The following is a 576,716-nucleotide window of genomic DNA, read 5'->3' on the forward strand; positions in this document are numbered from 1 at the left end:
AGGTGAAAGGCCAGTCTAGTCCATCATTGTGTTCACATAGTGACAACAAATATGCCTAAGTAGGAAGTCCACAATTAGGGCATGAATGCAACAGTGCTCTCCCAGCTTGTGATTTCTAGCAACTGGCATTCAGAAGCAGAGGGCCTTCTCGGTAGTAGCTCCTGCCCTGTGGAGTGCCCTCCCATCAGATGTCAGAGAAATAAACAACTATCTGACTTTTAGAAAACATCTGAAGGCATCCCTGTTTAGGGAAATTTTTAACGTCTGGTGTACTACAATATTTATATGTGCTGTAAGCTGCACAGAGTGGCTGGGGAAACCCAGCCAGACGGGCGGGGTATAAATAATAAAATTATTATTATTACTGCCTCAGACTGTGGAGGTGAAACATAGCTTTTGTGGCCAGTAGCATTTAATACCTTTGCAAATGAAAACACAGGAGCATCATAAGTTCTTTCACACACTTTCTGGAGTCAGGCCATGCCTATTGCAGTGGAAGAAAGTATTTGCATCAAGGCAGGGAATTCTTTTACATACAGAAATTTCTGTGAAAGTGGTGCAAGAATAAAGGTAACTAATTAGTCTAATTTACTTCCATCCTTTTAAGGCAGGCTTCCCCAACCTCGGCCCTCCAGATGTTTTTGGTCTACAACGCCCATGAACCCTAGCTAGCAGGACCAGTGGTCCGGGATGATGGGAATTGTAGTCTCAAAACATCTGGAGGGCCGAGATTGAGGAAGCCTGTTTTAAGGCATATGTATGGGTAAAATTTCAGTGACAACATCAAAGAGCCTACATATTTTATGAGCTAACATTTTTATCTTAAAGTTCAGAAATTTCATAAAGATGCTATTTTTGGCCTGTGCTAACTATTAAAATATTCAAATTTTGTGCACAGTTTGCAACCTTGTACAGCTGAAGCTGTATGGGAGTAAATGAAGGGTGCAGATGCGCTTCATAACAGAGAGATGGTATGAATAATCAGCAGTACACAAAACGCATAGTAGATTTACAGGGGTGGGACGGGGGGGGGGGAGTGGGAGAAAGACATTGAATAAAAATGACAACTCCTAATTTTGATGTTTAATGCAATAAAAAGGTACTTCATTTCTCCCCCAAAAGATGCTTTCTTAAGGGGGGAAAGTTTCTTTGTTGCTAATTATAAATTTAAAGGAACTTTTCCCTGTCAAAAATTGAACTATAATTCTCTGCAGGAGTTCCTAACTATTTAGCATAAATGTCACTCCAGGCTGTTTCTGAATTATTGGTATACTTATTCCCTTGAAAGATTTTTGAAATGACATCTTTTTAAATTCTTTAAATGGTGCCTATTTTTTTGTTTTTTAAGAACTTGCTATTTAAAAATATTTTAATGGGATAAATGTTCCGATAGTTTGAATCTGTTTTCAGTTGAAAACCACAAGTTTAAAAACCATAAATAAAATATTCTATCCTGGCTCCTACCTGGTGATGAATGCGAACTCAGGTGATGATTTTTCCGGAAAGCTTTAATGCTGAGATTAGTGCAATACATATGCAAAAACACTAATTAAAAGCACAGCAGGCAATACATATATGTGCTCAAAAGCACACTTATGCTAAGGCACAGCAAGTAATATGGCTACTCAAGCAATGGTGTTGATCTAAGATGTGCTCCTTGCATTTCTCTTATAAAGAAATTGGGTGGGCACAACTTAGCGCAGCAAGCAGTTTTGTTCCTTTGCAAGCCATCTAGCATTCTGCCTTGAAGGCTGGACCTTCTCTACCTCTTCATGTCTCTGCTGGTTTCCCCAGGACCTAGGTGAAGAGGAGGTATGGCCATCTGTCATGGATGCTTTAGTTGAGATTCCTGTATTGCAGGGAGCTGGACTAGATGACCCATGGTGTCCCTTTCAACCATGGGCATAGTCAAGAGGGGGCAGCTGCCGCCCCTAAATCAATAAAAATAAATTAAAATACATAGCTAACAGAGGTTCTCCCTCCCCCCAACAAAAATCCTGACTATGCCCATGCTTTCGACTCTATAATTTTATGAGTCTATGATTCTAAGCTGTTACTAAAGTAATAGCCCCTTCTCTATACTTGCTGTGGTTTATTTTTCACATCTACAGTATGTCTCACTCTTTCTGTTAGAGATTCAGGTGACATAAATAGGGACTCTCCAGGTTAGCCTGAGGAGGTGTGAGTAGCTCAGGTGAGGTTCTTGGCAAGTAGGGGTTCAGACCCAAATCTCCTCTCTACAAGTCACAGGCTGCAACCACTGTGCCAAGCTGGTGCTCTCTAGATGTTTGGGATGGCAAGTCCCCTCAGACCCGACTGATCCCAAACATTTGGAGGGCATCAGGTTGCTGTAGGAAGCTGTACACTATTCTATTCTCAGTTGCTTTGTAGTTCCGTGAGTCAGATTTAAGTTTGACTTTGCTGATACGGCAAAGGCCTTATTTCCGTGCCGTTCCCTTAAACATAGCATCAGGAGGAAGCCTTTCATGTAGGAGAAGCCAGTTTTACAAACCAAGCCAGGAACAGGTGTTTTGCAATAAAATAAAATAAAACTAAACCCTACTTCAACTTTTTCAATATGTTTGAGAATCATGATCCTGTGAAACATTTTTAATAGAAATACTGTAGGGGAGAGGAACGGCACAGCAGAAAGGCACAAGTTAATCAAAACTCTCAGATGAAAAGTTACTGATCCTAAAAAAAAGGAAGTCTAGTAACTTCTAGTTTTTCTCTGATCCGTATGTGACTTTTCTATTTAATTTGCTTAAGCTTGGCAAAGGTGGACAAGGAAGAAAGGTTTTATGAGAGAGATTATTTTACAGCGACACAACCAGATTGAGTCATTTGGAAAGCTTTAGCTTTACACTGTGGAAGTATTTCTGCATTAGATTCAACTGCAGAGAAGGCAGCTATGTAACTTTTTTTGTCGTCTTTTAATAGAAACGGAACCATTTAGCACAATCTAGAAGACAAGGCACAAGCTGCGCCATCAGCTGTTCCTTGTTCTATGCAGTCCAAAATTCTGTTCTCGCAGTGGCCAGCCAGATACCTATAGGGAAGCCTGCATGCAGGAGAATGAGCTCAGTAGCACTCTCCCGCTTGTGGTCTCCAGCAACTAGTATTCAGAGACACAATGACTCTGATATGGCAGGCAGTATATAGCCATTGTGGCTAGTAGCCACTAATATCCTCCATGAATTGGTCTAATCCCCTTTTAAAGCCGTCCAGGTTAGTAGCCATCACTACCACCTTGTGGCGGCAAATCCCATAGTTTAGTAATGCAGTATGTATTGGTCTGTTCTGATTTTTCCAACATTCAATGTCATTTGTAGGCCCAGGGTTCTAAGTGTTGCGTGTGAGTGAGCAAATTTTCTACCCACTTGTTTCACACCGTAATTGTATACACTTCTGTCATGCCCCTCCCAAACCCACACACCAATAAATCGATAAACATTTCCTAATAGGAGAATTGCTTTAGCCACTTGATCATTAGGGGAATAATTAATATATTATACTTCTGGGAGTGGAATAAGGAGGCAAATTGTAGAGATAACTAGCCAAGGGCCACTTTGTACAATTAAAACAGAAAAATAATTCCCAAGTGATGTTCCAGAGCATACTTGTAGTTCTTGTGAAAAAAACCTACTACTAAGTCACATGAGAAATAAATCAGTTAACACTGAGTGCTTCTCTGCCATCCCACAGAGAAACCAGCCTACTGCAACCAACCCTTCCTGAGGTTGTTTTTTTTTTGTAAATAATTTTTATTAACCGACCAATCAAGTCAAATCAAATCACATCACATAAATTCCAAATTACAAAGCCGAATTTTTAAATTTTTGTTGGGGGTACCCATATTTCAAGTTCCGAAGGGGATCCAATCATCTTCTTGCTGCTGCATTAATGTCCACACATCTGTCCAAATAATGTTCATAATTCTATCCAGTCCTATCTTGCTGTTTCCCACATCTCATCTTGTTATTTTCATATATTTTTCCTTTCTCTTTGTGACCTCTTCTGATAATCTCCTTAAGCAGGTAAAAACAAGTTGTACTCCTGTGTGAATTTTTCTTCTGGGTTATTTTTCAACTCAGCTTCTCTGTACGGATGCTCATCATTCTTCGGTGCAGCTCAAATCAGGTGTACAGTGGTACCTCGGGTTACAGATGCTTCAGGTTACAGACGCTTCAGGTTACAGACTCTGCTAACCCTGAAATAGTACTTTGGGTTAAAAACTTTGCTTCAGGATGAGAACAGAAATCGCGTGGTGGTGGCTTGGCGGCAGCGGGAGGCCCCATTAGCTAAAGTGGTACCTCAGATTAAGAACAGTTTCAGGTTAAAAATGGACCTCCGGAACGAATTAAGTTCTTAACCTGAGGTACCACTGTACTTGAATTGTTCAATCACTCATGCTGCAGAGGCATTACCTGCTTTCAAAGCAGAAGTGACATGTCTGGTGGGGAGGAGCCACTACATTACATTTCTGGCAGCCAGGTTGCTTACTGAAAGGGGGAGGGGATGTCTGTGGGAAGTAAGTGTGCTTTGGGGACCAATCTGGGGGGGTGTTTTCACCACTCTGACCTCCCTGCCACCTCATCCCTTCCCCTCTCACCCCCAGTAAGCAACAGCAACCTATCTGCTGGGAAGCTAGATTGAACTACTGTCTCATCCGGTGAACTACTTCTGCTTCAAAGGAATCACATCCGCCCTAGCAGTGTTGCTTGGTCATTTTGTTCTCTGGCATGAAGCCAGAATTGCACCCTCCCCTCCTGCTACAGCCAATATTTTTAAAAGTTTACTCCACCATTCAGATAGCTTATGTATCAGCATCAGCTGAATTAATTGGATCGAGTTGTAAAACATTTCTTGGACTGTAGTACGGCAGACTGTGTTGTATGTGTGCTGCACATTTAACTATTCTTCTCTTATTAAATACCGTATTTTTCGCCCTATAGGACGCACTTTTTCCCCTCCAAAAATGAAGGGGAAATCTGTGTGTGTCCTATGGGGTGAATACAGGCTTTCGCTGAAGCTTGGAGAGCGAGAGGCGTCGGTGCGCACCGACCCCTCTCGCTCTCCAGGCTTCAGGAAGCTCTCAGCAAGCCTGGTGAGCCCGCGGGAGTTCCCGCAGGGCTCCCTAGGCTGCGGATAGCAGCCTGGTGCACGGAGCGTGGGTGCCCTGAAGCAGAGTGCCCCGCATGCCGGGCCAATATCCGCAGCCTGGGGAACCCTGCGGGAGTTCCCGCAGGGCTCCCTAGGCTGCGGATAGCAGCCTGCTGCCCGGTGCGCGGGGCGTCCTGAAGCAGAGCGCCCTGCGTGCTGGGCAGATATCCGCAGCCTGGGGAGCCCTGCGGGAACTCCCCGCAGTCCTATGGATGCGTCCTATGGGCCGGTGCATCCTATGGGACAAAAAATACGGTATAATGCTTCTAGTACCTCTTCTTCTTCCTCCTCCTCCTTCTCCTCCGCCTTATTATTGTTATTTCTGTCCCTCCTTCCTCCTGAAGGAGCCCAGGGCAGCAATTTACAAAATAATGAAACAATTAAACATGAAAAAAACCAACAACAACAACTCCTGAATGTGGGTTTTTTTAACCAATGGAATGAATTAATTTTGTCCTCTTAAAGTTCAGATAACACTACTTTGTTACATCTGCAATTTTTCATATTTTATTCGTTGCCTGATAAAATTTAATTAGGTTTTATTACCTTGTGTAGTGATCAAATGCTTCTTTAGGCTTGCATGTTACAGTGTAAATGAGCCGTTAACTGACGCTAAAGAACTGCTGTGATGAATTTGACCAGAGCTGCACTTACTTTTATTTATTATTATTTATTGAATTTATATACCACCCTTTACCCGAAGGTCTCAGGGCGGTTCACAGGATAAAATCAAAATATAAAACTACAGAATTAATAATCAAAATAAAAACAACCCAATAACCCGCCCGCAAATAAAAAACAACCTCACATTTTAAAGGGCATAGGATGTCAATCAAATCAACTAAAGGCCTGGTTAAAAAGGAACACATTTGCCTGGCGCCTAAAGGTGTATAATGAAGGCGCCAGGAGAACTTCCAGCGAGTCTTCTCTTCTCATGAGGTGGCCAAAGTATTGGAGCCTCAGCTTCATGATCTGTCCTTCCAGTGAGCACCCAGAGCTGATTTCCTTCAGAATGGATAGGACTCTCAAGAGTCTCCTCCAGCACCATAATTCAAAAGCATCAATTCTTCGGTGATCAGCCTTCTTTATGGTCCAGCTCTCACTTCCATAGATCACTACTGGGATACCATAGCTTTTACTATACGGACCTTTGTTGGCAAGGTGATGTCTCTGCTTTTAAAGATGCTGTCTAGGTTTGTCATTGTTTTTCTCCCAAGAAGCAGGCGTCTTTTAATTTCATGACTGCTGTCACCATCTGCAGTGATCATGGAGCCCAAGAAAGTAAAATCTCTCACTGCCTCCATTTCTTCCCCTTCTATCTGCCAGGAGGTGATGGGCCCAGTGGTCATCACATCTCCATAGCAAGGCAGTGAACCATGAAGGGGGCCAATGGTGATAGCTGGTGCCCATTGGCATTGGTGGGGCAGAAGTCAGGGCGACCTACACTAGGTGGAACCAGAGGCAGTGACAAGCAGAGCAAACTAATGATAATGTAGTCCCCATCATCCTCCCTTCTGAGTTCTACCTGGGCAACCCTGGGTCTAAGAATAAGGAAGTTGCCACAGGCATTATGAAAACTGACTGGCTGTTAGTATGAAGGCAGACAGGGAGAAAAAGACTGAGGTTCCCACAGTGCCCATTGCTCTAATGAACCAACCTCCGCTTGTAGGCAGCTGGGTTGGCATGTCATGAAAGGACAGCAAATAGTTATTTGATAGATTATTGTTATTTTTACTTGGGGACAGAGGTGCTTGTGGGATTTTCTGCCTCAGGTGCCAAAATAACTTGTGTGCTGTGCCCTTTGACTGGCAAGAGAAGGATCTCAGTTTGCTGCTCTGCCTCAGGCAGTAAAATGGCTAGGGCTGGCCCTGGCAGAGTCAGCGGCCAGTTACTTTGGAAAGGATCAAACAGTTTTAAGCTGGCGGAGGCACACTTTAGAAATCTCTGTATTTTAATCAAAGCATCTGTATGTTTCGAAAGCCCGACCACAGCCATACTCTACTGTCCCCTTAGGTAACCGGCTAGCAGTTGAACAGCCATGTGCTGCTACAGTCGACTTACTTTCCCAGTGACCCATGATATCAGCCTGCTCCTGCCTGCAGCCCTTACTTCTGCTTTGTTAGACAGCCTGATGAGACTGCCTATTGAAATTCTTCCTTTTCAACATCAAAGAGATGAGCTGTGCTCTCCAGCTTTTTAATAGATTCCGTTATAGTGGAGATCACTGATTCATTTTCACCAGAGATAGCCAGTCATTGTAAAGAGCAATTACATATAATGGGAACCTTGTGGTTCTTAGACACTCTTTTAACAAACACACTGTGCTTACCCAGACAAGGGAATGAGCTAATATATTGGTAGTAGAGCATGGTGCCTTTCTAGATGGCTTTGCTAACTATTTATTAAATTTATAGGAAGTTAATCAGCATGTTAGAAAAGGGTGTATATGAGACTCTACTGTGTGATGTTTAGAGAATGGCTTTGAATATTTTTTGTCTGTAGGCCCCAAACCTCCTGATGCAGCGTGTGTGAAGTCTCATTCTGATTTTGCTACACGAGCTCACTGTCTTACCCTTGTTAAACCCCTTGTCCTTTCTGCCTTTGTTTCTTTGGAATTAAGATGATAATAATAGTAAAATCTATACTACACATGTTAAGGGATATTTCTGAAATTTCCTCTCTCCAAATTGCCCCCTGGAACCTGGGTTTCTATATTACATTTTCTGGTTGTCAAACAGCAGCAGTACATTTGTTTATCTGCCCTTCTTTTGGCACAGATTTTTGGATCTTGAAATCATTGCTGGCTGTGTAGATTTTGCAACTGCTGCAGCTTTCCATAACTTTCATTTTTTGCTTTGACCCCCCCTCTCCTGCACCTCCATAAAAATAATGCACACAAGCAATTGTGTGCATTGGAACACTGGGCAATTTTTTTCTAGCATGTGAACATGGGCACAATTGCATCAACAACCTTTTAGCTAATGGAAAGCACTGGCGCACATGAGCTATAGGAAAGTGCCCTCATTTAACCCTGAACGGATTGCTGGTGCTCATCTGTTTTCCCATTTTAAAAAGCTTTCTCGGACTTGCTAATGCTCATCTATCCTAGGGATCCCTATCCTTAGCCCTCTTTTGATACCTTTGCCTCCTCCGACCCTCCATAGTCATATTTCATAGCTTTTCAACCCATATAGCCAGAGGTGTAAATACTGAAAAAGTTGTCAAGGAGGAGCCAGCATTTCTATTATCCTAGGGGTTGCTTGTATGGCTGAAGGACTGTGAAAAACCTGGGGTTTATGAAGGCTTATTAATGCAACCATATAGCATCCACAGACCTTGAGGACTGCAATATAATGGACCGCATTCCCATATGGTTTTTAAAGAGTAATAGGTATGGAAGAATCCTGATTGGGAACGCAATAGGGACAGAGGGTTAAGACCCCCTTACAAGCCCCAGGCTTGTTTTGGTCTGGATCCAGGTCTCCCCCATGCTTGCTATGGTGTGACACGTTAGAGCCACAGTTTGTTTTTCTCCTTGAACATGATGCTTTTCCTGCGCTAGGCTCCCATATCCAGTGGCAAGTCATGTAGAGATAAATCGCCATGTTGAGGCACTGAATGATGTGTCTAAAAGCCCTTTCAGCCTCAAAATGGATTAGGGTACTTTCAGCATAAGGAGTAGGAAAAATGGAATCTGTCAGTGTAGTGTTCATCCCATCACTTTTCTGTACCAAGCACATAAGAGAAAGCTTAAACATTAGCTCACAGTCCAATCCAGAGAATGAGAATGAGATGCTGCTACACTCTGTGCTGGCAATTCTGCTCCGTTCCAAGCAAAACCCCTTGAGAGACTGAAGCTGCAATCCTAAGCGTCCTTGCTTGGATGCGCTGCTCTAGTTTGACTTAACTAGGGATGGATAAATCCTTCCATTTTGGTTTCTCTCAGTGACTCCATTTCCCAATCCTAAGTTTCATTTATCACATTTCTACATCACTTGGTGCGGTGGGTTTTTTTTTATTTTTAAGAATCCTCATGAAAATCCATGTTAGTGTGTACTTCTCCTAATATGCACAATTTTGTCTAATACACATTTTTTTCCCAAGCAGTTTCTCCTAATATAATTTTTAAATGTTATTTTCACTGATATGTGCATTTTTATGCCCTTTCCCCCAATACACATATTTTTGCACATTTTCAGGCTGGAGAAGAAAATTCAGAAAATGTGAATTTCAAAGAATAACTAAGTTTCAGAAAGTCTGAATTAGGTAAGTATGCATTTAAATGTAAAATGAACAAATTTTCTCCACCATCTCCACTTTACATTGTAAGGGGCATTTCTGAATAAGCATGTCAGGCTGTCATAAATCAGCTGTACGTAGTTTCCTCTGTGATGAGGGTTCCCTGAGCTGAAATAGCATTATAATACCCCATATCTGCACTGTCTGTTTGGCTCTTCTCATTCCTGTTTTACTTAAAGCTATTTGTCTACCACAGGATGAGGAATGAACAAGCACAGATGGTCATTGGATTAGGATTTGGGTTTGCATGTTTTAAATCTTATCTTGTTTGCCTTGACAACTAATTCCAGGGTCCTCACAGATCAGGGCATAAGGACTTTGCACTTCTTTATGAACAGTGAGTTTTCAGATTAGTTGTGCTAAAAGTGCATCCTTTTGCCTCTTAATATTGTTGGCTAGTATTTTCTTGCCTAGTAGGTGACAGATGTATGGATTGTTGGTTTCAGTGTTCGTGATCCACCATTGAGCAGCAGACATTTCCCATCATTATTCTTGTTTGTGCAGCTTCTGAGACATATTTGGATATTAAAGTCCTTGATTTATCTACAGGCTGGAAACCAGATACATATCAAGGACAGCAGGAGGTTTAGAATTTTTTCCCTCAAAGGCTACTTCATCCCTGTGAAACAAAGAATAACAGTGCCCACATCTAGCACTTTGGTTTCCATAGAAAAAACATCTACTGCTCTCTTCTGTTGTGCTTAATATTCACTCACTACTTACTATAATTACAAGTGATTACTTGCACCAATACATTTGGATGGTTATTTTTTAATCACTAGTTCCAATCCAGGAAACAATGATTATACCAGAAGACTGGAAATCTATTGCCATTTTATAGGAATGCCCACCCAACACTCTCCAGCTTAGCAGATTGATTAGTGTTGATCACTACTTAGATAAAAGCATGTTTAGGAAAGGGCAATGGGGCTGAATATGACACTTGCTTCGCTTTCCCCTTGGTTTAAGGAATGTCTAGTGATGATTATTTCTTAACTGTGCCAAAGATAGCAGATTCAACTTTCTCTTGTTTTGCCTCCCTTTGCTGCACAACAGCAGAAGAGAAAGTTCACACGTGGAAACTTGCTTTTGCTCATTTATCACTCGTAGATCAAGTCAGATATGGAGCTTCCTGGCCTTTGCCTTTGCACCACTCATTCACCAACAGCCTCCCTATCCCTAAATCCTGAGTGAGGCTTCACCCCTGTCCAACCAACCATCTCCTTCCCTTATTACAAGTCCGTTGATTCTAATCATTCTGTGACTCATCACTTTTCTTTCGTGGTTGCAATATTTGTGAATGCGCCATAATTCATAAGCCTCAGGGAAGTGCAGTCTTTCCTCAGCAAAACTGCTTGAGCCAAGAGCTTTTCCTAGTTATGTCCCTTACATCTCTTCCGAGCTAGGTAAGATTGTGCTACTTCATAATTAAAAGCCTGACCCCAGGCCTTCCTGCAAAGAAATTGAGCATCTGATATGGCCATCCATTTAGCCATATACTTTACAAATTAATCCACATGGTCTTTAAAATGCAAGCTCCAACCACCATCCTAAGTACTGTCTTTATATTACTTGGCTACATGAATCTAGCATCTATTTGCTCTTGTCCCAAAATGTTATTTCAGGGTTGGAATTCATCTGGAGATTTTTTAGGGCAAGAAGGATGGAGAAATAGCAGACTTAAAGCCATTTCAAATAGGTCATAACTTCTTGGCCTGGCCTACAAAAAGGATAACACCATCAAACACTTGAAGACCATGTATTAGATAAATAAGGAAACAAGAAAGAAACATTTTCCTAATTCTTTTCTCAAGCGCTTTTCTGATTACATTAGCATAAAGGTTTTAGTTAACAGCTGATGGTGAAGCCAAAGAGAAGGAACATGGTTTACTGATGCGCAAATGCTGTTGTTGATTCTTCATTTATCACCTGCCAGGGAGCATAAAAAACCTTGGGGAGAATTCTTAGGGGGCATCCGTGTCATCAGAAGTGACAGGGCCCTTTCAGTGGTGGCATTACATCTCTGGAATTATTCCCAGAGATGGGGAGGCCGCTCCTATTGTTCTCTTTGTTTTCTTTTCAGTGATGGCTAAAGACTTTTTTTTGACCAGCCTTTTAGATACCCCAATTTCATTGAAATTTTAACACTGGCTACATATGTATGAATGAATGAATAAGTTTATTACGGTCATAGACCAGAAGAAAAAAAAAAACCAACATAAAGACAACAGTAGTTTACGAGGGAATGATGGTGTCAATTAAAAGTTGTAAAATTATACATAAAAACAATGCACATATGCACACACACCCACACACACGCACATATATACTCATATATGCACTACCATATATGTGTAAACTTAAAAAGAAAAAAAAAAAAAAAGGGGGGGGGGCTTGTCCAAGAGTCAGATCTTTTACTTTTTTACAACTAATGCCCTCCGCTTGATCGCGGCCGCAGAAAACTTGGCCACTTTCAGTGTTACTTCTGGGTTTTTATCTCCTAGTAGGATTTTCAGCCGCTGGGATTCAGATCGACCTGGAAATTTCTGGACGATAGGAGAGATAAACAGTGACCTGATATCCCCGTAAAGGTCGCAGTGTAACAACACATGTGAAGCCGTTTCCACCTCCTTCAGACCACATGGGCAAACTCGTTCGGCATAGGGTGTGCCCTCGTATCTGCCCTTTAGTAAGGCAGATGGCAGTACATCAAATCTGGTAAGGGTAAACGCCCGCCTATATTTTGCGATTTGTAGATCCAGCAAATATGGGGTTAAATTAAACCCTTTTTCATAATCTTGGATAGCTGGATATTTATCTATCTTGCTCATATGGTCCTGAAGCTCTACATCTCCTATTCGCTGGCTCACCATCATTTTAGCCTTTTCAAAACCTGCGGCTATAAGTTCTTGTGGGGAAAGCCCCAGGCCCTTCAATTTTTCATAAAGCGACAATCTCCATTTAGACTGGAACGGGTCTAATAAAGTCAATGGAGCCACTCCCACTGGGAAGAATATGAGTTTTAGCCAGAAGTGAATCTTCAGGATCCATATCCTGGCATTAATAGGGAGTTGACCTACCTCCAGCCTAATGGCAGTGTTGGAGACACAGGTAGGTAACCCTAGTAGGGAGCGGTAAAATTTAGTTTGTACAGATTCCAGGGACTTGAGTTTTTGACAATTAAATATCTGGGTGCCATACATCAGTTGTGGAAGTATTTTTGCAACAAAGACCTGGGAGGCGGCAGGAACATATTGACCTCCTTTTCTGTAAAAGAATCTTATGATAGCTCTAAAAGATCTTTGCGCATTGACAATGGAATTCTTAATCTGATGGCACCAAGATCCCTTCTCATCAAAAATTATTCCAAGATATCTAAAAGATGTTACTTGCTCAATAGGTTGGTTATTAATTTTCCATTTATGTCGGAGTTTTCTCTTGGGGAACACCATAATTTTTGATTTAGTATAATTTATTATTAGGTGTTCAGCTTCGCAATACTCTGTAAGAGCTCGTAGAAGTTTTCTTAGACCCACACAAGAGAAGGAAATAAGTGCCGCATCATCTGCGTACAAAAGGACTGGTATTGGTATATTGTTTAGGTTTGGGGAATGAGTACTTGCTTCCTCCATCTTTCCGACTAAGGAGTTTATATAAAAGTTGAATAGAATGGGGGCAAGAACACAGCCTTGCTTGACACCATGGAAACTTTGGATTTCCTTTGATAGGTTCCCATAACGATCACATCTAACACGGATCCGAGTATTTTCATGTAGTCTACGGATAAGAAGCAAAAGACGTCTATCGATGTTTGTGGCATTTAATTTTTCCCAAAGTCTATGCCGGGGTATCGAATCGAAAGCTGATTTGAAATCTATGAAGGCTACATAGAGAGAGCCTCCTTTCTTTGAGGTGTATTTCTCCACTAGATGTTGCAATACCAGTCCTTGGTCTAGAGTTGATCTATGTGCCCTGAAACCAGCCTGGGCTTCCTTTAGGATGTGCTCCTGTTCCAGCCAGTCCGCAAACTTTTCACGTAAGTGAGTTGCATAAAGTTTGCTAATGATGCTTAAGAGACTGATTGGTCTGTAATTGGCTGGATCAAGTTTACAGCCTTTCTTGAATATGGGAACGATGATTGCCAATCCCCAGTCCTCTGGTATTATTGCTGTTTGATCTATGCTGGTGAAAAGGGTGGCAAGGACTGGGGCCCACCAGTCAATATTGGCTTTGAGAAGCTCAGGAGAAATATTATCTGCTCCCGGGGCTTTTCTATGTTTGAGTGCCTGAATAAGCCTCCTAATCTCCGCAACCGACACCGGAGGCCACTCATCACCTGCCGCACACTGTATTAGTGGCTGTGTCAAAGGCAGAGCTGAATATAAAGATTGGAAAAATGCCTCCCAAGTCCCTGCAGGTATAGTAAACTCCACTTCTGAGGAAGTAGATCGCACTCCATTTGCTACCAGTCTCCAGAAGGTGGCCGAATCTCTCTCTCTGGATGCATCTATTAGGCATTTCCATTCTCTTTTCTGTGCCAGGAGTTTTTTGGCTACATATGTATGTTTTGCCTTTCTTTGTTTAATTTTATTTTTTGGATGGGTGTGTAAAACGTAAATCCCTCAGAACTCCCCCCCTTTTTTCTTTTTGCTAAAGAGCGGTGATCATAATTAAATTACGTTATTAGTTAGTGAGCCTTACAGATCATTCAAGCCCAGTTTTAAATCATACATTTTTCAGTCTATAGGGCAAAAATATATGTTAACATTGACGCTGTTGTTGTGATTTGATCTTCCTTTTTAATAACACATTGAGAATGAACTTTTTTCTCTTTGTATGTTTATATTGTTCACTATTTGAAATATTCATATATCTTTGATATAATAAAATGCTTTAAAAATCACACATTACATTGCTTTGCATGCTCAAGAATTAAGTCATGGTACTACAAAATAGTGTGAAAATAAAGTCAGCTCCCTTGGATTTAAATGAACAAAGTACTTTATATGAGCTTTGCATCCTGTGACTTCAAGCCTTGCTGGAAATAGATATTGTGATTGACATGCTACCTTAACACTAATTTTTTAAAGTTAAAGTGTCTAATGAAATTAATCATTGTAGCCTGAAGGAGACAGTTCAGAACTTGCTAAGAATCACATTTGTCTGAGCAGATTTTAGAACTTGCTTGGACTAATTTGCAACTGGCAAATATATCACTGTCAGCCAGTTCTGTAAAGTTTGGATTTGTAATCTTTTGAACCATCAATACAACCCAAGCATCACAGTGAAAGACTTGGGGAATAATGGAAACATTGATGCAAAGCATCTAACACCTCAGCAGTGATTCCCTTAATAAGGATGTATTGCTGTGTCTCTCTTTTATCTAATTGTACTTATTTGGAGTCCACCTCAGGAAGTCGGGGAGAAGTAGAGAGTACTACATTAGACCAAAACAAGAATTCTCCAAGGTGAGAAATTGGCAAGAGCTCAAACACCATACATTATTTCTTTTAACAGTTTGAATGCATATTTTCCCCCACTTAACATCTTGAGGGGGTGTAACAAGCGCTTAGGGTCAACTGCTCAAGAAATCCCACCAACTTTAGGAGTCTTTGTCACAGCTTCCCTTTTTTGAAGCAAAGTAAATCTCTAGCCCTTGTTGTACGAGCTGCCCTTATTCAAGTCTCAAACCCAAAGGTTTCTGTGGGCTAGGAGTAAGGCTTCTGTAGCCTGGCTGCAAATAACACAATCAGAAGCTGCTTAAAGAACCATAAGCACTTGAATAAGCCCCCAGCAACCTGCCTGTTAAAATTTTTCCTTTAAGACTAGCATTTGTGTGAAAACATTGTTTTGCAATTCTGCATGTTGCTTTGTTACCAGCTTCTTTCTTTAGTGTATTAATTTTGCTTTTATTAGATGCTGCATTGTCAGCTGCCTTGAGCAAAGTTTCTAATTTTAAATTAAATTAAATCAAATTATGCATTTTAAAATGCAGCACTGTCAGAATGCCTAAATTAACACAGGAGAGTGGAGAAGGGTGTTATTAAGGAAGATAAAACCTGTTTGATGATATTTGTCACCCCCCCTTTTTCTGTATGTCAGTAAAGAGAGGTTTTTATTTACTCTCCCAACTTCTCAGACCACTATATGGAGGGGCAATGTTGTTTCCAAGTAATCCCTTTCACTGAAATGTAAGATATATACAATGTAAAATATACCTAGATTTTTCAGCTGTTGAAAGCCACGACTGGATGTTTGACTTGTTTGTATGTAATTGTGACATTTGGGAGATGTGTTGGGTTGCTGGATTTTCAGACAGCTCTCCACCATGTAGGAGAGGTGCACTACCTACACACTTGGAGGACAATACAATAATGTCCATGCATATAATATCACCCATGCAAATAACCCAACATTGTGAGCTGGAATAAAATTATTGGAAAGCAAGTGGTTTTCCCCCCCGAATGCTTGCTGAAACAGCTTGGAATAAACCCTGAACTAATCACTACACGGATAAATCTGTTCTGAGTATAATTGGACTGGAATTGAAGCTGGACTGGTAAGTAGGTCTTATATAAGTCCCCTTATATATGGCTCACATGCCATATTCAGAGCCTTGCAACTTTCCCAATACTATTTACATGGAGCTCCCTGCTCAATATTTACTAGATAAACCCTACTTTGAATCACAGTGTTTTTGTATCTGCAGTCCCATCCCAAGATCTTGATCCTCCATGGTAATAATAGAGGTATCTATTTTTCTAAAGCTGGCATGCAGTTAAAGAACATGACACATATTTCCTCATGAGCCATTAAGTGTCATGAGCAGTTTGACCCTCATAAGTTACAGCAGAATATGCTTTCCGATGACCCAGAAATCTAGGCAAAAGACTTCTTTTTCCTTACCCTTCTGCAGCTTCTCCTCAGTCCCACCTGCTTTTTGACTCCAGGGCTTGAAACTTCAGGACCATTGCAAATGTTCTTAGAATACCTGTATGGCTTTTAGAAGAATAGTACAGGCCTAAGATCAGTCTGTTGCTAGCAATGGTACTGTCTGCTTTGGAGCATTTGGTCAACATACTAAAAATGAACGTGCATTTGCAGGCACATGACATGTATTTAAATTACAACTGCCATAGGTACCTTGATTGATTTTTGCATAGAAACTTACATGCACTGCTGCCTGGGATTCCTTGTACCCATGTGGTGGTCTTTAGCTATATAAAAGCTAGTTGCATACTTCAGCTGCTGGTTATGTTCAGTTATGACCTAAATGTCACAGAGGCATATCTTCTGGGCTATCTGGATTTCTGGGCAGGAGATTTTCCTTGTTTGGGTACTTCAGCAATTCCTTTCTTCTTCTTCATCTGCCCAATCAGTCATTGTTGGGCTAATGAGAACTGGCATTTGGTCTAATTAATCTAAACGACTGTTGTTTAGTGGTCATTGGGGATAACAAGTGTCAGGGCCTACGTTCTCCCTCATTCTTACAGGAATTAAAACATTGCACCATAACATTATTTTTAGGGGGAGGGAATTAACTGCTAAATCAATGAAAGAGTAGAACAAGCAGTAGGGGCTAACTATTCTTTGATAGATGGCACAGGCAAAATTGCACAAATAAATAAACTAACACACTGTATATACTTCTGAGAGAGAAGGAAACCTCTAATTTGATGGCTTTCTGCTTTCTTGTTTTTTGCTACTGAGCTTTGCTTAGGAACAATCCTTTTGGGCTACTCTGTTCCTTGTTGTTGCTTCTCATTTTCCTAATCATTGTCATTTCTACAGGCAGGGTCAGCCACTCCTGAGCATTTGGGGTAGTCACTAGTAATCTTTGAGCTCCCAACAAACTGATCGTCGCTTCTCAGTTTGGGCTGCTGCAATTGAAAGAAAGAAAGAAAAAGATGCTGTGTTGGGAATAGGTGGCTCTAAGAGTGCAGTCACCCTTGTCTGGAAACAGCAGCTGTGGTTGCATAGCTGGCAAAGGGACTGGTGGATCACTATCTCCCTGGGTTTCCCCATGCATGCTTCGTCATCGGACTGGGAAAGGTGGTGAATAGATAAGGTGTTCTATGGGTCAGGGCTCAATAGGTTCAGTCTGTCGTTATACATGTGGAAGGCTTGACTGCCCCTCCCTGTGCCACTGTGTTTGCAATTGCAAGGCTGTGATAACCAGGCCAACTGATGAGCATGTGAGGCCCGTAGGTATGATCACATGCTTTTCTCATCCACTCTTCATCGAAGGGTGTTTCCCACATCATGAACTCCATACCTGATGAAGAAGAAGGCAGGCTGTCTTTGAAAAGATTAACTCATAGCTTTCATAGGAGGAGTAGAGAGGGACACTTCTGTTTCATCCAGCCATCCTCCAGCCCCTTCTTTCTGGGCTCATTCCTGACGCAGGGCAAGGAGGCAGAGGTGCTGCCATGCCCTTTCCCACACCTCCACCTTAAACACACACACCAAACCTGACAGTCCCTACTCACTATGAATTTTCCTAGATTGCCAACTCACTTTGGCATCCCAGATCAAAACTGGCAATACTCCTGACTGGAGAGAGGACAACTTTGGGCCTGATTCAGTCCATGAGGTGAAGATGATCAGAGTCAAACAGAGAAGAATGAGAACTTTCAGGAAGGATCCTTGCCCTCTCTCAGCATAAGTTATTTTGCCCCAAGGACTTAATGAGACCATGAAGACCCTGGAACTGGACCCCCTATCTCGGTGGCAGCCACATCACAAGGCTCCACCAACTGGGATGGGGGGAACCTCAAGGATCTTCCTATGTAACAGACCTCCTTATTTCATTGTGCCATACCCACAGTTTCTCACTGATATTCTCCACCTCTGGAAAGACCCAGGGAGACTAAGAGTCACTGTACGTGTTAGCTAATAAACTCATGGATTCTCTCAAAAAATCATTTTAGGTATTGTCATGAGGCCTCTTTCTTTTTTAATAGTCAGCACTCTAAACATTGTCATGATTCTTGCCTCTCTTCTGTGAACTCATGCCCCTTTACCAGAGGTGCATTCAGGATTTGAGAATCTCTCTGAGAGAAGCAGAAAACTGGACTGGGCAGTATAATTCATGGTAGAATGCTGCCAGGGTAATGGCATCTGTGGAGTTGGGGTTGGTCTACAGAAACCTATGGCTAAAGCATAGGGATCCAAGACTGAGCTGTCTGCTGCTCCTTTTCAATGGGTAAAGTTCCAAAATAGCACCTCAGAAGGATGCAAATAACAAGTGCGTATCGCAGTCATTTTGTTCCAAGGGTCCCACCCCCTGCAATTCCTCACCAGCCTGATTGACCATTATGAGGCCTCTTGTCCTCCAGCTAACACCTGTCATGCCTAAACTCATGCTGCCACAACTGGGGCTAGATTACCTCAGACAGATGAGTTCTGGACACTGTATATCATAGTTGCACCCTCAGCTTCAAGTCTGTGTCCCAAAACAGATACCTTCCATTCCTGGTATCTTTAGAATGGAGACACAAAAATCAGCCATGGAGACCAAGGGAGTTTTGTGGCCTTCGTTTTGTTCATGGAAGCTTATCTCCAAGTCTTGATTTACCTGTGCCACAGAAGCTTCCTGACGTCTGAGGAGAGATGGTTTCAATACTGATTTGGGCTCTTGTAGTTTCTATGAGTATTCATCAAAATCACAATACACATCTCTGAACCCAAGGAATTCATCTACCCCCCTTCCTTTGGATGGCCTTTTAGTGAGATCCCTGGTCAAAGGCAGAAGTGAATGTGAGCATCCCCCTACCTGCTTAGAGAACCATGGCTTTGTGATAGTTTACTGTACCTGACACAGAGTATACAGAGTTTAGGCATCATCCTGGATATGTTCAAAAATAGAATCTTCTGTTACAGGAAGAGGTGAGCAATCTCCTTTGGAAGTCAGCGAGCACTTTCAGTGAAATCTCCAACAGTCTTGAGTCTTGTCCAACTACAAGTTTACATTCTAGGAGCTATCAGCATGGTATCTTGAACATGGTTCCTTGACAGGCCTTTGCAGCGACTCCTTCAGCACCTGTAGCAGATTGTCATAGAATCATAGAATCATAGAGTTGGAAGAGACCACAAGGGCCATCGAGTCCAACCCCCTGCCAAGCAGGAAACACCATCAGAGCACTCCTGACATACGGTTGTCAAGCCTCTGCTTAAAGACCTCCAAAGAAGGAGACTCCACCACACTCCTTGGCAGCAAATTCCACTGTCGAACAGCTCTTACTGTCAGGAAGTTCTTCCTAATGTTTAGGTGGAATCTTCTTTCTTGTAGTTTGGAACCATTGCTCCGTGTCCGCTTCTCTGGAGCAGCAGAAAACAACCTTTCTCCCTCCTCTATGTGACATCCTTTTATATATTTGAACATGGCTATCATATCACCCCTTAACCTCCTCTTCTCCAGGCTAAACATGCCCAGCTCCCTTAGCCGTTCCTCATAAGGCATCGTTTCCAGGCCTTTGACCATTTTGGTTGCCCTCCTCTGGACACGTTCCAGTTTGTCAGTGTCCTTCTTGAACTGTGGTGCCCAGAACTGGACACAGTACTCCAGGTGAGGTCTGACCAGAGCAGAATACAGTGGCACTATTACTTCCCTTGATCTAGATGCTGTACTCCTATTGATGCAGCCCAGAATTGCATTGGCTTTTTTAGCTGCCGCGTCACACTGTTGGCTCATGTCAAGTTTGTGGTCAACCAAGACTCCTAGATCCTTTTCACATGTAGTTCTCTCAAGCCAGGTGTCACCCATCTTGTATTTGTGCCTCTCATTTTTTTTTGCCCAAGTGCAATACTTTACATTTCTCCCTGTTAAAATTCATCTTGTTTGTTTTGGCCCAGTTCTCTAATCTGTCAAGGTCGTTTTGAAGTGTGATCCTGTCCTCTGGGGTGTTAGCCACCCCTCCCAGTTTGGTGTCATCTGCAAATTTGATCAGGATGCCCTTGAGTCCATCATCCAAGTCATTGATAAAGATGTTGAATAAGACCGGGCCCAAGACAGAACCCTGTGGCACCCCACTAGTCACTCTTCTCCAGGATGAAGAGGAACCATTGATGAGCACCCTTTGGGTTCGGTCAGCCAGCCAGTTACAAATCCACTGAGTGGTAGCATAGTCAAGACCGCATTTTACCAGCTTCTTTACAAGAATATCATGGGGCATCTTGTCAAATGCCTTGCTGAAATCAAGGTAGGCTACATCCACTGCATTCCCTTCATCTACCAGGCTTGTAATTCTGTCAAAAAACGAGATCAGGTTAGTCTGACATGACTTATTTTTCAGAAATCCATGCTGACTATTGGTGATCACAGCATTCCTTTCTAGGTGCTCACAGACTGTTTGCTTAATGATCTGCTCCAGAATCTTCCCTGGTATTGATGTCAGACTGACTGGGCGGTAATTATTTGGGTCCTCTCTTTTCCCCTTTTTGAAAATAGGGACAACATTTGCCCTCCTCCAGTCTGCCGGGACTTCACCTGTTCTCCAAGAATTCTCAAAGATGACTGCCAGTGGTTCTGAAATCACATCTGCCAGTTCTTTTAATACTCTTGGATGCAGTTCATCTGGCCCTGGAGACTTGAATACATCTAGACTAGCCAAGTATTCTTGTACTATCTCCTTAGTTATTCTGGGCTGTGTTTCCTCTGCTGAATCATTTGCTCCAAATTCTTCAGGTCGGGCATTGTTTTCTTTATCGGAGAAGACTGAGGCAAAGAAGGCATTGAGGTGTTCAGCCCTTTCCGTGTCCCCTGTTTGCATTTCACCATCTTCTCCTCTGAGTGAACCCACTGTTTCTTTGTTCTTCCTTTTGCTACGAACATGCCCATAAAAGCCTTTTTTGTTGCTTTTAACCTCTCTAGCAAGCCTGAGTTCATTCTGTGCTTTAGCTTTTCTGACTTTGTGTCTACACGTGCTGGCTATTTGTTTGAATTCCTCTTTGGCGGTTTCCCCCCTTTTCCATTTTTTGTACACATCCTTTTTTTAATCTTAACTCAGTTAAAAGTTCTTTAGATAGCCACCCTGGCTTCTTTAGGCACCTTCCATGTTTCCGTCTCATTGGTATTGCCTGAAGTTGTGCTTTTACTATCTCCCTCTTAACAAACTCCCAGCCATCATGAACTCCCTTTCCTTTTAGTATTACTGTCCATGGGATCTCACCCAGCACTTCCCTAAGTTTTATGAAGTCAGCTTTCTTAAAATCAAGAAATTGAGTCCTAGTATGCTTGGCTGCTCCTTTCCGCTATATAGTAAACTTCAGAAGAGCACGATCACTCGCGCCTAATGATCCTTCCACTTCTACCCCACTAACCAGGTCATCAACATTGGTTAGGACCAGATCTAAAATGGCTGTTCCTCTTGTAGCTTCTCCCACTTTCTGGACAATGAAGTTGTCTGCAAGGCCAGTGAGGAATCTGTTTGACCTTATGCTCTTGGCTGAGTTTGACATCCAACAAATATCCGGGTAATTGAAGTCCCCCATTACTACTATCTCCCTTCCTTTTGCATGCTTGGCCATCTGTTCCAGGAAGGCATCATCTATGTCCTCCGTTTGGCTTGGGGATCTATAGTAAACTCCCACAATGAGGTCACTGTTATTCTTCTCTCCCTTAATTTTGACCCAAATGCTCTCACTTTGACTTTGAGGTTCCAAATCTTGGATCTCTTCACAGGTATACACATCCCTGACATATAACGCCACTCCTCCTCCTTTCTTGTCTGGTCTGTTTCTCTGAAATAGATTGTATCCCTCCATTATTACATTCCAATCGTGGGACTTATCCCACCAGGTTTCAGTGATGCCTATTATGTCATATTTAGTTTGCTGTACCAAGAGCTCAAGCTCATCTTGTTTATTTCCCATGCTTTGCGCATTAGTGTACAGACATTGAAGTCCATTAATCATTCCCCCGTGTCTCTTATTTAAGGATTTTTTCCTCTCACCACTAGGTCTGCGTGCTGTTTGCTCCATTCGGTCTATGACATTTGGATGATCATCTTCATCAATTGATAGACTCCTACCTTCAGGAGCACTGTCTCCCTCCCCCACATTAGTCAGTTTAAAGCCCTCCTGATGAGGTTTCTGAGATTTTTTGCAAAAACATTCCTCCCAACCGTTGTGAGGTGCAGCCCATCGCTTGCCAGAAGTCCATCTTCAAGAAACTGCATTCCGTGATCTAAGAATCCAAACCGTTCCTGTTTACACCATTTGCGAAGCCAGTTGTTCACTTCCACTTGTCTGCAGCACCCACATGCAGATCAACCTTTCTCATGTTACACCATTCTCTCTTCAGTGGTGGCTGAAGCCCTTGTATCTTGGCAGAGGGATGTCGCGACCCTGTGGACCTGCTGGTTAGCTACCTGGGCTGATGCTACTACCTTTGTACAGCACTATAATATAGATAAGTTCATCTCAGCTAGATGAGAAGGTTCTTAAGCAGCTATGATAAGTTTCTAGAGCTACACTTATTGGACATCCTTTACTGTTTGCTCCACTTGACTGTTATCTGAAAAAAGACAATAGGAGTGAAGTGCTCTTTTGGTCATCAGGGAGGAGAACAGACGGTCATGCCTGCTTGAAATTGTGATGTAGGTGCAGCATATCACATTTGTGTGTTAACCCTCCACACTTTAGGTAAGAACTCTTTTTGAACTCTACTTTCCTATTCCTCCATAGGCCTCTTCTCCTTTTATACTCTTGCACCCTTGAACACACATGCACACACACTCTTTATATATATAATAAATAATGTCCCACACTTAAATCAAGATCTGTGTCTGAGATAATCCATCCTCCCCTGGAAGGACATACTGGTAGTTTTGTTCTGAAAAATTGGGCCTGCTTTAACCATTTGCTTCCTGCTCCACTTCATAAATAAATCATAAATAAATCCATTTACATAATTTTACTTTATTTATTTTTTAAAGAAAAAATATTTAAGTGCAGAATTATAAATGCATCAAAGAAAAATGATAACTTCTGTACTGCAGAATATGAGGACCTTGTTTTCCATGTGAAATTGCTCCTCCTCTTCATTATGCAATCATCACTGGAGATAGGATTATTATTATAGGATTATTATTGTTGTTGTTGTTATTGTTGTTATTGTTACTATTATTATTGCAGCAAAGTGAGATTATACCTTAATGCCAGCATTGACAGCACAGAATACTTGCCAATATCAGTAATCATCCAGTAAGGTAAAGGTAAAGGGACCCCTGACCACTAGGTCCAGTTGTGGCCGACTCTGGGGTTGCGGCGCTCATCTCGCTTTATTGGCCGAGGGATCCGGCGTACAGCTTCCGGGTCATGTGGCCAGCATAACTAAGCCGCTTCTGGCAAACCAGAGCAGTGCATGGAAACGCCATTTACCTTTCTGCCAGAGCGCTACCTATTTATCTACTTGCACTTGATGTGCTTTCGAACTGCTAGGTGGGCAGGAGCTGAGACTGAGAAATGGGAGCTCACCCCATTGTGGGGATTCGAACCGCCGACCTTCTGATTTGCAAGTCATAGGCTCTGTGGTTTAACCCACAGCGCCACCCACGTCCCTAATCATCCAGTAAAGGTAAAGGTACCCCTGCCTGTACGGGCCAGTCGTGTCCGACTCTAGGGTTGCGTGCTCATCTCGCTCAAGAGGCCGGGAGCCGGCGCTGTCCGAAGACACTTCCGGGTCACGTGGCCAGCGCGACGAAGCTGCAGCTGGCGAGCCAGCACCAGCCCAGCACACGGAAACGCCGTTTACCTTTCTGCTATAAAGCGGTTCCTATTTATCTACTTGCACTTAAGAGTGCTTTCGAACTGCTAGGTGGGCAGGAGCTGGGACCGAACGACGGGAGCTCACCCCGCCGCGGGGATTCGAACCGCCGACCATACGATCGGCAAGTCCTAGGCACTGAGGTTTTACCCACAGCTCCACCCGCCTCCCTAATCATCCAGTAATCATCCCTAAATCTTTATCTATATATCATGAAGATTTTTGTCAGGAGCCATTGGGGCTAAAACCTGGAACCTGCAGATCTAACTGGTGGTGAACCCCAGGCTGTAGACTGGTGTTCCATCCAGCCAGAGGAGCACATTTCAAGGAAGTATATTATTGTCCCTGAGCTGGTAGGGCCATAAAAGCTTCCGGCTAAATCTTGGATTTTGCCTGCGCAACGATCTGCTTGGATATGACTGCCTGATATTCTTGGCTCTCCTTTGCATGCTTCCCTGTGCTGGATTGCTCTCAGGCCCATTCCCATATACTTGTGCCTCCTTCTCCCCAATATATGCCCATGTCCCAATATTATGACCATGTAGCTGGATAATGACTTGGAAACTGTATAATGGTGTAAAGGTCGCTAGTCGTGTTCCCAAACAAAAACAACTCCACACACACCTAGGGATGCATTCATTTCATGCTTTGTCATGTCCATCTGATCCCCTCCAGCTGTTTTTGAGTACAATTCCCTTAAGCCCCAACCAGCATGGGATGATGGGAGTTGTAGTCCAAAACATCTGCAGGAGATCAGATTGGCAAGGGATGGTACAAGGCAGCAAGCCCTCTCAGCAGGGATTGTGTCATCTCCTTTATGTGCTATCTCAAGTCATAGGCTAGCGGTTGATTTGGAGTATGTAGAGATACTAAACTGCAAATTGGCCAAGAGAGGTCTGCAAGGGGGATCTTGAATAGTTTAGTATGTAAATGCTGTATCTGTCCTGCTTACTATGCAAACCTGGTGCTCCTATAATTGACCCTTAACATTGGAATGTCTAAATCCTAGTTTAAGGAATGAGAAGGCACATTTATAGCCTTCTAGCATTAGGACTACAAGCAAGGGAGGCAGCAGGGCTGAATATGCTAGCTCCATCCCCCAGCACGATTTCTGACACCTTCCAGCTCCTAGGGGTCTATTTTTGCTCATATTAGAATGGTGGAAAATGAGCTCTAAACCATGTGGATAGCTTCCATGAGTGCAGGAGGTTCCCCGCTTCACTAGATCACCCCTCCTGAATGGGAAGGTGATGGGAACAGGAGACCCGAGACAGAGCTAACATGTTTATTCCTCTTGCCTTCCTGACGAAGCTTTATGTTAGTTAACTTCATTTCTTCCAACAGGAGTGCTGTTGGAGCCTGCCCAAGGGTGAATAACAGATCATATGTGCAAGATTTCTTATCAGGGTACTGCCTCCTCTGTTACTTCTGACACCCAACCTGAAACTTGTAATTTAACTGCACATTTTAAAAGCAGCTGGAAGTTCAGCCAAGGAAGATCCTGAGAAGGAGTGACATGGATGATACCTGGTATGTACACATAAATCACCACCTTTGATTACATCAGCAACATGTTTGTTTGACTGCTTTATATGGTATACAATAAAGCCTTACTATATAAACAAAGATTTACAAAATTTTAGTAGTTACACAAAAGAAGGGGATCTTTATATGCCACATCATAAGGGCCGCATCAGTAGTGGTGTATCACATGCAGTTTATCCAAAATAGTTCTTCAGTATGGAACGCACAGGGAAACACAGCAGTTTTCAGTTGGGAGCAGATCATCCATATATTTGCCAATACAACTTCATCACAAAATTCATGAATTGCTTTTTTAAAAAATGTATTGAATGAATAGACACTTCAGTAATGTCCAACCGATAACTAAAATTGAAATTTTATTTTTTTTCCTTTAATAATACTCAGACATTTCTCTGACAAGACTTTAATGAAAGATGAAGTGCAAATGGGAACCCTGTAGAATGTTTATAAAAATTGTACATGACATTTTTTTAAGCGCCACCAAGTACACATTGAATACTCTGTAAGTATATAGGCATAGCAACATGCAAGTGTCATGTACCTAATGTTACAATATGCATTTTGTTCACTTAAAATTATGAAAAAGGAGTAAACAAAAAACAAAAGAAAACTGTGCTTCCATTGTCAGTGCAACATGCTTAGTTCTCCTGGGACTGGAGTAAGTGTTGAAGCATCAGAAACATTGCCATGATTTCAGGTGTTGGTGTCAATCACACCATAGTTCTCAGCCCATTTTAGCCACCTTGCAGTTAAGCTACTCACCTGGGGCTAGGCACAATTGTGGCTTTTAGTGAGTTTTTTACCTAGTCCTTTTATTCAGGTAGCCCTGGAAGACACAGAGACACAAAACACATTGTGGGCTCATAATTTTTGCGTTTGTATCCTTAAGTCTGTGTTAGAATGGTCAAGTCTGCAATCCTAAAATGATAAAATTTGGATCAACCAAATAGGAAATCTGTGAGACTACTTCAATGGAACAGTTGGAAAATTGGAAGAATATAATATTTTCCTGAATGCATTCATATTTACGCAAGCAAATCCTTTCCTGTGTAAAAAATGAGTATGAAGAAGGAAGAAACAATTATAGGAGTCTTTGAACATCCTCGTTTTTGGTGAAATTATAAAGTGCATTTTGGATTTAAAAGGCTGGAAAGTAATATAGTGCATAGGTCGACTTCTTTGTTTAAAATGAATGTTGCTTTCTTACTGTCTTCCCTAGGGAATGTATAGCCACTAACAGAACGTGGGAACCCACTGAATTTGTACCTATACTGTTTCAAGATAAAGCAAACCTTTGGCATGACTATATATATATATATATATATATATATATATGCATGCATGAAAGTGTGCAATGTATAGAAAATATAATTGTAATATGTATTTACACATTATTGCCAAAAGCTCAGGTACTGGTGGAAAATATATTTTCATATAATACGGTTGGAATATCGTTTCTAAGCAGGATCAGTATTTGTGTTTCATATTAATTGGTGCATTATTTTTACAAACACTTTTAATTTAAACCACACTTAATTTTTTTTGGGAAAAGTCTGTGTTAATGCAAAGTACAGACGTAAATATTGTGCTGAGGTAAAAGGACAAGACCTTATGTAAGAGAGATTTCTCTTAGTCCTGAATCCATGTGAAGATGCCTCTTAGTTGGTGTCTACTTTTTTCTGCACATGGAATCTTCATCAGAAAAGTTTGCTTCTTTGCTTTATGGCAACTTTAAAGGATCTTGAAAAAAATATTCTTTATTTGCCTTGGAACCAGAACAATGTGTAGGGATTTTTATGCTTTCTGCATCTGCCATGTAAGAGAACTCTGAGTGAAAACTTGTTTCACTGTGTAGATTACTTTACACCAGCTCCATCTGGTATGTAGGCTGAGACCCTATCTGCCTGCGGACTGTCTCGCCACAGTGGTGCATGCTCTGGTTATCTCCCGCTTGGACTACTGCAATGCACTCTACGTGGGGCTACCTTTGAAGGTGACTCGGAAACTACAACTAATCCAGAATGCGGCAGCTAGACTGGTGACTGGGGCGGCCGCCGAGACCATATAACACCGGTCTTGAAAGACCTACATTGGCTCCCAGTACGTTTCCGAGCACAATTCAAAGTGTTGGTGCTGACCTTTAAAGCCCTAAACGGCCTCGGTCCAGTATACCTGAAGGAGCGTCTCCACCCCCATCATTCTGCCCGGACGCTGAGGTCCAGCGCCAAGGGCCTTCTGGCAGTTCCCTCATTGCGAGAAGCAAAGCTACAGGGAACCAGGCAGAGGGCCTTCTTGGTAGTGGCGCCCGCCCTGTGGAACGCCCTTCCAGCAGATGTCAAAGCGATAAACAACTACCTGACATTCAGAAGACATCTCAAGGCAGCCCTGTTCAGGGAAGTTTTTAATGTGTGATATTTTACTGTATTTTTGGTTTTTATGGAAGCCGCCCAGAGTGGCTGGGGAGGCCCAGCCAGATGGGCGGGGTATAAATAATAAATTATTATTATTATTATTATTATTATTATTATTATTATTATTATTATTACACTGCACTGGAATATCAGTGTTTATTGTTTACTGTACTTTATCCTTCCTTTCTGTGTTCTGTTCATTTTGGTTTGGGAACAGGACTGACATTTGGAAAGAATAAACAGGCGTTTTCTTGTCTGTCTCAAGATTTTAAACAAGCGCCATGCCTGTCAGAGAAAAATAATTAATTATAATCTCTGTACTAGTGCTTTATCATTTCAATTACTTATAAATGAACTTCACCAATTCTTGCTGTCTAAACAGCCTGCTTGGCAATCCTTGCTTCATGAGTAGACCTATGGTCTTGTAAAAATATTAAGATGAAAGAATATTAGTTGCATCGGCTAGAATCAAAATGTTTTCATCCACTCTGTTTGGCTCCTGCTGTAGCCTCTCACCTAGAAATCCACTGTAGTTTTTACCTCTGAATAAGAGCTTACCTATGTTAACTTAAGTGCTTAAAACATTATTAGATATTTGTTCATTTACATTTCTTCTATCTCCAGAAAAGCAAAGAAGGATTTTGAAAGGGGTTTAAGAGAAAGGAACTGAACTAAGCTACTAGCTCATGCTGTCAGATGGATATATAATGAAACTATTTTGGAGCTTTAGAACAATTATATTGGGGTAGGGGACTCAAACTAAAATCAAATGTATTGCTGACATGTAAGTGATAAATGAATTATCTGAAGTCCAGTTTAAGAATAATTTCAAGTGACTGGAAAGGAATATTTCTAAACTTCAAATAAATTTATATAATCAGGGAAGAGACATGAAAATGAAGCAAATACTGATCTTTTAAGTCAATAAATGAAACTTAAATAACTCTACTGTTAAAAAGTGTTTGAGCCTCTTTTAAGTTAGATGTAACTAGCAAAGCTGACGAGTTTAAGGGTATAAATAAATCCAGCATAGATAAAATTTCAGGAAGCTCCTCACATCATCTTGGTTTATCCTCCTTCTTTTTGACAAGAGCAAAGAGATCATTTGGACAAGACTTTTTAAATAAAAGCTAGTTCCTTAAAGACCCTGAGAAAATGTTTGTAATGTTTTTGCTTATTACAGCTATCAGTACTTGATTTTTTTCTGTTTTTGTTTTATATCTATATATATGGAAAGACTTCATTCTCAAGTAATTTGATAATTTATTTTTATACTATACTTGTCAGGGCTCACATGAAATACAGGCTATGTTCATTATAGTTATTCTAAAACATTCTGGTTAATGTAAGCAACCCAGGGTTTGCTTAGCAAGCAGAGTGTGAAAATGTCTCTGGAAGATGCAACTAGCAGCAAAGGAACATAGTTTTGACAAGAAGTGACTCCCATAAATGTTAGTGTTAATGGTTGTGGTGTAGATTCACGCTAGAGGTGTGCAGATTGCCCCCCATGTTTTTATATATCCATTGGGAAATCCATTGAGTGTCATGAATTTTTTAAAAAACTTTTCAAACAGATGCACATTATATCAGTGCGTGTGCATTTATTAGCTGTGGGTGAGAGTGTACATTTGAGCTCAAATAGAAATGTACATCCTATTGAGAGTAACTGATGTGATCTCCAATGAATATTTGCACAATCTGATGTACCGTCATCGTCTCTGTTTTGTTCTCTGCCTAGTTTGCCCAAGAGTTTGAGCATCAAACTGCTAATTATATTTTTGTCTGATGGAAAATTTAATTTTAAAAAGAAAAAAATTCACCAATATCTGTACTGAAAATTGAATCTGGTGGTTTAACACAACACTGTCAATCTGTGCTAAATATCGACATTAATAGGAAGCAAGTAATGTAATGAAGACCGTTGTGAAATCATTAGACTAGTCAAAAGCAATGCCTATGTGTACATGCAACAATGTGTAAGACTTTACCTTGCTCATGTGTAGATGTGGAGTCAAGGTTTAAAAGGGCAGAAAACTCTGGATGATTAGAGCAGCTCAAGGACATGATAGAAGGGGCAGTTTTTTTAACCCCCAAAACAAAACAGGTTCATTAGCTGGAGGGCAGAATCTAAACAACAAAAGGGGTCCATGTAAGTACATTTATTATGGGAACTAGTTAAAATTGCACAACTGAAAGTGGAATGAATAGCTTGGCCAATAATGATAGTGCTTTGCAGAGAAGGAAAGCTATAGTTGGAGAGGCTCAGGAGCTTTGCAGTGTTCAATTTAACAATATTTCTTGTGTCTGTGATTGTTCTGTGTTATCTCACTACTTTCAATGCATTGCTTTTGGAAGGGTATGATGGAAAAAATGACGAGATGAAAAGGATCAATGATATAAAATTTCATGTTTGGAAAAAAGTTAACTTTATCATTAAAGGCATCCTCCGTGGTTTGATGGAAGCATTTTGTACTCACAATGTAAGATTACCTGACGTTATTGGGAAATAAATAGCAGAAATTCCAGGTGAGGTGCTTCAGTGAAATAGGGGTCAGGAGAATGCAGTTCTCTCTGTGGCTCTCTTTCCATTGCTCAAGCTAAAAATACCAGGGCAAATGGCAATACTTTTCAACATCTTAGCATGCAAGGCTCCCTCAAGGAAGATAAAAAGAGCAACCTTGTACTGTTGGGCTAGAAATAGATTACTGAGCAATGTTCCCAGACAGAGTGCTGGCAGCAGAGCTATTAGCAGAATTGAAGTCTTTGCCCCAAAGGTGTTTGGAAGGAGCCCCATGGGACCCATAGAAGAAGACGAGAGACAAAATAGAGTGGTAGTTGGGTTTCAAGGAAAATACGGCTTACAATAAATTAAATATTATTTGAAAGTGGCTGGGAATATACACATATTTAAAGACAAATGGTCACTATGCGTTTTTATAGACCATTCTTGAATCTGCAAATCCATCTCCTTCCTTGTAAAATAATCAAAATGCATATTATAAATACATGGTTTTCCAATATCCATACAGAGAAAGTACAAGATACTTACATGTGAGTACACTGTAGTCACCTATATTTTTGCATAGTTTTTAGTGTGTACTTTGTGCCACTTAACCCAAAGTATTACTCGGGTTATTTCTGTTTAAAACAGCTTGTTTACAGAACATTTGAGTAGCTGGTTTGTTTGTTTTTTGTATTTGGTATGTTCATTTAAAAAAAAAACCAGTTCTAATGAATGAGAAGCTAAGATCCTTGGAGGAATCAAGGAAAGTTTTGGAGAACATTGTAGTGCGCCCATGACAATTCTTTTTAACTCCATATTTTTAAGTTTATCAGAATTACCTTAGCTCAACAGAGAGGTAAAGTTAAGAGTTATGATATCCTTTTGGTAACACTTTATAATAAGTGGCACTAAATTACACTATAACTGATGTTACATGGAAGCACATGTAACCACACGGTCAAGATCAAAATACCTAATGTACATTTGCGTACATGGTAACTCCAGTGCTTTTACAATCATAAATTAAATAACCTACTGTCCTTTCTTCTCACTGAGAGATGCTTATAGGTAGGTAGATAATCCTACATCATGAAGAACATATTCAAAAAGTCCACTTTGCTGGTTTATATAGGGAAAAAACCAACTGTTTTCCTCCTGTATCTTTTATAGGAGGAATCTCAGCACAAGATGATCTGCCTTCCATAAATGTGAACAAAATGGTAGGTGTTCCTGGTTCATTTCTGAGCCTCATATTATATATATTTCTTAAACCTCTTCTTGGATTTGCTAATAACATCTAAGAATGAAAGAAGATGCACCCATATTCTGTGAGATGCCACATTCTATTATTTAAAAATAATAATAATGATAATGATAACAAAATAAAATAAAATAACTAATATTAAAGAGAAAATTGGCAATAACTTGATAACCTTTGACTGATGATGAGAAATGTCATGTTCCACATTTTCCTTAGTTGTTCCCATGGGGCTTTCATCATTCATGCCTGTCAATTACTGTAAATTAAGCAATCATTTCTATTGACCTTTGGTGTCTTGCTCCCAGTGTATTCATCTAAACCAGGGGTTCTCAAACTAGGATCAAATGCATACGAACAGAAAAACCTTATCAGATAATATGACTAGAAATCGGGCCTATCTGTAAATCCAATGAATGTGTGTTGCTCTTGTGGCCTTATTCACCAATACTGGATGCCCGACTTATGGAAAAGATAATCTTCTACCCCTTTATATAGCTGACAACTTATGGTATATAGCAAGCTGGAGGTCAGCCAAGAAGAAAAAATGATACCATGAAACCAGTCACCTCCCAGCCATTTATACCAAACTAAGACCACCTTGAGAGCAATGATGTGATTCTCCCCCCAGCTCTTTGCTCTGATTGGCTTCTCCTTGCTTTCCTCCAATCTCTATTGGTCAAAAAGGCACTGAATAGGGAGCAGAATTAATTGGGATCTGCTCAGGTGCTAGTGCAAAATCCACACAGATCCATGGATACTGGTGCAAAGAATCTTTGTGGCAGCACTGCCAGAATTATAGCTCAGTGTATAAGAGATTTTATATTGGATTGTTGAACCCCGTTGAATTACAAACTGTGTAATAAAATTATATTAAGAAAATGTATCGGTATCTGTATTATTACACTCTGGTACAATATTGCTAGTACTTGTGCTAAAGTCAAAGACAGGGCTAGGACTTTATATTAAAACTATGTTTAGCTTATGGAATGTTTATTTTGTTAGAGAATAGATGGTCACTATTCTGTTTCAAAAGTCCCCCTTTTCTCTCAAAGAAAAAGTTTGAGAACCTCTGATTTAACTGGATGAATGCAGATGATTGAAAGTGATGACAGGCCCGAATTATCCTCTTAACACTGCATGATGTACTTCCATGTTCCTTTTTGGCCTGTTGTAAAATACATCTCAAGGTGCAAGGTAGAATATATATTCTAAAAATTGACTGCAACAGAGTGCACAAGAAAAAGTTAACAGTCCAATTCCTATCTACTATTGCAAAGTTCCACTGCTTTCCTTTTGCTACACTGACAAGACACTTTGGGATGGTTACATCTAAAGATGCCCCAATGCTTGAAAATTTTCACTTCACAGTGATGAAGAGGTGGGTCATGTAAGCAGCATTTCTATATCATTTAAGCAAAATGGAATTTATAAAGAATGTAAAAATGTGCAAATACAGCACTAATTGACATGTGACTTTAGTAAACATAATCCTAATGCAGCAAGGCATTTAAGCACAGTTAAGTTCTTTGCTGGCCTTGCCATTAGTTCCATAAATCAGTTTCTGAAGGTACAGCTAACTGCTGTGACAAACACCTTTTCTTCCCAGTAGTAGCAAGCTTAATTCCTTTTGCCAGTATTGTTTTAAAAAATGTACTCTTTGAACAACTTGACTATGTTGTAAACCTATACTAGTATCAATGTGTCTAGTAGCTCCTACCTGAATCTCTCAAACTACCATACTAGATTAGCATATTATTGCATTTTTTCCCCACAGATGATCTGGAGTGAACGGTAAAAACAAGCATGCAATCACATCAATGCAGACGTATTTCTTTAAAATGTCATACTGTATATGATTTATTATGTTAACACTCAACCACATCATATTATTTATGTTCTGTATACTTTGAAAAAGTGCTGCTTGATTGATGGTCTCTCTTTTTCTCTCTCATAGAAATTAACAAGGTAAATGTTTTTTCCAACAAAAACAATTTAAAAACTACTATTGTCCTTAAAAGGTGTATACTCTTCTGATAAATAATCTGACACAACACCTTTGATTTCCATTTACTGTGACACATGATGTCATATTCAAATGCTACCCTCCCTCCTCCCCTCTCCCCCCACGCAAAAAATAAATCCCAGGAGATAATCCTTTACAATAGGCCATTATGCTTTTAGACTTCACCAGTAATAGCATCCATATAGAAATCTTATTTATTTTATTTTAAGGTGCAGCACTTAGGAGATGAACAGCAATCACTACTGATTTGAATCTTCTGACATGGGACCAGTAAGCGCATCTGGTGATGTTTCACGTCTTTTCTGGAAGAGGAATCGAGCCAATCAGCTCATTTTATGGTAGATTTAGAATTTGTGACTATCTTTTAAAGATGTCATTTTGCCCCACATTTTGAGAACAATCTCAAAAAGAGGTCTTTACTGTGGAGCTAAAAGCATGGCAGATATTCTCTATCATTCACCGTGACATAAGTTTGTACCTCACAAAATGCATAGACAGGAATTTAATATAAAGAATTAGTCCATTTACCGTATACACAAAACATAGAGCTTTTTGTTGTAACACTTTGTTGTTTGTGTTTTGGCAAATCCAACATTGATAAGCAGCTCTGGAACTGCCAAATTATATATTGAAAATTTTAGCAACTTAATCATTAATCATTAATGTGGTTGGAATTTAAAACCTGAGGCTGTGCACTGGTTGTTAGCTTAAAACTACCTTTCCATATAACATTGTGCTTCCATTGTATAACAAAGGAAAAAAAAACCTGGAACTAGAAAAGTTTGCTGCTGAACAGTGCTAGGACATACAGACAAAAGTACTAATACATGTTATCTACTCAGAATATTAATTTAAGTCATATCTAAAGGGATATAATGGACATTAGAAAATGCTTACTTGTGACTGACTTACCTACAGCCCCAAAAGTTAAATATGTATCAAATAATGTTTAATTGGATTTATTATATGCACTATATACAGATACTAAAATGCCTTGCAATTGTGCCCCATGAACATGTCCAATTTGAGAAGGCAGGTGAGCCCACATGAATCAAATAAATTAAATTAAAACCAGAAATTACAGAAATAGATAACGGAAGTCTTTATGATCCTAAATGCAGTAAAAGAGCGGGACAAACATTTTCAAAATGGAGCTACATCATCCATCTCTGTGGATTCTGTATAGACAAACGGCATGATGTGGTTACCACCCAGACTTGCTTTAGTACCAATGTGCCATTAAAATAAAAGGTCTGTTCATACCCCTTTGCTATCATTTGCAAACACACAAGAAATTATACTAGAATGCTTTCAGTTGGTGTTTCCTAGGGCATAATGTTTCAAAACTAGGCTGCTTTTTGAATTATAGACATATATAAAACATTCTTTGTAAACCTCTAATCTTACTTGTAATGTTTTATGTAAGTACATTGAGGTCCTCACCTTCAGAACAATTGCTATGAAAATGGCCTGGTGCAATACCGGTAAGGACCATGATAAAATAAAACCAAAAAGAAATGCTATATAACATTTTGTTTTTAAAAAATGTAGAAAAACTGAACAGATGATGATTAAAGTTGTTAAGGCTGTATATTCAAGCACTGTATGTTAAGAGAGCAATGGATATGATGATTAGGCAATAAGAAATGTCCTGCATTATGAATGGTACCATAATTAAAGGAAAAGAAATGCTGTCCATGGCTGATTGTTGGTATAAACTGGCTACTGAAAGCATTTGTGTACATTAATAAAGGTAGCAAAAAATGATGGGGGGAAATTAATTCTGAAAGATGAGAGCCAATTTTCTCCAGCAGTCAGCCTGGTGAGTAATACTCAGAGAACCTAAGTCTGCATCTATATGAAATATTCCTTCTTCTCTTCTGCATTGACTTGGCTGCCTTCTGCATTGATAATGGCTGTATCCGCATCAGGTGCATCTTCAGCTCCTTTAGCTTCATTTGTTAAATATGTTCCTGCAGGAAACAATGTGATTAAAAGAAAAATGTTAGGGGCTTTGATACTTTTCCAATGTGGTTCTCTAATGGATCCTGGTGAGGATCAGGATGTATGTCATTGCACTACTGTAGAATGAACTTTTACTGCACACATGATATTCCATTTTGGGAAAGAAGCGATTGTGACCCATGGCCTTTCTTTGATGATAAGTACATACAAACAGTAAAAAGAGCATGTTGCACTAAGATCTGTCAAGGACACATTAACAATAAGCTTTGGGGGGGAAATGTCTCAAAATGATTATTTTGCTCCTTTGTTATATAGAAGTTATAATTCAGCCAAGTTGTATACGCTGTGATTTCAAAATTAGCACATCAAAATCTGATGTACTTTTAGATGGACAATGTTAATTGTGCATAACTTTTTGATTGAAATAAAGAGTTTAAAGACAATCAACACAAAATGCACTGTGCCCTTCAATAGCTATGCTAGGTTTGCCCACTTACTTCATTGCCCACTTACACTGGGAATAGTAAACCTGAGACGCTATTCCTAATTTTCTGTGCCAATATAAAATGTCTGCATTGCTGCTCCTACCTCCTGCTTTGTTCCTTTAACACTGACACAATAGAGGGTATGCTATTGTAAGGATTTATTTGCTAGTACAGCAAATCTTGGATCTGTGCAGCAACATTCAGTGATGTCTGAAAAGCCAATTTTTACTGAATGGAAAAGCTTGGTTATTTCAGAGCTGGGATATGCGTGTGGCCCTCCTACATTAGTTGAACACAGGTGTCATGTTTTCCAGTAGACTGATCAAATGACATACCTTATACATGGTATAAAAATTAAAAGGAAACATTCTTGATTAGCTTGTATGAATTAGCTAAGGAAATGGTCTTGGCCTAGATAGCAAGCAGCTTTATCTTACACAATATTCTGATTATCAGGTGAACAAGGGAACACACTTCAGTAGGTGCTTATTGCAAATTACATGAACAGTTCTAATAATGCAGGTTATGATTAAAAGACAGTGGGAAGATGTTGCAGAAAAATGAGAATATAGCAATGACCATATTGTATTTTTTTGCACTTTTTTTAAAAAAAAAACCCCATAATAAAAAAACCAATGTGTGCTAGGACTGGATATATGTGGATAAGATAGGGCAGCCATATGTATATATGCCCAGCCCATTCATATATTTCTGCGTTACTTTTAAATACTTATTTACTGAAAAGCATTTCTAAACCATTTAATATTTAAAAATCTCTAAGCAGTAAAGAAATATAGATATAAAACCAACAGCAGTATCATAAAGAAAAACCTGATACCCAACTTAAAATCAACAGTGAAATGGCATTATAAAAAAACAGAACAAAGGAAGGAATTAAGTAATAGCAGTGTTCCATTTTATGGGTTAGGGGAAGCCTGGACAAAAGGTATGTCTTTATAGCATGTCTGAAGGAACTGATGCATAACACTTCACATATGGCAGAGGGAAGGACATTCTACAATTCAGGGACAAGGGTGGAAAATGCCCTTTTTCATGTTACCACTCTGTGATATTGTGTAGTGTGCAATGGCAGCTTGAGTAGAATGTCCCTAGATTATCTAAGGGATTTTGCAGGTATATACGGGGGCAAGTGATCTTTAAGATGGCTTGGTCCCACATAGTTCAAAGCTTTATATATTAGTAACAAGACCCAGAATATGGCTTAGTAAGTGACTGACAAGCAGGGCAGTTTCCTCAGCACAGGTGTAATATCTGCTCACCCAGGGGCTCCACTAACAACCTGGCTGAATTTTTCTACACCAACTGTGGCTTCCATTCCAGTCTCAAGGGAAGTCCCATGTTGAGCTAATTTCAGTAGTCAATTAAGAGGTGGCTAACACATGAATCATGGTGGTCAGACTATCCAGTAAAAGGACATAGATGGCATACCAGCCTAAGTTGATAACTGGTGCTTGTTTCACACAGAGGCATACCTGATCCTTCAGAGGGAGTGCTACTCCCTTTAGAACTGAAAAAGTCCCCAACACCTGGGAACTGTTCACTCATAGAGTTTCTGTCTTACTGGGATTCAATTTCAGTTTGTTGGACCTATCCAAGCATTGATTCAAAACAGTTAGCCTTTCCCGATTCAGATGTTAACATGCCCCAACTCTCTTAATGGCGTGACATGAGGCAGAGGAAGACATGGGTGAAAGACGCGTAGCCTTTCTCCCTTGCCTTGCCATATCGTGCAGTGCTCAGTTCTTTGAAGCACTTTTGAAGAAAAAAAAGGCAACAGATTCCATTAAGGAAAGAGGATGGGGAAAGGGAGAGGGCTTATTCCAATTACCTGCTTGCTTTTCTTGTAATAAGTAGGCCCAACCTGCCCTGCTTTGATGCATAAATAGATGGTGGCTGCCTCGTCGTACCTATTTCCTCCCTAAAACATCCAGGGAGAAAAATCCCCAAAATGTACATGCCCATTTTGCACCACACTCCCCCCCCCAGGCTTAAAAATGACTGTTAGGACGTCAGAATTTAATGGTCAGTACCTTTCCTGTCTTGAGGGTTGAAAAAAAAAAAGCATTTTTGAGACCCAGCAGTTCACAACTGTCTATCTTATCTGCTTGTCTGCCTATTTATATAAAAATTTTATCTTACAAACTCGTTAAATTAAGGGACAGTGGGGGTCTATTGCATGACACAGAATCCCAACTGCCTGATTCCGAGTCAGACAGACACCCTGTGTGACCTTGGGCAGATTGCTAGATGTTATTTTGCCACAGTTAATCCAGCTGTAAAATTGGGTAAAAATCAGGACCTCACTAAAAAAACAACAAAAAAAACCAAAAACTTGATGCTGTAACATCAGAGCTGAGTTTTCCTGGGGTCTAGAAGAGTTTCTTAAATAAAAAAAAAGTGTTGCAGGGTAAAACTAATCACTAGGAAATATTGCTACAAAAGGTGACTGCACTGTGATTAAATCTAGCCTACCTTTATGTCTTGCCAGATATCGACCAAGCAGAATTATAGAACATAGTGTGACAAAAACAACTACAGCAACTATCCCTCCTATAACAGCGTGGTCCGTTGCGTCCTTTTCAGCCATAGCATTGGGGTCTAGGGGAAAAAAATGACAGTATAACATATTATTCTGATATGCTGAAAAATGAAAATATCCAGATGATAAGGTATAAAACAATTGTCTCCCCCCCCCCACAAAAAAGTCATTTTAGAAATATTTACAAGAGTTATTTCAGTCCATTCCCTACTAGCTTATCAGTGATACAGCACTGCTTGTATTCCCAGAGACTTAAAGCCCTGAGGACGTCACAGTATGAAAGGGAGAGGGAATCTTAAGCAGACAGTACTAGTAGGAAAGATTTCTGGTTTTGTCCTCATCACTTTTCAACTGAAAATCTGGCCATAGCTATTTATAGACGGAAAAACAAGGAATCAAGAATTGGGGAACAGATAGAATCAGCAGAATGGTGTCTGCATAATACATAATTTATAGAGCTGAATCTCAGTGGGAATCCCTTATATATTCTCCTTTTGTCATCCGTATCCTTTTGCAGTAGAAAAAGAGAGAGGGAGGGAGACAGTGTAGCTGAGCAAGTTCTGCAGGCGAAGCTGAGTCTGCATGAATTTGGTCAGATAAACGTAAATGCATCTTTGAGGAACTTCGTTCATTCTCAAGTGTTAGTTCGTGAATTCAAAGCAGCTATTTGATTAATGCTGAAGTGGGTAAATTCAAATCGTTTTTAACTTTATATATATATATTAGCCCCTATTGTGCTAAGGTTCCGTGTTCCAAACATTAGGAACACCAAAGGATTTAAACTTGTCATTTAGTACACTGCTCATTTATTTTTAGGGGCCTCATCAGAAAGGCAGCCAGGGAAAATAGCATCACCTAGGGGAGTAATTCCTCAGAAGTTCTGATCGATTAAGTGGTACAGTAACCTCCCGGGTATCGGTTAAAATAAGTGAAAGAAGGAGATCTAGAAAATGATTTGGTCTTAAAGATAAGGCTAGAATAATTTAATTTTACATTAAGAATGCCTCAACTACCAATGAACAGCAGCTCTGCCAAGATCACTATTAGTATGCTCACAATGTATTAACAGGTTCACATGCAGTGATATATGGACAGTTCCCTTTCAGGAGGTATCTTTTGCAATTCGTTTGAAAATGTACAGTGAGAAAAAAGGGGGAGGGAGCAGCTTTTGAAAAATAACTCTTGTGATTTTGGGGGGAGTGGGGGTGGAGGGTAGAAAGCCCAAACTAAAGGTGGGGAAAATACCATCTCTGAAATGGTGCTCTCCTAAAGTTGTGTGTCACAAACAGGCATGTCCATTGCAGATAAGGTGTCAGACCTTCAATCCTAATAGCAGTAGTTGCACAGCTGCTTACCAAGTAAGAAATTTATTAAGTAATAATTTGGCAATCTCTGTAATGCATACATTCATCTTTCCTATTTTATCTTTCCACTTGCATCATGTTGCCACTATGCCTTCAAACCATCTAGAACTATCCGTTTTACACAAAGGATCTATGAAATATTGACCCATTTAACTGCAATCCCAAGCATGCTTCAAAAAGGGCCCACTGTGTTCAGTGGGATATGCTCCCCCGTAAAGTATGCATAGATTTGTAATGAGAGTACAGTTGCAGATCTATCTATCTATCTATCTATCATCTATCTATCTATCTATCATGTATCTATCTATCTATATATGCACACTGCAAATGAACACTGAAATGCTTCATACGACAAGGCTGTGAAACATATTTAATTGTTAAGTATCCCATGAATTGATTTGAGCTTGTGAGCAGGCACGCTTATAATCACAGCCTTAATAAATTAAATCTTTTGAACTTTGCTTTCTTTGAAAATCTAGGGCACAGTATTAAAGTCTTTGGGAGGATTTCTCAGGGGCCACGGGATTTTGCAGGCAGAGAGGGAGGCCCAAGGCCTGAGAAGGAGGTTGGTCCATGCACCAACTGTTGTAGCCTCATGGTAGCTAATGTCAGACAGAGCTAAAAAGATTCCACGGTAGATCAGGAAAGGCACTGGATCCATTGGAACCAAAAGCCTCCCATATTCCTGGAACTGAGAAGCAATGGGAATAAGAAATGTTTTTAAAAGATGAATAAGGGTCTTTCTCTCCAGCTCTCTTAGGATTGTTCTATAAAGGATTGTTTTTACTGTTATTGTTAAGTTGTGGGTGAACATATCAGACGACACAGTGATTCTTCCAAAGCAGCTCTTTATTTGTAAGCTGGAACAGAACTGAACTGAGGAGCTCAGTCAGCCTGCTTATATAGAGCTCCACTAGAATGCAACAGTAACCATTTTTTGTAACTAGCCAATCACTGAACGTCAGATATCAGATCCTTATAAGAGATTCTTTATATAAGAAGTTAGATATAATAGTAAACTATATCCTAATATAACAACAACAACAACAACAACAACAACAACAACAACAACAAATTATTACTTATCCCCCACCCATCTGGCTGGGCAGAATATCCCAGCAGAATATTAAAAACATGATAAAACATCAAACATTAAAAACTTCCCTAAACAGGGCTGCCTTCAGAAGCAATTATGCCAGTTTCTTGATTTGGGTACCATGAGAAACAGGAAGTTAACAGCTTAAAAGCACAGAAATACAAAACTGTAGAGGTGGAAGGGACTCCAAGTGTCCTCTAGCATAACTCCCTGCAACACAGGAACCACGGCTAAAGAAACCCTGACAGATGGCTATCCAAGCTCTGTTTAAAAACCTCCAGTGGAGGAAAGTCCACCACCTCCTGAGGAAATCCATTCCACAGTCAGACAGCTCTTACCATCAGAAAGTTCTTAATCTAAGTCATTTATAAATATGATGAACAACACCAGGACAGAATCCTACAACATCCCACTTGTCGCTTCTTTCTAGGATAACGAGTAACCATTGGTGAGAACTCTTTGGCTTTGGTCAGTCAACCAGATCTACCTAACAGTAACATCATCTTGCCAGCTCCTCCACAAGAAAATCTTGGGGGACTTTGTTGAAAGTCTTACTGAAGTCAGTTCCATGAGGAAAGGAGGCAAAGGAAAGGAAAAAAGGGAGTGTGGCCACATAGCTTGTTCACAGTCTTGTTTATCAGACCATTTTAAAAATCTGAATCAGAGCAACAAATGTATCAGATTCAGTCCCCCTAATCCACTTGAGTTATAGGTAGAAATTTACCTGGAATCACTTTGAATATTAGTTAAAAAGTTGACACAATACTGCTCAAAAGATGACCATAGATGTAAAGAAGGGAAGGAAGAGGTGGACACCTGACCTTTGCAGTTCTTCTTTCTGTCAGATCTCACACTAGGGTATTGAGGGAGTGGAAGGAGCCTTCTCTATAGCACACAGACCCAATTCCCTCATTTCCATCACGTGTTGCTTTGAATTCCAGGTGTTAAAAACAATTACCGTATTTTTCGCTCTATAAGACGCACCAGACCATAAGCCGCACCTAGTTTTTGGAGGAGGAAAACAAGAAAAAAAATATTCTGAATCTCAGAAGCCAGAACAACAAGAGGGATAGCTGCGCAGCGAAAGCAGCGATCCCTCTTGCTGTTCTGGCTTCTGGGATAGCTGTGCAGCCTGCATTCGCTCCATAAGATGCACACACATTTCCCCTTACTTTTTAGGAAGGAAAAAGTGAGTCGTATAGAGCAAAAAATATGTATCTTTATTCCCTTCAAAATACCTATTAGTTGAGGCTTAAGCCACAGTAAAGTAAAAGAGGGAGATAATAATAATAATAATAATAATTTTTTTTTAATTATTTATACCCTGCCCTCCCCAGCCAGAACCAGACTCAGGGCAGCTAACACCAATAAAATTACAATAAAATGTAATAAAAAGAAAGAACAGTTAATTAAAATACGGGTTAAAATACAATTTAAAATGCAGCCTCATTTTAGTAGTAGCCCATAAATCAAAACCATAAGGGGAGGGAAACATAAGGGTCAGACTGAATTCAAACCAAAGGCCAGGTGGAACCGCTCCGTCTTGCAGGCCCTGCGGAAAGATGTCAAATCCCGCAGAGCCCTAGTCTCTTGTGACAGAGCGTTCCACCAAGTCGGTGCCAGTGCTGAAAAGGCCCTGGCCCTAGTTGAGACCAATCTAACCCCTTGAGGCTTGGGACCTACAAAGTGTTGTTATTTGTGGACCTCAAGGTCCTCTGTGGGGCATACCAGGGGAGGCAGTCCCGTAGGTACGAGGGTCCTAGGCTGCATAGGGCTTTTAAAGGTCAAAACCAGCACCTTAAACCTGACCCTGTCCTCCACCGGAAGCCAGTGCAGCTGGTAAAGCACTGGACGAATGTGGTCACGTGGCAAGGACCCTGTAAGGAGTCTCACCGCGGCATTCTGCATCTGCTGGAGTTTCTGGGTCAGCTTCAAGGGCAGCTCCATGTAGAGCGAGTTACAATAATCAAGCCTGGAGGTGACCATCACATGGATCACTGTGGCCAGATCAGGGAGAGTAAGTTAGCATTGACTGTTAACATACAACAGATAGCACTGACTTTCATGCACTCTGAAAAGTCTCCATTTGTTTGTTTTGGCTTGACTGGTGCCTTTCTTACTCTTCTGTTCTCCTTTACCCAGTCCCCAATCCACATCAACAGGTATTAGGCATTTTCATCAGCAAGAGTAGCAGAAGCGAGATTCTGTTTTCCCACACAAAGATACCTAAGTGAGATATCACCATATCTGAACCATGTGCCTGAGAACCAAGCACAGAGCTCCAGGAAACAATTGCAAGTGCTACCAACTGCTCCCCCATCCATCCTGACCAATAGGGAGCAGACAATGGAGAGTAATTTCCTGTTTACTTCTCAGCAGCAGCATGGTTCCTGCTTCTCCTTGCACACCAGGGAAAGAATTGGCAGATAGGCTTTCCTGTTGAAAAGTAACCCAGCAAAGCTCTCTCTCTCACTGTCTATCTCTCCAGACACAAACCTGCCCCTTAGGCAGTTTGTTCTCTTCACCCCTGACAAACATTAGATGTTCAAGGGTAGGAATACCAGAAATTCAACATGACCAAAATACACAAGTACATGCTTGTATTTTGGATACATGATAAAACAAAATGCAGAGATTCCAAAAAATTCGAGATTCCAACTGTACAGCTATTTAGGATGTTTTCATTAAGACAAATAACCTATCAGAAATGTGCACCAGTGATCAGGTTTATTAAGGTTTTGCCATCTCAAGGTGAAAACCATATTTACATAAAATACGACAAAACATCCCTAATGTGCAAATATTAACAGAAAAGAAAGACATATATATGTAGAGCTATGCACTATCTTGCAGCACTTACCAACACACACAAAATCCCTTGAGTGAACTACAGTGCTGAATTTACTTCCTCTATTATCTTACATAATTACCATTTCTGGCTAAATGCTTCAGGGAAAGTTGCTAAAAATGAAGAGTTTCTCCTCTCAAAACTACCGTAGATTACTACCTAGTGGGGGGAAATGGGTGCACATAGCAAGAAAGAATGTATATTGAGCTAAAAACAAAAATAAAGACTAGCATTTGGGGAGAACTCAAAAGGGAGTAGAAATGTTTGCCCACTTAAAGGAGGCATGGACAGAAAAAAGACTGCATCCCCATTGCCAAGGCACTGAGGACATGATCCCACTCCACCTCAGACTGGTCACAATCAGCACTGCATTCCAAGGGACTCTTTTTCGAACTGTTTGTTCTGTGCATTCATGTGCATGTGCACAACAGCAAATCGTTTTTAAAAATAATGTCCTTTCTAATGCAGCATTCATTTCTTTCACACTAAATTGTGGGGCTGAAATGGCAGTGTCTTCATTGCCTTGGCAACAGGAATATGTTCCCTATTTTCCCCCATTCCCATTCAAAGTGAGGGCAACAGGAGGCCTTCACTTATCCTTAGTGCTGTCAGCCCAGTTTGTTTGGACAAAGTCATGTTCTTATGAAAAAGAATCCCTCTACTGCTTATTTATTGGTTATGGATGGATGTCTGACACATTAGGTTCCCCCTATACCCAGATATTACTTATTGTTTATTTTTCCTAACCTTTTGTTATTGAGGCCACCACACGTCTCAGTACAATTTGTATTCTACCTTAGTTTATCCACCAGAAGCTCTGGAGAAGCACCGGACAAAACAGCATGGAAACTAAAATATTAAGTAATAATGGCCCATCTAGTTCAGCATCCTGTTCTCACAGCAGCCAACCAATTGCCTATGGGAAGTCCATAAGCAGAGCAAGTGCAAGAGCCCTCTCCTCTCCTGTGGTCTCCAGCAACTGTCATTCAGAAGCATTGCTGCCTCTAGCCATGAAAGTAGAGCATACTCAACATGTCTATGAGCCATTGATAATGAGAAAGGTAAAAGTAAAAAATAAGAGTAAATTATAATTTATTTAAAATAGTTACTAATCAGACAATGATGTTGGTATGTATAGTAACTTAATAAACTAGATGGTTAACTTCATTTTGTTATAATTGCTTTATATAAGAATTATCTCACTGTATCATTGAATTATTTAGCAAATACAGTGTAGGGTTTCTGTCACCTTAAGGAGAGAGTTATGCAAGCCTCAGTTCTGTTCATAATCAGACCTAAAGCTGATTCCCTATCCCACTCCTCCCTAGTTAACACTCATCAACTAGGCACTGAGGACTGTACAGTGGTACCTCAGATTAAGAACAGTACTGTTAACGAACAATTCAGTTTATGAACTCCGCAAAACCGGAATTAGTGTCCCGGTTTGCGAACTTTACCTCAGTCTAAGAACAAAATCCGAATGGTGGAAGGGCAGTGGGAGGCCACATTAGGGAAAATGTGCCTTGGTTTAAGAACGGTTTTGGTTTAAGAATGGACTTCCGGAACGGATTAAGTTCGTAAACCGAGGTACCACTGTCCTTGTCGTCTTCAACCAAGTCCACACTTAATGAAGTGTTTCTGCTACAGTCTTCACCCTGATCCAGCAACCTCTGTTCTTAGCGTTCCCACAGCCTCTTAAGACACAAACTCTTCTCTGCAAACCTTCCCAGTTGTATCCAGTGATTTTAGCTCTTTGATTTTCTCGGGCCTCTGAAGTTTCTCTAAAAGCCCCTTCCTGAGTCCTTTGATTTCCTTTATATGACACCAGCTCTTACACCAACAATCTCTTTCAGCAGTTTTCTTTTCTGTCCTCCTTGGCCAGAGCTCAACCTTCTGTTTTCTGTAGCAAGGGCTCCCTTAGCTAATCATTTCAATTTGGGTGCAGTTTTGCTCCCCCACTGGCCTATACCAACGATCCAGTAGGATAAGAAAGGAGTGCCTGACCAATTAGAACTCACCAGGTTTTGATCCATTTTGTATGTATATGCAGAAGAAACTACTTTCTCAGATTAATCCTTAGTTTGATACATAGTAAACTACAGCCAAACTGTCACTCAGGTCCCCTGCTGCCCCCTTCCTGAAACACTATCTCCACAGCTCCCAGTCACAATGGCTTGCAGACAGTTAATTCAGCTATATTTAAATCCCAGTATACATTTTTTTTAAAAAAAAACCAAAAACAAAAAACTGCAGGGCTGAGGGGGAAATATTCATTGCCTTGGCAACAGGGATATTTTCTCTCTCTCTCGCCTCCCTTTCAGAGTGAGGGCAATAAGTGGCCTCCATTTGCCCTTGTTGATGTTGCCCAGTAAATTCTGATTGGAAAAAAGGAATGGATGCGGCACCAGAATTTATATGATGCACTGCTGGGAGGGAGAACTCTCAGGGTGGGCAAAGAGATGTTCCTTCTAATACCATAAAACTGAATGCTAAATCATGGCCCATGGCTGTTATGTGAAATGCTTCAAACAGAAACAGGTAGTCCAAAGAAAGAGACATGGCTTGTGTTGGGGTGCGTGTGTATACACACACTTGTGTGCATGCACCTTATGACCTGGACATACTGTTAACAGGACTCAAAAAAGAATGGGGGGAAAGTGCAAAAAGTGAATCTGATTAGAATGATCTCAGATGTATTTAAAACATGTACTGGAAGCATCTGAATGCCACCCAAACAGTGAATTCCCCTTGATTTCAAGATATGTTATCTCTGTCTTAGTCCCCTTGAAATGTTAATGGTTTGGGTTCTAGCAAGTTAAAATGGAAGGCTGCGTAATGGAAAAATCCAGCTTCTCTCTTGAAAATGTTTTAAGGCTTTTCCTATGAAAGCAGTAATGTAAAAGACTTTGGGAAGGGCCCTGAAAGACTAGACTGTATTCTTAATTAAGCTCCTGACTATCCCTGATTTTTATATACTTTAAAGAATATACCAACAGGGATGGGTGAGTACAGCAACTTAGAGGCTAATCCTTCCTGTGTAATGGAAACAAGAACAGAATGCTAAAGGTCATTCTCAAGCACATTTAAATATATATTCTCTTCTGCCTGCCTTATCTATTGCTGAATAATTTCTCTTATTAAAAAGGTTGTTGATACACAGTGCCATTGTTCTTTGATTCATGCATAGAAGAAAACGGAAAATTCCCCATGATAATTTAAATATCAGAACACAGTCTTCATCACCTTTCAATCAAGCTGTGGATAAATGCTGTATATTGACTGCCAGTTTATGTTCTGAGCATTGTGGGGGGTTTGGGTGACCTCTGTTGCTTATAGTTCAACAGTCAACAGTTCAAGGCTTTGTGCTATAACTATTTTACAGGCTGATATCCATAGCTTTAAGAGAGAAAGCGAGAGACCTGGTGGAGGGAGTTATACAAATTACTATTCTCCCTCCTTTGCTCTACTTATTCCTTTCCCTCACTTTCAGTGTCACAGAAATACATTTTTAAAGAGTCTCTAAAACTTCAGCTATCTCATGATCCCCCCCCAATTACCTCCAAATCTGAGCACAGACTAGGGCATTTCTGTGTTATGATACAAGCTGCCATTATCAAGATACAATTTCAGACACTAACATATCCATTTTAATATTTTAATGTGGTCAAATAAGTGCCAGAGATTATTTAAATGAAAAAATGTTTCTATAAACTATAAAAAAGTATTTTATTCTATTAATTATGACACTAATTCTAAGTGCAATATTACATTCTGCGTTATTTTTCGTAATCCTCAGTGCACTTGTGCACTCACAAATCATAATGATGACCTTCTGATTCTTATTGTGAGCTGCAATACCAATTAATAATGAAAGTTATGATGCCCTTCTGATATGGGGAGGTACATAAACAAGGGTATCATGATACCTATAGCAGAGTGATGACATAAGCTGAAGCAAATAGAGAAAAAGCAAACTGATCCTAGAGGTGTGAACCATGCAGTAAAATTTTGTTTCCTCTGGTGACAGAGAGAACCTGAGAGGCGATAAAACACTGGACCTCACTGTGGGCAGAGAGAGAGGTCTATGTTTGGAGGCCTTTGTGTGTGACAGCATAAAGTGCCACTGTAGACCCACTGGTGGCTCTCTGTGGTGGGATCATTAATGAGCATTCAGGGGGTGTTGTTGTTGGAAGCCATTGGTCCACAGGATCTGAAGATGGCTCATTCCCAGTCATACTTACCAATGTGGTGAAAAATTATACCAGCCCTGGGGCTGGCATACTCCCCTCCCTTCAGATTGAAATCAATGGGAAGGAAAAAATAAAAATAAAACTGGTGTGGGTGGGGTGCAATTAACATGTGCTAATAGGGTTGTAGGGACGCGGGTGGAGCTGTGGGTCAAACCACAGAGCCTAGGACTTGCCGATCAGAAGGGGTGAGCTCCCGTTGCTCGGTCCCTGCTCCTGCCAACCTAGCAGTTCAAAGTGCAAGTAGATAAATAGGTACCGCTCCGGCGGGAAGGTAAACGGCGTTTCTGTGCGCTGCTCTGGTTTGCCAGAAGCGGCTTAGTCATGCTGGCCACATGACTCGGAAGCTGTATGCTGGCTCCCTCGGCCAGTAAAGCGAGATGAGCGCTGCAACGCCAGAGTCGGCCACAGCTGGACCTAATGGTCAGGGGTCCCTTTACCTTAATAGGGTTGTGGATGGCGTGGTGCTTCCAACTGCAGATTTCCCCTGCCCAGGAAGGTAAAATTAATCTGCTTCAATCCTTTACTCATTTGCCTGGGATTAAGCTCCTTTTAACTCCAAAAACAGTAAGGGGAAAAGAATGGAAATTACAGTTGCCATTCTTCACGCCTATCAGAATTTATAGGTATAGATATTTCAAGCTGGTACAGGGCACCTGTAACTTCCAGTGGGGCAAAAAAAATCCCAAATGGAGAGGAAAAGATAAATTATTTGACACAGCACTTACTTTATACAGTGGTACCTCGGGTTACAGATGCTTCAGGTTACAGACGCTTCAGGTTACAGACTCCGCTAACCCAGAAATAGCACCTCAGGTTAAGAACTTTGCTTCAGGATGAGAACAGAAATCGTGCTCTGGCGGCACGGCAGCAGCAGGAGGCCCTATTAGCTAAAGTGGTGCTTCAGGTTAAGAACAGTTTCAGGTTAAGAACGGACCTCCGGAACAAATTAAGTTCTTAACCTGAGGTACCACTGTATATCTAAAGTCAAAACAACCAGTAGTGTCATCATTTAATTAAAGCATATTTGAAAGTATTTTATGTTTTTAACGAAATTCCCTTCTGGGAACCATAAAGTCTTGTTTTCTTCTTTCTCATTCTTTCTAATTGCCTAAAAGTAAAATACTACTCAATATGCACTCTTAATCGTTTTTCTTGGGGTTATATGAGCCTGCCAAGTTTGAGGCTATTCTTTGGTTTTCTAAAAGCTGTTAATATGTCTAATAAAAAGCTGGACAGTTGTTGGTTCATGGCTTTTCGTATCCCTTACTGCTTTTCTTTCCAACAGGACTGATAATCCCTGTGTCAACAGACTACTGGGGAACGATACGCACATCATAATTCTGCCTTACCAGGTTGCATCTATACCACAATGACAGACTCATTCCCCCGTTTCTCTGGAGACAGCAATGAGGGCTCAAATCAAAAGGTCCACTGTAATTACTATGTATATTTCAGATTAAATAAATGTGATAAAAGCTTCCATCTGGCCGTTGATCAAACGTGCAAAGGGAAGCTGATTTCCAATGACATATTACAATATGTCGCTTGTAGCAGCTTCTAATGTCGTCCTGTAAATTACTTACATTTGGGATTACTTGACAAAGGCAGACAGACCTATTACTCACTTCTTAAATGCTGCCCACTGGGGGAAAGTGAGATGTGGTCTAATCTTAGAGCTGTTAAGCGAGCATTACCAAACAATGGCAGTATTTCATTTTACTAAATGACAATTGTTCTGAAATATGTTTACTCAGTTGTGTACCACGCTGTACTTTGAATGATAAAATGTGGCTGTTCATGTTAAAACTAAGAATGACCACTCCCCTAAATCTCATTATTTAGAAACACAGTTCTACAAGGTATGAAATGGATAGGTGATGTATGCAAAAATATTCCCAATGATATTAAAGTGTAATAAAATACTATTTAACAAGAAAGGTGCCTTGAATGCAGGTCTTAAATCACGAAACCAAGTGCTCACTGGAGAAGCATCTACTGGAAACATCTGAAGGGTGTTCTTAGTCGGCCAAGGGCCACCCAGAATTGCAAGACATATTTGGTTGATGGGTGGATTAGAAGTAGGAGGTCAGAGAGTGTTGTGTGGTCAGTATGTGCAATATTTGTTTTGTTGTTTGTCTTACTGAATGTTTCATTTACCTTGGAAGTCGAACAGCTTAGTTCTCAAACATTTTGGCTCCCGATCACCATAAACCTAGAAGTGACTGTTCTGGTTTGCTAACTGTTTTTGGAAGCTGAACGTCCGACGGGGCTTCTGTGGCTCCCAATTGGCTGCAGGAGCCTCCTGCAGCCAATCAGAAGCTGCGGTTTGGTTTCTGAACATTTTGGAAGTCAAACAGACTTCCGGAATGGATTCCGTTCGACTTCCAAGGTACGACTGTACTTGCAAGCTTGGTGAACTATCACTCCAGTGGAGGAGTCGATCAGAGATTCTGTTGAGGCATTTCCTGCCTCAAGCAACAGGAGGAACATATTATTACCTCAACATACTTTCAGCACATCCTAAATACATTTCTATTTCCCCAGGCATTTGCTGGTTATTAATACCAAGCCCTTTAGTAGAGTTGGCTGGTTTTACTGTGATTGTTGTATATGTTGCAATGTGTTGTTTTTATGAACTATGTGTTTATACTATAGTGCACTGCCCTGATACTACCAAGGAAGGGCAGCATAGAAATGTTCAAAATAAATCTGATTCAATGCAGCATTTAAAATCCTATTCTGTGTCTGTGGCAGATGCAGCAATGGCTTTCTTTTCCAGCATTGCCTCTGTGAAGTCTCAGTGGACCTTTTTTCAGTTCAACGGAAGGAAGTGCAGTATAGAAATGAAACGAAAAATCAATCAGTAACAACTCCAGCACTTCAGAAAAGCTTACAGATTACCAACTGTGGACAAAAATATTTGGAATATGGTTACTCTTGACTGACACACTAGTTCAAAAAGTGAGAAGGGTACAAATGCCTTGCATTCTCCAGTGGACTTTTATATTTAAACCTATGACTTGCCTTTGGTACCATAGGCCATGGTATTTTTAACTGGTTTAATACCTTTCATGGCTATGAGCTGCCCCGGTTGTCAGCTATCTAATGTGTGTTTGAGGCATTTTGTGATGCAGCATAACCTTCTCACATGCATCTTTCACGTGTCACACTGAAAAGATGCTACTCGTCCTATTCCTACTAAGGTCCATTGAGTTGTATGAGACATACTTCTGAGCAGACAGGCATACGATTTAACTGTTTCACTTGGTGAGATGAGACTAAGCTAATGCTGCTTCCTGCTCTGATCTGTAACAATGGATTCAAGTTACAAGAAAGGAGATTCTGACTAAACATCAGGAAGAACTTCCTGACAGTAAGGTGGTAGACTCTCCTTCACTGGAGATTTTTAAGCAGAGGTTGGATGGCCATCTGTCATGTATGATCTAGTTGAGTTTCCTGCATTGTGGGGGTTAGACTAGATGACCCCAGGGGTCCCTTCCAATTCTATGATTTTATGCCCCTGCATTGGAAGCTTGGTAGCATGCTGTGCACTTTTTTTGTAAATAACATGACCTTTACTTAGAAAATGGAAATGCAGTAACCAGGGAAGGACAGTTCAGCAGCAACATAAAAAACCTTAACTGCAAGTGGAATTCCTGTGCAAACTGAGAAACACAATTTCCTACCAGGAGCATGGGATTTGCAGTTTCCTCTATCTCCCAGACTGATTTTTGAAGCACAGAAAACGGTGCAACCTCTGCTTCCTGCTTGTCAGCTCAGTAGCATCTTTTCCAGGTAAGGAGAACCTGGCAGTGCCTCTCATGTTTCCAGTGAACATACTTCACCACTGCTTACGATCTCATTAAAAAGAAAAGAGAAGCTTTCTTTAAGAAATGCTAAAATATTTTTCATCAGAGAATGGATTCCAAGGCAAGCCAGGGCAAGAGGAAAGCTCACAAGTGACTATTTAGGACTATTACTAGAAATAATTTGGGATCTATGACTGGTGGACAATACGGCTGTTCAGCCTCCAAGGGATCCAATATGAGACGTAGCTCAGGCAGTTCAAAATACTGGTCCCAACTGCCAGTAGAGGATGAAATGGTGACTGGGAGTTAGGCTTGCTGACAGCCTGCTTTGGAGAGAATAGAAGATAGGCCAGTGCTCATTACTAAACTCCCTCAAAGTTTTTTTTATAGAACTAGGTGTTGACCAGTGCTCAGAATGGAAACCTGGTATAATGAACTGTATTTTATTTTTGTACTATAGCTACTTATTTTCAGCTGCTTTATAAACTATAAAAAACCATAAAGCTGTTTATATTGGCACCATTTTGGTTCTTTAATTATCATATGCATGCATCAAGAAGTCTTTGTATATTGAGCTCAGTTTGGAAATGAAAGTATTAAACAAAAAACTAAGCTACCTAATCAAAATTTAACACTGCAGTTGTTAGCAATCAGCAAAGATAATAGCATACAAAATGATCACTTAAAAATAAATATATCTTTATATAGTATTAACTATATAATTGAGCCTGTTTTGTTAAATGTCCTTTGTGACCTTCCTAATAACACTACATTAATATAAAACGTGGTGAACAAGATTTCCCCCCCATATCTGTACAGCCAACAGAGCACATCTTTCTTTACTGGGGGAGAAGTAACATCAGTGTGAAGTAACCAGCTGTGCATGCAAAATAGAATATCCTTCCAGACACCTCCAATAAAGTCTGAAGATGTAAAAGAGCTGATAATTATAATAGTGTGAAAAGTAATGAGCTCTGAGTGTGTGTTTGTGTGATGATGAGCAGAACTGTTGCTGTAAATCAAAAAATCAAACACCATTTTCAACAGAGAGCGCTATTTAGCGTAACATTTTTACAGCAGCATCTACACCTAAATAGTACAGAACCCCCTTCATCCTCATGACACCCTCCAAACAAGCTGCCTCATTTCAGTACTTTTACACCTATGAAAATACTTGAAATCAATTATAGTGAAGTTGATGCTGAGTTGATAGTGGTACTGTTAAATATAGCCAACCTTTCCCCTTGCTGATATTCATGATTTGAAAATGATTCTTGAGAATGTAAAGAAATAATTCAAAGTAATTGTGCCTACATTTATTGAAAGCATAAGTAAATACAGAGAGTTCCCCGCTTTTCATGTAACTGACTTTTGAGTATAAACAGAAAAATAATGTCCCTGTTCTGACGTTTACTGCATTAAAGGCCCAAATTGTTTAGAGTAAACTGTGTTAAGTATTTTGTTTTGTTTTGTTCTGTTTTGCTTTATTTTGAAAAAAATAAGTCACCGTCAGAGGAGGAGATTAAAGATATATAAAAGTACTTGCATACCTGGTGTCTGCCTTGAAGCACTTATAATTCAGGTAGGCCAAGAGGTTAGAAGTGACATGTGAAAGGAGATGAGTGAAAATTGTTTAAGAGTTGGGGGAGAGGAGAGAGAGAATTTTTCTCAATTGCACAGTGGGGTTTCTGATGGATAGCTTGTGAAGGCACAGGAGAGCCTTCAGGAAAAAAGGTGGGGAAGGAGATTTAGGGGGCTTGGCTATACTTCTTGGCTGCATTTCCTCTGTTATAACATCTAAGCCAAATGACCTCATTTCCTTATTTCTAAAGACTCTCCTCCCTGGAAGAGAGGGGAGTGGTTGTGGGCGGGAGCCCGAGCTCCGCCCCTAGCAGGGGGCGTGAGCCCCCTGCCGCCTCCCCTCCCCTGGCTGGCGCCCACGCCCCTCAGTGGCCACCCAACCAGGTGCCTGCGAGGGGGCGTGTTCTGCAGCCTTTTGCTGCGGCGCCAGCCTCTCCACGGCCTCATTCTTCGCCGTTGCCTCGTCGCGAGTCACCCACCCTCCACTCCCTTTAAGCTCAGGGTCTTAGTTCATTGGCCTTGCTATGGACCTTAGGTTGGTCGCCCTGGTTGTCCAGGGGGCCTGGTAGGAATTTTTCCATTTGGCATTAGGCTTTTTGGTTTTTTCGCCTACCTCGTAGCAATTGTCACAACTTTTGTGGTATTGGTGGGTAGGTTAGGCATTGGAATAATGTGGTGTGGTGTGTCGAAGGGCTAGGTGTGGCCATCGCCTATGCCTTCAATTTTTGGGTATTCCGTTAAAGGAATCTGGCGGTCGTGTATTCTGTCCGATGCCTGCTTGGCGGGAGGCCACGGCACGACCCTCGGTGACAGCAGGGGTGAGCCTATAGTTGGATTAGCATCAACAGGCTCCACCTACTGGTGAATAAACCCCCTTGTTTTAGACATCCAATGCATAAGCCAATACCTTTTCACTGCTGTAATCAATAAAGTTGTGGCCTTTTCTTGCCCATTAACCTTATATCATGTGTCCTTGCGTATTCATTTCACGATGCGGGGGTCGGGTCCTCGAACCACAACCTTACTTCACTTAACAAATTAGTCACTTTACAAGCATAAGAAAAGTTGCATGTAAATTCCTGCCCTTCTAAATGGTGTGTAATTTCTTATTAATGAGGATATATCTTCCTTCCTTCCTTCCTTCCTTCCTTCCTTCCTTCCTTCCAGTATTTGTACCTTGCTCTCCAACATAGAAAGGCTTCCAGAATGGTTAGTATACACTCGGTTAAAATGAGACAGTCCCTGCTTTCAGGCTTACCTAAAAACACAACACAGCAAGGAGAAAGAGAGAAGGGAAGAAGGGGGCGGAAAGCAAAATAAGACAAGAATTCTTAATGCTAAATAGTTGTTCTTACAATATTGCAGAATTAGTTCGTGTCGCTGGATACTTAGTTAAAAATATTGCCTTTTAAGTAATTAGGTAAAGAGATATATATAAAAGGAATGTGGACAATTACACATACTTTATATAAGAAGTATTTCTCTTTCTAAACTCTCATTGTCATCCTAATCTCCAGCCTGACATCGCTGCCGGTGGGGAACTAAAACCCCTAGGAAGGGGCTATATTGCTTGGAGAGGAACAAATGGTATGACAAGGAAGGAGAAATGAAACAGCAGTGTCATTGTGTAGGCAGATGAGTTTTCGTGGGTCATCTTGATTCATACTCATGAGGTTTCATGCCATAGGGCTAAAGCAAAGTCACAAGTGTATCTCTGCCAGTCAACTCTTATTTTAATAAGGTGATCTTGTCCTTGAAGGGATGAGCTTGAATCTTTCGAGAAATGCCAAAAGGGTACTTATTTTATTTGAGGCAGCATATGCTTACTGGATGGAAGCCGTTCACTTGCAAGGGATGATTGGTGGCAGATTAAAGGTGCCTATACAGTGGTACCACTAGTTGTGGACACGATCCGTTCTGGGGTGCCATTTGCACCCCAGAAAGTCCACAACTAGAGCAGTGCTTCTGCACATATGCAAAGCGCGCAGAACACTTCTGCGCACACGGCGAAACCCAGAAGTATACACTTCCGGGTTTGCCATGTTCGCAAGTCGAAAAGACGCAACATGAACCTAATGCAACATGAGGTATGACTGTATTAGATATGGCACAGAGCTCTGTGGGAGTCAGTTAGCTATCTATATGCAACCAATTCCCACTTGGCTGGCACACACTAGGGTCAATGCTGGCTGCAGAAAAAATGGGTCTCTTTCTTGGTTTACCAAGCTCCTTGCTGTCTTTGGGCACATGTAGACTTTCTGCAGAAATGAGCTACTCAGTGATATGTGTAGAGAGCCCCTTTCATACATTTAACTCAATATGATACCCAGGGAGCACACCAGAGTGGCACACAATGATATGGGCGGCATGACTGCCCAGTGTGGTCTCATTGCTCCCCCACACTTAACGCATAAGGAATGTTCTTTGAAAAGGGCTGCTACAGCCTGAAAACATGCACCTTAAGACAAATACATGTATAGATTTCTCTACTGCACCTTTTTTCTGGAAAGATTTGACATTTTGTGACACTGACAGTCTCAGAGTGTTTTTTCTCATCTTTTATTTCTATTCAGTTCATCAGAATGAACAGCTAGTCAGGCCTGTAATAAAAGCTGCTGGTGCTGATACTTCCAGGAATGTCCAGAAGCTGTGTGTTTGTAGCCATTTCTAGAACAAGACTCATTCATTGGGGGGAAGTAAACTTGCAGTGTAACACTCCAGCAGTTCCAAAGTCCAAGGGCTGTTTCAAATTGTCATTGTTCTTGAACCTTCCCTTCACACCTTGCAGGGCTTACACTGCACACACTGATGATTAAAGGGCATAAAACGTGAATCAACCCTTAATGCAAGGAAGTAATTGGGAACTGGTAGAACCTAGATCCAGTGGACCTAGATCACATGGGTCCCCCTCCTCATTCCTTGTGAGTAGTTTTGTGAAGTAGTTTTGCGAAGTCAGCCACTGGAGCTTGTTTCCCTGCTCCATGAAGGAGGGGCCCAATGCAACTTGCTCTCATTTAAGTGGACAGAGGTTTGCAGGCAGCATGCATTGTTCACCAAAATGAAACCATAGCAATTGCCCCAGTGTCATATAGTGAGCTTCATGGCAGAGTAAAGATTTGAATTTAGGTAAGGTAAAAGGTAAAGGACCCCTGGACGGTTAAGTCCAGTCAAAGGCGACTATGGGGTGCAGCACACACCTCGCTTTTCAGGCCTGCCATTTATTCCTCCCCCCCTCCTTATCAATAAATACGTACTCTGGCATAAATGGGTGATATTAAATGCTAGTTCCATTCAGAGTAAGCCCTTGAAGTTAATAGGCATGATTCACTTAGGTTTATTACTTTCAATGGGTTTTCTCTTAGAAGGCTTAGCCTAGGCAGGGCCAAACTTAGCCCTTCAGATGTTTTGGGGCTACAATTCCCATTATCCCCAACCACTGGTCCAGTTATCTAGGGATGATTGGAGTTGTAGTCCCAAAACATCTGAAGGGCCAAGTTTGGCCATGCGTGGTTTAGCTGAACAGTAAGTTAAAACACATAAACAAAAATATTTGGGGGGAGAATGCAAAGGAAGTGCTATAGGATAGCTTGTAATTTCAACAGAAGCCCTCAACAGTATTCCATCTTCCCCATCAGAAAAACAGGTTCCCAATACAAGCAAAGGCCCATCATTTGCACAGCAAGGCCCCAGGCCCTGTAGTTCCCTTATATAATAAACACACAGAGACATGGATAATTTAGGTTAATGGGCAAAAATAGGCCACAACTTTATTGGTTACAGATGTGAGCGGTTTGGCTTAGGTGAAACCAGACTATATCCTGACCCCTCCCATCACAAAGGCGTACCCAATGCCTCATCGCCAAGACCCTCACAACTGCAACCAATCTCAAATGCCCTCCATGATATCAAATGGCCAAATATCATTTCCCATATCAAAAAGGTGAACACCACCATTGCGAAACAAGGCCTCCCGATCAAAAGTAATGAGGCAAAAGGAAGCCACCCCCCAGCCGTGCTGCAGTTTAAACGTCCTGTGGCCAGCCCCCCCCCCAGCCAGCCAGATTGGTCAGCCGGGGGTGTGATGCAGCCGGAGTCTTGGTGACATGCACGGCATCCCTCAGCCCCAATCCGGGTCACTGGGGGTCCCGGATGCCAGTCTGCAACACCGCCCCTCAGGGAAGGGGAGTGGATTTCTCACAACCATTTTTGGCAAAGCAGGACAAGTAAACAGCTTGGGGCTATGCAAGAACAGCCCAGCTCAATTCCACACTCAGGGCTTTAGGGAGACAAAGTATTGTTTAAATCTCCCCCAGGCGTGGCTTCTGACAGAGAGAGAGAGAGAAGCCAGGAGAAGAGATAGGAATCATCCTGCCCTGACTCCCTCACTCTTTCTATGCTTGGGTGGGTTTTTTTTAACTGTTTCCTCTCCTTAGAGATAGAGAAGGGACCTACTGTTAGTGATTTTTATGACTTTGGAGGGGGGTTTTGGGGGGGGGAATGTTGGCAGGGCTACACCCCACTTGGCCCATGAGGAGCCTCCCCTGAAGGAAGTATAATGCATACTGGGATGCTATAAGCAATGGCACGGGACCAATCAAAATCAAAACCCAAGTATTGTGCTGTAATATATATTTTTTTGCCACAAAATCCAGTATTGATAAAAACAAACAAATAAACAATAAAATAGACATGGTCAGAAGATGCTGTTTTAGGGCTTCAGTTAATCAATATTCAAGCTCACCAATGAACTATCCAGCTCATTTCCACTCATTATGAATCATTACTTGAGAAACGGAGAAAAATATAAAAACTACTAATGATGAAGATTGCTATTATGCAGATTTGTATAGGCAACAGCTCCTTTTCAACATGCTGGAATAAAGCCAGCCTTCAAATCTCTGCCTGAAGCAAGCAGGAGCTGCTGTTGAAAGGGGATGGAGCATAATATTGCTACTGAAAATTAAATGTGCCTTGTGCTACTATTTCCCTTCTCCCACTTGCTGAAAATGTATTTACCACTCTCACCTTCATTACCTAACAGAAGGGTCTTCCAGCAACCTTACATTGAGTGTTGGCTGCCCATTCCGCAATAAACTCTATTTATTAAAAATTGATTTAAATAAAGCTAGTAAATAATAGGTTTTATCTCATGATTGTATGAATGGGAGGCAAATCTCTCTATTTCCCTCTGCTGCCCAGCACTCCCAAAAATGCTTCTCCAAAGGGTCTGTTTTGTACAGAATGAATTGTGTTGCAAGGTTCCCTACATGATTTCAGGTATTTCCCCCTCTCACCCTGCAGTCTTGTACAATATAACAAGGCTCCCATTCACCTGCCATGAGCCTCAAATAAACTCTGCATAGACCGGGGAGTTAAGATAACCATGACTAACTTAAATTCCAATAATTTCAGTGGGATTAACCACTCAATTCTAAATTTATCTACTCAGAAGTAAGTCCTTTTAAATTCAAGGAGGCTTAGTTCTAGGTAAGTGGGTTTAGGATTGCAGCCTAAATCTCGGTTCTCCCAATATATTTCTCAAATGTTATAAATTAAGAAAATTTTGTTAAGAGAAGAACTAACTGAGTATATTGACCTTGATTTTTCAAAGTGATAAACAAATTATTGTTTTGAACTATAGGAGAGAAGCAGATCTTTATTCCATAGAGATGGGTGAATGGGCATTTACAGGGCAGAGCAAATGTCTTCCCAGGCTGCTGCTTTTTCTCCCAGTTACTATCATAAGAAATTTTGTTTTAAATATGATCAAGCGTAATTAATACAGAAATTTCTGTCAGAAATACCATCCCCAAATACAGAAGAAATAGCTTTGAGAAATGTGACATTATATATTTGTGTGATGGAGACCCACGAAAGTTCACTGAAATGGTGAAATTAATTTGCATAGCTTATTTACAATGTAGCCAAGCTATTAAGAACAAGATGGGTGATGTAGGGAAAGCTCAGTGCAGAAAGCTTCAAGCAATATTTGCAACCAGCAAATTCTGAACTGCTCTGGCAAGGATCCCACATGCGATTTATAGAAGTCTTAAGAGCTTTAAGATGTCTGCAGCCTCTGGGGTCCATTAAAGCAGCTAGAGAACATTCAGGGTGTGGAAATTCCTTGGGCACATCACTTATCTGTCACTGTAAGAGCCTGTACTGGAATTATGACAGTTATGTGCCAGAAGGTAGAGAAATTCTGAGGTACCAACTGTAATAATTTAAATGGCCAGAAGTATTGACAAATAAACTAGATACAACTTCTCAGTGATGGCATCTGAAATATTTTTTTTTCCAATTTGCAAACAAATTTTACAGGTAGTTTAACTGTTATAGTATTGGGTGCATTTTCAATGGCTTGCTAATTCAAACACTTCTCCCTGTCAAGATAATCAATAGTGAGAAGACGTTTCCTAGACTGGATCACAAACAGTGCCCGTTCTAGACCATTTCTCTCCTCTAAGAGTGCTGGAGAGCTGGAACACACACTATCCAAAGAAAATTGGTTTTGTGTCTGTGTCTGTTTTTAATAAAAGTTATTATTGAAAAGGCAATGCATTGCTGTGGAGGAGTATCTCACATGAGAGGCCACTCGTAAACCACTTGGAGCTACTTCAAGAAAAGTTTCACTTCCTTGAGAGGAAGGAAGCTCTTTGAAGCTATTGGTCAGCTCCACAAACATTTAAGAGAATTGATAAAGTTTAGACACCCTGGAAAATGAAGGCTTTTGTGATCTTCATCTATGTAGGCATTATTTCCAGTGTCACAGAGCTTGTCTACTGCTAGTTATACACCATTTTGCTCTCAATTGTTGAAAGAATGGGAAAATACACACAAGTACTGGTCTGCATCAGCGAGTGCCTGACAGGTAATCCATCAGCAGATTGCTTTGCACCTATATCCATGTTTATTTTTAAAACAAAAGAATCTGCTGCTGTAGGTCAGCAATATTAAAAAACAAACAAACTAACTAACTAAAAATGACAAAATAGTTTCTATTTGCAACTATTTGACAAAATAGTTTCTGTTTGTATTACCTATTTGACTATTTGGTAATATAGTGGGATCAGCATTCCCCACTATCTTCTTTCAAAAGAGATGGATTATAACTGTTCCAGTTGATAAAAGAACATTGCATTTTGATCACATAGCGCACACAGCAGTAAACAGCATTTCTCTGCTTATTTCTGTTTCTCTCTTTCATGTTGACAATATGCTGAAAGCTAAAGTCCAATTTTCACAATAGTTTCAAAGAACTTAGCATCAGAAACCATTGGGCCATTCTGAAAGGTCAGTGCCCTAATGTGCCCGGAAGTAAAGAAGTACATGCCTCAGTCACACTCAAACAATTAGCAAATTGGTTCCCTAAGACTTTGCTGCCAGCAACCCCAACAATCACACTGTGCTTCAAGGGATGTATTATACAACCAAAAGTCCCAAAGGCATTGCGAGTCTATAACAACTCTTGGAAAGTATTTGGCATAGTGTCAGGCAATGGAGAATAGCCAAAGCCAATGGCTATGAAAGACTCATTTCTTTTCATCACTCCAAGCCCGGAAATATTGGGAACAGATGCTTTAAAGCAAAATCAGGAGCTACAGGATCCAAAAATTTCATAGACTTTGATAACTTGGAGGTCTGTGAAATGGATTGGCAATGCACGAGCATGCTGCTGCACTCTGAGAAACAAACTACTGGTTTTCAATTGCCCAGAAGGCAGTCACGCATAGAGAGTTCAGATACACTGTCCACTCTTTGGTTGCTTATTCTATAAAGCGCTGGAATATAGATCGAGAAACCAGATCAGGCTCGTAAGACCAATGCAGCCTTCCCAAAGATGTTAAAACTATTGCAAATTGTGATTACAAAATGTATGTCTGATGCAAGGAAAGGTAGTTGGCATGGTAAGATTAATAAAGGAACTGAATTAACCTAATTTTCTTTTATATTATTATTAACTTGCTTCTCATTTTGGTGCGCTAACTTATTGGTTTAAAAGGCATCACTCAAACTGTGCCTTGAATTAAAGTTGAACAATTCAATATGAATAACACATTTAAACTTGTTTCCCCAGAATAAAAAAGGAGAGAGCTAAATAATTGAAAACAATCAAATAACTTCTATGCTATTTGAAATAACCCAATAACTTCTTTTTTATTTGAAACACAGAATGCAATGAAACAAATTAATTAATGGGAGTTTTATCTAGCTTAAGTCTGGCAGGTGGTGGGAAGAGCAGACATGCAGGAAGCATTGGCAGAAACCATAAAAGAGTTTCAACACAAAAGAGTAGTAATGAAGTGGTACAGATGCAGATTATCCTCTTAAAACAAAAGGTCTCTATAACAAAATCCAGTTACAAAAAGAATAAATGAATGATATTGTAGATAACCCCCTTGCTGAGGTTGGTCAGGCTGAGAAACACTGACCTAAGGTCACCCACTAAACTTTAAACCCAGGTTGTTCTAGTCTTAATCCAACTCTCAAGCTTCTACACCACATTAACAGTTCTATCTTGTACAGGTTTACTCCCATGGGACTCACTTCCTACAAAGTCTTTTTCCGATTGTAGCCTGCAATTACAGAATTTAACAAGTCTGCAGTTTAGCCTACGAAAGACTACAAGTTAGGTTAGGAAGGCCCACATCAGTAAAACACAAAGAATAAGAACCAGACTGGAAAAGACTACGACAAGAATTAATTAAAATAAATTAATAGACCCAAAGAACAATGTTTCTAAGAAATTATAATTATATATGTGAAAGAGAGACACAAGGTGTTAATTATTTAGGGAAGATGAGTCAGAGAGGCTTTAAAAAATTGCAGAAACTTTGACAGAAGTATGAAAAAGACTTAAAACATGTCTAAGGAAGAGAGGGAAGAAAGAGAAGTTTTTACAGGGATGTAAATGAGGGGAGGTTCCTTGATTAAAGGAACAATTAATTCTACACACACCTCCAGATTGATGCTATCCAATTCACTTGTAATCAAATTTGCAAAAGTTTCATAAATTCCACAAGCTTTTTTTAAGGTGGTAGATTCCATTAATGGTGGCTTCGCCTATCACATAGGGGGATCTGCTTGTGTTACATGCAAACAGTAAAAAACACAACCTCATGAAAAACAGGGAGGAGTGGCTCTCAGTTGGAATACTCAGAATCAATTATTTGAATAGGAAAATAGCCCAATGACAAAACACATGCTTTATATTGGGGTCACCAACGTGCTTGGACTAGCTAGCACCAGTCACCAAATGTCTGCCATGGTGAGGGGAGGACATGGCATGGCACAGCTCAACGTGGCTGCTGAGTATATAGTCAGGCTTACCATGGGAAGTTAGTTAGGTCTAGATTGTGGAGAACATATAATCTCTCTCTCTCTCTCTCTCTCTCTCTCTCTCTCTCTCTCTCACACACACACACACACACACACACACACAGAGAGAGAGAGAGAGAGAGAGAGAGAGACAGACACAGACACACACAGAGAGAGACATACTGTTGCTGTGAAAGAGAAGGGAGCCTTCAACAGCACAGTACCAGGAAAAATACACAAAGTAACCACACCAAATGCACACACTATGACCAAAACAGAATCGGTAGTTATTCTTAACTATGGTTGGATAAATTGAGCCAGTTTCACATCACAAGCTGCGCTGATTACTACCCAGTGACTAGGCAACCCAGTTAGATGGATAGCATATAAATAATAAAATTATTAATTTCAATTAGTCTAAAATGGAAACAAAAACTTCACAACTCCTTCTGCCTGCATCAGAAGGTGAGGGAGAGGTTGAGTATGTGAACCCAAGGATTAATATGACTTGTGCTCATAGTGCAAACTTGTGGTTTGCTGTTATTTGTGAATGAAGCCAGATTTCCCCCCCCCCACTTTTGTTAACTTCAGGAAACTCATTTAAGGTGTGGACTAGATTTTTAAAAACTGACTTTTAGCTGTAATTTAGTTTTACAATCACATGAAGTGCGACAGTCTACCATTGTAGACACACTTACTGGCAAGTAAGTCTCACTGAACATAGTGGCTCATTTAGCCCAGGGCTGTTGTCTGTGAACTGGTGGCACTTACTTGGGAGTAAGGATGCATAGGATAGGTCTTCAAGTAAGGCATTTTTAGCCTGTGCGAATGTAATCTGTAGATGTGGCTATTACGATATACTGCATTAAAGTCGACCAACCACGTCCTGGTCTTCCTTTCAGTACTGTACTAATGTTGGTTAACTCTTTTTGTTTTAACTGATTTTCATATTGTATAAACTGGGACCTTATGAAGGGTGGATAAGAAATCTAAGTAAATTATAACATTTAAAAAGGGAACATACATGAAGGTAAAAATATTCTCCTTTTAAACTTTAAGTATTTGTTCTGGTTGCCAAATTTAGTGAGAGTACTGCTGCGTATCACTCTACATTTGGTCTGTTTTGGCAAGTCTGCTGCAAAACTTCCCCTTTTAAAAAGCTGAAATGAAAAAGCATATTTCTGAAGCAGTTTATTAGTAAGATGAGCATGAGGCTGTTTCATGTGAAGATTATTGTAGGAAGGATGGGCTACTAGAAATCAGCACCAAATACCGTGGAATTGAATAAAGCTGCTAAATCAACAAACACAGAAACATTGTTTGCTATAATTGACTTTTCTTGTAAACAAGATATTCAAGGTCATACTGTGTCAATGCTGCCACTATCTTTTTGTTCTAAGGGATATTGCAACCAAGATTGTATCAAGGTCATCTTTCACCCCAAAACATAGTGTAATTAGTATTAATGCAGTATTTCATCAAGCTCACCCTGGAAGTTATCAACAGTGTTTCAAGTGGAGTGTCAGCACAAAAAAGGGCAGACCCAGTAATCTTTTTAGCTTCAAAGGCATAACAGATAACTCAAGCTATATTTATGTCATATGTGTGTGTGTGTGTGTGTGTGTGTGTGAATAAAAATATCTAAAGTATAGACTTCCTCTTTTTAACTAACTTCTTTCCTCAAGAAATAACTGGAAACGTATAATGAAAATATAACAAAATTTGTCATATCTTATAACTGTGACAAAAACGAATTCCAATTTGGCTTCCCCCCCATGAGCACCCTATTTCACCTGCCAAAAATGTGAGCCCACAAATGTGAAAAACAAGGGCTGTGTAAACATCACCATTTACTGTGGCTCCAGTGCACTGCCACTACTGATTTCTGAATCTGTGTACACACAACATTATCCAGGATGGAGAGTTACATGTGAAATGGTGTATTATGATCCATTTTCCCCAAAGCCAGCTTTGATTAGACTTGAAAACTGTAGTAGGAAACCAACCAGGCAATTTGCAAGGGGCAAGATATCCCTACTTCTTCTGTGCCCACTAGAGTGGGCTGACATCATGCAATGTGGAAACACATCCAAGTGTACTGATGTTTACAGCAAGATGCAACTGCAACCTGAAGCACAGCTTACAAAACAACTTCACAGTGTTTTGATCCGTAAATGTGTGCATAGCCAAAACACAATAGAAATAAATGTTAAAATACTAGGGGCCTGCCCTAATAGTGTTCCATGCACCAGAGGGGAGGAGGAGAAAAGAGGAAGAAGAAGAAAAAAAAATACCTCCCCCCAATCCAGAACAGCAGAAAAGTGAGGAGGAAGTTCTTTTCTATCTAGCTGAAGGCTGAACTTCAAGGACCCATCTAACTCTTTTATTCTGTTCTATAGGTAGAATTAAAACCCAAGCTAGAGTGATAATATTCAAGGAATATTACTCATATGGAAGGTAAGCAATCTGAACTACCATAATCAATATTCTGAGCCTGAAATTAACGTTTTGTAACATTTCTTATTTTCTGGGAGTAAATCCTGCAGAACTCTATGGGACTTCCTTCTGAGTAATTGTGCACAGAACCTGGGAAACATGTGCTAGACCTAGAAGAATGAATTGATCCAGCCTTTATTTCTTTTATTTTGTGTGAAGTAAAGGTTCACCTAAACCAGAAAAGTTAAGGAAATGCTATTTATTGCCTACATTCCTTGCTCCTTTTCTTCCAGGCTCCACTGAAGCACCTCTCACACCTTCCATCAGCATGCAATGTGTGGAATGGGGACCAGCACTGCACCTATCTGTGCTCAGTGGAAAGTCTGACAGGGGCCTCTACTTTTGTAGGCTCTTCCATGCAATCAGGGTGAAGATTCTGACTAAACATCTGGAAGAACTTTCTGACAATAAGAGCTGTTGACAGTGGGATGGACTCCCTTGGGATGTGGTGGGAGGTTTTTAAGCAGATGGCCATCTGTCAAGGATGCTTTCGCTGAGATTCCTGCATTGCAAGGGGTTGGTTTAGGAAGATACCACATTCAGGGAGCCTGTACCAGCTGTCTGGGGACTTGATGATTAGAGAGTGGGATGTCAAAAATAATGGAGAATATCTGCTTGGAGAAGAATTGGGAACTAGTAAAATTCGTATCTGCTGATGCAAGCATTTCCGGCCTCTGAACAGGGGCGAACAAAGGCTAACCGACACCCGGGGCGGGGCAAACCGCCGGCTGCGCATGCGTTGCGCTGCTACGTACGACGCATGTGTAACGTCACTACGTACGACACATGCGTGGCATCGCTACATAGGGCGCATGTGCGCAACACCGTGCATGTATTGTACGTAGTAGTTTGTCGCCAGTGCTGCACGAGTGTCATACGGACGGTGGCGGGATCCTCTCCTCGCGGCTGCAGCGGCAGCAGAGGGATCCTCCGCTTGCAGCTGTAGTGGCAATGGAGGGATCCCATTACTGTCCGTACGGCGCTTGGGCGGCACCGGTGGCAAACCACTATGTACAGCGCATGTGCGGCGTTGCTACGTACAGTGGATGTGTGCGACACTGCGAATGCGTTGTACATAATGGTTTGCCACTGGCACCGCTCAAACACCATACGGATGGTGGCGGAATCCTCTGCTTGTGGCTGCAGCTCTGAATGGAGGATCCTCCACATGCAGCTGCGGTGGTGCGATGGCTGCTCGCCCTTCTGCCCCGGGGGCAGCGGGGCGAGCACCCCGCAGAGTGCCTTCTTGTCACCCCCCCAACATAGCACCCAGGGCACACCGCCCCTCTGCCCTCCTTGCGATGCCACTGCCTCTGAAGATTCTTTCCTTCACCCAGTCTGATGAACTACAATGGGTTTCTAATTTCCTTTTCTTTCCATTTTCTTTTTCTTGTGTGGGCAGGTTGAGGGGGGCACTCTATACCTAAATATTTTGATTTCACATTTTCTTGAAAGAAGCCAGGTTTGCAAGTGGAACCTCAAAAATCTACTGGGGTAGATGGGGTGGCCTTGGTAGTTGCTCCTTCCAGCTTCTGCTTAGTTCTTGGTTTGTTTGGACCCTGTTAAGACTCTGATAGAGATAGCAAATCCTTCTATCACTGATTCTCTGTTCTATTAGTGGGGAGACAAGGGGAAAACACTTTTAAAAAGATGGACCTAGATGAATAAGGAGAAAGTCAAAGAGCAAAGCTTTAAACAAGCTTAGAAAAATATTAATGCCGCAGGAAATGAGAAATGCAGTATCTCCCATGGAGGTCAAAGCAAGACGCCGTATCAGTTTAATTAATTAGCTAACAATGATACAGTTATGCAGTATGCTATAAAATAGCTAGCTGTTTAACATGCTGCTGAACACAACTGATTTAAAGGTTAGACACTGATCACTCTCTTTATTATCAGTTGTACATGTGAGGAACCCTATAACAGCTATCTTAAAGATAACTCCTTCCTTATCTCAGACACCATTCAACAGAACTGGCCTCTCTTCTTTGTGTATGACTTTATACTATTGCTTTGTGCTCTCTTTCTCTCAGTATCTCAGAAGTACTAAGGTACTTTAATGAGATCAGGAAGAATAAAAAATGGAGTCACAAGCAAGATCTGGTGTTGTGGAAAACATTTTAATATTAAAGGGGCCCAGGTAATTCTTTTGATTTAACTTCCTCTAATGAAAGGTACACCCTAGTTAGCTTTTACATATAGTTAAAAACAGATTAAAGGATCAGATTCAACTAAACAGTTGCGGGAGTCAGTACAAGTCCTCCTTGCTTCTCCCCCCTGCCCCCCAATGGCTCAGTGGGTGAGTGTGTATAATGAACCCCTGTAACAGTGTGCAAGGGGATGAGAAGGAGAACATATTGTCTTATGGAAATACTTGCACTTAACTATAATTCTCCCCTAAAGCTGTAATCTTATAGCCACCTACCTGAATATAAGCCCCCTTGAACTCAATGGGGTTTACTTCTGAGTAGACATGTATAAGATAGCAGTGCAAAAGGGAAAAATAGATTTATACAACTTCATATTATGGATTGTTGGGATTCTGTATGGCAAATAAAAATATTAACTTCATGTAAACTAAACTCTATTGGTAAGATGTTAAATACATCTGCTAATTTACTCTAAATAAAGTTTATATTGAGCTCTTCAAATTATGGTTTATAATTTAAAATATTTTTACAAAAGCCCGGTGCCTGCCCCCCCTCCAAGCAGTGGCCAGAGTGCATGGGGTCAGAGGCAGCCAAGGTGGTTTTTCCCTGGCAAAAGCCCACCTGCTCAGGGCCTGGTAACGCAGATTGGAACATCTACTGGGTAAGCTTTCCCAGAAGATGTTTAGCATATAGCTTACCTACTCTGTACTCAATGATAGAGTTGAAGGGGACTTTGTAGGCCATGTAGTTAAATCCCATCCTAAATGAGGGAAATCCAGAACTAAAGCATTTCCTATAGATGGGTATCTAGCTTCTGCCTGAAGGCCTCGATTACCCCTCTAGGTAACTGGTTCTGTTGTCAAAGTGTTCTTAACTGTCAAGAAGCTTCTACTAATGATCAAACAAAATCAACAAAATCAACTCTCCTGTAACTTAAGTCCATTATATCCATTATATCCTGCAGTATCCAGGTTTGTTAAGGGTTTCCCAGGTAAAGGTAAGAAAAGGCAAAGGACCCTGGATAGTTAAGTCCAGTCAAAGGTGACTATGCAGTTGCGACACTCATCTCGCTTTTCAGGCCAAGGGAGCTGGCGTTTGTCCACAGACAGCTTTCTGGTCATGTGGCCAGCATGACTAAACCACTTCTGGCGCAATGGAACACTGTGACAGAAACCAGAGCACACGGAAACGCTGTTTACCTTCCCGCCATAGTGGTACCTATTTACGGTATCTACTTGCACTGGTATGCTTTTGAACTGCTAGGTTGGCAGGAGCTGGGACTGAGCAATGGGACCTCACCCCGTCACGCGGATTCAAATTGCCAACCTTCCGATCAGCAAGCCCAGGAGGCGCAGTGGTTTAGACCACAGTGCCACCCACTCCCTGTAGTTTCCCAGGTTATGGTTGTCTACACTAAAAATGGAAGGAGCCTGTATGAACAGCCCATTGTAGCCTGCCACTTGTTATGTCAAATGTATGTAATTTAAAGAAATGGTATATGTTTAAGGCTGTCTTAGTTGAAGGCACTGGAAATTTGAAAAAGTGCCTCTGTAGTATTCCATTACAATAAAGGTCCATTACTGCGAGCCATTATCAACTCCCATATGGAAACTAGAAAGGAAATCCACAGCAAAAGCCTCTTGAGGCACTCATGTTTCCCTGTCTTTTGGTTCTTCAGTTTTCTTCTGTCTACGCATTTTGGTCCCCAAAATATGTTTGCTGATATGTTTGTTGATCCCTACCCCCACCCCAGGCATAGAAGACAAAATATTTTAAAAGTCTATTTGAAGTTAATGGGTAATATAGAAGCACAAAAGGATATCACTTACAAGGACTGAACATAAGAGCAAATGCACATCTGACCAAGTGAGTAAAAAGCTAGTCTAAGGAAGTATTTCATGAAATACCATTGTTAATGACCCAAGTAGATTTAGTAACTTTTCAAGGTTGCTTTCTGATCGTTATGCAAATGAAAGCATGCCTGGATTGCAAATCTTTAGAGTCAGCTGTAAATTTTACTTTCCTGTGGAATATAGCATGGGCCGTAAGGAACCACTTCAGTGTGAAATGAGTTAATAGTTAAAATGAGAGCTCTAAAGCACAGTAGCTGTCTATTGTGCAAAATATTCATATTGAAATAGTACCTTTTGTGACTATATATGGAATTCTAGAAAGACAAATTTCATGGCTCTTGAAATACAGGGATTGTGATTAATGATAAATTATGACTTAATGCAAATTTAGAGACCTTATATGAAAATGAAAAGAATTCATGAATTTGTATCTTGCTAGAAGTGGTCACACATCTTACACAGCTTTTGGGATGAGGAGAGTTAGCTGATGTATTTCCAACAGTGCTATTCAGTGCTATTAGTTCTACACTGTGACATTCTTTAAGAATTTTTTTGGGAAAGAAGCCAAACTGGAGATAAAAATTATAGTAGAAAATGCTATGTTTCAAAGGGGGGGAAACAGCTCTGTGTGTAGATACCATATTGGATCATAAGCATAAAGAGTAAAAACGGTAGTATAACCATAAAGTCCCAGGAAATGTAGGCATAATGTATCACATATTGGCCATATTTATCATTCCAAGCAATCAGATTTGAAATTATGCAACCCTGTACTGTGATACTTCCTTTAGTTGCGTGAGGTGTGATAAGCCATAAATTGATGATTAGGTACAGATTGCAACCCAACTGTTTTAACTAATGTTTGGAACATGTTTTAATAATGAGTTTCACACAAAAAAGGCATTGCATGCAGTCTGTTGAGACAGCTGAATTAACTTCCTTTCATTTTCTTTGGGAATTGTTATTTCTTACAGTAGCACGATCACCATCAGATGGTAAGGAATGCCTATGGAAAATTGGCCATAGATACAATGTCAATGTTGTCAAGTAAGAAACAATCATTCGCCCGAACTAAAATCAATTGCATCCACTGGTCTTTATATAGGATTTCTTCTAATAAAAGGCAACAAACACTTTCTAAGATGCTGATAGGCTTAATTCAGATGAATCTCATAGGCAATGGTGGCTGGATGGTACATAGTACAAGCCACAATATTGCCCTGCCAAGGGGAATGACAAGAAAAAAATGTAGATGTTCACAAAAACCAGAAAGTCACAGTCCTTCCAGTCTCATATACTCGTTAGCCTTCCATTTTACATCATCATCATTGCTCAGCCAAGTCCAATCAAATTCCTGTCCATCCCAACTGTCTCCAGTTAGAAGAACCAATTTTTTATTATTATTAAAAAAGCATTTTATTTGTGTTTGCACAAGCAGTTTCCCACCCACTCCTGTTGTCACGAGAGCAGGACACAGGAGCTAACATACAGCTACAGCACACAGATAGTCCTTGTATGACATTAGCAGGTCTGCCTCAGGATATGTGATCTCAGGATGCTTAGAGCTGTTTCCTGGAAGGCCACACCTCACCAGGAGAAGCAGCAAAGAGTGATTTCTACTTTGCAGTACTTGTTTTGCAGCACTGGTAGAGAAAGAGCACACACACAAGCAAGGAATGCTGAACACAGCAGGAGTCCTTTTCTATAATAAATGTTTTAATAGGTACCTATATTTATAATATAACAAATATTAAGGAAATATATTTTCCTGAATGAGGGGACAGGGAAAATAAATGGTGGTTGGCTTGTGCATGTTTTGCAACCAACTCTGTATTAAAAGCTACAGCAGCTGATAGGTGAGACAGGGCATGCTGATCTGAGCCATATGGAATTCCAGAGTAATTTTCAAAATACTTTCAAAAGAAGGGGTGGGTGTGCATGGTGGCTTGTCCTCAGCATACAATGAAAACTATATAATGAAGGTAATTAGATGCACCACTGAGAGGAGGGGAATTCCACAGCTCAGAAGCTGCCACAGTGAGTGTGCAGCCACTGAGGGCTGTACAAAGGGGCCCCATCCAAGATAGTCTGTAGGGAAGAAGGCAGTTTTTCAGGAATTTCATGTCTGGGTTGTTTAGGGTTTAAGCACTGTAGTAGATTGTCTTAGGAAAGACAGAAGAAACCCGGGAACTAAAGGAACTACAAAAATATTGTTATAGATAGGGGGCGGAGGTTAAACCCTAGAAATTAACAAATGGTAGGATTTTGATTATTTGGGGCGTGAAGGAAGAAATACAAGCTGCAGAGGAATTCCTGAGCTAGCCTATGCAAAATGGCCTGGCCAAGCTAGGACTATTAAGAAACAATACAGGGCCATTGAGAGCCATTGGCAATGCAAGAGAACTGTCCTCCCCCCTTGCCCTGAGGTGTGAAGAGAGATGGGTTTGGAAGCTTGCCATGGTAACTGGGTGTGAGGTGACAGGAAAAGAGAGTGTTCTGGGAAGAAGGAAGAGAAAAAGACTAGGATACATCTTGGGAAGGATGGCCAAAGGCTGGCAGGAAGAGATGCTTTGAACTCCATGGCTGCATTGCTGTGGGGGATAAGCCCCTTTTGAAATGACCATGCTGTAAGTTCTGGCTTCCCTCCATGCAGTCAGAAGGTGTAAATAGGTACCATATTTCTTAAAGTTATTACAGTTACCACGGTGTCTCAATTCTCCAAAGGAACACAAGACTCTGAGTGACGGCCTGGAACCCCCCTGGGATCTTGCAATTGCTCGACAGTGAGTGAGGGTGGCACCCAACTTTTGTAACAATATATAGAAAGGATTTCCAAAGATATTGAAATAAAAACAGTGTGCTTACGTTTGTGCATTAAAGCAGCACAATGTCTAATCCAACACTAGTTAAACACTGTATTTTGTCTCCACAGATTGGCTCAGCCATCTGGTATACAAGTGGGAGAATTATCCACTGGGTCTCCCTGGGTGATCTTGCATAATATTTTTTATGTTCCTCAAATACTTCGAGTAACTGCTCAGTGCTAAAATTATGAGTATATCTACTTGCTAGAAGCAAAGATGGTACTTTCCCATCCATCTGATGAAAACAAACTGTTCCGCCTAGTAACTGATAGTCTTTCCTTTTATAGTTCTAGGTACTTAGTTGTCTCAGCATAGGAATAGATAAACTAAGAAAAGAAGAGGCAGCACATGTAGGAAACAATCCTATGCCTGCGTAAAGTTGCCCTCCATTCAACAGCAGGCCTGCTTTTCTGCCTAAGCCTGGAAGACGGAAAACAAGCCTTTAAAAAAGTGAGCCAGGCTGCTAGGTCATGTGGCTGAGTTGAATAGGCTTGGGACACAGCCTCTATGGTCCAGCCCCCAGCACACCCTGGAATACACATTTTTGAGGATGCATACTAGCCTCAGTTAAGTCAGTTTCTGCTCAGCTACCTGAGCTGGGATAAGCAAATTATGCTGGTGCATCTTTGGCTGAGCTGGGGCTGGGATTTAACAACAGCTGAGCCTGGTTGAGCTAGAAAACAGCCAGCTGAGACAGAGATCCACTGCATCCTAAACTTCTAATCCCAGCAGATCTGGTCATAAAATTGCCCCCTTAAGTGTTAAATCTTTATTTCTCTGAATTTCCCTGAAGAAGGACCAGAAAGGCCCAAAATGTGTTGGAATAGTCAGTATCTCTTTTGTCCATCCCATTGCGCATACTTGGTTTAATAAAATAACCTTTAAGGTTATTGTTTAATAAAAATTCTAGGTTTGTGATTTATTTCCAGCTAGTATTCCTAATTCAATGCAGCTTGACACATATAATAAACAATTATCTATGTACTGTGTACCATTTTCAATAAATAAAACTATCATATCCTGCTGAGATAGCTCAGTCAGTAGAGCATGTGTCTCTTAATCTCAAGGTTGTGGGATTGAGCCCCACGATGGGCAAAAGATTCCTGCATTGCGAAAGCTTGGACCAGATGACCCTCACAGTCTATTCCAGCTCTCTAGTTGTATGATTCTATGAAATGGCAAGAGTATCAGACTGTGACTGGAGAGACCCAGATTCAAGTCTGCCATCAGCCATACAGCTTAGGGGTCAGCCAGAGTTTCACAGGCCAAATGACAATGTGGCTGTGAGGAAAAAAGTGACAGGGGAAGTGTATGCATGTATGTTGCCTTGAGTTCATTGGAAGAGGAATGGGAGATAAATATAAGTAATACAAGATATAAATATACACACACCTATACATGTGTGATTGTATGTATGTTTGTAATATATGTTCCATTCTTACCTATGCAAGTAAGTTTTCCCTGGTTGCTTATATTTTTATTAGATTTATATAACAACCTTCATCACAAGATCTCAGGGTGGTTCACAAGATAAAGGTATTAGGTAAAAGCACAAATAAATAGTTAAAACAAAAATTTAGTTGCAAATTAACGTATATTAGTGGTTATAGTGACCCATCAGTATGTACCATTACTTAGGAAATATGAAATGCAAATGGGAAACTTGCTTCAAGTTTATGCATTTAAAGTCAACCACTTTTCTTGTTTGTTTAACTGTGTAATGCTTTAATGTCAGCTCAAAAGTAAGGACCACTGAGTTCAAGGAGGCTTACTCCCATTCAGCAGCCTTGTCAAGTACAACATCCGCACAGCCAAAAAGGTAAGGGATTATTGTGTGGATGAGTTACTAATCTCCACTGGCATCCCTAGACAAGCCATATCATTTTGCACTTCCAATGGAAATGGATGTGCTGAGTGTGTGAGAAAGTGACTGCCATTTCACACCACCACCAGCAGTAGGAAACAGTAATTTCCTAATAAAAGAAACATTACTTTCAAAAGGTTATCTGGATTATCCATTGCAGGAACAGCTACAGATTTCTAGAGCAAGAAATCTATGGTCTGGGAAGGCCTTTTACACAGCTACAGAAGGGAACAGAATTATTGCAAAATTAAACTATAAACATGAATGAAATAGTTCTAAATAAATATAAGGTTAAATCCAAACCACTTACACGTTCACAGCATATTAGCAACAGAAAGCAAACTTATTGTTTTAAGAGACAATGTTAATTCAAAATTAAGTATGTTTCCTTCCAACAAAAGTTTAATATGATAATCTTAAATGAAGCAATTACTTATAACAGCAGTTAAAACACCCATCAACATTCATAAATATCATTAGACAAAGATGCACAATGTGCTGTTAAATCATTCACAACTATGTTAATTGCTGACAATTAAACTGGATGTCCCCATGTATATTAAACTGAACATAAATTTGCAATATTCACAATCTCCCTTTATCATCTTGATCATACTTAGTGCGCATATACCTGTGGTTGCCTATTTATATTGTGATTTGCAGGCCAAAACAAAGAAGCATACTGTACCTCGTGTGTTGATGGCTGTTGCCGATGGGACTGTGCTTGTTAAGGCTACAGTGGTTGTGACTGTTGCAGTGGTAAGGGAGGGGATGACAGTGGTGGGAAGCAAAATGTTGGAAACATCTGGTGAGTGGAAAAAAATATAAAATAAAATCATATCATGCAAACAGAGAAGCAGCATAACAATGATTCAATTTGTAAATACACATGTGTAGAAAATGTTCAAATTAAAACATGCTTAGCACAGACCAACAAAGGTACGGTAGTGCACTTTGAAATTCTTGACATTAGATCACACTCTCTCTTATTCTATTCAAACAGCAACAGACAGAATTTTAAACAACCAAAAAGGACTTGTTCAAATGATTCATGTTTCCACAAAGTGGGAGAGTGAATCTGTGACAAGAATCCTTCTCTTCACTAAGCCATTTTTAAATGCCTCATACAGTAACAAAGCAAATATAGATGCAACAACATGCTGTGTCAGCGTGGGAAGATGAAAACACAACACTGTCATGCTAAAATAAACACACATGTTAACAAGAGATGGCTGTATGTTAAAACACCTACTTTCAGACAGACTCAATGAAAGAAAACGGGGGTGAATGGCTACTAACTCTAAAAGCTGCTTTATTTGATTTGCTTCTCTTCTTCCACATTTTGTTATGGGAAACAGTCTGCCAAGATCCAGAGCAAAGAACACATCAAAATCTTTACCAACAGCCACTGTGAATAAGGGTTACTCAACATAAAGCAATATTTCAGTCAACTTAATTGTATCATTTGAGGACCAACTGTAGAAACTATTCATAGTAATTTTACCATATGTATGATCCATAAAGGAACCTCACCAATAGAAAAACTGAACAAGCATTATCAGTTCTTAGGTTATTTTCCAAATTGAGTAAGTGCACATCTACACACAAAGCTTAAAGGCCCTGTTGCTAAGTCACATCATAAATTCCCTGTAGCAAAACCTTTTGTGATTTTAATATATAGAGGACAATAAAGAGAGAAGTAGGAGGGAGAGAGAAAAAACACCTCTAAAATCTGCACTGCCTAGAGCACTGAAGATCAATGTTCCTTTGTCTAGGAAGACACTGAAAATAAGAAAGAAAAGGCACAGTGGAAAACAACTTCAAATACTGTGAAGCTCAGTTAAGCATCTAGGATGCTACATGACTGAAACCAAGCTTCAGAGGAATATGGTTGCACTCACACAGATACAAACACCATCACTACAGAAGCAGCTAATGGTGGTATCTGTGCAACAAGGGTTTACAAAAAATGGTAATGCAAATAAGAACCACAGCTTTATTTTCAAGTTTCAAGTTCAGGAACAACTTGTATTAGGCAATAGTATTAATAAAATAATACAGAACATATATCCATAGTACAAAAATCCATAATATAAAAAGGACTTTGTCAAGGTCCTGATCATTAAAACACAGTTTCCCTTGTGCATTTCTGACAGCTCCAATTTGAATATTATTTTGATTTTCTTAAAATCCAATTTGCCAACATCGATGATGTAAGAGAAAGTTATCTGAGACACTAACTCAAATCCAGCTGAATTTCAGATTAAACCTCTGAATCATTACAACAGCTTATAGCAATTTTATCTAACTCCTTTTTCCTGATTTTTTTCTTTTTTGCAGCCAGTGCATACAGGGCCACTATGTATGTTATCAAGCTGTTACTGCCACTCAAATGAAACTGAACTATTGTTTGCTTGTGCAAACGAAGGTTTCAGAAAGTGATCCCTTGGCTCTCTATATAAGGGGCAGGTTAACAGACAATGAGTGATGTATTCCATCTGAGGTTGACTACAAATAAAAATCTATCTGCATATTGAACCCTGTTGTAGCAGCCATCCAAAAGCGTAGAAGCATTTCTTAAGGAAACTGTTAAGACTTTGGTTAGATAACTAGCTCTAAAATGCTCTGTTCTCAAGAGTGGATACCATTGGGAGAGGGGCAGAATGGGGTTTCTAATTAGTTGCCGATTCTATCCAGAAGAACCAATCCCTTAGTTGACACTTATTCAAGGTCATTGCAAAGCTCCGTTCTGGAAAATAATAGTAGTCAAAAACATATTGACAAGCTGCTTTCCAGAGTTGGTTATCACCCAATTCCACATAGCGCAGAGCAAGAAAACACTCAATAGGCATGGTAGCAATGTTATAAAATATTATTTAACTCAGCACAGTTAAGGCTATTGCCTTAATTGTTGGCCACTCAGATTCTGTACAAAGAGTAGCTGATATCCCTGATAGTAGGGAGTATAGCTTCCCACCCCAAAAAAATTTCTGCAGCGTTTTCAAAACTTTAATGGGGTTCAAATCAGAGTCCCAGATTTCAACGCCACAGAGCACTTGAGTAAGCACTTTGCTACCAAATATCTTTAGGGCAGGTTCAATCAGCTGCCGTCCCTTATTGTAATAGAATTTCATAATACACAATAGAATTACATGTCTGGACAGACTTGCTGAAATTTATTTTTTTAAGCAGCCATCGATAACAGTACAGCGAGGGAGGACTACCTGATGTTATGTATACCTTTTAGTTTGCCAATCAACCAATCTTACAATGAGAAATGGACCATGTACATTTGTCTTAAGGACCTCATGTATGACCACATAAGGGGACATGTGCTGCTCTGCCCCTTCCCAACTACAACTTTACACCAGTGTAACTTCTCTCCAACCACAGTCATGCTAGAAGCAATGCTGAGTATGGTTTCTTGGCCTGCACTTGTTCAGTCACAGCCATATGTTACCTTGAAGTGGAGCTTAATATTACCAAGTTACACTACTTTAATAGGCCTATAAAAGAATGATGGATAATTTCCAGTGCTCTCCTCCATTTCAATGTTTATTGGGCATGAACTAGGTGATATAGTAGTCCTTAGTGGTCCTTAGCAAATCAACCCAATTTTAATATGCTCAGAGTGTTAACAAGGTATTGTCGCAGTTTCTGTCTGGGGCATGTAAAACATAACAATGTCGTGCTTATTGATGAAGTCCATTGATATTACGAGTAAAAACAACTACTCCTGTTTTATAGATCCCAGAGTTGCAGGGATATTTCTGGTCTTTTGACACATACTGGTTTCTTATGAGAAGAAGTAATGACTCTAGCCAGGATTTCTAAATTAATGCCTGTTTCGAAATGTAAAGTATGTTAGCTATATAACCTATAAACTAGGCACCTGAGCACCATTTGTTAAGCTTCTTTGCTTCAAGCCTTCACCTAGTTACACTTATTTACATCCTACTGCATTTAATCAGTAGGATTACTGCATGATCCTAAACATGTTTACTTGAAGCAAATCCCACCGAGTTTAGCAATACTTGCTTGGTGGCAGGTAGGCTAAATATTGCAGCCTTGTGCATACATAGCTAAGGCATAGTGTTTCAGCCTTTGTCCCAAAGAGTATGATACAACTAGCATGACATTTTGAAAAGGTTCTCATTCAAAATGTAGCTTTTGCTATAATCATGTGGAAAATGGGAAGAGTTCATGAATAGTTACCATGAATTTCTGCAGACAGAGCCATCAGCAACTCCCTACAAATACAGGTCACTTCCCTAGTTTCAGGTGGGATTCAGTCAAATTTCAGAAAATTCAGGTTGCACAATTAAAGTTGACTGGGAGGTCTTGAGCAACAAACGCACTTCCTCAAAACAACTGACTTTTTGGTATAAAGAAAGTGATGGCAAAATGTACTAGGAAGCGTGGAATAAAAATTGCTTGATGCAACATCATATAACCTGGCCACAATAAGATCAGAATGAGTGTTAAATAAGAGGCATAGCCTGTAAGAAAGAGTGTTGCTCACCCACTATGCATTTTGTATATGATGGGTGGGTCGGTGCCATATAATCTTATGAGAAACATATCTCATACTTTCCATGTATTGTCTCAGTGATAATAAACAGAACTCACAACATAAAATACATTTAACTGCTCATACACAATACCAAAAGGATAAGCAACCCAACCATTTAATCATAATCACTATTATGTTGATAGGTTGCTTTATGAAATATCAACCACAGAGAGGATGATTGTTTTAGTCTGATACATGATTTTCTTTAGAAGTATAATATTGCTACAAATATATTGATGTATGGTGATATTGATCATTAAGAGACTTGATCCTAAGATCAAGAGCAGAGCAGAGCTGTGGTCCCATTTCCTTCCCACTGCAGCCACCCCTTGCCTTCAGCTATTCTTGAAGGTTGGGGACCCTCTTCTTCAGAATATCATTCAGTACAGTGGAGGGGAGAAAGGGAGAATTGGCAGAACTCAAGAGTGTGCCCCTTGCATCAACTTAAGTCTCTTCCTCTTTAGCTAGAGCATTCTGCCGAGAACTCTATTTTATATATCTTGGTGGACTTCCAATACTAGGGTTCTTACTATCAAAAGATAAAATCCAATTATTCAAATTTATGGCTGTTCTTCTATTTGCTCACCTACCCTTCATTCAATTTCTCTGTATATAAAAATGTAAACAGAAGCTGCAGCTGCCTGCCAAAGCAATTCTGCACTTGTGGCATTTCTTTTTAAAAAATCTACCAGCAAAGGAGCGCATGAGTTGGACAATAGCAACTCTAAGCAATATGCAGGGCCTGACCTCACTCAGAATTGAAATGAATCAATTTCCAGATGCTCTTCCCACACATTTTCGATACTGTGTAGCTCATTGACCCATAACACCCAAATATCCTTTGGTGAAAGGAGGCAGTGGTTCATCCAGAGGGCAGTAGCCTACCTGGCCACCATATAAAATACTTGAGGAATATCCCTCCCCCGGATATTCGTTCCCCCCCCCCAACTTTACTGAACAAGTGAGGAAATGATTCCTGAACATTCAAAGCAAAAGAGGCACAGTGACAATATGTAGCTATATGCTTTCTAAAAATGTGAACTACATCAGTAAACTTAAAACAGTAATAGCTTTGTTTCAAATTACATAATCATTTGTCCCTGGATTTAATGTACACAATTAAATAAGGCATTCGTGGCTCCACTTTTAAAATGAATATAATACTAATCAGCTAAAGAGGTTATTGGAATTAAAACCAATTTTTCAAAAGGAGGATGGAACAGAGGGCATTCCTCTCCTTTTACCTCCCCTCCATCCAACTAGTTTCCTGGGTTGGTAGACCTGACTTTAGACAAAGCTCTGTTCAACCTTGGGAGATTTCAGGAAGAGTGAAGGGGCTGCAGGAGGCTTCTTGGACGTGACCCTGTCAGCTCTGTCATTACTTTTCTGTTAGAGCTCAGAAGAACGGGGTTCCACACCAGAGTTTAATGTGGATTTGAAACCTGAGACCCATTGTGGGCATGTGCACAAGTATTTGTTACCAGACCAGCAATAATTGAAGTACAAAGTGTGTGCGTGCAGGTTGATAGATAGATGATAGAGATAGTGTTTCTCTCTCACACCTCCACTTCTTTTGTCACTAAGCCATTACTGAGGAACATGTCAGGCTCAGGAGATGAATAGATTCACTCCTTGAGCAAAAGGAACTCCAACTTCCTCAAGGACTTCTTGATCAAATGGGAAGGGCAAGCTCAATCCCATCCGTTTTGATCCCTATAGTTGAGTTTGGACTAAACTACTGGAAAGCAAGCAGCAGGACATGTGCTTAATACCCTCAATTTGTGGAGCTTGAGAAAGGATGCCTGCCTGGTGCTCTCTGGTGCCAGATCAGCACCCAATGCATAAATTGTTCATCTGCAATGCATTAATTCCAATGGGATGCACATTTATATGAATGTGCATTCTGGTGTGATAAATTATTAGCCCACTTGTGCCAGCAATGGGGAACTTTCATTTCAGCCCCCTCACCACCTCAGACTACTAAACATGAATTTCTCAACAAGGGGAGGTAAAGAAGGAGGAGAGGAGGAGGAGGAATGGGATTTTTTAAAATGAACATTGTAGTCCTCACCCCACCTCCAAATACCAAATTCGCATTGAAAATCAGATCTCATATTAGTCATAACAGATTTCTGTGGGAGCTACTTTACAACCTGCTCTATATACACACGGCATACATAACTTGATATACGTAAGATTTAGTACTTATATGGAGCCAAAATAGATTATGCATTCTTAAAATAGATTATGAATTGTTTTTGGCAGAGTTCTGTTAAAGTATAAATGCATTTTTGTGGTAAAAACCCCCAAACCATTAAAGCAAGGAGCTGAACATCTGAATTTTCTGGTTTGCCCTTTGTGAGATTTTAACCTTTTTTTCACAAAGTTGTCAGCCAAAAAATGCAACAATGAATCAGTTTTCATGTGCAGTATAAAAATAAACTTGAACAACTTTTGCACATGTGGTTGCAAGAGAAATAAATTATATACTGTAATAAGTGAAAATATAAACCCAGTACTAATAAAATACAGGTTGTGAATGACTAAAACAGATGAGATTCTTAATACTTAGATGTTTTACCCTTTCCCCAAACTATTATCTCAAATATGTATATTGTCCAATATCAAGCAAATGAGCTAAGCCAGCTCCTACTCTCCTATTCAGTGCTATGAAGTGGACATCTCCGCACCCTCTACCTTCTCTAACTCTAAAAAAGACATGGATTCTGGCATTATTTATAGGATGAGAACTGATAATCTCTAGTAACATCTGGAAAGGTGAAATCTATCAATATTAGAAAACTGAGGCAACAGTGCATGTCAAAGATGGAAATATTACACATTCAATGCTCCAGTGGCCCATACGATAGAGCTTCTTAAAAATGCAATAATCTCAATATTAATTTATGTTTTAGTTAGTTGAAAACAATTTGTGTCTGAAATGCAATGAAAATTCCACCATTCTGATATAGCCAATTGTTAAGCAGATATTGGAGGCTTACTCAACAGGATGCAGGAATGTTGAAATTAAGGCCTCATTTTATTGCCTATCATTAAATTATTCTAATCCAGCAAAATTAGCTTTTTAAATTTGAGATTTAACTCAGTCACTAATTAAATCAATGGGAGAGCTAAAGAGCTGATTTCTCCACATACTGACAATATGTTTACAAGTATAATCAATTGGATACCATAGGCCTGCACTGAGTACTAGTGTGCTTCTAAGCCCAACTCAAGGTGTTTCCCTGTAATACAAAGCCCTAAACAACTCCAGCCTCATATATTTGCAGGGGTTTTCATCCTATATAGACTGGTCAGGTGTTGGATCTGCAGAGGAGGCTCTGCTGGGATTTCCGTCGCCATGTGAAATTTGTCAGGCAGTGCTGTGTAAGAGAGCGGTTTCTTTTTAACATCAGGCCAAGGTGCACAAAGGGGTGCATCTTCCACCAAAAAAGGTGGAAATTGTTTAATTGTACTGAGCTATATGCAACCTCTCCTGGGACTGCATGGTGGAAGGTGAGCTGTAAATGCCTGTGAATGAACAAATAGGGAATGCATGATTCCTTGTCTTACGGCCAGGCAATGCGTGGCTCCTCACAAAAACACCACTTTTGGTGGGATTGCTCTAGCACACATACTGCTTTAGTTCATACATAATGATGCTGGTTCAGCAAGTCATGGTTTAGAAGCCTGGGCAATGGTCCTATTCTAAGCATGTGTGGTGCACCTGCTTGGGAGTTGGTGCAGTAAATGGGCATTTTTCTTGTCTCGTCCCTTCTGCTCTGAGTGGCATGAGTGCTGTGGAGTGGCTGTGCCACTCCATCAAGACCTGCCACATACCAGGTCTTACATACACTTTAAAAAAGGGATAAAGGGAACCATCTGTTAACTAAAATTCACACAAGACCAAGTTTGTCTTCATATTAGCAGAATTTACTAATAAAGGAGCCCTAACTCCCCAATTCACTAGCTTGGTGGGGCATTAAGATTGAGGTGATGTATATGTTGGCAGAGAAGAGCTTCACTGATGGAGGCGCACATCTACTACAGAGGTGTCGGCTACTTCTGTGGTTGTTTCACTGGTTGTTGATAGAATTAGGCTCCGGGGGGGGGGGAGGCCCCAGCTGTGAGATATGGGTGGTCTGGGATGCAAAGTCCCTTCATTCATTGGGTAGGTTCCAGGACTGGACTCCCTTGCTTCACCAGCCAAGAACTGGTAGAACTAGGGCTGCCATGTTTCAAAAGGTGAAAATCCAGACAGAAAAGTTGTTGAGGTTTTTTCCCAGTACTATACCTACGTACCTGGGAGAAAACACTATTGAATTCAGTTAGGCTGAATAGAGCTGTATTGGCTGCATGCTAAAAGATTTAGCTTGCTATTCATCTGCTGATAGATGTATTGATTTGAGCTACTATAAGAGAATATAAGACAGAAATATTCCATAGTCAGATACTGTGGGAGAAAGTGATTTCCCTATAACTTTATTTTTAGACTGTCCCAATTAAAGCATCACAGTGTTCATGTTGTTTGTATAATTAATATGAATAAACACTATGCTTACTCTTAATCTCTAATTATGATAAACTACACATTTTCATTTAAGTCAAGCCTCTGCTTGCACTAAAGCTGTCTAAATCTCTCCTGAGTTTTGAAGATAACTTTGGAAATTGAGGGAATTAGCAGATAGGGTCCCACTGAGAGAACTGTTCACAGGAAAGGGAATAAAAGACGGATAGGTGACTCTAAAGTACTCGATAATGAAAGCTGGGAGGAAGAAAAACTGCTGTGGTTGAAAATAAGTAAGATCATTTTGTGGAAATTGTGTGCAAACATTAAAGCACAAATTAAGGAACAAAATGTAGGACAGATCCTGTTCAACAACAAAGGGCTCTTGTTCCATATTCTGAGATTCACACTGGGGAAAAGTTGCAGAAACTACATTAATTTCACACACGTTTATGACGAATAAATGCAATTTCCTCTTTAGTTCTAAAGGGTTTTACTTCTTCCACTCTACCTCAGAAAATACCAGCACATAAGACCAATGAAACTTATGACAATCAACTGATTGTGACAACCACATTTAGATAAGCAACAGAGCCAATACAGAGAGTGATAGGCTTTCCTTTGGATGTGCCAGCTGCTTGTCTTTGACAAAGGATATATAACTGTTCACATTTTAAGCTATTCAGATATTATAATTTGGGTCCTAATAATGCTCAATTATTATTAGTTCAAAATAAGTTCTAAATTGTTTAAAGTTTATTTTTGTTGAGGAAACTATACAATGCCATAGTATTTCTGTTTTATTACCTACAGCCAGTAGGCTTAACTGGAATACTCAAACTGAAGCACTCGAAGTTGAACAAATAATGTAGCCAGAGGGCTGGCACTTGCTAAAAATCTACAGCTGAAACTACCCTATATAGTTTCTGTGAAGAAGGGTCAGTAAGAAGAAGACTGTATAATGGACCTAAATTCAGTAAACATATTTATCGATAGATTTTCATGTTTAGAGAATCCCCCCACAGTATTCCCTCCTTTTACTCTTGGCACCATCTTTACTCAGAGAAATTAAGCAGAAACTTTGTAGCTCCACTTCCCAATTCTCAAGCAAAATTCTGAGCCAAGGAAATAGTGCTTATCAAACTCTGATCAATTTCCCTACTACTTTCACCACTTAGGTTAAACTCTCTCCCACCCATTCACACTTTATAAGATTAGTCAGGCACAACTGATAATCTGTGCAAACTCTGCTTCCCAAATGCAATGTCACGTGACCAACTGGAAAAAGATAAGATGTATAGCACCAATTCTGCTTAACCCCAATAGAGGTTCTTGGTAATTTCTTTCCAAAATAGTTTCATTCTGTTGTGCTTGGTCCTCTTAAATTGAACTCACAAAGGGGAAAAGACCATCATAAATTCCCTTACCCAACCATGGCAGTTATTAACTCTGCACTGGAAGAATATATTAAATGCTAGAGACAATTTTTGTGCAAAATGAAGATAAGGAAATATATGCCCTCTATTAAATGGCATAACCCTTTCTTCAATTTTCAAACTGCAAAGTAAGAAAAAAGGGGGGAAGAGTTCTGTCCCACTTGGTGCACCCAATAAAGCTATGCATCTAATCTCAATGCTGAAAAAATAAGAACAGGAAATTGTCTAAGATTATCATTATAATCAAACTATGCTGAAGAATCGTTTGATATCAAACACTACTAAACACTGAAACTTTTAAAACTTGGAACATTTGACATTATCTTATTTTAGAAGGCTTACAGTGCTAATAAACTCAAATATATACTTCTGCAATTACCCTCTGTAGTTCCAAATCTATATTTGCAGAAATTTAATTAGGAAGAAACTCCAGTATCCATTTTTACAATAATAAAAATGTCAGCAAGGCCAACTTTCAGCTAGATAATATGAAAGATGTGCAGGCACAGACTACTAAGTAATCAAACTTAACAACAGAATCCTGATGATTAATATGCCTGACTCACTTTGAGCTGGATAATCAGATGAACAGGGTGCAAGCAACTGAGCAGTGACCAAATATGGGGGAGCTCATGTGTATTCAGACATCTATATTTCTAAAGCAACTACTAAATGAAAAAGTACGTCTTGAAGTAGTTTCAGTTAGCAAAATGTGTGATTTCTGAAAATGCCAACAGCTTTATCATCAAATGCTTATTCACAAGTTGCCTCATTGCTTTTTATTGTTTTAATTAACAAGAATGGTTGGGAACTGCAGGCAGGTTAAGACTTGTATGCTTCAAAGAAACATGAGGTGTAATTCATACTGTATCTATGCTCTGTGTCCATAGACTGCATTCAAACATCATAGTAAACCTGGAATAGCCAACTTGATGTCCTCCACATGTTGCTGGACTATAGTTAAGATCATCCTTGACCATTAGCTATACTGATTGAGGTTAATGGGAGTTGAGTCCAACAACACCTGGAGGGAACCAGCTTCGCTATCCCCGAAGTAAACTATAGCTTATGCAAACAAGCCATCCCAAATGCCAGCTTTGTACACATCCCAGTCCCTTCCGCTACATTTTCAAATTGGCTTGTTTGTTTTGTTTTTAAAAAACCTAGTTTACTTCAACCATAGTTTGTTGGTTTGGACATGAAAAACTGTGGTCAAGCAAAAAAAAGTATCTTCTTGTGGCTGCATTGGAATAAGAGAGGAAAATGTGACTCCAAGCTTTACTGCAACTTGTCAGACTGAACTGGGGTCTAGCAAGTCATATGAACTGGGCTGTTGCATCATCACATGGAATCCCTGTCAATATGTGTTGGACATCCTGTGTGGCTGGTACAGGTCATGTCTTGGACTCAATAGAAAAGCATCCCCAAGAGCACTGGCTTGATTTCCTTCTGAAGATGTTTTATATATAGTCACTATCTCTCTGGGCTGTCAGGGGCTGCATATCAGTGGCGGATGGGGCCTGGAATAAACAATTCTTCTGCTTTTTCACAATTGTTATCTCAGTGTAAAATTCCCTACAGGATTTGAATGATTTTCTCTCAAATTAAGTATACAAAGGATTAATTAAAAACAAAAAGTCAGAAAAATAAGGAAGAAATGAACAGGAGGAAGAAATTCTAATGGGATGGAATAATAGAGAAGTTCAGTAGCAGCTGGAGGACCCATAAAATTAGATCAGAGCCACATGTAGATCCTGGGTTGCAGATTGCTCACCTATAACTTATAAAGAAGAAAGTTAAAGGGAGGTTTAATTTGCTCCTTGATACTGGTCACCCCAGTGTGGTGAAATGCAGGGAACTGGCAAATATATCTTGTATTTTTCTAACTCCTATGTTGATTGTTGCTGTTTTATGGGGTTTTTTAAACGCCATTTTAATTATTCAGTGTATTTCTGGGGGCTTAATGTTGTGCACCACTTTGTGCATCTTTCTTTTTAATTGGAAATAATTATAGAAAATTTACAGTTAAATTAAAAAATGTTCTAAAGGCACAGATTAACATCTCACCCACATAAAGCCAAAATATGATAGCAGACTGCTTGTTGGTAATGGGGGTGGGGTGGAGGTGAACTAATATTTGTGTTTTATTTATTGAAGTTTTTAAAATTTAAACCTGAGTAATAAGTTACTGAAATTTTAATGAGCCTGTCATTACCTATGGCACTAATCCTACGTAAACTAATGATAAATTTCAAAGCACTTATCTAGCAGCATGAGCAGCATTAATCCATGGGGTGATTTTGATAAAGTACAGTTCAACAACAGAGGAAAAAATGGCTAATTAAAAAGTTGTTTAGAGAAGTACTTATTGCAAATGTGAGCAAACTGCATAATAGTAACATGGATGCCTAGTGAACTCTGCTGCTAGAGGCCTTGAATCGCCAAATGAAAATCTCCAAATGAAATACAAGCATTATTAAATTAACTTAATATTTCAGAACTGTTTGGTTTTTACATGGAGCCACCTTCTTTTTAAATGCAACAATTATTTTTTTTTTCCGGTGGGGATGCATGATTCCAGATCAAGAAAATTAGGAAGTTGTTTCAATGGGTCTACTCTTAATATGCCTAACTGGAGGCATGGTAACTGAATTTCAGGAATTTACATTTCTGCATTTATGATTCCCAGTTGTGTGAAAGCATTGCCTCTTATCTCCTACACTGATGCTTTCTAAATGGATGGGGGGTCATGTGTTTCTGGATTCCACCTCATACCTGAAAGTTCATGAGATTTAGGATAAAGCCCCTATCTAATGAGAATTATAGATTTTCAGCTCTGAATCACCACAATAATTTTAAGAGGGCTGCTGTCTTGGCAAAGCTCACCCACCTGCCTTAGCAAGTATAGTCACAGTGATCCCTTCGATTAGAGGAAGTCTAAAGCACAATTTGCAGCCAGCACTGACCAATCTATAAAATACATTTTTGTCATATTTGGCATTTCCCATCTGAAATATTCCTTTCAATTTCTTTCATGGTAGGAGTTCAGTAACATGGAAAATACTTTCAACCTATTGTCAAAAAACAACTGCTACATTTTCAGAACTTACAAATTAGAAATATTCCCTGTCACTCATTCACTAGAAAGTAACTTCCATCAAGCGCATATTTCTGGATATTTGGCCTCTGCCAGCTGCCTGACACTTAATGAAATACTGGCTGAGTTAACATTTTTGTGATGAGCCAGGGTCGCTGGTATATTGTGGTTTACCATGAACAAGCAACATGTTTACACATGCATCCTGATGACTTCTGCTTTGTTCTTCCCTTCACACGGACAGGAGAAACGTATCAGGAAACCACAACGTATGACTTCTGAAACCAGGGTCCTAATTTGCTGCTCCAAAACGTCAGGATTTGTAAACCACAAAAACTCATAGTTTAGAGCTTGCTTAGGGGGAAACAAACCAGGCTTCTAGGGGTTTAGATATTCAAGCAAGCCATGCTTAATTGCAGCTTCATGATTTGTTTCTCCCACTTACTCCAGGGGAGAAGCAAAGCAGAAGCAACTTGAGCTGCCGTTCATTAAGGTAAGCCACAATTAGCCAGCCAACTTTGTTTTGAGGGAGAAAGGCAGGGTAAAATTAATGCTAAATCAAACCAAACAAATTAATCGAAGCACATGTCAATGCACGCCATCATTTAAATGACAGAGAAGGAAGTACTCACCATGTATAATCAGAACATACTCTGCGCTGTTTAGGCCAATAGAGTTTGCTGCTTCACATCGATATGTACCATTGTCCGTTCTATTTAGGGAATTAATGTTTAGCTCCCTACCATTAACAACCATCCTTTCTGGATCTGGTAAATCTCCACCATCCTTAGTCCACAATACTGGATCTGGCCTATTAAAAACAAATAGAGGAAACCATTATTTTCAAATTCATTTTAAAATAAATGTGCATCATATCAAACCAACCCAACATGGGTTTCTCATGCAGCAAACTTTAAGAACCATAAAAATAATTAAGTAATCAATACAGACAGAGCTGAACAACACCATTCACAATTAAATATTATCTTTAAATTAGATAAAATATTGGTTGGTGGTAAGGTCGATTATTTATCATTGGCTTTGCAAATGCCTTAGAACTGTAGAAATATTCATGATTAAATTTTCCTACAAAATATTGTCTCTTTTAAACTATACCTCGGGATATTTTCCTATTGATAAATTCTGCCCAATGACATTTACTTGATTTGTTCCTGTCCGTTATATGATTTACAGGCTATTCTTTCAGAATTAAGCCTACAGTATATACTCAGAGACCCACATCCAAGTACCTCCTCTGGCAAAAGCTTTTTTAGTGGGAGCTCCCTTCTCAGCAATGGCACCCCCATTGCCTCCTTCTCAGTACCAATATTTTGAATGTTCTTTAGCATTTTTATTGCTATTACTCTTGGTATCTTGTTAGTCAGATTAATTTTAATGGTGATTGTGTTTATGGCACTGTGGTTATTGCTTTTAATTGATTCAGCTGTTTGTGTTATGGATTTTTATTTTTTTATATTTAACTGATTGTTATAGAAGTGTAAATGTTGCTTTTATTGCCACCTTAAGGTTTTGGTGTAAGGCGATGAATAAGGAAGAAATAATAACAATGATCATATCTACCAACTTTGGGACTAATTGAAATCTTAATAGCAACTAGTCTCATATTAAGCATGCATACACAGCCACAATATCATGCATAAAATGTGGTATTGCACCAGTATGGAACAGTACCTAAACCCGTCATGCCAGCATGATGGGAACAAAGTTATATAGACGCACATAACAGTTGCACTACTTTAGGCTGAAAACAATAAGCCTTTACAAGGCAACACTTCAAGGCTCTAATTCATTAGTGGAGTGTGTAGGAAGATCATCACAGGCTGCTAAAAGGCACAGATAAAGCAAAACTACAGAAAAGGTTAGTACCATGTTCTTATAATAGTCATTAAGGAAAATAAAAAATATGTGGGTATAGCAATGGATGTGCAATAAAATCAGAGGAACTGGGACAGACAGGTAGAATTGTGGAAGAGAATTAATCTATAAAGGGTTGGTATTCTGTAATGGGAACTATGGAGAAGCAAAAAGTCTGTATAGAGGAATCTGAGAGGACTACGAGAAAATATTTTTCACACGTAGTTATAAATTATGTGGTAGCCTATAAATTATGAAAAATTATAGCGTTTCTATTTTACGTCACTCTGTCCAAAGCCTCAGGGTAAAAGAAAATATTAATATAATATATATATTTCCTAATAAATAACAGAGTCTAGCAATAATATACAATATTGTAATGCTACCATTAAATTTAACGCAGCAAGCAGAAACCCACAAATGTTAACCCACAAATCTGTATACATACATTCTGATTCTGGTTTTCCTATGCATGAAACTCTAGCAATAGCATATATGTTTTAGTGGGGCAGGTTACAATGCAAAAGAATGAAAGCTTACATTTTAGCAAGGAAAAAAACAGTGGCACCTCCAGCTATACATTAGCATGGGACCTTTATACACCTGCCCCCAACCACCCAGTTTTAGTCTAACCAGTTCTCACTGTAAACCTATGGATTGGCTTATTACCATATTTATTCGAGTTAAATGCACCATCAAATCTAATGCACACCTCAGTTTTCAGAACCTTGAAACAAAAAACAAAAACAGGATTTGGCTGGCAAGTGCAAATGTGCCATCGAATCTAATGTGCACCTTAATTTTTACAACGTAATTTGGTGGAAAAGGTGAGCATTTGATTCGAGTAAATATGGTAGATCCCTGAGGAAGAAAGAACTGGACACATAGTACTAAACACATTATAAAATACCAAGGGAAAGCCATCCACTTACTACCACCGGCTTTTGTGTGTTAATGAAGTGTCTTCAAGGACCAGCCCTTTGGTGTACATTTTCTAGCCTCTGACCATGCAAGTCTCTAACTGCCTTCACATGCCAGCATTCTCCAAAGTTTGACACTTTGACATAGGAATTCCCTTCTGGCATTTCTTATAGATATTTATAGCACAAACATAACATGCCTATTCAGAACTGATCACTGTTTGGTTCAGCGATACTTATTCATACATAAGGGTGTTTAGGATCACAGTCTTAAGAAAGAAATATGGACATAAAGGCAACAATTTTCTGTTAGCCCTTCCAAAAATTTAACACCTCTCTTTTTTGCATGTTCATAATTCCTTCCTGCTATTTTAATGGTAGAGTTTTAATGTTTTCGTGATTTTTTTTTATGTGCCCATCGTAGGTTTTGTGGGCTGTTTTGGGTTGAGAAATAGACCAGAATTTGTAAATAAATAATCCCTCACACTGAGCAGTACTTCCATATCATATGATATTATGCAATAATGTAACATGCTTAAAACTTGCAATTTACAGAGTCAGCACCTTTAGTTTATTGATAATATATCTGAATACTGACCCTAGTGACTGTTCCTAAAAATAGAAGCTATGTGGGAAAGGTATATTTAATATCACCTGACTAAGATAATCCGTGTTTAAATAATATATTTTTGATTCAAAAAAATATTATGCAATTACTTTCACTTGTATTATACACAACAACAGAGACAGAAGATGAAATACCGTATTTTTTGCACCATAACACTCACTTTTTTCCTCCTAGAAAGTAAGGGGAAATGTCTGTGCGTGTTATGGAGCGAATGCCTACGGATGGCGGGGAGATCTGCTGCAGTCGTGAGCAGAGTATCCATGGTTCCCCTTCCTTCCCTCCTCCGTGGCTCGCTTTGAAACAGCAAAGCGGGAGAAGACACGCTGAGTGGGGAGGAGAGAGGAACAAAGAGCCTGCTTGCTTTAAAGGAGCAAAGCGGGAGAGGAGAGGAGCCGCTTACACGGGTCACCCCAAATTCACCATCAGATCACATAGCATGTCCATGGCTACAGCTTGCACCAAAAAAATCACACACCCACTGTTGCCTGGGGCTGCAGTGGTGCAAAAACGTGGTTACAAAGCATGGATCCACATGGATCCTCAGGATTTTTGCATTGGGCTACCCCAAACTCACCGTCAGATCACATGTCTGTGGTCACAGCATGAACCACAAAAATCATACATCCACTGTTTCGTTTAGAATTTTTTCCCCTTGTTTTCCTCCTCTAAAAACTATGTGCGTGTTATGGTCAGGTGCGTGTTATAGAGCGAAAAATACGGTATTTGTTGAAAAATAAACATAGATTTGACATAGTAATAAATGCATTCCAAATACAGTACAACATAGTGTTTCTAGTTGCAAAAACAGTATTTCATCGGTAAAAATAAATGTTTAACTTTATTAACTATGTGCTGAGTCTGACTATTCAGTCCTCTGACTTACATCTGATACCAAAGCTAGAAGCTAAAGAGAATCTCTTATGCAGCAGACAGATGAGCTTGGAAGCCAGTTTTGCACATGTAATCTAGCAGAAAACATTTGTGTTCAAACAGTCCATGTTGTTTATGTTAAAATGCTGACAGAGCTTATTTCTCTTTAAGGGGTAGAATGAGGCAGCTTGCTGAAAAGAGGTGTTCTTTTAAAACTAAGGTATTCTTAGATTTATAATTTCTCTCCCTCTTGTTCCTCACAAATGCATAAGGCATGCATCACTCAGTTGATCTACTCATGTTTCTCACAAGCTTTTAAGAATCAAATACTTCTGGAAAAAGATAGGCTAAGTTATTGAATACTGTATGTATTATATGACATGTGTTGTAAGCAATGTTGGATATTGGAAAATCAGATTATCTTAAAGTATTGTTAAGCAATTTCTTGTAATATTTTAATCTCTCTGTTTCTATACCTGCAAAGGTGCAGGGAGTGTGGCACCAGTGCAAAGAAGCAGATTGTGGCAATTAAGGATAGTGCAGCTACACCAGAGCATCTCCTGCATGCAAGCCATGTACAAGGCAAATAATGGTGGAAAGGTAATGCTGAGAAGACAGGACAGATACCTAGTGACCTGTAAGCATGATCCCTCTTTGTTCGGGAGGCAGGAGAGTGAGCAGCAGAAAATGAGTGGGTGGTGTTAGAACAGAATTTGGGATGAAGTAAAGAATAGAGTGGGACAGGATCAAAGCATACTGTATTTTTCGCCCTATAGTGTGCACTGGCCCATAGGACGCACCTCATTTTTTGGGGGTGGGAAATGAATAAAAAAAAATTATATTCCCTCCCAGCCGTGGGGCCGGGGCGGGGGAAGCCCGAGCTTCCCCTGACCCCAGCCCCCAGAACAGGCTGCTACCTGCAAGCCTTGCGAGCCCGGCGGCAACTCCCCCCGGGCGCGCAAAGCTTGAGGACACCTGCGCAAAGCACGGGACGTCCTCTGGAGGGCGCCCCGTGCTCTGGGCTGCAGGCTGCCGCCTGCAAGCCTTGCACGCCCGGGGGAACTCCCCCCGGGCGCGCAAGGCTTGCGGACACCTGCGCGAAGCACGGGGAGTCCTCCGGAGGGCACCCTGTGCTCCGGGCTGCAGGCTGCTGCCTGCAAGCCTTGCGAGCCTGCGGGAACTCCCGCTGGGCGCGTAAGGCTTGTGGATAGCTCCCTGAAGCCTGGAGAGCGAGAGGGGTCGGTGCGCACCGACGCCTCTCGCTCTCCAGGCTTCAGCGAAAGCCTGCATTCGCCCCATAGGACGCACACACATTTCCCCTTCATTTTTGGAGGGGGAAAAGTGCACACTATAGGGCGAAAAATATGGTAAATTGGTTGTAAGCACTGCAACCACCTCTTCACCCCAAACCACCGATGTCAGACATGATTGGAATTGAACACGCTAATAATGGTCAGAATCCACGAATCATGCAGCTAGTTCTGTGTGCTCACTGTGCTTTCAATACATTCTCTGAATAGTAACTCTCCCCCATCTTCAACGAGTTGAATGGCAAACCCTTTTGAAACTAAGGTTGATCTCAACAGCCGTTTCTTTCATGATATTGAGGAGTCTTTTGTTGACAGAGCAGCTTGTTGGATAACGATAATAATAGTGATAATAAAATGAGACAGCATGAAAATAAAAAACAAGAATTAAATACATGCTTAAATAAAATAAGACCATGCCTTCAGGATTCCGGGAGGAAAGAACACGAAATTAAAAGAGAGAGAAAAAGATCTAAAGCTGTATTTTACCACTGCAGTTTAAAAGGGAAGGCAAGATATCATTATAAAACCATCATTATAAAACCTTCCAAGAGATTTTATTGTCTGCCTTTGGGAGAATAGAAGGAAGAGAGAAGCAGAGAGCTTTCTGTTTCCTCTCCTATCTCCACTTACTATCTTCGAAAGAAAGACAAGCGGATTTCTCTTCTGTGACTCATGGAATAAATGTAGTTATAGATGCTGCACACTATGTTGTCAAGCATAAAGCTGAACGTCATCTTCACAAATATAGGAATATGAAGAACTATTCAGATTTGCAGTAACAATCTGGGTTTCATTATTATTACTTATTTTAGAATGGTGTGTATATAATAAGGAGAATGTAAGTTGAGAAGTTAATGTGCTTAACAAGCAGCCATTGTGCACATTCACCAGGCCTCATGGAGGAGCATGTGCACACAATCCTTCCAGGAAGAGGAAATTGTGCACATTTCCCAGTCCATATATATAAACAGGCCTTGGATAAATCCACATTCCCTAAAACTCAATAGTGCATCTGTAACAACAAAACCGCTCCCATATTGGTTTTTACAGCCACAGCAGGCACTGTAACTCTCCAATGGTTTGACTTTACCCCAGATGCTGCACTTTTCCATTGTCTCTCAATACAAATTGATGTTAACTAATCAGGATCATCTGACGTTTGCACTTTTGTTGCTGCTTCTAGAACAGATGGGTAAGGCTGCAGACCTATCCACTCTTAAATGGAAGTAACCCTTGTTGAACATAGCTAGACTTACTTCTGAGTAAGCATGCATACAATAAATATGCAGCTGCTGTTCTAAACTGCCATCAGTTGCTGAATATAATATAATATAATATAAACTTTATGTCAGTACTTTAAAAATAGATGCTTTGATAAATTTGCATGCTAAGGTCAAATGGAACCTGGCATCAGGAACAAAACAATACTTTAAAAACTGAACTGTGCATACCTCTGTCACTAGAGTATATGTGGTTGCAAAATTTAAATGATGCTGATAGCTTATAAATAATGTAACCAGGATTGGGGTGCATAAAAAGGAAACTATAAAGGTGAAAAATTTCAAGAGACCCCTGAGGCAAAAAATGGGAGAACATCCAGCAATACAAATGTCATTGCAATAGCATGACATTGTAAATCACACACACACACACACACACACACACACACATTTTCCATTTGAGAAATAACGTAGTTGTAAATCCTTTAAACTAAGTTTTAAATCCCCTATAAAAGTTTAAATCCTATTTCACTCTAGGGAATGCATGCCATGCAAGAATGGGTTAAGTAGGGTTGCCATTATAAATTAGCTCAAGGAAAAAGCACTAAATATACAGTATAGGGGACAATTTTATCCAAGCGCAGAAGCTGAGGAAAGGTGGGTAAGATTGCTATAGGCCAGGGCATTCTTTCCTATTCTTCAAGGATTCTCTTTCACATGGCTTTGCTACTAAGCATAAATGCTAACTAAGTGCCTATTAAGGGAGCAGATTGCTTTAGCCATTTGGATGGCCATCTCACAGCCTGCTCCAAAGGATGTGGTGGCCATGAAACTGGTTTGCCTATTCCAAGGGTGGGCTGTGGGCCCACTGGCTCAAAAGAAGCAGCCTGCAGTTTGGCCAGGAGGGGGGGGGAGGCAATTTCATTTAAAAAGACTGAATGGATCAGACCATGGTCCATTTAGCCCAGCCTCTCATTCCCACAGTGGCCAAACCAGATGACTTGTAAAGTTCATAAGCAGAGCTCAAATGCAATAGACTTCCCCAACCTAGGGGAGGCCAAATACAATTTCAAATACAATCCCTAGCATTTCCCATTAAAATGGTGTCTGGCAAGAAGACTGGGACAGATCTCTGCTCAGGAATGTAAAGTGGGTAGTAGTGTTCTAAGCAGGACCGATTGACTCAGCATAAGACACCTTTAGATGTCTAATATATATTCAGTATGTGCTGCTGCTTTCAGAGGGCAGGGGCCAAAGCTCAGTGCTTTAGTTCAATTCCTGGAATCTCCAGTTAAGAGAGTTAAAATAAGGGGTGAAGGCAAATACATCTGCTTGAGACCTTGGAGAGCAGACAATACTCAAGAGGGTGGGCATTCATCTGACCTTGAATAAGGTAGATTCCTATGTACTTATGGGATGGATGTTCCTGTGAATCTGGTAGTGTGCTGTTTGCTTATTTCTGATCCCCTACCATATTTGCTCAACTGTCATACCTGCACAGCTCAGGCAGCGGGGGTGGGGGGGAGGCGGGAACTGCAGCAGCAGCTGAAAGTGGCAGAATCATCTAATTGGTGGTGAAGCGAGAATCCAAGGATTTAATGAAAGAATGTATTTAGAACAAAAGTGTGCAAACTGTACAACTCCTCTCTTACATCCCCAACTGCATTTCATTAGCATTAACATGGCTCTCAATTAATCTCAGTAATTTGTAACAGCTATTCTGATGCACCCACTTGAGTACTGTATTATCTTGATACTGCTGACATTTGCATGTGTTGGGGGTGGGGAGGGAGAGATATTTATCGTCCTTCAAATCTGCTGAGCCTTTCCCATTCTTTGTTTTCCCTGTTTTAAGAAGAAACAATTTATCACAGTTTTCTTACTACAGCTGTTTATGAATAAAGAAGGAAACAAAGGCCTTGATCCAGAAATGGGATTTATGAGCTTCTGTATTCACAACAGGACTGCTGTCTTTCATCTGACCTATGCCTACCCCCTACTTTTCTTGACTACATTGCAAATGACTTTTGAAATGTGAGAATAATTAAATGACACCCCTGTGCTATTTTGAATGAGGGGTGGCTACAGTTCAGATAAGGCAACAAGCCATGACACGGTGGCAAACAACCTCTTATCACCAGCTGCACCCCAAAACACTCTACATGCTTTAAATTGAATTATTTCCTCACTCTTACTTCTTCATGTTTAAAGCCCATATTTTTAAAGCCTGTATTTTCCTTACATAGGAATGATTCATTTATCAATATTCATTAACAAAAAGCTTCACTAATCCTCAAAGATAAATGCTAAAAACCTAAGAATAGCAGAAAAACAGCACACCAGTTGAGTCAGGAACGAGATCAAGCTGGGCTGAGTGTCAGATCAAAAGGATAAATCAGTAACATGCTGAGTTCAGGCAAGGTGGTCAACTGCTAGGAGATCTGGAAATTAGCCAGCAGTCAAGGAACCAGAGGAGCAGTACAGCCAGGAACAGTGTCCAAAGTTTAAAAAGCAAAATGAAAGCCAGAACAGAGCAAGATGAGAGAAAAACAAGTAGCCAGAAGCTTGCGAAGCAGCAACATTCAAGGAAGATACTTTGCTACTTTGCATCTCTGTTGTTGATTACTAGGTGTCTGCTTACTCAAGGCCAAAAAAGATTTGCATCCCCCAAAAGAGGAAAGAATACACTGATTTGCATACTTTATATGTACAGATGAACATTTAAATAAGGATAATTTAAATATGACTACAAAGCTAAAGACAAAGGCTCTCATAACCAAAGAATTGAGGTAGGCCCACACATAAACAATTGCCACAGACTGGGTTTACAATACTTCCCCTCCCCCAGCCACCAGTGTTTGTTCACTTGAGTTCATTTCTTTCTCCCTACCTCCCATATAAACACATACACAACATTCATTCATCCCCTCTGTTTGTTTGTCTGTCTCTCTCTTCCTCCCCCCCCCCCCCCGGCTCACATTCTTGTCGCCTGAATGGTGGACAAGATGCTGGAAGATGGAAGAGGGAGGACTTGCTCCTGCAAGAAGTATTAATCATTTTTCTGCCTCCAAATTATTTTCTTCCTTTCCTTGATGATCTGGGAAACTGTTGGAAGTTCCTTGCATTGCTTGTTACATTTGTAGTTTAGAAAGGAAAAGGTAAGATAGAGGAAGAAAACACTCTAGCATCCAGAATGGATTCTGGACAGAACCTTAAAATGATGGACCATCTGGAACAAAAGAGGACTCCTAGCCAACTTATGGAGTGGTGCTGCCCCTTTCTGTGAATGCAAAAACACACTAGCTAAAAGTGGATGGGGGGTAGCAGAAAAGCTAACACATGGGGAAAAGGCATGGGGGCTCAATCTTCTTCTGGGACCCGGATGCGACAGTCAAGAAATAACCAGCAATCTATAATCTGCAGTACTTCTAAGAGGTTTTGCTATGCATCGCCTAAAGAAAATTGTTTACCTCATACAAAACATAAAGGGAACAGATAAGCTTACAGGAAGTTTCTTTTTTTTGTGGGGCAGGGGGAGACAGAGACTTTACATATCAAGAGAACGCCAAAAATGTCTAGTCAAATAACTGTTTGAATCACCCTCACTTAGTTGATCTTGACTGCTAGTAGAAGATAGAAATCTGAATTATTCTGCCTCCCCACATTTCACCATTTTTTTAAAAAAACAACCTGAAAACTTTGATATTCCTACCATCTTATATATATTATGTTGCAATACAATCACTATATGTTGAAGCAATGTTACCTGTTAAACAGCTATCGGAGTCATGAAGCCTCTGCAATAAACAAATATTCTGTTTGTACCTCCAATAAATTATTTGATGCTGTAGACTGAGAACTAGAAGTGCAATAAAACCAGCTCAGAACCCTTCAGCCACAACTTTATTTTTGTAGATCTCTGTTCCAAAACCTTCCATTTTGCTTATTTCTTACTTTTTCTTCTTCTTTTTGCAGCTACCTCTACTCAGATATCATTCTGAGTATACATTTACATATTTCTTTAAGAGTCTTGCACCCTTTCCAGAACTGAAAGGCTGTAATTATTTTTCATCATTGGAATTAAATTGTGGGAGATTTCAGAAACAAAGAATAATGATAAAGTTATTAGGAGCTAAAAGCAATTGGTTTAATGGCTTTTAGCTCTTAATAAGCTTGTTACATTTAACACATTTTCATGCTAATAGTTGCTGTTCAGTTACCACAGCTGTTTCCTACGTGTTGTCATGATTTTTCTTGCCTACTCATGTCATGAGATTCTGTCTTCTTCTTTGCCCATTCCCAAAGAAAGCTTTGCTGAGAACCGAGTAGCTGCGAAGAGTAGCATCTGGCATTACTAACAGAAACAGGAGGTATTTCAATAAGCAGGGCTGCTAGTAAATGACAATTAACAGGCATCTCGACTCATATATAATTTCAGGATTTTATTTTGCTCTGTTTAACAAAAAAAAACCCAATATTCCACAATGTAAAGCCACTAGAGGCAACAGATCCCAAGCCATGTAAAGAGGCAACAGAAAAGAATTTAATCCCACTTGAGAAGGGGGGGCGGGGAACCAATTAACGTTTTAACAGTGCAATCCTAACTATATCTATTCAGATGTCAGTTCTAATGAATTCAGTGAGTGAGTTGGGACTGAAGTCTCACTCTGTTGTTCCATGGAACTCGATGAGACTACAACACTGGAAACAGAAACTGAATAGTTGTATATGTTATAAAGCTCCCCAGAATGGAATTGGTTTTATAAAGAACTGCAGTTAACTTTAATTGTTTATTATGTTTTCAACTTTAGACTACAATCACTAATGTGTTCCTTATCCCAATACTCTTACATGGTAAAGATTAAACTTGAATGTGTGAACTCTCTTATGCATAGTTTTTGAGGATAAAATTTTTATTTGAAGGCCTGATTTAAAAAGGGCAAAATATTATCTTCTCCTAGGAAGATATAGTATAGAAAATGGAGGGCCTCATTCAATTGCTTTACTGTTGTTATTAAGTATTACTGTCGCTCAAATTACTAAACACACACAAAGTAATAATACATTCATTCAAATAAAAAACTAGAAAAAACAAAAATAATTCCTGAAACTCATTCCAGCTGTACAACAGCAGTACTGTACTTAATAAAGAAAAGTATAGATCTTTAACCTGACTCCAAGTTATATGTTACTGCAGACAAATTTCACTTGTGCATTCTACACATGCCCCACTAAATTCAGTAGGGCTTGCTGCTAGATAAGGGTGTAGAGTGGTACCTCGGGTTAAGAACTTAATTTGTTCTGGAGGTTCGTTCTTAACCTGAAACTGTTCTTAACCTGAGGTACCACTTTAGCTAATGGGGCCTCCTGCTCCTGCCACGCCACCACCATGCGATTTCTGTTCTCATCCTGAAGCAAAGTTCTTAACCTGAGATAATATTTCTGGGTTAGCGGAGTCTGTAACTTGAAGCGTCTGTAACCTGAAGCATCTGTAACCAGAGGTACCACTGTATATGATTGTAGCCTTGAGAATGGAACCTGGTCAGTAATGTAGAAAGAAGTATTTGGAGGGGACCAACTTTAACAGCAAAAGTGTCATGTGGATCCCTTACTCTCTTTTCCTGTGTTTTTTACGCAGCCACAATCACTTCCAGTTATTCGAGTATAAAGACTTCGGCTCTGAATCTTCAGCTTCTGAGTATAGCTGCCTTGACCCATGGAACTGCCATGTGTTTGGACAGTATTTTAATCGATCCTTGGCTCAGACTGTCTGGCATAACTTTTGGCTTTCTTTTTAACTGTTGCTAATTTGGTTCATGGGTCAAAGGTTCTGTATGGCTGTCCTAGAAAATGATCTAATTTAGCATGTTTATTGTATTTGTAATTAGTAAACACAGCTAAAAAGCTAAATGTTGCCTAATATTGTATTTAGAATTGACATAATCAGTTCATTGTAACTAATAAACTTCTGAATCATAAACTTTTCAACAGAAAAATAAAATGCTGAAAATTTTTTGGGGGCCCACATCATTGTCTACAACAGCTAGGATTTATTTTTAAAAAAATGTAATCTGGGGATTGTGACTCATTGGGGGAAGCAACTGTTCCTCTTGCTTCTCCCCTATGAACACCTATCACTGTCACCTTGGGCCAACTGCTGTCAGTCAAAAGTACTGCAACTTCATGTATACCACCCTGAGTTCCTTGGAGCAGTGGTTCTCAACCTGTGGGTCCCCAGATGTTGTTGGACTACAACTCCCATCATCCCTGGCCTTGCTAGCTAGGGGTGATGGGAGTGATGGGAGTTGTAGTTCAACAACATCTGGGGACCCACAGGTTGAGAAAGGCTGCCTTGGAGAAAGGGCATGACATAGAAACAAAAGATACATAAAAGTGGCACAATCTCTAACAATCAGCTGAGTAATACCTCCTTACTGCATGAATAGCTGTGGCTTGTTCGATGCCAATGATAGCATTTTGAAGGGAGGATATGATAATACCAAATGCAAGCCATGGGAAAAGGATATTACAAATGTGCTCATTTTGTTTCCCTCTTCTGAAAGGTTGAATGCTTAAAAGATCTTTGATTATATTTTAATGGTTTCTAAGTTCTAGGGTTAAGTGGTGCACAGATGACATTGCCTTATAGTCTTTGTTAGTTCTAAGATACAGACTTTTAAAACCATATTTTTGTCTTCCATAATTCCAAGGGAAAGAAAAAAAAATGCATTTCAATGATGTATCACATGTTAGTACTTAAGAGGCTGCATTTAGATTTTTCTTCCTTCACACTGTATTTTTTTCTGCACCATTTTTGGAGCAAACATTGCAGGAAAAGCAGTTGAGTCTTAAGAAAGCTCTTTACTGAACAGAGCCCATTAAGCCATCTGATCACTTTACAGACAACTCGAAGAGAAGTTCTTAGGTACTATAGTGAGAGTTTTACTGTGAAGTGTAATTTATAAATGGGCTCTAATGCTTCTCCCTGTTTCTTTCCATGACACTTTTTATGACACCAATTTTGCTGCTTTGTAGGGAAAAAGGGGATTCCCAAACGGAAAGTGAAAATCTAGTTGCATGACAGCAAATCTATTAACTGCAACTTGAAGTTGAATATATTATTATAGTATGTATTTACACCTTAGCAGAAATGATGCATTTTTATAAGTATAACTCTCTGTATAATGCTACATTACCAATTCCAAGCCTTAAATGTATTGTAATATTTGTGAATAGGGATACTAAACTAACATTTATACTGTCCTTCAAAATAATTGGCTTTTTGTTACAAGGCACCTGTCTGAGAAGGTTTTCCAGGAATATTCCCTCAATGGAGTCATATTCATTCTCAGGTGTGACTTCTGTAGGACTTCAGAATGTGTAATTGAACATACATCATATTGCTGATGCACAATTAGTAAAGTCAGCATTGACTACAATAGGACAAGTAGTCTCTTCAAAGCTATCTAGATTCAAAGGAAATTTCACACAGTAGGCAGCTGGAGAGATTTAAAAAATTATGGTAGCAGTCAACAAAAAATCAAACGTTAAAACTATCTAAAATGAAAATGGAGTGCAATAATATATAGAAAACTTGTCATATTTTATTTTGTCAAATCTCTGGGCATATATCCCAGTCTACTTCAGTTATTTGCATACTGCAGTACTTAAATTGATCCATGTCAGCTTTGATAGAAATCTTAGCTCAAATAGCAATTATAGTCTTTGTTTTGCATGTAATTAGGACAGCTATGGAAAATGAGTAAAAAAAAAAAGCAGCTCTTTACATTATTCCTATTTACTCAGCTATGTTTCAGAAAGACATATAGAAAAATAAACTGAAAGTTCCATTTGTTAACACTTTGTTGATAGTCCAAGTAATTGAGCTAGAGTCTTTTAACACAAATGATTCTTTGTAGCTTTTTAGTCTGTTTGTTCCAACCGATGTACAGTTTGTATGCATTATATGAATCTGATGTCATCAATACAAACAAATTTTAGCCACAAGTTTTACCTCAAACCTTTGCCTGATGGTCTTGGGTATAGATGCTTAGCAAGTAATTTTCTTTTAATGTTTACTGGAATCTGTCAATCATCTGTCAATTATATCAAGAAATATGCTTCTTCTGTTTATATGATGTCTACTAATATTTCCTATAGTTAGATGAATATGGTAAATGTTTACCCTGATAAATAGTGTAATGGGAGCATGTGACCTACATATTAGCCTTTGATTCACATATTCATTCAAACCTCATGGAGAAACTAAAGTTTCACTCTGTTCCCAACTTTTGGAACCTCTGCCTCTGAGCACAATCCTGTGTTGTGTTTACTCCAAATCAAGTTGTATTGTGTCCAGTAGGCATACTTCCAGGTAAGTGTGCTTAGGGCTGTAGCCTTAAGAGTCCTGCATTCTTCTCTGAAATATAATCCAAATTCTTGAAGAGAGGGAGCTTACATATTCTTTAAACCCCAATTCTGACTCTATGTTTTGAAAATGAGTATCAAAAGGCTTTATCTGAATTACTTTTCCAGATATTACTACCCATCCTTTCCAAGCAGAAGTTAGCAGTGACTTCCTGGAGTCAGGATAGTCATTAAGCTCTTTAGATATCTGATTTTAAGTTTATGTGCCTCATTCATATTTCACACTGCTAGAGCAAGGAAACCAAGTGCATTGCCTTGGCAAAGAGTACTAAGGCTCACAGCATCCAATTAATTTCTTTCTCCACAAAGAAACTGGAGTAGCTTACCTGTAACTGGTCTGGGAGATGGTCCACAGTGTCACACATATGGATGACTAGGAAGTGCTTCCTGCAAGGAGGGAGGGCAGGAGCACATGCTAAGTTGCCAGCCATGCAACCCAGGAAATACTTATCAGTCATCATAGGTTCTCACCTGACTCAACCTAATGTATCATAGAAACCATCCTAGTTAATCTCTAAAATCCTAACATTATACTAGGGGGAACACTTTCTGAATGTCTGTGTAATCATGACACAGTTACACTGAGACAAATTTATGCCTTGCTTGCAACTGTATTTGTTCTACAAGTTTTCATTTTATGTTACAGAGTTGGTCACAGAACTACCTTGAGAAGGCACGTCAGTGACTAGAACACACAAAACAGGGAGCAGCTGATAGCCAAAGACAATAGGCCTTTTTGCTAGTAGTCATGTATTATGAAGAAAAGAGAAGGTCAAATGTTAACTACTCTCTCTTTATGCAGGCTGATTTAGTTATTTGATCCTTAAAAATCAGCTCAGTAAAGGGAACTTCTTAAGAGTTGTATCCAATGTTAGTCATATGCATCATAGACCCACTGAAGTTAATGGACATGATTAACACAGGGCCATAAATTTGACTAGGTCTACTCTGTGTAGAACTTTACTGGATTCAAACATACACATTGCGGTTAGTTGTTAAGGGAACATAATTTTATTCTACTTCTATATTTTGGTTTAATTTTAAAAGTGTATAAACCACTCCATGTCAAAAATGAATTTCTGGGTAGTATCCAGATAAATTTAAAATTACAAAACAAACCAACAATATGTTTAACCAGCAAAAAATACAGTAATCTAAAATACCCTGACAAAACAAAAGGTTTTAACTTAGTGCTAAAAATAAGCAGTGCCAGGCATGCCTCCCTCAAGTGCTTATTCTACAATAGGTGAACCAGCAAAGTGAAGGCTGTCTCCTCTGTACATACATAGTTTGCTTTTCCTAAAGATGGACCATAGAGAAATTGACTCTTCCGATTACCATAGCAGAATTTATACAGGAGAAATATAGGCAAATAGTATAAAAATCAGAGGAGGCCTCCCTTGCTTTGAAATGAAGAAATTAGGATTTACACAATGGCAAGGCCTTCACACATAAAGTATATATTTGTACTTAAGCACAAAATTTAGCATGAAAAATGGTCCAAGTTCTTCAGATGCTTTGGTTTTAATGATGCTCTATAAACATAGAAGGAATGTGTTGTGAAAAGGGTTATTGACTTTTTGAAGTCAATTGCCTGAAGTGTCTATTCAAATAGATAGACATGTGTGAACATTGTTCTCTAGTTCCAGTTTCTTCAAAATATGGGATTTTGCAAGATTACATTATTCATACACCCAAGCCATATGGACATTCCATTTGAAGACAGTAGCTGATAAGCTACTTTTTTCATGCTGAAATCCTTCAAGTCCACAACTCTACTTGTCTCAAGATATTTAAAAGTAAGCTAAGATATTGTGAATGTGTCCATCTCAAAATAGATAAATTTCACCTTATATTTTGTTTGCATATTCCATAGAAGTTAACAAGAGCAAATATTATCTTTCCTTAAAGTAGCATATCTTCTATATTAACAGAATCAGTGACAGAAAGATTTCCATACCTTGTATGCTGAGCGCATTTTTTATATAAACGATATGTTGTGTGAAAATAGCACATCCCTCTGAGATAGTCTTAAACACAACATGAGGTGGGAGCCTTGCTAAAAAAGCAGAATTTCCACACTTGGAGGATTATTCAGCTTCCAGTATTTTTTTAGTATGCTGAATACTTTAGAATGCACTATTCAGTGTGGATTGCAAAGTGTGGTACTGATCCAAAAAGTCCAGAAAGTTTTTGTAATGCATCCTTTTGTTTGCATTGACATGTCTTTTGGATGAGGCACCATAAGGAAAAGCAACCACTACAGTGTCATGGCTGTTGTGCTCAAATAATGCTACACGTGATATTTTTGTTTTACCTGTCATATTTTTTTCCAATTACTTTTATTGATACAACAACATCATTCACTATGTATTTTAGAGAGTGGTTTATCAGTCTGTTTGTCCATTTTTTTCCTATAAGTTCAGATGCCTCTTGAGATATCGTTGCCAAACTCAGCCACCATTTTGAATCAAAGTGTAGGACTGAATTGTCACCTTTTTTTTTTTTGGCATAGGTTTGGCTGCCTCTCAAGATATTATTGCTAAGCTCAGTGCAAGCACTCCCAAGGTGGGGGTGGCGGATGCTGTTACACCAGGTAACCTTTTGAATCAAGATGGTAGACCAAAATGTCAATTTCACATGACTTCACCTATTTTTTGGCATGCATTTGATGGCAAACTTGGCATGAGGGTTTCTGAGGTGAGGATGGCAGTCTTCACTGATGTTTGGATGTGACTTTGGCATGACTTCACCTGATTTTTGGTGTGACGGGTCCAAACACAAATTGCACTATCCATTTAAAATCAAAATATATCTTTGGTTTCTAAAAATTCCTGGACAGGATTGGACACTCCCTGCTAGTATAATATATATAGCATAATTTGTTAAGAAATGTGTGCTGCCTCTGGGAAGGTTAATAAATATTGTGGTACATATATATTTGGCCCTGTAGCTACTATTCTTGTAAGATCTCATATTCTGTTCATCAAGCTGATTATATTTCTACATATGTGCTGAATCTGTTTCTGAGCATTAGCTAGGAAAGATAGAGGGTTCTTTAAAAGTCACAAAGGGATTAGATTGAAACACATATTCCAAATCATTTAAATCAAGCAGAATCCAAGAAGACAAGACTTTCTGAGTTACTTTGTATTACTTGACACAAATAATAAAACTTGAGCTTTAAAAAGACAAAGAAGAGAAAAGCCACCTATCTGATGTCAAGTAACCATTAGTCAGCCCAAGTACTGCTTCTGAATAAGACACATAGACAAAGGAAAATCTTAACTCTTGTCTGACACCTGTCAAATATAAGGTCTGTCTGGCTACGAGTTCTGTGCACAGTGGCAGGAAAATTATTTTTTAAAAGTGTGGCATCTGCTACAGAGGAAGAGGACTGAAAGAAGGAAGCAACAGACTTTTCCTCTTCCTGGCAGGGTATTTTTACAGGCTCCTTTACCACTTCTACACCATGTGCATCATTATTTTCCATTGAAATGTTACAGGTGTTAATTGATAAGGACTATGCATAGCGCATTTCGAGATCAAAATGTATTGCTTCAAACAGCCTGCTCTTGCATACTTTCAGTTACAGAACTACCATTTGCTTATCTGCCAAGCATCATTGCTTAGAAGCAGTGAAAAGAGGAAAAATATTTCACACTTAAAAGGGTGCAGAAATTCTAATATGCACAATATCATGACAAGCATCATAACCATAAAAACATCATATCCACGTTTAATCAGCACATCAATTTATCCTAAGTCAGACATGCCCTGACCACAAACTTTGTAGGTCCTGACAGGGAAATTGGCATAAAAATGGAGCCAGTGTGGGTTGCGCTTTCAAAATGACCCAAGGTGTGATGAGCATAATTTTATTCCAGGTAGCATTCTCTCAGCCTCCTAATTTTGTGCTAAATTCCCGAAGAATGAAAAAAGTCTATATATTCAAAAAGGGGATTGTAAAGCCCACTGATTGTTCCAGCCTGCATATGTTTTTGCATTGCAGGATGTTGGCTCTCAGGGTCCCTTCCCGCTCTACACGTCTCTGATTCTATGATGCTGCCTTCACATTCCACCAGTTCACAGAAGCATCCAGGAGTATATGTTTCCACCAAGCTTATGTGGTGCTACTATTTGTGTGAAAAGATGCCTTGCATGGGAACTGTATGCAGTGCCACATTTTCAATGTAAGTTGTGAAAATGTAGCTACAATTTTTTTGACTACACATAGATTGCACACAGGCTCTGCACAATAAGGCTTCCCTCCCCATCCTCTCCATTGCAACACTTGAAAAATATTTCGGGGGAGTTGGGATCCTTGGCAAAGGCCTGGAATATGCCACAGAGGGGATGAAGTGGGAGGAAACACTGTGTGGGGATGCGGAGACAGGAAGCATGAGAGACAGACAGAGAGACAAAGAGGTGGAAAGAGAGAGCTGTGTCTGCTGAATTTCAGATTCAATATCATTAATTTCACATTAGTTTCACATTGTGGTCCAGTTCACATTGTCAATTTTGCCATCATGCCGTGGTCCTGTATTTGTGTGAAGCAGATTCATGGTGACAGATTTGGGAGCAACTTACACAAGAATAGTTCCCAGAATGTGCAGCTGCTCAAATTAACATGATAGGACACACCACACACTAACTGGTTGGAGATTGGGTATGCATTAACACTGGCGCTAGAAGTGGGATTCTGCTTCCTAAAAGGAGGACTGTGTGTCAAGGAGTGCCTGAGGTAAAATAGAAGGAAGAATGGAAAGATTCCTGGAGCAGATGAAGTTGATGTTCTAGCAGCAAACCTAAAAGCTGCTACCAGCAGCAACACCAGTGGCTCTCTTAAGAACTGTGAAATTCACTGTGATGGCCTCCCACATGCAGCTGAAAAAGAGTTTGGAGTCTCTAAGGCCCCATCTGCACTATACATTTAAAGAAATATCATGCCACTTTAAGTAAGCATGGCTTCACTCAAAGAATCCTGGGCACTAGAGTTTGTTAAGGGTACTGAAAGTTGTTAGGAAACCGCTAGTCCCCTCACAGAGCTACAATTCCCAGACTGCCTTGGGAAGAGGGGCTGATTGTTAAACCACTCTGGGAATTGTAGCTCTTTAAGGGGAATATGAGTCTCCTAACAACTGCCAGCACCCTTAACAAATTACAGTTCCAAAAATTCTATGACTGCTTAAAGTGGATTGATACTGCTTTAAATGTACAGTGGTACCTCGGGTTAAAATCTTCAGGTTACAGACGCTTCAGGTTACAGACTCCGCTAACCCAGAAATAGTACCTTGGGTTAAGAACTTTGCTTCAGGATGAGAACAGAAATCATGTGGTGGCATGGTGGCAGAGCGGGGCCCCATTAGCTAAAGTGGTGCTTTAGGTTAAGAACAGTTTCAGGTTAAGAACGGACCTCCAAAACAAATTAAGTTCTTAACCCGAGGTACCACTGTACAGTGCAAATGAGGCTAGTGCAAGTGAGTAGATGAGAGCCTTATCTCAACAGCCACTACCCAGTAGCCCAGCTACAAAGCACCCAGACCAGAGTGGCCAAGAAGATACAGGGAGAAGATGGACAGCTGAAGTTCTTGGACCATGAAGAACTGTAGTGAGTAACAGAAAATTAAGACACTTTGTCCAGAAGCCAGCCTGAGTGGAGAGGAGACCAGAAACCCAGGAAAGAAGCCTCAAGCTAGGAAAAACAATGGGTTGGAAGGAGGAAGGAAGGCAGTGTCAGATAAGAGAGAGCTATAGGCTTGAAGAAATGAGATACTGCTGATTTGCACACTGCTTATGCACTAGCTATGGGGGAAAAAGAGCAGCAGGAGTAGAAGAAGCTGGACACACATGTGTCAGGAACAGCCAGCTAGCACTTGAAGAATTGGTGTCCCTTCTAACAGACAAATGACAGGCTAAACTCCAGTAGACTAGAGACAAAGCAACAGCAGAGACAGAGATTACATAGAAAAACAGCTAAATTCCCCTAATATCATTTGTGTTCTAGAAGGGCTTCCTCTCCTAAAAAGAGTGAAGGTTTTTTTGTTGGCATCTGCCTGTCTCGAGAGTCAATGGAGTGCAACCCTGGGGATGAAGTCAAACTGCTGGAGAATCACAGTGCCTGCTATGGCTCCAGAGACCAAGAGCTCATAACCATGTTGTTTTTGCTGCATTAGCAGCCCGGAAGAGACTTCTCTGGGGTGCTAGCTTGATCAGTGTGTATGGAGGTCCTAGGCTGCCCAGACAACAAGACCCCACACTCGGCCTCGCTGAAGTGGTCCAAAGAAAAGCAGAGCAGTATGTTTGGTACCAGCCTGACTGCAGGAATTGCCAGAAGGAGGCATACAAGACTCCATCCAACCATCGTAGAGACTCCACTCTGGATTTGTGAGGAGTTTACTCCGTAGCCTTTTCTTTTCTCGAAGATATCCTGAAAGGCAGCGGTTATGGTTTATTCCTTTGGGTTTACTCCTGAAGACTTTCTTATGAATATGAGTCTCCCAAGTCCCTTTCACAAATGGGAAAAAAGTTTTTCCATTTGTGAAATGGATTTAGCCTGTAATTTGTATTTTATTGTGATCTGCCCTGGGGACCATTCAGCTGCAGGGCAGTGTATAAATACACTAAATAAAAATAAATATGGAGGTTATGCCTGGGAAGCATGTAATGCAATAGTGGGGTTATTTTTATTTTCTCCTCAAGTGGCAGATGCTGTCTAGTAGTAGTAGTAATAAGAATAATAAGAGTTTGGGAGTGGGTTTAAGGTTTGTGAAGAAAAAAGTAATTTCAGCTGAAACTCAAACATATACAGCTTCACTCTCTTAATGCTATTTTTAAAAGTGAGATAGTTGAAAAGACAATTTGCATATATCATTAAATTTCCAATTACCATGTAAATGACAACCAAAGCAGGCAAAGAGTTCAACACTTTGCTTGGATAAAAAAATGTGTTGATTTTAGAAGTTTTTTCATCAGATGTGAGGCTTTGAGAGTATGTACCTATCATCAGTCTGACGATGTGAACAGCAAATAAGCCTGCAATCCTTTCAGGTTGAAATAGCTTACTTTAAAAAAATGCACAGCAGGAATCCTTTCCCAAAACTAAAATAAATGACAAAGTAAAAGACCAGTCTTCCATAGGCACTTAATGAAGACATGCTTCAAGGGGTTTTCAGTACCAGAGATCACTTTACACCCCAGGACAAGAGAAAAACAGTAGAGTTTTGCAGTCAGAGGCTGCAATCAAAGGAGAATAAAGAATATAACAAAAATATATTGCTTGTTAAATCACTTACAGTGGTTTTCCTTTGGATTCACAAATCAAAGTTATAGATTGTCCTTCTTCTGGCCATAACGTGGAAGGGATTATTTTAACTGACGGAAGATCTGGAAAAAGATAATATTTGATGAATTACATTAAAACTGGACACCCATTGTATTATGCAAAGCATTTAAACAGTGTGAGATTTTACTTATATATCCATGGACTTTAAGATTCTAAATTGTCCTTTGCCAACTGTGAGACCAGGTGGTAGTATGAGATTGTGCTGTGGCTTGCTGGTGAACTATAGCTTCTGCCACTGAGCACCACCGAATATGAATGGGGGCCTAATGCCCTTACAAGAGGGTGCTGCACTGTAACAAAAAAGCTGCTGGGACAGTTTCTGGAACAAGCAGCCATGTTTGGTAGAGGTGATGCCATCAGTGGCTAGTGTCAGGAGTTGCTATTCACACTGTAGCCATGTACCTTTACTCAGCTGAATTAGCAGCCTTGCTACCTTCACTGTCACACAGAAACACTCTCCAGAAAGGGTGCTGGACCTCTTCCCTGCCCCAATTCTGTAGCCCTGAGTGCTGCATGCCGTAGTCTACCAATGAATCACTGAACAAGCAACAGCTGAGTTCTAGAGGAAAATAAAGACACCCCTACATCATTGCGGGCATTCCTTGGAGAGCATGGTTATAAACAGATTTGCAATTGAAATAGAAAATAGAAAAATGAATTTACTGAAAATGAATAACAAGCACTTCACACAATCTTTGCTTTGTAGATGGATGTGAATATTATTACAAAAAAAGGACTGCATTAAAAGTATATTCAAATGAACATATTTACTGGCATAGTAATCTGAATTCATAATAGAAAGTCTTCCATGAGCTCTTATAAATTTCTTTTTTAAAAAACCTTGCATTGCTGAGGATATACTTTCAGGAATGCAACAGTATTTCCCTCCTTTGTGAATATCCCTTGTAGTCTGATTTTTTTAAAAAAACCTCAAACCATTTTTATGGGGACATCAGATAAGATTACCACACTGTTGTCCATGCTAAACTTTAAAATATTATTTCTGTTTTATGCAATCAGCTTTCAACAGAAATGTCAGTCCTTGTCACTAGAGTGTGCAAAAAGAAAAGAATCACAGATGAAACTTGCAGATGAAATAACATTTGAATAAGGTCTGGCTAGGCCCACACTGGATCCAGCTGAAATATATCAAACAATGTAAATTGGCAATAATCCAAAACACAGTTGCCAAGGAACCTGGTTCATGCTTAAAATACTGGTATATCCCCCACTTTATCTGTTGTCTCCAGTGCTTTTTTTCTCCCATATAATCTGGCATTCACTTCTATCAGGAAAAGTAAAAGAGACAGCATGGTGTAATGGTTACCATGCAGGACTAAGGCTGCATTCAGACATGGGTTTTATTGTATTAGATTTATCGATTATAATGCTAGTGCTGGGATACGGCCCCCAACTTTGTCACATGAAATTACGGTGCAAAACTCCTACAATTTTCCAAGATATCAGGGTTACAAATGGTTGTTTTTTGTTTTTTTCTGGGAAAAATTAACATGAAATTGAGTGCTAAACTTCCACTAGTGGTTTTTATGCTGTGTGGAACATCACATCAACCACATAAATTAACAAAGAAGAAAATGTTGGAAAGATGGGGGAAGGTGTCATTTGAATGCAGCCTAAGAGTGGGGAAACCCAAGTTCAAATCCCTATTCAGCCACAGAGCCCACTGGATGACCTTGAAATAGTAGCTCTCTCAAAGCCTGACCTACCTTACAAGGTTATTTTGAAGATAAACTATGTGGTGAGAATTATGTATGCCACTTTGAGTTCATTGGAGGAAAGATGGAATATAAATGTAGTAAATAAAACAAAAACAAAACATTCCTTGAGGACAACTGCTGGCTCCTATTCTACTAGCACCGTCCACTCACTATGAGAAATATATATTGTTATAAGTTTTTTTGGGAGGGGAGACCTCCCTAAAACCCAAGAAATTAATGAATGACAGGATCTAGCTAATATTTGGAGTATTGAAGGGAAGATCCCAGACCAGTGGAAAAATACAAGCTAAGCTTCATTTCCAAGCTAGGGTCTCACCTGCTATAGAGGTGTTAAAGTAACAAAAGGTACTGATGGCCCATGTCAAGGAGGAATCCTTAGGCCTGGGCAGACAGCGGTTGCCAAGTCCGCTCCCCTTCCTGGGGTGGAGGTGTTGCAGGAGGGTATCTGGGACCTCCCAGTGACCCGGCCGTGGGCGGAGGGATGCCGCCCGCATCATATGGACTCCTGCCCACATCATGCCCCCTGGCTGGCCAATGAGGTTGGTGGGAGGGCTGGCTGCCTTGTGCCCGGACTCCACTTTAATCTGGTTCCAGCTTTTGGAGAGGAATTGTTGGCGTGATTGTCCCCACCCTGTGGCAATCAACATAGCCAACAAAATTGCTAATTGTGCGGTGGCATGGAAGGTGCAACTATTGAATGGTTGGGTGACACGGTTCCCCACCACTACTTTTGACCAGGAGGCCTTGTTTCGCAATGATGGTGTTCACCTTTCTGATATGGGAAATATTTGGCTGGTTAATATCGCTAAGGGCATTAGAGATTGGTTGCAGGTGTGAGGGTGTTGGCGGTGAGCCTTTGGGGCTCGAGCGGCGGTCAGGCATTGGGTAAGCCTTGTTTATGGGAGGGGAGGTTGTTGCCTCCGCTTGCCCCTCCACATTAAGGATATCCCGTTAAAGGGATCCGGGGGTATGGATCCTGTCTGAAACCTGGGCGTGGGCTAGGGCCATGCCACGACCCCATTGGGGAAGCTTGGGATGCTATTAATTGATGTATATCATAGGGTTCCCCCTATAGGTGGTTTACCCTTAGGAGACTCCCTGCAGACAGGCAGGAGTCAGGATATAGTTTCACCCAATGCCAAACCAAGCCGCTCACATCTGTAACGAATAAAGTTGTGGCCTATTTTATCCCATTAATCTAAACATTCGTGTCCGTGTGTTTATTAAGAATCCAGCGAGTTATAAAAACAGTTAGAACAGCTTTCAGTCAGCTCCAGGATTCTTTTGAAAGTACTGATTGGAGCGTGTTTGAACATCAAGATCTGTACACAGACGCTGTACTTTCTTATATTAAAGTGTGCACCGATAATGTAATAACGGAGAGGTGTATTAGAGTCTATGGGAACAGCAAACCCTGGATGACTGCTGAGGTAAGGTCACTCCTGAAAGCTTGGGATACTGCCTTCAAGGTAGGGAACATAGATATATACAGAGGGGCTAGAACAAAGCTCAGGAAAGGCATTAAGGTGGCAAAACAACAATATAAGCTTAAGGTGGAGAATTGGCTAGCCGATAACAACACGAAACAAGTGTGGTAGGGACTGCAGCATCTAACCAATCACAGGCCTCCTGATACGTTTCTGTCGTGCCAAAAGGTTTTCTTGACCTCTCAAGGCCTTCAAAATGTGTCCCTCAATAAATAATAATAGAAAAAAATGGTTATGCTCATGTTCCACTCACCAGTCACTCCCAGTTAGGCCCTGGAGGATTGATCAGGGGTCAATGTGGCTCTCAGCCTGAAGAAGGCTAGCCATCTCTGTTTTATTCTTATTCTTAGGTTGAAAGACTCTTAATTACTACACAGAACATGCACTTTCAAAATACCAAACAGTAAAGTGACCGCATTACTTATATGGATTTCAACTATCTAGCCTGGGTAGCATTTGCTTGCACATCTTTATTTTTTTTGCAAACAAATCTGGTGCCTGCAGTTCTTCTTCTCTTGGTATTTTGCATTTGATATTCATTTTTAATTAGAAGTACTTCTATTCTTTCACGGCTTGTTAACACTTTCATTTGGGAAGCTCAGCTTTCATTAGCCATGTGAATAATCACTATTCATTGCAGTAAAGTCCATTTCTTGCAATAACCTTGCTCTGACCTGATTACCCGTTAAACTACAAAAAACAGTGTCTAATTAGCCCATCAGTTCATGTTCAAATTCACATGACCTAGCTTCATTAGAAAAGGTCTGTAACATAAATGTCTACGGTCTCCCCTGACTACGTCTAAGGAAAACATTTCTTAGCCCTGATATGCCTGCTGGATCATACTAGGAAAAATTGTAGCACTGCAGCCATCCCTTCACTTCCCCATCAGATTCCACCTGGAAAAGTGTTTCCAATGCTTTGTTTAGTTATAACTGCCACCACTGTGGATAAATATTAGAAACATATATAATGATGGGTTCTGAAGAAAAGAAATGGTTTCCTTCCTTCTTTTCTTTTTGGTTTCCTGGAGTGAACAAGTTGTTTCTTTCATTCTTTTCTTGTGGGCTTCCTGGAGGCAACTGGCTTTCCTTTGATTAAAAACTACCTGATTTACATTGAGGATGTGTAACCGAGTGCTCACTTAAGAGACTCTCTAGCAGGTAATCCAAACCCTGAACACAATCACTTGGGGGTAGTTACCAGAAGTGTTGGGAGCTTGCCATATGACTGAGCCCCAACAGGAAAAAAGGCAGGGGTATAAGTAAATAAATATATAAGAAGGTGTGAAGATGATGATTATCTTGATTTAAAGAGGATAAAAGGTCAGCAAGTGATACAGGGTACACACATATTACAGAAATAGAAACCATATTGAAAGATATGGGGGGGACACAGAAAATAAATTCTACATTTCAGAAACGTGCTTGTTTTCCTTCATTCCACTCTTTTCTACAAAAAAATATCTCTTATTATTACACGGCATGAATACTTTTTAGAAAAGCTTTATTTAGTTCTTAGAAATAATATGAATTGCTGGATTCAATTAGGTACTTTCAAGAAAGCTAATATCCTTAATCCCTTTGTGTTCAGCTCTTTAAATGGTTGATTGAAAGTTCTGAGAATGCTTAAATATACACCTGCTGTCTCTCCTTCTGAGACCTTGAGTGTCAAAGCTTGATTCTACAGACTGTTTTTTCATACTTCGCTTTAATACTTGAAACAGTTGGAGATGATAGGTCTTTTTCTCTTTCTCCAAACTTCCCAAACTTGGGGAATATGTCTGCATTGAGTAAGCAAATCCAAGTTAAGCATTGCTAAGGAAACAGAGTAATGGGGTGGGGAGCAGTAGTCGTGTGTCACACTTCAGGGAGGCTTTTCAATGAGGCCTTTTCTTAGCTCTTTGACAAATAATAAAGCCAATCGACTCTGAGAATGTTCCTAGAAGGGACCATGTTGTACAACTCACAAGCTAAGGCTGTGTATATTTAAAGCAAATTTTAAGCATGCACTCACAGATCCTGGGAACTATAGTTTTAATAGGGTGCTGGGAATTGTAGCTCTCAGAGTGGTAGTTCCCAAGATTCTTGGGGGAAGAAAAGGTGCTTTAAATGTATGGTGTGCACACAGTCAGAATCCGTTTAAAGCACCTTTTCTTCCCTCCAAAATCCTGGGAACTTATACTCCTGGGTAAAAGCAAAACTAAACCAATTAAACCAATGACCTAACAATAGGTTGTCTTATCGCTAGTATGTGTGGAAGTGTGTAATGTTGCATTGCTCTTTTATATTTGACCTTTTGCTGTTCAGTTCTGTCTCCATTTTGGGAGTCAAGATGTTCAGGTGTCCACATGACCTGTAAACATGAGGCTTGGTGTAGACATATCATTTAACCCTGGTTTACATTTAAATATTCTGAATGTATTGGCAAACCATTGTGCAGTCTGATAAGAGAAGCATCCTACTTTGACTTGTCTTCCTTCTTTATAATGTTACGAGTTAGTGGGGGAACAGGGATCCCTCAGTTCCCTCGGTGCCAGATTTCCACTTCTAGATTCTTGGGTGCTAGGGTTTAATCAGAGCCATAGCTGTCAACTTTCAGATTTGAAAATAACGGATCAGCAGCCTCAAAAATAAGGGATCAGCAGCCTCACCTGTCCCAGGGACAATCTACAGGATATCTAACAATCCAGGATAGCAGCGGGAAACGGCGCTGGAATAAGGGAATTTCCCGCAAAAAAAGGTAAGGTGGACAGCTATGATCAGAGCTGACAGGCTGCAGCTTGTTTTAGTGCCAGACAGAGGGCAGAGGGAGATGATGGCCCTGACATTAAGCCATCTACAATACAAAAAACCGTACAGGTAACTGAGGAGGAAGTTGTCAGGGTAACGTGGGTGTGGTGTAACAAAGGAAAATCACCACATTTTAAAACTAAGGTTAGAATAGCAGGAGGAAAGGGAGGAGTTGCTTGGCAAGGGGTTTTCTGGGAAGGAGAAGCAGGAAAGAGGTAGAACTTGTGGGGGCTGAAGTTAAGAACCACCTGAAAGTGGGTCAGAGGTATGGAAATGTATTGGATTCTGATGCTGCACTGCTGTGGGGAACAAGAGGTACTGCTGTGAACTCTTTTCCTCCATCAAGACCCAGGTGTATAAAAGAAACCATATCTCTTAAAACACTGCAGTCTCTGCCATGCCTGAATTCTCAATGGGAAAAAATGGCCCTGAGTGAATGCCTAGAACCCCCTGTAATCTTGCTATGGCTTGGCAGAGATTGGGGGTGGCACACAAACTCTGTAATGATATGAAGAGAAGAAGACCTGCTAGATAAGAGCATGGAACCATTTAGTAGAGAGTCCCATTTCTAACAGCAGTCAGCCAGATGCTTCTGGGAAGGCAGCAAGCATGGCATGAAGACTCCCCCCCCCCACAAAAAAATACTCTGAGAGGATATCCCAATTTGTTTCTCAACAGCTGGTATTTCATTTCTTGTGGCAAAGAACTCCACATGCTAATCATACAGTGTATCAAGTAGTATGACCTTTCTGTTATCCCTAAGCTTATTGCCAGTTAATTTCCACTAGTCCCCATTTATTTTCAGAGACTGGGATTTTTTCTGGAATATCGCTGGAATATCACTCTCACACAATGAAGTAGAAAGGGAAATTTGTTTCTACGTTATCTCGGGTAGCACTATATCAGTGTCCCAACCTTTCAAAGAGGTTGAGCACTGCTGAGCTGGAATGGGCAACTTTACAACAACTCCTTAATAAGTTTACTCCATTCTGCTCAATGGTACTTATACCTGAGGAAGTGGACTGAGAATTGTACCCTTTAATCCACATTGCTGCCTCAAGTAGCTCCACATCTCTCTCTGTAACATTGCTAAAACTGCTCTTTAAGCAATTCCTTTATCACTTTTCTCCCACTGGACACCCCCCCACACCTTGAATGATTCAGGTTCTCCCTAACTATACCAATTCCTCTGTCTTTTTATTTATTTGTGCCCTTTAGCCACTGTATATCAATCACTTGAAATAATTAGAGGTTAAGTACTGGGACGCGGGTGGTGCTGTGGGTTAAACCACAGAGCCTAGAAGGTCGGCGGTTCAAATCCCCATGACGGGGTGAGCTCCCGTTGCTCGGTCCCTGCTCCTGCCCACCAGCAGTTTGAAAGCACATCAAAGTGCAAGTAGATAAATAGGTACCGCTCTGGCGGGAAGGTAAACAGCGTTTCCGTGCACTGCTCTGGTTCGCCAGAAGCGGCTTAGTCATGCTGGCCACATGACCCGGAAGCTGTACGCCGGCTCCCTCGGCCAATAAAGCGAGATGAGCGCCGCAACCCCAAAGTCGGTCACAACTGGACCTAATGGTCAGACAGTGGCTCAACCACACACCTTCACACTGGATGAAAAGATAAGTGAACAAACCCTATTCTGGAACAGAGCCATAGACTGTTTGGAGATGTGCTGAGAACTTCAATAGAGCTCTGAGAAAGATAACTGATACGTGCACAAATATGTGATGGTGAATTCTTCCCACTTGAGTTTTGAGGAGCTTCATCTGATGGAGGGGAGATAAAAGCTGTGGCCATGTTAGAGTGTTTGGGAGAAGTTATTTAGGGAAACATCAGGGACAGCTACTTTTACCTGTCTATTCACAATGTCTATATCAATGGAGGAGGAACCTCTTCCAGAGGCAATGAGATGGATGTAAATATGATTATTGGTGCATAGGTACTCACTAACCAGAGTTAGTGTAAATTACAGTTAGCAAGTCTACTTCAATCCATGGGTGGTATCCAACAAAGTCATTCCATTAATTGAAGGATTCTACTTCCGCAACAGAACTTCCTCTCCCTCTCTCTCTCCCTGCACTCCTGTGCCCTTCCTAAATCTGTTCCAGAGGGTTGGGGGAACCACCAGAACAGATTGAGGTGCTACAGGGGGCAAACCCAGAGAGGAGAGGGAGACAAGTGCCTTTTTTACAGCCAGAAGTCCCTGCACTCATGGAACTACTTCACTGGATACCTTCCCCACATTTTTAATTTTGATTTGTGGCTGATCACACACTCTATTCTGGCTAATCAGATGTAACAACTATCACTGAAGTTCCTTAATAATATGAGAGTTCAGCTTTTATTTACACTGAATGATAAAAAGAAACAGTGAAAGGAAAAGTTGTGGACTTTCCAGCAACTGGAAATCATTTGGGTGTGGGTCTTTAAAAATATAACCATGCCACACTTAACAACATCTGCAGCCAGCCTTAGAGAACAAGTGCTCCAGACTCAAGCATACTAATGCAGTGATTGCGTGTGGGTGAAGTTTTAAAGATCTTTTTAATAGCATTTCATATCCTAGAGTGCACCTGCTCTCTAATCTTGCCTTGTTGAACTCATTTTACACTATATTTATATTCCTATTTAATTTTTGTGCAGTCTATCAGCAGTTCCTTCTCTGTGTGTCACAGAGCAAATTAGTATGATTTAATCCACCATGTATCCAGTTTGGCTTCCACCACTTTATTTGAAATAGTGAACTAAAACTAATGTTATATCTCGATGACTTTATGACTTAATGACTCCAGAATATTTAAAGCTTTAATATATTTATCTAATGTTTTTATTATTGTTATGTCGCTGAACCACAACAATTCAAGAAGTATTCTGAAAGATTAAAGAATAAAGGAATAAAGACCACCTGGTACTAGCTAAACCCCTACTCAGTCAGAGCTTTTATACCATTTCCTGCATAACTAATTCATTTATTATCTTTTGATTTAGAAAACGTAAAATGATATTTTAGTATTTTAGTATATTCATATTCTACGTGTTTATAGTACCTGTCTTCCAGTTTTCTATTGATTTCTTTCCTAGCTTGGTGCCTCTACAAATCACAGCCACATTTCCAAAACATCTAAATATATAGCTGTGGAAAAGAGGTGATATAGTATTCCAGGAAGACACACTGCACTCATAATTACATGGGCAAATCCAACTTGCTGGTTTTGCTCCTTAAAAAAGGACACATTTGTATAAATGTACCCAGCAATTTCAAACACGTTACTTAAAAGCACTAATCACTGCAGCCTTTTTACTTGTACATAAATATTCTCAAATCGTTACGCCTGCAAATATAAATATAAGGCAATCACATAGGAAATTGGTGGTTTTTTTTATAACTCTGACATTTCTTTAATTATTCCAGGAAACATTTTTTTTTCATTTCTTTTAATTGCAAGCTGAATGAAGCATTTGGTATTTTATGCCTAATAAATTATAACAAATTTAAATTTTAGGCCTATATATGTTTTTAGGGAAACAACAACAAATGGATCTACTACACCATACTACACCATTTCTGTAGATCATAAGGGAAAACAGATTATGGGCATGATTAAGCCAAAGTATACTAAAATCCCATTGATATCAAATATCAATAGAATTAGCTTCATTCTCCCAAATAATTTGTATATGCAAAGATTTGAATGACAAATTAAGAATAAAACTTAAGAACAAGTTACTGTATTGAAATGAATAAAAAAAGAACTAGTGAGTTCACATTCTGCAATACAGTGCTCATGAGATAACAACAGTCAATAAAAAGTGCTTTCCCTAATTCCTGACTAATAAGTTACTATTGAACATATAACAATGTGATTTATGTTAAAAACAACAACATGACTGCAATTAGGCCTAAGCATAGATAGATGAGGACCATCAGCATACAGCCTTATTTTCCTTCCACTTTAGCTTGCTACTAACAATGGATGAATAGGGAATTCTGTCAGCTTGAATGAGATATTAGTCAGCCATTGTGAGCAGCATAAAAGAACACTACGAAAAGGTAAATTTACCCACCTATCATCAGGCTGTAATTATTGTGCATCTACAACACATTTCCAGGAGTGAATGTCCATTCTTGCAGTACCACTTTGGGAATTTTGTGCGTGTGTGGGAGAAGGCAATGCTTTGCCTAGGCAAAGATTTTTATTTTTATTTTTAAATAAAGCAGGTCACTAAATTTGCATTTTTATGAAATATAATTATTGTCCCATGAGTATTAGTTGGAAATCACCTGTACGTTTTTTAAAAGATCTGATTGATTTGTCTGAATCTAGTTAAAATTAGGGCCTGGGGTTAATCTGGACTCTGCCAGACCTGCAGAACTATCAACTATAGCAAATTTCAAGCTAACAGTAGAGAAGCCATGAAGGATCAAAATGAATGAAACATAGAACTCTCTGTCATTTCGGCTTGGAACTTTCTGCTGAATTTAACTGAGTGCTATGTGAGACCTTGGCATCCTGGATAATAAGATTAGAAGGAAGCATCATGCTGTCAGCATAATGAGAAGCTACCAACATGTAGACAACTGTCATGGTACCAAAATAAATGTGAGACTACAACATGTTTTGGAAAGGCAGTGCTGGAGTGCACCCAAGTGCTCTGTGCAAAGAACTGCTGATAAACAAGAGTCCAGATCGATTATGGTAATTCATAGTCTATGTTTTATGTGACCTAACCCACTTAAGTAATGCAAGCAAAAGGTGGAAGTCCTTTCTCCAGTCTAGTTTCTGATCAATGTAAAAACTGCAAGGAGCTCCCACCTCCACCAATGCCTGATGTTTATCCAACTCTTGTTTCAACTAGCTGAAAACAACAAGATCTGGCCTACTATGAACTTTATTCCAAAATGCTTAGGTGTTAGAGAACTTAGAACTTCTGTATTTCAACCAGCTGAGTTTCAGGAAGTTAGAAGGAGACTCCGTCAACCTGCGTCGCTTCCTCTGATTTATCACTTTGTCAATACCATGATTAGTTTATGACATTATTAAAACAAACATATATTCTATTACGTTTCTAAAAGCATAGAAATTAATATGCTTTTAAAGTGGCTTTATTCTCTAACAATTTCTGATATCTGCATGAATTTCTGATCTTGCATGAATGAAGCATTGTGTCTTAAATGAAGCACTGTGCAGGGGAGTTCTGCTGCCAGCCCTGCCAGTGGGTGCCCCAGGGCACCCACCCAAAAAGCAGGTGGATGGAAACTACTGCTGACAGTATCCCTGAAGACACCTTTGATATGTGGCAATTGGGGTGTAGGGAATGAGCCTGCAATGGAACTGTTGACTCAGTCAGTGCTGATCCTGGGAGCAGGCATAGCTCTTACATCAATATATAAGATTTTCAACATTTATGGATATATCATTACGTATTTCATTATCAATATATATATATTATCATTATCAATATATATTATCATTATCAATATATATTTCATTATCAGCAAACTGTATTTGAGGATAGCCCTTCAGATAATCAATCGTATGATTTCACATTAACCCTTTGAACCCAAAAGCCTCTCAGAGGATAAAAGTTTAGTAGTAAATGAACCTGCATGGTTTTGAATTATTTTACATTTAAAATATGGAATTCTTATTTCCATCCATCATTAACCTAATTGAACTCATTTAAACATGCAGATTGTGGCACTGAACTTTCATGTTTGCAGACACTCTTTACTGCTTACTGTATCTTCTGAGTTTCTTTGTTTTGAGCATTCATTAGTTTGAAAAGTTGAAATAAGATAAATTTGATTATAGTGTTTACATTATAATTCAGACAGATAATTATAATTATTTCTGAATTTGAATATTTAAAGGGAAATAGGAGATTCATTGTTCTTGGATACTTCTCATTTACTTTTGAAAACACTGATTTCTTTGGTCTACCACATTAAAAAATTGTAACCAGAAAAGTAAACTTCACAGGAAGTCATAATACAAAGCTCAGTATTATTGATTTTGTTTCAGTTTTCCTACGGATGCCATCTTAAGCATTGGCCCCATAAGAGATATTTATACAATTTTGAATAATTGCATTGCTTAACTTTCCTATAGCACCATGAAATCAAAGTGCTACTAGAGCTTACATGGCTATAAATGTACACTGGTTGTGATTAGATTATTGACAGTTTTATAGCACAGATGCTCTTTAATCACAATTAAGAGTTCACTTTAAGGGACCAGGGAGCATGTAGAACTTGAATAATTCATTTTTATGTATGCTGATCTTTCAAGCTTTGCAATGACCATTCCTCCACTCAAGGCAAACTGCTTTTCGTAGATTAAGCTTGTGCTGTAGCCAGTCAATTGACATGGTTCCAGCTGTTGCTAACTGAGCTTATCCAGGCTTTCCTTGTAACCACCAAATGGTTTGTGAAATTATCACATCCTACTTTAAAATGTTCCTAGCTACTAAACTGTATGTTGTTTTTTCAATTTTGTGGGCTTTTCTACCTTTATTAGCTGAAACCAGAGCACTATATGAATAGGTACCAAACTGAGACAGCACATCTGCAAAATAGTTTTCAAAAAAGATCAGAACTATTGATTTATGCTGAACACACTCCCTTGCATTTTGGAAGTTGCAGCTGCTAAGCAGCTCTGTCTCACACCTAGGCTATGCTCTGCATATCACTGTGCCAACTGGCCAAGCAAGAGTTTGCAGAAGCACAATAAAGGAAGCAGATCAACACATACACTAGCTGTTTTTTGTAATAGGATTTAAATCTGCTCTCACTGTCTACTACAGGCCTATGGAGATAAGTATGGTAAATGCCTTTCTTTCCACAAGACCCCTTTCCACACAACCACCCTAAGTATTTGAAGTTAGTTACTCCTTAGGTCTGTTGAGAACAAAAGCACTAAGTTAATCAACAGCTATTTGCATACAGCACTCCTTTTGTGCTCCATACTTTTGCAATGGCAGTGGTGGTCAAGATCAACCTGAAAGCACCAACTTCCACTTTTCATTCTGCCCCAATGGCTGGGAAGCATGAGCTTCTCCATAAGAAGTGTTTGGTTTTCATATCCACAAGATCGGAGGACTGTTATATTAAACTGTGTAATATATAGGACCATAGGAGCCATGGGGGCTTCAGCCCCCACAATAAAATCTTTCAAGGGGCTGGGCATTCCCATTCAAATGGTGTGCACGTGCACTGCGTTATGTGTTTGATGCGGGTGGCGCTGTGGTCTAAACAGGTTGGCGGAAGGTTGGTGGTTCGAATCCACGTAATGGAGTAAGCTCCCGTTGCTCTGTCCCAGCTTCTGCCAACCAAGCAGTTCGAAATAGGTACTGCTGCGATGGGAAGGTAAATAGCATTTCCGTGCACTCTGGTTTCCGTGACGGTGTTCCGTTGCACCAGAAGCGGTTTAGTCATGCTGACCACATGACCCAGAAAGCTGCCTGTGGACAAACGCCTGATCCCTCAGCCTGAAGCGAGATAAGCACCGCACCCCATAGTCACCTTTGACTTGATTTTACCATCCAGGGGTCCTTTACCCTTTCTCCCTCTTTTATGTGTTTGATTATGTGGGGCAAGGCTTACCCACAATGTTTTATTCAAGTTGGCACTCCATTCCTGCATAGGATGGTCCAAGTAAAATGGTCCTCATTTGCCAAGTGGTAGCATGAATCAAGTGCATTTGTATGTTAATATGGTCTCCTGTATAGTGGCTTACCAAGTCATTTCACTTCTTTGGGATGGATATATATGTGGCATAAACAATAGGCATCAATTACAGCCATGGATATAAGCTGCATTTCGAAAAAGGCATTTGACACTGTGTGGATTTTTTAATTTTTATCTTAGGCACTTTTCAACGAATTCCCAAGACATTAGCATTAATGTAAAAACAAATTTAGAGCAGGCTTCCAAACTTGCGGTGACAAGGCTTTCTTTCTTCTGCTAAATATCCCTGAACTAGTGAACAGTCATTTGTGGAGCAAACAATGAGAATTCTGGCATTTGTTAACACAAAGGAACTGGTGATGTTATAGATCAATATTATTCTTTGAGACATTGTTTTAAATATATTGACCATGTCTGCTGTCCTTTACTTCTGCACCTACAATATCATGTCAAACTGCTTGGTGACTAAACTGAGGTGAAGAGAGCTCTACAAATGCTGGGAAAATGGGAAGTTGTCTTTTGTATTATACTAGTAGCTCCCAAAAGAACTATCTAATAGTGGTGCTATTTTGACAAAAGTAGCTCACTGAAGTTCTTCAGCGATTTTTATTTTAATGTGAAATAATACAATGACTACTAGTTCTGAGAAGAAATATCCCAATACTTTAAACTGTGCTGGCCGATGTGGTGCCCTCCATATATTGTTGGACCCCAATTCCTCTCAGCCTCAACCAGTAGGGTCAATGGTCAGGGATGATGGCAGTTGTAGCCTAATAATAGTAGTTTTAACAATAGGATTTACAAGAACATGAGCCAAACGTTTATACAAACTTTTGAGTGAACAGGGTGATTGCCTATATTTCCACAGTGCCTGACAATCGGTCATGCTGGTTGGGACTGATGTGAGTCTCAGTCTAACAACATGTAGAGGGTCACAGGTTAACCAGCCTTGATTTACAGCATTAGGCAAGTATTACAGCTTGTAGGATTAATGTAATGTAATGTAATGATGTGCATCTCTCTGTGTGTACACATACACATTTATACAAACACACACCACAAGGTGCTTGAAATATGAGAAGAATATACTAATAAAAATGACAAAGTTTTCTCTCTTAGGCATTGTTCTTTTCTGATCAATACTGTAGCAAGGTATTTTGGGCTATAGAATCTTGCAAACAAATCAGTATACCCCCAAAATATTATTTTTTAATTTCTAATAAATAATAACAAATAAGCTGCTTTTCTAAACTATAGGCATGATGTTGAAAACCAATCATAATAACTAGCCATCCTATTCAACTTGTTATGAAAGACCACCATTTCATAGCCCATACTAGGAAGTCTCCAGTAAACATTCTGAACAAGAACTATATTCAGTGTTCATATGGTAAAGATATACATGTTGAACCTGAATATGTATTGTAGACGTGGTCTCATGAAGAAACCCTATTTTGGCATAGATTATTGCCAAAATTCAAGTTAGGGATTAAGAATCCTGCTGGATACCAATCCAGGCCTACTAATCTGCAACAATGTTAGGTTTCTTAAAAATGGAAAGAATTTACTAATAAAAAATTCAAATAATTAATCAAACCTCAAATAATTAATCAAACAGAAGCAATATTCATTTTATGCATACACTACAAACATCAAAGGCATAAATATTTTACTTACAATGTATTTCTAGAACTTGCATTGCTATCTGGGGTGTAGAGTTCAAAGATTCGTGATCTACTCTGCAACTTACGACTGCGCCGTCATCACTGCGATCTGCTTTGAAATTCATTGTGCTGCTGACAGTAAACGTTTTCCGATTTGCATCCTCTTCTTTTAAATATTTAACATCTGCAAAATAAAGTTTGCTCTAGTTTAGCACCATGGTTTGGTATAATAAAGGGGGAAAGAAGACTACAATACGTGAAACCATTTTAAATAGCAAATGATAAATGCACCTTTCATCATGTTTGCTCACTCTTTGAAAGCAAACAAAGTTCTATTTCCAGACATTCCATTATTTGTCTTACAAAACTACCAATGCTGTCATTCCCAAATGTACACAGACACAGATGGGAAAAGCAATTTCAATATCAACCAAAAGGCAGAACTGTCAGAATAGGATTCTACTCCTCATTATCTCTGATATAACTAGATTACAATCCAAATAGTCTTCCCCTGAAGCCCATTAAAGAAACATAATATCTCTTCCCCCACCTTTAAATCACCTGATTAGGCTTTTTATTCATTCTTTTCTGAAAGCTTAGTCCAAAAAACAATACTTTAAAGAGAAATCAAAGGTAAGTGTCTAAAATATGTTTCTAAAATATAAGTTTGCTAAACAAAATGCTGACAATTATTTGCTTCATCTTTGTTACTAAAAGTTTTGCAAAACAGATGGTAAAGTGAGGAATAATTAATATTCATTTTTCTCTTCGGTTCAGTTTTGTTTAGTGTTGACATAACCAACCTCCATGCAAAAACCCCCCCAAACCCTTCCATAAGATGGTTTGCAGGCCATGATAGAAGGGAGTAGGGGTGAATTTTGACGGCAAGTGAATAAAACTCTGGCAAATAAATAGGGCAAACAATTGCCCAGCAGGCTGGGCAGCTCACCAATTGAAGCCTCAAAAATTGATAGGCCTCCACAGTATGAAAAAGAAGAGGTCTCCAGTATCTACAGGCATCCTATCTTCATGTTGATAAATCAAGAAAAAACAATACTTAACTTTTCTAAAGGGATCGATCACCTCACAGTTTGAAGTAGCCCACCTAAATCAGCAGTGTGAGCTTTTCAGACTATGAACTTGGAGTATGAAGTAAACCATGTCCTTCCTGCTTCTTCAAGAGTGCAGGTGGATTCTCATTTCGCCTCTTGCAATATGAAGCTGGAGGCCAGGGTGCCTTGAAACACAGTCGTTCCACAGCTGGTCAGCACAGAACACTTTAATAATCAGTATTTCCCCACTTTATCAGGGAGTCAATCCAAAAGGAAAGAGCAAATCACGAGAAAGGTTATCTCTGGTAGAAACACTGTAGATATTAAGGCAGTTTGACTGAAATTGTTTTTATAGTTGTCAAAGAAAGTCATCAAGGTGTTTTGCAGTCACTGAAATGCCAACACATATCTGTATTCTTAATTTTGGATATAAGTTTATATCACTCCCCCTCTGCCCAATTTGATCCTGGCACTCAATGACCTTTCAGCTATTTATAAAATTACTTGGTGCCTCTTGGATTTGGGTCATGCTCTTTATTCCAACAAAATGTCCAGCTGCAAAAAGCACAAAACATAGATGCAAAACAGACATACATCCTGAATGAGTGGCGTGTTGTAGCCACAGGAGCTTTGGAGCCTTGCTGCCCCCAAGGTATTCTCCTTCACTTCAGTGGATTCACCTCACCTCATATACTGAACAATATACCTGCTGGCTCAACTGAAATGAATGAGGCAGCGGCTGCGTACTAGCACATCACTGCATTTGCAATACAACACAAGGGTGATAATGTATTTTGCAAGATGCAAAGGGAATACTTTATTCTCTATACAACTGATTTTTTTTCCTCTTCTGCTTAAGCAATGTTGGTTTATTCCATCAAATAGCATTGTTTTGTCACAATGAAGGTCTCTAAAATGAGCTAAAGGAAATTCCTATTGAAATTGTATGTCCCCTCTGTGGTTTCATTTTTATAAATTTTGCTAGGTCCCATTAGAGGAAGATGGGTTCATTGAAAAGTCAGTGTTAACAATCTTGCAATGTACATGGCATACTGTACTCATGGTGGGGAATGGTCAACCTTGGAGGAGATGGCAGAAGAGAGAGCAGAGAGAGATGGTGGTTATAGACTAATCCTATGCGTGTGTACTTAGAACAGGGGTTAGCAAGGTTTATCTTGCCTGGGCCGGATCAGTCCTGTGGAGATCCCTCCAAGGGCCAGAACACGCCCACCCACGATTTTCGGCATCTGCGTCTGTGCAGATGTGATTTTGGGTGTCTGCGCATGCACAGATGCAATTTTCAGCACTGCAGAAGCGAGTCCCTGTGCCGCACTGCGCCAGTTTAGCACTGCGCGCGAGCGGGCACCTCGGTTCAGGGGCGGGTCGTGGGCTGGTCAAACGACTTCCGCAGAACACTTCTGGCCCATGGGCCTTAGGTTGCTGACCCCTGACTTAGAATAAGTTCCATATAAGGCCAAACCAGATGTGATGGTAAATTTATGAATTCAGTTAGCATGCATATTTTTAAAAATGTAAATGGCAGCAACAGGGGAGCCAGAGTAGCAATAGGATTGCAGGATATGGGTAGATAGAGTTTAACCCTTCCCCCTCTAATAAAACCTCTCCCATTCGCATCAATGGGCAGCCTATTCAGTATACGAATAGCAGCTGGCGGGGGGGGGGATTTTCACTGAGACAACAGCAGATGGCTGCTGCTTGATCTCCTTTGTTCTTTTTTTTTTTGTTTCCTAAGAAAAAGTGTGTTTTAAATTCATTCATGCAATTAATGTAGCATCATTCCCACAGGGCAATTCTCTGCGAATTTAGGAAGTAATATCACTATGCTTTTGGCTTCTTCTTTTTTTCTTAAAAAAAAAAAAAAAAGACAAGAAGAAGAAAACACCTGTCATCATGTAAACCTTCCAGTTATTTAATTTCAACTAACTCAGCTTCCTAAAAGCAACTGAAAATGCCTATACACATTTTGGGGGAGCAATAAAACATTAACTGTTATTCTGTACTATAGCTTCAGGCACACACTTAGGCACAAATGCTTAGTACTGGATATTAGAAACTTGTTTTAAGTGTGGGACTTGGAACTCTTCCTCATGTATTTCACTGAAATTGTCAGAAGTGCATGAGATGTACCCCCTAACTCATGGGTAGGCAAACTAAGGCCTGGGGGCCTGGATCCGGCCCAATCACCTTCTAAATCCGGCCCGTGGATGGTCCGGGAATCAGCCTGTTTTTACATTAGTAGAATGTGTTATTTTATTTAAAATGCATTTCTGGGTTATTTGTGGGGCATAGGAATTTGTTCATTCCCCCCCCCCAAAAAAAATATAGTCCGGCACCCCACAAGGTCTGAGGGACAGTGGACCGGCCCCCTGCTGAAAAAGTTTGCTGACCCCTGCCCTAACCTCTCACAATGTCTCTCTCTCTCTCTCTCCTTCTCTCTTCTCTCTCTCTCTCTCTCTCTCTCTCTCTCTCACACACACACACGTGACCTATTTATGTGATGCTGACACAACCCCTGCGCTTACACTAGAATGAAAGAACATCATCCCTCTCTCTCTTTCCTCTCTCTCCCCCCATTGTATTTTTCTCCCCTTATTTGTCTTTGTAACACAAGAAAATCTTTAATAGAAACTAATTTTAAAAGTACAGTGGTACCTCTGGTTAAGTACTTAATTCGTTCCGGAGGTCTGTTCTTAACCTGAAGCTCCACTTTGGTTAATGGGGCCTCCTGCTGCTGCCGCACCACCGGAGCACGATTTCTGTTCTCATCCTGAAGCAAAGTTATTAACCTGAAGCACTATTTCTGGGTTAGCGGAGTCTGTAACCTGAAGCATATTTAACCCGAGGTACCACTGTACATGAGATGTGAAGATGTAAAAACGTTTTACATTTGAAGATATGTTGGACAAGTTTTCATCAATTAATTTACAATCTACAATATGCCTATACTGACCAAACAGAAGATCAAAGTGAAAAATGCTTTTATTCATTATTATTTTTTACCTCTCACTTGCCCAAACATATATTTGGTTCTATGGGAAAAACAATACAGATGGCAGAATGCTAATCTTTCTCTGCAGAGGCAGATACAGCAATGTCATTGGCATTAGCACACCAAAAGCCTGTAACAATATATTATGTAGAACTCTTGAGTGACAAGCATATCATAAACCAAGAGGGAGCCCCACTGCAAAAGGCAGCTGCAATGTACTCCACTTATCAAACAATATGCTGGGAAATTGGCTGTGACCTATCTGTACTGTACATTGACAAGTGTTGTGAACCTATCTTCTGCAAGGTATCTGCATAGGTGGAAAATGTGTAGTATTCTGAGAGGAAAGTGATCCCTGGGAAGCAGAAGGAATGACTTATTGAGTTAATGTTCTGTAAGATGACAACACCCTGGGAACAGAGCTGTAGTCTACAATATCTTATAAGTGACTAAATTAAATGTGAGCATTACTACAACACAGGTGGGAATGGCAAAGGAAGAAAAAGCCATTTTCACATATTTAGCTCATTATAGCACATGTATCAGAGATGTAACTCCTGTGGCATAAGTCATATAACCTGTTAAAATGAATTAACAAGTACGGTCTGTGGTCAACAGCAGTGTGGGCTCAGTCTTTCCATTCTAAGCACCATTTACTAGCTTACTCCTTTCTTACAGCACATTATCTTTTTTTCTGCTTATAAGAAACGGTGCAAGGAAATGAAATGAAAAGGTGGAAATTTTAACATAAGGTCATGACAAAAAAGTAAATTATATTGTTATCATTTTATGATGTAAAGCAATCCCTACAGAATATCCATGAAAGAGGAAGTGACGGTGTTGTCTTCTAGAAGTTAAAGGGCAGAGCAGTTCACACTATAGGAAGCCACTGTAAATTATGCTGGGATAAACTATGTTGGTGTAATTTACCCTTATTCCAAATTCTGTTCAGGAGCAGGGCTTTGGTTGGCTGAGCTGGCCAGAGCCTGGCAGAGGAAAAACAAGCCTTTAAAATATAATTTAGCTTACACAACCCTTTTTGCCAGCATAACTTTTACTGGGTTGCTAGGTCAAGTGACTTAGCTGGAAGGGGTTTGGAATAAGGGCAAATTTTATTTATTAATCTCATCCTCCCTAGTCCCATCAGTTCTATGAGGATAGAGGTTCTAAGGAAGAAGAGTTGATGAACAAACAAAAAGTCCCCATGATGTGATCTATGTCTTTCCAACGTATAATCTGTAACATGTCCCATGGTATAAACTGTAAGATTGGCAAACTATTGATTCTGGATGGGGCTGTACACCTTCTGAAGGTGCAGGTGCTTGGAAGTACTCCTAGATACATCTTTGTCACTTGAGGCTAAAGTCTCCTCTGTGGTATCTTTTACCAGCTTTGTTTGGCTTATCAGCTACAGCTGTTGCTGGACAGGGATAGCCTCACCACCATACTCCATGCTTTGGTAACATTATAGCTGGATTACTGAAACATGCTCTGTGTGCCCTTGGGCCTGGTTTGTGCCAGGTGGTGCAGAATGCAGTGGACAGACTGCTGGTGTGGGTAGATGACAATAGCATGTGACAACACAGTTATAACATCAGCTTTGGCTGCCCATCTACTACTTAGCTAGATTCAAGCCCTAAAAAAATTAGGACTAATTCAGGGCTTGACTAAACACTTATATCCCAGCTCAATCACTGAGATAATCTGCATGCATGTCATCAGTTGTTATTTGAGTTGGCAAAGCTCACTTGATATCAACACAAAATAGAACCTTTGGTGTCATTGACCCAGTCCTATGAAATGGTCTGCTAATAGAGAATCAGAAAACTTTTCTGCACCACCAGGCTTATGCTGGCAAATAAGATTACAGTGGTACCTAGGGTTAAGTACTTAATTCATTCTGGAGGTCCGTTCTTAGCCTGAAACTGTTCTTAACCTGAAGCACCACTTTAGCTAATGGGGCGTCCCGCTGCTGCCGTGCCGCCGGAGCACAATTTCTGTTCTTATCCTGAAGCAAAGTTCTTAACCCGAGGTACTATTTCTGGGTTAGTGGAGTCTGTAACCTGAAGCATCTGTAACCTGAAGCGTATGTAACCCGAGGTACCACTGTAGATCTTTTCCCTAATGAATAGTTAGTGTTCATATATATTTGATTTTTTTTGTCTCTGTGTATAATAAACCACTTTGATTCTTTATGATATAGTGATAGATAAATGTATTTTAAATAAATAATGTCATTTGGCCCTTATTATATTACCATGCCATCCACCACTGGTCAATGAAAGTTTAATCTGAATTAATATCCAATATGTGATTCCCAAGTGGGCAATATTCAAAGTGAAAATGGAAGGGAAGCCATTGTGAAAGTCAGGTGGATAGAAAACAATGCATACCGAGAGATGGCATATCCATCCCTACACTGAAAGAGAAATTTGTGATGGTCTCTAATGTGTAGGGGCTGGACATATTAAGAATGAGATGGGCATTATTTAGCCATCTTTGCATGAAGAGACGCTGGTGGACTCAAGAAAATAGTGCCATAGTGATATATCTGGTTTCCTATGATTTGAGAATTGAGATTCTGCCCTCTTGTAGATCATTTTTACTACAAAAAGGCTCCAGTAGAAAGGTAAAATTTTGGTTGCGGAGCCAAATTCTCTCTGCCCTGATTGATTGGACTAGAGCATGTGTAGACATCATTTCGCTCAATATCAACATTGTGGCGCTTTCTGATGGCTGATACTTTGTGAGTGATAAACTATCCTGTCTGACCAGATTACAGGGATGTAATAGCAGAGAAGAAGGAAAGTTTTTACTTATCCAAATTATCTCATCAGTATCTAGAAATGTGAAACACAAGACTTAAGTAAACAAACATATCAGCCTGTTAATTATATATCCATTTATCTGGAAGTAAGCCCTATTGAACTAACTTGTATAGAACTGCACTGTCAGGGTTCCCAGCATGAAGTGACCAGCCATTTTAAAGAATTAGACAGTAGTAAAAATAGAATTGAGTGTCCTGTCTAAGTTATCTTAATGAGCTAGCAGCTAGATGTTTTCAAATAAGCCTACATTTGTATCAAGGCAGTGGGAGGTCCAAGAGAAAGAGTTCATTGAAGATTGCTATTCTTCCTTCTAAAGTGATTGTTTTCTTGTGTCTGCAAGACTCCCCTGAATTTTTTTGCAGCTAAGTAGACATTGATAGAGTAGAATTTTCTGAATTGTTCTCATGTTTGTTAGCGTGCTAATTCAGAGCCCAGCATGATTGTTGCTCATTTGAAAAAAGCTCAACTGAGTATTGTTTCTGCTATAAGAGGGAGCAAGTAGCTTTGAGCATTGCTTTCTTGCCTAAAAATGAGCTCCCTTACCACTGCGCTAGGCCAGGGTATTTCTTTACCATACTTTCTAATTCAAAATGCTGGCCAGGTTTCTGGACGTCATATTTAGTTGCTTGTTCAAAGTACTAACTGACTTACTACTCCCACGGTGCCAGGCTATTGCAAATCCTTCCACATCTTTGCAACAGGCTTAAGCATGCAATGCCTGAAAAAGTAAAGGAATAACTTGCTCCCCTTCCCTCTGATCTATTATTATATTCAGAACACTTATCTGCAGCTGGGAATATGTGATTTTTTTCACCCAACAGCTAGAATCAGGGAAATTACTTGCATCTCCACCCTTGTATGAACTATGGTGTGAAAGCTAATGTTCAATTCAACCTGCTTTATTAACTAAGAATGACAAGAATTGCTTGGAACGTCCCCCAGCTATGATGCAGGATAATGCGTATTTTCTGTATGCATATTTTGGCCATGGGAATTCAGATACATTTTAATTCTGACAAAATTAATATTTCTCTATCCATTACTATCTTCTGATTTTGATTTAGAAATATTGCATGGCACGAAATGTTACAGGGGTTGGGAGGATGAGGAAATTTTCTTTTTTTCTCTTTCTTTTCCTAAATATGCTAGTGTTTGTTGTATTATACATTACTCAGTGTTGGTGGATATTAAATAAAGATTAATGGTTTAGCCGATTACTTCTGCAACGTTGCTTGGAGAAGCTTCACGGCCAACTAATGCCATACAATTTTGACACTCACAGATTCTAATTGAATATTTTAAGGAAAGAGCTAGATTGAGACATTATTGCAAAAGAGGTGTTAAAAATTATAGCAGCAATGTAACATGATCACTTGTATTTCTGGCAGCAGACACAAAGAGCAAGAAATTGCAAAGCAGAGAGAAAATCAAGATTGCATTAAAAACACTTTATATGGTTGTTGTTTCTCAGAAGAAATGTTAACAGTGTAACCATTTTAAACTGTAGTTTGTAAAAATGTTGAGTATTCAACGTATTTTGTCTTGCAACATGTGCCTCAATCACTCATTCATATCCTTCAATAGGTTAATATATTGGGAATGTAATGTATATAATAAGATCTGTCCATGGCGCCTGTTAAAATATCAGCACTCTTCTAACAGGCAATGCATTATTATACATATATATTATTATATACCCAATTATCTAATCCTGATATGGTAGTTTTGAACTCTCATTCAGGAATGCTAACAATTTGATAAGCTCTTAAGGTAGATACCAACAACAGAGCCATGATAAATCTCATCCAACCTTTCTTCTGAAGCCTTTGTATACTCGTGGCATCTTCTTTCCATGTTAGTTTTCCAGGTGTTTGTTTTAACAAATAAGCACAAAAAGTACAGCAGTGAGTACTTTCTGAAAATGCTAACTGTGAAATGGCCTTTATGTGCGAGAAGATACACAATAAGCTTTGTGTGGGAAATGGGCCTTTCTGTGATGATATCCAGACTATGGAACTCCCTGATTTCAGAAGTTAATTTGATCTTGACCTTCATTTAATGAAGACATTTTTACTGTTAGGAGGTTTTCTTTGTTTTTGGTCTACCATACTGAGGTGTTTTAATGCTATCCTAATGAACTGATCAAGAAGTTTTTGTCTGCTACATTTGCCGCTGCATGAATGCTGTTTTGCTTTCCTATTTTATTGCTTTTATGACTTTCTTTTGTAGTTTTTTTTTAATGAAGAATCCTCACAGACACTGACTCACTTACTAAGTGCCCAGACAGCAGACAATGTGATCCAGTGTGCACTGGGAACAGAAAACAACCAGAGAATAGGCAAGAGGTAGCAGAAGGGATTGCTTTGTGATTTTTCAGTGTATATAAAGTAGCAGCAATTTTCCTTATCATCTCCCATGCCCATTTTTCTTTCTTTTGTTTATTCTGCCTCCTCTTTTTGTCTTTCTCTCTTTTTTCCCGCCTTCCCTTTCCTCCTTACTTCCAGTCTTTCCCCTTTCCTACCTTTATTTTTTTCTCTGCCCCCTAGGTAGCTAGAGTGAGGTTACAGAGTATGAAGGGATGTATATGTAAAAGAGGTGTGGATGGGATTTGAACTCTTAGCCTCACCACTTTTCTCTCTGTGAAAGGGTTTTTGTGAATTGCTTTGATACCATGCATGGATTCTGCTTCTTGGGTTAATGGACTCCGAGCGTCACCATTCTGCTTTTGGTGAAATTGACTTTTAAAGCTTGCTGTAGTGGCAGAGTTAATGACTAGTCATTTCTATGCCTGGTGCAGGTTCCAAAATTTTGTGGTTTGTCCGTACTTGAGAAAACTACTGAATATCTGCTCAGTAATTCTACTGCATTCTGTAAGTATGTTTTGTACCTTTACAAGGCAGGAAGATGGGGACAAAAAAAGGAGCTGGTCCCCCCTACCGTTTGGCAGTTGCCCTATCCTGAACTCTACCAACCCCAATGGGCACCATCTAATTCTAATGGGAAGTTATGTGATTTAATCTGCCAGGAAAAAGTGAAAAGGGATGTAGTGATTGCTCCACCCAGCCAGAGCAAAGAAGCAGCTACATAGGCCAAGGACATAAAACTGTGGTGGTGGAAAAACAGAGATATATATGGAGTGAAGCAGTGACCCGACACATTTCTATCCAACCTGTGTACTTGGTATTTGTGAATGTTGACTATCAGGTACATGCATTATTTTCATCACTGTGTGGAATTACTGTGGGGGAATTGTGCTGCAAACCCTAGGCTGGTGTGGGAAAGAAGACACTGATACATAGAGCCTTGGCTCTTTTCACCAACAAAGGAATCAGAAGGTGGTTAACTCATCTTCATCAGAGAGTTTTCAGCAAAGGCTAGATGGTCACCCATCAGAGGTAGTGCAGTAGCAGGTCTCTTCCTCTGCAGGAATGAACTAGATGCCTTCTGTCGCAATGATTTTATGAACTGGGTTACCCACTCATAGCAGCATGAGAAATACTTAGCATTTGCTTAGAAAATTCATTTGGTTACTCTTTGATTATCTACCAGGAATGGAACAGTAACAGTTTTGCAAATCAAATCCACTTCTTTGCTTGTTTAATTAACAATTGTTTCTTATAAATGAAATATGCAATTCTGAACAATACCTTTCACCTCTTTGTCATTCTTGAACCATCTGATATCTGCAGCTGGCTTGCTACCAGAAGTTTTGCATGTAAGCTCCATCCTGTCACCTTCCATAACCGGTGAAATAAATCCACTAATTTGAGGAACCTCTGGAACACCTAGCAAAAAGCATAAGCATGATTTATAATGTTGATACCATACGAGTTGTTTTAAATGCTTTTAACAGTGCAGAGAGGTAAAATGGCATTACTGATTAGTACAATTTCTACTGGTACAGACATTTATTTCAGCAATACCAAGTTTAGTGACACTAATCTATAATCTTTTTTAAAATCCAAGGCACTACATATCCAACATAAGAGTTGCATAAATTTCTCCCCAAATAAACAAGCATTCTGAATCTTTGAACAATTTTGCAGACTTCCTTTTTCAGTTTCAAAACAATGGATTCCTGATTCTAAGCATATCATGTTGAGAAGTAAAAGCCAAGAACCCCAGAGTTGTCCGCGACTAGACCTAACTGTCAGGGGCCCTTAGTATGAACTAAGCTAATATCTGAAAGCTTTACAGTATAATTTGAGCTAGCAATACAGAAAGAAAAGAGGCCATATAAAAGTTATACTTATTCCAGTCTAATTAGTTAATAAGAAGTTAAAATTCACTGATATCCTTTCTGTAGATCATAGTGTGGTTTTGATCAAACCATACGATCATAATTTATATCCTGTATAAATTATGATTTCATGGACTACACAGAAACAGTGAATTTCCATGCAGACCGTGAAATTGGACTCAGTGTGCAGCTGGAGCTCAGAGACTTTTGTGCACTGTGGAAAGACAGCCAAGCAATTGAAGCAAATCTGGATGCGCCAACAGGTTCAGAAGCCTGTGTATCTGTAAGGTGATGAGGTGTGGGCCTCAGGGCAGGCAAGAGCATGTCAAGCTGAGCCCAGCACTTTCCATTTTCATTGCTTTGTCAGCAACTAGAGCCTTTCTATTAACTATTTGCTAGTGTGGCTTGTCTCTGAATTCTATGTTATTGTCCTAACTCCACATTTCTTGCTTTTTCGCCTCTATCCTCACTCCACTAGAAATAATTTTAACAATAATTTTAATAGGGGTACTGAGATGGGGAAGAGGAGAAAACAGGAATAGAACATGAAGAAGCAGACACAGCAGTAGATGGTTTACCATTGATCAATAGTAACTATGTATTTTAGAAGGCTGGTTTGTTTATTCACTATGCATTTGGGTGCCTCTTAATATATCATCACCAAATTTTGCATGATGGTTCCTGAAATCAAGGAGCAGGGATTTTTCTATGGTTAGCTGTGGTTTAATGTCATTTTGAATCAAGATGGTGGACTGAACCTGTGGGAGCCATACTGATTTTAATGACTGATTTCAAAATTGAACTGATTAATTGTCTTTCTTAGAAGTCCCAAGCAATGCTGGGCAAGAGGCTGCTAGCGACTTATAATCAGGGATAGACCAATCTATTTCTGGTGTGTCTAACTCTTGTAGATGTTTCATCTCCCTTCTCCTTTAATATGCATTTTTAGAAAAATCCACACAAAAATAGACAGCTATATTCTGATTTGCAGTTTAGTCCTAGAGATGTGGATCAAGTCAGCTTCTACGAGAATTGTCAGAAACCGAATTCCTCCAGCATCCCTGTTCATAATGTGGTGCCATCAGTTGTGATAGAAATGAAAGATGGATGGGAACCCTGAGTGAAGCAAAAATGGAAAAATGGTCCCAGAGATTTTGAAATAAGGAGACAATGAAGTAATACAGATAACTAACAAAGAAAATAATAGAGTAGAAGGAAATGGCAAGGTGGAGAGATTTAGAGTACACAAGACAGTCCTGATCTATACTTTTCTTCCAGAGGTGCTAAAGAATTCTTAGTTATCTTCTCCAAATAAGTGGATATTTTTATACACTCCCCACAAAAGGTGGTTATTTCTACATTCCAGAACACTAGCATCTTAGGTGCAGATAAATTTTCATAGATATCCAATTGTTAGTATTGCTCATCTATCTTTACTGAAAGGAACAACCAGTTATTTTCCTGTTGGAGAATTCCTCATACATCCCCCAAACTGTCTCAGCTAGATATTCTGTTAGACCATTGATCATCAGTTATTTGTTCAAACCCCAGACATATCGTACTATTGTGAATTATGCTTTTCAGCTCCCCAGGTAAGCATTTTGAACCATACCATGCTATTGCATATCAGTTCCTTATTCCAAGTACAGAGTAGACTAGGTATTATGCAGTGTATGGAAATTAATGCTGGACTCTTAAATTCAATGGTTCTTTAACTAAAGGAGAGATTCTGCTAGTCGTTGTGCTGAGTTATTTCCTTCTAGTAGATCCTACCACAGTGTTGCAAGCCCATTGTTTGTTAAAAATAGCTAAGGCAGAAGATGAATGATGACAGATCAATGGCATCAGGGGACAGACAGGGATGTAAAGGAGTTTACGTGGTAAACATAGAAGAGTAGAAAAAGCATGTGACGTGATAAGGAAAAATAGGTTACAGCAAAAAGGAGAACAGCCTTGGTGAGAAATAGAAAAACAAAAACAAGATGCACTGATAATGACAGGGGAGACCACAGAGCAGCAGAGGGTAAGGTAAGGTAAGTTATAAGGCACAAGAAGTCACACAGTGCACGCTGGGCAGAGAGGCCAGACCTTGGTGCCAAATAACACCTTCACTATCACTTGGCCCTCTTCGTCTAAAATTAACCCAGACTGCAGATGCCTCTTTCAGAAGCAACATACAGTCCAGTGCAGCCTTACACCACAGGAAAAAATACAAGCATGAAACACATCCCACCAAATGTCCACGTAAATGGAAGGGGAAATTTAAAAACAAATGTAAAAATGATGAGGTTATAATTCTAAGAATGCTTACTAGGAAGTTGGCCTCACTGAACAGAATGGGAATTATTTCTGTGTAAATATATCAATAGTATTGCTTCACAAATTAGCTAAGAAGGGTTAGGATGAGGAATACATCCTTCCATTGCCTTTTTTTATCCATTCTTATCACACACAGTGATAAGGGCAACACTATTTTAAGAATGCTGTTTATGTAATTCATTGACTTTATCACTGGACAGAAGTCAGATATAATTTACAATGCACCTCACTTTGTCATTCAGCTTTTTTAAAACAACAACAACAACACTTCTATCTAAATTCATAGGTAGCTGATTATGCCTGAGCAGTAGTCAACACATGAAAGAAACAGCAGAGTTTTTTTCAATGCATTAATTCTCTCCAAGATGTGTGATATGTTATCCTTAATAATACCCCTAACATTAAAATCTAATAATTCAAAAGACTGAAAAGGGAACTGATATATACAAAAATTTCCTATCTTATTAAAAAGATGGCACGAACGAATTACAGGAAAAGAGATTTTTTAAACTGATTTGATAATTGCCCTTACATTACAAAAAAGAGAGAGAAAAACTACAGCTTGACAAATGCCTTTTAAACATTGCTTTCCCTAGAACCACAAAGATAGTGGGGGTATATTACACACTGAGTTTAAACGGCCGCCTGTTTATTATTATTATTATCTTAAGATATGCTTCTTTAGATTGAAAACTGACCTGCGTTTGTCTTTATCCTGGAATACTCTGTTCTGAGTTGGTTCCCCCTCCCCTTTAACGTCAAACAGGTAAAATAGTCTCAGTGGAACTAGCAGAGGCACATATTTCATATCCTAGGCACAAAAGCAATTCCCTGGCTGGATTAAGTTTAATATTACTGGCACACAGAACATTTTACATCAGCCTTATTAAATTCAACTCTCACCTTACTATATACAAAGAGTCAAAAGCAGAGAAAAAACTGAAAAAGGGACGAGTAAGAAAAGGTAAGAAGAACATGTCAAACTCAGGGGGCAACTCCTAGATCCAGAGACCCCCATGCACAGCAGCAGCCTATATATAAATTGCTATATGCAAAGTTCTCCCCCTGTCCCTGAGCAGATGGTCAGCACTGGCAACTCTGACAGTGCTAGTATATTGGAGGTGGGGAGGTACCTGCAATTATCATCCTCATTCTCCATAGATGCCATCAGTCCAATGGTATACATGCAGTGCAGGATTAACACACACACAGCTTGCTTTCAATCACATAGTGTTGCATCCAGAAGGTAGTTCATTGACAGACATCTTATATCATAGGCAGAATTGCCTTGCTGGATTAGCGTACCAATTTTTTATAGCGTATTAGTAGCATATACAGAGGTGTGTGTGTGCTTGTGGACACAAACATTCATAGATTCTTATGAATCTTGATGCCTCAACTATTTTCTGGGTCACTTCCCAAGTCTTTTGCTTTATAGCTTTTCTTTATGTGTTAAAAAAGGTGGAATATTTTGAAGTTAAAGAAGCTGGCCATCCTTGTGGAAATGTGCATTTCCGTTAAAGTAGAAAGGGAGTAAGGAACAAAATAGATGGTCTTAGTGCCTTTTCATTAGACACGTTTACTTCTTCCCCTGTCCACTATATAGCATTGTAGTGAGAAAAGGAGCACATATAACAAACAAATAAACAAACAAACTCCTTAGTCCTTGGACTGTACAGTGTACTGTGGTTTCTGTATCAACCCAGGTTACAAGATACTGCAACAAAACTGCAGTTCTACAGATTCTGAAAGGCAGTGAAAGATGAATGCATGAGTCACTTGCATTTCTTTTCATGCTTCTGAGCAATGTGCATTAACTTAGGACACACCCTTATACCACGTAAGACTATTTGTCCATTTAGCCTAACATGGTATACTCTTGACTTTCAGCAATTATTGAGAATCTTTCATTTCATCATCTAATCATGGTGTATCTTCATATCACCTGATCCTTTTAACTAAAGGCAGTAGGGACTGTACTTAGAATCTTTGCATAAAGAGCTTGTGTTCTGCTATTAGGCTATGGTCCCTACCTATCTTCCAAATGAAAAGATAAATGGGTTTTTAATGCTATTCCATTTGTTATCCAACAATGTCAGTCCAGATGTTTTGGAGTACAGCTTCCACCAGCCCCAGCAAGCATGGCCAATTATGAGGAATGATGGGGGTTTAAGTCTACAGCATCAGGAGGAGACCACATTGGCTACACCAGTTTAAGAGATTCACTAATTTGTCATTTATAATTGTCAAATATAATTTTCACTACAGATAATCTCAGTATAAAGCAATAATAGCCACTGTGTCTACTCAATATAAAAGGCTGGTTCAGATGTAACACTAAAATATAGTTTAGCATTATGAGAATGAGCCTAGCCTATCTCCAAGCTAGTGTACTTCATTTTTCCACCTAGTGCAGCTACAAAGAAGAGTCTAGGAGCTACATCACCTGAACTTGGACAAAGTAAGTATGATTAGTAGAAGTTAACTCAAGGCATAGTTTATCAAGTTGGCTTGTTCTCACTAAATTTAGTTAAAATAAACCATAGTTTTTGATTCAGATGACTTGCTGTGGTTAGCTTCCAAACTCCTCCTTACAACCATGTCTGAAGGGGAGACCTTGAGGGGAGACCAGGCTCATTTTTGTAGCAATATGCCATGGTTCAGCACAACATCTGAATGCAGCCATATTCTGCAGAATCCCCTAAAGTTCATAAGAAGCTATATAAGTTATCTTGTCAACGGTTTTCTCTTTGGTATTCTCAACCTGTTATGCTTACCCAAAACGGTGAGGAAAGCCTTGGAAGTCTTGACAGGCATAGTAAATAAAGAACAGGTGTATTGCCCTTCATCTGACAGTGACACATCAGTGACTCTGATGGTTAGTTCATGCCACGAAGCTCGAAGCAGCTCAATCCTATTGTCCCTCAAAGCTGTAAAGCAAAAAATAAAACATATGTTCAAAATATTTCATAAATGAACATTGTAATACCATCTTCAATGTAGCAGGTTTAATGTGAAGTTGTAGAAATATGTTAGGTATAGAGTTTTTTAAAAAGTAATTTCATACCATTTATATCACAGAGCTTTACAAATGCTCAGTTTGGCAAATATTGGACAAGACAAATAAAATATTGCTTTAAAATCAAAATACGAAACAAGAAGAAATCAAAAGCTACAATTTTGCAAAATAGTCTTCTTTGTAGGTAACCTGAATGGATTATTACCACAGAACAAATCACCACATTCTTTGCATTAAGTGATACACAACAGCAACGGCTGGTGTTCATCTCACTTGTATCGTCTAGAATTTTTATGTGTCTGGGAGAGTTTGTATTCCGAAATCAGTTCAGTTTAAAAACACACAACCCAAACCTATAGTTTAGCTAGTTTTGCACTCCGGGTTCACTATATTCAATTGTTTCCCCCTGAAAGCAGATCATGGGACTGTAGGCTTGGCTCAAGCATTGGTACAAGATAACATCATATATCTTGAAACAACAACAATATTGATTTTCCTTATTTATTAGTGTGTGTATATATATGTGTCACTTGCCAACTTACTTGTTAATAATCCAGAATGGTGAACTGAAAGAAACATATTGCTAGGGAATAGTTTTTTGAGCCCTTGAGACCACTCTTTAGTGTTTTTAGGTCTCAGGAATTGGGTGGTGGTGGTGACGGTAGGGATACACTTTTCCAGGATCCAGAGGTCATAAGGCGTCCCCGCCACATTTATAGGCTCTTTACCATAAGAAAAAAATCAGCCTAAATTATAAATCCATGCTTGAAGATTATTAAAATATATTTCCCCATGTCTATGAGTACTAGACATTATATGCCTTTAGGAACATAGTTATAGATTGGATTGCACATTTCTTTGAATTTTCTGAACCACATTCAAGGAGAAAATAAGTAGGAGCAGGAAGATAGGACAAGCAGAGATAGCTGAATGTGCACTGAGGTACATGGTTATTCCCATTGACATATTGAATAGATGGAGGATGGTTCTTCTTGAAAGTGTATACTGAGTTGCTTTTATTGTATATTGTGTTTTAAATTGTTGTGACCCAGCCTTGTGACTCAGGTGTGATGTGGGGCAGGATATAAATATTAAAGAAACACACACACACTTAAATAATAAATACTTGCATAGGTTTCTTTGAGTCAGACAATCTCACCAATGCATGGATATTGAGGTAGTACCAGGGAAAGTGCCTGATCACCTCATCTGTCTCCTGAGAAATCTCTATGTGGGACAAGAAGCTACAGTTAGAACTGGATATGGAACAACTGATTGGTTCAAAATTGGGAAAGGAGTACGACAAGGCTGTATATTGTCTCCCTGGTTATTTACCTTATATGCAGAATTCATCATGCGAAAGGCTGGGCTGGATGAATCCCAACCCAGAATTAAGATCGCTGGAAGAAATATCAACAACCTCCGATATGCAGATGACACAACCTTGATGGCAGAAAGTGAGGAGGAATTAAAGAACCTTTTAATGAGGGTGAAAGAGGAGAGCGCAAAATATGGTCTGAAGCTCAACATCAAAAAAATGAAGATCATGGCCACTGGTCCCACCACCTCCTGGCAAATAGAAGGGGAAGAAATGGAGGCAGTGAGAGATTTTACTTTCTTGGGCTCCATGATCACTGCAGATGGTGACAGCAGTCACGAAATTAAAAGACGCCTGCTCCTTGGGAGAAAGGCGATGGCAAACCTAGACAGGATCATTAAAAGCAGAGACATCACCTTACCAACAAAAGTCCGTGTAGTTAAAGCCATGGTTTTCCCAGTAGTGATGTATGGAAGTGAGAGCTGGACCATAAAGAAGGCTGATCACCGAAGAATTGATGCTTTTGAATTATGGTGCTGGAGGAGACTCTTGAGAGTCCCATTGGACTGCAAGAAGATCAAACGTATCCATTCTTAAGGAAATCAGCCCTGAGTGCTCACTGGAAGGACAGATCCTGAAGCTGAGGCTCCAATACTTTGGCTACCTCATGAGAAGAGAAGACTCACTGGAAAAGACCCTGATGCTGGGAAAGATGGAGGGCACAAGGAGAAGGGGACGACAGAGGACGAGATGGTTGGACAGTGTTCTCGAAGCTACAAACATGAGTCTGACCAAACTGCGGGAGGTAGTGAAAAATAGGAGTGCCTGGTGTGCTCTGGTCCATGGGGTCACGGAGAGTCGGACACGACTAAACGACTAAACAACAACAACCAGGGAAAGTCACATGTCCTTGGGAGTATGGGATAGGGAATAGTGTGCTTCCCCCTTTCACACAAGTAATATGTAATGGGGGGGTACAGTCAGGGAACAAAATGTGAGCTGACTGGTAGACTGTATGTGCAAATCTTCAGGGAATTTGCTTGCTGCCTGGTAGGAGTGTCTGCTGTTTACATCCACACATGATCTACTTGTATATTTGAAAATAAAGCAAATGTTACAACCATGTTTTCAGTCTTCAGGGCTCTCATTGAAATGAACTAAAGTTTAATGAGCTCTACCCTTGGATGTTTTCTTCACTTAGGGAAGTGGGGAGTGTACTACTGTATCTGTGTTGTGTATACATGAAGTGTACACCATCTTATGTGAATCAATAATATCAAGCAGCTCCTGGTCAACCTCCAGTGGTAGGAGTTTCACATTTTCATACTTGTAACACACCTGTATAAATGGTGATGCTGATGAGATTTCCCTACACCTGTCAACTGTAGTGCCAAAAAACCTGCCAGGACTGCAGTCCCACCCTCAGAATGCAGTTGTTGGCCATCTACCATTGTCAAAGAGGGACTGCTGCCACATGTGTTCTCCCAGGGTAGCAGGGCATTGCCCACCTCACAGTAAGTTCTGCCATGCTTATAAACCACTGGGAACCTGATGCACACATTACTCCTCCTACACACTAAATATTGTTTTAATAAAATGCACAAATCACTTCCTCAGGCAGAATTCCCCAGGCCAATACAGATTACTGGAAGAAGACAAGTCATCAGAAAAATGAGATGGGACAGGGAAGAGGTATTTTTTTATAGAGAATCTCTTTAAAATATCGATTTCAAAATGATACATTTCTGTTTTGGTAACGAAAGAAATTAAGAGAAAATAAGAGAAAATATCAAATGAATATTTGGAAGTACTAGAGTTGCAGAACTGCACAAAATGTTAATAAATTCTCCACTCTGGAGATGTTGTAAGTAGTATTTCCCCAGCTATATACAAAGCCTTGCAATCTTTCCTTCCATTCTATTGGGGAGGGGAGGCAACTGAATCAATCTCTCAGACAGTTCTACTAATAAAATTGCAGCCAAGATACATAGCATGAGAGAGCATATAGAAAATAAATTATTTTAGTGCTCTCAACACATTTTGGATTCACACAGTTCAATTTATTCATGTGATCAATCTTGATCATTTCCACTTCTGTGCTGAGATAGACAATTTCATGAATGAATCGGGTAATCAAAGACATAAGCACCCACCCCCCTAATATGAAACAGTGCTAAATAGAGCAATATAGAAAGGGAATTGTTGTTGATTAGCCCCGAAGGAATAAGTTTAGCAGCTGTAGAAGCCACATAAAAAAGTGACTGCAACAATGACCATGCAGCTGAAAAGCTTTTACTACCTCAGGCTGTTAGCATTTCTCTGTTATCAACAATGAAAAGAAGCAAGCTAATATGAATGGACATAATATATAATGAGATTCTTAAAAGTGAGGTCTGCTACAAAAACAACAACAATTTCTGACACACTAGTTCTAATTTATTATTTGCTGTTATTACAGTAGTTGTGCCTCCTAATTGGGTTGCCCAGATATCATAAAACAAAAATAAATGCTAATTTTGCAGGTACTTAAGTCTCTTTCCCTTCATTTTACTTAAGCTTGTTGCTAGCTGGTTGCAGGGTTACACCCATCATTTCTATCCAATGAAGAAAGCTGCATCATCTTGGTTTCCCTCCTCTGCAGACATTCCAGGTTGTCAACATCCTTCTTAAATTGTGGTGCCCAGAATTGGATACAGTATTCCAGGTGTGGTCTGACTGAGGAAGCATAGAGTGGTACTAGAAAAGGCTGTGGTGTGTGCTTGCATGTGTATGTGTAGTGCCCATGACAGTTTCTGCAGTTTGGCCCCAAAAATTAGCTGATCTTTGCTCAAAATGAATCTCCAGAAATTTCCATGCTAGTTACCTATGCTGAAAAAGACTGTAGCTACTGCTTCTAAAATGTTTTCCACAAAGACTGTAGCTATATTAATAAATGTATTTATGGCCACTAATAGAAAGAAAACAAATAGTTCCCGGTGAACATTTCCAGTTTATGGGGGGGAATTGATTCCTGGAGTATCAACAACATACAATCCATAATAGATGTGAGGACCCATTTTTTGGGGGGAAATTAAGGAAAACAATCTTTAAAGATAAACAGCAGCCTAAACCAGACCTGACAGACTTGACTGATGACATAATACCCTCTTCCTCTTGTGGTGGTGACACAAAAATGCCAAAGGACACAAAACTGTCAGTCTTCTTGTTTATTTTCTATCTTAGACTAATAAAAGGATGTGTGTGATTGACAGAAGACAGAGATGGGCATGGACCCAGGCATCCAGTGTGCACTTTTGTTTGAAAAATGTATTGATGTTTTGAGGGTTGTGATATTTATTATTGCCTTTTTCTACCCCAACTTTGCTTTCCCTTTAACAACAATTTTTCAGATGCTATCTTAGTGATTATTAAATCCTCATTGTTAATAATAGCTGGTGCTACTTTATTAACAATTTGGACAACTGTGTGGTGCTAGAACTATATGGCAAATAAAAATATTCATAGAATCATAGAGTTGGAAGAGACCACAAGGGCCATCGAGTCCAACCCCCTGCCAAGCAGGAAACACCAACTTATCCACCAACTTATTGAAATAAGGATCATTACTCTTTAAGCTTCCTCAAACTATAAATTACCTTTTGATCAAAAGGTAAGTAACTATCTTGGCAAACAAAGTTTTGCAATATCAGCACCTCACCAAAAGAAGGTAGGAAGAAAGAAAAAAGGGCAATGTTTATTTTTGTTCTAGAAAAAAAAAGTAGAATATAATTCAGTATTTAGGGGTTCTTAACAATGCAGTGAAAAATATAATTGTTCTACAAAATGCACAGGGGCTGCAATCCTATACACATTTACCTGGAAATAAGCTCTACTAAACCAAAATAGTCTTACTTCCAAGAAAAAATGCACAGGATTGCTCTGCAAAGCAACACTAAGTACCATGACAAATTACTGTGCAAGCTGTTTTGTAAAATAATAGTTTATACTGTAAAGCATTACACATTTTGACTGTGAAGCTGGAATGGCAAAGCACACATTAATTTATTTTAGTCTATGAATCTTCAGCATGATCTTGCGATTTAGAATACAATTGGGCTATTGAAGATTAGGATTGGCAGCCAGTCAGATTTGCTGTCTTTGCTGCTGGTGATTGGGCTACCATTGGGCATGCATTTGCACGAAGGTCACATGAAGATGTTAGTGAAGTGCTAACTGATAGCTACAAGGGTCATATGACTTCTGTTTCTTATTTCAGCAGGAATTGCAGATGTTCTTGAAAGTCAATATAAGGTTTGAGTAATATGCCACAAAAATGTGTCTTGTGTGTATCAGCATGGATAGCTCAGTGATTTAAATGATTTTTGTTCTTCCTTAAATCTTAGGTGGTTACTCTGGGTATGTTAATACTCCCCTGTTTCTGAGTGACTCCAGTTTTGGAAAATCACATTGGCACAGGGGCACTATTAGTGGGCGGGGGGGGGGGAGTACATTGTCAAATCCAATTTAACTTTGACTTGTGATGTCATCACATTTATTAATGCCCACCGTGAAGACCTGTGAATTCAGCCTGTAACTGCAATCATATCGAACATATAATTTAAAAGGCACAGATACCAAGATGTCCAAATTACCAAAATCATATGCCCATTTTGTATATGCAGACTCTCAACTACCTCCAGGCAAAGTCCATTTAATGGACAGTTGTGTAAGTGTAGGTCGGTGGAAACAAGCGAGAGACATAGATTACAAGTTCCATTTGAAATATGAATCCTGGGAAACTGCTTATCCTCACTAAGGCAAATTCCCAGTCTGTGTAATGAGAATATTTACTTTGTGCCTAGGGGTATCACAGGATTTAATTGACTAATGCTTGCTTGCAAAGGTCACAGTAAGTGCTGAATCTGTGAAAGAAGTAGAAATACAACTAAAAAATATGAAGCGCTTAGGGACACAAGGCTTCGGGAAGATGCAGAAGTAACCAAATGTACTGTAAGTGGTGTTCATTCTGAACACTGAATTGTACTGACTAGTACACCACATTCAGCTATGTTTGTTGTTACTTCTGTCATATGAAAGCTAATGCAATGATTTTCTGTTAAGAGGATGAACAATAGCATTTGATTGCCACATCCCTGACCTCCCCCTGCTCTTAATTCTGATCATGTTCACCCACATCGCAACTAGTTTGGCCCTGTGCTTCTGCTGCAGCCCAGGCTTGGCCAGAGAGGCACTGGGATTGCACAGTTCCTTTGCTCAGAATCTTGGAGTTTTGGATTTTGATTTATTTTTTTGTGCACTGTCTTCTAGTGTTCAGCACTATATGAAGTTTTGAATGGATCCTCTAAAGCACATGCAAAATGTAGGTGTGTTTTTATTTTTTCACATTGTAGTAGTTGTCTTGGGAGACAATAGAAGAGGGTGCTTTGAGGGGGTGAAGTCAAGCAGTTGCAGAGTCTGCTGCAGCTGTATAGACTGATATGGGAGAGATGTGTTCTGTTGCTGCTGGGGCAAATGAAGGTGTCCAGTTGTGCTGCCGCAGATACACCATGCTGTTTCTTCTTTCTGTGCTCATCCCAATGGTCATTCTTGGCCACTGCTGTGGGAGAGCACATCTTTGTATGAGACTCTGTCCTGCCACGTGATGCCCAAAATATTCCTGACACACTGCATGTGGAAGGCATTGCCCCTGGCTGTAATTTGCCCATGACTCACTTCCATGAAGCAGCATGCTCAACACACAAGCCTGGCAGACCTTAATCTTAGTACTGGTTTGTTAGTATCACATTCTCCCATACCCTTTTGGATCCACGAGCCATTGCCAAAGCTGTCTTGCCCATACGTTTGTCCAGTTCAGCACTGATGGACAAATTGCTGGTTATGGTGTAACCCAGGTAATAAAACAAATACGGAATACAATGTTAGCTTGACTCTAGTATAAAGGAAGTTATGAGGTGAGGACAAAGTTATTCACATCACTACCACCATCTTAGGCAGATGATACTAGTAAGGGGTAAATCATAAAAAAGGCATGCCCTCAACAACAGAGAAGCATAAACAAAGTAGGTTTATGCTGTAGATGAGAAAAGAAAAATAGGATGTGGGGAAAATGTAAGCTGGGGCCACGGGTTCAAATCCTACCTCCTTGAATTGTGCATATAGGGTGTGTGTGTGTGTTTGTGTGTGTGTGTACACATGAACACAAGAGTGGGGTGGTCAATTTTTCCCTGCACACTCCCCCCCCACTTGCATGCAGCAGTGGGCTGAAAAGGGTTCTACAACACTAAATTAATATGTTGATCATACAAACGGTGTGAATTGTTACACAGAGCTGAACCTGTATACTGTTAGATTGTATTTTAAGTAGTTGTCATTAGATTTTAAATGTATTTTTGTACGATGAAAACAGCAATGAATCAATCCATTTATAGTTTAAGAATGTAAATGTAAATATATTTATGCTCTTCTGCTTTTAGGGTGCTTTTCTACTTCTTGTACTCAGGGTCACCAGAGACCCTCTTTTGTTGCGTCTGAAGAGAAGAATCAGAGCAGTTATCCATCCCATGTGAGTTCTGGGTCACAGATACTACCTAAGCAGTTGGGGATAAACCCATAGAGAATTGACAAACATGAATAGTTGCATTTTTAATTTAAAAAAGAAAAGAAAAACAGCAGTTGCATAGCTTTAAGTGTCCTATAAGTAAGCCTCTATAGATGCAGGGGTTTGTACTGCAATTTTGTAGAAGTAAGACTACAAATAATACAGGAAATATAGAGTTGTTAGTAGCAGCTATCATTATTTTAAATTTTGCACCAGTTTTCTGTGTTAGTTGCCTTTTATTTGCCTCCTCATGAATTCTGATATGTCACGTTTATATAATAATTTTCTTGTAATGTACAGGCACAGCATCATCAACTTGACAAATTAGCAATTCCATTTTCTGACTATGTTTTAATAGCATTAAGATATTTAATAGTGAAGCACTGCATTGCTGTTAGTGCATCATTTCAGTGGCTGAAATTATTTGTTCCTTGGCAACGTGACACAGTAAACAAGTTGAACTAAGCTTCAGTAACGTACACCCTACCATGTCTTATTGCTTAAGTAATATACAAAAGCTGTCTAGCCAGTGAACACAACAGCAGGTTAAAAAAAAAAAACATTCAACTCACATATTTCAGATAATAACACAGTATTTTATTATAATTTCAGGTGCAAGAGCCTGCCAACATTTCAGCCATCTGGCCTTTCTGAGGGCACTATACAAGTAAAATATGTGAATGAAAGATGTGACCTGAATACATTTACTTTTTATTTGCTGTACTCAGCTTTCGCTAAGCTAAAGGCTCTTTTCTAGAGTGCCTTTTATTTAGTTAAGCTACAGCTTTCTAAATATGAGTGTATACCAATGTAGAATATATTTTAAGATTATTTTAAACATAGCCTCACACTGTAGGAATGGGATCTCTCTCTATCCATCCTTTTCTATCTCTAATCTCTAATCAAAATTAATTTAGATCAGTAGCTTTCAACCAGTGTACCGTGGCACCCTGGGGTGCTTTGAATGATGGTCAGGGGTGTGGCAGGCAACCCTGGCCTCTGTCCCTCTTTCCTTCCCTCCCTCCTCTGATGCCCTTTCCTATCTCTGCAACTGCCACCACAGCTGCCTCCAAAGGTAAGATGCTGGCCTCACTTTCACCTTTGGCCAGTCTAACAGACTAAGGCTGGGGGCATCATTGAAAGTTTCTATTTTTAGATCACTGAAAGTTTCCATGTTGTATCTATTCTTTATAAGCGCAACAGCTGCAAATGTCTTTCTAGAGAATCTTCCTGTTTGTTTATTCCCTCTCTGATATATATAAATTTAGCCAATTCTATTGGCTCTGAAATTTCCCTTAAGTTAACAAACCATTCCTTTAGGAAGGCACAGAGCACTATGCCCTTTTTGCCACCAATACGCAGGAAGCTATCTTAGACCAAGTGACTAGTCCTCGGATGTAATGTGAAGCAAAAATATGGCTGGGTTTTTTTGTCAGGGGAGAAGCAAAGTTCTTGTCATTTCAACACTGCATGTTCACATTTAAACCATAGTTTAATTTAAGTATGGTTTAAATAGAGAACTGAAGGCCAGAAAATCTTCTTCCACAAAAGGAATCTATACTCAGCTTTTCCATTGTTTTAAAGTCCTAACAAAATAACATTCAAATAAAGCATGAATGATATAGTATGGACTTTGCTTAGTGCCTAATGAAGTCACAGTGATCTTTAGCAAAACAGTTCCATAGTTTCAGAACCACCATCAAAAAGTTTAATCACTTTTACTCTTTGTTTCCCAGATGTACAATATAGGCTTATGAGACAAATATGAGCAATTGTTATCCAGTATATTAACATAGATGTGTTCCTATATTCCTCTACAACCATAAAGGGAAATTGTAATATACAGAAACACCACTGATTAACTTTGAACTGGGGAATTATGGAGTAAAACACCCAATATCTAGTTTATATTTGCACATTAAATTTAACTTTTGGGGAACTGGTTTCATATAAGAGCTGAACAAAACCCCATATTGATGTGAACTGCATGACCAAAAGGACCTAAACCCATTTCCCTTCTCCCACCCCCGACCCCCCCAAACATTTTTACATTCCGGCAACCAGCAGTGAAACCTGAACCACTCATGCACTTCACAATACAACAACTATCTATACCTTTCCTATATGCATCAGATACTATTTTAAAGTGGGGGGGGGAGAGAAGGATATACTATATAACAGCCAGGATCTGGTGGTGGGGTGCAGTGAGCTGGGCATGCATAGAAGACCTTGAACTTATGTACTTTTACAGGATTTTTATCTTCCTGTAGCTGCATACTATCACCCAGCTGGAACCGACCTTTGTCCATTCTTAGAATTATTTATGTCAAAATCAAACGTGGGACAATGACTTTCGTTTAATGCATTTCCATAACAAAGCAATGCTTAAAAATAACTGCTGGGGAATTTCAAATCCTGTTCTGTCCACAGAATAGTGGCTTGAATTTAAAGGCACGCTGATAGCTAGGAAAAGAATGAGCACTTTTGTATTTTGCTCTTGTAATGAATATGGAGTATCGTACATTTTAAAGCAATCTGTAACCCTGCAGATATTGTACTGTGCCATTAATAGCTTTGATTACAGCCACTCCATTAGTCCAGCTGAAGTAGAATGAGTGGATGAGAGCCAATAGGCCTCACAGCAAGGATTTACAGGGCCACTGATTGCCTAAATATTTGATCTTTGTCTTCATCATACATCAAATACAGTATTTACTTGATAGCTAAGTGGTCACCCCTCTGTTATAAAGAGTTCATTATCTCTGCAAGTCATTTTGGGAGTTGTAGTTCTTGGAACAAATTGTTTTCTTCTACATGAAATAAAAGCTGGTTATTGACTCGATTAGCGGTAATAGAAAATAGAAATGATTTTCATTAGTAATACAGATAATGTTTGCACTAATCTCACAGAAAACCAGACCACCATAAAATACTAATGGGTTGGCATTGAGAGTATATCTCACAGATAACTGATTTTTCTCCTACTAAAAGTAAATGAGTTTACATGAAATAACAGGCAGATCTTTCAATAATAGCAGAAGGACTTATTGTGTACTTTTGACCTCCTCAGAAATGCCAAATAATGGCATCAAAAATGATAACACTGATTATGGGGCGACTATAGGCATACACTTGGGACTGATCCATGACTCAGATTAAGCAGAATTCCCACAGGGGGACTGACAGCTCACTTTCTTAGGGGAGCAGCCACATCTTCCACATTTAAAAGAAGCTTCCCCATTCTGGACATTTGCAGGGCCTCCACATGGGCCTCCATGCACACATTTGCCAAACACTATAAGATAGATTCATGGGCCTCACTCAACACAGTCTTTGGGAGAAAAGTACTTCAGCAGGTAGTCAGTCCATGACCCTACTCCTCTTCTACTCATACATACTACAACTGTTTTACATCCCATACCAGGACTGCCCTCCAGAAAACTCTGGGGGGGAACGGAAATTCTTACCATGAATTTCTATTCCTGTGGTTCCTGGAGGGCAGGGGCCACTTCTCACCAGAGGCCAGGTCATGGAACATAACAGTAACAACAGGGCCATAAATCCTTAGCATAAGGCACCGGGGTAGGCTGTTTTTATCCTGCATCTGTTTCTCATGTCTGTCATGCTCCAGAGCACCACGGACAGAGACAATAAGTAGCAACAACACCAAGTAGGCACCTTGAAACAGCATCCAGGAACTCTATGGGGAGTCTGCAATGGGGTTGAGGGGTCTGTCTTGCTCTGACAGCCAGTCTGGAGAGGGCAGGATTGCCCCTCACCTAGGAGGATTCAAATTGGACCCTATGAACCTGCAAGAGAGGAGATATGTTTTTCAAATGTTAAGTCTTGTCTGTGATGTCCTGTGTCCTGTGGAGGTTTCATGGAAGGTGGTGATTAGGCTCCAATGAGAAGTAGAGGGAGCTTGGGAAATTAGATCTAGGGGACCAGGAGATGTTGGATCCTGGTGAGGGTTCCAGCTTGCCCTTCAGGGGTGGCAGCCAACAGAAAATATGATGCCAAGCCAGCACTCACCCAACATCCATCTCCTAGGACATAGAGATGTCAGCATGCACAAACCTAACCTAGCCACTGCCAGCTCACTAGGAGTGCCTGCTTGCCTGCCCTGTCTTAGAACTCTAGCCGCCAGCCACACTTAATGTTGTGGCCACCCCACCCTTTGAAAGGAAGGTGCAGGGGACCTGTTGCTTGTTGGTGCCTTTGATCTCTCTTATCACAGCTGATCCTTGCAACCTGTGACTTGCCTTGTTTACCATGCTAATCTGAAAACAAAAGCCTTCAGCAAAACCAAAGCTGCAAGTTCCAGTTCTTCATCAGACATGGAGACCTTTGGCAGTAGTGTTCCTTGTTGTTGGGCGAGGTGTTGCAGATTAGAGCTAGAAATGTAGTTCAGAATCATTTCTGAACTCAGTTATTGCAAGAATATATGTACACTGTAGTTGCTCATACATTGTTTAGATATGCAATATATGTAAATCTGTATTAATTCTATCTGGCTAGTAATCATATCGGTTTCATTCATTCATTCATTCATCCCATTCATTCATTCATTATTTATTTATTATCCCATGCTTCAGCCAGAAAGGCACCAGAGTGGGCAACCAGATCACTAAAAAGGAGGTGATGGACTCTCCTTCCTTGGAGGTGTTTAAGCAAGAGGTTGGATGGCCATCTGTCATGGATACTTTAGTTGAGATTCCTGCATTGCAGGGGGTTGGATAAGATGGCCTTTGGGGACCCTTCCAACTCTACAATTTTATGATTCTCTGAAAAGAAAAAGACAGCCTCAAAGCACATATAGCTGTTGTTTTCTGATAAACTGTTCTCATTTAACATTATTGTGACAACATTTGATGGTTGGAATAAGACCGCCAATTAAAATTTAGCAAAGAATTTTAGGGCTTATTTGAATGCTCTTTCAGATGCATCCAATGTTTAATTCGTTTGTGAAAACTCAATGCTAATTTAAAGGAACATGCTATAAAAATACCAGTTGCTAAAGAAAAATTAAATATGAACTTAGCAGTAGCTGTAATTTCTTACAACGTGTGGCATTTTAAACTGCTTTTAACTTGGACTGCATATAATTTGGAATGGTAATAAAAGTCATAGGTGGTGTCAAAAGCCGTATTTTCAAATTGCTCTTTTACAACAACAACAAAGAGAGAGAGGGATACTCTCCTTTTGGCTAAGCTTTTAATGAGCTCTTGAGTAGTAATTAAAGCCTGAAGTGGTGTGTTTTTTATTCATGCCTTGGGAATAAGTACATATTTTTGTCTATTTATAATTTTTAAAAGATCAGTTCAAATTAAGGGAAGAGGGGCTTTCCCAAACACTGAAATTTATTTTGGCTACAACTATTTTTTTAAAACCCCAAAGATTTTTAAAACAAAAATGTAAATCAGTCTTGTTTTCTTTTACAACAACGCAGCTGTGGAATTCACTTCCACTGGAGACTTGCCAAACTCTGAACCAGAGCATTTTCCAGAAGTATAGAAAGACCTTCTATTTGCTTTGCATATTTAATATCGAAGGTTAACTTGGAAGAGTAACTTTAATATGACTTGGTATTATATGTTTTGATATATATTGCTGCTATTTTAGTATTGTTTATTTGATGTTAAACTACCCCTTCAATGAATTGGACAGCTAGAAATTAAGATTTCATTAGTGTTCAGTTTTCATTTCTAGGTTCATATACCAAGAAATACTAAAAAATGAAATAACATTTTGTTTAGTGGAAAGTGAGAATTTGGACCAAACTAAACATGATTACAGTTATGCATGAAAGCATCTCCAACTTTTTAAAAAATTATCCAAATACTACCAGGTGCTCAGTAGAAGGTACCTGTGTGATTATGTTTCCCTTACTTGGATTTCCTACTATTTGAACTGTTAAGAAAATCATATTTGAACATGTTATGTTTTAGGTAATAGGGATAAACAGCATTTTTAGGAGGGCAATTTTCACCAGGAAAAATGAGGGAAATGGAACTAACTGCAGATGCTAAAAGAGCCGCTATATGCAAAATAAATTAGAAAGGCAGATTCAGTATTACATCTCTGTATTCTAGTTTGACTTTGAGACATTCAGACAGCTTCAACAGATAAGGGCAATAAAGTTTCAAAAATATTTATGCTTCCATATCCTGTAGAGGTGAGTTCCATAGAGCAATTGTGCGATTTTATTATTAAACTGTTACATTTGCATCCAACTCTTCACTGCAGGAATTCTGAGAAGCATTTAGCCTCACAATTGTATATCGGAGACTGGGAAATTAATTCCCCAGTAACCACCAATCAGGTATTTTGAAGCTGAACAGAGGTTTGAATGTCAGTTTCCCACACTCAAATTTGGCAGTCTAAAGTACCCCACACAAATACATCTCATTGCTGAACAGACAAGTCTTAGTGAATTGATCTTTAAAGAGACATATCATAGCTTTGCACTGTTTTATAAAAGATGGTATTATGCAAATACATATTGTATTGAAGAGTTAGAAATACTGCATTTTGATTTTCTTTTTCCTCTGCAATGACCATTCCGTTTTAGCATCAGTGAGAAAAAGGCCTGCATAGCGGTGGTGGTGGTTGTTCCTGTGCTACATTTCCCATGCGTTCATTCACACAGAAAAATAAAGTGTTTGTAAATTGGCCCTATAAATAGAGAAGAATTACAATGTGCAGTTTTAATGTGTAGTATTAGAGACTCTCCCATTGGTTGCTGTACTCATGTCCTGCTTCTGGGCTTCCCATAAGCATTCATTTGGCCTCTGTGAAAACAGGATGCTAGGATAGATGTACCTTTGATCTGATCCAATATCGATGTTCTTATGAACATACAGAGGGCCACAGGTTCCCCATTTCTGGGAGAGAATTTCTCTTCTCCTGATCTCTTTCCATCTGCCCCATATATTATGGTGCTCCTCTAAGATAACCACCAGTGCTTCTTTTCTCAAATTCTAGATGTTAGGGCTCTAGCCTTTCAGGGAAAATATTTCTACCAAACTGCAAGCCATTATATCTAAACTCAGCTTATGAGGTTATGTCTGACTAAAGCCTACCATGATCAAATGTGAAGGACCATAAAACACAGCGGCAATAATGACTAACTCCTGGGAAGATGGAAATGCTTTGCACATCTCCTTTCTGAAGAGAACAACACAGACCTCAAGAGTAAGCTTATTATAGCAGAAAATTCTATATTGGATACCACTGGGAGCATTTAAAGTTGTGAAGTCATGGAAGAGTTACAAACAAGCTATGAAACTGAAACTAAATAGCCTCCTGACAGGAGATACTGTATGTAGACCCCTGCCTCAAAAATCTTGGCTACAAATGGTAGGGGACCTCTGGTTATGAACACTTCTGGTTAAGCACGCTTTGGATTACGAGCTCTGCTAACCCGGAAATAGTTGCTCCCGGCTGCAAACTTTGCCCTGGGATGCAAGCGGGAGGTGCGCACGCAGTGGGAGGTGCCATTAGTGAAAGCATGCCTCAGGATAAGAACAGTTTCAACTTAAGAATGGATCTCCGGAATGAATTAAGTTCATAACCAGAGGTACCACTGTATTTAGGCAATGGAAACACCTTATAGGCTCTCCTGTTCTGCCCAAAGGACCAGCATTGTAACAACAGCAACAACACTAAGCCCCAATATCCTCCCTGATATACACACAAAAAAGGTAAGTGTTCAGATTGTACTGTGCTGGTCCTGAGGGTTAACTGTGCGGCGAGGTCCGAGTCCAGTCCGAGGTAGAGGGTGCGATATGGAGGCTGTCCGTCAAAGCTGAAGCGGGGTCGAAGGCAGGGAGTCGGGTGAGGTCAGGAACTTTGGCAGAAGAGCAGGACAGGGCGCAGGCAGGAACAGGCTGCCAACAATGTTGCTCCCGCAACCTGGGACTGGGCTGGCTGGCTATTATCTGCCCCGAGGCACAGGGCGGCCCTGGTCCACAGGTGACTCGCCTCTCCTGGCCTGGAGGCGAGCACTCCTCCTGCGAGAACTTAGTTCCCTCCGCCTCTCTGCCCTGAGGCTCTGCAGTTCAGGAGAGGCTGGAGGGTTACCGGACCCAGAGGCAACCTCACCTTCCCCTGATGGGGCTGAGAGTGGAGCACCTGCAGGCAATGGGTCCTCCATTACCTCAGGAGCCAGAGCAGACTCAGCTGGTGCCTGCACCTGAGGATCCAGCACAGGTGAGGACCTTTCAGGCTCAAGCCCTAGCCCCAGCTCAGCTGGTTCTGGAGGCGGGGACTCCTGTGCAGGCTGGGATTCCTCAGGTTCAGCCTCTGAGTCGGAATCCCAGGCCATCACATGTACATTTCTTATGGGCAGCACCGCCAGAGACATGGATATTTTAATTAAACTCCTGCCACATCATAACACATGAGCGGGTGTGCATATGACATCACATAAAGCTGCTGCCCAAATGTTTAACAGGATTAAGATAAGACATGTTTCATACAGAAGATGCTCTGTGGGAAACATGCTGATGGAAGAAAACGTTCATCCTTGCAACACAGAATAGGTTTATGGAATTCTCTTCCACAAGGTGAGGAAGCTGAAAAATTCACTGAGGACTGGTCTACCAACTGCTATTAGTCATGGCGAATGGAACCTGCAGCAAAACATTGTAGTGTAGGATGCTCCTGTTCACTGTTCAAGTTAGTCCATCATGCTTGCCTTCCGCCTGCCCCATTCAAACAGAAAACAGATAATTGGCATAGTATGCTCACTGAGCATGCTCAGGCCACATTTGGCTGTACCTGCTTCCTTTTTAGTTCTGTTCATCCTAAACATTTTTTGTTGCTCTGCAAACCTGGTAGTCTTACAAGACTGATGGTATCTCCCACTTATGAATAGGTGGTGCTGTTGTTGCTACATAAAGAATGGCACCAACTCCTGAGCATCAGAAATAGAGGGAACAAATGGGCCACTGCAACAAAATGTTACAGTGTGATGTGCTTTTGAGTGTACCAGTCACTCCATTCCTCCTTCCCCTAGTTTTGCTTCTTCTTCCAACAGCCAGCATTCCATGTTTACCAAGTATGTCCTGACCTCACTAACATGCTTTGGGGGAAGTACATGTCCAACCTGCATTAAAATCTTTTATTTTTGTCCCATTTACTAAGAATGCTCATCTGCCATTGGTGTATCTTAATCCACAAAACAAAGAGATGAAAACATTACCACTGTATTTAGTAGTCATACACAAGATGTAAAACACTAGCCATTTCTCTTTGAAACAGCACTTTAAAAAACCCTAATTCAAACATGAGAATTCTATTCAAATCTTGTGCAGGATTTGATTACCATGAATATGGGACAGAGAAAACATTTTAGAAGGCTGTAGAAAGACCTAAAAAAATTCATTCAATTCAAAGTTTTGAAGTTATAAGCCGAAACACAGAGAGAATGGGGCGGGGATGAGACTTATCACCCAATACTAAGTGTGTTTACTTTGGAGTAGCTCACACTGGGGTCAACACTATTTAATTCCTGGTAATTCTGGTTTTTTTTTAAAATGATATTTATTAAAAGTTTAACAATCACAGAAAAAGAGAAGAAAAGAAAAAAAAAGACAGTAAAAAGTTACAATACAATACTTCAAAAGAAAATCAAAACCAGAATAAAAAAAAACAGTACAGCATGACAATAAGAACAAAAAAGCAAAAACATTTAAAAACAAAAACATTTTAAAAACACATCCAGTATTCCATATCTTTACCTTTCATTTACTTGTTTCATCGACTTCCTCACACCTCCCTTTTTGTATTCTAGTTCAGTTAACTATTTCAGCAAATTCTTTCCATCTTTCTCAATTTTTATTCTATAATTTATCTTAGCGGTCTAACCTTTAATTTTTCCATTTTTGCCCATTATCAATCAACTTTTACTTAATTCTTTATTACATTTCTGCTAAAACCATATAGCTTTTATCTTAACGGTCTAACATATTAATTCACTCAGCAAATCCTTGCTATCTGGTAATTCTGTTTAGGATTGTGTCTTTAACCATAGATTTATTATTCAGTTAAACTATGTTGACAAGAAGGGTTGCCTTTGGAAATCGAGCAATTATTGCATATTTTATCAAGAACAGGTGGATTACATTCACAGGTGCTAAAGTTATTTGCCAATCTGAATGCCAGTGAGCATTTATTAGTAACCACATGAGGATCTCTACCAGCCTCCCTTTGTGAACAGTGTGTGTGTGTGTGTGTGTGTGTGTGTGTGAGAGAGAGAGAGAGAGAGAGAGAGAGAGAATCTTAAATAAACAAACCACCTAGTAAGTATGCTTAGAAACTTTAGAGATCAATTCTATGGCAGCTGGGATGGCATCCCAGAGCAACAGGATACGTAGGATTGTTCTCCAACAAAGTTCCAATGTTGGAGATCATCAGGTATCAATTTGTGTGGCCCAACCAATACCAGAGCTTCAAGAGCTGTGGGGGCAGAAAGGGAGAGTTTCAAGGGACAACCAGAAAATGGTTTGGATACAAAGCCCATCCTGGTACCCCAGCATACTCCCCAAACCAGAAAGAGATTTAAATTCACCCGTATTCTTTTTCCACATTTTTAAAAATTTAAATCTTCAAAACACAAAGGTTATTTTTCTCTTGAAGAAACTTTGGCATTCAAGAGGAGGTAAGGATTAAATATACTTTTTATCTCTGTAGAGTTGAAGTTGTTGTTATTCTTTCCTAGTTAGAAATAATAATACGCACTTTACAGGGGGATGATTGGGTTAGGATTAAAAGAATGCTAATAATAATAGTATCAGAAATGCAGGGGACAGAGAAGGCCTTAACATGGATGAGAAAGAGGGGAATCAGAGGGAAATTTACTTGGAGTGACAGGAGCAAACTGGAACTCAGATACTCTAGGCTAACCAGCATCTTCCAAAGAAGAGGAGAAAATTAGGGGGAGTGGTAGCAGTGGTCAAATATGGAAGGAGGGAATTGGAAGATGATGGGTCACGAAGTAGAAAAGTTAACAGTCTAGAAAATAAACAAATTGAGGAAGTTGAAAGCTTTTATCACTTGGGCATGAAAGCCTACTTTTCCCCATATAGGCAAAGCCATAAGTCTTCCATCTTCTGTCACTCTGAAATTGCTTCTGAATAGAGAACAAAAGCCTTCAGGCCTCCACGTTTTCTATTTTCTTTCCATAGAATATATTACCTGTTATTCAAAAGCCCCACATTCTTTTACTAGAGAAGAAACATTCTTCAGTGTAGCTGCATGAACTCATGCAAATCTGCTACAACTTCAGCCTTGGCAAGAAAAAAATACAAAATTTATAAATGATGGTGATGATAAAACTAAGCTTGTTGATGAATTCTTGGTTGCTGTCATTGGTATTGCAGCTTTGTCAACAACCATGCCTCAGCAGAGAAGACTCATTACTGCCCAACAAGATAAAGACCAAGATCTTCAGCTACCTCCCACCACTCAAATTTTACCAACACATTATTTCTCCCTTTTAATAGTTACTTATTTCATAGATCACGGGAGGTCTGTGGACATAGTATGTCTTGATTTCAGCAAGCATTCAACAAGTCTTTCCTTGGATTCGTGGCAAAATGTGAGGTAGACATAAGGCTTCAAGCCAACTCCTCCCCACATGCTGGGCTATGTGGTGTTTGGATTGCTTCTGTCAGCTCTCCTTGTGTATTACCAGCTGTCACCACAGCTGACACTTGCATCACTGGCACAGAGCTTCCCTTCTGTCTGTGAAACACACAGGTGAGTGTAAGGCCCACCAGGGAACAGTGGTGGAGCTGAGCTGGTCCAGGAACTATCCATCCAGCTCAGTTGGTTAGAGGATCTTCTGTATCCCAAACTATTCTAATAGCTGGCACTGGTTGGCATAGGGACTGATCTGGGCTTGATTGTTGCACCAGCCTTAAGTTGGTGCAGGGATGTGTCCCAGTCTGTGTCCCCCACTTCCCACTGCCAGGCTCTGGATATGGTGGTAGCTCTGTCACACTGCAGAACCCAAGTGGTGACAGCACCAGATTTGGATACTGGTACAATATGGTTAATTCAATCCAGGTGTGATTGAACCACCATACCCAATAAATACTCATTAATGGCTCTCATTAATGTGTTAGACTGGAGGAAGGTTTCAAGTGGATTGCCATGGGGCCAACATTTTTTATAAATAATTTGAATGAGGGTAAAGAGGGGGTGCTCCTCAAATTCAGGATTATCCAGATCCAGATAGCAAGACAATATAGCTTGGCTGTATTCTATCCTGATTAGGCAACATCTGAAGTACCGTGTCCAGTTCTGGGTGCCACATTGACAAACTGGAGCAGGTCCAAAAAAGGAAGACTAGAATGGTGAGGGGTTTGGAGGAAAGCTTGAAAGTGCTGGGCATGTGTAGTCTGGAGACATGGCAGCTGTCTGCAAATTCTTACAGTCTAGTGTGCAGAAGATCGAGCACTTGTTCTCTTGTTACTCCAGAGGGCAGGACTAAAACTAGTTGATAGAATTTCAGCTATCAGATATCAGCTAAATATTAAGAGAAACATCCTGATGGCAAGAGTTGTGGAACAGTGAAACTGACTTAGGCTCTCCTTTACTAAACATATTTAAGCGGAGACTGGATAGCCATCTGTAAGAAGCAAAGCAGTTGAATCCTGCATTGCAGATGACCCCCAATATCCTCTCAATTTCTATTATCCTGTCATAAAAATGTTTATTTTAAAAACCCACTCAATAGTATAGTCACAGCCTGTTTTGAAATACTGAGTACCCTTAATTTTACTTCACATCTGCAGACCTGTGCATTGCAGCATTTGGCCTTGGGCTGGAGAGAGATTACTAGCAAGTCTGACATACTTAAAGGCTGTCAAAGCTGAATTAAAGGACAATTAAATAAGAACAAAGAAAACAAATAATGTATACAGAGATTATGAAACTAAACATACTGCTTGTACTGCAGCAAGCCACACATTTAAAATACAGCCTGAAGCATAAACAAGAGATATATTACCATATGTTTTAAGGTAATCAAAGGTTAGTGCCAAAGCATTTAAGGATGTTGTAAACTGTGAAAAGGGAAATGATAATCTTCCAAATGTTTAGAACAAAAATGCCACTTTTTTGAGTCATTTTAAAAGGAAAAAACCCCCAAAGTTTAAGGTGAGGAAGGAGACTGCAGCCTGAAGAATACACATCTAATTTTTTTGAAAATAAAATATAACTCTTATACGTTCTAGTTACAAATATGAGGTGCAGACGAAGAATATGGTTGGAACCCTCAGTAACAGGCCATTGCTTATGTTTAATATACAGAAATGAACACATTCACCAGGCCCCTTTCTCAGAGATGAAATGAAAGGCGCTGCGGCTTTTTCCTGAAGAGAAGCCAGAATGTATTTAGCTTGTAGTTGTTAAATGAGGCAGAGAAACTTTCATGGGCATTGCAAATCAGTCTCACCTTGTGTCTTACTATGGAGGTGGCCTTGAAGTTGGATGTGCTATCAAAGCTGAGAATGTGTTTATATTATGCAATAAAATGGACAATTTGGCATTTACAAGACACAGTAAAAGGAATGACATAGATGCTGTGTACAGGTCTTGCCTAGGCTTTGTGAACTGAGGGACAATTGCCTATTCAGCTATGGAATCAGTGGACGGACTTGGGGTAGATATTATCTCTCTTGCTTTTCTATGTACACAGTCAAACCTAGAAGCCACTTAGTACCAATGCTACCTCACATCTAGCAAAAGCTCCAGTTCAAGGTGTGTCTCCAACTATGGACATAATATTTCAAGGCAAGTGCAGCCCATGCAAGACAGGCTGAACACCCAAACTTGAATCAGGCAGCCCAACCCCATCTGGTGCCTCCAAATGTTTTGGACTGTAACTCCTACCATCCCCAGCCAATGTAGCCAGTGGTCAGGGCTGATGGGACTTGTAGTCTAAAACATCTAGAGGGCACCAGGTTGGAGGAGGCTGCTATATGCATATACCTGTGGGTAAGTACCATAATATTCAATGGTACTTACTTCTGAGTAGACATGTATACCATTGCAGTATAAGTAGTACTTTTAGTATGGAATTTTGAACTAGATACAATATTGTTTATGTTCTGCTCGAGTCATTTATTTGTGTCTTTCAAGTGACTAACATTTTCATTTTACTATATTATTTGTATTATATACCACTCAACTACTAGCATTTATATACCACTGAAAGGTAAAGGGACCCCTGACAGTTAGGTCCAGTCGTGGATGACTCTGGGGTTGCGGAGCTCATCTCGCTTTACTGGCCAAGGGAGCCGACATACAGCTTCCAGGTCATGTGCCCAGCCTGACTAAGCTGCTTCTGGTGAACCAGAGCAGCGCACGGAAACACCATTTACCTTCCCGCTGGAGCTGTACCTATTTATCTACTTGCACTTTGACGTGCTTTCAAACTGCTAGGTTGGCAGGAGCTTGGCAGGAGCCAAGCAACCGGAGCTCACCCCATTGCGGGGATTTGAACCGCCGACCTTCTGATCAGCAAGCCCTAGGCTCTGTGGTTTAACCCACAGCTCCACCCACGTCCCACTTATATACCACTTATCTACTAGCATTATAATCGGCATTGCATTCCTTAATACATCATAACATTAAACCTATTTACATACTAAATGGCCAGTAGCCTAGAAGAATTATAATGCAAGGCATTCCAACCATCCTCAGTTCCTCACTTATGGAATGAAAATGCTAGTGCCAGCAATGATTCTGTCAGTTTTCACTACTATAACTCTGGTTGAATTTGAGCCTGAAGCACCTGGGCATCCCAAGCATAACAAACAATAGATGACTGTCACTACTTCATCGTTATTTGCATAGTGACATTCATATATAATGGTAGCGATGATTAAAGGAAAATGCTGAGGTTTTCAATACCTTTTTCTCTCTCTCTACAAAAAATGCCTTCTGATTCTGTCAGGGAACTGACAGTGTTGCATAGTGGTTTGAGTGCTGGACTAGGACTTGGGAGACAAGTGCCCACTTGTCCATGACATTCACCTTGGGCCAGTCACTCACTCTCAGCCTAATTTACCTCACAGGTTTGTTGTGAGGATAAAAATGGGGAAGCATAGAATCTTATATGCCACCTTGAGCTCCTTGAAGGAAAGGTGGGATATAAATCATAGAATTGTAATGTTCGAAAGGATCCAGAGGGTTGTCTAGTTCAACCACCTGCAATGCAGGAATCTCAACTAGATCATGCATGACAGATGACCACCCAGCCTCTGCTTAAAAACCTCCAAGGAAGGAGAATCCACCACCATCCATGGGAGTCTGTCCCACTGTTGAACAACTCTTACAGTCAGAAAGTTCTTCCTGAAGTTTAGTCAGAATCTCCTCTCTTGTAACTTAAATCCATTGGTCTGGGTCCTACCCTCCGGAGAAGGAGAAAGCAAGCTTGCTCCATCCACCATATAACAACCTTTTAGACATCTGAAGATGACTGTCATACCTCTTCTCAGTCTTCTCTTTACCAGGCTAAACATACCCAGTTCCTTCAACCATTTCTCATAAGGCTTGGTTTCAAGACCCTTGATCATATTGGTTGCACTTCGCTGCACATATTCTAGCTGTGTTCGGACGGAGGCAGAATAGAGTGGTACTATTACTTCCCTTGATCTGGACATTATATTTCTGTATGATTTACGTAGCCTGGAAAAGCATTAGTGTTTTGGTTTGTTTATTTTTGTTTTTGCTACTGCATCCCATTCATGTTAACTTATATTAAGCTTGTTTTCTACTAAGACCCCTAGATCTTTTTCATATGTACTACAGGCAAGCCAAACATCCCCATCTTTTATTGATGCAGCTGGTTCTTCCTGCCTAAGTATAGGACCTGGCATTTGTCCCTATTGAAATTCTTTTTTGTTTTTAGTTTGGGCCTAGTTCTCCAATCAGTTAAGGTCAACTTGAATTCTGATTCTGCCTTCTGAGGCATTGGTTACCCCTCTCAGTTTGGTACCATCTGCAGATTTGTTGAGCATCTCAATACCTTAATCCAAGTTGTTTATAAATATGCAATAAATAAATGTAACTAGATAACAACATCAAAGGAAGAAATCAGCCACTCTAACATCAGATACTTTGTTGCAGAGAAAGGAAGAAAAAAGACTCTGTCCTAACTGCAAAATTTTTTACCCAGGACTAAAAAACTGCAGATACATTGTTGTCCAAGTGCCTAGATTGGTAGTGTGATCACTTTAAAAATTGGAATATTTACTGAATGCCGAGGAAGATGGCAGCTAAAATATAAGTTGCCATCTTTTATTTTATAGAGCCATCTATATCCCAATTATATAGGGATTTGGTTGATCTGATTTACATCCTATGCCTTTTTAAAATGTGCTTTTTTTTGAGGGGGCAATTGGCTTGTTTTTATTTTAATTATGTATTTTGTGGTTTTATATCTTGATTTTATTCTGTGAACTTGCCTGAAGCCGCCAGGTATAGGGCAGTATATAAATTCAATAAATAGACAAAAATAAATTACATGTGTGCTGTCATTAGAGAAGGACTCAATTAGCTCTATTCATCACTGGCACCATATATATCATCATGGAAATATATAAGGAATAAGATGCTGGGAAATAAGATGAGGGGGACATGTTCCTTCAAAGAGACCAAATAAAATCAAGTAAGCAATGCACAAAACTAATTAAAGTTGATGCAACAAAAACTAAAGCATTTTTGATGCAATTTATTAAACAGAAAGGCTGTGAAATTAACAGCAATCAAAAACTAATTAAAGCTGATGCAATAGAAGCAGCCAAAGAATGCCTGATAACATTTATTGAGCCAAAGAAACATGGCTGTCAAGTTAAACGAAATCAACCACATTCTGTTTTTGAATAGTAACGCAAAGATAATTATGCACTGGGTGACACTCTCTGAATAAGATTCAAGTCATTACCTTAGAAGACAAAAGGATTGACATGCAGTACTAAAGTGCTTCCACAGAAAGAGGGCCTTAATGTTTAAACCTTTGAAGAGATTCCTACTCCTAGAGTATGACTCATCAATTAAATATAACATGTCATTGTTATGTTATGATAACCATTAATTAATAACTGACATTTGGGATACTTGTGTTGCCTAACAGGGCATTTCAAGCTAGGAACAGAGCTCCAACTACTTCCCAGTCTTTCCTATGTTATACCTAAGAAATCACATTAGCTGACATTTCAAGTCAAATGCCCAGGGGCAAAACAGACTCTTTATCCTCCTATAATGCTTGGCAACCTTTCATCTCTTACATGTGGTGCAATGACCAAATGAGACAACCACCCCAGACTCAAGGAAACCATTCCAAGAGTTTACTGGATTAGGGACTTTGGATAGCCTTGTTAAAAAATTGTTATATAACAGGATATATATTTCTTATATATCCTAAACTGCTTTGTATGTTCTTTAAGATTAAAAAGAACAAGCTGTCATTGTTGTCTTTAAAAGTTTTTATTATGCTTGAAAATAATAAAGTATAGTACCTATATTTTCAAAAGCACCTGTCTTTCCATTTTGAGCTAAATATTCCAGAGTCAATCGATGGCCAGACAATGGCCAATTTCGCATGATCAAATCTCATTTTAGCAGAATGAGATATGCATGATTTTCACCTGCCAGAATAAAACCCCATTGCTCATCCCTTCATGCATGCAAGCAAGTAAGTCAAGAAGTCTCAGTTAACCATTTCTTCCTGTTTGATTCAAATCAGATACTATTGGTTAATGGCTTGCATCTAAGCTTCCTGGGTATGGAAGCGAAATTGTTTTATTGTGTAATTTAATTATGTGCAGGCATATTTTATAAAGTGTGTTATCTTTCATAGAGAGCATGTGTTGCGGTGGGGTCTGATAGGCCACACCTCTGTTGCTGGGCGGCTTAGTATGGGTGACCATCTGCAGTGATTGGGCAGCTGGGGTACTGGGCAAATTTTGGTGTTGCCATTTAGGGGGACGGACTAAAGCTTATAAAATCAAGTCACACAGCACTGACTGGGCTCTTTTGCTGCATGCATTGGATCACCCGCCCACCCTCCCTAATCTAGGGCTATTGTGTTGACCTTGCTATGCCTGTCATGGGGTCGTCTGCTTTTGGGACAGGGGCCTGGTACGAATTTTGTCCATTTGGCTGATTGGCTGGTTTTTGCCTACTGCGTAGCAAATCGTCAAAACTTGTAAGGTTACGATTAGGCATTGGTTAAAAAATTGATTGGTGGAGGGGTAAGGATTGGTGGTGCCTGCCCCTCCAATGCTGCTGCTGCAAGGGAATTCCGTTAAAGGAATCCAGGGGCTTGCCATTCTTTCGTCCATTCTCCTGAATGGGGCTTAGGGCCGCGCAAGCCCCCAGGAGCATGCGGGGGGCGGGGGTGAGGGTCTGGTGCCCGGCTCCATGCTCTCCCCAATATTGTTTTCCCTTACTGGCTTTCTCTGGAATCCGGAAGTCAGTTCTGTCCCTGGGCGTGGGGACAGATAATCATAACCAATGCCTAAGCAACCACTCACATTTATGTATTTTAATAAAGTTGTGGCCAAAATTATGCCAAAAACCTTAAACAAAAATTATGTGTGAATTGTGAATTATTTAGGGGTGGCTTGGGGGACCTCGACACGCAACTAGCTTTTCTACTTATAAACTACTTAGAAGCTATTTGGCAAGTAAGGAGTATATTAATCAAATGATCAAACATTTTATTTGTATGCCACTTTTCCATAGTTAAAACCATGCTCAAGGTAGTTTACAACATGTAAAAAAAAAAAAAAGTACACTAACTGCAAACATAACAAAAGTAGTCATAAACAATAAAGACATACCCTTCCAATTGTCCCTGTTTTCCAGGGTCAGTCCCAGAATTACATCCTGGCTTCTGATTTGATCCCAGAACGTCGCTATTTCCTCTGCTAGTGCTGCCACCGCAGAGCTCAAGAAAAAAGATGAGTCAGTTGCCATAGCCCTGTCTGAGTCATGTTGGCAAGCAAGCAGGGGCTAGGTATTTCTGAGGAACACTAGCTTGAGAACAGAATCCACATATGAAGTCAAACAGTCTAGTGGTCAGGGAATCCAGGTGATCACAAAGTCAAGAGCCCAGATGGAGGGCAGAAAGCCGCAAGGTAGAGCTAGGAACTACAGACATTGTTTCCAGCATCTGACTACTGCTGAGAGCTCTGTTTAAGAGGTTTGGAGCCAGCTGGTTCTCATCAGTGCATTCTGCTCTTTGTCTCTGATGGATGATCAGCTACAGGTGGGCTCACTCCTCCTTCTCCCTCTTCAGACTGGTGTTCAACAGGTGAAGTTGACCCCTCAACCATTATACTAATGCTTGTTCCGACTGGCTGTGAGGTATAATCCTGTTGCCTCTCCTTGGCCGCTACTGCCATTCTCCTCCCTTGGGTACCTCATAGTGGCTGCTGGAGAGTTGGTGAGTAATAAGAGAGCCTGCTGCCACCAAGGCCCAGCCTCGCATGATGTGTCAGCTCTGAGGGGCAGGCAGAGGGCAGGGCTATCCTGGGCGGAAAGAAAGGGGGAGTGGAGCGGAGTGCAAGGTTTGTTTGTTTTTTAAATGCTTTGTGTGTCTGTGTTTAATCTTGCCCTTATCGAAAATTTATTTATTGATGTGTGCTTTTCTTTTGTAAATCTACCAAAGAAGACAGGAGTGCGTGGCGTGCTCTGGTCCATGGGGTCACAAAGAGTCGGACACGACTAAACAACAACCAAAGAAGAAAATAAAATCAGCATTAAGAGGTTTTCTCTGGATGGTGGAGGGTGTGTGTGCTGTGTCCCATTGGTGTAGTGGTGGTGGACATGGCCCAGGACTGACCGGCTGGCAGCCAGGAGGGCCCTGCCCTGCTTCTCTCCACCTGGCTTGGGGCGGGTCCTGACAGGCTCCATAAAAGAATGCTTCTGTCGCTGCTAGGCAGAGAGAGCTCCATGTTTGTTTGTTTTAAAGAAAGCTTTTATTTTTTATCTATGTGATTTTAAATTGTGATTGATATTAATGCTGTATTCTTAGTTTTAGATTTTATGATTTATGTGGAAATTGTTTCCATTTGGTTGTGTACTTTTTGATGTGTTTTATTTATTGTTTATGACATTTGTTATGTTGGTATTTATGTAAATCTTCTCATTCTGTAAGCTGCCTTGAGCATTGTTCTAACTATGGAAAGGCAGCTTACAAATAAGATGATGAAGAAGAAGAAGATGATGAAATTCTTGGTAGGGGGTGGGGGAGGGCTATAAAATGGGGGGCTGAGGAGGGTCAGTTATGAGGAGTGAGAAATGCCCCTATCTGCATCTGAGCAATGTTGGAGGGTATGTAAACAAAGCATCAAAAAGTGCACAAATAAATTGGAACACTTTCCACATAAAACAATAAATCTAAAATAAAGATAGAAAACATTAAATTCAGCAGCAACCCCCCATCCACCTAAACATTACCCCCACCCAACAACCAACAGCAACTTAAATTACAGCTGTGGTATTTGTCTGTTCTTAAATTAATCGGTGTATAGGATTCCTCTGCCTATATTTCTCATGGGGAAATCAGTATTCATGGCTGCTGAAAGTGTGTACATTTGCAAACCTCACTCCCCAGTCTCTGTCCCACTCCAAGATACAAAACATGCTTTACGTCCCTTACAGGAAAATGAAAGGGCTATTTTATTTACATTGTTTAAGTAGGCCAAGCAGAAATCATAACAGGTGACATATACAGAAACACAGAACACAGCTTCCACTATTTAAGCTAATAAGTTAACCACTGTTTCCTGTAGATCCTTAATGAATTTTAAATTATTATTTTTTGAAATTACTGGAAGCAGTTAAGAAAAGGGGGGGGGGTGAATGTAACAGTATTACATGCGTATTGTCTCTTATTATTAAATTTTTAACTACAATATTTATGTTTTTATTTTTGCCATCCTGCACCTGTTTTTATCTACTTTTGGCTTTTCCAGCACAGATACAACGTGTGGCATTAGAGCGTTTGTATACATGTGAAATATGTGGCTATATTATGTTAATAAAATCAATTTACTTCTGACTGAATATTCTCTCATTATTCAGTAAGACTGGAGGGATTCTGTGTGGTCCTCTCAACACCCTTCATTACAACCTGACAACATGGTGATCTGATTTTTAATCTCACAGGCAAGATTTTCCTTTTCTTAAGTTCTCAGAACTGAGAATGAAAGCAAAAACTGCTACTTTAGAAGGATTTTTTAAAAAACCTATCAAATAAATAAAAGGGGGGGAATGATGTGTGGTAGGAGCATATTAATCTGCAAATAAGACCCTAGATGTTCCCATGATTATAAATATAGGAAATATCCACAGCTAACCAAAGCCACATTCCTATATATTACCTAAAAATCATCAGTACAGGAAAATGCAGAGAAGTAAAATGAAGACATAAAATAGAATCCATTTGAAAGATGTTCATACCAAACGGGGGGGGGGGGAGGATATATCATTTGGGCTAGTTTAATAGTCTCTCTCATTAGGAGAAACGAACACACACTGAGAACATATCTCTGCCTTCTGATTAAGCAATGAGCCAATACAGCTGTAAATCTTCCAGAAATTCCCCACGGTTCAACTCAAAAGAGCAGTGTTTTACTCTTTTCACCTCCTATCCTTCATTTTCAGACCATCATTGTGTTAAGTACATAGGAAAACTCTTCATCATGCTGTTAAAAGAAACAGGGTTTTTTCCTGCTATCCTGAGCAGCTTTGATACTGTAAGTTCTTATTTTTAGAGTGATAAAAAGATTCATAGAAAGGTAATTAGTCTATTGACTTCATAGCAGAGGAATGATAAATATTTAGGCCACAATTATTCACCTTAAAAATTATATGCACAATAAAGCCCAATTTCTTTCTCCATCTACCCTGTAGGGCAGATCTCTTTGTCTGAACTAATTTGCACAGGAAGGGAGTCTGAGGAACAGAGGCATACAGTGATAACAAGAAACTTAATCTCTAGGCTTTGTTGATAAATTTAAAATTGACAAATCATTGGATACATATGGCAACCACCTGAAAGTATTATCAGGCTAACTCTGGCTAATAGTCACAATGGCTGTGCAGCACTTGAATACCAGTACCTGGGGAGAACAAGTGGAGCAGAATGAACTTGCGCTCCAGTCCTCCTTGTGGACTTCCCATAGGCATCTAGTTGGCTGTTATGAGAAAAGGATACTGGACTAGAATAATGTTAATTTAGTCCAAAATCCATATTGGAACAATATGTTTATTAGACCAAACAAGCAGCACAAAATAGTTCTGGAGAACATAAAAAACAGTGGTACCTCGGGTTACATATGCTTCAGGTTACAGACTCCACTAACCCAGAAATATTACCTCAGGTTAAGAACTTTGCTTCAGGATGAGAACAGAAATTGTGCAGTGGCGGCACAGCAGCAGCGGGAGGCCCCATTAGCTAAAGTGGTGCTTCAGGTTAAGAACAGTTTCAGGTTAAGAACGGACCTCCAGAACGAATTAAGTACATAACCAGAGGTACCACTGTATACTATTTAGTGACATTTTGGTTGGTAATAAAGATATTGTCTTAATGTAGATTTCTGTATTATTCTCATTGGCCAATGAGATTGGAATGCTTTATTGCAATCTAAATGCATATTTTAATTCATCATTGTATATAATTTTGTGTGTGTGCTTACTTAAATTAATATTCTTTCTTGAATTGCACTTTGGCAATATGTTTTTCTCACTGATCTAACATATAAAAGCTGATATATTTTTGAAGAGTACCATTATGATCAATGACCAGAATTGTGAATCGACATAATAAACTCTCTATATAGGACAACAGCTAATGAGTTGCAAAACTTTTTTTAAAAAAAGGACATTTAAAAACAGTATATAGTATATTAAATAAGATATACAAGTTAAAGAAGGTATATAAGTGCCCATGATTCTTGACATACATCACATGATTGGATGAAAAGTCAAATTTTCCATGAGATAAATCATATTAGAAAGTGCTGCAAAATTAAATCTGTTAATACAGAACAAATGCAAAGAATGAGGTGTTTGGGCAGAAGGAGATGAAAATATATTTGAACATGGCCCTTTCCTTTTCCAAATTCATTTGTTAACTACCACACCATCTTTCCTATCTAAAAATAACATTCAAATGCTACAAAATGCTGAGTTTTCATATTAGATTTTTGCTGGCTTTACTTTATTTTGCACTGTAACACATGGCATGTAGCTAACTGAGCAATTTGATTAGGGTATTTCAATTTCATGCCATGATACTGAAGGTCATGAATTTAATCTTCCTCTATTCATTGTCACCATTTCTGCTGCTGCCCATAAATTAAGTAAAGCAACACTTTTGCTGAATAACTGGCCATCTACTCTAGAAATACCCTCCAACAGCCCTTCAAACAAAACAAGCCAGTGTTCATATTCTAGGTCTCTGCCTAATGGGGGCAAATCCTATTTGTGCCTCCACACTGTCTGTGTGGGGAATGAGGACATTCGGAATGAGGGTGGTTTGTGACTTCGGGAGAAAGGGCTGCATCTAGCCTTAAACGCAGGCCATCAGCAGTGCCAGTGCTGACTTCATCCTAATGAAAACATCAATGATTGGGAGCGGAGAAGTTTTCTATTTCTCTCAATAAGGGCAACAGAAACGTATCTTCCCTGCTTGCAAACTTTACATTGTATCTTGATAGCATATTGAGTGGAGCTTATGCTACCTTTGTGCAATCCTCAGGATATTCATTGAGTGTAATCCTATTGCACGCTTACCTGGGAGTAAGTCCTATTGAACTCAGTGGGACTTCTGAATAGATCAACATAGGATTGAGCTGCTAAAATATTCCTTTCATCATCTTTCTATTGTTTCATCCAATACAGTAATCTGTTCCTGTTCCAGAGAAAAACCTCTGGGCGAGTGGCTGTGGAATTACCTTTCTTTTTTGATATTTTATGTTTTCTGGATTTCTAATGAATGTTACTGCCATTTGAAAGCACGGACACACACACCAAGTATAAGCATTATTGTGTCTCAGACTAAAAACTTGTAAGTATATTAATGCTTTAATATTAACTGCATTTTTCCACTGTCATTCTATCTGATATTTTCATTGAATAATAAGGTGTTTCCATATGGAATTTATTGACCAGGTTTAAGGCAGAGCCCTATAAAACTAACCTCCATGCTTTAAAACTGACCTCTCAGCATCTTGGAGGGATCTGCCATATTCCACACCTGCATGTCATGTCTCCTAGCCATTTGCCAACCCTGTGTATTTCTTTGGGGCTGTCACTTCACAGTAAAAGAATGTGGTGGGGTCCTTCCATAGTCTTGGCAAATAGCCACACTTAGGCACTTTCTTTCTTTCCCCTTCCAGCTGAAGGCTCAGAACTGTTGCTTCATTTTAGCATTCAAGTCAAAAAGAGCGCCAAACAATATATATGACCTGTGTTTAATTTTTTTTATGCTCCAGACTTAAAGTTATTATTCACAGCATTCACCATTAACAGTGGACTATTCAGATATAAAACTTCTGTGTAGAATTCACCAGTATTTTGCATATGTCTATAACATGTGAAGTAGCTGTTTTAGTACTCAAATGGAGAACTGAGTTGCCAAATTTAAGGTAAATGGAAAAGTAATTAAATAAGTATTGACCAGGAGGAAGACCCCACAGAAACATTTGCTTACAATCCCTACCCCGCAAGTAATGCCATCTAAGCATGGCATGGTATCAGAATGCCACAGATACAATAAAGCCAGACTACAGTCAGAAAACAGGAAACAACCTACATTTAAAGCACATAATACTAGAAAGGTAGTCCAGGCTACAGACCACAGGTCAAGTCACACAAACTTTATGCAGTCAAGGAATTAAGGAATCTAGAAACCATTTTTGTATGGGGAATAATGAGCTGCAAGTCTAACCCCAAGTGAACAGATGATAAAAAAACTAAAAACACACATAGAGCAGATAGGTAATAGAAGTGAGACCAAATATAAACTAATTAAATGTATAATAATATATAATAAAAGTATTCAATAGCTTCCCATACTTTATCTTATGGTAATCCTTATAACAATCAAAAAATGTAGATCAGCATCATTATTTTCATATTGTGGACTACAGCTCAAGTCACACATACATATTATTTGATCAAGGAAATAAGTACATAGGCAACACAAAAATATGTTCTCTTGCACTATGGGTGAGCACACACATACAACCAACAGCAATAGGATCAAGATCTGGACCATGGTCCTACCTGGTCATGGGCTATGGCTGAGTAGGTAGTGGGAAGCCAAATAAACAGCACAATCAGGTGGGTGCTGGGTGCCATACTTTTAGAAGGACAGTCACTATATTGAAGCAGTCAGCCAGTATGGCTCCTTCTCACTGCTTCTCTCTCTCGTTCTCCCCAATGCTGGCCATCACACTATAAGGGCAGCTGTATGCCGCTATCATGAGGCATAAACACACCATCACTGTTTTGAGTAAGCCTGGGTCCTCCATGCTACTGCTCAGTGATTGAGGAACAGCCTCCAGAACCAAGGGGTGGTGATAATTTCAAGTATCTGATGTACATGCCAGGAAAACTAGACTGTCATGGAAAACTGGGGACCCAGTTTCCCCAGCCCATACCCAAAAAAACCAACAGCAGAGCGAAAACAAGTCAGTTAGCAATCAGAACCAAGAGGCATTAACATAGTCCAAACATCAACATCTTTACATTTTTCTGATTTCACTCCCAGTGTTTGCCAGATTCACTGCATTCAGCCGAACATTTTTTGAGCAACCACCACTATCAGTTTTAACATTACTTATTTATCGTTCATTTGTCTGCATGCCTCAGTCTGGGCTATAGCTACTGAGGGGAGCTATCCAGGTATTTTGCTCCATTGAAGCCTCCAGAGAGGTGTCATTGAGGCTCTGGAGGGGGATTCCAAACTGGGTCTTTGACCTGGGTAAAATAAAGCCTGGTTTTGGCCCTGCCTCATTGGACAGACTCCTGGATTTGACCATGGTGCTCAAGCGAGCAATTCTTGGCAAATAAATAAAAAACTGTAGGACATTATTAAAGCAGTTTATACTTTTTTAAATCAATAAATTATTTATTACTTAAGTAAGTTAGAAATCAAAGCATATTCACCTTTCTTGTCATCGAAGTACAGAGTCTGTTGAGCTGGATTTGACCACTGGAGGGAGGTGTTATCATTTTGATCAACCCTACAGGTCAACGTTGCTGTTTCACCCTCGATAACTGTAACATTCTGTGTGAGCGGAAACTGCCCTTGGCTACCTGCAGGGAGGATATATAAGAAAAAGAATGCAGGTTAGATTACTGCAACACATTATATGTAGGGGTGTTTCTGAAAACGGTTTAGTGGTTTTTATGATGTAATGCTATGTTGTGAACTGCCCTGAGATCCATGGATTAAGGGCAGTATAAAATTTAATAAATAAAACAAAACATTACATTAAAACTTATAGGGGAATAGTAATAGCTTTAGTCTCCCAGAGGCTTGTGCATTGGGTAACTGTTGTTTTATTAGTTTATTTGCAGGAAAAATAAACCTAAGAAACATTAGTATTGTCCTATAATGCTTGTCCATCCTTGTCATAAAGATAAGCAATTCAGGGAAAACAACCTCAATATCTGAACTATTTACCATATCTGTGGATGATGAAGAATCACAATATTCATGTGATTGTGGTAAGCTCCACCCATTCCTCTTAAGCTGTCATCCTTATAGAGTAGTGCAGGAAGGGCCACTGGAGATAAATTAGAGAAGCAACCAGCAGCTACTGTGTCACAAGGAGAGGATTTTTGGTGGTGGAACTCAACACAGAGGAGGTGGAGCTAGGGCTCCATGCAAAAAGATAATGAATGACCTTTGCTGGAGCAAGTATAGATTCAGAAATCATGCATTTGCATCGTGCTGGCAGCAAAAACTCCATTGCTAAAGGGAAGAAAACTTATGGAAAGTATTATTTCACCGGGTCTACACTTTTTAAAGATTTATTTATTTATTTTGTTTTTATGCTACCCTTCATCCAAAGATCACAGGGAAATTGATAAAATACAATATGCTCCAAGTATGAATAACGTTGAATATCACCTTTAACATATTAAAAACAAAATGTATCATATACTGCATTATTTATTTAATCCAAAAGAAGCATAGGGCATAGGGCAACATGCAGTAAAACAACACCTATAAATAAAACACATTCAAATAACTGAGACATAATGAAATATTAAATATAATTAAATCCATGAGCCTGAATTAAAAATTTAAAACTGAAAACACATATAAAACACATTTTTCCTTCTCCACATTTCCCACTCATTCTTCCAGCATTTTAAAAAATGGTCCTTGCTTCCCAGTGTATGTTGATGCAATACGGTGTATGTAAAACCTAACTATGAAAGCAGTCATAACTTTGTGTTTGATATGAGTATGAAAGCAGTTTATGGATAGAGGCACTGAAGGAGTACAATAATGGTCATTTTTTTGTCTGGATCCACTAGTAACCAGGCAAACGAAAGTCAAATGGTTGATGGGGGATTATGCACAGAAAAAAATGAAACGCATTTAAAGCACATTCTAAATGCTTGCTTGGAATTCTCTGCTTTTTTAATAAATCAGGGAACGATTTATTAAATGCACTGTTATGGAGTTACAGGTTGTGTAGCAGTTAGAGTGTTGATCTAGGATTTAGGAGACCAGGGTTCAAGTCCCCATTTAGCCACGAAACTCACTGGGTAACCTTAGGCCACACACTGCCTCTTAGCCTCAACTACCTCACAGGGCTGTTGTGGGGATTAAACGAGAGGCGGGAGAACAATGCATGACCCCTTGATTTTATTGGAGAAACTGCTGAGATACAAATGCATTAAATACATAAAATACACCATATAAGAACTAGAAGAAGCTCGTTATAATTTGTATGTTGATGTGTAGAACTGCTTTTTCCTGGTCAGATCTCAATGTTAACAACAACAACAATAGTAAATAAATTATAACTTTTTTTCTTTCCTTTGATTCTCTACTGGTGAAAAAACTCGCTTATTCGTCTTGCTAAATATGGATCACACTATTTCAAAGGAGAATTATAATTTGATGTCCCTCACAAATCTACCCAGTTTCCCCTTCTGTCTTCCAGTCTCGCCTAGATACTTCTCATTAGCTGGAAATGTGATGATTTTGCTTTGCCATATGTGGCTCCAGCATGTGCAGAAACTTAACAGCTATCTTGTTACCAATTATTTGAAGGAGTAAAAAGAACATGTATTTATTCTACCACCTACATCCACATCCATGAAGAGAATTGAATTAGTAATCCACACCGAGGGACAAAAGCATAAATTTCTCTGAATCACAATGCACATGAACTGGAACCATATATACTGTGAAACATTTAGAGGTTAATTAAACAAAATAGTGGTCTTCTGGCAGCACTTTCCAAATTGTGGCTCTAGTTAACCATATAGAATGCGTAAAGAAATATATACGAAGAAAAGAAACCAAACAAAAATACCCTGCACTGAGAGCAACAATAAAGATTACAATAATAAAAACAAAAACATCCTGGTAGTAATTACTGAGTTTGGAATAAGCTTAGCAGGATGTTGAAAAGCAAGCACCAGCACCATAGTATATGAACATATCTACACAGGTGAAATATGATCCTAAACCAATAATGCTAAAATGTAGCTCAAAGTACATGGAGAACGTTAAGTTGGATTGCCACTTGAGGTCAAATCCACAACGTCTAGAGCTGACTTTATTTTCTTGTAACACGAAGAACAGTTAAAAGACTAAAAAGTCAAGAAAAAAGGTCCTGGGGGTTGTTGTGTTGATCAGCTGCAGCAGACTAACAAAACAACCAGGAGTTATTTATTTTCAAAGACTAACAACTTTATTATGGCACAAGCTTTCGTGGACTAGAGCCCACTGCAACAGATGTATGGCATGAATCTGTCTGCCTATCTACATACACATGGTGTGGAGTGGGGATGTAATAAGTGGGTCAAAAGGAAAGGAAATGCAGAAATCCAGAGACAGTGAAAATTAAATAGTTAACTGTGGCTTCATTCTTGCAGCAAAACAAAGTTTCATGCTGTACTTAATATGATGTATATGCTTGTTTTACACTGGCATCATCTCTGTGAGGGGGAAGGGGGGTGTCATCTCTGAAGCAGTGCTGAGAAGACAAACATGCATGTTTCATTTCTGGCAAAATATTAATGAGAAGAAATGGAACAAATGCCCATGTCTGTCAAGCTGTATCCTGAGTAATTCAGAATATCTCACAAAGAAAATAATTCTGCTGCTTGAAGGCAAGCAAAACACCCAGTGGCTAATAAGATATGTTTTCTGCTTTTGATCATTTATGCATTCTTCATTATTAACAATTTCACCCATCATGTCAATATTTACTTTCTTTGATGTTCTTGGCTTTAGCAATGCCGAGCTAGATTTACAGGAACGCTGCTTATTCTGCTTATGCATAGGCAGCCTGCAAGTGCAATCACCGATATAAATTATGATAGAACTTGTTATATTTTGGAGATTTACACATATAAAACAGTATGAATGAGTTACGCTCTGAACTAGGACCTGTAATTCACATTTATATGTACCTCTCAATCACACATTTGAGGTGTTTTATTATTTGAAAACTGCACTGCACTGAGAAGTAATATTTTGTGGCACCCTGGTACCTTTCAGTGGCGGAAAAATGGAAACTTCACTGACATTATCCAGTTTTTAAGGGCTATGAAAATGCAAATTTAAAAATGTGTCACATTTTTATACATTGCATAAAGTAGAAGCAAAGGGGAAATTAAACAGCATTCACTGCCTTTACTTCTGATGAGTAAATTAAAAACTATGAAAAATTGCCAAGGTTTCTGCTCACTTCACCACAGGGGATTCCAGCTGACTTTCTTTCCATTTCTATTAGCTGACTTCTTTCCATCTGTATGTCATGAAATTGCCTCTTAAAATGTTGTCCTTCTGTATTATATATGCTTAGAACTACCAATGCAATCTGTTTGGATTGTATATATGGTTCATCACAGATATTTAGTATCATTTAGATGCCATTCTATGTAGCAAAACACTTAAAACATGGCAATTTTGAATACTGAAATACATGATTTTGTTGGACTTGTTGGTGTGCCCCTTTGGCCCACAAAATAACTACCAATATGGCAATGCTGATCGGCTGAGAGTATCCCTGATGAATTAGTTCAGCAAGCTGCTCATGAAGCTAGCAGATGTTTATGGTGTCTAGGCCTGTAGAAACCTTATGGACCCTTTTCCTTCTCCTCCTCCCAGGAGCAAATGTCAGCACAACAGAGATCTGGAAGCATGCCATACAGCAGCACAGACAGAAAAAGCTGTCATGGAATACAGGCATGGTGCTGGGTACTAATTTTATTGGGTAGTTTAGTTTTACTAAGATCATTTCAAAATGCACTGCTTACAGTGCTAATTATCCATTTATGTTTTACGACGTTTCTTTCTCAGTGCTAATTCTGATGTTACACAGTTCCAAAGGACAGAGAAGCAGAAAGCAAAATTAGGTGGCAGACCTGTGAGCCAATCATAACCTTAAAAAAAAAAGTTTTAGGGAAAGTTCTGCATGAAACATATAAGCAAAAAGATTTAACAGGGAGAATTCTAAGGCAAAACAAGGGTGTAACTGAAATAAATCCCCTAGTTCCCTATTAATGCCCGGTAATTTCTGTTCATTGCAACAAATGAGCTATTTATTGGTAATCAACGTAAGTGGCCAGAAGAATTGCTTCTATAATTGTAAAGGGAGGAGGGTGTAGATGACTTTGATTCAAAATAAACTGTTTTGCTAATGTCAAATATTGAATGTTATTGAAGGACATAGGAATGAGTGGTGCTGAGCAGTCTTGTGACAAATGTTTTCTAAGCCATAATTATGACAACTATCAAAAGTAATTTTGTTGGAAATGAGACTGACCTTAATTAGACAGACATTATTATTATTTTTGCCTTTGCTACAATGAACATAAGAGCACAACAAGATCCCTGCTGGATCAGCCAAAAGGTCTTTCTTGTGTCCAGCTTCTTATTTTCCACAATGTCCAACCAAATGCTTCTGGGAAGCCCTTAGCAATGGTTTATTCCTCCTAAATGTGTAAATTTTATATAAGCAAAAAAAAGTTAAAATTTCCAGTTCTGTGCTAATTCACAAGTAGATTATTTGGAGCAGATTACATTGGGGTCACCTTCCGTGATGTAAGGTCACCCACTCAATTACTTGCAGGGTCACAACTTCACTGGAAAACCAGATGAGCTGCAGTTTAACCAAAATAAATAAATAAATAAATCTATTTATTGGATTGTAGATCTAGATTCCAAAAAGCACACAATTGACCCCAGGTGGGTAGTGTATAATGAGAAATGATGAGCACAAGTCCATACAGCTATAGATAACAAATATTTCACCCATCAGTACAGTACTACCATCTAAGCCAGGGGTTGTTAACCTGGTCCTACCGCCCACTAGTGGGCATTTCAGGATTCTAGGTGGGCAGTAGGGGGTTCTACAGCACATGTTGAATCTTCCTTCCATTGAGCACTGGTGGGCAGTAAGGAAATTTTACCATCAAGAAAGATGCATTAGTGGGTGGTAGGTATAAAAAGATTGACTACCCCTGATCTAAGCAATCACATCTGATCTAACCTTCTGAACAGCAAGTTCTTCCTGATATTTAGTCCTGATTCTCCTTTCTTGTAACTTGAATCCACTGGTTCAGGTCCTAGCCTTTAGAACAGGAGTTTACGTCATCCATTCATATATAACGTTATGATAGGTCTTCCTTCCTTCCTTCCTTCCTTCCTTCCTTCCTTCCTTCCTTCCACTATTCTCCTCTTGGCAGCCTGGTTGGGGCTGACATTGCTAGTTTCTAATGAGCTGGTCCTATCCAAGGCAGAGTCTATAACATTCTCTCTAGAGGATGAAACCCTGTATTCGAAGCATTAACTATGCCTAGGGGCCAAAACTCTCTCATATCTAATAAAGTCAGCCTCATTATTTATTTATTTCACTTATATTATACTTCATAATATATCCCACCTTTCTTCCATCATCAAAAAGCATCATGATCTCCTTTAAGCAAAGCATATATGTGGTTCCCAAGAGTTTTTTCATCCAGGTACTGACCAAGCCCTCACTTGCCTACCTGCAGCAAATAAATGCCTTCATGCACCTTTGGCTATAGCATAAGGGCCCAAAGCGGGGAGCCATAGATCTATTGCAGTAGGTATCCTTTGCTGAATCTTCCAAGAAGTATTGACAAAAGATGTCCTGTGATACTTCCCATGTGCCCCAACATTTTGTGTTTCTTTTACCTTGCCCCTGGTGCACACCACAATCCTCATATGGGAAAATGGCACTAGAACCATCCCAAAGCCACAAAAAAGACACAGTTTTTGCCTGGCTGTTTGCCAAGTACAACACTATAAACGAAAAGATTTTGGGGTATCACTTGCCATTTTGTGGAGCTGTAGCAATGAACAGTAGCTCTAGCATAAAGACCATTCATATGACAACAACAAATACTGGTGTACAGTCTCCAAAGAACTACTTTCCTACTTCACAGCCTATTTCCTGACTTCTCTAATAAAAACTTTTTAAAAAAATCCTCTCCAACTTTGAACAGATTTCTGCATTGCATGTATACTACTGGTATCTAGGCAAATCCACACTCAATTTTTTAAAGAGCTTCATAAAATAAATATAAACTTAGATTTTGTGATGAAGTTCATAGAGAAACAGCTGTTAGGTTTAAAGTTATTTTAAGATTAAGAAAGAGAGATTTATGTGTAGCACTGTCTTATCTATTAAAATTTGTTTAAGGTGAATTCAATTTGTATCTCAACTGTGGCAACTACAAGGCACACATTCTAGAGTACAGTCAGTACAGTAATTCAGTTACTGTAAATGATTTTGGGATAATGTCATATTTAATTTTAACTCAGTATAGTCTACAAAAATATTTAAGAATAGATATTTTGAAGTAATGTCCAACTCAATCATCACAATGTGACTCAGAGAATAATTGTATTCTGTCATTTACCACTGTCCACTCTTTTTGAATTAACAGAATGTATGTATGAAAGATAAGGTAGACACTCCACATCTTCCTTCCTTATTTTTCTGATTATTTGTGCAGTCACAAAATAAATATTCAGTACAGTGTGTCACAATCTTAAGTTCCAGAAGGGTTTATCTCATAAAATAACAGGAAATAAAAGTAAATCCCTCTCGCTCCAAACAAATTCTGTTATATTACCCAAGTTACCCAGTTTCCCCTCGCCCCATAATCTAGTGTGTGTAAACAGGGTAGGAAAAAATACACACTAATAATGCATGAGAATGCAGTAGATTACAGAAATAAGATACTCCCACCTGCATGACCAGCACCACAGAATAAAATTGGGGGACTTCATGTCTACCTCTTGACAGCTGAGTTGTGGGGTGCAGTGCTGCAAGTCACTGTTCTGTCCCCAGTTTATCTATCTGAAATCGTTGGCAGAAATCATTGGACTGTCTGCTAAGCCGTGTCATCAGTATGCTGATGACACTCAGCTCTACTTTACTTTTAAATCTGAATCAGGAGAGTGCAATAAGCTGTTGTTAGATGGCATAGCTGACCATACTGCCACATTCTGCACTAGCAGCAGCTACCAAACCAAACATTCAGACAGCTCCACAAAGAACACATTAAGTCATCCAACGGTGAGATTATCAATGCATGAGCCACTGTATCCAAGCTATCCTGTTCAAGAATTGATACAGCTGGCACACCAGCTGAAGCTAGTAAAAAGAGGCCGCTTGAGCATCCAGTGACAAGGATGAATAAAGGAGTACTCCCAAACAGGTCGGTGACCTGAACAATAGAGCCACTATGTTAGGAGCACCAAAGGGTCTCCATCTTTTAAGAATTCTGGCTCAAATTACTGGCCGCTGCCCCGCCCATCACTGTGTCCAGACACTGGCCCTGGGCTTGCACATGGCTCAGATGTCAAACAAAAAATTCCGTTTTTAATTTATTTGCTTCACATGTCCTCCCACCTCCCCAGCAGATTTGTGGAAGTTCAGTCACCAAATTTCTTGGCTTTGGGAGGCTTTCTGAAACAAAAATCTGGACTCCCCTAGGTTAAAGGCATAAGATGATAATTAGTATCTCTTGAGGAAATGATGTGATGGAATGATATAGAAAAGGTCGCTGTAAGGAGGACAAATGTAGGCAGAAACCTTACAACAAAAGCCAGAATTGAAAGCTTAACTTGCAGTAAAAGATACTGACAAATTGGGCTACTTTCTATTTTAATATCAAGTTTCTCTCTTTTAAATTCAGTCTCAGAAAACCCAAGGAGAAGAAAAAGGTAATGGCTGTGTGTCCTTTGATTTCTGCCCCCACCCTGTGAAAGCTAGCACTCATGACAGTATCTTTACTGTTCTGTTTTAAGATTTAATAGTAAAAATACTGTGACATATTTGAGAAAGAAATTATTTAAAACATTAAAACAGTCATTAAAATCAGCCCAGCTTAGGATCCTTGTTAAGGAATGGAAATTATGAATTCAATGAGCATTTCACTAAGGAAAATTTATTACTCAGTATCAGCCTTTACCAAAACCCATCAAAAGCAGAAATATTTAGGACAAGTAAAAACCAAGAAAGTCTACAGAAGCCTTACATTTTAAATAAGACTCTTGTAGAATATAACACTTTCCGGTGCTTTTTTCCTCTTAAAAAATGTTTAGGGGTTCTCTCATTTTCCTACTCATATTGAAATACTGCCCCTTAATGAGGCCAAACTTAGATTCACAAAATGTTTAGGGGTGTGCGTACCCCTGCATCCCCCCAGAAAAAAGCACTGGCACTTTCCCAGGTGAGTTAAGTTTTACATAACCAGTTAAGGTGTTGACTGTTAATAGCGCTACTTCAGAGTAAATTTAAGAACCATGGTTCAAGCATTTATGTCACTGAGATAAAAATGAAAAGAAAAGCAGAAAAGGGCAGTAACAGTCAATTAATAAACTACTAAATTAAAAGGTACAGAGGTGATTATATCCTATCTATTTCTTTCGAGATTCCAAAGTGTCACCCCAGAACCTCATTTGATTTGTGTGCTGAAGATTTTAATATACCACTGAGAAAGAGGCAGGCATATCACCACTAGACTCTGTCTGTTAACTATTTCCCCATTTTCCAGGCATTTCTCTAGTTAGATAATATTAGACTCTGAACTTGATAGTCTTAAGAAAGACCTCTTTTTGGAAATGTGTGTTTCTTCACCTACATCAAAATGGAATAAGTCAGTTCGGAAACTTCAGCTGGTGCAGAATTCGGCAGTCAGGTTGCTCACCAGAGTAAAATAGTTTGAGCATATTACACTGATCCTGGTCCGACGGCACTGGCTGCCGATTAGTTTCCAGGCCCAATTCTAAGTGCTGGTTGTGGCCTATGAAGCCTTAAACAGCTCAGGATTGCAATACCTCTGTCCATATGAACTTACCCAGATCCTGAAATCATTCTTTGAGGCCCTTCTTCATGTGCCTCCCCCACAAAATGTCCAGAGAGTGGCAACAGGAGGACGGGCCTTTTCTGCAATGGCTCCCCATTTGTGGAATGCTCTCCCCAGGGAGGTTCACCTGACACCTTCATTATACATCTTTAGGCACCAGGCAAAATGTTCTTCTTCAAACCGGCATTTGGCTGATTACATCTGCTACCCTTTTAAATGTTTTGGGGGAGGGGAGGGAGTTTATTGGTTTGTTTTGCTCTTGTTTTTATTACGTATTTTGTGACTTTTTTTACCTTGTATTTTTGTGTTATGTACTGCCCTGAGATCTACAGATGGAGGGCAGTATACAAATTTAATTTTAATAATAATAATAGCCTGCCTGTGGAATTTTGCATAACCCCACTATTATAAAGCACAGCTAGAAACATAACTCTTTTTCAAGCCTTGTAGGAAGAAAATACACATAGCACAGTAGGTGAGCAGCACTTTTCTTGACCCTTTGCTACCTGAGGTTTTATACTTATTGATAATGCCTACCTTTGAATTATTAGCCGCATCCACTAAGAACAGGTAGAGCTCTATAATTTACGCACAAGCATATAGGCAGGATCCCATTCCCCTCCTTTTAGAAGCTATTCTTAATATTGTCAGTGTGCTTACCGCTGAGAGCACAAACCATGCAGACTCCAAGCTAGATAGGTTGCTGAGCTTCATAATTGCACCCCTATACCCCAGGACAGGAAACTTAGTGACTTGTAATGCTCACATCCAAGACAAGACAACCACTATGCTACCAGCTCATGTGGGTTCTTCAATTACAAATCCAAGCAGGTGATACAATCTGATTTGTCTTATATTAAGTCAAGCAGCTTCCTGGGTTTTCTTTGGGAGGGGAAGGGGGAGATAGCTAGGTTTTTTTCTAAGCCAATGAGGAAAGGGCTACAGCTCAGTGGTAGAGAATCTGCCTTGCATACAGAAGGTAGAGCTGGAAGAGACTCTGAAACCTTGGACAGCAACTTCAAGTCAGTACAGACAATACTGAGACTGATAAACATGTGGGTCTGATTCAGTGTAAGGCAGCTTCCTATATTCCTATTACTATTTTTTTCCCTTTATTGGGGGGTATCTTTTTTTTAATCATATACCAAACTGTTTGTATGAACCAACTGTGCCCCCACCTCAAAGTTTTAGGAACAGCATAACCATACCAGCAAACCAATGTGAAAAAAGAACAACACACTTTGTTTTGGGCTCATAACTGTGCTGCACATTGCATAGAAATCTGTCATGTCTTAACCAAGGAAGCAGACTCTAAAACAGGGGTGGGAAACCTGTGGCCTGCCAGATGTTGTTAGAGAGGATGGGAATTGTAGTCTAAGTTTTGACCATGCTAGGCTAGCTGGATATGATGGAAGTTGGTGCCCAAGAACATTAGGACTTTCACCATTTGTCTAAAACAGTGGTCTGTTTCTATTGTAATACAGTTACTTAATGTTTTTAAAAGAAAAGAATTGGAATTCAGCCATGCATTAAATACCTTAAAAGTTTGAAAAGACTGCGCTTTTGGTTGATTTTCAAAAGAATTTTCCACCTTCTGAACCCACACTTTAAATACCAAAGGACATATTTTATGTCCTTTTGTTCCTGCACATTCAGCTAAAGTGAATCTTCCAACCAATGAAGCTAAGCCATGGTACTTGTTCCATAGAAATACCTTTTTCTTTAAACTCTGTCTTTCATGTTAAGACACACGTGTCACAATGCAGGGCGGGGGGATCCATTTTGCCAAGATGCTTAGAGTGACAGCTAGATCTATAGACTCAGTAGTTTATGGCTAATTATTGCTCCTTTCAAGCTTCTTTTTATATTCCAGCTCTTCCCATACACCCACACACTTGTAATCTAGCAACAATATGCCTTTCATTTATTCCTTTTCTGCTGAAGAGCCTGTATATTCCTGACATCTTGGCTGCATGTGCTTTTCCAGTTACAAACAACTTTCTTTCTTTAATCTCATCATTTGTAATTTTCTACACTTCTTAGTCCCTTGCCATTCAATTCTTTTTTCAATAGGGGATCAAATATGAAAAATAAGGTTCATTCAAACACAGAGGCATGGCTGTCTCAAAAGGCAGCAACAGTTTCAATGCGAACACAGGAGACAAATAATTTAAAAATGTTCAATTCTCTTTCCAATAACAAGGAGATTAAGAAGAAGTAGAGACACTATAAAATATTTTGATTATTTTAAGAAGAAAGAAGACACGTTCATCAATTTCTAGAGCCTAAATAAGTACAAAATGTAGACTAGATTACTGCAATGCTCTCAGTGTAGTGCTGCCTTTAAAGACAGGGTGGAAACTTCAGCTGCTGCAATGATCAGCCACCCAAATCCATCTGGGGCCCCACTTAACTGATTACCTACTCATTTCTTAGCTCAATTCAAATTGCTAGTCCTGATTGGTCAGATACACCAGGGGTCTCCAACGTGATGCCTGTGAGCGCAGTGGTGCCCTTGAGGTCTTCTGTAGACACTTGCCAAGCATCTGAGGCCCACCACCACAGTCCTACATGACTCTATGATTATTGTTTTGTCCCTTGGAAAGTTACAGAGCAGAAGGAGGAAGAGTAGCAGTGTAATTCCATAGTGGCCAATATAACATTTGTATGCTTTTAAACATATTTTGTGCTTTAGCTAAAAGCATTTAAATCCAATTAACATCAAGCTGTTTGTTTGTTAGCTGCTTGATCTTCTCTACAAAAAGAATGCAGAAGTATGCTGCAGGTAGTTTAAATGCTTTCTTTTTATTGTGTTTTAATATGTAACAGTTTTGCAACCTCAGGAATTTATCTGTAACTTAGATAACCTTTTCCCCTTAAAAATTGTTTCCATTTGTGGCAATGTACATCAAGAGCAAATGCTTCATGGGCAAGTGCCAAACTTACAGTAATGTTTAGTGGAAACTGTGGAGAAAATATTTTTTGGCAAATGACCGGTGACCAAGGTAACACATGGAAGCTCATTGACTTCTACAAATAAATGCCTCCAGAATGGACCTCTGTACTGGTGACACTTCACTGTGCATTCACAAGCTGAATCAAGGCAGGCAACACCTTAGTGCAGGCATAGGCAAACTCCAGCCCTCCAGATGTTTGGGACTACAATTCCCATCACCCTGACCACTGGTCCTGTTAGCTAGGGATGGTGGGAATTGTAGTCCCAAACATCTGGAGGGCCGGAGTTTGCCTATGCCTGCCTTAATGATTTGTTTCTTTTCAACCCAACATTTATCATTTGTAGGGAATGCAAATGTCACAGAACCCCCCCTTTTTAAAGGGTTTCATGCTAATTAGCATCATATTGCATCATCTAATGAATTTTATTTTCAGTTTCCCAGTCTCAAACTCAACAATAACAAAGTTGCTAGCTGACACCAGGATTTCGGTGGCTATTCTGTTTCTGTACTTTATTTCAGCATTATCTCATTTCCCATAGGCAATTTTTCTCTGTGTGTGGTATTTATCTTAAACTATGTTAAAATTCATGTACACTTTGTGTTCAAGACTGCCTTTGACATTTTTCATGATTGTTCTGCTCCCTGAGGCAAGGCAAGAGACCTACAACTCCTTGGGTAAATTTTTGCATCTCTAGATCAAGGGTGGGGGCCTCCGGCTTGTGGGCCAATCTTGGTCCACAATATTTCTCCATTTGGCCCATGAGACCATTTTGGGTAAGGGACAGCTACCCACCCTACAACTGATGTCACACAGATAAGGGTGTGGCCTGACCAAAAGGGTGGGTTTGCCCTAAACTGCTTTGTGCAGTTCCCAAAGTGCACGCCAACAGGGCTGGATTTAGATGGAGAGGCCCTAGGCTACTCCATATATGAGGCTCCTCCCCATCCCCCACCCTCACAACTAGAAGAAAATGAAAGTGTGTTATAAACAAAATTGAGTGGAGCCAAGGATGATGATGGGTATTTAAAATTCTGCAATTCACAATTTCTTCTCTAAAGGACATAATATATTATTGTTAAATACCATGGTGATTTTTTAAAATGCATACAATTAACACTGAAAAACGTTTGCAATAGCTGAACTTTGTAAACCTTTTGTGGAATAAGCATTATTTTTTTGGAAAATGAAGTTGCAATGTTATTCTTTAAAAAACTGCAGACAAAGGCCTGGCCAGGGCAAAGGCCTCTTATATAGCTGCTGGGATTGACAAGGCATCTGACGCTCACCTGAATCTCACAACTCTCCTGACAGGTGATTTGGTCTGCAGCCACAATGTGGAAATAAAGAATGAGATTGCCCACCAGATACCAGGCACTCTTCAAATTACGCCCCAGTGTTTTTGTTACGATCTCCTTCTCAATTAAGTAATAAATTTTAATCTAGAATTTAAATTCTCAAGACTTTCTTATTTGTTAATTCGAGAAAGTAAACTACTGCTCTCACTTCATTACAAACAGTATTTCTACTTGCAACACACTTGAGCAAACCTGCTCCTCTTCCTTTCACAGATATTTTGTTTCCATTCCAACTGTAGCTGCCTCTGGTTAGTTATCATTTAACTCTTTGGGGAAATAATTAGCATCACACGGCATGTGCATGGAAGTTGCCAAACCAATTAACCAACTAGAAGGATTACTGTTAATAGCACCAGTTTTCCTATAACTTGATATTGCTGGATAGTTTTGATGAACTGCAAAAGCATTTTTAGTTTGCTTTCTGTTGACTCCCTGGAACTTTTATTTATTATTGCCACATTGTTTTGTACGATTCCTTGCAAATGAAGGAAAACAACTTTTTTGCTTGTATATGTTGACAATATAATTTTGGTTACTGACAACAAACAAGATTGTACAAAAACAAGATTGGGTGCAGGCCTGGCCAGGACATAGGCGTCCTGACTGTGACAAAGGTGACCTGTGTGTGTGCTTGCTTTCTTGCTTGATTAACAGCTATTGGGAACTTCAAGGTCCCTGCTCTCCCTTCTTATGGTCTTTGTACTAGACCTGGAGACTCCAAAAGAGAGCATTCCATGTCAAGAAAGAGGGTAAGTGGGCACCCTATCTATATATCTATAATATTTTGCAGACTTTGGCTGTGAACTGGGGCCCTACCAAAAAATAATTATCAAGTTGCGCCCCACTGCTTCGAACTGGGCCCCACTGGCTAGCCCTGAGTCTCATAGTTGCTGGACCTGAGTTGCCCTGCCCTTGCATGAAGTCTTGGGTTTGCAATTTTGGGAGAGGGGAGACTGCGACACTGGGGAGAGAGCAGGTTGGCAAGGCCTCCTAGATTTAGAGTCCCAAATTGCCCTGCCCTTGCATGAAGTCTTGGGTTTGCAATTTTGGGAGAGGGGAGACTGCCCGCTGGGGAGTGGACGGGCTGGCATGGCCCCCTAGATTTAGAGGCCCTAAGCTTCAGCCTACTTAGCCTATTCATAAATCCGGCACTGCACGCCAACCATCTGGATGTCAGGAACCTTTGAAGCTGTTCACAAAGCAGTGACCCAGTGCTAAGCAGGATCACTCTCCCTTCACATCAGCTGATACAAAACATCAGATCCTGCTGAGTTCAGGCACTCCAGAATCTGAGTTTGGGTGTGCCTAAACACAGCACTAAGCAGGATTGCTCCTCCTAACCAATTAGGAGGGGGTGATCCTTCTTGGCATTGGGCTCAGGAAAGCAATCAGGTGCACCAGCGAGCTTGCTGCAGGGAGCTCTTGAATGCTACTCAAGTCATCTCTAAAAGTAAGAGGCGGGAAATCTCTTCCCTTCCATTTTAAGCCTGATCTTCCTGTGGTGATAGATGATGATATACAGATAGACAGATGACAGATAGATAAATAGATAGATGATACAAAAGTTTATTTTATTTTTCATACAATGCCTTATGAGGACTTGATCTAAAATGTGGAGTAGAATAACTAAATAACAGCAATTTATCAATTTCCTAATCTTTGAGTGTGCATGGAAAGTGACAACATGGGAGCACAGGTGGCAGGAGAAGAGAGACACTAATGGTATCACATATAAGACCTATATTTGTCCATTCTTAGCAGGCTCACTTATGTTTCTATTTACATTTATAGTCACGGAAGTGCAGCTTCGGGGAACTTTAATTAGAAGACAGTTGCGCACCAGTTTATTTATTTATTTCATAAAATTTATGCATAACTTGAACGGAGTTTACAAAATGTTAAAACAATAAAATCAAGGGGAGATTCAACCATACTTTAAAACATACAGAAGATAAAATACTAAAATAGATCAAAATTTCCTCAACTTTCTGAGCATATGGGTAGGCTTGTCTAAACAATAATATTTTTAGCAGGTGCCGAAAAGAGTCTAGTTAAGGTGCCTGCTTGATATCAATAGGCAGGGATATTATAAATTTATGTTGATACTATGTTACTATCAATTTATAACTGTCTGTATTGTGTAGTCTTGCTTACTTGGGGTTGTGGAGTGTGTGTTTGTGTGAAAGACCATCACCAAGGTCTTTCTATGACTTTGGCTGGATAGGAAAGTATTTTGGAAAAATCTTAGTGGGGAGGGGCTGTATGGACAAGATTACAAGAGCCGAGTGGCATGCATACTTGCTTTTAACTTTAGTCTTCTGCATCTCTCTGCACATTAAAGGTAAAGGTACCCCTGCCCATACGGGCCAGTCTTGCCAGACTCTAGGGTTGTGCGCCCATCTCACTCAAGAGGCCGGGGGCCAGCGCTGTCCGGAGACACTTCCGGGTCACGTGGCCAGTGTGACATCGCTGCTCTGGCGAGCCAGAGCCGCACACGGAAACGCCATTTACCTTCCCGCTTGTAAGCGGTCCCTATTTATCTACTTGCACCCGGGGGTGCTTTCGAACTGCTAGGTTGGCAGGCGCTGGGACCGAACGACGGGAGCGCACCCCGCCGCGGGGATTCGAACCACCGACCTTTCGATTGGCAAGCCCTAGGCGCTGAGGCTTTTACCCACAGCGCCACCCGCGTCCCCTCTGCACATTACTGAAATGCTATAACATGGTTTTTGCTCCCAGTACTTCAAGGGTAGCCAATGTGCTGCCCTCCAGATGTCAGCATGGCCAATGGTCAGGGAAGATGGAAGTTATAGCCTGACGACATCTGAAAGGCTACCTCTGCTATAGACATTCCAGCAATAATGCTGGTGGGATAGTCCAGAAAGCAACTGATTTGTCTCTTATATTGTTCCTATACCAGAATAATTTTTATAGCATATATGGCCTACCTCATCATGGAGACCCAATCGGAAGTAACTGAATCAGTTGCAAAGTTTGTATTAGTGTTGTGTCCAAAAAACCTGCTCATTTTTCTCAACCAACATGCATAAATTAAAGAGGAAAAATTAAAATTATCAAATGAAGAAAATATCAGTGAAATTCACATTTGTGGGGTGCAAAAAATTTGCACTTGCCTTAGTTTCAAGGTGGTTTCTTTTATTTCATTCTTATTTATTTCATGTATTTCCTTTATTTCATTCCATAAATAATCTATCAGGTGTTCTGTAGTCTGCTGCCTTCCTGGGTGCTCAAGTTTCCTGAAAGTCCCATGGCAATTTGAACTAGGTTTTCATGTAGGTATGGGAAAGCTGCCTAATAAGTGCCTGGCAGCTGCAATATCTTTATTTTATTAAAGGAATCAGTGCACAGGAGCTCTGTATTCAGTCTCTTTGCTTCCTGTGCTTCAACTAAAGCTCAGTAGAATACCTCCCGTGAAGCGTTTTCAGATCAGGAAGCTCAGGCAATCAGAGAGGTTGCAGAACATGGGAGAAACATTTAATGGGAAGGAAGAAAAACACACAGCACCCCATGGCCTGCTCACAGTGTTCAAGTAAGCTCAACATCATACCCACCAAAGTTCTAAAGAAATTCTAAAGTTCCCTGAGAATGAGACAAACAAATGCTTTTTCACAGAGGAGAACAACTTTAGAGAATTTGGATGACTGATTTCAGCACTGCACTAGTTTGTATTCCAAGCTGCAAAGCAACCATAAAGCTATAAGCAACTATGTATTGATTTTTTGTCTAATGGGCTTTCCTATATATTTTTTAGTTTCTTTCCCCCTCATATATGTGTATGGACTCAAATATTTGTTTTCAGAATGTGGAGGTCAGTGGACTATTAATAAATTTGAAGGTAATACTGTGTAAAGTCTAAAACTGCACACCTAATGCTTAATAAAAAGGTACCAAAAGACTTCAGGTAACCCTACAGAATGCAGAACTACAAAACAATGTGTGTGGGGGGGATTAAGATGGGGACCCCAAAATATCCCCATGCACACAACTTGACAACTTGTTGGGAGGGGAGAATAGAATGGACTGTCCTGAATAGGACAGATCCAAAGAATTGTCTGGATAGGTTCCTTTCCTGATTAACACTGCAGAAGAGAGCTGGCCAGAGAGATCAGTGAAGAAACCAAAAAGTTTAATGCACTGGACAACGAAGTTCTATGGGGCCAGAGGGAGAGACAGAGACAAGAAGGAAAAAGAAATGAGGGGGGAAAGCCCATTGGCTAGTGGTGATCACGCATGGACAGGGAATGAAGGCTGAACTGTTGCCAAAGGAGAACTGTGTATTTGTGCAGAAATGAAACTAAGCAGCCAGAATGATAACAGAAACCCTTTACATTTCAGATTCATTGCAAGGCTTTATTTGGCTCCACTATTTCTTAGGGGGGGGCGCGGGTGGCGCTGTGGGTAAAACCTCAGTGCCTAGGACTTGCTGATCGTAAGGTCGGCGGTTCGAATCCCCGCGGCAGGGTGAGCTCCCGTTGTTCGGTCCCAGCTCCTGCCCACCTAGCAGTTCGAAAGCACCCCTAAGTGCAAGTAGATAAATAGGTACCGCTTTCTAGAGGGAAGGTAAATGGCGTTTCCGTGTGCTGCGCTGGTGCTGGCTCGCCAGCTGCAGCTTGTCATGCTGGCCACGTGACCCGGAAGTGTCCTCGGACGGCGCCGGCTCCCGGCCTCTTAAGTGAGATGAGCACGCAACCCCCGAGTCGGACACAACTGGCCCGTACGGGCAGGGGTACCTGTACCTGTATTTCTTAGGGATTAGTAAGGGACTAGTAAAATTAAATTCAGGACGTTGGTTTTGCAAGGGATGTATGGAAAAACTTGTAGATGCAGTTATTGTAGATTTAGGAGCCATGCATATTTGTGACAAGGATTTTATCTAGAAATATTTGAATTACCTAGAAATATTTGAATACTTTGAATTTTTGGCCTTCTCTTTAGAGTATAATTTGGCTACTTGCTAGAATTTGCTGGAACTATTTTCTCTGCAGGCATCTTGTTCCTGTTGTCAACCAAAAAAATCATGAATGAAAATGTACGGTCTTAACTTCCACTCATACACTTAAACCTAATAGCATTTTCCTGAATATAATGCCTTCCGCTGTAGTTACAAAGTGTAATTTATCATCTCTTAGTTTTCTTTATCTAAGCCGAACAGGGCAAAATGTTTTGGTCTCTGCTTGTAAACCTTATTCTGAATTCCTAAAACAATTTTAGTTTTTATTGTGAAGAAGAGTATGTGAATCTGAACTTTTGACATGGTTTATCTCTGTGGATCATGGCATGAGTATAAGATTGACACAACTGTAATATGGTAGGAGACACTCCATGATATACCACATTTTTCCATCTTTAAGACGCCCCCATGTATAAGACGCCACCTATTTTGGGGGACTCAGATTTTAGAAAATGGGGAGGAGATGGAGTAAAAGTATAAGGCGCCCCCTAATTTCTGACATTATTTTTAAGGAAAAAAACCTAGTCTTATACATGGAAAAATATGGTACTTTGGTGAGCCTGGAATATCCAGCCTCCTGAAAAGTAGTCAGACATACATCTACATCTAATCTAAAGATTAACACATGCAAATTTAGTTGCCAAGTACAGGATACTCAACTCCAATGGGATTCACCCACACAATTGGCAAGGTGATTTGAAGGCAGATAGGAGACAGAGATGACCAGGTTCTGATAACAGCCCAGTTTTCAGTCCTTTTCTCTCTAGAATGGGCAAGATGAGAAATGGGCAGGAACTCTGGGGAAGAGACAAGAATTGCTTATCTCAAGGCCCCTCCCTTCCCTACTATAAGGCATCAGCTAAAACATTATTAAAACCCCAGGTTTTCCAGTAGCTTTCAGCTCCAACAGGACAGCACTTACCCCAGTGCTCCACAAGACTCAGTACACGTCTGCTTTGCTTTAAGGATAGGTATATTTTCCTCCTGTCCCCCTCCCCCTTCACCTATCCACTTCTAGTCTGGGTTTATGGCAAAACAGCCATGCCTATGTTTCTGTTGGCCTTTTAGAATAGTTTGAGAATATTTTTAATATTGCTTAGATTGTAACTTTGCTGTCTGAAGCAGCATTTATATATACCTTGTCTCTCCTAGGGTATATATAAATATAGCAAGCTTTCTTTATTCCTCAGTGCAGGAGCTTCTTGTGGGCATTAGGTTAAGGGTTAACACACATCCATAACAAGTGCACATCACAGCTCCAGCAAAAGATCCTAAACCTCTCAGCAGTGTGTATATGAACCTACAGGAGCGCTGGCTGTGCACATGTGAGTCCAAGTAACATTATAAACTAGTACAGCTTATGGCAACCAAAACTAGATACAATCTTCCGGAAGTGAGATTGTTAGTGCTTGAAACTAAAGGGTGGCTGTTTCAATATCCTATTACAAATTACTCAAGTAATACATTGAAATTATATTGCCATTGCCTCAGCTCAGAATGCTGCATGTCTTCTCAATCTTTCTTTGACTTTGCTATGGCTTTTAGCCTGGTGTCTTAGTGAGTTTCATTAACAAAATCATATTCCGGTCATGGACTGGCTGGATGCAGAGGAATGATGGGAGGAACCAGCGGGGGAACCACCAAGGGAAGAAGGCTCAGAGCCCAGGTATTGGTGGTGCGGCAACAATGAGTGGTCAGAGGGAGAAGACTGGGAAGAGGAGGTGTGGGAAGCTGAAGGGCTTAGTGAGCTGGGAGAGTCTGTGGCAAACAAGCTCCCTTCCCCCTGGTCTGCCCAGACCAGAAGAGACATGAAGCAGGAGAAGCAAAGACAGGCACACAGGCACAGTCTCCAGTTGCTTGGGGGAAAACCCTGGAGAGGAGGAGACATAGACAGCTGTGGGGAGTTGAGAGGTTTTAGTCTAGGCAACTGATCCATGGGGCAAGACCTATCAGGGATAGGTTCCTGTGCTCATTAGACCTGACACTCCACCAAGCCTGTGCAGATCCTGTTCTTGCTAATAAAAAGCAAACTAGCTAACAAAGAGCAAAGAGTGCACAGTGTGATTTACAGCTGGCTCGCTCCTGTCACTTCCCTTCTCTAAAACTCTGAATGAAATATGGAATAATATTGGTCTCTCAAGACTGATTCCTAAGGAACTCTACCAGATGGAAAGGTCGTTATCATGACCCATGCCCTGGGGACCTTGCAGTATGTGGTGGCAGTTTGATGAAGTTCTGACAACTCACTTAGGGTGCGAGGTAGTGGGAGGGAATAATAACTAGAGTCTTCTTAGGAGCACTTCCATGTGATGTGGAATGACTGAAAGGGACCATCAGGTTTAGCATTTTTATGAGAATATTTTGTTCAACTTTGTATTTCTTTTTTAAAAGATTTTAATAGTTTATTACCTTTATTCAGAAAAGCTAATATTGCACAATTATCAGGAAATGCTGAGCCAGCCTGCCAACCCTGAACCAAACAAAAGTAAGGCATAATATTGCTTACATTGGCAGTGTGGCGTGCCAATCTGACGAATTTTAATAATTAATTTTTAAGTTGGAGGGGGTGAGGCAACCAGATGAAAAGGGACCCAGTAGGCTAAGACTGCCAGTGTGATGTGCATAAAAAGCACAGCAGTTGAAAGAAGCTTTTCAAGTTTGAAAGAGGTCAGTGGGGTACCACTGGGAACAAAGATGAGGTGCCCATGGCTTTATTATTATTATTTATAAAAGCCAGCTGGATGGTGGCACTAAAAGCAAAGTTTCTATCTTTACAAAAATTGATAGGCACAGTTGAAAGGAAAGACATCTAAATTGAAAATGAGTAAAATCACTCAGTATACCGTCTGATATACAATCTGCTAAATGGTGAATGGATACACGTAGAAATAATCATGATTATTAGACTAGACACATGAAGGGCAAGGATATTTGCCAAATGAAAAGGTGTTAAACTTATAATATTCTCAGTGGCAATACAAGAAACACAATATAAGCCAATGGGAGGCTGTATAGATAAATAGATATAGCATATGGACAGCAATAAGAAATTATGGAGTGTATTTACCATCAATCAGAGTCACTGTGAGTAAATGGGATTGTGCCAGGAAGATTTTCTCACATAGAGACAGGGAAATATTAACACCAGCCTAAGAACTGTATCCAAGAATTAGCTTCCCACTGATCTTAGCTTAGTTACAAGAAGCTTCACATCATTCTAGTACTTCAGCTGAAAAATTGAATTTATAATACTTCTACCTCACCATTCCTCCAAGAAGCTTTGCATGGCATAGTGTTTCCTATCCCAACTTGCATTTTCATCTTCACAATAACCTTGTTAGGCAGGCTAGGCTGATAGATAGTTAAATGTCCAAAGCTACCTAGTGGGTTTGGCGCCTCAATACATATTTGAATGCAGCTTTCCCCAGGTCTAATCAAACATTCTAAAGACAGTATAACACACTGGCCCTGTTATTTAAGATTTCCATTCTTCTGTTGCATGAGCTAAACTGTTATCAGACCTGCTCTTCTGAAATATGGGTGCATGTTTTGGTGTGTCTATCACAAGCCCCTATTGTATTCTATTCATCTAAGTTACACCTTTCCTCCCTTTCCCCATGTCTACAGCACTTATCCCCAATAATTTCTCAAGATTTTTAATGCACTGTATGGAAGAATGAGTGCACAATCACACATTAATAGCGCATCAAGGGTGGTGGCACTAAGGAACAAGGTAGTCTCTTAGCTCCACATAAATGATTGCATTTGCTATAGCAACACTATAACAATAAATACATAACTAGAGTGTACATTTTACTCCATACTTTTATTAACTGGAACATTTAAGATGCGGAATGTTTCTCTTACTTATCATCATTGGAAACAGCTACTACAAAGTACTTGAAAAGAATGAAGAGCAGTGAGGAGTGTTACTTAGGATTCATACAAACATTATGACAAATCCTTTTTCTACCTCTGACACACAGGGAGCTGCTAAAGCAAAGCATTTCAAAAGTTTTCTGAAAACTGTAGAGTTCAAGAGATGTCTAAGATTTTCCTCAGATTTAATAGCATTTATTGATTCAGAGCTATGAACTTGGGTCTAAGCAAGATTTTTTTTTATGTGGTTGTTTTTTTACAGGTTATGTTATTGCAATTGTAACCACAGTCTTCTTGTATCCTGCTATGACCTTTTGTTTCATTCTACTACTGTATGCTTTTGGTAAACATGGAGTAGGTCTTCCACCTTGTTGTTCCCCCTGCCCCCCCCAAAAAAGACGGGCGGGTGGGAGAGTTTGGAGGTGAATTTGGGAGTTTATAAGCACACAACTTGCAGTGGTGTTAATACAATTCTTTAAGAGTTCTGTAACTTTACTGTAAAGTTCTGGAACTTACTAAATTTAAAGGCACTTTCTATCGCCTCAGGGACATAGCTGTGTGATCTCCAAATGTATCTCACACAGGGAAGAGCAAGGAAGCCTCCAACCAATGCCAGAGTTCTCTCCAAAAGTGCTGAACATTGGGAAGTTTAGAGGAAGGGTTACAGCTTAGTAGTAGAGCATATTATTTGCATAGGTTTAAGGTTCAATCTCCAAGTAGGTGTGGGAAAGAACTTTGTCTGGAATCCTAGAGAGCCTTTAGCTCCACCATATTGAGATAGATGGATAAGCTAAATGGTTAAGATGTAGGAAGGCATCTTTTTATGCTGTTTCTATGCTACTTCAGGTGTAAGCTTTCTTCAGTTCCCAATCACAACAGACCAGCTCAAAGCTTGATGAAGCTTACCTAGACAGTGAGTACCTTCAGGGCTGTTTTAAGCATATGTGGTGCCGGGTGCAAAGATCCACCTGGCACGCCCCTCTCCCCAGGTTGCCCAGTCCCAGGCGCACAGGAGGGCGGAGCTGGCTGGCCGCATCAGCATCTCGCTGGCTTGGTCGCCTCCAAATTCACGGCACAGAGCCGCCTGCAGCAGAAGAGCCCGCTGCGGCGCTCCGACCGACGGGCGGGCGGGCTCTTCCCCGGAACTCAACTCTCGGGCCCCGGACTCTCAGCCTGGCGCCCCTGAGAGCCCAACACCCGAGTGCCCCGCACCCCTAGCACCTATGGGTAAGAAGGCTCTGAGTACCTTACTCAGACAGCAAGCTGTTTGTGCATTTACCACTGGGTAAATGAAGCTTCCTATACCAGTCTCTTTGAGGATGGTCTCACAAATTATAAGTCCCTCATGAGCAAGGCAGAGAAATTTCCCTGAGACTTCATGTGTATGCTAGGCTCGACTCCCCAGGTTTTGAATGTACCATAATCTCCCAGGGCTATTCAGACTTCCCCCAAAAGGTGTTAATGAATAAGTGTGTGTCAATCTGAACTTTCTCTATGGTTTCTATTACTGTAGATTGTGGCATGAGTAAAGGTTTGCATAAATACTATGTCACAAGATCAAGGTGTATGTGTAGTTGCTGCCTTCTTAATTTATATACTGTATTCTGTCACTTTCATTTCATGTAATAAACCAATATTTCTTTATTTCTTTTGTATGAGAACTACTTGTGGCTATAAAGGGTAAACACATGTTCATAAGGAATGCATGCCATAACTCTAGCAAAAGATCCTAAACCTCTTGGAAGCATGTGTATGGAGACAATGAATACAAAGAGTACTGGACACACATGTGGGTTCAGACACATATATTTTAACATGCTCTCTAGATGGATTACAGCTCTCATCAAACCCAGCCAATATGGCCAGTGACAATGAAAGTTGTTGATTCATTAGGGATGGGCAAAAAGTATCCATCCCATCCAGCCCAGGAAGAATTTGTTCAGAATAAGTTTGGTTAGGATCATCATGTAAGCAGCTCCTGGAGACTGAAGACCCTGCTGCAATCTTTATGCAGTTAACAGGACCATACTAGCCTATCCAGTACCACAGTTTGCCCAAGCATTCTAAGGCATACTTTCACTGTTGACAATGGGGAGAAGGAAAACCATATGACTAAAGACAGAAAAAAATCCTAAGGTGCACATCTCCTGTCAGAAAACAGGTACACATTACACATGTAGAATTAAGCAAGTAATTTGTAAAGAAACAGCTAGTTTTTGCCCAACAGTGGCTTAAACCAGCCGTGATGCTATAAAAACAATGTGTTTGATGGGTATGGGTGCCTGGGATATTTCTTATTTGCAAACTCAGTGTTTTGTTTTTTTAAAAATGCAGATCAAGATAGAAACCGGATGCAAACTCAGTGTGTTTGGGTTTTGTTGTTGTTGTTGTTTTAAAAAAATGCAGATCGTTAGAAACTGGATGGAACACACTTATGAATAAACATGCAAAACTGACATGGTCTAGAAATAGAGAGATCCATCCAACTCTAAAAGCAAGTAACAATTAAATAGACTATTGTGTGCTATGTTGCCACAATAGAAATAAAAAACAACATGCAGTTCTGTATAGCTCTTCCACTAGGTTTCCTGTAACACAGTTTACTGCTCCCTATCACAATCATTCCCAAGCATACCATCTGATAATTTCTAGAAAGGGAAAATAACTATGCTGCTGAAATCATCAATACTGTAAAAAGCCCTGGTTTATTTCTCCATTCAGAATTATCTAATGAAGTATAAGCAGTCCAAGTGGGGAATGTTAGCAATAATGTACGTTGAGAAGTGCAGGTACTTATATTAAATCTTTTTACCTGCATTAGTCAAGTAGTGAGGTTCATAGTTTGTTGCTGGATCTTTTAGTAATGATTAGCAAGCCATCTAATACTCTATTGATTTCACTGAATTTACATTAACAGCACAATACTATACATGTCTACTTAGAAGTAAGTGGGTACAAGATTAAAGTCTTAATTTCTTGAATTAAAAACTCTGCAAAGTTAGGAAACATAATATTTTCCTCTAAGCTTGTTTGCCAATTTCCTGCAAAGCTGTGAGCTAAACTTCATAATTCCACCCCCAATCTGAGGCTTGTATGCAGGGAGGGCCTGTCCCCATGTGATGTCACTGAATATCTGGATGTAGTGCAAGAATACCATTTTAGCCACATAAATTGGCTGCTGTCATGTCTGATCGAGGGAGAATCCCCTTTATTACAAAAAACACACATCTCTCCCTCACTCCTTTATAGAGAGTTCCTCCCTTTTCTCCCTCCCCACCCCTATCAGGATGATAGAAGCTTTGTTTATGTAAAATTCTCACTACCACAAGTGAATTATATTATAAGATTATTTCATATTATTCCTGGAAATAATGGTGCTTGCCATAGTTTTTGTGTTAGGTTCACGCTTTTCAATCCTTTCTACAATTTTACTGGCTTTCATTTCCCCCCATTATTATCCACAGTGTCATTTTTATGCAGATGATATCCAGATTTATTTATTTGATTTTTTTTAAAAAAATAAGCCTTCGACAAACAGAGCAGTCCTGTCTGATTGATGTTAAAAACTGAACAGCTCAGAAACTGCATGATAATACAAATAAGATAGATACCATGAACTGGGGTTCTTTTTGCAATCTAATTATTCTAACTTGGCAGCAATCTCTTACAAACAGAAGAAGTTCTATATTTTGAGATAGGGTTTGTCGTTCAGAAATTCACGAGAACTTTGAATTGTTTTCAGATAAAGACACAGTGAATAATTATATAGCTCAATTTCAAAATGATGAAAAATACCCATCTTCAGTTTTGCAAGCAAAGCATGCAAATTCAATAAATATATGCAGATCTATCTAATCTGCATAATTAATTGCAATCACAGTGGGATGTGTACTGCAAAGCCATGCAGCGTAAATCAAGAATGAAAGTGAAAACTCACCTTTAGCTTTGCTCTTTGTAGCAGCCACTGGGACCAAGGAAAAGATTGCAAGAGGAGAAGAGAACAGATAGGTTAGTCAGAAGCTCTGACTGAGAAGACAAAGAAAGTTTCACTATTGAGTCGAGCGTAACAAAACCCAAATTCAAGTATCTGGTCTACTTATTTAGATCAGCTGGTATGATTTTTCCTGACCTATACCCTGCCAAGACAAACAAATTCAGTATTTTGAAATGCCCGTCAACGCCAGTTGTTCGCAAATAGATAATGGCAAAGGCATTTACTATTAGCCACAAATTATACGGTCAAAACAATTTGTAAAACAAAAAATAAAAATAAATCTAAGGATGCAAAGATCTGTAGTACATCAATAGAACTTTTATATTGATCAGAATCAAATGGTTCCTTTAACAAATGTTTTATTCCTTTCATTTAATTATTAAGAAAAAATAATAATAAAGTGTGCATATTATATACATGATAGAACTCCAGGCAATTTGTTAGGAACTGGCCCAATGGTCCAAGTTCCAGGTTATTTGAACTGGGCCCTAGATTTTCTTCTCCATATTTTTTAAAGGGTATTAAAAAAAAGAAGAAATCCTTTGCTCCTGGGTGCCTGGGCACATTACAAAATGCAGTGCTGGGAAAACTTTAGCCACCCACTATCTTAATTTTCCAAATTTCTGTAATAGGCCTGTCCCCCTAGTCCATTAAGTACCTAGAAATACCATTGTAGAACAGTATTTGGGTAGGATTTATGAGACCACCTGCTGACATCCATAAAATATACCTTTCATTCTTCAAATCACAGTTATTCAAGTCTTTTAGTTTACAAAGGGTTGAGAAAGAACATAGACACTTTCAGCTATATTGCTTCCCCCAAGTTGAATCTGATCAGCCATGTTTGTCATATGATCTGGTGCAAGGGCAATCACAATGCATGTCAGAGGACAAGAAACACTAAAACCCATCCATATTTAAATAAGATAAATTTTGGTGGTGATTTAAGTCATAGATTGTTTTGATTTAGGAGTTAGCTATGGTAGGTTTGACTAATGAGCTTTTTTCTGGAAAGGTGGGCCACACAAGTCATATACAAAGACATTATGGGAAAAGGGCAATAAAATAAAATACTCAGTACAGTGGTACCTCGGATTAAGAACTTAATTCATTTTGGAGGTCCATTCTTAACCTGAAACTGTTCTTAACCTGAGGTACTACTTTAGCTAACGGGGCCTCCTGTTGCTGCCGCACTGCCCCCACACGATTTCTGTTCTTATCCTGAAGCAAAGTTCTTAACCCAAGGTACTATTTCTGGGTTAGTGGAGTCTGTAACCTGAAGCGTCTGTAACCCGAGGTACCACTGTAGGTCTTTTAAATTCTCTAAAACAACTCTCTCACATGCACCCAGTGGACGAGCTTCATGCTCCGGCACTGGAGGGCGGAGAGCAGGCGTTGGTGGGACTGGCGTGCGTCCTGGGGGTGTGGCACGCCACCTGAGGGGGTGTGGCCTCCAGTTGGGGCGGGGCGGGGGCAGCTGTGATAGCACCCCACCGGGATCGTGCTGCCGGGGGCAATGCACTTCCAGCTTGTATGTGGACTGCACTGCACAAAATGAAATAAATAAATCTAGTTTAGGAGTTTCAACTAGGGCAGTGCTTATCAATGTTACGAAAAAGGAGCAATGCAGAAGCGAGCTCCAGGTGGCTGGAAAGCCAAACAGGATGTTGATGTTATGGGACTGTACCGTGGGAACAAGGGACAGTCTATTCTGTGCACTGAGCACCGGATGTTAGCTCAGAGTGTCACATGACCCTGTACTGGAAGTACATGGGAGGAGTTACTCTCTCTGCTGTTGGTGATGAGAGAGAGCAGTCATGATTTCTCTGTACTGCTGGAAAGACAGGAATAAAGGCATGTAAATACATTTCTGTCTGTCTCTCTCCCCTCCCTGGGGATGGTAGGGGAGGAGTGGTGTGTTCTTCTTCACGTTGAGAAGAATCGCCGGTTGAGACCTCGCCTGATCTTGCCGGGAGTCGCTGACAGGGAGGTCAACAAGGATTCAAGCCGGGCACCTGGAGGGTGGCCAATTCCTCTGACTTTTGGCTTGAAATCCAACAATCAAACCATCTTATGTGCTGGATAGCAATTCCCACCCCACAATGTGTCAGGGACTGGCATCATTTTTGGTCCCTGAAGCATCCCACCTAACCTGGAGTGTAGTAGAGTCACCACAGACCGGCAGCCAATGGTTTGTGGACTGGCACCAGTCCACGGACCACCAATTTGAGTAGCACTGAATGAGGGCACTTACGTGTTAATGGCAGATGTTGTGCTAAATCTGTCCTCAACTATCTCAAATGTTTTATTTCTCTGCAAAAGAGGCTTCCATTTTTCTGCTCTGTTATTAGGGCATGAAATGTCATTATAAATTAGGCAGATTTGGGGTTTTGAGCTAATCTTATTGTTGTGGAGAGGCCAAGTATGATGTATGTGTTTTCTTTCTAGTAAGCATTTCCGTAGCACTCTGCAGCTTTCCTGGATGCCTACTGTTCTTGATCTGAAAAAGTCCCTTGGGAGATTTTATCTCATTATGGGTTGTATTCAGCATAACACTAAGGTGATCACTCCATCAACTGCAAGTATTTCTCCTTACAATTGAAGATTCTGCCCTTCTCCTTTCTCCACACATCCTCTAAATCTGTTCTGGGGCTTCCCTCAACTCTCCAGAGCAGATTATGGGATGGTGTGGTGCACAGGTGCAGAAAAATCCCCCTGTGCTAGCACTAATGCCAGAGCTAGCCTAAGAATTCCATTGAACACCACCTTATTTATTCCCTGGAGCTTTGACTGAAATGCTCATACCTGGAAAGCGTGAAGACTGTGCACCACAGGTGAGACTATATAGAATGAAAGGACATTCACAAACATCACTCAGCCAACACAAAAGTAAGGCAATTACATAAAAACAAACAAACTTGTACCCCACTCATGAGATTTCTTGGGTGGAATTTTATTTTTATTTTTTTAATTCTCTTTGATAATTTTCAACTGCTATTTCTACTTTCATTAATTGATGGACAGTGTTTAAAAATGCAGGATTTTTTTTGTCACGGTATTAGTGGTTCTACAGGAAAATCAGGATTACAAGTCGCTTGCTTTCAAAGTGCAGCTATGCATTCCTGTAACACGGAGGAAACAAAAGTACTACTGTATATTTAAACTGTGTTTTAGTATTGAAATACTACTAAAGTATGAACACTGCAGCAACAGAAGACCCTTTCAGAGCTCTCTGATTTCAAACCTTTCATACCATAATCCTTTACTCAGAAGTTAGCTCCACTGAGTTCAATGACACTTACTTCCAGGTGAAGGAGCATGGGATTGCAGCTTCACTATACATCTTGCTTCTAGGCTAACCCTTCCACATAATTGCAAGTGCAAGGGTGGTGCTTTAGTACAATCCTCTGTTTGTGAAACCTGAATGCCCGTTCAGCATAGGATTCTGCCATTTTATGATAACGTCAACATAATGTCATGCTTGGTGAATTGTGTCATGACATGCAGAGTATATGTTTGTGTCCAAAAGAAGAGGATCAAATATAAAGCTTTGGAAACGCTTGACCTGAATGTCGGACATTATCAATGAATAAAGGAAACACAAAAGAAAGATTGCAAATATAACTGGAATTAGGCCAGGTAACAAGGCTTGTTAGCCCAATTACAATTCTCTGCATATTCAGTCTAAATGAACATTACTGTCATCTCTGCCATATAAATGTCATGTTCAATACTTGCAAATGTTTCAATTGATGGGCTGGTCAAACTGCAATTCAACTGTCAAAATTCACAGAGCAATCTAATTAGCTAGAAATGGTAATTAATTTTTTTTTGTTTTTTGCTGCAGAAATTGCTGATTTACATCAGGCCTCCACCCATACGATGTGTAAACAAGGAGACATTTTCACTGTAAACATTTAGAAACCTTTTTTCCACTGTTAAAAAAGAAAGAAAAAATATGTTTCCCATTAGCCTTCTTAGAATCCTGTTTGTGCAATGAACGTTTTCTGCTGTGTGCAGATGTTATGGTATCCATTACAGTTTTGTAAATATGAAATCATCTAATTGTCAGGTTGATGCCATAGGTGTACAGGTGTATTTGAATGGTTGACATATTTCGATGCAATTTCACTTTCATTTTATGAATCACTGTGTTACTGAAATTACTACGGATTACTAATATATTAATTAGATGGGAGGCAGAAGAAATTTCTTGCTGTATAAGACATTTGATGACTGGAGGATGCTAAATTTTGAATACTCTTCAAATATATCTCCACCCTTATGTCTTCCAATATATATATAAACTAGAATTACGCTATATTTGTGTAGAAAACTGCCATACCTGTGAGGATGACAAAAGAACAGGAGTCTCAAAATGGGAGTTTATTTTCCTTCTCTTCACTCTTGAAGCTCATATTCTCATCCATATTTATTTACCATGTTGTGCTCTTATAGCCATTGCAATGTGCAAGCTTTTACTGTGGTGAAGTGGTTAGAATGGCGGACTACGACCTGTGAGACGAGGGTTCAAATCCCCATTCAGCCATGAAGCTCGTTGGGTGATCTTGGGCGAGTCACTATCTCTCAACCTAATTACCTCACAGGGGAGGTAGCATGCGTGCCACCTTGAAATCCTTGGAGAAAAGTTGACATATACATGCTAGCATGAATTGGATGTCTTGGATGGCAATCTGTCATGGTTGCTTTAGTTGAGATTTCTGCATTGCAGGGAGTTGGAATAGGTGACCCTTGGAGTACCTTCCAACTCTAAGATTCTGTGACTTATTTAAAGGAGACTATCTGAATTTGTTGGACTACCCAAGAGAGAATGAGAACTTTAAGTGGCTAGATAGCAATGCAAATCAGAGGAAATATATACCTTTCATAAACACGTTCTCGGTATTCTTAAACTGTTTAGAATTAATTTGTTTATTTGAAACATTTAGATATCATTCTTCATTTGATTCAGATTTTGATTCAGATCTTACTCATCATAACAAATATAACGATAAAATGTTTGAAACACATTTAAATGTTATAAATGGGAAATGTCTGTAAATAAGAAATCTTTTTTTCTTTCAGTAATGGACCTGAGGTCCATCACTAAAAAAATATTGCAATCTCAGTGTCAGGCAATCCCTTTAAGGCTGCAAACATGCAACACATTATTCAGACTTGCATATAGTCTGATGCATATATAAGAATAAGCAGAATTACTTTGTTCTGTCCTGACAAATTGCATTCAACAGTGGAATTATTCTACTCATATCTCCGAGTATTACCTGGGAGCAAGCCTCACTGAACTCAGCTGAGCTTATTTTTGAGTAGAAATGTACATAATTATGCTATTTTCCTGATTTAGTTATCCAGTCAAACATTATCCAGTCAAACATGGCAGCAATTCCATCACCACCAATGTCACTAACTTTTAACTTTGAATTTTAACATTTTGCAATAGTGTACAGGGGCTGTTTAACAGTACTGTTTTAAGACATTGCTTTCATTAGTATATCACTCATATACTATGACACTCACATACTCACACAGGACCTTCACCACCCTCACTGGTTCTGATTTGAAGAAGAGGTTGAGCTGAGTATCGTCTGCAAACTGATGAACACCCAGTCCAAACCCCCTGATTATCTTTCCCAGCGGCTTCATGTTCAAAAGCATGGGGGAGAGGACAGTGCCCCAAGGCACCCCACAAGTGAGAGCCCAGGGGTCCGAACACTCATCCCCCAACACCACTTTCTGTACATGGCCCAGGAGGAAGGAGCGGAACCACTGCATAACAGTGCCCCCAGCTCCCAACTCCTGTAGACAGTCCAGAAGGATGTTATGGTTGATGGTATCAAAGGCCTCTGAGAGATGCAGCGGAACTAGGAAACAGCTTTCACCTTTGTCTCTAGTCCGCTGGAGATCATCGACCAGCGCAACCAAGGCAGTTTCAGTCCCATAATGAGGCCTGAATCCCGCTTGGGAGGGATCCAAATGGTCTGCATCCTCCAGGCATACTTGGAGTTGTTCAGGGACCACCCACACAATCACCTTGCCCAAGAATGGAAGATTTGAGACTGGGCAATCATTGGCCATATTGGCCGGGTCCAAAGATGGTTTTTTAAGAAGCAGTTTAATAACCACCTATTTCAGTGGGTTGGGAAGGCTCCCTTACAGAGAGAAGCATTCACCACCCCACGGAGCCCATCTCGCTTTTATGAGCCAGGAAGGGCAAGGATCAAGGAGACAGGCGGTTGGTTTAACTCATCCAAGCAGCCTTTCTACATCCTCGAAGCTGCTATCTGATTCCCATTTACCTGGAGTGCAAGCCTGTTAAATGCAATTGGATGTACTACTGAGTAGGCATGCATGGATGTTTGCAGACCATTTTACAGTGTATTTTATTTTATGCAACACAATGCTTTCACTTTACATTTCCTTCCAACCTTCATCTGAATTTTCATACATCCTTATTGCAATTTATCAGATCACGCCCCCCTGCAAACCAATTAGAATTGTATTCCACAATCTTTTTGTCAGTTTTTGATTTACTTTAAGTTGGTCTCACTGCCAAGTGCACTAGTTCTATTTGCAATGTTTTGCCATTTATCTTTAGAATACAAAAGCAGGCCTTGGTTCACTTTCTAATTCACTAGACTGTTGTTGTTTTTAACTCACTTGACTGCCTTCCTTTTCTTTTCCCCCAAAGAAAGTTGCACGTGATTTGAAATAATTGAGTTATACAGAGTTGACTGTGTAGTGAATATGGAAGTCCTTCAATGCACACAAAGTCTGTGTATGTCGGAGGTTGCATGACTGCAAAGGGAGTCATGTTTTGGGAAATATATATATTTAATTGAAATCCATCTTTTATAGTAGTAGTGATTTCATTTTAAAAAGCTAAATCATTTCTAGTTATAAAGCAAAATATTCAATGCGTAGTCAAAACCTTCATAATATCTTAAACTCCCTGTGTAAATGTTATTTTCTCTTTTCCTGTATGGCATTCACAATAAAGGACTGAATCAACTCTCCCACAGCACAACAGCAGCTATTCATTCATTTAAGGGTGGAGAGAAACGCTGAAGACTTGCTTAAAAATGCAGATGAATGAATTACTGTTGACAGCTCTAACTTGTTTCTTGGCAACTCTGACAGGATGTGGCATTTCCCCATTCTTCTAACCATGAAAATGATTTGAAGTAAACTAAACCACACAGAAACATCAAACTCCATTACAAAAGAACACACAATGGAAATATTAATAGGTGCTATTTAACTTAGCTCATTATTTTAGACAGAAGTATCATTCCAAAATGCCATCCTGTTGCTTGTATATCAGACACAGAATGTGATTTGAAAATAATAATAATATATAAAGGGCAAAATTCAAGGAGAAACGTGAATGTGGGAGTGAGGCCAAAACACAGCTATTTGCAGCAATCTGCAGCTGTGAACATATGCTCTGTGGTATTTAACCAGATGCAATTGTTGCTATCTTGGGGCAGTACATTAAATTATACCAACATGCTCGCCATACCCATGTTTTGCATTGGGAGTGTATATAAATATGCGGTTCTGTTCCTTTTTGTAGGAAGCAAGCCAAAAACTGGGGGAAAGGGAGGGACACTGAACAAGCAAGTCCCTTTTTATTAAATGCATGTATGTTTAACAGAAGCCCTTAGAGAAGAGACAACTCTTCATAGGCAGACTTAGCCTAAATAGTGTTAGGCAACACAAATATGAAAGTACAACGTAATTTTCATCCTCAAAACCTCCTCATCCACTTTTTCAAATGGATGCTTATGCAATGCTAACTAAATAATTCATGAGACTACAGATGCCAATCCAAGTAGCCTATTCCCTTTGAAAGCCTTAGTGTGCAGACTGAAAGCCCCCGTAAGTCATAAACGTAGCTCTTTTTTATGTCAATTTGCTTATTCCAATGAGTTACATAATTTTCCAGTCAGGCTCAACTGAAAAGATATCTTAAAATTCAGTCAAATTAAAGGCTGAAGTAAAAGACTGGTTCTCATACAGTATTCTGAAGTGAAGTACAAATAAAACAAAATAAAATCTGACAATAGACTTGGCATTGTATGTTACCAAGTAATCTAGTGAAGTACTTGAGAAGAAATGCACCGAGAAAGGCCTGGTATATTATTCAGCAGCAGCAGCAGCAACAACAACAACAGCAACACAATCCACAAATGTAATATAATATACTGTATCATTCCAAACCTTTTTTTTTTAATACACCAGCTATTTAAAGCTAGGCCAAATAAAGTAAGGATGTTGTAGTGAATAGTTTTTCATACTTGGAACAAGAAGACTTGGGTTCAAATTAACATTTTGGCAAAGAACTATACTTTGTGACCTTGGGCTAATCACTACCTTTCTGTCTAACCTACCTTAAATCACAGCTGTGATGATAAGTTGGGAGGAACCATGTGCCATCATGGCTTTTACCCTATCCCAATGCCATCTAAGCAAGCTGTAGTGATGCTAGTGCCAGAAGGGTAGCTCTGTCCCACAACACTGGCTGCTGCTGACTGCTGCCATGAAATAGTTAAAGGTAAAGGGACCCCACAACTCTGGGGTTGCGGCGCTCATCTCGCTTTATTGGCCGAGGGAGCCGGCATACAGCTTCTGGGTCATGTGGCCAGCATGACTAAGCCGCTTCTGGTGAACCACAGCAGCGCACGGAAATGCCGTTTACCTTCCTGCCGGAGCGGTACCTATTTATCTACTTGCACTTTGACATGCTTTCGAACTGCTAGGTTGGCAGGAGCTGGGACAGAGCAATGGAAGCTCACCCTGTCGCAGGGATTCAAACCACTGACCTTCTGATCGGCAAACCCTAGGCTCTGTGGTTTAACCCACAGCGCCACCCGCGTCCCTCAGACAATGAATAGGTAGCATTAAAAAAGTTCAAAGCAAAGCATAAGTTAAGGTGATAGTAAAGTATATAATGAATGACAGCACAGACATTTTAAAGATCCACTGGTATCCTTCACTGGACCAGAATGAAACCCAACAGGGTAATCCGCATTAGATTTTCCTGCCCAACCTATGATAAAGGGATTGGGGGAGAAAATGACTCTTGAATTGAAGACCTGAAATATCATCTGAATAAACTCTGTGTTGCACAGTGCCAAATACTTTGTGTGCTTGTTGTTAAGTTAGCAAAGATTCATTTAAAATTTCAGAGTATATTTAGCTTTGTTATGGACACATTCTTATGCAAATGATAATTGTAAACAAGTCATGAAGGTGAAAATTGTTACTGTGTGCTGGAGAAATTAAGACAAATTGAAAGCAAATGTGCAGACTGTATAAGAATCCAGCGGGGGATAACCCATGGAAGAGGAAGATAACACATGACTGAGAATTTGAATGTTAATGAAATAAGTCAAGGGAAAAAGGATGTGTAGCATCTATAGCAGAAGACACTGATTAGGGCAGATGTTGAAAAATGATTATCAACTTTAGACCCCAAGAGCAACATAAATGAAATCACATCCTTGTGTTCTGGGAAATAAAAGAGACAACTTGGATAGACATAAAGAGAGGCTTTAATTATCTAAAAGTACATTGGGAGCAACCCAGGATAATTCGGAAGTGGAGTTATTAAAGGAACACAATGTAGAAGTAATTCAGAAATATGTTTATTCAAAAACATCAACAGCTGGGTTTAATAATAGCCACAATGAATCAGAAATGAATGAAGCCCAGAGACAGAAGATTATTGAACAATTCTAATCATATTATTAGGTTTGCCACACAAAAATGACGAACAATATATAAAGCACAATTTATGCACTTTAAAGAAAACAATTTTCAGTGACAGAATCCCAAGCAAATCTAAGGTGCTGCTGATACAGTACAACCATTGGCCATAACTTATGGCCAGTGACAATGACTTGTGGTTGGCCAATGACGTATAAAAAGTCATTAATTTCTGCTGGAAAGGACTTTCTTCACAAGAGCTAAATATGACAGATGTTAACTAAAAGTAAAATCTAATTAAATAGCATTATGTATATGCTTCTCTCTTGTAAATGGAAAATGGTCAAACACTTCATGCAGGCCCTTCTCCATGCGACTGGGAAAACAATGTTCATGGATATTCAGTTTCTTCAGCTTCTTCTTACACAAAACAAGCACCCAAGCCCCAGCCCACTTATACTTTCACACAGCCATTTGTAACTATGTTAATGTTATGTACTCAGTACATAACAGTAAGTAAATAATAGGTATCAAAGTTCTTCCTCTGTTTAGAAATCTTGGCCCTGACAGTGAGTAGTGGTAACTTCATCTTTTTTTAAAAAAAAATCCCTTCAATTAATGGTGTGCACAGACAATAAGACCCCAATTTTTATGCTTCATAAAACCACCTAATTCAGCTTAGAAAAATCTGGAGGCTGCAGAATTTTGCACATGTATCCAAGTCTTTGTTTTATCCTACCTCTATTCTCTATTGGGAAATTAAAGTCAGACGTGAGTGGATTAAATTTACAGACAGACTAGTTCCTCCTAAGTGGGGAAAGCCTGGCAATTTGCAGAATAAGAGGTCCAGGGTTTTTTGCTGGTCACTTCTAAAAATTGGGGGCAGAATTGGAGGAATTTTACAGGTAAGATTGTCCCTTTTGATAAGAAAAATCCTACCAAATTTCAGAAAAATAGTTGCAATGATTTTCCTTCAAGGGCAGCTGTTACAGTTTTGGGTTGAGTGAAAATGGACACACTCAAGTATTTTGTGGACAAATAGTCTGAACTAAAATATATTTGCTTTCCAAATAAAAACAATTCCTTCTGATTCTAAACCCATCAGTTTCCCCACTCTCTTATCCATCCTGGTTTCATCTCTTAAGCTTCCCTGAATTGAAGACCCGAAATATTTTGTTCATGTTCATGCTCAGCTTTAGGTTTCCAACAAAGCGTGTTCTCCTTCATGGAGAGCACGTGTTGTGGTGGGGTCTGCTGAGCCACCCCTCTGTTACCAGGCAGGGTCTCTAAAGATGGCCTGGGGCAGTGATTGGTTCACTGGGTTGCTGGGGTAAAAGTTATGTTGCAATTTTGGTGGGAGGGGTAAAATGTTTAAATACTCTGCACGCAGCCTGGAGCTTTCTCTTTGCTGCGTGCAACGGATCACCCGCCCACCCGCCCTTGAGTAAGGGGTTGTTGCATTGACCTTGCTATGCCTGTCATGGGGTCGTCTGCCGTTGGGGCAGGGGCCTGGTAGGAATTTTGTCCATCTGGCTGATTGGCTGGGCCATTTGGTTTTTGCCTACTGCGTAGCAAATCGTCACAACTTGTAAGGTTGTGGTTAGGCATTGGTTATAAATTGGTGGAGGAGGGGTTAGGATAGGCTGGGCCTGCCCCTCCATGGTTCCTGCGGAAAGGGAATTCCGTTAAAGGAATCCTGGGGCTTGCCACCTTTTCGTCCAATCCCTGGAATGGGACTAGGGCCGGCAAGCCTTCGGGGAGCAGGCGGATGAGAATTGAGGGTCTGTGACTCAGCTCCATTTCTCCCCAACTTGCTTTCCCCCGCACTGTCTTTCGGTGGTGCCCGGAAGTCAGTTCTGTCCCCAGGCGGGGGGACAGATAGTCTTAACCAATGCCTAAATAACCACTCACGGTTTTGTATTTAAATAAAGTTGTGGCCAAAATTATGCCAAAAACCTTAAACAAAAATTAAGTGTGCGTTGTGAGTTATTTGGGGGGTGGCTTGGGGACCTCGACACGCAATCATCTGGTTGTTCACTGTGAGAACAGGAAGCTGGACAAGGTGTGCATTTGGCCTGAACTACCAGGACTTTATGTTTGCTCTTGCAAATACAGTACACATAGAGACATTACTTTTGTTTTCAGCAGATGTGTCTCCAGTATTATTTTGATATGTGGCTTGCTGAGGTGTCAGAAAACTCTTCCGGGGCCCCTGCTCCAACTTATGCTACCTTGCATAATTCCCACCACCTCTGACAAGTCCAAAATGCCTTGGAGCCATCCCATTTTGCCTCAAGATTCATCTAAATCCAATTCACACCCCTACTTTCTATAGGACTGCACTTTTAGTGTACTATTCAAAGCAAGTACTTGGTTCTTTAATTTGAATCTGAGACTATGTGACTTGTATGAAGCACAAAGTGCTGTTTTCGTCAACATGCAGTTAATTCCAGGCTCTGCACCAGGATTCTGTTACAGATTATGCTTTCTACAAAATTCTGCTAAGAATATTTCGGGCAAGAATGGAACAAATGTGGTATTGCAGAATTTGATGGTCCATCAAAAGAGCTGATGGTACATTTTATAATAATTCACTCTGATTTCATTTTATTATTTTCACCGGCATACATATGCACATTTACACATGCAATTAAGAGTCTAAAATGAAAATATATTCTCTAATTATCATTTCAACAAATTACAGCTTTGATTATTTTTTAAGGGAAAAAGGAACAGACTATGAAGACAGAGATTTGCGCATCAATGAGTGCTGACAACCAACTATTGTAAACTATCATTTCTAATTAGATTTCCTCACATTCCTGAAAGGAAGGAAATAGTCCTTCTGATAATTAAAAGACAGGGTAGGTTGAAGGAAAAGAGGAAATAAAGATGATGAAAGTATTGCTTAAGGGAAAACCCTGTCATCAAATAATGGGGATTTCAGTAGATGAAATTGCTTAAGTAAAGACCTGCAGGTTTACCTATCATCATTTCTTATAAGCCCTTTAATTAAACATCGAAAAGCACAGAAGATTATCTTTGAACAAGGCAAAACTGTTTTCTGTCTCACTGTGCCATACTAAAACACACATATGTACTACAAACTCAACTTCAGAGAGTTATATTCTTTCCTGCCATGGGCCAGTTTTTAAAATTTAATCAACAAGAGAGGAAAATGTGACTGAGTTTGTTAAGATGGAGAAAAATATTCTATTTCAACAAAATAAAAGAATGAGACACAACAGAGACGAGTGTCTATGAAATATGGCTTATTTTACACATAACTGAAACCTGTTTTGAATGGAATGCAAAACATCACACCACACACACATCCACATTTATTAATTTGATAAGATATGGGAACATCTACAGATGTAGGGTGGTGTGTTATATATATATATATATATATATATATATATATATATATATATATATATATATATATATTAATTATAATAGTAACTTGGCACCTGGAATTTTAGAGGATCCTTGCCCTTGCAAACTCACAACACTAAGAAAATTTAATATATATTCATTAAGTGGCTGAATAAATATCCATGCTGCCTGAGGCCTAGCAGAGTCCCAAGCTTCCAATATCACATTGCCCACTAAACTTACAGCCTTAAGATGCAGAAGTATTAGGATCTGAGGGCTACTTAGTTGGTCATTATTATAGACTACAAGGTGCTGGGTCTCTCTGACCCAAAGCCGTTTTTACAGCACTTGACTGTTAAAAGCAATGTACTGGGTGACTTAGTGTCCAATGCTATGTTATTCACCTTTTGCACAACAAAATGTGGGACCAAGCACTAAAGATAAAATAATTATTCAATAAATTAATCTTGTGTTCATGCACCCTAAAGCCCACCAATTTCCCCCCTTCTCACGCACGCATATGCGCGCACGCATATACACACAGAGTTCCTGATTTGAGAAAACCATAGTTTATTGTGGTGTCCAAACTCAGTGAAGTATACTTTGCCTCCAAACCATAACTTGAAACTTAGTTCTAAGCTCAGGATGCACTGAAGGCAAAAACCTGTCAGGCTAGTTTGTGATGGCATGTATCTCATTTCCATGAAGGTTTCTAAGCACAAACCCATATATATCCTTTAAAAACCACACAAGAAAATTCAAAAATTAAGAAAAATAAACAAACATTTACAAAGGGTTTTCTGTTTTGAGTGCTTATGAAGTGCCTGTTCATCCTTTTAGAAAGTAATTTCTGCCTCCTAAGACTGGTGCATAGATCCTGGCACTGCATACATTTAAAGCACATAGCGAATGCCACTGAGAATGATGGACCTTGATGATGTGCTATGATGCTCAGGGGGAGTTTATATACGTTTTCTGTGTTTTATAAATAGTTTAAAAAATTTACATTCATTTTTCCATTGGAGTTTTAAGATACAATCCTAACTCCACTTACCAGGAGTACCGTAAACTCCATTGGATTAAATAGGACTTACTTCTGAGTAGACATGGTTATGATTTAAATGTTAGGTCTCAGCTAGGCTGGTAAAGATTTTTATGCGTTGTATATGCGAAATAACATTGTGCCACTAGATGGCGATGTGGAGTCCCATTTTTCTCTACCTGTTTTCCCTCTTTACATTTACAACACTTTAAACTCAAACACTTCTTTGATGTGCCTAGATCCAGCCTGAGTCTTAGGTAAAGGTAAAGGGACCCCTGACCATTAGGTCCAGTCGTGACCGACTCTGGGGTTGCGGTGCTCATCTCGCTTTATTGGTCGAGGGAGCCGGCGTACAGCTTCCGGGTCATGTGGTCAGCATGACTAAGCCACTTCTGGTGAACCAGAGCAGCGCACGGAAATGCTGTTTACCTTCCCGGCAGAGCGGTACCTATTTATCTACTTGCACTTTGACATGCTTTCAAACTGCTAGGTTGGCAAGAGCAGGGACCGAGCAACGGGAGCTCACCCCGTCACAGGGATTCGAACCGCCGACCTTCTGATCGGCAAGTCCTAGGCTCTGTGGTTTAACCCACAGCGCCACCCACGTCCCTGCCTGAGTCTTACTATATCAATATGTATACTAGAACCAGTCACTGAATATTCTCATACGCATTTCTTCTGATATTCTGATAGCTTCTGCATTTTTAGGTTGTTGGGCAACTTATAGCCAAAACAAACAACACACCACATACTGCTAAACTTTCACAGTTTTCTCAGATTATGCTAACTCCTGAAATCAGAGCATCATCAGTATAAGTAGGCCAGTGATGGTCTACAAGCATGCTTAATTTACCCCAAAGTTCAATCTATAAATCAGAAAACTGAACTGAAACATTCTATTTTTAAAATAATCACCGCAGGATGCTAAGTATTTGAAAGAATGTAGGTTCAATAAATGATGATGTCTTTAGTGTTGCATTAATGCTGTTGACATAATCCCTGTCGCTTCTGTTCTCTGATAGAATAACTTAAGCATTTTCAAGGTCATAGCTGCAAAAAAAATCTGTATAGTGGTGATATTGGCACTTTGTGTACAGTCCAATGCAAACCTGTTTTGTATTCAAGACACATGGTGTTTTGTATTATATACAATACAGACAACTCAAGGTTTTATATTATTTTCTTATGGCTTTGGTGTCAGTCCATTTGCTATAAGTAGGCAACCTACTTTATTTCTTATGGCAAACTGTCACTTACCAATGTGTACAGTATCTAATATTTCATGAGTTGTTTTCACCTTTGCCTGGGATTATACTCTTTTGCTATGCTGATCATTCATGTTCAGGTTCCCTAATAAATAATATCACAGTTGCCGACCTTCAGGGTTCAAAACTATACATTGTTCTTCGTGTCATATCTTGGACACCAGATTTAGGGCTTATGTTTTTATTTTCCATGCACCAGCAAAAAATGGAGAAACAAAGCGAAGCAAAATGAAAGTTATAATCTTAGAGGAATTTATGAAAGCAGGCACAACAGAACCAATAGTTTAAATTTCAGGTTATTAAATTTCAACAAAAGATCCTGTTAATGAAAATATGCACACAGGTATTTTCTACATTTTTAACATGTTAAGAACACAATGCCTTGGATAAAGATGTCAGAAAAAAAGAGAGAAATATCCTGATCGTGGAGAAGTTTGCACTGATACTCCCCAGTATGAGTGATATCATTCTGAGCATGCAACAACTTAGTTGATTCTCATCCACTGAAATGAAATTAATATACCTAATTCAGTATGACCAAATTAGGTATATTAATTTCAGTAGGTCTATTCTGAGCAAAGCAGAGTTGAATGCAACCTTTGTTTCTCTTTCTTATGCCTGCCTTTACTGTATTTTACTGATCCAGTAGTTTTATTTTAGATTTTAGATTAAATTTATTAAAGTCCCAATGAGTGATGTTTAAGTATCAAACTGGCAGGCTATTTTTTTTTAAGTAATCAAATATCTATCCACACCACAAATTAAAATAAATGAGTATATTATGGGAAAAGATTCAAGCTAGCCTCCTCTCCAAAACTCCTTTTTTGTGTGCACGTATATATTTTTCTATGTGATATCAGGCAACATTAGAATGTTATAACACCAGTTCGCAGTCTAAAGTGATGCAATCATGTAAGCAATTGATTAAAAGGCTGGTTAGAAAGCATTCTCAATTAAGTAATGACTTAATATAGATAAAATTTTATAAATTAATATTCTGGAGCTATTGTGGTTCCTGTGCACTTTGGCATCTGTTCTGACCAGTGTTTAAGACCCACTTTGGGGGCTAAACTATATATGGCATTGAATGTGTCTTTGCATCCAATGTGCAGTTTGTAAATCTCAACAGCAGATAATTAATGGGATGAGATTAGGCACGTAACCTTTCCTCCTGTGCTGCAGTCTTGAGAAAGTACTCTTCTGAAGCTAGCATCTGATTTGGATAAAATTACTTCCATTGCTGCCCCATGACAAGGGAACGTGACAAGGTCTGAATTTCTCATTGACTGGTGGCTGTTTAGCAAATTAAAATCGTCATCATTATAATCATCAAACTGCTATAATAGCAATAGTGTATTGAACTGAACTGTGCACAATGTACTTACAACACACATACACATATGCACACAGGACTAAGTACTAATAAAGGCAGACACAGAAACAACAGAGCTATAAATAAACCTTACCTAAAAACTAGAGCCAAAATATGGGGAAACATTCTAAGATACATTTTTTTAAAGGATGGGACTGGGATTGACTAGGAGAGTGTTGGGTGGGGTGAGATCATTCTAGCCCTCCTTCATCTCCCCATCTACACCTGTCCTGCTGTCATAATTAATAATTGCAACAGTTTGTAGACTGACTGGCTTTCTGAGACCCTATTTTGAGCCACAAATTGGCACAAATAGCTACAAATCAATTCAGGACAACCCAATCTGCTTTGTAGTGATTTGTAGCTGGTCCAAGTAGATTCAGATAGGCCACAAATCAGTTTGATTCGATTTGGGATTAGACCAAATCCAGTGCACTGCCCTACTGTTAATATTGACATGGATCTAGAGAACAATACAACTCTTTCTTTGTGACCAAGGAAGGTTTGGAGCTGTGCTTCTCCAAGAGTGACATCTCCCCTTCTGGCTTCAGTCCTATATGGCAAACATCTGTTGAAATGGAGAGGCGTTTTATAAGCAGTTGTGATGAAGCAATAGCAGTGGGTGGGGAGAAACTCACCATTCAGTTGGAAAATGAAAACGATGTCACTGGGCATGCCAGGAACAAAAGGAATATACAGTACCTAAAGTATTGTCTGGTGACAGCAGCCACAAAATTGGTGACAGCAGCCACGAAATTAAAAGATGCCTGCTTCATGGGATAAAAGTAATGACAAACCAAGACAGCATCTTAAAAAGCAGAGACATTACCTTGCCAACAAAGGTCTGTATAGTTAAAGCTATGGTTTTCTCAGTAGTGATGTATGGAAGTGAGAGGTGGACCATAAAGAAGGCTGATCGCTGAAGAATAGATGCTTTTGAATTATGGTGCTGGAGGAGACTCTTGAGAGTCCCATGGACTGCAAGAAGATCAAACCTCTCCATTCTTAAGGAAATCAGCCCTGAGTGCTCACTGGAAGGACAGATAGTGAAGCTGAGACTCCAATATTTTGGCCACTTCATGAGAAGAGAAGACTCCCTGGAAAAGCCCCTGATGTTGGGAAAGATAGAGGGCATAAGGAGAAGGGGACGACAGAGGACGAGATGGTTGGATAGTGTTCTCGAAGCTACCAGCATGAGTTTAACCAAACTGCGGGAGGCAGTGGAAGACAGGAGTGCCTGGCGTGCTCTGGTCCATGGGGTCACGAAGAGTCAGACACGACTAAACGACTAAACAACAACAACAACAAAGTATTGTCCTGCATGTATTTGAGGTGGCTCTTTGAAGCTCTCATATTGTCATCAGCAATGCATTTAATGAATACCGTATGTATTGCTAACATGAGCAACTAAAGGTGGAGTAAACAAATGAACAAACTTTTAGCACCTGAGATGTAGGACCTCAGGTACAATATACACATCTCTCAGAAACACAAGTCCACTTCCACACCTGGTTCAGTTCAATTTGTCTTCTTGGTGAATGCATGCAATTATTTTTTAAATTGCAGTTTTAAATAATGGATTCATGCCTCTACATACTGGGGTGACATCTTAGCACACATCTTAAGGGCAAACTGCCACTGGCTGTTATGGGAACAAAACAAAAAAATGTGCACCTCAGGTAAATCAGATCATTACATTATATTAAGCTCCATCAGTAGTGACACACATTAGTCAAGTTCTGAAGTACATTTGTCCACTTCATTAACTTGCCTTTAATGAATTTTATGCACTTGTGTTTTTCATTTAATTAATCCAGACCACTCCATCATCTGTCTGAAGAACAGCAAGAAAGAGATAATCGCTAAAGGAGATAAACGAATCATAATTTAGCCATATCGCATAAAGTATGATACAGGTGAGACCAAATACAGCTTTAAATATGCCTATTTTAAAGAATTTACTAAAAAAAAAATTATGTGTTGAGAAATTAGAGGCTAGGATAGCTCAACTGGTAGAATATGAGACTCTTAAACACAGGGCTGTGGGTTCAAACCCCACGTTGGGTAAAAATTCCTGCTTGCAGGGGGTTGGACTAGATGGCCCTCATGGTTCCTTCCAATTCTACAATTCTGTGATTCTACAAATAATGGAATACCATACTTTATTTTTAGGAGATTATTTAATACACATATTTATGTGGATATGCCCTTTCAAACGGCTTAGAGGAAATAGGCTTGTGCCTGTTTTTATTTTTTAAAAAATGTCTAGAAGCACCTAACAACTTTAGCTTACTTAAGCTCTTCCCATTTCTTCAAGATTATACTCCAGTGAAATTTAGGTAAGGGGGGGTTCATCTGTTGCATCTTCGTCTGCATGTTGTTTGTTCACAACAACAGTGATACACGAAAACAGGTTGCTTCACATAGGACATAGGTTATTTGAATCATGTGACTGTTTCCCATCTCAGCATTAGACCACCATTACAGCTGGGAGGTGGTGATATACTTTTGGCACATGGTAGAAAACGTCTTTGTTGTTCCAGCCATGAGAGGCTTTTGAAAACAACAGAGTTTTGTGGCATCTTAAAGACATGCAATGTTGTACTCTGTACTCAAGTGGACAGAGCTGGCTCAGCCTTGTGGCATATCTGTGGGAGAAGAAAATGCAAAGGAGCAAACCCTACACAAATCCGAAGTGGAGTTCCTAAGGCGGTTGGGTGGCACCTTCTTTGGGCAGCTCCTGCAGTCAAGCCATTGCCAAATGTATTGCTCTGCTTTCCCTTGGACCACATCAGCCAGGCTGAGAGGGGGGCCTTGTTGTCTGGGCAGTCTGGGATCTCCAAACACTCTTGCTTGGCTTGCACCCTAGGGAGGTCGCTTTGGTGCTGCTAACACAGCAGTTTGACTTCATCCCCAGAAGCACATTCTATTGTCTTTCAAGACAGATGGATGCCAACAACAAATGGCAATCCAGTGGTCTCCCACCTTATATTTGTGCAGTTGCTGCTTTTTGACTAAGTGTAGAACCTTACATTTGTCCATATTGAAATTGAAATTTTTGTTAGTTTTCACCCAGTTCTCCAATCTGTTAAGATCATCCTAAATCCTGATTCTGTCTTCTGCGGCATTAGCTACCCCTCCCTGGCACTCCTGAGCAGGTCTTGTTTGTTCTAATAAAGAGTTAACTTCACTTATTTCATGTGATTTATTGCTGGTTGGCTCCCTGACAACCCACATAAAGGGGGGAAATTCAAACATTGCTATTGAATAATTTATTTTTCAAATATTGAAAAGCAGGCTGATGGTAACAGAGCTCTGCTTTTTCACAACTAATAATCCTGTTAAACACACATAAACAAACATGAACAAATCTGTGAGAAAAACAACTAAACAGAAGGATTACCTTGATGTTTATAACAATCACTTTTTACTAAAAAGCTGTAACATGTCAATTAATTTTTTTTAAGTACATAGTTGAAATGTAGTATCTAGTTACAGGGGTGGAGAACATCCACCTTGAGGGTCTAATTAGGCCTGCCAGGTCATTTTGGCCAGTTGCCTGCCACCTAATCTACAGTTGTTGAAAGAGACTGTAGTTGTCAAAAATTCATATTATCAGGACATATGGACAACAGGGTTTCCTGATCATGCTTAAATGCCTACATGGGAGATGAGGGGACTATTAACTATTAGCAGAGCTGAAATCAAACCCTCCCTCCAAAGTAATTACATTAACACCCTACATATGAGTAATCCGTCAACAGGACTACAGACTGCTGCCCAAGAATTCCTGCACTGCATCAAAAGAGATGTGTGGAGTGCTGTGAAAAGCATATTCAATGGCTCTGTAATTTACCTCAACTTATTTACCTCAATTTAACTAGACAATTATCTAGTTAATGCAGTGAAAATTGCATGATAATCTACTACTCAGATAATCCAAACTCACTTTATAAAATAAGGTAAACATGATTACTTACATGAGGATACACTTCCAATTGCCAATGAGTGATTGTGAGGCTCAATATATCAAATAATCAAATCAAGTATCATTAACTGTCATCAGCTACTGATATCAAATACTCAGGGAATAGTCAAGCATTGAAACTGCATCAAATAATATTTGATATTAGCATTCACAATGAAGAATTTTGAGCAGTTTAGGAACCAAGGTCATTTTCAACCATACTATTAATCATGTAAAACAATACAAAGAAGGGAATGATGTTCAAATTCAGAAACAAATAGTTCAAACTTGGAAAGAAATGGCCAGACTTCTCACAGTAATTTGAAAAGACTGTGCCCACTGCCATGCAAAAGTTCAGGCAGAGCAATGGATCCAAGACCATTGAAGAGCTAGAAATGGGAGTGACCAGAGCAACTAGAATAATATACAAGGATTTCAATCATTCTTATCTGAAATTTATCTGGGTTCAGTTTTCAACCAACGCCCCTGCATTTGTAACCCCAACCACAAACATATTCCAAGTCCGAAAGTAGGATCTTAAGTCTATAAGATATAGAGCTAGGCATTATCAGGATGTTGAATACACAATCTTTTAGAATCCAATAGCCCCTTCTTTGTTTTTTGTTTATTTTTTTTACTTTAACAAGCAGGTCACTATTTCTTTCTGGAGCTTATCTTCACAATCCTCAACAGACACATACACCCGTTAACTTTTTAGCAGCAGACTAAAACATGAACATAAATAATTATGTTTGCCACTTGGCAGAAAGTGTAATTTTGTATACACTTCATATAGCTGCCATAGAAACTCAGCTTAAAAAGCCATTGAGTAGATATGAACAGCTTCAACGGTATTAGTTTGAACTCAATTATTTAAGAAAGAAACTTTGTATGACATGAATACTAAAGGACAACAACAACATTCTAATATTACTAGTGGGAAGATGCATGGAGAAAAAAAGCAATTTAGCTTATTGAAAGTAATAATTTCATTTAATGAGTCTGATAGGAAGGAATTACTCACAAGCACATTTCACTGAGTCAATACTTTTAAAAAAGGAGTGTGTACAGTCTTTCACACATAAATGGAAGACTGTACAGGCTGATTCACTTATCTGTAAAACCTGGATTAATTCCTTCAAATATTACCAAATACACCTAATTATTATAGTCCAGGGTGTAATTAGAAAGATAATACAAATCAAAAGTATAAAAATAGTATACTTCCTGTGTTTATCCTCAAGCAGTTAAGATCTAAACATATTAGAAGGGAATGCAATTTGTCTTATTACTGTTGTGTTCCAGCCAATATTAGACACGCAGCTCTATTCTCAAAGAAGGAAAAACATTCAAGCAATGCTTTATTTATTCACCAGACTAAATCATAAGGACAGTGTCATAGTATTAAGCTGAAAATGCTGTTCTGCAAGCTGCAGGAACTGGACAGTGTTTTTGGCTCAGTTCTTAGGGACAAGTAAAATTCTAAGTAACAATCAGCTCAAGTGGTCAGATAAGTGGTGGTGGCAGGAGCAGTGGAGTTCCTTGAGAGTTTTTTTTTCAAGTGGTGATATAGCTGTAATTGGAAGCTGATGGGCCACTCCTTTGCAATACCTCCATTTGAATTTTGCTACATCAGAAAATATCATAATTTCAGGGGCACTTTAGGGAGGAGAGAGTTCAGGATGGAGTGAGCCTCTTTCTTCTGTCAGTTTTCAACAATGCAGTGTTTGTCTGTCTGTCTGTCTGTCTGTTTGTTTGTTTGTTTGTTTGTTTTAGAAAAATGACTGCCACTGCTTGGTGCAGCAAGTGTCCTTGGTACAAAAAGTTTTAGATTTTCTGCCACTGCAAGAAAATGTGTTGTTGTTTTTCTCTGTTTCTCCTTGTCACAATCATTTTTTGGTTGAAGAAGAGCTAAACATTTCAGCTCAGTTTTAATCAGATATTTCTAGCCTATTGTGTAACATACAAATTACTATTTCTGTCAAGGAAGTGACCCTAAAGACTTTAAAGAATAATATGGCTCTGCCTATTAATATCTACAAATATTTGACAATCTAAGATGGAAAAATTCCGTTGGTGAAAGCAAAATCATAAGCAACAGTACTGATAAATTTGATACATTTACAAATATTACTTGTGTTTCTAAATCCATAGAAAATAAAATATTTTTTTATTGCCAACTTCAGGAAGTAACCAGGACCCTGGAACATAGGAGGATAAGCAGACACCTAGTTCAGGGTGTGAGCTGCAGAGGGGTTAGACTAAGATTATATCTCAACACTAAACTCGGTTCTGTCAACTGGGAGTCCCTCTAGTCAGAAACCCTCAAACTGGGATCCACAGAGACAGTATCCCTTGAACTTGAGTAACCCCTTCCACCAGGGATGTAATAATTACAGTGACTGTTCACCAGCACAGGCAATGCATGAGGTGGGAACAGAGAAAAAAAGAGAATGATGTGCTAGATTCCAGGTCAAGGCCGTTTAAGGTTCTTCAGTCTTCAAGACGTAGGCAATGTCTCAGATGGATAGCTTAGCAGAGTGGTTCTGCAGACCCTCTGCTTTTCAAAAGCCAAGCCATGTACCCCCTACTTTTGAATTTTTTGGTATCTCTATGGTAGTTTTAGGTATATGAATTGTGCCATGGACCCTCTGGGTGGGTCATGCAGACCACCAGTTGAGAACCACTGGTCTAGCACAAGAGAGGTAGAAGGTCTTAGCTGAGCTATAGACTTTGTCCAAGTAAGTTGCCAACTTGGAGCTAACCTGACTAACTAGATCACTAACGGGTCTTTCTGTTTTGCTTCTTATAAACTGGAGAAAATAGGCAAAAGTATTGGCCAATCTTTTCTCTTATCAGGTGTCAATCATTATCCATTTGTGCCTTTATTTTCAAAAAACTTAGGTGATGGAAGAAAGTGATTGATCTTAAATGGTCTCAAATCATTTCTGCTTCCTACTTTGCCTGTTCGAAAGCCCCAGAGAGCAACCTGCCTCCTGCTGATGCACTCCATAGTATGAAAACACTAATCAAACAAGATAGTAGCATGATCAAAGCATTGCAGTCTGCTTCCTGTATTCACTGTATGATACTCTGTGAAGTGAATGAGAATAAGAAATTTCAAATAGGGAGTGAAAGTGCTGCTTTTAAGCACATCTTTCTAGCTTAATATTTGTCCATGAGCTTTAGAAGACTAAGAAGCTAAACACCTAATGAATCCTTTTGATCTGGACTAGGGATTTTCTTACTGCGCAGCACATGTTGTCTTTCAAGTCATAAAGCCACAAATTGCATCATAACCTTTACACAAAGAAAATACAACTTTTAAATACCAAGTCTATAATGCTTCAACATGCTAGTGAATATAAGGAGTAGAAGATGATGCACATATGATTTCAAATGTGTTCTTTTTTACTATAAAGTAACTATATCTAATTTTAGTATGAAATAATATCCCTGATTTACATTCACTGGGCAAGGACAGCATCACTCCTTGGTTCTTAAGACTTTGGGCCAGACAAACCCAAAGATATCCAAGATAGCTACTGTGCTGCCAATAGGAAACTTTCTACTATTGAAAGGTGAACAAAAATGGGCAAGATGGTTTATGGTCCATTGTCAGGCAGAGAGGGCATGATTGTCCCATAAGAGGGAATTACAGTGGTACCTCGGGTTACATACGCTTCAGGTTACATACGCTTCAGGTTACAGACTCCGCTAACCCAGAAATAGTGCTTCAGGTTAAGAACTTTGCTTCAGGATAAGAACAGAAAGCGTGCTCCGGCGGCGCAACGGCAGCAGGAGGCCCCATTAGCTAAAGTGGTGCTTCAGGTTAAGAAGCGTTTCAGGTTAAGAACGGACCTCCAGAACGAATTAAGTACTTAACCTGAGGTACCACTGTACAACTGAACAAGAAGTACTTTGAAGGATGTCTCTGGGATGAAGGATAAGCTTGCTCTGCCCTGGTGGCCTCAGGGTCTAGAACACATGGAAGAGTTGGAATCCACTCAACTGAGTCATAGTCAATGGTAGCCCTTGAGAACAAAGGCTGTCCTTAGCTCTATAGTTAAATCCTAGGTTTCATTTCTAAAGTATGGCAGAACCTTGGAAAATGGCTTTTATGTCATTTATTTATTTCATATATTTATTCTGCCTTCCTAACAAAGTAATCAATTTTTTTTTAGAAAGCAACAACCCAATAACATAAAATCCCATAAACCCCTGCTCAAACAATAAAATAATGCAATCTAAGAATGCAATCTAAAATCAGCAATACTTTTGATGGTTCTATATAAATAATAAATAGAAAACTAGATAAAACTACAACCTTATTCCCCAATAGCTCACATAAATAATATATAGATATAAAAGAAAATGAACATTGATCATGAAAGCAATCACCTACAAATCTAACAATCTCCAAAGCTAACAGTTACTTTAAGAGCTGAGCTCAGGATGCTGTGCTGCACTGATGAAGAGAACAGGTACTAGTGTTTTCAGGCTTGAGTTATATGATTTCTCCATTGTAGTCATACCCTGCATGCATTCTGATCAGAATCACAATTAGAGAGAGAAAGGGAGAGAAAAAGAGAGAGAGAGAGAGAGAGAGAGAGAGAGAGATGGATGTTCAGAAGACTCTGGAAACCTCTCTAAAGTATAAACAGCAAGACTTGACTCTATAACCTAACGGTATATCATAATATAACTTGGTGGTAATCACCCCAAAAGTATATAGTTATAATAAGACAAAATTTGAATATTTGTCTAGGTGTTCCTCTCTACACCATAATACCATCTTTTATAGGCTTTGTACAGTACCCAGCACCAGTGCTTTTTTTTAGGGGGTACTCAAGGGTATGCAATACCAGCACCTTCCCCCCGCCCCTGCCCCCCACAAATGACAAAAGTGTAGCAGTCACTGTAACAATTTCAAGGTGAGTACAGGCACTTTTTTTCTAAAGAAACAAAAGCACTGCCTAGCAAACTTCTGAATACCAAGCCAAGAACAGAATATCAAAGCCTTTCTCCTGATTCTAAAGTATTTAGCCCTGATCCCCTACTAGTTACATCTTCATTAAAAGTAAAGATTAACAAAAAAAAAAAAATGAAACAGAAATGCAACATACTATTCATTCCCATCACCTTCCTACATTGCGTACAAAGCTAGGGCTAAAGGTTTAATCAGCAGCTAAACCAAAAAAGTCTTGAACTAGGAACCAGAATAAAAAATGTATTCAGCTAAATGGCTGGGGGGATTAGATTGCAAATTTGAAGATTAACAGTGCTAAATAAATATTAATTAGTGATATTAATTAGTGATAATCCATGCTCTTCCTTCATCAATGATTGATTAATGTATTGTACCCTACAGTACCTTTGAAGCTTCTCAGGATCACACAGTCATAGCACAGCAGCAACCTCCAGCTCAACTGATGTGATGGAGTAAGGATTCGGTAGAGGGGTTCCTCCACCAGGTTTTGCTATCACAGAAGTCTCTGTTTCACCCTGAGAGTATGGGCAGTGGAGAAGCCACTGCCAGCAGTGCTCCTACCAAAGGTAGTTAACACAGGGGCCCCCAAAGGGATTTAACAAGGTGAGAGATGGAACAGAGCCACTCATGGACCTTCTGGATACAAAGCTACTCCATCTTTCTTAGAGGGTGTCTGACTTCCACTGCTGCAGCCTGGAGTTTGCAATTCAATTGCTGCACTGGCTGGCAGCAGCCAGCAGGGTTAAGATACGGTCCAATCCTTTGTTAGAACTGCTTGCGCATTAATAAAAGGGTTGCTAGACTACTAACTGGGAAAGTGCCCAAAAGGTCAGTAAAACTAGTAAAACATAGTTCAGAACTTCAGTTTCTAAAGGAATGCCTGTTCTCACATCAACTTATTGATGTACTGAGGTCACCAACATCATCTGATGTAAGACGGGAAACAACCAGGGACAGGGCATTTTCAGTGGTGGCACCTGCTTGTTGTACTCCCAGAGAACGCTCTCCTTGTGCTCACTTAGTTATCTTTGGTGCCAGGTGAATACCTTTGTGTACGCACAAGTTTTAACAACCTTAGCTTTTAAGATGTATTATTTTCTGCTCATAACTGCTTATCTTTATTGTGACTTTGCTTTACTTGATTTAGTACAATTGTTTTGCTGTTATCTGTGCCTTATTTTGAACTCACTTGAGAAATTTTGGCTGAAGGAGGGCATACAGTTGTATACATAATAGCCAAATACATAGCAACAACAGTGATCATAGCTGTATAATTTCTAAGTTTTAAAAAATGTTATACTGATAAGAATTTCACCTCAAAACCAAATATAAAGAGTTGCACAATGGACGTTTTAATCTCTGTGTCATGCTGAGGCTTCTCTAAGCAAACTACATGTGTACAGTTCAGTTTCAGGAAACGTATTCTCTATTACATACAGCACAAGTCATACATACAGAGTACATGATTAATATAGAGCCTTCATTCTGTACACACAAAGAATGTAGCACAAACAGTAACATTTAATGAAAGTGTGCAATAAAAGGCTGACATATAAATCTCTAGAGAGAGTACTAACCTGAGGCTGCCTTCTATTCCTGCTACGACTTGCTGAATGACCTTTTATTTGACCTACAAGCCTCAGTACCACAGAAGAATAGCAATGAGAAGAACTAGTAGACAACATTTCATTATATACCTTCCCTGGACAATATCTGGCAGGCAAAGCTGTCCTTCAAGAACAAAACTTTATTGAGCTTCCTGAAGAACTGAAGCCATTCTAGATAGAAACTGAAAAATCCCCCCCCCAACCTCATGCAGGAAGATTTAGAAATAAATAAATAACTGGGTGTGTTGACACTGGAATAAGAATAGCAGGCGATACGGATAGCCTTGGCTGTCTGATTACTGTGAAATTACTTCATGGAAAGGGGGGAACCATTTTAATTACCATGCAGTATCTTTTATGCATTTAGATCAGCTACTAGTCCTTGCAGGTTTGCTGATTCTAGGAGCAGCATATGCCCCTGCCAGGCAAAACCATAATAATAACTCTCTACTTAAACCACGTTGTGTTACAAAAATGAAAAAAAGAACACAAAGCTTTCAGAATAACAGCTTTTATTAATTCAGCTAAGGCCAAGTTAATATCCCATGACACAAATGATTAGTTTGCAGGAGTGTTAAATGCATCATTTCCCTAATAAACCCCATGAATTCATAAAAGTGTTTGACCGGCAGTCAGAGATTTGCAACTCATGGGTGTGGCAGGAATGATACACACTAGACCACAGTGTTGGGTGAAATTAAGTCCCAACTTGTTTATACATCTGGTAAGTGGGGATGGCCTGGCAATAGGGCAAAGATAGGTTCATCAAAGTGATGGAAATGAATACTTTTAAACGTATATAGTTATTTTGCATCTTATATATGTCATATATTCTTCAAAAGGGTGTGAAAGAATGAGACTAGGGCAAAGCACGCTGCAGTAACATGGCTATGGAACAGAAGTTGTAAGGTGAGAGACCAAGAGTCATGCAACTATAAATCATTATTACTGGTCTTCTTCTTTCCAGTCTATTTTCAGAGACTTCAACAGGCACTATTCTTGCTTTTGGGCTTTTATTTTCAGCTACAATGCCAGCAAACGTGTTTTAAAAAAATAAATACCCCACACCAAAAACACTAATAGCAGAATTCCAAATTCCACTGTTTGTTTGTTTGCTCTGCTGCTTTCATTTGTTCACTGATGTTTATTCTTAATGGTAATAAAATAGAACAGTAACAAATAGCAACAGTAATAATTATGTTGATGTACACAACAACATGAAAAGGTTAATCTCTTAGTGACCAAGATTGCTGTGTTTGAATGTCATGCAGAAAGCTGTCACTCTCAGAATGTCATCATGTTGTGAAAGGTGGTGTAGCTTACACAACATGGTGGAACAGCATATTGATCCCCACCAGGGTTTAAGAAAATGAAACAGAAACTTCAGTGTCAAGTTTCAGCTTTTCCAGCTAGATGAAAAGGTCTCTGCCTTAGGTGTTCATTTTATATCGGGGTTTGCTTTTTGTTTTTGTTTTTTTTTAATCTATCTTCAGTTGTTGTTTTGTGTTTTAGCTCTTTTTAGTATCTGGCTATAAATCACTTTGAAGTATATATGTAAACGGAGATTCATACATGCTTTAATAATTAATAAATAGTAAGTAATATCTGAAACCAATACTCTCAAAGCCAAAAGACATATTTACAAAGAAGAAGACAATTTCTCTCTCAACAGAATAAATAGTGCTATATGCCAACACTCTAGTTTTGTTATGTTAAGTGTATCATAAAATTATTCTTTTAAGCCAAAAAGCCGCACACAAAATTTAAAATGTAAAACAAAACATTCAAATTACAAGCACATTTTATCAAGAAGTGGTATTTACAAGCTGATAGTGGGGCAAGGCGAAGAAGCAGAAACACAAAATCAGATGGCAGGAGGAATATTTAGTTGCCATAAAATATCTGACAGTAAAGGATGGTCTTTGGCACCTCTGGGAAGGATGGAAGAGAAGAAGCCAAATGTGCTTCACAGGAGAGAAAGTTCCAATGCCTGTGCACTACCACAGAGAAAGCTCAGGCAATGGTGGGACATGAGCAGAGTCCCTCTGAAGATGTCATTAAGCAGGCAGTATCATATGGAAGCAATAGTTTTTTTTCAGATCCCCAACTTGGATCCAAGCCATTCACAGCTGTTGGGTGAAAGGCAGGACTTTGAACTGAGTTTCTAAGTGGACCATGACCCAATGAAGTTCAAAAGGTATAGGACTAATATGCTCCAAGTAACCACCCCAGTACAAACTGGCAGCAGCACTCTGAACCAGCTGCTGTTTCTGAATACTCTTCATAGGCAGTCTCACATAGTGCCTTGCATTATTCTAACCTGGATGTAACCCAAAGATGTATGACAACAGCCAAGGTGAATGCAGAGAAGCCATTTTTACTGTCCTGTCCTTCAAGTAAAGGCTAAGCATTTCAGTTATCAAAGTCCATAAGCAAATCTCTTATTTGACTGAATAAACTAGGGTATATGTGAAGTTCAGACATATCCCGTCCCCCATCATTTAAACGATATAAACTATAATTTTAGCAAATGAAGCAAAGAGCTAATCAAGTTTTGATTTGGTAATTACTTCTCAATTTGATTAGAGCTGGCAGCTAATCATCTCTAGAAATGTAAAGTCAATCTCTCACATTTGCAAATCAGAACCTTGGTGTAAAGAAATAGGAATGCACCATATATTCTCCAGCACGTTCCCTTTAAGTATTTCAATGGTTTAACAATACCGACCGTTTTCACATTTTCATGAGACTGAAAAATGACGCAATATAGTTCTATAAAACAGCCATCAGAAATAATTTCTGAAGCACAGTGTTAGCGTTAAAAGGGTGCACATGCTACATTAAGCAAATACAGTATAATTCAGAAATACAGATCAGTTCATATGGACAATAGTAATGGAAAGACAGGGCAGGGCATATGCGAACACTGAAAGGCTCATTAATAGTTCAATTGTTTGTTCAATTCCATGGCACACTTTAGAACATTTCAGATCTCATAGAAATCAACATGTAACACACATCAAGAACAAGAAAGAGATTGATTGATTTAATTAATTACACAAAAAATTGTTTAAAAGCCCAAGCTATTAAAATAATAAAATAACAAACAACAATAAGTAACACTAAACCAATAACAGTAAAGCCAACCAAAAGCCATCTCTTTATTTCCAGGAAGCAGGGATGAACCAAACATAATGATGCCTGAGGCAAATGATAATATGGTGCCCTCCCTCCGATTTCAATGAAGAAAAGCAAATGGGACTGGTAGTTGACAATGATGCTACCTCAACATTGCTACTTGCACATCAGGCTTCACCACTTAAAAGCAGGAGGCTTGCTTGGGGAGTACAGGGTAGGCTGTATGGCATACGCCACTCTGTCTTCCAACACGTTGCCACAATTCCTCAGCCTTCATCAACTGCCATGTAAGGCATTGGCCTAAAGATAGGCTTATTCCTATCAGGAGTACATAACTTTATGACCACTGCTCCATAGCAACTGTCATTACACAATTCCATTCTCCATATAGATGGGTTTATGAAGCAATACTGTATCCTTCTGCTGTGCTGAAGAATTCCATGAAACAGAGGGCATAGCTGGAATCACTGTTCACTACGTCTGTTTGCAGACCACTTCAGCAGCGTTGGACATCATAAAACAAAGTTTCACGGCTTGTTTTCACCTGATAAGAATCTGACCCATTGCTTCTTTCAGAGATTTGAACAGTCTACAAAGACTTTCAGAGACCTATAAGACTTATGTTTATTTGGTTCTATGTTTTCAATTTCATACTGTTCTATGTTCTGTATAGATTATATAAAGAGTTTATATTGACATCACATTGCTGTACTTGGTCATCGTGTTGCCTTGGATATTACTGAGAATTGTTTGCAACACAGGGGGTTAATTGTTTGGTTACTCATCCCTATTGAGGACACGGTTACACCAGTGGTGGTCATCATGGAGAACACCCGGTCTCTGGTACTTACTAATCTGATAGTTCTCACTGGCAGACTGTTATTTTAATATGTTGCTGAGCTGGTAGCTTTTCTCTTTGGGAAAACAAGCACAAATTGTTCTCTCCAGGGTTTACTTCAAAAGTTTGGAAATATACAAAGACTCATGTTAGCCACATCTGAATGTTTCAAGGATTGAAACATCCTCTTGGTTTCAAGGATTTGCCTTAAAATGAGTGAGGTTGTACACAAACCCCTTCATATACAATATGAGAAATACACACAGTTAATAGGCTTGTAGGTGTTCCTTGTATTGTTTGTACTGAAATGAAGATGACTATGTTCCGATCTTAAATCAGTAAGAACTAATAAAGAATACTAAAATTCAGTCATTAGTTTAAAAACTAGAAGTAAACCAGAAATGATAGGGACTTTTCGAGCTATTTTCTTTTAAATGCTAATTTGGTACTTAAATCAGCTACAACTCCCTCTCACCTCATGTGTACACACCTCATTTTACTGAAGAAGCAGTATTATACAGTTATAGGTGCTCTTGAAAGTGACAAGCATTTCTCAGTTAGGGATCCACTTCTCCATTCATTATGATTCAATATCATTTGAGGAGCGATGAAGGTAAAATGTTCCTCAGCAGGATACTGAAAGTTAATCATTCTACAGCTTTTATTACCACTGATTTATACAGCACGTCCCATAACTCAAGAAGATAGGGCATCACCCAGCACATATACGATTGAAATATTGAATCAAGGAAAGGATAGCTAAACAATGCAAGATACAACGGAATAGTTCTGGAATAGTTATGCAATTGGAGAAAGTGAGTTCTATGGGTATTATGTATTCTTTTTGCTGAATGTAGGTGTTAATATTGGGCTACTCAGAACTTTTTATACAGGTAATGACCAATTAATGGGTGTCTGAAAGACGTGTGATTGTGTAAATGTGCACTCTCCTCCACTCCAGTGTGCTACCCACTCCCACAGAAATCTGCTTTTCAGATCCATTGATCACATCTGACTCCACTGACTGATCTGTGAAAATTATGCTTTCCAGAGCTGCCATGGTCAAGGATCCTAGGCACAAATTCTTATGGATCTTCATTTTTTAATTTTATAAATGATAACCCCCAAACCATCATAAAACCGTAGGTCATCTCTGTGTCTCTATATATATTGTTCTGTGATTTGTTAGTGTTTCTGTTATTATCCAGCGTAAAAGATTATGAAGATCCGTGTCTTAGACAAGTATTTTTGTGGTGCTTGCAAGCGTCAGATTTGATTTTTTACTACTGTAAATTTTAATGGTGGCTTTGTGTGGCCGCTGTCTAAAATCAGGCAAATTCAAGAGGATCAGTTTTAATGATCTGATATTTACCCAGGCACTTTGTAAAACTAAAGTGTGTGAGCATGCAATTTCTATCTCTTTGGGGGTGGGGGATACAGAGTGACTTAGGCAAGAGAACAAGCAGAATGCGCTTTCAAATTTTCTAATGTGCCCACATGCCCCAAAGGGCTGGAAACTGTTGAAATGAGCCATACATTTTGGCAATAATCTGGAAAGGTTCTTCACTAGGCCCTGGTCCATTTTGGCAGTTTCAAAGTTTATACAATTATTAAACAATATTGGTATCTGCTAATAAGCTTCAATTTGATAACTATGAGTAAGGTCCACATATTTAGGTGAAACTATTTTGTTTCCTAGAATATTATAGCTAGCCTTAATAGCTACATTTTTTCAGTCTAAAATTGGGCATTTTCTTTGAACTGTCTGTGCCCGCAAGTTTTCAAAATGTAACCAACTATAGGAATATTTATTCTGTATCATATGCAGATGTGGCATCTGTTGGTTCATAAGTATGAAGCTTGTTCCTGAATTTCTATTTCTTGAGAAAGAGAAAGATAATTACCCTTCATGGGTGAGATATTTGATTTATTCTACAGAGATTCATTTCATTTCACTGTAAATTAAACTGTTTAATTCAAGATTTTCAATACCTTCTATCTGTAGAGAAACTGGGGAAGGCCATGTGACAACTGTCAAAAGAGAGAGTTAGAACTTTAAGTGAACTGCACACATTAAATACTGTTTGTAATTATTTTCAGAGGATAAATTGTCACTTTAGTATAATCTGATCTTTTTTTTCTTTTTCTTTTTTTGCATCTGACCTCTTATTTATAATAACAGGCACGCAATGTCCATGGAAAATTTTTGCAGGAAACTTTACACCAGATCTAAATATGTCATTTCACACCCAAAAGTTGGCTGCCATCCAGGAAGGGCTGTTTAACACCTTGTGGAGAAATACAGCTCAAGAAAAGTGAAAGTGAAATCTAAGAATGAAACTAAATCTAAAAGTGCTAAAACATGTTCAAACAGAGGCAAGAGATTAGTTTGTAGCAGTAGTCTTTGAGAATTCTTCATCAACTCTTTGTGAACCACTAATTTCTCTCTTACAAAGGGAAGACAGTGAGGCGGCCTCATGTTCACTACTGCCTGTTGCTGATTCTCCAAGCCATGGTATACAGAGTATCATTCAAATGCAACTTCTATCACTAAATCTCAGTGTTTGTTCTGAACTTCAAGTGCCAACATTATCAGAACAAATATAAAGTTCTGTAAAAAGCTGCTATAAATATTTCCTTTTGTATTTTGGGACAAAAGAAAATAAATATCACAGCTGACAATTTTCACTGTTATTTTTATAAGTCAATGCCAAAACCTAAATTGCATGTGATTGCTGGTGAAGGTGCATGACAGCTGAGTTACATAAAAACAAAATACAATGGAATTAAATGTCACTTCATATTAGTTCTGATGTAACTGATTATTAGATTTCTATCTATTGATAATTTGTTCACAAAGGAGCATGATATTGCATGGTAAAGGTATTTAAGTTTATATGCCCTAAATCTGTTTCTCAATGTTGTCTGCGCCATCTAAACTTACTGACACCATATCCATATACTGTAAGTGTGAATGCACTGGTAGGCTCACAGTTAAATATACACAACCTGTTCCTCTGAGCAAGGACCTGTGGATTAAGAACAAAAGGGCAGTCCTTCTGAATGTCAAAGGACTGAATGTCAAAATGTCAGTTCAGCATCTTGTTGTTACAGTGGCCAACCAGATGCCTATGGAAAGCAGAACCCACAGAGAAATTTCCCCAGCTTCACTGAAATATCAAGAAAGGAGACCATATGGAAGAAACCACAGGGAAGCTACTATTAGGACTGGGCAAAATAGAAGGAAATTTCTTCATTGTTTCCTATTCCTTTACTTCTCCAACTAGGAACTAGTAATTTTTCCTGTTAGTCTTGGCATTCATCCAATCCTCTACAGTCCCTTACGGCTCTGCCCAGTCCCCTTAGCCTCTTCACTTTTATTTCAACTATTCTTCTTTCTCTCCCTAACGCAGGGATAGGGAGCTTGTGGACCTCCAGACTACATCTTCCATCAGTTTGACCACTGGCCTGATAGGGCTGATGGGAGTTGGAGTCCAATATTATTTGGAGGTCTGGAAGATCCTCATCCCTGTCCTAGTGTCTCTTGCCCTAGTGATCCTCCCATAAGAAAAAGATGCATTGTATTCTCTTATAGCCACATAAGGGAATCTGTGAATGACAATTGAATTTATTTTCACGTTGGCATTGCTGCTACACACTTCGCTTGCATTGGACATTTTATGTATAACAACATGTAAACATAGTCTTATTAAATATGAAAATAGTACCAGAACCCATTTTAGTGTTTCCTCCTAGTTGTAGGGGACAGGACTAAGAAAATAAAGTATGTGGACCTTATGTTGTAAGCAAGTACACTGTGAGATTGTGCATCTTCACTATTCACATGGCGTAACATTAAAACAGGAGCCTTAGCTTAAAATTTTCATGTATTTTGGAGCATGAGAGTCATAACTAGGTTTTTAATATCCATGGAGAGAGGGGAAAGAACTCATCCCATAAGTTGCTTCAAAAAGATAAGCGATTGTAAAAATTAAAATGATTCCCATTAAAGGTCCCCCCCCCTAATTCTATTGTTCCTGCAATAATTTTTATACTACAGGTGCATGTGCTTGTAAATGATCTTACTCCTTGGGGGGGGGACAATATTTAAACAGAAAGTAGTTACTAAGTTGTCACTCCCTTAAATTATGGACAGTCATCCCCAGAATGACAAATTTTTAATGGACTACAGCAGCCGTCCTCACTGGTCATATAGTAGCTTTGAGCTTAACATCCCCCAAGGAATCTGATTTACACAGATAATGGATCTGGCAGCCAATCTTCCTGTTGGCAGCACATTGACATTTTATAATCAGACAAGCTAAACATACTTCTATAATAAGAATGAAATACCCCTCCAGGAATAAACTCAATTTTGTATTATGCTATTCAAGAAAAGTATTATCACAGACAAAGTTAATTACACAAAGAGTAATGTTCTAATGAGATTTTCAGTATGGAAATCTGTATGGCAGAGTGTCAGGATGCCCAATCATCCTTGGAGTTGTTATATTTGTAGTAGAGTTCAGGTCATTTGTGGCACCTTTTAAAGAGTGGACTTGCTAGAATGGAGCTTAACCTTTATACAATTTCTCAGAGGTATTCAGCCAGAAGGATAAACTACTTTATCTTTGTCATTAGCAGAAGCAACCTATCTACATTGGTTCACTAATCCACCATCAGCCTAAGACTTGTATTGTTTTCTTCCTTAGTCAGCTAGTCTTTTTACATAATAGTTTGTTGGTTAGCATACCCTTTAAGTTGTTTCTGCTGAATTCAGGCCAAACAACACAGAGCCAAACGCCCAGTACAGCATCTATCATTATGAAAAGCTCACATAACACATAGCAGAAAATTATGTGTGCGTGCAGGGGGTTGGACTAAATGACCCTTGCGGTCCCTTCCAGTTCTACAGTTCTATACTTCTATATTTCTGTGATTCTGTGATTCTATCCTAGCTATATTAAATATGGCTTTGCATATGGCTCTCAGCAGTGGCGGAGGAAATGGGGGCGGGCCGCCCTGGGTGCCACTCTGGGAGGGATGACAAGATGGCATCTGCCTCCCCCCAGCTGTAGAGCGGTCGAGGGCACCCACAGTCCCTATGGGCACCACTCACGCAGCGTCTGTATGGACTGCCGCTCTCTCGCTGTATGCCACACATGTGCAGTCCATACGGGCTGCGCCACCCTGGGTGCCAGAGAGGGTTTCTCCGCCACTGGGTCTCAATAAGATTTAAACAGGCTGTAACAGGAAGAGGTATGAATCTGTGCTCCATGGGGCCCAAATCCTTATTGTATTTCCTCAGATAGCCCTTTAAAATGGCAATAATATGGCAACTGGGAAGCTGGCCTTTTGCAGTGATATAGGAGTCAGAGCTTGCCTGTTGTCATCCACACAATTATTGTGTGTGTGAAGTATTTGGGAAAAAGCCTATGACTGTAGATGGGATGTGGGTGGGGCTGTGGGTTAAACCACAGAGCCTAGGACTTGCCGATCAGAAGATCGGCGGTTTGAATCCCCACAATGGGGTGAGCTCCCGTTGCTCAGTCCCTGCTCCTGCCAACCTAGCAGTTCGAAAGCACGTCAAAGTGCAAGTAGATAAATAGGTACCGCTCCAGCGGGAAGGTAAACAGCGTTTCCATGCACTGCTCTGGTCCGCCAGAAGTGGCTTAGTCATGCTGACCACATGACCCAGAAGCTGTATGGCGGCTCCCTCGGCCAATAAAGCAAGATGAGCGCCGCAACCCCAGAGTTGGCCACGACTGGACCTAATGGTCAGCGGTCCCTTTACCTATGACTAGAGGTGGGTAGAATACATTAGGCCAACTGACAGTTGTTACAAACCCTAGCCCTAGCTCCTCCGAAGGGTAGGGAAGGAAGTATGATCGGTGGTACAGAACTTTTTTCAGACCAACGGCTGCATTCCCTTAGACAACCTTCCATGGGCCACATTTCAGATCTACATCATTCATGGAGAATATATTGATGTATAGGAGTTTGGAGCCTCAAGTGTTCTGCTCACAGTGCTTCCTTAGCAGCAGATATCCAGTATGAAGAATGTGCCCTTCATATTCTAGCTTTGCAATATTGATCAGCATGTCAACATGAGGAAAGTGATGTAATACGGCAAGGAAACTCTTCATTCACAATGAAATTTGGGAGCTTCCAAGAGATCTACTGGAAATTGGATATATATCTGGGAATAAAAAGGGCATGATCTCAATAATAGTTGGATATTCTTGTATAATTTTAGAATATGCATGTTTGATTATATTTTATATATCAATTTCAGCTTGACTTCTTAAATCCAGGGTAACTTATCTAATATTTATGAGAAGACCACAGTGATCAATTGGGGTTTTTTTGTTTTGTTTTTTTTAAAAGATCTAATTACATACTCAAAAGTTGTAAGGCAAAATCTGCACTAATCTTATGAAATCCCAAGGCACTGTGTTTCAGTTTGTCCATAGAGCATGTATGCAATTTCATTTTGCATGGCCATTAAACCTAACCTTAGAGAAAAACCTTCATACACAAAACAACATCTGTCACAACTGTTGCTTTGCTGCAAAAATTTAAAAGCTTGTGACTATATGTCACATAGCAGTGTTAAATGTTTATTTTTAAATGGAATACTTGCTAAAAAGCTCATTGCAGCATACACATTAAACTTCAAAATTACCCTAATATTATTTACAAATGTAATATTGCACTGTTAAAGTGCTAATAGAACTATTTAGTTCATGAATGCTAAACTTACTAACATTTATGTTGTTGAACATAATTGGAGAACACAGCATTTTCCTACCCTCGACATACAACAAAAAACCTCAGCTGCTACGCACAAGAGTCTAGTGCTTTAGTAATTATGTTGAATCTACATTTATGCTCATGTAAATTGGGTACTTCCTATTAATAATTTTAGATTTAAAATTAGCACCAGTGTTAGTTGTGAAGTCTCTACTTGGAAGGGTTATCACAAGCCAAAGCCAAATCCATTCGAAAGTGTGGACCCAGCTTATAATGAACACACTTAGCACCGATCTTCCTCCTGCTTGTTGTTGTTGTTTAGTCGTTTAGTCGTGTCCGACTCTTCGTGACCCCATGGACCAGAGCACGCCTCCTCCTAGTCCTCCCTTTTTTTTTTACACACCTGGGAGAGAGGAATAGCAGTTGGGAGTGCTGGTAGCTATGACTATTCAAATACAGTAGTCATATTTGTATGACTATTTAAATTGCATATGTTGTAATTAGTGCATTATCTGAAAAGGTTGTGTTTTATTGTGTACATTTCCCTGATTCTGTGAGTTGCTTTGTATATGGTTTACCATGGAAACAGAGCATACAAATAAACTATGATCATCCTTTAAAGTAGGCAAGCATTATTATTCCTATACTACAAATGGGGGTAGGGAGGCTGAGTCTAGGGAAGGAAAGAGACTTGCCTAAGGCCACTAGTGAGTTCATAGTTGCCTTGAGATTTCAGCTGGGGATGTCCCAGCTCAGAGCTAATTTTCTGCTACATTACATTACACCAGCTCTACTATATATGTGTGTGTGTGTATTTTTAGAAGCAGTTTGAGTATGAAATCTATTCCCTAGACACATTCATATACTTGAAATTATCATTTTAAGGCTGATTAAATAAGGATTAGTGCCAATGTTTTACTTATTAGTCTGTGCTTTCAGCTGGAACTGATGATGTAGTATGCGTCAATAACTAGTTCACAGCCTTTACATTTTACAAACTAAAATCTCTGCAGCAGAGTCCGTCTGCTTCAATATTTTGAGGCAACTCCCATGTATAAGAAAACCATCCATTATATAATGATACAAGCTTAAAGTGGCATGTATCACAGCTGTTTGATTACTGCTGGGAAGATGACTTGCATTCCCCCTTATAGCCTTCTATCAGGATCCAGCAGTGATGGATTGGATTTCCCTTGCTTTAGCAAGATGATGGATTGCCTTAGCACGATGGATAAGAATGGTAGAGTGTGGGCTGAAATTAATTAACATCACCAGTAAAAGATGCAGGAGTTGATCTATAGCATGATTTAAGATTGATGACTGCCAGCAAAATACGTCCAAAACTGTAATGCAAATAAAGGGGGCTTTAATCTGGGTGAATAGCATAATTACATTATCCATACAATCCTCACAAGGAAAAAAGCCTCAATTAGAAATGGAGATTCAATGTCCATCCAGCCTCCCTGAATGCTCAAAATACAAAATTATCAAACTAAATGAAGGATTCCAAAATCAAATTTACTAGTCTCAGAATAATTTTGGCATTAAGATTCTGCATATATCTGAAAGTGCAGTTGTAAATGAATGTTAAGACAATTCAAAGATGGGCCAGTTATATATATAAAAAAGTAGCTCTCTACAACAGGGAATCTCAAGCTTTCCTCTGGGACTATGTACACAACATACTTTTAAGCACATGCCTGCCCCCAAATAAGCCTGGGAACTGCAGATTGTTAAGGGTCCTGGGAAATGTAGCTCTGCGAGAGATACACTACAGTTTCCAGGATTTACTTTAAAGGTCTATGGCCCCTGGAACTCTTCACAGATCATGCTCCTCACTGGTCCTCCTTGAGTTCTTTTGTGTTGCTGGAATGTGTCCTTGAACTGTGCTAATGCTGTGTGTGTGTGCGTGTGTGTGTGTGTGTGTGTGTGTGTGTAAAAATGTTTGACTGGACTATCATGGCCGGACTGCAGCCTACTCTACAAAGGTAAGGCACACATTGTTCCATCCTGTTTTGCCTTTTGTTCGAGCTACCACTGTCATACAACCCCTGGGAATTGCCCATGGGGGAATGCAGCCCTCAGGCTAAAAAATATATTCCCACCCCTGTTCTACGACACTGGCTGAATTTAGACGTAATGGTAAACAATAGCTATGAAGCTGAGCCTGAACCAATCCCAGTCTCCTGTGCTTTCTCTCTTCCCACACATCATGGCTGCAAATATAAGACTGGAAGTGTTTCCATCTGTTTTCAACTTTGTTCAGTTGCCTGCTACGCCTGATACTGTGGCCAGTATTAACTATGTTTTAGTGAAACAAGTCAGGTCAAGCACTATTTGAAGCTTGTTTCCCTAAAACACAGTTAACAGTAACCATTGTTTCTATTTGGACTTAATGAGTAACCACAGTTAGTAGAAAATAGAAGGTAAACTTTCTGAACTGCTCCTTATAGCTATGCCAGAGAAGGAGATGAAAGGGAGGATTGCGGAAGCCTGGCAAGCATTGTGCATGCAATGCTAAACTATATTTCAGCATTGTGTACAAATCAGGCAACTGCAGGTTCTGTGGAACTTTAAGGTTGTTTGGTCTAAGCCAGAATATGAAACAATCTGGAAAGCTTCCTTTCAAATGCTGGCTAGCATTAAGGAAGGTTAATCTTCTTAGATGCTTTCAGATATGTAATTTTATTTGTATTCTATTGTTCTAAGGTTGGTGTGTTTGCTGCCCTAGGCTTCTTTGGGAGAAAGGATGGGATATAAATTTAATTCGTTCATTCATTAATCAAAACTAACAAACCCTGACACTGACAGCCCACATATGGTTAGCAGGGCAGTCTGGGAGGAATATGTTAAGGAATGCAAAGGCTGGAGACAGAATGTACAATCTGAATGTACAAATTCAAATGGAAATTTCAGAAAAACCTGGATCACAATTAAGTGGCCATCAGTATTTATGCAAACCAATATTGACTGCACAAGCAAGCATACAATGTACTGGATTATAGATTCATTGCAACAAGAGACACTTATTTGACTGCAATGTTAAAGTGATGTCTAAAATGTATAAGATGTTTAATTAGAGTGGGAGACAAAGATGAACATGTGAAAGCTTCAAGGATACATTGGGCAATGGACACTTGACATAACATAGAAATGGAGGCATGGGGAAAATTGTGGAATATGGATATAAAATTTATAGCATGTATGAGAGCCAGTGTGGTGTAGTGGTTAAGAGCGGTAGTCTCGTAATCTGGGGAACCGGGTTCGCGTCTCCGCTCCTCCACATGCAGCTGCTGAGTGACCTTGGGCCAGTCACACTTCTTTGAAGTCTCTCAGCCCCACTCACCTCACAGAGTGTTTGTTGTGGGGGAGGAAGGGAAAGGAGAATGTTAGCCGCTTTGAGACTCCTTAAAGGGAGTGAAAGGCGGGATATCAAGTCCAAACTCTTCTTCTTTTTCTTCTTTAAGAGGAAATTATATGAAAATGTTATATAGATGGCATCTAACACCCAGTAGACTAGTTAAAATGTACAAATCAAAATCGAATATGTGTTGGAAATGTAAAGAGAAAGAAGGTACCTTTTTCCATATGTGGTGGACCTGCAGTAAAGCAAAAGCTTACTGGGAAATGATATAGAATGAACTGAAAAAGATGTTTAACTAATGAAATATGCAGAAATGGCAAAACTTACCAAAAGAATGAGAAATCAAGATAACAAAGTCTTTAAGGGGGAATGGGAATCATTTTTTGAATATTTACAAAGTCATCATAAAGAAAGTAAGACATTAGCAGGATTACATAAAAATGTGCAGTATTGACAACAATATGAATTTGATGGAAATAGATTTAAATTGGGATATGGAGGAAAATAGAGTAAATATAAGGAATTGCAGAAAGAGGGGGAGGGAAGTTGAAATATGATATGTAAAGAAGATTCTGTTTGAAATGTTTATTTGTCATAAATGAAAATTATAAATAAATTAAAAAAAAACAGAAACAAAAAAACCTTAATGAGTTGAGGGCTTGTGTGTCCCCTGCATGTGAAGACAGGCTCTGGTAGATTAAGCGGATGAGACCAATAGTGATTCCAATTATCAAGAAGGTGGTATCTGCATGTGCTGTCAGAAAAGCTAAAATTCCATTAATTGGCTGTTCAGAGGGAGAGGTTGATACATTATTAGAATGCTTAAGGAAGCCTGATTTGCGGGTACAAAACATCTCAATCGTATTGATTAAACACGTAAAGAAAATAAATAAAAGCAAACTTCTAAAGCAAAGAAAACGCAAGCTTGTTTTTAAATAAACTGCTTTCATATATGTTGGAAGCCGCCAAGAGTAGCTGAGTTAACCCAGCCAGATGCAGAGGGTATAAATAATAAAGTTATTGTTCAAAGACTGTTAAAAGCAAGTTTGGCAACCAAGTAAAGAAATGGCATTAAAACACTAAATATTATTAATGCCTAGCAGGGATCAGCAAAATTTTTCAGCAGGGGGCTGGTCCACTGTCCCTCAGACCTTGCGGGGGGGGCAGACTATATTGGGGGGGGGATGAATGAATTCCTATGCCCCACAAATAACCCAGAGATGCATTTTAAATAAAAGCACACATTCTACTCATGTAAAAACACACTGATTCCCGGACCATCCATGGACCGGATTTAGAAGGCGATTGGGCCGGATCCGGCCCCCAAGACTTAGTTTACCTACCCATGGCCTAGCATGCCACTGGATGTAATCTATGGACTCTCTTCCCGTAATGGAAAACAGCACATCCTTCTCAGCCTCCTGGTTATTCATCTCTAGGACATACAGGCTTCACTTAGAAAGGAAAAAGATGAGGAAGGAAACTAGCACTTGGAAATTCTTCAGTTTAAAAGAATAATATGGATATAAAAACTAAAGACGAATATTTCAACATCACACCCCAACAATAGGTCAGGAAATGATAATGTTGATAATTTCAACAAAAGGCCAATATAAAAAATGCCACAGGGCTAAGCTGTTGCCAGTAACGGTTGGCAAATCCAGGCTATTTCTATATTGAAGTATGAGTCATCTCCACCCGCTATGATTAGTTTGTCACCTGCTTCACAGACAAAATTGTTCATATACACATCAACTTGAGAACCAACAGTTTGAATACAGATTTAGATTTGAAGCCTGCATACCCCTGATAATTCATTCATTTCACCCTATTTTACTTTTCCCCTTTTTTGACATTTTTTTTTGACATGGTGTAATACAAAAGATTTACAAGCAATGTGAAAACCATTTGTTTCAGACAAAAGGTACTCCATGAGCCACCTTCTATAGGATTTTTGTTTAAGTAATTGTATCATTATTTCTACTTTTTTGGTACTCTTTTGTGATTATTCCCAGTTGTGTAATGGGCTAGCTTATTCCATACAGTTTAGTTATGTCACTCATGTAATTCCCCCAGTTCCAATTCTTTGTCTCTAGAAGGAACATTATCTCCCTGTTAATTGCTTTAATTTATAAATCACTCAAGCATTGTATACTGAGAATACATTCCCTCAGCTGGTATGGTATAGCGAGTAAATGAGAACACTAGGTGTCACTTGACCATTATAGCTAGAAGCAAAACTTTTACTTAGAAGAAACAAGGGCTTTAGAATCCAAATGTCAAAATCATTTAATTGAACTTAGCAAAGAAAGAAGCATACCAAAATCTGTTTCCTTCTTTTCTCCCCATATGCAGTGCACGTGATCAGACTTTCAAGTTGGTTAGGATACCAAAGTGATTTGATATGCCTAAACTCACTGCAGACCAAAAACCTCTCTGAATGTCATATATCAAAGAAGAGATATACCTGCCCATCGCCCCTGAAGTACAGAATTAGAGAACAACCAAAAGTAACATACAACAAACTTAACACTTGGTGTTAAACATTGCCACCTATTTCCTTCTGCATCTACCCATGTGTATAGGAGTGTTGTCCAATAAACACACACCCTGTAAGTGGATAGCTGTACAGTTGTGCTGTGAATTCCTGTTTCATCACATATGCATCTATTACTACTTAATGACACTCATATTAGGACTTGTCACAGCCAGACATAGGGAGAAATGAAAGAAAAGCTGAATGCTCAGTTTACTGTATTTTTTGTTTTCATCTGTTCAGATTCCGTAGCCATTAAATGTTTAGTATAAAAAGTAATGGTTTTATCAGAAAGTATGATGCATATCCAAAATTGGCACTTATTCTTTATTGTTTAAAGATAAGCAGATCCTCTTTTATTAATGATTGCACTATGCATAATAAAATATTCACTACTCCATTCATCACAGACTAAAATCCACCCTTGACTGATAACTGGAACATTACTCGATTTGCTTAGCTTTTTACTGTCAAAAAACAAACATTTGCTAAATGGCTTTCAATATTTTTGCACTGCAATTTGAAGAGTAATAAAACAAAATACCTGATACATAAAACTAGAATGAGTTTGAGACAAGGCAATTGAATTGCTCTCTTACTTATTACGGAGCCATTTATGTATATTAGGGATAGCTAAATGCTCATTGTATATTTTAGGTTATGTGTATTCTGTGGAATCAGAAAGTATGACATTTGTCACAGATCCTGGCATAGGATTATCTAGGCTTTCATTGAAAATTTGTTTATATCTTTAGTCTTTCAGGTCAAAGCTTTGAAAGCTGTGGGAAGTGTCTTTGGAAGCTGATAAAAAGAAATGGATCCAGGCAGGGCTGTTATTGATTATGTGGGAGTCCATGTTTGCATGTTAAGAGGTGAATGATTCTGGAAGTTTCTGTTTCTGTTTGTAGCTAACCAAAGTTTGCCAGAGTGGTCGTTAACCCTGGCCCTGTTCCTGTGTTCATAATAACTTGTCGTAAGAGCTCGCAGAGGGGGAATGGGTATGTGCACACCTGTCCACCCCATGTACTCCAGTTGTGCACACATTATCCTTCACCTTCCTGTGTTCAATAGAAACATCTGAAGGGGGCATGCCACCTCAATCTTTGAGTGGTGCAAAATTCCAGGAGTTTTAGGCGCTTACCCAGGCTTTGTATTTCTTTTGGAAATGAGGTCCAACAGAGACTGTGTTGGTTTTATAATATATGCTTGATTTACATATATACACAACCTGAGCCTATGCTGGAGGGACTCCAAGCATTACACTATGAGAGAGTCTTGCTTCTCCCATAGCTGTAGCCTTGGACCCAAACAGACCACAGCAATGGCTCTATCTGCGGCTTGCTGTGTTTAACTGACTGGCACTATTTTCCTACAGCCTACACCAATAATAATAATAATAATAATAATAATAATAATAATAATAATAATAATAATAATAATAATTTATTATTTATACCCCGCCCATCTGGCTGAGTTTCCCCAGCCACTCTGGGCGGCTCCCAATCAGTGTTAAAAACAGTACAGCGTTACATATTAAAAACTTCCCTGAACAGGGCTGCCTTAAGATGTCTTCTGAATGTCAGGTAATTATTTATCTCTTTGACATCTGATGGGAGGGCGTTCCACAGGGCGGGCGCCACTACCGAGAAGGCCCTCTGTCTGGTTCCCTGTAGCCTCACTTCTCGCAATGAGGGAACTGCCAGAAGGCCCTCGGCGCTGGATCTCAGTGTCCGGGCTGAACGATGGGGGTGGAGACGCTCCTTCAGGTATACAGGACCGAGGCCGTTTAGGGCTTTAAAGGTCAGCACCAACACTTTGAATCGTGCTCGGAAACGTACTGGGAGCCAATGCAGATCTCTCAGAACCGGTGTTATGTGGTCCCGGCGGCACCTACAGCATCCTCAGCTGGCATCCTAAACTCAACTTTGCTTTGTCTCTGCTAACTAGCTAAGAGCTCAGGGCAGGGCTCCACCCATTTTCTGGCTAGCACACAGTCTAGTTTCTGAGCACAATTCAAAGTGTTGGTGCTGACCTTTAAAGCCCTAAATGGCCTCAGCTCACTATATCTGAAGGAGAGCATCTACCCCCATCGTTCTGCCCAGACACTGAGGTCCAGCTCCGAGGGCCTTCTGGCAGTTCCCTTGCTGCGAGAAGCCAAGTTACAGGGAACCAGGCAGAGCACCTTCTCGGTAGTGGCACCTGCCCTATGGAACGCCCTCCCACGAGATGTCAAAGAGAAAAACAACTACCAGACTTTTAGAAGACATCTGAAGGCAGCGCTGTTTAGGGAAGCTTTTGATGTTTAATAGACTATTGTATTTTAATATTCTGTTGGAAGCTGCCCAGAGTGGCTGGAGAAACCCAGCCAGATGGGCGGGATATAAATAATATTTTTCTATTATTATTATTATTATTATTATTATTATTATTATTATTATTATTATTACTGATGTCCCATCTCCCTCTCTTTGTTCTCTTTTTAATGGCTCGTGTCTCAGGCAAGCTCCTGAACACGGGAAGCTAAATCCAGCAATTAAAAGACTGACTTCCAGTTTAACTCTCCAAGCATTGATTAAATTCTAGGAATTAATAAATCCAGGAATTTAGGGAAATCTGGCATCCACAAACCCTGGCACCCACAGTATGTTTGACTGAACAAGCTTACAAACCTGCTCACACTCGAGAACCCATACAAGGCAGATTTCCCAGTCATGGAGAACTTTGCAAATGCATTCAGCCAAAGGCATTTACAAGTCCTTTCAGACATTCCTGCATAATGCAGGAAGCTTTGGTATGGAGCAAGCATGACCAGTATGTATGTGCCCACTCTCCAGTTTAATCTTTCACACATTCATTTGAACACAAGAGTTTGGCTGCTAAGTATGGTTAGTTTCAACAAGCCAGTTTCATAACCCATGGAACTGAGGTGTTTTAGGTCCAGCTGGGTTCAATGGGAGAGAGGTGGGATGTGTTTATTTTTCCTGGATCGTGCCTTACTTTTTACAATGGCACAGTGGCATGAAAACAAAGTGTTCAAAAAATCCAAAACAAGAGTCCCAATCCTCCCTGCTCCACATCTAAAGGTAAAGGTAAAGAACCCCTGACATTTAAGTCCAGTCGCGAATGACTCTGCGGTTGCGGCGCTCATCTCGCTTTACTGGCTGAGGGAGGCGACGTTTGTCTGCAGACAGTTTTTCCGGGTCATGTGGCCAGAATGACTAAGCTGCTTCTGGCGCATGGAAACGTCGTTTACCTTCCTACCGGAGCGGTACCTATTTATCTACTTGCACTTTGATGTGTTTTTGAACTGCTAGGTTGGCAGGAGCTGGGACCGAGCAACAGGAGCTCACCCCGTTGTGGATATTCGAACCACCAACCTTCCGATCAGCAAGCCCTAGGCTCAGTGGTTTAGACCACAGCACCACCCACGACCCTCATATAGAAAACAAGAATAGTAGTTTGGATTAAGTAGTATTAAATGTTAAAATTGACTATTAAATGATAAAAGTAATCAAAACAATTTTCGATTATCTGCATGTGTACCATTCATCTGCTACACCGATCTGTATATGCTAAGCTGCAAGTAGTCACTTGGCATTAAAATAATAAAAGGCAATGATTTCAGCTGTATAGTTCATGGGTTTTGCTTGAAAATGCTGCCAATTTACTCATGAATAAAGAGCCACTCTTTATTGGACTAAATATATTGTCAAAACCTGGGTAATTTATTCACACTGACAGAGAAAATTATTTTCTAAGTTTCGTCATTTTAATGCCTGTCTTGATTTGTAAATCAGCAAATAATTCTCTCCAGCTTTTTGAGGCTAGATAAAATTCAAGGGCACAATGTAGTCTTTTACAAATATAACTACCAGCAAATTATTTCAAGCACTATTATTCTTGGTGGGAAAATGAAATAATTGCAATTTATTAAAACAAGTCCGACATTTCCCCTCCAGCTTTAGTTACAAGGAATGACCCAAGAACACACAAGGACACCACCTTACTGAACCTACGCAGGTCTGAGTTTGGTCCATACCAGGATGGGGAATTGCCTGCAAACCACATATATGACACCTTGGTTTTCCAGGGAGGAAGTAAGCTGGGGTCTAAATGAAGATAATAAATAAATAATGCAATAAGTGTATGGCATAGGAGGTTGAGCATATGAATAATATAAAGTTCCAAAGGGGAAAAAAACAAGTTAGGTTTCCTGCTTTTTGGTGGGGTGGAGTGTTACTTTTTAGTATGCTGGCTGCTCTGTGGTAATTTCTGATCTAGTTGTATTAACTTCATTGCATTAAATAGAGTAGATAAATCATCAGCTGTTCTGCCTTTTAACTTAAAAGGTTCATGAAGTGGCTAATATCAGAAGTCAGAAGAAAGTTAATAGAAGGTGAACAAAACAAGAAAGTTCAACCTTTTCCATCAAGGAGAGATTCTAGGATTCAAAGTACTAGCCTCCCTGGCTGCAACATGATACTGTACTATCTGAGTCAGTTTCGAGTGGACAGATTCACTCAATTAAGGGCCACATTCCCACGAGGGGCACTGGGATTTGGAACCATGGCCTCCCTCCTCAGTGGGAAACAGGGCTCCATCGAGGAGCCTGAGTTCACCCACTGCTGCCACCTCCAACTTTTCAGGTCTCATGTAAGTGTTGGCCAATGAGATGGAAGAAACTGCAGAGTAAGGCTCTGAGCCCTCCTGAGTATTTTGGATGTGCTCACTTGGAGGATCAGGCCCATGCGGCAAGCAGAGGAATGTTTGTGCATCCCTATTAGCAGTATGTTTGTTTTAAATAAATTATTTACGCATTAAAAATAATGCAATTCTAAACTGCACTACTCCAAATCATTTTTTTTAATGCAAATAAAATTAAAATGTTGGCATTTAAAACAGCACACACTGAATCCAATTTGGGCGTTGTGTTAAGATACAAGTTAACACTGGCCCTGGAATGACCTCACATTTGTTTCAGACAGGAAAGGAAAATCTTTGGCTAATTCCTTCACAAACGGGAGCTCTTAGGCTGTCTCCTCCCCACTGAGACTTCTCAATAATTAATTGTGCTACAGACATCTCCAGTGAATTTCTTCATACCTCTGGCTGGTTTGTCCTAAGGAAAAGCTACAGGCCAATCCAATTTCACTTTAACTAAATATTTCAAAGTGAAACAACATTTCTGAGGTCAAAATATTAGGTGTCTCAAAACTGCTAAAAAACTGTGAAATCACTGACAGCTTGGTAAATGCAGGGAAAAGGAGTTCCAACCTAGCTGTCAGTAAACATGGATTTACATTGCCTAGGATACAGCCAGACAGCACATTTATTTTAATAACACTACACAGGTGTTCTGAAGGACGCTGAATGCAACAAAAAACAATTTAACAAATTGTAACTGAGATGCAAATATGTTCGTTAAAAATAAAAACTTTGCTAAAACAAATTCCACCATGAATTTATTTGAACTGAGAAGACATGATAAAATAATTCTTTAAAGACGCAGTTAAATCTCTACCATCCTATACTGCATGGGTTTGCTACAGCGATCAATTTGCAGCTTCTGTCATAAACATGCTCTTATGATGACAGTGCATATATACCATTCTTATTTTCCATTCACAATTTTCCTGCAGCAGTGTTGTACTATTCACAGAATAACTGAAAGTCAGTGCATTATGTTGCTAGCAAAGTGTGACCACCACCAGCATGCACATTTGAGAGCGTTGAAGAGACAACACAAGGAAGGTCAGCTTATCTTTGCATATCAGTTTTGTGGAATGTCAAAGGTATCATTTTTCAGGATGCCAGATCTTTAAAAAGCTAATTACAGCATTTATTCAGGAACGGAACAAACCTCTATTATATATACCGTTTTTCTCTAAGTCAAAGATAAGCTGTTCTGTATGGAATAAATTTGCTGACTGTATACTAATGACACAAATGTACTTGTACCTGCCTTAGGTGTTCTATGTAGCTTGAGTGTGTGTGGATTTAATACAAAGAGGTAAAGAACCAGATTTAGGAAACAATAATAAAAATGATAGATTAATATATGACATTGTTATTTGTAGCCAAATCTTATTATGATATTGAAAAATCAATCATTGAAGGCTTCCCACTGATTGAATACTTGGTATAGCACTTTATTTTAAAATATTATGTATCACAAGTGAAGACATGTAATGATACTTCAATGGCTTAAAAAAAAAGTCAGGAAAAACAATCCAGTAGGAACAAATGGGAATAATCGGAATGCTTAAAGCAGCAATTTTTGGAGGGGAGGAGGGACATGTAAAAAGCCTATTTTGGTGGTCCATTTTGAATGTAAAAAATGAAAAGTTGGGTCCTTAATTAGTATGCTAAAATTCAGGGATAAAGAGCACAATTGAAATCTCCACCTGCTGCTAGAACACTTGCTCATTTGGAAACATATAAGAAAGTATATTCATTCAGCTACTTTCTGTGTGCATGCTGACTCATTCATATACAAAACTAGCATGCAGATTGTGACATTGAGGTTTTATTTTGTTTTTAAAAGAAGTCAACAGTAAATTTATCTTACTGTGCTTTGATGTATTTTGAGTATGTATTCAGTGCCTTATGGGATGAAAAAGGGCACACTAGCAAACAAAATGCTTAATCAAAGCAGTCATCTCCTGTTAACATCTCACAATACCAGTGGGTCAGCTGTACTTGATATCAGCCACCTAGGGAGCACCTTCTGTTCAAACCACATATAGCCTCCTTAGTTTGTTAATAGTCCAATTTTTAGACTTAATTTTGGGACATTTTTTCGCTCGATGCACAGAGTTTACATGTGAAGAGAAACACATACAGAGATATGCAACTGAGTTTTTAAGAGTTAATTTCTGTAATACATAGGTACATAATTGAATTAGCATATGACAAGAACGGACTGGTTTGGGGTGATTTGATTAGATTGTTTGAGTTGTATAGCATGAGTTAATGTGGAGTTTTTCCACTAGATGAGACAAAGGAAACACATGGATGTCACTTCTTAGAAATCTGGCCAAGATTGTGGCAGGCTAAACTTCTAACTCCAATTAGATGCATTACTGTGATGCCTTAGTGTATTTGTAAACATCTACAGTCTACAGAACAAAAAAACTGGGCAATGTTCAGAGTCATTCTCCTGAGGAAGTGACAGAGCAGATGAAGAGGAAGCATAGCTAGCGAGCAAGGAACCTAGATGCAGGAATCTCATTAACATAGAATCATAGAACAGTAGAATTGGAAGGGATCCTGAGGGTCATCTAGTCCAACCCTCTGCAATGCAAGAATCTCAACTAAAGTTCATGTGTTGGTTACTTCAAGACTGGATTACTGCAACATGCTTTTTGTAAGGCTTCCCTCACACCTTATCCAGAAGCTACAGCTAGTGCAGAATGCCACTACACGACCGCAGACAGGAACAAGGCCTTGTCAACATATAAAACCTCTGTTCAAAGACCCACAATGGTTGCCTATCTTCCACCAGGCCAAGTTCAATGTCCTACTATTAGCATATAAACCTGTCAACAACTTGGAACCAGTTTACCTACAAGATCACTTTACCCCACTTATGCTCATGGTTGTGCATCTCATGTAGAAAGCAGCTGTAGGGTCATACCAATGGATGCACCCTTGAGACTGGATAGACTTTTAATAGAAAAAAGGGTTGCCATATCCTCACCCCACATCCCAATATTCAACAGAAACCTCTCTTAAGCAACTGCGTGTTCCATGTACTGGAACAGTAAAAAACTGGAACAGGAGGATTCCAGCATTTCTTCCCCCATGCTCACATTTTCAAAAAGATTTCTCAAGCAGCTGCTTTCCAACTTCTACATGGCCACAGGCAGCAAAACAAATCAGAAAGAGCACCAAACGGGCGGATCCAAGTCCTGAAAATAAGGCAGAAGAAGGAAAAATGCAATAAAGGGATGGAGGAAGAAGCAGCTCTTTGGGAGTTGAGCGGCATGGTATCCAAACAGTTCACTTTTAAATCACGAGTCTCAATTCACTCATCGGCTAAAACACTCCCAATTTATACCTTTATCAGAAACTGACATGCCTAAAATATCCAAGTATCCCAGATGTTTGTTACTCCACCCCGCAAAAGGGAAAGAGCATTGTTAACATCAGTGCTGATTGGGAAGTCAGCAGACACATGAGAAAATGAAAACTTTCTTCATACAAAGGGGCTTCCCAGAAGCTGAAATTAGAAATCTCTTTTTGAATGCAAGAGAGTATTACAATGATATAGGAAAGGTTAGACAAACATACTCTGGGTAAGAAATGTGATCCTAAAGTAAAAGAGGGTCATGCAGTTACACCAAGCAGAATAATGGAGTTTGTTGCTTCCTTTGTTATATATAGGCAAGAATAGAAGATTCCCCGTGGAGAAAATGGTATAGCACAAAATAATTTGTCTATAAAAGCAATCAACTAAATATGTGCATTATATCAAAATTCATATCTGGAAAGGCATATGTATCCCCCCACTTCACTCCTATGGGGGGGGGAGAAGTATTTTAGATTTTTTAAATGACAAGCACTCTTATTTTGGCAGCAGCTGGAATTAGGGTGAAGAGGCTATGCTCTTAGAAACAGGGGAAAAAACCCTCTATGGTTATAACATAACCCTTTTCATTACAACATAAATGTTTAGTTATTGCGGTTTTCAATTTTGTTATTTCAATACTCCGTTCTGTACACTGTATATGATGAACCTTGTGCCATTTGTACCCTGTATTTTGTACTTTTTGGAAATAGCTAAAGCCTATAACTAATACAAATAATAATGTATCATATTGTTGTATGAAAAGCAATTCCAGATATGCATGTTTCCATTCAGCAGGACACTTTCTGATTTTTAGAGCATGTGGATAACCAGCAAAAACCAGTGCATAAATAAATTCAACAAACTAAGAGCAACCCCTTCACCCACCTTCTTGAATATTTAACCACCTTCCCTAGACACTGAATAATGTCCTGTTCTGGCCTGGCTGTAAGCCTGAGGAATGCTGACAAAAGCCTGGAGGAATCTGACCTTCAGTGGGAATCATCTAGCACCTGGGAGCAGTTCGCATATCTGCAGTATTTGGGAAAGCTACAGCAGGTGTGGAATTAATAAAATTAAGAGGCAGGCATGAATGCAAAGGATTGAAGAGATCATAACTATTTTGGTTTAACATGCATCCTTTAAGAGCAATGAGGAGGGGATAATTCTAATTTCTTCAGTCAAGATGCAGCACCCCACACCCATGGACAGTCATTCAAATTATCACTCCAAAGCACACCTCATCTTAACTAGGAACTGCATTATTTGCTGGTAAGAAAGTATAGTTTGAGTACTGGCTGCTAATTACCATCCAGGATAGACCCAAATGTTCAGTCTCTGTCCCTCAGCTCAGCCCCCCACTACTGAAGATGTTTTAAATAGCTTCTCAGTTGACCCCCTGGTCTGATAGTGCTGCTGCTTAATGTCAGATCAGTCTGGAACAAGACCATGCTGATCCTGTATTTGATTGTGAATGAAAGAGTTGACCTGGCATGTATGAGTGTATGAGTGGAACTGACCTAAATCACACATGCCTGTCCAAGTACTCAGTACAGCACCAGGCCAGACTGCAGTGTGGGTGGCCAAAAGGGTTGTTGCCTTTGTCCAAATCCCACCTCCTTTACCAGAAAAGCTCTTGATCTTGGGCTTAGAAGGTTGCATTTGATTTTAGGCCAAAGAGATGGTTTGGGGGTGCTGCTGGAGTATGGCCCACCCTGGTGGCCAGATTAAGTCTAGAGCAGAAGAGGCACAAGTCTACAGGACTACAGCCTAAGGACTTCAAGAAAATCTAGTTACCTAAATAATAGTTTAGACAACAGAAGATTGGAATAGAAAAAACAGCAATTTGCATCGTGAACAAAGAAAAGCAAATATTCCAAAAGTATTTGTATAACAATATAACAAACTGTTTATTGCTTGATAATTCAAAACTGTCTGAAAAGACCAACCTTTTTTCACTGATGTTGCAGAAAGAAATGTTTCTGTTCAAAATTGCTACAACCTAATGTCAATACAATACAATGAATGCAGGCATGTTTTTGTTCCTCTGTTAAAGAAGTAATAAAACAATGTTTTTCAATTTCTTATAATGAATCAAGGATGCCATACATAAGAGCTCTTGATGGTGAGAAAACAGCACAGGTCAATGAGAAGTGTGTGCTTTGGTGGAAGTTCATGAAGCACATTCATTTACATAATATATCAGATCAAAAGAGTGAGTAAAGTATAAAAAACCCTCATTTTATTACTCCATATTCTACATAAGGAATATTAATATGGAGACTGCCATACATAGGTTTACTGCTTTTCAATACACAAGTTTCATTTTAAGAATTATGGCTAAGATCTAGCCTCCTTGAGTGTCCCGAATAAACTTATAAAAATATATATGCTTCCGGACATCACAAACTCCTGTAACATGCTTTCCATAAGTTCATTACACTTTGAATAAGAAGTCATTTCTTTTGTTTTGGAAATCACTATTACCAGTGATTTCCCTTTAGGTGAACCAATCACCACTGAATTTCTTTGGATGGACCTGAAGCTAGTTTTTAGTGAGAGAAAACTTATTTTTTCCTCTACTAATTATCTCCACACCATGCTTGTAACCCTCTGTGTCTCAATACTATTTCCATCTATCATGTGACGGTGCTCTCAGCATGGCAGAAGCTTGTTTCTCTTATTTAGAAATACATATGTACTGTAATGTATTGTTATTTAAGAAAATAAGAAGAACATGCTGGATCAGGCCAGTAGCTGATCTAGTCCAGCATCCTGCTTTCACAGTGGCCAACTAGATGCCCATGAGAAGCCTACAATTAGGATCTAAGCACAACTCTCCTCTTCTGTGGTTTACAGCAGCTGGCATTCCAAAGTGTGCTCTCTCTGGAGTTAACAAAAACTCCAGAGGTGTAGCATGCATCCAGGTTCTGTTTCCTTGGAATGAGGTCAGTTTGGGCTTGTGGAATTTGTGGTATATGGTTTTATTAACAATTGTATACATGTGATTAAAGGTACAGACAAAATTTAACACCAAGGGATGTTCCAAAGTCCATTGCTTCTCCAAGGGAGTACAACCAGCCGCTTCCTCCCCACTCCAAAAAAATCTGTTAGCTTCCAGAGTCTCTAATGGAACCTGTCCTTCACTCTCTGTGAATCCAAAAACTGCTGATATATTGTTCTCTTTTTACATACACATTGACTATGTCACCTCCAGCTGGGGGTGGAGGAGAAACTTCCTGTCAACTGCCATAGTGTCTTGTCAACTTCCTGAAGAGTCTCCAGCTGTTTCTGTAACAACATATTGCCTTGGCCTACATAACAAAGTAGATACTTAATGGGCCTGGCCAGGGCTTAACAAAAGAAAGGTTTGACTGTTTAACAGTCCTTGTCTTTTCCAGGTCCCAATCTTACAACTACAGAATCACATGGTTTGGAGGGAGCTGTGAGAGTCAATCTACTCCAGCCACAGTCTTGTAACAATATTTTCTGTCTCTCCTGTTTTCCAGTATATTTATAAAATATTCAGAATATTTATGAAATTGAATAAGTAACAGGTATACATAATGTTTTACATGTAACATCTTATGTGGATTGATAATATATACACATTTCAACTGCACAGTAAAACACCCATGTTTTAGTACATTTTTTAACTATTCCAATTCTACACTGTCCAGTTTTGTTTCGTTTTTTAAATCCCCCAACTACCACCACTCTCTTTGACAGGAACCTCTCCTAAAGGATCTTTCATTTTTCCTATTAAACCTCTAATAATCTGAGAGTGACCAGTTTTTCTAGTAGTATTATATACATAGACAATACAGCTGTTCCTCAAATCCACAGACATATGACTGCAGTTTAAAGAAAAAGCCTTTTATTCAAAAATCATATTTGAATACATGAGAGAGACAGTTTTATAAAGTTTTATACATCTTTAGTATAGCCTTCTAAGGTGAGAAAATAATAATAATAATAATAATAATAATAATAATAATAATAATAATAATATCTTTATTGTCATTACCCCCTCTCGGGGACAACGAAATTACTTGACTGCTCCGTAAAAACACTAATTAAAACAATACAGTATAGTACAGCAAGGAAGATTAGATGACTTTCAAAGTCCAGGCTTCCCATTCAGGGCCGAGATCGCTCTGGAGAAGAAGCTGTTCTTAAGACGGCTCATTCTTCTCTTCATCGTCCTGTATCTCCGTCCCGACGGCAGGAGCTCGAAGAGACAGTGACCAGGATGCGATGGATCTTTTACTATGTCCAGTGCCTTCCTATGGCACCTTGTGGCATAAATCTGCTCTAAGGTGGAGAGTGGGCAGCCAACAATGCTCTCTGCTGCCTTAACAACTCTGCACAACCCCATCCTGTCCTGGGTAGTACAGCTTCCGTACCACACACATAAGCCATAAGTGAGCACGCTCTCAATGGCACAGTGATAGAAGGCAAGCAGCAGTTTCTGCGGACGATGGTTTTTCCTTAGAATTCTCAAAAAGTACAGTCTCTGCTGCGCCTTCTTCACAAGCTCCCTTGTGTTGACACTCCAGGACAGATCCTCTTGTAATTCAATGCCCAAAAATCTGAATGTTGTTACCCTCTCCACACAGACCCCATCAATCAAAAGTGGCTGGACATTGCTCTTCTGTCTCCTGAAGTCCACCACAAGCTCCTTTGTCTTCCTTGTATTTATGAGCAAGTTGTTAGCTCTGCACCACTCTGTCAGCCGCTCCACCTCATCTCTATAATCCGTTTCACCCTCCCTTTCAGAGATGAGCCCAATCACGGTTGTGTCATCTGCAAATTTGACCATCCTATTACTAGGGTGAGCAGCGACACAATCGTACGTGTAGAGAATATAAAGGAGCGGACTGAGTACGCATCCCTGTGGTGTTCCTGTGTTAGTCTTAAGCATATTAGAGGTATAAGGGCCCAACCAAACCCTCTGGGGGCGGTCTGACAGAAAGTCCAATATCCACCCACAAAGTGATAACGGAAGCCCCAGATCTTACAGTTTAGACATCAGACATTGTGGTAGAATGGTATTAAATGCCGAGCTGAAATCTAAAAAAAGCAGTCTGGCATAACCCCCCCCCGCTGCTCCAAATGTGCAAGGATGGCATGGAGGGCAATCGCCACAGCGTCCTCTGTCGATCTTTTCATTTTATAAGCAAATTGGAATGTGTCCAGTCCCTCTGGTAGGCAGGCAATGACATAATTTCGTACCAGCTTTTCAAAGCACTTCATGATTATAGGTGTAAGTGCTACTGGACGAAAGTCATTCAGATCTTCTGGGTTAGATTTTTTTTGCTATTGGAACGATAATAGAGGACTTTAGGCAGGATGGAACAATAGCCTGGGCTAGGGATCGATTTAAAATTCCAGTGAAAACTCCAGTGAAGTCCAAAACACCATGCTTAAAGGTCTAGAAGCCACTCCTTCCACATGCCATTACATAAAATTGAAGTCATAGGAATTTACCCCATAACTCCGTTTACAGAATGCTAACCAAAATGTTCACATAAATCTATACACTGATCAAAACCTGCCCTGTTCTGCCCTGTAGTTGGGAGGGAGCGGGGAAGGCTTGGAGGAAGGCATGTATTAAGCCCCTTCTGGCATAGGCCATTGGCCAGTCCACATACCATAAGACCTTGGAAGCAGAAAGAGGCAGCACCATTGAAAAGCCTATCAAGAAAACCGCACTGTCTGCAAAATTATCGAGTTTTGCCATTTTAAAATAGAAGTCAGTATTATCAAAAGACCAGACCTTAGGAATTGTTTCAGATATAACTCACATTTTTCACAATAGGCATCAAAAGAAGACAAATCAAATCTTATTGCTGATAAAGCTGAGGCAAGACCACTGATTTTAATTATTCTGATGTGCTATTTGTAAATTTAATCATAGATGAAGTTTGGTAAATGTTATATTATATAACTACAAGGAAGAAATCTATTTATAAACATCACTTTAATGTTATATCATAGTCAATACACATTGCAAATAAACCTATGAACCTAGCTAGACAGATATGTCATGTTTTATTAGGCATTTTTTGTTGTTTGTAAATTCCCAAAATTTGCAATCACCAAAGCCAATACTTTCTTCTTTTCTATACAACGTCATTACAAATTAGGTCATTACAAAAATATGGATTAATTCCATGCTGGTAACAAGCATATAAGGAAAGAATCCCTCAAATACTAATGCAACTATTGTTCTTTAAAGTTACAATTATTTTTAAGAGCATTGTGTCCTTGCTTTTGTTTTGCAGTCTAAAATGTAGACAGTGATATAAGAGGAGCTCCAAGCATGTAATGTTTGCTTTTGGGAAATTTAAGCTGCTGAAAGTCTCTAGCACTGTCTGCCTGGATGCATCCTCATGCTCAACATTTATATTTCGAAATAAGCAGCATTACAGAAATGCCATAAGCCTCTAGTGTTTTCAGCTCACATATAAACTAACCCGTAAAGGGTTGTCCATGAAATTTCCTACTGCTCTAGGAAATATGAAACAAAATTCATATCCTGCCTTTTCATAGAAAACTGCAAGATGGATAACAGAAAAAGTATAAAAGAGAATTGGTCTCAGCAGGTCTTAGCAGAGACTAGATTATTATTTGTCTCCCTCTATCAAATGGATGGTAGGCTGGTCATTGAAGGACACTGGGCTAGAAAAAGAATGGCCAGCAGACTAAGTTAATATGCCAAGTCTAAAAAGAGAAGAAGAAGGAGTTGCTAACAGTCTTTAAGTGTGTTTTCCAAATATGCCGAGGGCAGATAAAGATGAAAGTTGCTGAGAAGAAAAATGGCAGGAATGAAGGAATGAAAGTGAAGGTGATGGCAAATAGGGATCGTTTTAAGTCTGTTACCCAATTACAACAATAAAAATGCATAAGGTACAAAACATTAAAAAGACACTTAAAAGGCAAGAGCGACAGAGATCATAGATATAAAATGACCTTCACAAATAATATTTAGCAGGTAAGCCTTATAGAATAAAAAATGTCTGTAGCAGATGGTGAAAGACAACCAGAATAGTCATTTAGTCATCATGCAGCAAGGTATTTCACAGCATTGATGCAGTCCTTGGAAACGCCCAGCTCTATCAAATGACTCCCACCCTTGGAGGGCAATAGAGAAGTGCTCCTCAATGTGATCTTAGGAATTGGATGGGATAGCATGGGAAGAAGTGATTTAAGACTTTTGCAGTAATCACTAACACTTTGAATTCTGCCTAGAAAGAATCTTAAGAGCATCTAAGGTTTCCAAAAAAAAAGAAAGATAATCTACAATTAGACTAATATGTGACATCTTGATTAAAAATCGTCTAGGCGAACAGATCTACGACAGAGGAATAAATATTTACTACCTATTTTTGTACCTTTGATTTTCAGCATATTCATCACACACACCAATGTTTACATTTATTGAGTGAAACCTGTCATGTCTACTTCTACTCTTTGTTATGTTCATTGTTTTGTTATCATTAGTGTGGAGATTGAATGGCAGGTGACATTTTATAAATGTAACTAAAGTAAGACATTAATCAAATTAAAGTATCACAAGTCATTTGCATTTTAAGTATAACTGAATATGTAACTACGAAAAGAAACTTCAAATTAGAGGGCATCATAAGCTACATTACCAACTTACTCTAATGAATAAATTGCATAGATAGTTTTTGAATTCTAATATTCAAGATAAGTATGTTATTCAAAAATACTGTAAAATCTCCAAAATAATTATTCTATGTTAGCTGAAAATGAGACAAGGCAACAGAAACCTGTGTTGGGACTGTCTTTAAATTGTGACAAAGAGCAGCTGTATGGCATGGGGAGTCCATCCAGATCACAACTATATCATGCCTTCCTGCCCCAATGCCTTTCACATCCCAAGACAATCCCTGAAGAAGATGTTGTTCTACCACAGAGAAAGCTTGCATCTACAAAGACTGTACTCATAAGTCTTTCCTAGTAGGCAAATAGTATTGGAAGGAATTTTTCATTTAGAAAATAATAGGGAGCATTTTTTGTGTCCTATTGGGTTCCACTCTCTCCTGCTGTTGGTTTGGTCCATGAGCCACTCTTCATTGCTTGTGGCTAACTCCTGCCGGCTGATTTTGGTGCTCTAGATTATTTGTTTCGGTTTTTTAAGTGATATATTCCACAAGGCTGAAGCCTGATGTAGGCTGTAGTTCACAAAGCTTATGCCACAATGGTTTTAGTATTTCAGGTGCTATAAGATCCTTTGTTCAATGTGTCAAACTTGTTTTGATCTCAAATTGGTTATAAATAACAAATGAGCTTTTTTCTTCCAGCTATTGTGAACTTCTTAAAGAGCTATGCTAATTTATAGTAAGTGACACTGATTTCCCTATTGTGCCTTAATTTTTACATCATTTTTGGAAAAGATCTAGCATAAATATAATCTTATTGAATATTCTTGTGGTTAGTACACACACTAGGCAATTTAAATTTTGATTATTTCTTAAAAATGGAGTACTTCAGTCTTGCAAAGGTAACAATGTACCATAATTAAATATGTTCATTAACTAGCCAATTCAATTACAAACACATTTAAATTAAAAAAGAATTATTGATGTTTCATTCAGGACACCAGGGGCAATATGTATGCTGATGGGTTTGAGTGTGTCTAAAAGAGTAAAATCATATTAATTTTTAATAAATGTTGGATCCAGGCTTAGTCATGCTTGGAGTTATATTGTTATGACTTGTAGGTGCCAGGGTTTGGGGTTGCCAGATTCCCTATAATTCCTGATAGCTGTTAGAATTTAATCAAGTCCCCTGGATCCAGCAGCAAATCAATTGCTGGATTAATCTGGCCAGCCTAATAATGGTAGCTAAGAATGAGTCATTAACTTAACAAAGGCAAAATGATCAGCCATAAGAAAGTGGGAGCTCTATGCCAGACACAAATAATAATAATAATAATAATTTATTATTTATACCCCGCCCATCTGGCTGAGTTTCCCCAGCCACTCTGGGCGGCTCCCAATCAGTGTTAAAAACAGTACAGCGTTACATATTAAAAACTTCCCTGAACAGGGCTGCCTTAAGATGTCTTCTGAATGTCAGGTAATTATTTATCTCTTTGACATCTGATGGGAGGGCGTTCCACAGGGCGGGCGCCACTACTGAGAAGGCCCTCTGTCTGGTTCCCTGTAACCTCACTTCTCGCAATGAGGGAACCGCCAGAAGGCCCTCGGCGCTGGATCTCAGTGTCCGGGCTGAACGATGGGGGTGGAGACGCTCCTTCAGGTATACAGGACCGAGGCCGTTTAGGGCTTTAAAGGTCAACACCAACACTTTGAATCGTGCTCGGAAACGTACTGGGAGCCAATGCAGATCTCTCAGAACCGGTGTTATGTGGTCCCGGCGGCCACTCCCAGTCACCAGTCTAGCTGCCGCATTCTGGATTAATTGCAGTTTCCGGGTCACCTTCAAAGGTAGCCCCACGTAGAGCGCGTTGCAGTAGTCCAAGCGTGAGATAACCAGAGCATGCACCACTCTGGCGAGACAGTTTGCGGGCAGGTAGGGTCTTAGCCTGCGTACCAGGTGGAGCTGGTAGACAGCTGCCCTGGACACAGAGTTAACCTGCGCCTCCATGGACAGCTGTGAGTCCAAAATGACTCCCAGGCTGCGCACCTGGTCCTTCAGGGGCACAGTTACCCCATTCAAGACCAGGGAATCCCCCACACCAACCCGCTCCCTGTCCCCCAAAAACAGTACTTCTGTCTTGTCAGGATTCAACCTCAATCTGTTAGCCGCCATCCATCCTCCAACCGCCTCCAGGCACTCACACAGGACCTTCACTGCCTTCACTGGTTCTGATTTAAAGGAGAGGTAGAGCTGGGTGTCATCTGCATACTGATGAACACCCAGTCCAAACCCCCTGATGATCTCTCCCAGCGGCTTCATATAGATATTAAAAAGCATGGGGGAGAGGACAGAACCCTGAGGCACCCCACAAGTGAGAGCCCAGGGGTCTGAACACTCATCCCCCACCACCACTTTCTGGACACGGCCCAGGAGGAAGGAGCGGAACCACTGTATGACAGTGCCCCCAGCTCCCAGCCCCTCTAGACGGTCCAGAAGGATGTTATGGTCGATGGTGTCAAAGGCCGCTGAGAGATCCAGCAGAACTAGGAAACAGCTCTCACCTTTGTCCCTAGCCCGCCGGAGATCATCAACCAGCGCGACCAAGGCAGTTTCAGTCCCATGGTGAGGCCTGAATCCTGATTGGAAGGGATCCAAATGGTCCGTTTCCTCCAGGCGTGCTTGGAGTTGTTCAGCAACCACCCGCTCAATCACCTTGCCCAAGAATGGCAGATTTGAGACTGGGCGATAGTTGGCCAAATTGGCCGGGTCTAAAGATGTTTTTTTAAGAAGCGGTTTAATGACCGCCTCTTTCAGCGGGTCTGGGAAGGCTCCCTCACAGAGGGAAGCATTCACCACCCCGCAGAGCCCATCGCCCAGCCCTTCCCGGCTTGCTTTTATCAGCCAGGATGGGCAAGGATCAAGGAGACAGGTGGTCGGTTTCACTTGTCCAAGCAGCCTGTCCACATCCTCGGAGGTAACAGATTGGAATTGATCCCATGTAACAGGACCAGACAGAACTCTAGCACTCTCCCGCCCTGGCCCTGCTCCCACGGTGGAGTCTACCTCCTTCTGAATCTGAGCGATTTTATCTGCAAAAAACTTGGCAAAAGCATTGCAGGAGATCTTGGGGTCCAAACCAAAACCTGAATTCTGAGTTGGTGGGCAGAGACCAAAGAGTTTTGAGTTTTTGGGATTTCAATTAGCATGTTTTAGGGAAAAGGAGTTTTCAGTCTGTTAAATGCAGCAAGCTGGAGTAGACGAACAGAGGTCCATAGCTGATTTCTGCTGCCTTCCAAGACTGTGGCCATGGGAGAAGCAATTGGTGTGTAATGCTGAGAGATCATCCGTCATAGTCTTGGGTTGCATTTACGTGTAAATAAACCAATATTATAAAGACACTATAGTCCCCACTGTGCCTCACTTACAAAGGAAATACGAACACTAGGTAAGCACATGAACCCCTGGAATTTTGTACCACTCCAAGATTGGGGTGTTCTGTAACAATACTTATTAAAATGTATGAGATTAGCATGTAAGTTAGCATGCTCAATGACTATGGGATGTTCTCTCTCTCTCTCTCTCTCTCTCTCTCTCTCTCTCTCGTGTGTGTGTGTGTGTATGTGTGTGATGTCCTGGAAAAAGTAACGGATAGCTGTCTGGAGTCCTGGCAATGTGATATATATTTTCCAACCCGCAAAAGGTGAAGACTACCTTTGCAGGAGAAATGCTACACCCATCTTTCTGAAATCTGACAGACTTCAATCCCTCAGGAGAGACCATACCTGTACTTTGCATCGAGTTCTGGCAGAAAATAAATGAAGTTAGAAACTTTCTTCTTCTAAAAAAAAAAAATTAATTTGGTGGGAAAAGTTGGGGCCAGCTCCAGCTCTCCATGCCTTTGTATCTGGCCTCCCGGACTTTCCGCAGGCCCCCATTCTTAGCTGCATCCTTCACCAGCCATACTTTGTGCCCTCCTTGAAAGTTCTTGCTTGACTGAGATGTGTCTGATAATGTGTTTGTTTCACCAAAGGAGGATAGACAAGGGTATGTAGGACTAGTCTGATATACTAAGGCAAACTTTGAATTCCCCCTTTGTTCATTTTTGCGTCTGGCCACATAAACCATTGATATATGGTAAAGGCTGCCCAGATGGGAATGTAGCCCTCAGTATATTAAAGGTTCCCCACCCCTGATTAGTGACCACTGGTGGAGGAAGAGGAGTGAAGGGGGAGCGCACAGCCACTGGCAGCGTGATAACAGTGGGGTGCCATCACGGCTGCCCCCCTGCCCATGCTGGGTGCAATGCCCCTGCAGGCAGCGCACCACACCCCAGGACATGCACCACGCCCCTGCAGGTGGTGCACCACACCCACAGGACGCAAGCCTCACCCCTACGGGCAACGCGCCATGCCCCCAGGACGCGCACCAGCCCTGCTCCTGCCTGCTCTCCACCCCCGGTGCCAGAGCATGAAGCTTCACCACTGTTTGTGATTCCTTGCATACAAAATATCTGGATGGATCTGACCAAAATTTGTCAGGCTTAATCTGATTTTGAGGGGCTCATTTCCTTGCAAATATAATCCACTTACTATGAAAAGGAATAAAAGTTTTAACAATTCTAGATTTCCATTATAGCCAATGGTGGTGAAATAGCTTTGGATTTAGCAGACAGTAGTGGAATACATGGGACGTGGGTGGTGCTGTGGGTAAAAGCCTCAGCGCCTAGGGCTTGCTGATCGAAAGGTCGGTGGTTCGAATCCCCGCGGCGGGGTGCGCTCCCGTTGTTCGGTCCCAGCGCCTGCCAACCTAGCAGTTCAAAAGCACTCCCGGGTGCAAGTAGATAAATAGGGACCGCTTACTAGCGGGAAGGTAAACGGCATTTCCGTGTGCGGCTCTGGCTCGCCAGAGCAGCGATGTCACGCTGGCCACGTGACCGAGAAGTGTCTCCGGACAGCGCTGGCCCCCGGCCTCTTGAGTGAGATGAGCACACAACCCTAGAGTCTGTCAAGACTGGCCCGTACGGGCAGGGGTACCTTTACCTTTACCTTTTTAGTGGAATACATGGGGGGTGGGGAATGCCATTCACCTGATCTCCAATTAGTCACATCATCAATGCTTCAGTTGGGATTCCTGCATTGCAGGAGGTTGACTAGATGACTCTTGGGGTCCCTTCCAGCTTCAACTTTATCATTCTATGATTCCCAGTACATTTCCGAGCACAATTCAAAGTGTTGGTGCTGACCTTTAAAGCCCTAAACGGCCTCGGTCCAGTATACCTGAAGGAGCGTCTCCACCCCCATCGTTCTGCCCGGATGCTGAGGTCCAGCGCCGAGGGCCTTCTGGCGGTTCCCTCACTGTGAGAAGCAAAGCTACAGGGAACCAGGCAGAGGGCCTTCTCGGTAGTGGCGCCCACCCTGTGGAACGCCCTTCCAGCAGATGTCAAAGCGATAAACAACTACCTGACATTCAGAACACATCTTAAGGCAGCCCTGTTCAGGGAAGTTTTTAATGTGTGATATTTTACTGTATTTTTGGTTTCTATGGAAGCCGCCCAGAGTGGCTGGGGAGGCCCAGCCAGATGGGCGGGGTATAAATAATAAATTATTATTATTATTATTATTATTATTATTATTATTATTATTATTATTCTATAACTAGGAAATTGAGGGAGGTGAGGCAAGGCTGAGGCAAGTTGGATGGAGCTAATCTGGTTCTCCTGGTGGTGTGTTTATACCACCTGGTAAGCAGCAAGGATGCAACTGGCCAGAGGTCAAGTGAGCGGTGGCACCCCACCACACAGTCCACTACAGTTAACAGATCACATATGCACCTGAATAACAAATCAAATTAAAACGACACAGAACAGTTCTAAACAGCCTGGGCTGCTTTCAAATGCTACCGATACAAATTGAATAATGTGCCCATTGAACAGCCATAGCAAGTACGACAGAGAATGAAAAATCACACTCAAAAGGAAACTATTTTGATTCTGTAAACATTTAGAGACTGTACTGGATTCCAGGGGGGTGGGTCGTATTCACTTTCGAAACATCTGACTGATAAAAATATTTCAACTCTAAAGAATTAATGCTTTTATTTTCATCTGGATTATTTCATCTGGTAGAAATGATGGTGATGGGGGAAATCTGTAAGTGTTATAATATACAAATATGTGGCAAACAGAAAAAAAAAACTATTGTTCCTTATTTACAGAAGCTTTGACCTTCCAAATAGGAGTTTCATCAGAATTTATATTTAAAGTGTGTGGCGAGCATGAATATAAAAATATGCAGTTTGCTATCCATGGTGCTGAAATTCCCTTCTGAATTCTTAAATATGATAGCATGATATTCTATACTTGCAAATCAGAAAAAAAGCTTTTAAAAATGAAAACAAGTTGAACACATTCATCATTAACTAAATGAAAGAAAATTAGGTATTGTTCAATGACACTGGAAAAGAATACACTGTAATTACCAATTTGGAAAGATTGATTCTCTTTAGGTCAAAGGAGCTAAAAGAGAAAAAAAGAACTAAAGGTATACATTTCTCAACCAGAACATTCCTGATAGTTTCACCCACAATTTTTCACATGCAATGTCAATTCGGCATTAAATATCTACTTTAATTCTTTTCATAGCTCATAATTTTATTTTTGAAGTCTGGATTACCAGTTAGCCTCTCCAATGCTTGGGAAGAAAACAGCAATTTTCCAGAAAATTTTGCAGCTTTATGTATTCATTACAATACAAAGCTCCACAGCTATTCATCAAAAGTTAAATAGCTGGGTTCCTAACATCCATTCTTTCCATACAAGAGCAAGCTTTCCCACATCCCTCTACAGTCCTCTGTAATATTCATGAATTTATTTCTGAGCAGTGAGGGCTCTCTGCAGCAGCATGGCATGTGGTGCAGGGTAAGGCTGCAGTATCATCCAATGTTTTGCAAAAATGACATCTTTTGATGCAAGCCATTATGTAGTTCAACTTGAGCATTTTTCACTCTTAAGATGCATCAGTACATCAAATCAAGGTATAAAAAAGAAACCAGTGAATGCAAATGACAAAACAGCTGTCTATTATGGACAAAGATGCTTCTGAATTTAATTCCAAACCAGTCTACTTTGAGATTGTACAGGAATTTGACACCCAGAAGTCATAAAATAATTATGATAATCTGCATGGGTAGACTAGGCTACAGAAGAATCAAAGATTAACACAAAACAAGGATTTCACATAATTAAACTAAGCATGTGTCCCTTTCTGCATCTGGTTTAGCACTATAGATTCAGCTACAGAGTCATCTGTCATATGGATGCAACCAAAATGCTATCAAGCAACATAGAGAATGTCCAACGCTGAAATATTCTGAATATGGCAAAAGCAGTAATGTTTATTTATTTATTTAACCATAAAATTCATGCGTAAACAGAAATTTCTTGAAATGTATTGTGAAAGTCAATAATGAGGGAGTCAGATGTACCTGACCAGGGAAGGCATTCCACAGACTGGGAACTGTCACTGAAAAGGCCCTGCCGGAGGGGGAGGGTTCAACATTCATCCAATTTCACAGAAATTCACAATTTTAACACACAAGCACCCCTATTTTGCCACTACTTTGGCAGATTTATTTATTGCTGATTATATTGTTCAGCCTATCAGCTTAGGGTCAACTCAAACGTATATGTTTATAATTGAATGATAACAACAGCAAACAATAAATGGAATGTGTGAAGCATCCATCTCAAATCAAGTGCCACATAGAAAGCTTTCCACATCATTTTATCTACAGAATGTTTTAATGGAAGCAATTCACATGTTCTACACAATCAATCAGGTGTCGGGTAATCAAATGAGACTGTGACTGACATGTTTGCATGTGTGTATTAACCCTAAACTTCAGATTACACCACTTGAATAAGTAGAAATGCAGAAAGTACAGAATGTCATAATACTGCTATAACTCAGTTTTTCAGTCTTATTTTTATGCAGCCAACATAATCTCACAAACAGGTGGCAAAATATAATCATCAACATCAGAAACAACATCAAATTGATTTCTTAAAACAGGAAAAAGCATCAGTTTATAAATTGATTCAATAATTATTCCAACTGTCATTTTTATAAACATGACAAACACTGCTTTGATGACAAAATGCATAACCTGACCCCAGTTAACCAAATAAATGAGGATGACTTTTATCAGTCACTGCAATAAATGCTGAGAAAAACACAAATTCAAAATAAAAAGAAAACTAGAGAAAATCTGGTTTAGACAATGACGTAATTGGTTTTTTTAAAAAAATATTCTGCACAGACTAGAGTATTCAGAGTTACATTACTGAATGCAGCCAGTAACTTACAAAAATATTTATTCCCAATATTTAAAAGAAAATGTTTAAATTTGGCTAGACCGCCTCCACCATCAGGGACTGCTGAATGAAACAGAACAATATCACATTATTGTTTTCTTATTATATTATGTATTTCCACTACAATTCAGTTAAAACAATGCTTGTGTATAAGAAAATAAATTTCATAGTTTGACATTTCCAGAATGATTCACATTTGAAACTGGTTTACAGACACGTGATATTGTCACTCCATGATTCACTCTAAGAATCTTCCCATCAATAGATTCTTGGTTTCCCCCCCTAAAATACATTTCCAGTTTGTGTTTTCAGTATCTGGTATGCATTGGTAGAGGACATCCATCCAAATTCTGGTACCCATCTGCACTGCTGAGTCTTTGTACCATGTCCTCTGAACTTATTTCTGCATGGCACACTAATTTACTAATAATTCTACATTACTTTCTTTTGCTTGGTATTTTGCTAATTGTACTAACTGGCAACAGCTCATGACACATCTTTGCAAAGAAATTGATTACTACTAACTTCATGCCACTGGATTCAACAATATTTTGAACCATTTCCCTCATTGTTTTGGTAGTACTAATGCTCAACAACCTGTGTAATTCAGTTTTTCTATCTAGTATTTACATTGCTGTCATGCACAATAACATTAAATAGACAATATACAGTACCTGAAATCGGTTTACCTTGTTTGAGTCTAATTATATAGAAGAATCTTTTATTAGCTTACCTAAAAAGAAACAGAGAAAGGAGTTTTGTTAAATTCAGTAGGTTACATGGCACTTTTAAAAGAAAAAAAATGGTCTGGATGCAAGCAGTTTTTTTAAAAAACTAGAAATAATTAATCCAAGCACTAAAGGGTTTTGCTTATTCTCTGTTATTTGCTGCTGATACCTATTCCTCAACCCATGGTAGTCAGTGGGGAAGGCATCAGAACTCCAGTAGATATTCCTTGGTCCAAGAAAGATCTCAGAAGTATGTCATCTCTAAACATGAAACCTGTCATTTCTACTATTTGTAGCTACTGATAGAGCTATCCTCCATGTGGTGGTTTCCCTTTTTAAAAATGCCTGGAAATCATGGGGTTGAATTAAGCATTCTGTTCTTTGAAAGGAAAGAGCTTCTACTCATGGAAGAATTCATGAGCTACTCAGTTTACAAAACAGAATGTTTGAATTCAGCCACATTCCATTTTGCCAGTCATTTAATTGTATATGTCAGTTTTCCATTGTACACATTGTCCTTGTATACTCTTTTCTTACTCATATATGACTTTGTATTTTGTCACAATCATCAACCACTTGACAAAAATGTTAGTGAAGAATAAGCACACATGGCACGTAGAAATTAGTTTCAGGAACTGGGTGTAAAGGGATCCGACCCAGAACACACACTGGAGCTGGGAGAGGAATGCGGGCGAGAACACTGAGTGGGGTGATGATGCTGAGAGCATCCCAGCAGCAGATTAAAGGGCAGAAACAGAGAGCATTCTTTCTCAGTCCAAGCAGCAGGAGGAAGGAAACACCAGCAAAGGAACACAGAGGAGACAAGGGAAAAGTGAGAGTGAAGAAAGAGAGATGAGGGAAGATGAAGGAGAAGGTACGGGGCAATAGGGCAGACTATGAATGGAACCAGGGCTGCTCCAAAAATAGCATTGGGGTGGGGGTGGGAAGGGACCTTGGGAGGGTCATAATCCAAGCGGCAAATCAGTGCGAGATAAAGGGTAGGAAGGACAGATAGATGCAGACACTGTGTGGAAAGGAAAGTGAGAGATTGAAATGTCCAGAAACACTAAATTAAACAAACAAAAGGAGTGGTGTACACTGATGAAAGGGGGTAACAAGACTCTTGGAGTAAGGAGTTCTGAGGATTCCTGGGACATTAGAAGGTAGGAGCTGACACAGGGGGTTAACTGGGATGGATAGGAATGCTAGGATATTATTGTGAGATTTTCTCACTGTTGCAGCAACATCAAGTGAAATAAATACTGATATTGTTTATTTGTTGTCACATTTATAGCCCACTTTCTTCCAAGGAACTCCATGACGTGTATATGGTTCTCCTTCTACTCCTGTTATAATCACAACAACCCTTTGAGGTAGACTAGGCTGAGAGGCACTACCTTGCCCAAAAGTAACTCAGAGAGCTTCATGGATGAGTGAGGATTTGGACCCTGGCTCCCTCCTTATCTAGTTCAATGGATCATTAGTATAACCCTGTACAAGACTTCTTTAGTTTTCATGGACTATAATTTCATTTCAAAACCATAAAATTCACCCTTCACCACCACCAAGTATATAATAAAGTTATAGCTTGTGAGCTGCTATATGGTGGAAGATCCACAGCTCTTTCAAACTCCATGTTAGGCTCCATTTCCTAACATTTAACACATTTTGAGAATAGCCAGGTCAAAATATTGGTTTTTTTTAAGCTACAAGATAAATGAAAGTGTTGCCACTACGGTTTACCAGTTTTATAGAAAGCACCAACATACAACTGGATTAATTAGAGACCTTTCCAATATGTAATGTAGACAAAATTGCATGTATTAATTATTACTGAAGAACACACACACACACACTCCTTCAAATGAGAAACAAGGTCAACTAACAGTATGCTTAGATAAATTAAGAATGTGTCTTCATGTGTTTGGCTGATTTGTCTGCATCCTTTTCCCTCTGCCAGGATATTTTCTAAAGGAGTATCAAGTACAAAGAAAGCTACAAAGTACTACTTATGCATAATAGAAATTCAATGCATGCTCCTTATTTTATTTCAAAGCCGATTACTGAAGAGCTCACACTATGCTGAATTGTCTCTTCTGTAAATGGAAGCACTGCATCACATGCTTTTCCTGTATTAGTCATTCATGGTTGGTCAACTTAAAAAATCATACAAATCATTCAGTATCAATATTCAACATCACATTAATTAAAATAAATATCCTTAAATATCATTGCTAGGATCTCTCTCTCTCTCTCTCTCTCTCTCACACACACACACACACACACACACAGAGCGAGAGATGGGGGGAGGGAGAGAGAGATTGAGAAAGAGTGCCAGCAGATTTGGAGTATTACTGTTTTTTGAGTTGCAGTAATGATGATTACACCTATTCCAATATTCAGTTTTTCTATAAGCAAACTCTGTACCATTCTGTTTGAGAGAGGTCTGCAGGGGTTTGTTTTGTATTTCCATGTTATTCATTACTAGCATCCTGATATGTATAATGAAATCCTAGATGTGTTCTGTGGCGTACTTTACATCATTTAAAAGAAAAAGAAAAAGAAAGAAAGAAAAGTATAGGAAAAGTATAGGATAAATACAATAAGGCTGCAGTTTGCTTACTTCAAATAAATCTAAATGAGTACAGTTGGACTTACTTTGCAGTGGTAGCTTCTCAAAAAAGCACTTGAAAGACAAATAAGTCTGTGACAGCAGCAAAGACCTATTCTCCCAACACATTTAAGACTCAGTGCCAAGTTATCCAACCATCTTCTTGGTAGAAAGGATGGCTGCCAATTCAAGGCTACAACAGGAGGTCTCAGACTCACAATTAGTGCTTGGCCTTTGCTTCTCATCAGATTCAAGTGGCTCTCTGTAACTTCTTTGTAGCACAGACAGGATCAATATAATTTCTATTATGCATCAATCTTGCATGTTTTATTAAGATAAAAAATAATGCAATATCATAATAAATAGTAGATCTGTAGAGTTTGAAGGGATCCCAAGGGACCTCTAGTCCAACTGTCTGCAAATTCAGGGATCGCAGTTCATCCCTGGTCATCCAACCTCTGTTAAAAAACCTCCAACAAAAGAGAGTCCACTACCCTCCAAGGTAGTCCATTCCACTGCTGAACAACTCTTACCCTCAGAAAGTTCTTCCTTATATTTAGTCAGAATCTGCTTTCCTGTAATTTAAATTCATTAGTTTCAATCCCACCTTTTGGAGCAGCAGAAAACAAGCTTGCTCCATCTTCCATATGACAGCCCTTTAGATAGCTGAAGTTGGGTATCATATCACCTATCATCAATTAGTCTTCTCTTTTCCAGGCTAAACATACTCAACTCTTTCAACTGTTCTTCATAAGGCTTGGTTTCCAGACCCTTTATCATCATGGTCTCCCCCCTCTACACATGTTCTAGTTTGTCAATATTCTTCTTAAATTGGTAGTCTTCTTAAACTGGTTTCTAACTAAGCTTTCAGAATTCTGCATCTCAGCTATTATAAGTATAGTAAATGATCACCCGATTCCAGCACCTTCTTGCCTGATTGCTATGTCTGAGGCCCTGGAACAAATGGAAGGAACTAGTGTTTCATGCAGCAGAAATGTCAAATTTGGTCACATCACTTGAACTGGTCAGACCTGTTTGCATGACATGAATATTCTTTCTGTGAGCATGACTTAGAGTCGACTTTGAAGTTTATAAATGGAACAGCCACTAAATTAAGCAGAACAAAGAAGCAACTGATAGCTGAAGTACTGGACCCAAATGTACTCATTAGCTTGTTCAGATTTGCTCGCACTTTTCTTTTAGGGCTAGATACTTCTTTAGTTTTCTGAATTTAATAAGCATATGAAGGAACTTTTTCAAGAAAAGAATAGGAAAGGAAAATTATTTACACTTCCAGCACTCCAGCATGCAATGCCACCTATTACATTCAGCTGACAAACTTCTATACACATTTGATATCTCTTTATCATCATAGGTAACTGATCAGACTAAATGTCCAAGATGAAAGCATAAATACAATGCAATTTAAAGGAGATTTCTCCACAACTGAAGATTGATTATAATGTTTTCTTTAAACATGACCAACTGTTTAAGCTTGATGTTTTAACCATGTGATAAAACGGTCCACTGGACATCAATTGTGTGGGCAGTGCATTTTCATTGTTACTCTATTCCATTTGCACAGAAAGGCTAAACAGTGAAAGCCATCGATCAACCAATGTTCACCTGCTGTTCAGTGACCAGTCACTTGGAACAACCCCTACCAGCTTTTCGCCCAATTACCCAGCAAAGCTTGAACCCTGGAGAATCCAAAATATATTGTTGCTGCCTGGCCCAACTGGAAAACAAGCATTTCATTTCTCATTTAGCAAGGTTAAAAATAATGCTTTTCATTATATTGTTTTCCTTCCTAAAATCAACCTTCAGAAAAAAAATCATCCCTGTTGTCTTAGATTAAATTACTATTTCTGCAAATTTTCTGAGCAAAGTTTCTGGCATGCTATTAATATAAATGGTCCTCTTTTCGACCAGCTTTCAAAAGCTTTGCCTATGCCTTATGGTGGGTGCCAGGCATGTTAGAAGCCCAGTTATTGATACCTTATGACCTCTCTGGGCAAAATTCTATTCTCGATGACATTCACAAGCCTTCACTGTAATTTACCCATATAAATGTTTACAACTATCCTTTCTTGTAGTAGTTGCCATGAGGGCAAGGGAATAGTTACATTTCTATAATTTCTTCTAAAGAGTAATGACTGTTAACTGTACCATGTCTTTTTTGCATTATGTCACCAAGTAGGCTTCAACTGTTGAAAAAAATTGTGATGGAAAGAACATAAAAATCAAATTAAATGCTCACAAGCATTTTGCAGTACATGTACACAAGTGCTTTGCTTTTGACACAACAATTGGTTAGGTTCTAAATGCTATGTCTGTAGAAGTGTTGATCTATTACCCTGATTAGTAGTTAACTTTCATTTCTTTTCTAGCTTTGCCCCTGGATAAGCTCAAGTATTCCCAAGAAGAAGCCCTGATCAAGTACATTTGTCATGCGAACAACTATAATAAGGTAATTTATCATACTCTGTCAAGAGTTTTATTCCAGAAAGACTGCTGCATTTTTATCCTTACCAAAAATTTTGCTGTCACTCTTACTGAAAAATTTGGTAGACATTTTGGACATGTTTAATAGCCATTCCAAACTGATAGTGGCAGATAATTAAGTTATCTGCTATCAAAATATCTTTTGTTCTCTAAAATGCTTATGATGAAATGAACCCTCAGGCTGACTTAATATGGCCTGTTCAGAGTGTAATTGTTTGTACCTTTCACTTTTCTCCATCTAAGTCAATGACCAGTGTAGAAGCCTATTTTTATTTTCCTTGTTGGTCTCGAATCAATTGCATCAATGGAGACTTTTCATTTGTTAAAACAACTATCAATAACTTCAGGTGGGAGCAGACTCTAGGTTACTGGATCATGGCAATAATCACAGTGACATATACAAATCCTTAATTGACCCATATTTGAAAATTAGTGCATAGTAGCAATTTTTTCCATAGTTTTCATCTGAGACTCTTTCAACATTGTTTGGGAATCAGCAAGGATCGCCACCCCACATCTGTAGCGTGAATTTAGGGGGGGGGGGTTAACAAGTTAATTGACATTGTAATGCTCAATCTTCCTTGTACTGCAGTTTTAAAGTCATATGAATTCTGGTGTTCATAATGTAGCTACTCTAGAGCAGGCTCTAGATTGTCATTCCTTGCCTTTCTCAGTTTTTAATGTGATAACCCTTTTAACCATGTTATTTTAATGGCTAATTAGCTATAATAGATCAAAAGTCTGTCTTGCCCCTGCCCTATCATTAAATGAAATGAAAAAAGAATAGTATGCCTTTCAACCTTTCCTCTGAATGTGCTTCCTCTCTCTAGAACTCATGTTCTAATCCAACATAGCAAGTGCTCATATTATTCAGTATAGCAGTATAGGATTTATAGGATAATAGTATAGGATAGCAGTATAGGATTTGGAAGTGTATCCTGCTGAAGAAGCCCAACCTCTATAATAGAGCTGGTGCCTCTTAGTAAAAAAGGGATTCACCATTACGGTACCACTAGAACACTGAATGCATGCATTCACACACACCCCGAAAACCAAGAAAGAACTTTATCTATCCTATGTTTGTGTTTTTGTGTGTGTTGTGTTAATACGTGCAAAAACATTTACAAATGAAGTTAAAACTTTTATAAGGAAAGCGCCTTAAATTTAGTTAGACTACAACTCCCATCATCCCTAGCTAACAGGACCGATGGTCAGTGATGATGGGAATTGTAGTCCCAAAACAGCTGGAAGGCCAAGTTTGGCCATGCCTGGATTAGTTTAAATGGTTTTGTGGGCTGCTTGCAGCTCACTTGCTGACCGTTAGCCATTCCTATTTTAGGTTGAACTAGTCCTACCCATCTCTCAATTTATAAACAGATTTGAGTTTTATTAGTAGATCTTCCTTTCAAAGCAACAGAAGTAATCCAGTACACTTCAGCATATTCAGTCAGAGCCTTAGACATGACTAAAAGCACTATTTATAATAATTTGCATCTTATTGTCAAAGTAACTTACTGTACAGCCCTATGTATGTCTATTCAGAAGTAAGTCCCATTGAGTTAAATGGGAATTACTACCAAATAAACATGTACAGGATTTCAGCCTTAGAGACTATTGTACGAACGGAAGTTCAGTATGATGGATTCTAAAATGGTCACAATATTTTATCAGCAAAACCACTGTATGCAGGGAACTATAAGAGGCTTCCCAGTGAGAAGCTAAGCACTTGACCTCTTCACCAGAAACCAATAAATCAGGGTGCTAAACCAGCACAGCCCTGTCAAACTGCCTGTTCAGAATTTAAGTCAAAAGCACTTAGTTCTCAGTCTCCAGGTACAGTTTTCTGTACTAGGTTTGTAGAATTCTTACTGCTTTTTACACTATAATTCTCTTTAATTATGCCTGACATTTTGTCTATCACATAACTCAATAGAGAGAAATAACATGATCTCAGAGGAAAAGAGAAAAAAAGATCTAATATAATAGGATACCAAAAATAATTACACCACATGGTCTTATGAACTTTAAACTCCAATCAGTAGTGTACTATTAAAACTCCTACAATTACTAGTTGGAATACAAAAATAGTTTAATTAGCCTATAAAAACTAACTAATGCAATCATAAATGTGAAGCTTTGATTTCAATACCTTATACTCATCACAGAATTAATGTCTCTTGCAAATATAATCATTAGGCACTTAGATTTGTTATGAAAACGGAAACTGAGGGTTGCCTCTGATGCTTATCCATGATTAATCATTATATAACTTCTTTACGGGGAGTGAGGGAGGAAAAAAAAGTTTATCTAAAAGAAGCTTAGCAGCATGAAAATTGTATGTTAAATACTTCAAAAGTTACATAGCTTTTAGGAAGCACACACCAATCCCTTCAATGCAACTGCTTTAAAATGCTAATGAGTGTATCTGTTTCTCTGTTATTGGAGAAAACTGTCTAAGATCTATAAATGGGGGATGGGGGTGGGTGGAACTCTCCATTTTTTTGACAACTGCAAATTAGACCTGAGCTAAAATGGAACCCAACCTTTTTCTGATTTGGGTGCTGTGGAAGAGGACCTGCCTTTCTAAGATTGGATGAAGTCTTCAGCCATCCTCCTCGTGACTGAGTGCAGGTAGAAACCACTTGTCCCAGCTATATAAAGTTATTACAAAGCCAGTTCAGAATGTAGACTGGCATTCTCTTGGACGCCATGCAATGGGAACAAAGAAATTGGCTTTGAAACAAGGCAGTTCAAATATGAAGTAAAGGGAAAAGAAAGTAAGCATAGTCTTCATGAAAGCTGTCACACCCATGTCCTTCTGCCATGCTTCACGTCCATCTGAAAGTAGCCAGTATAGTCCTACTATTTATTAAGAATAATAACAGAACAAATGGTTATATTTATTTATAGCATTGATTATCATTTTCACACTTTTGAAGTGAAAAGTTGAATTTCAAGAAGTGGGGAAAAGATTAGTAATCAGTTTCCCATGTGTATGTGCTCATTTATGCACAAACACACACAACTACACACACACACATACACACGACACACACACACACACACACACACACACACCGTTTTTGCAGCTCTAATTGATTATATACAAGCTTTAGGGTTCTTTCTTTTTAACTGTGTGATTACGGCCAATCAAGGATTGAATATGATGCTATCATTTTACTATTTAACTGATTACTTTTGGCCATTTTTTCTTACTTGACAATATTTGTGAGTGCTAATAAAGACCTCAAAATGCACCTCTCATGCAGTTCTAGTACATACACAGCCTGGGATAAAGACTCACAAACACAGCTCATCACAACTAAGAGTTGGCTTATTTTTTTTACAAGGAAACCACCAGAATGAAGGAATGGTGACTTAGAGCAGGCTGCTGTGCCTTTATGCTAATAGTACATAAATATATTTATTAAAAGAAACTTCAGTGGCTGTTTTTGATGGATAATGGATAACTCCTGAAGCCCTGCACTTATCCATGTAAATTTCTGTAGGATTCTTACTCAATAATACCTCCTAATTTCGTACAAAAATATGTGGTTCAAAAAACTAGGTGGCAAGGAACTGAAAACTTTTTAAGTGTTCCAACTTTAAATATGCCTAGCACACACATATGCCTAGCACCAGTGCTTTTCTTCTGGGGGTACGCAGGGGTATGCATACCCCTAAACATTTTGTGAATCTAAGCTTGGCTTCATAGAGGGGTAGTATTTCAATATGAGTAGGAAAATGACAGTACCCCTAGACATTTTTTTAGAAAAAAACACACTGCCTAACACACACAGAGGGAGGTAGGGAGGAGGGAGAAATTTGTTTGAAATATGGCAGGCATATTTCAATGGCTGTGTCCATTTTCACAAATTCTATTATTTCGTTTAAAAAAATGTCTAAGTTTCCAATCTCTTCCAACATAGTTTGGACAATGGGCAATAGTCTTTAGAATTTTTGTTTAGAAAAAAATTGCTCTTACTGCTTATTTGCTACCTACAAACTTCTTCAGAGCTCTTGCAATATGTGTTTCAGTAGAATAGCACCAGAAAATTACTTTATTCCCCAGTGGGATCCAATTACCCTCTATATCATGAATTGGTTATTATACCACCACTCTGTTGCTGCTGAGCTTATTTTAATTAAAGGCTATAGGAGCAAACATTTGGTACAATTATTTTTAAGGAAGAATTAAAAGTAATTCAGTGTGTAAACTAGAGTTAACAATGTAGACAACTACTGAAGCTGCAATCCTATACCCTGCTTCTTTAAAGTACACATTGAACTCTATGGGGCTTGATTTTTAGTAGAGATGTGTAGAATTGCTCTTCTACTTTATCACATTGTTTAAACTGCCTGTACCATTTGCTATATTTAGTCATTTATTCATTATTTTAAAAGTTTTCCAATTTGAAGGGTAATAAAGTAAGAAGCTCCATTATATAACATACATGCATTATATAGCAGTGGATGAAGTCACTTTTGATGACTAGAAAACTTATGGTACATGTTCATAGAAGTCATGCACAGAGACTTGCTATATATACTTTAACATATTCATCATGTCAGTAAGCACACCTTATAAACATATTGTTATCAAGTAAATGTGCATGAAATTGTGGCTAAAATGTTTGGTTCTAAATTCTTACATCCTAATTGCTAAGGATATGAAGAAGAGTTGATCTGGAATCCATGACTACTTACACCTGAAACGGGTAGAATATTTAATCTACTATACCTGGAAGGCGGGATAGTTCTTGTTTTTTTCATTAAAAAAGTACCATGAGTGGAAATATGAAGCAGAATCAGGGACAACTAATATGAACCAGAATGAGATAATTGTGATTTCTATGACTTAATAATGTGATATATTTAGGTTGTTGGAAAAACAGAATAACTATCATTTAGGATCTCATCTTATTTGCTCTGCTTACCTATTACCAAGGTAAATAACCATCTTAAGATTTACCACCATTTTATTACCACCTTAAGATGCATCACTTTCTCTGACTGACCCTCCTTTCCCCATTCAACTCCACTTTTTAATAAATCCTATCTTTATCCCAATTATAAACCTGCAGACAAAGTATCTTAAAAAGTACAGTGTGCAGCTATTATTAGCACTTTATAAACAATAAACACTATAAATAAATATATTAATTAAAAAATTGTCCAGTAGCACCTTAGAGACCAACAAAGTTTGTTCTGGATATAAGCTTTCATGTGCATGCACACTTCTTCACTGGTATCTGAAGAAGCGTGCATGCGCACAAAAGCTTATACCCTGAGCAAACTTAGCTGGTCTCTAAGGTGCTACTGGACAATTTTTTTATTTTTTTATTTATTTCGACTGTGTCAGACCAACACGGCTACCTACCTCAATAAACACTATAATTATTGTTTAACCAATTGTGAAAACTTAAATAAAATGCCATTTAAATAAACTGATTTTATTACAGTTTAGCTACAATTAACTTTTGCTCGGTTCTGCCAAACGTGTTTAGGATTGGACTACAAAGATAATATAACCATTGCTAGTGCCCACCTGATGGTGTGCAACACAGGCACCTGTTGTCATAAAGGCATTCGCTTTATATGAATCAGTACTTATGTTCTTTGCAGGTGTTGCCTGCATTAGGTCTGCAATAAAATGCTTTGGGATTTTTGCAAACCAAAAGATGGTAAGATGAATATTGAGTTGCCCTTGCCTTTTCTCTATTCAGCTGCAGTGGCAGAAGCAATGGGGCGGGTGGAGTGCAGGCTCTTAGGCTTCTGCCACTTGAGCTGTGGACTTGAAGGAGGCCAGCTCCAAGGCCTACAATGCTGTGAGGTCTTCTTGAGTGAGTAGTGGAGAAGCTTAGCAGCAGGCCACCACCTGACCTGTGAGACAGCCACAGGAAGCTGAAAGAAGCTTGGCCGGAAGGGATTTAGAATCTGGAGGAGGTACTCAGGATAAAGGCAACCTGATCCCTGGTCCCTTACCCCTATGTAAGAAAAAGGGAAACACTCATCTCATTGTGCTTGGTAACAGGGCAAAGAAGAGCTGAAAGCAAGAATTCTCACCGGTGGCTCCCATACAAACATGCACAAGTCACTGTAGTAGGCAGAAGCATAGACCCCGACACCACATCTGCATGAAGCCCCATAAACCCTTTGGGTGGCCCTGCAGGGGAAGGTGTGCTGAAGGTGTGCTGAAGGCACCCCTTGCCCAGAGATCTGTTTATCCTAGGGCCATATGTACTTGGGAGTAAGTTTCATGGGATTGTGTTGTTATTTGCTGATACAGTAAGCCTTAGTATCTGACCACTATACCTCTTTGTTTAAGGTGGATTCATTAGTATTCTCACTTGTAAAGCTATTGCCACATTTTAATGCTTCTGAATAATTTCCCAATACTGTTGAATGTAATATTTATGTAAATAAAATCAGGATACATTTGAATTTATATGAGTAATCTGCAAAAACATTTCCATAACCTGCTATTTTTACATTTATTTGCCTCCTAACAACTCTTCAGGTTACAAAAAACTAATACTTTATTTGTGCAAATAACAGACACATGGCTATAAATAATAATTATGGCATCATTTCTTCTTTCTAATTCTTATGTGTCACGGTATATTGCTTTTGGCAAAAGTATTTTCAAAATAAAAACTTGCAGTGCTGTATATATATACACAATTCCTAAGATATATTGAGTTTTTAACACATATTTATGCTACATATTAGTTAGAAAATGACATCTTGTGAGCATCCATACTTCTAACTAACTTGATTATAAGCTCTCTGTAGTGATACAGTATAGTAAATTCAGCTCAAGAGTTTGACCATTTTATAGCGTTCAAAGAAGCACCATTATTTTTTAAACTTATTTTAAATTTAATTATACTTTGTCCTAGGAGATTTCACTTTCTGAAGTAAAATTAAAAGCAGATAGAAAGCTGTTCAGCTGTTATCATGATACACATAAATACAGACAGAAAGCACTTCTATGGCACTTAATTCTTCTTTCCAAAATATTTTTCCCCTAAATAAGGCATGGTAAGTTATTACAATGAAAAGCAAATGCAGGTGTTTAAGATTTCTTATATTCATTAGCAAATCTTTGTCTTTTATGGCGAAAATGGAATTATGCTCCTAATGGTGTAAAAGGTAAAGGTACCGCTGACTGTTAGGTCCAGTCGCGGATGACCCAGAGGTTGCGGTGCTCATCTCGCTTTACTGGCCAAGGGAGCTGGCGTTTGTCCGCAGACAGCTTCCGGGTCATGTGGCCAGCATGACTAAACCACTTCTGGCAAACCAGAGCAGCACACGGAAATGCCGTTTACCTTCCTGCCGGAGCGGTACCTATTTATCTACTTGCACTTTGATGTGCTAGGTTGGCAGGAGCAGGGACCGAGCAATGGGAGCTCACCCTGTCATAAGGATTCAAACTGTCGACCTTCTGATCGGCAAGCCCTAGGCTCTGTGGTTTAGAGCACAGCGCAACCTGCGTTCCATCCTAATGGTGTAGGGGTATTAATTTAAATGGAAATATTAATAGTACAATCCTATACATGTATATTCCCAAAGTTAGTCCCACTGGCTTACTTCCGGATAAGTGTGTATACATGTTCATCCTACCTCTTGTAAAATGAAATGCTAAACATGTATTTAATAAACACAAAGAACACTTCTACTTGATGTCTCCCTTCAACTCTGTCCTTTGGAAAGTACAAACTGGTCACCATCAACAGTTGTTTTACTTACTGGATTTTCCCTGGAAAGAGTACCGTAAATGTGAATTTAATGAGGAGAATATATGGGTTGGCATTTTGATGCCAAAGATGTCATGTGGACACTGCAAAAAAACACCACCATCATTGCATGAGAAGAATTGATCACACAATCAACACCCATACAGAAGCACTCTAGATCCCACACTCTGAAGCAGCCTTGCTATATAATACTAATGACATAGAGAGGAAAATGCATTAAATGATTTTTTTAAAAAAGCAACAACAACAACAGAGGAATCAAACTATATTTTCTTTCACTGGCTGCACTGAATAAAAAGAATCATGTACCTTTTAGATATTATGATAATGGTGAGAGAACTGTTCTTCTATGGGATCATCTCAAAATATCGCTATAGCATTTAAGGGCATGCTACCATACCAGTGAGGCCAAGCTCATAAATCCTTAGTATTTAATTGGATCTATCCTGCTTGTGGAAAAGCCATAGAAAAGCAGCTTCATAACAATCACCTAACTTAACACCTTGATTTGAGAGATGCTGAATGTGTGCAGAGTAGGTTATACTCAATGTAGCATTATGTAGATTTCTCCTTGCCCAACAGAACAATGTCCCCTACCCCACAGGGCTTTTGCATCACTTCTGCCAAGAGACCAACTGCTTTTGGCCTGCACTAAGCTGTCATCAAATGGCAGCCATTCCATTAGGATACCTAAACTGTTCCAACCCAGATGGCCATCATGAGAATGGTAATGGTAATTAAGAGTTTTGGAGCATGGTGCTATCAGTACACTGATGACACACAGCTCTTTTTCTCCATAACATCATGAGAGGGTATGTAAGCCCTGGACCAGTGCCTTCAGGCAATGGTGGTTTGGATGACGGACAATAAACTGAGCTTGGATCCTATGAATATAGAGGCTCTGTGGGTAGGTGGTTCCTATGTACAGAAGCTAGCCATTTGCCCAAGTGAAATCTGGTGCCTGTTACCACATGATGCATAAACAGACTTCTCTAGGCTTTGTTGATGTTTTTACTGAAAAACAATGTTGATTGGAAGGAGAGAAAGAGGTGTTGCTTCATCCTATTTTAATCCTCTTGCTGCCATTTTACAGCTCAAAATCAATTGCTTTCTCATCTCATCAGGAAGAATATACAGGTTCTTTCACTTTGTAGGCAGAAAAGCAGCTTGCAGAGGGCAATTTTGAACAGACACATGACACCATGGCAGGGGTGAGCAACCTTCTTGGAGCCAAATGCCAGTAGTGGGTGGAGCCCAAGGCAATTCGGGGGCAGAGCCAAAGGCAAAAGGTGGATAGAACAATGGGTGTCGCTCTTACCTGTGTACAGTAGGCAATATTCCATGCAATAGTCATAGGTCTCTACATACAAACAAACAAACAAACATACTTCTCCCCATCCATGCAAGAAAGAGATATTATCACAGTTGAGGAAGACATACCAGACAGGCAAAAGTGCTTGAAGAGAGGGTAAAGAAGGCCAGTGAGTGGGGTAACCTGAGGAGAGTCCCATTGACCAGAAAGAGTGTGTCAGGGGCCACATTCAGTTTCTGGGGCTAAGATTCCCCATCCCTCTACTAGCGAATATGGATAAGCAGTTTCTTCTCTTCACTGAATTGGCAGTCTCCAATGGTACTTCCCAGCTTCTGCTTCTTTTTTTAAAAAAAAAAAATTTCAGGAGAGCATTTCCCCATCTCCCATGAACCATCTAATTTGACCCTGAGATTAGCTTGCCTGGAGCTGACTTTAAGAACTATTTTTAATAAGTGAAGTAGATAAAGGTACTTCCAGACTTAAATAAGGAATACAATTAGACATAAGAATTTGGGCTGTGATCCAAGAGACCTTGTTCCCACAGGGCCCTATTTCACATCTCTTGAAAATTTAATGAGACACAGAGTAGCTAGGGAAGAGAAGGATTGGCAAATGCAAATATTCAGAAATCTGGGCAAGAGAAAAAGCAGGTCAGGCTATGCTAGGTGGCAAGTTCATTAGCATTTCAAAGACACAGAAACACAAAATTTATTAGTTTGAGGCAAATTTCAGTCAGTGATATAGTCAGGTGCAGAGGTGTCAGCTTGGGAGTATAATCTTCTTAAACTATATTTATTTTTGACTACTTTCACCTTAGTCATATTATACAATCTTTCCTCTGGCCAAAGGGGAAAGAAAGAGAGAGGTAGAAGTCAAAGCAGTGATATGATGTATGCTTCTTTCCCTTCCTTTTCTTGCCAGAGACAGCTTGCATTAAATGCCTGAAACAGCCTATTAGGTGGTGGTGGTTATTATTATTATTATTAAGTTGTAAAAGAGAAGGGCAACCAAAATGAACAAGGTGTGGAGCGACTCCTCCATGAAGAAAGATGCAGAGTTTGGGTCTTTTTAGTTTAGAGAAAAGGTGAGTAAGAGGTGACATGATAAAGTTTATAAAATAATTGTGTCACAGTGAAAATTGATAAAGAAAAGTTTTTCTCCCTCTCTCATAATACTAGAACTCATGGGCATCCAATGAAGCTGAATGTTGAAAGATTTAGGATAGATACTTCAGGTACAGTACTTCTCCATGCGGTGCATAGTCAAACTATGGAACTCCCTCCTGCAGGAGGTATTAAGAGCCACAAGGAAAGGATGGCTTTAAAAGACGATTAGACAAATCCACAGCTGGGGGCAGCTATGCTTCCAAATACCAGTTGCTGGAAACCACGGGAGGGGAAAGTGCTTTTGTGCTCATGTTCTGCTCCCTGGTTTCTCACAGACATCTGGTTGGCTACTGTGAGAACAGGATGCTGGACTAGATGGGCCATTGGCCTGATCCAGCAGTCTATTCTTATGTTCTTATTACATATATGGTAAATATTTTTTTAAATATTGCCTAACACTTAGAAACATAACCTGTTTTCCCCCTTAAATGCAAAACACAAAAGGTTGGATACAGCTCAGAATGCAAGTTCTAACCTGGTGTCAGATGGTTGCATGAACCAGTCATACTTCCCCCCTCCAGATAGGTATATAGGAAGATAGAATAAACACACAAACATACACATTTCACCACTAAAAAAACACACCAAACAAATCCTGATCTCCCTCTTTATTCTACCTCTAGTTAGGACCACAGATTAGCTGGCAATAACTGGAGGTGAGGTGGGAGGAAAATCTAAGATCTTACTCCACTTTCACACACAACCCACCTTCCAGTTGCTAGTAGTTACTAAAAGGTTGGATTCTTTGGAACTCCTGCCTTATAAGGGATTCCCTCCCAGAAGCATGCTTGAACACAAGAGTTGGAAACCTGTATCCCTCCAGGGTTTAGGATTCCAAAGGAAATAAAATAAACAGGGCTTTGGGGACTAGCTTTCTTAAAAGAAATCTAGCAATTTTTAGAGCTGTATTCAAGTGGGAATTTTATGCTTTATTATACACATTTCCAAGAATCTCAAGTTGTTCCATATTGTCTAGCATGCCTCCTATTTCTTTTTCTCTTTCTGCAAAGTGCAGCATTTGTACATTAAATGACTGGTGTAAAGTAAGTTTAAGGTCAGACACCATTTGGTTGTAAATCTTCCATATGTTTCCAGAATACATTAAACACATAAATTCCAAAACTCAGCTATTCTTAGCAGCTTCACAAACCTATTTCTAACACCTAACACATATCTTATAATCATTATGCAGAAGATTTTATTGCCTAGCGAAATACTATGAAGACTAGGGCTGGAAGCTAAAAGGACACAACAGCTAAAAGGACACAAAGGGCATAATTTGTAGGTAGATGTGTTAAGTAAGGATATTCTATATAATAAATGTTTCATTCATATAATGATAAATATTCACAGTATGAGGGTTGCAACATCTGTGTTCTACTCCCCCCGTTCCCAAATCAGATGGTGTAGAAACTGAAGATCTATGCCTGTCTCTTGATATGAAACCATACAACATGGGAAGCCTTGAACGTGTAAGTTAGCAGCAGAATATGGTAGATCAGACAGGAAAACCCTGCTAAACCCAAACCACCTTCCTCAGCCATATCAGCTGCTCCTCCAGACCCGGTTGCAGGTTAAGAGAAGTCCTGCCAAATCAGACAAAGGGGCTATCTAAAAAAGAATTGTTTTGGCAACAGTTTCCAGTTCCAAGGCCCTGGGAAGTTTACAAGCAAAGTGTGAAAACAGTATCCTTTCCTGTTTATCACTAGCATATCTGAAGTGCAATGCCTCTAGATCCGTAATGGCTAATGTATGGTGAAACTGCTATCAACTCTGAATTAGCTTCAATCTTTCTAAAGCCACTTTAGACAGATTTTTAAGAAATACCACCATTGCCCACCCAATTGCATCATCCCCCCCAAAGAGGAGCACCATTACCCTCCTTGGCACTGCATTTTAAAATATATCTGCTTCAGAAATTGACACAAACTTTTTCAAGCAACACTAGTCACCAGGGATAAAATGTGCAACAAATGTCTTGCAGGTCCTACTGAAGGTTCTCTCTCTGTTTCTTTCATTCATATATATATATATATATATATATATATATATATATATATATATATGGCTTGACCACTGTTTCAAATGCAGAGTTGCAATCACCACTCTAGTAGCATTTCTGTTTCTCACAAAATGGCCCAATGGGAACAACACTACAATTTTATGTAGTGTTGTGCCTAGTAGCAGCTGGTAGGAGGAGAAAATGAGAAAGAGGAAAAGGAAATAGTCTTGACTATTCAGCTGCATATCTGACCTTAGGCAGGAGTGAAATTTTCTGTATTGGCCAGCATTTTTTCAGTCTTTTCCACCCTGCACTCGAAGTAACTTCACTCCTAGTATCTAGGGTTTTCATATATTGAGGCTAATCACTGAAAAAAACCTGAAACCAAATATGGCCACCTCATATTCTTTCTTTTTGCTAGTTTTACCAAACCTTGGCATTATCAGCACCATGCTTTCCATGGTGGTTCCTTGTTTGTGGAATGCCCCCCTAGTCATGTCAGCCTTGAAATTAGTGACTGTGAGGGTATGTGGTTGATTTTAGATGCTTTGATTGCTTGTTTTAAACATGTTTTTATTTCATTTTTAAAAATCGCATGATCTTAATATAGACCCTGGGCTACCTTGAGAAGAATGGCAGGATATAAATGTAATGCATACCAATAGGTAAAAGGTAAAAAGGGACGCAGGTGGCGCTGTGGTCTAAACCACTGAGTCTCAGGTCGGCAGTTCGAATCTGTGCAATGGGGTGAGCTCCCATTGCTCTGTCCCAGCTCCTGCCAACCTAGCAGTTCGAAAGCACACTAGTGCAAGTAGATAAATAGGTATTGCTGTGGCAGGAAGGTAAACAGCAGTTCCATGCACTCTGGCTTCCATCACGGTGTTCCATTGTGCCAGTAGCAGTTTAGTTATGCTGGCCACATGACCCAGAAAGCTGTCTGTGGACAAACACCAGCTCCCTTGGCCTGAAGCAAGATGAGTGCCACACCCCATAGTCGCCTTTGAGTGGACTTAACCATCCATGGATCCTTTACCTTTTTTACCTTTACACACCAATACAAATAATATTGCTGCCTCCCCCTTTTCCTGTAAGCTTAGTATACCCTTGGAAAGGCAGCAGAAGAGCAGTGAAGGCAACAGGTGCTTGTGTTTTGTAAATGATATTTTAGACTGCATCCAAGACATCATTCCTTTGTGTTCTGCTTACTTGGAGCATGGAGAAAGGATTAGAGCCTTTTGGGGGCAAGGACAGAGATGTTCATGCATCCCTAATATTCACTACAAATATCTAACACTGCTGGTGGTGGGGAGGTCAGTGACAAATCAGCACTGGCAGGGAAGTTGCCTAAAACACAGCTTGTCCCTCAGCATCCATCTACTCTTGCTATGTGCAGCCATAAATAGATTTGGACATGCTCTGGTAAGTGCAGTGGGCCAATGAAAAAAAATTGTTTCATTTGAAACAGAAACTAAGTAAACAAACTAGAAGTTTTTTTTAAAAAAAAGGCTTGAGTGGCACTTAGAAAAGGTGAAAGAGATGTGAACACTGGAGCTTTCTTAGCAATATATTCAAATTATTTTTATTCTGGTCTTCATTTTGAAGGACAAAGTACTAGAAGTCTAGGCAAGAGGAAGCAGTTTGTAATAATGACAAGATGCACTTAGGCAATCAGATGATTACCTACTGCATCCTTTAACCAAAACCATCAGCAGGAAGTTAGATGTTGTGTGGTAGATGACTGCTGAGAAGCACCCCCATGAAAAGTCCCTTCCACTAGTACTGCATACTGAAGAATGTAAACATTATTTCTAGTGTGTATGTATCAACACAGTTTGCAGATTTGTACAAAAGCAGTTTAAAGGGAATTCCTTGCATGGTACTGGATTTCCAATAGTGGCTGTGTCCTTTGCTTTAAAATGCTCCCATGCCTAATCCCCAGTTTTTTTAATTTAGATAATTTTATGGAGCAGTCTGGAGACTTGGTGGGGATGAGTTCTGAACAGAAAAAAATGTGGGTGAATACCTTACGGGTTATATTTTGAATCATGTACAATATGTAGATTTCTTGTTTGCATTATCAGAGTTTCAGTGTTAGATTTTACACAATGCTAACACAACTCTGTATAAACCTATGCAAAAACAAACAAACCATCCGATGTGTAATGTCCATTTTACACTTAGGAGTAATCATTGCTCTGGAACACTGTGCCTATTAAAATATGGTGGGCACTAGGCACCTTCTTTGCACTATTTCAACACCTACTTTTCGTTTGTTTTGTCATGTAATTTTATCATGTATGCATGTTTTCAAATTCTACCCATCTCTATTTTTGATAACTCAGTTGTCTATTTAACTTTTTAAAATAAATACTACTTTATCTGATTTTTGTAAACCACTCTATCCATCATCTATCTATCTATCTATCTATCTATCTATCTATCTATCTATCTATCTATCATCTATCTATCATCTATCTATCTATCTATCTATCATCTATCTATCTATCTATCTATCTATCTATCTATCTATCATCTATCTATCTACCATCTATCTATCTATCTATACTGTATATATGTTTATGAAGCAGTCTATACATTTTGTTAAATAAATAAATGGCTAAAATAATCAAATTACTATTACAATCCCCAATGGGTTCTCAGTTTTATTTGTGCTCTGCAATTATTATGCACATTGCATGAGAATGAATTCCAGGGACTTCAAATTCATCTGAGAATATTGCCATATCCTCCAACATTGGACAGCTGAAAAGAGAAGTGATTTACTGTAACAGTGGCAACCCTTTTCTCACACTAAGTACCCTATTCTCATACCTTCCATTTTGTCTTCTTCCTTGCTTCTTGTGCATTATATTCATCATATTATATTATGTAATAGTCTGTCCTCTATTGATATCTAAAATAGAATGTGTGAGTAAACTGAAAGCCATGTTACATTGTCTTATGAAATAAAAAGAATGCTCAAATATTATATTATTTTTAATAATAAATGACATCCTGCCCTTCCTCCCAAAGGAGCCCAGAGTGACAATCTATCAAGGCAGGAGTTGGGAGCAGGTCAGCAATAATTTACAGGGTGTCAAAGAAGTTAACTCTTTATTCAAAGAAACAAAACAGCTCATGCCTAGTTGAGCACAGTAACTCTTCAGAGTTTCCCAGAAGCTCTTGTCCCAATGAGGCAGTTCTGAGGACTGAAGATCCCCACCTTCCCACAGCTGTCTAAGTCTCTTCTTCCCCCAGGTCCCTCTCAAGCAACCTAAGATTTTTTCACCTTGTCCGTCTTTGTTCCACCGTCTTAATACCTCTTTGTGTTCTGGGAGACAAGCGGTGTGTGTGTGTGGGTGTGGGTGTGTGTGGGTGTGTGTGTGTGTGAGCTGGTCGCAGCAGGAGTGGGAGACTCCCTGGCTTCTTCAGCAGCCAGCCTCATCTATGCTTCCTGGCTCCCCTCCACTTCAGCCTCTGATTCTGATTCTCAAGTGCTCTCTGCCACATGCTCTGCCTGCTCGCTGAACCCTGTTCCTCTTTTGCTACTGACACCTGCTCCTCCCAGTTTGCTCCCTAGTATTCCTCTGACCACTCATTGTGGTTCCACCATCAGTCCCCTGGCCCTGAGCCTTCTTCCCTTGGGGCTTCCCCAGATAGTGCCTTCCACCACTCCTCTGTATCCAGCCATAACATGACACAAACACACACAGGAGAAAACGAAACATCTGAAAACTATCTAAAAGCAACCCAAGTAAAGCCCTAGATATTTTTATTATACAATAGATGTAAATCAAGTTCAGCAACATTTACTATTTCAACAGGATGCTAGTAGGGGGGACTCGAGGGGGGACTTTGGTAATATGGCACTCTCCCCGGCCCCCATTCTATGCAAGCTCTCCAGTGCACTATGTCATAGCTGCAGCAACTCAATCACCTGTGTGACTGGGACCCAACTTTGAGTAGGTACATGTATAAACATTGTTGTTGTTGTTTATGCTCCCTTGGCACTGCACCCAGTGTAGAGGAACTGCTTGCACTGCCCTAAATATGGCACCGGTGGCATAGATGGAAGGGAGGAAATGCCTCTGGAGGCAACATCTTCCATCTTAAATACGTTCCACATATTTTATATCACAAATTGCTTGATCCTGAACCTCTTAAAGCACAAGCATGCCCATATGGACAAAGGTGTGCCCAATATTAACAGAGGTAGAGCAAAGGAAAGTCTGCTAAGTAATGGTGCTCACTATCAATCTACTTTTGGAATCAGGCAGAGTAAATAAAACGGGAAAGAGTCTTATAGCTTGTGACTGACATTTAGTCTCAGCCAAGCACTGAATGAACACAGTAGGATAATATAACAATGCTATATTGCCTGAGTGGATGCAGTGACATGGTTCCTTTGTGATCGAGGCAGGGCAGCCTCTGCTGAGAAAAGGGAGTACACAGGGATGAAAATATTGTCTCACCACAGCATGCCACAAGCAAAATAGATTGGGGACTACACTCACAAAGAATGTAGAATGGACAGCATGTCCTGGTTGCTGACTTGTTAGTCATTCAAGATATACACAGTCCAAAAAGGACCCACCTGGTAGTTTCCTCTGGCTATTACTGTGATCTTGACCTGAACTAAGCAAGAAATCAGTGGCACTACTGTTGATGAAATGCCACAGAATAGATAGCCAATAAAGAGGGGGGAAACAATATCATGTCCTCCCATATTTCACTCTTTGCAATTTTTACTGTTCTGAAAATAATTAGCCCCACTACAAAAGGACCCAAAGAGTGGTTATTCCAAAGACCCTCCAACCCTCCAGCCAAGAATAGGCTAGTTTTGTCTGAAGGAGGGAGTACAAACATACCTACAATGCAAATACTTTGAGAAATTAAATGCAAATACATTATGCAATCTAAGAGATAGGCAGGAGAAAGGAAGGAGAAGGCAATCCCTAAGATATATTATGTTGAAATCTGATTGGGGAAGCAGTATGTAAATCTAAGGATTGCTACATTATGGTTTGATGTTATATGTGAATCAACTCAAAGTTTGTAGCTAGAATTCTTTTCTCACAGTGCCTTTGTCAGCATTGAGCTTCATCAAAACAATTAAAATATCTTCCAACTTGGGCTATTCCCCCATTTACATGTGATTCACCTTCATTCAAAAAACCAGAATTCTACAGTAACATAAGCCAAGTATTAGGGCAGGGCAGAAGTCCAAATATCTGAGGACCCCAAATATAATATAACCATACAAGTGATACATGGCACACATTGAAAAAAATGGATACAAGCAACAACAAAAAGCTTCAAGACAAGCAGACATTGGGAGGCAATGAGGCAATTTCTTTTTAATGAATCATAGTACTCAGATCCCACTGGATTTGCCACTCAATCTCAAAGCCTGATCCATGCTGCTAGTGAGTTGGGATAAAGCAGAGGTGACCTCCTGTCTCTATGGAGGTCAGCCCCTGTGCCCAGTGTGGTGGGAAGGTACCACTACTGGTAGCCTGTGGGAAAACTCCAGAGACCCCCCTAAGGCAGGCATAGGCAAACTTGGCCCTCCAGCTGTTTTGGGACTGCAATTCCCATCATCTCTGACCACTGGTCCTGTTAGCTAGGGATCATGGGAGTTGCAGTCCCAAAACATCTGGAGGGCCAAGTGTGCCTATGCCTGCCCTAAGAGGTCTAGTGTAATATTCAGCTTCCTCTAGAGTTGCTGCAGCAGAACAAAAAATGTCCATCCACCTTCCACCCTGGCTGGTGCAAGAAACAGAGGACTTTGGGTCCACTGGGTTCCATACTGGAACCAGTATGGCCTTCTGCTGTCTAGAAAGGGCTTATGGTTGTTTCGTTATCTTTTAAAAATATGTACAGGTATGTACGTAAAAGCAAAACCAACCAACCAACCAACCAACAAAACTTTAAAATGGTAGTGGACTATATAAATGCCCATCACATTTCAATGTAAGAATTCCATTTGTTGGATTATTCTAGTAGATGAATAGTAGAAGCGTATCCATCATGAAACAGGTGGAATATCTTGATGTGTATATTCAGGTGGATAAACAGATTCCTCCTGTTTGACTGGGATGTAAATATATAGCAAGAAGATGTAAAGGAGAGATTAAACCCAAATGCAACAATTATGTGACTGTTTTATAATCTGTAAGGATTAAAAATTTGTACATGTATCCATTTCAAGTTACATTTCCCTTTAAACTTCTTGGTAAGGCTGCTTTATTCAACATTTGCTACATTTAGGTGACTTGCTGAAGGACTCTGGTAAATGAAGCACAATTAGGAGGAACCCATTCAAACCTTTTGCCCATGTTAGCTATGACCTGCACAAAGTGACATTAATAATCACTAAAAAGATTGTGATTCTTTCAAGATGCATTTTGAGGTCAATAATACATTAAAGCACTGATGTGAAATGGGTGGAGAAAGCATCATAGAGATAATAAGGTAGGAATAAAATTACTAAATCAATAAAGAATATCTAGAATGTCTAAGGAGATAAATTGCACTGCATCCCGTATGTGTACCAGTATATTGTCAGTCTCTATCTTTAGACCAGATACAGCTCTTGCAAAATATTAATGATCCTGAAAATATTCCTCCTAGCAAATCATTATATTATTCAGAACATTTTTCAAAATGGATGTATTTTACATGCCAAATTCTTTTCCTCACCCCAGACAAAAATATCAGTTTGGATTCATTTTGCTACTCTTTTGCTAAGGGGGAAAACAATCCCCCCCTTCACAAAGTTCATGTCCTGAGGGATTGAGATTGATTGCTTCACACAATACACAGTGACAAAAAGATTTACCGTTTTTGATCAGAGCTGCTGGTACAGGCACAGGCGTCCTGTGGTATTACTTCAAAGCCAGTGCACATTTTAAGATGAATTGGTCCTGAGGAAGACCTCTGGTGAGCTACCAAGCTCAAACTGTAAAGTCACAATTTGTTCTGACATTTTATTTCATTGCCTCAGCCTGTCTTTCCATTTCATACATTTAATAACAAGCTGATAGATATTTTTTTACATTAGACACGTCAGGATTTTATTGAGAAAAAGTATTATAGTGTAGCCCACAAATAAACAGACACTGAATAATACCTAGCATGATATGTAAATGAATGCATAAATTAAAAACCCAAAATAATAGCAGTTGCTTTCTTAGAGCTGTATATGAATGAATGATAAACCTGAAATAAGCTTCACAAGTTATGAAATATCTATGAAATATTTACAGGAGAAAAATCATTTTGTACAGGACACACGTGTTATTTCTTTAGAAATATATTTCATTGTTTTATTTGTGTCTATTAAATACATTGTGTTTTTGTTTTGTTTTTTTTGCATGTCCATTTGATTTAAAACATTTTATCTAACCAAAGTCTTTTGATATTTAAGATGCAACAATTCTACAAGAAACATGTACCATGGGACAAATAAGAGCAGCTCTCCTACCTATATGATCACATGCTGAAGAGCAGAATGAGGTCATGCTCCCCTCCCAAAAAAAATTGAACACAGTGCTTACTGATCAGAGGTGGTGGTGGTGCAGGGAAAGGATGTTGGAAAAAATCCTACTCTGCAGCTCTGCATTATATACTATCATTTGTTGTGCATATTACCGATGTATCATAGTTCTAATGGAACGTTAAATATTATTCCTCCTCCTAACAAAAACTGATTTCTACATTATTAAAACAATAAGGAGTCTTGTGCCACATTAAACACTAAACTGATTATAGTATAAACTATTGTGGACTATGATCCACTGAATCAGATGCATGAAGTATTATCTTGTTGTTTGTGTGTGTGAGAGAGAGAGAGAGAAAGAAAGAGGGGGGTTATATAAGGACATCTCTAGAAAGTTTATTAAAAACAAACAACCCTGATATACAAATGACTCAAATATACAAGAAAACCATCACGCCAAAACTACCAAAAATTAACATGAAATTCAACTAAAAATACTGCATCATAGGATACCAAGGAATAAGGTTCAGTTTTAATGATAAGAAAACACTTGAGCAAAAAGAGATATCTTCAAGATGTCTAACACAAATGGCAGGTGGTACTTGTAATATGATGCATGTATGAACAGAGCTGGGGTGTGGATGTGGGTGCAATCATAAATAGTGAAGCCAGAGAAAGAGAGAAAATAGAGAAGGTTAAGACAGTGATAATTACACTACTAGCAGCGGCCAATGGCGGAGTAAGAGGAGTGGGGGGGAGCGCACCGCCCGCAGCAGCGCGATCCTGGTTGGGTGCCATCGTAGCTGGCCCCCCCACCTGCGCTGGGCACCACGCTCCTGCAGGTGGCGCACCATGCCCTCAGGACGCCCACCACGCCCGCCTGCTCTCCACCCCCTGGTGCCAGATCATGAAGCTCCACCACTGGCAGTGGCTATTCACAAAAGAATTGAAGTTGATAACAGAGACATCCTTGCATTTGAAAGCTGATCAACACATTGGTGTGATTAAAAAAACCAAACTCACACAACTTTGCCATTTGAAACCCCATGTGATACAACTGAACCTTTTGATGAATTGTAATTCCTCAATTTCACATTTCACTTTCCTTTTGATGTCCCTTTGTTCAAAGATGCCCACCTGAAGGTCAGTTAGACTTTTCACCTACTGCTATTTGTGATGTGAGATGTACATCCAATTATTATTATTATTATTATTATTATTATTATTATTAATAATAATAATGCAAAGAGACTAGGCGGTTTGTCCTATGTGGGATGCAAAATGGCATTGCTGGCAGATGATATACCACATTAAAACATGGGCAAGCAAATGAAGCCCTGATATTGCAGATGACTGTAAAAGAGCTGCCAGAGTTGATATGGTGACAGAGTTGGCATCTGCACCTGCAAACAGGACCTGGTATCTGTTGTATGGCTTGTTGCTACTAATAAATAGCTGTTTCAGGTTGGCAGGCTGTCTGTAAACAAATAATAGAATAGTAGAGTTGCAAGGGAAGCCTGAGGATGATCTAGCCCAACCCCCTGCAATGGAGGAATCTCAACTAAAGCATCCATGACAGATGGCCACCCATCTGCTTAAAAACCTCCAATGAAAGAAAGTCCACCACCCTCTGAAGGAATCCATTCTGCTGTTGAACAGCTCTTACCATCAGAAAGTTCTTCCTGATGTATAGGTGGATGTATAGCAATTGGTTTGGGTCCTACCCTCCAGAGCAGGAGATAACAAGCTTGTTCCATCCTCCATGTCACAGCCCTTTAGATATTTGAATTTCACCCCTCTGATGCTGCAGATGAGATTGTTGTAAATCACATGCCTGTCTGCGACGAGTCTGGGAAAGGGAGAGAGTCTTATCTCTTCCGCTGCTGGTACTATTACACTGTACTTTCGTTTTTATTTCATTCTGTTTGTTCTCTCAGAGCTGGAGAGAACGGACACCATTATGCTTTTGTCTGTACATAGTGTGTAAATAAATAGTAGATTAGTTCTACGATGTCTCACTCTTCTTGCTGTGTTATGCCAGAAGATTAGTGTGCTGGTATATGTTGCTAGGAAGTGCACTGGAAGAGAAGGGAGATGCCTTTTCCACAGCTGCGTGTACCAGAGGACGCTCAGAGTTTCGGGGGCTTGCAGGCAGCCCCAGGGCATTTTCCCAACAATCTCCTCTCAGTCTCCTTTTTACCAGGCTAAACATACAACCTCAAACATTCCTCATAAGGCTTGGTTTCCAGACCCTTGATCATCTTGGTCACTCTTCTTTGCACATGTTCCAACTTGTCAATATCCTTCTTAAATTATGGTGCTCAGATCTGGACACAGTACTCCAGATGCAGTCTGACCAAGGCAGAAAAGAGCAGTACTTTTACTTTCCTTGATCTGGACACTATACTTCTGTTGATGCAGCCTAGAATAGCATTCGTTTTTTTCTTTTTCTTTTTGCTGCTTAAAAATACAAGTAAACAATGGCAGTGTTCTTGCCCATGATGGTTACTGATGATATGTGTGATTGGTTTCAGCTGGAAACTGTAAGTGACAACAAGTGGTCTTCTGCAATTTTTGTTTTCAAGATTTGTTCTGTAGAATATTACTCCTCACAATCAGCCCGGTCTAGTTGATTCGGTTTTTAACTTCATTGAGTGGGTATGCTAGTCTAAGCCATGCCTGATGTATTTTTTTTTTTTGGTCCAATATGTAAACAGATGCAACTGTATCATAGATCTTGGCTGTAGATAATGGATTTGAGTTCTAGTTGGAAGCTAGAAGCATGTAAGTATGTATATTGCCAGTCAGAAGCTTACATACCCATTGTTCAATGATGAAGCTGTTTTCAGAAGCTGAACCTTTTGCTTGGGCTGGTCTCAGAATGATGGTCTATTACACCAAATGATAAAAGAAGAGAGAGGCTTTGGGAGACAGGAGATGATAAAGGATTGTTCTAAGTCAGAGTATTCTAGAATACTGTGGCATACTGTGAAGCTATGTGAGTGCCCATGGCAGTGCCCTTGATCTGAAGAGATATTTGTTTATTTATTTAATGCATTTTTACCCTGTTCTTCAGCCAAAAAATGATTCACAGAGCAGCTCACTCCCTGAAAATGGAAAATAGGTTCAGACATGTGTTAGGAACAACTGTCTCCAAGAAAAGCATGCCAACACACTTTATACACTTTCAGGGAGTGCTTCTGTATGCATATTTTATTTATTTATACAGAAATTTCTATCATGCCCTTCTTATATCTATGGATTTCTCAGGGTTACAATTTCAATTCACAGTCTTATGTAAAACATAACAATACATTTTAACATTACAGGAATAACAACACCAAGTAAAGACCAGAGATAAAGCAATGTCTTTAAATAAAACAGCAGAAAAGGCGCACCAGAATAAAAATCTATTTACCAAATGGCAAAAAGCCAGAGAGAGGAAAACCCACACTTCACAAAACAAGATGTCCCAAAATATTGTTGTAGCTATTAGATGGCTCTATCTCTTGCTGCCATCAGCCATTCTCCACTCTAGGTAGGACACAGAGAGGAATATATCTTTCTTGCCTTAGGAAGAAAACACAAAAGCATGGATGGAGGTGAACTCTAAAGCATCCTACACCCAAACTGTTCAAGACTTTAAAGGTAATTTGCAATTACAGGCTTATGGGATGACTTACAGAGGACTCCATCTATGGCTGTACCTTGCCAACAGGACCTTCTTGGTGGCAGTTCCCTGTTTGTGGAATGCAATCCCTTGCAAGATGTGCCTGTTTTCCTCATTATTAATATTCAAGGCAAATCTAAAAACATTTCTGCTCACCAAGGCATCTGATGGCTGAAATAAACTGTCCCTTGAAATTATTGCCTGGGATGGGGAAAGGACCGTATTAAAGTAGTCCTAATTTGTTTTTGAATGATTTAACATTTTTGTTTTATTTTAAGTTTTATTGTTTTACTTCTTCACTATTTGCAGCCTTTGGCTCCTTTGGGAGGAGGAAGGGTGAGAGAGAAAGGTAACAAACAAACAGACAAGTTTCCAGATCTTGATCAGTTCTCCTTTCTTTCCATGCTTGAACACTTCTCTAAATTCCCCCCTGTAGATTAAAAAAACCCCTGCTTTGGAGCTTTTGTACATTTCCTTCTTATGTCCAAGATGTGAACAGGAAAACATAAACAAAATATGGAAGCAACAACTGAAAGAACACAAGCAGACATTTTGAGAATAGGAAAAGCAAAAACCAAACACAGAAGAATATGATGGATCAGTTCCATCATATATTATGCAAATATATTAAAGCTTCCATTAGCAAAACCAAATGAGAATAACCACTGAGGCTGGCAAAGGTAACATGAACAATAGACAGATATTTACCAAACACCAATGGATTGTGATCATGTATATTAATATTTTTCTATTAGTAACACAATGGGTTTAAAACAACAACAACATTCAAACACTTCCTACATTTCTAAGGTTTTGCAAGGAGAAGAAACTTTCTTCTACTGGGAAATGCTGTAGCCATATGTTTCAGGACTCTTTAATCTCACATCTTTCCTGATATCCTGTCATCTGTCCCGACTGTCATTTTACTGTGTAGATGTTACAGATGCATGCATTTTCATGTATACCAGATGTCTTAACAATTCTCAGTGCTACAAAGCAAATCTCTGTATTTGAGTGTATTTCTGTCTCACTTTTATTATATAAAAATCTACTTGAATTTTTATGCAATTATTGATATTGTCTATTATGCATCATGATTTGCCTTTTCCAGACAGGATTCTCATACAGTACCTCTAATTTGGTTTCTACATGGCTAGAAAATCTATAATTCATACCTTTATTAATTTATAACTGCATTTCCTATAATATTTTATTTTCTAAGTTATTTTCTATTTTTGCTGTACAGTATATTATAATGAATGCGTATCACTAGCTTATGAATTACATGAGCACCACTTTTAACTTAACTTTCAAAGGTATTACCAGTCTGATGCAAATATTTTCTTAAGACAGAATTGTGAAATAGAAGTTTATGAAAAAGATCTGAAGATATTCCTAGATTATTATTTTTTTGAAAAGTAGGTTTCTAGCAGTAATTTGCTTATTTATTCAGCTCAGCTGAGGACCCTACTAGAAGATGCCTGGTATAGACAGGGCATTTCATAGTGTGAGCTATCAGTGACAGTAGACAGTTCAGGAACCAGCTGGGCAAATCCCAGTTCAAGCTATATCTAATAAACCTCAGCTTTCAGATTTGACAGCCTGAAGAGCAGGGATACAAAACATAGCTTCATAAGCTAAGACACAAGTGCCCTTTAGTTGACAATCATCTTGTTTAAACAAATTTCTTTTCTTTTCTTTTTATACTGTCAGAGAGATTATGAGGCTAGTAAATTCTGATGAACAGAAAGCAGAGCTATACCAGGGTTGGGCTACATAAAAAGTGGTCTACAACAAAAATTATGCCCTGTTCATTTATTATCATCAGAAATAAAACAAACAGGGTGAGGGGATTCCCCTATGAAGAAATGTTGTAATTTGTGGGACTTCTTATCTCAGAAAAACATAAGTAAGGGAGGAAATGATACAGGGATATAAAAGCATGCATTGAGTGGAGATGGTGGGTTCAGAGAAGGTTTTCTTGTTCTCTTTTAATACCAGAACCCAGGGCCATCCAATCATACTGAATGGTAGGATTTTCCAGATGAGACAAAAGGAAGTACTTCTTCACATAGCACATAGTTAATCTTTAAATTTGCCTCCACAAGATGTGATATCCACCAAAATCATTGTGTGAATTAATGGAGGAAAAGGCTATCAATGGTTGCCAGTCATAGCGCCCATATATCTGCTCCAGCATCAGTGTGTTACCTAAAGGAACAGGGGCAGTAGGCTGCTGAACACAAGCTTCAGGGGCAAACAGCAGGAAAAGACTATTGCCCACATGTCCTGCTTGTGGGCTTCCCATAGGTATCTGATTGGCCACTGTGGGAAACAGAATGCTGGATTAGATGGGCCTTTCAACTCATATAGCAAGATTCTTACATTTTCATGACACTAAACAACGAGACAGTTTAACACCAATAAGCAACTATGTATATAGGACAAACATACATAGGATAAAATGTCTAGGCCTGCTCACTTTTGGAAACATTGGATGACTTTTTCACTGGCCTGTACAACTCAAGGTTAAGGTTTTTTTGGGGGGGATTAATAGGTTTTAGGAACTCTTCCTTTGTTTTGCTAAGTTTACCTCAACCCTACACAGCATGGAAAAATTATTTTATAAATTTTATCTGTCAGTTATGTGCATATTTCAGAAGTCGCCTTCAAATACCTAAACTTAAAAACAAATAAAAAACAACTCTTATTTAAATACCGCATGCAGTCTTGAGCTATGTTCTGTTTACAACAAATCCTAATAAGTACATTTTCAAGCCACTGAAAAAAAAATATAAGAACAAGCTAAACTGTGAAATTTAAAAGACAGAAAGAAGACATTGATCCCTGATTGATGAGGCCACTAAGCTGCTGATACGTTATCACTCACTGCCCATGGTTAAATTGCCATATCTCTGCAATGTGCACAACTGACAGTAAAGCAGCCACTGGCAGTAACTTGTCGAACCTAGGTTTACTTACATCCAGATTTCTAAATCTTGCTGACTGTTTCAGAAGCAGCTGGTGACGCAATTAAAATTCTTCCTGCTAATCTGCATGCATAGATTTCATTGGTAAGAAGTATTCTGTACAAAACCTATATAACACAAGTCTCTACTGAAGAACATCCTGAAGGAAATGCTCATATAAAGTCTACTGATAAAAATAAAATTCCTCTGTTGCCTTTCCCACAACACAACAATAGTTCACTTAATTTCATTTAACTAGATCAGTTTACCTGAGTATGTTTCTATGTGAAACCAATATAAATGTTCTGGTATTACCCATGAATTTAAATCAGAGCTCATCAACTTCTGTCGGCAAGGTGAAATATAAAAGTTACATAAAGGTCCTTTCCAGTCTCTGCCACTAATGATAAACAGCATTAACTGCTTTTGCAGACACTAATGCTGCTATCTAGGGAACACAGGCAGTCACCACAAGAACTTTACAGCTGCACTAATCATACTCTTGTTTGTCATAGAACATCAAACAAAATCTGAACAAGAAAAACAATAAATATTAACATTTATTACCAAAGGAAGGTCATACAAACATGTAGATCTGAAAATACAAGATGCTTTCTTCCTTAAACAAATACCTTGCTCATTAGTAGGAGCAACTTGGGATACCGTAGGTTTCACATACTGCTGCTGCTGCCGTTTTGTGTTTGCAGAACAAATTTATTTTCTAAAAAGCTGAAGCTTGACTAGACACTATCAACTTTAAAAGGATGCAAATATCCAAGATATCTGCCTAGCCAAACTATTACAGGCATTTTAGTACACTGAGACATAATTCAAGTTTTTAAGGACACAATCTTGTAAAAGTCAATGCAAAAACTATAGAGTTGATCAATTTCTTATGCCCATATTGGATAGTATTCTCATACTGTATTAAAAACTGAGGGTATGTGCACTCTGGTATAGCTACCAGAGATTTAGTTTCTGCCATGTGGGCTGCTCCGTATGAGTGTGGCTTCATATAAAGTTATGGTATATAACACAAGATGATAACAGTGATGCTTGAGATGCTGTTTCTTCTTCTTCTTCTTCTTCTTCTTCTTCTTCTTCTTCTTCTCCTCCTCCTCCTTCTCCTTCTCCTCCTCCTCCTCCTCCTCCTCCTCCTCCTCCTCCTCCTTTTAGTGAACACACATTATTCAGTTACATTTATGTAGGAACATTTAGAAACAAAACAATGAAATGCAACTCTGTATTTCCACAAGAACTGTCATCAACAAGAAACTTAACTCTTTTTCTTTTCTTAATATGAATAGCAGAAAATGGGTCCCTATAGCCATACCTATTAACCATACTTAAGATTTGTAAACTAGATTAAAATTAACAAATGGCTTGAAAACATTATATTTATTTTAATTCTTCCCAGTAAACAACGATTGTGGGACATCTGGCTTCAGTATACTAACCTAACTGCCAAGTGAAGTCAGTTTCATCATTTTATGCTTCAGGGTTAACTGGCTGAGAGAAATCTGCTGAGGTCAGTACATTTATTTGACATAACCTGTACACAATTAAGAGTAGTTTTGCCACATATGGTGTACCTACCCAGACACTATTTTGCAAGCTGGTAGCACAACCTGCTCTGCATCATATCATCTTGCACCGTTTAGAGCTCTACTTGTTTTTACACAGAATATTTTATTATATGAATTAAATGCAACACTTCCTGCCATTGGTTTGAATCAATGTTGTGTTCTGTTTCTAAGCCATTATCTTTATTGTTTGGATTTTTCAGTTCAACAACTTGTGCAGGCATAATAAGAAACAAATACCTCACCCCAAGTCCAATGAGACTTACTACTAAGTAATTGTGCATAGGATTGCAGTTTTATTGTATTTTATGAATCCAGGAGCCCATTGAACATAGTTAATGGTTTGTGCTAGCAGTAATTTATTTTAGAGAAATCCACCTAACTACTTCAGATTTCCAAGCTGAGACTCCTTCGTGACTCTTTTTCCATGTGTCCATTTACTTTACATATAGGCCTGGTTCACAAACTGGTTTTATGAGATTGTTCAATTGTGTGGTTTCTCCAAGACAGAACTACTTTGCTTCTCCCCAGTCCTTTTTACTGCCACACTGTACCAAGCTAAACCACCAAGAACAAGTTGTTGCCAATCTCATAGTGCAAAGAGAGCATAAACATGACTCCCACTTCAGACAACACACCAAGCCCAACCTTTGCATAGTTCAGTGTGACAGTACAATAAAAGAGAAAGGTAAGGGGCAAAGTAGTTGTGAGTTCTTCTCCAAGAGACAGCACATTCACACAGTCTTATTAAACCAAGGGAGGCTTTGCCTGTCATGGGAATCACATCATGTTCATGCCAAAACTATGCATATGTAATTGAATTGTCTTAGAAAGCAATATGTTAAGTATGCTCTTTTTTTCTTCTTCTTTTTAAAAAGGCAGCACTCTTTTAATAAACAGTACAGTGGACCCTCTGGATACGAATGTAATTCATTCCAGGAGTCTGTATGTACCCCGAAAAATCAGCAAGTAGAGGCACCACTTCTGCACATGCGCATGGCGTGATAGAGTGCTTCTGCGCATGCGGATGGCGAAACCCGGAAGAGTATACTTCCAGGTTTGCCGTGTTCACAACCCGAAAGTTACATTACCTTCAGGTCCACTGTATTCTTTATATAGCTATCCATGGTATATGGAAGGTTTCATTTTTTAAGTGGTATGCATGGCAACCTCCTGAATATCTGCTTTATAAGAAGTTGGCCTCATTGAATCTGTGTTCATGAAAGGACAGGGATGATCTTCCTAAATGCCAGGTTAAGGTGAGCTACTAATGAGGTCTGCAAGCACATATCCTTATCCAACATTGAGAAAGGCAAGGAGAAAAATAGGCGTGTTAACTAAGCCAGCATTCAGAAATCAAAACTAGTAGGAGTATTCTCAGCACCCCTAAAGCCACTTTATTGTCCATGTACTATGACAGATTTCATTTGCAAAACATTGCCTTTTCCCTCCATCTCAACTGGTAAATTAAAATCGCAAAATTAAAATTATTACTTCGTTATTTGTGAGGCACTGCTTAAAATTTTAAATCTCTTCCCCTAAACGTTATATGTAATAAATTATAACAAATTGCTACCCTAACAAACACTCTAAACTGTATTGTCATATTTATTACATAAAACATGCAGTTCACTGCATTTTTGGCATTTTGTACAAGTGATACTGACAGTGATTAACATGGTTTGAGCTTCCGATTCTGTACCCAAGAGAAATAAAACACCAAAATCTCAGCAGGTGTGTAATGGGCCAGAGATTCACAATCTGTTCTGCAAAGTCAGACTTCAAAGACTTCAGAAACAAAAATACTAAACTTGGCACTGCTGCTGCAAATACTCTTATTTCTCATTTATCATATTTCAAGGAATTTTAGTTTCAATATTTCCATCAACCATTTTATTCTCTAAAGTACAGATACAAGATACTAACAATTGTATTTGAAAAGTTGTTTTCTCAGACATACATTCCAAAAAAGAGAGAAGCAATCTTTGTATTTGCCTCATGACACATGTACTAAACTTTCCAGAGACCTTTTGCTTGAAACACATTGAAAAATTGACCTGGATCAAAAAAGAAGATAAAAGAGTTGCTGTAATCTCAAACCAGCACTTAACATCAGTCATAGTCAAGTGTTCATTATGAAATAGCAAAAAGCCCATCGTTATGATGAACTACAGAAAGTGTGTCTGAAAAGCAGGAACTATTGCAAGAGAATTACTATGTACTGTATTGCTTACCTCTCTGTGTACTCAATGCATGTGCATTTCACACACATATAATAAGGCCTGTGCAGAAACTAAGCCATCTGCTGTTTGGCTATAGTGCACATTTTGCTACCACTGGAAGCCATTTTGAGGAACCATTTACTTCTTTGAGAGACCATAAACTATAAATGCCAAATTATGAAAAATTTTCAGTGTAAATTATTTAGAAATAAAATTATGTGTCTGCAGGCAGGCAACAAGATGGTCAGTAGACATATGGGGAAAATAAATGGTCTGAATCCAAGCCCTGCCCTCTTTCTGCTGACCTCAAGGAAGAGGCAGAACGTGGGAGGGACGATCTGGCTCTGGGAGCACAAAAGCCTTCACTTTACTCTTAATACTTCATTAGATTGAGGCTCTCACCTGGAGCTGTCCTTGGTATTGACTACTGGCCTGCCTTTTCCCATCCTGCCTCAACAGCAGCTAGGAGAGTCAGCAGCAATCAAGAAGCAGCAGTAGAAGAAAGTAGACTTTAAAGTGAGGCAGTACAAAATCTCAGAGGGAAAGTAAATATAAACGTTTCCCTGCCCCCAGCTGAGACATCCCTGATGCTCACAGGCAGAGCATTGGGGCTCCTTTAACTGCTCACTGCGGGGAGCAGCAATTGTGCTCCCCTCAGCTGAGCAGTTTCACAGAGCCCCCACCCTGCAGCTGGCTTGCAGGAGCCAGCACCGGGCCAGCACCAGGCCAGGGGCTCCTTGAACTGTTCGACTGAGGCAAGGGCAGCTGAACACTCCTCAGCTGAGCAGTTTAAAGATGCAGAGGGAGGAACAGGGTGTATTGGTGCCTCACTGATACAACTTGTTTCTCCCTCTGCATTCATATGATGGCAGAGTGGGATGGTGGTTTTACTCAGTGATATATTGCTGGTGAAACCACCACTGCTCCTGAGTCCCTCTACTAGCAGCACCTGCTGGAGGAAGGAACTCTTGACTCCCTCCAGTGGATGCTGCTAGCAGAGGGACTCAGGAACAGTGGTGCTTTCACCAGCAATATACTACCGAGTGAAACTGACATCGCAGTCTGCTGCTCATACCAGTCCTGGGCAATATATTGATATATTGCCCAGGCCTACTTCAGGAGTAGCTTGTACACCTTTGGTCTCCAACTTGCACTCATCTCACTTGTGGCTCCTAGAAGCTGACAGTGGCCACAGCCAAGGGAAGTGGCTTCAACTGGCTAGCTAAACAAGGTAAGGGTAGCTGATGGGTCTCAAACTCTTGGTCAGTGAGGTGACTTAAGGACTTGTCTATACCCTGCATGTGTAGACAGGCTCTGGCAGAATATAGCCTAGCATTCTGATGTCAATAACATCATGATGACGCTGAAAAATCTGAATGCAAAATGCCTACTAATCCCACAGCAAACACTCATGGGGAAGCACTCATAGTATACATAATTTGTAATAAATAAAATCACTATGATCACTATGGAAACAGGATACCTCTGATAGTGCTGCACATTTTATTGTTTATATACTAGGTATTTAAAACAAGAAATTAAATCAATAAAGTGAAAATGTCATATTGTTTTCCCTCAAACTTCAGAAATATTACCAAAAATAATATTGCAAGCAAGTGACAAACACACAACCCGCCTCTCAATGTGCATATGAATGATTGTGTCAAATTTTTGCAACCTCTCTTGAAACACATTGTATGCTAATTGTAGAAATGTGTACATTCATTGTGCATTGTTTAATTTTGTGTAAACATCCCCCTTTTTTTAGATAAACAGATTAGAATTCAAGCTCCACATTCAGCCTTGTTTTCCCCAAGAGAATGATGTCAATAACAATGCCTTGATTCTGATTAAAACCTACAAGGACATCACTCATTTGTGAATCATTTTGATTTCTTTCACATAAGCTTCACATTTTATTTTACAATCTACTGAAAGGAATCTTGAATTTATAATCTGCCTATAAAAGCTATATTAGAAAAATTAAGAGATTACAGTTTTACAGTTTAAAGAAGATAAAAATGGAAAATATATCAAAGGCCATATCTTCCCAACCTGGAGCCTGGATTCCTGTGGTGTAGTGGGACAGTGAACCTGGCTGTTAATTGGAAGGTTGGTAGTTCCAGCTACGGGCAGAAAGTTGGTAGTTCCAGCTATGGGCAGGATTCCTGCACTGCAGAGGTTTGGACCAGATGACTCCTGGGGTCCTTTCCAATTCTATGACTCCGTTATTATCATCTGAGACATTTCTTTGTATACTTCGCCCATGAGAGATTTGGAAGCTGCAACACAAGAACGGGCCTTTTCTTCGGAGGCTCCGTTTGTAGAACGCTCTCCTCAGGGAGGCTCACCTGGCGCCTTCGTTACATATCTTTAGGCACCAGGCCAAAGCATATTTCTGCTCTCAGGCCTTGTATAGCCTTTTAAACTGTGAGGGGGTGTGTGGCGTTTGCCCATTCTTTGGGGATATGTTTGTATTGGGGGAGAGAAAGGGTTAACAGGTTGACCAATAAGAAAGCCCAGGGGTGGAGCCTACCTGATTTTGAGGCCCAGCCCAGAGGTTTTGACAGTTAGTTCAGTTGGTTCTTTTGTGGAGGAGATAGAGGAGTCAGAGTGAGTTAGAGACAGGACAAGACTGAGAGGGACAAGACTGAGAGGGAATAGAGTGACAGTGTTTCAAATATATTTTAAAACTTGTTTGTATTTGAAATAAACTTTAATCTTCATTGCTAACTCTACCTGACTGAGACTCAACACTTCACAGGGGAACCCTGGGTTTTCTCCACAAAATTGGTGGCAGCGGAAGAATAAGTAGTGGTGTACAGGTTAATAGTCCGTGAAACAACTGGGGGCTCTGTATGAACGCCACAGTGGGTGTAGGTTTTGTTTGTTCCATGTTATATATTTTTGTATTTTTATATTGTAAACCACTGTAAAACCCTCGGATGAAGGGTGGTATATTAAATAAATAAACTGAATAAATAAAATGCTAGTGTCCGTCCAATGATTACATTTGCCACAATGTCAGGGTGAAAAACCCTGGTACATTCAGCAGAATACTTTGTCATAGACCTAGGACTTTATTGTGTCAGGTTACAGTCAAAGGATTGCATCTTTGAAGGTTTCCCCTTGTAGATATTTGTAGAAAACCAGAACTTTGGGAATAGGACAGGATAGAATCCCTGCCCCAACCCCCAACCCATGAACCAATTTTCAAATTATAATGATTTCCTCTACTCCACTTGGGGATAGAATTGGGGGTTTGCATTGTCAGGCATCTGTCGAAGCCAATTCGCTAGTAGAGCAGACATCATCAATGCGCTGAATTCTGCTGTCGCTCCTCCTCATTAGTGGTACCAGTTCATTTTTTATAAGTGAGGAAATACAGAACAAAGAAGAACAATAACTCTCACACATCTTGTCATCTCTGGTGATGATTAAGCTCAGAGACTGTGGCAATTGGTGACGAAGTAGTGTATGCCTCTTAGGAAAGGACCACAGCAGCCAGAAGTGCTCCTCAAATCCTGGAATTGGTACTGCCCCAACCCTCAGTCTGAAGTGGTGCAATCAAAGAAATACGTTGTCATGTTATTTTGATAAATATGTAGCTTAGCTCTCATGCAAAGAGTTTTGCTAAGGATCAAAAGATATTCTAGTGATTCATATCAAAGATCTATCTAGCTCAGTATAATTTAACATGCATAGCATTGCAGAAGCCTTAAACTGAACTCTCCAGGTTCTTTTATTCAGATATTGCTCTCAAACCTCATAAGATCCCTTACAGGAGATAAATCTAAGGAAAATCATAATTTTATTAGTAAATTATAAATTTGTCTTGGAGCTAAATTTTTGGTCCAAGTCTCTTATAACTCCATACAGCTTGAACTAAATGTCTGCAAGGCTGCTTGTCTACCACAAAGAATAAGGAAATAAATCAGACCTATTTGCATTACAAAATGCAGTCTTTGGAGGACCTGAGGGGGGGGGAGTGTAAGGAGGAATGACTACCTCAGTCTCTTTCACCTGTTGTTTGGTTGTCTTAACTGTATCTTGTTTTGAAATTGTTTTGTGTGTATATATATATATATTTGAATTACAAAATAATTTGATGTTTGAAAACATACTAAACTGTGAGTTTGGCATATGTCTGTGTATAAGCTTAAAAAGAACGTTTTTATTATTTAAAATAATAATAGCTCACCTTTGCTTTAAAAGCTGAAGGTGACAAACAAAAAGTTTAAAAAAGACAACATTGTGATATTACTAAAAGCAACAGAAACCTAAAGAAACAAGAAATCCTTCAAGCAATGAGACACCCTCAAGCAATGAAAGCAATTCAGTGCAACATAAACAGGGCATTCCTTCTGCCTAAAAAAATCTCAACTTTGACCTGAACCCCCTAAAAGGTCAACAGCCTTGATCTGAACCTCCCCCCAAAACAGGGGTAGATCACTGCCAGTTTTTAATTTTGTGAGTAGACTACAGTCTCTTGGGAGTTGGTCACCCCTGATTATATAGTTTGGAAAAATGTCTGCACAATAACCATAAGCAGAATATGATACAAAAACAATATAATATGTATGTGGATGACAAGGTGGAGGGCACATTTGCTTTTGGAAGAAAACTTCCAGCCTTTTTATGCTAGGGATCTCTGAGGTGCATATGCCTGGGGAATGATGCTCACAACAATTATCCACAACCATGAGAACAAATCAGCCATTCCAAACCTGAAACTATTACAGAAATGACTGTCATGGGCTGCATCATCAGCATTACTGGTGTACCATGAAGGAGAGAAATGAAGCACAAATATTAGAAATGAAAGGAAAGTAACCAAGAAACATGTTAGCCTAGTGCAGCAGTTTTCCCGTTGCCACTTTCTATATGTAAGACAATTATGAAGTTATTCACATTTATTGATGTTAGCAATTAAAACTGCTATATAATGCCTTATGTATCAATAACAAATGAATAAATAAGACTTCCGGGTTGGCGCCATTGTTTAATGGCGGATTCCCTCCGAGCTCCGGAGGGAATCGGCTCCGTAGCGTCTGGGTCTGGCCGCTGCGGCGAAGCGGGGACCCTTAAAATCACAGGCGCGGATGCCTGTGAACACAGAGACTCGGCGGGCACCATTTGCGCCCCCCCAATCCGCGACGGAGCCTTTTTAAAGGCTTCGGAGCGGAGGCAGGGTGAGGCGTGGTGCTGAGAGTACTCCCTCGCCTACGGAGTGAAGCCGCAAGCCATGGACAGAGAGCGCCAACTTCTTCCAAGACCGACTGGACTCTAAAATATAAACCGTGAGTAATACGGAGATTGGAACGTTAAAAAACTTAATTCTGGATTTGGAACGAGCGGGAAGGGGCTAAAAAGGAAGTCACCCCCCCCCTCTTTGTAAACAATTTAAAGCAAAGGACTGGGCAACTAAGGTCGAGAGAACCTGTTTTTTAGTGAAAAGATCTTGATTTCACGGTTTTGACACTATAAGGATTTACTGGAGGATAAAAAGAATTTGGGGACTGAAATTTCACCCCCCCCCCAGACCCGGGAACGTCCTAAGAGAAAGTCTGTTGCATGGAAGATTTTGACAGCTGTCAAGAGAGCTGCGAGTCAGCTAGTTGCCAGCTGGAAAAAGAGAACATTGTTTCTGCTGTTTTTGTTGTTTTATTTGAAAATAACGAGGGCTGATACAAATTAACTGGACTTTTGGTTTTGAGCTGAAAGGAATATTAAGGAACTAAAATCCCCCTAGAGGGGTAATAGGGATACTACATTACAAAAATGGCCGGAGCACGTAAATTTCAAGCAGAACTGGATAGAACACTCGCTCTCTTGGGAAACTTGAAAGATGAATACAATGTTATGTCTACAAAGATATCACTACTACACTGGACAGTGAACAACAGTTTTGAGCCTGATAAGGACTTGAAACAGGAAGCCTACTTAACTGAACAAGTAAATGAAACTGAAAGTGCAGAAATGATGGAGCAAGGTGCTGTCTTTGAAGAAAATGAAGGAGAAGCAGGAGATGTGCAGGAGTTAAAGGAGAGTTACAATATGAGGCCTGACATGATGATAAAAAAGGACAATAAAAATTGGATGTGGAAAGCCTGGTCTGAATGGGAGATTATAAATCTGCGGAAGGTGAAAGCTGGAGCCTTGGGGACATCTGGATCTGTAAGAAATTTGAAACAAGAGTTGGAGCCCCCCATAGGCTTTGCGTTCAAGTATGGAAGACTGGCTGGAAGCAACAAGGATTCTGCTGGGCCGGAGCCCCTCCGAGACTTGGGGTTTAACATTAAGGACTATCAAAGAGACCGGCAGAAAGGAACTGAGAGAGATAAAAGGGCCTCGGACGTGAGGTCTCCAGGCTAAATAAATAACATAAAGACTGATGGACATTGGTTGGGGACTGGAACCGGGAAAAAGGGCGGGTGGAGGTTGGGAATCCAAAGGGTACATAAGGATAATTTGTTTTTCTTTTCATTTTTAATTAGTGGTAAGGAAATTGGGTAAATCGTGGAAGGGAAATTTTGGTCGACTTTAGGAAAAAGGTTTAAGAACAATTAATGAGGTATAAATATTGATGTGTGTTTTTAATAAGGTAAAATTGGTTTCTTCTTTTTTAAATTAATTGAAAATAAGATTGTAAAAAATAAACGGAGGAAATGGAAAAAAGAGGCAAAGTAAAATAATGGTATGTTAGAATAAATGTATAAATTAAGGTAAAGAAATAAGTTAAGGACTTGCTGAACTGATAATTTAAATTGGAATACAAGAAGGGGAGGTGTGAGGAGGTCTGAGAAATAAGGTTAAGAACAATAAGTATGAATAATTTTATGTGTTTCTTTTCTATTTTTTCTTTTTTGTTGTTTAATTTTGTTATGTATTTTTTTGTTTATTTTTTGTTCTTGTTTAATTCTTGAAAATGCTAATAAATATTTAATAAAACAAATGAATAAATAAAGTGTAGTGCTCCTTATAATGTCTACAATGCATGAAGGACAGTATGGCTAAACCAGCAGTGGCTGATGGTCGGGATCCATACTGCCCCTCTCACCACAGGCCTGATGGGCATGGTCACTCACCCATCAATCATATGATATCACAATGCTGTCCTGTGACCCATCCCCCCCATGATTGTTGGGGCATACAAAGCTCCACACATCGAGCTATTCAAGCTACAACAATCAGCTGATTGCTCCAACCACAGACTGAGAATCACTTGGTTGTCAATGCTTGCAAAGTGCTTTGCACAGGAGAAATTAAAAAAGAATGGGAAAGGAAAGGTGGTGTGGCAATGTCTAACTTCCATAAGCCTTTGCATGAATAATGGAAGATGACCTAATCTTCTTAAGTAAATACTACTTTGAAGTCTAAATGCATATAGAGATTCTTTGTTACATAACAGAGAAACACATGTAAGCAATAATACAATGTCAGTAAGGTGCTTTAATAGATTTTCTGGCTGCTAAAGCAGTGTTTAGACATGAATGATATGGATATTTGGCATTTGTAACTGTCCCAAAATTGTCTGCCTAGAATCAAAACTGAAATTGTTATAATAATGTTCAGCAGTTTTAGATAATAGCCAAACAAATGAGGCATGTAATCACCATTGTCTAAAGCACTTAGTATTGTTATTAAATAAATATTCAATAGTATTTGCAAGTAATGTAATGAAGTTTTGCTTGGTACACTGCCTCTTCAACAAGCTTAACATTCCCCTGGGAAAGGTAAAAAAGGTAAAGGTAAAGGACCCCTGAAAGTTAAGTCCAGTCGCGAACAACTCTGGAGTTGCAGCGCTCATCTTGCTTTACTGGCTGAGAGAGCCAATGTTTGACCCCAGACAGTTTTTCCAAGTCATGTGGCCAGCATGACTAGCCACTTCTGGTGAAACCAGAGCAGTGCACGGAAATGCCGTTTACCTTCCAGCCAGAGCGGTACCTATTTATCTACTTGCACTTTGATGTGCTTTCGAACTGCTAGGTTGGCAAAGCAATGGGAGCTCATGGGAGCAATGGGAGCTCACCCGTCACGGGGATTCAAACTGCCGACCTTCCGATTGGCAAGCCCTAGGCTCAGTGGTTTAGACCACAGCAGTCAATAAAAACAGCACAATGCAACCATACCTAGGTGATCTCTTTGCTATATTTTTATCAATACCAGCAGTATATTTATAGGACCAAATAATATAAACTACCACATCTGAGTCTATTACACCTAAATTTCAAGTATGCTACGTAGAGAACTTGCTAAGACATTTAAAGGCAAAGTTAGCTAAACAGGAGCACATTTCAGAAAACAAGCCAATCTTACAAAACAGAAATAAAGAAATGGTGCCACTAATCACTTTAAGTTTTCTTTAAATTTGGGAATGACCTCAACAGGTATTCCTACAAATAGCTAATTGTATAATAAAGTGCCCAACTGATGGGCCATGTGTCCATCAATTCCCCCAATTATAAATCTTGTGTGAACTGTTTATCATTACATAATTTGTAACATAGGTTGCTATCCCTTTACAAATGAGGATTTTTGAGAGTAAACATTTTTCGTCATTGCAACCTTGGCTTGTGCTTTCACAGCTGCAAAAGTTTTGCATATGAAGAAAGAGACTGTAACCTATGATTATAAGTTAGTTAATAAATGATTCTATATGAGTCATACAAGCTGCACAAATACAGTTACTTTCCCTGAACCTCTGCGACCAGAAAAGTTTATTAGAAGAAAAAAGTTGCAGCCAAAATGCTACTATCATCTGCTTTAAATAGATAATGCTGCTACTACCGGGGAGGGGGATTTTCAATATTTATGAAAATATAGGAAAAAAATATAGGAAAATATAGTATTTATGGTATTTTTACCTACTAAGAGTCTGTAACCTTTATTCATTATTTGTTTAAAGGGATAGCATCCTAAAAAACTCTAGTTTTTCTATATCATTTGATAAATGTTTTTAGTGAAGATTATTTATTAGCTTTGTTTCCTCTATTGACTGCACTTTATCACACCAATATTTGGATTTTTAATTAGTCCATACTTTAAACGTATTATTGTAGCAATCTGTTATGCAGGAATGGTATACTGAATAATGCTACTCTTACTAAAAAGAGAACTAATGTCCAGCATGCATCACTGATCATTATCTGAATCATCATCAGGCAGAGAAGTCCTGATAATGAATAGCTATTATTTAGCAGGGTACACACACAATCAATAGACCAGCTAGTGCCAATTGGAGAAAAGTAATAAGGGCAGAAGAAGCTAAGTGCAATAGTGCTTCAAGAAGTTCCCTATTAATTTCAGTTTCACATTATGTTTATAATAGTTTATTATAAGTGCAACTGAATTAATTGATCTCCAAGGAATTGTAACCTGCCTGGGATGCAATATAGGGAGAAAATGTGTGGGAGGTGGTGGAAATCCATAAAGAAAGTAATTCTGATTGTAGGTAAATGTGTGCATTACTATTTTAAAGATGATACTTTGGGGGTTTTTTTGCAGCTGGTGTAACAAATACTAAAGAATCAATGCAAATCCCTAAAGAGTTGCCCTGCTAGAAGCTGCCTGCAAAGGCTGCAAGTGAACACAGGACTCACCCTAAATGCTTTCAGACTTAAAGAAAAAAACCCTGGCACCTTGTGAAGCTAAAAAGGTGAATGAAACACTTCCCTACCCCACCAGGTCTTAATTTACACCACCTCCAGTCTTTTCAAAGCAATATCTGCTTTCTTCTAGCACTCCCTTGAATGGTTGGGGGGCGGAATGTTATGAAAAAATTCAGCAAAGTAGTAGAAATCTGACAAGGAAGAACTGGCAGATAAAGCTAAAGTATAAGTTAACGTATTACAGGAGACTGGGAACTGAGAACCTCCCCACCCATCCTCCATATTATTAGAATCATAGAATTGTAGGGTTTGAATGGATTCGGAGGATCATCTAGTTCAGACATGTACAATACGTCGGCCGTGATTGACCAGTAGATCCTGGCATGAATTCTGGTCGATCTCCACCCGCCTTCCACTGGAGATGTGCCTGAGCAGCCACTGCCTCTCCCTGAGCTCCTCTTGTGGAAGGGGCTGCATGCCCACCCTGCTCCCACAGCTGCCCTGTCAGGGGAAGCAGCCAGCGTCGGGGAAGCAGCCAGCGCCCATGCACCCATCCCTGGGTGGTAGATCACTGCCAGTTTTTATAATGGATTGTGGATCACAGTCAACTTCAAGTTGGACATGGCTGATCTAGTTCAACTCCCTGCAACACAGAGATATGCTACCATCCCATACAACACCTTGGTATTACCAGCACCTATTCTAACAAACTGAGCTACCCAGGTTATGCAGGATTGGCCTTTAATACTTTTCAAAAACTTTAATTCAGAATACAGAGGAACGACAGTTAAATTTTGCTGATATATTTAAATTGTGGTAAGAGAGAATGAAACCTTTGTTCCACCTCTCAGTGTTTATTCTTATGTATTTATTACCTTCCGTAAACCACATTTTCCTTCAAGGAGCTCAAGGTGGTACACATGGTTCTCCAACTCCCATGTTTCCAGGCACAATTTAAGGTGCTTGTTTTGATAAAACCCCAAAGAGATCTGGACTTGGAAATCTGAAGGAGCACCTGCTCCTAGAATTGCAGAAGGGACAGAACATCCTTAACCCTCAGAATACCTTCTTATTTACATCTACATTTCTGCTGCACATGTTACGAGAAACAAACATAAAAACAAAAGATTTGCAATTTAAAATTTTGCTATTCAAAATTGTGAGTGCTATGAAATCCTCTGCATGTAAGATGCCTTACTCACTTTAAATGCTTTTCAATTTTTGAACGTGTGCAACTGCAACATCCACTGAAATGAAAGAAGCAACATCTAATTCATAGAGTGCCATATGTCCACTGGACTCCCTGAGTTTGCAACAAGCCACTGTAAAATTTTATCCTGAGTGGATAAAAACAACCATAAGTGGGTCTGTGAAGGTGTGAAGTGGCTGATCATCTGCCACATTGAAAGCCCTGCTGACCCACACCAGACAGGGCATGGAATGGGCAAATACTGAGAAAGAACTGCCAGCAGTGGCTCTATTTCTATACAGTGGCACCTCGGGTTACATACGCTTCAGGTTACATATGCTTCAGGTTACAGACTTTGCTAACCCAGAAATAGTACCTCGGGTTAAGAACTTTGCTTCAGGATAAGAACAGAAATCGTCCTCCGGCCGCACGGCAGCAGCGGGAGGCCCCATTAGCTAAAGTGGTGCTTCAGGTTAAGAACAGTTTCAGGTTAAGAATGGACCTCTGGAACGAATTAAGTACTTAACCTGAGGTACCACTGTAGTTCCATATCCATGCATATAATTTGGAGCCTCCATGGATACTTCTCCATGGATGAAGCTGTTCTCTACCAACAGGGAGTCATTTCTGCTCATCCCTAACCACCTCCAGTCAGCAGATCTAGGGGCTACAATTGTTTTCTGCAACGCCAATTACACACACCTGTGAGCAATCCCCACTCAACACAGTAGGGCCTACTCCTGAGTAAACCTGTCTTGCATTGCCCAGCATGTGGTTTTTATATTGTTGTTGTTGTTTTAAGACATTGGACTAAACCAAAAAATATCCTGCTACAAAAGGTCGTGAATTCCATGCTCAGTGTTTTGAGAGGAGGAATGGGGATTTTTCTTATTTCTCAAGGATTCAAGAATTCAGCCAGCACAGACTTCCTCTTCTAAATGTATGGTTTTATATGAAACATAAGCAGTAACATAGCATAATTAGGAGAAAACTTCATCTGAAGCTGCCTTTCAATTATGCCATGATATATGTAGAAAACTACTGACTGTGTAATCCCTGTAGGAAGATATTTGTGAGGTTTGCATTTTAGTTTATTGCAAAGCCAAGTTCACAAAAAGCAGGATTTCATAGAGCTGACACACACAGGCACACACACACACACATTCTCTTGGCTAGTCCCATGTAAGTGCTAATTTAAACAGTCATCTAGTTGCCTATTTGTTTCCCTGGCCAAGAAGCATGTTCCTTACTTATACTGTAGAATAAAACATTGCATTCTGCTGTTATACAAGGTGACAAATTCAAGTCAACAGAGAAAGGGTGGAAAACACAGAAAGATATCTATCAATAAATTATAACAGCTCTTATTTCACTGAAACAGCATTTAGTTATAATGTGCTGTGATAAGAAATAAAAGCAATCTTTAAGAAACAAAATATGCTCTAATATGGGCTGACTCTCTTACTTTAAAAGTCCAGGAGTTAAACACAGACATACATATCCTATTCACTAGAGAATTCAGGCCTTGAGATAATTAAAATTGTATTCATCTGCTGCTCTTAATGTCCTCCAGATGAAGAGTGTTTTAGCTCTGAGCATGTCAAAATCCAAACTTTTCTGTTAAAAAGATACCCGATACCCACTTTGGGACCACTCTTCTGGTTTATTTGATTGTAATGTGCAGAAATGTCATCATTGTGATATAGAAGCAAAAATGTATTTGCTATATTTAAAATTACCAGGACACGGTGTAGGCAGCCAATGTATATTTTTAACTATAGTGTAAGCTAGTTCAACCAATTTCAGAGCAATCCATACTGGGGTCAGGGAAGATTGGGGAAAGAGAGCCCTTGCCACTTCCTAACCCCTGTTGGCATCTGCTGTTCAGGGTGCAAGGTAGAGAGGGGCATCTTTGCCTGCTTGTTTCCTTGCTAGCTTATTTTACCATTTTTGTTGTACCTTCTCCAGGGCCTGATGAAATTTCACCATTTATCCTGTATCTTTAGTGCAAATGTTTAGTGTCCATATTTTTTTTTTTAAAAAACAACAACAACAGTTGCTTGAATTATGATGTTTCCCAGCCCCACAACCTGACACCAAAATAACATTATTGGGGGGGTTATATAGTCTGGGTGGTGCCCATTTCCCTCTTACTTCCTATCTTACCAAAGTGGTTTCCAAGGGAAAAAAGGTTATTTTTCTCATTAAAGTATTGCAGCATTTAAAGGTATTTCATTCCTGATTTCCATAGCTTAGCTCAGCATCTATTCTTAGCTCTCTTTTCTACATCCCCATCTAATCATTTTACAGGGTTGGCTGAGCAGAAAGTTCATTCAGCTGCCTTTATTGCTCAGCTTACCCCTCTCCCTGCTCCTTCCATGTATTTTGTGACAGAGCAGAAAGTCAACTTCAGATACATTGCAGCCAGCAAAACCATTTCCCCAGTGTTCAGTGCACTCTTGGATTTCATTTCATTTCATTTTTAGGGTGGGGTGGTGAGTCAGAAATATTTTTTTAAAGAAGATGGTTCCTCCATGACTTAGGGGTCTTTCTGACTTTTGGGACCTACTTCTGGCCTCACACTCCTGCTGTTTTTTCCAACCTATCAATACAGAATTTATATTCTATCATTCTAAAATGATAGGATTTTATCATATTGTTTTTTATATAGCACATATAACCACATCCTTCACCCAGAAGCACAGAATTGTAAAGTTGGAAGGAACCATGAGGGTCATCTAGTCCAGCCCCCTGCAATGCAGGAATCTTTTGCCAAACGTGGGGCTCAAACCCATGAGTCTGATGTTTAATTTGTTCCCCCACTCTTGTTACTCCTCTAGCCCACTGAACGGCATCCAGTGACTGAAAAGCAAGAGACTCCAAGTTGAAAAGAAGACCCCATAACTTTAGTGTAAAGGAGAAAGCTTCCAAAAACAAATTCTAATCAGAAAATACTAAACTACAGTGGTACCTCAGGTTACATATGCTACAGCTAACCCAGAAATAGTACCTCGGGTTAAGAATTTTGCTTCAGGATGAGAACAGAAATCATGCTCTGGCGGCGCGGCGGCAGCAGGAGGCCCCATTAGCTAAAGTGGTGCTTCAGGTTAAGAACCGTTTCAGGTTAAGAACAGACCTCCAGAATGAATTAAGTACTTAACCCAAGGTACCACTGTACAAGGAAGAGGAGAAGCCTACAAAACAGGTAGTTCAAATTTATTAGTTGTTACTGCTGTCCTCATTATCACTGTTGGTGAAGTTCAAGAGTCCATAGTTAGAAGAGTAAGAACAGGGATAACTAGAAACAAGTCAGTTGGTGATAGATCTAAAAGGAGCAGGCTCTGAGATTCTCTTCGCCTGCCTACCTCTCTCTCCTAGAGCGCCCCCCTCTTTAAGGATCGCAGCTTTAGTGCTATACTACATGATATCATATAGTTCAACTCCTTGCTTGTATAGTTACATGACATTGGAATTGCTGTGTATTTGTGTCCTTGAAAATAATAATAAAAAAAGTTTATCTACATTATGTTTTATTTAACATTTCTCAGCCTGGTAGTTTTCTGCCCTAGGCTTCATTTCCCTTATTCCTGAAAGACACATCATTCTTTATTCATGTACTGCCTGATCAAAGGCTTATATTTAGCACAACTTATATTAGAAAACTGATTTTTGGATGGATTTCTTTCAACGAAGAGAGAATGCAGCCCATCTCATGGAATATGTATGAGGTCATGTTGTTTTCATAATCTGTACACTAATTTATTTAGTAAAACCTACAAGAAATGCAAATGAAACAAAAAGGGTTATGAAACACACAAAGGGGCTTATAAAAGATGGGTGATATTTGCCAATAAAAAATAAATTGTGACATTCATAAATAATAGCCTAATGCTAGATTTCAGATAACTTTATACCAATGTGTACCAAAGTTATTGGACATGGGAAGGAAATAACATGAACTTCCAACTGCAGGTATCTACTGTAGAAAAGATTATTGGATACATACAAAAGCATCACTATTACATGGGCAGCAGTCCATAGTTGATCAAAATCCTGTGCTTTTCTAACCAAGACTCCTCTGTGGATTACAAGATATCCATGTATACAAATGAGCAGAGCCACTTTAAATCATTCTCAAATTCACAGCACGTTCACACTTAACAGGTAACTTCAAACAACTTCACTGAAAAGGTGAAATTGACAAGGAATTTCCAAACTCCTTGTTAATTTTACCTCTAATGGGAAGGGATTCCCTCCCAGTGGTGAAAAATATTGCCAGATTCAGTATGCTCTTTTTAGCCTTTCCACAGACACTAGATAACTGTCATAACAACATCAGAATTGTTCGGGGCTGTACACATTTTATATGCAAGCTATAGCACAACCAGGCATGCCAAAGGGGAAATTGGAAAACAACTTTTTTGAAAGAAAGAATGCACACACATCATGGAGTCTGTTATATTATGAACTAGAACAACAGGGGGAAACTGTGGTCATAAAACTGCAAGTTTTTTCTTCCTTAAATGAGAAATCCTTATGTATACATATGTATTATAAATGGCCTATGGATTCTTTGCCCCCAGTTTCTCCACTATCCTCTCTTCTTATTTTTTTGGAATAAACATTGCCACACATTTTAGAATCATATGCAAATTTTATTAGCATGATGCTAATTTCCCTTTCCAAATCATTAATAAAGATGTTAAACAAAAGTGGCTGTAACAGCAATCCCTGTGCTATCCCTCTAGACACCCTCTGTTTATGTTCCTTTAGCCAGATTGTAATCCATGTAACAATGTTCCCATCCAAGTCAATTTGAGTTAATTTTTGATGACTAGGAAAGGAATAGCAAACGTTTTGTTACACACCAAATATATCTACCACTCCCCCCCCCCAATGCTTCATTTTAAGTCACCATGTTTTATTCTTATTTATATTTATATATGGCTGATATTTCTTGGTGCCAAAACAGAAATTGATACTTTTTAGCTAGTTTCATTGAGCTCTCAACTTGATGGACTATCAGTCTTCCTCAGTAAAAGGTAGCTTCTTATATTTCTTCCCAAATCATAAAATAAAAATCCATTTCAAAGTATCTCTCACCCCAACAGTTGCACCGGCACAGCTGGAGTGATAGCATTAATCTTCAGTTTCCCATGCACAAGAAGGAGACAGGCATAAAACATTTAGTAAACCCTCCCCCCCCAAAAAAAATCCATAAAAAAGAGAGGCTAAAACACAACTAGGCTCATCCTGGTCCATGTGGGGCGGGGGGGGGGGGACATCCACGAAAAGAAGGGCATAACTGTGGAAGCTCCTAGCTTAGAGTGCTAAGATAAGGAATAAGGAGGTGGAAGGGAATGAGGGTTTGTGGGAAGGAAAGAGATGCAAAGAGATGTGAAATAGAGAGGCAGGATGAGCTTAGTAGAGGAGAGGGAAAGGACAACAGGGCAGGATGAGCTTAGGAGAGGAGAGGGAAAGGACAACAGAGGCTAAAACAAGAAGAGACTGCAGGGGCAAAAAGGTAAACAATAAAACTAGCAAGTACAGGATGGGAAAGGAGAAGCCAAGTGATTAAAATTTCACAAAAACTGACAGAGCAGAGAGTAGGTAGGGAAATAAGAGGTGTGAAATGGGTAACACAACAAGATAAATCATCTACAAAATCAGATCACAAATTTTCCTTTTAAAGTGAAACAACAGTTCAAAAATTTACTCTGCAGTGATGGGTATTCCCTGTAAGTTGTTAAGAAAAATATAATTAATTATATTTATATAAAAATCATATGAACACTAGGTGGCAGATCAAAAATCTAGTGTAGCAGGAAACCTCCAGCATTTCACTAAGTGTCCCAAGAGTCAAGTAGCAATGCTTTGCTCGTTATGCTGCCAGGGGTGCTGGCTGGATGCAATACAGTGGTACCTCAGGTTACAAACACTTCGGGTTACAGACTCCACTAACCCGGAAGTAGTACCTCGGGTTAAGAACTTTACCTCAGGATGAGAACAGAAATCGTGCGGTGGCGGCGCAGTGGGCCCCATTCGCTAAAGTGGTACCTCAGGTTAAGAATGGTTTCAAGTTAAGAATGGACCTCCGAAACGAATTAAGTTTGTAACCAGAGGTACCACTGTATAAAACAGTGTATGGATGCAACATACCACATTTCACTGACCTGACTGCAATAGAAAAGAAGGCTGGAAAAGATTGATTCATATAGATTCTGGCCATTATGTCTTATATATACATTAACTCAGTGCTTTTTTTTCTAAAAAAAAATGTTTAGGGGTACTCTCATTTTCCTACTCATATTGAAATAGTGCCCCTGAATGTGGCCAAACTTAGATTCACAAAATGTTTAGGGGTATGCATATGCATCCCCCTGCATCCCCCCAGAAAAAAACACTGTATTAACTGTCTCACATTTACTATCCGGGTGTAACTGAAATATTATTGGGGGAAATTCCGTGCACATTTACTTCAGATAGAATATATCCCATTACACTAACTGGCATTTCTTTAGGTGCAACCATGCACAGAACCCAGATGAAAGGTTCTTAAAAAGTGAAATATTCCCTTACTGTGATGATTTTAAACAGCCACTGAACCACACTTGCTTTTTATTTCAGATGAATGCACCAGGTTAAAAAATGTTGCCAAGAGTTCGGGCAACATTTTTAGTTAAAGTATAAATTCTATACAAAATACATTTACTGGATCTTAACATTAACAAGCAGTTTCTGTATGTACATGTTTCTTAAAGTGCTCTTTGGGTGGGAGCAGCCATTTCAATTTTTTCAGTTCTGCTGATTACGGTGGCATAGGAAGGGGCAGTCCACCCCGGGTGCCACTCTGGGAAGGGTGACAAGATGGCCCCTGCCTCCCCCCAGCTGTAGCATGGCTGAGAGTCACCGCACATGCGCAGTCTGTACGGCATGTCGTTCACACGGCAGCCCATACGGACTGCACATGTGGACATTCCGTACGGAGTGCGCACGTGCGGGATGTCGCACATGTGCAGTCTGTATGGGATGCCACACATGCAAAGCCCATACAGGCTACACAGTCCATAAGGGCTGTGCCGCCCCGGGTGCCGGAGAGGGTTCCTCCACCACTGGCTGATTATATATTGTAAAAGTCATGATGCAGTTCTGTTAGACAGTAGCTGCTTTGCACAGTGCATTTGAAAAAGAGTTCATTTCACTTTTTACACACAAAAGCTTCATTATCAGTCTCCACACATACATTACAGCTACCGCAGCTCAAGGCAGTTTTTAGCATGTAAACCCAATGATATAACAAACAATACTCAATTAAAAACCAAAAATTATCATAAAATATAATTTATCTAGACAAACATTATCTTATATATGGTTCCCTATTCTATACTGCAAGGGCACCAAAGATGCATTTAAGGTCAGGAATAAAGTGACATGCTTATTTAGTTGCACAAAAGAATTATAGTAATGAATACTAACATCTAAAAATGCCTGGTTTAAATAAAATAATAAAATACTGTGAGGGCAGCAAAACAACAGCAACAAGAAAAAGAAGAGATACCACTAGTCGTGGTATCACTGGTGATGTATGGGGTTGTTGGGTGGTTTTTCTGTAATATTTGGGTTTGCTTGTTTTTTGTTAATTTAAGCAGAGACAACCAGCTTAAGCTGCAGACTGCAAATTGTTCCCTTGAGTCAAATTCCATGGAAGAGAAGGGCTTTTAAGTGATTTCAAGGCCTGGAGTGGAGGGGGAGCTGGATAAGTGTACATGTGGGGCTTTTCCTCCCTTTTCCTCCTGGCTGCCCATTGTTCTCTGCAAGGGTGTGAAGCGCTGGGTGGGGTGGGGAGGATATTACCCCCATAAACACCTGCCCAGAGTTTAGCTGATTTGGTTGCATTGGTTGAATCTGACTGGTTAATTGTTGTAGCAGATCAAGTTGTTATATTTAACAAATATAACCTATTTATCCACATTTGGTTGTCTTGACTCTTCCTGGTGTGCTGGCAAACCCTCTTTTCATAATCACTGATCTCTAAGGAGCATAAACCAGCCATTAAAATTAAATTGTCTGGCAAAGGCATGGCAATTCATGACAATCCTCTTGCCCCTGAAGAATGTTTGCTTCTGACACTGTGTTTATAAAACAAATGAGTGCATATGTCACAACCTGTGTTTATCTCATCATTTAGTGCCAACGGGAAAGAAGGGAACAGGTCTTTTCATAGTTTTTGCACACGGTCCCTGAATACACAGCTACCTTGGCTAGCATTACATAATAGCATCTGTTGTGAAAGGTGTGGGGCATATGACCTCAAGTGGCAATTGTGTTGCTCTCACCTTATATAAATTGTGGGGGGGCGGGGAGGAGTTGGGCTTCCAACCTCTTAAATATTTTGTTCGTTTATTTAACTTATATGCCAGCCTTCCTCCCAAAGGGGCCCAGGACAGCAAGGAAATGAGCTCTTTTCCACCCATGTCAAAATCTAAGGTTGGGTAAAGGAAGCATTTCTGAGGCAGGAGCACTGCTTTCTGGTAAGTTACAAGCCCACTCTGCAAATAAAGGGGGACCTATGGGCAGAATGGGGCAGGGCATTTTGGCACCTGCTTTTTGCCATGCAGGCATTTGGAATGAGGTGTCCATAAGACTATGAAATACATCCACTGAGTGGTATTTCTATCTACTATAGCAGCCATAGAGATCGTCGCTTAAACCACTTCACTTCCCAATCCATTCCCAATTTTTGGTACTATGCTGTGAGTTCCATTTAGTTTATAATAAAAACTTCAGAATGTAATTGGTTATTCTGTCCATATAATTTGTATGCACTTTGCTTTAGGAATTTGTTAAAGTGCAAATCTTTTAATCTAAAGTACCAAGAAGAACAAAACTGATGTAAATTGGTGTTTTATCAATCCATCCTTCTGTTGCAAACAAAACATGATATTTCCCCTTTGTGTCTTGGCAGTATCTTCCTATCTGCTTCAGTCCAACTTCACTGCTTCCCATTAAATACCACCTTATTTCAGCAGTCTTATACTTCATTTCCTTCCTTTTGCTGATCATCTTGCGTTTGGAAGGGGGAGCGATGAGTTTTGTTATGCAAGGGAGTCTGTAAACCTTTCCATGGAGATTTATGAGGTGTTATGAATTATTGCTGAGATTCTGATGCCATCACAGATATGCATTTCTGCCTTGGTAAATAGCCTTCGAATCCTTTTCATCAAACCTCATTTCATTACCACTGTTTCTCATTTGAGGAAAGTCCAGGGTCACACACTTGTTATTAGATATTTCAATTTTTAAAATATGTAAAAGTAACATGCAGCAAAATCAAATGAATGGAGTTGCTTTGAATGTGCTTTTTTTATCCAGTTGCAACTCTTTGCTTTACCAGTACCTAACACACTGGCAGGATATGCTAATCAACACTGAAGATATGCACACCTTTTTATATTCCTTTATGCTCTTATCATACCAATCAAATGGATGGCATATGGAGCAGACAGAGCTACTCCCACAGAGCCATTTTAAAAGCTAAGAAACTGATTGGGTGTTTGGTTGTCAAAACCTTCATATTCCTTCCCCCACCAATCACTTGGATTTTAATTTGCTTGCAGCCCCAACTGTTGAATTGAAGAGAACCATGCAGGCAGTTATAAGTCATCCCACAAAATACCTTAACTGTCAAACGCAAGAGTAAAGAAGTGCATTTTTATAGGAAACCCAGCCAAATGAGTGGGGTATACAGTAATTATGATGATGATGATGATGATGATGATGATGATGCTGGATGCAACTCTAAATCATGCAAATTCAAGATCTATTTTTATTACCCAGACCCATTAGAAAAGCTGCCTGTCTGTAGTGTGTAGTGTGTGTTTGCAGTATACACTTTCTCTGGGAGAAGACAATGACCTGGACGATGAAAGGAAGAAGTAACCAAACAGCACGGAGCCCATGAAACTCTCAAAATTTAAAATGTGCCTACAGTCCTCCTCAAAACCAGCAACTCCTGGTCTACAGTCATGCAGTACCATGAACCCATCTCTGTTCCAGCTAGTGCTGTGTCAACTCCTCCCCCTTATATTTTTGATCCCTACAAAAATTGCTTTCCTATCTCTTTTGCAGAGAGGATGAGAACTCTGTGAGTATTCTCAGGGTGAATTGGGTAGTTCAATTTGGTTCTTGCCTTATGCACTAAAGAGATTGGATACATACTCTCACAGTGGCACAGAGCTCTTTATCTGCACAGTCTCTCTTCACAGAACTTCCAACATTCCTACAACATAGCAATGTTACATAGATACAGTGGTACCTTGGGTTACAGATGCTTCAGGATACAGACACTTCAGGTTACAGACTCAGCTAACCCAGAAATAGTACCTCGGGTTAAGAACTTTGCTTCAAGATGAGAATATAATCGCACGGCAGCGGCGCGGTGACAGTGGGAGGCCCCATTAGGTAAAGTGGTGTCTCAGGTTAAGAACAGTTTCAGGTTAAGAACGGACCTCCAGAACGAATTAAGTTCTTAACCTGGGATACCACTGTAGTTTAAGATGTGCCACCAGACTTCAAACTTGTATGTGTAATACAGTTTTGCAAGGCTTTCTTTTTAGTTTTACAGTTAAAGAAAGCAAGTGAAATTTAACACAATGTTGCATTGGTCACATGGGAACTGTAGGGAATGCTGCGAGGAGAAAGACTGAATTTGTAAATATCTCTGTGCAGTTGAGAATACATGGAGCATTTTAAACATGTCGCTTTTAAAACATGTCTCAGACCACCCAAGACACTTGCTCATCTGGATGGATTTATCCAACACAAACTGAAGTTCATAAATATGTTTGCCTAACACAAAGACACTATGAGCAGGTTTATGTTATTTGAAGAAGCACCTACTTAGATTTTCAGTACTGCACAAATAATAATCAAGAATATGCTGGAGTTATTCTACTACAGCCCATCCAATCTCCATTTTAACTACATGAAAATCCTGCTAAGGAAAAATGAAATAGATAATAAAATAAATGCACATTTCTGGATAACCACAACACATTAAAATCAGACAAACCAGAAAATACAAATTGTAAGACTAAAATCAAACAGCAGAAGTTTTCTGAAATAAAGTATTCAGCCAACATCTGAACATCTGAACAAACATAATGAGACCATAAACTATGTACCATCACTGAAAAGAAAGAAGTACACTAATCATAGGCCTCAAATGTCCATGTAGACTGGTTTTTTCCTCAGCGAAAACAAGCTGAAAGGTTTCCATTACAGCACAACCAGATGGTGCCATAGTAGTTCACTTCTAGTGTGGAAGCTGGGATGGAGAGCCAAAGTTGGAATGAATCTGAGTGATTTTCTCTGCAAAATATTTCACAAATTGATCACAGTGGGCTACTTGTTCCACCAGCTTTTTCTGATGGACAGAATAAAATAGATCTCACTCTAACAGAAATCGCTCTGTTGGTCAACAATTTGTAAATACAGTGGTAGAGAAGAACGAAGATTTCTTCACCACTACAGAGCAGGCTTTAAGATAGACTCTGGACTATGTTTAGTCAGATTCATCTCAAGTCTTTGCCACCTGTGTTCTAGCTATTACCCCGAGCTCCTCAGAAAGCCAAAAAAACCTAGTTAGGCTTTGTGATTTAGGAAAGGGCTCTTAAAAATCATGTTTACAGCCCCTGCTATTTACCCATTCTAAAGGTCAAACAGAGCATCACAAGAGCACTGGATGTATCAGCATGAAAGTGTCAAGAAATATCTGGAAACTATTTTGATCCTTTTGAGTTCTGGGACAGATGATCCCTAACATTATTCTCATGTCATTTTCTTATTATCACAGCTATTCTTATTATGTTTTATTAATATTTTGCAGTTTTAACACTTTTAAACTAGAATGGCTGCTTAATTTGTGCTCTGGCCAAGGATGGAGGAAGAGAGGTGCGGTGGGAGTGGGCCGTCCCGGATGTCACCACTGAGGGGGGTGACAAAATGCTGGGTGGCACTCACCACGGGGCCTGCGGTGCGCCCGAGCCACGCGTCTCTCCTGGGAATGACGCGGTGGCTTGGGTGCCCGCAGGCTCTCCACTGCCCCTAAATGGTCCACCCGCTACCTCCCCCCCCCCAATCTGTAGGGCGGCTGAGTGGGAAGAGGCAGGCAGACTCCTCGGAGGCCCCGCGGAGCATTCTGCCCTGGCTCTCCCTGCCCCATGGGCAAGTGGCCTCGCCCCTGGGTGCAGGCCCCACCCCAGGCGCCTGATCAGCTTGCTCCGCAGCTGGCTCTGGCTTCCGCCACAGTGTTCCGTTGCACCAGAAGTGGTTTAGTCATATTGGTCACATGACCCTGAAAGCTTATGTCGGCAAATGCCAGCTCCCTCAGCTTGAAGCAAGACGAGTGTTGCACCCCATAGTTGCCTTTGACTGGACTTAACCGTCCAGGAGTCCTTTACCTTTTACTTCTTATCTGCACTGGAGGAGGAAGATTATATGCCGCTGGTAGTGCTCTTTCCATGACATCAGAGCAATTACAGATGCATACACATGTATCACCCTATATCTACCCTAGCTAAAACTCGAAGATGCCTTGCACAATATGTTAGATCAGATTTCAACTAGAATAGTTCCATTGTCATCATGGAGCACAAATCATTTGGATGCACCAGACAAGCTAGCCTGTTTGTGAATTGAAAATCCTCAGGACAGTATAGCATGAGACCACCACTGTCAACTCATGCAAGGAGTTAGGCTAAGCGCAGGTTAGCACTGTTTTCTGAAAACCTACTTAGAGTAATGTACACTGAGCTTCCAATACACAAATTCATTGGGGAGAATACTGCTGTAACACAAAGGTATAATTTATATAAGGAAAATTCACATTTGTTTGCAACCCAAAGATTGGTGTACATGCCGCAAACACATTTGCCACATGAGGCAGCCCCTAGATATAGAATCCGTATTTGTACTGGTACCATCATGATGACCTACATTAGTTCAATGAATATTTTAGTGATTACTTTGCGCACCAAGTGCTAACATTTTATTATTTGACCTCCTCTATTCAGTATAAATTCTGATCTAAGCCTCAAGCACAAAGGCAATCAATGCTGATAAATGACTAAAATATTATGTTTTTATTCCAGTTCTCACCAAATAGGAAGTTTCCATTATTTCATTCCATATCTTCACTCTATCAATTTGACAGGGGCATGTGGTTCTACACTTCACTGCCTTCACTACGGAACGATGTGGCTTATCTATCTGTTGATAATATGAATGACAAAATGATGGAGTCAGGAGCAAACTTCGTTTTAACACAAAAAATTCATCCTTCATTTTGTTAACTCATTTGCATTTGTTCTGTATTACCTTCAGCATATGTATCATTCCCACAATATTAGGCCCAAGAGAGCTCCTATAGCGTCTGTAGAAAAAGTATCCCATATAACCAAAGAAGAATAGCTTTGGTCAAGTGAAAGTAAGATCCCTTTCAGATCAAGTCTGAAAGGGATCAAGTCTGAATAGCAGAAAAACTGTGAACGGAGAACTGTGGACAAGACAGCTCAGCCTGCTGTCCAGGTGTGAAGTGTCAGTAGGCAACTTAAGGGCTCCCGCTTTCCTTTTTATGAATCTTTATCTTTAAACCAGACTTTGAACAGACAGTCCTTTAAATATAGTATTCCTTCACATCTGAGAGCCCTGTGATATAGGGAGAAGACAGTCTCTACCACATAGTTTTTCATATAGTTTCATGGTGCCTATGATAAACCATAATGATTATGAGTCAAATGTAAAGTTGAAATATGATTCAATGTTTTTAAGCAACACAAATGCTACATTACTTTCAGGAAATTATAGAAAATAAATATGCTTTTAATGAAAACATAGTGATTACAGTTCCTATCCTCTGAATCAATATTTTGAAGAATAGCTTTACAGCAATGAAGCAGGTCTGTTCCAAACTATTTTGTTTTTCTTTCAGATAGCAACATTTTGAAACAAGCCAAAACCTCAAACATATTTCATCCAACTGTTCAGAAACTTGATTTTTTTATGTTATAGGTTCTTAGTTTCCTTGAAAATATATGTTATTACTGCAACAATCACGGTGCACTGAGCTCTCTCCTCCTTCCTCTATCATGCCTTGCCCATCCTCAGAAAAGGAGTGAAGCTTGATCTTACCATATGAAAAAAAATCTATAATATTGACCTATGCTAGGAATTATATTTCCAAAGCAACAAAACAGTGGAAATAAGGTGAGATAACTTCTAAGAAGAGTCAAGTTTGAGAATTTTGAGAGTCTCTTTGATGAAATATGTTTTGCTGTTGTAGAAAGGAAGAAAGAGGGCTTTGTAAAAGTTTTAACAAAAGCTCGCTTTTGTGCAAGCATAATTCTGCCCTGCAAGTTACCATATCATAAGAACAGAAGTCATTAACACCAGGAGGAATCTTTCAACACTTTATACGTATATCTATTATACACATCATTCTTCCCAAAGTCTTTAAAAATCTGCCTGGGGATGGGGCGGCAGGGGGGGACGCACAAAAACTTTTTGTCATGCTTCTTCAGATCCTGATGATCAGGAAGTTTGCCTTGTCTCTACTGAAATGAGGAATTTATTCCTCCTCTTCTTTTCTTCAAGTTGTCAACTGCAGGAAGTCCTAGACAATCTGTTAGAAAAGTGAAGGGGGTGGGGGCGGAACAACACAGAAAGCAAATGTTGCTAACTGGACACTGCAGGGGAAACTAAAGCTTCTGGAGTGTAACAGCAGAGAGATGGAAGGCATCTAACTGGGAAGTTCAAACCGAAAATCTCAGCTATAAGGGAGACTAAATTAGCAAATAATTTCAGGAGGGACTATACTCGCCTTTGGAACTAGGTGTTGTGCATGCCTTAGAATTACTACTTGCATCATCCCCATCACCAGTATTTCTTCACCATCCTTTCTCCCAAAGAAGCTCAGGGCAGTTTACAGTATAATGCAACCAGTCACAATACTATTAAAACTTACGTAAAAAACATCACAATGCAGCAGGTGAATAATATGAACTATTGAACTCTGCATCACATTTATGTTCAAAATTAAGTTCTATGCAAATACACATAGCTGCCAAACCTCTATGAGTATAAACAAGACACAGTTATAACACATCATGTGCAATTGCATTTAACTTACACAATACAGCCAGCTATGCCATTTTAATAAAACTCTGCAGAAGCAAGGGGGGGGAGTGCTGCAATTAAATGTAATGTGTGACATTTAACATGAAGTTCCAAAGATTCGCAGAAGCACCAACAACTTTCACAAATTTTAAAGCTTCAAAAGTCAGAAGGAACTAAAAAGTACTAAAGTATGTTAAGACTGAAAAATCTGGAAAAATAAAATAAAAGTATATTCAGCTGATGCTAAAAAGATCACAACACCAGGTGACCCTCTCTGAATATATAAACAATATACAGCAACGCTAAAAAAAATGCACCCATCATATTCAAAATCAAGGAGATAGAATTTTATATAATATAAGCTCTTTTGAAAGTAATATTACCCCTGTTCCATGCCCTATTTGCCCAGTGACGCTGTGGCCCATAGATTGCAGCAAAATACTGGGCATGGGGCTCATGTCCCATGAACCTTGCTTCAAAGGGGAGGGGGAATCCTATATAAGGCTGCTTCCCCTGGAGCTTAGAGCCATTTTCCTTTCAGAGCTTGCCAACCATCCATCCTCGGATTAGAGCCTTCACTGAGCAATTTGGGGTCACTGGTCCATTAAGGCAAATTTGAAAGGAATGTTTCCCTACAATTTCAAAGCCACATTTTCCCCTGTCCCATTCATACTCATATCTTTCTATATGAATTAAGAGATATTTAATGAGACCTTGCTTGATGGTTCAACACTGACTGACACCCATGGAACCTGATGATGTCATCTTCACGATGTCATCTACACAAACCATTATGAAAGCTCAATACATTAGAGATCTCCCTGGGTGACTTAAACAACTTCAGTCTCCAGACATTTGAGGAATAAGCTCTTCATTAATACAGAACCTGTGCACAGATAGGCTGCTTAAATCCCACTGTCAGCATTGAGACTTAAGGAACCAATGTGTGAGATTGCAGCCTGAGTCAATATAATATAAAAACTGCCTATTCTATTTGTAGACTCTGAAGGATTAAGTGATAGCTCAACTAAATTGTTAAACGTCCTGAACTGCAAATCATGAATATCTTCTCCCTGCATTCAAAATAATGTTCTCTTATTTCTTTTATATATTTTGTAGCAATTTAGGCAGCAAGGATTAGGAAAAGCTGTATTCAATAAAACGAAACAGTACTAATAAATCACATTAATAATAGATAATGTCATTTTGTGGCAATATTGAATTTTATCTTGGCTTAGATGGGTTTACTACAAGTTGACAATCAAATTAGATCACCAAAGCAAATAATTAACAGACATTAATAGTAAATAGGATGATGATGATGATTAAACCCCACCCATCTGGCTGGGTTGTATATAAAAAGGTAAAGGGACCCCTGACCATTAGGTCCAGTCACGGACGACTCTGGGGTTGCGGCACTCATCTCGCTTTACTGGCTGAGGGAGCCGATGTACAGCTTTCAGGTCATGGGGCCATGGAGAACCAGAGCAGTGCACGGAAACGCCGTTTACCTTCCCACCAGAGTGGTACCTATTTATCTACTTATACTTTGACGTGCTTTCAAACTGCTAGGTTGGCAGGAGCAGGTTGTATATATATGAGGTCAAACATACCCCAACATTATTGAGATATTATTATTATTATTATTATTATTATTATTATTATTATTGTTATTATTTGCATCAGTCTTCTGCAACTCTACATACTAGGCCATCCACAACCATGAAAAGGTGTGAAAGCCATGTGTTGTTTCATAGTTTCTCAATGTAGTAAAAAAATTACTGGTTTTATAGCATTGGTGGTCAATTCAATGCTATCAAAATGACCAAGAAAACATGCACACAATAAAAGGCATGATCAAGATTCACTTTCCCCACCTTGCAAATGGTGTCATGACTGATAACTGCTACTAGGTATCTTATTTTTCTGGATTTCTTGGGGTACTGTTGACCCCAATGGAAAAGTGAAACGGTCAATTGTTCTATCGATGGAAGATTATGTTCCATAAGCTTATACCTGAATTGGGGATAGGGAAAGAGAATGAGGTTTTTATGTACTATGTATTGGATATACTGGGCCACTTCTAGAAACCTGAGTGTCATTTTAGTAATTTTCTGGAGATTATTCTCTTCTCTTCTTTTCAGTCATAATGAAGTAAGGACTCATCTGTGGTCATCTATGTCACCACGCTCTATTTAACCTTACCCATTTCTCTTGCTCAGTATTCAGCTTCCCACTGTCTCCTATAGATCCTACTTATATTGCCATTGGCAGGTCATGATTTCAATAAGAACTTGGTTAAAGTATAAATAATGTTACCATGGCTATCACAAGATTCTCTGATGGATTTATATAAGCTGTCATTTTCATTGCTTATTCAACTCAGCACTTAGTGTTACTATTCTTTTAAGCCTTTCTTTAACACAGAAATAATGTATCTAGTATAAATGAAAAATACATTTTCAAAGTGTCAAATAAAAGAAACCCTCAAGACACTTTTGTTTTGTGTTCACTAATAACTGATAGCATTAGAACCAATGTTAGTTATAATCACCCTGGACCCATTGATATCAATGGACTTAAGTAGCACCCAACAACTTATTAAAACTTTTAATAGTAGATCCAAAACATATATACTCAGAAGCAAGCCCCATTCATTTCAATTCAGCTTGTTCCCAGGTATGTAGGTATAGGACTACATCATTCCACTCCAAATGTTCAATAAAACATAGTTTGTAACTGACTAAAATACTGAGGAACACTTGGGCCTTGTATTCTCCAAATGATTAATTTTCACCTTGATGAGTATAGTTTAAAAAACTCAGCTAATAGGGTGAGCAATTAAGTACAGTTCTTTAACTTATTGCCTCTTGGAGCAGACTATGAATAAGAAATCATAGCTAGATGGCAACAACCCAGCTAGACTTATTTGCTTACAATTTTCTATTTATAACTTGCATAGTACATGAAAATATGAACCTAGCTAACAAATTGAGATGTATTGATAGTATGCTTTTGAAAGATTAATATGTGCACATAATATTTAAAGCCAGTTCTCCTTTCAGTGAGTCAGAGAGCCTCTTGTTCATCCTTAAAAATCAAAAGATATTATTTATTTAAAGAAGTAAAAACATGTCAGCATTTCCATTAGAAATTCACAATACAATCATCTTACATCTTCCAACTTCCTCTCTAAAATAAGACTTCTTTAATGCCTTATGTCAAACACATAAGCAATCCAATTAACGCCCCTGTCGTCTCCTGCCCCATTGGCAGTCTTGCTATTACTTTAAGGCATGTCTTTTAGCTTTGGTGAGAATATGTTGTTTCTTTAATCATACTTGATCAAGGCATCCATTGTACTCTTGTGTGCTACAAGAAACAAATTTCTACTCTGGGCATCAATTTTTATATGTCGAACACAACTTATACAACACAGGAGGCGTGCAGCCAAAGTTTGGGATGACTAAGTCATCAAGGGGTGAAACTTACTTTTTCAAAATTCTTTGGAGTACAGCAGTCTCCAAGCTTTCCTGCTGCCCCAAGTTTTTTTCTCATTGCATTTCATATCAAACTGCCTTCCTTCACATAAATAGCATGCACTTTCTGTTGCCGAAAGCTTCATTTTAAATTGAGTAATACTGACATTCAGCCACCCAAAACTGAGCAATAACAGGCCTGTGATGCCCTTGCAACAGCCTGTGGCTGTTCATGATCCGCAATTTATTTATATCATTGTTTATTATTACCACAGTTATCATTACCACCCACCCTTCACCAGAAAGTTCAGAATTAAAAATAGTTAAAAGGACTAGGGTAGGTCCTGAAAGCACACATATCAAAGGCCAGGGTAAAGAGACGTGCCTCTGAGTACCAGTAGCTGGGAACTGCTAGCTGTTGCACTAAGGTCCTGTTTGTAGGCTTCCCATAGGTATCTGTTTGGCTACTGTGAGAACAGAGTGCTGGACTAAATGAGCTCTGCTGGATTGAGCCAAGGACTTTCTAAAGTGGTGATTTATGTGTATGAGCCACCCCAGATCCAATTCTAAAAACTTTATTTCACTTCACATCAAACAATACGTTTTACTAAATAGCTGAAGTTGTTAAAAATAGTCCTAGTTAACAGATTAATAGACTCAGGGCCAAACCAGATGCATGTGTGTAATTCCTAAATATGTGTGACCTGGTTTCAGTATAAAGTGGAGGGTTGATAGTTATTTGTATAACTAAAGTGCAGGGGTGGAAGTAAAATCTGCCCCATCCTTTCTAATTTTCCTGGGCAGTGATCTGCTGCTTTAATACCACCCCTTAGGGGCTGGATCTGATATCAGAAATGAACAGGCAGTGGGAGAAATCTCTAAGCAGTGCAATGAAAATAGGAAGGGAGTGGAGTTTGATGCTGTCTCTTGCTTGACAGTCAAACAGGTGAAGTTGAGCTCCGAGACTGTACATCTGACCTTGCATTAAATTCCCAGGAAAATACACACAAATATTTAAAGACTATGGTGGAAAGTCAATTTCACCTTGGAGCTTTAAGAATATATCTTTTCCTATATCCAATCACTGTATAGACAATTTTGGAATTTGTAAGACAGCAAATATTAGTTGCTTTGGGTCACATTTTTTAGGAGTAGAGGTGAGGAGGAGGGGGGAGGAGGAGGAGGAGGAGGAGGAGGAGGAGGAGGAGGAGGAGGAGAAGAAGAAGAAGAAGAAGAAGAAGAAGAAGAAGAAGAAGAAGAAGAAGAAGAAGAAGAAGAAGAAGGAGGATTTGCATGGCAGACCTGAAAAAATGTATATCATGCCATGGAGTAATAAAAAGAGACTAATTATTAGGAATGCAATTTGCTGCAGATTTTAAAAACCACCTTATATAACTAGGAATTAAAATGCTAGTAACGAACTGCCAAAACTGGAGTGGAGAGATTCTTGCATGCAATACAGAAATACAACAAGAATTTTAAAAAACCTACAAACCCTAGGCACCGTAGATCAAGCATATAAGAACACAAGTAAAAGGGGGAACCCTCAATATACAATTAATACAGCACATGTGCGTTATGACAGCAACAGTGTCATAAAACAAATTTCTAGATTCCAGGAGTATATAAACAGTCGATTACAAACCTATAGTACAAGCAGAAAGGGGGGGCTTTTAAAGTGTATTTTAGATAGCTTACAAACTCCAGTTTTTCAGATGATCCCAAAACATCTCATAGAATTGTAGAGTTGAAAAGGACCCCGAAAGTCATCTACCTCAAAGCCATACAATGCAGGAATCTCATCTAAAGCATCCGGACAGAGGGCCATCCAACCTCTGCTTTAAAACCTCCAATGAAGGAGAATCCACTACCGTTTGGAAAGTCCCTTTTCACAGTTGAGCAGCTTTTACAGACAGAAAGTTTTTCCTGATGTTTAGTCAAAATCTCCTTTCTTGTACCTTGAATCTATTGGTTCAGGTCCTACCCTCCAGAGCTGGACATGGGGGGGGGAGCTATTTCTATATCTTCCATGTGACAACCCTTATCTCACCCCTCGAAGTGCAGCTAGAGCTACAGTGCGCCTATAACCAGCTTGTTGAACATTCTCAGCCCTCCACTGCACTCACAGTGGTAACAGAGACCCACCAAACTTTTTATTTTAGCAAATGTAGTCCATGCCATCATAGTGGCTGTTGTAAACAACAACGTTAAGGCACGAAGCTAGAGGTGCTGAGAGCTAAAGCTATACTGATTCCAGAAAATAAATACATGCTTATACAAAGAAGCTGTACATTATTATATTACTTTACAATGCAATCCTAAACATGTATAATCAGAAGCAGGCCCCAATGTTTCCAAAGGGACTTACTTCCAGGGAATAGTTGCATGCTAACTTTCATTGCATAAAAAGTTCCATGTATTTCTAGCGAATCTCAGATCCATTTAAGTACAAATCTTACCCTCCCAAGGGGTCTCCATGACCAAAACAAACAAACAAACAAACAAACAAACAAACAAACAAACAAATATCTAGTTATCAAGTCTAGTACCCTTTACTATTATTATTTTAAACTGAATTAAATAACAGGCTCGCCGATGGCTTTCTAATAGTAGAGAAATCTATCTTTTTGAACAAAAAAGTTTGTGTTGTTCAAGATACTCGTACTTCATCAAACTTATTAAAAACAGAAACAAGTCTTTCTAACAGAAAGAGTATTACTGTATTGCACAAAAGTTACAAAACTATAAATGTTAGTCTATGTAGCAATCACGATCAAGAGGCTGCAGATGGCACAGAACACAGTGGCTAAATTGTTTGTGGGGGCAAACTACTTGGAAATATAAGATCTTGCTTTCAAGGGCTGCAAGTCTGCTACTGGGTCAAGTTCAAGGTGTTGGTTGTGACACAGGGTCAATTATTTGAGAGACTGCATTATACCTCATATCTCTAGTAAATCACTGCTGTTTGAAAGATTCTCCTGCAAGTTCCAGAGATCTCAGAATCCAGCTCCATAATAGCTTAGAGCAGCACTTTCAATATTGTTGCCACTGTTCTGTGGAATAGTATTCCAACATCAGGATAGATAAGCATTTATTCCGCCCCCCCCCTCAAAAAAAGAATTCCAGATGGATAAATTGGTCTTTCCCATGAGTGCCTCTTTTGTATTGTTTTGAATGTATCTGCTTTTGTCTAAATTTTCAACCCCTTTTTCCTGTTTTACTGTAATTGCCATGAGAAGATTGTGTGGAAGGTATTATTATTATTAGAAAGGGTTTTTTCCTAATCAATTTACATTGTACTTGCAACAATAAACACAATACTAACAGTGGATAGAACTCGTTTTGACAGCAAAGCAGCAGACGCCTTTATGCAATCCATTTTGCTGGCAGAAAGCAAAGGTATGCATGGTCCTAGCAATCTATACCTAAGGATACACCTAAGGCAGGCTATGATACAAAAGCTGAGTTTTCCCTAGAGAAGGAATTCCTTCATCTCCTGAGGATACATCTCAAAGGGCATTCAACCTGCCTATCTGCTCAGCTTTTAGAAATAACAGGTAATTGCTTTTGGGAAGAAGAATTATAACTCCTTTTATGCATGCTTAGAAGCAAGTTCAATTAAACACACTGGGTCTGACTATAAGTAAACATACACAGCACCAGGATGTGTTAATTATTTGTTTTTAAATAGTCTATAGTACACCATATTTTTCTTCCACACAACACATAATTCAGTTATGGAAGTCACTGCTGCAAAATGTGATGATATCCATTGGCATGCATTACAGCAGATATTTAGGCATAACATACATCCAAGTTCTGAATATTTGGTACACACAAGAGGTGAGGGAGAACTAGTATTTTCAATATGTAGTTCTGAGCTTCTGTGGAAATTTGTATAGAATTTGTAGAAGACAGATTGCAAGAACGAAGATGGATCTTTCTTGACTCAGCAAGGCAAGTCTTATGTCACACCCAGACAAGCATAAGGACATTGAAATGTTAGAAACTGGAATTTTTAAAGAAGTTAAATATTACTGCTGAATTGTTGGCCATGTAGCTTGACAACATCAAATAATAGGGAAAACGTCAATTATAGTACAGTGGTACCTCAGGTTACATACGCTTCAGGTTACAGACTCCGCTAACCCAGAAATAGTACCTCGGGTTAAGAACTTTGCTTCAGGATGAGAACAGAAATCGTGCTCCGGTGGCGCGACGGCAGTGGGAGGCCCCCATTAGCTAAAGTGGTGTCTCATTTGACCTCCGGAACAAATTAAGTACTTAACCCGAGGTACCACTGTATCAACAATTTGGATCCAAATAATTTCATTTGCACATTTCTGGCAGGACTTTGTAAAACCTCTTTCTTTGAACAGTAGGCACACAACACTAGTAAATTAATACAATGGTTCAAATTGATATAATGGTTTACTCAAATAGTATATGAAAATTTAAAGCTATCATTAAAACAGGTCAAATGATTGAGCTCTTTTGAACATATAATAAATGGGCCACATATAAGTACGCACAATGCACACAACATTGCAGTTCATGGGGTCATGAGACAAAGGTTCTTGAGAGCAGAAGCAGTAAGGCCTACAAGGGATACACAATCATTCAAGATGGTAACTGCTAACTGTTAACAGCAAACTGCTAAGTCACTGTGACTTGTGACTCATCTTGAGTGATGACTCATTCTCACTATAAAAGTAGCCAGCCAGTGTGTGTCTCAGCCAGTGTGTGTGTTGTGTTGTTGCAGACAGAGTGGCTCCAGGACTCTAGTAAATCACTAAGACTGTGCCTCTGTGATGAGTCAGATAGCTGTTATGAGAACTCTGTGTATGTTCTTTAACTATGCTGTTGCTGAACAAGTTTATTTTCTTCAGTAAAGTTTTATGTTGTTTATGAAGAAGACTCTGCTGATTAATTTACCGCTGTGTGACACGTTGCATATGCCCCTGTATATCATGACTCTACTGTTGCTACTCTACTCAATTGGTCAATGGAACAAGAGGTGCATAATGGGAGCTAATTTCCCCCATTATGCTAACCATTTATCAACCTGTATTGACCATGGAGGTATAAGTTAGTTGTGTAACCACTTCACAAGGGATCCAGATCCTGTCAATCATCTGAATGTTAACTCAGAAGTAATTCCCATTACTCCCTGTTAAGTGCATACAGAATTGCAGCCTTAAAGTTACAGTGTAAATGTAAAGATAGCTACAGATAATAAATGGCTCATTTTAAAAACATGTTCAACTAGCTATATTTCAGAACAACAGTCTTTCTTTAGTATATTTTAAAACTGATGTAACCTGCCATAGGACATTATGATGAAGGGCAGGTAAGAAATCAAATAAATAGTTAAGTATCTGTTCTAAAATAAGTAGGGTTTTTTAAATAGAAAACATGCAGTAGTTTTTCTTTTTCTATTTACTTACCAACCACTGACTACAGGATACCATAAAGCATATCGACAAATCTGATTTTAATGTTCAGTTACTCACCTGAGGAAACCAAAAGAAAAAGATTATTATTAGTACTTTCCCCTAAGGTATCCAAACATTTTGGTTTATATGGCAAAGCATGGATCTATAGTTTTACTATGTATCAATTGCTGCCACAGAGCTAGCAGCTAGACATACAGAGTAAGAAACAAGTTTAATAACCTTCAAGTGGATAAAAGATCCAAGTTTTTATTACCAAGATTAATACAGCTCAAAGGGCACTGACCTATAACAAGAACAGCCACTTATGTGTCCTTATGTATCAACATACAATCAAAACTGTACAATACTTAATGTATTTTTATTCAGGTTTCAAGGTGCAACTGAAAAAGAGTTTATTGTGTCAACTCTGAAGAAAATCCTACCAAGTTCAGGGGGAATAAATCCCAAGTACCCCTGTATAGGATTGCAGCCTAAACGTTTAGTTATAAAAACCTAGACATCCTCTAAATTATGAAAAATGCTATCTTTGGGCATTGTAAGTCCCAGACTGTCATCTCTTACCAAGCAGAAAGAGCAATTAAGAGAACTTTATGGCTTTGGTATCTATGGAAACAAGATATTTTCATCAGGCATGTTTGCAAGAGGGCTACATTAATGGAAATATTGAATCATAATGTCTGAGATACAAAGTAAACATTTCAGAAGCTTACATGTAATAAAATGTAAAACATCATAACCTGTCCCTGATAACTGCAGTCATCCTTTGGTGACACAAATGACTAGAATCAGTTTAGCAAGAATCACAGCTCCCCTTCAAAACAAACAATTGCCTTTGAGTAGGAGTCACTGAGACACAAGCCTATTGCTGGGTGACTATACCAATGGATACAAGAATTTCTCTTCACCCTTGTTTCCCATTATGATCAGATACATAGCCTAAACATTCAATTTTACTACTGAATATGAGACTACAATTAGACAGAAATCTATTAAATATTTCTCAACAAAAAGACTGCCGAAAAGTATGATCAAACTTCTCTTCAAAATTTTCTAGAGCATAAGACAAACTCTGCAAATACAGGTAGATGAGCAGAAGAAAGAGTTTAGGCACAAGACTACTTGTCACACCTGGTAGCCCATGTGTCAATACTGAGTATTTTTCACTGAACACAGTAACTTACAAACCAATTATGAGTATTTTTATATTTTGATTTTCCAGAAAGGTTATTCTGGTGTGAAATTTCTTTTTTTCAAACACAATGAATTCACTAGAAGCAATCTATAACTACTCAGAAAACAAATAGCATAAATGTCAGCACTGCTCGAGGTCCCAGCTCACAGAAGACCAACGCTGCTTCGTTGTTTAGTATAAAAGTCTTTATTGAAGTTCAGTTTCACTTCCACAGGCGCAGCGTGCAACGCTACGTCTCTAACCTTAGACCGCCGAAGCTCCATCTGAATCTCCTCCCCCCTGACACCAGCTTAAGATTCTAGCCTTGCTCCACCTCCTCCTTTGTTCTTTTCTCCTCTGGGTCCGCCTGCCCGTCGGGGTCTCTCCCTTCCTAGACTCCTCTGACGCTGAGTCCCCTGACTCTTCCCCCTCCCTCCGTCGGGCTTTAGGACCTGGCTCCCAATCCGGGTTTCTTGCTGTCCCGCGCGCCTGTACATTTGAACTTGGCGCGCGCGCCGAGCCTCCCACTTTCCTTCTGACCGTTACACTGCTGTCACTACTCCCTCCTTCGGGGAGGCTAGCTGGAACTGACCTCCCCTCCGTTTCCCCACTTTCCGATTGGGGCGTGGTCAGCCCTGACTCATCTTCTCTCCCTGCTGGAGGAGAGGCTGGCCCTGACACATGTGACTCTTCCCCCCCACTGCGCTCTGGTGGGGGAGCTGGTCCTGATCCCCCGCTGCTGCCTTGGGAGTCCCCGCTGGCCCCCCGCTTCTGGTGCGTCCCCCCTGGCATCCCCCTTGCCCTCACCATCGGCGTCCCCTTCTGGGAATCTTCTGATTCGCTGGAGAAGCTCATGGAATCTCTCGGGTCACTGTCATACTCCCCTACGCTCCCCTCGGATCCCTCCCCTTCGCTCTCCATTTCCTCTCTCCCCTGTGCTTCTGCTCCTGAGCCCCTGACAATAAATTTAAGTACTGAATAAAGTATCAAGAACATAATGTACCACATTTCGGTATAGAGTGGCACCTTGGGTTAAGAACTTAATTCGTTCTGGAGGTCTGTTCTTAACCTGAAACTGTTCTTAACCTGAGACACCACTTTAGCTAATGGGGCCTCCCGCTGCCACCACGCCACCGGAGCACAATTTCTGTTCTCATCCTGAAGCAAAGTTCTTAACCTGAAGTATCATTTCTGGGTTAGCAGAGTCTGTAACCTGAAGCGTATGTAACCTGAGGTACCACTGTACAAACAAATCTCAATGTAAACTCAGTGGACGAACATGTGCATTGTTGTTCAAAGGTCCCAGATACAAAACTTGGGACTCTTCAGTTATAGCAGTGGCTCTTAACCTTGTTTGGATCATAGACCTCTTTGAGAATCTGCTGAAAGCTATGGACCCCCACCTGAAAAAATTGATATAAATCAGGCATAGGCAACCTCAGCCCTCCAGATGTTTTGGGACTACAACTCCCATCATCCCTAGCTAACAGGACCAGTGGTCAGGGATGATGGGAATTGCAGTCCCAAAACACCTGGAGGGCTGAGGTTGCCTATGCCTGATATAAATGGATACACACAAAATTATTTTATTGCATTGGGGGTGTGTGAATCCTTTTTTGCACCTATTTAGTGGATCCCTTCAAGACTCTCCATGAACTACCAGGGATATATATACCACCAGATAAGAATCCTCGAATTATAATATTTCAGTTGCTGGGAAAGCCCTCTGCCTGAAACCATGAAGATCTACCATCAAGGTAAACGATGCTGATATGGGTAGTCTTGCTTAGTATAAGGCAACTTGTAAGATTTTTATGCATGTAGGGGTGTGAAATATTAACAATGCTATACCTATTAGCGGAATCAATTAAACATAATATGAAGGATTGTAGTTCAGTGGGAAAGCAGCAGAATGGAATGAACAGAACAAATGAGAAAAACAACAAAGGACTACAGTGGTGAGTATCCTCACAATCCCAGCAGGAAGACCTTTATAAACATGCAGATGTTACATAAGTAGCATTATGGGTTCAGACTTCCCAACTCCCCACAAATGGAAAAAATATTATTCTTTTCTATATTCATAATTGATAATTTGACATATTGAACTCTCTCTGAGTGTGTGTGTGTGCGTGCACATGCGTGCATGCATGCACACACACACTGAAAATTGAGGAACTCATACATATATTATATACTCAACTATTTCCTTTCAGAAGTTCTAACATCTTTGAAGTGAACATTTGTGGACTCTGAATTAAATCAAGCAGCAGAAGGTGGCATTTGTTTCCAACTGGGATTAACAGCATTCCTTTTGTAGAATGACACAAACAGACGCAGATGTAGGATATTCTTAAATGCTGGGGATATTGATGTTACTGCTTTTTTTAGCACCTGGGAAAATCTGCAGCTGAGGAGACCGAACAATTTAAAAATAACCGATTTGCATCTTATTTGTATTATGATCACCTGTATTTAATATTAGCCATATTTAGACAAACTGTCTGTTTCACTTTCCAGTCACTCCTTCCCCTTGTCATTTCACAGGCTGACATATTTCACTTCTCAGGATGCAGATTTCTTCCAACCCTGGCTGACTTGGCATTAAATCTGTCACAAACTGTAATTATTTAAGTATACCCATTTATTAAACTGGCAAAATAGTTACCCCCCACTGGCAATATCTTTACTCTGTCAATGTCAGTACAACTGGGTTGTTGTTGCTTTTTATTCTCTGTTGATTTGCTACTCCTTTGTGTAAACCAAATCACTCTTTCTTTTCCACTCTATTATAACTAAGCAGGCCCGGACATGTGAAATGTCCCCCTTTGAATTACGGAGAAATGCCTTAGAAATCTATGTCCATTAAAACCAAGCCAAAAATTTAACGGCTTGCATCATTTAAGTCCCCATAACTCATTGCTGCAAATTAATGCTTTGAGCAATAAGCCCTCAATAAAGTCCATGAAATTGAGATATTCACATATTTTCCTGTTTTAATCACCTATTTATGAATAGTGGAAACCCACCATCCCTAGATGGTGCATGCACTTGCTAGAACAAACTTGGTAAATTTTGAGTTTATTATTTCCTACAGTTGCAGAGGTGTAAATAAATTTTAATATCTTGTTCCCCTTGACCAGCTGAGTTACCCAAAAGATTGTATATTATGGGGTTGCCATATTTTGAAGAGCAAAAAAGAGGACACATAATGCATCACAATGATGACTCTCATTTTAGATACCCATGAAAAAGAGAACGTGTCCTGGAAAAAGAGGACATATGGCAACACTATGCTTAGTTAGGTGAAACTGGGTTTGGAGGTACTTTAGATGCAGGGGTAGCCCTTCCTAACAGGAACCTGTCACCCTGCCCTGCCCCGCCTCCATAGCCTCACAGCAGCAGCTTCCAGTGAAATATTTTGGAGCTCTTGCAAGAGTTGCATGAGGTCTCACTGAACCTGCCACCATGCAACCCCAGAGACAGGGCACCTGCGGGGGTGCTGCTCTGTGGGATTTTGCTGTTGGACAAAGGCCAATCAAGGGTTATTTGGAGTATGTTTAACTTGACCAAATGATTTCAAAATTCCTCTTGTCATACTAAATAAATAAATAAATCTTGCCATTTTTAAGTAGAAACTTGCTTATTTTCAGTGGTATGTTTAACAACATAAATAAAATCTGTGACACCATGTTCATGCATTGGATTTCAGATTTTCCCAGTTTACCTGATCTTTTTTCTCACGTTAATTTAATATGATTAGATACAACCATTTCCTCATGTTCTTGAACATCCTAAATATCTGATGGGAGTGTCTTCCCAAGGAATTAGACAATCTTGACCAAGGGTAGGAGACCTAAGGCCTGGGGGCCGGATGCGGCCCATTCGCCTTCTCAATCCGGCCCGTGGATGGTCCGGGAATCAGGGTGTTTTTACATGAGTAGAATGTGTCCTTTTATTTAAAACACATCTCTGGGTTATTTGTGGGGCCTGCCTGGTGTTTTTACATGAGTAGAATGTGGACTTTTATTTAACATGCACCTCTGGGTTATTTGTGGGGCATAGGAATTCGTTTGTGGGTTTGTTTGTTGTTTTCAAAATATAGTCCGGCCCACCACATGGTCTGAGGGACAGTGGACCGCCCCACAGCTGAAAAAGGTTGCTGACCCCTGATCATGACTGTGAGTCCAGGAAGACCAGCTCACTGCCTTGCAGGCCATTTTCCCACCTAGCCTGGGAGGGTAGATGGGTCCCTGACTTGACTCCAACTACAAAAAAAATGAGCTTCTGAAGAGGCCAGAGACCATATTGGCTGTCTTTTAGTGCAGATCCAGGTTATTGAACCTGAGCTTCCACAGCCACCACTGTGGCAGCAACAGCAGCAGATATATTACATTACATTAGGGTCATCAAGGGTTTAGTAGACAGATAGCTAAGAAATCTTGTTCCTGAAGCTTTGGATGTTGCCTTCTCTCTTCCCCAAAGCCATGCATTTTCTCAGAAAACCTAGCCAATCGACTGGGTGATTAATGATAATTTAAGTACAGTTCAAAGAGAAACTATCATTATGAGATTAACTGCATAAATTCTACATAATCCACCAGAGCCTAAGAAATTAAGTTTCTCATTTTGTGTGTAGTTTTTCTTCCTTTTTCTCTCTCAAAAGCCCTTCCACATAGCCATTTCCTGGTGGTGCTAATACATTTTTATGTTAGTTGCTGTCCTTCCAGCAAAGGAACACACATAAAATGGAGCGATATGGAATCATTTAGAACTTCTGTTGATTAGATATTTGAGTAGTTAAGGGGAAAACAGAATATCAGGTGACTATTGAAATCAAATGAACACACTCCAACACATGATCTATAATTCGAGCACAGTTTGGTTTGTTCCCACATTGTCCCATTTTCTGAAGTGACATGCTCCTGTGAGTCTAAGGACCCACCTGATCTCCACACAAAAAAATGTGGCTTAATGGTCTTCTGCTTATATAGGAATTAGGTTAATCAGAAGTTTGAAAGGATTGTGTTGTGCACCTGTGTTTTTTCTCATATAAATTCTTTTATCTCGTCCCTCAATTTGATGTGGTTAGAGAAACACATGCTTGTCTTTGATAATGCTAGATGGATTTGCAGTGTTTTCTGTTAAGTTAAATAACATGTGGACATTTATTTCAGAGTTCCACACAAACAAAATGAAACAAAACATAAGCCTCTGTAATAATGCAAAAGTAGTATCAGAAAGATGTGCCTCAGTAGAAAATTCATAGCGAAGTACCCATGCAAGAATATTGCCAAGTTACAGGTTCCCAAAACACATACCAAAATAAGAAGACTAGAAGTTATAATAAGAATAGTGCTTCTTTTATGAATCACTTAATAAAAGATGACAAACAAAGTAAAAAAGGCCAAATTAAAACATAAAATTCAATTTAAAAATAACAAATGGCTGCTTATATGGGCCTTATAAATAATATGACTTTGTACAGCAGCTAAAATATGCACAGTAGCTTTTGGAGGAGACAGAGGGTTTGGAGCTCTGCTGACCCTGATCACGGTGGGTCAAATTAAACTGAATAGGACTACCCAGAGAATAGTAGTAATTGGCATGTTTGACAGTGATGCAAAGAATAGGGCAGTAAGGGCTGTCAGGAAAGCTTTATTTGGTCTGCATAAGGTGTCCTGGGACCAGATAGACTGGGAAGGAATGAGCCTAGTGCTCTGTCAAGGATGTGCATAAACTTTACTTGGTTTTTAATTTAAGAAGCACTGGATGTCTGCTACCCTTCACTATGCTGTAAGCAGATTATCTCTTGCCTAGGTATTACAACACATTGGTTTTCTTAAAGCATAATTTATTTACAATTTATTTTTCATATCAAATTGAAAATTTGAGCCTTGGTAGTAGTAAGCATTTTCTTTCAATAAGGCAGAAAAGGACTTGCCAGCTCTAGGCCCAAAGCCTAAGCATATGGCTTTAAATCCACATACATACATACATTTTGAAAAATGGCTTTCTAAATAAACTTTGCTTCAAAGCTGCAGCACTGTTGGTAAATTTGAGCCTTTATCTCTTTATCTACAACTTAATGATGAACATCTGAGTTAATATTGTGAAACTGGCTCAGAAAAAAAATACATATTCTATTATTTTTAATAAATCAAAGGTTAATCATAGACATTTTAGTAGTTTGTGAATATTAAGAACTTGCTACACAAGTCATCAGAGCATCTGATATTATTCTAAGATCTGCATAAAAATAAGTTCTGTGTTGTGTTAACAGGGAGGTGTGATGAAAAATAAGTTCTGTATTGTGTTAACAGGGAGGTTACCATGCATTTAATAATAAATTGTCTACTTCAATGGCATATAAGTATCAACTCCAAAGTTAATTGTTCTCTCAGGAAAAGCCAGTCAAACAAAGTTGTGCTGCTGCTTTGATACAGTTAGACATTTTGGAAACATACTTTTCCTGTACCTCTACACAATGTGCTGCTCATGAAATCTTACAACCAGGTTAGGAAATGGTTAAAGTTCAGGATGATTAGATTTTGTGGGGTATTTATTAATTTCATTTCAAAAATGTAGATGCTACCTTTCAGGACAAAGTTCTTCCAAGGCACCTTACATCGAAACCCTCATATTCAAGACAGTTTTTCTAACACTTTATTCTAACCTTTCTAATCATCATCATCAAGGCAGCTTACAAATTAAGCAATAAGACAATTAAATAACTTTAAAACAAAGCTTATTATGATGCTTAAAAACATCAGCAGTCACAACCTCATCAGAAATGATATTCTTTAAAAAAAATATTAAAAATTTTCTTGGTTTACAAAACTACATGTCTTTTCTCTTTTTTCAGGTTGTACAGTCTTTCTTACAAATCAGTTACTTTTGTTGTAGAAAGGTTGATTAGATGATTAGAAAGGTTAGACATTAGTTTTGAGTACAGTATAAGGTGGGGGGAGGGGTGGGGGGTTGAGGCTTATATTCTTTTATATAGTGAACGTGTAGGGATTTGTGTCAGCGTCAACTGGATAGATTCTCTTTTTTTATTATTACATTTCCTTGGTAGTGAGAGGTATTGGGGGGCAGGGTGTGGTTGGCTGTCTGTAGTTGGCTACTATGGGGTTTGTTTGCATTTGTGAGGGAGGGAGAGGGCTTGTTGCATCTGGTAAAGCAGATAGATTTGTATGCTCTTGGTGGATTCTTGTCTTGTTCGGCTGGGTATGTGATAAAGGGGAGCCATACTGGGTGAAGGCATCCTCTTCTATTTGTCCCTGTGTCAGTTTCAGTTTATTAGTTAGCTTTTCTAGTAAGGCCATTTCCCATACAATTTGATACCACTGGTCCATGTTTACTCCTGACGGATCCCTCCAATGTCTGGCTATGAGGCTTCTGGCTGCTGAGAGTAGGTGGGAGTTTGGTTGTTTTGCTGTGTTTTATCTGATTCGGTAGTTTCCTAATGGGCTCTGTTATGTTGCGACCAGGGACAAAGCCTGCCTGGTCCAGGGTGATTAGTTTGTGTAGGAAGATTTTTAGGCGGTTAGCCAGGATTGATGTGAATATCTTGTAGTCTTGGTTTATCAATAAGATTTGGTGGTATGTTTCTATTTTGAGACTATCTTTGAGTGGCTTTGGGATAGAGACTATTTTGGAAGAGGTCCAGGTTTTTGGGAGGGGCCCCATTTTATGATGTCATTAAATATGTGGGTCATGTAAGGCATCAGGGGTTCTTTGAATTTCTTGTAGAATTCTGCTGTAAAGTCACCCAGTCCTGGGGCCTTGTGTGGTTTCAGGTTTCTGAGTACCGTCTCTATTTCTTCTGCGGTGATAGAGTTGTCCCTGAATTCTTGTTCCTCCTCAGTTAAGATTGGCATGGTCAGCCCTGTTAGGAATCTTCTGATTTCCTGTTTAGGTGGATTGTGGGAGGTGTACAGTATAGATGGCCATAAAATCCAGCAAATTCTGAGGTTATTTCTTTGGTGGAGGATGTTAAGTTACCTTTTTTTTTTTTTAGTGCTAGTGTATTCTTGTTCTGAGTGATTTTTTACTGCATCTGCTTGCTAATAGTCTGGAGTTCTTCCCTCAATATTCGTAAAAGCATTGTTTAGAGTTGTCAGGGAACTGCCATCGGCTATGGGCAATAGGGGAAAGGCCGGATGGATTACAGAGAGCCCCCAAAGATTGTGGGAAGCAGCACTTCCTCAGCGGAGGAAGGAAGCCACGCCTCTAGTGGAGAGGAGATGGAGGGCTCGGAGGAGGCAAGGCGGTGCCAGGACACCTTGCCTGAGCAAAGCAGCAAGAAAGGAGGTCTTCCTTTACCCAAGCCGTCCATGTGCAGTAGGCTTCCGCGCAGAGAGGGGAGGCGCAGACTGGGGGTCAAGAAACTACTCTGCTGAGGAAGATTTAAGCACTGCCCACTCTCAGATTCTGCCACTGAATGAGCAAGACACGGAATAGAGGCACTCTGCATTCTAAAGGTTTTTACCACCAATAAGAAAGCTTTAGAACAGACTATTGAGGCATATTGCCCTGATTGCTCTTGAGCAACCAACCAATACATCTAACAAGAGTATAGGAATCAGAAATTATATTTTGAAAAAGCTAAATGAAATCTTCACCATTTGTCTAGAAGCAATTATAGTGCCAAGTCTTGTGGCCTACTATTCCAAATCCTGGGGTGGGGGGTGCAACAATTATATTGTTACTCTGTTTGTGGCTGGAAACAGCATAGGGGGATATACATTGCTCAATATTCAATACATGTTACATCGGAACTACCTTGCCATATGGATTTGCCTAGTCACAAGGAAAGTCTACACCAGAAACCACATGTTCCTAAAGGTCAGTGGCTTTGGAATAGAATCAAGCAAACCCAGTTTATCTGTAATAGAAACAAATTTCCTATTTCCCGGACCTTGCATAGAGCTGATTCCATGAAAAACAATATTGTTTGTCGGGATCACAATATCTCATTTGGCCCAAGCATCCTCTTGGACAGTAAAAAAGAAACATACCCAGATTGCACACAGCAATCCAAAAGACACCAATTTGAAGAATCATGAACAAACCTTCAGCTCACACGAAAATGTTTGTATATAGGCACATGCCACATAAATACTCTTAAAAAGGTATAATTCCTTTATATATGAAAATGTTAGCTACCAAATAAAGAACAGCTGCTGAACTGATGTACAAGCTTAAAAAAAATCTTTTGAAAATTCTCATATTTCTGGTTCTGTTAAAAAATTAAGTCAATTTAATACATCATAGAATCCACAGTATGTAGACAAAATGTATTTAAAAATGAAAATGTGTTTTACGGCAGCAATCATCTCCATTCATCTTTAATATCCAACAATTTAAATACGCTCATGAATGAATTAAGAGAGCATAAATTTGAAAATGTCCATTAAATACTGTCCAATTCAGACTTTTTACAAGAAAGGGTTTTTTAAGTAAATAAAAAAATCATGTGCCTGTCAACAAAGCAAGCTTTATTCCAACTAAAGAGTTAATGGAAGCTGCAGTTTAAGAAATGCAGATCAGCAGTGTAGAGAAAACCAGCTGTGCTTCATAACATCTGCTAATCATAGAAATAGGGCAATTATGTCTTCAACATTTCAAATACTCTCCTTATGAGACTACTTATTTTATATGGCAAATAAAAATTCACATTCACAAGTTTGGTTTTTCTTTTTTAAAAAAGAAAGATTGCTCATTAAGGCAAAAGGTTCATCATTTTCACCCCTGTTTTGGAAAGGGCACACCCATATGACCATTTGTATTTATAAAATCTAAGTCGATAGCAAAGTTACTAATTTTAAAAAACCCTACTTAAAATCATTTATGAACTCCTATTTCTGGAATACCAGAGATGACAAGCTTCATGAAGACCATTTACTAATGAGAGCATTATAATAAGCAGTTTTCCTGGACTATTACTAATCAGCAGTTGCTTGAATATCTAGGGAAGCACCTTTCTTGAACTGGAAGAATTTAAAGTAATACATTGAGGACAATAAGGGTTTGGAAGCTATGGAATACGAAGCTGCAAGACCAGCTGGATGTTACGTAGTTCATCAGTGTCACAAAGACTGGTAGGCCAACCATGCCACTCATTAGGGAGGATCTACTGGACCTCACAGTCATTCTATCTAAGCAAATGCCAGGGTAAAATAATGAAATGTAGCTTCTGCATTGCCTATAATGCTTCTTCTATGTTCTCCTGTCTCCTTCACTTGATTAGTCCTGAGAAAAATGAATTTCAGTTAGTTAGCTAAAATTCAAAGCACTAGTTTTGACCAATAAAGCCTTAAATGGCTGAGGACTGCTATACCTCAGGGACCGCCTGTCTCCATATGAACCTACCCAGACCTGAGATAATCTGCCATGGCCCTTATTTATGTGACATCTCCACAAGATGTCTGGAGGGTGGCAGTGGCTCCCCATTTGTGGAGTGCTCTCCCCAGTGAGGTTCGGCTGGCACCTTCATTACATATCTTTAGGCACCAGATGAAAATGTTCCTCTTCTCACAGGCCTTTAGGTGACTGACATCCAATGCCCTTTTAAATGTTTTGTGGGAGAGAGGATAATTGGTTTGTTTTTCATTTTTATTTTTATTATGTATTTTGTGATGTTTGTGTGTGTATAGTGAGCTGCCCTGAGATCTACAGATATAAATTTACTATAGAATCATAAAATCATTGTTAAGTCAGATGAGTTTTTGACCAATTTCCCATTCATCTGCAGAAAGCTAAGCAGTGTCACATTGCTCAATGAATAGGTGATAGTTTTGTAGTTTTGCCATACTGCAGCCATCACCTACTTGACATTGCCTGTGGAGACTTCAGTACCTTGGTGATCCATTCAGTTTGGGTGATGGGAGAGGTTTACAGAGTAGCTGACAGAAGTGCTTTTTACCATAGCCAGGCAGATAAAATAATAGGGAGTTTTGAAAGAGATGCTTATCCAGCTGTAATATGTTCTTAAAGTAGTGCCAGGATGATTGTTAAGAACATTCTTCAGAACAATGACTTTTCAAAAAATGCCACCAATCTTAACCAGCTTCTCACTTTTGGTCTCCACTCAAGTACCATTGCACCACATTAACTACATTAATCTGTTCCATATATTGTGACAATATAGCAAAATTTGGAGGAAACTTTTCATGACCTTTAGAAAGCAGTAAAAGTGCTGAAGGCATGAAGAAAAGTCCAAGCCTGTAAGTTGAACAGTGTAGTCATCCAATTATGCAGATGCCACATGGACAAACCTACAGCACCATTCTTAAAAATATTGGTACTTGTAAAAAAACCCAGTATTTTATGAAGCATGTTAAATATACTCATTTAATTTATACCAATGTACCCTGTATTGCCTGTTTCTTAGGAGCCAAAAAACATTAAATATGTTTTAAACTCCTTTTGATCACACTTTTCAAAGAGATGAATTCAAACCAGAAAAAAAGTATTTGAAGACTGCTGACACAGGAAAACCATCTTCACCAGTTTACATGCTTTGCAAGCTAACAACACAGAACTCACCTAAAGCAACTTCAAGGAGAACTGCAACCTATGCAAAATCCTAGATCAGCACAAAATACCAGATAATGTCAAAGGCAGGAGTACACACAAGGCCACAGATTTTTTTAAAGGGATAAAATGTGTGAAAAGGGAGATTTCATATAAGTGGTTTGTTTAATAACTCCAATGTCAATACAAAAAGTTGACCCAAAATTACAATCACTGCCATCTCTATTTGCTTAGGACCACTAATCTTACTTGGCTTTTTAAACCTTCTGCTACCGATTCAAATTGCCATTATCTTACCTATGGGCTAAAATATTTTGCTAAATTCCAAAATAATGCTTTAGCTCAAAAACATGAAGTCCCACAAATGGAGACCTATGGTAACATCAGTCTACTCGAGAGTGTTGGGAACCAATAACCAGAGGAGCTGCTGTCATCCGGGGAGAGAGGGAGCATTGTTCAAAACAGGTAAAAATCAAATACCAGGGATAGCACATCAAGGTCTGCGGGCACAAAACTATAGGTATAATCAGAAGAAAATTGTGCTTTGATTAGGATCTGACACAGAGGTTCACAGCCTCTGACTAGCCTTTGTAGTCAAGCAGTACAATACTACAATAATATTATATTGTATTATTTGCATTTTAAGAAGAGATATCCTATGCATATTTAAAGTAAGATTCACTCTGACTGAAGCTATTCATTTGTAATTCAGGCGATATAGATATAGATAAACGGTATAGATATAGATATAGATATAGCTACAGATATAATTAGAGTTTAATTTTATAGCTTTTGGCTGTTTGTTTTCAAACTTTGAGGCTGATATTTTTTCTTCCTTTTGCATATATTTATTAAACGCTCCATGATTATACATATTTATATTTGCTGGTAGACCCAAAAGGTGGGGGAAGTCTGGACTTGGGCCATTTAGATGCTTGTTTGGAAATGAAAGGCACAACTCACCAGCCAATTTCCATACTTCCCTTTTTGAGTTTACTGCAAAAGTGATTGGGCTTTTGAGAAGCAGGAATCCTGCAGCACCTTCAACTAATAACATTTGTAGCATGAGTCTTCATAAGCAAGACCTATTTCTCAAACACAGGGATTTGGGATTTATTTGTTATTTGGGATTCATGGTGGAACGAGAATTTTAGCCTCAATGACCCATCATTTATTGCTCTCAGAATTTATTTTTTAAAAGATTATATAAAAGAGAAGGGAGAAAATATACCAGCTGTTCCACAAACTAAGACTGCAATCTTATTCATGGAAATAACTTTCACTGGAACTTACTTCTGAGTAAGCATACATCAGATCACCTACCTGGTTGCCCTTGAGCTCATCACAGCCAAGACTATTTATTTTGCAGCAGGATTTTAAAGATACTGTTATGTAGAGTATATTTCAGATACTGTGTTAGGAATTTAATCATTGGCTTAAGGCGGGTTCAGAAATCGACCATAACACTTAAACATCCAAAGGGTGGACAAGGGCAGGGGCAAACATGCTAACCCCATCACCCACATCCTCACGTGTCTCATCCTCCCATTCCCCAATCATCCATGTGTTGAGTGACAATGGGTCTGCAGCAGGTGTCTACTAATGCTCATTGGACTAGGTCATAATTGGGTCAGGTGTCAGCTATGCTCTCAAAGTGCCTGCTTCTCTAATGGGACTCCCTCCTTGCTGGAAAAGGGGCACCAGAAAGCTCTTGCAAATATGTATTAAAGCAGCATTCTACCGCAGAAGGGGGAGCCCTGAAGACAGCCTAATAGTATTGAAGTTAGCACTGAATTAGTCATGGGTCTGCAGGCATGTGGTGTCTGTGTGTGTGTGTGTGAGAGAGAGAGAGAGAGAGAGAGAGAGAGAAGGGGAAAGGCTAATCCCATTTCACTTTCTACTGCAGGAGCCTGAAGCTTACCCCTACTCAGATTGAGTCTCACACCCACATTAACCACTGTATGTCTTCATGATCTCTGTCGACACAAGCAACTGGCCCAGCACAACCCCAAAACATTATTTGGTCCCTTTGATTTGCCTCATAGCCTGAAATTGTTGGTGCTAATATAACTGCCAGCATCATCAATCCTGGTCTTCAAATTCGTACTCCTGAAGTAGCCTGGTGTACATTTTGCAGCCTGAGATAAAAGGCCTCAACAACTCCACTAGCACCAGTTTTTCTGAATTCCAACCTGTCGTACCATGAGTTCTTCCTGGAGTTTGTTCCTAGTGTCTCTTTTCCCACTACTATAGCGTCTACCATTACTCCTAGCATTCCTGGCTCCCCAACTTGTTCTCTGACAGAACCCAAATGGAAGAACTGCTTCTTTCCTTTTCTTTAAAAAATGTTCATTCTTTTTTAAAGTCATGCTGCAAATTTACCATCCTCTGAAGCCATGAGCTGCAGCCATTCAGTGTGATATTCAGGACACTCCTCCTCCCTCGCTCCCTCTTTTTCTCAGAAGCCTCTGTTTAACCATTTAATTCCTACCTTGTTATATATTTTTTCTCAATAAAAAGTTTATTTCTGAAAAGCTCTGACTTGCGCCCCAAGTACGTTATGAGGGCACTTCTATACCCATAATAAATTATCTTAACAGGACACAGTGCACAAGCAAACACGGGTTCAGTATATTCAACAAAAGTCATGCCACACAAATCTCATTTCCCTTTTTGATAGATTTACAGGCTTGGTGGATCAGAAGAATGCAGTAGGCATAGTGTATCTGGATTTTAGTAAGGTCTTTGACAAAGTCACCCATGATATTCTTGTGGAAAATTTGGTAAAATGTGGGGTGGGTGAGGTAACTGTTAGGTGGATATGTAGCTGGTTGATTGACTGAACCCACAGACCGCTCACTAATGGTTCCTGGTCATCCTGGGGAAAAGTGGCAAGTGGGGTCCCATTGTTGTTTAACATCCTTATAAATGACTTGGATGAAGGAATTGAAGGGATTGAGAGGCGATATGATAGCCATCTTCAAATATCTAAAGGGCTAAATAATTTTCCATCTATGGACACACCGTTAAGACCATATTCTTGGAAGACAATCTTACTCAGCTACACGTGATTGCCAAAGAGGGAAGAGAAAGACATCTCAAGGGCTGTCACATGGAAGATGGAGCAAGCTTGTTTTCTCCTGCTCTGGAGGGTAGGACCCATATCAATGGATTCAAATTACAAGAAAGGAGATTCCAACTAAACAGCAGGAAGAAAATTTTCTGACAGTAAAAGCTGTTTGACAGTGGAACAGATTTCCAAGGGAGGTGGTGGGTTCTCCTTCCTTGGAGGTTTTGAAGCAGAAGTTGGGTGGCCCTCTGTCATGGATGCATTGCAGGGAATTGGACTAGATGACCCTTGGGGTCCCATTAAGCCCCATTAAGATTTACTTCTCATATACATGCATAAGATTCTACTTCACTGTTATCTTAAGGAAGAAACAACCTGTATTGAAGGGTTATATCCAACACAGTTAAGTGTGCTTAAGCTGATTTAAGTAAGTGGATTTGAGTGCATCTAATTCTATCTGGATTGTGTAGCATTATGCCTTCACTTGGACTTATTTTCCTCTTTACATTTTTTTCTGGGACATCTATCTGAAAGAAGAAAGCTGTGCATTTTAGTGTCCTATATACAGTGGTACCTCAGATTACAAATGCTTCGGGTTACATGTCTTCAGGTTGCGGACCACGGGAAACCCGGAAGTACCAGAAAGGGTTACTTCCAGGTTTCGTCGATTGTGCATGTGCAGAAGCACTAAATCATGCTTTGTGCATGCGCAGAAGTGCCAAATCGCGTCACGTGCATGCGCAGATGCGGTGCTGCAGGTTACGAACGCTGCAGGTTGCGGACATGCCTCCATCACGGATTACATCCACAACCTGAGGTTCTACTGTGCTGCACCATTCTCTCTATTTCTGTTGTTCAGGGGTGAGTGTGTTTGCTTATGTAGCCAAAGAAACATCGTCCATTCAAAAGACAAAGGTATCAGGAGGCTTGGTTAAAACTCAAGCTTTACAGAAGTGTCAAGAGAAACCATGTAAAAAGCTTAAGAGGAACCTCCAAACAGCTGAATGAGGACTGAGAATGTTCAGCGTCCATGGGAAGCTGAGTGGTTGTTGGGCAAAAATCAGAAAAGTAGACAGTGGGGAGAATGAAATGGAGTATCACGGAGAAGGGTATGGCTGGCTGGCTGGCAGTAGGTCCATTATGACTACTGGGCACTCCCCTACCAAGTGAAATTTCAAGCATTTTTATTTTTTAAAAAAATCTTTCCATAATATCTCAAATCCATACACTTTTACACCACCACCCCACAATCATATCCTGCTATTTGAACTTAAAATCTTCCTGGAGATATTTCTGTCCATCTCCCATTCTCCAGCAATCTGCTGTCTGCCTCACACAGCCAACCCCAATCTTAAAGAACTGTTATGGTCAGGAGGTCCCTGCCATCTCTCTGCAGGTGTTTTTAAAAATAATGTAAGAAATAGCATTTAACTAGGAGTTCTGCAGGCTCCTTTAAGACTAATGAATTCACGCCAAAATCCTGTACATACTTATAAGTGAGCAGTCACCATGGAATTAGGGCTTACTTCTGAGTAATTAACTCACACTAGAATTTGAGACAGCAATTCTGAACCAAGGTAAAACATTTAGGCACTTAGTGTTTATACAACGGCAGCATTTAAGTGTCCACTGTTTCTTTGCAAATGAGGGTAGGCAGAAAACTAGAAAAGAGGGTGCCCCACAACCTTTCTCGCAGCAGAGAAGCAAGTGTAACAGCAGTGACCACTTCTGAACCAGAAACACTTTTCTGTTTAGTTAGGTGCTAAGTGTTTGTACAAATGCAATGCTAACGTCTCCAGAGTAGATTTGCAAAGAAGGAAGATGGGGAGAAAGCCAGAACAATGAGGCCATGCCTCCATGACCTTCTATCAACCCTGCCAGGTCCACTGACCACCAGCTGCCACTGCTGGCTGGCACACTGAGCAGAAGCACTGCACATTACAATGTTTTGCTGCAGGCCCCACTTGTGAATAATTTATCTCAGTTAAGGTATTATTTCATTGTCCTTTTAGATTCTTTTGTAATAAACCAACAGACTTGCTACCTGGATTTAATCTTCACTGCTATCTTTGTGGGCACTGTTAGTGAAGGATAATTGTTAAAGAGCTTGAATGATGAGTTAGGAAGTGGACTGAGACTACTGGCTTATTTCATGTAGGCAATGGAACAGATGGTCACAACCTTCAATCATTACCAGTCTCCTGCAGACTCCGACTTGTGATCAAGAGGTAAAAAGCCTTGTATCTCATTAGCAATCCCCTGAGCCATCTGGCATTCCTAAATTCATGTACTGCAAGGACAACTCTAAGCACTTTCAATATTTTCTTAAAATTGGGAAAAACCAGAATTGACCACTTCTCTAATCGCTTACTAATCTATTTGTCCAATGACCTTTCTGTACTTTACCCACTAAGTTGGCATTTGTTACTGCAACAAACACTGAACATAAAATCCTGATTTATATGACATTAAGAAAAAATCACAATACAAAGGAACAATTCATTTACAGAAAAATTCTGATTAAATGTTGATGAAGCTTTCCTACACTACATAAATGTACAGTTTGGAGATACAATGACCCGAGTAGTACTTCAGAAAGTCAATTTCAAATTGTCAGAATTGCACTGTAATCTGAGGCAGATTTACTCAGAGGTATCACCATGTCAATGTGGCTTACTCTCAAGAAAGCATCCATAAAAATTCAGCCTTGCAGATAAATCCTGTGAATGTCTACTCAGAAGTCAAATCCCACTGAATTCAATAGGGTCTATTCTGAGAGAAATCTATTAAATTGTTCTGTAAATGAACCAGGTAGTAACATGGGGATAATATATGGGGGGGGAGCCTCTGAAGTATCCATATATGTACCCACATATAAGTACCCACATATAAGTACCCACATATGGAGAGCCAGTGTGGTGTAGTGGTAAGAGCGGTAGTCTCGTAATCTGGGGAACCGGGTTCGCGTCTCTGCTCCTCCACATGCAGCTGCTGGGTGACCTTGGGCCAGTCACACTTCTTTGAAGTCTCTCAGCCCCACTCACCTCACAGAGTGTTTGTTGTGGGGGAGGAAGGGAAAGGAGAATGTTAGCCGCTTTGAGACTCCTTAAAGGGAGTGAAAGGCGGGATATCAAATCCAAACTCTTCTTCTTCTTCATATGCCTAAGGATGGGCTAGAATTAAAATCAATTAACTGGACTGAGCTTCAGTTTATTGGATCTCATCCAATAAGCAGTCCAAACTATCCACTGCCACACTTGTAGATGTAAAGGTGAAGTAGAGCTCTGTGTCATCAGCATATTGCTTGCAAACTTACTCCAAAACTCCAGGTGACCTCACTCAGCAGTTTCATGTAGATGTTAAACAGCATAGGGGATAAAATCAAACCCTGAGGAACCCAACATTGAAGGCTCCACAGGGCCGGAGAGCTCTCCCTAAGTATCACCCTCTGGAAACATCCATCCAAGTAGAACAGGAAGCAACTCAAAGCAGTACCACCCACCCCTAACTCGAACAGTCACTCCAGAAGGATACCATGGTCAATGGTACCAAAAACCACTGAGAGATCAAGGAGAAATAATACAAATGTGTTTTTCATGTCTCTTTCCCAACAGGGGTCATCATACAGGGTGACTAAATCTGTTTCTGTGCAAAACTGGGCCTAAACCCTGATTGAAATGGATCTAGAAAATCAGTTGATTTGTGTCTGTCCATAGCCCTTAAACTCACAAATTACACAATCCACTTACAAATCACAATTATTTTTAGGTTCCTCCAAATTGTTATTAAAGTTCTAATGATGCTGACTGATTTGCAATGACAAGCATAATTGGTATAAAGAATGAAACAGCTACTGCTCATTTAATAGACAATTTAAAGAGGAAATTCCAGCATTTCTGGAACGCCTTTCTTTCCCTTTCATGAGAAACTGTACCTTCTCTACCTAACCACTAAAAGGTGCAGGTATCAGTTTTACTGTAATTTAAACTTTTGATAAGCAATCCTGGGAATCTTTTGAATTGTGTGATATGATTCCAATTTAAAAAATAAATAAAAGTGCTTTTAAAGAAAAGTCAATATGCAGACAGTTACTAAATTATTGCTGAAGTACCTGCTGGATTATGGCTTAAATAAGTGCTCTCATGTTCTCAAACATTCACTGTTTTGGGTTTGATTTATTCTTTGAACCAAACAGACTTATTTAAAAAAATGTGAGTAGGAAGAAAGCTATTACTAGTGCTTGGGTTGAAAAAAGACTGTTATTTAAAATATAACATTTCAAGAGATTATATGTTCCATCTTTTATCTCTTTCTTCATTAATTTTGATCAGCAATACAGTAGAGGAATTGCCATACAGTGGCATTCCTACAACTGAAGAATAAAATGTGAGATGACAGTGACCGGGGACAATAAAGTGTGGTGTTTAAGATAAAAATGGCTTTTCTTTCAAAAGTTTCAATGTTTAAATTTGTAAGATGAAAAAAGCAAAAATGTTTGGTTTAGAAAATAGTAACCACAAAAGTGTTATTTGAATTCTGCTTCATGCTGGTAACTGAATGCTAGTCAGTGAATGCTAACAATTGCTATAAATTATCTTGAGGCAGCACATACCCAGGTAAAAAGGTTGAATGCATGTGGAAGAAAAACAAATGAGCAGAAATATATATCTTGTTCCAGCATCTTATTTCTTTGAACAGCAAGAGGTTTAGAAAAAGGTGTAATTTTAACTAACAAGAGCTATTTAGAACCGAACGGACCTCAAGGAGCGATTCACTGGCCACTGCCATTATCATAATCTTATTCACTGCAAATATACGAGAGTTCTAGTATGATCATTATGTAATTAAGTAGCAAGAAGTCCACCCAATTCCAGGCTTGTTTATGGATACAACGGAGTGGGCAGCGAAGAATCAGATCAAGCTCACTTTCATATTTTCTCTTTGCCCCTGCTTACTTTAGTTTATTAGCCCTCCTGCATTTTCCACTGTGTTGTGGAATGAAAGTGAATAGCTGGTAGATTTGCATCCATTGAAAACTCACCTTTGCTATTGACTTCTTCCTGTTGATTTATCCAACAACAGCAGCAGCAGCAGCAACAACGTATCTGATTGCCAGCTATGATTCTATATGATTCTCTGCTAAATTAACATACCAATTATTTTTATGACAATTCTGATCTATTTATCCTTGGCAGTTTAGGCTGCAATCCTAACTTCTGGCTGGGAGCAGAAAGAGGTTTGGAAACACTGACACGTCTAAAGCCTTTCAACTCATCCTGGCCAGGACAGGTGGTGGTCAGCGAAAGTTCCTGCACCAGCCCCAGGTTCAGGCTAGTGTTGCAGAGAGGCCCAGATCAGCTCCATTATCAGTAGCTGGCCCAACTTAGGACACAGTGAATCCTTGGCTAGTCGAGCTCTGTTCCTGCCTCAGAAACACCCCACTTCAAAGTTCCAGCCACTACCAGTTCTAACTTCCACCAACCATGCTTGTGGTACACCCAGCGGAGATCTCCACAGTGGCAGAGACCACCCACTGACACAGCCCAGGAGAACTGAATGAAGCCAACTGGATGGAAACCTCCACTGCATCCTATTCCTTCTAGTACAGTTGATTTCTCAACAGTACTGCAGTTTCCCAACAGTCTTCAAAACAGCCCAGTATACACACAATGCACTGCAGCAATTCAGTAATTATGCCTTGGTGCTGCCTAACCCTAAACTTCATCCCTGCTAACTCTCCTAGAATGATACAAAGGAAAAAGATGGAATTCTCCCTCAGATCAGGAACTTATTAGAATGACTCAGGATAGAGCAGTCGATCAAGAACATACAGCTGGAGATAGTTTAGAGACTGATACTCTTTTCCTAGTAGACTTGTTTCTAGTCAGGTATTTGAGTACCAGAAGGCAGCCAAGAAAATACCACAGTGGCCTCCTCTGAAACCTTCTTGTTTCCTGATGCCAACTGCCTAGTTATGTGACTGTGGCTAAAAGGTATCCTGAGAAACTGTCTCCAAAGTCTCTTTCCTTGCTGGCTCTCACAGCTTCTGCAATCTCAGTTTGGTTTCTCAATCTTAGTCTCTTCTTTTGCTGATTTGAACCACCAAACCATGCTTCACTTTCCCCTTAAACAATGTTATAATACAGTTTAAGTCAGTACCCTCTGATTAATGACCTACAGTCACACCAACTTCTGTTACCATGTGATGATTTTTCAGGTCCCACATCCCTCAGAACTAAGAATGTTTCTCCTTGTTTCCCTCAGGAGAACCAACTACATATGAGAACATATAAAGAATTCACTGGATCAGGCCAAAGGATATCTAGCCCTGCATCTTGTTCTCACAGCAGACAACGAGATGCCTGTGTAAGCACACAAGTAAGAACTGGGTGCAACACCATTCTCCCCTCCTGCAGTTTCCGGCAACTGGTATTCAGAACACATACTGTGGGAGCAAATTCCATAAGACACACTTCCTTCTCTGTCTTCCTATCAGACAATTGGATCAATGACACCCAACAGAATGTTCATAAATGGCCTATCAAAACCTAGCCTTTTGAATCCTCCTGTCCAATAAATAAACTGACTGGCTAGACTGTAAACTTACAACAGCTTATAACAGCTCTCTTACAGCAAATAGCAGCTGTAGCCCATCTGCAGCAAATTTAGTATACAGAGTATCAGTTAGGCTTCAGGTAAAGCTGAACTTTTCACCTGTAACTGTTAGCATTGCATTATCTTTCAAAACACACTGTTACTTTTATATTAGCAATATATTTTAACCACATTTTACCTCGGACTGTAATTTTCCACAGAAGCATTTATGACTTCCTGGACTCATCCATCAGCCAATTCGTGCTTAATGTTATGAGGAAGAAAAAGCAAGGCTGAAGCAAGCAAGTAGTAGGCTGCACTCCTCCAAACACCCTGTTCATGTCCTCAAACTACAATAGCATACTTGACCAAACCATCATTTCTGGCTATCAAATCTGGAAGATAAAATTTTGATACGTGGATATGGTACGAGTTCAAAGCCCACATAAAGGAGTACAGATATTTCCAATCTGTGATGTATTCTATACGTTTTGTGGGATGCAAGTCTATTGCTGTCCACTGCCATATTTTTCCTGCTGCTCTTATTTCCTGCTCTGAAAGCTGGAGCAGGCAGGTGGGCACTCTGAGGTTCCTGCACTGGTCGTCAGAGGGCTCAGGAAAAGAGAGAGAGAGAGAGAGAGAGAGAGAGAGAGAGAGAGAGAGAGAGGCCAATTAGCAGAGCAGGACTTTTCTTGGTAGTTGGGCAGACTACAGTGTCTTGTCACTGATTTGAGAAAACTATCCTGTCATTGTAACTTTTCACCATCCTCACTGCCTACCCCTTTTGCCACTACCACAACAACCCAAAACAGACTCCTTCTCATTGGCGTTTGAGTTCAGACCAGGCCAAATACTTTGTACAGGCTGCAGGAATGGCAAGTCAAATTTCTTTCAGTTCCACATGCATACATTTTTTAATTACATTTATTTATTTAGCAGATTTCCACCACATGTTTCAATGATTCAATTTAAAAGTATCCCAATTCAGAAGTATCCAATTTCTAAACTTCTCTGGTAACTGGAATGTCTTGCAGTACATGTGGACCAAATATCAGCATAGATACATTAAATTTTGCTAAGCTTATTAGTGACTGTTCAAGTGATCACATATTGACTTAATAAGCCAAGATTCAGGTAGGTAGCCGTGTTGGTCGGACGCAGTAGAAATATATATATATAAAATAGTTGGTCTGTAAGGTACTATTGGACAATTATATATATATATATATATATATATATACACATACACACACACACACACACACACATATATATATATGCCAAGATATGGAAAACCTTTTGAGCCTACATGCAATATCTCTGGTTCAAGCCATTGACCTAGGCAGTTTCTCACTAATCACGGTTTCCCATTTCATCAGAACCCAGAAACTATGTTTAGCAACACGCCCGCCCCCAAAAGCCCGGATATTAAACCATTGTTTGAAGTTGGTTTAATAGCCTACCCAGTTCTGAAAAATGGTGACTTTAACTTTGGGCTACATCACACACAAAAAACACAAGATATTGCACATTCACAAGATCTCACACAATTCCAGCTGATACTGGTGCCATTTCTGCACCAGCAACAGAGATGATGGGGCACCCATGGGGCTCCTGCTGCCTGAGGCAGCTGCCTCAATGTGCCTAATGGCAGAGTCGGCTTTGTAATCATGTATATTTAGAAGTCAAATCAAAGCACAGTGGACTACCAGAGAAGAATGCCTAGGATGGTAGCCGCATAAAACAAAGCTATCACAAGTAGTTGCACAGTCAAAGAATCTAGCTAACAGATATTTCTATGGGTGATTATCAAACTTTTTCAAGGAAACATTTCAATCCTAACTAAGTTTCTAGATACATTTATAACCTGATTTACCCAATGAACCTAATTTTGCACTTCTACATAAATTGTTTTTGTTGTTGTTGTTGACTATTAGTTACAAAAAAACCATGCAAATTGGGGACATGTGTGTTTGTGTGGACATTTGAAGCTGTAAGGTTGTATGGCATTCCACTATTGGAGAAGGGGTATGTGTTTTTATTTTACAGTATAAATTTAACATTTATTTTTACCCTATAAATTGAACAGTAAAAACTTCAATGAAGGGACCAAACAAAATGATTCATTTTGTCATTTGCTAGTGGGTAGGAAGTACATACAATTTGCCATTCTTTTCAAGATAACGGAGGGTGGAAAATAATAGATTTTCAATACTTACTGCAGATTCATCTTTTTATTACATAATGCTTGAAATTATAAGCTATGACATAGGCAGTGAAGAAGCATACATCTTCTCAGGAAATCTGGTTGCATGTCAAATCACAGCTGGTAAAACATACAATCTACAAAGAGATCACTCTCTGGAAATATTCTCTCCAAACTGTATACTAAATTTCCTGTTACCCATAAAAGGTTGCATTGCATGAGCTTCTGCCACACACAGAGTTTAGCAGAATCCTGTTCATTGGTATAATTTGAAGACCTAGGTTGCTGGGATATTCCCTCATTTCTACATCTTCTTAGAACCATAGAATTTTAAGAGTTGGAAAGGACCCTGGGGATCATCTAGTCCAGTGATGGCCAAACTTGGACCTCCAGCTGTTTTGGGACTACAATTCCCATCATCCCTGACTGGTCCTGTTAGCTAGGGATAATGGGAGTTGTAGTCCCAAAACAGCTGCAGGGCCACATTTGGCCATCACTGATCTAGTCCAACAGCCTGCAATGCAGGAAAATGCAGCTGTCCCATACAGGGATCAAGGGTGCAAACTTGGCATTATCAGCACCATGTTTTAACTAATGGAGTGGTCCAGGTGTTGCCATTTTGCTGGCATTAGGATTGTCTTGCACTCTTCATAAACAAAACTCTGATTACAGGAAAAGCAAGCATTTATTATTTTATTTTATTGACTGTATTTACCTATATCTCACCTTACTCTCCAAGGAGCAAAGGGTGGTGTCCATGGTTCTCTCCTTCCACATTTAACTCCCACAACAATTATGTGAGCTAGGTTAGACTGAGAGGCAGTGACTGACCCTTAGTCAATGGATGAATGGGGGATTTGAACCGTGGTCTCCCAGTTCCTAGTCTAACCAAATCTTGACACAGCTGGTTGTCAGCATTGGGAATCATAGAATTGTAAAGTTGGAAGGGACCCAAGGGCTATCTAGTCCAACCCCTTGCAGTGCAGGAATCCTGCCCACAGCTGTCCTTGGGCAGGATTGAACCACAAACCTTCTGGTTAGCTGCCAGGTGCACTGACCCAATGCACCACAGGAGGCATAAATATCTGGGCTGAAATTTAGCTGGACTAAGAAAGAGTTTGAGATGAAATTGAGAAATGCCCAGAACCTATGCAAGAATCTTTCTTCTAATATTAAGGCAGTTATTTGATTGTTTTGATTAAATAGTATTTTTATGTTGAAGCATGCCTGGGGATTAAATAAAAAACAAAATATTCCCATTCAATAATTGCATGGTCAGCAATATGTTATTTTGGTTACTATTGGGCCTACTTGTGCTTCACCAGTCTTGGATTTTCATTTATTTTTAACAAAATACATTTGACTTTTGTTTTTGTTAAAAAGAAAATAAAGGTGCTCATGAAATCATTGAATATATGCTCAAGTTCATATTCTCCACTTATATGCATTCTTCCTTCAGTATGAAAACAGACCTTCACAATAGTTTGGCACTATCGCAAACCTCAATCTCATTTATTAATAAATAAAGCTTCAGTATAAGGCTCCTCTCAAAATTTACCACTTCAGCAAAGCCATGATTAATCATGGATTTGCTGTCAATAAATAAAGGACTCAATTTAATATTCAGCATTTTTTTGTTTCTTGATATTAAGTAGTCTGGGTTCACTGCTAAATTTGTTTGTCCTTTTCTTTCTTTTTCAGGCAGAGTTGAGAAAAACTGCTTATGCTATTCAGTACATCTGAAAACAAGCAGGAAAAATTTTCACCATTTATAATGCAGCACAAATTCATTTTTCATGTCTGGAAAAATGTAATTATATGGTTTTGTAATATAAAAGACATTACTGAATACACTTAACATACATTTTGCAAGTTCAACCTAATTAAAACATGTGTTAAGTAGTGAAATGGTGACATTACATAAATTAAATGTTCAAGAACAAGACAATTTTTATCTTTCCTTATTTTATCACTTTTGTTTGTAAACAGTTTCTACTCTGTCAGACACTCTTCAGATTATCAGAACAAAACCTAACAGACTCAAAAGAATGCACTATGAAATAATGTGTTACAATGAATTATCCCAATACAATTAAGCACACAGCATGTGATTAAGCAAATACTCAAGCATTATTTGCAAGTTGCATCCATTGGACTGTCAGGGAGAGAGAACAGGGCTAAAATTCCTGTTTGCACAATTGCATACCTGTTCCTCCTCTGTCCAAACTTTGCATCTCTAAAGGATAGGGTCTGCTGCACGAGTTTGGACGCCCCCGGAGACTGGGAACACTAATCATGCATCACTCCCAATTATACAGCAAGCTGTCCTTTACAAATCACTCGCAGACACACTGTATGGATGATAGGGGCAAGGGCAGTACTACCCTCTCCCACCTTCATGCCTGTGTAGGGAATGCTGCACAGAAACTAAGATTTCAAAATCTGATATTCAAAGCAATTTTACAGCAGCAGTTGCTTCAAATTTCCTTCCATACTTCTGTGTGATGAATGCATGCCAAAGCCTGAAGCTTATTTATCTGACTTATTTATCTGCTGCATTTGCATACATTGCTTTCAAAAGCTTCAGATGATCATTATACAATTACTAAGGGCAAACACTGCATTTGTGGGGATGAAACAGTTGACAGTGTTCCTATTATCATAACTTAAAAAGGGTTAATTGCATTACTGCACAGGAGTGAAAGTGGCAGCTCCCAGCCTAATTTTATGTTGGCTCTGTCTAATTTCCAAAGTCCTGCAAGTGTGCAGCTCAGATCTCTGACAATGGCAATCTGTCCACCTCCCAGAAGTCTGCAGAATGAGAAGGGAGAAGAAAAAGGAGGGAGAGAAGCAAGTCCATATGTAGCCCCAGAAATAAAAATAGGAGCAACAACAACAAAGCACAAACCAATACCTCTCTCCTGCCACCCCCCCCCCTACAAAACATTGATCACGGTATAGGGTGTTAATCAGCCAAGGGCCTGGTTGAAGAGGAACATTTCTGCCTGGTGCCTAAAGGTACCTAATGAAGGCACCAGCCTAATACTCCTGGGATATTCCACAAATGGGGAGCCATTACAAAAAAGGACCATTCTTGGGTTGTCACACTTCAGATTCCTTGTGGAGAAGGCACAAGAAGAAGGTTCTCAGATTGTGATTGCAGAGTCTGGGTTGGTTCATATGGACACAGTCAGTCAGTCTTTGAGGTATTGCAATCCTGAGCTGTTTAAGGCTTTATAGGTCAAACCCAGCACTTTGAAACGCTCCCGAAAACTAAAAAGCAGCCAGTGCAGTTGGGCCAGGATTGGTGTAATATGCTCAAATCATCTTGCCCCAGTGAGCAATCTGGCCACCAAATTCTGCACCATCTGAAGTTTCCAAACTGTCTTCAAAGGCAGAGTTATGTATAATATGTTTAGCCTAGAGGTTACCAGAGCATAGCAGTAGTTAGGCTATCCCTATCCAGACAGGGGTGCAGCTGAGTCACCAGCCAAAGCTGATGGAAGGGACTCCACGTTATTGAGGCCACCTGAATTATATGGTTAAAATTTACAAATAAATGTGATAGTTACTGGACAGTTTAAAGAAAAATGTATTTCCTCTTATGTTCCAGGTCAGACATAACAGTTTAGGACATTATGGTTTATTAGACTGAGACTGAGCTTTGGGTCTAAACACGTGCTCTTCTGCTTCTCTTCCCTTACACACTGTAATGCAAAATATTTTGGTGTTCGTTAAACCACAGTCTCCCCATTACTTCCAAGCTGTGAAACTGTGGTGGGGACTATCCAGGATATAAAGCCATGATTAGATTTAATAGGCAAAGCTGGTTATAACTGAATGTAGCAGTATCTGTTGCCAAGGTACCGTGGATGACTTGCCATACGACTCATCACAGTACCGTTTTATAATTTAAACACTTGGATCATCTGTTGCTCAGAAAGCACCACTAATTAACTCAAAGAAAGGGTGATCGCCAATTCATCAATAAAGATAGAAATGTTATGAAATATTATTTCATGTTCTCTTTCAGAGTCAAAGGAGGACCAAGATTGGCCATATCAGCAGCTGCTACTATAATTAATTGTAGCAGCCTTACTCCATGGTATAATTTTTGTATTTTTATCTTTTGTTAGAATAAATCATTGTCCTAATAATAACCATATAAACCTGAATACATTCTGCCACTGTGTAAAATATGCAATACTGATGCCTATTTCTGTCATCTGTCAAAAGATGGCAACTGCTCTCAAGAGAATAAAACCCACTCTAGGGATAAAAGCTATAGCGCTATCAATCCCCCCCCTTAAAACTCCTCAGAGACTGAATGCCAATTATGCATGAAATGCTACTGTACTTCTTCAGCAAGGACTGAATATATTTCCTTGTGAAGGAAAACAAACGTTGGCACACAGAATCTAAAGGAATCACATCTTAACAACATAGGACAAAATAATATCCCTACAGAGAAAAAAGAAAAACTTTCACCAACTTCTACAGCTAGGTTTAAGTACAGAAACCACTGTGACCAATGGACCTTTCAGTTGTAACAAACAGGAATTCAAGCTACTCCAATGGCCATAGTAATTCATTGTAAGGGCCTTGCTATGGGTATGTCCTATATGGAGAAATTTATACAAATCAGGAAAATCAAGAAGTAAAACCTATCCTGGTCTGTACCATTTCAAGATGGAGAAGAAGAGCTGTATACAATTTTCTATTGCACAAAAAATAATAATAATGTGAAATGGAAAATAGATGTCTAGGACAAAAAGTCTAAACACTTATAAGCAGCAGCAGCACCTACCACCACTACTGTCATAAGACTACCCTCAAATGGCAGCCTGAAGTCAGAGTTCAAGAAAAAGATTTACTATTCAATTCTGATGACTATGCTATAAAAATGATTCCTGTGCTCTTTGGCACTAATGTACACTACTGAACACAGCTGGATATTTTACATTCTACAGGTGACAGTTCTTGTATTACTTTTGCCATTTAAGTACAAAACTATGTACTGTATACAAATCCATGCAAAACCTTTTCCATCTGACTATTTTGGTCCTGATGTACATGACAGAAAGCTGGTCTTTACCTCAACTTCCCCATCAGATTATTTGGAGAGAGAGAGAGAAAAAATCTCAATAAATTATTTAGCTACACATTTTGTGTTGTTGTTATAATAAAAATATGATTCTGTGCACTAGAAAGTATCATGAAGGTCTGTTGGGGGAGAGGTAGAAATTCAAAAAGTATTATACACAGAGAGCGAGAGAGCAGAAAAAACAAGTTTTAAAAACAGTTTCTGAAATCAGTAATACAATTATTTCAAAATATAGACATTTATGATTAAGAAAATTCCTGGATTATTTTTTAAAGTTTATAAACACAAAACAGCCATACATTCATTACTGATCCCATATAAGCTACTCACATACTTCCCCCCATCACAGTAGTTTAGGTTTTGAACCATTATTCCTCCTGCCACTGTAACAGCCATCTTTTTAAAGAACTGCACACATATTACCAATAACAATCCTGCAAGCTAGGCCAGCATGATTCCTACATTATGATAGAGGGTTGAAGAGAGGGGTTTGTTGCCACACTGCAATAAATGTGACTTCCTAATAAACATACTGTAGGTAGCATAGTGCTGTATATTTCCTGTACTGCAGAATGTGTTTGCACCCTTCAGCATCAGAGGCGCCATAACTCTAAATGCAAGTTGCTGGGGCATCACAAAGAAAAGAGTGCTACTGCACTCGTGTCCTGGTTGTGGCTTTCCCACAGGCATTTGACCGCTGTAAGAACAGAATCCTGGACAATATGAGCATTTGGTCATAAGAAGCTGCCCCGCACCAAGTCTGACCATTGCACTGGCAGCAGTTCTCTGAGGCTTCAGGCAGCACTCCGGGGCCAGCTCTACCTGATGCCAGGGGATGAAGCTGGGACCTTTGGCATGCAAAGTGGATGCTATACCATGGAGCTACTGCCCTTCACCTGATCCAGCAGGACTCTACTTATGTTCTGGAACAGCTATTTTTTCCCCCTGGTCTATTATAGCCCACTTAGCTCACTTATCAAGTTCTACTAGTATTTAGTTTAATCTTCCACTTGCCTTTGTTAGATATAATGTCTGTTTTTGCAAGTACTAACATGAAGTCATGATGGTCATAGAAGCAAATGATTTTGTAAAAAAATAAATTAAATATCCCTATGCATGGGAAATTAAAAAAAAAAGATGAAAGGAACTGATTTATATACAGAACATCAAAGGCTGCTGGAAAATAAAACATTGTTTAGTGTTTTATCTATTGAATTACTGAAAATATATCAATGGGGAAATACCCAGAGACACACAAAAATCAATACAACCGAAAGAAGTGCTGAAATACGGCATTGCATTAAACTTGAAAAGCCAACAATGAAACTCATCTAAAGAGAAGAAGTAATCAACAATAACCTAACTTTTCCACAGTTTCAGACAGGATTCCTTCACAGCTCTAGCTGGAGGGATTGAAATAGCAACTTCTTCTTTGCAAAGGATGTGCTCTGCCACTGACCTGTGGCTCTTATAAGTCCAAGTGAATATGTGATTTACTTATTCAGTAGTCAGATCCAACCATTATGGTAAAAATCAAAACCACTTGTTGGGAATATGCAATGCCAAACCCTCCATGTCTCCTATTTTCCAGGGACAGGCCCAGAATTTTGAAAGCCATCCTGGCTTCTATGTCCCCTACCAGTGCCACCACCAAGCCTGGTTCTGAACAATTTTAGATATTCCTGATTTAAAACCAGATTCAAAATCTTAAACTTATTGCTTTCCCCCAAATAATGCAAAGGAAAACTTCAATAGAAATTAGGAAGGGTCAGATAAGTGAGAGCTACAACAAAATGTGTCAGTGTGGAATACTCAACTTTGGTACATGCAATTACCTCAGTGAACAAATTTATAAATGACCATAGTAAATTGCTATGAGTCTAAGCATATTCTGTAATGTAGTTCACATTTCATGATACTGGAAGATTATTTCTACAAACTGGCACCTGTTTCATCACTTTTTCTCAATAGATAAATATCAGAGGGTAGTATAGAGACAGTCATCACCCTAGCTAACCCCTGCAGCCACTTGTAACATTTGCAGGTTTGGAAATTCCACAACTTTTGCACTACATTCAAACAGCCAAATTTTCTGTTTCTTATGAAGTAAAGATCCTAGCATGCACCCTTGGACTATTACCAAAAGGATACCACAGTTTTAGTAGGCAGCTGAATGAAATCCATAGACTGAACTGCAAGTGTTTTAAAATATGAGTAAAAATTGCAGTTTTGGGTACAAATGTGACAGCACAACTTGAGTACTACTTTTAAAAAGCAATAACAACTAGACGGGGCTGTACATCTGCATTGCCTGGGCTTCTGCATGCAAACATAACTAGCAGACATCATGGTTGTGTCCCTTTCCTCCTTAAGATTTTTTATTAGTTAAGATACTTATAGAATTGTCACACAGATATTTCTAGAGCACAATCAATGAACGTGAAACTCACTTTTAAAGTAAGAAATACTGCTTGTTGCCACCACTAGTTTAGAATCATAAACTCATTGAATTGTAGAATTGGAAGAGACCCTGTCGCTCATCGCATCCAACGCCCTGCAGTGGAAAGTAAAAAAGGAAAAGGACCCCTGACAGTTAAGTCCAGTCGTGAACGACTCTGGGGTTGCGGCGCTCATCTCACTTTACTGGCCAAGGGAGCCCACATTTGTCCACAGACAGTTTTGCTGGGTCATGTGGCCAGCATGACTAAGCCGCTTCTGGTGAAACCAGAGCAGCACACAAAAATGCCGTTTACCTTCCCGCTGGAGCAGTACCTATTTATCTACTTGCACCTGACATGCTTTCGAACTGGTAGGTTGGCAGGAGCTGGCACCGAACAACAGGAGCTCACCCCATCACAGGGATTTGAACTGCCGACCTTCCGATCGGCAAGCCCAAGACTCAGTGGTTTACACCACAGCGCCACCCGCGTCCCCTATTGCAGTGCAAGAATTTCAAATAATCATACATGAAAGATGGCCATCCAACCTCTACTGAAAAATGCACAGTGAAGGTAAGTCCATACCAGGGCTTCTTTTCAGCCAGAACTCACCAGAACTCAGTTCCAGCACCTCTCAGGTGGGTTCCAGCACCTCTCCATTGCCATTTTAAGAGAAATAGGGAGGTGTTCATGGTGCATTCCAGCACCTCTTTTTCTAGAAAAATAGCACTAGTCCATTCCACTGTCAAACAGCTGTTACCATAAGAAAGTTATTCTGGTGTTTAGTCAGAATCCCCTTTATTCTAACCTAAAGCAACTGGTTCAGGTCTGACCCTCTGGAACAGGAGAAACAAGCTTGCTACATCTTCTGTGTGACAGCCTTTTACATATTTGAAGATGGTAAAGATATCTCCTCTTAGTCTCCTCTTTTCCGGACTAAACATCAATCATTTCTCAAGTCAAGGACTGGCAGGGCTCCGAAAAAAGTGTGGTGGAGGCAGGGGGCAGGAATATGGCCCAGGAGAGCAGGCCAGCAATTTATGGGGCTTGGTACCACCTGCCAAGAGTAACAGAAGCACCAGTTGGATTAAAAAGGAATCATGTTTCACTTCTTCCAATAGCAATAGGGACAAATGCATAGGAAAGGAGCTTTGACAGGACAGTAAGGAATGAGGTTGTTATGGCCATGAGAAGGGGCTTCAATCAAATAAATCTATGCCTCTTGCCACATTCCTACATGAGGAAAGTAGACTGTAAACTATTGATCCTTAGCCAATCAAGATGGTGCCACAGAACATGAACAGAAAGAATCAATTTACACCTGCAAATCCTTGTCTCTGCTATTTTCCATGATCCCAGTTGAAATCTTAAGCCAGGGTAACTCTGTTGTGTCTTGTTGTTAATATACTATGTTTACTTATTTTTTTAAATGTTAATCAATCTTGGATTAATGAATATGGAAATTTAATTGATTAACAGTGCAATCTCATGCATGTCTACTCAGAAGCCCTGCTGAGTTTAATGTGGCTTACTCCCAGGTAAATGTGTACATTTCAGTGAAGTGACATCCCTCATAATTATACAACTAGGCATAACTAATTTCAAGGTGTAAAATACACAGTGTTCTTTCCAACCTCAACTGCATTCCCCCTCACCATGCCAGCTGTTATTTACATGTAGTGTATGTAAAAGGCAGAAAGCTGAAAGAAAACTATTGTTAAAAGATAGCAATTACTTATGCCAAACAACAACAAAAAAGACAATGTAGCCAAATTCTTTGTTGGAAAAGAAAGTGATGTTCAGAAATAAGCCAGAAGAATTCAGCTAAGATACAAAGATGAAAGAACAGCACCACCTAGTTCCCTACCTAAAAGTTTCCAAATATATTACAGTGACAGGCTTTTACTTCTGCAAACTAGTTTCAAGAGCCTAGATATTATTGCTTGTTTTATGTCTAAATAATATACTGTAACATCCAATAGCAAGCTTGCCACTCTTTAGCAAATAGTGTATATAAAACAGATCCAGAAAATACTGTTAAAATGAAATGAGGCACAACCTTTAGCTACAAATTCATCTTTGTGTGTGCATAAGGCAAGGTTACTATATTTCCCTTTTTCTGTAAATTAGGCTTTCAATATGCATGTTTAAAAGGGGAAAATGCTTCTCAAAAAACCTATACTGTACCTTATAAAACCAATGCTTTCTCCAATGCAGACATTTTGAAAACAAGCAGATGCAAAACAGCTTTTCAGAGCCTCACAAATCTTCTAAGAATACTGAAAATATCCAAAGTATATAAAGAAGAACATGATTGTTTTATGCATTTTTGAAATGTACTTAGGTATGCCCTTTGACTTAGAGCCCAAATTTGCACTATCATAATGTTGTGCCCTTATAATTAAAACTTATTCCAGAGTGAAAGTCTTCAGCTTGTACAGATTTTTGTGGAGTCGTCCCCTTATGCTCACATAGGTCCCAAATAAAACAATGTGTGTGCACCTAAATATTTTCTTGTGAGAGGTGGACTGTGGCAAAGACATATGAATTCCTGAATCCTGTAGCATTTTGTACTCATACAGAGGATCTAGTACTGAAGTTGACAAACTTTTTAGGCCAATGGGAACATCTACTGACAGTCACAAAATATCTGTCACGGGGGTGTGACATTCTGGGGGTCAGTGTATGAGAGGCCTAGCCAGTACAAGCAGCTCTAATGAATTGTGGATCTTTGAGGGGATATTTATTGATGTGGATGTGGTGGGGGGGGGGGGTTAACAAAACAAAACAAAACAAAATGTTCCTGGCAGACTGGGAATATACCCTCACCCACCCAAGTTTAGGATGTAACTAAGTTTTAATAATAAAGAAAACTGTAACAAAATAACTTAATGAGAGAAACTAAATACAGTAACATGAGGCAAGTCTGACGCAAGAAGAGGCAGTTGGTCCCTCTTAACTGACATTCTTAACTAAACACACACACTGTAGGGAGAGGCAGATTCCGGAGCAAAACACAGAAGCCCTGCCCACCAGATACCAAGCACTCTACTATTCAAATTAGGCCCCAGTGTTTTTCTTACATTACTGAGACCTGTTTTATGTGCAATAGGAGGTAGTAGTGGACACAATGGTGCCTGGAGCTACTGCACTGGCAAACCCTGCAGTCTGTTCATTCATTCAAATATGAATAATTCAGTTTTCACCCTCCATTGAACTCTCAATAGAGCACACAATAAGATTCCCCATCAAATATAAATCATTAGAATCCAAAACAGTAGACTCAAAGTCATTCAAACAGCAATAATACCACCACAACAGAATAATTAGCTCTCTCTCTTCCACTGATCACTGAAAGCCATTTTAAAACAGCAGGATTTTTTACTTAAATATAGGTCGGGGGGGGGAAACCATTTTAGTTTTCAGAGAGCATATCAATGACAACTAAAGCAAACCTACATCTTACTGCCATTACTGGACAATCCAAATTGATAGTCCATGTATATGTTTATCCCTCAGCAGATTTAAGAATCCCTCTCCCGGGAGGGAATAATGGAGGCAACATATCAGACTATATCTTAAGCAGCCATTTCTAGCACTTTCTCACATTCGAACCAGAAAAGTATAGTTTCCATTAAATTGAGCAACTGTCCTGTTAATTCCACTACTGCTTTTATTTCACAATAATTGCTTAGAACACATAACATTTTTCTCACTCACAAGGCTAAAGTTTATTTCCCCTTCAATGTTGCCTTAACAACTTCATAATTCACAGAAGCTGTTCCATTTTCCAGCAATATTTTGGTCACTGTTTTGTTTTTGTTATTAGTTTGATAATTTCTCAGTTATACTACTAATATATAGTTATGTTTTCATAGTCATTAGTGCCATTACATACTGCTGTTAACTTTGCACATAAGAATATAAACTGTTGTTCCTTAAGCAGCAAATAAAGAATGCCATGCAATGCCTTTAGCCTTCTATTTTTATTTTTTTTAGTGACATTCAGCTGTAGTACCATTAAAAGTAATCTCACATTTATGTTGTTACTAGTAGGTATACGTTTTTCTTGAGTCTAGTAAATACAACCAAAGTATGTGGTATTAAAAATGGGAAGAACAACATGGCTTTTATGACGGCTTTGAGATTTGTTTCATCGTAAAGAGGAAAACACATTTGAACTATTATTATGCTACAGTAGTACAATAGCTAGCAATACAACACACCACAAATATAAATGCATGATATGGTCATTTTCACGTGAAACTATGCAAAGTTCAACAGGATTTCACTTAAGTAGTACATTACAAGCAACAACCGCAAATAGCTCTCAGGTGTTTCTTTTAAGCTTTACAGTGCATATAGCAGGTGCAGACAACTTGTGTTCCAAGAGCTGCGTCTAGTCCTAACTGCATGTGACCCTTTGACAAATTTCAAAACCTCTCTGCCTGTGATCAGTTTAGACCTCTGATAAGGGGCAGCTGAGCTGTCCCATTCTCAATGGGGGAAAGAGGGAAAGAGAGAAAAGCAGCACTCCTGCCTACTTCTTACTATGGACACTGCTGCCTTTAGTCCCACTCACAGCCTCCCTTTTCAAGCTCACATACAATGCAGTAGACTGAAAGCACAAGGACCATTCACCACTCCCCAAGGCCATCAGAGAATCCCAGGTATAAATCACTCATGGACCATGCTATTTTGAGCAAAGCAAGACCAGGCTAACATTAAATGAGTGAGGTTGGGATGCTGCAATGTGGGGAAGAACAACTGCCCAACTTCCCCATAAAAGGGCCAGCTGCACTGAGGGAAAAGAGAGTGGTGACGATTCATTGAAACTTACAGGGATTAAGGCCAGGCTGACAGGCTATAATCTCTTCTGCTCTTCACTGTTGTTGCCACAGAGAGTCCCGGAATGTAGGATGCCCAGCTGCAACCAATCAAGATTCCCTGGCAGTCCTCTGCATTCTGGATGATACTAATCCTTCCATTTAGTATAAGTGGAATCTGCAATAAAATTTTGCTGTGTATACTTCTGTCCTAGCATCCAAGCTCATGTTCAGGGTTCTAGCCAGACATTCCCTCTTCTCCCTGCTTCGTTTTCCATTTTTATTTTTCAACCAACACAACATTCCCTGGCTAGTGAACAGCTCCAGTTCTTACTGCTCTCGGTTCTTTCTTTGTCAGGGGTGGGGTGGCGAGGAGTATTTTTATTATTATTATTTATTTATTTCTGTAAACTGTAGGATTCCCTTGAGCATGCTGGTACCTTTCTCTTGTTTTTCAGTAGCCTTGTTTTGGTTACAATGACAATTTGTTATTAGAGGGAATGATTACCATTTGTAAAGTGCCCCCCCCCCGTTAGACTGACTTTACTCCCACAGCTTGTAATAACTGGATCACAATGGCTATTACAATAGAAGAAAACTTATTGGTTAGACTTTTAGCTGTCATAAAATAACAAAAACTTAATACAATGAACAAAAAGGTTTTTGGTGCAGCAGATGAATATTCAGATAAATTACATCTAATTCAGAAACTCATTTCTTATGTTCCCAACTAATTAGTCTGGTCTTTTCCTAGTTAGGAAATAATCATAGCAGTCTCTTGCCATATTGTGTGGCAAGAATAGAAACAGGTCCACTAACACACTGATAATCCAGCAGATGTAGGTCAGTTTGGTATTTTCCATTTGTTCAGATATTTATCCCTAAGCATCTACTGCAACTGACACTGTGAGGTAATTTGTCCTTAAAAATTCTCAGAGCTGTCAGACATTTTTAAGCTCTGGGACACAGAGCTTTGCTAAGTAGAAGTAGACTTCAGGCTCACAAAATATTGTTTCATAAAACAATATATTCTTGGGATAAATCATGGCCTGAAAGCACTTTGTCGATAGAAAGAACTATTTTAAAATGGGATGGGGTAATAAAAAAATAATTAAAACTATTAATGAGTGGGAACATCAAATATACCACCTTTATGTTTGAATTAGAAGTTACAGAAACTTTTCCATTGCCCAATATGCACAGTATATAAACTATGGCACTCTAATGTACTCAAGGATATTTTGGTTTTCCATTTGGGAAAATAGGGGGAAATATAAAAGTTTTAAATATAAAGGTTTAAAATACAAACTAGCCACATTAAGGAAATACTTATTATCTGCTCTTAGAATTTTTTGTACATCTTGGTGCTATCATATAGTAACAGAATATACTATTTTTGGCATACTAACTTAGAATTATTCATTCCTGTAACGTAATTAAATTATGGTAATAAGTTCAGATATATATATATATATATATATATATATATATATATATATATATATAACATTATTCAATGTCATTCATTCATTCTACCCAACAAATATTTTACAGTGCAATGCTATCCATGTCTACTAAAAATCATTCCGACTGAATTCAATACAATTTACTAGATAAATATGTATAAGATAGCAACCTTAGTAACTATAGACAAATGTATCATCTGTCTCAATTTTATTTATATCCTTGCTCTACTCCAGTAAATATAGCATTGAAAATAATACCATAATTCAAGGTAATTTTCTAAATCCATGCTGGCAAGAACTATAGCTTCATACTCATGAACTTTCACTTTGGGTTTCATGTACTTCAAAAAACTGAAGGTTTACATCAATTGAAAGAAGTTTCAACCCCTTTTACTTCCTTGTTTCTTGATTTCCTCTGCATGTATTTTCAAAGTCAGTTCCTTTCCCTTGATGCAGAAGACACAGAAATATGAGGCAAATAAGCAGCAAAGGGATTTAAATGTTATGATGCAAAAAGGTCTTCCTACCATGATACAGAACACACTTGGCAGATTCCCAGTTTTGATCAAATACCTCAAAATTTTCTGGCATATGTAATATTTTAAAATACTTTTTTACAATATTAAATCCTAACATTTATGGTTGATCAGTGGCGTAGCGTGGGGGGTGCAGGGGGCCCGGCCGCAACATCTGGGGGTTAGGGCAAATCCACGGGTTAGGGGGCGCAAATCCACGGGTTAGGGGGTGCAAATTACTTGCCTTGCCCCGGGTGCTGACAACCCATGCTACGCCACTGTGGTTGATTAGTAATCCAAAAACAGTAGCAATGCTATCATAACTAATACTGCTGTGTTAGACTCTTATAATATTCACAGCTATTATTTCAGAAGCAAGTCAAAACAACCTTCTTAGTTTAAGGTCATGTTGTTTTTTAACAAAAAAATCTCAATAAACTTATTTTGTTTTCTTTCATCTGTGCACACAAAAAATCTATTTCTCACCTATGTCCTAAAAATAGAAGTCTACAAAAGACTACTGAAGATTGGTTTTAAAGCACCATGGGGACAGTTTAATGCATTAAATCAGGCTAAAGTGAATTTAAGGAGACTCATTTATTTGATAGTTTGATTTCTAGGGTATTTTTTTTCTGCCCAAAGCCCCTTCCTCACCCTCAGAGCGGCTTAAAATCCAAAGGCATATGGACACAGATGGCTTCCCAATGTCCCCTAGGAATTTTCTGGCCGATATGATACGAGGTGTACTCAGCAGTTTCTGCTAACTGAAACATGTACAGTGGTACCTTGGGTTAAGAACTTAATTCATTCTGGAGGTCTGTTCGTAACCTGAAACTGTTCTTAACCTGAAGCACCACTTTAGCTAATGGGGCCTCCTGCTTCCGCTGCGCTGCCACTGCACAATTTCTGTTCTCAACCTAAAGCAAAGTTCTTAACCCAAGGTAATATTTATGGGTTAGCGGAGTCTGTAACCTGAAGGGTATGTAACCTGAAGCGTATGTAACCCGAGGTACCACTGTAGGTGGTTTGATATACTTTCTGTATGACTACATAGATGGCTGAGGGCAGGACTACCATAGCGTGGTTTCCAGTTATTCAAGGTGAAGTGCAAGCTCTCCTGTGAAACTTCCATGAAGTTCCCAGATAATCTAAGGGGTTGAAGAGCAACCTTGGTCTTACAGCTCAAAAGTGCCTCTGAACGTTGGCTAGGTTCTCTGAAGTTGGAAAAAGAAATCAGTTCAGGAAGCTTTTTGTATATATCTGCATAAACCTTTTCCATTCAGATACATACATATAAAAAGAAAGTAGCATGTACTGTAAAATATACTTATCCCCTTACTGTTGATTCACAGCTCCTATTAATTTAGGCCAGGGGTGGGGAATCTTTAGTCTCCAGGTGTTGCTGTACTACAACTCTCATCAGCCCCAGCAAACATGGCTAGGATGATGGGAGCTGTAGTTCAGCAACATCTGGAGGGCCAAAGTTTCCTGATCCCTGATTAAGACCAATGATGCTTTTTGTCCAGTATCTCCATTCTGTAGTGACCAGAGAATCCCATTTGGCTCAACAATGTTTTCCAAGGAAGATGAAGGCACCAAACACAAATAGTAACTTCATTTTACCCTATCTAAATGCACTGCTCTGTTCTGTCTCAAGTCCAAGTGCTGCTCATAGAGAGAGGGTACCAAAGAGGTGACACTTTGAATGTGGACGAATAAGCAGCACTCAGTGTGTGTCATTCATGAACAAGAATAATACAGTACAGAGACTATATATGTACAAGAAGGAGTTATTTTGGGGGTACTGCACTTGATAGTTTAATATAGGAACACCTCAGTGCTCTATATAATAGAGACATGGTCCTCTCCTACAGCTCACCCCATGGAAACCAACCAAAAATTGACACTTCTGCCCCAGCCAAAATGATAACCAGCAACTCAGCTCTTATCATGGCAAAGACAGCATCTGCATGTCCTCAAAGGGATGCAACATTATAAAAACCTAACAATAAACCTACAATTGTTGCCTTCACTGGCTACAATCTCATTTATTAAAAGTCTTTATGGATATTTCAGGGAGCTAATAATCAAAGAGGCAGAAGTTGAATCAACTTCCTTTCACACTTTACTTCCTTCAGGGAGGAAAGTAACAGATAGCCTATATTCTGACATTAGCCGAGACCAAATTTTCAACTTGCAAATGAAAATATAGAATAAGCATAGTGCCCAAGGTATGACCATAGTGTAGCCATAACCTTTAGAATTCAACATTGTAACCAGCAGCCCAGAAGTCCTTGGGGGATACATTTTCAAAGCCATGAACTATGTTGTTCTTAATGCTCCCTTTTCAAAAAGAAGTTATCACTGCAAATGAGGAAAACTCTAGGTATCTCAGCAGGATAACCGATCTCTTCCAGCATGTCAACTAATCCTAAGAATTCATCCCTCATATTATAGCAATGGGATATAAAAAGGAGGTGGTCATAAGAACAAAAGTTAACATACAAGCAAGACACATTTCTCACATTTTTCTGACAAACTACTTCGGGATTTAATAACAACACAAATGTATTTAGAGTTTAATTTTCACAGTGTTCAATGTTAATGATTCAGAACTTATTCTGTTGCATTTACCATCAAAAGGACAATATATTTAGGAACTTTTTATTCTGCAAAAACTTCAACAACATAAGTTATGCAGCAAAATTCCAAGTTATCATTATACTATTCAAATCAATGTGATAATAAATGCTTTTTCTTTTTTCTAAATCACTTGCTAAAATTTTCAAAAGGAGTGAGATTATTGCTGGGATGTCTTGCATTTGAGAGATGAAAAGTAACCCCAAACCCAGAGCTGGTAATGGTAATGTGTAGATGCAACAACGATAAGAGTCACATTTCAACAAGGAGATGCAGCTTTAGTGAACTGAATGGAACTTACTTTGGCTAATAAAATTTCACCTGAAAGGTCAGGGTTGAAAAAAGGGTAAGCAAAGCAGGAGTTCAAAAATATAAACTGCAAACACTATGAAAAGAAATAACAACTGAAGAAAAATACCCAAAAGAGACATATTTAATGGCTAGTTATATTAGTTCTAACAAATCTGTAAAAGAAAATAAGTGTTTTCGCTCATGACATGAGAGTGTACTCTTGCTAATTTACGTCACTGGTAGTGCTGTAATGATTGTTCTCTGTACATATATTTTATTCTAATAAATATTCTTCAAGTTAATAATTGTTCTCTTGTATGTCTGTACACTACCTTAAATATATCCTCTTACTTGGAAGTACCCCTTGAAATCTGAGCTAACTTTCAAGTAAACATGCAATACTGTATAAGATGTTCCTTCCATTTTTTCAAAAATTTTACAAATCCAGAGTTGCTGCTTTAAATTTCAAATACTTTTATTTTTCATTGATATTAAATGCATGCATTGGTTAACAGGAAAAACTGTACCTTTTCCATATATAGAATACAAAAAAGGATTTTGTTTGTTTGTTTATTTATGGAATATAAAAACCAACAAATGTAACATATACAATTAATGCTAAAGGACAGCTGATGTTATTTTACACCTTCTATTTATAAAGAAACAAAATGGAATTCATGCAGGGAAGGGGATATTTAGCTCTAACATCACATTAAAATATGCTGCCATGTATTTGGCAAATTTTGCTTCATACAAAAGTACTAGAAACAGATCAAATAAGTTTAAATATTGCCTACTTCAGGATTTTGTGAAGACCACAACACAGTTATTTTAAGGCACAATATTGTGTACAGAGTGCATTAAAGCCAATTCATTGTTCCTGCTTATTTTTAAGCAGAAGAAAAAATATGTTTCTGATTTTACAGACTCATCAGCAAGATGTTTTGAAAAGACATATCACGATCAACCTCAAACACGATTATTAGCTAGTCATCTACTGACAATCATTCAGTGAAAAATTCACTTCAATCACACATTTTCTCAAGGAACTGTAGGAATTGCTCTGAAATATTTACTCAGTGCCAGTGAAGTATTGAGTGTAACAGCTTCTGCATCTAATACAGTGCTATCCAGTTCTCACAAAAGCACAGCACATTAAAGCATTAGATGCCATTTGCATTATCACACAGCAGGGGGCTACAGCAGCTACAATTCTAGCACTTCTGTACACATGAAGTACAGTAAAATATATTTACTGCTGCAATTTCATAGTATATATTATGCAATACACAGCTTATGGAAATATGCTACTTACCTAACGACTGCTTTTAGTTTATGCAAGTAAACTTATGGTTGATTTTATACAGTTGGTAAAATATCTAGCAATTCCAATGATTTTGCTTTGCAAATTTATAAAACCAAAATAATATATGTTAAGCTTAAGTGTCACCATGGGGGAAATAAAACTTAGGCTGTAGAATGGTTAGCTTGAGATATGTGGGTGGGGCTACACTCACATAATCATGAATATTCACTGCAATTATGGGGAAGAAACTATCTACACACTCATATTAAAATCTAGGAAAGAAAGAATGCTTCCCCCAGCTTCACTAACAAAAACCATACTGTCATTTTTTTATATCCATACCAATATCATTAACTGATGTGATGAAGTTACTTAAGTACGTATTTTATACTTTCTACAAATGCTACCTGTCACTTAAAAGGCTTTGTCAGTCTTTCCAGAAGCTGAGCACCCATTATCTCCTCGTAGTGTTGACTGATTGTCATAGCTGGCCTCATGGTTAAGAGAGGTGGTTCTAATAAAGCCAGATTTCCACATTGACCACCTTGATTATGCAGCCCCAAATCAAAATCAAGATTACACCAGTACACTACACATTTCTAAAAGTATAATAATAATAATAATAATAATAATAATAATACAGATTTACATTTCAAAAGATTTGGATTTCAGGTGGGGGGTGAACTGTTTTAGTAGGCATCTACTAGCAAAATTAGATTTGGGGTGGATTTGAGTTGTTTCACTCTTTATATAGAAAACACATCCTCCAGAACAGCTACTATAGTGGGGTGACAAAACGCACGAAGGAAAGGCCAATGGAACTTTCAACTGATAAAATGGAAAGTTTAGAAAGCAAATTAATCTGGCAGAATTAGCTATATTTTCTATACAAGAATAATAGCGTCCACAGTACATTCGCCAAACCTGATATTAATGTCAAACTAGTTGTGGGGGAGACAGACTATGGAGTTTTCAGCATAATAGGAAGTGTCTAAAAATGTACCTACTGGATGTACTATACTGTCCTTATCAATGTGCATTTATTTCCTGTGCCATCATTGTTTGACTTCAATCCTACAAAGGAGGGCTCAAAACAGGGCACACTACTCAGTCCCTTACATATGCAGAAATATTCAGTTCCATAAAGAGGAAGGCCAGGCAAAGTGTTTTTAAAAGCAGCCTTCTCAGCTACAGTTTGTAAGACTGAATGTTTGAGCTGCTGTTCTTCTTGCCAGCTGTTGCTGAAAATAAAAAAGGGAAGGTTTACCCAAAAATGAGAACACCCCACATTTTTTAAATATAGGGAAAGTACCATGTAGGTGATGTAACAAGAAATATGACATTCTCTATCCTATATGAAAAGGCCCAGCTTGGTTACCTTCGTGCACACAACCAAAAATGCATGGCATTTTTCTGTTACCTGATGCTGCCTGCAGTGGTGCAATCTTTTTCCTGGCACAACCACTGAACTGCTCTGTTATTTTAAAAAATGGACAAATCTAGGCAGAAAAATAAGATTTTACACTGACTGTTTATTATTAAACACATGATGCACTGAATGCAGCGGACAGCATCCTAAAAATATCAAGTTTTCCTTCAACAGTAGCAACCATAATCATACTGATAAGAAAAATCAATAAAGGGAGCTTCCCCATTTTGCAGCAAAGAGAATCAACAATTCACATGGAAATTTAACAGTAAGAGAGGCAACCCTCTACATGTGCCACCTGCCAGATTCCCCAATAAATAATCCCACACAGTAGCACCACAGCAGCTCCTTGTACTATGCCAGTCCCAGCAGCTCACACAGATCGGTAAGGAAAGCAAATAGCCAACCGTATAAAATCATTGCAGCCACCAAATGAAATCATTCCACCTCCTTTCAGCACTGCTTTTTAAAAATCCTGCTCGCTCAGAAGATGAAGCAGGGGTTGCAGGCTTCAAAATACAACAGTCACAGACTCACTTAAAAGGTTACCTCTCCTTTCGGAGGTGGGGTGGGTAGGAAGAAAAAGCTTCCCCTGCCTGTTCTGAGACCTCATCTCATGCTACTGCAAGTGCACAGAGGCATGAAATACAATAAACTTTATAACACTGCTACTGAAGAAGACGGTGGGGGTAATGCCACAAGGTCATACTTGGCTCTTTCTGAATTCCCTATACACAGAACGATTGAGACAATTCTTTGCCCCCGGCCATCCTGATGGGGTGGGGAAGCCAACCATCCTGAGAAAAACATGGGGAAGTTGCTGGTGCTTGCTGACCTCATTTACAGCCTCCAAAAGCTGTCTAGATGATTCTTAAGACTCTGGAGTCCTTCGTCCTGACACATTTGGGCATCTAGCTACCCCATCCTCCCCTGCCCGTGGGAAAGGGAAGGGGGTAGCAATAGCATCTCTCCCCCCCCCCTCCAATACTCAAACACTGCAGCCATAAAGGCACACATACACACTCACTCACACACACACACACACAGGCACGCACATCCATTACCCTCATTGCACATTCCAGCACCATGACCACATTCTCTTAACAGCATCAGGAACAACGGAATCTCTAGGCTGGCTCCCTAACACACATTGCTGATTTAATTTGATTTTCAAGGTGGTGGGTGGTGAGGGAGATGGTGATGGGAGCTGGAAATAAACCACCACCTACTTTACATCCACATATTTCCACAACCATCCATTTGCATAACGACAGTCGCTTGTACATCTCCCCCCCCCCTCCGCGCGCCACTACAATTGTTACATTTCACTTGTGAGGCATAGGATTGGAGCCATTGGTGCAGGCATAAGGAACAAGGGGACAAATATAATCCAGCCTCAAAGGGGACTGTGAGGATGCATTCCATATTGGAGGTTATGCCGAGGTGGGGTGCGCGGGGGGGGGGGGGGAGATAGAGAATAAAGGTTTAGGAGACCTAGCTCTGCACATCTTTAAGTCTCCAGTAAGCCACGCATGTACAGCCTTCTTCGAGCCTCCTCTTTACCAGCGCTCAGCTTTCAAGCATTTTACTCTCTCTTCCTCCCCCCCCCCACGGGATGGTGTTGCAGTGCCCACGTTGTTCCTCTCGCTGCATCGCCCTTCTCACTTTTATAGACATAGGCGATGGGGTGAAAAAGAGTGACTGGAGGGAAAGGGTACGAGGAGTTGAAACCGAGGTGGGGGGGTGCTGCAAGACTCTCAGGGGACGGGAGGGAAGGACTTTCAGGAGCGGGCAGGGAAGGATTAATGTTTGTGCAGCACTTTAAGGATGGCAGGCTCTGTACAAGTGGCGGGGCTGGAGGCTAGGAGGTGCTGGTGGAAGAAGAGGAGGAGGAGGAGGAGGAGAGAGCGAGAGAGAGCGCCGAAGGGTGATGGATAGACGAAAGACGGCGGGGGAGGGGGGCGCACGGGAGAGGAGGGATGGGAAACCAGGAGGAAGCGAAGGGAAGAGATAAAGGGGGAAGGAAGCCCAGGATTAGAGAACCCAGACGGGAGGGAAAGGAGCTTGCGGGCGGGCAAGGGGGGGAGGGGAAGCCGAGAGACGCGAAGACAAATGAGGGGCAGGCTGGGGGCAAGTCTCCAGAGAGTGGGGGGGGAGGAGGCGACAGGAGGAGGGAATGAGGTCGAGCGAGGAGTCTTTCCAAGGCGGCGAGGAAAGAGCACAGGGTGCCCCTCCGCCCCACGACGACCCCACCTCAGCCTTGGCACGCACGTCGCAGCCAGAAGTTGGGCGCGAGCGGGGGGCCGAGAGGCGACGGCGGCGGCGGCGAAGTGGGCACGGGCGGGGGTGGTACCTTGTATGAGGATCCCGCAGAGGCTGTATAAGCGCAAGACGACGCTCGGTTTCAGCCGCATCCTGGGGGTTTCCCTCGGGCTGGTTGGGCGCGAGGCAGAGAATCCCGCAGCAGCTGCTGCTGCTGCGACCGCTGTTCCCTCTCTCTTCTTCCTCTTCTTCTTCTTCTCCTCTTCCTCCTCCTCCTCCTCCTCTCGCCGGGCTCGTCCTCCCCCCAGCAGGAGCCGCCTCCGCCGCCGCCTCCGCCGCCGCAGTGTCTCCCTCAGCCTATCCAGCGGGGTGAAGAGGAGGACCAGGGTCGCGCGGGGGTGCAATGGGGGCGAGCGGCGACGGCGGCAGAAGCGGCGGCAGGCTTCGCCCTCCTCCTCAGTTCGCCCCCCAAGCCCGTCCTTCCCTCGGTGGGGGGCACGCGGCTGCACACTTCCTCCCTCGCTCCTTCCTCGCCAGGAGTCGGTTGCCCCTTTCTGGAAACACCGGCCAAAGCTCCCTTCTTCGGCCGCCCCTTCTCCGGCCGGTCCGGGTGCTGAGGAGAGACGGGCGGGCAGCTGCGGCGCTCGCCTTCCTGCTGCTTCGCACGCTGCCTCTCACCTCAGCTCGCAGGGAGACTGCTCCGCTACACCAGCCGCTTTCCCAGCTCTAGACACAAGGGCAATCTCAGCGCGCGCACCTCCTCCTCCTCCCCCCCCCCCGCCACAATGACCCCTCCTTTCTCCTACAGGACTCCGCCCCCTTCCCCGGCACGTTTCTCTCTCTCTGAATAGCCACGCCTCTAACTTGCCGGGCCACGCCCCCTCGCTGGGCTTTGGACCTACCCCCCGGCACATTTTTTTATTTTTTGCACAGCCACGCTCTCTTTAGCGTCCTCCCCCTTTCGCAGCCAGAGCCTGACAGGCAGCTGCGGCTCTCCAATAGGAGAGGGTCTATCCTGCGCTGCTAACCTGTCAGCGGGCAGCACCAATGCAAGAGGAAAGCTGATGAGTGAGTTCTGGGGACGGAGGGGGGGAGGGGGGTGTCCGCGTGTGAAGGGGACTTATTGCTTTGCAGTGCCCGCCCTCTTTGTCTCAACTTTGGACTGGCATTTGCCTGAGCCTATGAGGATTGCAAGCGGGATGTTTCCTTGCCAGCCAATGAGCGGTTTGGGGGAAAGAATAAAAAGGTGTGGGGAGGTGGAAAGAGGGAAGTCGCTGTCCAAAGGTAGTTCTGAAAGTGGCCGCTTCTCTCGACTTGCGAGCACCCGGCGGGCTGAAGACGGCGCCCGCTTGAAAGCAGCGGCGGCGGCGAGAGCGTGCGTGCGAGAGAGCGCTTGGGAAAATGGGTCACAACTCAGGCAGCCAGCAGCGGCAGCGGCAGCCGATTCTTACAAGGATAATTCGCTATGTGCGTAGCTAAAGAGAGGGACGGGCAGAAGACTACGGGCACTGCTGATCGGCAGACGTGATCCAATCAGCTCTGGGGAGGTGCGGGGCGGGGCAGTGGATGACAGATTGCCAAACAATAAGAGGCACGTGTGGAAGAACCAGGGAGAGCAGCAGAAATGCCAGGAACGGACATAAACTGCGCAGGGACGGACTCCGGAAGAAAGCACAGCACCTGCGCTCCGCCGATCCTCTCCTTCTCACGCCGCGCTGCTGATCCTTTCCTCGCGTGCTAACTTCGCCTGTATCCCCCATACCGCTTCTCACGCCCCTGTAGGTATGAAGGCGTGGACTTGCTGCCAATTTAAAGTTACATTTCTGCGATGCTCTTGCTACTCCTCCGGAACTTGACTGTGGAGTCATAATTTGGATTTACACTGGCGTGAAGGATTTAAAGAGGTGCAGTCTGGTCCACTGGGACAAATGGAGGACGCCCCCCCCCCAACTTCAGGTTGGCCTCTGTCTGCTCCCACCTGCCTCCCTTCTGATTTACACGCAGCTCAGGAGGGGGCCCTGGATTTCAGCTCCTCCTTCGTCTCACGTTTGCTCTTGTATAACTCAGCAGGCCAGGGACAAAACTAGGCTCCACGTGTCATGCTTTGCTGTTGCCTATTATTGAACCTGGCTCCATCTACAGTGGGCTTCACTATCTCCTACCAGTATCACTGGGCACTGTTGATTTCATAGAAATCCTTTTGTATTCATTTTCTTTCTTCATTCTGCTTAATCAGAAGAATCTCTAAATACTGCATAAATTTATTAAATTTGTATCTTGGTGTTCAAGACAACTGACAGTAAACTAAAAATAGCAATCCAAATGTAAAAATAGGTGCCTAATTCACCAATAAAATAAACATTCACTGACAAATACAAAAAAAGCAACAACCATGGAGTGTGTTGTCCGTCCCAAGTGGATATATGAAGCCAATTGCACATATTATACTGACATTTAGGGAATGTTCCCACACACAAAATAATTGTTTTGGAGCTTAAACCTTCTTCTCAACATTATTCTTCCTCATGGTCATAGTTGCTGTGAGATTTCTTGGGACACTGAAAATGGTATTGATACTGTAGTGTGGGGATCTTATTGTCTGCTACTGCACTTTCCTGCCATTTTAATGCTCAGAGATGAACATCAATGATATTGGAATCCCAGTATATCAGATAGCTATGGCTGTCCATAATGGAATGGCAGAGTGCAAATTAACATGATGTATCTGAAGTGGATACAGAATAGTTTGACAGTAGAAACACAAGCAACACAATCTGCACAAGAGATATGCACCTATAAGCACATTTTCATTGTCACTGCGGGTGCATGTCTGGATGCACAGTGTCAGGAAGATTTTGAGCATCACATGGGAGAACAGAGTCTCAAACAAAGATGTTCTCACCCAAGCCAACATCTCTCTCCTGTCTCCTGTCTCCAGTCTCAGTGATGTCTATGCTGGCTTTGTCATGCCCACAGAATGGAAAATGGCAAAATTCTCAAGGACATGCTCTGCCAGAAACATTGCCTAGAGACAATCAGGTGCATCCAAAGCTGTGACAAGTGTAGCAATGACCACCGGGAGGAGCACAGAGTGAAGGAATGCCATAGTGCACCAGCAGCACAACTGGATGCCTTCATCTGCCCCAGCTGCCACAAAACATGTCTTCCTGTATCAGTTTCTACAGACCCAGCCGGCACTGTAACCTCCAACAGCTTGACCTCACCCAAAGGTGCACTCCTTCATTGTCTTGAGATAAATGGATGCCAATGATATTTGAGTACAATCTAACATGAGAATCAGCACAAAGTTGTAACATATTTCAAGACATATGAACACAATACATTATAGCAGGGGTTTTCGAGCTTTTTGAGTCCATGGCACCCTTAACACCTCTCATTCCAATGCTCTCCCTGCAAGCCCAATGTAAGGGGGATCTCTCTGTAAATAATACTCTGCCTATGCTGCTGACAAGAGAATTCCATTCTATAACATTAGAATCCTCTATATATTTATTTGTTCTTATTTTAGTAATGGCACCTAGTATATCCTGTTCTACTTTTTCTATGTAGCAATATGGATAGAGGTCAAAGATGTTTAATAACATGGTGACTTTTCCACACCTACTGTTCAGCTTGAATAGCATCCTTTCCAGGTGCTTTGCCATTTGCAAAGCAGTCTTTGGTGCATCACTGTTCAGGATGCTCCATACTGAACACATTTATTGCATGCAAATCTAGCAGTTCATTGACTGCTTTCTGAGAGTCTCAAAAATATACAACTCACTTTATCATTCTGTTCACAACATGAACCACTTTATTTTTTTGTTTTATCCTATTGGATTCTCTGTGTAAGATGCAGTTTGGCTTGCTCATTATCTAGTTGCCTTCTGAATGGCATGCTTTGTTGATTTAAGTTCTACAACCATTTCTGGAGTTGAATTAATGTAGCTTTTTAAATAGACTTCATTCTTTGTCTCACTAGCATAATTTCATTTTAGTAAGCCTCAGGCCAGTAATTCTTGAAAGTCATCTTCTTGCTAAAGGTAGTTGTGGATCCTCACAGATGATTCTTTTCAAAATGCCCATACATTCCCTGGCAGGCTTATTTTTAATATTCTCTGCTCAATAATCTCAGCATATTGTAGCTATATTGTAGCTTGATTTTTTTTATGGTCTAAGTCCTGATATGTGGCAGCCTTCTTTTCTACCTTACTGAAATAGTGCAGCAATTAGCACTAAGTAGTAGGTGTGAGGTACATTGGATAGGTCACATCTTCTGTTAATTATTGATGCCAGTGTATGTATCTTGGACATTGACAAGTGTTTGCCTTCAAATAATCACCTGATAATACAAGACTCCTCCTGTGTGTACAATACAGGTAAACCATTGTTATTGGCCTTGGCCTTGTCTGAACCATTCTACATTGGCCATGACTTTTGATTTTATTTAGTTCATGCATTAAGGGCACCAAAGACTTTTGTTTAGATGAAAACTTACTCTCCCCCTGCTTTCTCACATGCATGCACACAAACAATTAAAGTCATGCATTAAAGTGCATCTTATAAAGTGCTTAATCAATAGGCTGTGAACCTGTCATACAGTAAAATCCATGTAAAATCCATGGGCTTCACAAAATGAAGTAACACCACTATCGTGTGGTAAAGAGATGTCTAATGATTAAATTGTGTTACTATTTGGCTTCTGCAGAATCCCCCTTGCCCTCCAAAAATCTAGATTTCTTTAAAAAACAGATTACTAGGAAGATAAGGAATGGGATAAAAGATCACAAATTGATAAGGATAGAGAATAAGAACAAGAAATAGGAAGGAGGGGACGAATGCAATTATTATTATTATTATTATTATTATTATTATTATTATTATTATCAACTTCATTTTTACTTCAGTCTTCCAAACCTTCTCAGGATCTTCTTAATCTTTGCCATCTTGCGCTAAGGGCCAAACTACACTTGATGCTAAGTAAGTGAATGTTTTTCTAACTGTTAATAGTCACTGTGTGTGTGCCAAGGTGGTGGTGGTTCTCCAAAACCATGGCATGTGGGGAAGAGAAACCAGCTGCTTCCTCCCACTTGAACCCTCATGTTTCTGATAAATATTGCATCCTCAAGCTTGCTGTTCATCCTGGAAATGAAGCATCTATTGGTAACAATGGAAGATTCACCCTGAATAAGAATAACAGCCTCAGAAGCATTTATGTGTCAGATCCAGGGTAGGGGAGAACAGTGTTAGCCACGTAGTCCATGGTCCAAGGGAAATGGAGCAGAGTGCCATGGCTATTTATAGTTGTAGAAGGTGCACATCACTTGGTGTGATGCATTTGGCATCATTATATTGAGAATAGGAGAATCTCTTTCGTTTATGTATCTGGGACCAAGAATACAGCAAGTTTCTCTCTCTCTCTCTCTCTGGTCATTCCTTGCTTCCCATGTGAGTGACATCCATGTCATGTCCCCTTGACTTTTCTTTTGCTGCTTGGTAAACATGCACTCATCCCAGTGTTCCATTAAAAATAAATTTTAACTTGACTACAGGAAGAAAACTGTCATTTATCCTTGGCCCAGTGACCAATGCGTTCACCTGCCACAGCTCTGGAATGTAAATAGAATCAGGAAAAGTAGTTTTGTATGAAAAGTTTGGCATAAGAGCTGAGAAGGAGTAAGGTGCACTTCCTCAAGTTCAAGGTTAATGGAGACCAACAACTCTCTGGTAGGTAGACAGAATCAGTTATTACGGCAGCAATCCTAGGCATCTTTACCTATAAGTGAGCCCAGAGTGAAATCAGTGGAACCTCTGTAGGTAAACATGCATAGGATTAGGGTACAGGGCTGTTAAATGGTAAAATGGTGTAAATAGCCATGGTATTTCACACATGCAGCAAAGCACACAGGTTATATTGTTGGGAAAACAACTCAGGGCACCACAAATGCATCAGTGCAACTACACTGGTTTAGCCTCACCAAACATTGCTAATATGTTTCAATAGCAGTAAATGCAATATTCTGCACTTAGACAGGAATCACCGCCTGCACAAATAGAAGATGGGAGGCACATGGCTTTGCAGTAGTACATGTGAAAAGGATCTAGTGGTCTTAATAGACCAGAATATTAACATGAGTCAATGGTGATGCTGCAGCAAAAGAAAGCTAATTTGATTCTATTCTGCCTTGGTCAGACCACACTGGAAATACTTTGCCCAGTTCTGGGCACCACAATTTAAGAAGGACAAGAAATTGACACACTGAAACATGTGCAGAGGAGGGTGACTAAGATGATGAATGGTGTGGAAACCAAACTGCATGAGGAACAGTTGAGGGAGTTGGGTATGTGTTGGCTGGATAAGAAGAAACTGAAAGGAGGTATGATAGCCATCTTCAAATATCTAAAGAAAAGTCACATGGAAGATGAAGCAACTTGTTTTTTCCTGCTCCAGAGGCTAGGACCAAAACCAATGGCTTCAAGTATCAAGAAAGGAGATTCTGACTAAACATCAGGAATAAATTTCTTTTTTTTTTTTAATAATTTTTATTAACAGACCAATCAAATCAAATCACATAAATTCCAAATTACAGAGCCGAATTTTAAATTTTTTGTTGGGGTACCCATATTTCAAGTTCTGAAAGGGATCCAATCATCTTGTTGCTGCTGCTTTAATGTCCTCAAATCTGTCCAAATAATGTTCACAATTCTATCCAATCCTTTCTTGTTGTTTTCCACATCTCATCTTGTTATTTTCATGTATTTTTCCTTTCTCTTTGTGACCTCTGATAGTCTCCACAAGCGGGTTGAAACAAATTGTAATCCTGTGTGGGTTTTTCCGTTCGTCCAAGAGTCATATTCAGACGGCTACCACATTTCATCACTTCCATAACGAAAAACACTCTTACCGTCTACTCGTTAATCTTCACAGGTCTGTCACTCCCTTTCTCAGTCCTCTGAGGAGGTTTTGCCAGGGATCCAATATGAAAACAAATCCATAGCTTCCTCCATAGCTTCTTCCTCCTGATCATCAATATTTCGACAGAACCTGCCAACATGGCGACTCTCTTTTTATTGCTGTGTCATTCCAAAAGCCCTTGTTCTTTTCTCGATCTCCATAAACCAAACTTTTGGTTAGTAATTCATTTCCACACAGTTTTTAATCATCCTGCTTAGGTCAGTTATGCAACGGTTCTTTCTTGGGGAGGGGTTATTGGTTAATCACATAGAAGAAAAGAAAAAAAGTGCCCCCCCATCCAATCCTGCTCTGACATACCAAACCTTTGATGTATCTTCTTCATGATATATATTCCTGTTAAATCCAACCCGTCACACTACTTTCACAGAGGTCACTTGAATTAGCAGTCTTCACTCCCGTTCTTCACTTGAAATATGTGCATTTGCTTCTTTCTAATTGTTTATTTCGAGCTGCTGCAACCAGTGTGCGATCAGAGACAGCGTCCGGGAGAGCCGGACCCACACAAGGGCTTTGTGCCTAGTGCCCTCACCCCCTTCTTTTGAATCCGGGGGTGATTTATGGCCACAGCAGGCAAGGCAGTGATCCCCATTTCCTTGGGGCAACAAGGGAGGCTGCATACTCCCATATCAGCCTCTTAATTACCTCGTGTGAGCCGGGGAGATGGTATTGTCGGCCATCTTCCAATGCACCCCTGGCGCCCCCCATCAGGAATAACTTTCTAATGGTAAGAGCTGTTCAAAACTAGAACAGACTCCCTCAGAAGGTGGTGGACTTTTCTTCCTTAGAGATTTTTAAGCAGAGGTCGAATCTGTCATGGGTGCTTTAGTTGAGATTCCTGCATTTCAGGGGGTTAGACTAGATATACCCTCAGGGTCTCTTCCAATTCTACAATTCTATGATTCAAATGTAAAATTGCATGTGTATCACAGAGTCAGGGCAATGCAGATCATACAGTCCATACCTACAGAATGTCTGTAGGAGTAGAGCAGCCCTTCTCATATTAATAATAGGACTGTGAACCCTTCCATTGGGCACAGCTTTGCACCTGCAAAATGTGAACATAAATAGGCTACATGCAAACACAGACCATTAATATGGATATACATACAAACAAACACAAATACACAAATAGAAACACTGTGACATGCTGACTAGCAGTAGGACGCCAACCAGTCTACATCCACCCAGCAGTGTTCACACAAGGTTGGTTGCCAGCTATGAGAGTTTTGGCTCTTATTTTGGTGTGTGTAGTGTTTAAAGAAAGGTCCTCTGACAATCAGTGTACAGGACCAGCTAATTACCTGTTTGTGTGGGGAGAATCACATCTCATGGAAGCTATCTTTCCAGTGATGGCTCAATAGAGGTCATCCGTCAGGGTGACCAAGACAGCTTCAGTTCCAAACCTGGGTCCAAAATCAGATTAAAATGGGTCTAGATACTCAGTTTCCTCCAGAAATCATGCAGCTGTATCTCCACAACTCTGTCTAGTACCTTGCCCCAAAAGGCAGTCGCAGAGTTAGTGGCGTGGGCGCCCAGAGCAGCGGCCATGCCATGCACCCTGGGGGGGGGGGAGGCCATGAAGCGATCTGCCGCGCACAGGGTTGGTGGAGCAAGCCCCCCGCGGTGTGCCTTTTTGTCACCTCCCTCATGGATGACACCCGGGGTGGACCACCTCCACCGCCCCCCTTCCTACGCCCCTGCCAAAAGGGGATGTTTCCAACCATCATGTCTAATGCTCCCCGCCCCCGAGTGGCTGTACAATTGCCTTTGGAAAGAAAATAATAAATAGGAGCAGGGCCTTGGGCATGATCCTGGCCTGAGCCCTCTGCACATTCATTCTCCCACAGTGGTGGTTTATATCTTTTTCACATTTATTTGTCATATGTATATTGCTTATTACATTAGCATATTATTAATCATCATGGCAATAACTTCTGTGGGTATAATTTCTGTTCTTCCTCCTATGCCAAGAAGCGGAAGAAACACTTTCTCTTGCTTTTAATAAAACCATACTTTATATTTATTTAGAAGGTGACAGAAATCCTTCCTGCTACATCTGTAACAAAGAAAGCTGCTTTTAAGCAGCAGCATTAAAATAACAACTTCCATCCTTGTGAAATAAACAAGCAACAAGTTTGTGCTTATCCTATGCCTAAGATACTTGATGCTGATGGAAACAAACACACTAAATTTTCATTAAATTCATTTCACCAATTAATAGTGCTATTTTGAATGAACTGTAAATTAAGTAATCGGGAAACCAGCATAGGTCAGCCTAGATGGTGTTCTCCTCCCCTTCCCAAATATTCCTCTACCCAAACACTAGTTGCAAGGCACAATCCTAATAATAATTACTTGTTTGCAATGTAAAATGCAAGAATGTATGGAATCTTAATCTACAGTAATTTTGTTCAGTGCTTGCTGGTTTGCAATACATAACCTCTAATCCAGAAAAGCAAGTGTTAGGGTTTGCATTCGGATCTCACAAAGCTTTAATGCAGAAGGCTTCCAGCCAGCCATGAGAAAGCTGACAGTGACTCTTTTGATCATTAGCCAGCCTTTTCTTTCTGAAATCCTTTTATTTATGGTACAATTCAGATTGTGTTCAGAGACTGTGTTTCTGGCCTGTCCCTTCCCCCCCCCCCCAGTTGTGATAAAGACAAAAAAACAAACAATGATAGCAAGCCTACATGCCCTTTTGTAGTTATATGTAAGAAACATAAGTCAGTGTATCGTATACATAGCTGCTTGCCGCCATAAGTAGTGCTTTCTCAATCTTGTTTCCTGTCCTGGCCAAGTCTGATCTGCCTCATGAAGTAATAGTTCTCGCATTTCAAAGAGAGTGAAGTAGGTTAATTAAATAATGATAAATCTTCACAATAGCTGTTTATTAAGAGAAAGGTAATTTGAGTAGAACAAAGACATTGGAATATCTTCTTTTACTCAGCCTCACACAAGTTCAGCTGGTACGTAATGTGGATAACTTGTCAATAATACATGCTTTGCAATGGAATTCTGAGCTCTGTACTTCTATGTGTCTCAGACGGCATTGAAATACACAAAACAGTGTCCAGTAGCATTGTGATGCTAAAGAATGCCAGACCTATTTTCCTTTAAGATTTCTACATTATAATCAGCCATGCTATTCTATCATCACTTGTATTTATTTATTTTTAGTTGTGCCATTTGAACAAGAAAAGGACTCTCATAAATTAACAATCCCAGCACATAGTAAAAGAAGAAGGAGAAAGTACCACACCAAAAGAAAAGGGGAAAAAAGCAAGAGCTCATTATTAGGTAACATAAATCAATAAAAGTGAAGCATTCCTTCAAAGATCCTTTGAAAAAGCACAACCTCTGTATACTACCCAAGCATCAACAGAGAGGGATGGAAATAACTTCTCCAGGGATAGAGTCTCCCAGTTTGGGCAGAAACTGTGATCCATTTAAGAAAGCACTGCTACTGCTGTGCTATTGTGTTCACCAGCTGTTAGGCGGGGAGGCTGAGCAGCCTAAACAAAGTCTGCTGTGTCTCTTCAGGGCTTCCTCCGCCCTCACTGATGTCCTCTTTGGGCTCCAGGGAGGGTCTCCTTGCAAGCCACGAGGACTCTCCAGCTCTCTCCCACCATTTCCTGATTTGAATCAGTTTATTTATTTATTTCCTGGTGTCATGCATATACCTGACCACATGTGGGTCAATTGCGCATGTGGGGGGATGCCTGTACATGTGTCTATAGAGCCCTCTGACTTTTGTTTGGCTGAAATGTAACCTGCACAATAGTGATGTATGGATGTGAGAGCTGGACCATAAAGAAGGCTGATTGAATTGATGCTTTTGAATTATGGTGCTGGAGGAGACTCTTGAGAGTCCCATGGACTGCAAGAAGATCAAACCTATCCATTCTTAAGGAAATCAACCCTGAGTGCTCACTGGAAGGACAGATCCTGAAGCTGAGGCTCCAATACTTTGGCCACCTCATGAGAAGAGAAGACGCCCTGGAAAAGACCCTGATGTTGGGAAAGGTGGAGGGCACAAGGAGAAGGGGACGACAGAGGACGAGATGGTTGGACAGTGTTCTCGAAGCTACCAACATGAGTTTGACCAAACTGCAGGAGGCAATGGAAGACAGGAGTGCCTGGTGTGCTCTGGTCCATGGGGTCACGAAGAGTCGGGCACAACTAAATGACTAAACAACAACAAACCTGCAAAAAGCTGAGTTACACCAGTTGCTCTACCCATGTTTCCCTCTGGCCATAGCCACCACTGGAATGCAGCCCCCAGATGGGTTGTGTACAAAGTAATGAGGCCCTCTGGCCTCTTGCTGTAGGGTAGATGTGGGAAACCTTTGGTGCTCCAGATTACCCGCAGGAAGCATTGTCAATAGCCAGGGATGATGGATACTGTAGTTCATCATCATTTGAAGGACCAAATGTTCCCCACACCTGTTGTAAGATATTATCATTTTAGTCCATGTTGATAACTTTGCTGGAAAGTGAACTGCTTATAATTGTCATTAGATTACTTCTGGTGGTAGGTGGGGTTAGACCCTAGGAACCTAGTAGTCAATATGCTATTAATAAATAGATAAGTTACTTGCAATTATTTCCAAGTGTCAGTCCCGCTGTTAGCCTTGAAAAAAGGGACAATGGAACTGCTCAACTATTTTATTGGATCAACAGTAATAAATAATTAGATAATTAAAGTAGTTTAAGAGTAGTTTTAAAAGTTTTGTACATCTTAAACTACATCTTAGTTTGCCCCAATATATAATCTCACTGATAATACATCTTTATAGCAATTACTGGGAAACTAACACAGTGAGAGCTAATGTCAAATAATTTCGAAGAGTGGGATGTAAGAATGCAGGAAGTGTAAATTAGATGTAAAATGCTTAGATGAATAAATTAGATGGCATTGTTTGAAATCAATATTCTTCTGCAAGTATCACTTCATTCTTATATAAAAGTATTTAAAACAAAGATTGGAGTTATTGTTCTGTATAACTTTGATGAAAGTTTATGATATTTTTGGTACCATGGCAGCTATAGTTTCAAATCTCAAATTCTGTAGTTTCATTATACTTTCACTGGCCTTGCATCTTCTCTTCATACTCCCCAAATCAGCTAAATTCTACCCCTGAATTGATTTTTATACTTCACTAGCAGTTATGGGTGCCCTTGTACCTCAAATCCCTGTTAGTTACCCCAGATCTGTAACAGTATTTAGATGTAGCTAGATAGCTAGATAGCTAGATAAAGGTAAAGGTAAAGGGACCCCTGACCATTAGGTCCAGTCGTGGCTGACTCTGGGGTTGTGGTGCTCATCTTGCTTTATTGACCAAGGGAGCCAGCGTACAGCTTCTGGGTCATGTGGTCAGCATGACTAAGCTGCTTCTGGCGAACCAGAGCAGCGCACGGAAACACTGTTTACCTTTCCACCAGAGTGGTACCTATTTATCTATTTGTACTTTAATATGCTTTCAAACTGCTAGGTTGGCAGGAAGATAGCTAGATAGACAGTCATAAATTAAATTAAAAGCCTACAATATCCAATGAAACAATAGAATCACTGAAGAAGAAGAAGAAGAAGAAGAAGAAGAAGAAGAAGAAGAAGAAGAAGAGGAAGAAGAAGAAGAAGAAGAAGAAGAAGAAGAAGAAGAAGAAGAAGAAGAAGAAGAAAAACATAGTGGCATACTTCAGAGTCAGGTATATGACTCAGTAGCCTGGGATACTGCTCATTTATATTCCACCTTTCCACCAAGCAACTTGAAGAGGCATACATTTTAGTGTCCTAAAAACCTAGTAAGGTATGTTATGCTAAGATAGTGACTTGCATTATAGCCAGCAATTTGTCCTGGGTATTCCAAAGTCAACTTCAACACTGTTGGCCAAGGATGGGAAACGTGACCCTCCAGATGTTGCTGGACTCCAATGCCCATAATTCTTGATAGTTTGCCATGCTGACTGGGACTGATGGGAGTTTGCATTCAGCAACATCTACGGAGACAGATTCCCCACCTTTGCACTACATTAATGTGGTTCTGGTAATAGTCAAAGTTCTGATGAATTTTTAAAAAAATCTTTTTGCTATGAGCGAATAGTTTCCCACTAATTCAAGGAGAGAATGTAACAATTAAATAAACCTAAGATGATGGAAAGGATAAAAGTGTAGTTTACTACTTGGTGGAAAGGGAGCAAGCAAAATACTGTATTAATGGCAATTTGCGTGGAACCACAGCAATGTTGTTTCTTCAGGGCAAGCTGGACTTCTTGCTTCAAAGGATTACTTTCACTCTAATGAAAAACTTTTTAAGAACAAAAGCATCTGCATTCAGTACGCAACTTTGTCAATGAGCCCAGCTTCCCTCCACTGCTGTTAGCTATTTTGAGTGCAAAAAATGCCTTGTTTTTAAACTCCTGCCACCCTACTCTGCTGAATGCTAATAAGGAAACAAAAACACATGCTTTTATATGGTGTACTTAACTCAAAATTGTCAATGGAATCAGCAATGTTGGGAGTGAGAGTTCTCTGTAAAGACCATGGTTTTGTTGTATTTGTTGCATCTATTGGATCTTCATGTGGTTAGGAATGTGGTGATATGCTTAGCATACAAAGTCAACTACAACTCAACATCAACTCTGATGATAGTTAATGTTGCTTAATGCTTCCTATTCACAGCCTGCTGATTGTAATGCTGCCTTCTTTAACCACAAAAGTTGAATTGTCTACTGCCTTAGCTAGGTTTTGTCAGGCTGAAGTTTTTATCATTAAAATATCCACCTATTAATGTAAACTGGGCTTGAGGACAATGTGATGTCCATAATCAGTGTCTGAAACTCCCATTGTTCTAGGCATATTTTGTGACAGGGAATTTCATTATAGGAAGCAGTTTCTGAGCTCTGGCGCAGTACTGCGCCTAAGCTTTCAGATTAAAACTGCAGAGTGGTAGGAAAGGAAGACCTTTTTCTGCCTCCCCGCTTCTAGCTCCTCTCTGGAGAAGAGACCATCTTAAGAATATTAGGCGGGTGGGCAGGGGAAAGATTAGACCATGTGAAAAATGAACATGATATTTTAGCTGCAGTTGATTCATTTTCACCTTTGTATTCTTGTTATAAGGGACGCGGATGGCGCTGTGGGTTAAACCACAGAGCCTAGGACTTGCTGATCAGAAGGTCGGCGGTTCGGATCGCCGCAACGGGATGAGCTCCCGTTGCTTGGTCCCTGCTCCTGCCAACCTAGCAGTTCGAAAGCACCTCAAAGTGCAAGTAGATAAATAGGTACCGCTCCGGCGGGAAGGTAAACGGCGTTTCGTCCGCTGCTCTGGTTCGCCAGAAGTGGCTTAGTCATGCTTGCCATATGACCCAGAAGCTGTATGCCGGCTCCCTCGGCCAATAAAGCGAGATGAGCGCCGCAACCTGAGTCGTTCGTGACTGGACTTAACTGTCAGGGGTCCCTTTACCTTTACTTTATTCTTGTTATTAAAAAAACGTGCCTAGACTTTCCGTTGTTGTGCCCATAACCTAGTTTTAAGGTGGCATTTAGCTCCTAGCTTTCATATCTCAGTTTCAAACACTGCCCACAATATAAACCAAATGCAGCCCTACTGCTTAGTGCAAACGAATTATTGTTATTCATAAGAAGGCTCATTCACATTAATTTCAGAGGCTTCTGATTTACAACTATGGTTGGATTGTTAGAAACTGGAGCTTAGCATCAATGTTTTCAAAAGATGTCAGGATACTAGACACACATAAACGGGAAGAATGAATGAAATTTATGTTCCCTATGCCTTTTCTTTGATAATAAGGAATTTTAAGATTAAAAGAGATCCAAAGATAAACAACGCTGATATCCCTCCCATGAATATGGAAAATAATTTTTCCAGTTCATATACCTGTGAAAATAACTGCACGTTATTTTTAAAGTAATATTTCTTTCTAATCCTAGGCCCCAGTTAATGCTACTTTCCTCTTCTATAGGCCCCAACTTACTAAATCTGAATTTCCACAAAAGAAAAGTACAATATTGACAATATTGCATTAGTGTTGTTTCACTGGGATACAGGCACTAGTAACCTGTGTTCTGTGGGAGGAAAGACATTGTGTGATAAAATCCATATTTCCAATAAATATGAAGCTCTCTGGAGGAACAGAAAAGGTTAAAGAAAGTTTGTTTTAATGAGTTGCAATTTTTAGATATTTGGTGGGAGTTTATATGCTGTGTAAATCATCTAGAGTTAATTTTACAAGTAGGAAGGTTGATTGTTCACTGCCTCACTCCTACTAAGATCCTTTATACTTCTCTAATGTGGTTGCAAAATCCTACTGTTCTGATTAGATAACACTTTTCATCCAGTTTGCACACACTTAGCGATGGAGTAATTGAGGAAAATAGGGGCAAGGCACTGGTGAGTTGAGTCCAAAGCATTTTAGGATTAGTGAATTGATTTATTTAAAGTGAATATGTTTATTTCGTACCTGTAAGTTTTCTCTATGCTTTTTACATTGGTATGGATAGACACAAACACCCAGAAATAGCCTAATTAACATATGAATGAAGTACGAATCAAATTTGACAGATCAGCCCTATAGAGGAGAAATAGTGCTTCAGAGCATCAAGGAGCTTTGTATGAATAAATTAGCTATTTGATAAAGCTAATTATGATATCTCACACTGCCTGATGATCCAAGTAAGTTTTGGAACTGTATAAATGTATCAGATATAGAGTGATGATTGCAGTGAGTGTCTCAGAAAATGTTTTGTGTGTGAAATACACACCAAATCATTCAGGAATCCACCCCCACCTCCTGTACTAATGACAATCTGAATCACAATCCATCTCTTCCATTTAATTCTAGAAACCATAAAAAAACCATGTAATTATGTTATGGGAGAAATGTTAATATTGTTTTACTGCCTCTTGGCTAACAAGTGTCATGCTGTTACTCTCTCACATGATAACAATGGTGTTTCCAATTGTGGTTTTGTGCTAGCAGGGAGTCCTTCTGTTCACACAAAGCATGTCATTCACTTTACACTAATCTACACCTTCGATACTTCATGTCACATCTCATGCTGTTCAGTTTTGTCTCCCAGTCCTCAGAACAGCTTTGGGGAGGCACAAAGGGGGCACACTGGACAAGGTTATCAGGAAAAATTGGGGCACCCTGCCTTTTCCCTAGTGCAAGTCACCATTGACCATTGGATACTAAATTATTATTATTATTATTATTCCATCAGTATGCATTGTGCTTTACAGTATACAAGAGAACAGGCCTTAGGCCTCCTTTAGGAGAAAGGGTGAGATATAAATTGAATAAATAATATTTTGTTTTATTAATAGAATCATTGAGTTGGAAGGAACCATGAGGGTCATGTAGTCCAATCCCCTACAATGCAGGAATCTTTTGCCCAACATGGGGCTCAAGCTCATGACCTTGAGATTAAGAGTCTCAGGCTTTACCAACTTGAGCTATCCAAGCCTTGGTTACAGTCTTGCTTACAATAGGGCATAGGAACCAGGGTGTTGAGCCAAAGGCTTCCTGGATGAGGTAGGTTTTGAAGAAGGAACTGAAAAAGTAAGCGAGGTATTCCAGAAGGCAAGTTCCAAAGTACATGTGGCAACTTACCAGAGTAGTGTGGGAAAGAACTATGAGAACTTATGGAAGTCAGAAATCCCATGTTATATAACATTTCTGTGAGGAATGGACTATTCTTAGTATGGCCAAAAATAGGATTGGGAGACTGAAGTGGATGAAGATAACCTGGAAATTTCATTGTGCAAGTACCGGTAGATCCCCACAGCACAAGTGGGTGGACATTGTTGCACATTACTCGCTTTCAATTAGGTAATACGTGAGCATTATATGGGGTTAAGTAGTTGAATGTATCCCCTTCCACATAAAAGTTATTCCCTGTGTAAAAGTCCTAGTAAATTTTGGTGTGGGGTGTAATTTTCATGCGGAGTGGCTTTTGAAGAAGAAGACCCCCAAACACACATGGAAATTGAGATGTTATAGCTGTGTGAGTGATAATCATATCAGCAAAATGACTGAATGTTTCAATCAGCTCATAGAGTTCCTGAGGCAACTTATAGGACATGTGCATACATCACAAGAATATGCTGAAACAGTTTCTGCTATATAAATTGACCAATAGCTATGTGGAGAGTTCATAGATTACCAGAACTCCAGAATTATTCACCACAATCTATTACCCTTCAACCATGCAGTTCCTGAAGGAAATGAATGCATTAAAACTGGTGTTTTATCCAGGTTCCATTCCTTTCATTTGTGGAAAATCATTGACTCTCCCTATTATGGTGATTAATTCTTGAATCCTAATTCACATTTTTCTCAGTGTAACAAGCTGCTCAGTATAGTTTACTAAACCTGCACACAATGTTACAAACGTACCCTCTCCATTTCAGTTCAGAACTGCAGTGGAGTTTTCTACTGCTTTGTATGTGATACATTCACTGATGCACTCCAAAACTTGGTGTACATTCCCATTTCTCAAGACTTGTATTCTGAAAGGTTTTAAAAATGTATACACTGTTGCCCGGGAACCTTCTTTTGATTAGTGCTTTGGAACACATTACTGTTGAGGGTACAATATATTCCCCTTTCATATTTCCATTATTTATTTAGTTATTGTCACTGAGCTTATTACCTTACATTCTCAGCACCAAATTGCATAAACTGGTTACCTGCCCTTGCTCATACACTTTCCAAGGCTTTCTAAATTGTATTGTATCCTCTTTTTATGTTGACTGACCCTTCCCATACCCCATTTTGTATATTGTGCCATCAGCAAATTTCATCAGCGTCCCTCTCGATACTATATCAATTGGACAAAATTGGCTGTAGTACCCTCGTGGCATGCCTGTAGTCACCTCTCTTCAATCCAAACAGCTCCCTCAATATATATTCATTCAAATTCTGCACACCTCCAACAATACAATCTCCTGAAGCAAAACAAAGTCTGAGATATATTCTGCATTCAGGAGTGGGGGTGGGGTGGGGGAGGAATTGCTTGAACTGTATCAGAAAAAAAGCACTCTGTCATTTCCTTCCAAATTGCTTCTACTAGTAAGCAGTGTAGGCTGAAGTTGTGATCCACAGATCACTTAAGCTGGCATGTTTGTATTTAACCTAGCACAGTCCTGCTACCTCCATTGCACAAAGCTAGCGCAGGAAGAACCAGTGAGGAGTTTTGAGTTAAATTTTTATTTTTCAGTTCATATGTAATGAAATAATTGTTTCTCAAAGTTACTCAGGCCCTGTTGTCCTAATAGCACTGGCAGTTACTATGTTCCTGTGGGAGATCCTCCTAAGAGATACTTGGAGAATTTGTACCCTCCAGATGTTATAACCTCCCAAAGTGTCTGGGGAAACCCAGCCAGATGGGCGGGATATAAATAAAATAAATTATTATTATTATTGCCCCTGAAGATTAGCCATGCTGGCTGGTGCCAATGGATTCTGATACTTATAAAGGCCAGATTAAGTGCAGCTTCAGAAAGTTTAGGCATCTCAAGCTTGGACATGCATTTTTAGCAAGTTTTGTTTTGCCATTATGGAATTCCAAAATTTTGATGATGCTAATGCTGCCTGTTGCTGCTTTCATCGTAGGAGAAATGTTCTTTTCTAAGCTAAACATTTCCTCCTCATACCATTCACAAATTATTCATTTTACACTGAGGGCATAAAATACCTAAGGAAATATTGTAGAAATGTAAACAAATTTAATAAAGATTGGGCAAGGATATGAAAAGTAAGCCAGCTGTACTCATGCAGGCCTTCCACGTGATTGAGAGCCCTGTGAGATTAGGCTACCAACTACATGAAGAAGTCTGCATGAATTAGGGCTGCCATATGTCTGGAATTTTCAAGACATAGCCAGGATTTTTCTGTCAAAAATGGCATCCAGGCAGAATTTTCGGAAATCATCTGAAATGTCCAGATTTCACTTTTTGAAATATGGAAACCCTAGCATGGATACAACTGGTTCCTTCTCTGGACCATTGTAGACTGTATGAAACTCAAGGGGACAGAGCCAGGCAGGTGTGATGTTAGGAGTGGGGCCAGTGGCAAGACCCGCTGTGCCTTGCTAATGATTTTCATAGCCAACATGAAACAGGACTAGACCCGAGTCCCTTTTAAAAAACCATCATACAGTGGTACCTCGTGCTGTGTAACCTCCAAGTTACGGAATCTTCGGGTTACGGCCATGGCAAACCTGGAAGTGTATACTTCCGGGTTTTGCTGCTCGCGCATGCAAATCCATAACTAAATCCATAACTAGAGGTACCACTGTACTTGCAAAATCCCCTCTAGGTAGTAACCATGATAGTAGTCAAAGTCACAAAACAGATTATTAAGTATGATCACAAATGTGGCACACTGCTATTACTTTTTTTACTGCAATAACTTTTTCATCTCATATTTTCAAAATAAAAACAAAATTACTGCCAGGAAACAGCAAGCTGTCCTAATACCTATGTACAATTTCCCTTTTAACAGATAGTATGGCAATAGGTAAAGATTTTTTTCCTTTTTCTTTTTTAAAAGAAATGATCTGCTTAATTCCATTCTCTCTGTGGAACAAATGGGCAGAAAATCAGTGGGCACAATAAGATACCACCATTAAGCAAATTAGGTCAATTGCGTAATTATAACATCATATTCATCATTTGTAAAGAACCTAGAGTTTTCTAGGCACTATTACAGAGGTTAAAAATAAACACAATTTGCTAGGCTTATGGTCTAATAGCAAAAGGACTGGAGGACAGAATAGCAAAAGAAGCACACCCAAGCACCTGTACTTCATGGTTACATGAATATTTAGTGATCAGATGGAATGGCCACTGAGGGAGAAAGTTCTGGGAGATGAAGAAGCAAATGGCAGTAGGTCCCAGCTGAGTTGAAAAGTGGTCTATGCTGTCTCCTCTTTCCCTCTGCTGTGGCCAAGTTGCCAGCTAATTTTAAGTTTAGTAATATGTGATGTGGAATGCTGTGGAGTGACGGAAGGCAAATTGAAAGATCTAACATCCTGGAGTAGCAGAGACATGCTACTGCATGGATATGCGTACATCTGTTAAAAAACAACAACAGCCCACCACTCCAGTGTGGTTTCTCAGTTTAGCATGAACGATTATGATGCCACAAACACACACTGAAGTGATCCAGTCTGATTACACCTGGGGCTTCTGGTCGTTTTCTTCACCGGCAGCTCCCAGCTGGCTTACTTATATTTTGTCTGCTTTTCATCCTGTGAATATGAGACAGCTGAGAGCTGCTACCAGGACACGTGTGTGTGTGTGTTGCATGAAAGTGCTGCAGAAAACCTAGAGTGTACGTGCAGTTCTTTTCCACATGTTCCCAAGGATGATTTGCCTTTAGGTTCAAGATATTACTTTATTTGATGGTGTAATATTAATGAAATAAATATATAGGGAAACAGTCTCTTGCGGAAAGAAGCGTCTAGACAAATGCCATAAGAATATTAAGCAATATTTGCTGTGGTAGCATTTAGTGTACATCCACATTAGATTGATCCTTTCCACCATTATCAGCGGTCTTCTTGAAGTCTCAGGAAGTATGGCAGTACTACAGGTATGTGATGAGTGGTGAGTACTTTAAATATTAATGTGTTAGGCTCTTTACAGCAAATATTCCAGCATTAATGGGAACATATCACAGACCCATTTTAGTTTCAATGGAGGCTCCAGCTAGCCTATACACTATTTGCTGCCAATGTACAGGATGCTTGTACATAGAATCCTGCATAAATATTTTACTTGCTCATCACTCAGCAAACACCTAGCATTTAGGGAACAAGCTGCATCAATGGTAAAAGAAAAAGGGTGCTGGAGGTGAGGACTTTAACTTTTCCTGAAAGTTACTGGATAGCAGTAGGTGAAGAAAATATATAATAAACAAAATGGAAAGCAAAACAGATTGATTCACAATAGTGTTTGGGAAGACCAATGGATTAAAACTGAGTGAGGGAAGATTCACTTGTCACACTGGTGGTGGGAGATGTATTGATCTGATATACCAGATGTATCCCTTCCCCCAGACCTGTCACAGTTTCTGCTAGACTTCAGACAAGGATGAGGTCTCTATTGTCCTCCAAGGCAACAAGTTTCCCACCATTCTAGGAAGACATTGCTGATATCTCACACAGATAGTAAAGTTGGGAAGATGCCTGATTCTATAGAAAGAAGTATCTTTGAGAGGGGACTGAGATGAAAACAGTAGCAATGAGATTTAAAAACTCAAAACTTTAGAAACAGAGCTAGCTGTCTCAGTGCTGTTCATTCATCCTGCAAAAGAATAAGAATTTCAATGCAACAGGACTTTCTGAATTTTGATCAGCTTCTTGATAGAATGTGAGCAAGTGAAGGAAATCAGTTTCCATCTCCTTGAATAATCAGTTTGCAAGACCTGCCTTGAGCATGTATTTTCCAAAATGAACCAGACAAACTGATATGGGAAACCACTGCATTATCAACTTCCTAGAGTTCAAACTATGAGGGATGGATCAGTTAATTTTAGATTCAAGCCAAGTTTAGCCATAAATTATTTCCATCCCATTTTCTGATTTTTTCAAAAGCTGCGCAAAGGTTCACATTTAAATTATATAGATTTCCTCCAAAATATGCATTTTTGTACACAGTTCCCTCTAAAATGCACTTTTTGTACACATAGCCCCCTAAAATGTGGATTTTTGAGCTGAGAATTGCATTGCAATTTTTAAAAAACCACCTGTGCAATCTGAAGAGAAACTGTTTTCAAATCTTGAATTGCAAATTGCTTACAAATGTGGACTGAACGAAATTCTCAGGCCAGCCCTCAATGTAAAATGGGAGCTCTATGCTATTACTCAAATCCAGATATCTTTTTTAAAAAACTTTATTATATTGTTATGAAGTTGCGCCCCCTCTCCACTCCAACCACTGCTAAGCTGTGCATGAGAACCCCGGTGGTTCCAGGCACTCACCCAGGGTTGTGTTTCCATTGAGAATCAAGACATGGCAAGGGCTGTAGTGTCTTTAAGAAATATGGTTTAATTACACATATTTACACCTGAGTTTAGATGAAGGGGGTGCAGATATTATACCACTGTCATCTCAAGAGCAGCTTGTTCTTCATAGTAGCCCAGCATTGCAGTCATCCTAAACACCATCCATTTGTTCCTGCTCCCCAGCCAGCTCTAATGACTGCTGCATGGTGTTCTCTCTCTCTTTCTTCACCTTCTCTTTCCCAGAACACCTAGCCAAAGACAACACCTCTCCTTCGGTCTGCTCAGCCCCACTTTTCTAAGCCTTGAGTAAAAAGGGCAAATTTTCCTGTATGGCATCCCCTCCCCGTCAGCTTGGCAACCCTTGTTTCGCACAGACCCAAACACCTTCTTTGATGTGTAGATAGATACCTGGCCAATGTTTCATGATGGCTTACATTCAACCAGCCCAGCCAGGCTTGTTTGCATAGGCCAGGAGTTTCCCAGTTCAGTTCCAGAAACCCAGGAATTTCCGTGTTTGGCACAGTTCAGGGGAACTGCTGCAGCCTGTCTCTTCCCTTCAATATCCCAAATATTATCTAATTCCTACCACTTATTAATTAATAAGATTGACTAACAGACTCTTGTACCCAGACTATACCAAGATGAATATAGGTGCAGGGGAGGTAGGTTAGATTGTGGCAGCAAGATTGGCTGTTAGCCTTTTTCTCCACCCTGTATGATATCAACTGATATTCTTTCCCCACACTGCGGTTTCTTTTGCTGGGGAAAAAAGAAGCAGAAGACAGTTACTTGCATTTGCTTCACTGCAGGGCTAATAGAAACTTTTAGAGGGGTGTGCAGGTCCATTAGAAGAATGGTGTCAGGTAAAGTTATGAATATTATTATTTATTTATGAAACAATTTGTGTGCAACTTTCAGCCCTACATGAGGCCCAAGGTGACTCACAACTACAAATTAAAAGCACAGTGTAATCTAACAACAGCAAAAGCCCTCCCTATTACTGCTGCCCTGATCTAATCTCTTTTTCCTACTGTTCCTCTTATGTAAAGAATGAGACACATAGTGCATACATGCCTCCTCAAAACTAAACCCCAATGAATTAATTGTGGATAGGATTTGGCAATGGAAAGACTGGATCAAAGAGCTCCTGTATTACCTACGGGCTACAGTTCCACACACCCTTGAGAGTTAGTCCCACAGAACTCCATGAACTTTACTTCTGGCAAGAGATGCTTGCAACTGTAGGGTACATAATTGAAGATGCAAAGAACGCTACCTTTTAAGCAGTTCTGAAATTATGTGTGGACAACACCAGCATCAAAATGCTAATTTAAAATTAAGATTTAAGAAATTAATTTTATTTATTTCAGCAACTTGAATACTGCTTAACACTCTAGTGGCTTTTTTATCTAAAAAAAATCAAGGATTTAAAGAATCTCCTACTAAACACAACGATGCAACAAGTCTATAATTGCTCATGAGCAAAAGAACAAAACAAAACAGACCCTACTCAGGGGGCTTGATGGCAACCAGCTCCTTTCAGAGTTGCCAACTTATTAAGAAAACAAAAGAAACCGGTGTGGCCGCTTAATTGCCCTTCATCAAAAGATTTTAGAGTGGTGGACAAAAGTGTGAATAAAAACTAATTCACACAAAGGATAGAAATTATAAATTCAATTTAGAAACCAACAATATAACAAAGGACAAACGGATGAAAGAAAACCCACCCCCTTCAAAAAACAAAAAAAACAAAAACTTAAAAAGCAGAATAGAGCAAACAATATTTTTTTTATAAGCTAAAAGGCTTGTGGAAAGACCCGTCTACAAGCTTAAAGGCTTGTGGAAGAGCATAGGCTTCACCTGGCACTGAAAATCACATGCTGGCACCAGGCACATCTGCTTGGGAAGTACATTCCAAAATTGGGGTCTCACTGCAGAAAAGGCCACCACCTTAGTAGTAACATAGTGTACCTCTACTAAAGTTTATACTTGAAGCAGCAGCTCTGCTAAGCATTTTAGGCAAGATCCAATGCCATGATCCAATAGAAATGGGCTGACTTTGGATCCAGGGGATCCATTGCTGGTGCTGCTTTGCCCCTGCCCTGCCCTCCCCCCAATTTTGTTTCCGGGCCTTACAACTATTCCCAGTGAGTGTGTCTTATGGAGGGCTACTAATGCAGAATAATAACACTCTGCAGAAGCATGGATCAGGTGGTTAGTATGGGCCAATAATTTCCTATCCATTCTGCCAAATGAAAGGTTCTCTGAAATTTTAAAGTTTGCATAAACGTCTATAATCCCATAATGTTCCAAACAAAAATCCCAACAAATTACAGGGAAGTTACAAATGAAGAGGAATCACTTATCAGGCTAAAATCTTAGAAAAGAGTAATGATAACTCAGGGAAAGCAAGCATCAGATGCTCACCATTTTACAGCTGTAGATTTCCTCACAGCTGTTAATTGAAAGGCCATTCCTGTATACAATGGGAATTTTAGGAAATGCTAATAGTAACAATGGAAGTTTTATAAAATATTGAAAAGTCAGGACATTCTGCTCCAAAATAGGGGATGTTTTCAAGCATAACCTGCAGATGTGAAGGGAGAAAGGCAAGTTGGCTTTCTTTTTTTCTGGGAGATTTTTCTCTTCCAATTTTTTCCTTCATTAAAATTTAGTAAGTAGATTTTAGCTTCCACCTGAGATTTTCACTGCTAGTGTAGCTGAAATAAAGAGTCATGCTGCTTGACAGGCTGACCCATACAGCAGTGTCACAACATGAACCAGAGCAGAGAGCAATAAAGGTTCTAAATAGCTAACACATATTCTGGTGCATAAATATACCTGTGGTGACATTTATAAGTAGACTACATTCAGTGTGAACAACTTCCAACTAAGTTAATAATAAGGCTAGCAAAACTTTTTCAAAGTTTAAAGCATACATATAAATATTATATACATTAATTTCCTAAGACCTAAGTCATTCAGTGTTTTTTCCACTTCATCCTGTAGCCTATTATTAGAAATACTGTAATTACTGTTACACACAAATGGTTTCCTTTTTTGCTGTGTATATGTCACCACAGCATATTTGTTACTAGCTAACAAAAGCCCAATACTAACATTCATCAACAGATCATTTATTTTCTCATTCATTACATTGAATAACTAAGATTTATGTCACAATGAGGGATAATACAATAATTTATATCTCTTTAATTGTGTACAGTATCATCCTCTAATTTAAGGGCAACATTCAGTTTCAGTACTCATGGCTATCAAACTGGTATAGGGGCCATATAAAATGTACAGACTAGATCCACCATTTAGATATCAACAATAATACCATCTTAGTCCCAGTCAATGGCTAGTTGTTGTCAGTATGACTCACACAACTGTGAAAGTATGTGCTTAAGGTTCCTCTATGGCAATGAAACAATGGTCAACCAAACGCCAATAGGGCTAATAGTCTTCCTGCATCTTGTGTAGGACAAAAATGAAGACAAAAATCTACATAACCTAGTCTATCTTTTGGTGGTTTCTGTTTTTTACCCCGAAATAATGGGTTGCGTGTCAATAGTTTCCCAAGTGTCATGCAAATGACAAAAAAATGGTATTCCTGAGGTTCAAGAGCAGGTGATTCAGAGCTTCCAAGAAATGTCATATGATGATGATTTCAGACAAAATAAATGGGGGAAAGTATCCTTATTGACAAAACCCTCACAAAATAAAACCTGCATAAAGCCTGACATTCAGAACTAGCATCTAGCACAAACTGAGTATGCTCTCAGCTTCTAATGGGAAACAAATGATATGGGACAAGAAAGTAAGGTAAAGGTAAAGGTAAAGGACCCCTGGACGGTTAAGTCCAGTCAAAGGCTACTATGGGGTGCGGCGCTCATCTCACTTTCAGGCTGAGGGAGCCAACGTTTGTTCACAGACAGCTTTCCAGGTCATGTGGCAAGCATGACTAAACGGCTTCTGGCACAATGGAACACTATTACGGAAACCAGAGCGCATGGAAACGTCGTTTACATTCCCACTGCAGCGGTACCTATTTGTCTACTTGCACTGGTGTGCCTTCGAACTGCTAGATTGGTTGGAGCTGGGACAGAGCAACGGGGAGCTCACCCCGTCGCACGGATTCGAACCGCCGACCTTCCAATCAGTAAGCCCAAGAGGCTCAGTGGTTTAGACCCCAGTGCCACTGCATCCCTACAAGAAAGCAACTGCAGTCTCACACGTGTTCAAAGAGAAAGAAATGGTGAAGAGAAATATGCACATATTCTTGAGAGGGGGACTAGGTTTCCCAGCATAAGTGAGTGTGGGTGTGTAAGATAAATTTTGTTTTGTATCTATCTGTGCTTGTGTTAATGGGCATGTGATAGGCAGTATGAGTGAATATTTGTGAGACACAACTGTGAAATATGTGTATAAATTTCCATACATTAGTGGAAAAGCAGAAGTTCAAAAAGCCCTTAAGGTATTCTTATTTCAAATAACTTTTTAATTAATTAATGTGTATTTTTAAGACCTATAGTGCGAAATTTGATTTTATTTTGTATGGTTTTTTATGTCCACTGCATAGCCATTCTGTATATCCACTTGAGAGGGCAATTGCCCTGAAAGGTAGCTTGTTAGTTTCAAAACAAATAAAAATCCCATAATAAACTAATAAATAGCTTCGCTGCATATTGAGTGATACTTGTGTTCCTAAATCATTTAGGCCCTCTTGACTGAAGGGTCTTATATTGCTTATATGTGCTACTGATGGCACAGTTCCAAGAAGCCTGTTTCTGTTTGTGGCTTGTTTTTTTTAAGAAAGCAAAGTAATTAATAGTTAGTGTTTGTGCAGCATTATGAACACATGACTCATTAGCTGCATTCTAAGGGTGAAATCCCATTCCCATTAAAATCAATGAAAGCTGGTCATTTACTTCCCTAGAGCCAAGACTGTATCCAAAGTATTTTTTATTAAGATGATAATGATGCAATGGGCATGTGCCATGCCTGGGAACTACTTGGCTGTATTTTTTCTTCCAATAATCTTTGGATCTTTTCTGAGGCAAAGAATGCTGAATTGTTGAGCCGTTTTCTTTGTTTTCTTTTGTTCTATCTTGATACAAATTACTTTATTTCAAAATGCCCAATTTGATCTAGCCCTAATTGATTTCCCTTCCCCCCTCTGAATTAATCTTCGCGTGGTACTTACAGCATCTTTCCTAATCATATTTTTGTCATGCTGTTTTTTTATAGCACTATAAATTGGAATATCTTCAGTTATGACACCCACTCTGTGCAAGCCTTCTAGCTCCTCATGTGCTTTCCTTGGAAAAACTCTTGTGCAAATGAGATCCCAAAAGGCATTTGCAAGAACCACCATCTGCCAAATGACATGCTGAAAACTGGCAAGTTGTTCCCTTCCACATCCAGTTTCATTTGCCAGTGCCTCAACTGGGCATCCACACAGCACGAATGAATACAGAAGCAGATACTCCTATGTACAGTATATAATCCACTGTGCTGACTGCATTTTTTTTCTACTTGCCAACTTGTTAAGTCTTAGAGCTATACAAATTAAGGATACAATCTTTTTTCAAAATAATTCTGATTGTAAGTCACTTTGAGTCAGTTCTTAGGAAAGCAACTAATAAATACTGATAATAATAGTAATAGTAATAATGGCAGTAATAACAATGCTTAAATCAATAGGACACAAATGTTTATCAATTTTGACTGGATCATGTCCCTTTTTAAAAAAACCACCACCAACAACCATAGTTTTATTGCTCGCAGCTCAGCTCGTGCTACTCACTGATGCTTAAACTTTGTAAATAGATCTTGGATGGTAATATCATTCAATGATCATTTTTAAGAAATGCTCTACGGCACATCCATTTTGACTTAATTAAAACCCATTCTTTGTGGGCTACAAAGACAGTCAATATAATAATTAAAATGGTCATCACAATAAAAGTTTTTGTTGCTATAACCCTATTTTGCTTGTTATACTGTGCAACAATCTGGGGTAGCTCTAGCAGAGATGAACAGGGTATAATATAAAATAAGTTTTGATTTGCACTACTTGGAGTCCTACATATTATATCTTGTGCAGTACTTAACTGAAGAAGGTCTTTCCTGCAGAATAGTGAAAGCTGTGTGCAGTTTTGTAACTGCTTGATGTCCAGTTTTCAGTTTCCCTTGTAATGTCATATCAAGGCATTTCATACTGTAAGATCCATGATGTGATTTTAAATATAAGCTCTGAATATATGAAAAATACTTAATCTTTGGTTTTGGATAGGACTGATTATCTAGGGTAATTACTCCCACCCTGTTAACATGAATTTACATAACTAAAATTTCAAAGTATGTCCAATGAATATTTTTCTGGGAAATTCTTTAGCAGGTCATCTTTGCATATGCTGACCTTCCAGATTTTCTAAAGGATGAATCAGATTGTTTCAAAATTAGATAGCTGCTGGCTGATGTACGTAAGTGAGTTGATTATCTAACCTAAGAGTAGCTTTATTGTCATGAAGTGACAGGACAATGGGGAGGAGGAAGAGGATCTCAGTGAGGGGTCTATCTGGGATTGGGATACAGTGGGACAGGTTGGGGATGGGGAAGGAGAGGTTGGTGTAGGAAGTACTCACTGGGTGACAGAGGATGATGAGGGGTTGGGGGTGAGTGCACAGGAACCAGAGCAGCAGGGCCCATCGCCAGAGCCAGAGGGACCCCTGTCTGCATGAACATGGTGGGCTCTGAGGCATAGGGAGCAGCTGGTGGGGTGCTCCAGGAGACTGAGGCAGGCAAGGGCTGACAGCCCAGCTCACTAGCTGGCCAGGTGGGCTTGCTAGTTCTGGAAAGAAGCGTGTGATTCCTCAGCTGCAGTAGGCTAGGAACTAGTAAGGGTCACATGCCCCATCAAGCCTAGATGCTGCAAACAGCATGCAAAGTATAAAAGGGCAGCAGAGCTAAGATGTTGTATCTGCTCAACTGCCCATGTTGATGAAATTCAGCTTGAATGCTCCAGGATCTCTATGGGACTGTCCTTCAGTTTGGATTTTGGACATGTGGAATGGCCCTAGACTGGGGACTTGACTTGCTGCCAGCTAGGCCAGGGATTTAGGACACCTATACAGTGGTACCTCGGTTTACATGCGCTTCAGGTTACAGACTCTGCTAACCCCGAAATAGTGCTTCAGGTTAAGAACTTTGCTTCAGGATGAGAACAGAAATCATGCTCCGGCGGCGCAGCAGCAGCAGGAGGGCCCATTAGCTAAAGTGGTGCTTCAGGTTAAGAACAGTTTCAGGTTAAGAACGGACCACTGGAACGAATTAAGTACTTAGCCCAAGATACCACTGTATATGCTAGCAGTAAGAAAGTTACAGGATATGTTTGTGGACCTCATACACGCTGACTCTCAATGGGATTTTTAAATTTTAAATTATTTGGTGAACTTGCAATTTCAAGTTTTGACAACATGCATTTCTTTTTTAAAAATGCATGCTTGACTAACTTATGGCAGCTGTGTCTTTGAGGTCTGATCATGATTCTTGCTTGCCTAGATGAAAGACAGGTGTGTGTGAGCCTACAGGACAAAGGCAAGATTTACATTCATTGCTTAGACCATTTTTGCCTCTGCCCTTCCCCACAAATGGTCTAAGCAAAGGGCAAATGGGCAAAAATGATCTAAGCAATGAATGTAAATCTTGCCTTTGTCTTGTAGGCTCTCACACACCTGTCTTTCATCCAGGCAAGCAAGAATCCCCCACCCCCCATGGTTCATCACTGGGTTGTGCCCCTGGATGGCTGTCCAAGAGGGAAGGCAACCTTTGAGCTGTAGAAGGTCTCTGCCCACCCACCCTCCCACCAGTTAATGCTATATAGGATAACAGCTATTGTGAAAGCAGCAGTAGTGGATATTATGGTGGGATGCCACTCATTTGAGCTCCTTCCTGCCAAGTCACCACTGCATACTGGGATGGAGAGAGGGAAGGTTGAGACAACAGGAGCAGCAGATTGGCTTTGCCTGTGTTGCACCAACGTCACCTCCTCCATCTTGGTAAGCAGAGGTGGGGACTCTTACAAAAGAAACTATATAGTTTAATGTGTCCATATTGAGGATTTACTTCAAATAGTATTTGGAATATTGTTGTTTTCCTTTGGTGCACAGTTGCACTCCCTTCCCAAAATGTGTCCCCCTCTCAGCAGTGCTCTGCCTTAATCCTTCTTTTCCTTTCATCCTGGCCCCGTTTTCTCTTTGGCTGAACTGGGGCTGAACTGAGTGTATTGCCAGCTGCTGCCAAGTATTCGCTTTTGTTTCTTGAACATTTTGTCTGCGTAAATTGTTTTGTGTTAAAAATATGAGCTTTTCTGGCACTTTCCGAAGTTAACTGTCTAATGAATTCTGCAGTGTCCTGGTGTCTATAATTATAGAGTCGTGGGAGTGGCTTTCCCATTAAGGCATGAAACATTCTCTGTTATAAAACCATGGCAATTCCACCCTTTATGGGAAATAAAGTTATGATGAGTCCCTTCACTATAAAATGTTGTAGGGTAGCTCTCATTAGGGAATGTGCACAAGCTGTCCATATATTTGAAAAATCATATGAAGAATGAGTGAGATGTAGGGTGGTAGGTAGGGTTTATTTGTTTAGGGACAAGGGTCCCCCACATCCCTTTTTCACCCCTTTGTTGAAAGGAAGCATGCAGTTTAAGTCAATGCTGAGCCATCAGCCATTTTCAATAATTCTGAAGGAGGGAACAACAACTCTATGAAAGTGTTTGTGATAGAGGTGGGCTTACCAATTACTGCAGGGCATCAGTTTGTTTTCTTAAAATCCTTTCTTTTTTAAAGTTTAAGAACACATGCAAAGTGCTTTTCCTTGAAGCTGCCATCCCTCCCCCATAAATGCCCCAGAGGCAAAGGTAATCTGTGTGTGTGTGTGTGTGTAGAGCACAGTTTTTCTGGCATTACTTATTTCTCCCAGAATTGCCCTGAATGACAGAGGATCCAGAAAGAACTCTTCATCAACATTCTTAAAAGAAAAATAACTAAAAGTACATCCTGCAACTGTCCTGCTGCTGCACCAGAGGCAATAGTAAGCCGATCTGTACAAACACTTTAATAACCCCCCCCTCCAAAAATATAGTAATGCTCTGTGTTTCAGACTCCAGTACTGCTTTCCTCTCCCAAATCTGAGTCGAAAGTTCTTTCTCAGCTAACCACTAATAGAAACAGTGCTTTCCCCCCCTAGAAAAATAGGTGCTGGTATTCATCATGAAGTTGTTACAGTAAGGGGGTCACTTTTTAACAACAAAAGAAAAGAGGTGCTGGTACTGTGTACCCTTGAGTACCTCCTTTAAAAAACCCCCACTGCTCTACAGTGTTGATGTTTTCAAAACGTACCCCATTTAGTTTAGGTTGTTTAAATCCAATGTACTGGTATTTAACACACTTAGTCTGCAATCCTATACCTATTTATCTGTACAACCCACTGAACTCAGTGGGTCATACTTCTGTGGAAAAATTGACAGCAAGGCCAGATTAGGTTTGATGAGGCCCTAAGCTACTGAAGATAATGGGGCCCTTTATATGTGATATTTTAGGGAGCAGGCTAGCAGGCGGGGCCGATTACTTACATCATAGGAGCCTACACACAAAACACTGTTGCTGTATGTAGGTTTTATTTTATTTGCTTTTTATCTTTTATTTTGGAAATGTACATTTTTTCCTTTAATTTTTTTGGGCTCCCCCAAGAGAGTGGGGCCCTAAGCTATAGCTTGTTTAGCTTATACGTAAATCCGGCACTGATTGACAGGATGCTCTTATATCCCCCAGTTTCTGTGTTATCCAGTGCTAGGAGATGGCAATGATCTTATCTCACGTACATTCATTGGCACTTTCCACAAGGTTATAAAGTGGGTGTAAGTCAATCAAATTTGACTGACAGATGAGAAGGGATAAGCTAAGTAGGGGCAGCTCATAGCACTTCACAATACATAAAAAAGCACTGCGCAACTGAACACCCAGACGGAAAACTATAAAAAGCCAGCATAATAATGAGATAAATTAAAGTCCACTTCAGGCATGATTCTCTCCCATATAGCTCTGCATGGAAGCGAAGAGCACAGGGAAGTGATGAGTAGCCCCAACCTGGAATCGTGAGCTCCCTCTGCACAGTGTGGGCGTCTGTAAGGAGGTGGCCTTCACACATATAGTTGTACACATGAAAGCCTCCATTAAATCTCAAACCCTGCATAAGCAGGATTTCAGAATAAGCAGGATTCTGAAGCTTTTGCCTTTACAATGATACATGCAAGGGTTCACTTCCTACAGAGATCCTTGCTGCATATTCGGACCCTGAGGAAAGGCTGCAGAGAAGGCTGCATCAGGGTCAAGGCTGCATCAGGATCAAGGCTGCTTGGCATGGGCTCAATCACTGCTCCCGTCACCATCAGATCACATTTCTGCCACCTATATTCTTTTCCTTTCCACCCTCTTCTTCTTGTCCTTGTATATTTTATTTTCTAATACCTTTAAGCATTTTTAGAAGCTGAAGGCTGCTTCCTACAAGACTGGATGAACTGTATGGAGAATATAATATGTATGTATAGCCCTTTTCCACTTTAACATATAGTAACCACGTCCATCCTCAGTTACATATAGATATATCTATGGTTTCATGCACACTAACCCATTTCTACCACAACAGTGTAGTTTTTCTCAGTCCAGAATCACTTGGCCTCAGCCTCAACATGCTTCTTTCAGTCTAGATTTGATTCTGGATCCTGCTGTCCACAAGAGTGGGCATAGTTAGTTGATGCACATTTGAAAATCCCCTCCTTGATTAGGTAACCCATACATTTTCCTCTCTGAACATGCCCCAGGTGAATGAAGAAGTAATGGTGGTGATCTTGGTATACACCCACCCACAAAGTCATTGGGCAGGTGTGGATGTTCCCTGGGACTACCATTTCAAATGGGCACACTGTGGGGTAACACAGAATCAATCTGCAATGAGCTTTTATTTTTGGAATGAAACCTGTTTCTCAAGAAGCACTTTTCAAGGGCCAATAATATATGCAACTAGATCTAGATTGTGTGATGACTATGTTGGGGGGGGGAGTATTAATTCTCCATTGATTCTAGAATCAAATGTACCTACTGAGCCCAGTTCTCTCTCTTTGTGTGTGTAGCTACTTATCATCACATCCCTGCACACCTCGACACCCACACACCACTCCATTTATTTTGTAAGTCATCTTCCATTACCTTTTAAAAAAAAATCTAGGATAAACCTGATTCACTCTGTGCTTTGTTCAGATTTCCATTGGGAATAATGCTGGGTACTACAGTAATCTCATTAACAGTGCTGTCCAACGCATTTTATTCATATGCAAATGTGTTCTATAGTTTACTTTCTCAGATAAATGTACAGAGGATTGCAGCTCAAACAGCCCATCCCCTTTTCAGTTTCATTGGGGTTTTGTTTTGTTGTTTTTTTCAGACGCTGAGAAGAATGATGCCTTCTCCTGTGCTGGAGGTTTTTGGAATAGTGGATGTTCATCCAGATCTCTAGATTTCCCTCATTCTGCCAGGGCTGGGTGATTTACGTATATTGTTGTTTCTTCTTCTCATGCTCCTGCTGTCATCTTCTCCCTTAATAGTATGGTTATGAGGATGGATGCTATTATTAGTCTCACATGCTTAGATAGCAGGGAGCCATTATAATCTCAGTGGAAGAAAGGGAGCCGAATGGTTCAATTACAATGGTTTTTTTAGAGGAAGAAGCTTATGAGTCACGAACTTCTAAATTTCTTTTCTGTTTCTGTTTTTAATTTTTACCCTTTGTTTTAAGCTGTGTTTTTTAAAAAAAATTAATCTTCACTTTAAATGCTGCTTCCTAATAAAAGCTCTATTGCGCCTGCCTTCCCTATTGAATACTGTGATGCAAAGTGGCTGCTTGAATTCTATATTCCAAAGAATTGTTTTTATTTTAACTCGCCACCAAAAGCTTCCAAATTAGCAGAAATTCCTTTCCCCCACTCTCAATTAATTAATAAAAGTGTGCCCTTTTTGTCTGGTACACTGTTCAACAAGGACCCAGTCCAAGTTTGTTAACTCAATCTTACTTTTTTAGATTCCAGGTACTTCAGGTAAAGTCAGACATGAACAGGATTAGGGAACCCTGCTTACTTTCAGGCCTACACTGCCTTCCTCTTCCCACACACCTCTGAAGGAAGATTGCTCTTCAAGAACTGCCCCTTGACTCAGGAACTCACATTGCTGCATCCCTTCGGTGAAACTCAAAGTGAATGGCAAAATACACCTCCAGTTATCAGGATTTCCAGTATAAATTTCTCTTTTGTTTTTTTATGTTTGTAGTTCAATTTATTTCTCCCTTTGTTTCATTCTTTTGCAGCAGCCATCTCCCTTGTTTTTACACCTCAATATTGCTTTCTCTTGCTTTTTGTCTTTCAAAGTGTGGGTTTTATGGCCTGACAGAGGGAGAGGCCACATGACAACACTCAACATGATACGCTATGCAAGTCGCACTATACCGTACAAAAAAAGGATTTCATAAACTGGGTTACAAACATGTACTCACCAAAGAGAAATAAGGTATGGGAGGATAAAGGTAAGCCAAGAGGGCCTTTCCACTCCCTTTATCACCCTTTCCGTTCCTTAGTAGGCTAGCTGTGTGCCCTGCTTTACAGTCAACTGTCCTCTATTTGAAGGGCTGTCTCATTCCAGGCTGGTTTGAAAACTAAGAAAGATTTGAAGGTTGAATATGGGGCCTTGAAGTTTCCCATCAACAGTTAGCACCTAGATAGAAGGCTGAGCAGATCTCCTGGTCACTTTTGTTGTTGGGAAGCTGAAGTGGGAGAGACCTTTTGTCTTATGTGTGGGGTTTCTATAGCATCTGGTTAGCCACCCTGGAAAATGGGATATGGACTGAACAGGACTTTGGGCTAATCAAAGAGGGCTCTTCTAATGTATGCTAAATAGGATATGGCTCTTGGGGCCCACCTTGTGGACTGTGCAGTTTTGAAATACCAAAAGCTCCATAATGTGATTTTATTGTGATTTAGTAGTGATATTTTATGATTCACCTTTTACAAGTGCATCAAAGAGATTTAGAAACTTATGAACAGTTAACATTGGTTTTTAAAACTATAAAAGCCAACTGAAAATATGTTCAAAAACAATAGAACATGAACAAGGCAGAGACATTTTCACCCAGCTGGAAAAGCTTGTTGAATCAAGTGTCTTCAGTTGCAGATAATGGGTTTTATTTCAGCAAGGATGCAGCTCCACAAAACAGGGGCAGCCACACTGAAAGCCCTGTTCTGACATACTGTGGAGCAGGTTGCTGATATTTGGGGGACTTTAAGGAGAAACTCCTGTCACAGCAATTTACTGGTATATAAGGGATAAGGTGGTCTCTCTAACCTGGTCCTGAGCTGTATAGGTCCTTATATGTTAATACCAAAACATTCAATTTGGTCTGTTGGCAGAAGAGCAAGCAAAATGGGCAAGAAATGTATATTCTGCTCTGCTGGAGATGGAGATTCTCTATGCTTTGCTTTATTTCCTCACTGATAGATTATTGCTAGCCAGGCATCCAAAATAAAGGTTTGCCTTAATTCAATGTCTTGTTGCCATGATTTCCCATCTTGTCGCTGTTTCCAGTTAGCCCATGGGCTTGGTTCTTCCTGTGAATGTGCAGTTGTGGTTTTAAGTGTTCCATGGGCTATTGTCTCATCAGTGGGATCATCTTTAGAATGGTCCTGGTTGCAGGCTGGCCCCCAACCCGGTTCCTCCCCCTCCCCTGGCATGGGCGGAGTAATGCCTTCATGCCAGGGTGGCACCATGATCACCCCAGGCCTTTTGGCCAATCATTTTGAGCAGGGGTGTGTGTCGTGGGGGGTTTAAAAGCGGCAGTGCAACATTTGCTGAGCACCTGCTTCGTGCTGCCAAACACCCACCCTGTATTTTTATGTGTTTTCTGGCCTTGCTTTGGACTTTGGTTGGTCGCCTGTCTTGGGACGGGGGACGGGTAGGAATTTTTCCATTTGGCAAATTGGCACCGGCCACTTGGTTTTCACCTACCTCTTAGAAATCATCACAACTTTGTAAGGTTTGGCGGTTAGGCATTGGCTCTTTGATTTGTGGGGAAGGGGAGGTCAGCCATTGCCTGCCCCTCCATTGACCAAGGGTATTCTGTTAAAGGAATCCAGGGCCTGGATCCTGTCCAAAGTCTGCTTGAGGGGCTAGGGCTATGCCAGGCCTCTGGGGACACCGAGGAGAGCTGCAGGCGGGTTCCCCGGTGTGGCTTCCTCTTTGGGTGGTGTACCCTTATTGACTTCCTGCAAAGGGGGCAGGAGTCAGATTTAGCCTATGCCAATGCCTAAGCCAATACTGCTCATATTTCTGTATTTCAATAAAGTTGTGGCCTAAAATTTTTCCCAATAACCTTAAACTAAAAATTCTGTGTCCGTGTGAATTTATTTTAACAGGGGGCTGGTCTGGGGGCCTTGCCACACAACCAGTTCTCTAGGTCACAACTACAGGTGACAGCTCAGTGTCTCCATGCACATTTCGCCCCATATGAGCTGTGGAGCTAGCTCGGTAGTGATTTGCATAACTTTCTGTGTTTAAAGGATTTTCAGTTGTGTCTGTTTGTCCTTTAAGAGTATTTGAGTACTTATGTGCAGTAGCTGGGTCTCTCCTGTCTGCCTTACATTGGTTCATGGCATGGAGCCTTTGGAAGATTTTCTAAGTATAGTTGGGTAGGGGGTCATTGCTAAGGAATTTCATTGTTGCTTGGCACAGACTGGTTTCTTTCATACCTGAGGGCATAACGGGCATGCTTCACCATCACGGGAGTGTGTTGGTAGCACTGTCATGGGTGCTGTGGAGGTGTGTATCTATTTTTCTGTATTCTGCATCATTTCAAAGCAATACATTTTCAGCCATTCCAGCTGCAAGAAAGTTCTGCAAGTTGCACCCATTACACTCTAATGTATTGTTTAAAGTAGTTTCAGACTGTTTCTATTTTTGAATTGGAGCCAATCATATACTTGCAAAATCAGTCTGAGAAATTAGATGTGATTGGGAGGTTCATGAGCAATAAACCTGCTTCCCACCCTTAAAAAAAAAATCAGATTTCTTTAAAGTAAAGAAAGTGAAGGGAAAATGTACTGGGAAGTGTGGAATAACACTTGCTTTGATGCAACATCATCTAACGTTGTCACAAACTAATCAGAATAAATGTTCATTGAACAGCCAACATTGTCTAATCTCCCTTCAAACAAATCGGGATGAATGTTCAAAAAACAGGTGGTCTGGAAACTCCTTTGGTTTTAAACCAATTAGTGTTTCCTTTTCCCTCTCACCATTCCCCCTCCCCCGTCTCCTCCACATCCCTTTCTTCTTTTTTCTTTTTACAAGGTGTTATGCATTTTATATATTTGTATAAAAGCAAACAAGACTGGACATGGTGCAAATTTGACTTTATTATTTAAAATGGGTTTTACTAACTATGTCATTTGTGTAACAACTGACATGGAAAACAACTTTCATTATTCTCAGTAGTCCCGTAATATTATAATTGTGCTACAGTGTTATATTGTAGCTGAAAACGTTATTTCCCCCCGTCTTCTTAAATTATAGTCCTGTCTGCCTCTAGGAGGAAAAACTGGAGTTTGCTCTTGCGGATGAAAGTAGATGTCTATATGCACATGCATTTATAAACTAAGTACGGTATAAACATGCATTTATGAACTAAGTACGGTAGATGATTTGCTGATTTTTAATAGGCACAAAATGTTCCGAGGACACCTGTGCTGTAAGCATTTGTCAGATGCCCAGCAAAGAGTTCAGTGTTGAGTGGGTGCGTCAAATGGAAAGATTATTATTTTTTGCACTTGACCCAGGATTCCAGCTGAGCAGAAAAACATTTTGCACAGGGACAGCCCATTGAAAATGAAAGGAATTACTCATGGCAACAACTTCATCTCTGGACCATGCTAAATTGTCCATCTTGCATGGCCAAGATCTTTTGGAGCCGACTACTAAATTCTCAGCTGTTCCTGAGAGACAAGCTGATTTCCCTTTTAGAGAACAATCTGTCATAGTTTTTACAAACAAAGCCTAGGGTAAATAATCACTCATTGCTTTAATTGACCTCTTCAGTATATTTTGTTACTTATTTCTTGTTACTTGTTTCTTATCCTACCAGAGGTTTTGCCTTTAAAGCAGGATCCTATGTATTTTGTGGTCTTAGATGTTGCTTGTTGACCATGGTAGTTTTCTAACTACCATGACACACATTCTTAAAAGCTCACACCGTAGTGTGGCTTATGACCTGAGCTACTGCACACACACTTGCATACAAGGATGCCTTGTTGGGCTGCCCCATACACTCAGTTACTCTCAGTGGAAGTACCCCATCTGAACTTGCAGTCTTCTGTATAGATCTGGTGCTTTCACTGAAAGGAACAGGAAATACCTTAGGAGGAAGGAAATGCATACTCCATACGTGGCCACTATGTGTGGTATGTGTGGTATGATTATGTTGCTTGGAATTGTTGGAGGGAAGTAGATTTCCATCCCACAGAGTGAGAGCCTACACTCGTTTGGGCCATCCCAGGTGAGAGGTAAACTATTTCATATTTCAGTGGATGTGGGGGATGAGGCCATTAGTGTTGTAGAGATGTTTGCTTCTGAGCAATCCCTTGCAAGAAGAGATAGTTATGTATTTACATTATGCAACTGAGTTGTCCTCATAAATACTCCAGAATTTATAGATAATAAGCAATATAGAAATGGACTGCATTAAATAAATTAATAAAAGAAGGGCAGCATGACAATGTAATGCAACATTATAATCATATTACAATGGAAGGGGCATAAGCATAATGTGTTGACTAGCCCGAAATAATCACTGACTTGAGACATCACCATCCATACAAGAATAATATTTGCCAGAGCTTTCTTCTTCCCTTTCTGTTTTTATCTAGTTTACATTGGAAATTACCTAGCACATAAAATAGTTTTTACTTCATATGGTTACATCACTTACCACAAAGAAGTCCTCATCTTTGGGGGAATGACTGTTTTTAGTAAATATAAAACCAACATTATTTTCCTTAGAAGAGAATGAAAGTTGGAGAGTTTGGCTACTGTGTACCAGAAATAGGATTAGTGTTGGGATTGGGGTTTTTTGCATGGTAATTTACTGTTGTCAGTATTGCTAATGTGTGTGTTTCTTTTTTACTTAGTCTTCATTCTTGTTATCTGTGATTTTTCTTTTTAAAAAAGTAATCTTTTCTTTTTTAGTATTATGTTTCCTCAGAGATGTAAAACTTTCCCCTTTCCCCAAGCTAGTCTGCCTTTCCCCATAAAATTTACCCAAAAGTTGCCACTAACCTGCCTTCTACTCCCAGAGGCAAAGGTGCTGTAGCTGGGGTGTTTGAAAAGGGTTGATTCTCAGTGGTTGCTTAGGATCTCCCGTTTCTCTGAGCCTTGGGTCATTCCAGCTAATTGAGGCTTCCCAGCTATTCCTTGTTCCGCTATTGTCAAATTTAGTAAGATTATCAGATAGTTAGGTGCAGAGATTGCTTTTATTACCTTCAGGTTTACATCTGTCAGGATTACTTGCATACAGGGGAGTAATTTTTTTGATAACACACTCGGAGAGAGCAAAAATATCAGTACAGTGGTACCTCAGGTTACAAACGCTTCAGGTTGCAGACTCCGCTAACCCAGAAATAGTACCTCGGGTTAAGAACTTTGCTTCAGGATGAGAACAGAAATCATGCTCCGGCGGAGCGGCGGCAATGGAAGGCCCCATTAGCTAAAGTGGTGTCTGAGGTTAAGAACAGTTTCAGGTTAAGAACGGACCTCCGAACAAATTAAGTTCTTAACCCGAGGTACCACTGTATGTTTTAGCTAGTTACAAGTTCACTTTCTCATATTCAGATGGAAAGGTGGTCTCCAAGAATGGGTAGGAATTTGATTCTCCATAGGAAGGAGGCTCTTCTTTTTCAAACAGATCCTAGAAAAGGATATCATTAGCCTTTGGGCTCATCTTCTAGGTGGCTAATTTTAGCCCTGGCTGATGTTTGACAGGATCCTGTGGCAAGGTGACATGGGAGCACTTCCTATGAAAATAATATTTATTCACAAACATTTATATACTGCTCTTTAGCTCTAAAAAGAGAGAAAAGCTTTTGGAGTAATGACAATTAGAAACCAAACAATTAGAAAAAAATGATCTCACTAAAATAGAAGAACAATTGCTTTGTGAAAAAATGATTTCCAAACTGCGGTTTCTTGTGAAATTAGACTGTTGTTGCACAGTGTATGTCTTTAAAGGAATGGATGGGCCCTTAAGAGCAGGGAGGCCTTGTGGAAATAAATTCCAGCAGCAATTGACAATGCTTTCTTTGCATTGCCATTTCCTCCATGACATTTCTTCCCTCTTTCCCAGTCTCAGACAGAACCCCAGACTTAACTTTCATGCTTGTTAGGATGATGTATTTGCCTATGTGCATGGACAGAAGTTGGCTTGCCTGCTTCCACAACGTAATTAAGTAATATAGCTCTAAACAAATCCTGTGGTATCTTGTTTGCCATTTTATAGTAGGAGAAACCAAGAGCCTCAAATCTCCTTTTTAATATTTTTTTAAAAAATCACATTTGGTGGAATTCATTGTTGCTGTAAGTAGAGAGTTCTCTACAAGTATTCCTGCTTGCCAAGTTGAATGATCTCCCTTCTTCTCTGAGTGCTGTTTTGGGAGTTCTCCCAACCCTTCTGAAAAGATTTGGGGGAGGGTGACGGGAGCACACAAGGGGAGGAGATAGGAACGCTCCATTGTGCTAGTGGAACTTATTGTACTGGCTTCCACTAGTTGAATCTGGCGCATTGAATGGGAATCCTCCAAGTTTTTATTTTGCATCGGACATGAATATGGCAACAAGTGAATATGGTGAAGTGCTGGTTTTGTTTGTAATCAGATTGACAGCTTTGCAGGATATGGTTATTTCTCTCCTGGGGTATGTGATTTCCAAGACACTGCCCCTTCCCCAAAGGAAAAGGTAATGAAGCATTTTTTCCATAGACACTGGCAATCTTTAGGGAATACATATCCATAATTTTGCGGAGGGAAGCTGAATTGCATTGCCAAAGTGTTTCCCTTCCCCTCCCATTGTCTTCTGAACACTTTGTTGCCAGTGTACTCAGTATAATACAGTACAGTATTTTTTGAATTGTGTTGATCAGATGTATCCAGTTCTCCAAATTGACCCTACAGTATTTTGGTGATATCCCTCAAGATTGAAACATGAGCAAGTCAACAATGTAACTTAAGGACCAAGCAAAATTATTGGGCACATTACCAGCTTGCTGAACTAGAAGTCAGAACTCAAACCAAAAGGCAAAGGCTCGTGCTGCTCCAAAAGCCTGCAGTAGTTCATTCCTAAGAGAGGTACTTTACCTTGTATCTCTCATGGCCTTATGCTCCTTCACATGTATATTCACACCAATGAATGGAGGTCTCATATCAGCCCATTAAACAAATCTTCCAACGCACACTCATAATGGCAGGAGCTGACAACTTCTGCTACATTAGCTTTGAGACCAATTTTACCACATATTTTTGGTGTAGTTTGCTTTAACCTAGCTGTTCAGCAAACACCTAGAAAGTACACCAGATCATCTACATCCCATAGGAATTCATTAAGGTTTCATTCATAAATATATGATTAGCGTGGCTCACATCAGTAGCACCTATTGCATGGCTAAAAAACATGCAACTTAACAGGCTTAAGACAACCTCACTGAAGAGAAGATATAAAGGGAAAGGAAAGCTTTATCATTAAAGCCTATTGATTCTGCCTTTTCAAAGGTAACTTTTATTCTTACTGTATTGCTTACCAATTTCTTTCTAATTTTCAACACACAATATGCATTGAACACTTTGCATTTCCATGGAAATGGATTCTATTTGTATTTAATCCATGCAGTTTTTATAAATAAATATTTTCTTCCAAATTAAGAAAGGGGTGGTTTAACTGTTTATATGCAAACTGAAATACCTTATCTGTAGTTTTATTATGTTGTTTGTGAGCTCTGGAGAGGCTAATGCTAATTCAATCTTGGTTATATTCCTGGATAAATCTGTTTTCTGGCTTTATGTATTGCTGCTGACATATAGTGTTCAGAGGCTACTGCCCCTGTGAAGCCTATTGTTTAGTCTTTTACTATTATTCAAATCTGTTATTAGTTATTCTCATTAGTTTGAAGGACTGAATCCTTGTCTATCATATTCTCTCATGGACCATCTTATTCTTGACCCCCATGCAATGATTGAAGATGCAAGATAGGAAACACGGTAAAAACAGTCACAACTTTTAGTGAACAAATTAATTAAGGATTTGCACCAAATGTAATTATAGTAGAAAAACATTTGTGAGCATTTCTAATTTGAGGAGAGCTAAGAGAAACATCTCTTTTTACAGGGGCAATGCCAAGCTGGACTGAGGCCCTATACCAGAAATAATTTCTGTTATGAGCCTTTCAGGTTATCCAAGTGGCATTCAGTGGTGTCAGGAGCTGCAACAAGATGGAAAGAAACTAGGTTTGAATGCTCTGTGTTTGGAGAGGGCAGTTTGGGTGAGCTGTAAGGCAGGCTGTGTGGGGATGAGGGTTTGGCCAGGTTTAAAGGGAGAGGGGTTGGCGGGTAGACACGGTTGGCAAGTGAAGTGCAGCTGCGTGTCTATTTAAATCATAGTAAGATTTTATAACAAAAAAGTATTTATGCTTATAAAATAGTATAAGTAGACCTTATGCCAATTTGTGTCACCTTTGTTGCCTTTTCTGCTGATGTATTTGTTTTCTGGTGATGTGTATGAAGAGCCCACCAAGCATTTGTCCTCTACTGCCAATGTGCAAATGTACCTTAGGAAGTGGGAGCACAGGCAAGGAAAAGGCAATGGCAGAGTTGTGATGCCCAGATCCCTCTGGGAAAATACATGCTTTGTATCAATTTTCTACCAAGGATCCTCAGATCCAGAATCGGTCTCTCCAAAAGTGAGAGAGAGAAATTGACCTGGGCACTGCCTCCTAATTTTGGACCATGAGATAGGTAAAGCAGCAGGTGGCAGCACATTTTGTGATTGAACTTAGAGCAGGACTTTGCTGTGCTTGCCTTTACCAAATGCCCCTCTCTGCATGCTCACAACAAGCCTAAGTTCCAGTGTTAGGCCAGGTGCAGTTTGAACAGAAAAAGATTCACAGCCACCCACAGTGCAGGCTACCAGTGGCGTAGCGTGGGGGGTGCAGGGGGGGCCGGCCGCACTGGGCGCAACATCTGGGGGGGGCGCGCTCGCACTCGAGTGCTAAAATCCACGGGTTAGGGGGCGCAAATTACTTGCCTTGCCCCGGGTGCTGACAACCCACGCTACGCCACTGCAGGCTACCCAAGCTTTTTTGAAAAGTGACTGGAATTGCTTCCAGTATTTGTTATAGAACAATGAATAAAGGGTAAATCTAGTTCTGACAAACTCATGTGCAATGAGAACAGAAATTAGTGCAAAATATTTAGTTTCTTATTAAAGAAATGGATCAAGCAGACCCAACATCCTGCTCTGCAAAGGTTGCTTGGGGTTAAAAGCTATAACTCAGTACCAGTAAAGTATGGCTCAGTGAAGCTCTCCATTTGGAGTGCCAAGTTTTCAGAAACAGAAGGCTGAATTGAGATTGTACACAATGCAGACACACACACACTTGCATCTGTGCATACAAATCTGGTATTTGCATATCAGATCACCCCATATGTACATGTATTATTTGTTTTTTAGGAACAAGTTGGCCTGCAGCTCTTATGTATATAAACCTTTTTCTTTTTTATTTTGTAACTTCGTGCCATTTTCATGCCTGACACTTTTAGACCTTGAGTTTTTAAAGTAACATTTTCAAGTTAAAGAATTCTTAACATTTTGATCGGGGGGGGGGAGGTCTGTTATGCGGTACTATTATTCAGATCTGTTTTTTTTAAAAAAAAAGTCACACACACACACCCCATGAAGGCATCATATTGGTGGTGGTTGTGACAGCTTTGATTGTATTTAAAAGATGCAGATTTTAGTTTCTTGGTGTGCTCAAGCAAAAATCACTGGCAAACTTTATCACTCACAGAAGGTTTTTAAAAATGGGGCATGCTTCTTCCCCACACAAGTGGGGGCAATCACCATGCCCAGAGGGTTCTCTGCAGAGCACAACATGGTGAATGTCCCTCACCATTTTCATGCTAACATGTGTCACTAGAGCTCTTTTCCATTCAGCTTGGATTACAGTACTACGGAAATTAGTTATTTTCAAAAAAACAAAACACCCCCCCCCCGATAATTTTAGAAATGAATCTGAGAGCTGACAAATGACCTCCCTCATCATTGCCAGCCCTCACAACCCCAAGCTACATTTCCTGTCAGACCCACAAAATTCCCTTTTATTTCTTAGTAAGTGATGAAGGATGTCTGCTCCCTCCCTCTTTCTTGCCCTCGTGCAGTAAAACAACAAAAGAGCTTTCATTGTTCAAAAGATCTGAAGACTTTGTGGCTATGATTTTACTTATTTATTTAGGAAAGTTGTATATCACTTAATCATTAGGATCTTAGACTGTTTATGGTAAGATACAGTAATCCTCATATGCTCCCCTTGTCTCCAGGCTATGTTGCAGCATTCATGGTCTTTGTTACTTATCCCTTTCTTCTCTTCAAACTGTTGCAAGATGCTGCCTGGCTACAAGGTGCAAGACAAATGTATCTTGATTCAGTTATCTATGGATGGAAAAAATTGCTTGCCATGGATGGCATAGTGGTATCCTTAAGCAAATGGGAACAGGATTTGATCCATGATCAAAATTGCTTGTTTTCTTCTTCTAGATTACTCTGGGATCCGTTTTGCAGCATCTGTGCCTTAAACAAAACTTTGTTTATTTCTCAGTAAGCTTTGGAAAAGCCAACCAATGGTCACACTTGCTGTTATGTGCCATTGAAAGTCTTTTGCTAGCATGTTAAATGCTTCTCTAAACCTGTCGTCTGCTTTTTAAATTGTTTATCCTTGAAAGTACTTGATCCAATTTTATGCCCGTAGCAGCAATTGCTGCCTTAGTCTCAACTCATCAGACTAAAGTATTTTTTCCAAGGTTATAAAGTAGTTTAGCCCTGGCTGAAGCAAGCATTAGTGTTTGAAATATCAGCATTTTTATCTTCCATGACCAATCATCCAGTTTTCCCCGGTACCCAGTATTCTACTAGAATAATCAGCATTTTTTTTAAAAAAAAAAAATCCTTGCAAGGATTATAATATGAGGTTCCAGCATTTAGCCCAAAAACTGTAGCAAAAGAGTTAGTTTAAAATGATTCTGTGTAGAAAGAAAGAGCTTGACATTCAGTCAAAACATGCCCCAGTGCTTCCCTGTGGGCTTACTTTTCTGATATCAACTGTTCAAGAGTCACTTTATTATCTGACACTGGAGACAAAAGGAGGCTTTTATTATAATAAGAGAAAGAACAATCATCAATCTTAATGAATGAAGATTCCAAATGTATTCACATACCCTTTTTGTCAAATCCTTATTTAATAAAAATAAAAATAATAAAACCTCGAGTGAGGTTGTGCCAGTTCCCTAGGGAAGAGTGAAAAAGGTCATCAAAGAGCAAACTTTACACAAAGAAGCTAAATATTACTTAGCCAAAATAAATGAAACTGAAATTTCAACCAGGCAGAGGATCCTGAAGATGCTCAACAAAGTTAAACCGCTGATGTTTGATTGGTTTGGGGGGGAGGGGTTTGCTTGAAACATACATTTAGATCCTGATTAAGGCAATGTTGAGGGATGACTCCCAATCAATTTTCATGGCTTCCAACCTTGATATCTGAGGGGTCACCTTTACCCATCTCCCCAAATCTGGTGATTGTCATCTGAGAGTGAGCCTGCCTAAGCAATGAGGTAGAGGACAGTCCTGTAGCCAGGTTGGTGCAAACAGTTTGATTGCCCTCTCACCCAATATGCCCTTCACTCCCCCCATGCCGATTTATTGAGGGAAATTGTCTTTTTAATTTGTGACCTTGCAGACAGTGGCAGTATCCATTTTTTTAAAAAAATGACAGCTTGTTTTGAGAACAGGAGCAAACTTTAGAAAGGACCCTCTGAAAAATTCAATGAAAATAACAAGGCGAATTCACAACAAAAGCTTCATCTGGAAGGGCCTCCAAAAGTCCGACCGCTCAAGACTCTCCAGACCAAGGGTGGATTTTTCATTGTCACAATCGCCCTATAATTCTTTAAGTGAAGAACAGCCTGCATGGTAACATGGCCCTTGATAAGTTATATATTAGAACTTTTGTATTATGGGCTGAAGTTTGACTCCACTTCTTGGATTATTGTTTGCTCTGCTTTTCAGCTTCACTTTCAAGCTGCTTCTCTACCCAGTCAGTAGTAAAGAAACATGTTTGTTTGTCTGAAGTAAGCGTTTGTTTATTCTGCAGTTATAATGATGAGTAGAGCAGGACTGGGTGCTTATTGCAAAAGAGTCAAGTAGAGAGAGAACTTAAAGTGATCTGGGGGAAAAATCTAACCTATATTACCCTTCACTCTTTTAAAGCACATGCTATAACTCAAAACCATAGTGGCTTTTCTTCTCTATCTTGAGTATTCAATGGCAAAGGATAAAAACAGCCCAAGAATAATAGGAACACCGCAGTACACACTACTTTTATCTGGCGGGCTAGCCATCTAGGCTGTAACTCATGCCTAATTTCTGATTTTCCCAATGTGTGCAGCTCAGCATGAGGCCTTTTAAGAGTTTCTGGGCAAAAAGTTCAACCCAGAAACCAGCAAAAAAGAAAAAGAAAATAATAATCCAATTGCTTTGCACAATTAGTTTCCAATCACAAGCCCTTTATATATCAACCAGTTTAAAAGTTCCCCCTTGATTGTTCAATAGGAAAGAAAATCTAAAGGTTAGGAACAATACTAGAAGGAGGAAGGAGAGGTTAACAAACAAACCTAAAGTATTTATTTTCTCTCTGCCCTTCCTTGGGCATGTAGTATAGACAAGTTTGGTTTTTTGGGTAGAATCTAAAACTGAGGTACCTAATCCAGCATCAAAACCAAGCTCAGGAGCTCACTGTCATTACTAAGGTAGTTCCATCAGGAAGAATCAAATTACAGGGACAGACCACAGATGAAAGAGGGCTGTAGCTATAGGGAAAGACAGGCTTTGGAGTCTGGTATTTTTGGAGGTCTCCCAAGAAAGGGTGAGATAATTCAACAGATACAGATTCATAACTGGAAATAAGAATATGAATGATTGGATTATTGCCCATCAGCTGATAAAGCTTTCTCCTATGCATGTCAAATTCTCCAGCTACATATAGCGGATTTCAAGGACTGGAATAAATCACTTGAAAAGTCAGGAGGGTTTCAAAATCATGTTACATCTATGGTCCATATTTTAGCAGTGTTTATGTGGCACGAGAAAGAACATTAGATTACTGAAACCCTTGTTCACTGAATCCTTAAAATTATATTTTTTCTTTGACATTTTTATGTCATTTAATTCCTAGTGTTCGTACTATATTTTCTATTAACTTAACCTTTACATAGTCTGCAACCTTTGAGTCAGCCCACACCACATGGAGAAGGAGTGAGAGGTAAGGTCAGTGGCTGAGTGCTGATACGGTTGCCGTACATCTAGATTTTCCCAGACATATGTGGAATGCTGCAGCTGGAAGCAGTGTCCGGACAGAAATCGCTAAAATGTCTGGAAACATCCAGACGTATGGCAACCCATGTCAGCAGTGTTGTTTTTGGCGAGTTTCCTTATGAATAGTTCAAAAACTCCCACCCACCCAATTGGACAAAAAAAAAAAAAAGCTAAACAACTTTGGGCAAGACTAAAAAAATCCCCAACAACTTTGCCCAACTTTTCTGACTGGATTTTCACTGTTTGATATATGGCAACCCGACCATACCCCTCCATCCAACTCTTCTACCTCTCCTAGGCAAGCAGATCCTGCTTCCTTCCACCACTTGCTTGCGGATTGCTTTTTCCTCCTCTTCCTAATATTGCTGTCTCTCCCCATCTGTATTCCATTTATTTAGTGGTGGTGGTGGGGAGGAAGAACACAGAAAGGCGTCTCCTGCTTTTGCAGCTGGTGTTTCAATCCTCACCTGTGCCTTGTTCTTTCATGGCTGGGAACAGATGAGACTGATTTCAACAGGAGGAGCTGAGCAGGTCAGATGAGCAACAGAGTCCCACCAGACACCACCTCCTGTTGTGGACAGGAACACATCTATAGATTTGGGAGGCATTGTCAATAGAAATGCTGATGTGTACACCATGGAATGCAAACTCACGTACAGAAACAGCAAACCACATTTGTATTAATGCCCTAGTGCAGACAAGCCCTATACAGTATGTTGAGCGAACCATTTTTTTCTGTTTCAAAATGCCCCTCCAAATTTTCTATCCATGATGTTCCAGACGTGCATTCATCCTTGCAAATATCTGTATTTATTTTCCTCATTAAATGATCTCTGCTGTTGAGATGGGACCTGAGATTAAATAATGTGGCATTTGTTTCTGTGTCTGTGTCGATTGGCTGAGATGGTGTTCTGGGGCATAACAGTTTTGGGCATGGAAGGGATATGTATTTCCAGAGGTATCAGCCTCTTCTCATGTTCAGTTTCGTCCCAGCAAGCTTCATGGTGATCATAGAATGATAAGTATGCTCATCAATGGACTGAGTGGTGGATACGCAGCCCATTGTGCTGTAGAACTTCCTATGGCCATTCTTTTGGACTTCAGAAGAATGAAACATTACAATTTCATGAACAGTAGGAGTGAGACCTCAAAGGGTCTTTGACCTAAAAGAACAAGCTAAAAGGAGGAGCATGAGTTCAGCAATCCTGTGACCAAAAGCAGATATTGTCTGAGAGGAATAGACAATGCAGTGCAACTGACCAAAAAAAGACCCGACTAGGAAAAACTGAAGCCCTGTAGCGATGATGACATTTACCTTATTATTAGGTGTTCAAATCTTTGCTTTAAATAAAACATTAAATCAAAGAAATGCCTATTATAGGCATTCAATTGACTGGTTCTTGATGTCTTTTGTCCTTTTACTTTCTCTATCCTTCAGCTCCAGTTTGATCCTTCCATTCTTATAATCTTTAATATTGTTATGATACTCATCATATTCTCTCTCCTTGTTGCTAAATGTTTAATGAATCTCTTTAACAATAAATACGTTAGAGCTTCTGCATGTGGAAGCTATACTAAGTGGCTCATCACCCAGCCACCTGCCTCAGCAAGAAATCAACCACCCACGGATGGCTTTTCATTTGTTTGTCGTCTTTCACAGTTCCAGTCCATTCAGAAGTACTGAACAACCTGGGATCTTAAAAGCTCATTACATGATTTCTTTGGAACAGGGTACTTAGTAATGCTGATGAATCTGAATATTTAAGTTTGCTGCTGTGAATGCTCCACCATTGTTCTAGCTCAGAAACATTGTCTGCCCCCTCCAACTTCCTGTGTATGTTGCTTTTACACTAGCCTGGAGGGTTGTCATACCAGAAATGGTGACTGGGCCTCTGGAGCATTCAGTGGGATGTTGTCAGCAGTTGCAGCACTTTGAGGATAAAGGGACACAGCTCCATAGTGCGGTGGTTGCTGGAACCCAAGGTGTGCTGCATCTTCCCATACGCTTATGCATTTAGTCTAAGTGTATGCAACCTGATGATGCAACCAGCTTCTTGCTCTCTATACTTTGTCGATCCTTGCTGTTGATAGCCAGCAAGGGGGGAGAGTGAGTCCAGGATGTGATGAATGCATCCCTACATGATGGAGTTGTGCCTGCTGCCCTTAGGCAGTAGTGCATCTACATCTGAAGAAGCCCACCCTGGACCCTAGGGTTTATAACAACTACTGCCTACCTGCCATTTTCTGGATGAGAATGGTGGAGAGAGTGGTGGCACAGCAGTTGCTGGATCTATTTCAATCAAGATTCAGGCATGTTTGGGGGGTGCCGCAGGCCACAATCTTGCCCCCTGTGCTGCTTAACATCTGTATCAGGCATGTCCAAACTTGGACTTCCAGCTGTTTTGGGACTACAACTTCCATCATCCCTGACCACTGGTTCTGTTAGCTAGGGATGATGGGAGTTGTAGTCCCAAGACAGCTGGAGGGCCCAGTTTGGCCATGCCTGATCTATACGGTCACTGGCAGTGATCACAGAGAACTTTGGGGCAACATGTCATTATTATGCTGATGACATGCAGCTGTATTTCTCTAACATCTGGGCCGGGAATGGTTCTTCTTGATCTGGACTGTTGCCTGAGTGCCGTGGTGGACTGGGCAAAGGATTCATGAGTTTGAATCAGTAGCAGATGGTGCAGTCGTGAGCAGTGCTCACCTGACTTCCAGTACATAACATTGCTGTTGTTTCCTGTTTTTTTGGGGGGGGGGCAGTGAGGTTGGTGCACTGCTAATGCATTGATGGGAGCACTGAATTGCTTCTGCCAGTACGTTTGAGCTAGCTTCCTACTACATCCTCCCTCTACCTTTCAGTAAGCAGCAGCCTTGTGGTCAGGTGAGTCCCACCTCTTCACCACTGATGAATGTCTCAGTATTCAAATTTAGTTTATTGTCCAATACACTCAGTCCATATCATCAGCTTCTCCTGTTCCTTGCTGGAGAAACAAAGACTTCATGACTGTTGTGTATTCTTTGGCCCTGATGTCTTGGTTCATTCCTAGTTTCTTACTCCTGGCTCACCTCTGGCAGCTACCTAAAACTCAGCGTTGGGTTTTTGTACTGTTGCATGCACATATTAAGGGTCCTTTCATATATCCCTTTTTACTGTGCATTCATCATGATTAGTGCTCATGATTTTATTGGGAAGGTTATATGCAACGCCATTTGCACCAGGAAAGATTTTTGGAGGCAGTCGTATGCACATGCCCTGTAGTTTACCACTAATATCCTGCAACTTTCCCTATCAATAATATTCAGGATTTATTTTTGTCCTGCTTTTTTGCAATATAGCACAAGTGTGTCCTTCCAGACAGCTGGAATGTAGTAACATTGGAGAAGCATAATAACATCATAGAACAATTAATACAGTGAGATGATGTGTGCATGCACCACTAATGCACTATTTTTGTGTCCGTAACAAGTATACCTTGAAAAAAAAAAACATTCAGTCTGTTGGGGACCTCAGATGCCCCAAGATCCTTTGTCATTTAAAACCCCTATTTTAACTTTCATTTTGTTGTGTTTATCTAATCCACCTACTCATCTGTTGTATGGATGAGCACTTTGTGTATGTCTTTCACACTACCTGTTCCTGAGCAACATTTCTTAGCCACTGTAGAAGATAAACTTAGAAACGGCTCTAATTATCTGATTCTTTCCCTTGTAGAGGCTGTTATCCATACTTGCTGTCTTACACCGTTTTGGAAACAGTCTGTCTTAATTGCTTCCTGATCTTTACTTTCCTTTTTTCTACAGAACCAAACTTAATTTTATCCATAGCTCCTGCTGCTTATTTGTTGATAGAGCCCTGGATTGTTCTTCAGTTTACTATTCTAGCTGAAGGCAGCACTTGGCATTTTCAGCCTGCCAGGCAGTAATCACCCCTACTTTATGCTGCACTGCCTGAGTATTATATGTATTTGCCAAAGTGAAAAACGTTAAGCTTATGGTCTAGTTTCTTTAGACAATGGTTAAGGCAAATATAAATAAAACAGCAGCAACCAGGTCTGTTTCTTCAGAGTTAATTTCTGTTGGCCATACTCTCAGTTACCATACTGTTCACAACGGGCAGTTAGTTATGCAAGGTGCATAACAACACGACAACAACAACAAAGCAGGTTACAAAGCAATCATATGAATTGAGAATGAATTCTCAAGTGTGTGTGTTTAGGATGTCAGCCCTACAGAGCAATCCAAAGTCTCACCATGAAGCAGTGGAGCAAAGCAGAAAGGCAGATCCAGCACCTTATCCAAAGCCCTGCTGCTTGTGCTGCAGGGCAGAAGATGGGGGACAGTTTTCCCCCCTGTGATTTTTTTTTTTTTGTGGTCCCACAGCAGAGGCAAACAGGGATATCTACTACATACTAGCAACCCCTCCCCCAGGTGCACAGGTCAGGGATTAGGATTGCAGCCTCAGTTACTGGATTTCTGGGCATCTGACAGATCATAATGTTGGAGAGAGAGGTTTGGAAGGGAAATCTCTTACACTCTCATAGCACAATGGCTATTGCCCCAAGCACATTAAAAACTGGTTAGATTTGGATCTGCCCTCATCTACGTTTAAACAAGTGTTCTCCATGAAAATACTGCTAGAGTAAATCACAGACACTTAGCTTTCCAAATAAGCGAAGTGTTTTTTTTTTACTCAGAGTTTCCAGACATAACAGCAAACAAGTTTCCATTTTGGGGCAGTAAAATTAAGATGAAAAAAGGGTTCCAAATGACTTACCTTGGTTTCCTTACAAAAAGGATCATGCAATCTTTGCAGGCTTTAAAATCTCCTTTTGGAGAGATTCCATTCACTTGCTGCATCTGCTGAGTTAGGAGCCACAGCCACATGGCTCCTTCTTTGCTTGTTCCAGCAAGTATGGTGAGAAAAGACTGAGAAGGGCAGGGGGAGAAGAGGCTGGTGAGAGCCTTCTAAGCCACACCCACTCCACAACCTGAGCTCAGGTTAATCCTTTCATGCACGGAAGTGTATGTGTTATTTTATTTCAAGAAATTTAACCCCAGCTCAGCCCCAGAATTTTTTATTAGTGCCTAAGCACAGCCTTTGACTATTATATCATGTATAATAATAATAAATAAGAAAAGTGCCTTGGAATGTATGTAGATAGCTGCTCTCTAAGCAACAGGTTCCCACATATGTGACATGTAAGGCAAGACCGCCTACAGCTTTGGATTCTTTCCACCCCCCTTTTTCCACCAGTGTGCTTCTTAATGCCTTGTGCCATGTACCTCAGGTAAAATCGCATGCTGTCCATGAAAGGTGAATGCTGTCATCTCTGTACTCATGCTTCTTGTAAAATATCCCGGGCAACGGTCCTGCCAAAAGAATATTTCCAAGCAAAATCGGCCTACAAGCAAATTCAAAAGGGAGCCAGACAGGAATGGCAAGTGAATCAATGGCGGGCAATCATAGAAGCCTCATCATCACGGAACTCCAGACAATTTTGGCTCCTGGTAAATAAAAGAACTAAAAGATACCCTTTAACTATTATTCCTGCCCCGGTTTGGGAATCTTACTTAAAAAACTACTTTGCCACAACTGACTGTATTGTTAACACAAGAGATGAATCTCAAGATCAGCTTCCCCTCTGGCCCCCCACCGATCCGGAAAACATCCATGACTTGACCGTTAAACTTAAAACAGGGAAAGCGCCTGGACCGGACCTGATCCCGGCAGAAGCTATAAAATACCATGCGGACTGGTGGGCCAAAGCCCTGGCAACCATCTTTGATGCCGTTAACAACTCTGGAATGATCCCGGAAGTATGGAAGGACGCTGTTATCATTCCAATCCACAAAAAGGGCTCACCAGATGACCCGGGGAATTACAGAAATATCAGTCTGCTCTCAATAGTGGGGAAACTGTATGCCTGCTTCCTGTTGAACAGACTTATTCAATGGGCCGAAGAGAAAAAATTAATTGGGCCCGAACAAGCTGGATTCCGCCCAAAACAGTCAACAATAAATCATATTCTAATTTTACAGCATCTTGCCTGGAAATATTCCACCCCAAAGGGTGGCCAACTCTGTGTGGCATTCATTGACCTAAAGGCAGCATTTGATAGTATCTCCAGGAGCATCCTCTGGGAAAAACTCACCCGCTGGGGCATCGACAGAAGGCTTCTCTGGCTAATAATCAAACTACATGAGAACTCAGCGGCTAGAGTGAGACTCACCCCGGAGGGTGATCTCACCAATTCAATTCCCATTAACAGAGGTGTCCGACAGGGTTGTATATTGGCTCCATTCCTGTTTAATTTGTTCATAAGCGACATGAGGACTCCCCTAATAGAGGCTCAAGAAAGGATTCATGCACCCCGCCTAGCACTTTATCGCTGCCCTTTGTTACTATATGCGGATGACGCAGTCATCCTTTCTTTTTCTAGAGTAGGTCTTATGAGGGCCTTAAAAATTTTTGGATCATATTGTAACGCAAATTCCCTTACAATTAATTATGAGAAATCTAAAATTCTAATTTTCTCAAAGAGCCGGAAACTCCATAATTGGAGAATTGATGGGAGAGTCATCGAACAAGTCTATAGATTCCAATACTTGGGAGTTTGGTTACAACATAACCTTAGATGGAAGGCCCATGTAGCCTATGTTACAAATAGAGCCAAAGCTATCGCCTTGGCGATCCTGCAATTTTTCTTCACCGATGGGGCCCTTCATATCCCATCGGCGTTGAAAGTCTTCAAGGCCAAGGTGATCCCGACAATTGCTTATGCCATCTCAATTTGGGGGACTTTTGTCAACTTATCCCACCTAGAGGTTATTCAAAATCAGTTTTTAAGAGGGATATTGAAACTGCCCAACTGTGTAAGTAATACAGCGCTACACATGGAACTTAATATTGTATCCCTGGAAAACGCTCTGTGGAAGCACATACTTTGTCACTGGTTATCTCTATGGCACAATCTCCCAAACTTGTACTTGATACAATGTATGTGGAGAGATGATTTCCAGAGCCCATGGGTAAAAAATTTACAACTGAAAATTACGGCAATGGGAATCTCCCCATCCAAATTACTAGAGCAGGATATAGTTCCAGCTAAAAGAACAGTAACCTGTAAATTAGAGGAGATGGACTTGCAGCAGAAAATGGTCTTGGGCAATGGTACCTGCTCACCTCTAAACCTTGGTTTATTACCCCTCTTAAGGCTCCCAAACTATTTGAATTCCTTAACTTCTTCGGCTCATAGATATGCCTTTGTAAAGGCAAGATTCAACACCTTCCCATCGAACGTGCTGAGAAATAGATTCTCCAATGGACAGATATTGCTCTTATGTGATTGTAATTGTGGGGCACCGGAATCGTTGCATCACATAATTTTTGATTGTGCATTTCACTCATCGGCCAGGAGCAAGTTTCTTGCTCAATATCTAAAGGGAATTGCCGATGATACGAATGAAGCCAAACTGAGATATCTATTAAATGATGATGACCCCTTAAGATCACTCATGGTTGCCAGATTCTTGATCAGCGTTCTATCCCTAAAGAAGAGAAACGGACTCCTGTGCGGCTCGGATAATCCCTTTAAACTATGATCTATGTTTTAGGATGTAATTAGGTGATATCACCATTGAGGTCTTCTACTAATTTAGAGGGTGATGTTTATGTTACAAATTTACTGTAATGTATGATGTTGGTCTTTTGTTTTTGTTTTGCTTTGGTTCTTGTCTGTTTTTTGTAAGTTTTGACGGTTTTAAATTTGGAGGTTTAAGTACATTATGTTGGTATGGGAAACTGTCGTGTGATGGGCCAATGGCCGTAATCAAGTTCAATACAATACAATACAATACAATACAATACAATACAATACAAATATCCCAGTTTGTTTGACAGGACCACTTATTCTAAGAGAGATCCTCCAGATAGTCCTATGGAAAAATGGGTGGGTGGGTGGGGAGTTTTGTAGCTCTTTAGTTTTGAACACTATTCTTTCACTTTTCCCTCCTATGCTGTGGAATATAAAAGTAATGTATAGAATTCCTGACTAAATGTTTTGGCAGGAAAGTGACACATAGTGCTGAAGTGACTAACCTGTCAGCTCCAACCAACATGGCCAATGGTCAGGGATGATGGGAGTTGTAGTCTAACATTATATGGAGGGTTATGAGTGCCCCTGCTCTAACTACTACACCATGCTGGGTCTCTAGACAAGTACTAGTAATTTAGATTACAGTGGTACCCCCGGTTAAGAACTTACCGTAATTTGTTCCGGAGGTCTGTTTATAACTGGAAACTGTTTTTATCCTGAGGTTCACTTTCGTTAATGGGGCCTCCCGCTGCGCGTGTGCCTCTGGCATATGACTTTCACTCTCATCCCAGGGCAAAGTTCGCTACTGGGAGCAGCTACTTCCGGGTTAGCAGAGCTCATAACCTGAAGCATTCGCAAGGAGGACAGTACGTAACCAGAGGTATTACTGTAATACAATTTCATGAATTAGAAGTGGTACTTTCCACAGCAATGTTCCATCCACTTTTTGTTTCATTAGCACCTATGCTGTACAGTGAGATTATCTGGAAAAGAGGGAGACATAATTCAGCAAAAACACATAATGTAGCAAAGAAGGAAATGTAACAGGACCTGGAGATAAAGGCTGACTATAATGTTCAGCAGAAAAAGGCATGGCACACTTTCCCCCAAATTAATGCTTGCATAATATTTTGGAAAACAGCTCTAAGAAGTTTATTGACAGCCACAAAATACATAGAAAGAAGCTTATAGCATTAATGATCAAAGGGCTCACAGTGCAGGGACATGTTTCCACAGTATTTTTTACACAGTAAAACCACCACGAAGGGATTTACCTTGGTAAAATTAATGCAATGAATGTTTGGTTTGAATGCTTAATCACATGCCAGGCTGAAACTAAATTTCAGTGTTGGTGTTAATTGTTGGTGTTGATATTCATGACATGATAAACTGGAGAAGATGAAGGAAGGATAATTCCTCCAGCATTCAAACTGACTGCACTGGCAGGAGCTTAATTGGGAGCTGTAGTCCTAAACATCTTGAGGCCATCAGGTTTGGGGAGGATGGTCAGATGACGTGCCTGGGCCCAAACCTCCCAGGTTAATAATTAACTACTGACCGATGAGCTTGACATTGATACCAGAAAAGGTCCTTGAACAGATAATTAAACAGTTGTTCCTGTTCTAGGCACCACAATTTAAGAAGGATATTAACAAGCTGCAATGTATGCAGAGGAGGACCACGAAGAGTCTGGAAACCAAGCCTTATGCGGGAAACGTTGAGGGAATTGGGTATGTTTAGCCTGGAAAAGAGGAGATATGCTAGCCATCTTTAAATATCTAAAGGGCTGTCACATGGAGGATGAAGCAAGCTTGTTTTCTCCTTCCTACTCTGGAGGGTAGGACTCGAACCAATGGATTCAAGATAGAAGAAAGGCGATTCTGACATCAGGAAAAACTTTTTTTACAGTAAGAGCTGTTTGATAGTGGAACAGACTTCCACAAGAAGTGGTTTACTCTCCTTCACTGGACGTTTTTAAGCAGAGGTTGAATGGTCATCTGTGCTTTAGTTCAGATTCCCGCACTGCAGGGGGTTGGACTAGCTGACCCTTGGAATGCCTTCCAACTTCACAATTCTATGATTCCACAAAGCAAACTTTGAATATATATTTAGAAGTTCTTTGGCAACAGCAATACAAATGCAATAACATAGACAGAGCCATGCTGGATGAGGACAAAGGTCAATCTGGCCCAACATCCTGTTTTCACAGTGACCAACCAGATTCCTATTCGAGACTCATAGCTTCTCAGCAAGATGCCTTCCTATGGAAAAGCCCTCAAAATAACTTTGGATAGGTAATGCAATCTATAATAAAGCAACGTGCACTTCTACTGCACTTCACAGGATACACTTCTGCTGGCAAGAAAGGTGAGACAGGTTTTGTAAGCAGTGTCACTACACAGACAGTAGTGTTATTGATTTATGTGCCAAACTTGAGTTTAGTGTAGGAAGCCTCAGTCTAATAAATGTTCTCTGTTCTGAGTATATAACTCTGATAGCATTTAACAATAGTAATAACCATTTATATGGGAAGGGACTTTCATTATTCTCGCTATTAACTGTCCAGTTGTTGCTCACTCCCAGAAGCATCTACTGAGAATTTCTCTAATCTTTTCCAGACATTTACCTGAAGCTATACCGTCTCAGAAATCCCAGTTTGGCCCTGCTTTCCACAATAACACATTTTCAGTTTGACCACAGACTGCACCTGTTTCTATTCTGCCAAGCATTTGCTAAGCAGTAGCAACTGCTTGTGCTAGGCATGAATGGATTGACTGAGATGTGGGCTAAAAGAACACACACACAACCTATGAAACAAACCCACAATAGTTTGTTACAGTTTCAGGAAGTTCTCTACTTGTAACTTCTGGCTGCAGGCTACTGTTTCTGTATTTGGAATCAATGATGCTATCACAGCTATTATCCAAGATCATCTTTCCATCTGTGATTTCTTCACCTTGAATTCTCAAAGTGCAATTTCCCACAAGCAGTGTTATTTTATACCTAGTTTAAGATCCACAGGAATACTGTTTTTTGTATTGGCTAGTAACTCAGAATATCTACTGGAATGCCCAGGGCTCTGCTATTTTTGTCACTTCGCTATTTTCTGGATACTCAGTTTGATGATCTGCCACCAGGCAGCAGTTTATTAGCTTTTTAGAGGCGATTTTGTCCTGTGATGTAGGTCTCTGGCTTGCAACCATAGCTTAAGGTTTCCGCTTTCCTAATTATTTTGTTCCTGATTTTCCTTCCCTTGTGACAGCTGTGGAAGCTATGGTTTCAAATTCATTTTTCACTGATGTTCTGTAAAATGCTGGGGCAGTGGTGTGGATTTGGCTCAGTTTCCCCAATGACACTTGTGTGGTTTTGGTTTTTTAAAATCATTACCTTCTATTGGCTTATTGTTTGTACAAAGGATTGGACAGGAGTCTGTTTGCAACAGAAAGCAGCCTGACCTTTTACGTTGTGGTGGTGGGAGAGAGATAGCTGTGTGTTACAAAAATTACTAGGGGTTGCTTTACCCATTTCCCCAGCAGATGTTTACATTAAAGGGACAAGAAAAATAATTCCAAGTAGCAGGGATCAATTTGTCTTTCAGATCAGAGCTTTCAAGGGATGCATCTCTTTCTCTGTGGTGGCACAGTCCCACACGAAGTAATAATCCCATACTTTATAACCTGAAAAATCAAATCCTCTCCAGCTGCTCTGGATGTGGAAGGGGGGAGGTTAGGGAAGTTGCAATCTGACTTCTGACTCTAAAGTTAAGAATGTAACATTAGAGTGTAAAGGATTTTTTAAAACAACATGTTGGCCAGGACAATTCCTAAGGTGTTTTCAACAGTCCCCTTCAATTGCCTTTTTGCCTGGTCTTCTTATTCCTTTCCTAAATAATTAGCCAGTGATTATTCTCTTCCTAATGACCCTCAAGAGATGCAAACATCCCAGTTCAGTTTTTGTTTTGTTTAGTTTTGAAATATGCTGCATTTCAATGCTGTGTGTAGGTCCTGAACTGTAGTATCAAGAGTTAGAGCCTAGATTCTCATTAGAAAATAGCCCTCCTATTGCACCTTTTTTGTGCCCAATTCACCTTAGTGGATGCATTTTTGTACGCATTGCTTGGCTGGAGGACAGCTTCACAAAATTTGGAGAAGTATGAATGTTAAATGATGTCTGCATTTCACTTGACATATTGTTTTATATGAGTGCAAATGGGATAGGTTCACCTATAAATGCAAACTGAATAGAATTTTTCCTCCATTCCTAGGTGGCATACACACATTTTGGGGCATAGTGGGAACAATAAAAATCATCAGGTTTCAGAGTAGACAGTGATTTGTGCTATTGTTCATTCAGACCAACATGTTTAGCAATGGTCAATCAGGATGGCAAGAGGCAAATGAGGATGGGGCTACTATACCCTTAATAGCATGATAGAAGCAGCATTGTGTGAAAAAAATATTTACACACCTATTTATAATCTACTTTTTAAGGCAAGCCTCCACAAGCCACCTGGCAATAATGGATCAAGCATTAATATAAGTTAAAGCAACAACAATGAATGAAAACAACATTTTCATAAAAGCAATTTAGTTATAATGATAAAAGCCAAGTTTAGCAGTTGAATTTTTTTTTAAAAAATGAATTAAACTAAAAAAACCCCACATACAGCAAAATTGTTTAATGTGAAACAGTAAAAGTCCACCACAGAACTTAAATTAGAAGTGTATTAAAATGGAATCATTTTCCAAATATGGATATCCCTTTGGAAGGAGTTCCAAAGGTGCAAGGCCCTTTTCATACTGGTCAATAATCCAATAGTTCTTGATGGCAGACATGTGAACAGTACCTCAAGGCCATTCTTAATGCTAGGGCAGATTTATATGAGTGTAGGTCATGGGTAGGCAAACTAAGGCCCAGGGGCCAGATCCGACCCAATCGCCTTCTAAATCTGGCCTGCGGACAGTCCAGGAATCAGCATGTTTTTTACATGAGTAGAATGTGTGCTTTTATTTAAAATGCATCTCTGGGTTATTTGTGGGGCATAGGAATTCGTTCATTGTTTTTTTCCGAAATATAGTCCGGCTCCCCACAAATCTGAGGGACAGTGGACCAGCCCGCTGCTGAAAAAGTTTACTGACCCCTGGTGTAGGTGGCACTTAAACTGGTCCAAAATCATTAAGGGCAGGTGTGGTTAACCTGTAGTCCTCCAGATGTTGTTGGACTCCAACTCCCATAAGTGCCGGCCAGTATGATCAATGATCATCGGTGATGGTGGTTGTGATACAGCAACATCTGGAGGACCAAAGGTTAGTTACTCTAGTTTTAGGGCTTTAAAGGTCAATATTGGCACTGTAAATTATGTCCAAAAATGAATGGTCAGTTAATGAAACTGTTACAATATACGTGTTACATGTTGTAAATTCCTGGTCCTAGGGCATTCTTCTGTGTTCTGTAGCAGTTGACATTTCCGAACCATTTTCAGAGGAAGACCCATGTAGAACATGTTTCAGTAATCTAGTCCTAATGTAATCCTAATGTAATAATGTAATGTAATGTAATTTTGACCAAACTGCGGGAGGCAGTGGAGGACAGAGGTGCCTGGCGTTCTCTGGTCCATGGGGTCACGAAGAGTCGGACATGACTAAACGACTAAACAACAACAATGTAATCAGGGCCTTGTAACTGAGGCAAGATCCCCTTATTCCGGAAGGTGTTACAGTTGGTAAATCAGCCTAAACTGGAAGAATCCATTCCTATCCACCAATGCAACCTTTTTTTTCATAGGTAGAGCTGAGTCCAGGAGGACTCCAAGCTGTCAATTTGGTATCTCAAACGGAGTGCAAGCACATATATATGTGGTTGCAACCCCTATCAAAATCGGCTGGCTTTCTCATCCATAGTATCTCCATCTCATCTGGATTTTTTCAGATTATGTACTGTCACCCCAGACTGTGCAACACAAACTCCCCTCTTTCCTTCCCCTCACCCACTCTTGGAGGCCAGATGTGCAGCAGTGCTCCTGTCTGCCAGCTATCCCCACTGCTCACTAGATTTTATGTACATTGCCACCACCTTTTCTTTTTCTATCCCTGGGTTTGGAACCCAGGTTTAAGGGAATAGTTACCTGAGAGTAAGAGTCTAGAACCTCCTTACCACCAGTCAAACCTCTGCTCTGTCTTTCCTAGGGCTTTTTTTCAGGCAGAACTCACTGAAACTCAGTTCTGGCACCTCTCAGGTGGATGCCAATGCCATCATAAACGAACAAGGCAGGCGTTCATGGTAAGTTCTGGCACCTCTTTTCTAGAAAAAATATTGCTATCTCCCTGACAACCTGATAACATCCTTCCAGATTTGTGGTAAGTGGTTTTGGGCTGCAGATCCACCAGTCAGAACAAGAGTCTAATTAAGCAATATATTATGGTGCATAAAGGAAAAGGTGAAAGGATCCAAGACAGAAAGTGTGAAAGAAAACAAAATGGTTTCTGCTAAGCTCAGCATATACTTGACAATCCAGGCAGGCTACAAAAACTTGTGCTCAAACAGATCCTACGTGAGAGAAAGCAACTTTGCATTCCAAAACAAAAGGTACCTTTCAGAGGGAAAAGTACTACAATTTCAAACTTAGTATAAAGACCAATAAGAAATTACAAAGTGATTCACTGGTGGTTTTAAAGCAGGGGTTGGATGTTCACCTGTCATGGATGCTTTAGTTCAGATTCCTGTATTGCTAGGGGTTAGACTGTGCCCCTTCCAACTCTTCAATTCTATGGCTCTATGACAGAATTCTAGCCCTATCTAAAAGGACCCAATGGGGCAAGATTTTCCACGGTTAGGTGATAGTCACAAAGGCTGCTTTTGAGGAGTGGCAGTGGTTCTTCTGCAAATTGGAGCAAGTGCTGGTTAACTGGTGAACACAGGTATCACCACCTCACTTAAGCCTTGGTTGCCCATGGTACATCTAATGGAGATAATCAAAAGGAAAATGACCTGATTTGCCCATCAAAATTCTTTTTGACACCACTATTCAAGTCGCAGGAGATATCACTGTCTGCATCTTAAATCACAAGAGCACACTTGTGTCTCTGTGTGGAGGGATCCTACAGTCACTATTTTTAAATTCACACTTAAAAAGCTGTCAAATAATATGTGTCAGGAGGATATGCTGATTTTTAGTCATTGCAGCAAGTCTAAAAATGTATGAAATTAAAACTATTCCAGGAACAGAGAAAACAAGCCCACACAGAGAGAGGAAAAAAGGACCAGCAACCTGAATAATCACAAAGACAGGGGGAAATATTGTGTCACTGTTTGCATCTGTCTCGTGCAGCATTCTCTTTCAGTGGATAATAAAATAAAATGTGTAAGCTAGGCTTCTATTTAAATAGGTTTTTCCCCTTAGCGTGTTAAAATATTTTAACTCTCCTCTGGCAGTATACATGTTTAATTAAAATGCTTCTCTGCCCTGGTGCTGGCCCCATGTCCACCTGAGGCACTAGTCTGCAGTCTGCCAGAAGAGGTGAAGTGGCCTCAGATAGGCACAGATCCAAGCAGCTGTAAAACCAGTGCCGAGCCACTCATTTGAATTGGCAAATGTGCATAAACTAGCACTGTTCCTTTATGTAGGTATTCACGCTTAGTTTGATAAATCAAGTTCAAAGTGGCCACTTGGCATGATCTGGAGACCTGGAAACACAGGAGCTTTCTGATCTGGGCTGTGAGAGAAATATCCCATGCATACAAGGGGAAAATTCTGCATGTGTGTGGGAGACAAGAGGAGAAAGGGGTATTTATTGGATTTGTCTCTGTATATATGTGTTGGTCTTCCTGTGAATTAGTAATGCACTGCACAATCTGCAGGAAAGTATGCCTCAAAGAAGTATACCTAGACAAAGTGATGGAGATAGCAATTGTTGAGCAAGGAAATTGCTGGCAATAAGCTCTGTCAAAACCATTATCAACCATCTTTCTCATTAATTTGTGAACATTTCTGGCCACACCTTCAATAATACTGAGAAAATGGGCTTGAATTTTTCTTTGTGTGTTCAGGTATTACTACTCTTCCTCAGGAAATATATCTTTAAACACTTATGCATGGAATAAGACATTCTGGAATACATGTGATTAGGTAATTTAACTCGCACAACATGTTTTGCACAATTCAAAGTGCTGGTCCTGACCTTTAAAGCCCTAAACGGCCTCGGTCCTGTATACCTGAAGGAGCTTCTCCACTCTCATCATTCTTCCTGGACACTGAGGTCCAGCTCCAAGGGCCTTCTAGCAGTTCCCTCATTGTGAGAAGTGAAGATACAGGGAACCAAGCAGAGGACCTTCTTGGTAATAGCACCTGAACTGTGAAATGCCTTCCCATCAGCTATCAAACAGATAAACAACTATATGACTTTTAGAAAACTTCTGAAGGCAGCCCTGTATAGCAAAGTTTTTAATGTTTGGGGTTTTAGTGTGTTTTTCTATTTTGCTGGTGATAGAGAAGAGGCTCTGAACCACATTTGGATTTCTCCTAGACCACAGCATTGTTGTCAGTGGGGTAGTAGGCAGCAGCCATATAATCACAAAAGATGTGCTAGACACACATTTAATGAACAATCGATGATATGAAATACTGGGGGAGGCTGCTGGTGGGCAGAGACAGATGGCGAAAAAATATATTTGGGCCTAAGTGCCTAACGACAAGCGCTATCTTTGTCCCAGTGTGACCTATGCAGATGCTGCATGCCTTTCTTGGTAAGTCATGCTGCGTTGTCATGCTCCAAACAGCTGTTCTTCTTGTCCTAGTAAAGACTTTAAACTGATGCTGTTCAGCTTTCAGGCACTCAACAGTTCACAGAGTCATGGAATTATAAGCTTGATTTTTATGTTACCCAAGGTTTTGTGGGAGCTGCTATGGCATGGCTAATCCCATGCCACCCTGTAATATCTGAAGGATACGGGCCTAGGTTCCAGGGACTGGTACTGGCGTACAAAGGTCTATGCAGTTTGGGAGCAGGATACTTTAAAGATTGTCTTACCCCTTATAAACCAAATCAATCACTACAAGGGAAGGAATCTTCCAAATATTGCATCAAGAAGTCTGTTCCTCATGATGAAGGAATCAGGCCTTTAATATAGTGGCACCTATCCTCTGAAACTCTCTCCTGCTACATATATATACATGAAATTGTTTTGTAGATGCTTTGCTGTAAATATTATTATTGTCCTTATTTTCTTTTATTGTGAAATCACTTAGAGATGCTTCATAGGAAGTGATTTACAACTTAGTTAATTAAATAATAAATGCCCATGGGTGCAGGGCCAGTGACATAAATTACACCAGCACCACCAGCTCCAGGACTCTTCCCCACCTGCTTGTTTACTAATGACAAAACAGTAAAGGTGGTCCTCCATGCCTCACTCTGAGGAATAGGTCTTTCCTCCAAACCAGGCATTGTGTAGGCAAGAGAGTCTGAGAGTGCCTGTGACATGTTTGCAACAACAGGAGCAAAGAACTGAACCTCAGAGCAAGGCATAGAGTGCCCAAACCTCTGTTGTTTTGGCAGCAGCAAGCACGTGGGTGTGGGAGAGACCAGTGATAGAGGCAATGGGTGGCCAGTCGGCCAGCCAGTTATTATGGGTGGCCCTGCAGGCAGAGGATTAGGAAACACACAGTTCCTAATCCACTGATGGAGACATGTGGCTCAGTATGGCCATCTCTGAAAAGCACTGCAGTAGCAAGTTGAATAATACTGTCCCAACTTCAAAATTCATCTAGAGAAGTCAGTATGAGATCCTTCCAATAGTTTATAGATCTAAATAAATGCTAAAAGTGTTATCATATTGTCATGATTGTTGTTGTTATGCTTATTATATTGTTTCTGTCTGTCATCCTCACTGGTCACAGAGCACCCTTGATTCCTGGGGAAAGTGATTGCAGGGAAAAGTGCATAGTGATTAGGAAAGGAGATTTCCTGCTGCTGCTGAGAAAAAGTGGAGTCTTTACTTCCTTTTGAGGAACTGACTTTTGCTTTCCACCGCAATGTGGAATGATAGCATTTCTATAAAGCATTTCCTCTGCCTAAGTCACAAAGAGTTGACTTACAGGAAGAATAAAAACACCTCAGAGGGATAACAGTCTTCATTTAAAAATCAGTTATTAATACCATTACATTATATTTAGAGTGAGATGGTAGACATCGTCTGTAATGATATTGCCCTAACCAAATATTATATGCAGGTTTAATATCAGTGAAGCATTTGCCAAAAAAAGAAAGAAAAAAGAAATGTCAATATTCCCCTAGCTACATCATATTGATCATTCATTTGATTAAGCAGAAAGAAGACAAATATGTTAGTGAGGAAGAGGGGAGAGACAAATTATTTAGCATGCTTGGCCAAGCTCAAATGCATTTACAGAGGAGAAAAAGGAGATAATGCATCATTCTTATTCATTTATGTAAGATCAAATAGCTCTGATTATTCAATTTATTGCCCCTTCTCGAGATATATAGGATGTGGCTAATGGTATATATAAGAACATTCTACTGTTTCCTCAGGCATGTGCAACTGGTTATTGCTACTTATGGCCATTGCAGGTACCACAACTGAGATGGTTGATCAAAAAGTATGGCATTGTGGATTGGAGTGGAGATTCTCATTACAAGAGGTGGGGCTCAATTTTGTCCTTTTAATTTTAAACAACAAAATCCTAGCCTGCTTGTTTCATTGTCCTCCTAACAAAAAAGACAAGTGAATTGAATCATACTGGCCCTGAATATGAACCAAATAATAATGGAGTTAATGAAACCTTCTTTTCCTGCTGTCATCTATTGCTGCTTAATTGTCAGTGACTATTGACATACTCTTGTTGCTTTCCTAAATGGAAAGTAGACTTCCAATCTAGGGTTACCACCTTTTTCAAATGGGATGCTCACTGGATGCTGTCAGATTGCAATTTCTGCCATCCCTATTATTTAATTATTTTTAATTTCTGTTTATGAATTGCTTCCCATAAAATATCCTAAGTGAATTTAACAGTTAAGCATTTCAACCGTAGAACTACATATAAAGACAATTTCAATTTCAGTAGAGATACAGGGTGTAAGTCTTCACTTAAAAGGCTTATAGTATTGAAAATGGATTTTTTCAACAGGTGCAAAAAAGACAATAGAGATGGTGCCTGTCTAATATGTGATGGGAAGTAGTTCCAAAAGTAAGTGCCATGGCTCAATTCCTTCATCCTACAGGATGGACCTCCTGTTGAGATTCCCTCCCCTGCAAAGCACAGTGATTGGCTAGGTATATATAGTGTCAGGGTTGAGAAGGTATTCCGATCCAAAGCTGCATAGGTCTTAGTACTAAACCATAACATAAATCTGCTAGAAGTGAGTTGAGCAGTGGCACTGCTTTTGGCTCTTTCTATATATCATGAACAAGCCTGTGGGTTGCTTGTTGAAGGTGTGGCCTGCTTCTTCTCATCTCCTGGTGTCCTGGAGCTTTGGTAGCAGTGCTACCACAGCCCTGGAAATATGTTAACTGTTGCATTATGCCTACTTGTGCCAATACAGTATTGCTGATAATTGTAAATCAGCCTAATAGGTATTACAGTTTCTTATCAATCAAGACGGGAGGCTGTAATCCACAAATCACTTAGTGCTCAGAAATTCTAATCCTCCTGTAATCTATAGGCTATTCCTTTCCTTCTCTGCAGCCACACAGTCTCATTTGTGAATAGCAGCAGAATGTGACAGAATTAAATTTGAAATGTATTTGTGTGGTTTGTCTAAATCCTCTCTAAACACTCTCCTTATGTAAAAAAAAAAACCAAGAGCCAAACAAAAACCAAGCTGACACTTCTCTTTTAAAAATATTAGCTCTTTAAAAAGAAAAATGTGAGTGAGCAGACATTTAATTATTTTCAGTGTTTAACCCAATCAAACATGGCCCCTTTAAGTTTTATTTCATGCATCCCACATCCTCTTTAATGAGTTTATTAAATTTTATCTGATCTTTCTTCTCTTATGGGGTTATTATGATGTTTCATAGCAATATAGCATAAATTATGTACAATTAAACAGCACCCATGGGTTTAATACATGTTGGTAATTTCCCAGCTCTTGTTGACATCATCAACTCTAAGTTCTTTCTCAAGAAATTTTATCAACAGAATGTTTTAAGTCTATAATCCTTGCAGCAATTATTCTAGAGTTGTTGGCATTATCGGAAATACTAATAATTCTAAGTGCAAATATGTTGATATATGTTTGAGTTTAAGAGACACATTTCATGGAATGCTTACTTTGGTGCATATTTATCAGTGAGCTTTCTTTTTTATATAGATCCTTGTTTGTGGGTGATTTCCCCCCTTTTATGAATCTCATATCTGACATGTTTGTATATCAGTCACATCTGTTGAAGGGAAATGTGTCTGGTTGACAGAGGATTAATGTGGGCAGGGTGTTCCAATGGTAGGATTGGCAGGGGGAAGTATGATGTGAGAGGTATGCTCACATTCATAGGAGGAGGAGTGACAGATGTTTACATTCAGTGAACAGGTCTTGTTATGCCAACTTGCTTTCCTACTTTATGGTGCTGTTGGTAAATGACAAGTCAGAGCATAATAAAACAGCTTTCACCAATTCACTTGATTGAAGATGATGAAGCTGATCTGGTGTTAAATACTTGAAATACTTGGATGGGTGAACACTGGATGGAAGGCTGTGGCATGTGGGCGAAGGCTTGCAGTGATCTTCTGGATTGCCTCCTCCAATACCAGCTATCTTGATTTATGATGAAGCATAATCATCATCATCATCAATTTATTTAAAATATTTTAGAACTGTTACATATTTTAACGCATAATAAACTTAATGTGCAGGTTAATATGGTGTTATTTAGAACTGAGAATATATTATGCCCTGTAGAAAAATGGATTTCAATGAAGCAACACAGAAGAGAAAACCCGACATTTCTCATTAGGAGAATACTTGGTATTTTATTATTGTTGTCCATGCCATTTTCCATTAGAATCGCTCAGCAAGGATAATGTTTTTGGAGGAAGCATGGGAAAACAAGTTGGAAACATCTGTTAGTCTTTCATGTAACTCCATCAGAACATCATGGCTGTGTGTTTAGTCAAAGAATCCTTTCACACTTTTATTGCCAAGATGGCAAGATTGCTGCGGAACTCAATGTCACAGCAAATTATAACACACAAACAAGGACTGAGCAGATGTTGTTGTTGCTTTGCTTGTTTCTCTTAAACCTTCAACCCTCGAGTTATCAAGCACATTAGCTCCTCTTCACAGGGTTAAATGCTTTTTATGATGGGCCTCTTCACTTCTATCAGTTGCTTTATGCTAATAATTCCTTCACTAGGGCATGATTAAATGGTGTGAAGAACCAAAACAAATTTGCGTTTAAGGTTGCCCTTTTGCCATTTCTCTGGTGCATATGTGCAGACATACAAATAGAGGGATGCTAGTTAAAACACACATGGAAATGCATATATCTACATATGGCCAAAGATGAACCTTCCTATACATAATTGTAGACTGAGGCATTCATACTAGATTTATATTTGTACACAGAGCTCTTTTTCTGCCTCCTCCCTCTCCTCAAAGAATTAAAATAGAAAAGAAACGGTAGAACTCAACATGTTTTAAGTGATGGAACTCCAAGTGTTAAACACGGTCAGGAGAAACTCAAAGTCAGGCTTGTGCAACAGCATGTCCTAAAACAGCAATGGAAGTCCATAATAAATATGTGATTCATTAAGACTTCACTCCCAGCCATATGGGTCACTTGCTACTCCTGAGTCTGGATGCACCCATACATTGCATATCCCTCTCCTGGAAAACATTTGAGAGCACTGAGAAGGAGAAATTACAGTGGGAATGAATCAAAAACTAGCACAAATGAGATTGATTTGTATGTTATTCCTGAGTTATGGCTTCCGATGCCCCATTTGACAAAAGGCATCTTTTCCATACAACAGTAATTCGGTCATAATATGCAAAACTGTCATGAGATGCAGTCAGTGAGTGACCACAAATGGCAGAAACTGAGATATTCAGTGCTCATTTCAAACCCGCTGAAAAGAAACTGCGCAGCTAATGTGAAAGAGAAGATGTTTAAGCAGCTTCTCTGTCTGTGCACCTATTAAAATTTACTATGCTATTCCACTCTGCCTCAAAGATACAGCTGCATGGCTGATTTTATGTGGTGGCAATGTTATCGGTGGACACCAGTTATTTTACCCACCTGATGATGATCTTATTGCGCAGGACTCATCACAAAGAATACTGTTTCAAGAAGATGGGAGATGATCACCATCCCTTTTGTTTTCCATTGTATTTCTTACCAATAAAAAATTCTGACTGGAGCAAGCAATTTTTTATTCTTAAGGTGTGGTCCAGAGAAAAAAAATGAGAACCACTGCCTTTAACCGAAATGACCATAAGGAGATAGCATTTCTTGAGACAAGGGAGAATTGATGAATTAATTTATTCTTTGTTGTATGTCCCTTAAGCTAACCTTTTGTTTCATGTTCCCTTAAGCTAACATAACAAAATAATAAGATGTGAAAAAAGAAGAATCTCTTCCACAATATGGAGGGAGGATTCTGGACAATAGAAATGGTGCGTTTTTATTAGGGATGGGCTCCAACCACAAGGTTCAGCTCAGACCATAATTTAGGCTTCCAAAAATAGCCTAACTTGGTCCAAGGCACTTTATAGGCTGCTTTATTCTGTTTGGATTCCATCTGAGTCCAATTCATTTCCCCTTCACTATTGAGAATTTAAACATGAATATAACTCCCTGCCCCCATTTTGACAGACACACATGATATTTTAAGGCCCACTAGACTCTCTAGAGTGAATAAAGCCTGCCAATTTGCAAGAAAATCAATCCAATAGTTTTTAGGCCAGCTACTCTTAATGTCTATTTCCTTGTTTATAAGTGAGATGTCTATAGCATTTTAAAAAACACACAGAATTGGTTGAAATTTAGAAATCACCCCTTGTGATGGCATGCATCCTTCTCTCTTTCCCAGAACTAGATGAACCTTTACAGGAACACTAGCTCCTCAAGAGTGGATAAAGCCTGCCAAATTTCAAAGCAATTAGGTTCAGGAACTTTTGTGTTAAGCACTTTTAAAGTTTTTTTTCTTCAAAAAATAAAAATAAAATGAACCTTTATATTTTGGCGCAGAAGTGTATGAAATGTGTAGGCATGGCCACCCCTTCTGAGGCATGAATTCTGTTAACTTTCTAAAAGGTAGCTGCAGTGTTTTCCCCACAAGGACAGTTTGGGGGTAGGTGAAAAAAAAGAAATCACTTACATTTCCCTAGTATTTTATGGACAATTTGTTAAAAAATTTGCTTCCAATGCGACTTATCTGAGTAAGAAATAGGTTCAGAGGCTTTTTTGCCTCTAAAGTTGACGGCAGGATGTGTGTGTGAGGAGACTGAAAAGGGATTTACTTTCAAAATACAGACGAGGTCCTCCTCTTCTCATCTCCCCACTCAGGCGCTTCTTTCCCCTTCCTCCATCATTTCCATCTGGCTTTTTTATGTATATATTTTGCTTAGAGACATTTATTTTGCTTTTAGAAGACCCTTGCATCTCCAGCATTTTTTGATATCGGGATCGCTGAAGCACCACGAAGCACTCCAGGATGTCCCTCTTCAAATTGTTCCACTTTGTACAAATCCCACTTGACCTCTGACAAGCCTCAAATCTGCCTGAGGCATTCCGAGGTTCAGGATTCATTTGAAGCTGATGCACAGTCCTAATTATTGTTAGGAATCTTCAGAGTCCAGTGGCAACATGTATCATTTGTAAAACACTAAGGTAGCCAGCAAAACGTATAGGGAGCTAGTACATTTAATGGTCGTGTCCAAGTGACAATTCTGCCACATCCAGCTGGTAATGTTAAGATGTTAAAGGGATGAAAAGCTGTATCTGTTGACATTTCCTCTTCTATACAACTAATAGAGGAACAGGATCTCTTTTCTCTCTTGCATCTGGTCACACAATAACTCCCCAGGGTGAACTCCCCAGGGCACTTTGAGCTTTAAAACCGTATTCAGTGAGAAAGTTGGAACAATATGAATTAGCTAGCACTGCTCTTAACTCACTTTGAGCTTGCTGCTTTCAGAAAATTTGATCAGCCCTGAGAGAGGCTTGCTCATGCTCCAGGCAAAGTTATTTGCTGAGAAGTACTAGTTAATTTGGTCTGAAGCTTCTAATGCCAGTCTTTCTATTATAAATTTATCACAAATCTCAATGAGCTGTTGTTATTTTACGGTTATTCAGCATCCTACAGGAAGCAAATCAGATTGGGCTCATGGAAATTCTGAGCAGCACCATATGATTGTCATGAAACTCTCTTTATTTTGAATAGAGCATAAGGAAAGCAGAGCTGTAAAAAAAAAGTGAGAAAGGCAATAAATTCCTGCCCCCATGGATTGCTGCCTGCACCTATTCTTTTTCACACAATTCTTAACTCTGTTTGCATGTCTTCATCAGCCAGCATTAGACATGTCTTCACTATATGCTGCTTTTGACTTGCATATGACATTTATCTCCTGTTACTGCCACTTGTCCCCTTTGTTAGAATTTATTAGAAGTTATTCTTTAAATAGCTAATGGTTTACATATGTGCATTTTTAGTCATCTTCAGTAAAAGATGGTTCTTTGATAAATGGAATCATAGAATTGTAGTGTTGGAAGAGACCATGAGGGTCATCTAGTCCAACTCCCTGCAATGTAGGAAACTTTGCCTAATTTGGGGAACAAACCATGACCCTAAGATTAAGAGCCTCATGTTCTACCAACAGAGCTCTTCCTCTTTCCCCCCCTGCTGGTTTTGAATCTTTCCTCTGAAAAGAGCAGTCTTTTGCTAGGCATCATTTTAGTGCTTTTTTCTACCTGCTTTCTGCTTTGGCTTATTTAGTTTGGAAAATGAACATGTTGTTAGGAAAGATCTGTTAAAAGAGAAAGAAAAGCCCAATGTATGTTACAGGAAGTGCAGATGTCCTGCATAGATATAAGAGTCCATTCGAACATACACAACCAAACCAATGAAATAAAGATGGCAGTAACGGATTAATTAAGAATCCAATCTGATTCATATAATTTAGGAGGCTCCAGCAATGTGGAATGTGGATCTTGATGTAATTGTGTATCTGCAGATGCACTGGATAATTTTTTAAAAAAATATATACAGGAGCTTTGAGAGGGGTTTAATTTCAATTAGAGGAAGAACTTTGAAAGGATGAGGCTTGATGGCCTGAGCTTTGTCTTCTGTAGACTGAAAATTGGAAGACGCGATTTTGTTCTGAGGATGAGAATCCTATCAGCTGTCTTGTTTATAAAACAGTTTAGGTGGCCATTTCAGGGCAAAATCCCAATCAAACTTTATTTTGCTTTAAACTATGAACCTATGATAAATTATTCAATTAAAAAATGTGAAGAATTGGTGTTTTAGAACTTTTGAGAACATCTTAAAATGAAGGAAACCGATATACCAGTAAAATAGCATTTGCATTTATTTGTTTCTCATGCTAAATGCCAAATATATAGGATGTTTCATTGTTGGTGTAGGAGTATGCAATCTTTCAAAGCACAAAACAGTTTTGAGACTTCTGTTGGAAGATTACACTATGATTACTACTGGTGTGGGCAAAGTGTAAAGAAATAAATACTAAAACAGTTGCAGATGATAAAATGATGAAATAAGACAGACAATACTGAAAGTTTGACACTTTCAGTAAGTTGCACTTTTCTTGGACACTGTTTACTTCTTGCATGTATATACTCATTGCAAAATGGAACAGTGCTTGTCAGTTTCTGAATGTGAATCTATACTTATGTTCTTCCTTAATTCCAAATTGTTGGAGCAGGTCGACTATAACTTCTGTTTACTTTCAAATCCCTTTCAGTCATAGTAAATTGGAAGTGATTGTAATAGACAGTAAACAAAGAGCCACAATTAGAATGGAAGTTCTATTCCATTTTAACCGAGCACCTGTTAAGCCCCCCTTCCCAGTATTTTTTATGGGCCAATCACTGTCCATCATGCACCAGAGACAGAATTTTAAAAGGATAAACAATTTAAAGTAAATTTTGTGTGCTGCTTGCTGAAGGTAGCTAGAGATTATAGTATCCATCAAATAGCAGCCTACATCAGCAGAGAATGGTGTGATCTTAAACTAGCAAAAACTGCAATAGCTTTGTTGATATCAGTATTCTTGGCAGCTTCATGGTCCAAGGCCAACAGCAGGTGATCACTTAAGCGTCCATCACACACAGTGATTCTTACAGTATATAATCCCTAACTCACTTCACCACAAAGAAGGATCTTTCATTTGATGCTGCAGAAACTGGTAAATTTAACACAATGTCTGTTATTGACAGTGCAGGATGATAAACTCCTAATATATTGTTTGGATCCTGCCTCTAAATGGCATTGATGTAAAGTGCAAATTTCTTGGCTTTCTCTTGACTTTTAACTCTGCAATTCTGTACACACAGACATGGGAGTGAGCCCATTGAACTCTTACTTCTATATGTATAGGAATGTAGTGTAAATGTTTGAGGGCTTTGTTACTAAATATCTAAAATTAAATATTTCAGGAGCAGCTGAGCTTCATATACTAAGAAAATTTAAAAGAACCAACAATTTCAAATAAATGGTGCTACAAACTGAGGAAACTGGTATTTCAGATGGGTATGAAACTGCAATTTATAAAGCATGCTTACAACCTCCCAAATCAATTTCCCCCCAGTGGAATTTTATCCATGTAAGTGCCAACTTTACTATTCACTCACATCAGCATGTACATTTAGACAGTACATTTATACAAGGAGCTAAATATCTAATAGCTGATCCACATCCCATTTAAGTCAAAGTACTTGGCATTTAGCCGATTCATGTACTGCAACTTCAATGGAACTGAATCAGCTTAAATGTGAACACTTATCTGAGTTGGGTGGATTTGGCTGAAAGATGCAAGCAAAATATTTTGCACAAACCAGCAAACCCCTATCCTTTTGTCTTAGATTGCAGCTTATCATTGTATTATCTCAGTGTCTTCCATATCTAACTGATTAGCCATGGGAAATTATATCATTGAATGTTGTGGAGTTTCTTGCTCTATTCCCTTTCCAGAGTAAAAGCAACAACCATGTTAAACAATAATAGTAGGGCTGTGCACCAGATTTGGACAAGGCCCAAGCCAAAGTTGGGCTATTCAGAAAGATCTGGGTGTTGGTCAAGGTGAGTTGAGACAGTCAAACATCATTACAGGTCAAGTTGGATGTTCAGAGCAGTGGTGGCCTGCGGACCCCAGGGGGTCCACATAACCCACCCAGGGGGCCCATGGCACCATTCACATAACAAAAACTGCAATAAAGATGCCAAAATTTTCAGAAGCAGGGCACTCAGTTTCTTGGCTTTTGAAAAACAGGGGGTCCGCAATACTTAGATAACTGGGAACCATTGGGCAGTGAATCAGGCAAGAAGGAGAGGCATGCATCACTCTGGAAAACCATTGAAAAGGCCAAGACCTACCTGACGGCCAGTTGCCTCTTCCCAGGAGAAGGAAGGAGCTGGACAGCACCTGCCACACCTTCCTGCCAGACACTCCTCTACACAGGATTGCTGTCTCTGCTCCGCTATGGAAAGGAAGCAGCTATCCTGCAAGGTGCAGAGTGCAACGTTCCCTGCAGACTTGTGAAAGAGCAGCTTGCAGAATTGAACCTCCCTATTCTTTGGAGAGGAGGTGGGGGAGAAGGGGACACAACAATGCATTATATAATCCTCACCATCGTTGTTGCTATGCTTTATATATACACTTCATTTAAAAGTTCAAAGAATCATTTGTCTGACTGGCCTCTAGTAGAAATCATTGTCGCCGGTCCCATGCTATGGACCATTCTTCCAGCAAAGATTTAGCAGGCGTCATTACTTTTGACTTTCAGACATTTCCTGAAGACCTTTAAAAAAATAAAATAAATAAAATTATAGCAGACCTTTATAGCTGTTAATTTTTATTTTTGACTTGGGGCTCTTGCCCCTGCTCATTCCAGGTTGCTTACCAACCCTGCCTACCTCCTCCCAAAGCCACCACTTCATCTTACTCCTTGCCAAAGCCATGCCTCCTTCTCTCTTCCCCAAATATACCTGCCGTCTGCCCTCACCCCCTGCCAAAGCCACCCCTGCCCCCTAAATCCTGCCAAGCCACCCTCCTCTTCTTCCATAGCTCACAAACCCTCCTCTCTTCCCCTTATACATTGCCAAACTTGCCACTCCCTCTGCTTAGACCAGGAGTGGGGAAGCTTTGATATAAGGATCTGTCCCCTCTTCATGGGGCCACCTTCCACAGATTACATGTCTGTTTGCACTTTAGCAAAAGGTTTACGCAGACATGACCCTAGGATCTCCCACATTTTTTTCCATACTAACACTCTTCCAATCTTATTTAGCTTCTACTGTGCCATCATCATGAAAACACTGACATGGGAAACTCTATATTTCATTACAGTTTCTCTGAGTGTTCCATAATCTAGTCTCAAAATATTTGTTCACAGTTTTCTACTTTCCTGCAGGCACGCTGTCAGTAAATCATATCTGTCTAAATAAAACGATAGCATTTCCCAGTGAGAAATTCCAGGTTAGATGAAATTTCATTTTGGGGTTAGGAAAGTATTTCTTGTGTGTTGCAATCACAAAAGTAGGGTCTTTCTCCCTCTTTTAAAAATGTGTATGGTTCTTGCAGCTAGGGAGAAAGATAATTCACACACCACTCTCCACTGTTTTGCATTTAAAATGATGGAGATGGGAAATAATTTTTGGCTTGCAGGAAGTGAGTGCTCCTTTTGTAAATGACTGGGAAAGCCATTTCAAAAGAAGTGCTTTGCTTTGAATGAAGAAAGGAAAAGAGCTGCACCAGGAGGGAATGTTGATAACTAGGCATCTTTGAAAGTTAGGGGGTAGGAATCTGCAAAGGGATTATTATCCCCAGTGTAGGGGCAGTCCAAACTGTTCTTGACAGATTGGCAATGGTCTCTCTTAAGAACAGCATTCTGAACTGCAAATAAATATGTAAGATATGCCATGCTGGGTCGACCCAATGATCCATCTAGCTGAACATCCTGTCTACAAAGAGTATGCAGACAACTGTATTGTGAAGCTTCATGAGCAGGAAATGATGGTGGTAGCCATCTCCTAGTTTTAATTCCCAGCACCTGTGATTAGAGGTCTACTGTCATTGAAGGTTTCGCTTTTTGGCTGTCATGCTTATCTGCTATTTATTGATCTAATCCATTTTTAGAAGTGTTGCATTTTAGCTTCTATGGCAAGGAGTTACAGAGTGTTGCTGGGGATTCCTGGGCAGTTAGCTTGGTAATTGTGCTCTCAATTTATTACTATTTATTTATGTCCTACCCTTCCTTCTGAAGGAGCCCAGAGCAGCCTTTGAGTTAGGGTTTGAACTAGGGTTACCCAACTAAACATCCTTGTTCCGAACCATCTTTGGGAACCAAAAGGATAAGGGATGCAAACTGGTATTTGTAATCAGGCTGTAAAAGCAGCTTTTGGGTGGGTGAGGCCTGGCATAAAAACTTTACACATGGCACTGGCCTTGCCTGGCCAATGGAGCAGTACTTGGGTCTGTGATGCCCATCATTCTGCTGTTTCCATTTTATCCACATTCCATGTTTCTAGGTTCAGTATGGATCATAGAACTATAGAGTTTGAAGGGTCCATGAGGGTCATCTAGCCCAATGCCCTGTAATGCAGGAATATTTTGCCCAACATGGGGCTTGAACCCACAACCCTGAGATTAAGTCTCATGCTGTACTGACTGAGCTATCAGGATGTCTGCAGCCCTCTTCAGATCTTAGCAGATGTTATGAATGGAAGAGCTACTTCCTTGTAGAAGGATATAAGGCTCATTGTAACAGTGCATGTTCATTTATTTTCTGGTAGAATTTAATGTTTTCAATATCAGCCAGCAGCTTTCCTTCACCTCCTCTTGTGGCAAGAGGTTGTTTAAAGCATCTGCTTAAAGATCTGATGTGAATCAGAATATTGTAAGATGCTTAATGCAAAAAAGCCATGGAAGAAACAGGCTTATTTTGGCCCTATAGGTAGTGGTTAGAACAATGAGCCCGCCCCAAGCAGACTTTTCTTGATATGCATTCAAATGATGGCACTGAAGCACTTCCAGAGATAATGTGATTCAACTGTAACTTGTGTGCTGCTTTGAAAGGGAGCCACATCAGCACAGCAAGACCATTGTGCTCCTTGAAGTCTATCAGACTCCACTAACTCGTCTTTCTCTTGGCTCTGTTCTTTCTCTGCTGTTTTGAAGACATTTGTAATTACAGCTGAGAAAAGATGTATAACTCCTTAGACAGGATAAATACTTCCTGCTCTCTGTGTGGCAAGCTGTGCATTAGACTGTGAGACGGACAGGGAACATACTATAAATGGTTGGTTCTTTTCTCTCCGCCTTATTCAAGCTAGCTCTCTGGATCAGAGTCCACTTAAGGCAAAAATGCCATAATTATACCCAGCAACCATATACAGTAGGCCTATAATTGAGATTAGGTTTCAATCACTACAATTTCTGAATCAAGATTATTGAAAGGGATTCAGTAGGCTTTCCAGGAAGAAATGATGCAGATGTGTTTCCCAGAATATTTCCTTTCTTGGAAGAAAACAAGATCAACATAATAGTTTTCTCTCTTTTTTTCAGATGACAATAGACTAAAAGGAATATTACAATGGAAGAATATATATAGAGATGTACATACACTCTCTCTCTCTCTCTCTCTCTCTCTCTCTCTCTCTCACACACACACACACACACACACACACACACAATATTAGGGATGGGCAAATCTGTTAGTTTCATTTTCTACAAGCTGGTAATTTCTCAAGTCTTAAATTCAAATTACCTCACTTCTGCCCCGCTTTGATTCCCCCCCCATGTCCACACAATTTTTCTTTTCATGTCCACACATTTCCTGTAATATACAGGTTTGGGTACACAGTTTTCCAAATGTACATTTTTTGCATGCAGGTTTTCCCTGATACAATGCATTTTTCTATACGAATTTCACAAATACATGCGCTTTTGTGTGCACTTTTCTCTAAGATACACTGTGATGGGATGGTGAGCTGCTTGTGCGTAAAATCCTAGTCCCTCAGAGTTTGGCTAAGTCCACAAACCTCTGTCTGTGACGGAGCTCCTTAAACATGGCTCCATCAGTCGCTCGTTGAATCGGACAGTGGGCGTTTACGGAACTTCTTCCAGCATAAAAGCTCCTTAACGGAAACGCGTCTTCTGGACTCTCGGCGTGACAGTTTCCGGCGAGGAGTGGGTGTCCCTACAGGAGGTCCTGAAACCTCCCCACTGTTCTCGCTTGAAGTGTCTCTGAGCCCTCCCTCCGACTCACTTTCCCTTGGAACTCCACTTCTCCCCCTGCTGGTCCCCTCCTCAGCTGAATGGTCTCTCTCACCCTCCGTGAGCCCTTTCACCTCCTGCGTCTCAGATGGCAGTTCCCTGACATACACATTTCTATAGACTTCTTTGGCTGTAGAATTAATAGCAAAACTCCTAAGTGTAAATTGTGAAGGATGCTTAGGTTTCAGTTCACATACTGGTTTGAACTAAAATATAAACCAAATGAATTTATCTCCATCCCTACTATATAAGCTTATTTTAATTAGCAGGAACAGATGGGAACCTCTTGTTCAAAACTTAGAAAGTTTGAAAGAATATGCTATATGACATTTCTACAAACACACACACACACACACACACACAGAAAACAAGCAAACAAAAAGCCTTTATAATAAAAGTTGAACCATTAAGCAGAATGTATTCTACAACTGGAGTTCCCAAACTGTGGTCTGTGAACCACCAGTGGTTTGCGAACTTCATTCAGGTGGAACATCCACATTAAACATTCACACTGATATTTAATTGTATGTTCATTACTTCTACTATGTTTATATTGTATTTGATTGCATTACAATTTGAATTCTATAGAATTTAAACTGTAATGCAAACAAATACAATATAAGCTATAAAGAAAGCAAAACAAGAACAACAATTAAACATCATACAACACCTGCTTCAACTGGCAGGAAAAAACATTAAGTGTCCCACCCACCAAGGCAAGACCATCAGCAATTGTCAAGTGGTTGGGTAGGGGAAGTCTGGGAACCACTGTCCTTCAACTTTACTTCTAGAAACTTAATGTATTTTGCAAATGCATTGAGATTTCTAGCTAGGTTTACGGGTTCCTTTCATGCCGATAAAGGCACATGCATACATTCAAGTAGGTGTGAGATATAATTGGAAAAACACTATTTCAATTATTAATCATTCATTTTAAGAAGGCATTGTTAACATATCCAGCAGTATTATTTTACTTTGTAAAATGCAATTACATTATCAAAGGTGCCATGATAAATATGGCATCTTGTAGATACATGATGGAAATGGTAACCTGAAGAGCATAGGTACCCTTCCGCAGCACAAACAAGGAAATATAATCAAGAGCAAAGAAAACATTGTTATTTAAAATTTAAATGTTGACCTTCACCCTACTATCTAAGACTAGACATTTGCAAACCTAGTTAAAGGAACTGTTTTTTATTTCACAGAAAATCTCCGTAGAAATTCAGATTGCAGAGGGGACCCACTGCATATCACTCCATCTTGTATGGGCTATTTCTTTGCCACCAGCCCCCCCAGCTCACATTCCTAGAATGAAGACATGAGACAATAACTGGGCTGTAAAGGTTACAATTTTATTTAACTTACAAAAGGACTGTAAAATGTTAGTAAAACCCTATTCCCTACCTACACAAAGCTACAAATGCTAGAGTTCCCTGGAAAGACAGATTGGTGGTTAAACCGCTCTGATAATTTTAGCTCTCTCAGCACCTTTAACAAACTACAGTTCCCAGTATTATTATTATTTTTTAGAATCTATGACTGTTTACAGTGGTATGATCTTGCTTTACATGTACAGTACAATTGGAGACTTGGTTGCACATCACAGTTGGGGAAGGGCTTCAGAATGGGCAGCAATACATTGACAGTACCGGATGACGGAGAGAAGAATGAGGCCAAGGAGGAGCTGGCGCCGCAGCAAAAGGCTGCTGTAAACGCTCCCTCGGAGGCACCTGGTTGGGTGCCTGTCGAGGGGTGTGGGCGCCAGCCAGGTGAGAGGAGGAGGAAGGGGGCTAACGCCCCCTGCCAAGGGCGGAGCTCGGGCTCCCGCCCACAACCACTCCCCTCTCTTCCAGGGAGGAGAGTCTTTATGCAGTTTATAATTATGTAGAATATAAGATAGCATTCCTTCCTATTTATTACAGTTAATTTTTCTTCCAAGTGTTTACTGCCTAAAGCGTTTTGAAAAGCTTAATCACTTCCTTTAATATTTGAAAAATAGCAACTTAAAATTGGTTGGCTGATCCATATTTCAAACGCGCAGCTACAAAATGTTGACATTGGGATTTGAGGTTCATAAATCTTCAGTTTTACGCATTCTCAATAACAGCCAGTCTCTACAGAGCAGATATTTAGTCTACTTCTTGAAAAATGCACTGTGACAAATTCTGGCATGTTCTGAGACCCCAAGTTTCCCCTTTGTCATTTTATATTTTCCTTAGTGAAGAAATAGTAGGATTCAAGCAAAAATTATAGCTTTAAACATTATCTGCCATTGAGCCCCAAAACTTTATTTGCTTAATTAGACAAGTAGCATACTTAAGCTAGCTTTATACAATTATATAATGTGACACCACATTAGACTGCCATGGCAGAGCAGGAAGATTATTTAGGAAATGGCTCCTAAAACATCAGACACCTGGTTGGAGGTACTGGAGTTATTATATACTCACTTGACCTTTAACTCCTTCAGCCCTGTGATAATGGCTTACTTTTGCATCACACACAGCTCTCAGCCTCTGCCTCTATGTTTTAATTCACACAAGCAGCAATTGAGCTACAGTGACCCATGCTCTGCTAGCCTCCCAGTTGGCTTTCTGCAATGTGTTGTATGTGGGGCTGCCTTTGGTGATGAATTCATCTGCTGGAATTATGCCTGGTTTAACTATGTGAGGTCATATTATAGCAATTCTGCAAGTATAACATTGGCTTCAAATTCATATATGAGACTAATTCAAAGTCTTGATGCTTATTTTTAAATCCCTAAATGGTTTGTTTGGATGCATATGCTACAATGAGCACTTCTGACCATCTACTTCTGACCATACCACATCTGTTTGTTCTTTAAGATCTTCAAATGAAGTTTTGCATACAATCATAGAATTGTATGGGACCACGAGTGCCATCTAGTCCAATCCCTTGTAATGCAGGAACCTTTTGCTCAATGTGAGGTTCGAAACCAAAACTCTGAGATTAAGAGTCTCATGTGCTACCAATTGAGCTCCCCCATTTCTTCAAGAACTGTTAGTTGGGAGAGCTCCTTTTCTATCTTGGTGCTTTGGAATATCTTAGCACACTAGGTTAATAGAGAACTAATACATCCGATAAATAAATAATAGACCAATTCTCAGTCTTTATCAAATAATTCTAGAATTTTCCAGTTGGCCATTATCTCCAAGCAATAATTGGTAAACTGGTTCAAGTGTAGTGTAGACAAAGCCTTTATCCCCTTTGCCTAGCTTTAAAAAAGATGTATATTTTTTCAGATTTCCTTGCATAATCTGACAATGCTATAATTACCGTATTTTTCGCCCCATAGGGCGCACCGGTCCATAGGGTGCACCTAGTTTTTTTGGGGGGGGGAATAAAGGGGGGGAAATTATTTTTTCCCCAGGCGTGGGGCTGGGGTGGGGGATGCCCAAGCTTCCCCCGACCCCAGCCCCCAGAACAGGCTGCTATCTGCAAGCCTAGGGAGCCCGGCGGGAAGTCGCGCCGGTCTCCCCAGGCTTGTGGATATCTGTCTCCCGAGCTTGTGGGGCTGGCGCTGGGGAGAAGCGCGCTTCTCCCCAGCGCCAGCCTCCAAACCAGGTTGGGGAACAGCGGGATGGCGGCGCTACGCCTCCCCGCTGTCCCCCGAGCTTGTGGGGCTGGCCAGCCTCCAAACCAGGTCGGGGAATAGCGGGATGGTGGCGCTCCGCCTCCCCGCTGCCCCCTGAGCTTGTGGGGCTGCCCGATATCTGCATGAAGCCCGGGGCGTGCTGTGCAGCGTGCCCCAGGCTTCAGGATGCAGGCTGCTACCCGCAAGCCTTGGGAGCCTGACGGGAACTCCCGCGGAGCTCCCAAGGCTTGCGGATAGCTTCAGCGAAAGCCTGCATTCGCCCCATAGAATGCACACACGTTTCCCCTTCATTTTTGGAGGGGAAAAAGTGCATCCTATAGGGCGAAAAATACGGTATATAATTGGGGTGTGCACAAACCACAAGATTTGTATCTGTATCTGTAGTGTTTGGAAGCTGCTTGAACTGCTTCAGATCCACTCTGATGAATTCATTATTTGGATCCAAATCTGATCTATTAAATCCAAAGCCTTTGTTTCAACTCCATTGACTATAATGGGGAATCTAAAAATAGTTATAATGAATCACTCTTTTCTTAAGTGGATGAAATTTGGAGTCTACCAAGAGTAGACTAAACCTGACAAAAAAAATTCTTGTGCGGGGAACCTTTCAAGTTTTATTTTTATAAGATGTGGTTTTTTAGCAAGAATTGGATGCAAATTGTAAGTGTGATTGGCCCATCTGCCAAATTTCACAAAGGCAGGCGCAAATGTTCCACCTTCATAAATAGGTCCAGGGGCTATTGTACAACCCCCCCCCTTGTTATTAACAAGTAGACAAGTGATTTTTTTTCTCCCTCCCTTTTTTCCCTGGGAGTGCACGCTGTAAAAATAAGATAGAGTAGAAGAGCTGTGATTTTAAATTATTTGTTTGGAAAAAGAATAATTCAGAAATATTCAGACCACCATATAGTCTAACTCTGCTGCTTATACCATTCTCTCGCAGCGAAAACTCATAGGTAAATGTCCCATGTGAAGAACAACTCATTTTTTTTAAACAAAACAAAACTTTCCAGTAGCACCTTAGAGACCAACTAAGTTTGTTATTGGTATGAGCTTTCGTGTGCATGCACACTTCTTCAGATACACTGAAACAGAAGTCACCAGACCCTTATATATAGTGAGAGGTGGGGAGGGGTATTACTCAGAAGGGTGGTGGGAATGGGTGATCGGCTGCTAGGTGTGGTAAACCTGTTGCTGATTAACAACTGCAATTGGTCTTACAGGAAAAAGCAAAAGGTGAGATGGTTAAAAATAGCTTTATCATGTATAATGAGATAAGAATCCAATGTCTCTATTCAGACCAGGTTTCTCCATGGTTTTAAGTTTGGTAATACGTTGCAATTCAGCAACTTCTCTTTCCAGCCTATTTCTGAAATTCTTTTGTAATAAGACAGCTAATTTGAGATCTTGTATAGAATGTTCTGGGAGACTGAAGTGTTCTCCTACTGGTTTCTCTGTCTTGTGATTCCTGATATCAGATTTATGTCCATTTATCCTTTGGCGTAGGGTTTGGCCTGTTTGTCCAATATAAAGGGCTGAAGGGCACTGTTGGCATTTGATGTTACACAGAATATTAGAAGATGAGCAGTTAAATAGTCCTGAGATTGTATGTTTGATGTTGTTGGGGCGAGTAATGGTGTTGTCCGGGTGTATGTGGCAGCAAAGTTGGCACCTGGGTTTATTGCAGGCTCTGGTACCAGTGTCCATGTTAATTCTGGTTGTTGTATTATTGTGGGTGATGAGTTCTTTAAGATTGGGTGGGTGGCTGTCTGTAGGCAATGAAAGGTCTTCCTCCTAGAGCTTCAGAAAGAGAACTGTCATTGTCTAGGAGAGGTTGTAGATCTCTGATGATGCGTTGAACTGTTTTAACTTGGGAGCGGTATGTGATTACTAGTGGTGTTCTGTTATTTTCTTTTTTGGGTCTGTCTTGCAGCAAGTTCTCTCTGGGTATCAGTTTGGCTCTGTTGATCTGTTGTTTAACTTCATCAGGTGGATATTTTAGTTCTAAAAGGGTTTGCTGTAGATCTCTTAGGTGAGAGTCTCTGTCTGTAGAGTTGGAACACATGCGGCTGTAACGTAGGGCCTGGCTATATACAATGGATTGTTTGGTATATTTGGAATGGTAGCTAGAAGCATGTAGATATGTTTGTCGGTCAGTTGGTTTATGGTATAAGGTGGTGTCTATACACCCATCCTGTAGTTTTATAGTAGTGTCCAAAAAATGTATTTCTTGCATAGATTGGTTCATTGTTAGGTTGATGGTGGGGTGAAAGTGATTGCATGTTTGGTGGAAGGTGTCCAGGGACTGTTTACCATGTGTCCAGATAATAAAAATATCATCAATGTATCACAGGTACAACAGAGGTTTGAGTGGGTAGGAGTTTAGGAAACGTTGTTCTAAATCTGCCATGAAGATGTTGGCATACTGTGGGGCTATGCGGGTGCCCATGCAGGTGCCCATGTTTATTTACTTCAACTTCCACCCCCACCCCTGCAATCACTGTGATTGGATCGCACTGGTAAAATAATTAAAAGTTAGACCTCTTAGTCTGCTCCCCTCTTGTGCTCTAGGTGTCCGCTTACTATGTTTCTCCAAAAAAGGGAGGTGCCTTAAGTTTAACTTGGGGGGGCAATTGAGACAGCAGAGTTGCTAGGAAGTATGGGGTCTCCCTCATTCACCTTGGCATGCCTTGTTAACAGCACAATCTGACTTGGGAAAATGTAAGTCTGCCCTAAACGCAGCAGTTCATTTCTTTATTTTGGGCATACAGAGAACCAATTGACAGTCCTATTATATAACCTCCTTCTCACTACCTGACCATAGTATCACAAACAAGTATTCTCACAAACCACTTCTGTAATGGGAGTGGGTGACTTCTAGAGGCAGCATAGGACAGAATCCTTATTTCTACTCATCAGTAAGATCTGTGACCTCTCTTAATTTGTTTGGGACATCGTATTACCTTCACAGACTTCTTAAGAAGACTGTTCTATCTGTTATTGATTAGCTCAGCTAGACAGCTGATTGAGTAGTTTACAGAATGTGCTATTAGTGTTATTGCTGCTAATTAGTTTGTTTTAATGATCAACTCTTTCCATTAGGATCTTTACCTCTTCAGAAGCAAATTCTCACATCCAGATGATCTTCTTCTTTCATCTGCTCCAGACCTGTGTTAGCAATAGAATAAATTGTTCGATTTCAACCATGTTGAACCTTATGCTTGTCATTGAACTAGAACAGAATATTTCTTATCCTTCACACTGTGCTAATGAAATCCTGTGGAGCAGAGCTGTATTTATGGGAAAGTGGAAAAAATTATATTTGTGGCTGGTTAACTTTAACAAAGTGACAGCTGTTTCAAAGCTACCCACAATTTTGGTATGATGAAAGTAGACCTGACAGGTGGATTAGTGAATACAGTGAGGTGCTCAAAGATGCATGGTAAGTGTAATTTATCATGTGATTTTTCCGTGTAAATCATGGCTCTAAAGTTTACCAATTTTCCTCATGGAAATACTTTGAGGACCAGCTCTACCAAGAGGTAGTGAGGCACCTGCCTCAGGCAGCAGTCAGTGAGAGGCAGTGAATGGACAGAGGTGTGCAGTCATGTGCCATGCAGCCTTTTCTGCATTCTGTATGCTAGTCCTTTGCCTTCTGGTTTAGTGGGGGATGTTCAAGTAAGATTCAGCAGTGCATCTGATCAGCTTCTGTATGCAAAATGAGATGTACCATCTTGCCCTTTGCCCTAGGCAGCTAAATGTCTTTGGCCAACCCCACTCACTTTATTTATGACATTTCCTTAGTCAGTGTACGGCAATGGAAAAAGAAGCTGTGTTGCTCTGTTTCAGAAGACTAATATGGTGGTCTATAATTGCATTGGACTAGAGTAAGAAGCCTGCATTGGACTAGAGTAAAAAGCCTAGAGTAAGAAACTTATTCAGAGTTCCGCACCTGGGTGCTTTAGGAATGGGCAGGCATAGTATCAGAAGGTAATGGAAGTCATGCAATCCAATGATAATGCAAAGACTGGATTATTCACAGATTTATCCTTTAGGGTCCAAGGATCTAAGCAGGTCCAAGAGCAAAGTCCCAGATGAATAAGCAAAAGCAGTGCTGGAGTGGTCAATTGTGAAGTTCAAGAGCTCATGCATAGCTTTTCCTTGTAAAACACGTTTTGCTCTAACAAAAGATGTTCAGCCACTTGAAATTCAGCCACTTGGGAGATGATTTGTAGAGTGAAAGAATGAAACAAAATTCTGTGAATTTCTATTCCCAGTCTCCTTGAGGGCAACCTCACTGCTAGGATGACTCTTCCTTCACATTGGTCAGGCAAGGTCACATGTTTGAGATCCTTGCTTGGGGGAGGAGTCATCCCTCGCTCTCCAGTTTGGATAGACGAGCAGGAAAGAAAGCCCCTCCTCTCACAACACTCTGTTGTAGTGGGCCGCAGTTCCTCCTTGGGAAAAACAATTTTGGAACTGGTGTTTGATGTGCTAGGGCTATCTGGTTCCTCTGCTTTCCCTCTGGGAGACCCTGGTCTTTTCTAGCTTTGGCTACCATGGGTGGGAAGTATTCAGGAGAGAACAGCCTGTCCTTGGGAACAGGTTCTGCTGTAACTTCATCCGATAGTCCCCCCTCTTCTCATTCCTCTGCTGAGGATTGTGGTTCATCTGAGGATTCCATCTCCAGAACTGACCTCGCATACTTCCTGCAACATCTGTTCTTCTACCTGCTACCTTCCTACCTTCCACTGCAACAGGTGTATTTGGAACAGCTGGGCTTGTGATCCCATCTCCACAGCCCAGGAGAGGGTCTCCCAGGCTGAAGACGTTGGGGATCTTGGCGAGGACCATGAAGAGGATGAACTGGAGTGCTGCACTCTTTGTTGTCTTTGTGATCTGGGTGGTTCTCTGGTACACTTTCTCCCCCTCTCAGGATCCCTTGTGGGGGCAGCACTGCTTTAGGAGGCGGGAGCTACTGCCAGATGAGCTAGAGCTGCAGTTTGTGGCTGAGCTTGGTTGACTAGCTGCCCTGCCACCATGCGCCTCTCATGTGTAACGATCCCTCTGATCCATGATATCAATCTAGGAATGTCCTCCCCTCTGGTGTGGGTGAAATCCAACCCCTCAGGGCCCCAAGGACTTACCCTGTCCAGTGATGTAGAGCACACTGCTGGGGTGCAAGCAAGGTGACTTGCCTCGCCTTTCTGCCCCCTGCTCCTGCTGCCGCTTGGGTCTGAGAGCAACATGGAGGAGCAGCCTAAGCCTCCAGCCTATGGATGGGGCGGGAGCGGTGCTGGCTAGTTTGCGGTGTGGCATGGTTCTCAATTGCTGTTAAAACCACATGTGGGAACCTTAGTGCCTCGACACCAGAAGCCCAACTGTCTGACCTCTTCATATGGGCATGACCAGACAAGGGGAAAGGACTTGAAGGAGGCATAGGTGGCATAGGCATCCGATGTTGCTCTTGTCCACAGCCAATGCCTCCCTGATGATCTCCAAGAGAAAAAGACGAAGAAAGAAGAAAAAAGAATAACTCAAACAGAAACACGTTTTTGCGTGCTGAATAAGGTGCAGCGCACCAGAGACCCTCCTTTCCAGTCAGAAGGCAAGCCAAACTGGAGAGCGGAGGAGGACTCCTCTCCCAATCAAGGATTTTGAACATGTCACTCTGTCTGACCAATGTGAGGGAGGAGGAGGAGTCATCCCAGCAGTGAGGTTGTCCTCAGAAGCCTCCGGAAAAAGGGTACTCACAAATGCTCCTAGAAAATCAGTGCAATATAAACTCAGCAACCCACATACATGAATTTCACCAAATGCTTCTAGCCCCTTGGTAATTTTCTAATACGTCATAAAAATCCCATGACATCTTTGCCTGGAGTTCCATTATGGAAGATAGGCAGGATGCGAATGTACAAAGTAGATATGCAAACATGTTTTTTGGCACATGTTTTATAGCCAAGCTTTCTTGGACTCTGACTCTTTTGTAATCTTAGATATTGCACACTGCTCACTTTTCCAATTACAATTTTGTTCATCTCACTTTTCAGAAATTTTATTGTCTGTTGTTCCATTTTTATGCAAAGCGCTTAGAGATTTTGATTAGATTAGGTGGTTCTTTAAAAGAAATAAATATGTGTGGGTGAAGTTAAAAGCGGTATTTGTAAATACTATGTTTGTCATCTTCTGCTAGAGGATTTGTATTGTTATGTGTTTTCTTTTCTAATGGATTCCCTCTCTGGATAAAGATAATTAGGCATCTTTAAGATGGGCTTTTGTTTCAGCCATGGCACTTACTCTCACATCCCCTGACTCTGAGTCATTGTTGAATCTCCCATCCCTCTCTTTGCTCAAATGGCAGATTGTTAAGGCTGGAATAAGAAAAGGCACAGGTGGCACCACCTACTGCAAGGCTTTCTTCAACAGCTGTTGGTCTTTTCACAGTTTGTTCATCAGAAGGAAAGGAAAAACTGCAGGACTCTTGATAGTATGCAACAATACTATCAGTTTCCTCAGATGCATCTCTGCAGTTTAATTGATGACATGTTGGTGAATAATTTAGCCCTGGTTTGCAAATTATATTTGTGTATACCTGTACCAGAACGGACATTCCATTTGTCTCAGCTTATTATTTTATTGCACAGGCAAGAAATTGCTTGTGTTCTATTTGCTGAAATATATCTGTGCTAAAAACATTTCAGCTGTGGTTGAGAGAGAGGAAATGTCAACAAAGCACAGAATGTGCACACAGCAAAAACAAGGCAAATAAAATGAAACACCCTGCACCCCCTACCCAAGCTGAAAACTGATAGCACTGACATTATTTTGGAGAAATGTTACCATAGCTGTTTGTTCATTATTTAATCTGTTTCTTGAATAGAATTTATTCCCTTCTTTTTTTCATCATCACTCTACTAAAAAAGTGCCTCGTTGCTCCTCATGCTGCTGTCTGTAAGTTTACAGTGGTACCTTGGGTTAAGAACTTAATTCGTTCTGGAGGTCCGTTCTTAACCTGAAACCGTTCTTAACCTGAGGTACCACTTTAGCTACAGGGGCCTCCCACTGCCGCCGCATGATTTCTATTCTCATCCTGAAGCAAAGTTCTTAACCCGAGGTACTGTTTCTGGGTTAGCGGAGTCTGTAACCTGAAGCGTCTTCAACCTGAAGCGTTTGTAACTCGAGGTACCACTGTATCTAGTTGTTAAAGTGACTCAGGATGGAATAGCAGAATATGTGCATAATCATACCTTTTAAGGAATATCTCTCCTATGCTCCAGGTTAGTAATTTATTTTACTTTGATGGTGCACCAGAGTCCCACAAACTGACCTCAATACAATGTCAAAAAACCCAATTGCCACTCCTACTGTACACTTGAAGACTTGTAGATGAATGTGTGAACTGACCCCACTGAAAAGCATGATTGTGTGAAGATTTGAAACAGTTGTCTTTAGAGCTATATTTTTGGATGGCCCAAAGGCCAGTTGAGGTACACTCAACTGCGAAAGCTTACACTGCCTAATGCAGAAAACAAGGGGAAGGTGCTGCAGTGCTGTGACATTTGTTAAAAGTACACACCACCACCCCTTGCTGATTGACTCAAATGGGCCTTGTGGTTTCCCCCCCTCATCTCTCCCTTTGCGGGAGAAGTTTCTCATGACTCCCAACTTCATTGGGTGGGGTAAAGTTATCTGACAGGGTGACAGCACAGGCATTATCATTGTATAATAATATGTGATGCACCCCTTTAGTTGCAAATGATGAGTATTTTGCAAGTCTATCACAAAAGAACTATTGGAAAATCGGATACTGGAAACCAATGTTCCTTGACACATATTGCTTTGGGGTTCAAGGACTCTTAAACTATATTATACCTTTAATAAATGTATATAACTTGCACAGCTTTCATGTAGGAAATGGTAGACATAAATCACAAAGGCTCTGGATGAATATGTGACCAAACACAAATAATGATATAAGAATACATTCCATGCATTACCATAGACTCTCATTACTACTCTGATGCATGGAATGTATTTGTGTACAAAAATGAAATTCTAGAATCATAGAATTGCAGGGGTACCACTGGCAAGCCAGGTAAATAATAGCACAGATGATATACTGTGCTATAATAATAAAATTACTGTGCGTAAGGACCACAGAGAGCTGGAAATAAACTATATTATTGTTAAGCACACTCCAGTTCTTCAAATGGGTATTCAGGAGGTGCTCATAAAATTTGCAGATGACATCAAACTAAGAGGGGGAGCCAATGCTACTGAAGACGGAATCAGGATTCAAGAGGACCTGAACAGATTGGAGAACTGGGCCCAACTATTTGAATTGGGACTAATGAAGGTTCTACACTTAGGCAGGAAGAACCAGCTGCACAAATATAAGATGGCGGACACCTGTGAAAAGTATCTAGGGGGTCTTAGTGGACCAAAAGCTTAACATGAATCAACATTGTGAAGCAGCAGCAAAAAAGCTAATGCTATTCTAGACTGCATCAACAGAATTTCCAATTAAGGGAAGTAATAGTACCACTCTCTTCTGCCTTGGTCAGAACACAGCTAGAGTATTGTGTTCAGTTCTGGGCACTACAATTTAGGAAGGTTATTTACAAGCTTGACCGTGTGCAAAGGAGGGAGACCAGGATGATAAAGGGTCTGGAAACCAAGCTTTATAAGGAAAGGTTGAATGAATTTGGTATGTTTAGCCTGATAAAGAGGATCATGAGAGGAGATGTGATAGCCATATTCAAAGAGGACTGAACTCAGTCCAAAAGCTGAAGCCTCCTCATTAGCAGCTTGATGACTTTATCCACCATAGAGAAGTTGAGCAAGAGGAAGAAACACAGGGCTCCTTCCAAAAGGAAGCTCTGGCAGCTGAGACCCACCAGGACCGATCTTTCCAATGAAAAGGAATTCACCAAACTAAGTTTGTTCAACCAGTTTGATCTACGCTATCAGTTTCTATTTACAATTAGAGTTTTGTATGAGTTCTAATGAGACCCACTTCTCATTACACTTCTCATTTGAAATACAGTCTACAGTTTAAATAGTTCCTTTGATTTCACTCATCAGAATAATGTGCCCTTTTTATGATGGTACAAATTCTCAAACCTGTGGGAGTCATAAAGCCATGGCAGAGGCTTGTAATACTGCAGGGTGCCCCCTGACCTCGATGACCAGCACTCTGTGCCTGACAATGTATAGAATGCATTGACCTTATATGGAGTTGTGTTTCCTCTGGGCAGTGATTACCTTATATGGTGATGGGTGTAGTAAAAGCCATGACCGGATGGTGTAACGTGAGACATTGGCAGACCAGCCATGAGGCAGAGGGGAACAAAGGATAATAAAATCGGAGGAGAGTGGTCGAAGGAGCTGCTCATCCCATCCTGAGATTATTGCTGGCTCTCTGTGTCTTTTTTCTATGCTGTGCACCATTTCGTGATGGCTGGTCTTCCGTCACAAACCAATCCCATAATTTGTCAGTTCAGGTCACTGTATTAAAGACACTTTTTTATGCTGAAATATAAGCATGACCAGAAAAGAAGTTATTTTTCTTGTAGAAACTTTCAGAACATCAACTTTTGTTTATCCCATGTCACAAAAAATGTGAAACAGGTAGTTCATTAGGATTTCACACCTGAAACATAAAACACTACAAGATTGCACATTCACCAATGCCCTTAAATAAATAATCTCACTGTGTCCTTTCTATTGTGACTGCAGAAGCTGACCTCGCGTCCCCAGCCAATGCTATTGTACTTCATCAATTCTTTCTTATGATTGCAGCATGAAGACATGATACCTGTCTGAATTTTTAATGCTTGGCTTTTGCCCTGTTGACTCAAAATGTTAATGCTACTTACTGTAAACATGCTTTCTTTATTTATTTCTGCCATTGCACATAAACTCTCCTGGGGAACTGTACAAACATTGTATCATTATGTGCACATGGTAACAGGGTTCAGAAGTCGCCTCCTAGATGTTCCGCAAACTGGGGTCAGCAATAGCTGTCATTCCCCCCCCCAATAATGGGAGAGGCCTGCTTCTAGTTGGCTTCACAGCATCTTGCTCAGTGATTATACTAGTGTGAAGCTTGTATGCTACATTTTCAAGTAATCCAATTTAATGGCAGGTTCTTATTCACAAGGGAGACATGGGTACTATTGTATATTTGCCATAGATAGAATGATATCATGAGTAGCTTCATTACAATCAGAATTATTGTTTGGAATATGTTAGATGGATATTCCACCCTTTATAGGTTTTCTATAATGATGTGAATATGCAAATTTACTCATAAGTAAGCCTTACCCACTTTAGTGAGTCTTAGCCTGCCCTCTCTGCGTGTGTCTCTCCTGGCTGATTTGCAAATTTCCGTGTGCATACAATTTCCCTCTGCAATATGCAGCTGGTAGCCAGAAGTGAAATGTTTTTTAACTAAACTCCTGAACTACACAAAGGCTTTCCACCTTTGTAAAGGTTCTTGCCTGTTTTCCAAAATGGCAACTAGTTATCCAGCATAAAGAACAGGAATGTTGAGCTTGCAAGTTTTGTTGGAACAGATGGGTCTGTTCCCATATGTGAAGGAAGTGCCTAGTTCAAAGCAACAAGGCTATTTAGACTTCTGTTCAGTCACTGACACTTCCTGTTCAGCCTTTCCTCTCAGTTGGTCAAAGCCATCTCCAGGCCCCAGTGAGGTTCTTCACTTCTCAGGTGACTTGGGAGACCCAGTATCTATGTCTTGGGAAATAACCAGTTAATCCTGAAGTCCCACGTTTGTGGGAAACTACAAAAGAAAAAAATGGCTGACTGCCTGAATTCAGAAAGCCTGTGAGGTTTGACTCACTAGCAAAAAACCTCCCCCAGCAGAGTTTAAAACAGAAATATATGCAGCATTTGCAAAGCATAGAAAATAGAGGTTGCTGGACCTTTAAAATGTCCCAGTATTAAGTGCTTATAATTTGCTCCCCTGTATCAATCCCTCCCTGAGTAAATAGACTACAATCTTAAGTAAGCATTACTTACAGTGTGACACAGGTGGCATTGTGGTCTAAACCACCAAGCCTCTTGGGCCTGCCAATCGGAAGATTGGCAGTTTGAATCCCTGCAACAGAGTGAGCTTCCGTTGCTCTGTCCCAGCTCCTGCCAACCTAGCAGTTCGAAAGCATGCCAGTGCAAGCAGATAAATAGGTACTGCGATGGCAGGAAGGTAAACAGTGTTTCCATGCACTCTGGCTTCCGTCATGGTGTTCCGTTGCGCCAGAAGTGGTTTAGTCATGCTGGCCACATGACCCGGAAAGCTGTCTGTGGATGCCGGCTCTCAGCCTGAAATTGCAAGACGAGTGCTACACCCCATATTCGCCTTTGAGTGGACATAACCATCCAAGGCTCCTTTACCTTTCTTTTTTCTTTTTACTTACAGTAAATAGGTCTCACTCATGCATTGTTCAATGCTACAGCAGAAACAATAGGCGTAATAAATTCTTGGTTACAAAATACAAAAAGTATCTTCAAACATGGAGTCTGGGCTTGGGAGTTCCAGCCCTATGTGTCTGCTCAGTTACATGGGGTAAAGAGAAGAGGGAAGGAACAGGAAGCAAGCCTTACTTCCTCCTGCCTTGGAGAAGAGGGGATGTGACATCACAGAGTCTACTCTATTAATTTAGGACTCTGTGGTCCTTAGCCCCTTCAAATACTAGCTAACATGGTTAGGTTTGATTTCAAAATCTCCCACACCTTGCCACTGCTTCCAAAGCAGCTTCCAAAGTTGGGGTGGAAAGCACACACCCCGCTCCTACCCAGCCCCCCACAGTTCAGCTTTCCTAGTATTGCCATATTTTAAACAGTGAAAATCCAGACAGAAAGTTGTTGAGCAAAAAAATGCTGTTTCTGAACTTTTTTTCTGGAAAAACGGCAACATGGGCTGTCATATGTCCAGATTTTCCCGGACATTTTTACCGATTTCTGCCTGGGCGCTGCTGCCGACTGCAGTATTCCGATATGTCTGGGAAAATCTGGATGCATGGCAACCCTACATATGGCTTTCCCTATGTTTCTTCCTCTGAGTCTGCCAATTCAAGCCTGATCCTGACCATACTGATAATGGCATGTAGATGGTTGACTGTGACCATAATGTAGCCCTTGAACTGAAAAAGGGTCTCTGATGTAGACAATATTAAGCTAGATGGGTCTATGGTCTGATTCAGTTTAAGGCAGCTTCCTGTGTTCCTAGCATCTGTGAAAGCTCCTTAATATCCATGATTTTAATGGAACTGTGGCTTCAGAAATATGCAGTGGACAACTATCCATATTATAACTAGAGTCTGTTCGAGAAGGGTGTTATATTCTTATCCACACCTCAGAATATTTCATGGTATTAACAGAGAGAAGTTGGCATGTCTGCAATAATGCTTTGAACTTCTCCACAACCTCCATGTATCTGTTTGCCTTTATGAATTTGTGTTAAATATTTTGTTGTTACATGGTTACTGCATATTGTTCAATTATTTGACCATAACGGTAGCAGTACATAGTACAAAAGCATAGAGTAATCACAACTTCAGTGGCGAAAATAGGCAGACACTTCAGATTGTAGCTGGGTATTGAATTGTTGAATGGCACCTCACATGAAAGAAATAAACAACCTTAAATCTTGCTTATGTAGTAAGCAGCACACTGGTCTAGAACTTTAGTCCATGCTGTGCTAGTTTTCTATGAAAAGGATCCCACACCCTGATGGCATAAAAGATCGTCAATAAATATGGCTTCCCCGCTTTACAACTGAATTGATAAGGTCCATGAATGACTTTACCATCTGAATTAGCTGCATCTGTAGGTTGACTTAAAGACCTTGCAAAGCAGTGTGAAGTACTGTATATTAAGATGAGGGAGTGGAACACATACTGGTCATTCTTGCACATTTCCCTTTTTTAGTGAAATTTCCCACTACTTTTCATAATGCCATCTTCACATTCCGTCTACCCCCCAAATGGCAATGAATATTGTGATTTCTCCTCCCTCAAAAGCTCTTTCCATTTATGAAAAGAAGAGTCACTTTAACTGTACTCCTTTTAATGCCTACTCATTCCATATTTTCTTGAATGCAGCTTTTAGATAACAATGGTAAAAATCAGTGTGAATACTAATAAAAAAAAGTTCAGAATACAATTTCTCACTTCTAAAATGTGTGAACCAGATGATAATGGAAACAGAAGTGCAGAAACCTTTTATAATCTATTTGTGGCATAAAGCAGACAAAATGTGCCACTTTATTGTAGCTGAATGTGGCTAATTATTAAGCAGAAGGGAACCAAAATTATTTTTAAAAATATATCAAGGTTGCTTCATTTTTTTAGAAAAAAACACAAAAATGTTATAGCAGGATATCAGATGAGCTCGGGAATTTGTGTTATTACAAGAAAAGATGCACATCTTTTCAAAACTGTAGCCAATATTAGTGATGAACAATCATAAATTCACTGTCTCATTTTATAAAAGCTTTTTTAAGAAAGGCACTCATGCATATCTCTAGATTCTTTTACCAGAAGCATGGTTACTGAAATCTAATGTGGTTGCATTTAGGGATGGGGGAGAAATGTAAATTACTTCACATTTAAAGACAAACCTACCTAATGTGCAGTTTCCAAAACAATAGGAAAGCTGAAAAACACCCATCCTTTGAAGTTTGCACTTCTCAGAATTCTGCAGTGTGGTTCTCCAGCCACGTAACATATGCAAAATGCAAATGCTGAGGTAAATTGTGCATTTAAGTGGCTACATTAGTGAAAATAACACAGAAAAAATGCATTATATTGGAGGAAATTGCTTTGAAAAATTGTGTATATTGGGCAAAATGACCAACAAAAATGTGGACTTTATAGAAAAAGTCAGAAACATGATGCAGAAATATGGAGCTCTGATTGTAAAACTGGAAAAATGAGGAACTGAAAAACTGAAATCAACCTATTTGCTCATCTCTAATCAGACCAAAATATTCTGCTGGTGGAGTTCCATTAAGGAAACTCCCACTCATAGAAAGAAAGGCATTGGATTTCAGTGATTTCCTCTCCCTTCCCCCTTCAAGCCCCTTCTGCCCTCTAGTCTGGAAGGTTAAATGGCCCTGAAGAACAGTGGAGGAACTAGTGCAGGAGGCTGCGATGGGGAGGTGAGAATTGGCAAAAATATCATTCTCTTCCTCTTCCATAAGGTGTAGCCTCTACTGGAGCATCTGATCTTCTGCAAATGAAAAAGGTCCCTGTGTTTGGAAAAGGAAGACAGTGGATCCAAGCCATAGTCATTTTCACTTACAGTAGCTTTTGCAACATTATAGGTATAGCATTCTTGTGTGTTTGCCACATCAATTATCCAAATGTTTAGGATGTTGCAGTATATATGTTCTATATGGCAGAGAGCAGGTACAATTGCTTCTCCCCCTTACAAACTATGTCAGGTTAAAGTAACAGGTAAAAGTAATTCAGCAATATGTCAGATCCATAGATCTTTTGCAGTGGCAATCTACTCTATCTGCCTGTATTTAGCAGCAGTGCTTAGAGTCCGATATCAGCCCCTTTTCTCAGCTCTGAAAGATTTAGGCACAGAGAAGGTGCTTTGTTATAGAGCTTGCTGAGCCTCCAGGGGTGAAGAGCAAGGCTTGTACCTCCACATTACTCTCTTGCCAGGTGGTACGGCAGCTTGTTGCAGCAGTTAAAAGACGCCGCCATATGGCCATTTTTCCATTGTAATTGCTACGGAGGAAAGGACATTTGGGAAAGAAAAAGAAAAATGTATGGCAAGAGGAATATTTTTTCTAGCCTGGAGAGGATAACAAAGATTGGCTCTATGAAAAAAAACCAAACAAAGGACAACAAAAAACAAATAAATGGCACTCTGATCTGGAAAAGCCTCTTGATTTTATCATAATCTGCAAGCCGTAACACGACTGGAATCCTTTGAAAGCCATATACAGAAGCAGCCTGGTCCACAACCAAATTAAGACAAATACTTAAAGTTAAGCTGGTTTCCTCCTCCTAAATTCAACGGGAGTCAATTAGCTCAGAACCCAAATACTTCAGCTAAATTGGGTTGTGCATCTGGTAGTAAAGCTGGAGACATAGACCGTGGCTTACATTTTCATTCTTCACTAAAGCCAAGGAATTTACGTTAGTGATGTGTTTATACTCCATTTTAATAAACAGCAGACTATTGACTCACACTGATGACCAGGCTGAACATAATGTTAGATGTGCAATGTGAAGCTATGTATTCAGGTTTTCTTTAACTAATTACAGGTGAAGAGGATCCCTATTTTTCAATGACACCAACAGGACTTTTTAAAGCCCCATTGCACTTTGATGTGCTTTCGAACTGCTAGGTTGGCAGGAGCAGGGACCAAGCAACGGGAGCTCACCCCGTCACGGGGTTTCAAACCTCTGACCTTCTGATTGGCAAGTCCTAGGCTCTGTGGTTTAACCCACAGCACCACCCATAATGCAGTGTAAAAGAAACATTGAAAACCAAGACAGAAGTCCTAGAATTATAGCCAGAAAAATGAATCATCTCTACCACTGAATGCACCTTAAGTCCCATACTCAATGAGATTGTTCCCATTTATTCAGAAACATACTTCAATCATCATAATCTAATAGCAATTTAAGTTCTGAATGGTGGTCCTTCTGTTGCCAAAATGGCACTATATCCACACACCAGAAAATGGTATCAGCAGACTTCAAGATTTACTTTAGCTTCAAGATTTACTGCAGTGTACAAAATCTTGTATGGAGAAATTTTATGTCATGCTGTCACAAACGTCCTATCAGTGCAAGCATTTCTCATTGACCTGATAGAACAGGGGTCAGCAACCTACAGCTCATGGGCCAGAAGCGGCCCACGCAGGTAGTTTGGCTGGCCCACAAGCTGAACCAAGCTGCCCCCTCTTGCGCTGCGCTAAACCGGTGCAGCGTGGCACGGGGACTCGCTTCCACTGTGCTGAAAATCCCGGGCGTGGGCGCAATTTGGCCCATGGAGGGATCTCCACGGGACCAATCCATCCCTGGCAAGATAAACCTCTGATAGAACAATCTGACCCTTCTTCTCACTGTTCTGAGAGTTCTCCCAATCTTTACTCCAAGCCAATTGGGGGATGTGAGTCCTTGCAGGCCTCTTCCACCTGACCAGGGAGGATGGGGCGCTACAAAAGCTGAGGCTGTTGAAGAGACTACAGGGCTGGGCTATTGATGGTGAGGTTGCTGTTGCTGTTATTGATATTAGTTTTTGGCATCCTTGCCTGAGATCTTATTTATGTGGAATTTTTTTCTGTTTGGTTGTGTACATTCTGATGCTTTGTTTGTTTGACTACATTTGTTATGTTTGTAATTATGTGGTTTGTTTTTTCATGTTGTAAGCTACATTGAGCCTGGTTTTAACTATGCAAAGGCAGCATACAAATAAAATGATATAAGAGAATGTAGCACATCATCGCAATGACAAACCTAGACAGCATCTTAAAAAGCAGAGACATCACCTTGCCAACAAAGGTCCGTATAGTAAAAGCTATTGTTTTCCCAGTAGTGATGTATGGAAGTGAGAGCTGGACCATAAAGAAGGCTGATCGCCGAAGAATTGATGCTTTTGAATTATGGTGCTGGAGGAAACTCTTGAGAGTCCCATGGACTTCAAGAAGATCAAACCTATCCATTCTTAAGGAAATCAGCCCTGAGCGCTCACTGGAAGGACAGATCCTGAAGCTGAGGCTCCAATACTTTAGCCACCTCATGAGAAGAGAAGACTCCCTGGAAAAGACCCTGATGTTGGGAAAGATGGAGGGCACAAGGAGAAGGGGATGACAGAGGACGAGATGGTTGAACAGTGTTCTTGAAGCTACCAGCATGAGTTTGACCAAACTGCGGGAGGCAGTGGAAGACAGGAGTGCCTGGCATGCTCTGGTCCATGGGGTCACAAAGAGTCGGACACGACTAAATGACTAAACAACAACAACAGCACATCATCAGTCTTGGGGGCATTTGCAGCCACATTTTGAATCTCTCTGTGTCAATAGTGGTTCCCCCAGGCTTTATAGCCATTTGGAGTGGATGTTCCATCCACTCCACTAGGAGGGGACAAACTGTAGCCATTGGACCACCTCATAAAACTTTTAGGAACTGCACAGCAGAAAAGGTTATTAGAATATATGGAGACATATATTTATGTTCTATGTTCAGGAGCTTTAGATCAGTTCAGTTTTCTCTGAAATGCAGAGCAAATGTATACTTTTCATATAGACTTCCCTTTGCAACTCTTCCATCTAACAAAAGAAGGTGTAGATCAAGCGAAACTAGTCAAGTGCATATCATAAACCAGTTTATGGAACACCTGCTTCTTATTTATTTATGTTTGCATGTATGTAGGAGGTGAACCCACTTCTCCTGCATTTCAGATATGTGTCATGATTCAACGAGTAGGCATGCTAATTCTCCTTGTATTTTCTTTTAACCTTGTTTTGAGAGCAAGCTGTTGGCATTTTAATGGTTTTAGTTTTAAATGGTTATCATTCAATAATTCAATTTTCCAAGTAGCTACAAACTCTCAAATGACCTGCCTTTCTTCCTTTTTGCCATCATGGGGGGGCAGGGGCAGAAGCAAATCGCAGAGCTGTAGTTTAGATATAACTAAAAATAAGTACCGGTACATAAAGCTGCCAGCCCCTTCAGTATTTCTGCCTGATGAAAGGTCATTCGTTATCTTTTTTAAAAAAAAGTTAATGGAATGCACTGTTATGATTAAACTGAAATCTGAATGTCTTCAGAAAGTTTCAAAACTAAATAATAGTATTCAAGATAACAGAGGAAAAATAATTTCCTCTGGAGAATGACCTTTCTTAAATGACATGTCCACCTCCCTTTAATCGATGTCAGCTGTATACTGTATACAAACATACCCATCTTACTAGACACAGATATTCACTGTAAAATAAAACCAGACAGAATTCTTGCTGTTATTGTTCAGTAACATTAATAAGCTTTTTAGAAACCCCAAAAAAGAGCAAAAGCATTTGTGCTCTGTGTTTTTGTTGTGCTGCCATATTATCAGCTGATTCTGATAACAAGATGCGACTTGTGGATTCTTTGGAAGGATAATAAAGGAGAAATATTCTGTTTAAGAGATCAAGACAGCTTGAATCAGTTTCCTGCAAATACCATCAAAACTGACCTCTTTTTATCATTTCCTTCAACACCTAAACAAAAAAAAGCATAATGGAAGATATGAGAAATGTCAAGACAAATGCGATAATTGTACATACATTCTGCTCCCCATTTCCCAAAAAATATTATTTTGCTATTTTCTTAAAATATATCAATTAGGATTACAGTGGTACCTCTGGTTACAAACTCAATTCATTCTGGAGGTCCGTTCTTAACCTAAAACTGTTCTTAACTTGAGGTACCACTTTAGCTAATGGGGCCTCCCACTGCCGCCGCCGCACGATTTCTGTTCTCATCCTGAAGCAAAGTACTATTCCTAGGTTAGCGGAGTCTGTAACCCAAAGTGTTTGTAACCCAAGGTGATTGTAACCCAAGGTACCACTGTACATTAGAGGTTGGCAGGAAACTGCAGACAACTGAACAAGTTTACTGATTTGGATGATTAATCAGATGATTCTTGGTCATACCAGTACCAAGAATGAATTCAAAGGCTCATTAAGAACTAAGGCCGGCCATTAGCCTACTTTCGTACAAATTGTAACCTAGCAGCTAATATAATCTACCAAAGTGTTCTGTAATTTAGAGCTAAAAATATAAGTTCTTGGATCCCATATTCAAACTGAATTTTGAACCTGTAGGGTTGCCATATGTCCTCTTTTTCCAAGATACATCCTCTTTTTGATGGGTAGAGTCATTATAGCGATCCATAGTTAAAAGTAGAAGTTGGCAAAAGTGTCCTCTTGTTTGCTCTTCAAAATATGGCAACCCTACATTAGGTTACTGTAATCCTATTAGTGATAGAGTACAGATTTGATTCAGTTCACATGAAAACCGATTTATTAAATTTGCATTTTCTGAAACAATATATGAAACACATGCGTTTCACACACACACACACATGGAAATGTGCATAAAAATGAAATTTGTCAAAATACCATACAAAATGCATTATATTGTGAAAAATTGCTTACATTATTGTATACATCAGTCAAAATGGCATGCAAAAATATTTTAGTAGGAGAAATTTGTACTAAAATGAAGATATTTTTTTAAAAAAAAAATCTCAAATTGCTCCAGAAATGTGAATAACCAGATTTAAGATTATAAAAATGAGAACTTGAAGAATAAAATTCACACATCCTTCCCTCCCAAATGCTATGAACACTCAGAGGATTCATGGGGAGGAGGAGGTTAATAGTGATGAGTGACTGTCAATGCCCCGTAATAGCCAACAGCCAAAATTGCCAAACACATTTTGTTAGGGAAATCACAGGCAAATGGTCCATATTATTCATATAATTTCACATTCTTTTTTCCTTCTACATCTAGGTTTTGCAAAATCAGTTTTTTGGCCAGGGAGTAAGAGAAAAGGCTATGACTCAGCACAATATCAAAAGTCACAGACCTCTGTGGAATGATGATGACTCACTTAGTGTACACTAGAATACCCACCCATGAAGACTAAAATTAACCTCTAAAACATAGAAAACACAAGGTTTTTCAATTCCCTGATTTTTCAGTTCCCTGTGTATTAAGCACAGGCAAAATATGGTAGCAGAAAGTTTCAGTGTTGCCTTTGTTTTAGAGAAGAAAGTTCTCAAGGTATTTGGGGAACATTTGCTTATCTTATTATTTTTTTCAATCAATTTATATACTGCCCTTGAGAAATAAAATCAGGGCAGTTTACACATACTGTACTAAAATGATAAAACTGTAAAACACTATAAAACACAATATAAAAAATTAGAACAGTACTTAAATCCATACTAACCCAACAACAACAACAACAACAACAACACAGTCCCAAATGCAAATGGGACCACTCATCAATTGCCATCAGATGCCTTAGTGAGGAGGCACATTTTAAGCTGACATCATAACTCATACATCATCCATATTTCTGATTGCAGGAAGGTGCTATCAAAGAAAAGCCTCTATATTGATTCACTGCTTAATGTAGCACACTTACCGGTGGGAATTTCAGAAGGGCCTCTTCTCCAGATCTCAGGGCCCGGATAAGACATAGGGAAAAGCAGATTTCAAATATCCGAGAGGTGTTATTTCCAGCATTTGGGGGTGGGGCCCTTCAGACTCTTCAGTGCATTGAGACTCCGTGATTTGAGTAACTTGTGAAGAGGGCTAATGTTATTAATTTTTGAGGCACCTGCTTCTGCTATGCTTGACCTGTGATATTCTCTACTTACACTGGCATCAGACATCTTTTTTTATAGCCACCCAGATGCTTGTGCACAGCTAATGCATTTCTGCGTAGGTGTATTACATTAATTACATGGTATGAGTGCCTCCCTATTTATATTTTATTATTTCAACCATTTTCAAGCACCTAATCCAAGCCCTGAAGACTACTTGTCATAATATATGGCTTGCTGTGATACCAGTCTCAACCTCTACAGGGACAAAGGTACATCCTAATAATACTCTATAATTGGTCCCTTTGCACAATTAAGTAGTCAAAGCGTATCAATCAGATTGTTGTTTGAGTAGCAAGCACAGCTGATTTTCTGCAGACCAAAATAAAACAAAACAAAACTTTTGTGCCAAGAGAGAGATCGAGAGAGAGAGAGAATACCCAAGCATTAAAATTGCTCCTTAAGTCAAGGCAATGTTGCACAACCAAACCAAAAGGCTAGTGCTTCTGAAAAATGGCCAAGACAGATGTGAAATCCAGTTCCTTTCTGGCCCATGTTGGAAGATGGCTGAGGGAAAAACAATTCATATAGCATTGGACCGATTCTTCCCTCCCTCCCCAATCTGTGGCAGATCTCTTCACAAGGAGAAAGGTGGCAGTTTGCTTCTTTGTTCACAGAGCAGGTTGCCCACATCACTTCCCTGCAAGCTGATGTGAGCAGGTGAGACTAAAAAGTCTTCTGCAGAAAGATTCTCAGAAAACAAATGAGTTGTTTTCCCATCTTGAATGCTTGATGATAAAGTTCACATTCACCAAGTCGGTTCCAGATCAAGTGGCAGGAAGTTTGCCTATCACAAATTTCTTATGTGGTAATAAGACCAGCAGATCAGAAGACCTGTGTGAAGTTGTAAAAGAACTATTTCTGTATTGGATTGAACCAAGCTTTCCCAAACCTGGAAGCTCCCCAATCTGCCAGTTTGGTGCTAGCTGGAAATGTGAGTGAGTAGTAGCAGCTAACCCACCCATCAAAAGGAGAGGACATTCAGCAATGCTACAGAAGGCATTTTAAAAACAATTGTGAATTTTGCCATCTGGACTGGTTTCAAGAAATTCATATTTCTTTTGACTTGCTGTGATGACTAGTGTGATTACGATACAATATGATAATCTTTATTGTCATTGTCCCATACAGACAACGAAATTGAAAAAAATCTACATCAGACATTCAAAAACCAACAAGCCTGCTATCCCAACTATACCAGCCTGGTTAGCCCCTAAAAACTCTGATACCCCATAATTGAATACAATATACTCACATAGAGACTACCTTATTTGCTTATTTGCTTACTTTAATTTAGTTAAACAGCTATACCTCTGTTGCCTTCGCTTCATGTTGCGGATTTTCAGGTTGCGAACGCGGCAAACCCAGAAGTGTATACTTCCGGGTTTCACTGCATGCGCATGCGGAGAAGCAATTTGCGCACTTCACACATGTGCAGAAGTGCTCTATTGCACTTCGCGCATGCACAGTAGCGATGCTCTACTTACAGACAAACAGTGCAAACAGCACCCTGAAACAGATTGTGTTCGTTAGTAGAGGTACCACTGTATCTAATTCATTTGTATACAACTTTATATTTTGAGGGAGGGACGTTAAATCTACAAGCGGTTTATGGCATACTGTACCTTAAAAGATCAAATACAACATTACAAAATATCAGAGCAAAACATTGCAGCTGAAAATCAGGGGAAAATGCAATAAATATGCACATTTAAAGCAACAAAATTAAAGATGAAGCAAAATACCCTCTAAACATCAAAAAAGGAGAAAAATAAGTAAAAAATTTAAAGATCACATCAAAGCTAATCCTATTTCTAAATAACAGATGAGTGCCATTTTGTTCAACAGTTGTCTACAGCTCTTGAAGGTGTAAAAATGCTGCTTTTAAATCTAAGCAAAGATAATTATGTAGTCAAAGAAGATCAGAGGTTTCTTCTTTATCACCTCACTCTAAGAACCATCCTGACGCTCTATTTTATGGTATGCTAAGGCATACTGGTCAATAAATGCAAAACCACACCGTTTCCTACTGGACTTGCACTTTGTAATGTTGACATATAGAGTGTTTAAAGACAAAGAAACTTTGATTTTTTGTTTCTTGTAGATCATTACATTTCTTTGGAACAAGGTGGGAAGGAACAATCAATTATACGGTCAATGAAATTGACTGAAAAATTGTATCATATACTGTTTTGGAAAGCATTGAGAAAACATTTCAGTTATTATGATGTGAGTTACAAAGAAAAGTGAAAGCTGCCTGCTTGTCAATTACTAAAGATTAGTTTTTATCATTAATTGGGCACTGCTCTCTATTGGCTCATGTTTAAAAAAAAGTGTAACATTTGATTCCAATATCCTAACAAATAATCTCAGAATAATCCTCTAAACAGTTATAGCAGTGACTATTCATGCAGGATACACAATGTAGTATTTTGTGTAGTCATAACAAGCTTATGTAGGGCAGTGTTCCAATTTCTTCTTTTTCTTTTTCTTTCACTTTTCTCACAGAGTAATCTAAAACTACTTAACATTAATTCCAGTTAAGAACCACCTACACAAACCTAAAAACACAGCTATACAGATAAAAGGCAGATGCAGTCCCACAAAAAGAGGCTAAAATGCTTCAAATTAAGGGCTGAAAGCCCAGATAAAGAGGAAAGTATTTGCCTGGTGCCTAAAAACATAAAGATTGTGCCTGGTGTGTCACCCTAGGTAGACCATCCCACTGGCAGGGGACCACCACTGAAAAGGCCTGTTTCATGCTGCTACCCTTCAAACTTCTCATGCAGGGGGCACAGAAAGAAGAGCTTCAGATGATGACCACAGAGTCCAAGTAAGTTCATGTAGGGAGAGGTGGTACTTGAGGTACTGGGGTTTGAGCTGCATAAGACTTTGTAGGTAAAACCCAGCACTTTAAATTGAGTCCAGAAACTAATTGATAGCTAGTGCAGTTGTGCTCAAATTGGTATTATATGTTCAGACCATCTTGCCCCAATATTGTGGAGTGGCAGAGACTTCAGGTCAGAATTGAGTATACACTTCCAGAGTTAACACTAAATACATTACTTCTAGGAAATGAGCCGCCATAGCTTCTAGAGGGCTGTGAAAATTTGTGTTCTGAGCTTTTTAGACTGTCTGTGTACTATGTGAAACCAAAGGGGCACATTGGTTGTCATATTTGAATTTTTTCTTCTTCAGCTCTCCTACCCCACAATTCTAGAGAGGGTGGATAGAAGAAATGAAGAGAGAAAGAGGGGGGGGGAGGAGGTATAAAAACCTGGAGCCTGCCTTTGAGCCTTATTTGTTATTTTTTTTAAATTATACCCTACTTTTCACCATCTCGTTTGCAAAACAGCTTAAAAAACAAAATATACAATATGCATTTGTCAAATGTAGCATGCTTTTAAACTCTCATTTGTTATAACAGCCCATTTTATTCAGTAAGGAAGTCCATTTGGAAACTATTGGTTGAAACACACACACACACACACACACACACACACCATTCTTCATCTATGTAGGGATGATTTATTAGATAATAGTAGAGAATTATTTTCATTAAATGGAAATTAAAAGCAATCTTTTTGTTTTTTAAAAAGCTCATTCAAGAAGAGAAAAAGCCAGTCTCCCCCTCCTCTACCACCCCAAAAAGTCAGGGAATTTGGTTTTCTTAATTTTATCAGAGATCATTGACTTCAATCAAATTAGCTTCAGAGTGCATAATCTCCAAGCTTCCTGCTGGTAAGCTGAACCCTTAACATTTTCTTTGCATTGTTACAAATTATCTGGAATCACTTTCTATGGCCACATTACAATGTGATGAGAGGATTGGTAAAAAGTAGGACAATGTTATTCACAGCATTTCTCAGCTTTTTTTAAAAAAACTTTTTATTCCCTTTAAGGGAAAAGATTATTGATTGTGTCAGCATCCTTCACTTTTGTTCACTCAAAGATTCAATGTAGGACAACAATATGCTCTATAAAGAAACACAAAGTACAATTGGCCTATATCATAATCTGTATCATATTATTTCTGGTAACATTGAAATGTATTTCTCAGCTGACTTTTCACACAACTCATCCCATCTGGCTACTATATAAAGTAGACCTCTATGCTTCCCCTCTCTTATCTTACCTTGTGAGAACTATAAACTTCACTTAACATTTCAAACCTGTGACCGTATTGCTGGAAATAAGGTTATATGAAAGAAATAGAAAAATAATATTCTGTTTCAAATTGCAATGATTTGCATTCCCGTTTCATTTTGGCAGCACAGAAAACATTGAACAAAGAGATTCCTTTAACCCTGTATGCCCATCATGTACAATTGCATTTGAAAGTCCCTTCAATTGAAATATTCTCCGTAACTATTTGAGATGTATTTTAAAAAATACATTTTAGAATTTATTTTGTTCAGAGTTACTGCAGAAATGATTTTCACAATATTTGCAATTTTGGACTATATTTTGCATGCTGAACCTGCAAACAGAGTCATGAAATTCATGAGAGCCCCCTATAAATAGCTGAAATAAATAATAAATACTTCATACCATCAAAAACCATACTGTAATAAAAAATAAAATACTCATCCCACTGAACCTCTGCATTGATTGTATGCTGTTCTAAACTCTCTTGCTACTGTGCTGATCACTACCCTTTCTCCTTGTAGACTTCAACTTTATTTGACTACACTTGTTTAATCCAGTTTGCCATGGTCATCTCATCTCAAACTTAATATGCAGAAGACAGAATTTATTGAATTCTCTCCTAAACCTCATTTTCATCTTTTTTCAGTTGACAACATTGCCATTCAGTCTTCTTAGCAAGTCTGAACATCGTCTCTGGGTGAGCTTGAATATATTTCTATGTTTACAAAAAGCAAGAGTGGGAAGCTCTGATCTGGATTAGAGCCATACCATTAGGGCCATGCACTGTTTGCCAGAAATGATCTCCATTTATTTATTTGTTTAGACTACTTGCATTCTGCTTTATAACCAATAAAGGCACTCAAAACAACTTATAAAAGATTCTCAAATAAAACCACACTCAAATGTAGTACAAGAACAGAAATTGCATGGTGTTCATTAGGGATGTGAGAGAATTCTGGCAGAAACAGAAACAGGAAAGGAAATTTCTGAAATTCACTTACTCATACTTTGCCCAATACAGAAATCAATCCAGTGAATATGATTGGTATTCTTTGTTGTTGCTTTCAAAATGGAAATGATACATAATTGATTATGCTTTTCCTCCTATTTGCATTCTATTTCCTTTGCATTTAAATGAATGAGGTGGAATAACATTATGGCAATATAAACTACTTAAATTCAGCACAGTGGACAGCGGGACACATAACCATGCTTTTGGTAGAACACAAATCAGCAGCAGAATGGAAACAGCGTTGCTTGTGCTATGAACAACATATAATGGCAAACGATGCCTTCGCACATGCTTAGTTTCCATCTGAAAGCAGAATTATATAGGCAGCATTTCCTGCCCCTACCCTTCCTTGGATTCAGACCAGTATATGGCTCCCACTACAATCTCCTCAGGCAAGAGAGTGTTGCTGAGTAGCTAGGCCTTCTCAGCCTGTGATGGAAGCAGGCCTTTGACATAACCCTCTAGTTTTGAATGTTGGAACCAGATGAACAAAAATTAGTACTAACCAGGTTTGTCTCAAAACTATGGTTTGTAAAGCTTAAATTGTGATCGCAAAGCAATTCCTGGTTAATACTAACTATAATTTGTGTTATTAAAAAGACTTAACAGCAAGTGATAGCTATCATGAAGAATGGGAGGGGGAGCTATCATGAAGAATGGGAGGGGAAGAGTGTGTGAAACGGGGAGCAGGAAGAGGAAGGAGGTGAACCCACACCACATTCTGTATCTCCAAACCATGGAATGAACCACTTGAGCTGAATGGCAATGGCTGCCGTTCAGCACCTGGTAAGGCTGTTTAAACATTGTTGAAGTCAATAGGATTTAAGGAGACTAACTGTGTGCAGGATTGCAGCCAATGTAATCATTTTTTATGACTACATGCAGCAGTATTGTTCCAGCAGAAACCCACAAAGCTACAGACTAAGCAAATTTTGCTTCTGACACTTCTAAATATTTCCCCTTCAAACTGCTGCCCTCAAGACATCAGATATTTAGGGATTTATACAGCAGCAGCAGAAGCAGCTTTTTATTTTTAATAAATGGCCCTTAAGGCACTTTGGAAGGTTATAGCAGAATTAGTAGTTTGGTCACATTTAATGTGCTCCCTTAGAGAAGCAATAACACAACCTTGTTATTTCTTGTGTTATTAACTTATAAAATAGCATCTAAGCTCAATGCACTTCTTGTTAGGTGGCAGGGTAAAAACTAATAATAATTTCACTGGATTGATCCCCATTAATGTATACTGACCCTTGCTATTTCAGAATTGGCTTATGAGTATTCCCTTAATAGATCAGCTGAGAAATAGTGGTTATGAGGAATATTATTTTTTAAATGAAAATAAAGTTTGATAGAATATTATCAAAAACACAGGAGAAACCATCACATGCTTGCAGTAAAAAGCAACAATATTTAGTGGGTTAAAATGCATACTCTCATTCATTCTTATTCCAGAAACATATATCATGTTTTATTCAAAAATGGCACAAGGCATCTCACAGGGAAAAATATCAAACAATAAAAATATAAGGCAATAAAAACACTCAAAATGAACATTAGAAATATTCATTACACAAGCAAGAGTACAAAGAAAACCACAGCTACTTGAGAAAAGAATAATAGGCTACCAGAAGAAGCCAAAAGGACTCTGAAAGAGCAAGGTTCTAACAGTTTTTAAAGGACCAGAGCATTAGGTCTCTCTAGGGAGGGCATTCTATGAATATAGCACCAAACTGAGATATCGGGCAAGATGAAGAATTTATCGCTATAACAGAGTGGGCTGTTCTGGAACAGCAACATCAGGGGGTGGGGTGCCTCTAGGGAGGAAGAAGATCATCCAATGTAGGAGATGAACCCTTGGAGAAATGTGATACAAAGAAGCAGGAATCCTGCTGTGTCACTGGAGCTGCAAAATTGATTCCATGTCCTCACCTCACATAATGATTCTGGGCGAGAAGAGGAAGTCCAGCAGTTGCAGACCTCAGAACACACTGAGGCGGCTGTAGAAGGTACAGTGCACATAATGATTCCTGCCACCCCCTAGAGGAGAAAGAGACATGTGGTGGTGGTAAGTAACTTCCCAGTGAGAGGGACAGAAGCAGCAGTGTGTAGAGGTAACAGGATGTCCTTGGTCGTGTGCTGTCTTCCAGGTGCAAAGATTCATGATTTGACAGAAAAGTTGCCAGGTCTTATCGAGCCTACTGACCACAGCCGCTTCCTTTTGATTCATGTGGGTGCAAACAATTCTGCCAGACACAGCCTTCAACATATAGCAAGGGGCTATGAGACTCTGGGTAAGAAGCAGAAGGGCCTTGGGGCACAGGTGGTTTTTTTCATCACTGCTTCCTATTGAAGGTTGTGGCTCAGTAAGAGAGAGGAAGATACTGGTGGTAAACCACTAGCTGTACAGGTGGTGTTGTCAGGAAAGGTTTGACTTATTGGACCATGGTCTCTGCTGCCTTGAGGAAGGACTTCTGGGAAGAGATGGGTTGCACCTCACAACGATTGGCAAGAATGTGTTTGCTAAGAGTCTCGCAAACCTGATCAGGAGAGTTTTAAACTAAATTCTGAAACCTGGGAATAATAGCTTCATTGATACACAGGAAACAGATGTGGTGATACAGAAACTGCAAGATGAAAGCAATTGGAAAGAATGGCTCAGGGTTTCAGTTGTTTCTATACTAATGCACACACAGTATGGGAAACAAGCAAGACAAATTTGAGTTCTTAATACATCATGGCAAATATGACCTAATAGGCATTACTGAAACCTGATGGGATGAGACTCACAACTAGAATGTAGAAATTGAGGGTATAAGTTATTCAAAAGGAATAGACCAAATAGGAAGGAATAACATTTTATGTAAATGATGTGTACTGTTCAAAGGCAGATTGAGAGTACATGGGTAAAAATTGTAGGAGAGGAAAACAACAGTGACCTTACTTTGGGTGTCTGCTTCCAAGCTAGACTTGGATGATGCCTGCCTACAGCTGATTATCAAACACTCAGAAAGGAGAGATATAGTAGTCATGGAAGACTTCAACTACCCCAATATCTGTTGGAACTCAAACAGCGAAGAATGTAAGGGCCAACAAATTCCTCCATTCTCTCACTGATACTTTCATTTCCCAGAAGGTGGAAGAAGCAACAGGGGATCATCTATCTTGGACCCCTCCATCTATGACATTTTGTGATGTTTTATTACGTTTTTACATGGTTTTCTGTCACAGGGGGATGGGCACTTTCTGAAATTTTTAAAAGTTGTTCCCCACTTTGTTGAGGCTCTTCTTCCTTATGTTGGAGCTGGGGTAGACTCTGTTGCAACAGATAAATAAATATCAGGCTCAGTAGCCAGCCTTGCTTTCTTATACATTGTTGCCACCTCCCCCCCCCCTTCCCCAACTGACTGATAGCAGGCCTGATGTGGAGTTGCACTCACAACAACAAGGAAGGACAGCTATGATCCTCTCTTCATTCTCCAAGGAAATTATTTTAATTTGGGGATCTGTTTCTTACTGTTCTATCCTGTTCCTGTACTTCTTACTCTGCTTATTTTACTACAGAATGGTGCTGAGGGGGGTATTTTACAGTTTTACAGTTTTCATAAAACTGTACATTGACAAAGCGTAGAGTGCTATGAAGAAGAAAATTAAAATGATCTTAGAGGGTTATCAATAGTTAACTCAAGCATTATAGATCTTTTTGAGAGGCACTAATCTGTCAATCAGTGGGAATTATTTGGACATTCTACTAATTTCTTGTCAGATACTACAGGTGAAAAAATAATAAAGACTTAGAACAATTAGGATGATACTATTTTTCAATTAGCAAACTGTGCCACTCACAAACTGTCAAACTTGTGAGTAACAAATATTCAATAGTCTTTGAATGATCAGACTTGCATTAGCAAATGAATGAAATGATTCAGTAGTATTTGACAGAGCAATACAAACCCCATCCAAGCATCCCTGCTGGCTTCCAGTGGCCTTTGCCAGTGAAGTAATGCTAATGCCACTCTGCTGGTGTGCAGCTCCTTTCTGCCGTCTGAACATGCCTTCCAGAGGCGGGAAGGGGCTGAGATGGCTGGGGATTTGTTGGATCCTGAGTCAGCTCTACTTGCATCATGTGATGGCACCTGGCCCAATCTGGGCCCAATGGCTATGAAAGCTCCACACCTGCATAGCTATCAGATTGTCCCTGCCCATCTTCTGCCTCAGCCAGTATGTGCTGATCTGTTAAGCCACACTGAGCAGCAGTCGTTGTTAGGATTTAATCCTCAATCTTCTCTGATGATTTTAGCTGTCATTAATTGTTTTTATAATTGTTTTATCACATTGTAGTGGATTTTCTGGTATGGTTTTTGTTCATGTCTGTTGTATACCTCTGTGGTATATTTTTAATCATAAACAAACAAACCAAACAAGCATCTTTCTTTTTAAATAAAATTTCTGCATGGTGGGTAGTTAAAATACTAGTTAATGTCTCTTTTTATGTTCTATTCGTTATTAAATTCTCAAATAAGAACCAACAATCTCTCCATAAGATTGGTCAGAAAGGAAACTGGAGGACCTCACATTTTAGGTCAAACATCTTACTCAGTTATACTTAGCCTATTATGCAGACTATTTAATGCCTCAGCTATATTTAATGTTTAGAGCAGGCACTTTAAATTCTTGATTCTGTAGAAATTGGGGAATGTTTCAGTGAAGCAATATAGCCCAGGGCATTTTTCCCCCTATGTGAAAAACAACTGATGGCTAGTTTAATTTCATTCAGTGAAATGAAAACGAGGTCAGTTTTCTCCATTATATCACTTGGGGGAGATAGTGAAGAAAAGGAATATTCTGTTGGTAGGCTCATTTGCTTTATAAAGATGTGTCCACATTTTTCCATTAAGCTGAGAGTCAAGCCAAACTTCACTCTTGCAGAAGTGGGTCTCTGTTTCCAGTGGTAGAGCACATGCTTTGCTATTTGGTATCTTTGTGGATCTCAGCAGGGTTAGCCTTTTGCCTGAGACCACAGGGAGATGCTACCAAATGGCTAGCTCATTCCAAGTCAGTATTAGGTGGCTTCGTGATCCTATGAGCTACTATAAATATTGGTACAAAAATTGCTTCCACAGCACAACACAATTTCATGTGATCCTGTGCCACTGGTTGAACAAGAAAGATCTTGTGGCAGCGCAGCAAGTTCAACCAGTGTGTTCACTTTACACCCACAACAGCTGAAGGCATTAGAACCATGAGAGATAAAGCTATTATGCACACACAAAAATGGGTAGTAAAGAGGTAACTGAAACCAAGGCAAAGAAAGGGTGTGTCAGATTCATGCTAAATAGAGATGGGGCTGTAAGAAACATCCTTCATTCTATCATCCATGTATTGCTTCCTATCCCAGACTCCTTGTGGTTGCATTTACATCTAATAAGTAGTTGCCTTAGAGTTCATTCATACATTAAGTCCTGGTTAATATATGTAGGTAACCAGTATATCATAGGTGACCAGTATAACATTGTTTGAGGGATTTTGGTGAAGACCATAGCTTCTTACACATCTAACAGTGAACACGTTGATTTAAGAATGAGCCAGTGTGGTGTAGTGGTTAAGAGCAGTAGTCTTCCCCGCTCCTCCACATGCAGCTGCTGGGTGACCTTGGGCTAGTCACACTTCTCCGAAGTCTCTCAGCCCCACTCACCTCACAGAGTGTTTGTTGTGGGGGAGGAAGGGAAAGGAGAATGTTATGTTGGGATACTGCCAGGGAGACAAAGTCCATCATAGCCCCCAAGCCGGCTGCCGGACGATCCATCGATCTCCCGTAGACACGCAGTATCAGCAATTAGCCACACGAAGCCTCAGAAATAGCTTGCCGCATTCTTGGGCTGGTGCACACTCTATCAGCAGAATTCACACAGCGAAAGATGCACAGCAGGAGAGCATATTTACAAGTTTATTCAGTGTTGGTCAGAACAAAGAAAAAACATGACTGCCTGCTTCGGTCTGCTCAGGCAACAAGAGAAACGAAAGCAAAGACACAACAGAAACATCCTGTGAAACAGGAAATACGCAGGCTGTGACACAAACATCCTGCTCCCTTTTAAGGTGGAACGGAAATATCCTAACATGTTAGCCACTTTGAGACTCCTTAGAGTAGTGATAAAGTGGGATATCAAATCCAAACTCTTCTTCTTCTTCTTAAAATTAATTCTGAAACTGATTCACAGTAGCTCAGATTGTTTTTTCTAGGCATTGTTGGTTCAGACACTGCAAACTTCTTGGGGCCTTTATTCCATATGCACATTAATGATCACAGTGATATCTTAACATGCTGCAAATATCACAGATATGTCGTATTCAGAATAAAGACAATTACAAGGATTAGTAAGAATAATATATTTGAACAAGAAAAAGAAAACAAAGAGTGTCTTGCAATGCTTGTTAGATTTTATGTTATTAATTTCCCCTCAGTCCCATGTAATGTTCCCTCATTACATGGGAGAGGGCTCACATGTTCCCTCTCCCATTCATGCACAGAGGATATGGTCAGTAAATGGTGGTTTGCCCAAACCACAGTTTGTCAACTAGCCAGGATATCAAAGCCGAATCCAATCAGATTTATGTTATATGACAGGACTATGGGCCTGATAACAACAAGAAATGGAGATGCCTTATTTTAAATCTTCTCATGATTGTGCCTGGCAGCCTTGCATACATATTGAACAGGAGGGAGGACAAGCTAGAGCCCTGTGGAATAGTTGGTCCAGGAAGTTTTTCAAAAGTTTTTCTGAAAAAAACATTGACAACAAAATTGCTATGGAAGAGTTTGCATGTTAATGAACTCTTTTTAATAAGTTTCAAGCAGTGAGAAATTTAATTTCAATTTGGCATAACTTTCTTTAAATTCTTTATTTTGTGTTAGATTCCCCTTAGCAATTGTGATCATTATTCTATGATGTGTGACATCGTGTTGTATGTTGCCTGTAATTTAATGATTTGCATTTTATCCTTGTAGCTCTAAACCTTTTCAGTATTCAGAGGGGAAAAAATATGCCCATGGGAACCTGCCAATTAGCTTGCAGGAGCAAACTGTCAGAGAAAGGATATGCGGAGAACACTGCAGTCCATGATTTATGGCTTACAATTGTTTATGAGCTACCACATGGTGGTCATTCTTACTTAGAGAGATGGCATGCATGTGGAAGGAGTTCTTGTAAAGGGTGGGCTACCCTGATAATAAGAAACAAGCTTCAAAGTAGCTGGAGTCAGAATCCCGGTGTGACTGTTTAGTTAAAAAGGAACAACAAAACCAAGATGATTTAAAGTAGCTATCTAGCCACAGACTGAGTATGTCAGTACAGAGGTTTATGACATGTTCTATTAAGTTGACTATTAGGTTGACTGTTGGGAGCTGCCCAGAGCGGCTGGGCAACCCAGTCAGATCGGTGGGGTATAAATAATACAATTATTATTATTAGTAGTAGTAAAGGTAAAGGTAGAGGGACCCCTGACCACTAAGTCCAGTCGTGGCTGACTCATCTCGGTTTATTGGCTGAGGGAGCCGGCATACAGCATCTGGGTCATGTGGCCAGCATGACTAAGCCGCTTCTGGCAAACCAGAGCAGCACACGGAAATGCCGTTTACCTTCCCGCCAGAGTGGTACCTATTTATCTACTTGCGCTTTGAGGTGCCTTCAAACTGCTACGTTGGCAGGAGCAGGAACCGAGCAACGGGAGCTCACCCCATCGCGGGGATTCAAACCGCCGACCTTCTGATCGGCAAGTCCTAGGCTCTGTGGTTTAACCCACAGGGCCACCTGTGTCCCTATTAATAGTAGTAGTCTTCCCCAATCTGATGCTCTCCATATTTTTTTTGTATTACAGCTTAATTTGATTTATTGCATTTTATGCATTTTATTGCCTTTTATTTCCATTCAAGTGAATCCCAAAGCAGCTTACAAAGAGCAAGTATCAGCAACAGTAATGCACATAGCTGTCCTGGCTCCCACTGTTCTCGGATTCATGACTCAGTTATTCCCAATTCACCACACGGTTTAAATATACGTAGATCAGGTTATAATTATATGGCTCAGCAATTCAGAAGCAGGATTCTAAAGTACATGGCCAGGCTGAGGCTAAGATGTTGTTTCAACACCTTGTACACACCTGGGCTCTCGTCCCAAGCAATGGGACTGGCCACGCAGCAAGGCAATCCTATAGGTAGGCTGGGTCTGTTCTCAATGATGTATCCAATGACATGTCCTTGGGAAAGGAGCCTGAGTCAGCCCGGCTGACTCACTGTTGTAGATGCAAGAGTGAATTAAGTTTACATATTGATTTGACATCAGAAGAGACCCTTTTTGTTTCAAAAACCCTAGTTTTATTCGTTTTTTTTAAAAAATACACAGTTATGTTTCCACTGAATTTAAACAGCTAATATGTAGAGTTGTAGCTGCATTACAGCTTCGTGTATTCTCTCCCCACACCCCACCAACAGTATGATAATTCATAACACACTATAATGGTTTCCTTTTTTTTTGCCTATGTTAAAACAGTCTGAGAAAAGTAAGAACTATTAGTGAGATAGAGATTTTAAGGCAACCTGAAAATGATCATGAAATTATTTTCAATGAAGCAGGCATTATGCCAACTGGAGAGAAAGCTGAGATTGAAAAGGAACATTTTTATAGAAAACCAATGGCTGTAGTAAATCAAGGTAACATTATTTAATAACTCCACATTACTCACACACAGATGACCCCAAACATCTGTGTCTAGCTATATATAGTACTGGTGACACTGAATCAGCAGCTGCGGTAATGTTCTTCAATTGTAAACTTATTGAACAGATTAATGCAGAAATGACAATGGCACTTGCTGTGCCAGCCAAAGCAACATCCTATGCTTGGAATAGAGGGCAGAATCATTCCATTAATGACTGTTAGTAGAAAGGAAAAACCAGGGCAGGGATATTAGTGGTAAGCCTTCCAAGAAATCTTCAGAATGTGCTGTAGAGCTTTCTTGGTTACAGGCTCTAACAATAATTTCCTGTTTGTGCAACACAGGGATGCCTGGCATTTCTAGCTTTGTAGAAAAATACTGAGAGATATATTATAGGAACAGGACACTGGTAATAATAATAATAATAATAATAATAATAATAATAATAATAATAATACTTTCATCTGGCTGGTTTTCCCTATAGGACGCCTTTTCCAAGCAACTTTAAAAACAAACAAACAAACAAACAAACAAACAAACAAACTGAAAGTTAGCAACCTGAGTGAAGATTTTACACTTAATATCAAGTTTCACAATAGCTCACATTTACTTGTAAATAGGCAGTTGATTGCAAAATATGTCCATGAGAAATAACTGACATGAGTATAATGTGATGAGTAAAAACCAGCAAATCCAGATGAGCATAGAGATATTTATGGGAAAAATTATTTACATGTAACTTTAGTGCTCATGTGTTAATGCTCTATTGAATTTCAACTTTTAAAAACAGATCTAAATAAAATGCTAATTACCCATAAAACACACACACACACACACACACACACACACATTCTTGTGTATATATAATTCATAATTTAGGTGTCTGGTAATTCCTTCCTTTTCTTGCTATCACTAAACTTCTAGTTACATTTCCAATCTTCTAGTGGTGTTGTATAGGGAATTGTTTCTCCGGATCAAAGTTCTTTAGAAGCTCTTCAAAATAAGTTTCACATTTCAGGGCAGCATAATCCACTTCTAAATCAGGCTCATTAAATTTGACATTATGTGGCATGAGAGTTTGACTTCTATGTCGTTCCAGAAGTCTGAGCAGGCTCTGTTTCCTACCAATAAAGCCAGACTTAAATTCTGTGCCCTTATCAACACATTTCTTCATATTCTGATCCCAGTTAAGTCCATTATGGGTATATTTTCCCTGCTTCCCCATCTTTCAAAAGTTTCCAGAGGTATGTGTTACAGTGGCTTGCAGTGCATGGAATTGCAATGAAAGGATTAACCAGTAATGTTAGGACACAATGCTGTGCCTCTGAAATGCTTTTGTTGCCAAGCAGTCATTAGAGATTTTACTCTAATTAGTTCATTCACAATATAATAATATCCCGTTAGGACTCATTATTGACTACCTAATCATCAGGCATTGAATGCAATGTCTTGCTATTTGATAATGTCTGTCTTGAATGGCTGGTTTACTTGTGTACATATCCCACCGTTGCCTACTGATAAGGAGTCATGGGCTGGAGATTGTTTGCCACATGTTTAATTTTTCTCTGATTGGAAGGATTGGTGTTGTTTTGAAACAAGGCTACATAGACCCCTTGCTGTTGCACATTACATATGGTTCTACTTTTGCACCAGCCTGTCTGAATGGCTTTTGCCTCATACAGTTTCTACCCATATGCTAAGCCTATGAATGTTAAGGCTCTTGAGTGCTGGAAATTATGCAGCCACAGCCTTGCCATTGCACAATTAATTCATGGAGCCTAGAAGTCTTTCTATAACTGCCAGTTGCATGGCAGAAAATGACTATAACCTTTATCTCAAGATTTCAAGGGTATTGTTTTCTTGTACACTTAAAAAGCTTAACTACATGTCAAAACATTTAATTATATTGTACTTTATTGATTTCAGCTTTTTTGTGTTGGCAGTGAAGGAAAGCTTGATTGTGCATACAACCCGTTAAGCTGAATTCTGAACTTGAATGACAATGATGCACTTTGAATTCAATTGAAGCATTTTATTTAATAGAATTAGCTACTTTGTCTCCAATAAGTGAGATATTTGAGTGCCGGTGAGGACAGGAGTGCACTGTTTGTTAACCCAACCAATCCAACTTGGGTGTAAACCAATACACTGCCTTCTACTTTTTATCCTAGTGGTTTCGTTGCTGTTTGTTTGGAGTTTATTCCTTCATTGATACTTGTAAGCCACCTTGAGGCAGTTTGTGTCAAAAAGTGGTGTGGTTGATATGCACACATACAAACACTGAAACACACATACAAGTTTAAATCCAAGATAAACTGGTTTAAATGCATGGATTTTAGCTCAGCGTAGTTGCTGATCGTTCTTTAAATGTCTTGACTATTCCCAGGAAAGGGTTTCAGAGCTCTGCTCTCTAGTGAGTATTTCTAAATAGAGAATAAGATTGATTGACCCATCCAGAAAAGTAGTGGGAAAGCCAATGCTACCAGCAATTTAGCTGTTTAGTTGCCATGGTGCTAGAGGTTGCTTGAGCCCCCACAGTTGCTATGTCAATATACCCTTAGCAAGAAAGGTAGATTTATTCAGTTCTGCTCTTTTTCAGCACATCCCCTACTGCTTGCAAAGACATCAAACAGTTGAGATGGATGTAGAGCTGTAACCTCTGCAAATCCTGTAATGCAATCCACAAAGTGTTGGAACTAGGGAAGACCTAGGTTCAATTCTCTATTTAGAACATCAATTTCTTAATATCTCAGGTCTGAAGGATTCACCGATCACATGTTTGGGAGGATGATGCCTAGGAAATTTTTGATAAATAGTTTCACAAAATACTCCTATCTCCTTTATTTCACAGATACATTTTGCACTTGGGGGCAGGTCCCACTGAGCACAGTGAGTGAAGAACAGAGGAATAGTGAAATGTGTCCATCCCCTTTTCACAGCAGGTCCCATCCATTTAATCTGATGTTCTATCTTTTGATATGAATTCTGTATCTCTTGCCCAGACTTCATACTAATCCAGGATTCTGATGAGGTAGTACAAATCCTCCAATATGGGCTGCATGATGACACCATTACTTTTTATGTCTAAGAAGATATGTACACCCTAGGCATTCCCAGAGTGGTGATCTAGCTATGTTGATGTATTAAGTTGATCTACTGATTTGTGATGTATTTTCTACTTGTTTTATGAATAGAATTTTATTGTTGATTTAATGCTGTTCATCGCCACCCTATTTTTTCTTGATATTAGTGGTATAGATTTTTGTTTGCCTTCAAGGTGAAGGTCAAAATACTAATTCAATTTGCAATAGTAATGACAAACAAAAACAAATGAGGCAGTATCCAATGTTAGGAATGCTCAGAGTAAACCAAGTAAAATCAATTGACCAAAGTTACTTAAGTCCATTTATTTCACTGGACTTACTCTGACTATTAATAATATTGGAGAGTACACATTATTTATTTATTTGGAAATTTTAATCAGTCTATTTTAAAGAATTTTAGCTGCTACCTTTTTTTGCTGTTGGATGTGAAGGGATGGGGTGTCTTAATTTTATACTGTATGGCCTGAAATCCAAAGAGGGTGGCTTAGAAATACTAGATTTCTGATATTCCAGATTTGCACAAACAGCTGTTAAAAAGTGACAATCCAAGCCAGGCAACAATTTGGATTGCTTCTTCCTTTCCCCTTCCTACCCCCTGTACCTGCAAGGCAGTGTTTTTAGATAGATAGATAGATGATAGATAGATGATAGATAGATATAGATAGATAGATGTTTTGTGCCAGAACAGTTCCATACAAAAGAGCTATTAAATAAATAAATAAATAAATAAATGTGCCTTCTGCAATGACTAATCAAAAAGGGCAGCCCACATCCCTTACTTTGACCCAATGGAAACAAAATGGATGTAGGGGGTGAGGAAATATAGGGCACCCAGCAAAACACATGTAGAAAACCCCACACTCACACTGCTTCAGCATGTCCACAGTGGTATTATCAAGGATTTTCTTCCCAAAGTGAATTATCTACAAATAAGGAACATCCAAATTTAGTGGGACAGAAAGTCATGTGGAATGTCATGTGGATGCTGCAAAAGATAGAGACACAAAGAGCTTCAAATCCACATTTAACTCCAGCGTGGATAGATTCCTTAATTTTTTTCCCCTGAAGATGTATGGGTTGTCAGGATTTAGGTTTATAGTAACCCTTACCTTTAGTTTATCCTCTACTGTATTTTTTTCACAGCAATTTCCTGCTAATTCCATCCAAGCTGAATGAATCTGCTTAGTGTAGTTGAGTCATTTTGGGTTTCCTTGAATTCCCTAAAATGGAAGGAGCCCAAGCACAATTCCCTTTGGGCTGAATTGACCTCAAGCCTACAGTGCTGTCAATGGTGTCCTGATTCAAATGAATAGCTTTTATGAAGAACAGTAACAACATATTGTAGATCTCTTCCATTTGAAATAATTGTGTCTTTCAAAACAGAGGTTCTTGGAAAATGTATTCTAATCCATTGTACAGTACAGCACTATCATCTGCAGAGCCAGCATGGTGTAGTGGTTAAGAGCGATGGACTCGTAATCTGGTGAACCAGGTGCACGTCCCCACTCCTCCACATGCAGCTGCTGGGTGACCTTGGGCTAGGCACACTTCTCTGAAGTCTCTCGGCCTCACTCACCTCACAGAGTGTTTGTTGTGGGGGAGGAAGGGAAAGGAGAATGTTCGCCACTTTGAGACTCCTTAAGGGGAGTGAAAGGCGGGATATCAAGTCCAAACTCCTCTTCCTCTTCTTCTTCTTCTTCGGGTCATGTGAGTGAAATCAGAGCTGAAACAGGCACCAGTTACCACTCTTCAGTTCCACTTACGACAAATCAAATGTGTGTATATTTATTAAAGGCACAGTTTTCTCATATGGGTTATTCTAAAAAGAGCGAAACCACCCCCTCTTCCACTTTACTTTGATCTTCTTCACTGCTTTAAGCTATTTGAGCCAGGCTTTGCTCCACTTGCAGCAGTGGAGTGCAGTGTGAAGGCCAGCTCAATCTGTTTTGGAACTTGAGGTGAACCATACAATGGTGCTCTCTTCCACCATGGAAGAAGAGGTGAGTGAAGTTCTACATCAGAAACAAGGGGCCGGGAAGGGGCTAGAGAACTACATTGGGAACAAGGGTGGGAGGACACCAGAAGTGCCTCCTATTCACCAAGAAGACACTGTAGGGGCGGCATGAGGGGCAGTGCCGCTGAGGAGGCAGGAGCAAGAGATGCATTCCTTGGAGGCCAGATGTGCTGCCTCTGTGGATCCTGCCTCACCTTGCCTTATGGGTGGACTGGGTGTGGCCATGAGATAAGTGGTGACGGGAGAAGGCTTTGATTCCATCTCCTGCATCCTCTGTTTAGTGTAGAATATTGACCTCCATCTGTGCTTTGGGCAAGCTAACATTGAATAAACTCACACATATCTGTTTGCTGCTTATTTACACTGCTGGGGGAAATGAGGGGAAATGAATTGTCCAACACAAGATCAGAAGAAGAAAGAAAGTGGTGTGCAATGGGCAGCCCTAGTGTAACATTTGTGATCGGGATCACTATCTGCCTTGGTTCAATGCTGCTTGCAGAAAATAGGAGTGCTAATGTAATACATAGTGATATAGACAAGTCACAGCTCCAGGAAACAAAAAGTCCTGATGGATTTGTAATGGAAACGTTGTGAAAATAATTTTAAGAGCTTGAAAAAACAAACTCTTGGCATTTCACTTCATTTCAGACTCCCTGACTCTAAAGAAGATAATAATAATAATAATAATAATAATAATAATAATAATAATAATAATAATAAATTTATACCCCGCCCATCTGGCTGAGTTTCCCCAGACACTCTGGGTGGTTCCCAATCAAGTGTTAAAAACAGTACAGCGTTAAATATTAAAAACTTCCCTTATCTGAAGATGCAGATATATTTACTCTACAGTACTATATACTAGGGATGGGCATTGGATTCAGATGAATCCTGAGGTGCCTCATACAAATCCCACTGTCAGTGACATGAGTGAAAGCAGGGATCCATGCCACCATTTAGGGAAGATGATAATGCTCAGCTGTATTTCTCCATAACATCTGAATCTAGAAGGCATCAGGTTGGGGAAGGCTGCTGAAGAATCAGGTTCTAATCAATGTGGCTTTGCAGTAGCTACATGTTTAGAGTTAGGAGCTCACACTGATTCAGTGAAGACTTATTCCAGCACTTTTACAAACTTGGTGAAATTTTAATGGACATTGACAAATAATGATTGGCTTGCAAAGTTGATCCTAAAATAGACAACATTGTTGGGCCCTTGCTTCATTTGTTTTTATCACTAGCTTCATCTTTCTACTCTTATTTTCACTGAGCAATCTTGATAATGAATTGATTTTTTTGTCAACCATACTCACACCACTAAAATCACAAGTATTAATGCTGTCGGCTTTAATACACATGAGTAAGCTCAATCCTCCCTTTCTTTCAGCTATGCTCAATATTCATTTCAGTGAGAAATGGAATTTTTGCTTTGTGGAAATTGTAATCTTTTCCCCCCTTTCAAAGTGCAGGAAATTTATTTTGTCAATATTAAATTTTGAAATGCAATTTTTGAAGAATATACACTTAAAAAAATATTAAAGTTTCAAAATGAAGTTAACACAATTTTGGAATTTTCGTTAGTATGTCTTTTTACTTTTGAAATCCAAATAATGTGAACATGTCTTTATTGTGATTATTTTATCCTATCTTGATTTGGATCTGACAGAAGGGCATGAAAACAAACCTAAGCCCTTTGGCCCTGACTTAACGCAGAATGCCACTCAGCTCATTGAGCTCATCAGTTAGGAGTCCATCAGCCAAAATAGTGGGACCTTCCTCTTGTAGTTTAGATTATGACACTTATTAAATGACTGCTGTTTCCCTTCTTGAAAATAATAAATATTTAATTCTCTTAAAATCACTTCTACTTTTGTTCCCTTGCTATTGTGAATAGATGTGACAGAGATGAAACTGAATAGTCCAAATGCTACCCATTTATCCATACCCTCCTGTGCCCAGATTGCTTAATTTGAAAGTGTAGCATCTCTCACCAAGGAGATTAAAGGAAAGGGCAATGCAAGCTACCCAGAGGGACTGACTATCTTCAATATTTTATTTTAATTCCACAGCTCTTGTTACCTTCTTAGCAGCCATGATGGGACCATGATGAAAGAAACAATTTAAACTGAAGTATTGAGGTGTGAGCTGATTTAGTCCCACTTAACCTAATTTGTGTCATTGAGTATGGTAATAAAAGGAGAAAAATAATACTATACATGTTCAGGCTGCAAACAGTGCAGTCAAGTAATCTGGTATGATAAGACAAGTTGCAATATTTATTGCACACATCTTAATTCTAATACTCAGAGCAGTACTTTTTCTACAGCTGAAATAGCTTATCTTTTAGCTCCATGCTGAACATGATGTGACCTTTGTATTTCCTCTGAATTCAGTATTCTTTCTCAGATCTTCATCTTCCTCAGCTGCTCTGGGATTTGCTGTCTCTTCTGGCTCAGTCTCTCCTGCATTCTCTAACCTGATCATGACCTTTCACCAGTACTATTTCCTCATTTCTCTGGATATTCACTCACTCATTCTCTGTTCTGCTGATAGCAGACAATGACTTCAGTTCTCACTGATAACGTTTGGGATTCCTAATGAAAGCAGCCTAAGGTGACGATCTGGATGTGGACTGCACTGGCTATGGCTTGTGATCACCATGGTATAAGCTAGAAATTACAACAAAAACAAAGGGCCCCAGAACCCTTTGCTTTTAATGTTTGGCATTTTTATTATGTTTTATAGGAAACCATCCAAAGTGACAGGAGAAACCCAGCCTGATGGATGAGATATAAATAATAAAATGATTACCATCATCATTTTTCCATTTAATGATAATGCAGGAGTTAGAGAAGGGAAACTTTCAGGTGATAGTCCAAGTGTAGAAGAAGTATGTAATTTCCCCCTGCTGGTAGATTCTTTCTTCACAAACCAGGTCATTTATAAAAGTAACCCCCTACGCATCATCTGGGGGTATGAAATCAGAACTGAGTCTTGATCAATGAACACTTGCAGGGAGTAGTTGTGTGGCAAAATGGGCAGGTATGGAGGAAGTTACATTTGCTTTCCTCCTCCTCCTATTTCTCTCTTCCACATTCCCTCTTACCATGTTGTGTTCTGTGATTTTCTCAGTGTTACCTAGGCATTATCCTACTGCTTGGATGAATATATCCTGAAAAGCTATGGAGGATAATTTCTGTGACTCTGGGGCCTTTTTATTTTGGTGATCTTTCTATTTTGTATTTTTAAAAACTAATTTACAAAGGCAAGTCACAGCTCTGCTAAGTGCTTTAAAAGTATAGCCTCAAATGTGTCTGGTTAGTGACACAACACAATGTAGCACAGCACTGTACAGAAAAATGATGGCAACCACCATGAGACATCATTAGAAGGCAAACTTGAGAGGAACATCCACACCCCTAGAATATAGCCTCTTTATCTATGAGGCTGCATAGTCTCTTCAGAATGAGTTCTGGTCTCAATTTTTTTCTTTTACTCAGCCAACACATGCTGAAATATCTAAATCATGTATAGCACATTTAGTGGGGGCCTGAGACATAGATTGAACATATTATATTCCCCCGTTTCCCATTCTGTGCATTGCAGCAATATACATCTCAAGGCATTCTCATGTTACCGTATGTTGCTCATGCAATCAGATATTTTGTATGATCTTCATTTGCAGAATGAGTGGCTGATTAATCATGGAGAATGACTTGGAGTTAATAGGTTTTGAAGAGCTGATTGACTTGTGCTGTACCACCTGATGACTTGGACCCATTATATTTTGTGATAGAGATTCTCTCTCTCTCTCTGAATGTTTCATTACAAAGCTAGCAAACAGAGCAAATTTACATAGATTTCAGAAGTCTACATAATTTTTCTTTATCATTGTTTCTGGGTTTCTGTCAAATATTCCTGCACGTGAAAGCATTATTTTAGCTTTCCAGGATTTTCTTTGCCCCCCTGCTTACCTTTTCAAAACTCAATGTACCCTACACTGCAAAAAACCATGTTTATTTCTTGTCAGTTGAGGGGGTGAATTACATTCAGGGCTTCTAGTGTACACCAAGAGACAGTATGGTCCAGACTTTGTATTTCATGGTGTTTTGTTTGTGAAGTCATATATTCAAAATAAGTTTAGTGACAGAACAGAGAGTAAAGGGAACCATGGTGAGAACAGAATATATTGTATTTTGGTAATGTGATTAGGGTTTCATCTTAAAGCTCACAAATCTTCAAGGACTTCTAAAACCCTTTTCAGATAGAAAAGGAAACGGATCAAGAAAAAATAAGTCAGAATTTTATTTCTGCAGCAAATAATAATAGGTTTTGTTATGTAGGTATAAATGGATTTCAACATTAAAACATTTTTGAAGGGGAGCAGATAGATATACTTTGGATATCCAACTTCATTTAAATAGTGGACAAAAATCCTTTGTCTGTAATTTCAAAATGCATAAATTAAATACTGTAAAGAATTTTGAAGCTGACTAAAGGATTTTAAGAAGGAATTATTCTGAGAAAAGTCTTAGTAAAGAGAACTATAGACTTTTGCAATACTCACTGGAATCTCAGTAGTGACAGCGCAATACTTAAACATGTCTTCTCAGAAGTAAGCCATCTTTGATTCCATTTAAGTTTAATCCCAGGAAAATGTGTATAGCTTTCTGGCTACCAATGCAACCCAATGCTTATCTACTCAGAAGAAAACACTGAATTCAATGGGACTTGGTCTCATGTATATCTGAGGAGCATCTCCACCCCCATCGTTCTGCCCAGACGCTGAGGTCCAGCGCCGAGGGCCTTCTGGCGGTTCCCTCATTGCGAGAAGCAAAGCTACAGGGAACCAGGCAGAGGGCCTTCTCGGTAGTGGCGCCTGCCCTGTGGAACGCCCTCCCATCAGATGTCAAAGAGGTAAACAACTACCTGACATTCAGAAGACATCTTAAGGCAGCCCTGTTCAGGGAAGTTTTTAATGTATGACATGTTAGTGTATTTTTGGTCTTTGTGGAAGCTGCCCAGAGTGGCTGGGGAAACCCAGCCAGAGCGGGGTACAAATAATAAATTATTATTATTATATTATTATCATGTAAGTGTACATAGGATTGCAGCCTTAGTTATTTTATTATTTTATAAAAGGGAAGAAAAGTTGCTTTGCTTGTCATCAATGCTGGTGGCAAATGGCTTTGGTTCCTTTTCATTTCTCCTGACTTATTGAGTTCAGTGTTGGATTAGTTTTATTGTCATGCTGGATTACAGATTGCCTCTTCTAGATTAGTGTAGGCAGCTGGACTAATTCATTTGAATCACTGGCAGCTTAATTTCATACCAAAGCAATGTATTTCTGAAGAAAGATTCATTCAGAACAAAATGTGAACTTTCCCAGAAGACTCAAAAAAGCTCAGCACATGATTCAACCTTATTAAAGAATTAAAGCTGTGGGGGCTTTAAAAAAAACCTATGTGAGAACTTGACAAAAAATCAAAGCATAATCATTCAAATATGTTGGTTGGGGATTTGCCTTAAAATATTCAGATCATGACTTGAACATTTAGGTTGTGAATGGCTGGATCCCTCATTGCACAGATAAAGTTTATATTAATGCAGGTATACAAAGTACTGACTGAATGGAAGGAGCTATTTGTCTTGAGTCCAGTTGATCTATTATAACCCACTGACTTCAATCAGGTTACACCACCATTTACTGCTCACAGTAAAACAAAAGCCCATAGTAAACTATTTGCAATTGGTATTTGGTTGATTGGTTGTAAAGGATAAGAAAGAATTGTATATAAAAGATTTGGTGCAAATGTCATTATTAGTTTGCAAGATGTGTGGGTGTTAAATAATAACAGGATTCCTGTGCATTATTTTCTAATCCACTGCTGAACAAATTTACACCCATGCATTCTCTGAGTTTAGACAGTGAGCAGAATTGGATTTTCAGTTCTTGAGTGCAATTGGAATAAAAATATTTCACATACTCAGTCTAGAGCACTAAAACATATTTGTTTTGTCCCAGACTTAATCATGAATAGATCAATGGGTGATATCCTACATTGATCATATTACAGTAGACCCAGTGAAATAAACTTAATACTGGGAAAATGATGTTATCAGCATCTGAAATTGTCTAATTCATCCATCCTTAGTCATGACAAAGAACTTCCACTGATTTCAGTGGGTCTACTCTAAGCATGATTAATAGTGCAATTCTAAACAGATCTACTCAAGAATCAGTCCTACTGAATTCAATGAGGCTTCCTTCCAGTGGTGTTAGGATGTCAGCCTTAGTCTGGATCCTATCAGAAAGGACACCATTGTTTGATTGTAGGGGGCCCTACAGACCAGTGTTTTATTGTGGGTGTATTCTGCCACATGTTCTTCACACAATAATACAGTGGTACCTCGGGTGAAGTACTTAATTCGTTCCGGAGGTCCGTACTTAACCTGAAACTGTTCTTAACCTGAAGCACCACTTTAGCTAGTGGAGCCTCCTGCTGCTGCCGCGCCACCGGAGCACAATTTCTGTTATCACCCTGAAGCAAAGTTCTTAACCTGAAGCACAATTTCTGGGTTAGCGGAGTCTGTAACCTAAAGCATATGTAACCTGAAGCGTATGTAACCCGAGGTACCACTGTAGTGCATTAGTAGTAGATTTATTCTTATTTAATTTGCTTTGTGATGAGTCTCCAAATGCTGCCTCATTACTGCAGTCTGGAGGAGCTTATAGCACCACAAAAGCAGGGCAAAAATAAACCAGAACATCTGTGGTATAAAAAATTACAGGATTTCAGCAGGAAGTTAAGGGACATGCACTAATTGGAAATGAAGCAGTGTGAACCCTGCCCCCACAAAAACCCAGAAGAATCTGAAAAGCTACAAAGCCAAACCGAAAAATTCTTGGTGACCTCAAAATGTTTTCAAACCCAGAGAGGCTTCAACCTCCCCCTTTCCCCTAAAAAACATAACCCCAACTAGGAAGAGTATTTCTGAAATAAAGATGATAGAGGCCAGGTGAAGATCATGACCACTGGTGGGAAAACAAATAAAAGCACTGTATTACTTTCAGACTGTAGCACTGAAGAGACTTTTTTGAATTGACAGGCAGGACAATTAAAACAACACAATAAAACACATTTATAGAGAAGCACGCCATTAATCTGTGGTTTTATGACATTGAGTCAGTTCAAAAATGGTTAGAAAATTTTATGGAGAATACATCCATAATTGGCTATTATTCAGGACTATCAGGGAATGCAACCTAATGTTCTCTGTATCTGCAAACACTGAAGAAAAGAAACAGCTTGTAGAGAAGATATGGACTCGTCTACAATTACCATGGCAATATGTTTTCTCTGGACACCTCAGCACTGAGTCTCCTTTCCAAGGATATTGGATTACAATAAGTATTAGTGATGATGCACAGAAATTCCTGGTACAGCCAAAAGTACTGCTTCTTGTGTAGGTAGGTTATTTGGGGAAGAGCATGGACTCAGTTATAGAACACAATCCTTATGTACAAAAAGACCCTGGTTCAGTCCCTGGATTGACATCTGCTCTGGATAAGGGATGAATAAGTTAACATCAGCAATTTCCACTTCCTTTGGAATTGTCTGCCATCCACAGACTAGATGTCCTATGCAATTGTGTTGCAAGTATCAGCAGCTACACTATCTAGTGAGCACTGATCCTTAGCATGAAGCTTGCTTACATATTCTGTTGAAAAATATCGGGTATGTACCTTTATATATTCTGTTTTGTATATTCTGCTTTATTTTACAATGTGTTTGCAGATAGCTCAGTTTTGTTATCATTCATCGGTTGTATGCCTTGTATCTTATTTCCAGCTGATGAAGACTATTACAAAACAGTATCATTCAGGAGACACTGTCCTTTGAGGCTTTTGAAATGTCTTCCATTGAAACTTTTGAAAGACTATTGAGAGACTTTACTTTTAAAACTTTAAAGACGTCTTCTGTTGAAAGTTTTGAAAGACTATTGTGAGACTGTTCTTAGACATCTGTTCTGAACACACAGTTCAACGGTCCTCACTACCACTCTGTTATATAGTGGTACCTTGGGTCAAGAACTTAATTCATTCCGGAGGTCCGTTCTTAACCTGAAACTGTTCTTAACCTGAAGCACCACTTTAGCTAATGGGGCCTCCCGCTGCCGCCGCGCTGCCGCCGCATGATTTCTGTTCTCATCCTGAAGCAAAGTTCTTAACCCGAGGTACTATTTCTGGGTTAGCGGAGTCTGTAACCTGAAGCATCTGTAACCTGAAGTGTCTGTAACCCGAGGTGCCACTGTATTGTACATATGAACTTTGATTAGCTTACTCCTATAATTTGAATGATATCATTATTCTATTATTTATTTTCTACTAACTATTAGCTTACGTGTTGTGTTTGTATTGTTGTGATTGGTTCTTATTGCAACATAGGGGTTTGTTTTTGATCCACAGACTAGAGGCAGCCACCATGGTGCAATCCAAATGTTGTTGGATTACAGCTCCCACAATCCCAGTCCCATGGTGACTGGGGCTGATGGGAGTTGGAGTCCAGCAACATCTGGAAGGCACCATGGTGGCTAGTCCTAGGGTAATAATGAGGTAATAATGAGCCAGGTGTAGCAATGATCTGACTCACTATAAGGCAAATTCCTAATATCACAATTCCTCAGGAATTGCAGCCAAATGGAAAGAATTTACCCTACAAATGAAAAACTCAACCCTCTTCTTTCTTCACAGGATTCAATAAATATGGTCTGTTATGAAACAGCTCTAAACTATTCAGCTTTTGCTATGACAGCCTGCACCTCAGAAGGGAGTTTCAGGTTTGGCTTGGAGGGGCCTCAGGAGAGACTCCTTTATGGAAAGCCAGGTGGGCATGTTTCAAGAATCCTGAGATGCAAGAGCATCTGGTAAATTCAGTCTCCTTTCCCTGTAATTCTCTGCAATCCTTCCCTTATCATTTGTAGATTTAAAAATAAACAAAAGAGCAATTATACTCCGCATAGAAATTTCCAACCATAAGATGGTCACCTGCCTCTCTTCCCTCACAATTACTCATCAATAAGTTTCAATAGCCTGAGGCTCTTGCCCTCAGAGCCCCAAAGATATGTTAATTTCTCACCTGGGCAGCAGAATAGGACTTTTCCAGAAGCAAACCATTTTTAAAGACAATTTTTTCCTCTTTAAAAACCTTAAGCTAATTCCCTTTTGATATTTTTTTTTTTAAATTACTTCTGATTTATTTCTGATGTTCACACCTGGCTGACAAGCTCCTGTAGTGCCTCCAGGTCTCAACATCAAAAGATCCCTAGAACTGAGTGTCAGATTGCATGTGAGAACTTGCAAGCTTGCATGTGAACTGCATCGTTCATAACAGCACCGACTTGAGGATAATTGTAATTGTGGTGGAAATTATCACGGCTATAATTATGTGTATCCTTTTAATCAGATGCTTTGATGCCCACTATGGATTTAAGATCAACTACGAACCTGGGGTAGCATCACTTGTAAGCCGAAAAAAATAAAAGCGGGGGTACTCCAGTTCCAGTTGCTAGAAAACACCATTTATTTAGAATCCAATATGGGTTTTTTTGGGGGGGGGAAATAATTTCTCAGGTACATATTTTTAGCAATAATTTTGACACACGAGGGGTACTGCAATAACTCCTGTTGCCTAGAGGAATCCCCAAAAGATCACCCAGAGATGACAGATTGGGGAGGCAGCAGCAAAAATGCAGGCTTGGTGTCAGCATGGACATGTTCATACAGGGGCCTACATCCATTGGGACCAAGATGGGTCACCACAGCATCCTTCCTTTCTTCTTATATTTAAAAATAGTTTAAACTCAGGGGCTGGCCAGGCAGGCATGTACATAGTTACAGATGCTATTTTTTTATTTTTTTTACATTGCAAAGCACATTCCTCTTCTCCAGAAACAAAATAGTCTTGTTTTCAAATAAATGTGTTTAGTATCGAGGTGGTAGAAGCAAACACTAAACCTGTGGTCATGATGGTGTTGCTGTAATCAAAGTGAGTTTTTAAAATGTGAAGCTGCACATGCTGAGAGTGTTTTGCTCCAACATATCAGGAATACAGAAGCAGTTCACTAACATGGAATGTTTGTGGGGGAGGAGAAGAGTTCAGTTCATGCAACTGAAATAATACTCATGGCCATCTGAAGGGGGCACTGTTAACACCATGACATCCAGGGTTTAAAATTGCCTAGAAGCTCCATTGATTGTGGCATATGTGGCATTAATTTCAGTGGCGCAGATAACACTAGAAAACCCTGAAGACAAGAGTGTGCATATATAAGCAATGTTTTGTACGATGATGACAGGCTCTTGACAATTACCTACTGTGCTAATTAACACAAGTTAAAGAATTCTGAAGTGCTTTGCTTAATTTTTTTATTAAAAAAATTCTGCGTCTCCAGACAGTGGACATCTACTGTAGAAAGTCAATTTGTTTCTTCAGAAGGAGAATTATTGCTTAATAGGAAACCTAGGAATGCAAGGGAAGTTCAATTAATTAGGAAAAGAAAAGTAACTGGCTGTGTCTAGCATTAGGAAAATTGGCTGTAATGCATTTGACATACTCACCATTAGGCATTTACAATGAATAAGAACAGAAACTGTGAACCTCACACCTTGCTGATAACAATTCCTAAATGTTGAAAGTTATAAATCTCCTCCTCCTCCTCTTCTTCTTCTTCTTCTTCTTCTTTTGCAAGATGAGAGAAGAGAATAAGCATGAATGAACATGTATTTTGGTAACATTCAGAAGCATTTATTGTAAGTGCTTAAACTACATCATAATCAATTTCCTACCAGCCTCAAAATCATGAGTGGGGACTGGGTGTGTGTGCTGGAGACCCTCCATAGCAGATTTGGGGAAAGCTCAAGAGGAGGAGGAGAGAAAGCAAACATATTACTGCACTAATGGAAATATGCTCATGGAGCATTGGATACAATCCCTAGATCCTACTGCCTTGTAAATACATAACAATGAGTACTGTGGCCCACCATATACATATGGTGGACCAACAAAGCCACCCATGATTATTGAATGCAACCCTAGTGAATATCATGGATGCCTTCCCTACAATAGTTTCTGCTCTGTGGAACACCAACTGACTCAATTACTCTAGAACCCATAATCAGATATACTGATGTTTGTTTGTTTTAAGAAATAATCATATCTAGAAAGAAGAAAAATCCCCTAAAAAACGCCACAATCCCATGCATTACAAAGGTCATAACACAGTGGTGGACTACAGCCTTTGCATGCAGAAGGTCCCAGGATCAATTCCTGGATTATCCAAGTAGGATTGGGGAATACCCTTGTCTGGAACCTGGAGAGCTACTACCAGTCAGTGTAGCTCAGGAGTGAGCAGACTTCAGCCTTGTGGCATCTACTTTGCCTTTGTTTTTTATGAGAATCTCGGGCTCCACCAATGGGAGCCAGGTTAAAAAGACAAATACTTAGAATTTAAAAAACTAGGAAACTAGGAATTTGTTTTTAATATCAAAATCTCCAGCTATTTTAGTTCCAGCAGCATAATTTGAGAGAGTGATAGTCCAATTTTTGTTGCCACTGTTAAATAATTGGGGGCCATAAATCCTTGTTGCTCTACAATAAATTTCCCAGTGATCTAGCAGTAAATCCCAGTCTACTTTCTGCCCATTGCTGGTGTAGACAATACTGAGCTGGATGAACCAATGGATCAATGGTCTGACAATATAAGGCAGCTTCATAAGCTTTATGGTATGTTAAAATCGTATTTCAGTTATTGTGTGTTCAGTTCTCTAGAATAGCATATCATTCACAGACCCAAGTCCAATTACAAAATGAACTGTCTAGATTAAATTCTGGAAATGGCAGGAAATCTTGAATTTGAAGGAAAGCCAACAAAAAAAATTAATGCCAGGGTAAATCATGCAAGGTCTTAACAGGGTTATGACAGCAATGTCAAAAGAAATAGTAATACTTTTAACTGGAGCATGAAATATACATTTAATGAGCTATTATGCGCACATCATTAGTAGTAGTAGCAACCAAATCCCCTCACTTAATGTCTTAAAGAGTGGGGAGTAAGCTATCCCTTCATAATGCAGGCAGAAGCCTTTAAAGAAAAGCCAAGGCATCTAATTTATGCAAATGTGCATCTTTTATTCACTGAGTATAGCAACACTAAATTCCATAACCTAGCCAATACTAATTGAATTCTATATTGCTAATTACTTATTCTTATGACTTGTAGGAAAGAGCTTAAGAATCCCAGTACAAGGTATCTTCACAGTAGATCTAGGACCTAATCACAGAAGTTGCTACTCCACAGTGCATATAAATGTTTGTGTTGCTTAATAGTCTGAGTAGGGCATGGGTAGAGCTAAATCTTGCATTTTCTGAAGAATATGGCATCCTAGGAGCTGTTTTGGAGCAACTGTGCTTCTCCTTTCCTCTTCCACACTAAGTCCTGAAAAAAAACTATGTTTTCCTTGCCACAGCAAAAACGGAGTTATGCTGGAAAGAACTATAAATGCACTTCATTTTCAGTCAGCCATCCATTCTGGGAAAATGCCCAGAATTGATTATGCCACACTTACCAATAGCTATAAAATATAACCTTTCACTCACATAGAGAAATGCCACTAACTCACAAATACTTTCATCATTTAAAAATGTAGAACCTACCGTTTGTGATTATTATTTTCTCCAAGTGCCCATTTCCCCTAAAGTTATTTGTATTATTTAATTAGATTGCTAAATGTGTGTTTCTGTACTACCTGTTTCTAAGATCATATTTCTTCTCTTAGTTATGATCTCTTATTGTGCAAGAAGAATATCTAATATTGTCTATCTCATAAATTTAAATAAATATGGGTCTTATCACTAATTTCTTTATTTCCCAAATAAATCACTTCCCATTCCTTTCTGATCTCTCACTATATCTTGTACTAATTATCACTGTTATTAGTTTGAATAATTCACTCCAGTTAGCCAAATCCTTTTCTGCCTGGCAAGACTTTGCATTGAATCAGAAGGTTCTGTTGATTTAATTTCTTCCTTTTCTTCCCCTTTGGTTAAGTTACACTCCAAGATGACAGTAATTTGCTATTCTAGATGATCCTAGGCACTTGGACAGTCTTCCAAAGCTGTTATTCAAAGTGTTCTCTGCACCCATCTGCCATATTTTTTATTTGAAACACTCATGGTCACTATGAATGGATATATTTTAAGTAGCTTTACATTTACCTTATAGATAGCACCTATGATGGTAACTGGAAAAGCACACTTCTTGAAAAGCTAGGTTTTTTTAAAAAAAAAAATCCATTCAGCACCAGCTTACCATAGCTGAGCTTTGTGCTCCAGTGGATAGATTGTTGACATCCATCTATCTTGGGAGACAATGGAGTGGGCCTCCAGGGGTGAAGTCAAACCACTGGAGAATCACAGTGCCTGCTGTGGCTGCAGAGACCGGTAACTCACAACTGCTGCCTCCTGCGTTGGTTTTGCTGCATTATCAGCACCAAAGTGACCTCCTTGGGGGCACAAGCGTTGGAAGTGTTTATGGAGGTCCTGAGCTGCTCTGAAGACAAGACCCACCTTCTAAGCATCACTGATGTGATCCAAAGGAAAGCAGAGGGACTCCTTAGCCTTTTCTTTTCCCGAAGAGATCCCTCAAGGCAGCAGCTAGTGGATAGATTACTGCAGTGCTTTATACATGGGACTGCTTCTGAAGACTGTTCAGAATGATCAAATGACTGCTTGGTTATTAAAGTATCCTTTTAAAAGTGCTTTAAAATTGGCACTATGCCAGCAAGTTTGGAAAACTCAGCAGTGGCCAGAGGATTGGAGAAGATCAGTCTACATCCCAATCCCAAAGAAGGGCAGTGCTAAAGAATGCTCCAACTACCGCACAATTGCACTCATTTCACACGCTAGCAAGGTTATGCTTAAAATTCTACAAGGCAGGCTTAAGCAGTATGTGGACCGAGAACTCCCAGAAGTGCAAGCTGGATTTCGAAGGGACAGAGGATCCAGAGACCAAATTGCAAACATGCACTGGATTTTGGAGAAAGCTGGAGAGTTCCAGAAAATCAGACAAAACAAACAAACAAAAAACCTGTGTTATGAGCACAGATTATTGGGTCTGGCCTTAAAGCCCTACATGATCTGGGACCAGGGCCTCTGAATGACCACTTGTTTTTATACAAATAACCATTGATATTAAAATTATCTGTTCAGTACTCCAGGTACTCTCATCTTAGGACCTGCTTCAGGAGATATGGACTTTTATATTGTGTGGCACAGACGGCTTTAGAAGTCCTTTACCACTGCATTTTCCTGGTGTTTAGGACCAATTGAAAACATCTATGTCCACACAAGTTTTGGTAGCTCTTGATCTATATTTAATCATATTCATTTCTTTAGCCTGTGGTTTATTTAGACTTTGATGCAATTTTGGTCCATTTCTGATACTCAGTAGGTGTTTGTGGATGTGTTTTATGTTTGCTTGTTTTCTTATATGGGATTCATTTGGTTTTGGTATATGGACAGTGCATTAGGCTTTAGTGGAGGAAAAACTGAGCATGTTACTTATAGAGCACTGCTGGGCAATGCAGTGACCTCCATATGTTGTTGGGAATTGGAATCCAACCACATTTGTTGGGCACAACTTTAGTAACCCCAGCTATGGAGTACCACAGTTTTTTGAAATAGATCTCATATTCATGTTAAATCAATAAGAGTATTCCAGTTCACCTATGTATCAGGATGCAAGGCAGCTGTTGATTGGTGTCATGTTTGAAGGAATGCCTAAATAATAATAGAATTAGCTGCCCAACACATCAATACAAATAGAAGCTTAATTTTGTTTTGTGTCTGAATCTGGATGTTTTATCAGATTTTCTCTAAAGCAGGTAGACGACTCATTTATATAATTTAATCCATCACCTCATTTTTTGGCATATTTCCACTTTGTTTCTCAAATATATCTTGTGGGAGAAATATGAACCAAAAGGGTTGTAATCAAATCCAAACAAATAAGGTCATGGTGTTAATGAAATATTAGAGCAGGAGTTGGCAATTTCAGCAAGAGAGAAAGTAGAATAAGCCTATTTTTCTAGCATGGTAATATGTCAAAACAATGCACACATCTATTCCAAATATCTTCAAACTAAACAATCCTAATGTAGTTGTCATCTATAATTATTCTACTGAGGTCCTAGTGAAACTGTAGTCAATATATCCAGGATCAGGCAATAGCATATAAACAAGGATGTTGGAGAATTACAATGGGAGTTTTTAGGTGAAAATTTCCAATGTCATACTTGTGGTGGTGGTGGGGGGAGCTATTTTCCTTTATATGTCCTACCACTAATCATTAAGATTGTCAGAACCACTGTATGTGAAAGAATTTGGATGGTATCCTCTGACATGAAATGGGTGGGGTTTGGTGCTATTTTTTGAGAAAAAGAGGTGCTGGAACTCACCATGAACACCTCCCTTGTTCTCTTGCAATGGCAATGCCACCCACCTTGAAAAGTGCCGGAACTGAATTCAGGTGAGTTCTGGCTGGGGAAAAAAGCCATGGTTTCAGGAATGCTTACCACATATTTGTGACAACATCCAGTTGTCTTGAACTTCAATTCTAAATGCATCATGGCCAACTCACTAGTTTTATCCTGTGACAAATCACACAGGCCTATCCTTGGCCTCATGTGTGCCTGCAGTGTGTGGTATTAATCCTTCTCCTCAGTGCAGTTCCTGCAGTTTCCTTCTCCTCAGTGCAACTGTTGACCCTAAAAGGAAATCATTGACTATTGACAAAGGAAGCTTCACTCCTTGGGCCCACTGTGTGCGAATGTGCATTCATATATATATCTTTATTGCAGTCCATACTTAATACAGATGCCTTTTTGGGATGCTGTAGACATGACATCATCTCCATGTCTTCTATCTCCCATACTATTTGTCAATCTAAACTGCATTCTGCTGGACCAGTTGCAATCCATTTTGTTCTGAGAATGCACTTGTCAGGTGCTTGCAGCATGCACGTGTCCACAGAGAGTGCTTTATCAGGACACCTCCTATTGGCCTACTGAAGTGGCAGGGCTGTGACATTCCACCTCACCATGCTGTTTATGAATGAAATAGGCAAAGCAGGAAGTAGTACAATAACTTACCTACCTCTGTACGCACACACACGTGCACATATACACACTATAAATCAATATATCAACACCCAAGTTTACAACCTCTTGGGGAGGGACAACTCCATTCTGACTGGTAGGTCTAGCTTGTAGGCAAGCCTCTCCAACTCCAGTGCTTTACAGGAGGGATGTTGAAGTAAATAAATAGCTTCTTGCTTCTTGGTTTTTGCTAGTTCTGTCTCTTAAGAGCAGTTAGTTGGAGTCTTTTATTTTGCTTGTACCAGTAACAGTGTTGTCCTCATTCTTATCCTGCATCAGTCTCTTATTTACCCATCCTATCTTCCCAATCCTTACAGTCCTTTTTCATTTATTCCTTTGATTTTACCTCACTGTTTCCTTTCTAAACAACTGTTAGTTCTAGTTAGAGAGTCAACTTAGAGTTATCTCCTGCTTTCCATTTGGAATAGTTCTATGTCCAAGTGATTTTTCTTTAATAACACTAGTTTGGTTTCTCTTTTAGTCTGCCCCAAGTGATTGTTTACCAGTCATAGCCTCTATTATTATTCCTTCATGTCTGTGTGAATATTTCACACAAACATTAATTTCTGTTAGAGCTGCAGTGCATTTTGTTGTAGTGCCCAGTGCACTATATTGCAGTCTGCCAGTGATTTATATTTATTTATTTAGTCATAATATTTTTTATTATTTCTTAGTCTCTGTGTGCTTCTGATTCACACACATACTAATCTCTGTAACTGGACTGTATGGTGCTGTATATAATGTTGTTATTTGGAGAAAGCAGTCACTTGTGCTGGAAACAAGCCACATGGTGTCCTCAGGAATAGAGGTGCCTCCAGCAAAAATAGCAGGAGAGTTGGCAGCAAAAGTGGTGAGTTCCACCCCCAATAAAGATGAGGTCCCATCTTTATTATACATTTAAAGCACTATTTGTGCCACTTTAGTTCCCAGGGTGGTTTAACAGACCATCCCTCTTCCCAGAGAACGTTGGGAGTTGTAGTTGCACAAGGGGTATAGGTCTACCCCAGCAACTCTCAGCACCTTTAACTAACTACAGTCCCCATGCTTCTTGAGTGAGTAGGTGGGTGGGAGCCATGACTGTTTCAAGCAATATTACATTGCAGTATTATACTGCCTTAAATGGACAGCGCAGACGGGGCCTGAAAAGGTCATGTAAGTGCCTCTGCCCCAGCATGTCATCCGCCATGGCTCAGCAGCAGCTCTTCCCTGCTTCTGAGGTGCACTAGTAGTGTGAGCCAGCCTTTTGTACTTGCACAAAGCAGGCAGCGGGTGGCATTTTTGCACTAGCAGCTCTTCTCACTGAAGCTGTAGGAAACGTGAGTTTATGATATACAGAGGAGTTGTCACATGTGGACGCTTTAGCAGGGAGTGGAGTGTCTTCAATAGTCCTCCCCAAAAAGAGATTCTGTACTAGCGTGGGCCAAGTCAGTGTCAGGTGGCGGGCCCATAGCAGAATGGCCAGTAAAAATCTTGGTCAATCTGTTCAACATTCTAACAGTGGTTTATGAAACTGCACTTTATGTTCCTTGTACATTTCTCATGTTTCTGCCCCTCTTAGGAGAGTTATGTTTTCCCAGTGTTATGAGAACACAAGCTGATCAGCTAACTGAACAATACAAGCTGTCCCACGACATGTACCTGTCTTGAGCTTTACTGTGGATTCTGTGTTACACTGACAAAAATATTTGGGGGGGGGGAGAGACTTGATTTTTTTTTTGAGAAAATGTTTTCGTAAGAACTAATTAACTTTGTAATATCAAACAATATTTACTTAATAAAACCATAGGATAGAAGAGCAACATAGAGAAACCACGCAAAAACATGGAAGTTGCAATAAAGCAAAGATGTTTCAAAAACTTTCTTAGAATTCTGTAGGAGCTTTGACTTTCTAAGCCTTACCCAAAGTCATGTCTTTGAGCTGTCCCAATGGAGATGTGGAGAATGAGCTTGCCTGACACAAAGTCAGGGAGAGTCTGATGAGAGGAACCTAACCCTGTACAATTTCTGCCTCATATTTATTCCGTTCTTTTTGGTGGGATTGCCTGTGGGATTTTTTTACAGAAAGGATTTTTCATCTGTATCCTCTAATTTTATCAGAAGGCTTCTGCCCTGGTAGACCTGGGCAAGCATAGCTTGGCCACTGCAATTTTAAGGACCCACCTTATTTTAGTGATGGTAAGTTGTCTTAAATGGTTTTTAATATTGCGTTTTGATGTTGTAACCTACTCTGGAACTTTAGGGTGAAGGACCGGTAAATAATAATACTGTAAGTGGAACACCTGTATGTGCACATATCATACCTGTGGTGAGGGAACCGTGCTGGCTGCTGATTGGCTACCAGGTAATGATCAAGGTTTTGTTGTTATCACAAAAAGTCTTGAACAACTCAGAACCCGATTACCTGAAAAATTTCTGCCCCTGTATAAACCACGTATGACATTGAGAACACATCACAAGCTCCTTTTATAAGCACCATACATGACAGACCATTGTACATCATGGTGACCTGCAAAAGGGCATTTTTGATTTTGCCCCTACTCTTTGGAATGCTTCCCTCCCCACCACCTTACAGGAAGTACCATTGGTCATCTGCTTCAGATGCCTTTTAAGAAGCACCTTTCTTCTCAGGCTTTCCCTGGCTATTGAAATGGGACTCTGCCATTAAGTGCTTATAATACTATATTGTAAATCTGCAGTATTTTTGTTGGTTTATATTCATGGTTCTGTTGTCCATTGGAGGTTTCCCTCCCCCTTAATAATAAACTGTTTAGAAATACAAGGAATTTTATATCTACTTCAAAGCAACTTTTTATGTCATAATTAAAGCCCCTTGTTTTATTATTTATAACTTATAAGGGTTTTCACATTACAGGGTTACCTCGGGTTACAAACGCTTTGCCCCAGGATGAGAACGGAAATTGCACGTCAGTGGCATGAGGCCCCATTAGCAAAAGTACACCTCAGGTTAAGAACGGTTTCAGGTTAAGAACGGACCTCCGGGACAAATTAAGTTCGTAACCCGACGTACCACTGTACTACAATAAAACTTTACAATCTTTTATTTATCATCACCACCACCTCCAGTCCCCTGCCTCCTTCTGTCATGATGTCCCACGGTCACGTGGCCAGCGTGACAAGCTGCATCTGGCGAGCCAGCGCAGCACACGGAAAAACATATATATATATATATATATATATATATATATATATATATATATATATATATATATGCTGCTAGGTTTCAAAGGTCTTGCACCATTTCTATCTGAGGCAGGTGTTGTACAAAAGCTTAGGTGGACAAAATGTTCAGCACTATTTACCCCGTGTATTAATAATGCCAGGCTAACCGGCCATCAGTAAATTTAATAAAAGATTACAGCATGTCAAACATAGTGAAAGCATCTGCCAATGAAGGCAACTGTTTATATTTTCATTAATTTAGTCATAAGCAGTAAATACTTTACTAGGTAATCAAATAGTCTTCTTCTGAACTCCTTACCTGTCATTTATCATCTGCCTAGCTTACGGAACATGCTTCAAAACCATGCAGATAACATTTTTAACTCTAAAATTCTAACTTGATGTTAGTTGTGACTTTAAGACAAAACGATTTGCTTAGGACACAATAAAGGTTGTTGCTAAAGGAGAGTAGAAAGAGATTTAATATTTAACAAGTGTTGAGCAACCCTTTATGCTAAGTTCAGCTATGCTAGCATTGAACTTTAAATACATAAAACTATATGCTTTGTGTTCATCATGCATGAAATCCAATAATTGTGTTCCTTCTCTCAACAGGGGGCAGATTTGCCTCACCCCCTGATAGGGGGAAAAGACTCAAGGTGTTATCTTCTGGAACCTTGTGGGGCTGGAAGGACCAAAGGGGTGATGCAGAGTAGCTCACCATTTAGGGCTGTTCCACCACTCCCTATGTTTGCTCTATGGAAGTAAGGGGTACTTTTGAGGGGTGCCCATAGACTGAGGTTTAAGGGTACTTGGGGTGCCATTGGGGCCTGGCCTGTGCACCATAGGAAATGCTGGACAGTATGGCCTGGGTTTTCAGGTTGGGCTTCAATTACCCAAGGTTTCTGAGAAAGGAGTGAGAAGCTTGGCTGGAGAACAAAAAACCTGCTGACTTACATGCCCAAGGTGTGTGTGTGTGTGTGTGTGTGTGTGTGTGTGTGTGTGTGTGCATGCGAGAGAGAGGGGGGGGATGCTTTTCTCTGATGTACTCATTGACTCTCCCCCCCTTCCGCCCAGCCCACACTTAGTTTTTTGGCTAATTGGCAGGTCCTCTAATCAGTTATATTTTAATAACTGCAACCTTTTGAAATCACCTCATAAATTGTCTTGAGAGTTCTTTCTGGATGTGGAGGCAAATGGCTACTTTTTCATAGTTTGCTTTTTCACATGCAATTTGTACAAATTATTTGGCCTATAGTGTCAGAAATACAGATGGCATCAAGTATTGCGAAATAATTTTGATGCATTGTTTCCATGAAACTGCCTTCTATACCAGATGCAATACATAATTGTTATGGGAACAATCACCCTAGGATAATTCTTGATTTGAAAGTGGTCTCTACTTTAATAGTTTTCTTTTGTTTATCATTGCTCTGGAAAGACAGCAATTATACACCATTAGCTGCAGTAAAAACAAGAGCCAATTAAGACCTGGGAGTTCAATTCTGGACTTGGTATGGCTTATTTCTTTATTTAACAAAAGACTGCACACGTTCAACTTCATAATTCTATGCTTGGCAGTTCTTTAAATGTAGAAAATTAAACCTGAGCATAAATATGCAGGTTAGAGCTGAATGTTGACAGTGACACTATCTGAATGACTTTACAGATTCCACCCATGCAAATTGTAAGAAAATATATGCATAGTTTAACACAAGACTTCAACACGGCAACTCTGTGTTATTTTGTAATTATAAGTTCATTAATGTACACGTGTGTGTGTGCACGCACATGCCATATGTTTACAAGATTATCTTGCAACAGTTATCAATACTCTGGGAATAGGTTAGACTACTGTAAAGTTCTACCCAGAGGGCTATCCTTGGATCTTGTTTGAAAGCTTCAGCTGAGTAAAAGTATGGCAGGTAGATTGTTAACTGGTGGCTTTCAACTAAACAGAAGGCCTCTTCTGCGCTTGTACCCTGTTCATGGAATACCCACCCTAGACATATCAGTGTGGCACCATTATTGTATTTTTAATGCTATTCTAAAGTTCTTTTATTATTCAGACATTGATTTGAATTTGTTGCTTCTTTGTTATGCTGCTGCTATTTTGTATTAATAGTGGATATATTGTTATAGTTGTTTTATCTCTTGCTCTTTAATTTTTTAATAGGCTTTAACTGGATTTTTTTTTTAGATTTTTCAATATTATAAGTTGCTTTGAAGACTATATAGTTGGAACAGCATGTATGAACATCATGGGTTGAATCAATGGTTATGTGATGGGATGTCAGGTCTTGAAATGCAACCGTCTCCCTCTTTTCTCCTTGCGACTACCAGAATAGCCCATAAATCTGCTTCAGAGGGTCTTCCAACCTTAGAAGGACCTGTCATTCTTGAAAGTACTTTCTCAGTCTGCCTATTGGACTGAATGCCTCACCCATTTGTTTGCCTGTGGCATGACCCTTCCTTGAACTAGCTCCTCTGTCATTGTTTGCTCCTACCTTATTTGCCTTGCCCAGTTCTCTGACAGATCACACACACATTTGAAGCCACTGTGAATATGCCTTTGCAAGTGCATAAATAAAAACAAAATAAGATTGGATGACAGGATGAAGAAGGAAACTGGAGGATTGTTAATAAAATACTGGATAGTATTTTTCCACCAGAGATGGGTATAGGAAATTATACAATTTCCCATGTTGGGAAAATTGTGTTATGTACATTAATCCTACAGAAAAGACTCTAGGCATTATGTCATTTTCTCTCTGGAAATGCTGGGATATTTAGCTTTGCTCCAAGCAGGAAAATAATGCTTTGCTGGGGTCTGGGAGGGGCCATAGACCATGGTACTCTGACTTCCTTGGGTCCCAAGGCAAGTGGAGGAGAAGGTTGAAGGAGCAGCTCACTTCAGTGCTGATCACAAGCTAGTATACCTCATCAAATCTTTGCAACACCTCTCACTTCTTCCCATTATCTTCAAGCAACAGTGCACAAACATGAAAATATTTTACACTGTACAATGTCTAGTCCCAGAAGTCGGACATATGAAACAGGTGCATCTGATCTCTGCAGGATAGAACAATATCCATACTCATCAACTGCCATTGGATGCAAACCAATATGTCTGTAATCTTTAGCTATTTTTGGTTTAATTTTCTATCCTTTCTGCTCCGAGGAAATTCATATTGCAGTATCCTAGAAGGGAAATATAATGTTTAGTCACCATTAGAATTGTGAGAATAAGTGTTTATTATTACTATTTATTATTCATGGCACAGAGAATTAGGGCATTCCTAAGAGAATTCAATAGAGCTTTGTTTCCTCCCTGCCCTTTTGGCAGGTGCACATGAGTACAGGCATCACAATGGACCTCTATGGGTAGTTAAAATTCAATGTATATACCCTCCCTCTGTGTGGTGCAAGTTACTCTTAAATGGGCGAGGATCCCACGTGCATATGGTGGGACTCAGTTGTCCCTTACAGTATTTTACTCTTTTAAAAAAATGTACTGAGGATTGCAAACACCATTTTAAAAATTAGCTGAGAAGAATCTATTCACCTGTGGCATAAGTGCCAATTTCATGGGGCCCTGAGAGCCTGGGCACCCACAAAATTCCCCATGAAGGGGCCAGTCATCCACAAATTTTGGTGCCAGTGCCATGCATGCTTCATGGTATCCAAGGCCCCGGGCACCCATGGTTGTGGAGCCAAGTTGGCACTTCTGCTCTGTGGTATTACATCCCAATTCAAAGTGGCTTAAACAAATAGATAATAATGAGAATAACATCTTGGATTTGGAAAAAAAAAATCTGAAAGTGATCAGATAAAGTAAATTTGAGCAGTAGCCACAAGGTAATTCTGATGAATTCTCTATTACATTCATCATTTTCCACGTCTATGGCCTACATAAAGTGTACAATGACCCCCAAAATCATATTTCCTATATCATTGTTTCTGTTCTTTTTGCATACAGCCTAACACTTTGTTGACTGCCTTTTATGGATAGTATAGAGATGGAGAAAGAAGTTAACATAGTGCTCAGACTCTACCACAGGCTGAAATACCAAGGAGAAGATGTAGAATATTTTTATTTCTGGAGCAAACAGGAATCTAGGATTAATAGTAATAGTGGACAAACTCCACTAAATGTGGGATTTGAAACAAAGAGCTGACATAGCTTCCTATTTCAGAAGATATAAGGAGGACACTACCGGTTATCCTTGACTTCATCCTCACCAATTCAGAAAATATCACAGTAGTGGGAAAGTGACTCCGTGATGCTGGAATTTGTGATCATGTTAAACTAAAGGTGAGTGTAGTCACTGGTGGAGGAAGAGGAGTGCGGGGGGGAACGCACCACCCCGGCAGCATGATCCCGGTGGGGTGCCAACACAGCTGCCCCTGCACCTGTGCTTGGCACCACACTTCCGCAGGCAGCATGCCACACCCCCAGGATGCACGCCACTCCCCTGTGGGTGGTGTGCCACGCCTCTGGGACACACGCCAGCCCTGCCCCCACCTGCTCTCTGTCCTCCGGTGCCAGAGCATGAAGCTCTGCCACTGAGCGTAGTCATAGACTGTATGTATTGTAGATGTCAGAAAAGCTGGTTTTTATTAGTTCAGATAAATGCTACAGTAAGTAGTGGTTGAATATCCAATGCTGCCATTCTGCTAGCACAACAATGGGGAAGACTTGGTGCAAGTCTACAAGCAAAAGATGGACACCATGGCGGACCTTGGTGCCTCAAATTTCAGTGTCGCCTTGTGTGATTGCAAAATCCAGCACACCCCTGTCTCTTGCTTTCTGTTGGACATCATTGTCACAGCACCCCAGAAGCTCCCCCTAGATCCACCTTTGATGGGCAGCCATATTGTGGTAATGCTCTAGCTTTTTTGCTTTTTGCTTTTGCTTTGTTCTGGAGACTTTCTATTGCTATCATCTGCCATTTAATTTCCCTACAATGCCTTAGGGACCAAATGTAATGTCTGGAGGCACTGTGGAAGAATAAAGTTATTGGAACCTGCCACAGATGCCCAGCACTAGCAGAATAAAACTAGTGGACCCTAGGTGCTAAGCCCAAGTGGTTGTAGCTGACCAATTATGTCAATGGTGAGGACTCAGGTTGCCCACTGGTGCCAACCCCTGATAGCGGCTCTGTGGAGAGGGATGTTGTGTAATTTTTCGTAGTTAAGAAACTTGTGTGAGATTTGGAGATGTTATTTCTGCACTGTTCTGCCTCTTCCTTGCTTTATCATTAGTCTCATATTAGTTTCAGAGAAGATGGCAATGTTAACGAGACTGGGCAAGCTTTCTATTGACGTAAGGCAGTACAGGTTATCTTCAAACATTTACATCAGAAGAATATTGAGAAAGTTTTGAGTATTTCATTGAGCACAGCATAGAATAATTTATTCCATTTCCTGCAAGAATGGGAGGGCAATGGGGAAATCAAAAGCCGTATGCACATTTTACTTTTATTGGATCTCAATGGATTGTAAATCCTAGGGAAAAGTTCTGTGGCTGAATATTTAGAAAGCTGTAATAGAACACTTGAATGTCTTCAATTATGGTACAAATTCAGCCACATCAATCTCCTCCTTTGGACGCAAGTGCCCAGTATTTTAGTCCAGTATAAAATGGGACTGGTCTGCTACTGTTATTTGTCAGGGCAGCCTTCAATACTGACAACTGTCATGGAATAGTTGCTTTCATGAGCTCAGCATTTACAAGACAATAATGCTTTACAAGATGACTGTCTGCACAGAGACGACAGTGTAAAAACTCATCTAAACACCCAAGTCATCTAAGACCAAATAAGCGGCGGCCAAGAACTACAGAGCATTCAAACATTTCTGCACAAAGACCAGTTTCTTTCATAAAATATAAAATTGTTTAAAATTACAAGAAAGAGAGGAATTAATAAAACTGGACCAGGTGAATGTGGCTTTATATACAAATGTGTGGGGATGTTTTGAACAAGTCAATATATCGTTATTTGTGCTCAGGAATAAATATTGTTCTAGCTCTTTCAGCCTCTATAGAAACCTACAGTAATGGAGAACACCTGAGATTTGTGTTTGGAGAGGAGGAGAGTGCTTGAAGTATGGGATGTTTTTATATATTTATTTCAAATGTATCCATATTAGCCTCCATAAAAATTCCAGGGTGGTACATAATATATAAATACATCCACAACCAAAAATTGCAATAGGAAATCACTAGAAGTTTGGTGCTGATAAGCAGCAAAGGTCTGGATGAATGAAACAGTCTGTAGCAAGCACCAAAAAATCCATGTGTATTTAAGCTAGTTCTGACAAAACAACAATAACAACACTGTAATATAACCGTATACATGATGGATATGTTCTAGCAAATGGACCACATCATAGTCCACATACTAAATCTAGTAACTGGGAGACTTTCAAAGTTCACTTTGCCTTTCCTCAAATTTTCCATCCATGTTTGATGGTTGCTTCCTCTTTCCTGATACATTTTCCTTTTGTGTTATGCCATTAATTTTTTAAGCCTGAGGCTAGGGGCTGGCTTATTTGTTTTGATCTGTAAGCTATTCTGGGAGGGTTGGGACAATTTTTTGTCTGAAGACCAGTGTAAAAAATTGTTTAAATATATATATAAACTCCACAATGAAAGGTGGATTTGAATGGGCCAGATTTAAGCCCTTTCTCATTTATTAAAAGATTATTCTACATTTGTCTGCATATTTATTGAAGAAATTATAGAGAGTAGTCAAACACTTCTCTCTATATGATTCTTCTGCTGAATCATTTCAGAAGATAACTCATTCGCAGTAGATATGCCCTATTAACAGAACAGATACAATAAGAATCTAAGGCATAATACAGTTAAATTTGACAGGATTTATAAGCATATTGATAAGAAGAAAAAACATAGTGTATGTATAAAATCATATTGTTTGTGTGCCACAGTTTATATTAAGAATGTTGTATCATTTCAACCTGGCTGATTTATGCAAAGTATTGACTGTGAAGTAAGCTGACGTGTTGCTGCTGGGAGCTAGAGCTGGTATTGCACACCAGCAGGAAACAAGTGTCAGCTAAGCTGTCGCTATAGCCTAGCGTCAACAAGTGGATAGCTATGTTTGGGGTGGTTTCTGGCCATATATTTAAAATCAAGGGCATCAAAAAGGGTGGTCAGTTTTAATTGGTCAGTTACCAGACATTCTACTTCATCTTATTGGCTCATAATGACTGACCACTAAGAGGGTGGAATTTCAGCTAAATTGTAGAGATTGACTAGAGGGGCCTGTCTTGTGTTCAATAAAAGGCCAGGCTCAGTACTGGTCAAGGTGGGTAGCTAGTCAAGGGGGAGTGGAATGGTGAGGGACTTAATGACACCAACCTCCCTATTGTTTCACTTCTTCCCCTCTACCTCCCGGTGAGCAGCAGAATGTGACCGATTGGAGGTCAGGTGAGCCATGCTACTCCACCATACTGTCTGCTACTGCTTGTCACAGATGCTGAAAGTGAGGCTTCTGTTCCATTCTTTTCTTTTGGAGCAAAGTGTTGTCCTGCTCTGAACTATATGTGTGTAGGTTATGATCTTGTACCTGCACAGTAGTGATATATTTCTACCCCTGTTGGGAATATAGGATTGCTCTGTCTGCCACATAACTCCTTCCTGTTGATTAGTCATGAAAGCCTTGATTCACCTGACTTCTGCTTACATGAGCTACGTCAAAAAGTGTTGCCTGTTAACTTCGGCAGGGCAATGTGAGAAGAGAACATATTGTAATGCAGATGAGTAACATCCTCATATGCTAGGAGATAACTTTTCAACAACCATCTGACACAGCAGTTGCATGAGTTTCATCAGTCACTGAAAACTCTTGACAGTGAATATTAGGTGTTTTATTTTATTTTTAAAAAGAGCATTTAGTAATTGTTCTCTCTGTATTCCTGTCTTCCAGAATGACACCTTCCCCGCTGGGTGTGGAAATGAATGATATATACTCTGTCCATGCTGAGAATTTTTTCTATGGTTTACATATCTGATTGCTGGGAGATTTTCTTCCAGAATAGGCCCTTTTCTCTTGAGGACTGTCTGAAATTTTGCAATGTTTGACTGTCCTCATATGATATATACAGAGCTCTGTGTATGTCAGGTGCATTTTAGAAATCATAACTGCTTTTTCTAAAGAAAGTTATGTGGTCAGTTCTCAGCACATTAGTTAACTTTATTTTATTTTTAGATATCAAATGCCCTTTGACAAGATACTGCCAACCTATTGAGAAAGGAAGCATATGCATGTTCAAAGATTAGCTGCCCAGAGTGGCTAGGGAAACCCAGCCAGATGGGAGGGGTATAAATAATAAATTATTATTATTAATTGCAGAGATGTTCTGTTCCAAGGAGTCAAGTATTTTGGGAGTATCTAGGTGTAAGAGCATCTGAATATGACTTTACAGTACATCAGCCTGGGGAGTTAAACACATTTGTATTAGAGCATGATTATGTGTGGGAGTATGTGCAATGACAAGCAAAGAGCTCTCTCTGTGTGTGTGCATGGAGGTAGAATTTTTCCTGCTCTTCAAATGTCGTATGAGTAGAAATCAGCTTTTGTTAGCATGGCAGCCAAATAATGATATGAGTTTGTGGGTGCCTGACCCCTCTAATTAATCCCTGGATCCAGCAAGTGTTAAAATCTAATCAAGTCAAGATAGCTTCTCATGAAATCATAGCTTGGGTGATGAGCCATTAAGGGGGATTACCATAAGAGGTGGCAAATGGGCGAGGTGGCTCTCCTTCAACAGATAAAGCCAGAGTTTAGTTTAATGTGTGATGTAAACTAGAAGTAAAGCAGCAAGCTGGAGAGAGAGTCAGACAGCAATGTTTGATGTCTGAAAGTTAGGCTGCAGCTATGGGAGAAAAAAGACTCTTTTGGGGTGTTGATGATGTGAACTTATGTTTTAGGGCTGGAGTCAGACACAGGTCAGTACAAAAGATTCAAGGCTCTGTTGTCAGTGAAGTTAAATCTTTATTCAAGGAATAAAGCAGGTCTTGCCCCTATGGAAGAGTGTGGTGTAGTGGTTAAGAGCGGTGGACTCGTAATCTGGTGAATCAGGGTCGCCTCCCCGCTCCTCCACATGCAGCTGCTGGGTGACCTTGGGCTAGTCACACTTCTCTGAAGTCTCTCAGCCCCACTCACCTCACAGAGTGTTTGTTGTGGGGGAGGAAGGGAAAGGAGATTGCTAGGCACTTTGAGACTCCTTAGGGTAGTGATAAAGTAGGATATCAAATCCAAACTCTTCTTCTTCTTGCCAGGATTGAAGGTCCCTGCCTTCCACCCTTTTTAAGGCTCCTCCTCTTCTGGATGTTTCCCAAGCAGTCTCAAACTGTGTCTGTGCACCTCTGGTCTTTGTTCTGCCCTCCTCATTGTTCTGAGTATTCTTGGAGACCAAAGGGGAGGGGAGCTTGTCACAGAATGAGAGGGATAGTTCCTGGATTCTTCAGCAGACTCTTGACCCCATCCTCTGCGTTAGACTTGGAGTCTGAACTGCTCCCTGTCACTAGCCCTTCCTGCTCACTAAACCCTTTCAGAATCCAACTCTCCGGCTGGTGCCTACCACCACTCCTCTTCGCCCAGCCACACCCTGACAGCAGGTTGTATATATGTATAAATAAACAATCTATCATAAAGACAGCATAGTCTCCACTGTGCCTCATTTCCAAAAGGAAACACACACCCTGGGTAAGCGCCTGGAACCCCTGGAAATTCGCACTGATTGGAGACTGAGGTGGTGTGCAACAAGATGTCTACAACACACTAATTCAAGTTATATGAATGTTCATGAGTCTTGAAATGTCTAAATGCACTTTGAACGCTTAGCCTACAGGCACTGTGATAAGAAGATGCAGCATAAGTGAGTACAGCATTCTTTCTGCTGTCAATTATTTATACAGAGACAATACTCTAAATACCTATACATGCTGCTTTATTTTCCCTCGTCTATATGCTTTCTTTAGTGAATTTGAGATTATCCTACAGTACTTAAAGTATACTCCATTTCTCCAAAATGATCAATAACTTTCTCATTTTTGTGTTTTGTAAACTATATATCCTGTAGGTTAAGAGTGGACAATTCTGTTTTAAAACAAGTAAAACAAAATATACTGATATTTAAACCATGTTAACCTACAATAAACTGCAGCCTCTAAACAGTCATTGAAAGCAATCATTATTTCAGAAGGCTTACAAAGAGAATAAAACAACCCAAATGGTGCACATGTTTTACCATTTGGTAGAATGCAAAATTGCCCACCAACAAAAATTAATAATAATAATAATAATAATAATAATAATAATAATAATAATGCATATGGATAACTGGACCATTGTATGCTGTAGCAGTTTTCAGACAATCTGTGAAGAGAATCCAAAATATAGTGTTTAATCCCATGCATTGCCAGTTTAATCCCATGCATGCCTACTTCCGAGTAAGACATTTTCATAGATCAGGCATGGGATTTCAATGTTTTGAACCAGTTCTTACAAGGATTCATCTGTATAGCAATTTCAGTAATTCAGCCAGCATCTCATTGCACACATCAAAAGCATGCCTCTCGAAGAAGCAGAAGCAGAAGCAGAAGAAGCAGAAGAAAAGGCAGTGTGCTTAGAGAATTAACCACACCTCTGGCCATTATGCTACCATTTCTTTGGGGAGGCATGGCTGAAGAAGCACAAGGAAAACACATGACAACAAGATGTCAATGACAGTATCATAGCTAAAGAGTGTAGGAATAATCTGTGGCAATTTTAAATGCCTAGTGTGGAAGCAACTGATAGTATTGTTTGCAGAAGAAGTTCTAGAACATGCTTCTATAAATAAGATTAGGAGTGTGGAAAGGAAGATTGTTTGAGAGCGGTGTTCACCAAAAGCCAAAATAAGCACAGAACAATGGGCTTGCATTTTGTTTTTTAGAAGACAGATGCTGCCTCTATTTTGAGATTGGAAAGCACAGATGCAGTCCAGGAGGAGAACAGCAGTGTCCACAGTTGCAAAAATGCTATAGCAGCAGCAGCTGCAGTCAGGTGATGTATCACTTCATTCCCACGGCTGGCCATTAACCAAAGCTTAGGAGCGAAGGAATGAGTATCTAATTCTCTTGGCTTTAGACCAGAAACTTCAAAGAAAGTGCTATTCTTGAAGTCCCTTACCTGCTAATAGGTATCCTTTTAGACGGTTGCATCTGTGGCTGTATTGATAGAAACTCACAAAGCACCTTGCAGAAGGTCAACTGGCATAACTTTGTATATTGTGTGGTGATTAGAGATGGAGAGCTATATAGAGATTGAGAGGTAGATGAGTGCTATACTGGCATTTAATTCTTTCTTGCTGTTTTCATGGGTTAATGAGGGGAGATTGCAGCATGCATGTGTGGAAAGGGTAGAGGAGTAGTGATCATCTTGGATATGAGTCCTGGAAGAGTTACTCCATGTCTTGCAGGCCTTCTCCACGTAGCCTGGGAGAACAGAATCTTGGGCTGGGTAATTGTTTAGCTCACAACACTCCCATGGCATGTGGCTACACTATACTGATATTGGCTCTGGAGGGTTAATGAAGTGCATGCCTCCACTAGCCAGACCTCTTTGCTACTATCTGTGGTGCTTAGCTATTATAATGCAGCCATTCTGGAATGCAGTGATCAAAACAGGTCCAGCATGGATGGAACAGACAGCGCACTGGTTCCCTCCATTGGAGTTGCTCTAACAGTGGCTTCTAACTGTCTAAATTTGACTGATTATGTCCCCCAAAGTGCCTGAGAAAGTACAGCTGGCTGCTGAGGGTGTCAGAGCAATCCCCTCTCAACTAGATGATAAAAGCCCATTAACCAGTCAGAAAAGATTGAGGGTTTTTTTTTAAAAAAGTCTCTATTTTGTGTTGTTATCAGAAAGTGTTTTCATTCATTAAAAAATTTGCTAACTTTACTGATAACTAGCCTGGCATATGTGAAAATCTGATTGATTCCTGGCAGGGATAAATTTCCCTAGCTGAGTTCCTTTATAAAAAAAGAAAAACTTAATTTAAAAGCAAGTTAGAATTGAAAGACCAAAAAAAAAGGTCTGAATTAGCTGGGTTATCTCTAAGTAAATAAGAGCTTCAGCTAAAGATTAAAAGGGGAAAAAACGTTCAGAACTTCATTGCTGGCATTTTAAACATTCAGCAAGGATTTATAAATTCTTAAAATATTAGCACAGTGTTGCACAAGAATAAGCATGTAGGAGTGGTTTTATAGTTCTGAAATAAAAGAAATTAGACCAAGGATGTGTACTCCTCCACGCTAGCACTCATTCTGTCTCAGCTACTTCATGTACTAACACATCTATATTTTACCATATTCTTTTATGCTATATGCTCTCAACCCACTTTTTGCATTCCTTTGCATTTTGTAATATATCTTGCTTTTGCATTGTACCTCCTCCAGTCACGACCAGCTCCAAAGGTCACATTGTGCTGTTACAAAAGAAGAAGAACTTATGGTGCAGCGTTATTACATACTGCGTTAGAATCATATCCTGAATCCTGTGAGGTTCCAGGGATTCCAGGCACTTATTTAGGGTTTGTGTTTCCTTTTGGAATGAGCTACAGTGGAGGTTGTGCTGTCTTTATGATACGATGGAGGGGTTCACAGCATTGACATCCTAAGAGGAGCTTGCTTCTTCATAGCCACAGCCTGGGATAAATAAAAAGCATGACTCTGATTCTCTCTCTTCCCAGCTTGCTGCTCACTCCCACTCTCTGCCCTCAAATCTGTCTTTGTCTTCCTAACTACCTGTCAAACTGTACTGGGGCAAGCGGTCTCACCTGTCCACCTGGGAGCAGTTTTGTGTGTTCCTTGGAAGTGAGGTAGGCACATTGGACATGACATGTGGCTGTATTGATATTTGCTCTGGCCATGCAGTAAAGTTAACTGGTGCTTATGGGCCAAGCAGGATTTATTTATTTTTTGCCCACCAAGCATATTGGATTAAGGTTCAATTCACCTATTCTACACTGCAATCTTGACTGGACTTTCCTTAAGGCTGGGAAAGAGACATTTTAAATACGAAGTGGGTTGGTGATAATTGGCGAGAATATGCATACGAATACATCGTAGGTATTTGGTGAGCACTCTAAGGCACTTTTTAAAATGATAAAGGATACCCAGGGGACAATATATTTCACTACCTACAGCTTAGAGGCCTTGCGGTAGTGAATGCTTGAACAGGTATGGCGACTGAACAGGAGTAGTGGCATGTGTACCCCAGGGGTCAGGTTAGGTAATCTATCTACAAGTAACAAGTGATCAGATTCAGTAATGAAAGTCCCACATTTTTAGTGCTGCAGATCTTGTTGTAATTAAATGAATAAACCATGCCCATAGTTTAGTCAATTTCTGTGTGTCTTGTCTTATTCTCATGCATGCACACAACATTTTTTGCTTGCTATAATAATATTCTATATAATAATATTGCTATAATAATATTGTTATATTATTATTATTATTGATTACATATAAACACACACACAAGGCAAAAAATAATCTTATGGGGTTTTGTCACACGAATGATAGCATAGCTTAGCTACCTAAAATTTTAGCTCATGTAAGAATGGTAGAAAGGGATCACAACACAACCACAACCTGGAACAAAACCTGCATACTTGATAGAGAATGTGCTACTTAGCAGACAGTATAGAATGTGCTAATATGTTTTTAAATGTGTTGGAAGCTGCCCAGAGTGGCTGGATGGGTAGGGTATGAATAATAATACCCAGCCAGATGGGTAGGGTATGAATAATAATATTATTTAGTAGGCAGTCTTGTCGATGCACAAATCTGAGAGCAGCCAGATTCTCTATTGTTATAGGGAAGTGAATATAGAAATGGTGGTTTGGCCTTTTCCGAGTGAGGGAGTTGTTGTCGAGTGAGAGACACAAACAGAAAAAAGTCTGGAGAGCTTAGTTGACTCGGAATGTTTAAGACCTCATAAAGCTGCAGAAAGCTGCAAAGAGAATAAAAGATAAAGGGGCTCAAGATTCAGAAGATGACTTGACATGCTTCTGGCTGTAACTGCTCCCTTGTGCAAAACTGTTTTGTGAACAGCCTGGCAAGAAATGTTTGAGCTCCAGCACCAAACTCAAATGTATCAATTTGCCAATAAGTTCTGCCAGTCTGGATTTTTTTGTAGTAATGGGTGAACTTCTCTAAAATTATCTTGGAATTAGTCTTGGCAGACCAAATTATTCAAGCACACACAAACATAACCAGAAAATAACTTCACTTTTTTTTGGGAGCCCAGTTACTTCTACATAAATTGAGCACTACTAATTATGCACCAAGCTGGAAGGCATTAGAGAACAAGAGTGCATAAACCCTGTTGCTATGTGTAAAACTAGGGAGGGAGGGAGGAGCTGGAAGTTGAGAGGGTTGGTGGGGGGCATAGCTGTCAACTTTTCCCTTTTCTTGCAAGGAATTCTATTCGGAATAAGGGAATTTCCCTTTTAAAAAGGGAAACGTTGACAGCTATGGTGGGGGGGTGCTGGAAGAGCCATTTGTACACCATCACATTTCCCACAATGTGAACAGAACTATATCATCTGTGACAGGACAGCCTAGGCCTGAATTAATTAATTAACACTGGTATGAGCCTCCACAAAGATTAAAGACAGATGAGATAAGTTGGTGCAATACAGACTTTGGTATCTAAAGAATACTGGAATCTTGTAGCAATAGAAGACTTGCCTCCATCACAAGATGCAAATTCCAGCCACTCATTCCTCTCCCTTGAGAAAGCTTTTCCTAGTAGATGGAGGCTGAAAGGCAACACTAGGGAAGACCAAGGATGAAGGCCTTAAACTTCAAGAATCCACCACAGGGACACCATGTTATTTGCAATCCTGATACTAAATTTGTTTGTTTTCTTATGTGAATCCTTTGTAAACCACTTCGCATTTTCTAGGATTATAAAACAGAATTGAAGCATTTTAATTAAATCATTTCAGTACAATACAATACATGTGTACACACAACAAAAAGCCACATTTTCATACATCCAGAGTGATGCAAAAACGTATTGTAAGATCCACACATAATAAAAAAGAATATAGACTTTTGTGAGGCATTTTTTTTATCAGTTCTCGAAAGAAGTAAAAGCTGCTATTTCGTTTAAACAAGAACAAATGCTAATTTCTCTTCCTACATTCTGACAGCAGCTTTAAGTGTGTTCTCAGATTCTTACTGCATTTACATTAGACTATATGGGGGAAATGTTACTGCTCTAAAGGCTGGAGACAAAAAAAGTGTATAATTTATTCGGCTTGATTTTATTTATTTAATTACTGCCCACAAGAGCTGGAGATTATATATATTAAAAGCATTGTTTGACACTGAACATGGAAAGTTAAGTTGATTGTTTAATGTAATTCTGAAACTACCACAGTCAGCTGATGCCACATTCTGTGTATGATTCATGTAAGTTTTCCACTCCATTAACAACATTTAAAAGCTGTCCAAAGCCACATTTTTATCTAAGGATATTTGAAAGTAGGTACTTTGCTTATTTTACACTCTCTGGTTCTTGAAAACTGCTGTGACTCCCCATTTTTTTACATCCATATCGATTTTTTTTGTATTACCCTGCCTATTATTTATTTAATTCATTTATATTTCCCCCTTTCTGCCAAAGCACGCAAAAGGCAATTTGAAAAATACTAAAACAGAGTTTTCTCGGGTTGATTGATAGTCTCTTTGGGAGCTGATGGCATAAGCAACCTGACTTTGACTTCTTCACTTCTGTATCCATATTAACAAGAGATGCCACATCCAGAAATCTACGTGCTCAAATGCACAGACAGACCTATATTACACACAAGGATTCCTGTTGATTTCATTGAATGGAGTCACATCCCTTCAATTGATGTAGAAACCATTCTGAACAAAGGAGCACCATGCACTCTCCAGATTTTCTCATGACAATTTGGGCCCTTACCACCCCAGACAGTTCTCTCTTTTTCTAAACTGCAGCATGTAAGGTTAAGCTGAGTAATATATCACTTTCATCCTATAAAACAGAGATGGTAAACCAGTAACTCTCCAGGTGTTGTTAAATTTTAGCTCACATTATCCCTGACCACTAGCCATTCTGGCTAAGGCTGATGGTGGTTCTGGAGAGCCCCCGATTCCTCTCAGATCCCCCTGTGTTAGGGATCTGCCTGTGTTCTGTCTCCACTGTCAGAAGCAGTGTCTATGAATTACCAGTTGCTGGGAATCACAAGCGGTGTGAGTGCTGGGTTTTTGGAGAGTGGGCTAATGAAGACCTAGGCTGCATTCAGGCAGCTCTTCTTTCCATTTACCTTGCATTCCCGTACCTGTTAGTTTTCAGGTTTAATGTGTCACGTCTGGAAATCTAGTGGAATCTAGCCAGAATCTAGTGTTCATTTCCATGTTAATTGCTCCCAGAAAAAAGAAATGCAATTTGTTAACCCAGAAAATTGCAGGATGAAATCGAGGAAGAGACCCAGCATACAGTTTTCCCCCATTGTTTTCATGTGTGAAAAAAGCTGCACATGGGCATAAAGGCTAAACGGTGTTTCCATGCACTCTGGTTTCCGTCACGGTGTCCCATTGCACCAGTAGTGGTTTAGTCATGCTGGCCACATGACTCAGAAAGCTGTCTGTGGACAAACACCAGCTCCATCGGCCTGAAAAGCGAGAAAAGCGCCGCACCCCATGGTCGCCTTTGATTGGACTTAACCGTCCAGGGGTCCTTTACCTTACCTTACCTTAATAAAGGGTAGCATGGTGGTGACATTTCTGATGACATCTTCTATTGTGTCACACCACACCCATTGGTATGAATGAAATTTAGTGTGGCATGGTAGTATATCAATTCCACACTTCCACAACACAACAGGTAATGCTAGGCATAGGCAAACTCGGCCCTCCAGATGTTTTGGGACTACAACTCCCATCATCCCTGACCACTGGTCCTGTTAGCTAGGGATGATGGGAGTTGTAGTCCCAAAACATCTGGATGGCTGAGTTTGCCTATGCCTGGGTAATGCAGTGCAAAACAAACATTACAAGTTGGGACAAAAGCACTAGCATTATAACCAGGAAAACCAACACAATAATTTCCACATTGGCCACAGAATACTAACTTGCTGCCATTGTTGCATTGTGGGAAGGGAAGATTAGGATACATGGGAGATGGGAAATGGAATGGAGTATCCTTTCTTTTTAAAAAACAAGGTATGTATGTCTTACTGAATAGAAATAGGAACAGGAGCACTCCACTGCAACTTTTTGTTGCAGCTACCACATTTATTGTTGAGTATTCTAAAAGTGCTGTTACCCTGCTCTGAGGCTAACCAGAAGGGTAAGTTAAAATTAAATAGCTATCTATTCATTCAGTCAGTCTGTGAAGTCAATAAGTGCCCTTTATTGAACAAACTGCTACTTTAGCATTAAGAAATACCATTATTGGTTGTGAACAGAATTGACTGCCTCCTGACTTGGTGACTGAAGTTAGAGAGACACCATTGAACACTGTGACCCCAGAAAGCAGCTTTTAAAGGTACACAAAAAGCCTTTAAAATAGCCCTCACAGTAATTCACAAGGCCACCTTCCTCAAAGCCTAACAGCAAACAAAAATGATTTGGGTGTAGAAAATAACCATTTCCTTAGATAACCAAGTCAAATTTCAGCTGCTGTGGTCCTGAAATCAACCAGGGCATAAATACTACCCAGTGTTCACAGAAATAATAGCAGAAAATTGTATTATCTTGACTGTGGGCAATGAAAGTATTGATTTGTGAATAAATGGGAAAATCATATTTAACTGCTCAGCAAGGGCAAGAGAGATCTTTCTACTGTTCCCCTGAAACTTTCCAAGCCTTTCTTTTCCTATTTACTATGTACAACATTACTATTGTTATTCATGCCATGGTTACTGTGATTACATTTTGTAAGACTTCATTTCTGTAACCATTTGGATAGCAGGAAGGCTGTGAACTATAGAAATTCTCTGGTAATTGACCATTGTGTTTGGATTTTCTGATGCCCTTCCTTTTCTGATAGTTTTTTGACATACCGTGTCTGTAACAGCCAGGGGGTAGGAGAGGTCTTTGTATAGATGCAACTAGGTCTTGTGGAGATTTGATAATCAAGGAGGGTCTATGTTGGGTCATAACCAAACAGGAGTCTTGATTAAAGGCTCTATAGCATGGTCACATGTTGAAATAAATCCTAGTTCCATTCTTTTATCTTCCCAAGGACTGTATTATTATATGAAGGGTCTAGTGCTGGAATTAAGGCTTCAGCTTCTGCCTCTGAATCTGGACACTCCCAATACACTAAGCCCTGTTATCTCTTCAGTTCCTGACACCTCTTCCTTCTAGCCTTCTCCCTTGTCTCCCTCTCTGTTGTCCTACCACCACTCCCTGGGCTCTAAGCCTTCTTACCTTGAGGGTTCCCCAACTGGTTCCTCCCACCATTCCTTTGCATCCAACCAGTCCATGACACTTGGACAGTTAGTGTTGACAATACTGAGCCAGTGGTCACTTAAGTGCAGCTGCTGTTTCAAAATGTATAATGTGATGTTGTTACATTGAGAGGTCACTTGCTCCCACTTAAGCCAGTGAAGTTAGGTGGGGCATGGAAAATTTGCAAAAAGATGACATTGTATCACATAAATAGAAATGGAAGTTCCAGGGAAAAGGTGAGGTGATGGTTAGCTATTGCTCCACATGTAGGGCTGTTTGTAACATGCATTTATGTAACTAGAAACTATTATAGGAATCTACTGATTTTTTAAGGTAAACCTAGCTTATATGTTTCCATAAAAAGCCAAAACAACTCTCAACAACATCTAAAAAATCATGTGCAGAGATTTTGAGGTAGTCTTCAGTATTAGGATAATTTTTTTCTTGTTGTCCCATTTTCTGCGGATTGTTTTTATGTACATGGCTTAGAAATGTGCATAATTAAATGGTATATAAATGTCTCAAATAAAGACAGCAAAAAATAATAATAAACAAAGCAACAGGAAAAACAAGAAAACCAGATAAAATGCTCAATTAAAACAGGAATAAGGAACATATGATCCTGAAGATGTGACTAGGCCAGAACTTTCATTATCCCAGGCTATGGGTGATACTGAATGGGAGCTGGAGTGCAGCAATATCTAGATAGCCAAAGGTCCCTCCCCCCATATTTTATAGCCTGGATGAATGAAAAGGTCTATCTGGTGCTAGAAAGAAAGCAAAGATGGTAGCAGGTAGAGGTTCTGGGAGGGCATTGCAAACGTTGGTGCCAGAACAGAGAAGTCCCTTCGCAGATCGCCACCCTTACCTCAGTTGGTGGAGGGGCATGGAGAAGAGCAACTAGGAAAGAGCTGAATCCCCAGGAAGTTTTGGGTTGGAAGAAGTCATCCCAGAACCCTGTTGTCTTAAGTCAGCCACGGTTTCAAAACCAGCATATTGAAGTGGGCCCAGGTTTGGCAATGTGTGGTGTTCCCCCATTAATACAAAAGTAGAAATATCAGTCTAATGGTTTGCAGAGTGCTAAATTCAAACAGGCGATTTAAATTGAAATACTCCATTAACTCTCAAGTTCTATCCATACCATACTGTTGAGTTTGGTGTGGAAGGTGTAGATGTGAAAGCACCTTTAACCTTCACTTTAATTTTTGAGTCTAAATATTCACATTGAGTTGTTGCTTCAGTGTGACCAAAGAGAATACAGAATCAAAGGAAGCTTTCAGATTATGACCCTGAGTAAAGTATCCAACTTCTAAATAACCAGAATAATATCCCTTTTATCCTCTTTTTCCCCTGTCTGTCTACTGAGGCCTCATTTTCATTCTGATCTGATCATTGACTCCTTCCACTTCTCTACCACGTCAACAACAAACTACAGTATTTCACTTCAAAGGTGTCTTGCTCTTCACAGCCAGTACAGCCCCTTCACAACACACACACGGGGGCTAGACTACCTGTGTGTGTGAGAGAGAGGGGGGGATTTATTGCCATTATATAGAATTCTTTACTTTTGATATTTGAAGGGACAAATGAGGACATCAAATCCAAAGAACTGCTTACCTTACTGATTCTCAAAGCTATCTATAACTCAACCCTTTCTGATTTCAGTATTACAAAGTGGTAGCATAATGTTTGGAACTTTGCTCTTCTGGAAAAAACTTATATGGCATATCAGATTCCTAAAGAGAAAAGCAAAACCAGGCTCATTCATATCAATCAGTCTGGTGGGAATTTTTAGACTTTGCTAGAAACCACCAAATACATCCACCTCTTCCTCCAGCAGCTATAGTTATCTTGCTCTATACTCACCTCAGCCAGAAGAAACACAACTGCAATGCTTCTCCTCCTCATGTGACCATTAACTTTTTACTTGTCAGCTTAATCATCATGATCCTTTATATATCAGTACAGCAATGTTATCAATAACTGTTGCCGCCCTATGTTTTTCTGTTAATGCAAGAGGCAATATCATGCCCTAAGCTCAGGTTGGGGTCTCTGCCTGGCTGGAATCCTCACCCAGGTAGCCCAGTGTGATCTTGGATGCTTGGCTTGGACCACACCAGGGCTCAACACTGGACAACTCCCATGGAATGGGCTTGGTGCTGCCCAAGTCCAGTGGTTCCATTGCATGGACAGGCTGAGTCCCCCCAACCCCCAGGCGACCCCTGAGTGGAATAATGACTCAAGACAACATGCTATGGGATTAATATTGGCCACAACTTTATTAAATTTCAGATGTAGGGAGACCTTGGCTCAGGCATTGGGTGTTTATCTTTTCCAGTCCCCAGCTGGGCATCTGGGACTCATCAGGGTTATCCATAATGTGTGGGGATTGGCTCTGGAGAACATATTTTCAAGCAGAGAGCCCGCCCCCCCCACCCCCGTTTCACCACCATTGGAGGGGAGAGCAATGACAACCTCTTGGCGTATGGCCAATGCATCCCTCAAACCCCTTTAATGGGGAACCCTGGGATCACCATTGCAAGGGGAGTGTGGGTCACCGCTTCACATCCCCCCACCCATTTAGGAAGATAGACTAAAGGATTCCGCCCAAAGCCTGAAACTGCCCAAGTTGTGACGTTTTGCTACAGGAAAGGCAAAACCTGCCAATGCAGGAAAATTCCTTTCCGGCCCTTCAACAGCGACCCTGGTGTAGCAGCACCTGCGTACCTGTGGGAAAGAAGTTAACCTGCAAAAGAAGAGTTAACTGAGGGAGGGCAGGGTGGGAGAAGCTCTGGAGTCAACTGATGCTTTGCAGGTAAGATTCACCTTCTGTTGTGTGGGCAGGGCTGTCCCTTCCCTTACCTGGCTGATCCCCTGGCAATGCCTCCCCAGGCGGGATTGGGCAATTGGCTGAGGTAGGCGGAGACCTCGAGGTGTCCAGCCTGGGGAGGATGAAGCCAGACTGAACTACCAGGAGCTGCACTGGGATCCAGGGGGCTGCGCACGACCACGCAAAAGGTGCCCCCCATTTGATGTGGGGAGCGGTCATTCCACCAGCAAGGGATGAATGGAATGATGAATGGATCCTAGCCATACTGCCATGCTAATTCTTCCTTTCATGCGTAGGCAATAAAGATTTGGCTTGGTTTTCAGCCAACATCTAATGTCCTGTTCTTGTCATTTGCTATTCTCCTGGGTCACAGACTGCACCTTCCAGGGCAATTATCTATCAAAAGCTGCTATTTGCATATAAAGAAAAGCTTGTGTTGTGTTCCCTAGGGCTGATATTTTACATCAAAAATGTACATATTAATTGTAATACAGCAATTAATATCACATCTAACTTGAACCTCAGAATTCCTTCATCTTCACTGAAAGACTGATAAGGTATACACAGTATTAGGTATGTGAAAGGAAGGAAGGGATGATGTTCCACTTCTTCTGAATAATGTTTTTAGATCCATGTCAACTTTCTATAATTTGATCATCTGTCTTTAGCATTCAAAAGAGACCATGAAAATGTTGATTGTATGCAATTCCTGATGTCCCAGTCAAGCACTTTTGCAATCCTGCCTAGCATACGAGCCCAGCATTCCTATTTGCTTTGACAACCACATAGAAAAAGGTGAAAATTTAGTTTAACTATATATTTTGATTAATGTGGTTCTTGATTGTGGAAGATATCACTTTGATTCTGTGTGTCTGTATGATGAAGTGCAAGGAAACTTATAATTCCATACTGATTTTATCCTTCTTGCAGCATTGCCTCTGTACTTTGAGATAAATGGATTGTAGCATTTGGCAGTCTTGGGATATAGTATTAAGCTTTTACCCTATTAGAGTAGCTTAACTACAATGTTATTAAAATGGCAAGAATGCTAACTAGAAATTTGTAACCCATTTATCATATTTGTAAGAATGGGATAATGTATAGAAATACTTTGGTCAGGTATAATGTTTTGCTTAAAATACTAAGATTGCAGGAACCTGAGACCTCAAATTATTGGACGTGCACTGTTTAAGTTACCATATAAATATGATTATAAAATCAACTGTGTCAGCATGTTCATTTTGTAGTACCCGGTACTCCCTTTCTGGAAAAGTGCCATATTATTATACTACCTCAAAGTTATCATATTCAAAATATGTTCATGCTTTCAAATTTAAAATGATTGAATACCAAAGATAATTGGTCTCCAATCATTTGAAATGAGGGAGGTTAAGGTTCTGCAGGTGGATAAATAATGGGTCGATTTCTAGAAATTTATCTGTGGTGTCAACTGAATATGTGGTTCGAAAGGCTCTGTGGTGGCACTTCTGGTCATTGGAAAATTCAATTCAGCACTTTTTGAGGTAAATTATGTTTTGACTCTTATGCAGTCTTAGTTCATATTTCTCTCCTACATTCTCCATTTTATTTTATTTTATTTATTGTGCAATCATATGCATGTTCACTTAGAAGTAAGTCCCATTCAGTGGGGCTTACTCTTGAGTAAGTGGGTATAGAATTGTGGCCTTAGTACATAAATGATAATTTATTATAGCACTTTTCACCAATTATATGCTCAAATAAATGTTCGATACTGAAATAAGTACTTTTGTTATTCAGATGATATTGACATACTTCATTTAAGCCGTTAAACATTTTTTCTCTTCTTCCTTTAGTTCTTCCAAATACAATAAAATATTTTAGCCATAACTATATGTTTGTGAAAGTCATTTTCCAATTCATTTTCTTTATAATGGAATTTTATTCTGAAATAAAGTTAAAAATATAAGCAGTGAAAAGAGCACACATAATGATATAACACGACCACATATTACCGAGAAAGGGAAACTCCCTGATTACAGTCCTTAGTATATTATAAATAAACTTGAAGGACAATTAGGCTACAAACCTAGACACACTTATCGGGGAGTAAGTCCTATTGAACAAGTGAATGGAAATACATAGGTCTGCACTGCTCAGAATAAAATAACCTAATAAGAAGCTTGCTAACTACTGAGATGAGGTTGAAGATGGTAGTTACAAAAGCAGGTGATGTCATAGAGCCACCCACGTGCAGCGGTGGAGCAAGCTGATCTGGCGCCTGGGGCGGGGCCATATGCCCGCGGGGCGGGGTGAGCCGGGGCAGGGTGCTCCCCGGGGCCTACAGCTGAGGGGGAGGTGGCGGGCGGACCATTTGGGGCAGCGCAGAGCCGGCGGGTGCCCAAGCCACCACGTCAGTCCCAGGAGAGATGCATGGCTCAGGCACACTGCAGGGCCCGTGGTGAGTGCCGCCCGGCATTTTGACACCCCCCCCTCAGTGGTAACACCGGGGGCGGCCCACCCCCACCGCACCTCCCTTCCTCTGCCCCTGCCCACGTGACCTGCTTATTGGGCATTCATCACAATTTGCTTGCAGAAAGATTAAGCACAGGTTGGACTATCTCTGCTTTTTACTGAGCATTCATCCTGATTTGTCTGCAGGGCAGTTATATGACATTTGTCCTGCCTCCATTCTGATCTGCTTGCAGGGTTTTTATATGTCTTTCCATTAGTCTGTTGTTCATCCCACACTTTCTAAACTGAAACAAGTCTAATTCCTTTCTTTTAAGTTGGTTTGTTGCACTAGGGTGACATAGCACTTTAGTTCACTTTGCAAAAACTTACATTTCTGGTATCTGCTCATATCCCTCCCACAAAATTGTGACCATCTGGAGGCACCGTCAATCAAAGTGGGAAAATGCTTCTGTGTTTGACTGGAATGTGATCAGAAGTTTGAAGGGCTTCCACACAGGAGATAAAATGGCAATACATCTCTGTTTTATGTCTGTTGCAGTTGAATCTGGTGTTTATTAATATTTATTTAGAGTCATCATTTTGGCAGTAGAATAAATTTGTTGCCTGCACAGTTGATTCTTTGGAGACCATCCATTATGGGGGCGTGGTAATTCACTCTGCACAGCTCTGCCTCACACTACATTTTACATATTTATTCATTATAAAAATGTTCCTTGCCACCATTCTGCCCTCTACGCTACATTTAGACAAAAGTGCAGATGTCAAGTCTTTTTAAATTTTATCACCATACTTTCTATTCTTACTTCCAGATACTTCCATCTGTTCATTGAGGTGCTGCAAGTTCTTTCCTCTCCAATGGAATACAATTCTACCTTGGAAGTTGAATGGAATCTGTTCTGGGAGTCTGTTTGACTTCCAAAACCAAGTGCGGCTTCTGATTGGCTGCAGGAAGGTCCTGAAGCCAAGCAGAAGCCATGGAAGCCCCATTGGATGTTTAGCTTCCAAAAATAGTTCGCAAACCAGAACAGTCACTTCCAGGTTTGCGGCGTTTTTGAGCCAAAACGTTCCATGGTACGACTGTACTCACAAATACTTTCTTATCAAAACAAATAATAAATACTTTTAAAAAACTCTACAGAACTCACAGATTGACCTCAATGAACATGGTAGAGCACTTGATATTCCATGATAACTGCGTGATTCAAAACTCTAAAGGACTTATGGAGCCCTCTTTCAAATAGAACCATCCTCATTCATCTCCTTGTTGTAGATAGCACTGTGTTATTACTGGTGATAAGAAAGCTGCTGCATAGACATATGTTGTGTTTGTGTGTGACATCAGAGCATTAGATGGCCTGGTGTGGACATTTGTCCTTTAGTCATGTCTGTTTGGACACGTTACAAAATCAGTACAGGCTGTTCCTTCCCTCTTTAGATAAGAAAAATATTTTTAAGTGATCTTGTCCTGAAACAGGTTTGTGAGGAAAATTCTAAAAAGGTATATTAAGCAGACAATGAAAGCAATGCACAAAAAGTATACTTAAAGTTGTGTTGGTAACCATTCTATCTCTCCCTCCACTAAATTTAGTTATAGTCCTTATATACTGTATATTTTACTTAATTCTGCTTCTTTGCTATATAAGTATATTCAGTCTATTCCTCACCTATATGATTGTGCATGTCTTCCCTTATAAATAATGTTTCCCTTCATAAATGTTTTTCTCTGTTTCTCACCATTTTATTTTCTTATGTATCATATTCACACTGCATCTTGGTTTTTCTCAACATTCATTGTTTTCTTTTTATATTAAATAAAATGCTAAATTTATCCACTGTTCTATACAGTGGTACCTTAGGTTACAGACGCTTCAGGTTACAGATGCTTCAGGTGATAGACTCCACTAACCCAGAAGTAGTACCTCGGGTTAAGATCTTTGCTTCAGGATGAGAACAGAAATTGTGCGGCTGCAGCATGGCGGCAGCGGGAGGCCCCATTAGCTAAAGTGGTACCTCGGGTTAAGAACAGTTTCAGGTTAAGAATGGACCTCCAGAATGAATTAAGTTCTTAACTCGAAGTACCACTGTATTCCTTTATTTGCTATTAGTTTCTTCATCATTATCACATTCCATCCATTCTTCTCTCAGTCTGCTTGGTTTTTATTCATGTATCATATCAGCTGAAGATGGTGCTATCCTGACTTCCAGAGACAGTTTTTCAATGCACAATGTTCTGGTATTAGTAATTTTCAGTGCATCACTGCAGAAATTTCTTTGCATTTTACCTGGACTGCTCACAAATGCTGCTCTTGTATTTCTTGAAGGGTAGTAAAGAGCTTCACTATACACAGGAGCATATCCACGGCTACATCCAGCTCTTTCTTCTTACTGAATGTTACAGCCCAACACTACAAACCACTGAACCAAAGTAGTATTACACAGTATTCAGAATAAATATCTTAGTGATAGTACAATAGGCCAATTAAAATTGAACTAGTGCTAAGGCTGCTGTATCACACGCCTCCTTAAGGCATTTCAATCGCAACTGCAATATGCATTTGTCATTTATGGTAGTCATTTGTTACCTCTTCCACTCTCTTGCATAGGTTCTAGTCTATGTGGTCAAAAAATCATGATGCAATGTTGTTCTGGATATATGAATAGGAAGGGAAAGGTATTGCCAGGTAGAATTTTGGACATATATTCCATATATTGTCACAAGCAGAGCTTATATAGTCAGCTAGGTGATGGCTAATTTAATAGGCCACCAGGCTTCTGTTGTAGGTGCAAAACAGTGGGGGTGAAAGGAACAGTTTGTGATTGTGGTCTGAAAGAGACTAACAGTGCAGTTCTGTATGTGAATTCAAGGAGACTTGCTTCCAGGGAACTGTGTAGGATTGAAACTCGCCTAGAAAAGGTTGCTAACATGCTTCCAACTGGCAGAAGAAGCTTTATGTGATCACACTTCAGCAAGTTCATGCTTGCTGAACTTATATATTTGTAAATAAATAGATATTACTGAACACAATTATAAGTCCTGTACAATAGGACTCTGATGAAATTTGACTTTTATGAAGTTGAAACATTTTATAGTTGGGAAAAAGGGGATGATGCTCAAGATGACCCAAGAGGTTCAAGACAATCCATTATGTTGTAATCAATGCTTCCCATCACCTTGGTTGCTTCAATAGTTGGTTGATTTTTGTTTCAAGGTAAGAACTCTACAATGGCAGCAGAACAATTCCAATTAGACGCCCCATTTTCCTCTCATGTTCCCTCTACAATTTATTGTCTTTCCTAACCTGCCACCTGGCCTCTTTCCTTTTTTTTTTTTTTTGTTCTACCGCTAAATTCTCACCCCATCAAAAACTTACTGTGCTTCACTCCTTGCTCATGCTCATGACCTTTTCGAAGACTTTTTCATCTATTTCATGCCCTTACCAGAGACATGGATGAAATTTAGTCTGTTTCTATTAGTGGGATGAATGGGATTGTTCTTTGCTGTACCTGATCACCTCCGTATTAGATCAAATAGCTGCATGGTTAACCAGACTGTGTCTTTCTACTTTCTAACACAGCGATTCTTAACACTTCAAATGCTGATGTAGAATTTGTCTGTGGCTGCCCAAAGTGGTAACACTTAATCTAATACTGGCAGTCTTGCAACTTTTGTATTCCAGACATCACTCGGACATAATTCAAAAGGTGTTTGTATTATGCTTCATTTTTATGTCACTACATTTGATTTCCAACATTTCAATCTGGATTGAGATGTTTATACATCCTTGAGGTCTGCCCTACAGCAGTTTGCTGACAGTTTTAACAGCAACTGCATGCTAGAACTTTTATAATTTCTGTTCTGTGTTTTCATTAGAAATTGTATTAAACAATATTTTTGAGAAATGTTCCTAAGAGAATTAATGAAAAAATAAATGGTAGCTGTATGAGAGCAGGGCCATAACATTTATTCTGATGGACAAATAAGCACATGCTGTTGAGATCCTAGGTGAGGGATCAAAAATTCAACTAGGCTAGCGATGGCCTTCAAAGTAGCAATGCAAGAAGTCTTATCTTCCAACATCCAGGTAATATCACTTCTGAGCCCTTTTCATATGTTTCTCCTGTCCCTTTTGATTGATGATACAACAATGTACTGTATGAGTCAGGCTCATGTCCCAATTTATTAAACCACTATATATAAAAATATAACATTTGTGAAATGCCTTCAGAGTTGACGTTCTCTCCTGATGAGTCTTCAGAAATAATACCATACCATATCGCCACAATTTTCAAGTGCTAGTAAAATCAACAACAACAAAGCAAATACGCAGACCAATGTGGATATTAGATGGGGTGAGGCCACTGCCTTAGGCAGTGGAAACCCCCAAGGCAGCACCCCTGCGGATGCCCCACCTCCTCTGCCACTGGCATCAGAGCAGATTTACAGTGAGATCTCACAAGAACTGCACCCAAATTGGCCATTTTTCTGCTATTGCCATTTTTCCGCTATTGGTGGAGCTGGGGCAAGCTGCATAGGTGCTAGGGGCAGCAGCAGGGCGGCACTTCCCATTTCATCTCAAGCAGAAAAATGGGACACACCCTCTTGTTAAGAATTGGGCACATCCAATAAAGCTGAATATTGGAAGATTCATGACACACACAAAAAATACTTCTTCATATAGCATACAGTAACTATGGAACACACTCACACAAGGAAAGATAATGGCCACTAACCTGGATGACTTTAAAAGAAGATTTAGACAAATTTATGGAAGATAAGATTGTCCATGGCTATGAGCCATGCTGGCTATGTTCTCTCTCAACTGTGTGCCTCTGAAAACCCATTCTTGGGAATCACAAGCCAGGATAATGCTGCTGCACTCAAGTCCAGCTTTGGGGCTTCCCATAGGCATCTGGCCAGGCTCCGTGAGAACAGTATGATGGACTGCATGGGCTATTGACCTGATCCAATAGGCTCTTCTTATGTTCATGTATGTATATTAATTTCTTCATCTCCAGAAATTCTACATGGGGATGGGGAATTTCTGGCCTTCCATATGTTGTTATACAACATCCATCATATATGGTTATGGACCATACTGGCTGGTCCTGATGGGAACAATATCATTCCTGAACTAGGGGGAAGCTGTGGCCTACAGAAACACACAGAGAGAAAAACCCTTCTGCATTGCATTAAACTATGTTATTTCTTTGGAGAATGCTGTCAGTAAGATGAGTGGGAGGGGAAAAAGGGGTTTCTTTCTTTCTTTCTTTGGGTTTTTTTTAAAAAGCATGTCCATAGGGAAGGTACTTGTATATAATTTCTCTCCCTTTATAGCAGTGATGTGATTCGTGACTGGTTTTAGCCATTTCTTCTTCCTTTCCTAAAAAAGAACTGAGGACTGTCTTACTGGAAGGAACTATAATCTTGTTATTGTTAGGTTCTCTCATGCCAGTAGACACCACCTTGACCAGTGAAGTGTTAATCTTCCCTTGGAGCTATTTTTAATATTTGGTGCTATAAAGCTAATCTAGGCTTAAAATCCAGCCAGGCTCGATACTAGCAAGCCCAGTAGCTCCCAAATAACTCCAACATGCCATTAGACTCTGGAAGCCTTTTTCTTTAGCCCTTCAAAAACACCATAGATGAAGAAGTCCTCAGAGGGATGGATTTAGTAAAAAAAATATGGGAATCTTTTTAAAGTCTTGTCATTTCAGAGACTCTGTATTGAACAAGATATTTTCAATTTCAGGATTTGCCATCCTTCTCATCTAGATTATTTTTACTAGCTGACTGATCACTGCAAGTACATTCCTAATAATTCAGTATGCCTCCTCCAGCTTTTCTTAATGCTAATGATAAAATGAGTCACAGATTTTTCCCCTCCACTGCATCATGTTTTCAGTGTATAGCTCCATAAAGCAGTCCACTGGTTTAGCATTTAATTTCCTATATACATACTTATGTAGGCTATCAAAAAAAAATAAAGAAATAGTGCACACTTCTGAGAAGTCATTTTAAGACTGTTGTCACTGTCATCTCACTATGTATTTATGAGCCTCAAACGTGTGTATATATCTCAATTTATCTATATCTATGGAAACGGGTGGTGCTGTGGTCTAAACCACAGAGCCTAGGGCTTGCTGATCAGAAGGTCGGTGGTTTGAATCCCCGTGACAGGGTGAGCTCCCGTTGTTCGGTCCCAGCTCCTGCCTACCTAGCATTTCGAAAGCATGTCAAAGTACAAACAGATAAATAGGTACCGCTCCAGCGGGAAGGTAAACAGTGTTTCCATGCGCTGCTCTGGTTCGCCAGAAGCAGCTTAGTCATGCTGGCCACATGACCACATGACCCAGAAGCTGTCTGCGGAAAAACGCCGGCTCCCTCAGTGTATAGAGAGAGATGAGCACCGCATACTCAGCGTCATCCGTGACTGGATCTAACGGTCAGGGGTACCTTTACCTTTTTATGTCTTCATTCTATACAACACTACTTTGCCCTGGTACTTGTCATCAAGCAACGTTTTAGAAAACATTTAAGTATGAAAACATATTGTAAACTACCACTGTGATTAATTACCTGAAAATTTATAGCACAAACCATAATACTTTCAGCTCCAAATTTATCATTGCATCCATATTTCTGTCCACTTGTGTATTGTTGCTATAAGTGCTCATGCAGAATGAAATTAAAACAAACAGCATGGAAGCTGTTTTGGACTCAGCATGGAAACATACAATATGCCTAAAAATGATATGCATATCTCCAATGAAAACCAAGCATTTAAAGAAATAACAGAATTAATGAAGAATGAAAACAACATTTTGATAAATCAGGTCCAGGAGAAAGACTGAAATCATCAGACTTCAGATGTTATGAATCATACTTTTAAAAATAGGAAATAGGAAAGTGGGTGATATTCAAAAATACCATGAGTCCTAAGTTGCCATGTAGTGGTGGAAGACCAAATGGAATTGATTTTTTGTATAAAAATATGATTAGGATGTCTTGTAAAATTAAAGCAGCAGTCCCTATTGCTCCTCAAGTTATGGAGAATACGTGGCATTCTAGCTATATGCTCTGGAAAGACATTTAAAACATTCATGCAGATGTAAACATATATACAAGAGTCAAGTAGATCAAGCACTTACAGCAATCTATAATTAATATTCAATTTATTCGTTTCTGCCAAACCCAAAGCACACATGGCGGGCACATCTGTTTTCACTGTGTGAGTGACACTCTGACTTTTAAAAGTTGCTTTAGGTCAGACTGATAACTCATGTAGCCCAGTGCCTGGTGTTTGATAGTGGCCTTTACAGAATGCTTTGAAGGATAAATCCAGAAAACAGCAGGGTAATTACAAAGTGTTCCCCAGGCTCTGTTTACTATTAATGTCAATGAGGGGTTTAGCAGTAGTCTTTCTAAGAGCTGGCATCCGTTGGCCAGCAGCTAGCAATCATAACTGGCTCACCACTTTTATACTCGACAACCTTTTTCACAGCCAAACTCTAGTTTTTAATTAGATTCCACAGAATTTGATCATTTTACTCAATACAGGATATTCTATTTAAATATATATTTTAATTACTATTGGCTAAAGACCAAAAGACAACTGTGAAGTATCTGCTCTGAGTTTTGAAATGGTTCAGAAAAGGAAGTATGGCAAATCAAACAAATGATTACAAATCCACCCAAAGTTGCCACTGATACCAAACCAGGAGTGAGTTTCATTGTTACTGGACTTAAGTGACTGGACTCAGTTCTCTATCCCACCCAGAATATTAATAGACTTTACAACTTCCATTATTCCCAACCATTGGCCATGCTGGCTGAGGCTGTACCTGGGCTGCCCCACAAAAACTGAATCTCCAATGCAACACCAAACCATTCTAATCCCTTCTATAACACAGGGTTATTATTATTATTGTTAAATTAAAATTGTTGTTGTTGTTGTTGTTTAGTCGTTTAGTTGTGTCCAACTCTTCATGACCCCATGGACCAGAGCACACTCCTGTCTTCCACTGCCTCCCGCAGTTTGGTCAGACTCATGTTTGTACCTTCGAGAACACTGTCCAACCATCTCGTCCTCTGTCGTCCCCTTCTCCTTGTGCCCTCAATCTTTCCCAACATCAGGGTCTTTTCCAGGGAGTCTTCTCTTCTCATGAGGTGGCCAAAGTATTGGAGCCTCAGCTTCAGGATCTGTCCTTCCAGTGAGCACTCAGGGCTGATTTCCTTAAGAATGGATGCGTTTGATCTTCTTGCAGTCCATGGGACTCTCAAGAGTCTCCTCCAGCACCATAATTCAAAAGCATCAGTTCTTCGGCGATCAGCCTTCTTTATGGTCCAGCTCTCACTTCCACACATTACTACTGGGAAAAAAATTATTATTAAAGGGTTTAATTCTCCTTCTTTGGGGCTGTAAAAACTTTACTGAACAACTTGACTACACACATATTATAAAGATGGGAACCAGATCTTTTTATGTTCCTCCGAGCATGGTGCTGATAATGCCAAAGTTGCAGGTTCATTCCCCATAAGGGTATTCCTGAATATTCCTGCATTGCGGGGGGTTGGACAAGATGATCCTCAGGGTCCGTTCCAATTATATGATTCTATCGGAACCACACCGTCCTCTTACCCCCCACAACTGCAAGCTGTTCTGAAGATTCAGGAGGCCCTCTAGAACAATGTGGCATGGGAAACGGCAGTGGAACAAGGAAATTGGAAGAATTCACTGCAGCTGCTTTGCATGAGTAGAAATGCCTTTTAGTTCATGCAAGACACTTTTGGATCTAAGCCAGAGACCTAAATCTAAGGTTTGGTGCTCATTTATTCACATGAAGATTCTCATCAGGAGGATTTTCAGAGTATAAAGTGGTGCTGTGACAGTATTCTGATCATATTCACAGTTAACCACTCTTTGAAAAATTTCCGCTTCACAGTAACTCTATTGTCATGGTAATGGACTGGAGAAGGGCCAATAAACTGAAACTCAATCCAGATAAGAGTGAGGTGCCTTTAGCAGATGGTTCTGACTGGATGGGTGATTCTCCATGAGGCTGCACTCCACCTGAAGTGGAAGAGTTTCTCCTAGATCTGCTACTGTAACTGGAGACACAGGTGCCCTTGGTGGCACAGAGTGCCTCTGCCAGCTTTTAGCTGGAGACAGCCAGTTACACCCCTATCTGGGCAGGGATTACCTGGTTTGATTTATGCTCTGATAAACTCCAGGATAGATTGCTGCAATGCAATAAATGTGGGGCTGCCTTTGAAAACAGTTTGGAAACAGCAGCAAGCACAGAATGAAGAGTCCAATTCTAGCCTGACTGCACTGGCTGGTCCAATCAGACTGCTAGTTTTAACTTATAAAACCTTACATAGCTCAAGACCCACATGATGTAAATCTCTCCCAACATGCTTACCCTGTGTTTCTGCTCAGAGAACTGTGGAGGGTAGTGACAAGGGATAAGGCCTTTTGGTTGTGACTCGCTGCTTACATAATAGCTTCTTCAGCAAGAGCCTCTTGGCACCAGCATCCAACTGGTTATATTATCTATCTATCTATCTATCTATCTATCTATCTATCTATCTATCATCTATCTATCTATCTATTTATCTATCTATCTAGCTATCTAGCTATCTATCATCTAGCTATCTATCATCTAGCTATCTATCATCTATCTGTTAGGCATTTGCTAACTTGTTAGCATGTGAGTGATTATTTCTGCTGTCACTGGGATGTTTACACTTTTTTGCACTGTTTAAAAATCAAACTGTTGTTCAGGGTTATGTTTTATTCCCCCCCCCTATATTTTAAACATGGTTATAAGTCACATTTAGACTGTTCTTTACAAAGAAGTGTAATAAATTCAAATACTGCTGTTGCTACTATTAAAAGTAATAATGTGTGTGTTTGTGTGTGTGATTTGTCCTTAGGTGTTTTCTTTTGAGATGCCTGTGAGATTGCTTTTTGTAGTAAAATGTTCACTCAACACAACGAGGGAATCCAACTTTACTTAACTTCCAGTGGCATCCTAAAGAAAAAAAGAAGTTTATAAAACTCTTCCACAATAAACAATGCATGTGTTAAAGGTATTTATTTTACACAAGTATGAAACATGTCTTAGGTATTACAATCTCACTTATTTTTGAATGCATGAAAGCAGTTAAAGCAGAAATTAAAATCTCTCTCAAAATGTACAGATATACCATCAGTTCTGATAATGTTGCGCTAATTCCTTCATGAAACGAAAATAACTGTGTGTGAATGTTTCCTTCTTGGAAATGGGCCATGTCTTCTTGTTTACTGTTCTTCTAAAATCAAATTCTGCCTCAAAAATATGTACCACCAGCTGATTTTGTAATTAACTAGCACTAGAGGCCATTTTCAAGGGCAGTAATAGTAAAACGCTAAATAAATTGCCATGGTTTGGAAACGAGATTGCGAAAGAAATGAAGAAAATATAACTGCAATAATGTAATGCTGGAGAATATTTTTTATAACCTCCAGAGAGCTGTGGCTCTTTTTAGGAGTGACAGTAAAAGTCAAGGTTCCTTAAAATTAGTTGGGGGGGGGTTACTGTGAGTGAAGAGAAATCTGCAGAGGTCAGTAATCTGAATGATGCTAACACAGAAACAGATTGTTTCATGATTACACAAGAAACAGTTTGGATATGATTGTCAATATTCCCTCAAGGAACTGGTGATGATGTGAACATCACCTTCATAGGTTCTATCTATATAATTCAGATAACTTATTAGTTTCATCCTAGTGATTCCAAGATGCCAGCCAAAGACAAAAGGGCCTGCTCATGAAAATATAACAAAAGCACATGGACATTTAGCTATTATTCTGTGCAGTTCCTGAACACCTGAAGCCAATGCGGCATGATGGTTAAAGTGTTGGACTAAGGCTTGGTAGACCAGGATTCAAATCCCCACTTGGCCATGAAGCTCGCTGTGTGACCTTGTTCCAGTCAATTAGATGAGTCACAATAAACTACAACTGTGTTAGTAGACTTCTTAGGTATTAATACAGACTACTTGCACTGAATCATAGGTGGAGTTTCTTGTGGTCTTCAGCAGGTAGAGTGGTGTAATGATTAAAATTCATACTGTGCTTAAAAAGATCTGGGCTCCAATATTCTCTCTGCCATGTAACACAGACAGTGATCTTGGGCCAGTCTTTCTCTCTCAATGTAACATAGCTAAGTGGCTTGTTGTGAGAATAAAATGAGGTGGGGGGTGATGACACCAGGTATCGCTTGAAGAAGAGTGGTACTAATGTGTAATATATAAACAAAGTTCCTTGCTTTATTGGTGAAACAATGAGACAGGGAGTGTCAAGATTTCTCATGACATAAATTCTTCATATCGTTTTATTCAATGTGTTTTATGTTCTTGAAAATGATATGTTAGGGGACAGCATGGCTATCATTTAATGACATCATGTGAATTTCAAATTAACTTTCACATTTATATAGTATGGAATATTCCAACTATCTAATGAATGAATATTTGTTGCAAGATCAGGGAAATAGGATCCTCATATTAGCACACAATCTTTGTTGTCGTTCCTTCCCTGAGTCTTGCCCTTCGTTCAAATACCTCCCTTCAAAACAGGCTCAAACAGAGAACAAATAGATTGAGATTACAGATCATGACCTTCAGCATGCTTTTATAAAGTCAGGGGATTGAGAAGGAAATATCCCTAACAATTCCTACCCTGAGAAGGACAGTATTATTAACTAAGACTATATTTACATTTTGATCATCAGTCATTTATCAGGCTAATAAATTATTCAAAAGCTGACCATATGTGTAAAGTTAGATAATGAGTTCAGTCTAATAATTGTATCCACTGCAGCCTCCTAGATCAGGGATGGGTACCTAGTCTACAGACCATAACCTGCTTCTCTAATCATTTCCCCCCAGCTCTCTTTCTTCTACAGTGTTGCACTAGAATGCTGTCACCCACAGCTGTTCTTCTAAGGCTAAGCAAAATTTAGAGTGAATCTCACTCAAGAAATGAAGCCAGCTCAGCCAAAATAATAATCTCTGCAGGTGCCCCTCTTGCCCCACTGCCGCTGCCTCTTCCTGGCATCAACAACTATTTCTCACAAGATCTGGCTGAAAATTGGCACTTATGCTGGTTCTGCTTCTCCACTGGTGGTGGAGGTGGTGGGGTGGGTGGGTGGTACAGCATGGCAGCAGTTGTGGCAGAATGGGGTGGTACTTCTTGTTTCAACTCAAGCAGTGAAATGGGGCTCACTGCCCCGATCTTTCTTCTTTGTCTGCTGATAAGCACTAGGGCTGTGCATGAAGCCTACAATCCAATTTGTGGCTCCAATTTTTAAATCTGGATCAGGCCTGTAATGGTTCGGATTGCTCTGGGCACGGTCTGATCTGAATATGGATTTTACAAATCTCCAGAAATTCAATTATCTGTGAAATTAAGATGCTCATAACTTTCTTATTTTAGACATAAAGACATAGTAGCCACCACAGAGGGGGCCATAGAGGGGGTTAACTCTGCCAAATTGCAGGTGGGTAGTTTTCCTCTCTTTTTTGCATTTACTTTTTTATAATAAAAAAGATTAAGAGTGCTCAGTCAGGCCAGTTTTAATGCATTATCATTATGAACTCATAAGGTTGTGGTTAAATAATATGCCTCTAAGGTTTGGCTCCTGGATGATATTATTAAAAATGTGTAATTCTGCTAGGCTTAGAAACACAAGCTGGCCCCATCTTATAATTTGTTGTTAGCAAATGGCAAGCATCCACATCAATTCGAAGATATATATAGATAGCGATAGCGATAGCGATTATAGCTATAGCTATAGCTATAGCTATAGCTATAGATATAGATAACAACTTTCTTTTTTAAAAAAGGATTGGACTGGGATTGGTTGGGAAAGGATAGAAAGCAAACACAAGCTGAACAAATGCCACCCAACTCCAACAAACACTTTCTATGGGTCAGAACATGGAGAATGTGAGGTGAATGGAGAATGTGGGGTGTACACTTCCTCCACCTCCCCTCTTCTACTTCTCCCCACTACTGCAACTTTTTGGTGACACTATGTCTGGATTTCTGGGGCTGCTTAGAGCTACAATCTGCACAAATCTCTATGAATTGAATTGAGACAAGCTTATCCACCCTGCAATGATAAATAGTTGCTTCAAGCCAATCTAGACAGATACAAATCAGCCTGAACTGACTTGATTCAATTCACGATTGAACCAAATCTGATGCACAGCCCTATTGTGCACCTCCTTATTTGAAATGTCAGATTGTTACAGGGGCCCCTGCAACCTACATTGGGCAGTCTATCCTTTCCTAACAGAAGGGGCTTCCACAACCTAAGGAGGGAACTGTGCATTCCTATTTGGACATTCATTTTCTGTGTTACAATCAGCATGCAAAGGAGGAGAGTGTGGACAGATAAGTTGCTGTCTTTGTTGCTCTCCATTAGTTGCTTGGGGGGGGGCATCTTCAGTGAGGAGCCTGTGTTACTTGATATAGGCTTGTCTGCAAGATGTAGAACCCTAGAAAACCAGGATGGCAGCAGGAAGGCAGCAGGAAGACATCTCTGCTGTCTCCTTTTGTATGTTGATTAAACCCTGAAGACGGATGCCTCAAGAGCACTCCTCTTAAATTCATCTTGGCCTAGCCATTTTGGTTAGACACCCTAGAAAAACTATTACAGGTGAATATAAGAAGCTCCCTTATACTGAATCAGACCATTAGGCCCTCTAACTCATGATTGCTGGGCAGTGGATCCCTCAGACTTCAGGCAGCAGTCTCTCCCAGCCCTTCCTGGAGATATTGGAGATTGAATCCAGGATTTTTTGCATTCACAGCAGATGCTCTACCACTGAAGTACTGAAGTGGTAGATCCCTTCTGACATGGAGTGATGAGCCCATAGGGAAGGGGAACATGCTCTGGACTTTGAGCAGCTTGACTGAAGAGAACCTGCATCCGAGTTGGCAGTTACTGCCCTAGGTGACATGGGTATTCTTATTTTTATTTTTTTTAACTGTGATGAGTTTTCTACCCGGTATTCTATCCTGATACTTTAGCATCACATAAAAAAGAACTAAATTACAGGAATAATTATGGAACTTGACAAAAATGTACACCACTGCAATACTCAGAATAAGCATTTCTCCTAGGAGCTATTCTCTACCTACGCTTCACCAATTATGGATGAGTCACACTCCATGGTATATGTGAGGAAAAGAATTCAAGGCATGCATTAAAGAAAAATAACAAAATGTTTAGCTGACCCATATGGACAAAATTATAATGTGGCCCTATTATCAAGTGTGTTAAAGATCCTTTCAAATGCCACATACGGACAAAAACCTGTCACTGACAGAGGTAGAAGCACTTATTTACTCTGCAGCGAAAAGACCACGTGCATCCCATTAGAGGCTAGGGTGTGTGTGTGTTGGAATCTCTCCCAATTATAGGAGTGTATAAAAATTGTTGTCCTGACTTTAGCCCTGTAGCCAGGTGAGGCAAATGGGTTCCCCTCCCCCAAGCTGTGCTTCACCCTCCCCGTATGGATTTATTTTTTTGGGGGAGATTATATTTTTAATGTGTGCAAAACAGACAATGATAGCTTCCATTTAAAGAATGACAGAATGTTTCAAGAACAGGAGCAAATGTAAGAATAAGGCAGAGCAAATGCAAAACAAAAGCCTCATCTGGAAGAGCCCCCAAAATCTGCTCACTCAGTAATTTTCCTGACTAGAGGGGATTTTTATTATTATTACAAGCACCCTGTAATTACTTAAGTGATTCTTGGGGTGGGGGTGTAAACAGCCCGCATGGTATCATGATCCTTGAAGAATTCACTATTAGAACTTCGTATTATGGGTTGAAGCTGGGCTCCACCCCTTGAGCTTTCCTCTCCTCTTTCTCTGAGCCTGCCAATGCAACTCTAGTGTCAACAGTTCATGCGGTTCATGGCAATCATGTTATTTGCCCATTTCGGACAGCCTTATCAGTGAATATTGCATTGGATTGTTAAGTTTGCTTTTTAATAGCAGTTCTTTATGTATCTGTTCATGTTGACATAGTAAGCTGAACAGACTAAAGATGTTTCTAGACAGCTCTGTCGATTACACTGCCAAGATTTCTTCTTCCAATGTCTTGTAGCTGAAATTGAATGGGCAGATGTGCTTAAACCTACAGACCCACCACCACGACCACGAGAAGCAAATGAATGATCATGCGGAGGAACTGACGTTGTGCAACATGTTTTACTTTGATGCAATGGCAAGCACAGCATATGCAAAACATGAATGAAGAAATAACACCTAAAACTCTGGAACAAATATGAACACAGGAATTGGAGAGAACAGATCAAATAAAAATATAGTAGGAAGGCCTTTGATTCTCACATTCATTAGTCTACCTCCTAGACTCTAGAGCACTGAAAACGGCATTTCTGCTTCTTTGTACTATTTGATGTTTGGTGTGTGTAGCCTAAGTTTTGAATTCTCAATTACACCGATTATCAATTAATGCTTTCTGCAGTCATTCCAAGCCTGCTAAGTGCTTTCCACAACCTGAGTTATGCCCCCAAACTACCTTGTTATGTAATTGGAATTCTTCCTATGGATAAGAAGCCACCCAAAGGTTGCTATTTTGCAAACTCAATGAATTCACAGCAAGCTATGAAAATGACTCAAGGTCCTGACTCTCAATCCCTTGCTATAAACATGAGACAAGGCTGCTTTTCATTTAGTCATTTATATGTAAATTTGTTAGTGAGCCATCTATCTCAATGACAGAAAAAAGTGTATCTTGATAATTATCTTTTTGTTAAGCACATGATAATGAACAATAATTGTAAAATTAAACATCCCTGATGGCAGTTGAAATCATTACATTTGGTGTCATTTTGTACAAAAATGCAATAATACCACAAAGCAATATTCTCTTTGCAGAAAGCTACATAAATATGAACTTACTATGTATAAAGCAGATGAAGTCATATTAGTCAAACTCTATTGGTCAAATAAATAGAGGACATAATTTGGTGTCATTGAGTATATTGCATTGACAGCATAGTGTGCTTTTGAAATAATAGCTCATTTTCAAAAGTTTAAAGATGACTTCTAATAGATTGGGTGCTCCAAAATCCTCTGATTCTCTATTTAGATTCCACAAAATGTTATCATTTTATAGAAGTCTTGAGCTACCTAAAAGGAAATTTAACCATAAAAAGAGTTCTACTTAATAATAAAAAAGACTTCAAGCCCACATGGGGAGATGATTTTATCAACAGAGATTTCATAAATTGTCTGGAAAAAAGAGAGATTTCCCAAGAGTAGATATTTGAATTTTGACTACTAGAACACGACACATCATAAGGAAATGCATCTTCAGTGTGAAACAAACACAGTGAAAAGTAAAGGAATAAAGAACTAAATAGTGCCCAGTTATTCAATTTACTCTCAGAAAAGAAAATTACTATACCATTGGAATAAAAGTGTATACTTCATTTGTATATTGAAGGTGCTGCTCAATATAACATATTGATTTGGACCGGGTCAGTCTCCTGGATTCATTCAAACATTTTTGCAAACATCTGATTCCTCAAGTTGGCAAAGCTTTCTAAAACTACCGTATTTTTCACTCTATAAGATGCACCAGACCACAAGACTGTTTTTGGAGGAGGAAAACAAGAAAAAAATATTCTGAATCTCAGAAGCCAGAACAAGAAGAGGGATCGCTGTGCAGCGAAAGCAGCGATCCCTCTTGCTGTTCTGGCTTCTGGGATAGCTGCGCAGCCTGCATTTGCTCCATAAGACGCACACACATTTCCCCTTACTTTTTAGAAGGGAAAAAGTGAGTCTTATAGAGCAAAAAACAGGGTAGGTTGTGGTGAGGGGGAAGCTGTATTGAAAGAAAGATTTTAAAATCTCGTAAGATTAATAATGGAGGTTGAAGTGCTGAATTCAATAAGTTTGGTTGCCAGGCAGATTAGTTCACAACATAGGATCTGCATCTAATACGATAGTATCAGGCATGGCCAAACTTGGCCCTCCAGCTGTTTTGGGACTACAACTCCCATCATCCCTAGCTAACAGGACCAGTCAGGGATGGTGGGAATTGTAGTCCCAAAACAGCTGGAGGGCCAAGTTTGGCTATGCCTGCGATAGTCAATGTACTACTCCTTAGCTGTCTTCTGAATTGCCTCTTCCTCATATTCTTCATTGGTAGAGTAATGCCATAATTCCAGAGGAACTTTTTCTCTCTGTCCTTCTCTTTATTCTTACTGGCTTTTGACATCAATACTTGAAAGAGTTTTGACATTGGCTTTCTCAGGAGCTGGCTCTTCCTGAGTAGGACAGAGTTCACCATCCACAGTGCACGTAAGCATTTGGCAAATACCGTTGTCTTATAGAAAGATTTCCTATCAATGCTTTTTAGACTCTTGGTGATGCAAGGCAAGTCCACCAGCCTGGCAGCTAACAGAACATGGTCTGCTCACACAATCCATGGTGGTCATCTGCATGCAATTCTATGGTGAGCCTGTCCTTCAGGCTGACACTTCCCTATTGGGCTACCATCCACACAACAGAAGCATATTCTAATCACCTGCCTGCCTGGTCATCATAGGACAGCCTGTCACTCCTAATGTATTTTAAGAATTTAATGTTGTTGGTCTTGATGTTTTTTACCAATGTGCTCCTCAAATTCTTTTTTAGTATCACTTAATGTCTACTTGTACTTTCTTTTTACCAAATATTTTTTTCCCTTTTTCACTAAAGGTTGTGTTGGGAGACATGCTGGTGTTTACATATCTGAAGGGCTGTCCTGCAGAAGATGGAGCAGACATGTTTTCTGCTGCCCCACAGGTTTAGACAAGGACCTATGGGTGGAAACTTGCTGGAGGTATTTAGCAGAGGATGGGCAAGCATCTGTCAGAGAGGCTGTAGATGATTAAACCAAATGATCTTCTAGGACCCTTCTAGCTCTGTAATGGGCAGATGAGGTTTGAAAGTGCAATGTGTAAGTGACTAGGACCAATTCAGATTTTTTAAATATATCAGGGCAGATGTCAAGACCAGGTCAGCAACAACTCACATAGTATCAGCAAAGTTAACTCTCTTTGTTAAAAAAAACAACAACAACAACAGCTCAGCAACTTTTCATGGTAGATCTTGCCCCAGTGAGACAGTTGCAAAAACTGAAGGTCCTCACCTTCCCACAGCTCTCAAAGTCTCCTCTTCCCTGAGTCCTTCCCAAGCAATCTGTGACTTCTTTTCCTTGTCTGTCTTTGCTGCACCCTCTTCATACTTTTTCTGGTTCTGGGAGACCAGGGGCAAGGGGAACTGCTTGCAGCAGCAGCAGGAGACCTCCCTGGCTTCTTCAGCAGCCTGCCTTGCCTCTGCCTTTTGTCCCCACTAGTCTCCATCCTCCACTTCTGCCTCTGATTCTGGACTGGTCTCTGCCACAGACTCTTCTTGCTCACTAAACCCTTCAGCTTCCAATGCCTCCTCCTCCCAGTCTGCTTTTTCTTCTCCCTCTGACCACTCATCATCATCCCACTACCAATCCACTCGTTTTGAGTCTTCTTTCCTTCTTTCCAGCTGGTACATCCCACCACGCTTTTGCATCCAGCCAGTCCATGATAATGTATTCCTAATGGGTGAGGTTATAGCAGAAGACATAGAGGAACTATGGGTGGTATTCAACTATGCATTGAAATTAATGAATATGACTAAGTAGGTCCATTAATTTCAATGAGTCTACTACTCAGAGTAAAATGTAGTTGAATACCATCCTATAGTAAGACACCATTTGTGTAGTGGGAAATGCTGACTTTGCCTCTGTTTATTCTGTAATATGTGAACGGTGGCAATTCTGTGGCAAAGAAACAAAACTGTCACAAGAGTACAGTCCTTGGTCCCCCAAATAAAGCCAAACATTTAATGCCCCTTTGCTTCCTGTTGTTGAAGAAAGATAGAGTAATGCAACATGAAATCCCCCATATAGATGTTCTTGGTATGGATTATTAAAGTTTGACTTATTAGAGGATACACATTAAGAAGAAAGGGAATTGCCTGGCTTGTTAACATGGAACTAGAAGAGTGTTATTGTGGACAAGGGGATAGAGGGGAATAAAAATGATGTAGTGATTCATAGTCCTTGCAACAGGGAAGAGAGCGAGAAGAAAATAATTTCTATAAGCAATTCTAGCTGCTTCAGAATCACTGAAATTAGATTTGCTTCCTTTCCCATTTTTCTGTATATTAATGCCCACCTATCTTCACTTTTGATGCCTGATGACTTTTGATGCCCAACTGGTGCTCCCCCCCCACTAGAACGAACACATTAAAAAAATGTTTTGCTGCATATTTAGATTCTGCTTCCTGCCTTCCTGTGTCTCTCTCACACACATTCCTAGTACCACCTGAATAATGTTGCTTCACTCTCCCGCTTGGAAGAGCTGGCCTTGATTGTTAACTTTTGGTATTAGAAACTGACAGCACAATCCTATGCATGCTTACTTGGAAGCAAGTTCCACAGTGCTGGCCGAAACTGAATCTGTGTGAGAAAGCCGTTTCCTATGTATGAAATATTGGGTGCTTAATCTAAGCAATAAAGGCTTTGTCCAGTTTTCAAGGACTGTTTTTGGACTGGTTCTAATGTGCAAAATGGTTGAAAAGTTAGTGATGGCTATTGATTTCAGCGGTACCTAAGTGTGATTAACATTGTCTGGATTCAGCCCATATTGTGCAACTCAGGCTACTGGCTGGTATATCCAAACCTCCTGGCAGAAGTCTTTGCAATTTCAGCCACTGTGATCATGATAGCAGTTCCTGAGTAGCCTGAGCCATATATTTGAATGGGTCAGGTACACACATTATACACATTATTATTTTAAAAATGTATGTCCCACCTAATTCAAAGAAAGTCAAGGCAGCTAACAAAATATCATATTAAAGTATTAAAATATATAGCAGTACCAAATTCCAAACACAACCACAAAGCCAACACATTAAAATAAAAACCAGAATCACAAGAATTCTCAACAGTGTTCAGAACTGAAGCAGAATAAGCCAGAAAAGAAAACAAACAGACAAAAGGTATCTTCACTAGCTGTGCAATACAATATAGTGATATCTGACGCAACATGCATAGCAATGCCTTCTACAGGGTTGTCACCTCTACAGAAAAGGTCCTTACAGGTTTGTGGGATCTCCATCAAAATTCACTCCTAGGACAGTCATGCCACATTTATAAAGTTCATTTATTTATTTCCAATATTTCAAGTGGCCCTGTATATCTGAGATCTCATGGTGACTTACAACAGTTTTGCATACCTGAGTGAATCTTTCAATGTCTCTTGATTTAGCAATGAGAAACCACTGGTACTGTTAGCTAGGGATGATGGGAGTTGTAGTCCCAAAACATCTGGAGGGCCAAGTTTGCCTATGCCCGGTCTACAATTAGTAGAATGAAGCAGCGGTGGACCAAGCTGATCAGGAGCTTAGGGCGGCATGCGTGCCCTGTGCCCAGGGGAGGGGTCAGCCGCCCACAGGGTGGGGCAAGCTGGCGCAGAATGCTCTGTGGGGCCTCCGAGGAGTCTGCCTGCCTCCTCCCACTCAGCCACCCTACAGCTGATGGGAAGGCGGCAGGCAGACTGTTTGGGGCAGCACGGAGCCTGCGGGCACCCAAGCCACCACGTCACTCCCAGGAGAGACATGTGGCTTGGGCCTGCTGCAGGCCCTGCGGTGAGTGCTGCCCAACATTTTGTCACCCCCTCAGTGGTGACACCTGGGGCGTCCGCCCCCACTGCCCCCCTTCCTCCGCCCCTGGGATAAAGGAATTCCTAGATAAGGAGCATAGCTTCCTGGTAGGGTGGAGCTCTGTCATGTTTCATTTTAGAAGCGAAATACATCAACCTAAGAGATTTGGTGTTTTTTCCCTGACTAATTGCAGCCTTCTACTGGCATGCCCAAAGATTTTAAGAAGGAACTAGGCAGAGAGAACATATGGATGAAATGAATCAAAAGTATTAAGAAGGAAGCATTTAATATGCCAGGAAAAAGAGACAGAAGCTTCATTAATAAATGAGGAAGGAAATGAAATAGATGATGATTCTACAAGGTACCAACTGCCTTTTAACAGTGAGTTTTTAGATTAAAAATAAATGGAATGTGGGCAATTAGGAAATGAAGAGCTTGTCACTCTAAGTGAAAGAAGCAAGTACAATGGCATCAAGAAGGGAAAGAATCACCTGAAAGCAAATACAGCATTCATATACTAGAAACAATGTGACCCCAAATGTTAAGGAGAAAAAAGCTAATGAATTTAGCCTCAAAACTCCTCAAAGTGGTCAGAAAGAAATATTTCTTTCTGAGAACAGAGAAGAGAGATGACCATAAGTACCGTATTTTTTGCACCATAACACTCACTTTTTCCCTCCTAGAAAGTAAGGGGAAATGTCTGTGCGTGTTATGGAGGGAATGCCTACAGGTGGCATGCCTACGGATTTTCCTCCTCTAAAAACTACGTGCGTGTTATGGTCGGGTGCGTGTTATAGAGCGAAAAATACGGTACTTCACTGCAGCCTGTGCACCTTATATTTCTCCCTACTGAAAATGGTGAAGGTAGTAATTTTATAAAGAATGCATGAATATCCAGAATTTTATGACATCACTTGCAATGAAAAGAAAGGGAAGCAAATAGCAAAGTTACCATACAAGCTTAAAAAACCCCAAAGTGAATATTTTTATTAATTTTTAGTGAAAACTTCTAAAGAAAAAGGAGAGAAAGAGAGATAGAGAGAGAAGAGGAAGCAAGAGAGCAAAAAGAGGAAGAAATAAAACCTGCTGTCAGCTCACATTAACCATATAATAAACACCACTACATCCATTTTAATTTACAATTTTTAAATTGACACATGCCATTCAAATGTCCAAATAGATTTCCCAAAAAAATGATGTTTAGAAAAGTATGTTCACAAATGTAGTCAGGGCTTTAAGGTCTTCAGTCCATTGCATAATTTAGAGTAAATATTTCTCTTTCCAGCTCAAAGTACAAGTCTCTAAGCAACATTATGGGGTCGTAAAGTCATTTTTTGTTGTCCTGTAGTTAATTCATATACAACAGGAACATAGTTCACAAGAACATGGATACCCACAAATACAATGGATTTCATTAGTATATAATACAATGGACAACAACTTCTGACCAAGAAAGGAGATACCACTGGGTACGCTCACCTCATGTGCCTCAATCATGCACTTCGAGCATTACACCTTCAGCACCTACCTTAATTAGGCATTTTTTTGATGACATTGTGGAGTTCGGTATATATCAATTTTTACTGAATCAATATCAATATTAAAGTTAGAGAAACAATCAATGTGGTTCCTAAAACCATTTTTCATTGTTTGGGTTGACTAGTACATTCTAACTCCCATTCTTCTCCTCGTTACAAGCTTCCAAGAAACATTCAATAAACAATAGCTATGGATTTAGTTTTCTTTCAGGATTCAATTATTC

General features: G+C 39.8%; 1 protein-coding gene across 3 annotated transcripts; it reads right to left on the reverse strand.

Annotated features, from left to right (window-relative positions):
• Positions 1 to 33,777: 33,777 nt before the first annotated feature.
• Positions 33,778 to 389,847, reverse strand: CADM2 (cell adhesion molecule 2). Of its 3 annotated transcripts, XM_053386460.1 has the most exons (11): positions 389,174 to 389,847; positions 203,176 to 203,202; positions 176,640 to 176,789; positions 142,280 to 142,432; positions 136,591 to 136,728; positions 126,067 to 126,237; positions 110,634 to 110,724; positions 88,721 to 88,899; positions 75,164 to 75,280; positions 38,916 to 39,041; positions 33,778 to 35,945 (listed from the first exon to the last, which is right to left on the reverse strand). In XM_053386460.1, exons 1-11 carry the CDS (start codon positions 389,232 to 389,234, stop codon positions 35,827 to 35,829), a joined length of 1,332 nt encoding a protein of 443 aa, XP_053242435.1. In that variant the 5' UTR covers positions 389,235 to 389,847; the 3' UTR covers positions 33,778 to 35,826. The 3 variants fall into 3 exon arrangements, with proteins under 3 accessions (XP_053242435.1, XP_053242437.1, XP_053242436.1); XM_053386462.1 differs by lacking the exon at positions 75,164 to 75,280; XM_053386461.1 differs by lacking the exon at positions 203,176 to 203,202 and having other exon boundaries at positions 389,174 to 389,846.
• Positions 389,848 to 576,716: the final 186,869 nt, after the last annotated feature.

This window comes from Podarcis raffonei, chromosome 4 (assembly GCF_027172205.1).
Source record: "Podarcis raffonei isolate rPodRaf1 chromosome 4, rPodRaf1.pri, whole genome shotgun sequence".
Taxonomy (NCBI): domain Eukaryota; kingdom Metazoa; phylum Chordata; class Lepidosauria; order Squamata; family Lacertidae; genus Podarcis; species Podarcis raffonei.

Bases quoted from the DNA above. Each gene is read 5' to 3' on its own strand.
- CADM2 (XM_053386460.1), bottom strand. From the start codon at position 389,234: ATGCGGCTGAAACCGAGCGTCGTCTTGCGCTTATACAGCCTCTGCGGG. The intron at 142,433-176,639 runs GTGAATATGCTT...TTTGCTTTACAG, and splicing joins GTACTTCGATGACAAGAAAG to CTTTGAGGGACAATAGGATT. The intron at 136,729-142,279 runs GTAAGCATAACA...GCTTTTTGCTAG, and splicing joins GGCTTTCCTCACCGTTTTGG to GTGTTCCAGAGGTTCCTCAA.